Genomic DNA, 576,716 nt, shown 5'->3' with positions numbered 1-576,716 from the left:
GGTGTCTTCCAGAGCAGGGTTCCACATACAGCATTACTGATGTTTTAGATGAAAATTCTTTTTCTTTTTTGGTGGGGCGAGGGGGGGGTGGTCTGTCCTGCACATAGTAGGGTGTTTAGCTGCATCCCTGGCCTCTACCCACTAGATTCCAGTAGCACTCCCACCCCCCAGGAGCTGCGACAACGAAATCTGTCCCCAAACTTGGCCAAACACCCCTCGAAGGCTAAACCAGCCCCAGTTGAGAGCCACTGACCTAGATGGTCCAGAAAAGTCCTCAGATGAGCTGACCACTACTAAGCTTTCACACACAGGCTGGTTCATCCTGAGCTTTGGGCAGCCTGGCTTCTGCAGAGCTCAAGGTCTCTCAGCTTGGCTGTCGCTGAACTTAGCCTCATAAGGAGGCTTCATTCAGAAAGCTTTACTCATTGTGTGTGCTGACACCGTGTCACCGGCTTTAGTACTCCAGGACAACACCAACCCTCAGGCACAAACTGTCCCTGTTGTTTTTCTCTCTTTGACACATTTTTAAAGCCCCTCTGTTGGCTATTCTCTTCCTCCACAAGCTTCCATGGTCTTCGTTCCCACCCAGGGTCACGACCTGTATCAACACAGACTTATGAGAAGCTCAGTCTCCTCTTCAGGACAAAGAGAGCAGAGACTGCCTGGAGACCAAGTCACACAGCGGTCTGTGGGCAGAGATGGGCAAGAGATGTGTTTTCTGAGGGTCTTGGATCTGAAACGTTCTGTCTGCCCTAAAGATGCCATATGGTGCAAATATATCTGTTTTCATTTTCTCCTAAGTCTCCACGAAAACTGCAGAGAAGAGAATTTTTCATCTCGGTATCTAGAAGGACAGGAGGAAAATAGTAGTGGACAGCAAGGGAAAAGCAGATGGGGTTTTCGTACCTAGCTCAGCCTCTCTGAGAAATCCAATTACTAACTGGGCAGTGGGAAAGCCAACAGACACAACTGGAGGTACCGCATCCTCAGAAGGCTCAGCAATCAACGTACTAGTTACTTGCAGAGGTGGACGGTGAGACGGGAGCTTAGAATGAGAAGGATTCAATGATAGTGATTTAGAAACATCCTGAGAAACCCCTTTTGCCCCACCTCCCTTCAGGGCTTCCCCTCCCCTATCCTGGCAGAAGACTGGAAATTCACTCACTGAAGTGAGTAAAACAGAGCATGTCTAACCTAGAAGATCCTTGGATACTTAGGGACAGAAGTATTAATGTAGAAAACCAGGGCAGTAAACGGTCACATGCACATCGAACAATGAAATATTCCAATTCCTTTTCTTTCTCGGCTTCTAACCACTGGCAGCCTAACCTCAGTCCTTCAGACAGGAGTTGGAAAGAGTGCTCTTTGCAAACCTCTGCCCACCATCAGGGGCTCATCCCCAAAATACCTTGTTTGATCACCCTACATTGAGGTTCACAGTCAGTAAGTCCCACCCTGTGCTCAGAGACCCCATCCACTTCATCGTTCCCCACTCTTAAACATAACAGCCAGCTGAAGAATACCAGAAATATGAGGGGAAAGCCTATAACATAAAAAGCAGAAGCCAAAATAGGAAGGAGAAACAGCATTGAAATGAGACAGAGCAGGAAGAAAAGTGGAGGAAATACACTTATATCCTCAGAGTCACTGCGTCCATGATGTAAAACAAAGTCATACTTGATTGATTTAAATCAGCAAGCACTTATTGAGTGCGTGCCGTTTGATAAGTACCCTGAGGACACAGCAATGACAATGTTACAGACTCTGCTCTCAGAGTTGGGAGACACACAGGTGTCCAATTCTTTGGCTACTGTCTTCTAACAAGTTGTCCCAAGTGCTGCGAATGAGAACATCTGCCTGCCAACTCAAGAGATGCAGAAGACATGAGTCTGATCCCTGGGTCAGGAAGATCCCCTGGAGGAGGGCATGGCAACCCACTCCAGTATTCTTGCCTGGAGAATCGCATGGACAGAGAAGCCTGGTGGGCTATAGTTCGTGGGGCCACAAAGAGTCGGACAGGACTGAGAGACAAAGCATGCACACATGAAAGAGATCTGGGGCATCAGGAGACAGTACAAGAGAAAACTAGAGTTTACAATGAGGGAACCTGGGGGCTATGGCCAAGAAAGCCGCCTCTGAGACCCAGAGGATGAATAGGGATTGGCCAGGCCCCAGGAGGGGGGACCCTCCATGCAGACCTAAGAGCAGGGCCCAGGCCCTGAGTTGGGAGAACACAGGTGACCTAAGGATACCAGGGAAAAAAAACGATTGTAGCTGGAGGGCAGGGAGCCAGGAGGAGTGTGTTGGAGGCTGGGCAGGACTTGCAGGGTCATTTCAGCTCAGTTCAGTTCAGTCTCTCATTCGTGTCCGACTCTTTGCGACCCCATGAATCGCAGCACGCCAGGCCTCTCTGTCCATCACAAACTCCCGGAGCTTACTCAAGCTCATGTCCATTGAGTCCGTGATGCCATCCAACCAACTCATCATCTGTTGTCCCCTTCTCCTCCTGCCCCCAATCCCTCCCAACATCAGGGTCTTTTCCAATGAGTCAGCTCTTCACATGAGGTGGCCAAAGGATTTGCGTTTCAGCTTCAGCATCAGTCCGTCCAATGAACACCCAGGACTGATCTCCTTTAGGATGGACTGGTTGGATCTCCTTGCAGTCCAAGGGACTCTCAAGAGTCTTCTCCAACACCACAGTTCAAAAGCATCAATTTTTCGGCGCTCAGCTTTCTTCACAGTCCAACTCTCACATCCATATATGACCACTGGAAAAACCATAGCCTTGACTAGATGGACCTTTGTTGGCAAAGTAATGTCTCTGCTTTTTAATATGCCATCTAGTTTCGTCATAACTTTCCTTCCAAGGAGTAAGCGTCTTTTAATTTCATGGCTGCAGTCACCATCTGCAGTGATTTTGGAGCCCAAAAAAATAAAATCTGACAGTTTCCACTGTTTCCCCATCTATTTCTCATGAAGTGATGGGACCAGATGCCATAATCTTAGTTTTCTGAATGTTGAGCTTTAAGCCAACTTTTTCACTCTCCTCTTTCACTTTCATCAAGAGGCTTTTTAGTTCCTCTTCACTTTCTGCCATAAAGGTGGTGTCATCTGCAGGGTCGTATAGTCTGTGGCAAATAATTCAGACAGTGGCCTTTCTCTGCCCAGAACCTGTCGATGGCTTCTCAGTGGCTTTGGACAACAGCAGCCTGCTGGTGGGGCCTGGTCATCAACCAGAGAAGGTGCTGAGAGGCTCCGCTTTGATTCAGAGCAGACAATGATCACTGGCTGCCTTCTGAGATTTGACATAACAGTGATGGGTAGGATCAGAGTTTGACAAATGCCTCAAAGTCACCCTCGGGGCTCAGGGTATGGACCTCGAGGAGGGCTCTCTCCCCCTGACACTGTTCTGATTGCCCTGGTCTGCCTAGAGACACTGGGAGGGTGACATGCCCACAGCAAGCCCTGAAACCACATACTCTGCGTCACTGGTCTGGTTCATTGCCATCTGCCCACCTCCCGCGGAGGCCTGGCGCAGAGTGAGCGCTCAGTGGGTTGTCTGCTGAGCCAGTGAGGGAGAGCACCAGGCTGATCACCCATGGGGCGAGGGAACAGTGCGTAAACGAGGGTGATGTAGCCCCATCCCTTGCCTGGCATCACGGACCCGACACACACCTCTGCTCATCCTTCCCCGTCAGGGCTGCAAGAGGAGGTGGCTTGTAAGTCGACAGTGTCCTTACAGCAATGAAGTGTGCCTAGGGAAATACAGACCCTCCAGGGAGATTGCAGAGGAGGAGCGCTTATCTCGTTGCCTTTTAATTATTATTAAATACTCGGTCATTGTGCCGGGCCCTGGGGTACAATCTGCCAAGCAATTAGACGCAGCCTTGCCTCAAAGAGAAGGGAGGAAGTGGCACTTCCAGGCTGTGGGGTCCCCGGGGAGGCGGGATGACAGGGTGGACTCCTGCCCCTTTCCCTCTGGGCCTCTATCTCTGCAGGTTGAGATGCTCTCATCTCCTCCGTGGAGCCAAGATCAGCCTCCTGGGCGTGAGTTTAGCCATCTCTCTGTTCCTAGAACCTTGGCTCCCTGTCCACTGATGCCAAGTAGAAACATGGAGACAGAGTCTAGAGGTAATAGGAAAGAGTGGCTTTATTTTTGCCAGGCAAAAGGGAAACACAGCAGGCTAGTGCCTCAAGAACTGTGCCCCCACCTTCTCGGGAATGGGGAGAGGTTTTACATCCTCATGTAGGTCTTGCACTTTTTTTTTCTTTTGAAAATTTCAAAACGGCCGCAGCTGACATCAGGCAACTCAACAACCTGGTCTGGTGTCCCTGAAGTTACTGGCCTGTGACCGTCTTTCTGAAATGCAGAATGTTACGAGAGAACGTAGGAGGAGAAGAATGCCAGGTACAGAGCACGATATGTATGGAGTGAGAGTAACTAGCTTTGCGAAGGACAAGTCCAGCTACAAGTGTTTGCTGGGAGTAACAACTAAAAAGGAACCAAGATGGTTTAACTCTTATAAGCCTGTGAGGCTGGTTTGAGCCAAAGGCTGTTCACTGTTTTTCTTGCAGCATCCCTGGGCAGCAAGGGCAGTGAGAGTCATGCACAGCAAAAGAGGGGTAACTTCACTCTGGGGGTGACCACTTGTCCCCATCTACCTGGGACTGGGGGACCCGAGAAGGCAGGGACACAACGTTAAAGCCCGCAGTGTCCCCAGAAAATCGTAATGACTTTGACACCCTGCTTCTCCCTCTCACTTCCAGGGGACCAGACTCCACTGATCCTATCAAAGGCTCATAAAGCATGTTGTCCTTTTGCAGAGGTTGGAACAGCCCTGCACCCCCAACTCCCTGCAGACTTTCCATCACCCAAGGTGGGCAGCCACGTCACAGTTCCCAGACCTAACCTCCTCTCGGGGCTCCAGCAGGAGATGATGGGGCGTGCGGAGGGTCTCCTCCGAAGGGGTGTAGTGAAGAGACCTTCAGTAGAGATGACAGCGGAGTGAAGGGGACAAGAAGGGAGGGTGAGGCGCCAGAGGTCTGAGAACCCTGGGAAACCCTTGCCTCTCTGGGGCCCAGCATGGTCTGGGGGAAAGACGTGAGGGGTGTTACCAAACCCAGAGAGAGACAGGCCACTACTGTTCCATGTCAAGGCAGGGAGGGGCCAAGGTCAGCTTACATGCTAATATCTCTCTTCTCCCGCTTCTGTCTCCTAGCAGTGTCTCCTCTTGACCAACTCCAGCGGGAAGCCAGAGGGAGCGTGGGAGATGAAGTTCACAGGGTCAGCCTCCCGGGGCACAGAGCAGGAAAGGGGTAGGCAGAGACCAGGTCTGGAGAGTGGCCAGCACACACATCCTTAGGGAAGTTATCCCAGATCCGAGCCCAGGAGCCTGAGTTAAAGTGCCCCAGGGCCAAACCAGGCACTGCCTCCAACAAGGCCAAGTACCAAGAGGCACAGACCGTGGGTCGACTCCTCCCCTGACCTACGGCCTCTGTGTGTCCAGTGATGACACAAGGACAACAACATCCACCGCAGGGGCAGGCGCTGAGGACAGGTGAGGGGACAGGGGAAGCAGGCAGGTGACGCCGGCTGTTCACAGAATGAGCCAAGGAGTGAGCACATAAAGGGTGTTTCTTTGCTCTGATCAGATGGAATTTAATCCTCTCAGCACTCTCATATGTAAAATGTCCAGCATACTGTTGGTTGCTCAGTCGTGGCTGACTTGTTGCGACCCCATGGAGTGCAGCCCACCAGGCTCCTCTGTCCATGAGATTTTCCAGACAAGGATACTGGAGTGGGTGGCTATTTCCTTCTCCAGGGAAAGGAATAGCATAGGGAAAGGTCCAGCATAGCACCTGGTTTAAAATGCTCCTTTATTTGACTTTTGGATCCTATAAATCTTAGACTCAGGTTAAATAACCTCTTTGGCCCATGAAGATCAAAATGATACCTACCAGATAGGCTCACAGCAAGGATGAAACAGGCACTTAGAATGTGCCAAGCACACAGTGAGTTTCCATGATTGTTGACTGTGGTTATCACTTGTCTTTATTGCTAGCATTAGGCTTAAATGAGATGCCACATATAAATCACGCAGTAAGCTCCCGCCACAGTCCACAGGCACTGGCCCCAGTTTATGGAGGAGCCACCAGCCCTGGCCTTCTTGTGTATCAAACAGTCCCCAACTTCTCAACCAAGCACTCATCTAGGTGTTGCTGGAAAGGTATTTTTGTAGATATGATTAAAGGCCACTCTCAGTTGACTTCCAGCAAGAAAGATCATCCTAGATAGTCTGGATGGGCCTTGTGCAGTCCACTGAAAGGCCTTGAAAGCAGAGCTGAGGCCTCCCTGAGAGGAAAAAAAACTCTACCTGTGGACAGCGGCCTGAGCCTGCGCTGGAGGAGTCCGGTCTGCCCTTCCTGGCGCTCTCCAGACTCAGCTGAGCCAGACCCCACTGTCATGTAAGCCAGCTCCTTGCAATAGGCCTCCTAAAACCTCATCTCCTCCTGCTTCTGCTTCTCTGGGGGATCCCAGAAGATTGCAGCACTGAGCCTTTGAGAGGTTGGGGCACTTGCCTGGGGCTTGCTCAGCAAGACGACGAGGACCCGGATAAAGACTCAGGCCCATGTGACCCCAGGCTTTGAGCTTTGCCTTTAACTGCGGAAGGCCATGTGGTTGGGGTGTGCCCTGGCCTCCAGGGCTCAGAGGTGAATGGGTCTTGATTAACCCCCATCCTTCCCTAGGGGTTCACACCTCACTCCGCATTGTGCCCAGACTCTCACCTGTGCTCCATGAAAGTGGCTGATGTTTGTCTCGAGGATGTGAGGAACAGCTGCTTGTTGGCGGGACGGGGTGGAAGGGGGCAGCTCCGCACCGGGTGGGCAGCCCAGGCCCCTGTGCCCACTCAGCCCCTCCCTCCCCCGCAGTTGCTAATATTTCTCACAAGATGCCAGCCCCCCCCCCCTTTTTAAAAACCATCTATTCCTGGTGCTGCACTGGGGCGTCGCCATGGCAACAGGGCAACGCGGGCGGCCTGGTAAGCGGGCTTGCTTCGCTGATGGTTCTGTGGGGACCTCACGGTTCGCAGAGTGGCTCTACAAGCCCACACCATCTGCTCCGCGCAGTGGATGCACACCCTCCCCGCCAACCCCCACCTCACTGAGTTTACCTCATGGCTAACCCAGTGCCCAAGGTCTGAGGACCCCGTCAGAGGGGCCGCAGAAGAAGGGTCACCTGAGAAATGCAGAAAACCAAGGTCCTGATTCCAGTGCTGGAGCTAGGAGTGGGGTGGGCTCTATAGCTCAGGAGTGGGAGGTTTGTATCTCCAGGGAGGAATCGGCCCTATTTCCCCCTGAAGGCAACATGGGGCGGGCAGTGCTTCCTAAGAGGAGAGTGGGGGGAAGTGCCCACATAAGCTGCGTCCTGTCCCTTAAGTCCAGAGCCGTGCTGGGGCCAGCCACCCTGAACCCTGGGAAGTCAGGGGCCAGCTGGGCCTCGGGGGTGGAAACAGGCCTGAATCTCACCAAGCTGTGCTTTTGTGTCCAAGCTAAGGAAGGATAGGTTCTGTCCTCCATGTCCCCCTGCGTCCACGGGGCCGCATCACAGGTCAGCAGAGGTGTCCCGTGGACTGGGTCAGCACGGCTCCCGTCTTGCCGGTGAGCACTGAGGTGACTGCTGGGGAGCCCCAGGTCCTCTCCACTGTCCTCCCCACTCCCCCGTCCATCCTCCACTCCCAGTCTCAGCCTGCTCGCCTTTCTCCCAGCAGATAATGGGTTCTGGTTTTGCAGGAGACATGGCCACATAATCCTGGGGATGATCAATCACAACCCTCATGTCCTAATCACTCATATACTAAGCAATTGCTCTCCTTTCCTGGACAGCCGAAGTTGACTGCTCCAAGATCAGTGCCTCAGCAGAGGTGCGCACCAGCTCTCAGGATGAGATGATCACAGGGTGATGTTTTGCCCACTTAGGTTGAGTTGCCTGAGTGTAGCAGTCATGACTCGTTGGAAAAGACCCTGATGCTGTGAAAGATTGAGGGAAGAGGGAGAAGGGGGAGGCAGGACAAGATGCTTGGAAATCATCACAACTCAATGGGCATGAGTTTGAGCAAGCTGCAGGAGATAGTGAGGGACAGGGAAGCCTGGCGTGCTGCAGTCCACGGGGTTTCAGAGAGTCGGACACAACTGAGAGACTGAACACCAACAAGAAGCAGCCAGGCAGTGTATGTAGCTGGCAGGGTCTGCCAGAAGATAGATCGCATGCTCACACTGGGTGGACCATTTTTAAGTCTTTATTGAATGTGTTACAATATTGCTTCTGTTTTATGTTTTGGTTTTTTTTTGGCTGTGAGGCACGTGGAATCTTAGCTCCCCAACCAGGGATCAAACCCATACCCCCTGCTCTGGAAGGCAAAGTCTTAACCACTGGACCTCCAGGCAAGTCCTGAGAACAGTGTAATGAAGGGACTATTTTCAAAAGCTTAAGAGTACAAGGAAGCCATGGGGAATACATGTAAATCCATGGCTAATTCATTTCAATGTATGACAAAAACCACTGCAATGATGTAAAGTAATTAGCCTCCAACTAATAAAAATAAATGGAAAAAAAAAAAATAAAGACAGTGCAGTACCAGGAGCTACTAATGTCAGGCCCCTGCTGCCCCCTGAGTCAGGGAAAGAGGGGCAGTTCTGGACCTGGGAGCAGAGGCTGTGTGGAGAAGGCCACCCAGGAGCGGACGGGACCCTTGCCGTAGGAAACACCCAGACCCCAGCAAAGGGAATAGGTGCTGCCCCCATCCCCACCCCACCCTGCTACTTCCAACCTCCTGACTTCCTGACGGAGCTCCCCATTGGCTGAATCTAAATGGAAGCCACACAGGTTCGTTTCCATGGACACAGGCCAGACTGGATAAAGGTGGAGAGAGATTTGGAGGAGAGAACAGGAGCATTCCAGCAAGCGTTTGACACAGGACAGTCGAGTCCAGTCCAAGTTCGCACGGGCTTGTTGAAATTGATTAGCTTACATCAGCAGCGAAAGGGCAGGGGAAGATGTGGTCTCGGGTATAACTTGATTCAAGACTTGAATACTCTCAGGCTCTGTGTCTGAACGCCAGCTTCACCTTCTCAGCCCGCTTGCTTCGAGAGGCCCCAGCTGGTAGCAGACACAGCTCTTCCACCAAGTCCTGCTGTGGGGAAGAAAAGAGTGGGCTCATACTGGCTGCTTTAGGATCACGTGTCCACCCCTGGAGTGATCGCCGTGGTGGCCCAGGGGACACGGTGCTGTCAGCAGCCCAGCCTGGGTGGCAGACCACGCCTGTGGCTGGGAGCGGGAACCAGTGCAGAGAGCTCACCAATGCTGAGTGCCCCTGCCCGTCGCTGCAGTCCCAAACTTGAAGCAGCCCACGCTGGGCGACTCGGGGACCCACTGGATCCACTGCGAGACAGGCTCGACCTCGTTGATCACCTGACCTGCATAAGCTCCTACTCTGACAGTGGGACCACAGTGATGTTTTGGAGTCTCTTGGAATTAGTGTCAGCTCAGAGCCAGTGTCTAGGAATCCCCCCCAAAAAAAAGTCTATTTCCCTTTCCCCACTGCACAGTCACCCTGGTAAATGGCCACAGGTCCCTTCAAGGAAGGCTGGGAGGAAGATCAGTAGTATACACTGTTGGCCATGGACTCGGCTACTTCCTCAAGGGCACCCGGCCTCCCCTTCCTTCGAAGCGTTCTGGGTCAGTAATTTGGCTCAAGTCTGGACTATTGCTAGAAGAAAGAGCACAAGAGGGCAGGCACCAGACGAATAAACACACTGGAAGCCACTTTTCATAGTAGACACACAGCCCACGGCAGACACACAGTCAAAGGGAATGTGTGTGGAATGCATACAGCGGAACTTAAAATAACTGCAAGCACAGGGTCTCAGAACAGCACTGGCACACAGCTAGCATTTATTATGAGCATTGCATGTATTATCTCAGTAGGTACCCTGACTCATGGGGTGATGTCAATAATAATAATGCCTCAAAAGAGGCCTGCTTTACACATGGGGAACCTGCGGTGTAGCAAGGTTAAGCAGCATTGCCATGGAAGACTGTGGGCGCCGAGCTGGGAGGCTGACCCAGAGCTCCCCACTCCCCACCCCCCAAATGTGTCCAAACCTGCAGGCGGGCCCAGTGAGAAAGTCTTACATCCTCGGGCTCTTTGGGTTTGGTTGAGGCTGAGCTGATCAGAGCTGCTAACACAGTGGACTCAAGGTTCTCAGACAGTTTAATAGCTGAGTCTATATAGACTAACTCCTCAGGGGGAGGGGACTTGGAAAGGACGCCCAGGCTGTGTCACTGACCCTTGCCTAGAGCTCCCCACAGACATCTCATGTTCTCACTTTGGATGAATGATTTGAGCTCTCAGGAGGGCTTGGTGGGGCTGGGATCACGGCCAGGCTGAGGTTTGTTCCCTGCTGCTACCAGCGCTAGACACATTATGAAAAGCAAGATCTGGATTTTATCCACAGCCAGCGCTGCTGGTCCCTCTTCTGCCGCTGCTGACTGAACGATATTGAGGAGCCTGGAAAGGTAGTGGCTTTCTCAACATCCTCATTTGTAGAGGGTGTCACTACCCCTGGTGTGGGCTCCTCTGCATGTACGGGAGACGCTGGACATGCCAAAAGTGGGAATGGGGTTGGAGTAGCTTGTGCTTAACCCAGATAAGTAAGATGTGGAACTGATTTCACTGCATGCAGCTGTCTCCAGGAAGATGCTGCAGGTGGGCCGCTTACTCAACTCATAGATAATCATGATCGTTACACAACCAGAATTGGGTCCACTTGCCCACGGGCAGTAAAGTCAATCTACTGACACTGGGCTGTGCTGGAGAAAGTACAGCACTTATTGCAGGGTGCCAAGCAAGGAGAATGGACAGCTTGGGCTGAACTCCCCAATGCCTTCCAAGGAAGCGGCTTCAAAGGCAGGGTGTGGGAAGAGTTGCAAGGTGCACGATCAGCTTATGGACAATTCTCAGATGCGTTAGCATCAGGGTGAAGTTTCAAGCATTGTCAACCTTCTGGTTTCAACGCTCTAGGGTCTAGGTGGTGTGGTCAACAGTTTTCACCTGCAGGGTGTCTGCTTCCTAGAAAAACAACCTAGGAATGTGTATCAGGCTGTTATCTTTCAGGGAACTGGGGGTTTGGTAACTCTGCCCCGTGGGGGGTTTATAGTATAAATTGTCACCTGGCAGCAGTTGGATTTGGTTTCTACTTCTTCACATCTCTAACCCTGCAGCCAGGCTTTTGAGACTCGTGGGAGGCCTGAGAGACTAAAACAAAGGCCATTTATTTCCAAGGACAGGGACGCAAGGGTTTGTATATGGTTTCAATGGTGAACTCAGCAGAGGAGCCTGGTTTCTTTATGAACCAAACACATACCAGGCACCACCCACTCGAGAAACCAGTGTCCCGAGGCATGTGGCTCAGTCAGGAAATAGGTCGTGGACAGTCCCTGACATCTCGTTGGACATTAAAGGTATTTTTCTCCCTCCCTTTCTGTGCCCACATGGGCCAAGCGGGTCTCGATGCCCCACCTCTTCACTTCAGGACGTGGATTTAACAGCCACCAAAGCTGTCAGCATGGTGTTCTGGAGGGTCTCACAGCGACAGTCCTGCAGCTGAGCAGGGACGAAGGCCACCGCTCATGATTCGTCGGCCAGAGCTAGTCACGTGATTCCATCCACCCAGTGGCCCAGGAGGTGCCAGCCGTCTGTGCCTGAGGAGCGGGGCACTGGGAAGAACTGATGCACCAGGGTGTGCTGGGTGCGGTCCTGATGCTTATAAAGAGGTGCCCTGGGGAGGGAGGCCTCCTTTACCCCTTACGCTTGGGAGTCACTGGGTGAACAAAGTTCTGAGGTTCTTCATATAGTAACGGCTTGGAGGAGCTGTTATGTAGTGAGTTGCCAGCCTCCAGGAAAGGGGCTTGACCTTAGTCACACACTAGAAGGATTGCTCTAAGTTTCTGCATGTTGTCAGAATTTGGAAAACTCTATATTCAGAAAGGGTGATTTGTTCTGTGTGTGTTATGTCTCATTAAGCCTGAGTTTAAAATGCAAAGGCATTCTTTGGCTTCTATAATAAAAACAGGGGGTTAGGGGAGGAGAAGGGGATGACAGAGGATGAGATGGTTGGATGCCATCACTGACTTGATGGACATGAGTTTGAGCAAGCTCCAGGAGTTGGTGACAGACAGGGAAGCCTGGCGTGCCACAATCCATGGGGTCACAGAGGGTCTGATATGACTGAGTGACTGAACTAGGGGATTGGGGGAAGGGGGAGGGCTGACACAATAATCCAGGGAGACATGGTCACGGGGACCAGGGGGATTGGTAGAGGTGAGGAGGGAGGAGTCAGATTCCAGATAAAGGTTGAAGGTAGAACCGACAGGACTTTGGGTTGAATTTGGGGTAGAAAAGAGAGGAGTCAAGGATAATTCCAAAGTTCTTTGGCCCAAACAACCAGAAGGATGGTGCTGACTTAGATGAGATGCCCTTCAAGAGAAGCAGGAATCTGGGGAGATGGGTGGAGGGGATGAGCAGGGGTTCATGTTGGGCCCATGAAGTTGGAGATGCCTGATGGAAACCCAGGTGGACACATGCAACAGGCAGCTGGATACACAGACTGGAGATTTTTATGTGTGTGTTGAATGCGAGGGGAGGGAGAGAGGGGGGAGGGGAGGGAGGGAGAGAGAGCAGGAGGAAGCCACCCCTGACTGTTGTCCCGTCCAGGACCACCTGGGTCCCCAGCAGCCCAGCCGGGCTGACACAGGATGGATGCCCATCACCGCACCCTGAGACTCGTGGAGCAGGGAGAGACTGTCATCTCTGAAATGTCGACACACACTGTAGAACCCTCTGCCAGGTGCTGCCTGCTATCTTCTTGGAAACCTCCCAGAGGCAGGACAAGGAGACCAGACTCGGCAGGTTTTCTCTGAGGCGGCATCACTGGGAACAACGGCCTGGGCTTCCGACCTCACCTGGGGGTGGGGGCGGGGAGGCTGCATCGGGCCCTTACGTGTACCTGCTGCGTTTCTGCAGCGTCTTCACTGATGCTCGAGTTCAGGTGGGGGTGGGGTGGTGCAGAGCAAGGAACAGAACCACGGGGTGAGGGTCAGGGAAGGCTGGCCTGGGCCGGCTGGGCTGGTCATCTTTCTGAACCCTGCCAAAGGCGGAAGTCCCTGTAGGAGGAGGAAAACAAAAGCTCCTCTGACCCGTGAACTGATTTCTGGTCCTTGCTGCTGCTGTGAGAACGCTGGCTCAGATGAGAACGCTGGGTGGTGATAATATTGTCAGGCTTGGACTTGTGGGAAGATAAAATGAGTCTGTATCTGGAGAAGAGCTAAGGGCAGGGGTCTGCAAACTGAGGCCTCCAGATCTCAAACATCTGGCCCACAGTCTCCCTGTTGCCCACTAACTAAGAATGAATTTGACGTGATTAAATGGTGATGGTGGCGGGGAGGGGGGGGGGGTGGTGGTATGAGTCACTCAGTCGTCCAGCTCTTTGTGACCCCATGAAGCCCGCCAGGCTCCTCTGTCCGTGGAATTTTCCAGGCAAGAATACTGCAGTGGGTTGCCATTTCCTCTTCCAGGAGATCTTCCCAACCTAGGGATCGAAGCCAGGTCTCCTGCATTGCAGGCAGATTCTTTACCATCTGAGCCCCAGGGATGGGAAGGGGCGGGGCAGGGCAGGGTGGGGCTGATACCAAAGATGAAGAATATTTGTGACCCATGAAAATGCATGTGAAATTCACGTCTCAGTCTCCATAAAGGCAGGTGTACTGCACACTGGCCTGTGCATATCTATGTATCATCTCTGGATGACTTCCTGCTATAGCAGCAGAGCTAGGGGATTGTATTAAGTCTAAAATACATACTATCTGGCTCTTTACAGTCAAAGGTGTCCAGCTTCTGGCCTAGAAGACCCTGCCCCCAAACAAGGTGTTCTATCAGGGGACAAACTGGTGATGTGATATCAATCATTAAGAATCAAAATTCTTACCAGGGACAGGCATGTTCCCTGCATGAGCCTCTGTTATGGGGAAGCAGAGCAGAGCAGGCAGCAGGTACCCCAAGAATGAGTGCACTTCCCACCAGACAGGTAGAAAGACAGGTCACACCTGTGGCCACGAAGTGCTTTGGTCCAGAATCTCTCCTCCATCTTGGAGCTGGGACCGTATGGAGAAGATCAGGTTCCTCAAGGTGTGGGCCCCCATCCAGCAGCATCAGGACCGCTGAGACCTTGTTAGAAATGCACAGTCGTGGCCCCATCCTGGACCACGCTGAGGGTGAGCCCGGCAATCTGTGTTTTCAAGGGGCCTTCCGAATGAAGGCAAAATCGGAGAACTACCACCCCTGATGCAAAGAGCTGACTCATTGGAAAAGACTCTGTTGCTGGGAAAGATTGAAGGCAGAAGGAGAAGGGGATGACAGAGGATGAGATGGTTGGATGGCATCACCGACTTGATGGACATGGGTTTAAACAAGCTCCTGGAGTTGGTGATGGACAGGGAAGCCTGCTGTGCTGCAGTCCATGGGGTCGCAATGAGTCAGACATGACTGAGCAACTAAACACCACGACCACCACCCCTCTGGGAATCTCTGGCCCTGCCCTCCCTCCCCTCACCAGACAGAGGTCCACAACACCCAGGCCTCTGCAACATGAGTGAAGTCAGAAGACTCCAACGTTTCAGCAGCTACTGTAGGTTGTCAGGAGCAGAGTTTTCCTTTGATGGAGAGATGATTTGAGCATCTTTATCTGCCTGATTTTCCCTCTTTCTTCCATACACACAGAGGCAGGTAGAAAAAGTGCCAAAGGAGTCGTCTCGTGTTTTGCAGTCAAATTCCTCAGCCCGAAAAACAAAAAGTGGCAAATCAGATCTCAGTCAATTTTATTTGAAGTCCTTGCTGGGGTTTTTAGCAGCAAGGCTTCTCAGCTAGCCTGCCCACCATGAGGAAGACCAGTGACAAGACGGATGCCCAGTTTTGTTTGAGAAAATTTTCCAGATGTGAGATCAAAGCAGGAAAAAGCTGGATGAAAACAGCTCCTAGCTCCCCATTCTCAGTGAAGGAAGACCAAGACACATATGCAAACGTGCCATAGAGATTTTAATGAAAAAATTAGAAAAGTGCATTATTTTACAACACTACAGTAAATGATTCTTTCTTTTTTTCTGTAAAGACATTGTAAAATATATACAGGGTTGCTTAGTGCATTCGTTACAAAAGAAAGATGCAATCCCTTGCATAAATTACATATTTTACATGGGCTGGATGTCTACTCGGACTTGTAAACATTGGTGATACAGTTTTGTTTTTGTTTTTCATTCTTCAGATAAGCTGCAATAGTAAATACCTCTGATATTCATTAGATGGTTGTCTCATTCTGTTAAACTTCAGAACGGCATTCTAAGGCCATTTGTGAAGGCACCCTCTCCACAGGCGGAGAAGGCCAGAGAAGAGAAACAAAAGAAAAACAAACAGGAACAGGAACAGTAGGCTTCTCTGAATTTGGTTCACTGTGGTCCACTGGGGATCACTGGCTTTGCCAAATCTGGTGCGGCTTCCCACCCAAGGTCTGATGCCTTGACCATACTCGGGCCTGTGGTCCAAATCCCAGATGCCCACTAACGTGGGAAGGGAGGTCCCTGCTAGGGGGTGCAGGACAAACCATTCCATCCTCCAGGAGCGTGGCCAGGCTGACCCAGCTTCTGGTCGAAACTTCCTATGTCATCACTCCCAGGGAGCGAGTTCTGGAGGCCTTCCAGACAGCAGCAGCAGCATCACCATCAGAAAACACCAGGTCCTTTTACCAACGCAATCATGAGAATGTCCAGCAATGCCCCCCAAACAGACAAAATCCAGAGACCCAAAGACACCCAGTCGGTGCATATGCGCGCGCACACAAAGGAATCAGTGACGGTCACACCTCTGTGCCCCCACCCCCCAGAATGAATCCCCTGTGCATACGGGCTAATCATTTTAACCAGTGTGAGTTTGGATTTAATTCAAGCTTAACTTCTTCTACGCCTAGGGTCACAAACGATGCTTCCGTAATGTTTAATGTTTTGAGGTACAAGAATACACAGTTGGTTGAAGTTTAAAAAGTATAGAGGGAGTATCAGCAATTTCTTGGCCTGCTGGGAATAGACTAGGAACTCTTCCTCCTTGTTAAGCAGTTCAGTGGCGTAAAACCTCCTCATCCTCTGGCATCTTTGCCCACCTGCAAACCTTCTGACCAACATTTATGGACACACGAGAGAGCCTCAGCCTCTCAGTTGGGGTCAGTCTGTTCTCCTATTTCAATTTCACTCGATAAGGCCAATAGCTTCACCTAACCCAATGCATTTTCTATTTTGTGGAGGTTTCTGATAAAGCACAGGGTGGACTCAGATGGCCCCTGGAGGTCCCTTCCAGCCCCAAACGGCTGTCAAAATGCTATTTGTGGGGCTGAATAAGCAAAATATATAATTAGCCTTTTTCGGGACTGTGTTCTTCTCTGAGGAGCCATCAAATTATAGAGAAATCTTGTTAATTGTGGGTTCTGCTTCATTGGGTTCCCACTAATCGTGTTTTGCCTTTCACTGGATTATTTTTATTTTTCTAAAATTCAGCTCAAGAAAATGCAGCAAGAGCTGAACCACATTCTGCTTCCAAGAGCAGCTCATCCAACTCTGTTTCGAGGCCTTGTGCATCTTGGGAGCGTACAGTCCATTGGAATTTTAGCCTTATGAGGCCAGGGAGCATGACCGCCCAGCTGACCACAATGGCCTCCTGCTTGGTGTTGGCTTATGGCAGATGCCCAACGGCTCTGTGAATAATCGCTGGATAAGGGAACCAATCAGCAGGGAACACTGCTCAGAGGGGGCCCTGCGGCGCCACCAGGCCCCTGGGGCCGCAGCTCAGAGGTCGCTGAGTGGTCTCTCGGGTTAAGGAAGGGTGGGACACTCCCCAAGGTTTGTCCGGGAAAGGTGGGCTTTGGTTTACTGGGAAATGTCCCCCTCAACACCATCACCGAGCATCCGGCCCACTGGGGACTGAGCAGGGCTGCAAAGAGAACCCATCAAAAGAAGAGCCAGAGGAGCTGGTAAAGACACGATTCTTTGGTGCAAGGAAGGTTCTAGACTACCTGGAAAAGGTGATGTCCCCAGGGGGAGAGAGCCCAGCTTAGGATCCCTGTGTTGGGAGGACTTGGTCATCTCCCCTCCAAAGCCGCCCCTCAAGGAAATGTCAGCCAAGAGCCGGGTACACGGCGACCTCTGCCTCCTTTCGTCTCCGCCAGTATCTGTCTGGGGACGCCTGCCCCTCCCCTGCCTCTCCGTCCTGTGTAGAAAAGGAGAGGGAAGGATTGGCCAAGGCCACGTGGCCTGGTTACAAAGAGGCAGGAAGGGAAGCCCTTGTCAGGGGTGCTTAAGAAGGCCCGAGGAGCTGAAAGGGGCAGAGCTGAGGTTGTACGCTTTTTTAGCAGCCAAGGCTTGTGGCTAAACTCCGCAAGACCTCCCTCTTCAAGACCAAGAGTGGCTGTCTGGATGGTAGGGGTCTTCAGGAAACTGGACTAGAGTCTCTGGAGAGGCCGGGGTTAGGACCCAAGAGTGAATGGGATGATGTGGGGAATAAAATCTCCCCAAGTACAAAGTGCCCTCACCTTTAAATGTGTCCTCCTCTCCTCCCTGATTCCTGGTCACAGGAAGTCGCAAAGTCTGATGCTCAGAGGTTCCATCAGGAAACGGCAAATTCTTCATGCCAAGGAAGCCCAAGAATTATATAACATTTTCCTTTTACTGGTTTCATGCTAACCTTTGGTCAAGTTGTCAGAAGTCCTCATCAGAACAAGCCCCAGAATGCTTCAGAAGGTGCTAGACAAGATCTTATCCAGAAATATTCCCATATGCAAACTATAGCTAATGTCTAGAAGATGGAGGGGGTGGGGGGACATCTAAACAATGGAACACCATAGAATTCAAGTTGGATGAGACTTGAGACTCCAGGATCTGTTTTCAGGCTTATTATCAGACGAGGACCCAGTAGGGACATCAGGATGGATGACTCCGCCATCAGGATGGATGACTCCGCCATCAGAGACCAAGACTCAGGCTATGGTTGTTAGAGTGGAAGGGACCCTGAAATAAACATGTGTGGGCACTGGGGAGCCATGGAAGGTTCCTGAGCAGGAGCATGGCCTGGATAACTTAATATGTGACCAGCTTGTGAAGGGCCTGGACAGTTTGCCGCCTTGTCTGTCAGATGTGACTGTGGCAGAATATTCTGACTACTGGATAAGACCTCTGCTCCGCCCACTTTCACACACCTGTGCCTTTGCCTAAAACAGTGCCCACTTGCTCCTTCAAGGCGCCCCTCAGAGATCCCCCAGGGGTTCCTCCTCCTCCATGAAGCCCTACCTGAGTGCCCCCACTGGACCAATCCACCTCCGCTCACAGCTGGACTGGCAAGTCCAAGCTCAGGAGTAACCTTGCAGGAGGCTCAGACTGGCCATTATGAGAAACACAAATGGCATAAGAAGTCTGGCTCGGCACTCGGCTCAGAGCAGGGGCCCGTGAACGCCATCATACATTGCCCTTGAACCCTGCTGCACACAGTGGCTGCTTCTGGAACCTCCAACTTAAGGACGGGAACACTGAGCCTCGGAGAGCGCAAACCACCACCTGCCTGTGAGAAGCAGAAGCTGGCCCCCGGTACGCGTGTAGCTTTGCTCCCCTGCCGCCCTGTGAGGAAAAGGAGCCTGCCCCGGCCTGTCTCAGGGGCCCAGAGTGCGTGCTGGGCAGGCGCGGAGTGGAGGCCGGGGGTCCCATCACCTTATGTGTCGCACTCAGCATCTGTAGAAGTACCGCAGTGAGAAGACGGTGCTGACCTGCCTCCAGGAGACATGCACATCTCAGGGCTCACTCGCTGCCCCGTGAAATGTCACAAGTATGAGCCTGCCGTCTGACCGAACCTGAGTCTCCTGAGTTGCAGGCAGACTCTTCACCGTCTGAGCCACCAGGGAAGCCCCTGTGGACACACCGACCATGTTTTATGGGAAATGCCCCGCTGTGGACTGCTCATGGCCCTATCTTGTGTGGCCCACCCAACACTACCGGCCAAATACCACTGAGTTGCCAATGGTAGGGTGATGGTTTGCAAAGGGGCAATGCTGAGGTTTTGTGTGTTTTTTTAACACAGAGAATGTGTGTTGGTTTCCAAAGATGGAGCAAAGGTCTGAAATGAAGTTAAGACATGCCTCGATGACAGCCACAGATGGCCATTTAGGCAAGATGCTGGAAATCTAATTGTATTTATCCCCTGCTGTGGGCGCTGCCCAGCACTTAACAGTCAGGACCATTGGCAGTCTACTTCTTATCCTGGTATTGTTAATGTTGTTGTTAGTCACTAAGTTGCTGTTTAGTCGCTAAGTCCTGTCCGACTCTTTGCAATCCCACGGACTGCAGCACACCAGGCTCCCCATCCTTCACTATCTCCCAGAGTTTGCTCAAACTCGTGGGCATTGAGTTAGTGATGCCATCCAACAATCTCATCCTCTGTCGCCCCCTTCTCCTCCAGCCTTCAGTCTTTCCCAGCATCAGAGTCATTCCCAACATAGTCCCAGAATATTCATCCATTATGGAAAGAAGGACTGGGGACCCCAAAGGAGGGCATCACTGAGTCCTTCATGAGCAAATTGTCAGGAGAAGCTGTGAAAGGATTCATGAGATGCTCCCATCTCCACGTCCACACTGGAGAGTGGGAACAGCATGGGCGGAGGCTTGGAGGCAGGAACCCACGGGGACGTATTTTCTTGATCAAAATAAAAGGGACTGAGCCACAGCGGGCGGGTTGCTGTGTGCTACTGGAACTGACAAGACCATGCTATAGAACTTGCCAGTGCAAACAGTGTCTCAAACAGAGGTCACCAGTCTTAGCACTTAATGGCCAGGAAGAGTGCCATGCCAACAAATTACATTTTTGAGTACTGATTGAAAAGGCGCTCACCACCACTCATTGAAAAGCTCCTGGGTGCCAAGTACCCCACTGGCTCACAGGTACCCTTCCGGCCACCTACGGGTCTCTACCTGCCAGCCCTTTATAACGGGTAAAAGGATGTTTGTGCTTTGTCTACTTATAGCTGGACCATCCCCACAGGTGTTTAGGGGAATGATTGCTGACTCTCAGCACAGAAAAGAGATCTATGTGAGAAGTTAGAAATAGCAGAGCCTGATTCGGCTTTGGTGACGAGACCCAGCATCCAGGGGCTCCTGGACACCTCTCCTGCGGCTTCAGTTAGCGTCTCCCAGAGAGGAGAACGGCATTTAACGTGCCTTGTTTATCTACAACGCAAGAGGCAACCACAGGTCTCCAGGGAGCCAGACTCCGCAACTGCATTCACCATTACAACATCAATTAGGTGGTTCTCTTGCCTAAAATTCTTTAACCTAAGGAAACAGAGTCAGGTTGTGGGCCAGCCCACAGCACAACTGGTCCAGACTCCAAACCAGCAACATCATGACAAACCAAAACAGAGGAGAAAAGTGTCCTAGTTTGGAGGGGTCTGGCGCAAGCAGACAAACAATGTGAGATGCAACCTTGGATTGTCAGATTCACATAAAAGCCCTGGAGGACAATTTTGGGACAAAGTAGGAAATGTGAATATGGGTTGCCTTTTAGATAATTTTATTGTACAAATGCTAAACTTCTTAGCGGTGATTACAGCACTGTTACCAAAGAGAATGCTCTTGTTCCTGTGAGAGAAAGTTTTTCCTTTGGCCCAACCACCTAGAAGTTAGAGAGGCCACTTCCTCCTCCCAGTATCTCTGGGTATGAAGGGGGTGATGTGGAGGGTGGGAGGGGATTAAGCAAATATGGCGAAGTAGTGAAGGCTGGTGAGTCTGCGTGAAAGGGGTACGGAATTTCATCTTTCTGGTCTTCCAGTTTTTCTGTGAATCTGGCTTTTCATTACCGAAAGTTGGATGCGGTGGGGGAGGTGGGGGGGCAGGGAGGAATCATGGTAATAGGTGTTTCCCACCCACCCCCCCCCCCCCCCCCGAAACAGCAACCTCTATTAAGGTGTGCTCACATAACCACCACATAAAATGGATGTACGCCCAGGGCGTGGAGGAACCCAGCCCACACAGGTTCTTGGTGTTCACGATGACCACTGTTCTCAATGCCTCTGCCTATTCCTTCCCCATCTTCCCAGCTCCTAGAATGCTGCCAAACAAATGATTTGGGATTTTCATTCTTGTGGCTCAAATCTGCCCAGTGACCAGAACATCAGGCCAATGTCTCTCGTCAAACTGATTCTGCGCTAAAGGCTCACAAATTCCACCCAAGCTGGCCCACTGTGTGGATGGGACACCACCAAGGCCCAGGGAGGGGACAGGACTTCCAGGAGCCCAGAGACACAGAAGTGAGAGCCAGGTTGTCCTCCCAACCTTTTCCTGCCTGGGATGCTCCTGGTTCCCACATACTCTTTGGCTCTGTAAAGAATCAGTCTTTAGCATCCCCAGGCAGCAGGCCCCAAGTCCCACCCTTCAGAGTACAGACACGATTCCCTGCCATGTTTGACAGATGATGTGGTCCATCCCATCAAGAGGAGGGACATGGTCTGGCACCGGCCTCAAACCCACACCTCCATAGATGCCCTTAACTAGGGTACCCTAATTAGGACCTATTCTATGAAAAAAAGAAAAAGATCACCTAAAGACATAGGACCAGAAACCTCAGTGATAGATGGTTTTCCTCCTATAATCATTTTCACCTCTCTTTTTTTTTCTCTCTCACATAATGTGTACAATGAATGCCTTTAAACCATTCTTCCCTCTAACTTTGAGCTGCTAGTGATCAGGAATCAGGACCCACAAGGCTTTTGGATCTGGAGGCAGAGAAGAATGACCTGCCTGGGCTTATCTGTGGGTTTCCAAGTCATCATCCAGTCTCCCAATTGAGGCCCCATGTGCAGAGACCCAGCGGTAAGCCAAGATTAAGCAGTCAACTTGCCCTTTTATATGGATGGGTTTTAGTGAGCACCTGCAAAGGCAGGCATCCTGGGCAGCAGTCTACATCCATCTGCTGCTTTTCCTGCAAGGATTAGGGACCCAGGGGGGATTCTCAGGCTGCAAGTGATCTGCTGTGATCATTCCAAAGTGCTGGTACCCTTCTCCCCAATGGGCGATGCACAAGAGTAATACAACAGATGCTTCACAGAGTGTGTTTTAATTTAGAGCTGTATTTCCCGGGCTGCTGCCTGAGTTTCAGGATGGAGTGTGGAAGGAAAGAACTCTGATCTCAGCCCTGGTGCTGACTAGGTACCTCAAAACCCAAACAGATTGGTTCACTCCTATGTAAAGAGACTAGCAGGGCAGTGTGACAGCACCATCCACCCAGGATGGATGTCATAACGATTAAAATGGTATGGTCTCTAGAAACCATGGTGCCCAGAGCTGCTAGGATAATCAATACCATTGCCTAGCTTCCTTTGGTCTTTGACGGAGGGGATGGATTGAGATCTCCTAGTGAGAAAGCATTCAAGCGAGAATCCAAAACATCTAAGTATCTACGTGGTGTGTTGATCTCTAGACCCCATCAGGGACTGGGTGGCAGGCCTATTTCCTGTGATTCTGGTAGAATGTGGCTCTTCCTCAGCTCGCTTTAACACAAGTTGAAGCCCAAATCCAAACAACCTGTTGAGACTTCTTCCCACTCCCTGAGTGGGCGTGGTCAACCGGAAGAAGAGTGTGGGAAACCTGGGCTGAAAGAAGGAAGTCACCAGATATGAGAGGTGGAAAGACTTGGGTCTGAGATGCTAAGAAGTCCAGCAACAGGGACTGTTGGGAGCGCATGAGTAACAGCCTTAATAAAGCAGCCAGGAAAGCGGCAGGAGGAGAAGCAAGTGGGAAGACCGAGGTTCTGGCTGTGGGGCCTCAGATTTGTGCCCAGAGCCTTTCTGGACTCAGATGAAGCGTCCCTCTGGCTTTTGAGGACTCCAGTGCTGATCAGGAGGGCCATGCTCTGGGTGGAGAGGCCCCGGGCCAGGTTTATCAAGAAGAGAATCCTGGAGAACCCCTGACTCAGCATCCCCATCAGAACACCTCATTGTATGCATCTGGAGGACTCCTTGGCCAGAGAGCATGGCAGGGAAGAGCTGGACCATCTGAGAAAAAGACGGCCATCACAAGGGAGGCCAACCAAGGCTCACCTCCACCCCTGAACAGTCTGAGTATAAGCAAGGATGTCTGACTTCAGAGGCGAAGGCTTGGTAAGTGGCCTTCAGGGGGCCACGCAGGTATCAAAGGGTGGGGGGCAGGGGAAGGGATACAGAACTAAGAGAGATTTCAGGTTGGTTCGGACACTTAAGTTGGTGGTCATGCAACATAAAAGACTTCACCCTACCATCCTTAATCCTACAAAGAAGAGTCAGTTCTATGGAAACAGAGATCATGGGATGTTTTCCAAACTTTCTTGCAAAGGGAGGAGCTCCCTATCATTTGGAAGCATTCAAGCAGAAGCAGTTCCCTTTATGACCACTGTACCCTGGTGGGGGCAATAGTCCTGAGTGAAGGGTTGAGCCCATGTTCCTCTGACTTTAAGAACCTGGTGTATTTACGTGCGGAGAAAGAGAAGCAGGTTCCCTCACCCGAGGGCTGAATGAGGGTGTCATGGTATGGTGGAGTCAGTTTCTTGGACCCTCTTGGGGGTCCAGACTGAAACTAAAGTCTCGTTCTAGTCAAGGCTAGTTTTCTGACACTGAGCAAATCACTTACCTTCCCTGTTGCTTTACAGATAAAGATTATCACGCACCCATCCGAGGGCAAGTCTTACAAAGGTTTTCATGAGAAACCCACACTTACTCCAAGCACCTTCCCCCAGAGCATGAAACAATCTGCAAATACGCACGGGTACTCTTGCTCCTGTGATGCCCTAGAGCCAACGAGCTCTTTCAAGAGAGAAACAATTTAAAGAGCAACAGCTTCTATTCTCTAGGCAGATTTTAGAGACCTCAATTTTTTCTTTTAATCTTAAAAATGAGTTAATCAATATGGCCTTGAAGGTTGGTAACTGTGCATTTTAGTCTAGAGAATCAGGTTCCCAGACTCCTTCCACAGACCCTGTGTCCCAGACAAAGGGATTAAAGTGCTTGCCTTTCCAGGGAAATCTCGAGGGCTGTGTTCAGTCCAATGGCCCAAACACTTGAGATGGGCCCACTGGGGCCGTCTCTCAGGAAATCTTGGAGGTCTGATCTTCCTAGGCAGCAGACCCTCCATTCTGGGAGACCACACTGGGGCTCCCACTTCCCCTTCTAAGTGGCCCAGCCAAAGCCCATCTCCATCCCAGAGCCGTGAACTTCCAGTTTTTGAAAAAGGGGAATGAGGATGGCTGATTTTTTAGAGGTGGCAGAGACAGTGACGGGGGAATGAAGGTCCCCTCCATGAATCTGGAGGTCACACTTTCCTTTATTCCTGCGTGGGAAGGGCCTTCAAGGTGCCACGTTCTACAGCCCAACTGGCCCCCAGGAGATAAGGAGGCCTTCACTTTGGGGGTCATCCCCTATTGAGAGTGGGGAGGAATTTCTCCATTACTCAGAAAAAGTCATCCCCTGAGATTGACAGGTTCCCAGCAGGCCAAGACGCAGCTCCTTGCCTCCAAACTTTTCCTGAGACCAACATCAACATTCCCTTGTTTACAAATCAAATGTGGTGGGAGACACGCTTTAAAATACATTATATATATTCTTTAAAATGAGGAATGCCCTGTCATTGTTCATTAGGAAAAGAAACCACAACCACTTACTAACACCCATTCTCACTGAAGCATCCCAGACTATAATTCTCACTCATATAGGTAGACGCTGCACACATCATCCACATTGTCACATAAATAAGAGAGAAATAATAAAATAGATACTCCACAGTTGCAACAATTTTCCAGCTTCCCCTGACACTTCCAGTTACATGGAAAATTGTTGGAACTAGAGATGGCAAAATTAAAAATGTCTCTAATAAATTAATATTATTGGCTTTTGATTATTCCATTGCTAGTTTTTTGTTTTCTTGTGTTGTTAACGCATACCAGTTTAACAAAGTGCATGCTTGTTTAAAAAATTTTTGAACTGGCAAGATACAATGATCCATGACGGCTTGCCCACCCACCCCCTAAAAAGAAGTTAATAGAATTTAGAACCTAGCAGTTAAAAAATGGGATCATGACACGCCTGGGATAAAGGCTGCTTATGGAACATGCTTGATTCGGCAAGATGATAAATCAAGAACCTCCTGGGTTTTGTTTTCCCCTTTTTGTTTGGAAGCAGCCAAAAGCGGGCTATTAACAGAACTGTGTGATGGAAAAGAAAGATGAACACCTGGCACCTTCCATCTCGTCACACGTACACACACAGACGCACACTGGGGTGTGCCCTCACTCGCACACACTCAGACCACACACGTACGGCCACCCGCTGCTTGGGAGGAGAGAGGAGCTGGGTCAGAGACGCCACTGTCACTCAGTGGGGTGTGCAACTTTGGGTCGGTATCCTCTGGGCTGTCTCCTTGTCTGGGTCTCACACCTGTCCTGGGAAAGCCACCCCTCCCCACCCCGAGATACGGGGCAGGCTGGGGAGAAATGTAAGGCATACTTTGCTGGGAAGAAGGACAAAATCCATGCTTCATGCTCAGATGCGAGTTTCAGAGGAAGACGGGCTTTCTTTTCCCTTTGGCCTGCTCTGTCTCGCTGGAAAGGTGGGGAAGAAATGAAACCAAGAAAGGAAGGAAGGAGAGAAAGGAAAAAAAAAATGATGACGATAATCATAATCATAAAGGATAATCATAATAAATAAGACAAGTTGGGCCCATGAGACTGAACGTCAAAGAGGACACAAGACTCGGGCTTGTATTCCCCGCCCCAGACCTAGATGGACTTCCGTCGTCTCATTAGCCTGTGGTTGTCGGTAAAGCTGTGTAACCCGGGGGAGATGGAGCTGATAGGGGACGGAAAGAGGCTGTTTTTTAATGTGCTTGGCGAGATCTCCTCGATCTTGTAAGAGATGGAGTGGAAGTACTGGGGGGCGAGCTTGGCGCTGAAGGAGTTCTGATGTGCCGCCGAGCGGCCACCGTACTCCTGCGGGCGGTAGCAGGTGCAGGAGCACACGGACTGCAGGTCCGCCGCGTCTGCCTTGTACCGGGGCCGGCCCTGCCGCGCCTCCTCGGGGATGTGGATGACCATGCTGCTGCGGTTGCCGGCCAGGGACGCCCGCTCCTCGGCGTCCCGCCGCTCGTCCTCGCTGTTCATGGTCAGGAACCTGAGGACCACCAGGTTGAGGAAGGCCCCGATGACTGTCAGCCCCACCAGGATATACATAAAGCTAAAGGCCACGTAGAGCGGCTTCTTTTGCAGGGCGCCCTTGGTCTGCAGGGCCACGTAGTCCCCGAACCCAATGGTAGTCAACGTGATGAAGCAGTAGTAGTAGGCGTGGAAGAAGCTCCACTCCTCGCACTGGGAGAAGGCGGCCGCGCCGATGCACAGCGTCCCCATGCAGGAAAAGAAGCCCACGGTCACCATGTTCTCCATGGACACCTCCGTGTTGCGCAGGCCGCAGCACCTCTTGATGCGCTTCAGCAGGTAGCGCACAAACGTGTTCATCCGCTCGCCCAGGCTCTGGAACATGACCAGCGTCAGCGGGATGCCCAGCACCGCGTAGAACATGCAGAAGGCCTTGCCCGCGTCCGTGCCGGGAGCAGCATGCCCGTAACCTGCGGGAGGAGATGAGAAAACGGGGAGGCAGTGAGGCAGGGTCTCCTCAAGTCAAGGTGGTGTGGGGTGGGGTGGGGTGGATGTGTGGGCATTGCAGTTGGGGCGTAACCTGAGGTGGGGTGGTGGGAAAAACAGGCAAGAATCAATGAAGAAATGTACCTCCAAGTTTGGAGCACTTAATTTAGGGCAGTTGGAGGAGGAGTTTGGGAGTCATTTTACTGTTCTTAGAGTAACACAAAGGCTTTCCAAACAAAAGCAGCATATTCACTCATTCGATTTTGCAGAGAGCTGCAGACGTAGCCAGCCCAAGGGATAAAAATGAAATACGCTCACTGTGTATCATCCCTAAGAGCAAACAGTCCAAGAATGCTAACTGGGTTTTCTTGTTACTGTTGACCACCGTAGTTGTATTCTCAAATAAACGCTGGGCCTATGGCCCGGTTAGGCGGACAGGTGGGTGGAAAGCCGGGAAGTGTGAATCCTTGCGCCTCCCCCACTGGGAGCAGTGGGGCCACCCAGGGAGGCGGGGACACCTTGGAAGGTAAGAGGGGTGCACAGGGCGGAAGGGGACGGTGGATCCACTTGAGTCGTTTCTGCGTGTGCTGGTAAGGGGGGAGAAAGAACCCCAGTTTCCACAGCCTCAAGGGTGGTGCCAGGAAGCTCAGCATGGTCTGGAGAAGCCCGGGCCTCCTGCCAAGGCTCCCTCGTGCCCAGCTCAGGAAGCCAATCAACTAGTTGGTCTGTGCGACCCCCATCATACACCAGCTCTTTCTAACCTTGTGCTGACCCTGTAAAACAGACAATGCAGACACAATGCATCTGACACCACTGGCAGGAAAAGTTATTTAATAGCTGGGTAACTTGATTTCTTCAGAATTGGGATTTAAACCCAGAGTTTTCAGCAAATGAGGCTTAAAAGCAGAGGTCTTGAACCTAAAGGTCCCTGCTGAGTGGAGCATAAACACCACCGGGGCAAAGATGTTTGCCTCCTTTGTTCCCTGCAGTATCCCCACACCTAGAGAAATACCAAGCACACAAAATACCTCTTTAACAAAGGACAGTAAATCCGTGCCACTGTGTGAATGTGGCCTTGTCAGAGTCGAGGGGACACAATCCTGAAAGACCCCACATGTGTGGGTGCCTCTGAAACTCTTCGCGCAGCTCCACAGAACACCCCTCTGTGGATTCCCTGCATGAGCTATGCAAAGCTGAGCCTGCATTCCCTCAGGTTCAACTGAGCATGGTGGTGCTGGAAAGGTGAAATTCCAGGGTCACTCAGCTGCACAGTGATCATGTCAGAGCCCGGGCAGGGTTGCCACAATATGGCAGGAGGAACCTAAGGCTAGTTCAAGTTCCGGGACTAACACTGTCCGGGGGAAAAAAAACCAGGATCACAGGAGGTATGTGGACTACAAACTTGGAGGATGAACATGGCCTTCCAACATCTCCAATCCTGCCCCACCAAGAAGGGTTTCCCTGGTGCTCCCCTGAGCCACATGCTCATGGTCATTTAACCCAGGTGTATTACCATGGGCTGCAGACCACCTCTCCCAGCCTGGGTGTCCTCACCTGTTACACAGGATAATAACTTTGAGGTAGGTGGTTGTGCAGATCTGCTGAGACCAAAGAGCAGGGCCTGGGACTCAGTAGGGACCTGCTCCCTCCCACTGCCTCCTTCAGGAAGCCTACCCTGACTGCTCTAGCCCACACCTCTCCACCAGGGATTCATCACTTACATTCAGCCTGCCTGCGTCTCCCCTGCCATGAACTTGTGCCACGTCCTGCCTGACCAGGAGTCACACTTTCACTGCAGAGGTGACATCACAAACTCCTACCCTCTCTGGCCCTCAGTCCCATTGAGGCAGCACAGAGATCCGACCCCCTCAGAGACCCCACGGCCTTTATGAAAGAGGAGGAATGGCAGGACAACATTGGAGTTGGACCAGAAAGGTCAGACGAGGACACAGCAAGAAGAAAATCACAGGCATATCAATAGAAATTATCTGAAGAGAGGAATAAGTCAGTCAGAAAAACAAATTTTGTATTAACGCATATTGATGCTTTCACATTGTGGTGCTGGAGAAGAGTCTTGAGAGTCCCTTGGACAGCAAGGAGATCACAATCCTAAAGGAAATAAATCCCGAATATTCATCAGAAGGCCTGATGCTAAAGCTCCAATACTTTGGCCACCTGACACAAAGAGTCAGCTCACTAGAAAATCTCCTGATGCTGGGAAAGATTGAAGGTAAAAGGAGAAGGGGACAGCAGAGGATAAGGTGGTTGGATAGTATCACCAACTCAATGGACATGAGTTTGAGCAAACTCCAGGAGAGAGTAAAGGACAGGGAAGCCTGGTGCGCTGCAGTCCATGAGGTCGTAAAGAGTTGGACACAACTGAGCAACTGAACAACAATGCATACATGTAGAATCTAGAAAATGGTACAGATGAACCTATTTCCAGGACAGGCATAGAAACACAGACACAGAGAATGGACATGCGGACATAGGGCAAGGGGAGGGTGGGGGGGGGGATGGGCTGAATGAGGGGTTAGGACTGAACATACACACCACCATGTGTAAGGAGGTTAGCGGGAACCTGCTGCTTAGCACAGGAAGCCCAGCCCAGTGCTCCACGGTGGCCTGTGGGGGGGGGTGGGGGTGGGGGTGGGTGGGTGGGGCTGTGTATACACGCATAGATAATTCACTTCATTGCACTGTTAGCAGAAACTAACACAGCATTGTAAAGCGATCATATTCCAATTTTTAAAAATTAAATCAAAAATGGGATTATGTCCTCAATTTCTCTTTCTCATCTTTTATTGTTAGCATATAGAAATGTAGCAGGTTTCTGTATGTTAACTATGATTTCTTCTTGGGAAGGAGAGGCCACCGTTCCTCACTCGTGGCAGATGTGCATTTTGTAAGCCCTCCGCTGCGTCTCTTGTACCGTGATCTGTAGATAGCATGAATGCTATTGAGAGCTTCCCTGGTGGCTCAGTAGTAAAGAATCCGCCTGCCAATGTAGGGGATGTGGGTTCCATCCCTGGGTCAGGAGGACCCCCTGAAGGAGGAAAAGGCAACCCACTTAAGCATTCTTGCCTGGGAAATCCCATGGACAGAGGAGCCTGGTGGGCTACAGTCCATGGGGTCACAAAGAGTTGGATGCGACTTAGGAACTAAACAGTACTGTTGAGATACGATGTGTGCGGCCCCCTCAGCCTGGGCACACATGTGGTGCACAGATCCCGTGTCCTGAGTGCTCTCCACGCCTACCAGCATCCTACACCAAGTGTGTGTGCTGTGGGGATGCAGGAGATCTCTGCACGCCAGTTAGTCTAACATATGTAGATGGTATGTGGCTTTCGCCTCTGCGCTTCCCATCCGCATCCCTTTCCTTTAACACGTCCACCTTTCACAAAGTTCCAAGCATATACCACGTGTATTTGCATAATGCGTCCACAGGTGCCATGTCTGTGCCTTCCATAGACACTTAATGAATATTCCATATGTAGGCTTCACATGCGTCCTGTTTGCATGCAGTGCCCACCACACTGCATCATAAGAAGATATGGGGAGTGGATCCAGTGGAGCATACACATGGCATATCAGCCAAGGGCTCTGCTTGTCCCAGGCCACCACACCTTCTACCCTCCTCACACTCCCACGCTATAAATAGCCCATTAATTAACTGTTCAAGTTGAGAGTGCCACCTCCTGCAGTCATGGAGAACTGTCGGTCTACACACTGTGGATGTAGCTGCTGGCACTTGTAGAGAGTCACTCCAGGACGTGAATCCGCTGAAGAGGTCAACTACCAAGGTCCTCATCTCCCTCCCTTCCTCAGACCTCCTGCTGGGGCTGTCCCATGGATGAACTCGGCTGGACACCAGAGGGCCAAGAAGCCCTAGAGGTGTCTCAGACAGACTTAGCCTCCCCAGTGGGGAGCACAGTGAAGATGGGTGCATCTCAATGGGGAGACTGAAGGCATCCAGCACAGCGTCCTTCTTCCTGGAAGGCTCTGTGAGACGGCAGCTGCAGCGGGGACAGTCCTGCACCCTGGACCACTGGGGCCCTGGGAGACTTACTCACCTGGAAAACCCTAAGCTTTGGGGTGTTCTAGGCCCACACGCTTGTGAACCTGTCTTGCTAAGGGGTGTCATCACTGTAACAAACCAGTGAGATATACCATGGGCTGTCAAAATGATGGCCTTCTTTCTTTCTGCAGGGTGGCAGGCTGCAGAACTGACACCCCCAGGGACAAGATACACAGGCATAGTGCTGTCCAGGCCCTGAGAAGGGCCACTGCTTCACTCATCACAGGAAGGGCTGGGGGCCGGGCACCTGGTTTTGACCCAGCAAATACTATGCTGGTTTCCTTCCCGTAAATAGATCTCATCCAGAACCACTAGCTAATTTACCGCCTTATTAAGTTGCCAACCATCTACTGTTTTCCAGCATCCATCTGGGTTTTATATCAGCCGCACAGGTGAGCTATATGGAGATGTCATGGGACTCCCACCCCTGCATTTTGTATAAATATAAACCCACTTGTTTACCAAGATGTGCTTCGTTCTTTCCTGAAGACCTCAGTCTCCATCTGGCATCATTTCCCTCCAGACAGAAGCACCTCCTTTAGAAATCACGCTGCTCTTCAGAGCGGCTGGAAACAAGTTTTGATTCTGAGAGTGGATTTTGTCTTCATTCTCAAAAGATATTTTCCCTGGATAGAGTTGTGGGTTATGGTATTTAAAAGTCTCTTTAAAGATGTTGTTCCACTGTTTCCTGGCCTCTGGTGTTTATGATTAAGAAGTAAGTGCTGTTCAAATAGTTGTTTCACGTATGTGATACACTGTTTCTCTCTGATGCTTTCAAGATTTTCTCTCTGGTTTTTGGCAGCTTGATTCTGATGTTTTCTTTGTATTTATCTTGCTTGAAGTTTACCGAGTTTCTTGAATCTGTAAATTTGTGTCTTTCACCAAATTTGATGAGTTTTGCCTATTATTTCTTCTGTTTCTTTTGACTTATTCTCTTTCTTCTAGGACACCTGGTAAGTGCCCTACAGGTCTCTGAGGCCTTTCACTATTGAGTGAATAGACAAGGCAATCTTGAGAAAGAAAAATGGACTAGGAGGAATCAGGCTCCCTGACTTCAGACTATACTACAAGGCTACAGTAATCAAAACAGTATGGCACCGGCACAAAAACAGACCAATAGCTCAATGCAACAGGATAGAAAACCCAAAAGGAGAACCAGCTACAAATACTCGATGCCATCACAAAACCTATGTGACAACTCAAATCCTAAAAGACTGTCTTTTTTTTTCTAATCTGTGAGTGAATGAAGGCAGCCTGGCCTCCTTAGGCAGAGCTGGATTCAAGCATCTAGTCATATGTTATCCAGACTCACCCTGAGCCTTGACTATGCACACTACCTGTGCTTGGTGCGGGGGGCCCGCAGGGGCTTTTCGTCTTCCCCTGGTATCTTAGGGCCGCCAGCCAGCCCACAGCCAGAGCTCCCCTCGGTGGAGGGCATGGGAGTCACAATGCCACCGAGGACTCCCAGGCTGGTGCGTGCTCTCCTCGGTTACCTTCCACCCCACCTGTGAGGCCCAAGCCCATGAGCTCAGAGCCACACCTCTGTCCAGCTTTGCCCTCTAAGACTCTAGGCTCCCCCATGCCCCCACACTCCCCCTAGAGCCTCTAAGCTCTAGGCTTCCCCAAGCCCTGGGAGCCACTTTCTCCTCCACCAACATAACCTCAGGAATCCCACCTAGGGCCATACTGTTCATCCTTCCATCATCGTAAACTGTTCATTCTTCCATCATCGTAAACTGTTCATCCTTTCATCAAAGAGACTTCTAAAATTGATCCATATGGGTTTCAGGAGGTGTGCATGGGGCCCAGGAGAGACTCTGAAACCCCAGCCCCAGGCAGAAGCCTCTGGGCTCCTGCTCTGTGACCTCGGAAGACTCACTCACGTCACCAGACAGATATGGGAAATGCAGCTGGAAGGGGACAAATAAGACCAGGTCACAGCCACTCCACAAGAGATGGGTCAGCCCTCCCCAGCCTTGCGGGAGCCCAGCAGTGACCAGCATGACTGATACCCAGACCTCCTCAGGCTGGGGCACGCGAAGGCCACAGGCCCCTGGGTACAAAGCTCCCTGCATGCAGGGGACACGGCGGCTCTCACTGTCCCTCTGCACTCACCCCTGCAGCCCCCTCACTGCTGACTCTCCACGGATGCAGAGCCTGAGACTCAGACATGCTTGTGGTCCTAAGGAGCCAGGCCCCTGGGTGTGAGGACAGCTGTGGGGACCAGTGACAGCCTGCAAAGCCACCCCCAGTGTGCACACACTGCAGCTCTGATTCCTGCTCCGTGAGCTCCAGGACGGCAGTTCAGGGTCCAAGCACAGGGAGTCAGCCCGGAGTGCATTTCAGGCAATGCCCCATCCTGGCTCACTTGCCCGCCAGCCCCTGCTGGGTCCTCGCCTTGCGGCTCCCAGGACACTGTCACCGACCAGGAGACAGGTGGGTGAAGCAGGGTCGGGGGGAGGCCCACCTCCAGAGGTGCTCCCAGGTCCTGGCCCAAAGCTGGAATTGACGGGGACACAGACTCTGAATCAAATTCAGGTGCCTCGGGGCCATGACAGGAGGTGGAGCCCTTGCCAGAGTGACCCCAGGACTGAGACCCAGCTTAGCTCACTGGAGCAGTGGGGCTGGTGTGGAGGGCCCAGGGAGGGTGCAAGAGGGGCCTCAGCTCAACGCTGGCCAGCATCCTCTCCACCAGGCCCTGTGTGGGTCGTGGGAGGATCTGGTGAACACAAGACACAAAACTGGGAGGCTGAGCACAGTGTCAGAATCTGAGCATCATCAGCTTTGCCTGGTGGAAAGTTCTACCCCGGAGCCCATGCTGGATGTGGTAGAAGCATGGAGGAGGCTCCCTGCTCAGACTGGGGCATCAGTGCAGGGTCACTGCTGGATGGATAGGAGCCCGCCAGGAGGAGAGGTGTGTGGAGTTCTCCCAGGCCGCTGTCTTCACTGGAATTTGGACGTTACTCAGCGCTTCCTGTCTTGTCCTGCTCTCACCAATCAGGCCCTCCCTCTGGGCCCAGGGTCCTGTGGCAGAGCCGAGGACCAGGCCAAGGGCAGAGACAATGGGCATCCGCTTGGGGCCCGAGGAGCCTGGCTCCCCCTCCAGGAGCACTGAGGGCAGGGCAGGTGGACATGGGCGGTGACGGAGGTTCAGGAGAATGGAAGGCCCTCGAGCTCCGCTTCACAGCCCAGCCCATGCACCTCGCCCCAGGAGAGCACCTAGAGGCTGAGCCCAGGGGTGGGGGTGGAGCGTGCAAGAGCTGCAGGGCTATGCGTCAAGAGGAACGCGGGGATTCAGCCTGGAGAAGAACCTGCACTTTGCCCGGCTGACCTCCCCACTGACCGGGTGGGCAGAGTGGGGCCCACAGAGGCTGCAGTGCCCAGCTCCACACTTGCACGGGCTTCCTGACCTGCAACCCAGAGAGGAGGTAGAACTGTTCAGATAGCAAGCCCCACCTCGAAGAACTATCTGGACTCCTGAGCGTCCGAGAAAGACACCTCTGCTTCCTTGTCTGTGAAATGGGGCCGAGGACGGGGAGGAACGGAGAGGGACAGAGAGGCAGGGGGACCTGACCGCTTACCAGGGCATCAGGTCCCTGCCGCGGACTGAACGTTCCTGCAGTTCCCCAGGGAGAGGACATTCAGGATGGAGCCTCTGGGATGCGGTTTACATGAGGTCATGAATGCGGGCCCCTCTGATGGGACTGGTCCCCCAATAAGGAGACGAAGGAGCCAGCGCTCCTCTGCCTCTGTCACGTGAGGACTTGGCGAGAAGGTGGCCGTCGGCAGACAGGATGAGAGCCCACCCTACTCCCCAGGCACTGAACCCTCTGTCACCTGGATCTCGGACTTCCAGCCTCCAGAACTCCGAGACCCATCTGCTCTGTGAGCCCCGCAGTCTGGCATTCTGTTACTGCAGCACAAGTGGACCAGCGCCCCAGAACTGATGCTGGTTCATGGCCCTTCTCCATGCCTTCACCCAGACCCGCGCTCTGCAGCCTTCGGGCCAGGGCACCCGGACCTGAGCCCCCGCCCAGGATGACACGCGGACGCCGGGCGCGCCTCCCACACGTGGGCACCCGTGTCGGGTCCTCAGCCAGCCATGCCTGGACAGAACAGAGCTGCCCCGTGGCCTGCCCGCACCGCCAGCCTTCTCAGCTGCTTCCTTCTGCATCTCCTCCCATCCCCGAGCCTGGGCCAGGGGCCTTGGAGCTCCCAGGGCAGGACCACCACCTGGACCACACGTCTCCTTCGGAATTCTGCCTGCTGCAGCCACCATGGGGCTGGGCCTCTGGGTGGGGACGGAGATCCTCCTGCCCTTCTCTTTCCGCTGCCCTTCTCTCTTCCACTGCCTTCTCACCAGAATGCAGCTCCCAGGTGGGCAGAAGCCCACTCCTGGCCCGCCCCGGCACATCCCAGAGCCTGGCACGGGGCAGTCACTCAGAATTTAGAAGGCAGCATCCCTGCACACAGGACCTCCATCTTCCAGGCCTACCTTGAGGCCCTGGCCTATCCCGAGCCCGGCACAGCCGGGGACAGCTTTGCCCGAGACACTGCATCATCCAGCCTGATATTCACGGCCCCTTTAATATACTTAGTGGGTCTCTTTGATCTGTCCTGGGAGAGGTTTTGCAGAGAAGAGGCCTGCATCTCAGGGCTGCAGCGGGCTAACAAATAAAACAAATGAATAGGCTCTGTCCCCGCAAGGGAGCCAGGCGGGCAAGGAGGATAATGAAACTGATGGTTTCTATTGGGTTGGGGGCGCCCCAAAGAGCCCACTGAGGTGACAGGCAGCACTCCCAGAAAAACGCCCTGTGGCCCCACCCCTGACTTCCTGCTAGATTCCCCAGGAGCGTGGCAGCCGCCAGGTTTGAGAACTTCCCGGGCCTGGCTCCTGCTCTGGGCTTAGATTCCCTAAAATGCCGTGACCGTCCAGCGGGCTGTCCTCACTGACAAAAGTATAAGGTAACGGGGTTCGCAGACCAGCCTCACTCCTGACACTCCAGGACTGCCCATGGCTCCCCCGAAATCTAAGCCCATCAACAGCTGGCCGTAAACGACCTCTTCGGACTTTTGCAGCCCTTCACCATTTGCAAAGCTTCCCCCACTGTGGAGTGCCCCTCCGTGAAGCCTGCCAGGATCCCTTGGCCAGAAATGACCAACCTGGCTCTGAATCCCCCTCCAGGACACTGTGGGTGGCGGGGGGGAAGACTGGCCCCCGGGGATCAGGACGGGCTGGGTTAGACTCTGCCCTTCAGGGACCATGGGCAGTCCCCTCCCTCCCTGCCCAGGCCACCTCGTTCTCCTTGGTCGAGTTCACCGAGACCCCAAGCTCCCGGGGCGCTCTGCCACTCCAAGCGGGGGCGGCCATCAAGGCCAGGCGCCAGGTGAGAGCGGTCCGCCGGAGGCACAGCCCAGGGAAGGAGGCGGCCACCCAGGCGTGTGGACGTTAAGAAAGTTGCTGCTGGAAGAGAATGAAATATTTATAAAGGACATGCAAGGATTCTGTGCCTGTAGGAATTAAAAGAGGCACAAATTCTATTAAAGAATGACTCAGGGAGGCTTTGGAGAGGGATGGGCTGGAGAAGGGCGCTGCCCTCGGCCCCTTGTGTTTTCTGGCGCCCCCCACCCCGACTTCAGCTGCGACCAGCATCCCACTCATCCATCCTCCCAGCACCGGCCTCACTCCAGCTCCCGTACAGGCTCCCCAGGATTCCTGAGCCCCAGGTGTCTGCAGACACCAAAAAGGAGAATGAATCACAGGCCCTGTAGGGGGCAGGGGTGGGGTGGTGAGAGTGGGTAGGAAGGGTCCTCCTGGTGTTCCTGGATAGAGATCAGGAAGACCCAAGGACCACATCTGGCTCCATCTCCTGTTTCACCAACCACAATGCTGGGAAGCCACTCAGACGCTAAGCCTTGACTTTCTCCTCTGTAGAGGCGAGTGAGTGGCGCCTCCACAGCATGCCACAGCCTACAAAGCTTTTCTGCGTTCATCCTCTCATCTGGAAGGGCCATCTCTGTGACAGCTCTGGGTCAAGACACCCTTCTCACTATGTAACGGAGCCCGAATATCCCCCGGGTCCCACCACAGGGGCCTGGGCCAAGGTGCAGGACCCCCATTCTGCCCAAAAGGGGATGACGTTTCTTGTGGGTTCTGCTTGGGTCCACTGGCCAAGCCCTGGACCAATAAGCCTTTCGCTCTTTCCTGCCAGAAAGGAGCCAGAGTATGATGTTCGGAGCCCCGGAAGTCATTCCACCACCATGAGGATGAGCCCAGCCCCAGAGGCGACTGTCCTGAGAAACGGGGGCTTTCATTCCACCCCCAGGTCTGAGTCCAGTTTCCAGTCAGCCACTCCCACCTCTGTCCCAATAATCTGGCTTCATTGAGTGTCTTGATTGCAATGGATTAACACTCAACATGTTCTACACCTCAGCATGACTAGAAATAATGAAGAGCAGTTTGGGGTGGATAACAAAGCACTCTGCAATTCACAGGCCCCTGCATCTCACACAGTTTCTCTCACAGGCCACCAGGTCTGTCGGAGGGGAGGTGAAACCAGGCCTGTGGGTGGCCGGCGGCCAGCTGGAGACCCGAGTCCCCAGAAAGAGCAGCTGTTCCCCAAGCCCCGGGACCAGGGCTGCAGGCCAGGGCGACCAGTTTTTAAAGAGAAGCTGGAAATACTGGATACTGAAAATATGGAATCTAATTAGCATCTAATGAAACATTTTAAAACGCGGTCCAGGCCAAACAAAATAAGACAAAACCAACCATCTGTGTGTCTACCGCAGGAGTCACGAGGCTCCAGAGCTGGAGGGGAGGGAGGAGAGAAGAGAATGGACTTGAGGAGAGGGCGGGCAGGGACACGAGGGGGGCAGTGAGCGGCCAGCCGGGCCGCGGCCCCCCACCACCGAGCCCTGTCTCACAGCCCCCACCCGCCCCATCCACCTTGCCCCATCACGGCAAGGTTCCTGACACAAGAGCCACCCGCAGGCTCCATTGCACAGATGCACAAATAAAGGCCACGGACGCACCTCTCGCAGATGGGCAGAGGTCAGCACCGCCCCGCACAAAGCACCAAGCTGAACCACGGCCCAGCAAGCGTGGCCATCCCGGGCAGACGGAGGCCCCTTCCTACCCTCCCCCCGGGGTTCGGTCCACAAAACCTCTACTGCAGCTCACAGATGAGGACCCGAGGCTCCCTGTCCCGGCTGGGGGCGCGACAGCCTGAGCCCTGGCCCCTCTCGGAGGCGCCTGGAAGCACCTTGCTCAGTCACCGGTTTGGCACTATGATCTCTGGAGGAAAACCTGGCAGGCTTGGTGTTTTATTTAATGACAGAGCAATTTCCTCATAGGTTTATTATTATTATTATTATTCATTTCCCAAAACATTCCCTTTGGGTTTCACTTCATCGTTTGTTCTTAAGAGGGAAAGGAGACCTAAAAATATATTTTAAAAAATATGCAAGCTCACAAGCCACAGATTTCTAATGACAGCTCGTGGTCATTAAGAGGGAGGACCCCTCCTGCCGGGGAGAGCCTGGTGAGCCCCTTCCTGGGAGGGCTGGGACGGATGGGGTAGGGGGTGCCAGCTGAGAGCAGAGCCCACCCAGCCTCAGGGACCTTCCCGCTCGTACCAACCCGGTGCCTGCTCCGCCTGCTTGTGCTGGACGGACATTTCACCTTTCGCTGGGCCTGTGTTGTAGCTCAGGAATGCCTGGCGGATGGGAGGGGGGTCTCCTGGAAACCCTGGTCCAGACTCCCGCTGGGCTTCCCCACCCCGCCCCAGCCCTGGGCTGCACCCCCTGGGCCCTGCTCCCTCCATGTTATAAGAATCCAGTGGGACCCAATGACGTGTTATTATTCCCATCTTACAGATGAGGACACTGAGCGTGGGCGGCCCCATGTGCTTCTCCTTTAGTCCCACAAAGACTTGGGAGGCTGCCATCAGGAGACCCTCAGATGGGGCCTAGATGCATCCTGGCTGGGGGCAGGGGGCCCTGCACGTGCTGGAAATGATCCACGACACACAGTGGTGACCACCCAGACGTCAGCGGGAAAGTAAAAGGCAAGACTTTACAGCTTGCCTAAGAATGTTCTCTAAGAGCAGAAAAAAGTAACCAAAAAAAAAAATACTCCCTTTAGAGACTATATTTAGCAACTCTACTCCTAGGTGTATAGCCAAAAGCGTTTAGAACAGGTATTCAGATACTCCATGCCTGTTCACAGAGCACCACTCACAGCAGCTGAAAGGTGGAAACAGCCCAGATGTCCATCAACGAACAATGGATTAGCAAAATGTGGTCTCTCCCTACAATGGGACATTATTCAGCCTTAAAAACAGGAACAGAAGCAACCTAAGTGTCCATTGATGGATGAATAGATTAAAAAAAAAATGTGGTGTGGAACCTAATTAAACTTAAAAGCTTTTGCACAGCAAAGGAAATCATAAACTAAACAAAAAGACAACCTACAGAATGGGAGAAAATATTTGTAAATGATGCAATCAACAAAGGAATTAATTTCCAAAATACACAAACAGCTCATACAGCTCAATATCAAAAAAAAAAAAAAAACCAGTCAAAAAATGGGCAGAGCTGAATAAATATTTCTCCAAAGAAGACATACAGATGATCAACAGGCATATGAAAAGATGCTCAACATCACTAATTATTAGAGAAATGCAAATCAAAACTACAATGAGGTATCCACTTTACACCGGCCAGAATGGCCATCATCAAAAAGTCCAAAGATAATACATACTGGAGAGGGTGTGGAGAAAAGGAAACCCTCCTACACTGCTAGTGGGAATGCAAACTGGTGCAAGCAGTACAGACAACAATGTGGAAGTTCCTTAGAAAACTGAAAATAGAGCTACCGTGTGACCCAGCAATCCCACTCCTGGGCACGTATCTGGACAAAACCCTAATTCAGAAAGAAACACGTCCCCCACTGTTCACAGCCGCACTGTTCACAGAACCCGAATCACTCTGCGGTACACCCAAAACAAGCACTTTGTACATCAACGACTTCAGTAAGATATTTTAAAATAAATATTTTAAACAAAATAAATGCACAAACCAGACAAAAGCAGACATGCAGATACAGAGAATGAGGGTAGTGGTCACCAGAAGGGGAAGGGCAGTGGGAGGAGGGGAAATGGTAAAGGGGTCAACTGCGCAGGGACAGATGGAAACCAAACTTCTGGAGGTGAGCATGCCTTGCTTTGCACAGAAGCAGACATTTAACACTGCACAAGAAACATACAATGTCATAAACCAATAAACATAATTAAATGAAAACATATTTGGGATATTACTCAGCCGTAAAAGAGAAAAAAACATTATTTTTGAAGCAGACTCTTCCTAGCTTCCAGGGTCCCGGCTCTGACCTGAACATCGGGAGCAGGACCAGGTCAAGGCATAACCCACTCCCAGCACCCAGCCCCTCAAATATCTCAGGCTTGGACCCATAGAGGCATGAAACCCTGCTGTTGGAGGAGGCTAGAGGCCCTCCATCTGCCAGGTAGGTTTGCTTTTGAAGAGGATCTCAGATGGTGTGGCCAGCAAAGAGTTCAAGGGGCCGAGACGCCAGTTAAAGCCCACAGCCCACTTGCTAAGGAGCCTCCGTGGGCCGCCAGTCAGAGACCAAAAATGCAAGCGCGCCCTCTGCCGGGCACGCAGACGACTGCAGAAGCCGCTGCAGCCACCAGCCCGCGGCTCCCCTGGGACCGCGTCCAGAATCAGGAAGCCGGGGGAAAGCCATTCATCTTTTTCTCAGAGGCCATGTGTCATGTGGTGAGCTTCTCTGAAGTTCCCACCAACCAATAACAACAGTAATAATAACAGATGATGGTGGCGGCCACAACCACAGTCTACTGAGGGCACACACTAGGCCAGGGAAGAGTCACCTTCCTTAACTCATTCACTCTGCAGGAGCGGGAGCACTCTGCAGGAGCGGGAGCACCCTGAAGGAGCGGGAGCACTCTGCAGGAGAGGGAGCACCCTGCAGGAGAGGGAGCACTCTGCAGGAGCGGGAGCACTCTGAAGGAGAGAGCACTCTGCAGGAGCGGGAGCACCCTGCAGGAGAGGGAGCACCCTGCAGGAGCGGGAGCACCCTGAAGGAGCGGGAGCACCCTGCAGGAGTGGGAGCACTCTGCAGGAGCGGGAGCACCCTGAAGGAGAGAGAGCACTCTGCAGGAGCGGGAGCACTCTGCAGGAGCGGGAGCACCCTTTGCACAGTGAGTGGTGTTATCTCCCAGCCATGGATGAGGAGCCCCAGAACCGGGCAGAGCTGGATCCTCCATCTCTCCCATTCCACTCTCCTTCCCTCACCACCCACGATCCATAACCGCCTCTGAAAAAAAAGAAAGAAAGAAAAACTGCAAGGAAATATAGGGAAACAAACCTAAATATAAAAATCAGGTTCACAAGAAAAATTATATAAAATTGGGCTGACTTTTGAAAAGTCTATGGCAGAATAAGAAAATTGTAAGTCAGCTTTCATACCCAAGAATACTGTCTCATTCAATAATAACTGATACTTGGGTTTTTTTTTTTTTAAGTGAAACGAAATATTCAAACTCGTGCTTTGCTTCTATTAGAAGTGGGGACTCTTCGTTCAGGGCTTGGAGTGTAGGAGAGGGAGGGAGCAGGTGGAATTCATGGATGAAAGATCCTTGGGGAAAACAATGCCTTGGTATCAAGGTACTCGGGACTCTGAGTGCTGGGACCCCAGCCCCCCAGCCCCCCAGCCCCACCCAGGTGCCCCAGCAGCCTGTGTCTCCCTCCAGGAAGCTCTCGCCCCCCTTCCAGGACCCAGCTCAAAGGCCACCTCCTCCAGGAAGCTCTCGCCCCCCTTTCAGGGCCCAGCTCAAAGGCCACCTCCTCCAGGAAGCTCTCGCCCCCCTTTCAGGGCCCAGCTCAAAGGCCACCTCCTCCAGGAGGCCCTCTTCTCCCTCACTGCGACTCCCAAAGGAGCTCTGGGCACACAGGGTCCTAAAGGACATGGACTCAGGTGGCCTGCGGTCACGCCTGGTGCCCCCCTCCCTGAAAGGAGCATGATCCATGCCAGTGGGGGGATGGGGCTGGGTGCTCTCACAGCTGAAAATCATCATCTCTGCCTCTTGGATGCCCGAAGAGCCAAGTGAAGGTAAATGCTCGACTTCCCAAACTGCCCGTGTTCACGTGGGCTGGCTGCGCTGGGGTCTTGTTCCAGGGCAGACCCTGAGGCAGGAGGTCTAGGCCCGGACTCTGGGTTCCCCTCCAGCTCTGCGGATTCTCCCTCTCCCACCGAGTAGGGGGCACAGGGGCCTGTGAGAGCTGGTGGGGTCAGTGCTCGGCCTTAGAGGTCACCAGCTGGCCTCACCCAAGCATGTGGCAGTGGTGAGCTCACCTCCATGCATACACGTCGGCAGCTACCCACATCTCGCACACCGAGAGCCGCTCCCTTCCTCAAGAAGCATCAGAGGCAGGTGCTCCAGCCCCGGGCGCTGCTGCCCACCCGGTTGTGGGCCCTCCCCTGCCCCCAGCACAGCTGGCCACAGTGCCCCTCAGGACTCGGGGCCAGCAGGGCTCCATGCCTCGCCCCGAAGGCCCACCGTGCGACTCTCACCCGCCCCCTTCCTCCTCCCCACCCCGCCACGACAGGGAGAGGACTCAGGACCTCGGGGAGGACGGAGCCTCCAGGTGCTGGGAGCCAGGCTCTTGTGTGACCGCGCTCAGCAGAGGCCCTTCTGACCCGCAGTGACCGTGGCCCGAGCAGCAGAGGGACTCGCGTGCAAGAGGCCGGGGGCGTCGGGTCGGGGGGCGCCTGCCTCATGAGAGGCACTCAGAGATGGTATCTGCCAGCACGGAGGCCACACGTGAAGACCAGACACATGCAGACCATCACCGCCGACCTGGCGGCCCAACAGGAGCCCGCGGAGACCCCCGACTTAGGTGCAGACACGACAGAGCCCCCTGGACCTATCCCCACATCTGCCAGGGCGGCCGGGCAGGGACAGTCATGTCCATTTCACAGGCAGGAAGACTTGGGCTCAGGGCCATGATTGGCAGTGTGACCTTGGGGACATTCCCTTAGCAGTGGGGCAAGGCCTGGGACATGGCAGTGATGCCAGAGCACAGACTGCTGTACGATGCTGACGGTCCCCGCGCACGTGTGTGCAAGTACACACACACACATACACACATGGGTGTATATAGATACATTTGCACAGGCAGACACACAGACGCACACACACCGTATACATGCATGCACACACATACACAAAGGCATACACAGAGGCACAAACAGATACATATGCACGCAGACACACCACCTGCACTCATGCACACATATGCAGACACACACTACATGCACTCATGTGTGCACACACAGGCATACACAGATACACCTGCGTATACACATAGGCACATTCAACTGACTCACACATACGCACCTCTGGGGCCCGAGGCACTCTAGAGAGTAATGGAAAAGAAGCAAGATGAAGCCGAGGAACCCGAGAAGCCCACTCACTCCATCCCCAATTATTAATGGTGAACGTGCATCAAATGTGCGCACTTAAAACCACCACCGGGCAAGGCTCGGAACACAGCCTCTGTCCTCAGTCCCCTTGTTGGAAATCCTGAGTAACAAGAGCAACAGCCTCATGGAGTGTGGAGGATTAAAGGGTTTCAGCCAAGTCACTGGCCCAAGGACACGCACTAGCGTGCGGGCAACCTCGGCTGCCACACAGACACCCGTGTTGACCTCCCTCTCAAGAGGCTGCAGCTCACACCTGCGGGAAGACATGCACAGGCGTGCATGCACACACACAGACACATAGACATAGAGACACACAGACACAGACACCGACACACACAGACACACAGAGATACACAGACACAGAGATATAATATACACAGACACACAGACACATGGCCCAGACCACAGCACTCCCAGACCCTCGCTTACATAACAGCAGCCAAAGGTGTCTCCAGGCGGAGTGGAAAAACCCCAGCTCAGAGCCACACCAGCTTGGCCTGCCTGTCTGTCGGCATGATTCCGGGATCACACGCCGGCACCTCGCACCCACGTCTGTCCTGGAAGCCAGGGAAACCCCCACCTCCCCTGAGGCTGGCTGCAAGCGTTAAAGAAGAAGACAGACATGAAACACCAGGCAGCAGCCTCCCTAAGGTTGGGGGCCTCTCCCTGGGCCCTTCTGCTCTTTGATTTTTGCCTTGTGGCCTCCCAGACCCCCTGCAAACACTGCATTAATAAATGAGCTTGTCCAAGGTGCACACAACTCTCCTTTCTGCTACTTCAGCCCCAGGGACTTTGCACATGCTGTTACGTCGGCCATGGACGCAGGCTTGCTCCACGGCTCCACCTGTTTCACCCTGGGCCCCTCGGCCTCAGGCCAGGATGGCTCAAGGGCTCAGCGGAAGGACCCCCAGTGAGGAGGCAAGGGGCCCCATCTCATGGCGCCCTCAGGCTGATGGCCTCAGGTGACCAGTAAGTGTCCGTCCAGAGGGAGCAGGACTTGTCCTAGAGGGCAGGGTGAGGAGGCGACCCTGAGGAGGGGAGAGTGCATGGGCAGCCCCAGCCAGTGACTGCCCGTGGGGGTGCCGCCCGGGGCCCTGACCTCCTTCGCAGAGAGGCAGGCATCCAGATACACAGACCGAACGTCTGCAGAGCCTCTGCCTCATGGATGTCTCCATCACCCTCCTGGCAAGGAGGCATTGGTGTCTGTATGCCAGGGTGTGCTGTGTGCCCTACTGGGAGCCCTCACTCCCCTTGGCCCGAGGGGCAGCAGGTCCACCGCCACCAGCCCTGCAGGACAGTGCCGTCTCCCCCATCCCAAGACCCCCCACCCCCACCCATCTGCTAGAGGGGCCAGCTCGCCTGTGCTGGACTGTCCATCCTCCCAGACCAGCACAGCCTCTGACTTATTCCCCGAGTGCCAGGACCATGCCCGGCATGAAGGCAGGGCAGCTTCTTGCTGAACAGCCGACAAGGGCAGTCCCTCTGCGAGTCCCCTCCAGCTGTCGTCCCCCACGAGGCTGACCCTGTGTGTCAATGGGGTCCCTGGGGAAGGCAGATGATGCAGAACTAAACCAGCAGAGGCTGGCCGGGCCTCCCCTGGTGTGTGCAGGAATGCCCAAGAACTTGGAGGGGTCCCGTCCGGAGCACAGGAGCATCACGGATCCCGTGATGAACGGGAGTCGCCTGCCACAGCGGCCGGGCAGCCGGGTCACAGCTGCACACGGAGCCCGGCCGCGGAGGGTGGGCAGCCCCTCATGGAGCTCCCTAAAGCCTGTCTCATCACAGCCAGAAGCACCCCCAGTGTCTGGTACACAGATTCTCAATAAAACATCGGTGACTTGCATTTCTCTGATAATGAGTGATGTTGAGCATCTTTTCATGTGTTTGTTAGCCATCTGTATGTCTTCCTTGGAGAAATGTTTGTTGAGTTCTTTGGCCCATTTTTTGATTGGGTCATTTATTTTTCTGGAGTTGAGCTGGAGGAGTTGCTTGTATATTTTTGAGATTAATCCTTTGTCTGTTGCTTCATTTGCTATTATTTTCTCCCAATCTGAGGGCTGTCTTTTCACCTTGCTTATAGTTTCCTTTGTTGTGCAAAAGCTTTTAAGTTTCATTAGGTCCCATTTGTTTATTTTTGCTTTTATTTCTGAGATTCTGGGATGTGGGTCATAGAGGATCCTGCTGTGATTTATGTCGGAGAGTGTTTTGCCTATGTTCTCCTCTAGGAGTTTGATAGTTTCTGGTCTTACATTTAGATCTTTAATCCATTTTGAGTTTATTTTTGTGTATGGTGTTAGAAAGTGTTCTAGTTTCATTCTTTTACAGGTGGTTGACCAGTTTTCCCAGCACCACTTGTTAAAGAGGTGAGGTACCATTATACGCCAGTCAGGATGGCTGCTATCCAAAAGTCTACAAGCAATAAATGCTGGAGAGGGTGTGGAGAAAAGGGAACCCTCTTACACTGTTGGTGGGAATGCAAATTAGTACAGCCACTATGGAAAACAGTGTGGAGATTTCTTAAAAAGCTGGAAATAGAACTGCCATATGACCCAGCAATCCCACTTCTGGGCATACACACCAAGGAAACCAGATCTGAAAGAGCCACATGCACCCCAATGTTCATCGCAGCACTGTTTATAATAGCCAGGTCATGGAAGCAACCCAGATGCCCATCAGCAGACGAATGGATGAGGAAGCTGTGGGACATATACACCATGGAATATTACTCAGCCATTAAAAAGAATTCATTTGAATCAGTTCTAATGAGATGGATGAAACTGGAGCCCATTATACAGAGCGAAGTAAGCCAGAAAGATAAAGATCATTAAAGTATACTAACACATATATATGGACTTTAGAAAGATGGTAACGATAACCCTATATGCAAAACAGAAAAAGAGACTCAGATGTATGGAACAGACTTGTGGACTCTGGGAGAAGGCGAGGGTGGGATGTTTCAGGAGAACAGCATTGAAACATGTATATTATCTAGGGTGAAACGGATAACCAGCTCAGGTTGGGTACATGAGACAAGTGCTCGGGCCTGGTGCACTGGGAAGACCCAGAGGGATCGGGTGGAGAGGGAGGTGGGAGGGGGGACTGGGATGGGGAATACATGTAAATCCATGGCTAATTCATATCAATGTATAACAAAAACTACTGTAATGATGTAAAGTAATTAGCCTCCAACTAATAAAAATTTAAAAAAAAAAAAAAAAACATCGGTGACATGAATGAATGAGTAGATAGAAACTGTATGGCTGCCATGTGCCCGGCACTGTTCTAAACACGGGGGGTACGGTCACTACATGCGCACACGCATTCAGTCGTGTCCGACTCTTTGCACCCCGGGGACTGCAGCCCTCCAGGCACCTCTGTCCATGGGATTTCCCAGCACCACCCCCGAGATTTCAAACAAGCACGCCAAGGCTCAGGGGCCAGTAACCAGCACAGGGTCACACAGCCGTGAAGACGGTGAAGGGGGAGTTGAACCCAGAAGGTGGCCCCCTTGAACCCCCATCCCCAAGGCCCCCTAGCCACCAGGGTGGGGTCCGACTGTCCTGTGACAAAGCAGTGCCCATCTCCCGTGGGGAGGTTCGGGGCAGGGCCTTGGGAAGGGGGCCAGGGCAGGAAGGAGAGAAGGCAGCGGGGGGGCAGGTGGGGTGTGGACGAGAGGAAGGCCCAGGGCTCTGACATCAGGCCAAAGGGCTCAGAACTCTCCGACAGCGATGCCTGCCTTTATGAGAGCAGACCGCTGCGGGGCCAAGTGGGAGCATCTCCTTCTTTCCTGCGTTAGTGGGTGGAGTGCCTGTGCCTGGCGTCTCTGCGTCCCCAGTGCCTGGCACGTGTCGTCACTTACATCATCCTTTCATTCACTCAACAAGTATCTACGGAGCACCCACCATGTGCCAGGCACCGAGAGCCCAAGGGAGTCAGGACAGTGAGGACGGGGGTGATGACGGAGGGGAGGAAGGAGAGGAAGAGCCGGATGATGACAGAAAGGATGGAAATGATGACCATGACAACGGACGCGACGATGGTAACGACGGGGAGGAGGCGGCGGGCGACGGGGATGACGAGGAGGAGGAGGCGGGTGACGGGGATGACGGGGAGGAGGAGGTGGGCGACGGGGACGACGGGGAGGAGGAGGCGATGAAGACAATTATGACAACGATGATGAAGAGGATGACGAGGAGGAGGGTGGTGATGAGGATGGTGTAACAACTGTGATGATAATAATGACTGTGACAATGGAGATGGTGGGGGGAGGCAGATGAAGACAATTATGACAATAAAGAGATGGACAATGACAGTTACAACAAGGATGACGGCATGAGGATGACAGTGATGATGGTGATAAGGAAGAAGAGGAGGAGAATGGTGGTGATAAGGACGACGAGGACAATGTGGATTATAAAGACGACAATGATACAGTGATAGTGATGACGAGGATGACGCTGTGTGTCAGGCCCTGTGCTAGGCGCTGGCAAGGCCGAGCGAGTGATGACGCAACGAGGGTGATGGTGGTGATGACGAAGACGACGATGAGGATGATGCGGGAGGGTGCTCTGTGTCGGCCACTGCTGTGAAGGCTGTAAATCAGCAGCACCATCACAGAAGACACAGCAGCCACGAGGGCAGGGTGAAGGATGTGGAAAAGACGGGCTCTCGGGGAAGCCTACCGTATTCTCTGTTCACATGTGAGGGCCTGCGGCACGGAGACGCGATCGCTTCCCCAGGGTCTCACATGCCGAGCCCCCCACCCTGCCCCTGGTTGTAAATAAGGAGCCCAGCCCTGGGCTCAGCACTTGAGAAGGGGAGGGTACCCATCCCCTCACCCACCCCTGCGGAGAACAGCCTGCCCAGACACCCCCACCCCGGCTGCAGGGAGCGTCTACACACAGAAGCCGAGCCACGGAGCCCTTTTAATTAAAGAGCCTGCCAGCTGTCTGTGGATGAGAGATGGCCCTTGGACTGCGAGAGCGGCCCTCTGTCTGTCTGGTGAGCGGCTCGGTGTCCCGGGGCTGCTTACGCAGGACCGGAGACTTGGCCTCGGTCAAGGGAGCCAGGCCAGAGGGGACCGCCCATCCTGCTGCGCACACAGCCGTGCTCCTGCCAGAGCGGCCTGGCCCCGCGGGCTTGCTTCCGTGACTGCCCCGACGAGGTCCGCTCCAGGATGCACCGCACTCCTCAGAGACCCCAGGTGCTGGCCCTGGGAGAGGGGGCGTCCGAGGGATGGGTCTGGGAAGGGCACTAGGTTCGGACCACAGGAAGAGCGCTGGCCTCACTGGGACCCCGTTCCAACTCTGCCACATAGAACGAGATGGGTCCTGCTGCCTGGGGAGGCTGGGAGGGCTCAGTGGGGCAACTTGAACTCTGATCAAAGAGAGCCAGGTATATAGAAATCGCTGCATTATTGCTCAAAACAATACGAGGTCGCCATCCGTCACTGATCTTCCTTGGAACACCGCAGTGGACATGAAATGGCATCACAGACCCATAGCAGACCCTCAGCAAATGCAAGCGGAGACCTGACCCCCTTCCCATCCTTGGATGGGATGAGGATGAGATGGGGAGGACGAGAACAGCACTCAGGTGTCCCCCAGCCCAGAGTTCTGCAAAACACAGCCACAGACCATCCTTTCCCCCAGTCAAAACCTGTCCCCAGAACACCATTCATCCAGGACAGTCTGCTGGAAGGACCAGGTATGTACAGTAGTGGGAAAGCTGTCTGGCCTCTCCCTCAAAGGGTGGAGGTGACCTTCGGGGAGCCCTCACTGGCTGGTCTAAAGGTGGACTAGCAGTGCTCACACAGGTCATGTGCCTGAGTCACTTAGCCTCACTGTGCCTCCATGTCCTCATTTGTCAAAGGGAAAGGAATCCCCACAATGCGGGGGGCGGGGGGGTGCAATGGGCTGCGATGCACACAGCCCAGGGCCGGGCGCACGCCAGTCCCAGCAGTGGTCGTCGTCTCCTCCGGCCAATCCTGGGCCACCTCCACATGTGTCTTCCTTTTGCAAAACCCCACATCCTTCCTTCTGAGGCACCACCCACTCAGGTGTTCCCTAGCCCAGCGTTCTGCGGAGCATGGCCACAGGCCATTCATGGGGCTGGGGCGATGGTCAAAATGCAGATTCCAGGCCCTGCCCCTGACCCATGGAATCAGGACCCTGGGAGCAGACCCTGGAGTCTACACTGTAGAACCACCCAAACTGGGGTCCGAGAGCCGCCACCCTGACCTGAGCCAGACTCTGGCTTTGGTGCCCATTTCTGAGCCTGCCGTGAGGTGGAAAGTTGGCTGGATCTCCAAGAGTTTGGGTGCGGTCTGGATGGACGCTCACAAGGCTCCCAAAGGCAGACACCCACTGATGTAAGCTTCTGGGTACCAGTCCCACAGCGAGAAAAGCATGCCTGCCCAGAGCACTGCCCTTAATACCCTTCCCAAAAAAAGCCAAGGGTGACACATCACTGGGGTGGACGCTCTCCTCAATCTGTCAACACCAGTTTTCATCACACCCAGCATCAGACAGCACCAGCAAGGGGAGAGGGCCGGTATCTCCGAGCGGGATGCTCTGTGCCTGCAATCACTCTCATAACTATGAGAGAGGACCCGGATCCTGGCACCACCTCCTCCGTGTCTCAGCCATGCGACCTTGGGCAAGTCACCTAACCTTGCAGAGATCAAACACTGAGATACAAAACAAGAGATGGAAAAATCCCCGTTGATCTATCCTCCTTCATTTATCTCCTAGACTTCCAGCCACTTCACTTTATTTTCTACTTTTGAGGTTTTTCCATTTTGCAAATTGCTAATTGTAGGAATAATACTTGCCTAGAGAAGAGCACCAGAAGTTTAAAGACAAAATCTACAGAAGCAGGAAAGAATTAGCCACAGTGCCACCACTCAAGAAGAGCCCTGTGAACATCTTGTTATATTTCCTCCAACCTTTTCCTAAATACATCTTCCATGGCTGAGAGCAAATCATACATAAGCAATTATGTAGCCTTCTTTTTTCTACTTATAAGAAAGTGCTGTGCCACTATATTGCCAATAGAAATTCTTCATAAACATTTTTAATTCTTCATAAACTTCAAGTAGATGAGCCATAATTTCTTTACTTAAATAGGCTAACTAGGAAATCCACTGATCTCCAGTTTGTCTCTGTTGCTAATAACCATTTGTGTTTTAGCCAAAAGCACACTGTTTCTGGCCCTTGGTATTTTATTTGTATCACATAGAAAGACCAGAAACCAGTGAGATGCCTGAACTTGGGCTGAGCACTGCAAGAGATTCAACAATGAAGATCCCTCATTGTCCCCCCTACCTCTGAGGGCAGCACCTAGTGAGAACCTTCTTCCCAGGCATGCCCATCTTCTAGGGAGGATCAACCCCATTTTCCTGGATGCAGACACATGCTTAGAGAGGTCAAGCGATTTGCCCCAGGTCACACAGCTAGTATGACGCCAAAGTCCCAGATATTCTCATGCTAATGGTCACAGTCAGGACTAGAGTCATCCTGGCTGAGATGAACGGGGCTGGCCCTGTGGCCCAAGATTTGGACAATTCCCGAGCCTCTCACCTGTCCAGATCTAGAGTCTCTTTTTCCCCCGTCCCCCTTGGCCCTTTCCTTTTAGCAGAGGTGGATCCCACCTACCACCAATGAACCCAACCCTTCATATGCTTTCTGAGGTCACAGAACTTCACTGATGGACGGCCAACTTCCAGAATGGCAGAGTAAGGAGTTCCAAAAATTTACTCCTCCAGAGAATGACAGCACTGGGGAAACTGTCAACGTTTTCAAATTCTGGAAATTAACTAAAGCCTTTCAATAATCCAAGATGTTTATTCAAGAAAAATGACTAAATTGTAGTAAAAAAGGAAAGCCTTATGGCATTTTAACTTTTCCTGGTCCCATCTCCCTGTCCCCAGCTCCACGGTAGCCTTGAAAACCAACAGCAGAGCAGTCGTGACAGCTGTGAAAACAGCATCCCAACATCCAGAGGGGGGAGAGGAGGGTTTGAGCTCCTCAGAAAATCCCGTACCCAGAGAATTACCAGTATGTGACCTGTCTCACAGCTTCCTGAAAGTTCCACTTGCACAACTAGTCTTTCTTTGACCTGACTTAAAACCTGCTCAGTGAGAAAGCATATCCCCAGGGCATTTGCTGAAAATAATCAGAGGCAATTTTTTAACAGCGCAGCTACCTGAAGTGGCATTACTAGTTGGAACTATTAGATTGGTGCAAAAGTAATTGCAGTTTTGCACTGTTGAACTCTGCCATTTGATATTGGAATACATTCTTAAATGTGGTTATGTTATACATCACTTTAATGAACATTTCTTGCTATAAGCTAATGACATTACTTTCTGTTTATTTTATATTTATTTTGGACCAGGGAAATGATGTTAGACAAAAAGTAAATTCAAGTGATTTTCTTACTCAAGTTCAAATGGGTCGTAAAGCAGCAAAGACAACTCACAAAATCAGTAACACTTTTGGCCCAGGACCTGCTGATGAACGTACAGTGCAGTAGTGATTCAAGATGTTTTGAAAAGGAGATGAGAGCCGTGAGAATGAGGAGTGCAGTGGCCAACCATCAGAGGCTGACAACGACCAGCCGAGAGGATTATCGAAGCTGATTCTCTTAAAACCACTCAAGAAATTGCCAAATAACTCAGTGAAAATCATTCTATGGTCATTTAGCATTTGAAGCAAATTGGAAAGGTGAAAAAGGTGATCCGTAGATGTCTCATGGAGCTGACTGAAAATTTAAAAAAATCATCATCTTGAAGTGTTGTCTTGTTTTATTTGACAACAGCAAAAACAAACCATTTCTTGATCGGATTGTGACATGCCACTAAAAGTGGATTTTATACAATAACTGGTGACGATCAACTCAGTGGCTGTCCTGAGAAGCGGCTCCAAAGCCAAACTTGCACCAAAAAAAGGTCAGGGTCGCTGGTGGGCTGCTGCGCTGATCCACTACAGCTTTCCGAATCCCAGCAAAACCATCACACCTGAGAAGTGTGCTCAGCAAATCGGTGAGAGGCACTGAAAACTGCAATGCCTGCAGCCAGCATTGGTCAACAGAATGGGTCCAATTCTGCACGACAACACCCGACCGCGTCTCACACAACCGCTTCAGAAGTTGAACAAATTGGGCTGTTAAGTTTTGCCTCATTTACTATATTCACCTGACCTCTCGCCAACACAATTTTTTGCAGGGAAAATCCTTCCACAACCAACAGGAAGCAGAAAGTGCTTTCCAAGAGTTTGTCAAATCCCAAAGCATGGATTTGTATGCAATAGGAATAAACTTATTTCTCATTGGCAAAAGTGTGTTGACTGTAGTAGTTTCTATTTTTTTATAGTTCATATTTTGATTAATAAAGATATGTTTGAGCCTAGCTATAATGACTTAAAATTCAGTCTGAAACTGCAATTATGCTTGCACCAACCTAATAACAAGAGGCTGACCAAAAACTTAAAAAGGAAAAACTGGGGAATGGAAGACTTTGACCCCTGTGAATCTAGAAGGTCACATGCATATACCGGATTGTGCACATTACATTACAGGGAACACTTTATACAGCCCTAAACTCCCACTTCGAGATGAACAAGAGGCTCTAACCAAGCAGGAATAAAGGCTAAGATGGAGCTGTAAACTGCCTACCAAGGCAGCGTGTACCCCAACCCCTGTACAAATTCCTCGGCAGAGACTTTAATTGGCTCAAGGCATTTAAGGAAATCTCTGTCCAACAACTAGCTGACAAGTAAGCTAAGCCAGCAGAGGTTTCTTGAAGGATACAGAATCTACAGAACTCACCCAGGACAGTTGCTAAGACAGCAAACAGCAGCATCCTCGGCAACAAAATGTAACAACACCAACAGCAACAACATTAAATCCTGGGGGGTAAGGAGCAATGTGGTTTCCAGAGTTTCCTTACTGTACCACTGAAACATCCAGCTTTCAACCGGCTCCCCTGGTGGCTCAGCTGGTGAAGAATCTGCCTGCAACGCGGGAGACCTGGGCTCAATCCCTGGCTTGGGAAGATGCTCTGGAGAAGGGAACAGCTACCCACTCCAGCGTTCTTACCTGGAGAATTCCATGGACTGTATAGTCCATGGGATCACAGAGAGTCGGACACGACTGAGCGAATTCCACTTTTCAACAGAATGTTCTAAGATACACAAAGACACAGACAGTAAGGCCCATACATGGGAGAGAAAAGGTGGAGGAGACAGCCAACAGACACTGCCGTGAGGAAGCCAGAGAGCAGCAGAGACGCTGAATCAAGCGTTACAAATATGTTCAAAGACTGAAAGGAACCATGTCTAAGAAACAAAGGGAAGCGTGAAAGAGTCTCACTGAAGAGTAAAGAGTTAGAAATTGTTCTTTAATAAAAACTCTAGGATTGAAAAGTACAATAACTTTAATGAACAATCCACCAGAGGGCTCAACATCAAATATGAACTGACAGAAGAAAAAAAAAGTGAACCCAAAGACAGGTTAATTGAGATTATCAAGTCTGAGGGACAGAAAAAAATATGGAGAAAAAGATGAATAGAGTCTTCAGAGACCTGTGAGACTATAATAAAAGATCTACCATTTATTCCCTCAGTGTCCTGGAAGAGAAAGAGAAAAAAAGGGGGGGGCAGAAAGGACATACAAAGAAATAATGACCCAAATCTTCCAAAATTTGATGAAAACATTAATCAGCACAACAAAGAAGACTAACAAATATGATAAACTCAAAGAGATCCACACCTAGACAGTAATGGTTAAGCTACTGAGTCATAAACAAGGATAGACTGTTGAAAGAAGAAAGAGAAGAATAAACCAATGTGTGCAGGGATCCCTCATTAAGATTATAGCTGACTTCTCATCTGACACCACAGAGTCCAGAAGCCACTGGGGTGACATGTTCAAAGTGTTGAAAGAAAAAGACCATTAACCAAAAGTTCTATATCCAGCAAAACTACCCTCCAATAACAGAGGAGAAATCTAGCCATTCCCAGATAAACAAAAATTCAAAAAATTCACTGCTGGTAGTCCAACCCTATGAGAAATACTAAAAGAAGCCCTTCAGGCTTAATGAAAGGACATTTGACAGTAATTCAAATCCATCCAAAGAAATAAAGAATGCCAGTTAAGATAACAACACAGGTTATATATGTAAGGATATATATGTAACCCTTTTCTTCTCCTATCTGGTTTAAGATGACTGAAAAAAAGCAATGATAATAAAACAGTGCTGAAGGGCTTATAATATGTAAAGATGCATTTTCACCCCTTTGGCTGCACCACACAGCTTTCAGGATTGCAGTTCCCCAACCAGAGGCTGAACCTACATCCTCGGCAGTGAAAACCTGAGTCCTAACCACTGGATCACCAGGAAATTCCCAAAGGTGTAATTTTTTTTTATAATAATAATAATACAGAGGAAGAGAGAAGAAATGGAGCTATAATGGAGCAGCTTTTACACACCATTGAAATTAAGTCAGGGGACTTCCCTGGTGGTCCAATGGTTAAGAACCTGCCTTCCAATGCAAAGGACATGGGTTCAATCCCTGGTCAGGGGACTAAGATCCTACATACTGCATGGCAAATTAGCCCACATGCCACAACTACTGAGCCTGTGCACACTCTGGAGCACGTGCTGCAACCAGAGAAGCTTGTGTGCTACAAGATCTGATGTAGCCAACTTAATTAATTAATATTTTTAAAAAAGAAACTAAGTGGGCATCAATCCAAACTAGACTTTTTAAGGTTAAGATGTGAATTATAACCCCCAGGGGAACTTATATATATATATATATAGCAAAAGAAACAACAAGGAAATAAAAATTATATACTAGAGAATATTTAAACACAATACTGCAGGAATCAAGGCACAGAAAAGAACACATACAGAAAGCAAAGAGCAAAATGACAGACTTGAAGCCTGCATTATCAGTGACTGCATTAAATATAAATTAACTGCACAATTAACAGACAGAAACTGGCAGAATGGACAAAGAACAAAAACAGGATCCAACTACAGGCTGTCTATGAAAGATACACTTTAGATTCAAGGACACAAACAGGTTTAAAGCAAAAGGATGGAAAATACAGACTATGCAAACTTGCCAAAAGAGCTGGAGTTGCCATACTACTATCAGATAAACTTCAAGACAAACATTTTTAATAGAGGCAAAGAAGGACATTTTATAAGGATAAAAGTTTCAGTCTTATAGGAAGGCATCATAATTACAAACATATACTACCTAATAACAGAGCCCCAAACTGCAAGGAACAGAACTTCACGGATGTAAGGACTGGTTCAATGTTGGCCCCAGCCACTGCCTTCAACCACACGCTGTCTGGCCCATTGTCCCTTCATAAGAATTGGGGAAAATTCCATAACTTTTCCAGTCCCTTTCAGTTATTCAAATCTCAGGAGTCTAAAGTGTCATCTCAAATTCACTTTAAATCTTGTCTCCTCCTTTACCTCCAGTGGAAACGGAGCTGGGATCCTGAGGGGGAAGGGGAGAAATGGAAGGGGCCCACAGTCTGGCCAAGATAACTGCTCCCACCCCCTCCTGGGACAGTCTTGTGTGAATGACAGAGTAGACACAGCAGGGTGGGGGGGACTGAACTCCTTCTGATGTATTCTGGGCACTTGCTGCCAAGTTAACGTCACCCAGATATCAAAGCTGCAGCATTCACATGGAGCTCTGTGGTTTACAGGGGCATTCTGTGTGCGTTGCTAATTAACATAAGTGGGAGGGGCGTGGAGAGGAGGGAACCTGAGCTTTGAGGTCTATCTAGTAGCTAGCTATTCCACCTTGGGCAAATTACTGCACCTCTCTGAGCTCCACTTTTCTCATGAAATATTAGCTACCAACATTCACTGAGCACTTTATGCCAAGTGATGCTGAGTGGATAAGCCCAGCAACCCTCACCATAATTTCCCAGCAGGTCCCAGCATTTGCAGAAGCAGAAATGGAGCACAGGGAAGGTGAAAGACCTTACCAGGGGCCAGGCCACCAGCAGGATTTGACCCCAGGTGGTATGACCACAGACATCTGCTCATTTGCCTTGCCTGGCATATAGTAGGTGACCAACACATGCTAGCTACTCTCCCTTCTCTGTCCAAAAGTGCCAACACACCCTGAGGCCACAGGGCGAATAAACAGTTGCCCTGTGCCAGCAACTGGGAAGGAATGAAAACCAAGCTGTTAATACAAAGCAGGTGGCACTGAGATGGACTGTGGCTCCACCTCACAACTCTGAGGATGTGGACTTTGAGCCTGGCCATGTGGTTCAATGTAGCCACATGGGGTTCATAGCACATGGGGGCTTCCTAGGTGGCTTAGTGGTAAATGAACTGCCTGCCAATCCTGGAGATGTAGGAGATGCCGGTTCGATCCCTAGGTTGGAAAGATCCCCTGGAGGAAGAAAGGGCAACCCACTCCAGTATTCTGGCCTGGAGAATCCCATGGACAGAGGAGGCTGGTAGGCTCTAGTCCATGGGGTCACAAAGAGCCAGACAAACAAACAGCACATGCAATGCCCAAAAGGCTAGAAAAGTGCTTCCCTCCAGGACTGGCCTCTCTGACTATCTCAGAAGCCCAGCCCCCATGTGTGTGGCAAGACGCCAGCACATGGAACAGCTCCCTCAAGTCAACCAGAACCCAGCTTTCCGGCTCCACACAAGCAAGCCCTGGCCAGACCTTGTGAGACCGCCCAGCTGGGCCTCGGACGTTCTCTCTAAAGTCAGTGTCCACAACCACAAGGTGAGGCAAGGATCCCGGCTCTGCCCCATCCATCACAGACGCCATCGGGGGAGGGCCTGCCTGTCCAGGGCTGAGTGCCAGCCCTCGCCTGGTCCCCACACTAGCCTCCAGCAGGTTCTGCAGCCTCTGAGCCCTGCTCATCACACCTCCAAACTACCCCGAGTCCAGCCTCCTTCTGCTTTGCCGGGTGAGGTGTGCCTCCCAGGGCCTCTTGTGCTCGGCAGGCTTCCCAGCCCCAGAAGAGCAGGAAGACCAGCCTTGGCTAACACTGTGGACAGGGCCCCGGGCGCGGTGCTCAGCTCCACGCAGCACACGCAGAGGTTGTGTGGAGCTTAAAGGGAGCAGCGCCTGTGGCCTTCGCGTCCACAAAGCCTCTGCTTGAGCCCATCGGCAGTCCAGCTGGTGACTTGAACCCTAGTCTGTCCATCACCTAATGCATGCCCTTACATGCCTTTCCCCCTTTGCTCTCCCCAGAGTCCCTGCCAAGCTCCTGCAATGCTGCCCACGTTCCACTCCCCAAACCAGCCACATTGTTGACCTCCGGTGGGGTGATGGATGGGATGGTACCACAACCTGGGATCCCTCACACCTCTTTCTCCCAGACAGCAGTCTGGGCTCATCTGTGGGCCCCTTCTGGACTGGGTTGAGGTCCTCCCACAACTCCTGCAGCCCTGTGCTGGCCAGGGTCTGCCAGAGAACAGTTATTTCTTCAGTGCTGATCATCCTGGTCACAGACCTGCACCCAGAGCCACCCAGGGTTCACGATGGCCTCCTAAAACTACGAGTCCATCTGTCCTCAGGGCAGGGATCCTGAACCCTGGTGGATAGAATTCAAAATCTGGATGGGAAGAAAATACACCACCTTCATAGTCAGCCCCCTCTGGCTGCAAGGTGGCAATTCCTATACACTTGGGAACGGCAAACCAGAGGGGTCCGTAGCAGCTGCTGCTATGACTTCAGCAGAAACGGGACATGTTTCCCCGCCACGTCTGCCACTGGGGGCATTCGGAGACCTCATGGACATACATCTTCACTGGGGGCTCGTCGTAGTCACTGGACCCACCATCATTCCTGTTACTCAATGTGTTGGTCAGAATGCATACTTATTGGTGGATCAGCCACCTTTAAAAATGACTTTTATACCTGTGTTTCAGGTTCCTACTTTCTAGAGGGGACTAAGGGAGATGATCGGGGCCTCATCCAGCCCGGGGCCTGACGCCAAGCAGGGGCTCTGTCTCTCCTGGTGGCTTAGGGCACCCTGTGACCTGCACCTTTGGGGGTGGCAGTGGAGGCCTGGACCACCCTGCAGCTGCACCCCAGCTCCACCCTAGGGTCCAGGACACTCAGGGCACTTCCCCCTCCAATTCTTGCCTCCTCAAACCTCCTGGCTCTCCCCAGCATGCTGCAGAAAGGCCGCCCCTCAGTGTGCTGTGATCTGCAGGGACCACGTGGCCTGCAGCAGATGACCCGAGGGGTGCTGGGCCTGCTCCTGGCATCCTCAGTCTTCCTCAACCCTCAGGATGTGAGCCTCGTGAGCTTTCCTCTCCTGGAGGTGGAGTGGCAATGTGATGGTCACCCCAAACAACAGTGTCCGCACCCACTCTGACCCACGTCCACCTCTCCAGCCCACCCCTGCTGCATGCGTGCATGCTAAGTCACTTGAGTCATGTCCAACTCTTTGCCATTCCATAGACTATAGCCCACCAGGCTCCTCTGTCCATGGGATTCTCCAGGCAAGAATACTGGAGTGGGTCGCCATGCCCTCCTCCAGGGGATCTTCCTGACCCAGGGATCGAACCCACATCTCTTATGTCTCCTGCATTGGCAGGTGGGTTCTTTACCACTAGCGCCACCTGGGAAGCCTGGATGCATGCCCAATTTCTAACACACGTTACCCCTTCATCCGTGAGTAGGCCCAGCCCCTTCGCACCAGCAGCCTGGTCTCTTGAAGGATAAGCTGATCCTGGCAGCCCATCCATCACAACTTTCCTGACCCTGCTTCTGCCCAGTGACCCCCTCTGCCCTTGGGCAGAGCCATGATCCCCTTGGTTATATGCTTCCCTGGCCCTGGCTGGCCCGCACCTGACCGGGAGCTCCCTGAAGGCAAGGCCAGAGATGCAGGAGATGAGAAGAGCTCTGGAAGGGCCTGGTGGAGGAGCTGTCCCACTGGTAGGGATCACCCCATGCAGTTTACAGGCCTATGCTCAGGCTCTGTCAGACAGATGTCCACTTCAGAGGCCGGCCATAGCCCAGTGAGGTAGTGAGCTCCCCACGGTTGACAGTATACAAGCTAGGGCTGGATGACCACTCACCCAGGGTGGTCCCAAATAGGTTCCTGCATCAGGGAAGTTACTTTGGAGTGTCCTTACTCCAGCTAGGGTGCTCCTAAAACCCCAAGTGACCTCTATGGTCTAGGGGCAGCCTTTTACCTAAAACTGAAATCAACTAAATTCTATCCCTCACCAAGAGCAAATTTAGTGGCTCCTTCCCAGAGGTCCTTGAACAAAGGAGATCCTACCCCCACTGGAAAAATTGGGAGCAGCACCAAAACAATTCAATTAATTGAAAAAGAAGAACTCTAATTCACTCGTTTGTTGTAATCAAAACCAATCAACAATTTCCGTGAGCTTAAAAGCAGATTTTTTTTTAAAGTCTGAGTTGTGTTTTTTTTTTTTTTTTTAAAGTGAGTCTCCTGCAGAATGCCATGGGTCTGAACTAGCCCCCAGTCTTGTCAAGTGACAGGTGATTAGCACACACAGTTCTCGACAGGTCACCTCCAGAGGGGACCCCGGGAGAGGCTCCTTCCTCTTAGCAGAACCTATCTGCTCAGAGGACTTATGGGAGCGGCGGCGGGGCCGGAACCACTCAGAGGAGACAGAAGCCCCAGGCTGGATCCCACACCCTAGAGACACGGTGAGGATGGGAGACGGCCTGGGGGGAGAGCAGAGAAAATTCCAGAACCCAGGCCCAGAAGGCCGAGGGCTGGTTTCTGACTTTGCTGGTGACGGTGATGCCCAGTCCTGCTCACCAACGGCTTCCCTGCCGTGAAGTGACCGAGCAGGTCCTGCCTCCTTCCCCGCCACGCCCACTCCGCAGAGACGAGCTCTGAGCCCTGCGAGGGCTCCCCGCTCCGGCAGAGGGCTCGCCGGCTGACTCTGGCCTGGCCTGAGCGTTTAATCCACTCTGGACCCCGGGATCCTCTCTGTCCAGCAGGAGAGCGGGTCTGGGGGCAGGTGGCTGATGAACATGACTTGGGCACTGTGGTCAGAGAGGGGACAACTGCCATCCTCCCCCTGCTCAGATACCGCCCAGGACGCTCCAGACCCTCCAAAGAGGCCCAGACCCCTGGGTCTGACAGTCAAGACCTTCCCCCACCTGCCCCAAACTCAGCTGGGCCTCCCAAGAGCCCCCCACACCCTCGGCCGTATCCCTCTGCCTCTCACCCTTGCAGCAGGCTTGCCAAGGTCACAGGCGCCCTTATCCATCAGGTAGACAATCTAACACCTCCTCACCCCATCCCATCACAGTCCCACAAAGCAGGGACTCGCTGCCAGCACCGGGCTCAGCAGACAGTTCAGAATCCATGAAACCAGCCAAGCCGGATCACTTCCACCTCTGCATCTCCAAGCTGTTCCCATTCCACAGAGCCCCCGCTTACAGGAAGTCCTCTTGATATTCCAACAGGGAGCATTTGGGAGGGGGTCGGAGAGACCATCTACTGTATGCAGGCATCATGGGAGCCCAGAGAGTTCCCAGTGGACAAGTCAGGCTGATCAGGCAAGAACCAGGGCCCCCCACTCTGGAAGCCAGGTTCAAGGTCCACCCTGGTCACCTGGGCTGTGGGAGGAGATCAGGAGGGGACCCTGGGAGCCGGAGGGTGTCCCTCACTGGGACTGGGGCCCAGAGACAGTGCCCCGGAGGAGAGGACTTCACACCTGTCCTGCTTCAGGACTCAGCTGCAGCTGGACAAACCCCGGGGGTAAGGGGCAGAGAAGAGGGAGGCACAGGGTCCCAGACAGATGGACTGTCCAAGCCAAAGCCTGGGTAAGACTAAGAGGGTGAGTCTTAGAAAGGCCCTCGAGAGGGCGGGGAGTGGGGCTGGAGACCACGCCCCAGGCCCCGAGATGGGTGCACCTTTTCTGAGCTAGAGGCTCAGCGGGCAGATGACTGGAGGGGAGGGCTCCTATGGGGGAGGGGCTCCAGGGACTGAGAGGGCCCGGCAGGGAGGAGGGACACTGCCAGGCTCCTCTGTCCACAGAAATCTCCAGGCCAGAGTACTGGAGTGGGGAGCCATTCCCTTCTCCAGGGGATCTTCCTGACCCAGGCATTGAACCCGGGTCTCCTGCATTGACAAGTGGACTCTTTACTGTCTGAACTACCAGGTAAGCCCAAGAGAAACACAGGGGCTCTCAGAATTTTAAGGGCGAGCCCAGGGGTCACCAGTAACCAGCCCCGATGACAACGATAACAGTGAAAAGTGGGGAGGGGCAGAGGGTGGGGAGGGGAGGGGAGGGGGAGGGGGGGGAGAAGGGGCGGCCCTCCACAGGCAGTCTGCCTCGTTGGAGCTGTCCCCTGGACAGGCCCGCAGGCCCCCTGCCCTGGCTCCAGTCCAACCACACTGCCAGCAGCCCTCTCCACTCGCTCTGCCTGGAATTATGCCCACACACCCCACCTGCTACCCAGAGCCTCTCCCATCCTCAGGCCCTGGTTCACCTGCCACTCCTCCAGGGGGGCCCCCGTGGCCCCCAGAGCATCCTCTCCATCCACCCGGCACTGCCTCACCCCCAGGGCTGGGGAAGGTCTCTTGCCACACTGCTGTGGACTCCAGACTTCCAGGCCCTGGGGTGCTCTCAGCATCAACCCAGGGCCCCCGAGGGTGGTGGCTGTGGTCCCCACCCCTCCAGGGATATCCGCACATGCCCAGGAACAGACAGCTGTTGCTGAAGCTACGATAATCCCAGCTTTAACAGTCTCATCGTCAGGCAGGGCCAGGCCTGCTCTGCTGATAAGGGGTTTGGGGACCAGCGGGTGTAGGTCCTACCATCATCCTTATCACCCCATCCAACCAACGAGGGGCGGAGGGAGGAATGGACCGGCGTCCCCCACTTGCAGGTGGCAGGGGTGACAGTCAGACCCAGACAGGCTGAGCCCGGCGCGGCCAGGAACGCGTGATGCAGCGGCCAGTGTGCGCGGTCAGCCGGGTCTCAGCGTGGGCTCTCCTGCCGGCTCGCTTCCTCTCTCTCTCTATCCCATTATTTGATTCCCCTCTATTCTAGTTTGCTTTTTAATATTCTGGCTGTGACACGCTAACTTGATTTCACAACCCACTAATGGATCACTGCCCACGGTTCGGACAGTCTTCCCGGGCAGGACTGTGCGGGCCCAGGAGGGTGGGGTGGGCGCAGGGGGCATGGCCGGAGTGCTCAGGTGGGCCCCCAGGCTCAGGGGCACCCACTCGGCCCTGGGCATCACTGCCCCCGACTCGGGGCCGTGGCTTGGGAGGCCTGCTTGGCAGCCCCGGGGAGCGCGGCAGTGGAGGGGGGGTCTTCTGCCCGGCCCACCCAGGTCCACACCAGGCGGGAAGAGACTGCAGAAACAGAAGGCTGGCATCAGACTAAGACATGAAGCTGCTCTCCTCCCCACCCAGGGGCCTTCTTGGCATCTCAGAGTTAAGAGTGTGGAGAGCGAACCACAGGGCTTCCCGGTGGCTCTAGTGGTAAAGAACCCGCCCGCCAATGCAGGCAACACAGGAGATGCGGGTCCGATCCCTGGGTCAGGAAGATCCCCTGGAGGAGGACATGGCAACCCACTCCAGTGTTCTAGCCTGGGAAGTCCCAAGGAGAGAGGAGCAGACTACAGTCCACGGGGTCACAGAGGGTCGGACACGACTGAGTGACTCAGCTGGCATGCACTCACACATTAGGACCATGGGCTGTGGCCCCCCCAAGCAGGGGCTCTCCCGAGGGCTCCAAAGGGTCTCAAGGAAGCATTCCCAGGTGCCCCGGGGCCCTGAGCACCAAGGCTGAGTGGTACATGCGTGCTGTGTGGCTTTAGGAGCCTCACTCACCCTCTCTGGGCTCCAGTGGACCTGCCTAAAGAAGAGGTCAGGATTCTTTCACCCTCAGAGACTGGGGCTGGCCTGTGAGCCCAAGGTCTGTCCCACTCAAGGGTTCGGCTGCAGAGGGAAAAGGCCCCTCCCTCTGCCACCCAGGCCCACCTGCCCTCAGCATGGGACCAGGCTGGGCCTTCGGGGTCCTGGGAGCTCAGGAACCTGGCAACACCAGGCAGGAGAAGAGCCGGGAGGCTTCCTAGGCCTGGGCTTTCCCGTCTGCAAATCAAGGCCTGACCTGCCTCCCACCCAGGGTGCAGAAAGCGCTACAGGAGAAGGTGTTCAGAAAATCCTGGAACTGGGCTTGCCCAGGGCAGGTGCTCCAGAGAAGTCAGCCCCTCTGCCCTCCTGCCCATCCTCTGGCACTGGGGACCCGCCACCACCAGCCTGGCCTATGTCTGTCTTGGGGACAGCTTCAGCCAGACATCCCCCGTGTCACCTGGAGCCAATTAACCATCGACATGGAGCGCCTGCCTTTGAAGCCCCGAGAGGTGTATGGGGGGATCATCATTGTTGCAGGGGCCTTCCACTTCCACTGCTCCCCAACCTCACCCCTGACTACAGAGAGGGGAGTCTCCTGCATCTCAGACCCACATGCTGCCCTGCCCCTGCTGAAGACCCCCAACACTGCTCAGCACCCCACTGCCTTAGCCTCGCACCCCGAGTCCTCCCAGTTCTCACCCAGCTGCCCCTCCTGGCGTGGTCAGAGCCCCCAGGAAAAACCTGCCCCTTCCCCACTGCCCATCCTGCAACACCTGCACCCGGGGGTCCTGCCACTCCCCACCAGGATCCCTCCCCATTTCTCAGTTGGGAACTGCACCCAGTGCTCAAGGCCTGGCGGGTGTCACCTCTCCAGGAAGCCCTGCCCGGGTCCGGCGAGCAGGAAGACCCCCGGGGCCAGAGCCTGCGGGGAAAAGCCGTGAGCAGAACATCTCTGAAGCCGCTAGGAGGCAGCCCGCGGCCCACCGGCCCCACGCCAGCTCCGCAGAGGCAGCACTGGTTCCGTTTGAAAGGACCAACACCACTCAAATAGACATTTGGCCAAAGTCATCAGCTTCTGAGTCTCCTCCAGTATCCCGTGGAGAAGATGGGTGAAGATGTGCGACTGGGACGGTGGCTTCGGAACTTCCGTTAATAACTAGTACAACAGGGACTCTGGGGACCAGGGCAGCGTGGAAAGAGGTCTCCAGTGGCAGGCCACAGGGCTCTATCTTGAACTTGACCTCAGCAATACTGTTAATGACTCCCACGATGACCCAGAAGAGGCCTCTCACACACAGCAATGGGGACAGTCTGCTATAAAAGGATGGGTGCCCTCAAGGACAGTGCTCCGACTTTGAGTCAGGCAGTATCTTAGATGTGGGAATACAGGTATTCCGGGGACATCTGCTGACTGATGGGCTGAATAAAGGAATGGTATTTCAGACAGTGCGTGCTAAGCCACTTCAGTTGTGTCCAGCCGTTTGTGACCTCATGGACTGCAGCTCGCCAGGCTCTCCTGCCCATGGGATTCTCCAGGCAAGAGGACTGGAGTGGGGTGCCATTTCCTCCTCCAGGGGCTCTTCCCAACCCAGGGATCAAACCTGCATCTCCCGTGGCTCCTGGATTGCAGGCGGCTTCTTTGCCGCGGAGCCACCAGGAAAAGCCATTTTGGATGTGGTAGTTCTGGCTACCTTTCCAGCATTTAAAAATCTTGACCCTAACAAGATAAAAATAAAAATCATGATAAATAAATAAACAAGAGCTCCCAGAAACGGGCTCTAAGTTTATGGCACAAACACAGACTCGGTAACTAACAGGTAACCCTCGGCTGAACACGGTGAACTGATGTGGCTGCCCCAAAGAGATCTCTGACATCTCTCACAGGGGACCCTGGAAGACCTAAGACATCCACAGGGCAGGTGTGCTGAGCACATATAGGGGGAACCGGCCCCTCCGCACGCTGGGCCCCTAACCAGCCGCTCCCGCCCCTCTGGGCTGGCAGCGGCATTCTCTCAGGTCTGAGGTTCACAGGCACGAGCAGGGGGCTGGGGCTGTGCTCCCAGAAGCGTGGGCGTTCCAGGGGACACGGACACAGTGGGGCGGGCCCAGGGGCAAAGTCTGAAGGGGGGTCCCGGCCTCCTCAAGCCCGTAGGCCCCTGAGAAGTTGGTGGGAGGTGTGGGGAAAGAGCTCACCTGTGTCCTCACCTTCATTCACCCACTCAGCAAATGTTTACTTAACCATCAGGCACAGCTGTAGACACGTGGATTCTTTTGTGGGCAGAGGAAGGGAGGGAGGCTGGAATAGGAAACAGCAACCCACTCCCGCACTCTCGCCTGGAAAATTCAACAGGCAGAGGAGTCTGGTGGGCTACAGTCCACGGGGTCCCAAGAGTCGGACACGACTGAGCGCAAGCGTGCACACAGACACACGCGTGCACACACACACACACTCGAGGGAGGGAGACAGACAGTGATTACCCAACACAATAAATAAGTAAATTACACAACTGGAGAGAGGGTGGTAAGGGCACATGTCACGGTCTTCTGCCCGCCCCCATGGCTAGGGGACAGCCGTGCAAAGGCCCTGAGGCACAGGCTTGCTGGCCTGCTGAAGGACAGCGGAGGGGCCGGGGCGGCCGGGGGGGCGCCAGAGGCAGGGAGGAGGCAAAGATGGGGGCACGGCTGTGGACCATTGTAACAGCTGTGGTTTTTCCTCTGAGAGACTCAGGGCGGTCTAGAAGACTCTGAACCCCAAAGTGCTCCACCCTGACTTCTGCTCTGAAAGGAACCCGCACGTCTCCGAGTCCCACCTGTGCTCCCCGCTCAAGAGGCTACTGCAGAATATAAGACGGGGCGGCCACTGCATAAAACAGTTTGACAGTTCCTCCAAAGGCTAAACCCAGAACGACTGCATCATCCAGCAATTCCACTCCTAAGTACTCGCCCTGGAGAACTGACAACAGAACTTGGACACATCCACATTCACAGCAACGCGATCCGCAACGGCCAAAAGGTGGAGACAAGCCAAGTGACCACCCGCACGTGAATGTCTGTCCCTACAACGGGTCACCCCTGAGCTGTGGACACACAGACGACAGCGTGGACAGACCTCGAGGGCATTCTGCTGGGAGAAAGGAGCCAGACACCAAAGGCCACCCGTGATGAAATCCCACGAAACAGCCGAAGAGGCAGGTCCACAGGATCAGAAAGCAGCAACAGGCACACCTCAGAGGTATTCTGAGCGAGGTCTCAGACCACCACGACAAATCGAATGTGGCAATGAAAGTGAACTTTTTGGTTTCCCAGTGCACATAAGAGCTATGTTGATATTATACTGCAGTCTATTAAGCATGTGATAGCATTATATCTAAGAAAATGGATGTATCAATTTTAAAATGCTTTGTTGCAAAAAAAGTACCCCAACAATTATTAATATGATAGAAAGGCAGAAGGTCCCTGATCCCTGTAACAAATGTAACAATAAAGAAAAAGGCTGAAATACTGTGAGGATTACTGAAACGTGACACAGACACACAAAGTGAGCCAGTGCTGTCAGAAAAAAAATAGTGTCAACAGACATGCTTGACGCATGGTTGCCACAAACCTTCAATTTGCAAAGAACAGTATCTGCAAAGCGCAGTAAAACAAGTTATGCCTGTTTCAGGGCTAGAGGGACTGGGGAACAGAGAGTTACTGTTTAATGGGTATGGGGTGTCCTGTCAGGAGGATGAAAATGCTTTGGAAGCAGACAGAGGTGACGGTTCCTCAACACTGAATATAGAAAATGCCACTGAGTTGTATGCTTCACAATGATTGATTTTTGTGACAAGCACTATGCCTCAGCTGGAGGGAGGGGGCTCTCGCACACAACCCCAACTCGAGGTGGTAGCAGCTGCGATGTCGACCCCCAGGTGGGGCTCCTGCCTCCTCCACTGCCCCTCACTGAGGGGCCGGTCACTAGCTCAGCACACAAATCCGGGAACTCGCTGCCGCCCACTAGCGACCATAAACACCCGCTGGCATCAGCCACCCAGGACAGCTGTGTCCCAGCCCAGAGCCTGGTTTAACCAATGAGAAGCACCTGCAGACAGGTGGGGACACGGCACCTGCCCACAGGGAGCTACAGGTGGGTGGGGCAGACAGAGGCCCACCAGCCACCCTGCTGCCTGCAACTGCATCCCGGGGACCGAGCTGGGGGCCACTGTTGCCCCCCTTCTTCCCCGATTGCAATCTCCACCTCACGTGTCCCCCCATGGCAGATGCATGCAGGCATGTTCAGTCGCTCAGTCATGTCTGACTCTTTGAGACTCCATGGACCACAGCCCGCCAGGCTCCTCTGCCCACGGAATCTTCCAGGCAAGAATACTGGAGTAGGTGGCCATTTCCTCCTCCAGGGGATCATCCCAACCCAGGGATCAAACCCGCATCTTCTGTGTCTCCTGCACTGGCAGGCGGGTTCCTTACCGCACAGCCACCTGGGAAGCCTCCCTGTGGCAGGCAGTCATCTGCTTATAAGGGGAAAGGAGCCACTGGAAGCCTAAGGAGTTACTGCCATGGACTCTCATAATTCACTCCTGTAAGACGTCCCCCAAATAATCGAAGAAAGCTGAGCTGCTCTCAGCCTTCTGAGAAGCATTCCCTCCTCCCGCACACACACACCCTCAACTGCAGACGGGGCCGGACTGCTCACTGGCGCTGAAGATGGATGCGCTCCGGTTAAATGATCCTTTTTCACTCTAACTCAGCTGGTGGAAAATGACAGGATTTTCAAGCAGACGCGATCTGGAGAATTGGCCAGAGTGGCGTGTCAGAAGCGTGTGTTTAATTATGCAAACGCTGGTGCCGGGGGCGAGGCAGGCCGGGCGACGAGCTCGCCCTTGGACGTGGGGTTGGCAGCCCACGGACAGCGTGGGTGCAGGAAGCAGGCAGACCGAGCAAAAACAGAGGCACAGGGTGGGCCCATGGCACCGCCCCCACGTGAGCCCCACACACGCCGCCCCCAGGCTCCTTGCATGGACCTGCAGCCCACCTGGTCTAGCCCCCTCCCCACCCCCTCCCCCTGCACCGCCCTGCTCCAGCACCTCAGCTGGCTGCCCAGCACCTGTGAGTCAGCCGGGTCTGGATCCAGGGCTGTGCTGCCTTGCCTCCAGGCCCAGCCCTTCCACTTCTCAGCTGTGTGGCCCTGGGCTAATTACTTAACCTCTCTGCCTCAGTCATTCATTAAGAGAACACTGACTGAGCACCTGGCATGTTCTCAGGTCTGGGGACACAGCAGAGAACAGAGCGGCACCGCTAGTGAGCAGTAAACAAAGTCTCCCCACCAGAACTGAGGATCTGCAGAAGCTGAGCGGAAACTCACTGTTCGCTGGGGGGGAAAAGTAGTGTGGGGAAGCGTGTGGTCAGGGAAGAGCCTCTGTTCTACCTCCCGAAGGCAGTGAGAGGGCAAGTCAGGCAGGAACCCGAGAGGAGGGCATTCCGGGCAGAGAGAGCGGCACGTGCAAAGGCCCTGGGGCAGGGACAGTCTGCTCAGGGAAGTTAAGATCCAAGGCCGTGGGAGGAGCTTGACTCCGAACTCACCAGGGCTTCTCACTTCACTCAGAGCAAGCTCCAGAGTCCTGAATCTGAGTTTACTTTTCTGCCTATCAGCCTGGCTGCTTCGTGAAGCACAGACTATCAAGGGCAAAGTTGGGGCATCTCCTGTTAGCACAGGTAAAGCCCCAGCTCATTCATGTCATCTGCACACCAGGCCTATAGGTACCAGAAACTCCCTCACCTAGCCCAGCCGCAGTTCTCACTGTGAACCCTGAAACAGCCCGGCACACAAACCAGTTCATTCAGTTCTTATTATTACTGTTAACAGGGCCCCAGAGAGTCTGAGGGTGGGCGGCAGGGGCAGTGCTGACTCAGGACAGGGTGGAGCCAAGGTGCCCCATGCCCAGCCAGTGCGTGTGGCTGCCCTGCCCCTCCCCATCCCTCCTGCTCCCTGAGGGAAGCGACCCCCAGGGGAGATGGGAAGGAGGATGAACAGAGGACCATGTCCTCTCCCATCTCAGGTCCGGGCCACCTAGCCATGGCAAGGAGCGATGGGCTTTGCACCAGGTACAGATTGAACGTTTGCAACCAGACCAGAATTTGTTGAGATTCTGGTTGCTGTGAATTGCAAAAACGAGAAGTCCTAGGAAATGCAATGGGCATATACCTGGGGAAAACTGTAATTCCAAAAGATACATTCACCCCAAAGTTCATTGCAGCCCTATTTACAACAGCCAGGACATGGAAGCAACCTACATGTCCATCAAGAGAGGAATGGATAAAGATGCAGTATATACATACAATGGAATATGACTTAGCCATAAAAAGGAACAAAACTGCATTTGCAGACATAGACGGCCCTAAAGTCTGTTATACAGAGTGAAATAAGTCATAAGGAGAAAAAGAAATATCGTATATTAACACATACATGTGAAGTCTAGAAAAAATGGTACAGATTAACCTATATGCAAAGCAGAAGCTATATATGCAAAACAGACATAGAGGAAAAAATGCACGGACACCAAGGGGAGTGGCGGGTGTCGGGAAGAATTGGGAGGCTGGGATCGCTGTATACACAGAGCTCTGTGTGAAACCAGTGAGCACAGCTCAGGGGCTCTACCCAGCGCTCCGTAACGACAGAGGGGGGTGTGAGGACAATGCTAGCACCGCAGTGAGGCAGCTAAACTCCAGTTCAGCTCGGTCCAGCCGCTCAGTCGTGTCCGACTCTGCGACCCCATGGACCACAGCCCGCCACACCTCCCTGTCCATCACCAGCTCCCGGAGTGCACTCAAACCCATGTCCTTTCAGTCGGTGATGCCATCCAGCCAACTCATCCTCTGTCATCCCCTTCTCCTCCTGCCCCCAATCCCTCCCAGCATCAGGGTCTTTCCCAATGAGTCAACTCTTCACATGAGGTGGCCAAAGGATTGGCGTTTCAGCTTCAGCATCAGTCTGTCCAGTGAACACCCAGGACTGATCTCCTTTAGGATGGACTGGTTGGATCTCCTTGCAGTCCAAGGGACTCTCAAGAGTCTTCTCCAACATCACAGTTCAAAAGTGTCAATTCTTTGGTGTTCAGCTTTCTTTATGGTCTAACTCTCACATCCATACATGCCTACTATAAAAACCATAGCCTTGACTAGACGGACCGTTGTTGACAAAGTAATGTCTCTGCTTTTTAATATGCTGTCTAGGTTGGTCATAACTTTTCTTCCAAGGAGTAAGCATCTTTTAATTTCATGGCTGCAATAACCATTTGCAGTGATTTTGGAGCCCCAAAAAATAAAGTCTGACACTGTTTCCACTGTTTCCCCATCTATTTCCCATGAAGTGATGGGACCGGATGCCATGATCTTAGTTTTCTGAATGTTGAGCTTTAAGCCAAGTTTTTCACTCTCTTCTTTCACTTTCATCAAGAAGCTCTTTAGTTCTTCTTCACTTTCCGCCATAAGGATGGTGTCATCTGCATATCTGAGGTTATTGATATTTCTCCCAGCAATCTTGATTCCAGCTTGTGCTTCATCCAGCCCAGTGTTTCTCATGATGTACTCTGCATATAAGTTAAATAAGCAGGGTGACAATATACAGCCTTGACATACTCCTTTTCCTATTTGGAACCAGTCTGTTTTCCATGTCCAGTTCTAACTGTTGCTTCCTGACCTGCATACAAATTTCTCAAGAGGCAGGGCAGGTGGTCTGGTATTCCCATCTCTTTCAGAATTTCCTACAGTTTATTGTGATCCACACAGTCAAAGGCTTTGGCATAGTCAATAAGGCAGAAATAGATGCTTTTCTGGAACTCTCTTGCTTTTTCGATGATCCAGCGGATGTTGGTAATTTGATCTCTGGTTCCTCTGCCTTTTCTAAAACCAGCTTGAACATCTGGAAGTTCACGGTTCATGTATTGCTAAAGCCTGGCTTGGAGAATTTTAGCGTTACTTTACTAGCGTGTGAGATGAGTGCAATTGTGCGGTAGTTTGAGCATTCTTCAGCATTGCCTTTCATGAAAATTGACCTTTTGTAGTCCTGGGGCCACTGCTGAGTTTTCCAAATTTGCTGGCATATTGAGTGCAGCACTTTCACAGCATCATCTTTCAGGTGTTGAAATAGCTCAACCGGAATTCCATCACCTCCACTAGCTTTGTTCATAGTGATGCTTCCTAAGGCCCACTTGACTTCACATTCCAGGATGTCTGGCTCTAGGTGAGTGATCACACCATTGTGATTATCTGGGTCGTGAAGATCTTTTTTGTACAGTTCTTCTGTGTATTCTTGCCACCTCTTCTTAATATCTTCTGCTTCTGTTAAGTCCATATGATTTCTGTCCTTTATTGAGCCCATCTTTGCATCAAATGTTCCCTTGGTATCTCTAATTTTTTTGAAGAGATCTCTAGTCATTCCTATTCTGTTGTTTTCCTCTATTTCTTTGCACTGATGGCTGAGGAAGGCTTTCCTATCTCTCCTTGCTCTTCTTTGGAACTCGCCATTCAGATGGGTGTATCTTTCCTTTTCTTCTTTGCTTCTCACTTCTCTTTTTTTCACAGGTATTTGTAAGGCCTCCTCAGACAGCCAGTTTGCTTTTTTGCATTTCTTTTTCTTGGGAATGGTCTTGATCCCTGTCTCCTGTACAATGTCACGAACCTCCGTCCATAGTTCATCAGGCACTCTGTCTATCAGATCTAGTCCCTTAAATCCATTTCTCACTTCCACTGTATAATTGTAAGGGATTTGACTTAGGGTACTCCAACAGAGGTTTTGAAAAATAAAGTAAAATAATGAATGCATTTAAGGACCAGCACCTGAGCAACCTGGGCAGGGCGAGCTGACCACACACATGTGGTGCTCCCTGATTTGGGAGAACTGCCCTCCCTACCTGGCCCCCTAGGCTGTGCCAGAGGTTCACGGTTCAAGGCCTTGTACTGCCACTGGCCTGCAGCTGGCATCAGCACCCCTCCCTGTAGTAAGCTGGGTGGAAGGGGCTTCCTCCGCTATCCGTCAGGTGAGGGGTGGGAAGAGATAGGGACTGCCCACCTGGGCATCATGACGGGCAGGATTCTCGTGCTGGGAGCTTGAGGTTAATTAACTGGTTGTTTGTTCTGCCTTCCAAATGACAGAAATATGCACCCAAAAGAGCTTTCAGGAGAAAAAGAGTGTTGCGTGATGATTATTTAGTAATTTATGGGTCCATAAATACAGCAAGCACCACGCAGCCAAACGCTGTCAACCTCTGGCCGCCGGGACTGCACGTCAGCAGGTGGCACGCAGTGGACTCTCCTGACTCCCAGCCCCTGGCTGCAGTGGCCCAGGGTCCCTCTGGGTTCAAAGCTGCTGAGACCAAGCAGGTGCTCAGGACCCTGGCTCCATCCTCCTGGAGTCAGAACGCGGTACCTTGGGGGCAAGGGATGGTGGCCGTGGGCCATGAGGGCAGACTGCCCGGCTCCCTGCAGGCCACCTCGGGGGCCCTCCTTCCACACATGGCTGGTGGAGGCAGCCAGAGTGCTGGCCCACCTGGGCCCTGCCGCTCAGGGCTCCCTGCAGGAACTGATGGAGAACCATCCCATGAGCCTCTGATCCCAGACCTGTTTGCAAGTGGCTGAGACCATTCTTTTTATTAAAAAGTATATTTTGTTATATGAGGTCACAAATAACTCACCAGGAAGTGTTTGGACACATTTTGTACACACTGGTTTTACCTTGACATAATAAAAAAGAGTGGGTTTCCCAGGCGGCACCCAGTGGGAAAGAGTCTACCTGCCAATGCAGGAGACCCGGGTTTGATCCCTGGGTGGGGAAGATCCCCTGGAGGGGGAAATGGCAACCCACTCCAGTAGTCTCACCTGGAGAATCCCAGGTATAGAGGAGCCTGGCAGGCGACAGTCCATGGGGTCACAAAGAGCCGGACATGACTGAAGCGGCTGAGCATGCACACACAATAAAAAAAGCACCTGAAATGTCTGCTTTCTTGCTGCCATATTTGCTTTGAATTGAAGTGAGGTTCCCCCCGCCCGGAGCCCCTGCCTACCTAGTCCCCCCGGCCTGCCCCCAGCAGGTGACCCTCCTCCCAATTTCAGGGTCCACGGTTCCAGTGGTCCACACCTAGGACCCCTCACCTAAGACCTGCTCTTCCTCCCGCTCTCTCCAGAATTTCTGGGGTGTGGTTGAGGGCCCCCCACCAGAACATGAGGAGCCATTCCCACTGCCTCCCTGACCCTGCAAGGCCCGGCTTCCCCTCATCCACCACATGCAAACACTTGTTCAACAGACACTCAAAACTCAAATCAGATGACACAAGGGAAAATGCTTTCAAAATCCATAAATCGCTCCACAAACACAAGACGGTATTATCGGCTCAGGAAGAACCCGTCTTCCACGCTGTCCGGGGCCTCAGAAGCTCACCCCACCCCACACCAGCCTGGCTCAGTTCTCGGCAACACCCTCCCAAGAAGTTCTGCTCCAGGCGGCCCCAGGCCACACAATCCCCATGTCCCCCAAGCCCAGAGCCTCAGAGCAGAAGGGGCAGGCTCTAATCCCCATGTTCCTTTCAGCCTGGAGGCAGTGGGGGCCCAGAGCGGGCGAGTGAGTGCCCAAAGACCACAGAGCAAGTCAGAGCCCAGACCAGGACGCTGAGCCCCGTGCCCAAGGCCGTGTCCATTCAATTCTCTCAGCAACAGAGCTTTGCAGGTTAATACACCTGAGGAAGAAAAGGAAGATGCTTTAAGAAAGAAAGAAGACTCTAAGTCCAAGCACAAGCTAGAAACAGTGGAGAGTTATGTGAATTTTCTGCTTATACTGCGAGGGAAAGCCCTGGGCAGTGTTTTTACCGTGGACTTGTAAAACATAAGCCCCGAAATCGCTGGGGTGCTCCGAGGTCGCACTGCCCCAGGCCCCTTCATCTAGGGGCGGCTCTGGCGGATCAAAGGAGACAGTTTCTGAACAGGAAGTCAGCCTCAGGGGTGTGTGTCCCTAGGTCCAGACCTTCCAGGTGTGCCATAGTCTATATCAGACGCAGACAGATGCTCTCCAGCCCTCTGGGGCCTCACTATCTGACCACCCCCTCCCTCACTGAGCTGCAGACCCTCCTGCCCCCCGAAACAAGCCCGCTCCCACCTCAGAGCCTCCTCGGCTCCTCTCTCAGCAGAGGCAGCAGGAGTGTGCTGGGCAGACTCCTGGCCTCTCTTCCAATCACACCTGGAACATCTCCCCCTCCAGGAGCCTTTCATTTTGGCCCCTTGCGCTTCCCCCACAAGGTGCCTGGTTCACATCCTCTCAGAACCCAAGGGATACTGTAAGGTCCAGAAAGATAAGCACCAAGTGCCAAGTTAGCTGTTTAATCGTAGCCTCGAGTGGGAAAGGTGGAGAAGGCAATGGCACCCCACTCCAGTACTCTTGCCTGGAAAATCCCATGGACGGAGGAGCCTGGTGGGCTGCAGTCCATGGGGTCACGAAGAGTCGGACATGACTGAGCAAATTCACTTTCACTTTTCACTTTCATGCATTGGAGAAGGAAATGGCAACCCACTCCAGTGTCCTTGCCTAGAGAATCCCAGGGACAGGGGAGCCTGGTGGGCTGCCATCTATGGGGTCGCACAGAGTCAGGACACGACTGAAGCAACTTAGCAGCAGCAGCAGCTAGTAGGAAAGCCAGGTGGCAATCATGTGTCTTGTTTGCCATCCTATCCTGGAGCCCCATACAAGACAATGCACAGATTTATGGGGCCCCTCTGGTATCTGTGGATGAATGGGTAGGTGAATGGATGGGTGGGTGAATGTATGAATAAGTGGGTAGATGGATAAATAGATGGTTCAACTGGATAAATAGGGTGGATGATTGGGTGTATGGATGGATGGAGAGATAACAGGTAAACACAAATGGGTAAGAGGATGGATGGGTGGGTAAATGAATGGGTGAGTGGGTGAATGGTGAAGATGGATGGATGTGCGGATGGGTAGATGGATGCATGGATGGATGGTGAGATGGATTGATGGATGGGTAGAAAATTGTTTCAATGAATAGATGTTTCATATGGACAAATGGATAGATGGAGAGATAACAGGTAAACACAAATAGGTGAGAGGATGGATGGGTGGGTAAATGGACGGGTGAGTGGGTGAATGGTGCAGTGAGATGAATGGATGGATGGATGGTTGTGTGGATGGGTAGATGAATGCATGGATGGATGGTGAGATAGATTGATGGATGGGTGGAAAACTGTTTCAATGAATAGATGTTTGATATGGACAAATGGATGGATGGGTGGGTAGACAGATGGGGAGATGGGTGAATGGGTAGAAGGATGGTTGGTTGCAAATGGACAGAGCAGTGGGTGGATGACTGGACAAAGGAGCAGATGGCAGAGCTGGAAATAAAACCCTGGTGTGGCAGGACTAAGTTCCTTGCCTTCCGAGCCCTCCCCTCCTCCATGCCCTTCTCTCAGATGCTGCTTGGGAGCAAGCTGACAGTGATGAGTGACGGGGCTAGGCTGCAGACCCCGGATGGCCTCCAGTTGTCAGGAGGTCTGACGGCCCATCTCACCGAGAGCCGCGGCCTCATCCCTTCCCCATCCCCAGCTCTGCCTCCACGCGATGTCCAAGGGAGGAGAGGCAGGACTCTGCCACCTCTTGTAATCACGAGGAACAAACAAAACAAAACACTCCTTCCCCGCTCGTTCCCAAAATAGCCACTCTCGCCACCCAGACACGCTAGCTGGCTGGCTCCCCCTCATTCAGACCTGACTAGGCAGATTTTCCAGAGCCCTGAGCTGGGGCTGGGGGAGGGAAGGGGCAGGAGAGGCTGGACTCCCCACCAGGGCCAGAAGGGAAGCAGGGAGCTGGGTGGCGCCAAGCCCTGAGCTGCGGCGTCATGAAGTGGTGACTTCCCCGTGCACCCTGCCAGGAAGGCACTGCACCCCCATTTGTCATCCAAGTAAACTGAGACCCAGAGAAGGGATGTAACTGCTTAATTAAGCTGGCACAAGCAGGTGTGGCTAACTCCAACAGCCTGCTTCTCCCATGCCCTAAGCCTCCTCATCCAGAGGCTCCACATTCAACTAGAGTCAGAAGGGAAAAGGCAGATGTGGCGGGCCAACCCAGGGTAGTCATAGAAGGCTTCCTGGAGGAGAAGACAGAGTTCAAAAGAGGATTCTTACCTACAGCAAGTGAGAGGCAGAACAATGCGGCAGGGCCTTGGGAAAGTTCCCAAAGTCCTGTGAGCCTAGGCTTCCTCATCTGTGTAATGGGAACAAGAACCCTTAGAGGGAGATGGGGCAAGCTTCAGATCAGATAAAGAGCTAGAGCCACAAGGCTCCATGGACACTCACTCAGGTGACTTGGGGCCCCTCTGCTCCGCTCTTCTCGTGGGCACAGGGAGGGAGGGTCAGTGAGCAGGGTCAGGAGGCAGCCGATGCCCCCAGCCGGAGACTGTGTGGGTCACAACAAACTGTGGGAAACTCTGAAAGAGATGGGAATGCCAGCCCACATGACCTGCCTCCTGAGAAATCTGTATGCAGGTCAGGAAGCAACAGTTAGAACTGGACATGGAACAACAGACTGGTTCCAGATAGGAAAAGGAGTGTGTCAAGGCTGTATATTGTCACCCTGCTTATTTAACTTATATGCAGAGTACATCACGAGAAACGCTGGGCTGGCTGGAATCAAGACTGCCGGGAGAAACACCAATAACCTCAGGTATGCAGATGACACCATCCTTATGGCAGAAAGTGAAGAAGAACTAAAGAGCCTTTTGATGAAAGTGAAAGTGGAGAGTGAAAAACTGGCTTAAAACTTAACATTCAGAAAACTAGGATCACGGCATCCAGTCCCATCACTTCATGGCAAATAGGTGGGAAAACAATGGAAACAGTGACAGACTATTTTTCTGGGCTCCAAAATCACTGCAGACGGTGACTGCAGCCATGAAATTAAAAGACACTTACTCCTTGGAAGAAAAGCTATGACCAACCTAGACAGCATATTAAAAAGCAGAGACTTTGCCAACAAAGGCCCGTCTAGTCAAAGCCATGATTTTTCCAGTAGTCATGTATGGATGTGAGAGTTGGACCATAAAGAAAGCTGAGCGCCAAAGAATTGATGCTTTTGAACTGTGGTGTTGGAGAAGATTCTTGAGGGTCTCTTGGACTGCAAGGAGATCCAACCAGTTAATCCTAAAGGAAATCGGTCCTGAATATTCATTGAAAGGACTGATGCTGAAGCTGAAGCTCCAATACTTTGGCCACCTGATGCGAATAACTGACTCATTAGAAAAGACCCTGATGCTGGAAAAGATTGAAGGCAGGAGGAGAAGGGGACGACAGAGGATGAGATGGTTGGCTGGCATCACTGACTCGGTGGACATGAGTTTGAGCAGGCTCTGGGAGTTGGTGATGGACAGGGAAGCCTGATGTGCTGCAGTCCATGGGGTCGCAAAGAGTTGGACACGAATGAGCGACTGAACTGAACTGATGGCCCCAGGTGCAGCTGAACAAACCCCACTGGTGCCCAGGCCTGAACTGAGACGTCTCAGGCTTCAGCCCTCCCTGAGGCCAGCCTGGTCTTCCGGAGCACAGGACGCAAAATAGAACGACCTGATGGTGAGCCGGAGGCGGCCCAGCCCCGGACCCTGCCGCCCAGCCTCCACCCCCGCCCCCTGCATGACCGCTGTCCAGATGCAGCAAGCATGTGCCCACCTCCGGGCCTCCGTCCACACTGTTCCTTCTGCCTGACGCTCTCCTCTTCCTGCGTCATCTCAGGTGGGACCACACTCGCGTCTCCCCCAGCATCTCGGCCCAGCCGGCCAAGGCTGCTCTTCCCAGGGGGTGGGAGGGGGTCCCAATCCTGGAGGGGAGACAGACAAGCAAGCAGCTGGGTGCTCGGAACCTTGTCAGGTGGCCCCTCCCCCAGGAAGCCTCCACCCTCCTGTCCCCACCTTCCTGGAAACAATCGATCACTTCCTCCTTTAAGCCAAGTTTTGGAGGGAGGGGCTGAAGCCCACACAATGCTCCATCCACTGCCACAGACCCTTCCTGAACCATCTTGATCCTCTCTCTGATCTGTCGCTTCTCCTGGGCTCCATGTGCTGCCTGGGTGCAGGCCACCATCCTCTGTCATCTGGACATGGACCACGACCTCCTCACGGCCTCCCATCCTCAGGGACAGACCACCCCGTGGCCAAGATGATCCTCTCAAATACAAAGCAGATCAACTCCCAACGCCAGGGCTCCCCTGTCTCCCACACCAACCTGCCCCTGCACAGACTGTGCTCCCCTCTTTCAGCCCCACCTTCCTGCAGCCCCCTGGCCTCGACACCCATTCTAAACCATCACTTTCCCTCTCCACACTGCTGCGCATGCTGTACCCACCACGGCACAGCCGTCTCCACCCCGCTAGGTCCTCCTGGCTAAGTCCTTTTCCGCCCCTGGGGCTCAGCTGCCTCCAAAAGCCCACGCTCGTGTTCCCAGGGAAGCTAGGCTGCAGTGAGCAGAAGGGCAGGCACTAGTTTGAGCCAGGATTGGTCTGCCTAACCCGCTGTGTGACCTTGGGTAGGTCACTGAGCCTCTCTGAATATAAACCCTCTTAGGAGTCTGAGCAGGAGATGAGGACCCACTTGAAAAATTTAGGACAGAGGGAATTCCATCCAGTCACAGGGGCAACGAGAAAGGTGAAGCAGCCCAGAGTGAGAGACCAGAAGCTGCCACCAGGCTCGGGTGGTGAGAGGAGGCAGGCCAGGATCAGGTCACTAGGCCAGGGAGGAGCCGTGGGACCGTCCACGGGAGCGGGAGCCGCTGCCAGGGATGCTGGGGGAAGGAGGATGCAGGGTGCACCCTCTCATCACCCTGCCCTTCGAACTTCTGCCGCCACTTGCCCCTGGGCTAAAGGCCACCAGACCAGAGCACACGGGCACCTGGGAGTGAGTTCCCTGCTGTCCACCACAGGAGAAGGGGGCCGAGTGGGTCCTTGAGCACAGCCCTTTCGCTGCCTGCCGAGCAGAGCTGATGGCAGGGTCACGGCTAGCAAGGCCAGGTTCCAGAAGCTCTGTAGGTGTTAGCTTCCTGTCTCTCTAAGAAGCCCCGGGCTTGTCAGGGCCCCTGGATTCCCCATCTAGGTTCCCACGGACTTAGGCGCTGTCCACGGTGCTGAGACTCCATGTTCAGAGGGTAACAAGCGGTGGGGAGACATAATGTTTTCTAGGGGGTTGTGGAGGAGACGGTCCTGGGAAGCTCCCTAAGGGGACAAAATCAGAAGCAGTACAAAAATAAAAATTAAAATGTTGAGGCAGGACAAGTTATCAAGGGAGGTATTCCAGCAGGGAAGACCAGCAAGTCACTGGGAGCCCTGTGGGTGTCAACTGAGTTCATAGGTCAGAAAGTTCTTGTGCCCCAAGGCACCCCATGTGGATGGGGGCTTTGGCTCTGATAAAAGACTGGCTCAAGACCCCCCCCACCATGCCAGCCCACAGCTTAGAGTCACAGGGCCCTGGACTTGGGTCCAGGACTGAGTCCTGGACTTAGGTCTTGTCCTAAGATAAGACCCAAGGTTTTCTTACTGGCCCCAACAGTCCCTTCAAATTCCTGAAGCAAAGTTCACGCCTAGGATTGAGGGCACAGGCTGGGTTTCTCTCCTCTGCCCTCTGCCTCAGCCACATCCATTAAAAATCGAGGCACCCGCCCTGTCCTGCCCTCTGGCACTAGGCACTGGGCCGCAGATGCCTCTCCGGCTCAGACCTGACCCCCGTGCCGCTATCCGGCAGCATCGGCCAAGTGATCAGAAGCGGAAGCGGGCAGGCTCCCTCCCTCGGGGCCTGATTCCCAAAGGTCCCCCTTTCTCTTTTTATTATTGTTCCCTATTTCTTCTCAAGTTCTAGGAGAGCTGGAATTTGAAACTGGGTCAGGAGTCAAAACTGAGAGCCTGGGCAAATGACATGTACAGACAACTTCCTAAAAAGAAAGAAAGAAACACAAATAACAACTCAACACATAGGAAAAGATACTCAATCTCACCCTCAAGCTTCACCAAACTACCATTTCCCACTAACAGGTTGCTAGTGGGCAGGCACAACTGTCCAAGCCCATGAAGGGGAATTTCTACTCTTACCAAATCTGCAAATGCATTTGCAATTCCACTTCTGCAGTTATCCTCAAGGCACACCTGCACACGTATGAAATGATGCTCATACAAAGTTATTCATTCGTGAGTTGCTTCTAATCCTTTCCTATCAGGAGTAGAACACGAATCAGTAGAGGATTCAGTGAATTCAGCTACATTCTCATGACGGAATACTATGACGATGTCCAAAAAAAAAAAAAAAGCGAAAAGAAAGGAGAGTTTACATACTGGTATGCCAAGGTCTTCAGGACTTACTGCTATGAGAGAGCAAGAGATGGAACAGTGATTGAGATGCTGCCTTTTATATAAGAAAGGGGGGATAATAATAGATATTTGTGTCTCCATCAGAAACATAAGACTTTAATAAAAAATTATTCCCTTTTTATTAGTAAGGACATGGGAAAACAGATGCAGATGGAATGAAAAGAATAGGCAGTGAGTTATTTCAATGAACACCTTTGTATCTTGACTTATAATCTGAATTATGTAAATGTAGTTCCTACTCCATCAAATAGCTGGTCAGAGCAGTTTTATTTATTTTTATGTGACCCTGGGTGAGTAACACGTTTCTGAAGGTGCTAGTACTTGCAATAAAACTGAGCCTCAGCCTCTCTGGAATTTCCTCATATGGATGAAACGTGAGAGTGTCTGAAAAGCAGTTACAGCACCAAACCACAGAGAGCACACACTCAGCAATAAGAGCTCAAGGAAGAAGGGGCTATTTTGGCCCAAATCCTTCATATAAAGCACAAAAATGTCTGAGTAAAACCTACATATTGATATATTTCTCACCCAGTCAACAAGCATGTGTTGGTTGCCAATGACACGTGCCGTCTGCCATTAAGAAGCTTAGCACGCGAGACAGTCGCTCCCACCCTTCGGCGTCTACAACCTTCTCCATATCTGAGATGGGAAAAGCTGAGGCTCGGAGAAGTCAAACCACCCGCCTAAGGAGGTCTCCGAGTCCACTGGCCCCGGTGACAACACAGAGGGGCGTCAGAGCGAGGAGGGAGCACGGGCCAGTGGGCTCCGAGCGGACCTCAGCGCGCATGGGGGTGTGCACGGGGGGAGCACGCTGCTGGAGGAAGACGCGGCGCCGGGCGGGTGGGAGCGCGAAGGGCACTGACAGCAGGGGGACCCACTTCCTGCGGGGGGAGCGGACAGGCGCGTGGTCCACGGTGACAATTTGACTCGAACCTTCCAGAAGCTTCCAACCCCTCAGAATGAAAGCCAGAACAATGCAGTCAGACTTCATCTTCAGCGGGGTTGCACTCACTGGCTGTGGTGTGGGAACTGGAGGGGACCAGCCGGGCAGGCGCAGGGTGAGGAGGGGGCCAGGCCAGCAGCAGCGACCTGTCCAGACTGTGGCCAGGGTGGCGGGAGGAGGGCCGGAGGCTGGGCCTCGTCTTGAATGAAGCCGAGGTTTCCAGTCCCAGGGACTAGAAGGAAGGAGGAGCCAACACGGGGGCAAGGAGGGGAGCTACTGGAGGAACTGGGTGGAGCAGTTTAAGAGGAAGGTGATTCACATACTCCCATTCTGCAGATAAGGAAACTGAGGCACAGAGAGGTGAGACTTGCCCTCTGCAGAACCAGAGCTCAGCACAAGTCCCCCCACCGGGCTGCTGCCTCGACACCCACGCCTGCCGGGTGCCCCCAAGGCATAGGCACAGCCTCTTTCCTTCATGGGGAAACCGAGGCTCAGGGGGCGATGGCCCAGCTCCCCAGGGCTTCCTTCGAGCTGAGGCCTGGGTCCCACCACCAAAGGAGGCTGAGCACCACCCAACCTGCTTCCCTGTTGCCATGACAATCTCCTTGAAATTCCTTGCTGCCCAATCCATGGTGGAACGGGCAGCCAGCATCTGTAGTGCCCTAGCTGGGGCTACCAGGAGCTCAGGATTGGACAGCGCTGGCCAGGCAGGTGGCGTTGCCCTGCCCCATGCCAGCCCAGGGCCAGCTGTGCTCCGAATCCTCGCCCCCCTCACTGCTCGGGCTCAGGAGGGCTGCAGAGCGGACCCACCTCCTGTGGTCCCAGCGGCCTCCCCTCCTCAGGCTGGGCCTGGGCCTCCGCAGTCCCTGGGCTGCTAAGTGCCACCACGGGCAGGGACGGGCTAGTGGGGAGGCCGTGGTCCCGCCACCCTGCCCAGGGCTCAGTGAGCGAAGGCACGAGGACGACTCAGAGAGCAAAGGTGCAGGGGTGGCGGAGTGAGACAGACACGTGGTCAGAGGTGGCCCTCCCATCCCCCTGCCGCGCGAGGCACCACAGCGCCTGCTGTGTGGGCATGTCCAGGGGATGCGGGCCTGTCTTCTAGGGACACCTCGCAGGTGGTCCCTGCAGAGCCGGGCTCCTTCCCCCTCCAGCCCCTAACAGCCTCCTTCTTGTGAAATGGGATGAGGAGGCGCAAGGCGGAATGGTGGTGAGGAACACTATCCCATGATCGACTCCAGAACAGCTGAGGCAGGATGACCCCAGCCCGCTGTCCCCAGACCAGCATTTCAGCTTCAACGTGCACAGTACCCTGGGGCTCTCGCCAGAAGGCAGCCTGAGGGGACACGCCTCCACATTCGAGCAGCAAAGACCTGCAGAGTCAACCACCCAGACAGAAGATCAGCAGGACACAGAGAGCATGTGATGGAGAACATGACGGAGCAGTGGGCAGAGGATGAGGACCTTGGCTCCCTCACCAGGGATTGAACCCAGGCCCTTGGTAGCGAAAGTGCTGAGTCCTAACCACCAGAATGCCCAGGAGAACTCCCAGACTCCCAGAAGGGCTGGCTGAGACTTCCCTGTCCCCCGGATGCCAGGTGAGGCTGGCGCTGCTGGCCCCAGATGGCCCTGAGCCAGCCGAGGGGGAGGATTTCACTCCACCTACCTCGCCGGAGCTCAGCTCCTTGAAGCACATGTTCTACTCCATCAGCACTGCACCTGGGCTGCACTAAGCATTCACAGCCCAAAACTGAATCCTGCAAGGGAAGAATGGAGACCCATCTGGGATCTGATCCTGGCCACTGGCCGTGCGTTACGTGACAGCCAGGCATCCCCAGTCTAAAGCAGAGGAAACTGGAAGCAAATAACAGTAACTAATAGAGACACAAGTGCAAATCCTGCTTTACCAAGTACTGGCTGGTGACCAGAGGCAAGTTCCTCATAGTCCCAAGCTTTGATGCCCCTACCTGTATAATGGAAATCAGTTCAGATTAGTTAAGTCGCTCAATCGTGTCCAACTCTTTGAGACCCCATGGACTGCAGCATGCCAGGCCTCCCTGTCCATCACCAACTCCTGGAGTTTACTCAAACTCATGTCCATTGAGTAGATGATGATATCCAACCATCTCATCCCTTTCTCCCATCTTCAATCTTTCCCAGCATCAAGGTCTTTTCAAATGAGTCAGCTCTTCACATCCGGTAGCCAAAGTGTTGGAGTTTCAGCTTCAACATCAGCCCTTCCAATGAATATTCAGGACTGGTTTCCTTTATGATTGACTGGTTGGATCTCCTTGCAGTCCAAGGGACTCTCAAGAGTCTTCTCCAACACCGTAGTTCAAAAGCATCAATTGGTGCTCAGCTTTCTTTATAGTCTAACTCTCACATACATACATGACTACTGGAAAAACCATAGCCTTGACTAGATGGACCTTTGTTGGCAAGGAAACATCTTTGCTTTTTAATATGCTGTCTAGGTTGGTCATAACTTTTCTCCCAAGGAGTAACCATCTTTTAATTTCATGGCTACAGTCACCATCTGCAGTGATTTTGGAGCCCCCTGAAAAGAAAGTGCTCCCCACCCCACCTCTATCCACAGCATCCCTATGGCTGCATCGGAGGCTGGCGCACCACCCACTCGCCCAGCACCTGAGAGCTCCATGGGAAAACAAGGCCTGGTGGGGCCTGCGTGTCAGACATGACACGGCCAAGGCCACTCAGCCCCAGAGGCACCCGTGGGGGCAGGGGTCAGGACCAGGCCCACATTCCATACGCAGCTCCATGACATGAGAGAGCCCAGAGCACAGGGCCTGGCAGATGATGGTGTCCAGGCTGCTGATGCAGAGACCAAGGGCTTTTAGACACAAGGCACCTACAATATAGACAGAGAAACGTCCCCTAACGGAACACCAACAACACCTTAAAACATTTCTACGTGACCCATGCACACCGGCCATGGGTCACAGTTTATGAAAGGCCTCCAGCGGGTCAGGCACTTAAAACCTCTGCTCCAGAGGGACTCAGGAAGGCCTCGCCACATCTCTCATCCCCCCATTTCAGGCGAGGAGACCCGGCCAGCATCGGGTCGTGCGGCGGCTCACCAGGACCTGGCCCTCCACCCTACAGGCCCTCCACCCTACAGGCCCTCTGCCTACAGGGTGCAGGCAGAGGCCAGATTTGGGGAGCATGACGGAGGTTCCCAGGAGGGCCACGTGGCGTCCCGTGTGGGACACATGTCCTCTGTCTGAATTCCTGCCAGGACCCCTGAGGCCAGGGTCCCCGTACACCCCCTCGCCTCCACCCACAACTTGGAAATGCTAAGGCCTCCAAGGCGAAGGGGCTGGTCCAACCGTCTGTGCTGAGAGCTCAGAGCTGCCTGACTCCACAGTCGAGGCCGGGACCACGGAGAGAGCCTGCTCCCTTCAGGACCATGGACAGAGCCTGCTCCTGTCAGATGCCGCCCCTAGAGCGTGTCCACTGACTTTGAATAAATAGTATACGTGTAACTGCTGGAGCAGGAAACAAGAGACTCATTCCAGCGTTCTCACCCGGAAAATTCCATGGCTGGATTCACTGTGCTGTACTGCAGAACCTAACACAACACTCTCACAATACTCTAATAAAAATTAATTTTAAAAAATAGCAATAGTCACTATGCCACCGAGGCATACTCTGGGGCAACCCACCCTGGGTCCCAACAGTAGCAACAATAAAATATTTTTTAACAAGAGAAACAAAAAATACATGACCAGAGGTCCCATCTTTAGGGGGTCTTCCCAGTTCTGCTGGGGTCTCCAGGGCATCCAGAGGCGAGGGAGGCGGGGCATTACAAGAGACCCACAGACCATGGAGGTGGACAGAGAATTGATTTCATGGCTGTGATCCTCATATTTTTCTGGTCACGGAAAAGAAATGAAGAGAGAGAAGAGGTGAGAGGGGCGGGGAGAGGAGGGAGGAGGTGGGGGGGGAGGGAGGGAGGACCAGCAGCTCGGGCGACATTGCACCTACCACCGAGTGGACCTAACCTCGGATTCCCCCAGGAGGGGGCCGGGGGGCATGCAAATGGGCTCTGGGCCCAAGGACAGGCCCACGTGGAGGGGCGGGATCACACAGAGGGCTGCCCAGCCGCAGGCGGGGAGCCAGAGGGAACGCGGGGGCCACAGGGCCTGCAGCCTGCAGCACACCACCCTCGACTCCCTCCCTCTGGGAACCGCCCGGCTAACGACGCCCAGCCCACCAATAAGGAGGGCTGTGCAGAGACCCCAGAACCACACACCCCTCAGGCTTCTGACAGCTCTGACCCCCCACGCAGGAACCATTATTTTAGTCATTACACCAACTGCTCATCTGAAGCCCTCTCTACTGTCCTCCCAGAATGGCCTGTAGGAGCCCCAGGGGGCCCTGAAGGTGGCAGGGGTGGGCACTGGTGCCCCCCGCCTTGTTCACACCCACCCCTTGGTCATCACTACGAAATGCTGTCCCTTTGTGAAATCAGTCCCAGACACCACGGGGTGTAGAGGGTGAAGTGATTCACCCCAGGGAGGTTCTGCTGAAATGTGTGACTCTCCTGTACCCTCGCCCTGCCCTGAGGTGGACAGATGCCACCTGGCCCGAGGCAGCATTTCCACCTTTCCTTAGAAAGGCCAGCACCCAATACCGTGAGTGACCCGGCACCATGAGACTTCACCCGCAGGAAGACCCAGCGAGGGGAACTCAGCTACCCCCACTGTAGAGATGAGAGGACTGAGGCTCTCTATTATGCGCATAAATGCCATGTAAGTAGAGAAGGTTTGGCAACCCCAAGGAAGTTAGGGGGCATCCCCCACAGAGCATGAGCTGCTGTCCACGCCTGCCAAAAGGGGCCCCCCAACACGGGCTCCACCTTCACAGCCCGGCAGCTCTGGTGAGGACGGCGCAGATAATGACACCGCAGTTGGACTCACAGGACTGCACCCAAGAGCAACAGCAGACGGGCGGACAGAGGCCTGTGCGCACCATACTCATCGTGGCGCCCCTCACAGCCACGGGACTGGGGAGGGCAGAATCTCTAGCACAGGGGCAGTTCATCACGGCTTATGAAGAGCCCGCTGCACAGACGGGCCCTTACAGCAGGCCTGGAGACATCCACTGCTCTGCTTCTGTTCCTGAAAGGCTCTGGATACGCTAAATGGCAAACGCCAAAGGTCCAGGCGAGTAAGCATGGTGCATGCATGCTAAATCACTTCAGTCGTGTCTGACTCTTTGCCACGCCATGGACTGTAGCCCACCAGGCTCCTCTGTCCACGGGATTCTCCAGGCAAGGATACTGCAGTGGGTTGTCATGCCCTCCTCCAGGGGATCTTCCCAACCCAGGGATCAAACCCACGGCTCTTATGCCTCCTGCATTGGCAGGTGGGTTCTTTAGGACTAGAGCCCCCTGGGAAGCCCAAGTAAGTGTAGTACGATCCTGCTTTCTTACAAAGTAAATAAAAATAAGAATAAGAACAGGAAACGGATGCCAGCTGCATCTGTACTTGAAAAGTGTGGATCAATGCACTAAAAGTGCCAGATTCAGTGGGGAAGAAATCAGATCCTTTTCCTCACCTGTACTTTCTAACTTTATTTACAATGACCATGTATGGCTGACCTGATTATAATGGTTTTATTTATTTATTATTTTGGCTGTGCACCACATTGCATGTGGGATCCTAGTTTCCTGACCTGAGATCGAACCCTCGCCCCCTGCAGTGGAAGCATAGAGCCTTAGCCACTGGAACATCAGGGAAGTCCCCCCAGTGTTTTATTTTTCCCACTTAGAGACACTGTGATGGGACACATCTGGCAGCCTGACCTCCCACCTCGAGTCTTTCCAGCTGCAGGATCAGGTGACAGCAACGGGGACACCCCCGTCGCCCCCATCACCAGGCAGAGGCTCTGTGGCCACATCAGCTTGACCACTGCCCCCACCCAGCCTCGCGGAGTGGGAGCGGAGTGTCCCCTGCCATCCCCTGCTTCCTGCCTGGATCCACGTCTGCCTCAATCATTGCATCAGTGAGAGAATATCCAGCAAGAGCAGCAGCTGGCCTGTGCGGGCACAGGAGGGTCATCTGGCAGCTGCTCCTGGAGCCAGAGGCAGCAAGGAGAACCCACACCCAGGCTCCGGGCAGCCTGACCCCGAAAATGGGCTCTCCATGGGCGGCTCTGCCCTCCCAGGGTCACACTCACGGACCCCCTCTGGCCGCCGTCTTCGCTCCTCCACTCTGCGGCACGGCGTCAGGACCCTGAAGCCTGCCCCCGGGGAGGGGACAGATACCACCAGAAGCTTCCCCAAGCAGGAGGCCTGGCACGCTTCAAGCCCCCTCCCCGAGGCCACTCACTCACATTGACTCTCTTATTCACATTTCTTTATTCACGGCTCCCTTGTGCCAGGCACACCATGGGGATGGCGGGAGCAGCACGGCCCGTCTCTCCCCATGGGGTCTGCAGCCCAGTGAGAGGGGCAGATGTTAAATGTAGAGACTCTCAGCTCGCAGTCCAAGCCCCAGTGAACGCCGTGCAGGGGAGGCGGGTGGCCACTGGGAGCCAAGGGCGTGGTCACACCCCTCATCAGGCCAGGGAACAGCAGGAGAGCTGCAGACAGCAGTCACTCATCAGGGTTCCTGTCAAGGCTCCGTCGTCCCTCACCCCCAGACTCTCATCCGAGTCCTGGGGGTGGCCTCTCCTGGGTTCAACATCTGTCCCCCAGGGCATAGCCCCGCCCACTGATGACCTGGCTGGCCAGAGGTGGTGGGGGGAGACACCCCATCACACCGTCTGCAGGGGGTCCTCACAGGGCCCCACCCCCCACCGTTACCAACTGCTCAGACTGTGCTCTGGGCAGGGCTACAGCCAGAAACAAACCCCGCCCAGCCCTGCTGGCCAGTCAAAACCCACTCACTTGGGAAAAACGTAGGGAAACCAACAGCCAACACGAGGCAGCATTCAAAATCACGCTACGACATGGTCTCAAAATAGATCCCAATACACAGTTCCCATGGCAACGGCCTCACGCCCGAGGGCCGCCTCCCAGGGAGTGCGGACATGGGGCAGGTGGGCCCAGGCTCCCTGGGACTTGGCCCACCTCGCGGGCAGGGGGCCCGGCCCCCTTTGCAGCCCCGTGTCTTCTCCAGAGACACGGTGGGCTAGGACCTCAAGGGCTCCAGGAACACCCTAGAACGTGCAGACCGGGCCGGGCCATGGGAGAAGCTGGCCCAGCCTGCAGGACCGCCACAGCTCCTCCCTCACCCGTCTCCCCAGCGTCACCTTCCCCAAGGCCAGGTGCCAGGCCCACAAGGTGGATGAGGCCAGGCAGCGTCCAGCCCAGGGGGAGACGAGACAAAGCAGAAGTAAGGAGCCATGGGTCCATCCGCACACCACCAACAGAGCCCCTGCCCCACCCTGCGCAGAACGGGGTGCAGACCCAGAGAGTGGCAGAGAGAGCCCTGGGTCCTTGGCTTCAAGACCTCATCTGCCCAGGGGCCAAGCCAACACTCAGCAAGGGCTCAAAGGCCCTGCCTGAGAGCCCGCAGGGGATCAGCAGTGGTTTTGAGCTGGGTAGGGAGAAAGGGCGACTCTTAAAGGGCACAGGGTTTCTTTTGGGAAGACAAATGGCTCCAAAAGTTGCACAATCTGTGAATGTGCTACATGGAATTGTACACCTAAATGAGGAGCTAATACAGTCTAAGAGGGCTTCCCTGGTAGCTCAGTGGTAAAGAATCCACCTGCCAATGCAGGAGACATAAGAGATGTGGGTTCGATCCCTGGGTTGGGAAGATCCCCTGGACTCTTTGGTCCATGGGGTTGCAAAGAGTCAGACACAACTTGGTAACTAAACAACAATATGGGCTAAGGCTTGTATCTCAATAAAGTTGCTATGAAGAAGAAAGAAAACCCCGCAGGGCCTGTGCCAGGAATCAGGAGGGGCCACTGTGGCAGCACCTGGCTGGTGCCAGGGGAGCAGCAGGAACCCTGAGCTCCCACCAACCCCCTGGACAGTCCATGTCTCACTTGACAGCCCTGAGAAGCTGACCTGGTAAACGCCAGCAGCCCATTTTACAGCTGGGGATAGAGCTTCAAGAGCTCACAAGAGCCACACAGCTGGCAAACACAGGCTGGAGAGACAAGCTGTGTACAGAAGCGGGACTCTAGCTGTGCACATTCAAGACGGTGGGTTAAACACCTTTGCAGGTTGTGCAAACGCTGCCCCAGAGACGGCCCCGTCTCCCCCCTTCCTTCTCAGGGTCCCATGGGGAGAAGACAGCCCTTCCCAGCCTTAGGCTGAGCACGCAGCCCACCCACTGCCCCCGCACTTCCTCTGGGGCCAGACCCCACTGCTCCAGCCTGCGGCGGCTCAGCACTCCTGCCAGTTCATCTGCCTGGACCATCCTTCCAGCCCTAGGCCACTGCAGACACCAGGAAGACACAACCCCAAGCTTGTCTCCCACGGCCCATTTGGGGTGTTCGGCACTGAACGTTTGTGTCTCCCCAGAGTCTATATGCAGGTCAGGAAGCAACAGTTAGAACTGGACACGGAACAACAGACTGTTTGCAAATAGGAAAAGGAGTATGTCAAGGCTATATATTGTCACCCTGCTTATTTAACTTATATGCAGAGCACATCATGAGAAACACTGGGCTGGATGAAGCACAAGTTGGAATCAAGATTGCTGGGAGAAACATCGATAACCTCAGATATGCAGATGACACTACCCTTATGGAAGAAAGCAAAGAAGAACTAAAGAGCCTCTTGATGAAAGTGAAAGAAGAGAGTGAAAAAGTTGGCTTAAAGCTCAATATTCAAAAAGCAAAGATCATGGCATCCGGTCCCATCACTTCATGGCAAATAGTTGGGGAAACAGTGGAAACAGTGTCAGACTTTATTTTTTGGGGCTCCAAAATCACTGCAGATGGTGACTGCAGCCATGAAATTAAGACACTTACTCCTTAGAAGAAAAGTTATGACCAACCTAGATAGCATATTAAAAAGCAGAGACATTACTTTGCCAACAAAGGTCCATCGAGTCAAGGCTATGGTTTTTCCAGTAGTCATGTATGGATGTGAGAGTTGGACTATAAAGAAAGCTGAGAGCCGAAGAATTGATGCTTTTGAACTCTGGTGTTGGAGAAGACTCTTGAGAGTCCCTTGGACTGCAAGGAGATCCAACCAGTCAATCGTAAAGGAAATCAGTCCTGAATATTCATTGGAAGGGCTGATGTTGAAGCTGAAACTTCCAATACTTTGGCCACCTGATGTGAAGCTGACCCATTGGAAAAGGCCCTGATGCTGGGAAAGATTGAAGGCAGGAGGAGAAGGGGACGACAGAGAATGAGATGGTTGGATGGCATCACTGACTTGATGGAGATGAGTTTGGGTAAACTCCGGGAGTTGGTGATGACAGGGAGGCCTGGCGTGCTGCGGTACATGGGGTTGCAAAGAGTCAGACGTGACTGAGTGACTTAACTGAACTGAAAGTCCATATGTTGACACCCTGACACCCAGTGCGATGGTACTGGAGATGGGGCGTTTGGGAGGTGACTGGTTACAGATGAGGTCATGAGAGTGGGGTCCCATGATGGGATTCATGACCTCACAGGAAGAGGAAGGGGCCAGAGTGCTCTCTCTACGACACAATGATATGTGAGAAGGCGGCCGTCTGCAAACCAGGAAAAGGGTCCTCATGCGATCATTCTGGAGCCCTGATCTCAGGCTTTGCAGCCTCCAGGGCTGTGAGAAATAAACTTCTGTTGTTTAAGCCACCCGGCTTGCAGGATTTTGTTATGGTCACTGAGCTGACCAAGACAGGGTGCCAGAGTCAGGCGGACAGACAACAGTGTCCCGAGAACCTTCTGTCTGCGAGGCAGGGGACCCAGCACCCCCATTCCACACATGGGGAGTCTGGGGCTCTCTCTCACACAAGGCTCACTGCTGTGGAGCAGGGAGTCTGGAATCGAAGCCAGGACCTCCGGGCCTCGCACTGAGCTCTGCCTGTCACACCTGTGCCTCCTCCACCAGGGAGGCCAGACAGCTTCCCTCCCCTGCTCGGCCTGGGGCCCTGCTCCTTCGCTGACGTGCTGATGGGGAATGATGGTGCTGTGATGGGGCCCATGCTGCCAGGGTCAGAAAGGCTCAGGCACTGGTGGCCCTGAGGCCAAGCGAGGACCAGGGGTTCAGCACAGGCTGTGCACAGTGAGTGACACCCTGAGAACCACACCCAAGGGCCCCATCCCCGGCGCATCGACCCCAGGGCCTTCCCCACACTGGGTCCCCCAGGCACTCCTGGCTCGGCTGACACGGACATAAACAGCACTGGCCGTGGACTGAGACACGCTGGGATTCAAATCCTGGCTGCACACTATTTGGCTGAGCAAGCTACAGGAAAATTACTCATCTCCCAGGGCCGTGCTTGTCCACCAGCCCCAAAGGGAGCAGAGGCGGAAGGACCGATGGAGGTAGTAACGTCCGCAGCGGGGCTGCTCGGGGCACCTGCAGTGCCTCAACTGGGAAGGACACCCAGACCCTTAGGGAGGGGGAAGGGGCGAGGAGGACACAGGGGAGACCTCCCACGACCCCTGTATACCCTTCCATACACCCGGTGCCCTGGGGTTCTCGTCTCCCCCCATGTGCTGGACTCTCCCAGCCCTCACCCCAGCTGCACCCCCCACCTGGAGGGCCCATCTTCCCTCCCCACTCCCAGCCATCCTCCATGGCCCAGGCCAGCCTCAGCTTCTCCCAGAAGCCTCTCAGGACGGACCCCACTGGTTATGGCAAACCTCACAAGCCTCCTCCTGGACACACAGCTGGACTACATCTCCCAGATTTCTTTGCAGGCAGGCAGGATCACATGACTGCTGCTGGTCAATGGGTGTTGGTGGGTGTGAAACAGAGCAGGGCTGTCTCTGCACACAACTCCAGGTTCTCTTTCCCCACTGGCCAGAGGAATGGAGAAGACTCCAAGGACCTAGGAGAAGGCAGAGCCACAACATGGAAGGAGCCCAGGGCCCGGAGTGACCTAGCAGAGCAGAGTCTGTAACCTGCATTAATGTGAGCGCAAACCAGAAAGATGGTTCTGATGAACCCATCTGCAACGCAGCAATGGAGACACAGAGAGAAGAGACTTGTGGACACAGTGGGGGAAGGAGAGGGTGGGATGAATGGAGAGAGCACCATGAAAACATACACTTCACCGCTTGTAGGATAGATGGCCACTGGGAATTTGCTGCATGACTCGGGGAGCTCGAACTGGTGCTCTGTGACAACCGAGAGGGGTGGGAGGTGGGAGGAGGGCCAAGAGGGAGGGGACACGTGTACCCCTATGGCTGATGCGTGCTGATGTATGGCAGAAATGGACACACACCATCGTAAAGCAATTAGCCTCCAATTAAAAATAAATGCATTTAAAATAAATAAAAATAAAGCATTTCATAAAAAATAAACTTGCATTGTGCTAAGCCACTGGGATGTGGAGGTGTTTGTTACGCTGATGGAGACACAGCCCCGACTCCTCTGCAACAAGAAAGATCCTCGAGCCCCTCGTGGCCCCTGGTCCTCTGTACCACCATCAGCCAGGTCCTCGTCTGTCTGCTGCCCTGGCCTGTGAGCTGTCTGAGGACCAAGTGACACCTGTCACACGCTTCTGCTCCCCTAGGTGGGGCTGGTGCAGAGTGTGCACTCGTGAATCTTGCCTGAAGAAGACCCCAGAGTTCCTACCACTAGGACACCTGGAGAATGAGAAGTCTGTCCCCAGAGGGCCTTCCAGCCTTAGCTTGTGTCTGATTCTCAGAGAGTGATGACAGGGCTGATGTGGGATCAGCCCCACATCAGGCACCATCCTAAGCTCTTCCCAAGTACACACTCAATCTACCCTTCCCCGATACAAGGCACAAAAGAGCTGAACTGCTTGTCCACGGCCCATGGCAGGGGAGCTGCAAAAGCAGGATGGAAGCCAAGCCATGGGGCCCCAGAATGCACCTGCTTCCCCCAGAGGCAGGTCAGCATCGTGCCTATCCCCTCTCCATCCCCACCTCCTGCTGAGGATGTCACAGTCTGGCCTGAGGGTCTATCATCCCCCAGGGCTGCCGTCAGGAGCTGCTCACTCCCAGCTCTTGTGCTAAGATGGTTCAGTCATGTCCAACTGTTTGCTCCTCCATGGACTGCAGTCCGCCAGGCTCCTCCCTCCACGGGATTCTCCAGGCAAGAATACTGGAGTGGGTTGCCATTTCCTCCTCCAGGGGATCTTCCCGACCCAGGGATCGAACCCATGTCTCCTGCATTGGCAGGAGGGTTCTTTACCACTAGCACCACCTGGGAAGCTGCTCACCCTCAGCTGGGCTGAGTGTAAACTGCAGGCACTCAGAACAAAGGAATCAAGTGGGACAGACACTGCCCCCCAGCTGAGCGGACGTGAGGCATCAGAGAAGGTTGCTGGCCCCCGAGACTGAGCCTGCCCGCCCCAGGAGCCCACTTGGGATTGGGAAAGAGGAATGCATCCCAGGGGCCCACAGACCAAAGGGGACCTAGAGGACGCTGCCCTCTGCACACAAGGTGCCTCAGATGCCACCACCCCTCGGGAGGTGGGTGCTCATGTCACTAGCGGCTCTCACCAGCTGGGAGATGGCCACGCCCTTGCTCACCACCCTATACTCCCCACGGTCCATCGCTCTCAGCCACCAACTCAAGGTTGACCCTGGGCACAGCGGGTCCTGCAGCAGCCGCGCCTGTGCTGGGCATCAGACGCGTTCACCACCACCTCTGGGTGTGCGAACCAGATGGGGAAACCGAGGCCAAGACACCGAGTCACGCCGGGAAGGAGGGGCTGCGCAGGCTCCCGAGCAGGTCGGCCTCACCCCCCTCCCCGTGGCTCTGTCCACAACGCTGGCCCTGCAGGCCAGTCTGACCCCAAAGGCCAAGAGGCGTTCCTCACCCCGCCTGCCTGGTTTGTTTAAGCCCCAAGAGGCAGCCCGGGGCCAAGCGAGGGCGAAATTCTTCTAGAGGCGGAGCACTAGTCACGGGCGAAAGTGGCTCGTGGCCCTTGACGAGAAGAGAAACAAGCGGACGCGCGCACGGCCAGCATGGTAACGGGCAGCCCAGCCCGACGGCTCAGCTGTCCCACTGCTTGGCTTGGAGCTCCAGACCCACGCACCCCGCCTTCTTCCCCAGGCTCTGCAAGACCCCAAGAACCCCAGGAAGCTTTGGGATCAGGATTCCACCAAGTGTGGATACCCCTCTTTCAGATGGATGGACTCCACAGGGTCGTGGCGAGGACTCTCCTGGGAGGTGGGCCTCTTGGGCCCCACGCCCCTCAGATTCGGGATCTGAACCCACCTGCCCTCTGTGGGCTATGAGTCCCAAAGTCTCTGTCCCCCTGGGACCACCGCCCCGTGTTCACCCAGGCTTCCGGGACACCCCGCTCCACGTCACTTCAAAGCGCATCTGGATCTCAGTCGGCACCAGCTCAGCCCTTCCTCAGGGGCCTCCAGCTCTGCAGGGGTGAGGCTCCAAGGAGCTGGGCCCTCACGCTTCTAGGATGTCCCCTGGGTCCCCAAGGGCCTCTGGGCCCACTCCTGAGAAGGTCCCTGGTCCATTGCACGGCCACTTGTAACATCCACAGACACTCTCCCCTTTGGGAGTCGGGCCTGCTGGCTTGGGGGCACTGTGGCCAGGCTGAGGGCCATCACGGGGCCCTTTGGGGCTTATGGGCTCCGACGTGGACCCAAGGCCTTGCTGTAAGACTCAGCAATGAAGGGCCTCTCCCTGGGCGTTAAGTGGGCAAGAAAGCTGCAACCCTCCTCGCCAGGTGTGGCTCCACGTTATACCCACATAGCGGCAGAAACACAGCGGCTGCTGCAGAGACCCAGCCTACACTGACCCGAAAGACCACCCCCGAGGCCCTTGCAGGTTTGTGTTTTTTTAAGCCCATTTCAGAATAGGAAGCATTCAATTCGGGGCCTGAACCTTGTATGGCCACTCCATACTGTTCCCCCTTTTTCTTTATTGAGAGAACCCCAGTTAGACGTGGAACTGCCACGGGCCCAGCTAGAAACACCAGGTGTGGGCACAGGCCCCCGATCTGCCAGTGATGGCTGGAGTGGGCATTGAGCAGTGCTCTGGGAGGGCCGTGTCCCCAGTACACAGGTGCGGCCCCTGGGCACCAGACTTTGCTCCTCCCCTTCTTCCCGCGAGGAGGCAGGATGAGGGATGACAAATAAAAGCTGCTTGGTAAGACGGGGGCGCAGGGGCCGGAAGGGGCTGGGTCCTCAGCGACTTCCCCAAGGAGCGGTACCTGCCTGGTCTCAGTCGGTTCAGTTCAGTCCAGTCGCTCAGTCGTGTCCGACTCTTTGCGACCCGATGGACTGCAAGCATGCCAGGCCTCCCTGTCCATCACCAACTCCTGGAGCTTACTCAAACTCATGTCCATCAAGTCAGTGATGCCATCCAAACATCTCATCCTCTGCCTGACCTGCAGACACCCAAACTACCTGTTCTAGGGAAAATCCTGAACTGGTTAAGTTATAGCGTTCAGACTTTTACAAGACACTCAAGAAGGGAGCACAGTCCCCTCGGACACAGGTAGAGGTCATTCCACCCAGCACCTCTGGGTGTGCACGTCCCTGGATAAAACTGAGGGACTGTTAGCAGGAACCAGCCAAGGTCACCAAGGGCTTACACGTGCCAGCATTTTCTCTGTCGGTCCTCACACCAGCAGTCCCATTTTACTGATGTGAAAACCACTCAGAGCCATTGCTGAGCTCACACTAGCTCACACAGCCTGTGAGGGCACAGGTCAGGATTTGAACCCAGGCCTTTTTAGAGACACCCAGGTTCCTCTTTCACAGAAGAGAGACTGAAGGCAGATGGGGGAAGCGGCTCCACATGGGCGGCAGAGCGGGACTCCAGGAGGATGCCTGCCTTGCTAACTCGTTAAACACTGAGCTAGGATGTACGGGCAAGAATGAAGCTAGGATAGCGCCCACAGCACGCCACCCCCCCACCTCCACTCCCGCCCTGGAGTCCGCAGTCCACCTGAAGCTGGGGGCTCGTTCCAGCCACGCCTGGAGCCGCGTCACAGCTGTTACTCTCCGAGTGATGACCCCCCCGGGGGCGAGCCTGGGCCGCAGCTCCCGGGTCCTGTGCCCCGAGCCACCTGCTCCCACTCCACGCCTGCGGGGACTTGGGGCCTCACACCCGAGGCCAGCAGGCATTGGCAGCACTTCTTCCGGCTGGCACAGACTCTGCCCAGGGCCAGCCAAGTGTGGGCGCCTGGCCTGGCCTTGGCCAGCAGTGGCAGAGGTGGAGGGACCATTAAGTCCCAGGGCCCGATCCTGCGGGGGTGTCACGGGGGCAGGGCAGGCCCTGGCGTCAGGAAGAGGCCTTCCCCAGGGCAGCCAAGGTGCACCCTTCACCTACCGCCCTAGCCTCCTGCTTCGATGGCCCCAGAAATCAGAGGAGGGCTTCATCCGTGTGTGCAGGGGGCTGTAGTTGGAGGTGGACAGTCCCAGGGCTGTGCGAGGGGCAGAAGGGGGGATCCTTCCCATGAAGGACGCTGCCCTCCTGGACTCTGACATCTCACAGGTTACGGGAGGTGTTAAGGAAGCCAAACACTGTAAACAGTGGAGCCAGGATTTGAGCCCCACTGGTCACATTCTCTAATTCCAGAGCTCAGCCACCTCCCTCCAACTCTTCCAGGCCCCACCCACCCAGCCTGGAGTGCATGCTCCAGCCTTGCCCCAGCCTTCTTTCAACCCCTTTCCTGCCACAGGGCCTTTGCACATGCCGCACTCCTCCTTCATCCCTGGGACGTGCCTTGTCCCTACATCATGTCTCAGTTTGAGTGCTGCTTCTGGCAGATGCTGCCCCTGGCCACCTCATCGGGGTCTGGCCCACACTGCCTGCTCTCATGGCACCCACATGCCCTTTACAGCATTTGCCATGACTGGGAGCTTCAGACTTGCATTTACTCATTTAATAACTATCTTCCCGAACAGACTTGTGGCATTTGGGTCTGTTTCGGTCAGTTCAGCATGTCACCATCACCACATCCAGCATCCATCCATTATGGACCACAAGCCACATTCCAGGCCAAGTGCTGTATCCACCTTCTCTCACTTAATCCTCACAAAACCTCTCAGAAGCAGCTACTTATCTACCCATTTTACATATAAAAACACTGAGGTGTTCAAGAGGCAGGCCAGGACGTGCACCCATGGGGATGAACCCACAGCAGCTCTAACCACGGGGCAGGGCTCCTCTCACTAACAAGCTGCTCCACGCATGCATGTTGAATGAACAACCAACAGAACAGCCTAAAAAGTTATCGGGCAGAAAAAACTGGCTTAAAACTCAACATTCAAAAAACTAAGACCATGGCATCTGGTCCCATCACTTCAAGGCAAATAGATGGACAAAAACTGGAAACAGTGACAGATTTTATTTTCCTGGGATCCAAAATCACTGTGACTGCAGCCACAAAATTAAAAGACACTCCCTGGAAGAAAAGCTATGACAAACCTAGACAACGTATTAAAAAGCAGAGACATCACTTTGCCGACAAAGATCCATATAGTCAAAGCTATGCTTTTTCCAGTAGTCAGGTACAAATGTGAGAGCTGGACCATAAAGAAGGCTGAGTGCCAAAGAATTTATGTTTCTGAATTGTAGCACTGGATAAGACTCTTACAAGTCCCTTAGACAGCAAGGAGATCCAACCAGTCCATCCTAAAGGACATCAGTTCTGAATATTCATTGGAAGGACTGATGCTGAAGCTGAAGCTTCAATACTCTGGCCACCTGATGCAAAGAGCTGACTCACTGGAAAAGCCCCTGATGCTGGGAAAGACTGAGGGCAGGAGGAGAAGGGGGTGACAGAGGATGAGATGGTCGGATGGCATCACCGACTCAATGGACATGAATTCGAGCAAACTCTAGGAGACAGTAAAGGACAGAGAAGCCTGGTGTGCTGCAGTCTAAGGGGTCGCAAAGAATCCAACTGAGCAACGGAACAGCAGAGGACCAGCCTGAGCAAAGGTGGGAGGCAGGAGGCACGGCCCACAGTGCAAAGGAGAGAGGATACTGGCAGAGATGGGAGGAGTCATGAGGGGAGGTCCACTTACCTCACAAGTTTGGACTTGACCCAGCAGACTTCCCAGGGCCCCCGAGGGCTTGGGGGTCTGGGATAAAGACTGCAGGCTTGTCCTGCAGGGTGGGGAACCTCACCCCACATCACAGGGAACAGCGGGTTGACTGCTCCCTTTGCTGGAAGGTACTAAAGTTCCAGAGGCTTCCCTGGTGAGGCCAGTGGTAGGTCAATCCTACATCATGGGATGGGGCACTGGCCACCTGCAGTGGACGCCTGGACCCAGCACCCCACTTAGAGAGGTCGGGGCATGGACCAGCACAGAGAGCGATGCTACAAAGGATTTTTATTTACCTGACCAGTAGCCTGCGTGGCCCACAGTCAGAACTGCACTTGGGGCAGCGGAGCAAGTGGCCTGGAAGAGAGGCGCGGCCCCGGTGGGCGATGGAAGGCCCCCTTCCTTCCTAGGCCTGCCCCTACCAAAGCTCCTACCCAAGGGAACCAAACCAGGCCCTCAGGCACCCTGGCATCTGCAGGAAAAACAGTAGGGCCCTCAGAGCGAGCCCGGTGGCCAAGCGGTGCAGGGAGAAGCCCACTCTCACCGCAAGGGGGGCTGCCCCCACAGCTACACTGCCCACCACTTCTTGCAGACACCAGCTGTTCAGATTCGCGGGCTGTGGCTTTGCAAGGGTTTGCTTGTCTGAAAGACTTGGAGAATATTCTCGAACAATTAAATATAGCCCCCATGGAAGCTGTTCCATTTTCATGCCTATAGTCATTCAACCAACACTCTCCGAAGGTCTGCCAGGTGCCAGACGCTGGTGGACAAACGTCTCGGTCTCTGCTGGGAAGGCCGGGGGCAGGGGAGGAAGTCGGGCTTGGGGGGAGCTGAGCACGACACAGGGAGACGGGGGCTGAGCTGGTGGGGGCCTGGAGCTACAGGATAATAGGGGGCTGACCAGCCAGAGAGGAGGGGTCTCCAATGGTTAGGGGCTCCGGCTACACAGCACAGGGTGCCTGAGGAATGAGGCCAAGAGGCGGGCGAGCGCTCAGACTCCCAGGGCCACTGTGAGCAGCGCCGGGACGCCATAGGCAGCTGGGAGCCATCGACGGCTTCGGAGCAGCAGAGCGACTCGATCTGATCTGATGGCCTGTGGCCAGCTTGACGCACATCAGCACAGACCTTGAGCCATCTCAGAAATGCACGCGCTGGGACAAGGCCGAGTGGGTAACGTGGTCCCAGAGCACGGTTGCATAATGCCCCGTGGCCCCCAGCCAGCCCTTTAAAAACAAATGCTTAGGTCATCCCCAGAGGAAGCCAAGAATGAGAGAGGGCTCCTCCGTGCGCCCAGAAAGGACCGAAGCTGAGCTGGAAAACAAAACCTGAAGGAAAAAACCCAGAACATTTCTGATGGCTGGGTCTCCTGGCTGTGGGAGCAGGAGGGACTTCAGCCAGGGGGAAGGGGGCTTCTGCCTACTTGATAGGCAGAAGCGAGGAACAGGCATCAACAGCACTGAACACCCCACCTTGTAAGGGTCACTGCTGGGCCCAGGAGGAAGGGGTTCAGGAGACGAGGGCACTGGCTCACCAGCACTTGCCCTGCCAGTGGGTGGGAACAGGCGTGTGGGGCACCAGGCGTGAGAAGGAGGTGGCCAGCGGCTCCCTCTGCTCACCACCCTCCTCCCTCTCTGCCCCTCCCCCTGCAGGAGGTGCTCCCCCGCTGACAGCATGCCCCATCTTCTCCTCCCATTCCTTGATGAGGGACCTATCTCTCGGGATACCCTGAGACGCCAAATAAAGCAGCCAGTGGCCTGTGTCTTCAGCAGTAGGTCCAGAGGTTTCCACTGCCAGCCACCAGGGACCTCAGGGCCAACCTCGCCTGCGGGATCACTTCCCACATGGGAGATACAGCCCAGGCAGGGAAGGGAGACTTGCCCAAGGGGCTGGAGCTGAGCACGAGGTACTGGGTCATACCCCACGACATGTGTTAGCTGACCCTGGCCAAGGGCTCGGAGGCCATACGGGCAGAACCTGCAAGGCCCTGAAACAGGCTATTGGGAGGTCCCTTTCACTCCAGGAGTCCAGGCTCCAAGCCCCTATGCCTCTAGGGAGGTGTGAAATGGGGCAGACGGCCACACCCCCTTCTCCATCATCCTCCAAGGACTGGACTAAGGGTGGCCACGTCATCCATCCCTGGCCTATGAGGAAGAAGCAGAAGTTGCTGGGTCGGGCTTCCAGGAAAGTTTGTTCAAAGAGCAATCTCAGCTGGCACAGCCCATCCTGCTTCTTCCTGCCTGGAACACAGATGTGATCAGCATGAGTATAAGTGACGACACGCAGAGAAGATGAAGCAAGAAAATCAAAGGAACCGGGACCCCAGATGGCCCTGGACAGAGTCCTGCAGAGACCAACACCGTCACTCCCTGGACGTTCCATCCAGACATTCTCCGGGAACTCCACGTCCTCTGGTTACCTCCGGGTCAGCCACACCTCCACAGAGCCCTCACTGGTGGCCCTGATGCCAACACTGGACTCAGTGAGCCCTCAGTGAAGGCGTGAGAGCAAATTCTTGGGCAATTTGGTGCCAACCGCTCTACAACAGGAGCTCTAACATTTGACGTCTTGCCTTTTCTGTCCTTCACCCTGGGAAACTCCAAGTAAACTTGATGTTCTATCATAGCCATCCTATACATGAATCACATACACACACAGAGTCCAGAGTCTTGGACCTTTGTACCTTATTCCTGGGCATTTTGTTACAAACCATATGAAAATCTTCCTAGAAGAAAAAGGGTAAAGTTAAGCTAAAAATATGAACACACACACACACACACACACACACACATATATATACATACACACTCGCCTACATTTATATATATAACAAATGCTAATAAAAGAAAGCAGGCACAGAAATAATATGAGGGAAAAAAGAACCCAAGGCAAAAATATCAAACACAGTTTTGAAAAGTTTGTTGTATAAAGGCAAGCTTATCTCCACACCCAGAAGAAATAACAAACATGAAACTTTATGCATCTAACCACATAGCTTCAAAATACATAAAACTAAAATGGACAGAAATACAAAGAAGTGACAAACCATGGTTACAGTGAAAGAGACACTAACACGTCCCCCTCAGAGATTCAGCAGACCTAACAACAATGATAATCAGATGGTGATAAGGCAAGGACACAGGAAATGTCTCTAAAGCCCAGCAGCTGAAGCAAATTAGTGAGGTGACTTTGTGTGATGGTGACAGGGACTGTGGTGAACTGGATGGACAGAGCACATATTTCATTCAAGGAATAAAAATGAACAAAATAATGATAATTGCAAAGAGTATGTATGCTTAATACAACACGTGTGCAGGTTGATTTAGGCCACAATCACTACTAGTGACCCTAGAAAGGTTTTGAACAATGTAATAAGCAAGTTTGATTTAACACTTACACAGAGCTTCATGCACAACAAAGAGATAAGTGTTCTTTTCAAATATACATGGAACTACAAAAAAGCAATCACTGAGTTACAAAGAAAATGCCTAGTAAATCTTAGAATATAGAAATTATGCTTAAGCAATGTGCCTGAGATAGTGAACACTCAAAAATGTCTGGAATGGAATAGCTAACAATTTTTTCAATTTGTGGGCTATTTTATTATTATTATTATTATTACTACTACTACTTCTACCATTATCCTCATTTTATGGATGGGAAAAGCCCAAGGTCACAGTTAGTATATGACCAAGGAAGAAACATACCCAGGAGATCTGGCTCCAAAGCTCATGCTTGTAACCACTATGCTAACTTTATGTGTATATCTCTCTGTGTGCACAGTATTCAAATACATGCTTCAGATAATTCTTGGATTCAAGAAAAAGCTGATTTGCAAATTGTTTACAAATAAGTGATAATGAGAGACCTATACTATGGGACACAGCCAAAGTGGTAAGCAGAGGAACATGTATAGCCTTTGATACATTTATTTAAGAAACACAAAGACTAGTAACTGTCAGGGTGTGAAGGGAAGAAAAGAAAATTAAAACTAAAGAATGTAAAATAAATAGTTAATAAATACAAAAGCAAAAATCAATGATAGATAACCTAACTGTAATATAACAAAACCAAGAGCTCTTTTTTGTTTTTTGAAAGATCAATAAATGTTGGCAACTAATTTAAAATATTTTCAAGCACCATGAGGGCCAAGGAAAACTTGTGAGCAGGCCAGAGCCTGCGTGGAAGCCAAGTGTTTCATACTCTCCTACTCAGCAACCTGCCTCAGCCATCACCTGGAAAGTGGGGCTGAGGGGCCAGACTGTGACGAGACGAGACTTTACATTTTGCTCAATACTTGAAATTTTTCAGTATAAAAATTCTCAAATACAGACTAAGGTAGAGGTTGAAAGTGTACCCACCACCAAACACAAATAATAAAACTTCAATAATTAACCACCTATGGCCAATCTTATTTCACCTAAACCTCCACCCACTTCTCCTGCAATTCAGAAGATTTTGAAGCAAATCTCAGACACTTCATCTGATCGCTAAATATTTCAGTATATATCTCTAAAAGATAAGAACTCATTTATTAACATTATATATTGCTGTTCAGTCACTAAGCTGGGTCCGACTCTTTTGCAACCGCATGAATTTTAGCCCTCCAGGTTCCTCTCTCTGTGGAATTTCCCGGGCAAGAATACTGGAATGGGTTGCCATTTCCTTCTCCAGGGGATTTCCCTGACCTAGGGATCAAACATACATCTCCTGTATTGGCAGGTGAATTCTTTCCCACTGAGCCACTTGGGAAGCCCCAATATCACATATAACCATACTAAAATAATCACACCAACAATGTAACATTAATATGTATGTGCTTAATTGCAGAAGTAACATGCTACCTGTTTAAAAAAAATGGTTATGAGAGTTTAAAAGAAGCGCAGTAGACCTCATACACCTCAATACACGCTGAAGAATCACCCACAAATGATCCTTGTGCAAATGGGGACACTGAGGCTGAGACCAGGGCAAGGGTATGCCTGTCATCCCTCAGCCAGTAAGACATGGAGCACAGATTCGAGCCCAGAACTCTCCGTGACACACCCCAGGCTAGGTCCACTCTACCATAGCAGCATTTTAACCCAACTTATAACCAGATAGAATACTTAACACAGCGGGGCAACAAAACCTCCTTGGCCATAAGGATTCATGCTCACCATCTTAATGTGATGAGGCAGAGAACTAACACCTGTGCAGGAAATTCTGCATCATAAGCCTGGGTAGGTACTTTCATTTCCATCTTCTCTTTCAAGGTTCCTGGCAGCCCTAGACTACGGGCTGAATTTGTCATTGTTGTTCAGTCGCTCAGGCATGTCTGACTCTTTGCAACCCCGTGGACTGTGGCACGCCAGGCTTCCCTGTCCCTTCACCATCTCCCGGAGTTTGCTCAAACTCATGTCCCTTGAGCTGTATCTCCCCAAATTCATATGTTGAAGTCCTAAGCCCCTGTCTCAGAATGGGGCCAAATTCAGAGATGGGGTCTTTGAAGCAGTGATTATGGTGATGCCAGTGGTAAAGAACCTGCCTGACAATGTGGGAGACAGAAGAGACGCGGGTTTGATCCCTGGGTCCAGAAGGTCCCCTGCAGGAGGGCATGGCAAGCCACCCACTCCAGTCTGCTTGCCTGGAGAATCCCACAGACAGAGGAGCCTGGTGGGCTACAGTCCAAAGGCTCACAGATGAGACTGAGGCGATCTAGCACGCATGCACGTGTTAGCACAAGGCCACCAGAGGGGCGGGGCAGTCCACCATGACTGGAGTCTCTCTTTGGCTGTGGTGGAGCCTCTTCGCGGCACACAGGCTTCCTCCAGCTGCAGAGAGCAGGGCTACTCCTTGGTGCGGTGCCCGGGCTTCTCACTGCGGCGGCTTCTCCCGTTGCAGAGCATAGGCTCCAGGTGCATGGACTTCAGTAACGGCGACACGAGGGCCCAGCAGCCGCAGCTCCCAGGCTTCGGAGCACTCTCCTAGTCGTTGTGCGCACAGGCTTCGTCGTTTGCCGCAACTGTGGGATCTTCCTGGATCAGGGATCAGACTGGTGTCCCTTGCACGGCAAGGCAGATTCTTCACCACTGAACCACCGAGGAAGCCCCTGAGGTCTTTATAAGAAGAGGAGATTAGGACACAGACACCCACAGAGGTATGACCATGTGAAGACTGGGAGAAGATGGCCCTCTCTAAGCCCAGGGGAGAGCCTCAGAAGGAACCAATCATCCCAACGCCTTGATCTCGGACTTCTGGTCTCCAGATTTAGATAATAATAATAATAAGTGTCTGTTGCCTAAGCTACTCAGTCTAGGGTACTCTGCTACAGCGCAGCCTGAGCTTCACCAAGAGCAGAGGTGCCCTGGGCACTTCACCAATGGGAAAACAGCACCCTCCTTACAGCGCTGAAATGGGCAGCGCTTGAACCCAGATGAGAGCCCAAAGCTATGTTCCCTCCACCGCACCAGGCAGCTAGGCACGGGAGTGAGGAGGGCTCAGCAAAGGTGAGGACAGACTGGCGGTCAGCCATGGGGGTGAGCAGGCTGCGGCCCTGCCTCGGCTCCACCGTCGGCAGGCACACCTCCGGCCCTTCGGCTCCGGACTTTGTCACCCCACTTGCTTCCGACGACAGGATGTGGCTGAAAATGACGGCATGGTCAGGGTCAGGGCATGAGACATCTCGCTTGCTTTCGCTGCCCTCATGCACCTCTGCTATTACTGAGAGGAAAACACACCACGCTTGGGACGGAGCTGCCCCATCAGCCTGCAGACTAGCAGTGAGGAAAAGCTGCTCAGCGGAGCTCTCTGGAGCAGCCAATCCCAGCTGACCCACAGTCTGTGAGCGATAAAAAACGGCTGCTGTTTTAAACCTCTGTGTTTGTGGGTGATTTGTTACATGCCGCTAGCTAACTGAGACAAAAGGTCAAAAGAAGCAGTGTATAACCAAACAGATACAAGCACAGATTCTAAAGTCAGACTGCCTGGGTATAACTCCTGGCTTAGCTACGATTCTGCTGTGTGACCTTGGGCAAATTGCTTAACCTCTCTGATCTTCCGTAGCATCTGTAAAACGGAATACATGAAAGTAGCCATCTGATAGGGTTGTGGAGAGCATGAGATTAATTGAGATGGTGTCTGAAGAAAAACAAAACTCTCTGAGTGACAGCTCTGCTGTTGTGACAAGGGAATAGAAGTTAAGCTTGTCCTGGGGTGCTCTGGTCAGTATGACGGAGACAAGAGGTGAGAGACCGCGTGTCTTCTTTTGTTTTAACATCGATCCCACATCTGCCTTTCCCTACTAACTTAGTGAGGCAGTAAGGCCCCTATCTCTGGAGGGTCAAGCAATGATCCACCCTCAAAGGGTAAGACCAGATGCAATAATCACTGAGGCAGTTAAAAAGTGGCATCAAGAACAGAATGTTGGGCTTGAGGGCAGAAGATCTGGGTTTGAAGTCCCAAACTCCATGTGTGACCTTGGGAAGCCACTGGATGTCTCTGGTCTCATGCTACAGAATTGTTACATCAATGAAAGGTAGAAGTGGATGGGACTTTGCCTTGTAACTAGATAACACCAAGGACAAGCTATATCCACAGGGTCATCACAGAAATGTTACTCCAGGCATATTGATGGAAAAGCCCTCCACCTCTGAAGTTGTCTTTCACCAGCTTAGGGTGGGCAGGCATGCCACCACCATCCAGGCTATATCCACAACCACATGACTGATGGATCACACACAGCTCTCTTTCCCAGTGGGGCTGCCTCTCAGCTCACAGTTCCAGTGGCCAAGTCAACTGGCTGCAACAGATCATCATCAAGCAAAACCTCCTACCCTGCCAGGCCAAAGCTCACTGGCTCCCCTCTCTCTCTGCTTGGTTCTGGGGTGTCCAGGAGATTGTGGGTTCTGGGCATCAACTGTACCCACAGACCCCTCTGGACCAGTTGAGTCCATAGCTGTGGACACCAGCCCTCAAACCCCACATGACTGGTTCAGGCCACACAAAGATTACTCTGAAAATGTGGTGAAATAGTAAGAACATCAAAAAAAAGTCTTTGGTATTGCTGAGGGCTGCTGCAATTGCAGTGAGACCAAAAGTCCTGCAGCATATGCTGTTGTGTTTACAGGACAACACACAACACTAGCAGGTGCTCGTGCCCTCTGACCTGGGAACCCGACCACGACAGCAAACCCTTAGGTAGTAAAAATCACCCAGCAGAATCACACACACACACACACACACACACACACACACACACACAGATGTTCAACAATTGCAAAAAAAATGAAAGACACAAACACATTTGCTGTTGTTCAACAGCTAAGTCATGTCTGACTCTGTGACCCCATGGACTGCAGCAAGCCAGGTTTCCCTGTCCTTCATCATTTCCTTGAGTTTGCTCAAACTCATGTCCATTGAGTCAGTGATGTCATTCAACCATCTCATCTTCTGTCACCCCCTTCTCCTTTTGCCCTCAATCTTTCCCCATATATGTTAAAACATTATAAGAAGTGATTAAATAGGTGATCATGCATTCCTTTAGTGGATATGGAGCTATGAAAATAGATTTTCTTTAAGACTGCAGAAACACAAGGTAATGTAAACTTAAAAGAGAAAAGGTCTCTGAAATGCTAGGCATATGCCACAGACACCATGGGAGAATACCGACACCTATCTCTACTCCTTCCTCACCTTCAGAACCCATTCAGCTTGAAAAGCAACATGCCATATCTTCGCAGACCCCCTTGAAGCTAGAGTTGGCCATAAGACACACTCCTGGCCAATTAAATATAAATAAAAGTCCTTGGGTGGGCCATCCAGGAAATCTGTTTAGAAAGGATCAGTCTCAGTTAGCACACATCTTTGTCTTTTGTTTTCTTTTTCCCTGCCAGGAAAGGATGCTGGAGGTGATGCTGGAGGCGGAGCAGCCATCTTAGAGTCATGAGGCACCAGCCTAAAAACTAAAGCCAAGATAGATGGCTGGGCAGAAAGACAGAAGGAGCCTGGGTCTCTGAAGGCATCACAGAGCTAGCTGTCAGCCCGACTACCTGCCCCAGACTCCTTCATTGTTGTTTGCTCCAGTCACTATAGCCTAGGTTCTCTGCTACAGGCAGCTGAACACAGTCTCTGAGAGATTCATCCTGATGAAATGACAGAAACAGTAGGCACACATTTGGTCAAAGATGAAAGTGTGAACATGAAAAGTTAAAGCCATTCCACATGCGACCACAGGACCATAGGGGAATGATGGGGAACTTTCCTCCTCTTTATAAAACCATCTTTGCCACAGTTCACTACTTCTCCTTTTCAGCCATATGAGAGCTACTTTGTGAACCGAAACACACTGGCATCCACTGAGCTCACTGGTGTTTGAATCCCTCTGGCCTAAACACCTGCTCCAAATAGATGCTAGACCAAATAGATGCCCCTTGGCACTTGGGGTGGGTTCAAAGAGGTCACTGTCTCCTCGAAAACAGTGCTCACACTGGGAAACCTCTCATGACAACTGGACTCAGTAGGAACATCCCCCACAGCCCGCAGCGTCCTAGGTTAGGCCCTTTCCTGGGGCCCAGATGAGACTTGAGGTCAGAGCCCAGCCAGTCCAGCCCTGCATCACCAGCGGTCACTTCCCACCAGAGTCCAAGAGAGAAAAGACCCCGATGTTGCACACATGAGGATCGCGGGGCATGGGGATGCCTCCAGACTTACTGGGGCCTCGTGGCTAGGCTGGAGCAGAATCCATGCCCACTACGACACAACGCTGCCCAGAGAGCTTCTGCCTGGGGAGAGGGGAGGCTGAGTATCCTCCTACGGCTTTCCCCAACGCCTCTCCCCTCCACACAGGACTGTGCCTGAGAGTCACCTCCCTCCAAAGACCCTAGCCCACCCCGGGAGGTTGTGTGGCTTCCTCTGGGCAGAAAGGAGGAAGCAGGTAGATGGAAGGAACGTACTGCCCAGGCACCCAATGCGCACGCACACACACATCACTCAGCTCCCCTTCTACCACGTTCTGTGGAGGGGGCTTTTCCTCCCCGTCTGCAGAAGTCAGCAGGGCAGGGGACACTGTGCACTTTGGAGGTCACGTGCCAACAGCTAGAGACGTTTTTATTTGTGTTTATTTGTCACTGCTGGGTGGGGGAGGGGAGTTGCCACTGGCAACCAGAGAATGGAGACCAGGGGTGCTGCTCAATGTCCTGCAGCACATAGGACGCCCCACTGCAAAAAGGTGGAAGCCAAAGTGAAGGCGCTCAGTTGTGTCCCATGCTTTGCGACCCCATGGACTGTAGCCCACCAGGTGCCTCCGTCCATGGTACTTTCCAGGCAAGGATACTGGAGTGGGTTGCCATGCCCTCTTCCAGGGGATCTGCCCCACCCAGGGATTGAACCTGGATCTCCTGCACTGCAGGCAGACGCTTTTACCATCTGAGCCACCAGGGAAGTCGCCAAGAGGTATCCAGCCCCAAACGTCCATGGTGGGAGGGGGGAACCGTGCCCCCCCGCGAGGTCACACGGGGACCAGAGCCGGGGCCCCGAGCACAGCCTGTGAGCTTCACAGAATCCACAGCGGCATCCTCATCGTGGGTCAACAGCAGTCACGGTCTCCTGCCCACAGAAGCAGGGACTCTGCCGGTGGGCACCAGGAAGTACCCAAAGGAACCGCCAAGAGCCAGCAGGCAGATCCCTGCCAAGCTGCACTGCGTGAAGGTGTGAGGGGGAAACTGCAAGGGGGTAGGCATGCGCCCACAGTGACTCAGGGGACCCGGGCTCCAGGGAGCAGCCCCCCTCAGCCTGGACACCCCAGGGCTGCAGCGCCCACAGCAGCTGCCAGCACCAGTCTCTGCCCCTCACCCCTGGCAGTCCTCACCTGCCCCTAAGACTCACTGCACCCCAGATGCCTGCCCCCTCGCATGCCTCCAACAAGTGGCCAACAGGGACCAAAGACACCACTGCACACGCTTCACACTCACTAACGTCCAGTCCCAGACAGGCCATCGGGCAGTCAGTCATCAAGCACCCGGCAAGTACATCCCCGGGGCTCAGGACACCGGGATAAGAGCCCTGACCCCAGCCCTCTAGCGTCTTTCGTGTGCAGAGACCCAGCACAGCAGCAGGGCCCACTGTCACCTCCCGACAGTGTCAGGGGACAGGCACAAGGGTGGCCCCAGAGCCCTGTGAGCACACGGGCCGGCTGGGCAGGGGGACCAGTGTGGGCAGGGTCTCAGGTGGGAGCGGCCAGGGGTATCCAGGGAGGGGTGGAGGGGGCTGGCGGCGGAGGGGGGAGACTGGAAGGGCAGGGCAGGTGCCCCAGGGCAGAGGGCTGGGTGCCATGACAACGCACCGCAGAGGGAAAACACCTGTGCCCCTCGGCCCCGGGCAAAGGCCAGTGACACTGGCCTCTAGGAGGCCTCTGGGCCCGCATGTCCAGCAGGGCCGTGACTGCCCAAGGCTATTTCGCAGGTGGGTGTCTCTGCCCGCCAGGCGCCTGGCAGGCTCACACGGGCCTGTCATGAGATCACACATCCAAGCTGTGGAAGCGAGGTGCTCCCCATCAGCGAGGCGGGTCTCCCAACTGCCATCTTCCCTAAAACTGACAGCTGAGGTTCAACAAGCTGGGCCTGTGTCCTGCACGTGTCTGGTGGCCCCGGGGCCCAGCCAAGCAGAAGAGGGCCCCTAAGCACTCACTTCAAAGTCCCCCCCCAGCTCTCGGGACCAGGCATGAACCTCGGCCCCCAGCAGGTGCCCTGAGCGGGACCCCGGGGAGCCTGAGACCAGCAGGTGCCCAGCCCTGCCCCCGGGCACTCAGGTGTCCACTGGGGAGGTCGTGGCAGACCCAGGGTGCCCTGTGGAAGGAACGGTGGGCCTGGCTCTGACCCGAGAGGTTGGGGGTGCAGGGGGGTTCAGTGGCAGCGGAAGATGGTGGCATGGGCTTCAGAAGGGTCACTGTGGCTGCAGGGTGGAGAGTGGCCTCCCAGGAAGTCACATTTTCCCAACAAGCCCTGGGTGAGAAGACTAGGGGCTGCAGAAGCCCCCAGCCTGGCCTCCGCCCCCACCATGGGAGCCTCCTTCTGCTGCAGGCCAGGTTTGCTATCTCCAGGGGTGCCCTCTAATGCAGCGTGGACACGGGGCAGTGCCCACAAGGGCCAGGGCAACGGGAACGCGCAGGGGCGGGGCGGCCACCAGAGGGTGGGCAGGGAGCCGGGCTGGGAGGCTGTGATGACGACGCTCCCAGCATGGTTCCCTTCCTGTCCCGGAACAGTCTTGGGAATTTGGAGATGGTCCCAGGGCCCCTGAGCTGGTGCGGCGCAGGAGGCAGGAGGCACCTGCCAGCCTCCGTCATTACAGCAGAGCCTGGGGCCGCAAGAGGAGGCCTCTCACCGCACATCCTGATGTGTTCTCTGATGCTCGAGACACACAGCCGCCAAGCTCTGCGGCCCCATTTCACGGATGAGGAAGCCCAGGTTAAAGGGGTGTGCCCAGGACCGGGCCTCCAGGGCAGGCAGACATGAGCAGCCCTGCCCGAGGCTAGGGGACCCCATGATCTTCCGGCCCCTTGAGTCCCTCTGCACTCAGGCTCTGGAGGCAGGCGGCACCATGACCTACACCTCTGGACAGAAGGCCAGAGGTTGGGCCTGGCCCTGGGCTCCTCTGCTCTCCACAGGCCAGGCCCAGCAGCCCCCGGCCACACCGAGTGCACCTGCACACCCACCAGCCCACCACCGCCCACAGCTCACCCACCTCCGGGCCCGGCCCCCTCCTTCACCACATTGCCACCACCCAGGGGCCCTCCCAGGGCTGGGGATGCATGCGGCAAGGGTGAGGGCAGGTCAGGGCAAGCTCACCACACAGGGGGCCCTCCTTTAACCAGCTGTTCCCTCGCCAGGCCCCCTCCTCGCTCAGGACCAAGACCCCAGGAAGGAGCATGGCTGGGAAGGTGGCCGAGCCAATAGACGGTCACCAGCTGGGGACGCCCTGTATCTCCCAGGCCATGGGGGCAGCCATCTCATGGTGTCCTGACAAGCCAGGCCAATGCACTCACGGAGCTCCAAAATTTTCTCATCTTCCCCTGCTGCAATTTCGTTCCATCGATCATCTCTATTTCTCTGGGTCCACAGCACATAATTGTTTGATTCTCTGAGATCAGTGTCAGGGCCCGGGTTCAGCCCAGTCCAAGACAGTGACCACAGGAGAGTTCTCTTGGAGCAGACGACAGACGTTAGAGTGGGCTGAAAGCTCAGAACTCATCAGTGCGAGGAGGGGGCTGCCCAGAAAAGCCAGCATGCTGAGCGGGAGCATTAACAGAAGTATAGTCCTAGACCAGAGGGGGTGATTCTCTGCTCTCGCTGCGAGATCAGACCTGACTTGGACAGCACACGTGCATGCCCAAACTGCTCAGGGGAGAGGGGCCCAGCTTATGAAGGCATTATCAAAAGAAACTCGGGCCCTGGGACCATCTCCAAATTCCCAAGACTGTTTCAGGACAGGAAGGGAACCAAACTACTCAGCCCTTCCGCCGGAGAACTGGTAAACCACAGGGTGGGTGCCTTCAGTTTGAAAGGGAGAACTTTCTACAGGCAGAGGTCCCAGAGTGATGACAGGCAGAAGGGAACTCTGAACATAATCCCTTAAGGAAGTGAATAGCAGACACCTCCAGCCCCTGCCCATGGGTGGCAAGGAGGAGGATGTCCACCAGGTAGAGGAGAAGACCCTCAACCAAGCTTTCACATCCTAGACCCCGCTGCCCATGGACACTCTCAAGAGTGCCCACTGCCACTGCGTCTGCCTCACCAGCCCAGGGGCCTTGCTTCCTAATCTCAGCATTCCACTCATTTCCTCCTGTGCTTTCCCTGGTCCTAAAGCACAGCTGGTGTGACTCAGAGCACAGGTCAGGCGCCCGGGGCTGGCTGCCTGTCCATCCTGGCTCCCTGTGCCCATCACACCCTGGACCACGCCACATACCTCCTGCTCCAGACCCACCGCACTCTGGGTGCTGAGTTCTCTCTCCTCTCCTGGCTCTGGACTCCCAAGTTCCAATTTCTAAATGGAGACCTTCTGGTCCTTCCTCAAGTGACCACCATGGAGACTGGCTAGCCCTTTGAGAGAAGGCCAGCCCTCGACATGCAAACCCCTTTTCCATGTGGAGGGAATAACCTCCACATTCATCGAGGTACACATACTTCATCACATGTGAAGTGATGAGCTCCCTGTCACGAAAAGCATTCAAGAAAAGGCTGGCTGATGACAGAGGATTCGGGGGCTTGGCAATGTTCTGTCTCTTGAGCTCAGTCCTGGTTGCATGGCAGGGTTTGTTTACAGGGATCACTGAGCAATACATTTGTGATAAGTGTGCTTTTTCATACAAACGTCTTAAAAATTTTCAAATTAAGAGTGACTGAGATCTGCTGATTGTCTGGTGGGAAGATGAGGCTGGAATAATCTGAAGATCCCCTGCCATCGAGGCATTAACACTCACTGAGCCCGCTGGGGTGCCATGCACCTCGCCCCTCACAGCGGCCCCCACCCCACTCTGCACATGGGAGGAGCTAGGCAACATCCCACTGATAGTTGAAGCGTGAACCATGAGCAGAGCTGAGTGAGTGCTCTGAACAATGAGGAGTGAGTGAACAGGTAAGCGAACAACAGCATGGAGGAAAGGATGGATGCACACGTGGGTGTGTGGGGTGTGACACAAGGTGCAGGGAGGATGCCAGGGACGGGCAGGGACAGGTGTGAACACAGGTGCATGGGGACGGGCAGGGACAGGTGTGAACACAGGTGCATGGGGACGGGCAGGGACGGGTGTGAACACAGGTGCATGGGGACGGGCAGGGACGGGTGTGAACACAGGTGCATGGGGACGGGCAGGGACGGGTGTGAACACAGGTGCATGGGGACGGGCAGGGACAGGTGTGAACACAGGTGCATGGGGACGGGCAGGGACAGGTGTGAACACAGGTGCAGGTATGAACACAGGTTCAGCGAGGACTTGGAGAGGGAGGGCGTGGGGTGGGCAGGCAGGGTGGGCAGGCGGAGATATGGACACAGGTCCACAGGGGAGGAGATGCACATGGAAGCCTGGTTCACCTCCTGCCCCAACTTTCCCAGGCTTAGCTAGTGAAAGTCGAGGCTGATGAAGACAACAGGTGTACACACACGGGGTCTCACGTTGTACCTGCCATCTCAGAGTCCTCAGCATGGTGGTGTCTCTTACACCTCGGGAGAGCCAGCTCTGTCTCAGGCTGCCCCGAGTCAGGGAACCCAGACAGGCCATGTTTGCTGAAGGGTCAGGGCCACACAGCACAAGGCCAGGTCCGGGCAGGCCCGGGAGGCGGAGCTCATCACAGCCTCTCATGCAGCCATACCCAGCCCACTGCTACACAGAAGGTCACAGGGAGACCCCAGCCCTCCCCTCCCGCCCGCCGTGTGTGGGGTGGCCAGGCATCCACCTGAGTTTGGCTGAGCAGGACTGCTGGAGGTAAAGGGAGAAGCAGAAAGACACAGATGGAACATCCCACAGGCCCGTCCCTGGCTCCTGGTGGAATCTGCGCTGGAGCTGGCAGTGAAGAGATCCTGACTAAGGAGTTCTGGGCCCTCTGCCCCAGTGCACACTGCTTCCTCTGGGCCTCAGTCTGCTCATCTGTAAAGTGGGGCAATGCTCCCTCCCGCCTCGGGGGGGACGTGTGTGGAAGCCGTGTACTCAGGGGTCCTGCTCCCATCCGGGATCCTCCTGGAGGTGCCCACTCTGTGTGGGGCTCTGCATGGGCCCCGGGGCGCCAGGGAAGACACACGTCCCCCGCGGGCAGAATAAATGGCGTCAACAGCACTGGAGCTGGAGGAGGGCACTGAAGGCAGTGGCAGTGAGGGGTGGAGGGGAAGCCAAGCGTCCTGGAGGACAAGGGCCAATGGGGACTCTCACAGACCCAGGTTGCCTGCTGGCGGCACGGGAAGGGTTAACGGAGTTCAGCTGCCCCGGCGCTTCCCGCTGGACGGTACCCAACTGTGTGGGTTTCCAGTAACCCTCCTGCCTCAAGGCCAGACCTTATCTTATCATCTTAGATGGTCCCAGAGCCTCAGCGGCAACACAGGCCAAGCAGCGGCAGTGCAGTGAGGGTGTAAACCACGGACAGAACACCGCACCAGGAGCGCGAGGGGATGACGCGGGAAACACTTCCCACTTGGCGAGAACTCTGTTCAAGGTCCTGTGTGTGAGCGAGGAAAGGGACGTCCCACTGCATTCTCAGGGGACCTCGAGCAGGGACGGTGTCCCACTCCCCACCAGAGACCCGCTCCCTGAGCCGATCACCTTGGTTCCTACAGCAGCCACCCCGCCTTTAGCTAGGCGGACCCCCCGTCAGTCTCCCCTCCTCCAAACAGCAGCAAAAACATAAAACCCACGTCCTCCACTCCCTCCTTCCCCTGTGAGGACCAGTTTTTAAATTGTCCTCTTAGATCCTCCAAATGAGATCAGAATTCTAAGCACAGTTTCTTCCTTAATGATCCCGAAGGTGGTAACAGCTTAGAACACAGATGTGAAGAGTCTGAAGAGAAGTGTCGAGATTCCTGCTGCTGTCAGGTGTAGTAGCTGAGTGTGGGACACAACTTTGGCCTCAAGCGCCTCCGTAGGAAGAGCACAAGTTTGTTGGGGCTCCTTCCCCACCTGGGCCTTAGCCCCAGCAGAGCAACTCAGCCCAGGCACTCTACAGCCCTGCCAGGCCGAGTCCCACCGCTCCTCCTGACAGCCCAGGAAGAGGGGTGGGAGGGCATCCAACCCTCCTGCAAACCAGACAGGCATGGCAGGGTGTGCAGAAGGATTTTCATCTTGACGTGATGGAGAGTTCCAAAGGCCTAGGGCTTGCCAAATTTAGAACCAACAACATGATCTACTGGGCAGTAGCTACAAGTGGCACAGACCTCAGAAGCAGCGAGTGGGGACAGACAGCAGCCAGATCGGGATCAACGATGGAAGCAAGTCTGCTCTCTCAAAGCCAGTGTGACCTGTGCTCATCCCTCCTCGGGACAAAGGGGGCTGAGTCCAGGCCTCCCGGGACAGCAGGGGCTGTGGTTGGCGTGAGAGCCCAGCAAAGCCTCTTATGGAGACGGCGGCCACGGATCCAAGGCAAAGTGGTCATTATATGTGTTCTTAAAATCCATTTCACCGAGGGTGCTAATAAGTGCATCCATCCGGGAAGCAGGGTTCATTAGAAGAGCGCGCGGGTGGCGCCTGCCCCACCTCGGAAGCTGGAGACGCACCTGACTCATCAACATCACCATCCGACAGGAGAAGGCTCCTCAGAGGGCCTGGCTTGGGGCTGGGTTTTGTTCTAGGCCTAGGAGCACCTCAATTTACATTTATATTAAAAAATAGAAAACAAACAGAATTAACTAGAAAGGTGCCTGGTTTCCTGCAAATGCGAGCTCTTCAGAGCAAAACAGCTTCTTAGGGGAGAATCTCAGGCTGATGTCAAAATTCCTGGGTTCTCACCTACGAAGTGCAGACAGCACTGTACCAGGTGGCTGCAGGTACGAAGAAGCCCACTGGCCCTTCGGAGTCCCCCGGTGGGTGTTGCCAAGTCACACCCCTCCTACAGGTAGGGGTAAGTGAGGCTGGGAGTCAGGAACCAGCCCACCGCACGCGCACCATGGTCTTCCAGGTGTGACCGGCCTCAGGTTCCAAGCCCGGTCAGTGGGCTTCCTCGGCAGGGAAGCGTTGTTAGGACAATCTTGTCTTCCTAACCTTACACATGCATTCCAACCTTTCTTTCTGGAAAATCAGTTTGAAATTCAACAAAAAAATGAGAAAAAGTCACCCAGTCACCAGCTGCCCCTCTTCCTGTGCTGACCGGAGTCCCACCCACACCTCTGGCTAAGGTGCATTCAGCCACCCTGTCTTGACTCTTTCTCTTTGGAGGCCTGTTAGAAGCACATGTCCAGAACTGCCAATCAGAATCAATCAATGCAATCAACAAGAACCTGATCCGGTAAATGGACCATCTCTGGGTTTGATTTGTAACTCCAACCACCATCTCGCCAATGCTGCAATTCAATTCTCAGAACCAGCCCAAGCGAGGTTTCCTGGACTCTTGTCACTCCTGGAGACAGGCATGCCAGCAGGTTTCGTCTGTTTTGAGTCTACATCACTCAAGGCCCTTCCGGGAATGATGAGTTCTTCCCCTCCCCTGGGGTGGTCAGCTGGTGGGGGGTCGGGGGGAGAGTCCCACAAGCAGGCCCCTGCCCCTCAAGATCGCCATCCTGCACATGTGTGTCTTGGCCACAGCTCACGCTGAAAGTTTAAGGACAGAAACGCTGGCCGGCTGGCCCTTTCGGGAGCTGGAAGCACAGGGTGGGAAAGGAAGGACTTTTCTGTGTTTTGGCCACAGGGCCAAGGGCGTGTGGCAAGAGGGAGCAAAGCTGGTTCTGCTGACAACAGAAGGACGATTTCCTTCTGAAAACATAGAAACCTACACCAATGAATTAAACATTTCAAACAAGATGACTCTCTACAAAGTCTTTTCAACCAAGAAGGAAAGACAAGCCGTCCTGTGCTGGCGCTTCCTGTTGCATATGGCACTGAGAAATACTGTTTTTGCAGCATGCAGAGCTTTCCAGAGAAAGGAAAATATCAAGGGGAAGGAAAATCAGAGAAAGAGGTCCAGAGAAGTCAGGCAGGAGGGATGATGAGAGGATGGGGGGAGAGGAGGCCTTTGCTCAGGGCCCAGGGGCACCAATAAGTGGAGGGGGGCAAAACAGCGATGGCTGTGAGCCAACGCGGTGGACCCGACAGGTCCAAGGAGGTGGCTGTGGAGGGCGGGAGCCGCGCTGAGGCAAGTTGCAAACCAGAGACGCCACCCTACCTCCTGCCTCCATGGGGAGGGGTCCCCACCTCCCCTGGGCTGCAGGGACCTGCTCCTTCCCCCGGCCTCAAAGTGTGATAGACCCAAGTTCTCCAAACCCTAGGCCTCCGGGGGGGGGGGGGGGGGGGGGGGGGGGTAGGCCTGCCCTAGGAACCCCTCAGAGACTGCTTGGTGGGCAGTGCCTTTGGGCTCAGGACCCACAGGATGTACCAACTGGACTCTCTCCCTGAACCCGGCCAGAACTTCCCCAGCTTCTCAGCAATACGCACACTTGCCTCACCCACGGTCACAGCCAGGGGGGTCCTGTCCCCACCCCACCCCAGCCCCCGCCCTCCTAGAGCCTTTCAGCGGACTGTCAATGGCCCCCTAGTCTCCCCCACCACTCCCCCCCCCCACCCCCCACATCTCCAAACAGCAAACTCTCTCCTGCCAGGGGCCTGGCACACCCGGGCTCCAGCCCTGGAAGAAGAGGAGCCAGGAAGGAGGAAAGCTGAGATGTGGGCTCGGAGAAGGCTGGCGAGGGTCAGCGCCTCCCACGCTTCAAGAGCAGTGCCCCGGCCATCTGAGTCGGTCTCCGCGGCGCGGGTGCCAAGCCAGCCCTCTCCAACTCTGGGAGAGGTAGTAAGTGTAAGGCTTGGAGCCCCGCGCAGCCCAGCCCGCGCCGGGGCGGTGGGTGGGTGGGTGTCTGCTACGGGATTATTCTTAGCGCTCCACTCTCTTCGCAAAAGTGGCGCCTCCGCCCTCCAGGCTCGGCACGCTCGCTCCGGGCTCGCACGCCCGGTCCAGACACCGGCGAGGAGGAGAGCCCCGGGTGGGGTCCGCGAGGGGTGAGGCCGGTGAGGAGGCGCAGGAGAGGCGGGGGGCTCCCGGAGAGGAGGGGGCGCTGCGGGAAGGCACCCCCCTCCCTGCGCTGGCGACAGGCGGCGTTTAACCCTCGGCGCCCCGCACCCAGCCCTGCGCTGCGCGCTCAGCCGCCTCCCCGGACTCCTCCCGGGACGCGGGGAGCCGGGCGGCGGCGCGCCCAGCTCTTACCTATGGTGGTGATGACCGTGATGGCAAAGTAGAAGGAGCCGGCGAATTTCCACTGGACGCCGGCGCGGTGTGGCTCCGACTGCAGGATCACCAGCTCCAGCTGCCGGTAGTCCTCGCTGCTGATGTTGTACTTGCCCTTGATCCGGATCTCCTCAGCTTTGAGTTTCTCCTCCTCGCGCATCTCGTGGTCCGACTCGAGGGCGTCGAAGACGGCGGCGCCCACCAGCAGGTAGGTGAAGGTGCAGACGATGAGGGACAGAGTCCGCACGTTCTGCCTCTTCATGGCCGCCAGCAAGGAGCCGGCGCGGGGGGCATGTCCCGCAGGCTCGCAGCCGCGCGCGTCCCACTGCAGCGCCCGGCGGCCGCCGCCGCCGCCTCCTCCGCCGCCGCCGCCGCCTCCAAGTTGTAAGCGGCGGCGGCAGCAGCAGCAGCAGCAGCAGCAGCAGCGGGGAGGCGGGGGGCGGGGAGGCTGGGGGGGCCCCCCTCCGCCGGGGCCGCCACAGCCGCTGCCACCGCGAGGCGGCTGGCGGGGCAGGGGCGGCGCGGGCCCGGGCTCCGGCGAGAAGGCGGACAGGCACAGGAGGCTGCTGGAGCGCCGGGGCCAGGAGTCCGGGAGCCCCGACACCCTGCGCCAGACCCGGCCAAAACAGCCCGCCCCACTGCGCAGGGCCATGCACGGCGGCCCCGCCGGGCACCGCGAGGGCCTCGCTGCCCTCCGCACCCCGCCCCCCGCTCCCGCCGGAAAAGCAGGGGCGGGAGCGGGAGCCGGAGCGCGGCCGCCGGGGCCCGCGCCCCTCCGGGTCCGGCTCCGGGGAGGCGGCGCCCACCTAGGAGCCCGCAGGTTTGCGCGCGCCCCGAGGGACCTCCTTCCCCCTTTAGCCCTCCGCGCCCCCCTTCGAAGGGGGGTGAAAAAGTTTGCGAAGTGGCGGCGTCTCCGGAGTCCCCAGCGAGCGGGGAAGGGGCCGAGCAGGTGCAGCGGGCGGGGCGGCCGGCTGCCCGGAGGTCCGAGCGCCCTGCTTCCACCCGAGCGCGCCGGGACGCGGCGGGGTCCCCGCCAGGCGTCGGCCGCTCCGCGAAGTTTGCTGGGCTCAGCCCCCGAGGCGCGGGAGCGGGGCGCGGCCCCCGGGCGGCAGGGCCCGCGGCGGAGCGGCCTCGGGGGCGGCCGGGGGACGGCGCGGCGGCGGTCGGCCAGTCCGCTCCTCCGGGGGCGGCGGGCGCGGCGGCGGCGGCGGCGGGAGGGGTCCCGCGGGCCTCGCGGAGATGCAGGGTGGGCGCGGGCGCATGAGCCGCGCCGGGGTCGGGGCCCTCCGGCGTCCGGGCGTCCGGGGAGGCGGCCGCAGCGCTGGTCTGCCTGGAGCGCTGCGTGCGTGCGCGCCGGAGGGAGCCCGAGTGTGTGTGCGTGTGTCTGTGCGTATGTGTGCCCGTGTGAGTGAGTGTGTGTATGCGCGCGCGGGCGCGCGTGTGTGTGTATGTGTGTGTGTGTGTGCGCGCGCGCGCGCGTGGCAGCCCGGCTCCGGCGGGAGGGCCACGGGGGGCGGGGGCCGGGCTACGCTGAGGCCCGGCCTCCCTCCCTCCTTTCCCCCTCCCGCAGCCTCCTGGGTGCGCCACCTCCCGCCTGGTCCCCAGCCAGCTGGCGAGGCAGCCGCGGCGGCGGCTCCCGCTGCAGACCGAGCGCGGCACAGGGCGCACGCGGAGGGGGCCGGGGAGCGGCGCCCGGTGCCACCGGGGAGGGGGCGGAGGCGGGCGGAGGGCCGGGTATCGCCCGAGTGGGGGTGGGGGGCGGAGCGCAGGCAGGTTTCGGCGGGGGGGATGGGAGGATAAATGAGGCTGCTCGGGCGGCTCGAGTCCAGCTCCCTGAGAGGCGGAGAGTTTGAGACCCGGGCTCGAGCGCAGAGACGGCATGCAGCCGGAGAAGGCAGACAGGCAGCTTAAGGGAGAGGAGAAATCCGGCGGAGAGTGGGCGCACGAGGGGCGGGTCCGCGGGCGCCCGCGGGGAGGGCGCCGCCGCTCGCGGCTCCCCCAGGGGTCAGACACCTGGCCGCGGGCGAGTGTCAAGGGTCTGCATGCACCTCCTCTTGGCGCGCTGGGATCCCGAGGGTCGCGTCGGACCCGGAGGGCGCCGCCGGCCGGTCGGCCCAGCCCCGGCCGACCTGAGCTGTCCCCCGGGGAGAGCGCTGAGGATGGCAGGAGCCACCGCTCCTGGGATGGGGCCGCTGGGGAGGACGCCGCGTCCCCCCGTCCGCTTCCTGTTGCTTTTCCGAGAAACACTCCTTAGTTCCCCGAGGCTGAGTGCGGGGTGCCCCCCGAACTCAACCCTGACCCTCCCCGCGGCTCTCCGCCCCTCGCGACGGCGCCTCTCCCGGCCAGCCTGGGGAGGAAGCCCGGGCGTCCGCCTGGGCGCAGCTGCTCCCTGAGGCCAGAGAGCGGCCCTCGCTCGCCTTGACTCGCCTTATGTTTCAGCCTCCTTTGCCCTCTTTCTCCCCATCTTCCCTCAGGTCTTCGAGGGAGTTTCTCGCGACCACCAGCCCCTTTAATCGCCTTTTGAGCAGTGAAGCCCGAAGGGGCAAGCGGGAGTGGCGGGGACCCCTGGGCGCCCCTTCCCTTGGACCTCGGCCAATAAAGGGGAGACTGAGGGGAAGGGGCGCCTCCCCCCGGGCGGCGGGCTGAAAAACGGAGCAGAGGCTAGTCATGGACTCTGGGCCAGGGAATTAAACTCAGCCCTCGCTCAACTCGCTCCAGGAGCCCAGACCCCTGCAGATCGCGCCCTCGGGCCGTGCTGGGCTCCCTGTCCCACAGGACTCCGGGTCGAGCGAGTCTGGGGACCCACAGGGGCTCCCCGGCTGGAATGCCGTCCGTCGCATTTTGGGAACTTGCGGGTGGTTGTGCTCCGGGCGTGCTTGCCGGGGAAGGGAACCCGCGCTGCGGGCGACTTCTGGGCCGGTGGGTCCGCGCGGGGGCCGGGAGCCTCACCCCCTAGCGGGCGTTCTCCCCAAAATTCATTTTGGAAACCGAGGCCCCCGCGCTCGGCGAATGAGCCTGACCGCCCGGTGAGTCACCGCGAGCGGGCGACAAGGATTCCCAGCAGCTGGTAATTAATTGCGCCGTGGCGGCTCGGCCCACGGCGGAACCCCAGCCGGGCCTCCCGCCGCGCGGCCGCGGCGCCACCCCTGAGTCACAGCCGTCGGGCCCACGCCGTCCGGAAGCTGCCCGGACGCCACCAGGGGGCAGTGGACTCCGACCCACAGGTCGCCCGCTTTGAGTCAACCCCTGGAAGGAAAAGTCCAAGCTGTCCCCGCTGGCAGGTGCGGGAGCGGGGGATGGGAAGCTGGCCACCCACGGATTCCAAGCCTCGTAGGGAGCCGCTTTTATTCAGTTTACAGACAACCTTCCAGGCAAACGGAGCAGCCTTGTGTGCGGCATTGGAAGGGACCTCAGAACTAGTCCGAACCGCTTGTTTTACAGACCGGAACACTTCCAACGGGAGAGGAGCACGTGCCCAGGGACGCTAGGCAATTCGGGTCCAGAACCAGCACTGAACTTCCTCCTGGCTTCTGTCCTGCGTTCCTTCAAGGACCTGGCTGGCCGCCTTGACCCCAAGTTCACAGTGCCAGGAAGGGCCCCAGACCACTCCCAGACAAGGGTCCTTCTTTCTTCTCCCCTTCCAAATACAGCCTTTGGACTCCAGAGACAGTCCTGGGAGCCAGGCCTCTGGAGGGTTCTTGGTGGGGGAGGGGGGAAAGAGGAGGGCTTCCAGGTCTTTCCCCCCAGCACCCACACTGCTTCCCCGGCCCTGTCCTGCCATGGTCTTGACCAGCAGGGGGAGGTGAGCTCCCTGGAGCAGAGCCTGGGTCTTGACACCTTCCCTGGCCCCAGCCACTCATCCCCAAGGCAGTCGCTCAGCTATAGCACTGCGGGGTGCTCAGTCCAGAAAGCAGGCTGCTGGACGTGGGTCTGCAGAGACCACCTCTCTCTTTGCCCCTGTGGTCTGGGAACACCAACTCCAGCTCAGCCTGGAGGTGGATCCAGAGCTCAGGTGTGGCCAGTCGGCCAGGTTCTCCTAGCCCGCAGTGACTGGCTGGGCGTGGCTCACCTCCTAGCCAGTGAGAACCCAGGGAAAGCATTTCTTGAGGAGCCAGCGTGGAGGGACATGGCAGGCCATCTCCTGGCAGCAAATGCTTCATCCACTCTGGTTTAGGCCACTGTGAGTTGGTGCACAGGAGACCTGTGCAGGCTGGGGCCTGTGCGCTGGCAGCCTGTCTGTGCTCCTGAACTGACCCTGGGCCTCCCTGGCCATTAATGTCTTTAGTAAAGCCAGGTGTATCTGATTAGATAATAGAGAACATCATGGTTTTATAATAACTCTACTGCCTACTTCTTTTCTCAGTTCCCTATACATGGTGGGGTGTCCAGAGCCTCTGGGGTTAGAATCACTACCCTGCCTTACCCAAGGAGGCCAGCAAGTTTATTCTGGCCCCACAGTGAGTCAGGTGGGCCTCACTTCCCGTCCAGTGCCCCTTCCCCATCAGCAGATGCGTCTGTGGGCGCAGGGCCAGCGTCCAGGGCAGCGGCCTCTTCCGGTCCTCACTCCTCCATGCCTTTGCTCAGGATGTTCCCTCCACGTCATTACCGTTCCCTGCCCTCCTCAGGCTCTCGTCTCCTCGTCGTCAAGATCCAGCTCTGGCATCTCCTCCAGAAGCTTCCCCTGTCCCCAGGCTGGATGAGGGAGGCGCCCGCACCCCTGCACTCATTTATGTCCCGTGACCCCTTCAGTGCCAGCCACACCGCCCCCGCCAGTCAGTGAGCTCCTTGAGGGCAGGAGCCATGCCAGCCTCAACTCAGTCACACCAGACCCGCCACACAGCAGGCTCCTCTGTCCGTGGAATTCTCCAGCAAGAATACTGGAGTGGGTAGCCATTCACTTTTTCCAGCAGATCTTCCCCACCCAGGGATAGAGCCCAAGTCTCCCGCATTGCAGGCAGATTCTTTACCATTTGCGCCACCAAGGAAGCCCCAAGGTATACAATAAATGTTTGCTAAAGACTACAGAGCAGAGTTGAATTCATGTGCCAGTAGGTTTGAGGTCACTGCCGCAAGCGAGATCTCTCATAGGAGGACAGGAAGAACTAGATGCAAAAGAGTGAAAGAGAAAAAAAAAAAAAAAAAGCTATGCAGATGGCAAAGATGGTTACCTGCCAGGACCCCGAAGTGCCCAAGGTTTAGGCCTTGACTTTGATGGCCCTGGGGGTCCAGTGCAGTGAAGAAGGAGGAGGAAGAACACAAAAGACAAAGGTGGAAGAGAGGGCAGGAAGGAACAAGTGCTGAAACAGGAAGCAGTGAGCTTGGAGAGGGGAGTGGCGCCAAGGCTGAGCTCACCGATACTGGCATACAGGCTGCCTGCCCTTGACCCAGGCCCAGGGCAGACATTGCTAATCAACCCCAGCCCTATCTTGGGTCAGGGTCTGTTGTTGCAGCCTGAGAATCTTGCACACAGGGCTCATTCTGGGCTCAGTACTCACCTGTCTCCTTCCAGGGCCATCGCCAGTCTGGCCCCATGGCAATGAAGAGTTTACGCCCACTGCAGGAGGACAGAAGGGCCACAAGAAGCTCCTGATTGACAGCGGCACCACGATGGCGGTGCATGGCCCCTGCTGTGACGGTCCCCAGGGGGTCTTTCTTGAGCACCTGCTGGGCGTTTGGCTTGAGCTGGGGCGTCAATTGACCCTGTGAGGCCACTGTCATCCCACTGGCTGGTGACGGAGCCAAGGCTTCATGGTTAGGGCGGTGACCATGACTTCTGATGCTTGGTGGAACGTGGTGGGAGCTGGGAGGTCATGCCTTTCTCTTCCAGCCCAGGCAGCAAGGCTGCGAAGGAAGAGGGAGGGTCAGCCCAGTCCCTGGTACCCAGGAAGGGCTCACAGTGACTTCACCGGCTCTGTGATTAGACACAGAGAGGCCAGGGCCAGCTGCAGGGCCGATGTGGCCAGAGTCAGGGAAGGAGGGCAGGAAAGGGGCCCAGGGCTTTGAGACACAAGAGGCAGAGCCATGACACAAAAGGGAATCTGAGGCTGGGCCTGGCTCAGTCTGCCTAGAGGGTTCCAGGAGGTCGTATCGGGAGCCAGGGAGGTCGTTCAGGGAGTGGACTGTCACAGCCCATGAGCTTTGGGTTGTTGGACTTCCAGCTGCCCCGCCCGAATGTCGATCAGCAGGTGATATGAGGACATGTGCCCCAAACTGGGTGGGGCGCCTCCCTGAGACGTGGGCCCTAGGGGGTCTCGCGTGAGGTTTCTGAGCCCCAAGGTTTTCCGTGTGCAGTGGGGTCTCGAATTGCAGCTGTGTGGGCAAAGCGCGGAGGAGATCGCACTGTTGCAGGAACAATAGGTGTGCAGAATCAGGGCTACGGATGTGCCCCCAGAGTTAAAAGACTTTTAAGAGAGGGAATTTCATCTAGTCAATGAGGAGCCGACCAGCACTCCCTGGGACTCAGGCTGACATGCAAATAAGGGCGGAGGCAAGGCCAGGCCAAGGCCCCTTCCTTCAAACCAAGGACGGCCCCAGTGCCCGCCGCGCACACATGCCTTGCTTTACTGAAGGAAGCGTGATTAATGGATTTTGGGCCTCTTAATGTAGCCTGAACAACTGCCCAGCTCCACACCTGATCCGTAAATAGCTCCATCGCGTTCCCCACGGAGCCCCAGCGCTGCCAGGATCAATCAGACCATCATCAGAAGCTTCACCGGCTGACAGCTCCCGAGGGGACAGATGGAGGCGCCTGAACCCTGCGCCCAACAGGAGGGTCTCATTAACCGAGGCCAGGGCAGCTTGGCCAATACCTCGGGAGGCTGTTCCCAAACCAGGCTCAGGAGATGGGAGGGCGCCTGTCCACGCCCACAGCAGCTCCTGGGCAGGGGGAGGGCCATTCTGTCCCCCACCTCCGCTGCTGGGTACTCAGCGCTTGGCAGAACAGAGGTTCCTGGGCGTTTGCTGATTAGATTAATGAAATGGATTTGAGAACGACGTAGTGATGGCCAGGAAATGGCATCAGTGACCTTTCTCGGTCACCTCCTCATCACCCAGGGCCTGACTAATTAGATGGTTAAACACCCATAGAAAGATGTTCAACATTTGTTGAACCCAGCTCTTCTCCTTCATAATAAAAATGATAATATAAATAAAAATAAGAAATCTAGAAAAGTCTTCTGCTGTTAAGAATAAACAGAAACAACAGTTTATGGAGAAAGCTCTAACCAAGGGACGTTGAGAAAGCGTTGGACAGGAACACCCAGAAATTGTCCAGCATGGGGAAGGGACAGGGCCGGGGTATGGAGGCCCAGCTGGGGACCGTCTCCAGGGAAGCAGCCTGTCTGCAAGGCGCACACGCACTGTGACCAGGCTCTCTCTCTCAAACTCGATTCTCCGAGGTGGACCCAAATGGCCCTCGACTGTGGAATGGCCTTCCGAGTCGGGTGGCTGGGATCCTGATTCCAGGCTTGTCGTCTCCACCTGCTGTGACCACGGGCCAGGGAGTGAGCCCCGCTGTGCACCCCTGGGTTGGTTAGCAAGGGCGGAGGTGCCCCCATCCGTCCAGATGCAGTGCAGGCAGGCGTGTGCGGCACCTGTGGGGGGCAGGGGGCATGCAGTGTGGGTCCACTGCTCTCCTCTCTGCACCGCCCTGCCCACCGGCCAAGGAGCTGTGCCAGGCACCACACACTCGTGGTGGAAACGCTGCTCGCAGCCAGCTACCCTGGTGGGAGCTAACTTTAGCCCAGTCACACGGCGCCATCACTGTCCCCGTGCCGAGAGCTTACAGATCCCCGAGGAAGGTGTTTAAATATTTTTCCTTTTCCCAAGGCTGGTTCTCGCCTCTGCCATTTTCACCTTTGTGTGGCAGAAGGTATTTTTGCAAACGCAGCCGAGGTGGCAGCGATTTCGCAGCAAGAATGCGGCGTCCCCATACGCACCGCTGCTATTTTGGGGACTTGCAGGTGTACCCTGTGTATCATCACAGGGCTCGTCACCCTCTCAGGGGAGGGGAGAGAGGGCAGGGTGCCTCCTCCAGGAAGCCCTCCTGGCTCAGGCCGGGTCTAGGGCACGGTCCGTGTGCCCCTGCGCAAACAGTCCTGTCCTCAGCACTGTTGCTCCATGCCCTGCTTTGGTCCAGGCCGCGAAAGTCCCAGGACAGGGCTTGTCTGACCTGAGTCCCCAGCAGAGTAGGACTCAGGAAACACCCACAGAGTCGACTTACCACCCGGGGGGGCTCTGCAGGGTCTGGCACTTCTGAGGGGCTTTCTCTGCCCCTGAGTGCGTCTGCCCTGACAGCACTTGCCAGCCTGGGGGCCTCCATGCCAGGCGGGGACTGGGAGTTTGTGATGCAAAGTGAACAGGAGATGGCAGGTCTGGAGTTGGAGACCTGTGGGTCACATGAGGATGTGGGCGCCCAGACCAGCCTCAACTCTGGTCCCCAGAAGGCTTCCCAGCGGAGGGGACCTTGCCTGCCAGTCCCCAGGCTGCGGGACGGGCTGACGCCCAGCTCTCTGGTTCTGAGTGTGGAGCAGGCACAGCGAACGCTCTGAGGATGCATGCATTGTAGAACACTGTTCAAGGCTTGAACTTCTTCCCACAGTGCTGAAAGGGATGCTGGTAGTTAGGATTCCTTCCTCATTTGACGAATAAGGAGGCGGCAGCCCAGAGAAGTCCAGGCACTTATGGGAGATCACAGAGTCGTCATTGTCAGCAGGGCTGGGACACCATGCACCTACCAGACCCCCAAGGTCAGGTCCAGCCCCTATCCCCTGGAGGGTCTCCAGGGGGTCTACACAGCTTGACAATCCAGCTCTTGCCTCCAGGGTGTTAGGGAGCCAGTAGCAAGGTCCCTGCTGTCACGGAACAGTCGCCCTGCTGGGAGAGTGAACAATGAACCAGTTAACCATCAGGGTAAAGCCAGGGATGGGTGACTGCAGGACAGTGAGAAACATGGGATGGTGAAATGTGTGCTGGACAGTGGGACATATGTGGGGGCGGCAGTCAGAGAAGGAGTGCCGAAGAATTGATGCTTTTGAACTGCGGTGTTGGATAAGACTCTTGAGAGTCCCTTGGACTTCAAGGAGATCCAACCAGTCCATCCTAAAGGAAATCAACCCTGAATGTTCATTGCAAGGACTAATGCTGAAGCTGAAGCTCCAGTACTTTGGCCATGTGATGCGAACAGCTGACTCACTGGAAAAGACCCTGATGCTGGGAAAGATTGAGGGCAGAAGAAGAGGGTGACATAGGATGAGATGGTTAGATGGCATCACCAACTCAATGGCTCAATGGACATGAATTTGAGCAAACTCCTAGAGAATATGAGGGACAGGAAGGCCTGGCATGCTGCAGTCCATGGGGTCACAAAGAGTCAGACATGACTTGGCAACTGAAGAATAAGAAGTCAGGGATGGCATTGAAACAGACATGAATGACATGTTCAGATCCAGGAAAGGGTGTCTAAGCAGAGGGAACAGCCTGTGCAAAGGCCCTGGGGCCAGGGGAGGGACCTTGGCTTATTCAGGGAAGAGCCAGAAGGTAGATGTGACTGGGATGTAAGCCCAGGGGAAGTTGGCACAGGTGAGCTCAGAGGGCAGGGCTCTAAGCCTCCAGGGTGATTGGAGGCAGGGCCAGATCATGAAGGTTCTCTGAGGTTATGGGAGGAAGATGGATTTCACTGGTGCACTCACGGAAGTCCGTGTGTGCACACTGCATAGGGAGGGAGCTGAGGCGCACCCCCTCATTGGATGGTGTGGGGCACCCCCTTCCTGCAGTATCAGCCCCTCAGTGTGCCTGGGGAGCCCTCCAGCCTGGAGGTGGGGGCCAGGGTGAAAAGCCGTAAGGTGAGCCAGGCACCATACCAGCACAGTCTCTGGGCTTGGGGTAGGGGTAGTGTAAGCCACTTGGCTTTGGATTTGGATGGTCCTGGGTTGACCCTGGGCCTGTCACTTCACCTGTCTCAGTTTCCTCATCTGTGAAATGGGGACGTGGTGTATTTTGCCCTTAGCAGAGTGAGTGGCACAGGTGAGCTTGTTGTGTTTGTCTCTGTCTCCAGCTTTGAACCTCACTCTCTCATAAGCTGGGACTTCCCTACAAGCTCAGATGGTAAAGAATCTACCTGCAATGTAGGAGACCTGGGTTTGATCACTGGGTCAGGAAGATCCCCCAGAGAAGGGAAAGGCAATCCACTCCAGTATTCTTGCCTGGGGAATCCCATGAACAGAGGAGCCTGGCGAGCTACAGTCCATAGGGTCTCAAAGAGGCAGACAACCTAGTGACTAACACTTCCACTGTTTCTTCACTCTCATAGGCTACTGTTTCTTCAGTGCAGGGGCACTCTTGACCCCTGCACAACTGTCCTCCGATTTTGAACCCAGCAGAGCAGAGGCTGAAACAGGAGGATCGAGACATCAGAAAGAAAGAGGGGGGAGTGGAGGACCAGAGAGAAAGCCAGAGTCTGGGGGTGTCAGAGAGAAGAAGGGGAGATGCAGGAATCAAAGGGGGAGGGTGTGGGGGCAGATCAGAAAGAAGCAGGGAGATGCCAGGTGGGGCTGAGACTGTCGGGGTAAGTGTCCCTGACTTCGGTCCAGATGAACTCCTCTTTGGTGTTCCCACCCCAGAGTCTCTGTTTCCCCCGCAGACTTCATCTTAGAATCTGAGACCAGAACAGAGCTACCGGAGTTCACTCTCTCCTGACACGAGTGTCTGTTAAGCATCTACTCTGCCGCGTCCTGGTCCAGGCCCTGGAGGCACAGTGGTGCGGTCAGGAAGCTTACACTTCCACAGACCCAGGCACCGTGTGCGTGCCCGCCGCCGTGGTCCTGCATCCACAGCGCTGTCGGGGCAGGGCAGTGCACCCGCCCCGCGTCTTCTCCTGTGCAGCCATGCTGGGCCATACTGACCCGTGGTCTGGCCTGCACGGCAGGCGGCTCAGCCGTTGTGGAGAGCATTGGGAGAAGGGTCAGGCCAGACTCTGGGGCCAGGCCTCGCTTCATCTCCTGTCTATCTGCGTTTTCTGAGCAGGCACCTTTGGCAGCAGGATTTAACTGAGTATTTGGTTTCCACCTACCATCCTTCCTTCCCTCCCTGTTTCACTTAAGTGGGATCATGGTGTGACGGCTCTCCCAGCTCCCTCCCCATTTCCTCTCAAAGTATGCATGCCTGTTGTGCATGCTCAGTCGTGTTGACTCTGCATCCCCATGGACTGTAGTCCGCCAGGCTCCTCTGTCCATGGATTCTCCAGGCAAGAATACCAGAGTGGGTTGCCATTTCCTCCCCCAGAGGATCTTCTCGATCCAGGGATCAAACCCTCGTCTCCTGTGTCTCCTGCGTTGGCAGGTGGGTTCTTTACCACCGAGCCACTTGGGAAACCTCTCATTTAAGTGTCCTCCCTAGTAAATTTCTTGTGTATTTAGTTGCATTGCAACATCTGCTTCTTGGGGGACCCAGACAAACATGGGGGTATTCTGCTATCAGATCTGAGCCCCCAAATTGCTGATAAAGAAAAATCATACCATCTGGGGGGGTGTGGGGGGAAGGGGCAGAGCCCGACAGGAGGGAGAGAATTATTCCTGGAGAGTGAGAGCATCCCATATCCAAATGGTTTCTGAATCAGTCAGATGGGGTGGGGTATACAGCAAGTTATGGGCTGAATGCTTGTGACCCACCCACCAGATTCATTTGCTGAAATCCTAACCCCCAGTGTGATGGTGCTTGGTTGTGGGGCATTTGGGGGGCGGGTAACAGGTTTAGATGAGGTCATGGGAGTGGGGCCCCAAACGGGATTAGAGTTCTTGTAGAAAGAGGAGGAGCCCAGAAACCACCTCCCGCACGGCCGCCTCGGCCATGTGAGGACAGGATGAGAATGGGCCATCTGCAAGCCAGGAAGAGGGCTCCTGCCAGGTGCCAAGCCTGCCAGCGCCCGATCCCAGACCCCCCAGCCTCCAGAACTGCGGGAGATAACTGCTGTTTAGGCCAGTCGCCTCACCCCCACCACCGTCTGCAGTGTTTTCTTACAGCAGCCTGAGCTGACTAAGACACATCAGTACCAGAACAATTTTTAAATTAAAAACAAATCAGCCATTCAGATCACAAAGGCTGTTTCCTGCTCATGTTCAGTTGACAGTAGCTCTACGCACTGGTCCCCTGAGACCCAGGCTGGCAGACACTCCCCTGCCCTAGGCACCTGTGATCCCCAACAGGGAGAGGGAACCTGGCGGATCTCACCACAGTCCCAAGGGCTTCTGCCCAGAAACCTCCTCCACCACATCTGGTGGACAGAGGACTTCTGTCCACTCTCATGCCCAGCATAGACTTTCGCCTGAGCATCCTGTCCCCAGGTAAGTTCCCGCTCACCTGTGAAGGTGAAGGAAGATTCTGTGATGACACTTTCCAAATTCTCTTCTATCCCCCACCCCTTCTGAAAAAAACAAAACAAAAAACTGAAAAGAAAGAAAAAAAGACTCAAATCTGGAAATAAAGGAGTCAGGACAGAGCCCAGAGAATGAAGAAAAATGAAAAGGGAAAGACATAGTGGTGAGCAGTGGACCTTGATATGTGGGTAAATTAAACAAAGATGAATAAGGATAGACCTGTCTCAGACTGTGCCATCTAAGTGCTAAGTAAGGGTTCCTGAAATTGAAGGTCTGTACTGGAAGGAAAAATTCTAATGATAGTCTATTTATAAAAGTCGTAGCTCAGCAGTAGCTACGAGTTATGGCCAGAGGGGGCAAATGATCAACTTTGCGAGGATATCATTTTGGAGGGAGAGGGGAAAGGAAGAAAATAAAAGATGTCTGGAAGGGTCATTTTTTTAGACTGAGGGGGAATAATTAGCAGAAAAATAGAACATCTTATTGTGTGGGATAGTTGGTATCTTATTTTCAAAGTAGAGAGATGTGGGAAACAGGGAAGGGGGGTCACCATCAACGCAATGGAAGGAGTCAGGGTCTATCTGCTTGGGCGAGCATAACAAAATACCAGTCTTGCCACAGGCTTACACAACACATACTTGTTTCTGGAGGCTGGAAGTCCGGGATCAAGGGGCCTGCAAGACTTGCCCCTCAGCTTGTGACGGCTGCCGTCTTGCTGGGTGCTCACATGACCTCTTTGTGCAGGTGCTGGAAGGAGGAGAGAGAGAGGGAGTTCTGGTGTCTCTTCCTAGAAGGACACTAATCCTCCTGGATTGGGGACCCATCCTTATGACCTCATTTAACCTTAATTACCCCCCGAGAAGCTCCAGCTCCAAAACAGCTACTGAGTGTGAGTGCTTCAGCATACGAATCTGGGGGAGACAAGTGAGAGAAGGGCCTATGTGGGGGCTTCCAGATTAAGAAAGGGGAAGACGGAAGGAGCAGTAACTTGATCAAGCCATCAAAAGTGAGGAAGAAACAATGATACAAAATAGTCAACAATAGTGTCTCACAGGAGTTACATTATATATGTAAGCATTCATATCTTAAACAGAAAGAACTGAGTTCTCCCATGGAAGGATAGACCCTGTCACATTGGGTTCAACAAGCAAAAGGAAGGACGGCCTTAATATTAGAAGGAAGGCCTTATTATTAGAAACATGCTTGAAACAAAATATTTTAAATATTTAAAATGAATTGCTGAGAGGGACCGCCCTGGTGGTCCAGTGGTTTAGAATCTGGCTTGCACTGTGCAGGTTTGATCCCTGGTCATGAACTAGGATCCCACATCCCACCGAGCACCTGAGTGCTCATGTCACATTGCTTCCAATGCGCATGATGCAAGGAAGACTTGCATCAACTTACATGATGCAAGGAAGACTCGACACAGCCAAATAAATAAGTATCAAAAGATAAAATATATTTCTGGGAAAATATCTATAAGGATAAAGCAGATGAAAACAAAGTATAAAGTAGGACTGGCAGATATTAATCTCAACATGGTTTAAAATTATTATATATGATACATTAGAATGTTATACAATGAAGTGCTATGCAGTCATAAGCCTGTATTTAAAAAACAAAAAAAGAACTGAATATCTAAGTGAAACCTATTAGCAAAGGAATGAGAACCTGATACAGATAAAATTATAGTGAGAAAAAACTGCACATTTTTGTGAGAAACGGACAAGAGTATTAGAAATTAAGAAGCAATTGGAAGTTACGACGCAATCAAATATATTGCATGGCCATTGACTCGATCCTAGTTTGAACAAATCAGATCTTTAAAGGTCATTTTGGGGACAATTAGGGAAATTTGACTATGGATGGAGTTTTAAATTATAGATCATCATTATTTTCTCAGGTACAGTAACGGTATCATGGTTAAGAAGGGAAGAGTTCTTCTTTAGTAAAGAGGCAAACTAGTGTCTAGGGATGAAATGAAGCCTATAATTTAATTCTAAATACCTCAGTAAAAAACAAACATAGCAAAATGTACAGTTATTGAATCTTGGTGATGGATGCTTTTATGTGTTATCTCTCTGCTTTTATGTATATTTAAAATTAAAAAACAACAAAGTAATAACAGAATTGAATAATGCAAACAATAACTGTGAATGGATATATAATACAGTTTTATACATTTATATATATATATATATTTTTTTTTTTTAATCAAATAGTGAATCCCTGTTTATGTGTCCAAAGGTCACTGAGGAAAATCAATATATAATAGGCTGACAAGAAAATATTATCAGATTCAAGAACATAAGAGTGAAGTTTTCACAGGCCTCATGCTCCAGCCATATTCAATAGAGTGAAAGTGTTAAGTCGCTCAATAGTGTCTGACTCTTTGTGACCCCATGGACTGTATAGCCTACCAGGCTCCTCTGTCCATGGGACTCTCCAAGCAAGAACACTGGAGTGGGTTACCAGATTCTCCAGGCAAGAATACAGGAGTGGGTTGCCATTCCCTTCTCCAGGAGATCTTCCCAACCCAGGGACTGAACCCAGGTCTCCCACATTGCAGGCAGATTCTTCACCGTCTGAACCACCAGGGAAACTCATGCATTGGAAGGTGAAATCTTAACCACTGGACTACCAGGGAAATCCCTAGTATAGGTTTTAACCTTTTTTTCCTTGTTTCTTTTCCCAGATAGTATGTAATTTCTCTTTTGATTTTTCTCTTCAATCTGAGAGTTATGCAGGAATGTTTTAAATTTGCAAATAAAGTGTGTTTGGCTCCCTTATTAGTGGTGAAGTTTTCATGTTCCAATGGAGGGAGTATGGGTTCAATCGCTGGTGGGGCAGCTAAGATCCCACATGCCTTGCAGCCAAAACAAACAAAAAACAGAAACAATATTGGAACAAATTCAATAAAGACTTTTAAAACAGTCCACATCAAATATATGTATACATACATGCTAAAGTTAACACAGCTTAGAAACACACAGCCTGAAATACTTCCATTAGAGGGGGCAAAGACTAAACATAGCATCATTTTTAGTACTTGTTTCAAGCAACTAGGAAAAGAAACAACAAAAGAAACAAGAAAAGGGGAATTCATAAGGTTAAGAACTGAAACTGATGAATAGAGAAAAATTTTAAATAGTGGGAAGAATATATAAATGTAAAAGCTTGTTCTTTGAAATGGCTAATAAAGTAGAAAAAAAAAAACCCTCGTGAGTCCAATTATGGAGAATGGAGAGAGAGGGTAAAATTAGACAAGATTAGGAATGAGAAGGCAGACATACCAATATAACTACAGATACAGGGGAGATAAAAATAATTATGAGAGAATATTATATGCAACTCTGTGATAACAAATTGAAAACCTCAGGGAAATGGATGATTTCCTAGTAAAAGTAAATTACCAAAATCAGTCCAAGAAAAAATGGAAAATTTTAATAGACCAATTACCATAGAAGAGATTAGAAGGTGATTGGAGATCTGTCAGTGAAAAGACTGCAGAATCAGACAGGCTTACCGCTGAATTTTATCTAATTTCTAAAGAACTAATCATTTTAATACTGTTTAAACTATTTGGGGCCATGGAAAAGGATAGAAGAGAAATTCTCTTATTCATTATGTGCATCTAGAATATCTTTAATACAAAATAAGGTGAAGAGTCAACTCATTAGAAAAGACGCTGATGCTAGGAAATATTGAAGACAGGGGGAGAAGGGGATGACAGAGGATGAGATGGTTGGATGGCATCACCGACTTGATGGATGTGAGTCTGAGCAAGCTCTAGGAGATGGTGAAGGACAGGGAAGCCTGGAGTGCTCCAGTCCATGGGGTCACAAAGAGTTGGACACGACTTAGTGACTGGACGACAACAAAAGAGGAGCTGTAGACCAACGGCAACGACACTTAGATTCATAAGATGAAAATTTCTAAATAAAATACCACCAAATGGAATCCAGTGACTAATTAATAGGACAATATATCACCCTTCAGGTTCGTTGTAGGGAAGGAGTGCGTGATCAAGGACCCTTAGCCTTGGGAGATTTTGTGAGCATATCATCACCCCCTCTCTAAGTATCTCTTGGCATAGCAAAGACACAGTAGGCAATGATCAGGGGGCTGAAATGAAGCAGAGTGGCCAGAACTATGACATCCAAAGGAATGTTAATATCTGTTAGCACATGCAAAGATTTCATATGGAAATTTTGTGGGGTTTATTTCTAAAACAGACTCTAATTGTTTCAGCTTCTTTTAAATATTCCAGAGGACTTTCTTTTTTTTTTTTTTTTCTGTTTGAAATACACTGAGGGAAAGGGAATTTTCTTGGTTTTAATTGTGTACCAGAGCACAAGATCTAATATTGAATTCTCCCAGCAACTCTGTGGGGAGTGGATATGATTGACACTGAGGCTTGGCAAGGGGCAGAGACTTCCCAGAGCACTCAGAGGGTGGGGGGCAGAGTCCAGATATCAATCCTGCTGACACTCACTGCAGAGCCCAAGCTTTCCATGTGGGAGACTTACACGTGGAAGTCCCCTAGTGACCTCCTGGTTCAGGGAGGAGTTCCAGTCCATTTAGCCAAAGCCAGGCGCAATGGAACATAGAGTGGATCAGGTGTCAGGGGACATGGGTTCTGTTTCATCCTCTGCCTGCTGGTGGCTGGGGCCAAGACTGTGAAAGCCTCTGCCCTTGGGCAATTCTCTGAATTCCTTTGCAGCTGGCCTCTGAAGGGCCAATAGTGGGTTGCTGTCCGTGGTGCTGAAGGTGCTCCTGCCCCAGGGCTCCCACTTCACCTATTTGCAGAGGAGCTGGCCTGGGCAGCTGCCAGGAACACACTGTGATTAATCAGCAGGTTTGAAATGGCAAACCAAATTCTAAAGGTGGAAGAAGGAAAGAATTTCTTTATTGGTTTGCTGAATCTGCGCCAAAGGAGCTTTTTTTTTTTTTTTTTTTTAAACCACAAGCCATGTCTTTGACAGTTCTCATCACCTGGGCCTAAATTGAACATCTCAATTTTTAGAGAAGCACAGAACTAAGTTTTCACTACCCAGGTGAGTAAATGGAACATCATTTGATTCCCAGAGTCCAATTTTCCCTCTCAAATCCCATCCTTTTTCTTTGCTCCACAGGGAATCTATGCTAAATTTTGTATAAGTAACTCACTTGCTTATCCTTATTGCTTTTTTTTTTAAAAAAAACAACTTTTTGCTTTGGGGACTTCAGGTAATTGGAATCATATTGCATGTGCTTTTCTGCTGACCACTTTCCTCCATCAATATTGTTTTGGAAATGGATCCACATTGTTGCATATTCATCACTGTACAATATTCTGCTACACAGATATCCTAAAATGTACATTCCATCCTTTCTATGGAATGTGATCTGATGTCTTTTTTTTTCCTGCTATGAACAACTATGCTATAAACATTCTGACACCCAGCTCACATTAACAAGCCATGTGTGTATTCGTTGCGGTCTGTACACGGCAGTGAAATCATTGGGTCAGAGCATATGAGCAGTTCGACCTCACTAGGAGCGGAAGAAGCTTCTGCTGCTCATACTCTCCTCACTATAAGGAACAGGCCACATGTCTGCAGTCAGGTGATTTATTCTTTTCTATGGACTGTGAGCATAAGTGACCTACATTATTTCTAAGCTAAATAATCACATAAGAGTGGGAGACTCTCAAATTTCTCCCAGTTTGTGACTTGTCTTTCCATCTTCTTTACGTATCTTTTGATGAAAAGAAATTCTTAGTTTTAATACAGTGAAATTTATCATTTTTTATGCCTTGTGCTTCTTGTGTCTTATTTAGGACATCTATCCCTACCCTGGGATCATAAGCTATCTTTGATGTCTTGTAAATGTTTTATACTTTGCCTTTTACATTTAGGTCTTAACCTACAGTAGGTTTTTATGTGTGGTGTGTATTGGAGCCAAATATCTTCCCCTATGGCTAGTTGCTTACTTTCTGAGACCTTTTAGGGAAAAGTCCATCCTCTTCCCAGATATGTGACAGCAATATTTCCCACATCACATGTCCCTATATGCATGCCTGTTTCTGGACTTTCCATTGGTCCATTTTTCTATTCCACATTGTGTACTTGTTTAGCATTATGATATATTTTGACTTATTCTTCAAGAGTATGTTGGCTATTATTGGGCCTTTGCATTGTATATATGAATTTTAGAGTCAGTTTGCTAAGCTTCACTAAAAATTGTTAAGATTTTTATTGGTGTTGTGTTGAACCAATAGATCAATTTAGTGAGAATTTACATCTTTATGAGAGAGTCTCCCAACTATTTATTTAGATCTCCTTTAATGTCTTCCCATAAATTTTCTATAACTTTCTCCATAATGGTCTTGCACATTAGAGAAAAGATTTATTCCTGGATTCTATGTTCTTTCCCTTTTGTTTCTGTATCAAGTTTCTGCAAACTTTGTGGCTTAAACAGCACAAGTTGAAGTCAGAGTCCAAAATGAGTCTCTCCGGGCAAAAGTCAAGATGTGCCCAGGGCTTCGTCCTTGTGAGAGAAAGCTCAGGTGGAGACTCTGTTTCCTTGCGTCCTCCAGCTTCTGAAGGCTGAGGATCACGGCCACTTCCTCCATCTTCACAGCCAGCAACATCAGGCTAAATTCTTCTCACACCACCATCTCTCCAGTTTTCTTTTGTTTCCCTCTTTCCCTTTTAAGGAACCTTGTGAATACACTGGACCCACATGGATAATCCAGAATAATCTCCCTAAAGTCAAGTTATCAGCAACTTTATCTGTACTCATAATTACTCTGCCATGAGCCCATCATTCTCACAGGTTCTAGGAATCAGGACACGGACATATTTGAAATGTCGTTATTCTGCCTACCATGAATTCTTTACACTTTTTGTAGTTCTATAAAATGTAATGTTTATAACAATTTTCTAGATGGTTTTGGTTGTGGTACAAAATGCTGTGGGTTTTCTATATTGATTTTGTATCCAACAGCATTGCTAAAGAAAGTGAAATTGAAGTCACTCAGTTGTGTCTAACTCTTCGTGACCCCGTGGACTACACCCACCAGGTTCCTCTGTCCATGGGATTTTCCAGGTAAGAATACTGGAGTGGGTTGCCACTTCCTTCTCCAGGGGATCTTCCCAACCCAGGGATCAAACCCAGGTCTCCTGCACTGCAGGCAGATGCTTTACCCTTTACGCTTTAGCCTGGTGGCAGAGCCGCCAGGGAAGCCCCAACATTGCTAAGCACTTATTAATTCTAACAGACCTGAAGATTCTTCAGGATTGAAGTATAACTGATGATAAAATGTGCAAAGAATGACAGTTTTTTTTCTTTGTTTCCAGCTCGTATGCCTTCTATTTGCTCTTGTACCTAAGTTTCTGTGCTGGCATGGACCAGTTTTACAACGTTGAAGTGGGGATAATGAGCCCCCTTGTTTTGTTCTCCACCTTAAAGAGAGTGCTTACATTTCAACATTAAGAATAATGTTAGCTCTATGTATTTTTTTTTAATAGATATCCTTTTATTAGGTTAAAGAAACTCTTCTAGACCTAGATTACTAAGAGGCTTTGGCGGGGTGGGGTGGTTTTTTTGAAAGTCATAAAAGGATGTTGACTCTTTTCTAAGACTTTCCCCATGTCTGTAAGAATTATATGCTTTTTCTTCTTTAATTTGCTAGTGTGGTGGATTCATTAATATCTTTTCCAATGTAAAACCAACCTTGCATTCTCTGGATGTATACAGCTTGATCATGGTCTTTTACACATGTTACTGAATCTCTTTGCTAACATTTAGATTCAAATTTTCCCATCTACATTGATGTAGGATTTAGCCTAAACTTTTCTTTTCTTATGCTGTGTTTGTTAGATTTTGATATCAAGGTTATACCAGCCTCATAAAATATATCTGAGTGCTTTACCATCTTTTCCCATGTTCATAAATATTTTGTATAGCATTGGAGTTTTTTGTTCCTTGAATTAGAATTCACTGGTAAAAACCATCTGGACCTGGAATTTTATTTGAAAAGAGTTTTTAAGATTTTTAACCATGGATTTGATTTCTTTAATGGTTTTAGGATTACTCATCCTATTTATTACCAGAGATTTTAATTTGTATTATATTTATTAGAAATTTTATATTTCATTTACACTTTCAAGCTTATTGTTATGAATTTCACCATAATTTCCTCTTATAATATTCTATTGTTGTCTGTAAGATCTGCTGTTCCCTCTTTATTTGTAATGTGGCTATTTGCGCCTTTTCTTTTTTCTTTATTAATCTACTCAGCGTTTTCTCAATTTTATTAGCCTGTGCAAGAAAAAAACCTTTGGCTTTTTGCTATTGTGGCTCTCTTTCTTGTTTTATTAACTTATGATCTTATCTTTATTATATTCTTCCATTTTCTTTGATCTCCTCTGCCATCTCTTTTAGCTCCTGGAGATGGTGCTTTGTTCATTAACTTTCACACTTTTCTCTTTTGAATATAAGCGTTTAAGTTTATAAAACCTTCCTCTAAATACTGACTTATCTGCGTCATACAAGTTCTGATATACTTTTGTTGTTGTTCAATTTCAGTATCTCCTACTTTTCTTGGTGATTTCTTCTCTCAACTCTGATTTATCTAGAAGTATTTACTAAATTTCAAATACATGAGAACTTTATAATTATCTTTTTGTGATATATTTCTAACTTAGGTATATTGGGTGCAGATAATGCATCTGTATGGTAACAGTCCTTCAACTGCGTGTTACAGTTCAGTTGTTGTGTCCAACCCTTTGCGACCCCATGGGCTGCAACATGCCAGGCTTCCCTGTCCTTTGTTTTTTAAATGTTGACTTTTAAGCCAGCTCTTTTCACTCTCCTCTTTCAACCTCATCAAGAGACTCTTTAGTTCTTCACTTTCTGCCATTAGAGTGGTATCATCTACATATCTGAGGTTGCTGATACTTCTCCCAGCAATCTTGATTCAGTTTGGTTCAACTACTTAAAGGGCCATAAAGCAAATCTTACATATGTGCTTGATAAAAATATTTTTCTAGGCTGCTGAGTATTCAGTATAAATTCATTAAATCAAATTTAATGATGGAGTTTTATAAATCTTTTATATCTTTAATGATTTTTGTCTTCTCTATCCTTTAGTTACTGTGAGAGATTTGTCCATGTCTCCTTTTAGTTCTACCAGGTTTTCTTTGTGTATTTAAAGTTATATTATTGGTTGCATGCTGGATTATAGGTGTCCTGATGTTATTACTTTTGTCATCATGATGTTATTATTTTTATCACTTTAAGTACTTTATTTTTTACTTTAGATTCACAGTTTATTAGGATTTTTTTCTGATACATTTTTCCCAACATTTTATTTCAAGCTACTATATCCTTATATTTTAGTGTCTCTTGTAAACATCATAAACATGATTTTGTGGGGTTTGTATTAGTCTTTTATCTGGGATATTTAGTTTAATTTATTCTAAGTACTGATATGCTTTATTTCTACAATTTATTTTTAACCACTTCTAGGTGTTACTTAATTGCTCTGTGTCCCATTTTTTTCAACTATAATATGAGGATAATAATATCATTATGACTGCCATTTTATTTGTTCTGTCATTTCCTTTTTTTTTTTTTTTTTGGTCCTTTTTCTTTTCCTTCTTTCCTTCTTTTTGATTAAATAGTTTTCCTTATCTAATTTTTTTTGGAGAAACTTGTTTAGAAGTTGTTCATACAATTTCTCATTTCCATAATGCTGATCCCAGAAATTGAAACTTCTATAAACCCAGCACCAAAGCATAAGTCTATGTTACTCAATATTTTTATACTCCTCCTGAATCTTTATAATTGAAATTAAAGTAGCTTTTAGAAAACATTGATTCCCATCATCCCCTTACCAAAATCTGTTATTTTTCTATACATGTCAATTCTGTTTTAATAATTATTATACAGTAAATGTTTGATTCATATTTATCCACATGTGTGCCACTCAATCTGTTGTTCCTTCTTTCTTGCATCTCTGACTTTCTATCTGGCATCAATTTCTTTCTGCTTGAGATTCATTCTTCAGAATTCCTGTTGGTGAGGTTTCAGTGGTAGAAAACCCTATTTTTGTTGAAATGAAAGTATAATCATTTCACCTGTTGAAAAATACTTGTATCACTCAGCACATTCTCATTCTCTATACCACTGACTTCTGGGCTTTGTTTTTGCTGATAAGAAGTCAGTTGTCAGTCAAATTGCCACTTCTCTGAAGGCAATTTTTCTTTGTCTTTCTAGCTCCTTTTAAATCATCCCTTTGCATCTGGTCTTTGAAACTGTATTATGACATGTCTATTGTGTCTTTAAAATGTTATGCTACTTGGAATTTATTGGGCTTGTTACATATGTGGACTTGTGTCTTCATCAGTTATGAGAAGTTCTCAGTAGTTAGGCTTTCAAATCCTGACTTTTCTCCGTGCTCTGTGCCCACTTCTCTAGAACTTGATTAGATGTTGATGAGGGTGCCTCGCTCTGTCTTCTGTGCTTCCTTAAGTCTCTTTCATATTTTTTGGTCTTTCTGGGCTGCACTTTTTGTAATGTTTTCAGCTCTTTTATTTACTAGCTCTCCCCCAAGCTGGGTTTAATATACTCTCCAACCTATTCGTTAAGTATTTAATTTCAGCTCTCTTTTTCAAGTATAGGAGGTGGTCCATTTGATTATTATTTTATGATGTTCTAGACCCATTACAGTCTTCTTTTTCATTTCTCATAACATATAAAACAGTAGTCTGTGTCTGATAAATCCAATATCCTATTCCTTTTCAGGCCTAAGTTTGCTGCTTTTATTTCTTCTGGTGCTCACACATGATGCATTGTTTTCTTGTATATTTAATGACTTTCTTTCTTTTATAACTCTGAATTATTCATGTTCCTTGTAGAAATCCTCAGAGATTTGGGACAAGAGTAGATTCCTCCAGAAAGGATACATTCTCTTCTGTAATATGTCTGGTGTGTGTATATATCTAGGATCATTTTCAAATTAATGAAAGACTTGAAGTTTGGGGGTGGCTTTCCAGGACTGCGCCTTGGGACTGCAGATCCATGGGAGGGCCAATTTGGGATGGAATCAATGGGTTGAGTCAGGATAGTTTCACTTCCATTCTCTGAGTTTGTAGGGCTCGCAAATTACTGGGGAGTGGTCTTCTATTAGATTACTTGCCTGGTGGGCTTTGGGGTTTGTCTTCCTCCTTCCTGTTTTATGAGGCTGTAAAAACTGATGCTCCTGCTTTGACAAAACCCTCCAAATGAAAGTTGGCATCAGTTCACTGCTAGCCTTTTTGAATTCTGCCTACACACAGGTACCAGGCTGAGTATCTCTTACTTTCCTGCCAGCTTGGGGATGCACTCGCAAATGAGTTTTTACATAATTACCATCATTTTCAGTTGTTTGCAACAGGAGCTTGGTCTGGGCCTCTGCTCCATCCTGTTGACACCCTCTTTTGATCTTTCCCTAGTATTTGTCTTAATCCCTTAAGACACTGTTCAGAGGCCCCAGGTGACCACAGGCATACCTCACCCTCTCTCTGCTTACTGGGACCAGGCTGGCTCTTCAGATCTCTAATAACAGCAGCTTCTTGGATGGCAGACTCAGAGACCTCATCCAACAACTGTGTTGTTTGAAGCCATCCACACTTGCAGCTTTCACTTGACCACAAAGAGTCACGGAGATCACTCCTTTGTCAGGGAATCCCCTTCCCATTTGAGCATCTGCATTAGAAATACCTGCCTCAAGATCTCTCATGTTACCTAATCAATGAACCTGTGCCGAGGCCTAATGGGAAACAGTGATCTCACGTGTTCAGCTCTGCAATTCTGGGCACACGCCGGGGTGTGGATGAGAGGATGAAGGCAAGGGGAGGGGGGCGAGGTGGGAACCAGTATTCATGAGGAGTTGCTCTCACATGTAGAAAAGTTGGAGATCAAACAAAACTCTTAACATGAAAGCTCCCATGAAATAAGTATTTTCATCTCTATTTATTCAGATGGAAAAAAAAAAAAATCGAGTCCAAAGTGACGTGTCTGAGGTTGCAGAGTTGACAAATGGCCGAGTCGAAGTTTAGTACCTCGGGCATCTTCCCGTGGACCCGGACTCTGCTCCGTGAATTTCGGATGACAGAGTCTGACAGCGGGGTGATTATGGGTTGTTGCAGGCCTGTCCTGCCCGAAGGGACCAAATGTCAGGAGGGCAAGGCCCAGCTGGCTCAGCTGGTGAGATGAAAAGGACACGGGCTATTCCTGGCTTAGCCTCCTCTGGCCCTCGGAGGGAGGAGGGGTCCAGACACGGAAGCTGTAGGACTGCAGCGCCTGGGAGCTGACAGTCAGACCTGAAGAACCGGGACGCATCATCCAGACATCAGCACCTGGGTTTGCTGCCTCCGCCACACAGCTGGCATGACCCAGCCACACAAATGCCCCACCCCTGCTCTACCCGGCTCCCTGGCTCCTGCTGACCCCACGACGGAGCTCCAAATATTCATGGCCCATGCAGGGCTGCCCTTGGGCTGGACTCAGTTCATCTCCTCCACCGTGAGAGGCATTCACAACACAGGCCTCACCTGGGTCACCCTTCCAGCACCCTCTTCTCCAAGAAGTCTTGAGATTTCTCTCTCGGTGCATCCGGTAACTTCTCTGGTAACTGCTCTATTTGTTTGGGAAACTAGAAAACACTTGGGGTTCCCATGACCCCTCCTCAGATTTGAGAGTTTGCTAGAATAACTCAGAGAATTCAGGAAAACACATTACTTATGTTGACCAGTTGACTACAAGCGATATTACAAAGGATACAGATGAGGAGGTGCCCAGGGCAAGGTCTGGGAGGGTCCCGGCTGCAGGCACTTCTGTCCCCGTGGAGCTGGCATGGATGGTCTCCAGCTCATGGATGTGTTCACTGAGGAAGCCCTCCACACCCACCACGGAGGGCGTTCTTAGAGGACTCCGTCCTTCGGGCTTGATTAACTCACCCCCGGCCCCTCTCCCCTCCCGCTCAGTGGGGGGGGGACAGGAAGGTCCAAGCTTCTGGTCTCGCTGAGCATTTCTGGTGACCACACTGAAGCCACCCAGGAGCCCACCCAGAGCCGCCTTTTCAGAACAAAAGGCGCTCCTGTCACCCAGGAATGTCCAAGGGGTGAGGGAGCTGTATCGGAGGCTGAGGGCAGAGACCCAGTGTCTGCTACGTCACGCTCCGCTGAAAATGGCATGCCAAGCCCCCACTCCTGGCCCCCAAGGTTCCCTGGAATTGCCAGCGCCCTGGGGTCCCAAGGCCAGCACCTGATCTGTGCACAGCTGAGGACGGCTGGTGTTCAGGGATGACCCCCTGCGGGCTGGGGACACACAAGCCAGCTCGTGCCGCCGGGGACGGGCCGGGCCGGAGGTCGCCTTCTCACTCCCCCAGGCTCCGTGAGGATGTCAGCCCCAGGGACCCTCGGGTTCCTTCTGCACTGGCTTGTCCCCGCCCCTGACCCCTCATTCCCCCGTGGGGGGTCCCGGGGCCCTCAAGCGAAGCCCCTCCCTGGGCCGGCCTGTACAAGCAAGCAAGGCCCGAGAGGGTGGAGGCTGGTGGAGTGGGAGGAACGGACACCATGGGCCTTGCGGCAGCTCTGCGTTTGCACCAGTGCCCCCTCCCTGCCAGCTGAGGGCAGCTCAGCCCCGCTCGGGGCAGGACAGGACGCCCAGCCTCACCCCAGCTCCCGGCAGGCGACAAGCCGCCTGCAAAACCGCTGGGGGCAGCCTGGCCTGTGAGGCACGGGCTTAGGCCCTGAGAGCCTGTGAGGGAAGAAACAGGCAGAGCAGCGAGTGTGGGGAGGCGGCCCTCCCGCCATCTCCCCGGTGACCCCGCCAAAGAGACAGAGCCGGCTCAGGCCGCCTGTGGCCCTGAGCTCCGGGTGCCTGGAGGCTCAGTCCCCGTCTGCGCGGGGCAGTGCCCAGGGGCCCAGAGCGTTTGGGGACCACCCAGCAGGGCCTGGCTCTGGGAGACGCCGACCAGGAGACACGTGCAGCTCGTGGGAGGCGGGCTGGGGCATTCTCTGCTGCCCGGAGCCTGGAGCTCTGTTTGAGAGGTTTTCTAACCAGGGTGCGCCAGGCCCCGAAATCTCGGGGCTCCCAGCGGCCCTGCACCCCAGGCCCACAACGGCCTGCTCCCCGCCCCTCCCGCTCTGCCCCGTGTGGGGGTCAACCATGGCCCTGCTGCCGTGAGGAAATGGGGGAACCCAGGAGCCTTGGACACCTCTGGCTCCTCCCAGCCCCGCTCTGTGCCTTGGGACCCGCGCCCTCTCTCAGGCCCCAAGACCCTGGTCAGGACGGGAGTTTGCTGGACAAGGCCTGCCTGAGGGTGCCTGGGCAGGGGTGGGCTCAGAACCTGCCTGAAGTGAGAGCTGCGGGTGGAGGGCGGCTGCCCAGGGTGGGGGGCACTGGGCGACCCTGGGAGCAGTGAGGGGGAGTAGGCAAAGGCAACCGTCATGGGCGGTGGGTCCAAGGCTGGTTACAGGACACCCACCTCCAATCTTCACCTCGACTTCTGGAGGCCGGTGTCACCCCCAAACGCCTTCCCAACCGTGTGGATCTCAGGTGTGTGCTGAGTCGCTCAGTCGACCCCATGGAGTATACAGTCCATGGAATTCTCCAGACCAGAATACTGGAGTGAGTAGCTGTTCCCTCCTCCAGGGGATGTTCCCAACCCAGGTCTCCTGCACTGCAGGCAGATTCTTTACCAGCTGAGCCGCCAGGGAAGCCCGTGTGTATCTCAGGAGAGGAAGTGAAAGGCTGGGGAGGCCAGAGCCATCCTGGGAGCTGGCGGCCGAGGTGCGGGACTCTAGACGGTGCTCCCAGAGAAATGAGGACCAGACCCAAACAGCACACTCCTGGGAAGCGGTGGGGGCTCACAGGGACAGACGGACACGGCTCCAACCCTGCTGGCCAGTGGCTATGCGTGCTGTGGGGGGTCGCAGGGATCCCTACCTGAGCTGGGGGGGTGGCCGCCTGGCCGTGCTGGACAAGCAGAGGCAAGGATGCAGGTGACCAGCAGAGAAGCAAGGCAGACCCTTTATTGGAGAATCTGTCACCGATACACGGACACACACAGGCCACACCCCCGAACCCGGCCTGGACCCAGCCCAGGGCCCAGGACGGCTGACGCAGGGTGTCCACTCCCCGGGGCCGGGGGAACTCTCGGTGTCACCCACAGGGCCATCTCTCCCAGCTCGGCTGCCTCGGGGTCCCCAGGAGAAGAGCAAGCCCTTGGGGGATGCCAAGGGCCAAGGGGGCCGGGGGAGGCTCCCCAGACCCACCCGGGCAGGGCCCCTCCCTCACGCTCGCCTTCCCTTCCTACCGGCTGGGTGGTGAACCCCAGGTCATGGGAACAGGTGCAGGGACCCCAGCCTGGGCTGGGTGGATGGGTCATACTCTGGGGTCTTGGTCAGCATCTGTTTTAGCCAAAGCTCGCCGGGGGCGGGGCCCTGTGAGTCCCAGAGAGGACGTGACGGGCAGATGGTGGTGAGTGCGGGCTGGGGGCTGGGTGGCCAGGAGGAGGGGGCCTCTGGTCTTCTCTCCCTGCAGGATCAGGGACCCGGGACGGGGCAGGGCGCTCAGGCTTGCGCCTCCAGGGCGCGCACGTGTACGCTGGGCAGGCAGAACCAGGATGGGGGCAGCTCCTTGCTGGGGCCGTCCTCGTGGAACCGGATGTGGAGGAAGAAGTCGCCCGTGTAGAGGAAGAGAAGCGCCCCGAGGCAGGCCACCTGGCCCGACGGCTGCACCTGAGAGAGGGGGCAGAGGTGAGAGCCTGGAGCCACGGGGCCCAAAGCCTGGGGCCGTGGGGGTGGGGGGCCCCAGGCCTGGCTCCGCGGCCCCCAAGGCTTCTCTGCGCTGTCGCCCCGCCAAGCCCCCGGAACTCTCTGCGCCTCAGCTCCTGTCCCGGGAAGGAGCTGACAGCACTGCCCTCCCTGGGCTGTCTGGGGGTCAGCGAGCTGGGGAGTGTTTGGGGCCAAGGCACATTGTTCACCAGTGACCGGAGCAGGAGGACCATGCCTCGTGACTGCATCTGCTCCTCTGGGCACAGTCACCGCCGAGCAAGGGGAAGCTGCCCGCAGCGGGCAGGGCGATGGTGCCCCGAATGCCCCACCCCAGCTCCTCGACAGCCCTGCCTCCCCATCGTGGCCCTGCTCCTGGGACTCGCGTACGGAGACGTGAACTCTCCAGGGTCTCCGGGAGAGTCAGGTAGATGGGGGTCGACGCAGAGACTGCGCCGGCCGCCCTGGAGGAGGGCCCCACGCACCTTATCCAGGTAGAAGGTGCCAGAGCCAACGAAGGACACAGCGTGGCGCAGGTCGTAGTTGTGAACGCCATTCTGGTGGTCCTGGAAGGGCACCACGCTGAGGGCAAAGGGCCCCACGCTGCGCGGGCTCCGGTTGGTCAGCCGCACCTCCAGGCGCACCGGGTCACCGACCCGGCAGGCCGCCGCCTGGCAGTCACAGGGTTGTCCATCCACCAGCACATCTGCAGGGACACAGGCCACCAGAGTGTCAGGGCCCCGGCCGCCGGCCTGCCACCCCGATCACCCGCTCCTCCACCAGCCTCGGCTGCCGCCTGTGTGGTGCCAGCCTGGGGACGGGACACCTGCATGGCCCAGCCCCTGCCCTCCTGACCTACAGGCTGGGGGTCCTGGAGGGCCTCCTAGATGGCCCTGGCTGGAAGGGCTAAACTCTGGCCCTGACCCTCATGGGCTCCTGCAGGTGGCAGGCAGCCAGGAGAGGGACTCAGACCTGGAGGGGACCATGCGTGGCCAGGGACCAGGCAGGGGCCCAGCCAGCTGGGCCTCTATGGAATCACCTGCAGGGAGACCTGCCCAGAGGCCCCCCGTGAGGGCTGGGCTGGCCCTGCGGGCACCAGGGAGATGGGACGGCAGCTGGGGGGAGGCCTGGGGGGTCACAGAGCAGGCTGAGCACTGTCAGGCAGGGGGCAGGGAACAAGGGGCCCCACAGGGTGGGGGTCGGGCAGGCAGATGGGAGAGGCCACGCTGTGACCCCCAAGCAGGCCAGCTGGGGGACCTGCTCTCCGGCCCAGGTGCGAGGCACAGGCTGGGAGGTCAGTGATGAGTGTCCTGAAAAGAGGCAGAGGAGAGAGGAGCTAAGCTGCTTCTCCTGAGTCCTCCTGCCCGCCCTCGCCCTCTCTGGGCCCCGGCGTCCTCTCCTTTAGGAGATAAGAGGAAAGTCTCCTTCACAGAGGTTTTGCGAGAACCAGAAACCCGAAAGCAGGGGGCTGGGCCGCCCGGCCGCCCCGTAGATCTTATCACCGTCACGCCCACATCTACCCTGGGCACCAGAGACTGTGCGGGGTGGGCCAGGTTCTGGACCAGCTTTAATCCCCAGCCCAGGAGGACACTCTGCATTTATATAGCTTCTCCAGGCCCTTCCTCACCCGCGCGGGCTGGTGGGGAAGGCGGATGGGGCGGGTGAGCCAGTGTGGTGCTGACGTGATAAGACAGAGAGCACCTGGGCCAAGGACCCAGTCCTTCCAGCCTCTCCTGGGCCGCTGTGTCCAGGAGGGTTGCAGACCACAGCCCACCTGCCCGCGGGCCACACGCAGGACCTGGAGGGTCCCAGTCCCAGGGAGGGGGGCCCCCCGGGGAGGTGGGGAGCAGTGTCCCAGCCTGGAGGCCTGTCTCCTGACCCTCAGGCTGCAGGGGAGCCACACACCAGAGACCTCAATCTGAGGGCTCCTTGGGAACGGTGGGCGGGACAGACAGAACTCCAGCTCTGAGGTCTAGGCTCCTCCCTGAGAGACCCCCGGAACCCTGTGCCACCAGAGTGGGGGTGTGGGAGACAGAATGACCCCCCAAAGATGTCCACGCCCTACCCCCTGGAGCCCGAGCGGGGTGTTCCCGCACATGGCAAGGTCCTTGAGAAGCTGAGTAGCTTGGAGCATCCAGGCGGCCCGATGTCATCATGTCCGAGGCCCTTGTAAGGGCAGGAGGGCAGGAGAGAGCCCAGGGAGGCTGTATGGCCAGGGAGGCAGAAGACACTCAGAATAAAAGGAAGCTTTGACCACACGGTGGCCACCGACGCTGGTCTCCAGGGCCCGGCCCAGCCCTCAGCCAGGTTCCTCCCCCTCCCTGTGTTCCAATCACACTGCCTATCTACCCCAGTCCTCCTGCAGGCCCAGTCCATCCCGGCCCCAGGGCCTTTGCATCAGCCGGCACACCTGGGCCCCTCCTGGGAGAGGCAGTCTCTAACCACACAGCACAGAGCCTTCCTGCCCGGGACTGTCCCTCACTCTGCATCTCCTGACCCTTGGCATCTTCTCTCAACTTCCCGCGTTTGCCCACCTGTTTGTTAACTGTGTTCTTCTCTTCTTGCCCCAGCACCTGGGCCAGGCAGGAAGTGGAAATGAAGTCACTCAGTCGTGTCCGGCTCTTTGCGACCCCATCGACTGTAGCCTACCAGGCTCCTCTGTCCATGGGATTTTCCAGGCGAGAACACTGGAGTGGGTTGCCATTTCCTTCTCCAGGAGATCTTCCCAACCCAGGGATTGAACCCAGGTCTTCTGCACTGTAGGCAGATGCTTTACCGTCTAAGCTACCAGGGTGGAGTCTTAACCACTGGAACACCTGGGCCAGGCAGGCACTCTTCTATTTCATCTTTGTTGACTAAATGAATGGATGAATCAGAGTAGGCTTTCGGGCTGGGGTCAGTTCAGCTCAGTTCGGTTGCTCAGTCGTGTCTGACTCTCTGCGACCCCATGAACCACAGCACACCAGGTCTCCCTGTTCATCACCAACTCCCAGAGTTTACTCAAACTCATGTCCATTGTGTCAGTGATGCCATCCAGCCATCTCATCCTCTGTCGTCCCCTTCTCCTCCTGCCTTCAATCTTTCCCAGCATCAGAGTCTTTTCAAATGAGTCAGTTCTCCACATCAGGTGGCCAAAGTATTGGAGCTTCCGCTTCAGCATCAGTCCTTCCAATGAATATTCAGGACTGATTTCCTTTAGGATGTACTGGTTGGATCTCCTTGCTGTCCAAGGGACTCTCAAGAGGCTCAAATCCTGGTGGCACCCCACCCCCTTGGGGCCCCCTGGAGCTCGAAGAGACTGGGCCAGGCCCCTAGACTGTCCCACAGAGGGGACCTCAGAACTGAGCTGCCACCGCCCCGCTCTGATCCCCACTCACATGCCAGGCTTTTGTGGAGGAGATTATTCGTGCAGGAGCAGCTCATGTTGTAAGAAACCTCCTGGGAGCGGATTAGCCTCTTCCCCTGGAGCATTAAATCGGCTGCAGTCCATCTCCTCCCGCCGCCCCCCAGCCCGCTTCTCCTTCACTTTCAATACCAGCCGGAGTCACGGACTTCATTCTATCTGGCCCAGGATCCCTCCCGAAGCGGCTGCCGCGTTTATGCTACAGCACGTCGCCAGGCTCTGGCAGGAACACGGCTATAAATAGAAGGCGAGAGGAGGGAAGGGCCTGTGGGGCCCACTCCAGCGAGGGAGGCGCGGGGAGAAAGGCAGCTGGCCAGTGCCGGCCAAGGGCGGCCACCGTGGGGACGGTGGGATGGGGGTTCACGTACGGAGAGCGCGCAGAGGGTGGGGGAGCTGCCCGCACCCCGAGGCTGTACCTGGAGGCAGAGTGAGCACAATGTTGTCCCCCCACAACCCATCCAGAGCCTCTCCCGAGGCCAAGAACCCTCCCCCAGCAGCCTCCCAGGCTCCTGGAGGGCAGAGGGCACAGCTGTGGTTTCCGCAGGTTTTGAGCAGGGATGCTGAGGTATAGAGAGGAGATGGGGCTGCCAGGGCCCTGATGGAGGGTGTGCCACCCGGGCGGGGTGGGGTGGGGCTGGAGTCCTGCTTCTGGGGTGGGGGCTCGGTCTTTCCGCCTTGGTTTCTCCTCTCTCCCAGGAGGACTGGGAAGAGCTCTGCTTGCCCAGGCGGGGCCGGTTTTAGACCCCCGCCCAGCCTCACCAAATGCAGCCTCCACTGCACTCTGCCTGGAGGGAGCTGGCCTTCCTGGGCCCAGGAAACCCAGGGCACAGCACTCACCACAGAGGTTCCTGGCTCAGGAGGAGCCAGCAGCAGGGGCAGGGCCCGAGGGGAGGGGATGTCCCGGCTCAGCCTCTGTACCCAGGCCTCCCTCCCCCGACAGGCCTCTCATCTCACCATCACTGTTCTTGGGGGTGACAGGCGCTCCTGAGGGCGCCCTGGCCACGGTCCTAAGGTTTCATCATCTCACGCAGTCTGCAGACCAAGCCTGCCAGGTGGAGTGGACACGGCCTCACTTGCAGGGGACCCTGGCCCGGTGGGGAGAGGCCCGTGGCCTCCCAGGTGCGCAGCTGAGTGCTCAGCTCCCTCGGGAATCCTGATGGCCAGAGCTTGTGTTATTTTTCACACATCTTTGCTGAGATTTAGTTCACAAACCACAGCTCACGCACTGAAGTGCACAATTCCATGGCTTTCCATCTATTCCCAGGTCTGAGCAACCATCGCTACAGGCAACGCGAGAGCGTTTTCATCACCTCCAAAAGCAACCCCCTACCCCTTCTCCACTCCCACCGGTCCCCCACCCCCGAACAACCAGGATTCAAGCTTCTACCTCTACAGACACCCCAGGTCTACGGACTGTCACACAAGAGTGGGTTTCCATTCCCTTCTCCAGGGGATCTTCCCAACCCAGGGATCAAACGCGGGTCTCCTGTGCTGCAGGCAGATACTCTACCGTCTGAGCCACCAAGGAAGCCCCATAACCACACATACTCGGTCTCTAGAGCAGGCTTCTCTCCCCGAGTGTGATGCTGTTGGGGCTGTCTGTGGGCGTCCATGCCTCGCTCCTTCTCACGATGGACACGCCACAGCTGGCCGACCACGTGTTTGTGGACGTGCACCTGGGTGCCTCTGCCCTTGTCTGTTGTGAGCAATGCCACTGTGGACGCCAGAGGAGAGTGTCTGTGTGGACACAGTTCTCCGGTTCTTGAGGGCATGCACCTTGGAGCGGAATTGCCGGCGGGAGGGGGGGTGGGGGGGGCGTTTAACCAGCCGAGGGATCACCAGGCTGAGGTCCCACCCGCAGCGTTCAGATTCTCCACGTTCCTCCTGGCACTCATACTGCCCGCCTTTTCTGTCCAGCCATCCCAGCGTGGGTGCAGGGGCATCTCCTGCCGAAACCGCGCCTGGCCAGGCTTCTGCGGCCCTCGAGGTCCACAGGGCAGATGTGGGCCTCTGCTGTCTGACCCAGACACAGGTTTGCAAAGGCCTTCTTTCTGGCCTTCTTCACTCCTCTCTCCCTGGCTGGGAACCTTCTGGAATCCCAATCCCTTAACCCCACTTGTTCTCTGGTGCCTAGGGCCGGGCCGAGGGCTGGGATGTAGACGGGGCCCCTCTCCCGGTGAGCACGGCAGAGGACAGCAGGCTGGGCAGACCCGAGGCCCACACAGTGCGTCAGGACCCGGACTCCAGAGAGGCAGCTGGGAGCAGGGGCTCCAGAGCCAAGAGGAGGGCTGGGTGGAGAGCAGAGCCCGAGGACAGCAAGTCAGGGACAGGACAATGGTCAGGCTGGCCCTGCAATGTCCACAGCGTCTCTCCAGTATGGTCCACAGAATGGGTGGGTGTGAAGGTCAGGGGTGGGCAGATGCTCCTGGCACTTGAGAGACACTTGCAGATGGCCACTGTGGACTTTTCAAAAGAAAAGACCTGCCTGGCGGCTCCCTGGAGTTGCGCTTCCTAGGTCTGTTCTGACGTGTGTGCGCGCGCACGTCTGTGTGTCCAGGGCCAAGGGCATGCTGTGAGGCATGGACAATGGGCAGGATGGCACTCTGGGTGGAGCCTACACAGCATGTTCCCCTGGGGGCCGAAGGAGACACGGAAAATATCAGCAGGCCCTAAGGCCACAGGCAAGTCACTTTTCAGTGGCGAAGAGGGGGGCCCATGGATTTCTTGTTCAACTGACTCATCTAACGGTCTACTCATTCCTTCCTTAGGGTTCGGCTCCCACAGTCAGCAGTGGAGGCCTGTTCTTCTCCTGGCGCCCAGACTCCCAACAAGGATGCTGTCCCGGGCTCACCTTTCTTTCTGGGCCTTTGGTTTGACAAAACTGGATGGCTAGGCAGACTTACAGTCTGATTCCGGACACAGCACTTTAGAGACACAAGGACTCCACAGGAGGAATGAGTGAGGGGAAGGCCCAAGAGGAGCTGGAGAGAGTCAGGTTCTCAAAGATCTACCAAGCAGGCTTCAACTAAGATGTTATTTGAATTTCAAATTTCACAAGGCACACACATTTTTCTAGTTGACATAAATCTTGGATGGGCCTAGATTTTAGAGCCAAATTTGATTCAGGCAAGGCTAGGTTTGAGAATTAATCAAGCTTTGTCACCCTTTAAATGAAGCAAAAGAAAAAAGACCTCAAGTGAGAAAAGAACAATAGCTGAGCCTTGGAATGTGGGCTGAGAACCAAGGCAAAGCCCCTGGCCAGTGAGTTTTGCTTCACCCTCCTCAACAGCAGCTGTCCTTGGGAGAAGGCACAGGCAGACCTAGCAAAAAACCCTGTCATTTCCAACAATCCAGGAAAAAGTGGTGAGCTTCCTCTACTGCAAACGTAGCTAGTTGCTCCATATGCAACCAAGGCAGTAGTCTTCTCTGGGTACTAATGAGAGCCAAGTCACTGACCTACTCTCTGTGGCTGTTAGGAAGCTCAGAGACAAGAGTGTACCAACCTAGGGCACCGTGTGGGCCCTGAGCACCCACATTTCAGTACACACACACACACACACACACACACACTCATGCATGCACACCAGCCTCTCCTACCATGCCCCGTCCTCCAAGTCTTGACCAACTGCACCAAATACGGTTTCCCTTAGTCCAGAAGTTTTCGATGTTATTTTGCTACTTTACTGAGAGTTGGAAAAAGAGGTAAGAAGTGCAGAAATGCCCTGCAGGTGTGGGTGATGGTGTTCTGGGAGAGGATCTTAAACAAAAATAGGCAGTGGGCATCTGGGAAGAAGGTGTGAAACCACTCAGGCCCCCTGTGCCTCCCCCTGCCTCTGAGCCTCCCTCCCTGGGGGAAGGGGGTGGGTCCCTCTGCTGTGTGGGGGCTCAGAAAGGGAGATGTGATGGGAGGGATGGACCAGGGGCAGGGCTGCCCCCAGGAGCTCAGCTCGGGCTGGCTCGTCCTTCCTGTGGGCGCTTGTCAAGGTGAGCACCGTGTGAGACCAGGGCCCTGTTCTCAAGGCGCCAAACGTCGTGTGTTTTTAACAGTCACTGAGGTAGCTAATTAGTTCATAAACCAGAATACCTCCTCCCCAGCACCCGGGAGGGAGACTGCTCCAGACCCACACGTGTAATTACCCTCCAGTTGAGAACAGCTCCTGAGGAGCCATTTGGCTCTCTTGGGTAAATAATTTACTTTTACAACTTTTCATTAAAGATTAAAGGGAATTAAATTAAAATTAAGGCGAGCTGGAGTTGGAGGGGAGACGTGTGAGGCTGGGAGCTGGCTCATGGAGATGTTCTCGGGCTTCCTGGGCACGTCTGCAAAGGGGCCAGGTCGGGGGAGCCCCAGGCAGCTGTGTCCCGCGTGGCCCGTGGCTGCCCAGGAACAGTGCAAACCTGCTTCAGTGACGGAGAGAAACGCACTCGGCCCACCCCACCTGCCAGGTCAGGGGTGCCCCTGCCCGTGGTCATCCCCCGGGCCGGCGGGCCAGGCGAGCAGGGTGGCAGAGCTCAGACCACATCCTGGTTCTGGGAAAGCCTCCTCCCCTGATGCAGCCAGAGGGCTGGGGTGCAGGCACAGCTCAAGGCCGGGTGGGTGCGAAGAGCCTGCGTTCAGGGCAGGGTCTCCCCGCAGGGTGCCGCGCTGCTGGCCGGCCCTCTGTCTCCTCCCTGGCAGCGCACCCCAGCCCCTGGCGGGCTCATGGCCCTGCTCACCCGCCCCGTCCGCCTGGGGGCCTGCTGGGCTGGCCCTTCCCTCACAGAACACTTGCCCTTGTTCTGGTGGCGGAAGCCGGCTGACTGTTCACCAAACCAGTCCCTTTTCCCCAGGGCGCAGCGCCTGCAGCGGTGAGGTGTGGAGCCAGGCCTGAGTCGCGGCCAGGGGACAGTAGGGGGACAATGACACACGCCCCGCAAAGCTGGCCCACAAACACATCCCTCCTGCAGTCCCCGCTCGGCCGAGTGACAGAACTAAAGATGCTGAGACGGGTCCAGGGAGGAGCCACAGGATAAGGGCGGCAGTGCGGTGGGAGGGGCCACGGGTGGGCGGGGCCAGCCCCCCCCCCACCATGACAGACCCCAACAGCCACACCAGGAGACATAAAGTACGGCTTCTGTGTTGGGGCTGTTTGTTACAGCTGCGCGGCTTATAGGCCTCCAGGGCTCGTCCATCCAAACTGTCTCCTTTCAGAAGGGGCTCTGGAACCCAGTGCGGAGCCGGTGTGCCCAGGGCGGGGCTGTGAGTCCGACGCGGGGTGGGTCCTGGAACCCGGGGGCCCCTCCCTTCCCCACTGGAACAGAACTGCCTTCTGCACGGGGAACACCACGACTGCACGCTGGAGACAGGACCCCCATTAAGTCCTCTGTCGTCAAGCTTCTCTTTCTGGACAAGCACCTCACGACTGATGATAAACCAGGGGGGAAAAGGGACAAAAGAATGAATGCTGTGCCTGCTGGCTGGTGGCATTATGCAAAGACATCATTCTGAGGGCAGCAGAGAATTTAAAATTACTCCGCTGTCCCCGAGCAGCGTCCCTACCTTTTCAATCTCTCATTTTTCATCATCTCTCAAGACTTTCTCAATAAAGCGGCGATCGCTGCCACCCAGGCAGGCCCCTCCGCGGCTCCTGTGGCTCTGCGTCCAGCCTGGTCCTCCCCACACAAGGTCGCCCCAGCCCCAGACCGCCTCCCCCACAGGGTCAGACCGCACAGGCGGCTGCTGGCGCCAGGAGGATAGGGAGGAATCTAAGACCTTCCTTCCCAGATGAGAGAGCCGAGGGCCAGAGGGAGGGGCATGTGTGTGTGTGTGTGGGGGGGGGGGTCATCCCAGCAGGCATGGGAAGGGGCTGTGCAGCTGGGTTCATGCCGCTGGGCCTTTGCACAGGCTGTTAAAGCTGCCCTGTCTACCTGTCCAGCTCAGCCTCACCTGCACTGCGCTCAGCACCACCTGCACTGCGCTCAGCACTTGGCATTTATCTGGGGTCCAGATAACAATGTGTGCACACCTTCTTCCATCCCCTGGTGCCCAGCAGGGCCCGGGTACCTTGGGTCTCCCTGGGATTTGCAGACATTTTGCTGTCTGGTAGTGGGGCCAGGCCTAGAAGCCAGGTCTCTGGATTCCTGGGTCAGTCCAGAGGGTTGGGGGGTAGGGGGAGACAGCCAAGAAGAAGAGAAAGGGTTTCCATTGAGATGACATAAAAGGGTGTCGGTGAAGAATCTGCCTGCCATGCAGGAGACTGGGGTTTGATTCCTGGGTGGGAAAGATCCTCTGGAGAAGGACATGGCAACCCACTCCAGTATTCTTGCCTGGAGAATCCCTTGGACATAGGAGCCTGGAGGGCCACAGTCCATGGGGGCTCACAAGAGTCAAGACATGATTTAGCAACTAAACTACCACCACCAAAAGGATGTTAATACAGGACTGATGGCCTCCAGAATGTTCTAGACCAAGCTGAAGGCTGCCTGCTGCTCCTCCTCTGCTTGCCCTTCCCCAGCGTCCTGTGACACCCCTCCTGCCATCCATCACCTCCTTACAGGACCCCCAATACTCTCTGCCTTGCCAGCTCCTCTGGTCCTTCCTAAAACTCAGTTCGAGCAGCACTTCCCCCAGGAAGACTTCCTGAATCACACCCAGCCGTGCACAAGGCTATATCATATATAGCCTCATGCCAGGATTTTCCATTGACAAAATGTTTCATTGATTTGAAGCTCATTGAAGGTGAGCTCTTTGAAGGCAGGGCTCAGGGTTCAGTCACTGAACTGACGAATAAATTAGGCCTATGGCTTGCTGTGTGACATCACTTAACTTCTCTGAGTCTCTGCTCGCTCATCTATATATAACATGGGAGGAATGAGCTGGATGGCTTCAAGACAGGCTTCATGGTGCTCAGGCCTGGGCTCAGCCCTCCAAGCTCCCTTCAGACCGTTCTCTCTACTGAGCCAGGGTGGCATGCGGGCTCACTTGGGATCTAGTCACTGTGCCAGGACTGGCGCCCACACCCCCAACCCCGGTCTCAGACTTTTTGCACACAGCCCAGGGACACCTGCTTAGTGTTCAATCAACATGTATCATGTCAAATGGACTCTTTAAGCAGTGACTTTAAGCAGTAGAGGCTTCCCACAGACGCGTAGCATCCCAAAGCGCACGGATCACTCGGGAAGGACACAGGCCACAGGAGAGCCTGCCGAGCAGCCTGTGAACCTGAACCATGGGAGCCGGGCCGCTGGACAGACGGCACGGTGCTGAGCTGGCTGCCCCACGCTGGACTAGGATCAGGCTCGGGCCACTCCTGTCCGTGAGAAGGGGCGCCCACTGGGCCCCAGGGCACTGCCCTGCCGAGACTGGGCCGCCGGCAGGTGGGCTTCGGGGCTCAGGAGGAGGCGGTAAGGGGGCCCCCCGTGGACCCTCTGCCCAGGCCGGGGCGGGCAGCATCACTGAAAGCCCCTTGGTGGAGCATGCAGTGTGGGGTGGGGGTGGGGCTGAGGCCTGCACAATCCCACTGCCCCTCCCCCAGCCCGGGGCACTGGGGTCAGACGGGGCAGGCAGACTCCAGAGCAGACCAGCCTGCAGACGACGGGCCTGGCCAGCTGTCCACGCAGCGAGGACCTTGTGCTGGGCCCGACACCCTCACCAGGGGCAACCCTGCAGACGGAGGCCCCGGCTCAGCTTTTCTAGTGGCGCCCTGAGTATCCCAGAGGCTCCGGGGGGCTGACATACACAAGGGCCCAGCCTTTCTTGGACTAGGGCAGGCCCCCTGAAAATAAGTGTGGGCCGACCGGCTCCTGGGGGCCCGTCTCCCGGGGGCCTGCGCCAGCTCCCGTCTGCTGCCCTCCGTGTCCCCTCTGCTGGAGCCGCGCCCGGCAGAGGACAGGTGTCCGGGGCCACTGCCTCTCCTACTGGCCAGGCCCTCTGTGTGCAGAGGAGGAGCTGGGGCCAGGCAGCACCCCCATCCCGCACGATGCACTGTGGAAGGCGCCGGGGCTGGGCCAGGCTCAGGCTAAGGGGACCCTCGGGCAGCCCTGAGCCCCTTGCCCAGGGGCCCACAGCGGACTCATGGCCCTCTGCTCCCAGACGGGCCTTGCGCCACTCTGGAAGGACTGCTGGCCTCTCTGATGCACTCAGTGTCCCTAGAGGCCCCACAGCCAGGGTTTCCCCCTCCCTGCAGGCCCCTGTGCCCTTGCTCCCTCCTCCGAGAAGCCCTCCTGCACCTGCCCAAATAGAGCACGGAGCCCCTAAAGCTCCTGCCCCCCCAGTTCCTGGCCCTGTCTGTCTCTGAGCTGTGACTGCTTCCTTCTCAGCACCAAGCAGGGCCTGAGCCCCTCCGAGGTCACCAGGCTCCGTGAACACACCGGGCTCCACAGCCCCAGTGGGGAGGCTCCGGGCCCTCAGTCCCCGCTCAGACCTCCCGGGGGCCTCCCTCGGTGCCGGCTGATGGGATGGGAGTGCTCACAAACCTCTTCTGGGTCACGGCACTTCCCATCTTTTTTGGTGGTGACTTCCACAGGTCTGGCCCTGCTACAGAAAGCATCAGGCCTGTCCCCCCGGCCCCCAGCCTCAGGCCCTGCGTTTAAGTCTGCGGAGGACAAACTTCTCACCCCCTGGGCTGGGGACCCTGTGAGAAGGCCCCTCGGCTCAGGGACTGCGTCTGCCCTCCACTCCCACAAACGGGGTCGAGTCTCAGTCCAAAGCTGACACGGGCCTCACTGGTTGTTTGCCCAGTGGTTTCTTATTAACTGAAAATGAAAAATTAAAGACAAAAAGTCTCCAGAGATGCAGGAGGGAGGGAGTGGGGATTAGGGGCTTGTGGATGACCCCGGGGAGCTGGGCCTCCACCACTCCCTGGAACACGGTCACCTCCCTGGACCGCGTGCCAGGGTCCGCAGCTGGGAGGCGGCAGGGCCGGGGCAAAACGAGGCCCCTGTGACCTCACCAGAACCCTCCCCACCAGGCAGTGTCTTTGTGGCCTTCATGACCTGCCGGCAAAGGCTGAGCAAGGCCGGGAGGGGTCCACCTGCTCCTGGGTCCCCAGCAGGTGTTCAGGAAATCCTTGCAACACACAGCAACCCGGCCCTCCAGTCCTGCAGCAGCGGGCGCGCCAGGGCCGCCACCTGCCCAGGGCCCCTGGGTCTTCCCACAGACAGACAGCAGTGTGTGGGGCCGCCTCTTCCCTAGGGAGCTGCGGGACGGCAGCGCTATATCATTAGGGCACCGAGCTCTGGGGGGGCGCACGTGATGTCCGCCCATCCTCGGGGGCTGTGAGACCCCGGTCTCCGGAGGTGGGGTCTCTGGTCTAGGAGCCAGCAGGCCCGTTTGTGAGCCCCGGCTCAGCTTGGGAACCACCGTGCTCGTGGCTCACTGAGTGGGACCGGAGCCCCAAGGCCAGTAAAAAAGAAACACAGGTCATTTGCATTCAACCTCACAGCTCATCACCAGGCCCGGGGCATTTGTGGCCTAAATCAAACCACAACCACCCACAAGGTGTGGAGGCCGCAGGATTCCAGGCCTAGGTTGAAACCACAAGCCAGACAAGTGTCCCCAAACTGAGTCTCCCTGAGGGAGCACGTGAATGCTGCCCGGTCAGGCCTGGGGCCCTGGACGAGGTCAGGGGAGGAGCTGCGCAGATGTGCTAACCCTAACCCTAACCCTAACTACTAACCCTAAGAATAACCCTAACCCTAAGCCTAACCCTAAACCCCAACACTAAACCCTAACCCTAACCCCTAACCCTAACACTAAGCCTAACCCTAACTCTAAGCCTAACTCTAAACCCTAAACCTAACCCCTACCCAGACCCTAAAACCTAACCCCCAACCCTAACCCTAATGCTAACCCCTAATCCTAACCCTAACCCCAACTCCTAACCCCAACTCCTAACCCTAACCCCTAACCCCCAACCCTAACCCCTAACACTAACCCTAACCCTAACCATAAACCCTAATCCTAAACCCTAACCCTAACCCTGCGGCGCTGCTGCCCAGCCTGCCCCCACCACATCCATGAAGCAAACCCTCTGCCTCTTTCACCTCCCCTCCACCCCCAGCAGCCCCCCACTTGCGCACACGCCCTGGTCCCTTTGTCCGCCCACGTGACCCACAGCCCTGCCTTCCCATAGATGGTCGATGGTGTCAGGCCAGGCCCACGGTCAGAGGCCAAGCCCCTCAGCCCTGAACAGGCTGGGAACTCCAGTGGGTCTGCAGACTTGCAGCCCCCCAGCCCCAAAGCCCAGAGACAAGGAGCTCCCCGTCCTTCTGGCTCAGCGAACTGTCTATAGGGCCAGAGGCCAGGAAACATCTTGGGAGGTGAGTTCACTCAGCCCTGACAGCTGGGGAGCCCTGGGGCCCTGGGAATTCATCACAGGGTGGGGGGGGTGCTGCAGCGTTCACTCTGGGTTCTGGAAGTCCCTGGGGCATGTGCCGGCCACCCTGGAGCTCCTCCTAGTGTGACGACACCCTGAGTTGTAAGATGGTAGGGTTCACAGCTCACTGCTGCTGGGCTGGGCACTGGTCAGAGACTCCTGTAACCCTTGTGCCCCCCAGCACCCCGCCCCCGTGCTGCAGAGAAGGTATCAGTGTTGCCATTTTATAGATGAGAAGGCTGAAGCCCAGGGAAGTTACAGAAAGGCTCGGCATCACCTGGGCTGCCCCACACCCGCGCTTGTGCCTGGGACAACTTGATTTAGTCCTGGCGGTCCGTCAGACTCCTCGCCCCTCCGGGTAGTCTGACCTGGGCTCCAGGCCGGGCTCTCCATCCTCACCTGACCCCCAGATGGCGTCACAGCTGCCCCTTCCTCCCAGAACCGCCTCCTCTGGGCTGTGAGCCCATGCCCCCTGCACTCTGAAACCTGGCCCCCACGCCAGGCTCCTTGCAGGCCGTCGGTTCTGCTCCAGCGCACACAGTGGGCCAGCCCCCTGGCCGCCCCAAGTGGCATCGATGGACCCTGCAGAGGCCACTGGATGCTCCTTTTCACTCCCACCTCCACCAGTGCCACTCCACCCCCGCTTTAAGAGAGACTCCGAGGATGGGGTGAGTGTGGGGGGCAGAGGGCAGCTCCCAGGCTGGAGGGGGTCAGGGCAGGGTGGGGGTGAGGGCAGAGAGAGAGGTGTGCAGGCGAGGGTCCCTGGAGGGAGGGCTTGGGGGTGGTTTTCAGAGAAGCACAGAGGAGGTGACGCCTAGCTCGGAGAAGCTTGTGAAGGAGCAGGTGCGGGGACTTTGAATCGCTGAGACTGGGGTGGGGGGGTTGGTTATTCAGCCTCTCTGCCCCACCCTTGCGCCCTCCTGGTTTGACTGATCAGCCTCCTACCGTCACGTGAGAGGCAGCCTGTACCTCTATGGGCCAACACAGCACTGCTTCCAGGAGAAAAAAGGAATGTTTCAAAGCAACGTAGACGCTGACTGCGTGCCGCGTTGTCTGCTTAATTAGCAGGAAAGCCGTTTCGGCCCCAGAGCAGCACCCTGGGCAGGGGACCAAGGCTTCTGACACATGGGGGCTGGTTGCCGAGGCTGGGGAAGAGACCTGCCAGGCCGGGCCCGCCACGCCGCTGGCTGGGCTCAGGGCGGGAGCACAGATGGGGACTGCCTGCCCCGGGGCCAGATATTCAGCAGCTCTAAACTAGGCCGGTCAACCAGGAGGAAGGCGCATCATGCTCCTAACCTGACACACACCTTCATCGTGGCCAGGAGCCCAAGTCCAGGGTTGCAAGCGTGGCCCTTGGAGTTCGGGGCTGGGACAGGACGCGGTGCAAGCACCAGGCCCGGGAGGTCCCCTCCCTCCTCACCCTGGAGGACCAGTCACTTCAGTCCTGTCGGACTCTGCGCGACCCTATGGACTGTAGCCCACCAGGCTCCCCGGTCCCTGGGATTCTCCTGGCGGGAATGCTGGAGTGGGTTGCCGTGGCCTCCTCCCTCCTCACCCTTGCGGGGGATGTCATTCCCTCCCACGTCTCCCACCACCTCCGGGGCTGGTGACCCAGTTCTGGGTTCAGACCCATGGATCCCGGACCTCTGCACCTCGCCCACCCCGGGGGGCGCGCTGGCGAGCCCTCCATCACTCTCTGCCCTCCGGGCCGGGCTGTGCTCCCGGCCCCAAAGGGACGCCCCGGCAGTCGCCCTGAGACCAGAGCTGCCCAGCTCCGCCCTGGCTTCCACAGTGCACGGCTCCTTCAGCTCCAGCGCCCTCAGCCCCGGCCTGGCTGCCCCGCTGTATCTCTGCTGTCCCCCCTCCACCTGCCTCCTGCCCCCCGGCTCTGGTACCAAGCTCAGATGCAGACCCCTGACTGACAGGCCCCGCAGCACACAGAGCCGTGAGGAGTACAGACGGCCTTCCGCAGGGGGCAGGGGGCTCTGGCCACACCCCCACACACGCGATCAGGGGGCGGCCCCAGTTGGGAAAGGCTGGATCATGGCTGACAGTACCTCAGTGGTGCCCGCTGCTGCACACAGGCCAGCCCCTCCCCGAGGCTGGCTGGAGGGAGGGCTGCTGCTTTAAAGACCCCCGAAGAAAGGCTGTAATGAGCATGTCAGGAGCCGGCATGCAAATCAGGACGCTGGAAACAGTTTGTTCTCCAGAACAATTTCATCATCGCCACCACCACCTCCTTCCAAGCAGCACCTGTTTGCTTAGGACGCGGGTGGGCCAGTCAGGCCAGGATCCGTGGGGCCAGAAGCCCTGGGCGGCCCCTCATCACTGCAGCTCACCAGGAAAATGAGAGTGGAAACCCAGGCCCAGGCTCCAGGGGTCACAGGGCTGCACGTTTGGGGTGGAACCCTGAGCCCACCACTAACCACCGCACTACCCGGCTTCCTGAAGTGGAACAGGTCTTAGTACCAGGGCTGGTGGAAACCTCTACATTCCCTCATCAAACAGGAGAGAGAGGAGTATTTACTGAGGGCCTTGGCTTGACACTAGCAGGATGCAGACTCAGCAGCAGGCATGCTTCAAATGACCCTCTGTCTTCTCAGCAGCCCAGTAAGCGACGGCTGAGAGAGAGAAAAACACCCCAGGGTCGGAGAGCTTAAGTGATGTGATTGTGCCCTCGAGCGGCGCTGGGGTTAAAGCGTGGCTCTGTCTGAACGCGTGGCTCGGGGTATTTCACCAAAACCACACTAAGGCCTTGGCCTTCTAGAAGAATGAGACATACGGTGGACTCATCTAGGAAAACGACTCTCTACTGAAATGCCTTTATCCAGTCCTAGAGAAACAGGATCTGGGGAAAGCTGTGGTCCGTCTGCCCCTGCAGAGAGCCCTTTAGGTCTGTCCTTCCATCCGTCTGTTCACCCAGCTCAGGTGTTCTCACTGGGCCCACAGGAAAGCAGCAGGCAAGTGAACACACACACACACACCCGTGCACGCACGTCTCAGCTGGCCGGGCGGGCAGTCCGGAGGTGTGCAGAAGGAGGGCAGGGTGGGAGGCTGATATACGCTGGCTGTCAGGGGCGTTCTCTGTGAGCAGGGGCCGGATTTGGGCGTGGTGAGCCGCAGGGCCCCTTCGACACCCAGGGAGGTGTGTGAGGGGCTGAGGACAGGCGTGGACACAGACACGTGTCCGGTACACACACACCTCGGAAACACCGCACTCCATGAGAGCTGGGTGCAAAGCCACGTGCCATGCGATGCGCTGATACGGACTATCCAGAACAGGCAGATGGCGAGAGAGGGAGCAGATGGGTGGTCGCCAGGGGGCCCCAGGGGAGATGGGGAGTGACAACTACTGGGACTTTTGTGGTGGGGCCAGGAGACTGCTCGGACAAGGCACTGGCAACCCACTCCAGTACTCTTGCCTGGAGACTCCCATGGGCGGAGGAGCCTGGTGGGCTGCAGTCCATGGGGTCGCGAAGAGTCAGACACGACTGAGTGACTTCACTTTCCCTTTTCCCTTTCATGCATTGGAGAAAGAAATGGCAACCCACTCCAATGTTCTTGCCTGGAGAATCCCAGGGACAGGGGAGCCTCGTGGGCTGCCATCTATGGGATCGCAGAGTCAGACACAACTGAAGCGACTTAGCAGCAGCAGCAGGAGACTGCTCCGAAACCAGACATCGGTGCCGGCCCATGGCTCTGTGAAGACACCAGAACCAGAGGGGCAATCCCTGTGACACATAAGCCTCGTCTCTGCTTTAAGAAAGGAGCTGAGGGCGGGGATGGAAGCAGAGCCACACTGGATGAGAATCCGGGCGCAGGTCAGAGCCCAGGGGCCCCGTGACGCCTGGGGTGGGAGGATGAGGAGAGACGGCAGGGGAGTGGACGGCAGGGGAGTGGACGGCGTGACCCCAGGGAGAAACGTGTCCCAGGAGCCGAGCGGACCAGGCATGAGGACGATGTGATCGACGGTGACAGTGTAGTGACAGGACTGGGGTCCCAGGCGGTGAGCAAGGGCAAGGAGGGGGCTCAAGAGAGCCTGGAAGAGGCAGGATCGGGTGGAGAGCACCCAATGAGGCTGCCGGTGTAGAGAAGGATGGGGTCACAGGAGGCCGCTGACACCGTGGGGGTCACAGCGTCTGTGCAGTCGAGCGCCATCCTGGAGGGAGGCGGGGATGGGAGATGCCGGGCAGCAAGGGGATGGTGCTGAGAGCAGGACAGAGCCCGTCGCAGAGGGAGGGCCCGTGCGGAGGCCCCAGGGAGGATGCCCACAGCCCACGCCCCTGGCCGCACTTCACACTAGGCTCCGGCACAGCCCTTGTCTTGGGGCTGCCACCTCCGCTTTCCCAGCACCAGGTTGGATGCCCACTCAGCCGGGTTGCTTACCCCTCCGGCGAGTGCACTTCTGAAGTCTAAATGCCCAGGACACACCAGTCCCACGACCGGCATCTGGGGGAACCCTCATCCCCGGGGGTTCTGTGCGGAGTAAGGGAAAGACGGCCAGAGATCTGAGCCAGCCAGGCCCAGGGGATCTGAGTCCCCTCACTCAGGTGGGCTTTGGGCATCGGATCCCACCAGTGAGTTCCAAGGGCCTCAGGGTGAAGGAGACGCCAATGCCTGGCAGAAAGTGTGTGTGTTCTGGTCCCACAGCTGCACACCTCTGCCCCCCCACCCCCGCCCCATGAGACGATGCCCCTCCAGGGCTTCTGTCTTCTCTCCCAGCTTAGCCCTAGCACCTGGCACACAGCAGGTCTTCAGCAATGGAAGACCAATAGTCATTAAAGGGGCTCTGTGATCAGTCTCAGTCAGCAGATACTTGAGTTCCCCCGGAGGAATACTGAGTACCTCTCTGGGCCACCCAGAGCTGGGGGAGGGTCTCGCCCCACATCCATGCACCCTGCCAGCCTTCCCTGACCCTGGCTGGTTTGTCTGCCCTCCACCCTATTGCTCCTTGCTCACAGACCATGCTCAGAAGGGGTCTGGGTAGACGCTGGAGTTCTGGGGGCAGGAGGAGGGAGGACCAGGCAGAGCTGGGGAGAGTCCACGGTGGGTGGGGGCTCTGAAAGCTCAGCCCACCTCTGCAGGATCCTGGTCACCCCCCCCCCCCAAAGGACAGGCACGCGGTGTGGACTTGTGCGAGTCTGCGCCTTCCTGGACAGGAGGTGCAAAGTTTTTATCCGATCCTTGAGATACCCTGGGGCCCCGAGGGGTTAGCAGCCAGTGTCCTGAAGGATGGTTGCGCCCAGGCAGGAGGAGGAGAGGTGAGGGAAAGAGACTGAGTTAAGAGGAGGAGACAGGAAAGGAAAATGAAGGTGGGTACAAGATTTGTGCATGGCTCAGAATCCCCATCAAGGACTGACAAGAGAAGGCGGATTCTAAAGTCCCTTGGGCAGGCTACAGAGCCGGGGTCCCCGGGGGCGGGGGGAGGGCAGGCCCCACGTGCTGAGTCAGGGGAGACTCTGGAGGCTGAAAGCAAGAGCAGTAGGCGTGGGTGTACGAGACCCGTGTGCTCGGAATGCAAGGCCCGCTCCACTCTGCTAGTGAGTTACACCCAAGAGTCCTTCTCCCACAGGTGGGTTTGCACCCACAGGGCGAGGACGATCCACCCCGATCACACGCCCCTGGCACCCCTCCCATCAGGGACCTCAGTGGGGCCGGGAGTGGGAGACTCACTCAGCCCGGTTCTCCGGCACCCGATCCGGAGCTCGGAAACTGGTGGTGGCCCCTTTAAGGACACAGAACTCTTTGTCCCCAAAAGGGTTACAAGTACAAAAATAATCACGGAGCAAAATTTTCATAGACACATCTAACACACAAAGCGACTCAATAGCGGGATGTTTTGTTTTTTCCCCTTTTTCACAAGGCCCCAAGGGGACTAGCCAAACCCCTTTGGCCCCAAACATCGAGGAACAGCCACAGAAAGGAGGAGGAGCTTCCCAGACTTGTGGGGGTGGGGACCTGTCCCTGGGCTGGCCTCTCAGCTCCGCCCCCACCTGGGAACAGAGGGGGCCAGAATCCCATGGCCCCAGCCCACCAACCTGGGACCAGTCCTCTGCTGTGCCCCAAGGCCCCAGCCCACCTCTGAGTCTCCATCCCCAGGGTGAGCATGACGGCTGAATGCTCATAAGCCCCCAAGGAGACAGACAGCTTTTCTGCAAATGCACACTGCCACCCACATCTGCAGCCTTCCTTCAAAACACAGGCACGGACCCCTGCACCAAGGGCTCTGATATCAGACACCCACTCACATCAGGGCTCTCAAGTTTACCACCACCTGGACTTCGGAGGGGTTGGGCCGCTTTGGGGCACTTCCAATTCCTTCTCTGTGACGTGCTAACCTGGCATTGCGTGGGGACATGCAAGCTAGCCCCTGAAAAGGCATTCAGCCCGAGGTGTCTGCCCTCAGGGTCTCAATTCCAAGCTCCCTGCCAGAGAAGACCACAGAGGGATCTCAGGGCTAGGGTCTGCCTGCACCGGCGTCCAAGCTTGGCTCCTCCCGAGCACCTTCCTCAAGGGGAAAGCCAGGCCCACATCGCGTCCCCTGCGAGCGTCTGTTCTCCAGGGGGGCTCGCTGGCCTGGGCGTCCAAGAGCTCGCTGCTGTAGCGTCGTCACAGGTCCTGACTCGCTACCACGAGCGTGTGCACCCGCACGACTTCGAGCCCGGGCACAAGGCCACCGACAGCCATAGCACCGTACCTGCTGCTGCCCCTCCTGAGGCCACGAGGACCACGGTGATGACCACGCCCTCTCCTGCCTCCAGGGCCTTCATATAACACCTGTCTCACTGCTCACAGCAGCGGTGCCAGGTGGGAAGGGCGACTTCTCAGATCACAGGTGGCAGGCAGTCTTCGAGGGCTCCGGGAGCACATCACCTGGAGACACCTGCCCCGTCTGAGTGCAAAGCCCCGCTTTCCTCGCCCCAGCCACATGTTCTGAAGCAGATGGCCAGTGAGCTCCACGCAGGGAGAAACGCAAGGCGCCAGCAGACGGAGCCCGAGACGGAGAGACGGACCCAGGTGGGGGTTCGGGCAGGAGAAGGTGGGAGGGCAGGGAGAAGCTTCCAGACGCAGAAATGGGAAGGTGGTGGGAGCTGGCCAGGCCCACACTCCGAACAGAGGCAGGGACCCAGCAGACACCCCGGGGCTGCATCCAAGGAGAGGCACAGACAGCTGATGCCTATGTGGCGAGAAGCCAAGCCCGGGCAGAGAAGGCAGAGAGGAGGCCATGCTTTTCCGCGCTGGTCCAGTGGACTGGCACCGGTTTCTAAGGAAGACATGAGCCACTGCTGGCCAAGCGCCAAGGGAGATGGGTGTTTACAGACACGGCTGGGTAGCATCTAGAAGCCACAGTGTGTATGCAGGGCAACCTCGAAATAAGTAGCAAACAGCCCCGAGAAACAGACACAATGAGTGGGTGATTTCACTTCAAGGAGGTTATTGGTGTGGATGCATTTGGATTATAACACGGAGACCAGAAACCACCTACGGTCCAAAAATAGAGGGGACAGGCTACATAGATTAGGAAACATACATTACATAGATTAGCGTATGAAAGAACGGTATGCAGTCACGAAACATCATGTAGACGTACATCTGCTACAGAAAGACAGTGACTGTACATTAAGAAGAAGAAGAATTATACACCTTTATTTTTAGTTACATCTCGTTTTTATAAGAGATATGCACAGGAACTAATCTAGACAATGACAAACTTCTTTGCTCATAGTCACTTCTGGATTATGGGATTGCTGCTATACTTAACTTCTTTGTGAGCACCTGTATTACATGGACACCAGTGTATGTCATGTCTAAAGCTGGGGATAAATTAGATTCAATTACTGAAACACTACCACCTGCAGCTCAGAATGTGACTGCATTTGGAGTGTTGAAAGTGTTAAAAGTCGCTCAGTCGTGTCCGACTCTGTGTGACCCCATGGACTGTAGCCTCCCAGGCTCCTCTGTCCATGGGATTCTCCAGGCGAGAATATTGGAGTGGGTGGCCATTCCCTTCTCCAGGGGATCTTTGCAACCCAGGGATCGAACCCAGTTTTCCTGCACTGCAGGCAGACTGTTTACCATCTGAGCCACTACGGACGCCCACTAGGGAAGTATTTGGAGAGCTGGCCCTTAAAGAGGTAATTAAACTAAAAGGGGCTCCTCAAGGTGGGCCCCAGTCCAGCGTGACCAGCAGAAGCAGGTCATGCTGAAGCCGCAGCAGGTGCTGAAGTCAGGGGCCCCGCTGGTCCTGGGGCTTCCGGCATCCTTACTCTGAGCCTCGGAGCCCACAGGCCCTGCCTGGGGCAGGGTGTAACCGGCTTCAGCAGAGGCCCGGCAGCGATCCTTGTATGCCCACTCTTCTGAAACAGGGGCCTAACTGCACGTTTTCAAATAAAACATGTCCAAGGACAGAAGACTGCCCAGGCCACTGAGGACTGGATCTGTACAGCTGCGAAGAACCCCGCTGACCACCTGCACCCCCTTCCCCTGGGCAGGGGTGACTGGCTCTAAGCAAACCCTGCAGGAGCGGCAGCCGAGGGGGACACACGCTCCTGATCCGGACCCCAGGACAACTGTGATGTGTGTGTGCACATGGCCCCCCCGCCCAACCGCTCCTGCACAGCATCCACACCCGGGTCAGGCGTGTCCTGGGACACAGGTCCCACAGCTCAGAGCGGGGGCCCAGAGAACACGACCCCGGCAGAAATCCAGAAGGCTGCCCAGGTGGGACGGGCAGGGAGACGACACGGTGCACGGCGGCCGCGCCGTCAGTGGGAGCGTGATTCTACTGCATCCCTCCTGGCCTGCAGGGATGGCAGGGGCGCCCGCTGCCTACACGTGGCCAATGGCTGTCAATCTGTCCTGCCAATAATCTCTGAGGCCTATATATAGCCCGTTTACAGAATCTCCTGGGATCCAAATGGAGAGTGACCGTGAATCAAGTCAAATGGCCCACGTGCATGAGCACAGGTGGGCACAGCCAGGGCAAGTCTGCACGCAAGGGGACGGGGAGGCCTGGCTCCCTCCACAGCACCAGGCTCCGTGCCCACCTGGCAGGCGGCATGATAAGGTTGGTCACGCCAGACCAACGCCTGGCATACCCGGGTCCTTACCTCTGTCTTTCCACGTGCTGGTGGCCTTAATAGGTTTTAACAAAAATCCAGAGTAAACACTAGTGCTAACTGGAATCATTAAAATTACAGTATGTGGAGATAAAGCTTCCCCAGGGCAGCCAGAGGCCCTGGCTACAACGGAGGAGCTCGTCCTGAGGCTCAACTGCCCCCTGGTGCTGGGCAAAGCAGCAGATGGAAGCAGCCCAACGTGGGAAATGAGGCGGGGTGGGGGAGTGCCACCACGGAGGGGCCTCGGTGTTGACAGGACAGCAGCCTTCCGCTCGAATGGCCCCTTGCCTGCACGCTGCCCTCTCCACGCCCGGCCATGCCAGCGTCCCCCAGGTGCCGTTCACCACCCACTGGGCTGGACGCCCCCGCTCTCTGCGGGCCTGTGGCCACGCAACCCTGCCACCTGAAACCAACCAGCCAGTTACTGAATTCCTTCTTCCAAGGACCCTTCACCAGCTCCTCCTACGTGTCAGGCGCCCTTCTAGAAAGAGATAAAATAGACAGGCAAACAAGGGCCTGCTTTCCTGAAGCCCGGGTTCTCGTGGGGAAGGCAGAAGCACTCGACTGGCACACCCCAAGTTGCTGAGGGCTGGGTCAAGGAAGAAAATGGGACAGGGGTGGGAGAGACGTGGGCTGTGCTGGAAAGGCGATGGCGGGGTGGGCAGGTGGGGGGCATGAACAGAGCTTCCTGGGCTGGTGGACAGTCTAGTGAGGGCTTGCCTGGGCGGGCAGGACAGAGGAGGGGGAGAGGTGGCTGGGAAGGCCGGGAGAGCTGGAGGGAGCTGGGGAGTGACTGGGGTTTCGGCAGAGGAGAGACAGCCTGAGGCATAGGTACAGAGGGTCCCCCAGACTGCGTGAAAAGAGACGGTGGTGGTGACGCAGAGAAAGGCGAGGTGAAGGCCCTGCAAGGGGCCCCGGGGAAGCAGGATGCTGGCGGCCTGGACTGGGTGGGTGGGGGGCTGGGAGAGCAGCCAGCCTTGGGGCTGTGTGCACATATGTGTGCCTCTCTATCTGCACATGGCTCACCCTGCGTGACCTTCGATGTCACCATCCAGCTGGCCACCACCTCCTCCCGGGGCCATCAGCAACGGGTACTCCCACCTCCCGGGGCCCTGGCCGTGCCCACCCCAGGACAGCACTGCATCCCTTGTGTCCCCGGTCAGAGACAGGTGGGGAAGAGCTTCAGAACACTCACTGCAGGAACCATGTCTTCTGTCAACCCCAGAGTGGCTCATCACCATTAATTATTGAGATGACGGTTCCCGCTCAGGGACCGGTAAGGGGTGGGGGTGGAATTCACCTGACTGACAAGTGAGGGACAGAGCTGGGAAGTGACCTCAGCTGCTCAAGGCCAATCCCCATCCCCTCCATCAACACCACACCCACTCTGGGGCCCAGGGAGCCACAGAGAACGTGCTGTTAACAACAAAGTCTGCTGGGCTCGAGGGAAGTGACCCAATGGCACTGTGCGACATCAGGGTGATGCTGGTCAAGAAGCAGGCTGAAGGCTGTGATTCGGGGGCCAGCAGGGCCTTCGTGCCCAGCACACCCACGGGCAGAGTGGCCCAGAGGCATGCTGGCAGCCGCCGGCCTGGGGCTGAACTCCCGGACTCTCTGCGCTCGGCATCCTACGCAGGGACGGACCCGGCAGGAGGCGGCTCCCTGATCTCTCGGGGGGCTCACTCTGGCTCACTTTTCTAATAAAAGCAAGAGCCTAGAATATTGGTCTCTGGGGGCCGAGAACGGGGCTGCAATTATTCATTCGTTTTGTGCCTTCCTTTACTGTAAACATTTCCCCTTTTCACGAGCTGATAAATTTGCTTTTCCCAGAAACTGAGAAGCGGGCCTTTGGCCCAGGCTGGGCACCGAGACTGGAAATGAGCAGCTGCTGTCATGGGGGCTGGGAGTTCAAGGGCTGGGGTCACACCCTGGAGGGAGGGAGCAGCGGGCATGGGCAGGGGTCACCCCGGGCAGGGAGGCCTGGCCTCGGCCAAGTGTGAGCACAGCGGGGCCCCTCTGCCCCCGTATGGGACCAGGCAAAGCCCCCGGGCAGGACCAAGCTCTCTGTCCTGCCCTCTATGGCTGTCTGTCCTTCTGGCCCTGGCACTGGACCCCCACATGGTGGGGCCCACGTGGAATGTCCTCTCCACTTAGGTCACTGAATTTAAGCCCACCGCTGGGGTCCTGGTGCAATTCCAGGGTTGGGAAGATTCACAGGAGAAGAGACAGGCTGCCCACTCCAGTATTCTTGGGCTTCCGTGGTGGCTCAGCTGGTAAAGAATCTGCCTACAATGTGGGAGACGTGGGTTCAATCCCTGGGTTGAGAAGATCTCCTGGAGAAGGGAACGGCTACCCACTCCAGTATTCTGGCCTGGAGAATTCCATGGACTGTATATTCCACGGGGTCGCAAAGAGTCAGACACAACTGAGTGACTTTCACTTTCTGGGGTCCACCCAAAGGCAGGTCCCTTCTTAACCCCTCCCTGCAACAGTGACTCGGGGACATGCACCCGACATGTGGCCGCCCCAGTTCCTGCCCCTCAAGTCACACTGCTCTACCGCTAACCTCCACCAGGCAGTCTCAGAGGACTTGGGTGTTTGCTGGCCGCCAGCCCGGCCACTGCCTTGTCAAAGATGAGAAGGCCCTGCTGGGCAGACCTGTTCAGGCGGCACTCAGGACCCAGGCGTGTGTCCTTGGCTCTCAGGTGGCGCGTTCTCTACCCTCTGAGGCCGCAAGCATGTGAATGCCAGGCCTGGTGCTGCCAGATGACCAGCCAGCGGCATGAGCAGGGCCTGCTCCCTGGGGCCCACTGACATCAACCCATCTTTGACAACACAGCACTGACCAGTCTGTCCCCTGCGGCCCAAGGAGAGGTGGGCTAATGGGAAAGCGTGGTGGCACAGAGGTAAGGGTGGCAAGATGTCCTGTTTGTAGCATGAAGACACAGAACAATTCCTTCAGGAAACAGGGTCTTAGTTACCAGATCGATCAGCTGATCAGAAAGCTGAGCATGCAGCGGCCAGGCTCTCTGCCTGCAATTCCCCCCCGGACCTGGCCTCTGGGGGGCTTCTGGCAGGAGGGCCTGCCCGCCCCACCGCTGGTCTGCCCATGTGCACGCACTCACGCACACAGGGAAACGCACGTGTGTGTGTCACGGAAAGGCCCGTGTGGTGCAACCTTCAAGCCTGGCGTAGAATATGTTCCCACACCAACAGAAGTAGTTAGAAATTTTACTTGAGAAATCACCATGAAGTTCCTTCAGGGAAACCAAAAATGATTTGGTTTTGGCAATAAAACCAAAAGTCCATCATGCCTTTGAATCCTTATCAAATGATAGTATAATCTTTTTTTTTCCTTAAAACCTCAGATCTGATGTGCCTTAAACTCTCTGCATCTCCCGCAGCGCCACCCCCCGCCCCAGCCTGCACGTGACCCCTGCATGGGGCACCCCTGCCAACCCTGTATTGGAGCCCCGAATACTCTGGTTCCCTCCTTGATCATCTTTCAAAGTTCAGTTCCACAGCTACCTTTTCTGGGAAGGGTCCTCTTTCTACCTCATGGTCAAAACCAGCACATCATCTGTTCTCTGGATTTGGGTCTCAGAGTTCAGCGGTCGCTTTCTGATCACACACCTAGCAGTCAGCCTGCGTGCTCCCTGGGGCTGTGCCGAGACTGCCTAGCTCATGCCAGGTACTTAGTGACTGTCAGCTGGATGAATGGCAGAAGGCTTTATTCATCTTAAGTTCCCCCAAGGGAGCCATTAAAAGTCCTTGGACCTGGTTCCCAAAAAGCCCCACAGGTGTGTCTGGTTTATTCCCATGTTCTCCTCCCAGCCTTTCAGGGGCCAGGCAAGCATTTCCTGAATGAGCAAATGAACAAATGAATGACTTTGTCCTTAACAATAACAGCAAGTAAGTTACTCATGCTGGCCATGAGACCGCTTGCAAACTAATGTGCACTTTGGTGAAACAAAGCCACATGGAAACAGCTAGGGTGAATGAGATGTTCACTTCCAGCCAAGGAGCAATGGGGACAAAGGGACACGCACCCTAGCACAGCACAAGAGAAAGTGGGCAGGAAACATGAGGCCATGGGGTTCAACACACTGGTCATGCTGCAACAAGGTACAGCGGCCACTGAGAGATGGAGTGAGCCCACGGTACCTCAGCTTCCTGCCTTGAGATGTTTCTGGATCATGACACAGGGATGGGGAGCTTAGGGGGAGCCCAAAGGCTCTGTGAGGTGAGGGGCTGGACCTGTGAGTCCAGGGAGGTGAAGGCCACCAGAGCTTACAGGAGAGAACGCTGGAGAAAAGAGAGCAAGGACAAGGAGGGGGACCTCGGAGACTCAGAGGGGTCCCGGAGGAGACAGCAACATCCAGCACATAGGCACGGCTGGGGAAGGACCACTGGCAAGGGTCGCAGGGAGAAGCTGCTGCTCACATAGACCCAGGGACAGAACCTGCTCCCACCAGCCAGACAACAGAACATCAGAATTCAGAAAGTGGTGGCCTAGCTGGAAAGTTCTTGGCTCTGCAGTGGGAAAGAATTTGCCCTAGACTAAAAGATGCTCTGGTCTTGCTTAAAAGATCTTGAAAGCAAAAACCAAAATGACATAACCTTTTCTAAGCAATAGAACTGTGTCCCAGAATCTCGAGCATATTTATATCCTGCACCCAACAAGGCAAAATTGATCATGTCTGCCATCCAATGGAAGATTACTAGGCATTCAAAGAAACAGAAAGATATGACTCACGATGAAGAGGGGAAAAAAGCCAACAATCAAAACAGGTCTAGAACACTGAATTAGCAAATGAGAACATTAAAGCAACTGTAATAATCTCAGGTATTCAAAAAGTTAAGCAATGACAGGGAAGGTACAAAAAAGACTCAATCCAAACTTCTATCAACGAAATGTACAATATTTGAGATAGAAATAAATGGGATGGGGCTAATAGCAGACTACATTGCAGAAGGAAAAATAATTGTACTTAAAGGCACAGCAATGCCAAAGATCCAAAATAAAATATGCAGATTAAAAACTTTACAAGAAGAATATCAGTAAGTTCTTAGAAAATTTCAAGCGGCCAGACCTACCTGCAGTTGGAGTCCCCTGAAGGAGAGGAGAGTGGAGAGACACAGAAAAAAATAACTGAGAAATAACAGCCGTTTTTTTCCCCCAAATTGATTAAAAAAACACTACTATAAACTCCAAGATCCAAGAAGCTAAACAAACCCCAAGCACAAGAAGTAAACTACACCAAGGCACACTACAATCAAACCCAGTGATAATGAAAATAATCCTTAAAGCGAACAGATATCACACACAGAGGAACAAAGGTAAGAATGAAGAGAAGATGGTGTAAGTGCTGGACAGGGTGGGGTGCAGAACGGCTAACCAGGGATTTGAAACCAGGCTGAAAACAACTCTTACAAAAAATTAGGTAAATAAAGACTTTTTCAGAAAAGCAAAAGCAGAAACAATTTAGCAGAAACAAACCTGCATTTTCAGAAAGGTGAAAATAAAGTCTTCAGGTACAAAGAAAATGACACCAGGTGGAGATGCAGGTGGAGAAGGCAATGGCACCCCACTCCAGTACTCTTGCCTGGGAAATCCCATGGATGGAGGAGCCTGGTAGGCTGCAGTCCATGGGGTCGCTAAGAGTCAGTCAGACACGACTGAGCGACTTCACTTTCACTTTTCACTTTTATGCATTGGAGAAGGAAGTGGCAACCCACTCCAGTGTTCTTGCCTGGAGAATCCCAGGGATGGGGGAGCCTGGTGGGCTGCTGTCTATGGGGTCGCACAGAGTCGGACACGACTGACATGACTTAGCAGCAGCAGCAGAAGACACAAGTAAGAAGAAACAAAGGCACAGGAAATGGTGACTATATGGATGAATATATAAGATTTTGTTCTTGTTGAAAACTCTCTAACATAATAAAAATGTTTTTTGTGGTTTACAATTTTCACACAAATAAGATGCATGATAACAGTGATACCACTCAGGCAGAAGAAGGTATAAACATCAAGTTTACAATGTCATTTTAAGTTAAAGATGTATATTATACCTAAAACAGGCACTAACATAATATAGTTTAAAAAAAAAAGTCATAGTTTCAGCCAAAAGGGAGATAAATTGTCTTTGTTCATAGATGACATGATTGTCTATGTAGAAAATACAAAAAGCGAACTAAAAATCCTCTTGGAACTAAGTGATTATAGCTAGGTTGGAGGATACGAGGGATAATAAATATACAAAATCAATCAGCGGGACTTCCCTGATGGTCCAGGGGCTAAGACTCCATGCTCCATGGCAGGGTTGTCCGGGTTCCATTCTTGGTCAGGGAACCAGATCCCATGTCTGACAACTAAGAGGCTGCATGCTGCAGCTAAAGACCCCACATGCCACAGCAAAGAGGGAAGACCCCGCACGCCTCAGAAAAGAGGGAAGACCCTGCACGCCGCAACTAGGAGCCGGTGCAGCCTAACACGTCAACTACATAAATGAGTATTTTTTTCTAAACTTAGCACCCCCCAAAATGAAATACTTAGGTAAAACTCTAACAAAATATGTTTAAGATCTATGTGAGGAAATCAAGAAAACTCTGATGAAAGTAATCAAAGAAATAATTAAAATATAGAAAGAGATATTCCATGCTTGTGAGTAGACTCAATACTGTCAAGATGTCGGTTTTTTTCCCAACCTGATTTATAGAGTCACTGAAATCAAAATCAAAACCCCAGAAGATAACTTTATGGACACTGGCAAACAGCTTCTGAAGTTCATATGGAGTGTCAAAAACAAACCGACCAACCCAAAAACCAGAGCAGCCAACACTGTCCTGAAAGAAAAGAGCAAAGGTGAAGAACTGACCCACCTGACTTCAAGACTTACTAAAAGGTACAGTAATTAAGACAGTGTAGTATTGGTAAAAGAACAGGCAAACCAATCAATGGGAAAGAATAGAGGACCAGAGACAGATCCAGGTGAATACAATCCACCAACCTTTGATAAAGGAACAAAAGTGATACAATGGAAAAATGACAATGTTTTCAACAAATGGTGTTGGAACGACAGGACATCCGCATGCCAAAAAAATTAAAAAATGCATCTGGACCTTACACTCATCACAGAAATTAGATTAAAATGGGTCATGTAAATGTAAAGTGCAAAAGTATACAATTTCTAGAAGATAACCTAAGAGAAAAGTCTACATGACCTTGGTATAGTGATGAATTTTAAAATACATCAAAGGCACTACCCATAAAATAAAGAATTGGTAAGGTGGAAAGCATTAAAATTAAAAACTCCTCTCTACAGAAGACACCATCAAGGGAATAAGAAGACAAGCCCGGGAGGAAATATTTGCAAAACACATGTCTGGTAGAAGATTGTTATCTAAAATATACAAAGAACTCTTAAAACTCAATGATAAGAAAACGACTCAAAAAATGTGCTGAAGCCCTGAACTGACACCTCACCAAAAAAAGATAACTTATGGCAAATAAGCATTTTATAAAGAGATGCTCAACATCATATGTAATTAGGGAACTGCAGTTTAAAATAAGATACAACTGCACACCTGTATTCTAAACACCCAAATTCTAAAGCACTGACAACAGCAAATGATGATAGTAAGGAGCAACTGGAACTCACTCATTGCTGATGGGAGTGCAAAAGGGAACAATCATTTGCAAAGACAGTTTGGTGATTTCTTACAAAACCAAACTCTTAACATATGATCCAATTATCATGCCCTTTGCTATTTACCCAGATCATCTGAAAACTTATGTCCAAAGAAAACCTGCATACGGATGCTTTATTCACAAATGCCAGAACTTGGAAGTAACCAAGATGCCCTTTAGTGAGTGAATGGATAAATACACTGTGGTACATCCAAACAATGGAATATTATTCAAAACTTTAAAAAAAAAAGAGCTGTCATGCCATGAAAAGACATGGGCGAACTTTAAATGAATATTACTAAGTGAAAGAAGCCAATCTGAAAATGTTACCTACTGTATGATTTCAACTATATGACATTTTGGAAAAGGCAGAATTGTGGAGACTGTATAAAGATCAGTGGTTGTCAGGGATCTCGGGGGAGATGAAGAGGTGGAGCGCTAAAGATTTTTAGGGCAGTGAAATTATTCTGCATGATACTCTTAACAGTGCACATATGCCGTTATATTAATACATTTGTCAACACCCATGGAAGGAACCACAGAAAAAATGAATCCTAATGTGAACTGTAGATTCTGGGTAATACTCAGCAAGGCAGGCTCACTGATGGCGAGCCTCCCTGCCCCACTCCAGTGGGGATGCTGACAATGGGGAGGCGGAGGGGTAGCAGATGGACAGGAGCTCTCTGCGCCTTCCACTCAAGGCTGCTGTGAACCTAAAACTATTGTAAAGAATAAAGGCTATTTTTAAAAATGGAATCATAAAAATACTTAACAAGTCCAAAGGAAGAAGGCAGTAAAATAGGAAAATGGAACAAAGAACAGTTGGAACAGACAGACAGAAAAGAGAATATCACAGACTTAAAGATAAAGATAAACTTAATAATCACATCAAATGTTAACATTAAATGGACCCAAATAAAAGGCAGACATCATCAGGAAAAAAGCAAAATAAAACTAAACTAAATAAGATCTAACCATATGTTGCTAAAAAGAAATGCACTTTATAAAGAAACATTAAAACAGTAAGTATGAGAAAAGGTACATCAGGCAATCACTAATGCAAAAGTGACTGGAATGGCTATATTAACATCAGTGCAAGTGATATTATGAAGTTTTGAATGTTATTTCATAATGATAAAGCAATCAGTTCATCAAAATAACCTAAGAATCCTAAATGTCTATACATATAGTACCAGAAGTTCAAAATCTGTAAAGCTAAATCTGATACAGCAACCAATAGAAACAGCAAAATACACAGTTTTAAGGCGTGTATTGCTCACTCTCGATAATTAATAACAACAAGTAAACAGAAAATCAGTCAGGACCTAGAAGACTTGAACAATACTGTCAAACAACTTGACCTACTTAACATTTTTAGAGCATACTACCCAAAGAGAATACACATTACTTTCAAGTGCACATGAAACATTCATCAATATAGACCATATTCTCAACTGTAAGTTTAAGAAGATTGTCATACAAAGTATATTCTCTGACAACAATGGTATTATATTAGCATTTAATAACAGAAAGAGAGCTGGAAAATTCCCAAATATTTAGAAACTAGGCAATACACTTCCAAATAACCCTCTGGTCAGAAAAGAAATTAAATGGGAAATTAGAAATTATTTTGAGCTGAGTGAAAATGAAAACTTACCGAGATCTGTGAGATGCCAATAAAGTAATGCTTACTGGGGAATTTATGGCACTAAACACCTATTAGAGGAAAGGGAAAATCTCAAATTTATGATTTCAGCTTCTACACTAAGAAATTAGAAACAGAAGAACAGATTAAATCCGATGTTTTTAAAAAAGGAAGGAAATAAACAGCAAAGTGGAAATCAATGAAATGGAAAACAGAAAATCAATAGAGAAAATCAATGAAACCAAAAGGCGGTTCTTTGGGAAGCTCAGTAGAATTAGTAAACCTCCAGGCGCCCTGATCAGGAAAAATGAGAGGATGCAAGTGATGGGGATCAGGAATGAGAGGGGCGATGTTAAGAAGGAACAAACAGCCACCATGGGACCCAAGGACTCCACTCCTAGAGAGAGACGCCAAAGAAATGAATGTGTACATCTGTACAAAGACTTCCACAGGAATGGCTGCGCTGCTTTTTAACGGCCCCAAGCTGGAAGCGAGCCACGTGTCTGTGGAGGGAGCAGGTGAGGAGTACAAGGTGGGCGCCTCTGAGGGGGTGCCGCCCAGCAACGGGAAGGGGCAGACTGCTGAGATGCACAACAGGAAGGAATCTCAAAACAGTCATTCCAAATGAAAGAAGCCGGTCACAGGAGTACACAGTGCAAGAACCCACTGATACAAAACTAACCCACACAGACGGAAAGCTGCTGGGTGATGGGTGCAGGGCGGCGTCGGGGGTCAGAAAGGCGGCGTTGCCGAGAAGGCTTTACCAGTGTATGCATGGCCTGGGGTGTGCCAGGGTACACACGCTCAGTCGTGCCCTGCTCTGTGCGACCCCGTGGACTGTAGCCCGCCAGGCTCCTCTGTCCACAGGATTCTCCAGGCAAGAATCCTGGAGTGGGGTGCCATGCCCTCCTCCAGGGGATCTTCCCAACCCAGGGATCAAACCCGCGTCTTCTGTGTCTCCTTCATTGGCAGGCAGGTTCTTTACCACTGGGTCACCTGGGAAGCCGTTCACCAGGGTATACATTCGTCCAAATGTATCAGATCGTACCCTTGGATATGTTTAGTTTACTGTGTGTCAATCAGACCTCCGACAAAGCTGCTAAACCTCCGGAAACTGAGTCAGCCGGGGCGCGAGGGGCTCACTTTATTACCAGGAAGGCCAGGCCTCTTCCATTAACAACACCCAAGCGACGGATGAGGAGTACAGCCTCTGCCTGGGGGAACGTCTAGTCACTGCTTAATTTAAACTGGAGGAGGAAAACTCCGGTGCAGGGTGACTGAGCTGCTTCATGTCTGTGCCAAGGCCCAAGCAGACAGGTGGGGCGGGGTGGGGGGGCTGCCGACACTGGTTGGGCCCCGTCATGCCTGCGGCAGACAGAAGCATCACTGCGCTCATCACAGCCTGGAAGGACAGCTGCTGGGCCTGCTCTGAGGATGAGGACCTCGGTTCCAAGCTGACTTCTGCCCAGGGGGTCTGTCAACCCCCAAAACAGAAAGGGGCCTTGCCGGAAACTTCAATGTAAATGAGCAAGTCAAAGACAGTGATATATGTTTAAGTTTTTTCCTAAATCTTTATCAGCTGCTGTTGTTCAGTTGCCCAGTTATGTCTGACTCTTTGAGACCCCATGGATTGCAGAACTCCAGGCTTCCCTGTCCATCACCATCTCTCAGAGTTTGTTCAAACTCATGTCCATGGAGACAGAGGAGCCTGGTAGGCTGCAGTCCATGGGGTTGCTAAGAGTCGGATACGACTGAGCGACTTCACTTTCACTTTTCACTTTCATGCATTGGAGAAGGAAATGGCAACCCACTCCAGTGTTCTTGCCTGGAGAATTCCAGGGATGGCGGAGCCTGGTGGGCTGCCATCTATGGGGTCACACAGAGTTGGACACGACTGAAGCGACTTAGCAGCAGCAGCATGTCCATGGAGTCAGTGATGCTATCTAACCATCTCATCCTTTGACGCTGTCCTCTCTCCTTTTGCCTTCAGTCTTTCCCAGCGTCAGGGTTTTTTCCCCAATATTAAAACCTTTATCAGGCTAATATTTTAAAAACTAGAGACTGTTTAATGCCCATTTTATTTTTCAAATAAGCCCCATGGTATTTCAAGCCTTGGGCCAAGTGTCCCTGCCCACTGGCACCCGTGCCAGCTTCTGCCCAGGGACCACTGTGTATTAGCCGGGCCCCACGGGAAAGCTGCTGCAAGTTGTGAGTTGGAGTGACCTGTGACTGCAGGGCTGGGACTCAGGTTGCCTGGTAACAGGGGTAGGGGGGGGTGACACGCTGCCTCGCTCCAGGACAACCGTCAGCACCACCTTAGTCGGGAGCAGCAGAGCACTGGGAGGCACAGAGGGCTGCTGGGAAGAGACAGAGGGGACCACGGCCGTAGGCACTCACCCCACCCCCAAGAGCTGCCCCTTTGCCACCAACCCACCCCCAGGTACAACATGGGGTGCTGGGCTTGGAGCCAGGCGGTCCCGTCCCAGCCGGGCCTGGCCCTCCCGGCGGGGTGACCCTGACAAGCTGCCCCCATCCCCGACGGGGCCTCTGCTGGGTCCCGCTGTGATGTCGGCTACCCCTCGCCCCCCATCTCAGACGTAAGCACCCCGCGCAGAGCCGGGCGTGCAGAGGACCCCCCACAGACGCCCTCCCACTGAGCCCCTCCTGCACAGCCCACACCCCGAGGGGCCACCGTGTGTGTGTGTGTGTGTGTGTGTGTGTGTGTGTGTGTGTCGCAGAGGGTGGGGTAGTGGGTTAATTTGAAATTTTAACTTGCTTTCCTTTTCCCACAGGGAAAAGATGTGGGAACAGGTTTCTAAAAATAGCCTGGCCTGTCAGAACTGTTAACCGTCACGCCGGGCGGAGATGCCAGCCGCCGGGGAGGGTGCAGCCAGGAGTCCTGGCCTGGGGCCTCCTGCTCCCAGTACCTGCTGGAGCTGCTGGTCAGCGGGCAGTGATCGGCCCTAGGGGGAGGCTGGGGGCCCCCCGGGACACTTCCCCACAACCATCCCCGTGCAGGGAATGGCCAGGACCACCCACCGTGTCACAGCCTGCCCCCCCCAGGGCTGCCTGCTCCGGGGGTGCAGGCTTCACACTCTCCCACTCCCCCCACACAGACCTACAAGGACCCCGCCCTCACGGGAGCAGACTGAGGCTCGGAGAGGCTAGGGCAGCTGGGACCCCAGCTGGATGAGTGACCAAAACCCAGTACAGCTGTGAGGTCTGGGGTCACAGGTGCTGATGCCTCCATGTACCGGGTCCCTGGAGTTTGTGGAAACAGGTTCTCCCTGGGGTGGCTGTCCATGCACAGGGGTGATGGCTGTGGACACCCCGGCCTGGGCCTGAGCTCCGTCTGCTCCCCACCTTCCTTTCCAGGGAAAGAATAGACCCGGCAGAGAGTGGGTGGGAAGAGACGGCAGGAAACTAGGGCAGCATCACACCACCGGCCCTAGGGCCCACGGCTTCACCCAGCACACAGTCAGCCCACCACCTGTCGGAGCAGACGACCCCGCAAATCACAGCCAGGCTGCCTGCTTTCCTGCTGTGCCAACCCCAGGGCTCTCAAGGACCACGACCAGACCCGGGGCCCCTCTGCCAACAGTCTCTGGGTCAGACCAGGGGGTTTGGAAGAAAAGTCCAAATGAAGGGGGCCTTGTTTTAAAAGAGCCAAAGCACATACACTCAACTCTCTCTGATACGAGAAACTTGCTGTACGCTAAGATGCAAATACCTCCTGGGAGTTAAGAGGACAGTGCAGCGAAGATCATCGGCACAGACATTAATCCAAATGTCATAAGATGATTAAAAAAAAACAATGTGCCAGAAACATGAGGCCTGCAGCTCTCGCTGGGGCAAGTACAGCGTGCGCTTAGCACCAGTTCGCCGCAGCCCCTGTGCCCTCCCCTCCAGGTGGGCGCCTGGCGGGTGGACCCACGGAAGGGACCCAGAGCTAAGGCAGGACGCAGGTGCGCTGGGCCACCCCTGGAGCTGTGCTGACCTGGGCGAGCCTCCCAGGCCGCACCTGCCCTGCCCTCAGGCATCTGCTGTGGCTTGGCCTCCTTCACCCCAGGCTGCTTGAATTTCAGCCCAGCTCAGCCACACTTCAGAACAGGAGGGGCTGTGTGTCTCCCTGCGGACTTCCTAGAGGCCCCAACCTGTATGCCCGTCATCTCGCGTGACCTGGAAGCAGGTCTGAGTGATCAGTATCTTCCTGTCCAGCCTTGGTGGCCGGAGATGGAGGCAGGGGGTGAGTCAAAACAATGCCGAAGCTCACACACCGGAGGGGGCGGGTAGGTGGGCAGTGCTGGGGCTCATCGTCCTGGACACCCACACCTCCCACTGTCTCCCATCCCTGTGGCCTTCCAGTCTGGCCGGACGCAGCACGTGCTCCTGGCTACCAGCTCCCTGGTGTCCTGGGCTGGGATAAAAGGTAAGCACGCCTTTGACCCTGAACCAGAGCGAGGCAGGCGGTGGCGGGAGGCAGAGGTTAGCAAAACCAAGAGAGAGAGAACTGTGTTAATGCGGGAGGGTGGAAAGGGAGCCTCACTGAGTGAGCTCTCATCCATTTTATTAACAGGCCTCGACTGGAACACTGACATCGCTAATCTCATTAAGGAGGGCCTCTCCTGCTTCCTCCTCTCCGCCCCGCCCGGCCGTGGCTCATCTTTCTCAGTAATGGGGTTACTTGGGGCCTGGCCGGGCTGGGGAACATTACGACGTGTGGCCGCTGAACTGGGACAGCAGGTGTTTGTCCATGCATCTGCAGAAAACGCTCGCAGCACCATCTCTGCATCAGGACACACACGGGCAAGGACACCGGGAAATTGAATCTCATTACTAATTAATGGCTTTAATGCCTGTGATCAGGCCTCAAACACACTCTATTTTCCCAAAGATAAGGTTAGCCCTGTTTGAACTGGGAGCCCAAGTGCTCTGCGAATGCTGATGCCAGAGAGCTCGGCTCCGCTAATCAAATTCAGACGTTCCGAATCGACCGCCTAGATTTTCAAAACTGTGATCAGAGAATAAATGACACTGGGAAGCCAGCTTTGTTCTCCAGCGAGAGGTGCCATGTGGTGGGCGGGTAGGGGGACCGAAGATGCGGGAGTGGGGGGCACAGGCCCGGGGGCCCACACTCGCCGCAGGGCACGGGCGCGGGGGGCAGTGCCCATCCTGGGACTTGGCGCTGGGAGCACAAAGCAAGGGCTCTGGTCAAGGGACTACTCTGCCCACCCCCGCCCCGGTACCCGTGACGAGGTCTGGAGACAGTCCTGGTTGTCATGCCTGGGGGAGGGGCGCCGGCATCCAGAGGGCAGAGGCGGGGTGACCAACAGGCCACATGGCCCTGTGCGTCCACAGCACCTGGGGGCAGCCCTCACTGCCGGGCATGAACAGGGGGCTTGGAGGCGGCAACCTCACGCCCTGCGAGAAGGGGTCTCAGACCGCCCTGTCAGTCCTCCACTGGCCAGCCACAGGCCCCCTGCAGCCTGCGTGTACACACACACACACCCAAGCACACACACCTATGCACCCCCCCACACCCAGGCCCCCTGCAGCCTGTGTGTACACATCCACCCACACACACACACAGTCACACAACCCCACACACACAGGCCCCCCTGCAGCCTGAGTGTACACACCCACCCACACACACACACATTCACACAACCCCCCACACACAGGCCCTCCTGCAGCCTGCATGTATACATATACACATGCATGTACACACATGCATCACATACACATGCACACACCCCCACACACACACAGGCCCCCCTGCAGCCTGAGTGTACACACCCATCCACCCACACACACACACGTACACACAACCCCACACACACAGGCCCTCCTGCAGCCTGCGTGTATACACATACACATGCATGCACACACATGCATCACACACACATGCACACACACCCACACACACAGGCCCCCCTGCAGCCTGAGTGTACACACCCACACACACACACGTACACACACCCCCACACACACAGGCCCCCCTGCAGCCTGCATACACACACAGAGGCACATGCAAGCTGCATGTGCACACACACACACACGCATACAGGAACACATGAAGCCTACTGGTAGGAACCTAGACTCGGGGCTTGAGAGGCAGCCAGGGCCTGGCCACAGGGCCCCACTTCCCCTGTGAAAACGCCAGACCCAGTGGCTCCCCTCCGGCCCCTGCAGGAGCCAGCGCTCAGCAGGTCGGCGCCTCCTCGGGCGGTCAAGGCTCGATGGGCCCGGGTGTGGGCGCCCAGCTCCCGCAGCATGGCGCCCTGTGGAGCTGACACCCAGGCTTGGGCCTGAGCCACCTCAGGGGCAAAGGGACACTGCCTGGTTGGACTTTAAATCCTGTTTGTCCAGTGCTGATGGCAGGTGAGAAGAACCATAACTCATAGGAGCGCAGAGTGACAAAGGGCTTCCTCGGGCTGTCGTGCGTCAGGGGACAGGACCTGGCTGCCGGCGGGGCGGTCTCGGAGCCAAGGGCCAGGTTTGCTGGCCGAGTGACTCACTGGGTCTGGCTGTGAAGGGAGCTGCTCACCCAGCCGGGGGCCAAGGCACTCAGGTGCAAAGGAGCCACATTCAAAACCAGCCTGGGCCACTTACTAGGCAGTGTGCCCTGGGAGAGATGCCTAACTTCTCCGAGCCTCTGTTTCCTCCCCTCTTAAATGGGACATGATCCCCACCTCCTCGGGAAGTGGGGTGATGGCCCTGGGGGCCCCGTACAGAGGGGCCATCTCATGGAGGGTGACACGTCTGGCCCAGAGCTGGTTCCACGTCAAAGGAGCTTTCAAAAGGAAACCCTGACTCTGCTCCATCCTGACCACATCCATCGAGGGGTGCTCCCCTCTGCAGAGCACCCCATGCCCAGCGGGACCCTGGCTCCCGGCCAGCCAGCCCCTCTGCTGCCAAGCCTGTCATTCTATAGCTGCCCCCAGTCGAGGGTCTGCTTGTTTAGGGAGGCAGCGGCCAAGGGGAGGGGCTGTGAGCTCCTCACAGAGCCCTGGAGACCAGGAGCTAGCCCTCTGGAGGTGTGCCCAGGAGCTCACAGACTGGTCTGGGACCCCATCCTGCCCCTCTGGCACTGGGCACTGTCCACAGCCCACGCTGCCCTCCTGACCACCCCCAGCATGCACCACATGACTGCCATGGGGTTCTCGTCATCCAGGGAGGCTCCAAACTATCAAATGACTCAGGAGGGCTGCCCCAGGTGGCTGTCATACAGGCGTCTGGGAGAAGAGGGGGCCCAGGCCAAGTGGTGACCCTGGCCACCTGGGGGGCCGGGCAGCATCCCGAACACAGCTCTTCACACCAGGCGCCCCCGGGGGTGAACCCTGCCTGGCGATTGTGCACCCCCAGGAGCAGACAGTGACCCGGCTACCCTCTCCAGCCCTGTTCCTGGCCTGCGGCCCACAGGCCGCGCCTGCTCTGTCGCTTCTGTCGGGTCCACGGCCGCATAGCAGAGGACACACTCGTGCACGTCACCGGGTGGATGCTGCTCCTGCCTGCGGCCCCCCGGCTGAGCCTCGGCGGGTCCGGCAGGGACGGGTGCTAAATAAGGGCCCACACACCGACTGCAGCCTCGAGTCCCAGACAAGCAGCAGTGACTGCCGGGACTTCATCGCACGTTAAAGCTGCTCGTGTGACAGTCACCGCGTCTGTCGCGGAGAGGACCTGAGAGCAGGCCCATGGCCAAGAAAGCCCACTGTGCCTTTCCCAAGCCTGGGGGAGGATAGTAAGGGAGCAAAAAGACAGGAGCCAGGGTTTGTGCAGCCCTACTGTGTGCTGGGCACGTCTCGACCCTAACTCCCTCAGGACTCTCGGAGCCCTGGGAGGAAAGAATGCTCTGGGCTCTTGGGGAGATATCAGATCCTCTAGGGACAGGCACTGGAGAAGGAAATGGCAACCCACTCCAGTGTTCTTGTCTAGAGAATCCTGTGGATGGAGGAGCCTGGTGGGCTGCTGTCCATGGGGTTGCACAGAGTCGGACACGACTGAAGCGGCTTAGCATGCATGCATGCATTGGAGAAGGAAATGGCAACCCACTCCAGTGTTCTTGCCTGGAAAATCCCAGGGACAAGGGAGCTTGGTGGGCTGCCGTCTATGGGGTCGCACAGAGTTGGACACAACTGAAGCGACTTAGCAGCAGCAGCAGCAGCAGGGACAGGCATGAGAGAGCATTCTTTGCTCTGTGTCAGGCTCTTTACACCCGGGGCTCAGGGTCTGGCCCAGGTCCCCAGAGGCCACGATGAAAGAGGGACGGGCCCAGCTGCCCTGCTCCAGCGCAGAGCCCACTCTGCTTTGCGGCGCCTGCGTTGTGCACAGGACCCATCTGCCCAACACCTCTGGAGGAAGAAAGGCCACCGCTGACGAGCTGGAAGAGCCAGGTGCCACCCTGCGTTGCCAGGGCCCTCTCCACAGGCGCTTCAGCAAGACACCTGGACACGGAGATCTCAGAGCACGGCCTGGAAGATGGGGGAGCTGGCCAGACAACCCCCAGGGACCCTTCAGCCTGAGCTTCCATGATTCAGACACAGCTCTTCCCTGGGGCTCACACAGCTTAATTGCCAGGCAGTGCAGCTGATGGGATCTGTAATCAACGCCGGGTAGGAGTGCGGTGGGGGCGGTGGGAAAGGTGAAGTCATCAGCAAGTGGACACTTTGATGAGCACTTACAGCCACCACTTAGCATCTGAAAGCATCCTTTTCAATTATCTGACAAAGAACCCACGGCTAACCTGAAACCCAGAGTACACAGCTGGAGTGTCGGGAAGCCATCGGGATCACGATGCAAGACGGGCCGGGGAGACGCAAGAGGTGGGAGGCAGAGCTTTGGAATTGAAAACCAGCCAAGCACAAACCAATTACCAGCCTGAGACCCCTCCTCTGCCGAATAGCAGTGGGAGGGGACAGGGACCCCAGCTTGTGATGCTCAGGGTCACCAGCTGTGGTGAACAGTCACTAAGCAAAGCCAACGCAGGAGAAGGCGGCGGGGCTCCGGGGGCATCAGTAAGAGCCTCATCCTCAGCACAAGCAGAGATGGAGCGGGGAGGAGGCCTGCTCAGGACGCTCCCTCTCCTTCCTGCTCTGCTCACAGTGATATTCACAAAGTGCTATTCACAAAGTCAGTCTGCGAGCAGAGCCCTGGGCTTCTCCACGGGCTCAGAGCCCAGCTCTGCCCTGGGGGGTGGGGGGTGCATGCAGGTCACTCAGCAGTGCTGGGGCTCAAGGAGAGGAGTCCACCTCAGTCACCTGGGAGGTCTGTTCCAGCCCCAGAACCCTGATTCTGGGGTGCGTGCTCAGGGGCTGGGTGACGCAGTTACTCCCCACACTGTCCCCCACCCCCACCTCCCAGCCGGGTAACACTCATCTACTTCTGTCTCTGTAGATTTGTCTGTTCTGGACATCTCATATGAAAGGAATCAGCCAGCGCGTGGGCTTGTGTGTCTGGCTTCTTTCATTCAGCAAGATGTTCTAGAGGTTCACCCATGTGGCAGCATGGATCAGGACCCCCCAGATCCTTTTCACAGCTGAGTAATACTCCACAGCATGGATGATTCACACTTAATCTGTTCATCAGTTGACAGATGCTTGTGCTGTCTCCACTGCTTGGCTGCTATGAAGATGCTGCCACGAACATTCGTGTACAAGTTTTTGTGTGAACAAGTTTTCAATTCTCTTTGGTATATATGCATCTCAGAGTGGAACTGCTGGTTCATATAGGAAGCTTATGTTTAACTTTCTAAAGCAGCTGCACCACTTTACATTCCTACCAGCAGTGTATGTGGTTCCAGTTCCCCACATCATCCTAGCAGGTGACAAGTGGCCTCTTATTGTGATTGTGACTTGCGTTTGACGAGGTGCAAGTTAAACTTTTCTCATTGCTATTGTTGACAATAACAATGGTATCCTAACTAGGGAAAGGGTGCCAAGTCCAAGGCCATGAAGATTTATCCCTATGTTTTCTTCTAAGTGTTTTATAGTTTTAGCTTTTATTTTTAGGTATTTAATTCATTTGGACTTAATTTTGATATATGGTATAAAGAAGGGGTTTAGCTTCATTGTTTTGTATATGGATATCCAGTTGTCCCAGCAATTTGTTGAAAACATAGCCGACTCTTGAATAACACAGGTTTGACTTGAATGTGTCCACTTACATGTGGATTTTCTTCAATAAATAGGTGTAACTTCATAATAAATTTGAAATTAGAAAGGGTGAGTCGTCCAACTTTATTCCTTTTTTTTTTCCCTTCAATATTATTTTGGCTATTCTGGGTCCCTTGAATTTGAATTCTAGGCTCAGCTTGCCAATTTCTGCCAAAAGACCAGCTGGAATTTTGATAAGGATTGTATTGAATCTGTAGATCAATTTGGCGAGGATTGATCTTAACAAAATTAAGTCTTCTGATCCATGAACAAAAGACTTCTAATTAGTTAGGTTTTTAAACATTTTAATTTCTTTCAAGGATATTTTGTAATTTTCAGCATACATACTTCTTAGGTTTATTCCTTTGTGCTGTCAATGTAGATGGAGCTATGCTCTTAATTTTGTGTTCATTGCTAGTGTATAGAAATACAATTGATATACCAATCTTGCATGGAAACAGAGACTTTTAATTGTATCTAGGATTTAGAAATATGACCATATCATCCTAAAGAAAAGCTTCTGAAGATACAGGGGCTGGGCGGGGGTACAGCAGCTAAGCTGGGAGAAGATGAGAGTGGAAGGATAGCGATATATGCTTCTGATTGCTTCTGTGTCTGCCTTCTTCAAGGAGGAGGTGGTGGGGAGGTGCAGAGGGTGATGCCTGAGGTGTGGCTACATCAGGATCTGTGCTTTGTAGGGACTGGCTCTGGATACAAGGGTATAATTGACTCCGATCCACTGGAGACTGTGAGCCACTGCTCCAAATGGTTATCTTCTAAAACTCTGGATCCAGGCCATCACTTCAATAAGCCAGTATGGGAACACACAATGGGATCCAAGCAATACTGCTTGGAAGAGGTTCCTGGGCTGCTTTAACAAATTACCGCAAACTGAGTGGCTTAAAACCACAGCCATCTATTCTCTTACCACTTGGGAGCCGGAAGTCTGAAATCAGCATCGCTGGGCTGAACCGAGGTGCTGGCAGAGCCGCACTGCCGTCAGAGCCCTGGGAGACTCTGTTCCTTGTTCTTCCAGCCTTTGCTGGCTGCTAGCTTTGGCTGGCTTGTAGCTGCATTGCTCCAACCTCTGCCTCTGGGGTCACACGGCCTTCTCTCCTGTGTGTTGCATCTTCTTCGGCCTCCCTCTTATAACAACACACTGCTGATTTAGGGCCCATGCGTGTTATCTGGGATGGGCTTCTCAGATGGTGCTAGTGATAAAGAACCCGCATGCCAATGCAGGAGACTCAGGAGATGGAGGTTCAATCCCTGGGTCGGGAAGATCCCCTGGAAGAGGACACAGCAACCCACTCCAGTATTCTTGCCTGGAGAATCCCATGGACAAAGGAGCCTGGTGGGCTATAATCCATAGGGTCGCAAAGAGTCAGACACAACTGAAGCAACTTAGCATGCATGTTATCTGGGATAACCGCAAGTCCCTTAACTCACACCTACAAAGACCCCCTGTTGGTTACATACAGTCACAGTCACAAGTTCCCGGAAAGGAAGGCTTGGCTCTCCTTTGGAGAGACTTGGGTTTTTTTGGTTGTTTTTTTTTTTTTTTTGGCTGCACGCCATGGCTTGCAGGATCTTAGTTCCCTGACAAGGAGTTGAACCTGGGCCCCTGCAGTGAGAGCACGAGTCCCAACCACAGGACCACCAGGAAATTCCCTGGAGAGCCACTTCTTAGCCTACCCCTGGCTCTGTGTGCAGACAAGTATAATCCCCATAACCACACGCATCAAGTGCTAAGCTACAACCTGCTGGAACCACCCCCTTCACTGGCTTCTGAAAGGGGCCACGTCCCCACAACTGCACCTTCTGCCCACCCTCGGGGGCTCTCAGAACCTGCCCCGTGTGCCCCGTCATCACCACAGCAACTCCACCCAGTCTCCATCACCCCTCTGAGCCCCTGGGCAAGGGCCCCGGGGAGGGGCAGGGCTCCCATGAGCGCCTCCCTAAGCAGCAGCCAGACCTCCTGTGGGGACAGGCATGGAAGCGGGGGGCCAGGCGGCCTCTGAAGGCCCGAGAGCTCCACGGCTGGAGCTCAGTCAGTCACTCATCAAACGTCTACTGAGACTGGCAGAGCGCTGGGCACAGAACACCCTCAAGGCACAGCCCCAAATAACCAGCACCCTCTGCCGCCTGCACTCCCATGAACCGAGGGGCCTTAAGCATGTCACCTGTCAGCTTCGTCCTCTCGTAACCTCCGCCCCGCTGTCCGTGGACTAGGTGGTTGGTATCGACTGGCAAGAACATGCCCCAGGGCCTTCAGGAGCCCCGGTCCCTACACAGGACTTCTGGGAAAACCCTCTCCTTTGGTCCACACGACCTCCACCCTTGCAGCTGAGAGAACCTCTTCTGAAAGGCATTCCCGGTGACCCTCTCTGGGCTCCCGGGGCCCGGGTACCGTTTCACTGTCTCTCAATTACTTTCTCCCTCCCAGAAGCATCTGAGCCCTCCTGCTCGTGGAGGCCCTAACCTGTTGCACACAGTAGGCCCTCAGCACCTGCCCCCAAGGCCCTTCTTCTTCTCTTAGAGATCTGTTGATGGAAAACTATGGTTCTACAGCAGAAGCCCAAAAGCTCTCCCGGTGGCCTGCCCGCTCCCCAACCCGTCACTCTGCTCCGGCCCTGGGGTCCCCTGCCAGCCCCTGGACACAGTCGGCTACTTCCCCCTAGACCCCCGGCACTGCCCCTTCCTTGGCCTCGAAGGTCCCTCCGTAATCCTCCCTGACTTGGCCCAGCTTCCGTGGGGTCTTTAGCTGAGTGCTGCCCCCTCGGCGAGGCCGGTCCTGCCCTCCGTCTCCAGCCACCACCAGACGTTTGTCTCCGCTATAGAAAATGAGAGTCCCTTGGACTGCAAGGAGGTCCAACCAGTCCATCCTAACGGAAGTCAGCCCTGAATATTCACTGGAAGGACTGATGCTTAAGCTGAAACTCCAATACTTTGGCTACCTGATGCAAAGAACTGACTCATTTGAAAAGACCCTGATGCTGGGGAAGATTGAAGGCAGGAGGAGAAGGGGACAACAGAGGATGAGCTGGTTGGATGGCATCACTGATGTGATGGACATGAGTTTGAATAAGCTCCAGGAGTTGGTGACGGACAGGGAGGCCTGGCGAGCTGCGGTCCATGGTGTCGCAAAGAGTCGGACATGACTGAGCAACTGACAGAGAGAAAGTGGGCTCTGGAGGGCAGGTGGTGCCGCCGTGCCCCCTGCTCTATCCCTGGCACACAGTAGGTATTTAATACATGTCGAACAAATGAATCAAATGAACCGACCCGTGGGGACCCATGTGTGGAATGACTCGCAGTGGGGGCTGGCTCCCAGCGGCCGCGTGAGGGAGGGATTTACTGTTGAGATGAAAAGTTCAGCACGCAGTTATTCTCACGGAAAGAACGGAGCATAAAAGTCATGGAGAATTTGATTTGCCGTCAGATAATTAAGCCTCACATTTAGAAATCATGTCTCTGAGAGGCCAGATAAGCAGACAGAGGAGGGGGTGGGTGTGGGGTGGGGGTGCAGGGCAGGGCTCCCCTCCTCACCTGGCTGTGTGCTCAGCCAGTGGTGGGAAGCTCCACAGTGGGGATTTTTATCTCGGTCACCTTGGCAACAACATGAAGGGAACGCCATCCAAATGTGTGGTCTGGACGGTCAGTGAGCTCGCTCTGTGAAGCCAGGAAGTGCCTGTGTGCCAGTCCCCAGGGCGCCCCGGTCTGCAAACAGAGCACACGAGCCCATGGGGGCAGCAGCGGCTCCAGCCCTCGGCTCACACGCCTCCAGCAGGGTTGGAGCCTGAAGTTCAAGCAGCCAGGGGCTTGGCCAGCCCCTACCGGCTGGACCGCAGAAGAGCTGGGTCTGCAGCCAGTTTCTCTGCTGTCTGGAGCAGTAATGCTCCCAGCGTGTCTCCCGCTGGGACTCATGCGTCACTCATCACTCATCACTCATCACCGCAGGGCCCCACCCTGGCCAGGGAGGGCTCCTCTCATGTTAGGGGCCCAGAGGCACCTCCTAATGGGGCACCCACTTGGGTAGTTGGTGAAAATCAGTTCAAGGCTCTCTCCCTGCCTCTTTTAAGCTCTCCTATTCCCACTGAACTCTCCAGAGACTCCCCACCCAGGCCTTGCCAGGTGGGCGGGGCCTGGCTTTCAGCCCAGATAAAGGTCAGATGTCCTGAGACTGAGATGTGTGTTCCTTTGAGAGTGTCTGCAGGTCCGGGGGACATGGATCTGGTGGGGGTCCTCATGCTGCCTTCTTGCCTGAGTGTTTGAGAACTCCAGGCCATGCAGAGGCTTGGAGAGAGAATGTTCCAGAGATCGAAATGGGCTCCGCAGGGTGTGTGAAGTGCCGAGCAGGGCTCCTGTCTCCCAGGGCTCTCTGTCTGATGCCCTGGAAAGCCTCTGAAGGCGGGCAGCGTGGAATGGCCTGCAGCAGGTGCACAGCCGAACGCCGGGGTGGGGGACGCATCGGCACGGGTGGGTGGCTTTGCCCTGGTGGGCTGGGACATCCCCCCACACAGGTGGGTGTCACGAGTCTCATTTAACACAGGAGGGGGCGAGATGCAGAAAGCTTAAGGAGCTTAGCTAAGGTTGCAGAGCCTGACGGTGGCAGGGGTGGGGTTCTGCCTGGTTTTTGAAAAAGTTATTATCTTTGAACCTCTTTGAGATCTACCTCATACACAACACACCTTGCTGCCTTAAGGTATATAATCCAGAGTTTCTAGCACATTCACAGTGTGCAACCATCACCACCATCTAAGTCCAGAGCAGGTCACCCCCTGAGCAGGAACCCTGCACCCAGGAGCAGTCTCACCCACCCCCTCGCCCCCGACAACCACTGATCTACTTCCGGTCTCTATAGATTTACCTATCCTATAACAAATGGAATCAGATGATGTGTAACTTGTAACGTCTGGCTTCTTTCACTTCGTGTGATATGTTAAACATGCACCAACATTTCAGTATATCTCAGCACTCCATTCCTTTCAATATCTGAGCAATGCTCCATCATACGGTAGACCCTGAGTCACTGAGACACCAGATGGTGGACACCTAGCTTGGTCGTTTCCACTTTCAGCTGCTGTTACACCTCACACACAGGTCTGGTTGGTCCTTCACAGGTTTTTATTTCTCTTTGCCAAGGAGGGGATGTACCTGATTTAGATCCCTGAGTTCTTGTACCCAACCGAGTTCAAAACAAGGATAAATCTCTAGGGACTATAATATTTTATCCCTAAAAACATCTAATTTGATAACCCCCAAGAGGGAGACGAATGCAAAGCTCAGATAATCCATTTATCTTGTCCCACTCAGCATGTACCCCCAGAACAAAAACAGCTGTTAGCCCGACTTGCACAGAAGCTGCTGCTAAAACGTACTTTACAGTACAGCCTCGCCCGAAGGCGGACTCAGCACTTTGCCCTGGGTTGCTGCATTGGCAGCATCTGGACTAAATGGGCGCGGTGATGGGAGCGAGGCTGTCCTGCCAGCATGATGACAAGTTGGCATCGCCAGGGTGGCAGCCAAGCAGCAGCACCAAACGCCCTGAGTGCCCCCGGGCGACGGGCTGCTTCAGAGGAGGCGGGCCGTGAAACCCCCGGTGCATGGGCGGCCGGGCGGAGATCTCTCTGGGGACGAACCCGGAGCCGCCCTACGTCTCTGTCCCTGCCCCCGTGATGCCCTTCCTCTGTCTTGGCCAAGTCTGGGTCCGCCTGCTGGCACTCGGGGTCCTCCACGAACCAGCCCACCTGCCATTCCAAGCCTGAGGGAGTAGCAGCCCCGCCCCCACTAGCATCATCACACCCGAGACCACAAGTGCGCCCAGCACACCCTAGGAGTCCATACGATTACACTCCCCTCCACCACACAGCCACAGATAATCAACCCACACCTACGGCCGGCCCGGAGGCTGACTGCACGCTTCCCGAGTGGACACCGCCGAGCACCCTCCCAGCTCCTCCCGCCCTCCCAAGTCCCCCAGAGCGCTCCCACAGCTGATGTTCCCATGGGTACACCTTGCACCCGAGCACACCTGCCCTGGGTGGAGTCACCAGGCAACTGGAAAGACAGGGGTGGTGGGAGAGCCACACAGACGGGCCGAGGCACCTGTGTGACTGTCCGCTGCCTCCGGAAACCCCCAGAGAGGAGAGTGATGGAATGGACACAGCTGAGCCCACGAGGAGGGCGGCCATCCTGGGAAGAGGTGAAGTGATGGGCAGAGCTCGGCGGACACCAAGGACAAAGGCGCAGTGCCCAGCAGGCGTGGGGTCAGCGGGCCCAGCGTGGGGGGCGGGCGGGAAAAGCCTGTGAACAGGGCACAACGGCAACGCGGCCTGAGGCCCGCGGCAGGGCTGCTGCTCTGCGAGCCGAGGAACACACAATCGGGAGCCTGCCGTCTGCACCCCTAAAGGGAGCTCTGCCCCCAGGGCACCTGCCGTCGCTGGTCTGAGCTGTGAAACGGGACCAGCATGAGCCGCTCTCCCTGCTGGCTGGAGGAGCGAGGGAGGAGGCTTAGCGGGCCTGCATGCTGCTGACTCGCACCGGTGAGATTTCACACCTGTTTGACCTTGGGCAAGTCTACCTCAGCAGCTTCCCAGGTGGCTCAGTGGTAAAGAATCCATGCGCCAATGCAGGAGACCGGGTTCAGTTCCTGAGTCAGGAAGATTCCCCGGAGTAGCAAACAGCAACCCACTCCAGTGTTCTCACCTGGAGAACCCTATGGACAGAGAGCCTGGTGGGCTATAGTCCAAGGGGTCGCACAGTCAGACACGGCTGAGCGACTAAACTACAACTAAAGTTGACTTTGAAGTCTTACTAGGAGCTGAGCTGACACCCGGGCTTGGTTCTCACGTCTCGGTCCAGGCAGACGTGAGACGGAGGTTCAGATCACTCACTTTTCTTGGGTTTTCTGCTAACAAGTAGCAGAGCCAGACTCTGAATCCACATCTGAATTCAAACTCCTTTTCCCCCTAAACCCTGCTAGCTGGCCTAGAAGAAAGAGGCCAGTCGCTGAGAACAGCGGGAGCGCCTGTCCTGAGAGATGCCTGGAAGGATGCCCACGGCAGACAGACCGCGGGCGAGGCCTCAGAGCAGCGGCGGCGCATCTGCGGAGGCTCGGCCGGGGCACCCCTGCCCCCAAGGCCCGCGTGCTCCAGCTGCCCCTGGCGGCTCCCCCACGCTGCCTGGGGCAGCTCCACACTCAGGGTCAGGGAGGCAAAAGTTGTGCTGCCAAGCGGCTTTATCTTCCCTCCAATAAAGTTAGGAGGAAGCTGTGGGGGGGCGGGCGCGGGAGAAACAGTGGCCTCAGCCCAAGTCTCCTGTCCTTGGACAGACAGCCCCTGGGGTCCCAGGGTCCTCGTGTTTCCAGCACAGAAGGTGCGTGTTACCACCCCGTGTCAGGTACGAGGTTGGGGTGCAGGGTGATATGCCACTTGCTCAAGGTCATGCTGCTGACCTGAGACTCACATCCTCTCCAGGCGCAGATCACAAGGACACCCTGTACCCTGCTCGCGTCCCTCGCCCATCCACCCGCTGGACGTCCCAGGGACCTGGTGCCGGCGGCGTGCCACTTGGCACCGTCTCCATCGTTCGAAAAGGATCAGTTCCTATGTCGACTCTCTGCCCTCCTCGGGCACAGCCCCCCAGACTGCCTTCCCCCTTCGCAGCCCCTCACACACATCTCAACCGCAGCACTTACTCCCTAGCGGCGCGCTGCTCCTGGGGGGGCGCCCCCTCCCTGAGACGGGGACCACCTTGTCAGCGCATAGAGGTGACATCTGGAGACAGTGTTTCAGAAACAACTGCAGATAACTTCCACTGATGACCAGAGATGCAAAGAATACAGATAAACTATGAGCCAAACACATCAGTATCACAGAACTGCTCACCATGACCGAGAACTGTTTATCCTCCGATGGCTCACACCAGGAAACCTATCAGCCTAACTCACCACAGCACTTCAAAGGGGAGAAAAATCAGGATTATGTTAATAAATGCCAAAAGTGATTTCACAGAAAAGATTGAGAAGACCTCTCCCCAAATAAACAGTTCTTGAAATAGAAGAAAACTAAATTATAAGCACTATTTTTAAAGAAAATATTTTACATATTCAAATATATATACGTATATGAATTTTTTATATTTGTAATTAGAATGTAACTTTTAACCGGACAAAAATGTCCTTCTAATTCATACAACTAAGAAAAATATAAAAGAAGAATAGCAAAAGAAGCAGGGGGCTTGCTTTGCCAGATGTTAAGACTCAATCTAAAGGGCATGGTTTGAGTGCAGAAGCAGACAAATGTTTTCAACATCACAGATCAAAGAATCCAGAAGTAGATCCATGTTTACACGGGAACTAAATATATTACATAAATGGCATGCTAATTCAGAGGAGAAAGTGTGGTTTTCAAAATAAATTGGCTCTGGCATAACTGACTGAACATCTCTAGGACGACAGGCCAGGATCCACCTCGTTCTACGTGTGCAAATGAATTCCAGATAGATTAACGTTCTAAATGAAGAAAGAAATGAAAACAACACGGATAAAATAGGAAGTGGGGGAGACATTCCTCAGGGGACACTGAACTGCAGGAAAACGAAGGGACTCTTTATGGCGAAGGCACAAAGCCACAGGAAACGAGAGACAGGAAGATGTACCCACAGCTTGTTCAGCAGACAGTCGGCTCTTCTGCCCAGGTTACAACTTCCCACAGGTGGGTGAGAAAAAGACACAGCGTCTCCCAGGAGGATGGGCAGAGGGTGCACCAGGGGATTCCAGGGGAGGGGGCTACAGGGTCAACAAACAGAGGAGATCCCCAAGCTTGCCAGCCACCAGGGAGAGGCAAACCAGAGCAACAGTGGTCTGTTTTCAGGGTGAAACAAGAGGACGCGGCCAGGTGGCTACCAACTTCCCGCAGCCAGGCCCTCTGAGGCAGGGGGCCTCGGGCACATGGAGCGTCCAGTACCCACACCGGAGAGGAGTCTAACAGAGGCAGGACCCCACGGAGGGAGTGGCATTCCCGACTCAACGGACATGAGCCTGAGCAAACTCCGGGAGACGGTGATGGAGAGGGAAGCCTGGCATGCTGCCGTCCTTGGGGTCGCGGAGTCAAACATGACTGAGCAACTGAACACCACCACTTAGGGAGAAGAGACACAGTTCATATGTATAAACATGTGTGCGTGCAGCTACACGAACCTGAGACACGCAGGATGTAAACGCGTACACCCGGGCCCCGGCACTGGGCTCCTCCTCAGAAGACAGGAATGGAGGAGGGAAGGAGGGGAATACACGCGGTGCCATTCAGCACTATTTCAGCAGTCGAAATGAACCGGGATTACTTGTCTAAGTTAAAGAATTTAATAATTGGCTTTTCAGTGCTTTCTAGACTGAAAACCAATCCCAAGGCCCATGCTTGTCATTGGTCCAAGTGTGATCACTGCCTATGGGACCCGTGAGCAGTGTGCTGAGGCTTCTGAACAGAGAGATCGAGGCTTCTCGGCAGCATCATAACCAGTAAATAGGAATTGAGAGGCAGCAGCTGGAGGCCCGCTGAGGGGCTGGCGGGAGAGGGGAGGGTAGCAGGGCCCGGATGGCCCCTGGCTTGGGGACGAGTCGCGTGGGGCCGAGCCATCAGGCTCAGGTCTGAGAGCTCCTCCCGGGCCCCCGTCAGCGCAGCTCTATCAGGGGCCTTGTGCTGCTAGAGCCGCAGGGGATGAGGGGTGGCCCACCCAGGAGACCACCCCCTCCCACTCTCCACCACACCCACACTCGCTGTGGAGGCTCTCCAGCCTGGAGCCTCTGGACAGACTGGTTCATCAACTCAACTGAAAATCCCTGCCTGGAGAGCCGGGCTGGGCCAGCCCGGTGCTGGGCCCTGGGGATGTGCCGGTGACTTCCAGCGACTCATGATCAGGCCGAGTGCTGGCCCCAAGGACACAGAGACATAGGCAGCTCCCGGGGTCAGCGACACACAGGGAGGTGGCCTCGACAGCTTCCTCAGGGCAGTCCCCCCGTGTGAAAAACAGCGGGTTGAGCCCCGGAACTCCTGTGCCCAGGGAGAACACTGGCTACAGGATCCACAGGGCAAACAGACCCAGGTCCATCCTGGTCAGAGCCTGGGGGACAGAAGGGGCCCCAGCGACCCTGCTGGGGCATCTTTACAAAGCGTTCAGTGTTTGAAGAGCTGGGCTTCCCTGGTGGCTTAGTTGATAAAGAATCCGCCTGCAGACCTGCGTTCCATCCCTGGGTTGGGAAGATCTCCTGGAGAAGGGAAAGGCCACCCACTGCAGTATTCTGGCCTGGAGAAGTCCATGGAATGGGGTCGCAAATAGCAGACTGAGTGACTTTCACTTTCAGGGGGTGTGTCCAGGGGCCACATTTCACAGGGGTATGTGATGGCCTCCCCCGTAGCGGAGGTGTGTGGAGCGGGAGCAGCAGGACAGGAAGGGCTCAGCCGTGAGCTCACCGGAAGAGGGCGGAGGAAGCCCTGGCAACAGAAACATGTACCAAGCCCTCTCCCCGCTGGCTTCGACTGCTGGGGCCACTGGTTCTGGGGCCAGGGATCCTCACCGGGGAGCCATGAGCTCAGCTCCCTGCCCACGGCACGGCTCCTCACATGCCAGATGGGCGCTTTGAACACTGGTTGTGCGGTTCTTTTCTCCTTTGCTTCTAAGCAAAACTCAGCTGTAAAGGTCCAAGTGAGGTCAAGCAGGTGGAGGAAGGATTACAAGTGTCCCCACCTGGGTCACCTGGGCTAAGCGGGGTGTGGGGGGCACCGGGATGGGTCAGTCCACGAGAAGGGACTGGGACAATGTTACTGAGGGCCCGGGTCTCCGAAGGACCAGAGGCAAGACTGTGGCCTGCCACAGCGAGGGGGCGGGGCGGGGCGCCGCTGGTGAGGGCGGCACCGAGCCCCCGGAGGCCGCTGTCCCGGCCAGCATCGCTCAGGGTGGCGCTGCTCACACGACGGCGTGGCCGTGGAGGCTGAGCAGTTGGACCCAGGAGGGGCTGCATGGGCCCCTCGGCGACTCTGACCTGAGAATCGCTGCCCCTGATCCCTATGGGATCAATTAGCGTTCCCAATAAAAACGGAGATTTCATCTCCATAGTAAGTTCTGAGGAAAAGGTCACTTCCACCCCCCAGGAGATGGAATTTCCTGGCTTGTTTTCAGCCTGGCATTCTGCAGGACAGGGCTGGCAACACAGGCCCTGTGGAGGGTCCTGGGGGGCCCCTGGCTCCTGACCCGGGCAGCTGCAGCTCCAGACAAGGAGGCGGAATCAGGTCTCCAGGCTAAAGGGCTCCGGTCACTCCCCAGCCCAAGTACCCACCATGCAAGCGCTGTGCCCGGCTTTGGAGAGGAAGGGGGGTGTAACGCAGGCCATCTGCCCGCAGAGAAGGGGGCAGTGGCTGCAGCCAGGGCGTCTGCCCTGCCGGGAGGGCAGGGACCTGGACAGGGCTGTCCCGTGCCCAGGAGGAGGGGGCAGCTGTGAGAGCTGAGGGGGCCGGACAGCAAGCCCTGGGGCAGGAGGGTGGACCTGAGGGTCAGACAGGAGGTGCATTCATTCCCGAAATACCTTCTGAGCTTCCTCTAAGGGCCAGGCACCTGCTCGGACCTGATCTTACCTGGAAGTCTCGTGGGTGTGGGAGTCAGCTGTGTGTCAGGGTGAGAAGATGATGGTGGGAGGTCTGGGGCCTGGGAGCCCAGAGAAAGGTTCCCACACACGTGGCGCGGAGGGGCTGATGATGGGGGTGGCCCAGGCTCGAGAGGGTGAGGCTCTGGGCCAAGGCCACTCCACAGGAAATGGGAAAAGGTGGCAGATGCTAGAGCGATCCCATAAGTACAATTTACAGGAAGTGATCAGAGACGGATGAAGACATGAGTCAGAAGAACCACAGGGAACGCCCAGATGTCAATGGGCTTTTTCATACTCGATCCTAACATGGGCTATAGGAAGAGGCATACGCACATGCATGCACACTCACACGTGTGCACACCACCTATAAACACACACACACAGATCACCTCAATTTGAGTGATTACCTGTAATTCTGCTCTCTATAGGGAACTGGGTAACGCTGGATTTGCGCCCACGCTCAGCCACGCCCCCTCTGGGACCCCTGCAGCCAGTGGGCACACCACGTCCCATGCCTCCCCATGCACAGCAGCCCCCACCTGTCACCCATGCCCTCACAGCAGGGATTCTCACCCACTGGGGCCCTCAGGTGACAGCCACCGGACAGGGAGCTGGCGGGACACAGGAGATGCTTTAAACAGGCTCATTTTTATGCACAGCAGCTTGCGCTGTAGTCGGCTGACTGACAGACATCACTTGCTGGGTCTTGGCACAGGCGGTGTGGCCCCGGGGCCCATGCTCAGCTCGCCGGCAGGAGCCTCTGTGACGGCTCTGCATGCTGGACAGGGTTCTGACAAAGGCCCTGGCCATCCTGGCTACACTGCCCTCTGTCCCTGGCACCCTTCTCTCAGGCTGTCCCGGGCATCCCCACCAGTAACAGGTCATAGAAGGGGTGAGGGTGGGGTCACTGGGCTCGAGACCTTCTGGGGCAAAGCTGTCGCTGCCCCGCCAGACTCCCGGTCTCTCGAGGTGGACTCTGCTGCCTCCGGGATGCATTTCCAATCTAAGTGCCGAACAGCCTCTCTCTTCTTTGGCCTTCCTGTAAAACAGCAGCATATACGTGGTACCATCCAACTGCCATCTGGCTGCAAGCCTGACGGGCATGTGCCACACAGAGAGAGGAGGCGCTCGGGATTCTGGGCCATGCCGACCCGGGGGCCACTGCTGGTCAGCTCTGGGGGCAGGGGGCCAGGCAGGGCCTGGCACTCCGACCTCACCATTTATGCCGAAATTCCTTGGTCCCTAGATTGTCGACCTGAGGTCTATGCTCAGGGTGGCCCTAATGCTCTAGGGGAAGGCTCTTGAGGCCCACCGGAGTGAGCAAAGAGGGGGTCTGTTCCCTGCTTGGAGCGCCCACCAGACTCTGTTCAGTGTTCACAACTCTGCCAAGGGCAGCCTCCTCCAGGAAGCAGGCTGACCCCCAGGTCGGATCAGCTGCCCCTCCTCCCTCCACGCCTGTATAATCTCCTCTTGCGTGTGGGTAGACCTTTGTGAACATGATGCTACCACTGCTGTGATTATGTTATGTCATCTGGTGAAAAGTGAAAGTGAAAGTCGCTCAGTCGTGTCCAACTCTTTGTAACCCCACAGACTATACAGTCCATGGAATTCTCCAAGCCAGAATACTGGAGTGGGTCTCTCCACAGGATCTTCCCAATCCAGGGACTGAACCCCGGTCTCTTACGTTGCAGCTTGATTCTTTACCAACTGAGCCATCAGGGAAGCCCCATCTGGTGAAAGGGAGACGTTCAAAGTGGGCCCGACCTAATCAGGGAACCCTTTAATGCAGACAGTTTTCTCCAGCTGTTGTCAGAAGAGGAAGTCAGAGGTTCAGAGCGTGAAAAGGATTCTCTATGCCACTGCAGGCTTGGGATGGAGGGGACACATATCAACCAATGGGGGGCAGCCTTAGGAGCTGAGTCAGCCCTGCTGACTGTCAGCAAGGAACCAGGGACCTCAGCCATAAGGACCTGAGTTCTGCCAACAGTAAGAAAGACCATGAAAGTGGACTTTTTCCAGGGCCTCCAGGGAAGCATTCCACCCAAGAAACACCCCAGTTTTAGTCTGGTGATACCCTGAGTAGAGAATCTTCTGAAAGCTCCCCTGCCCCGGCTGGCTTCTCCTTAGCTTTCAAGATTCTGCCGCTGGCGGTTACCTTCTTCAGGGAATTCTCCTTCTGCTCCTGGACAGGCAGCTGACCCCTCCCCTTCCCAGCTCAGACCTCCACCCCTCTGGCACAGAATGAGCTCCTCAACTGCAGAGGTCGGCCATGTGCACGCCCAGCAGAGCGAAGAATTCTCCTCCTAGGAAGCAGAGACCCCCGAAGAGGCATCGCTCCTCTCCCGGCACACCGGCACCTACAGGCAGAAGCCTGGGACAAGCCGTGCTGCACACTCAGATCCGGGGCATCGTCCCAGGGACAGTGCAGGGCTCCGTGGGGAGTAACTGGGCCAAGAGGCTGTGCCGAGGACCGTGTGTGCTCACTAAGCGCAGTGTGCTCGGAGCACGCGAGGGGGCTCCTTTATGAAGGCGGAGCCACATGTGGGGGCCCACCAGCCACCTGGCCAGGGCCGGGGCCCGGGGCTCTGTGGCTCTTCACCCCGGGGACCGCCGCAGGTACAACCATCGCCCCTGCCTCCAGCCGAGGGGGCGGGACCCAGAGGGGTCTGCAGGTCTGACTGACCCAGGGCTCGGGCAGAACAGCCCGAATGCGGACGCAGGTCCACAGGCTGCAGAGTGGCATGTTTCCCCACCCGTCCTTGGTGTGACCAGCTCCACACACGCAGATCCCCAGCAGTCTGTGCAACAGAAGCTCAAGATGGGTCACACCTGAGACCCACGGGCTCGGCCATGAGTGTCCCTGTCTGAAGGTGTGATGCTCTGACGAGGTCGGTCACAGGCCGCAGGAGAGGCGCCGCAGTGTGCAGCCAGCTGCACCGGGGCCCAGGCCCCCAGCCGTCCTCAAACTGGGGTGTTTCCACGCCGGGGGCTGCGGGTTCTCACTGCAGGGGCGACTCACTTGCACAGGGTGACTGAGATGCTGAGGGGAAGATTTCAAAGACGAAGGTGCCCCTGTGAGGGGGAGCCTGCCACCCAGCCGGTGGTGTTCAGGCTCTTCCGCTGCTCTGAACACGACCCATAAGCACCCGTCCCCTCTCAGAGCCCTGCACCCACTAGAGCACCAATTTTTAAAATTTATTTCTTTGGCTGCACCAAGTCTTACTTGGGGCACATGGGGGTCTAGTTCCCCGACCAGGGACCGAACTCGGGGCCCTCTGCATCAGAAGCATGGAGTTCTAGCCACTGGACCACCAGGGAAGTCCCGAGCACCAATTTTTTTTTAAACTGAGGTGGGGTGGGAGTGGGGGGCAAGACTTCACCCACCTGACCAGCCTCTCTGGCCTCCTCACAGCCTAGAACCAGAGCTTAGCTGCCTTTCATTTGTCCTATATGTTGGGCTGCAGATATGCTGCATCTGACTAATAAATTTTGAAAAGCACTGAGCAAAATCCCGCAGGCCCTTCCTAGCTCTGCACACCAAGGCTGGGCGATGCGCGTCCTTATCACGCCCTCTCTCCTGCGGGTCGATGCTTTTGGAGCGCTGTCCGTCCGTCCCTCCGTGTGTATCCACCCACTCATCCATGCGCGCATCTATTTTAGATCCATGGAGCACCCCACTTCATAGCCCCGGGGACAGCAGTGGACGCGGCAGCATGAGAGGCCAGTCCCTGCTGCTGTAACCTGATCAGGCCCCAGCTGATGGCAGATAAGAGGCACAGAGGCCAAATCTGCTGTCTTTAATTAAGGAGGAGATTGATAAGAACTGTCAGAGTGGGATGGAGAGGCTCCAAGCCGCTTAGTCTGGAAAGGCGAAGCTGAAGATTAAAAATACGATGAGAGTTTCCCTAGAAAGCCTACAGAAGCGGTGATGGGGAGGACGGGGCTCAGGGGACAGCAGAAGGAGCCTGGTGACGCTCAAGAATTAACCCCATTCCCCAAGCTCCAGCGGGGCGGCGGAGTGGCCTGATTGCCAGCCGCTTGGACAAACTGTACTAATTTTTGGAAAAATGGTACCTCTCACCAAGGGAAGGGAAGCGCTCCTGGACAAAGAATCGCTCGCCCTTCCCGGACTCTGGAGGACACCTTCTGGTGCTGACCCCTGGGCTGGCTGTGCACCTGCCCCTGGGATCCTCCCCAAGTCCAGATGCACTGGAGCCTGCGAGCCCCTCTGGGAGACAGATGTAGAGGACAGGGAGCTTGGGCCAGGCCCGGGACCCAGCCCATCTGATCCCAGAACTGTTCCACTCACTCCCGCAGGTGCAGACTGCAGGACGGACAACTCAGCTGACGACCGAAAACTCCAACTCGTCTGGACGCCGGAAGGTAAACAAGCAGGGCTTCCCGGAGGCCTGGAACATTCTGCCGAATTCCCGAGGAGAGATCAAGGCTCGGAAATCTCAGCACACGTGTGACTTGTTCTGAGAAGGAACGAATGCTCTTTGAGGAAGGGGCTTCTACGCGGAGGTGTTTTATTTTGTAAACTAGAGAATACAATCATCTAAAAACCTGAATGTTTGCTCCTGTTGTTGAGAACAGGAAGCTGTGATTGGGCCGCACCACCCAGGGAGTCAGAAAGTCTGACAGGAACGCCTTCTCCCTCTGTAATTTTTTTTTTTTCCTCTTGGAAAGAAAAACAATGATGAGGACTTGGAGCCCAGAGACCTAGGCTCAAGTCCAGGTTCAGCTGTGAGACTTGGACCAAAGAGCGAAGACACGACAGTTCATGGCGGGACCCCGAGGGTCTCCCAACAGCAGGGTTTGGATGGGGAACCAGTGAGAGAGTGAACAGAAAAAAACACAACTTAAAAGCTTTAAAGCCCAAGACCACACATATGCATAGAACAGAAAGGCTGTTCAAGCTTTGCCAGCCAGACCGTGGTCCTTATTGTCGCCATGATGGATGTGCACGGTGACGGTGGGAAGGGCCGGGTCACACATACTCCACATGCACAGAGCCTGGAGACAGCCCCCCGGTGGGCAGGGGAGGAAGGGGTCCCATCACCGTCTCCAGACGGTGGGCTGCTCCCCACGTGCAGCCACCGCACGGTGTCTGGGGCCTCGCGTCGGCTGCGCCTGCCCTCCCGTTCAGCCCTTACCTTGGTTGGCTGACATCCTATGTACCTTTTCTGCCCTGTGGGCGGGGAGGTCTGTGAGCACAGGGACCACCTCTGCCCCGCTCAGCCCCCAAACACTGGCTCAGCGGACAGGGACGGACAACTAGGCACGTGAGCACGCGGGGCAACCCTGGGGACCGAACCCGAGGGCCCGTACCGGGCGAGACGCCCTCCCGCCGGCTGCTCGGAGACGCCCCGGGAAGAGCTTCCTTTCCCTGCCGCCGCTGGACCTGGGGCCTCGGCGCCTCCCGGGGCCGGCCTCCTGGCTGGCATTATGTGAGCCTATTTCCTCCTGGGGGCTGGGGCACCCCAGAACCAGGCTGCTGGCCGTGACAACAGACACGTCCCCCTACCCTCGGCAGCCACAGCGACCTCTGCCTCAGAGGGGCTGCCCAGCTGGAGGCCGCTGAACAGTCTCGGCCCTCAAATGCACATTTACGGCTACCTCCGACGGACGGCTCCTGTGGATGAGGCTGGACGTCCAGGGGTTGCCTGGGAGCTTGACTGTCGGTTTCCGCCCTCTTTCCAGCCCTGCTAAGGGGAGCTCAGGGCCTTTGCCAGCTGGTGGGCGGGCGGGCAGCTGCAGCCCCAGGTCAGCCAGCCTTGCAGCGACAGGGAGCCGACACCAGGCTGGTGAGAATACACTCAGCCACATTCTCCGGGGGCTGCCTGACTGTAACAGAAGGACTGTGCGGTACCTTCCAAATAACACCTAATGCACCACAAGAGGGGCGGCCCACGTGGGCCTTTGTTCACATTGTTATCTTGGTCTAGAGATGCTCTGCCATCCGTGCCTGTCTGGGTCCCTGCGACACTGGCTCCTTTGTGCATCCAACAAACACAGGGTGAATGCTGTGAGCCTGATACTGCTCTTGGTGTTGGCGACATACTTAGAGGAGGTGAACGTCATGGTCCTGCCCTCGTGGGACACCGGCTGAGCAGTGGGTACAGCGAGAGCAGGGTCTGGGCGGGGCGCATCCCGTTCACCCCGGGGGCTGGCGACAGCTCTCAACAAGTGACGTCCACGCAGAGAGAGGGAACCAGACAGGCGACCACCGCAGGGGCTGACACTGGGGACAGCGGTCAGTGAGCAGACCAAGGCCCTGAGCCTACAGGAGCCTCGTGTGTGTCCACTGGACAGTGACTGTTGGAGGGAGTCTGAGCCCTTCACACGGGCCTCACCCCACACTCCTGCCATTAGCTGCACCCTAGGAGTATTCTCTCCACTCCTCATTCCGCCAGGGCACCCCTGAAATGCCACTTCCCCCAGGAAACTGCCGGCTCTGTTGGGTGTCTCCTGTTCAGTTAACACCATAAGGAGGAAGGAAGGAGTGTTCTCAAGGGAATGACGGTGCCTTCCCGAGATGAGAAGGGCCGGCCCCCGACCAGGCCTGGGGACATGGGGTAAAAACCGGTGGCCTCTCCCTCCCAGGACCCACGGCTTCCGCAGCCTGCCCTGTGCTGTCTCCAGTGGGCTCCGTTTTCTGAGACGCAGGTGCCAAAGGAAGCGGGGCTCTTAACAGTTACTGTGCCGCCCCACGGTGTCTGCTTCCCACCGAACGCAAGGGAGACGAAGCTTGACTGACCTGGCCGCCTGAGCCCCAGACACACGTGCACACGGCACGGCCCCCGGGAGTGGTCCCCAGCCCCGACCCCGCGCTGGAGAACCTCAGGCCAGAGGCCTGGAAATGCCATGGGACCCGGCACCACTATATACCCACGGCTGGGCAAAGAGCACAGATAAATATTTGCTGAGTGAATAATCGAGTGAATGTTAGTCATCCTTTACCAGGTGTTTTAACGGCGTGCGACGTGGTAGTCATGGCACTGAGGCAAACCTGAATGCAGCTTCTTACAATTGCTGGGCCAACCTGGCACAGCTCCCCAGGAATGCCAGGGGGCCCAGGTGCTGCCAGCCAACCCAGGAATCCCCGAGGGCCCTCCTGGCGCAAGAGCCTGCAGGCCCGAGGCAAGCGGGGGAGCCAGCAGGGAGCTGAAAACGACCCTTTTTTGCCGTTGGTCTTGGGCCAGAAGTGCCCTTGGGGCAGGAATTCATAGCAACCACGGTTCCTGGGTGACCTCGGCTGGGTCGTGTGGGGGTCATCTAGGCCCTCCTGACACCCTGCTTCCTGCGGAAGGACCCCTGGCCACCTCCTGCTCTGTCCAGGAGTGGAAGGAACAGGAGCCTGGGAACCAGTCTCCCTCTGGCTGCTGGCCGTGCTCCCGACAAGGCAGGTGGCCCTGGGGGCATCGCATGGCTTCTCTAGGCCTGTAGTTTGAGACAGGCCCCTGGTGAGGCTAGGGAACAGCGGTGCCTTCCTCTACCGCCCACAGTCCAAAACCCTCATCCCCTCAGCCTCTCACCCAGAGGCAAGGCTGACACGCCAGCATCCTCATCCAGTGTGGGATCCTGGGGTCACCCTGGTGAGCAGGGTGTCGTGGGTGTGCGTGCTAAGTTGCTTCAGCCGTGTCCCACTCTTTGTGACCCCATCGACTGCAGCCCACCAGGCTCCTCTGCCCATGGGATTCTCCAGGCAAGAGTACTGGAGTGAGTGGCCATGCCCTCCTCCAGGGGGATATTCCTGACCCGGGGTTGAACGCGAGTCTCTTAAGTCTCCTGCACTGGCAGGCGGGTTCTTTACCATTGGTGCCACCTGGAAAGCAGGAGAGTCAGGGAAACACAAATCAACTTCATCCAGAGCCCAGACACTCACAGATGAATTCAAATGCAACCACCACATCCTGGGGGTCTTCTAAGCCCCAAGCTCCATGCTGTGCGTTTAAAAGGCTGTCTGATACCCACGTGGCCAGGCTGCAGCCTCGCTGGACAGCTGGGGGCAGGTACTTTCCTGGCTGCTGAAATCCCACTCCTGCTTGGCCTTGGGGCTGCGCCTCCTTCTTCCTGTTAAGTGCTCCCGCCAGGGCGGGCGTCCTGCCTGGGGCAAGCTGCTTGATAGTCTGCTCCTGCCCAGCTCTGTCCTGGGAGGAGCCCTCCAGCCAGGCCTCCCTCCGCCAGCCCTGCCCACAGTGAGCAGGGGGCACTGGAGGGCAGAGCGGACCCCCGCCCCCTCCTGCCAGAGCTGGTGCCCCCCCCCCCCAAACACAACCTCACCGCAGCCCCAACAAATAAACACAATCGGCGGGCGCTCCACGGTGCTCAACGGAGCCAACGCTTTCTCTTGCTTTCTTGCCCGGGGCCATGATCACAGCTCCTGAAGCACGGGGAGGCAGGAGGAGACTGTCAGAGGAGGGCTCAGGATGCAGGGAGGGCTGACCCTGGCCAGGGGGCGGGGGGTGCAGGCTGTGTCCCACCACAGCCAGGTCCTCAGTGCACAGCACAGCAGACACCACCTCCTCCCCGCCCTGGGGGCGACAGGCTTCAGAGCGCTCGTCCCTCTGCTGGTCACCGGGCAACACTCTGCAGTCTACACTTAAGTGTCCAGGCCCCGGGACAGGTGTGTCCAATCTAACGCCCTGAAACCCAGCAGGTGAGCGTGAGCACTCCTTGTTTTACAGATGAGGACACCGAGGCCGGGAGGGGAAGACAGAGGTGTCCGGCAGGACAGGCGGGGCTGACTGTGCCAGGATGCTCCTGACCAGTCCCACCACCCCCAGCACTGAGGCTGGCAGCTGGGGGCAGGAGGGACGCTCGGACTAAACTTTGGCCAGGGGGATGTAAAGAGAGGGGGTCTGTGCAGACTCCTGGAAGCCTCCTGACGGAGGCCCGCAGTGCCTCCTCCCTCCCCTTCCTCCTTCCGTTGAAATCCTTGGCTGCAGCCAGGTGGGGGGCGGGGGCAGGGGGGTCCAGGCCCCTGGCACTGGGCACATCGCACCACCCTGGGCCTGCCTGCCACTGGCTTCCGTGGGACAGAGATGTCTCAACTTTATCTCACCCACTATTATTTTGAGGTTTCTGCTGCAGAAGCCACACCTCAGACTACAGGATATGACCTGCAGCCTCTGCCCACTGCAGACTCGGTCCCCGTGTTCGGGGGCTCACGGCCTGGCATGTGGGCAGCTGAGTCAGCCCCTGAGTCTCATCCTAGAGGAAGGAGCACTGGGACGAGGAGCACATCAAGGACAGGGGACGCGGACGGCTTCCTGGAGGCGGCAGCAGCTCAAAGAGCAAGTAGGGAAGGCAGGGAGAGGTGTGGGCAGGGTTGTGGCAGCCAGGTGCATCACCTACCTGGGACCCGGTCAACAGAGAGACCTGGAGGGAGTGGCTGGGCTGGGCCCCAAGGGTCACAAGGAGAGTCCAGGAAAGTCTGTGAAGGCCTCAAGCTGGAGGAGACCAGTGGGGGCCTTTTAATAGTCCTGATAGGAAGGGGTATGGACGTGGGCCCCTAGAGAAGCCAACCACCAACCCAAGACTGGACGGAGCTCCTAGTGTCACCCCGTGACAGCAGCCAGCTCTGTGGGAGGGTGGCGACCCGGATGCTATTCGCTTGTCTCTTCTGCCACATTTCCAACCAACGGCCCAGCTCCAGGTCCCCACGGTCCTCACCAGCCTGCAAACCTCAGGTCCCCAGGACTCTGGTGGGACAAACTGAGCCACACCCGAGATTAGCAGAGCAGGTGCAACGAAAACATCACTGTGGGAACACAGTGAAAATGAAGACATTTACAAAACACTGCAGGGAATTCACTCTTGGGGACATCCCTGGTGGTCCAGAGATTAATAATCAGCCTGCCAATGCAGGGGACATGGGTTCGATCCCTGGTCCGGGGACTAAGATCCCACATGCAGTGGAGCAACGAAACCTGTGTGCCACAACTACTGAGCCCACGTGTTTCGGAGTCTGCACCAAGAGCAGGCACCGCAAAGAGAAGGCACCGCAGTGAGGAGCCTGAGCGTCGCAACTAGAGTAGCCTGTGCTCACCACCACTAGAGAAAGCTCACACGTAGCAGCGAAGACCCAGTGCAGTCAAAAACTAACTCATTTTTAAAAAAGAAACCAACTCTCTCGCACACACACCTAACGGTCTTGGAAAGAAAATGCAACCATTTCACTGACTTCTGGTTAATCTGGGTAAGAAACAGGATTTCAGACACGCTGGAAGCCAGCTGATGCGTTCGGATGTCTGAGAACTCGAGGGGACCAAGCCTGGGGGACCGGCTCGGGGCCGCACCTGCAGGGGCACTCTCTCAGTTCTGCTGCCACTCGGCCCTCCAGGCTACCAAGGCCCACCCTGCCCGCTGGGGAGGCCAGGGGTGGGCACCACCAGTTAGAGTTCCGATCACACGGTGCGGTCTGTGAATCCAATACATCAAATCAGTACCTCTTTTTAATCAGACAGATTGATTATCCAAATTCATTAAGAAGAGACTGAAACTACCTGGTCAAGTCAATCAAAACATTCATTCTTTCAATCATCCATTCATCGATTACCCATCAAGAGGTGACTCTGTGCCAGGATCCGGCCCCACGGGGTCCCCAAACCCCGTCACTGCGGGCACACAGGAGGACGAGTCTCCCAGCAAGGAAGGACGATGCTGCCGACCTCTCAGAGCGGGCCGGGGAGGGCCCCTCAGGAGCAAACGTGCCCGTGTTCCAAAAACAAGGCCTCTGCCAAGAAAGCTGACTGCGGCTCACGGCGAACAGAAAAAAAAGCAGCAATTTCTGCGAAGGGGAAGCACATGCACTGCACACACTCTTCCGTGATCACCTGGAGTGCCGAGGCGAGGCAAGAGCAGGGCCTGTGTCCATCCTGGAGGAGAAACAGGGTCGATCGACCCAGTCCGTCCGGATGACGCACACACAGACACACGTGGACACACACACACTCACAGGGCCCTGCACCCAGCAAGCATGTCAGTCAGCCCCACATCATCCTTCAAGACAAACAGAAAAGACAGCCTTGGACTCACCCAGGGACGAAGCTGAGCATCCGTGTCCCCCTTGGAAGGCCTGGGGACAGGGTCACCTTCAAGACCCTCCAGCACAAAGGACCACCACCGACACAGCACCCACCGCCCCTCCTGACCCACAGCAGGGCCTCCTGTAGCCGAGCAGGGGCCCTGGGATGCTAGGGCCTGGACTTTGGTCTCCAGGGGCAGAGCAAGGTCCCCAATGGAGAATTTCAGACACTCTGCAGGCCCTCGCTGGGAAGTTGGTGGGCAGATCACTCAATGGAAAGTGCTTTCTCAGCAGGCTTCGAGGGAGGGAGCTGAGAACAGTGACAGGCGATAGGAATACGGCAGCTGACAGCCTCACTCAGACAGCTGGGCCCCTGGGGTATCAGGCAAACCCTGCGAGCCCACCTATCAGCAGCTCTGGGGCACCATGCGGGCATCACGGGAGGACGGGCATGGAACTCACTTCGCAAGCCACCCACCCGTCTGCCCAGGAAGCGTCGTCATCTGGCCTCCCTGACCTGAAGCCCGTGTTACATGATGACAGGAGGTGAGTGAAACACGCATGCATGTGTGCGCGCAGAGCCACGTGCACCAGAGGGCCACTGACACACGGATGGATGACCTGGTAAATAGCCTGGAGAAGAGAACCCTCCACTGATGTGAGAACCAGGACACACCGCATAGACTACACACTCAGGAACATGACCCATGCAACAGCCATGTGTGCACATGCGTCTAAAGTCGGATCTCTCTATACAAAGACAGAAATGTACAGACTCAGCCCTCTCCATATAAATATGTACGAGTGTTTCTGTATCTCCAAGGCCCCAAAATAGAGATTTGCAGGCTTGGATGAATTAGTGGGTTTCGGAGAGACTCCAGACCCAGGGGCCTGAGCTCCAGGCCAACCGTGTCCTGAGCTGTTTCCTTTTCTGAAGCAGCCTTGCCTTGGCTCAGCACGTACGTCTCCCTCTCTGACAAGGCAACTTCGGCCCCATGCAGGCTGAAGGTCCAGACTGACCATGTGCGCCAGCTGGAGGCAGGTCTGCTCAGGACAGGGTGCTCCGTGGACATCAAACACTGAACGTGATCACGCCGGATCAGGCCTCTGCTCCGTTCGTAACTCTCCATGCAGGTGACTGCAGGGCACACCTGCCCCTGCCCACTGGTCCCCAGAGCCCATCTCGGGCAGGAGATTCCTGGAGGGCCTGCTTCTCTCCTCTGCACTCGTCCAGATAGCTGAGGAAAAGACAGCCCTCCTGGGGCCCGAGACCCCACACGGAGCCCAGCGCACGTGGGAAGCGGACGCCGCCCAGCTGTGCCTAGGACGCGGCTCCCGTCATGGGCAGAGCTGCACGCTGACCAGGAGCCCGCGGCCCGGCCGGCCCTGCCTGCTTAGCTGTGGGAGAAGCGCGCCAGGGAGCAGGGAGGGGAGGGGAGGGGCACAGCGGGCCATCTCCTCGCACCCAGCTCCGATCGGGTCTGCAACTCCGTCACACTCCTCATAATCGTGAGGGAACTGCCGAGGAACTGTTCTGACTCTACAATATGGCTGCATAATTTGCCATATTAAATAGATAACACAGCCTCAGTTATACGCCGTGGTATGTGGTGTTCAAAACCTGATGAATAAGTGAGCACGATCGTGGTCATACATCTCCAGGAGGGTGAGTGCCTAGTGCCCGAGTCTCCAACAGTTTTCTCTCTGCGTCCTGGTCCTTCCCCAGCGACCCCCAGGCCCAACTCCTAGCTAGGAGCTGCTCCCAGCTAAGAGTGCTCCTGGAGGCACTGACAGTATTAATGGTGATAATTTTCAACTTTTAAACAGCCCATTAGAAACTGTATGGTTGTCCCCCATCAGGCAGCACAAACCTAAGAAAACAGCACGCCTCCTCCCCGCGGCTAAAGCGCACGCGGCTCCGCGCGGTGACACCAGTTACCACGTGCTGGCAGCCGCTCTGGCTGGCAAGTCTGTGGTTTTGATTAATGAGACGAGAAGATGAGTTCATCACCCTTCACTGAACAGGCTGGGCCACAATCCTTCAAAATACGGGTGGACCTGGCAGTGGGGCGGGGCCCCTCAGAGGCGGCGAGACACGGCTGTCCGCAGACCCCTGCCCACTCCCACCTGCCGAGCGTCTGTGCCAGCTGCTCAACAGGCCACACATGTTCTTAGCCCCAAAGCATTCTCTGCACCTTCTTTCCCGGGAATGGTTCTGATCTAGGCATCTCGTGGATGGTTCTTTTTTAAAATTTCTTTTTAATTGAAGGATAATTGCTTTGCAATATTGTGTTGGTTTCTGCCGTGAAGCCACGTGAATCAGCAGTAAGTGTACGTATGTCCCCTCCGTCTTGAAGCTCCCTCCCACCCCTGAGGTTGTCGTGGACACTCCTGAGCTGACACTCCATCCTGTCAGCACCTTGAGGTGCCACCTCCATCCTGGGAAGGCCTGCCCATCACAGCCGGTGTGGTCAGCGAGCCCCAGGCTCAGCATCTGCCAATGGTGCCCCCTGAGTGGGAATGTGGGTGTGCAGGGCCCCTCCCTGGAGACAGGAACGGGGTCTCCCGTGGGCAGACCAGGTCCCGGTGGGGTGGACAGCCAGGGGTGGTCCAGGGATCAGGGCACAGTTGCTCAGAAGCACCTTCCAGATCTCCTCCCCAAAGAGCGAGGAAGGCGTCCCCGTGATTCCCCCCTGGTATCCCCCGGGGCAGAGACTCAGGGACTCAGGCATCTGTCTGCCCCGCCTCTCAGAGAGATGGAACAAGAAGGCCGGACCCTGGTTTATGCCGAGCACAGGCAGGGGTTCATGGGCCGCTTGCTGAATCAACGAGCAAGCAAACAGATGAACGATCCGTGAGCAAGTCAACAGGGCTTCGGCCACTGTCTCTCTGAGGGTGCGAGCCGGCTCCAAAGCCACGAGGCTGTGTCTGCCTCCTTCCGGGTCAGCGATGCTCAGGACCAGGAGAGGGCAGGGCCGGCCCGGGGGAGGGGGGCACAGACCTGGAGGAAAGCCAAAGGTGGAGGGTGGGCAGGCCCCGCGCTGACCGGGAACCTGGGGACAGGCGACCCCCGTGGTTAGGGCGCGCAGGAGCAGAGTGACGGCCCCCCACAGGGGTGACCTTAAACGGGAGGCAGGGGGGACTCGCTCTGGTTTTGTTATTTCTACTTCTAAATAGATATGGGGATGTTTAATATTTTAATATTGCATATGCCACCTAATTATTGTAATTATAGGTAAACATCACATAGACTGATTACGTATAACTTACACAACAAATATACAAAATATGTAAATGTTATTTGGAGTTTTGTTTAATATTTTTGTTTAGGTTTAATTCTTAGAGCAAATGGTCTCACTGCAGTTAAAACAAGTAAACCAGGAAAATGCACACATCTGGCCACGCTGTGTCTTTGAGCATTCTGGGGAAGGAGATGCATCGCTCTCCCAGCTTGTCAGATCCTCCGAGGGTTTTGAGGCTCACTGTGCTCAGAAATCCCTGTCAACTGAGCTCTTCCAACACGTGAAAAATCTCTCCACTCCCCTGACGGCTGTGGAACATCAAGAACCAAAATCATCTCGTTCTCTTTGAGTCAGGCTCAAAGGGCCAGCTCTGCTCCCTGGAGCCTCAGGTCGCAGATGCCACCGTTCACGACGCTTCTAGTTCTGGAAAGGTGCTAAGAGCTCGGTACAGGCCTGGTTGGGGTCCTGCACGGTCTGGGCGGCGATTCTGCCCTCCATGGCCTGGCCTACACCCCGTACCTGGGCAGGGCTGCTCACAGAGGGTCTCCCTTGGTGCTGAGGCAGGTGGGAGGACGTGTGGGTGATCCGGGCACAGTGTCCACTGTCCAGCATGCCCCTGGTAAAGGGGGGCCCAGCCAGGAACCCAGAATCAAACGTGGGCACGCGGCTCTGGGGAGGGAATGTGACCTCTCTAAGCCCTGGCGGGATGAGAGTCGCAGTGAAGGCGGCAGCTCCTTCACAAGGAGGGCTCGGCTCGAGGCCTGCACACGGTCAGGTGGGAACAGGGCGGCTCTGACGATCTCCTCTGTCCATCCTCCCCTGCTCTGACCTCTCAGAACACTTGCTGGCGGGGCTGGGTCTTGATTGAGCCCCACAGAGTGGACACCAAGGACACGCTGGCACCCCCACCCCTGTAAGTCACACCGACCTGGCCCCCTCCTGCCAGCCTGAAGCCAGAGCCAGAAGGGCCCCGGGGCTCTGGGTGGGCTGCCCGCTCCTTCCGCGGGGTGATCAATCCCCTGCAGATGCAGCTGGCTCGGTGCTCCTGAGATGGGGGCATCAATTATTAAACCACTATTTGTTCACATCTCCGAGAGGCAGGAGACAGCCTCCTCCACAAGCACACCGGGAAGACGATTGGGCCTACCCAGTGACCCTGTAGCCAGGAGCTGGGCCGCAGATGGAAGGGCAAATAATCAGGCCCAAAGGTCCTGAACCAGGATGCTGAAGCCGCTCGGTACTGGCTCTCCTCTGGGCCTTCCGGCCTTCTGCTGAGAGCCTCAGGCTGTAACCCCACAGCCCTTTTGAGTCACGGGGTGCCCGGTGCTCGGCTCTGGGGCCCCGATGGCGCCCGCATCCCGGCTCCAGTGCCTCGCCAAGTCACGTCGCTTCCCTGAGCCTCGGATTCAGCAGCTTCACGTGGCAGTGGCGTCCCCAAAGCCACAGGTCGCGCGGAGACCCAGGACGGGAGGGGCAGGGCCCCAGCTCGGCTCGTGGGAATTGCGGTATTGGCCGCCTGTTAAATGTGCAGACTCGGGTCCCACTCCTGAGCCACACGTAAGGATGTGACATGTGACGGGGGCCAGCAATCCCCTCCTATAAGCTCTTCTGGTGAGTCTGAAGTGGCCAGCCTAGGGCCTGGACCCAAGAAGCTCCATCAGGTGTGGGGCATCTGGAAGCTGCCCGGAAAACAGCCGTCTCCTCCTGGAAGGCCAGACTGGCCCTGTGCCTTGGGGCCACCCTCGGATGCACAGTTTCCACAGCCTGGGAGACAGGCGAGTCCCTGAGGTGACCACCCAGCATCCCCGGCCCATTGCCAGGCCCCACCAGCGCAGCCTCCTACAGAGCCAGAGGGCTGGGAGGCCGTGAGCTCGGTGGGAGCCCGGACATGCCTCTGACCTTGACCCCGCTCCCTGAGTCCCTACTTCCTTCCACTTGCAGCGTGGACTCTCTCCCCACCTCCCTGGGTCACAGAGATGAAACAAGATCCTGGGGAGTGACAGCCCAGTGCAGGCCCCTCCCCGTCTCAGTGTGATCGGCCCACCTCACTCCAGGAGCCCTCTCCACCACACTCTCACATCGCAAGGACCCGGGCTTCCAGGGGCAGGGGGTCCGTGGGAAGTGGGGTGCAGACATCCGGTCGGGTATCTCACCCCGCGGGCAGCTATGTGCCTGGGGCCTCATCTCGACGTGCCTCTTCCAACCCCCACCCCCACCTGGGACGTCCCAGGACCAGTGCCAACTCTCCTGGGACCAGTGTCCCAGAAACGACCTCAGAGGGCCGTGGGTGCCGCCTCCCGCTGCCCCGGACCAGGAGGCGATGAGGGAACCCGCGACTCCGGATGGTGCCTGAGCTCTGGCAGGAGATGCTGTGCAGATACCACCGGCCCTCCCCAGGCTCACCTGGAACGCAGGCCAACAGCAAAGGCACCAGACGTGGTGGGGGGTGGGCGGTGGGCAAGCAACTTTTCTCAACCAACCTTTTCTCACCAACTTTTCTCAAGAGCAACAGCACTAACTATCTGAGCACTGGCTCCACTTGTAAATGAGACAGGCTTGCTTTCAGAAGCAATTTCTCCCCAAGTCACAACCTGGCACCTGCCCGAAAGGACTGCTGAGGGACAGGGAGGAGGCTAACCGGAGGGACAGGACCGGGTGGGAGGGAATGTGCGTCCACGCTCACACTCGCACGTCCGTCCATTCAGACGCCCCGCGGAAGGTGTCGGGGGCGGGGGAGTGGTCGTGGTCGTCGGGGCAGGAGAAGGCGTGGGGGTTCGTCAGGGCCGGAGAAGGTGTGGGGGTCATTGGGGCCAGAGAAGGCGTGGGGGTGGTCGCCGGGGCAGGAGAAGGTGTGGGGGGTGGTTGTCGGAGCAGAAGGCATTGAGGGGGGTGGTCGTCGGGGTCTTGGATGTGGGTCAGCACCTTGCCAGCCCCACCCTTCAGCCCTGCTCACCCCACTGTCTCCTTCTAGAAACCTCTCCCCCTGCTCTGCACGTTGCAATCCCATGGCTACTTTCAGCCTCCTCTCTCACGGAACCCAGGCAAGGCGCAGCTCCCTGTTCTCAGCACCCTGTGAGAACTTCGGGGCCCCCTGTCCTGTCCCCCAAGCACTGGCCTGAGCCACAGCCCACAGGGGACACTGACTTGAACCCAAGCCCCGGAGGCCCAGGCAGCGGTGTGGTCTGAGCCCCACGCCCAGCTCAGGGCTCACAGGGGCCTGCAACTGGCCTCTCCACGGCGTGGCGCCCATCCCATGCCCGTCTCAGGAGTAGCCGTCGGTGTTGCTCGCCTCCCTGTGACCCAGAGAGACATCTAGTGAACTTGGGGCTTTCTGGTGCTTACTAAGCAAGGCTGGATTTCTGCATAATAAAGTTCGTGCTTCCAGAAATAGAAAAGGCGTGTGGCTGACCATGCACCACAGCTTTGGAAAGCGGGGCAAATGCACGCTTCCTTCTGATGGCGGCCTGGCAGCTTCTGCGTCTGAGGAAGAGACGATGAGGGCAGTTTCGCTCCCAGCCACCGCCCAAGCCTCCCCGACTGTGAGCACCCCAACAAGGCCGTGCGACCCATCCGCGTCCTCTCCCTGGTTTCAAGGTGGCGGGGAGCAGGGAATAGAATTGGGCAAGGGTCACAGTGCCCACCCTGCCCCCCCGCCAGAAACACAGTCCAGGAAAGAGCCTCTGCTCCAGGCCCCACCTGCTCCCCGGTCCCTCCAGGCCCTGCCCACACTCTCCGGCAGCTTGGGTGGAGGGACAGAGAAGCTTCCGTCCGTCTGTCAGGCGTGGTACCTAACAGCCTCCGCTCCGGGGTGACTGCCTCCCTCCCCCTTCCCTACTTTACCTTCTGGGAACCAAATCTGCCCCTGTCTTGACCACATCCCTCCCCGCCTCCCCCTGCACTAACTCAGCATGTATCTAATGAGCTCTGACTGCAGCCAAGCTCCTTCCGTGCCCTGGACCGCAGCTACACACTTCCTTACGCCTCAGCCCTCCAGCAGCCATGGTGCCCCCAGTCCCGTGACCCGACCTCCCCTCTTGTCTCACAAAGAAAACAGGCCCACAGGTGGGGCCCCCGCGCCTTCCTGCTACAAAACGCACGCATCTGGGCTCTCTAGATGCCTCATCACCCGCTGGACCGGGGGCTTGGCCAAGGTGGGAGAAGGATAACAGTTAGCCCCGCCCCCTGCCCAGGCCACAGGAGCTGGTGCTCGCCCATCTCAGCCGCCCCTCACCGTCTGGGCTCCAGGCACTCGGCCCCATGGACAGCCCCACCCTGACACGCAGCATCCGCAGGCCCGCACTGCCCCCACCTCCTCCAGCCCCTCCCCAGGAAACCCACCCGCTACTGCCTGCCCGCCCTGCTCCCTGACTGCCCGCACCGCCTTGGTGCTGTCCCGCCGCTGAGGGGGACAAGCGATGGTGGGGCAGGGTGGGTGGTGGTAAGCGCTCCCTGAAACCAGGCTCTGAGCCTCTCTGATGCCGTGTCCCGAGCCCCGAGTACAGGGTGGTTCCAACAGTCCTCACGACACATTCAAGGTCCTCAGATAAGCCAGGACCCAGGCTTAGGACACCCAAGGCCCAGCTCCTTCCACCAGGCCAGGCTACACTGCCCTCAGCATCTCCTACCAGCCCAGCCTCCCAGACCCCCGTGCCAGTACCCGAGCTGGGTTCACGGTGAGTGCCCAGGAAGCAGGTTCTGACTGGTTTGGTCCCCGTGCCTGGGGACGGCCTCTCTCCAGGCCTCTGGCAGAGCCATGGGTTCCTGCTGTGGGGCCTGCCCCCACCGGGCCCCTGAACACAGCTGCTTCTTAACAAGAGTGAAATAAGCAGACAACGCAGCCTGCAGATCCTAGAAACCGTGTGGCCCCAGGCAAGCGGGCATCTCGCAGGCTGGCAGGAAGTGGCTCTCTGGCACCTTCCCACAGCTGTACCCCTGGACGTTCCATCAGGGCCACATACGCCGTCAGGAGGAGCGGGTTTCCACGCGTGCCCAGAGGGGCTGCTGCTGCCCATCCAAGCTAGATGGGGGGACGAGCTGGAACCTACAGGCGGGGGGATTCTGCCCAGTGCTCTGAGTCTCTGGCCCAGGTCTCCTCTGTGACAAAGCACAGCGATCATGTCTGCCTTGCCATCCCGCCCTTGGGTGCCTTGTTATGATGGAACTTTGCCCCACCCTCAAGAAACCGGAGTTCTTCCACTAGAAACAGCGCACTTTGGGTGGACAGGGGTGAAACACCTGCAGGAAGCGGTCAGCTCTCTGCAAAGGGGAACAGAGACTCAGGAGCCCTCGACACGATGGCCAAGCTCAGCCGATCTGTGAGTCTGATCAGCTCCTGCTGCTGAGAAGGTAATGTGCACCACGCACCCCAGCTAGACAGATGCCAGGAACACACTGTGTCTGTTAACCTCCCACTCAGCCCCGTAAACCGGGACCGTGGTCCATTTAGACCCAGAGACTGTGGTTCTGCAAGGAGACGCCTCAGACCCGAGGAGGAGGACCCGCGTGCACGGCTTCTGCTGTGGTTCCGGCAGACGGCGCGCTGCCCTGCATTTCTCTATTCCGCCAGGATCTGAACATCTCCCACCACCAAGGGAGGCTGGGGAAAGGCGTCTCGAGCCATGGGGCTGACCCTCTGAGAAAACTGACATCTCCGAGAGCGAAGGTCACTCGACTGGTTTTTTCCAGCTGCTGGACTCGATCAACCGTCCGGTGACGAAGCACCGGCCAAGGCCTCGGGGAGAAGGATGTTGTCAGGAGCCGCCTGGAAAAGGTCAGCAGCGGAGTCTTTGAAGCTGCCTTGTCAGGCTCAAGGTCTGGCTTCAAAGTGGCCCTGAAGCCAGCGCCTTTTAAAGGATGGCTTCCTTTGTCCATCCCTCAAATGGGAAGGAGTTATTTTTCCCCCCAAAACTCTTAGCATTGCAGCTTGAGCTGACCCACATTTGCTTCCAGACCTCCTTTCCTTCCTAAGAAATTAAACAGCTTAATTTCAAACACTCTCCTTCAAGCATCTGCTCTGTGCTTATTTAGCACATTTCAAATAACGTGGGTGAGACACAGAAATGGAGGGTGAAGTCGAGCAGAGCCAGTAGCCCTGTCTGGTGGCGGCTGAGCAAGAGGGAAGACCGCAAGGGACAGACCGCAAGAGGAAGACCGGTTCCAGTTCTGCGAACACAGGACCCTGAGGCAGGGGCCCCGTCTGCACCCATGCTCCCACAAGCTCTCCACCGAGGGTGTCTCCGCGGTCACGGCCGTGCACGTGGTCCGTCACTCCACCTGCTGTCCGCCCAAGGGAAGGACTGTTGGGAGAGGAGGGAGTGAGCACTCGGGTAGAACCATCTATTCATGGTCACTTGGGCCCACGACTGAAGCCAGAGCTTCTGCGTCCAGACACGTGCCCCTCCGAGCCTGGGCTGTGGGGGGGTTGGCTCAGACACCACCACCCATGGGCGAGTTGGACAGGAAGGAGACCCAGTCAGGCCACCCCACCTGTCGGGACCCGTCTGCTCAGCTGTTCAGAGGGGCCAGAGGGCAGCTCCGGGCAAGGCCATGGAGGCCGTCGGCGTGGGGTACCCAGCTGTCCCTGCACCAGGAAAAGGCACTTCCTCCCCACTGCTGGCTGATCACCGGGGTACAAGGAGCCCTGGGATGGTGAGACCAGGGCCCTGACCCACCCCAACTTCCAGATGCTCGATCTTGGGTGAGTGGTCAGAACTGGGAGCTGAATCTCCACCCACCAAACGGAGACACCTGTGCCCCTGAGCGCTCCTCAAAGGCCAGGCCTCAAGGGCAAGGGGAAGGCCAGTGCCTGCTCCCTCCTACCCCTGCCTCCTGGCCACCCCCGCATGAGGAAGGCCCAAGCTCTGCACAGCCCCACCACGTCCCTCAGGCCTCCTGAGACGCAAACGCATGCGCAGTGGCCCTTCCCCCTGCCCGACCTTGTGCTTAGCAGGCCTCACTCCGTCTGGCCTGGGCTGAGACACTGCTGAGCTGGGACAGGCTGCCAGGGGTCTGCCCCCACCTCCTGGAGGCCGGCGACACAGCCCCAGGGCCCCTCCTCTGATGGGGAAACCAGAAACCCCACCCAAGGCCTGGGCCTTTATCTCAGCAGACACTTCCAAAAATACAGATGGAAGGTCATCTGGCTCATCTTCTCCATGAGAAAAAGCCAACAGGAATTGGTTAAACTTAATGCCAAGTGGGAGAACAAATACATGAGACGCTTCCCAAGGCCCTTTTCGGCTCCTGCAGAGCCCGGGGCTCAGCTCAGCACCTGGAATGCTGACCAGCTCGCCGAGGACGCGGCTCCCCGTGAAGAAATGAACGGGCCCTGCGGGCAAGAGGAGGGGTGAGCGGACGGGTGAGGGGCCACCGTACGGCCCAGCTCCCGCTGCAGCCAGGGAGGGTGGGCCTCAGACGGACGGCTCCGCAGGGCTGGGAAAACAAGACCAGAGCCCGGCCCTGCCGCTCCCGGTGCGAGCAGGAGCAGCTCCCCTGCAGTCCCCTGCAGGGGTGGGGGGAGCTTCCTTCAGCAGACATCCCCCCTGCAGGAACCCGGCACAGCCCCCAGGTGCTGGCTGCGCTGTAACTGACCTGGCTCCCCTTCGGTCTCCCCAGCAGCCTCTGGGCCGCTGCGCCTGGACGCCCGGGGCCAGGCCTCCAGGCGGGCCAGATGGCCAGTGAGGCCCTTCCCTCTAGTGGTGGGGAGGGGGCTGAGCTGCTGTGCCCGTGGGCAGGGCCAGGCGCCAGCTCCCCACTCGGGCACCCTGCTGCTGCCTCACCCAAGCCTCCGGCAGGAGGCCCACACTGACCAGGCCTCCACCGGCACATCTAGAAAAGATGCTTTGGCCTTTGAGAAAGGCTGAGATGGCAGACTCGTCCACATGGGGAAGGCGAAGGCACCCCCTCCATCACCACCACCACAAGCACCCCGCACGCACCGTCTCACTGGCAGCCTTGGTCTGAATGCTGCAGCTAAAAATACGCACCCACTGGTGAGACATGGAGGGCCTGCCGGCGCGTGCAGTGAACAGCCTTCTCCCGGGGAGGTCTGCAAATAGAAGCTGGGATCTGGGGCAGCGGCGACACAACCCAGGATAGTCAGAAAGCCCAGTGGTTCCTGGCCAGGACTCAGGCATCGAGGCCCTGGGGTCAGCACCACCTGCCACAGGGGGTTCAAACGCGGGTCCCCGCCTGAGTCACCCATCCGCCCAGGCACCATCCCGTCAGGCCACACCCTGTCCCGGTATGCAGGGGTACGGGGCTGGAGTTTTAGCTACTCAGGGCAGGCCTGAGAGCCCTAAGAGACACCGTGTGGGGCCAAGGGAGGACGGCAGGCTCACATTTATTATCGGTTGGCTGCTGATCCTCACGGCCCTCTCCCAGGCCTTAGCTCAAGACAGTCACTGGGGTCATGAAGCCAGGACTCCAGCCCAGGGCACTGCCTCCCAAGTCCACACGGAAGTGGAGGTGAGGGAGCTGGAACCAAGGCCGAGGAGAGGCAGACGCCCCTGGTCTCCCCCCGCTCCCCACCAACCCCTCCCTGGCTCCGCGAAAAGACAGCTCAAGCCTCCTGACCAGCGCCTGCTCTTCTTGGGGGAACTGGGGTCCCCGCCCCGCCCCGTGCCCAGATCCTGGCAGGTGCCCCCCTGCACTCCCCGGAAGCGGCCTGCACAGCCGTCACCGGCCTGACGCCTGGGCTCCAGGTCTCAGGCAGCAGGGCAGAGAGAGTCAGAGGCCTGGACTTGATGTCCCGGGAGGGAAACCTCGGGCAAGGCCCCCTCCTGGCAGCATGCCCCCGGCTGTCCTCTGTCAGCCGGGACGACCGGGCCATCTCCCCAACAGGGCCTCTTCCAGGCTCTGAGGCCACATGGACCCGTGAGTACCTTGTGGACTGAAAACCAGGCATGCACTCTCCAGCATCTTCTCAAGTGAGGCAGGGACATGAGAGAAGCTGATCCTGTGTCTGTACTCAAAGGGCTTCCACCTCAGATGGCGAGACAGGGCAACTTAAGAAGAATATGAAGGCGCCACCGACCCGAGGGCGCGGAGCTGGGGCGGCCGACGTGTAGAGCACGGGCACCCACATGGGCTGGTGTGTGCTATGACTGTGCTGAGGATGGCCGGTGCAGGGGAGCCGACGGGGCCAGGTCCACAGGGGCCCTGGGCTTCGGAGGAGGAAAGGCAGGCAAGGCTGCTCGGATGGGCCACCAGGGAAGTGGGCACGACCCCCCAGGAGCCCCCACAGCCCCTCTGGATGGGAAGCAGCCTTCAAGGTGCTCTGCATGATACGAGGAAGCCACGTGATTGCAGGAGGAGCCTGCACCCCAAAGGCTGGCCTTCTGGCCCTGTCCCTGGTGGTAGGGGCTGGCAGGACGGACGGCCTGGGGCAGGGAGGACCACTGCTATTACGACACCTCGGGCAGCAGCACAGAAGGCAGTGACTGGAGGGGCAGCAGAAGGGGCACCGGGGGGTGGGGGAGGCTGGGCTGTCGGCAAGAGATGGAGCTGGGATGTGGGGAACCAATAGCTGAGCACCCCCGCCCCCCCGCAGGGGTAAGGGGAGCAGAGACGGGGTGGGGGCAGGCGGCGTGAGGAGCAGGGAGGGGGTCGGGGCAGGGGAATGGGGGACCAGGAGGGCGTGGAGGGCATCTGCACCCCACTGGGATCCGCCCATGCAGTGTCAAGAGGTTGAGACGCTGAGCATGGGGCAGGGCTGGGGCGGAGGTGGGAAGCTGGTCACAGCGGGGGCACTGGTGGATTGGCAGTTCCATGAGAGAATGGAAGCCAATTGCTCAACGCCAAGGAAGCGAGGGAAGGGGACGAGCCTGAAGGATCCCTGCTGCGCTGGACAGGTGAGAGGAATCAGAGTGAGCTGGTGGCCGGCAGCACAGACGGGAGGCACTGAGGGTGCGTGGGCAAGCTTGTCCTCATGTGTCCACGTACGTCCTCGGGCGCCGTGCTCCAAGAAGGCTGGAGAGTAGCAACTCCCCAGGAGGGACACCCATCCTCCCGCCTGCCTCTCGGTTTCTAAACATTGGTCCTCACTAAGGGGAACCGAGACCTCTTGAGAAAAAGGACGCTGTCAGAGCAGTACCTGACGCTGAACCTGGACCCCTGGTGCCAGGAAGCAAGGGCGCGTTCAGAGGATGATGGAGACGTGTCAACAGGCACAGAAGTCAGCCTGACGGAGCGCCCACGGGGCGTCAGAATGAACAAGCATGGTAACATGCTTAATCCACTGCGTAAAGTAGGGGAGGGTGACTCCATGCAGAGTAAAGGACAAAGAAAAGTATGATGAGTAGTTGGTGTTCACAAAGTTTCAAAGCACCTTCCCACAGAATGCTCAGTGATTATAAAGGAGCCTGACAGGAGGGAAGGCTGGCGGGCGGCGCCGTCAGGGGAGCAAGGCGGCCAGCACCTTTGTCTCCATGGGACAAACGGAGCTCACGGGCCATCTGAGAGGTGTGGCTCCTGCCAGGGACACGGGCACTGACTCTGTTCACGAGGACACATCACCCGAGTCCAGGCTGAGGGCATTCCACAAGTGGCCACATGGTAATATATGGAAGCATCAAGGTTAAAAACAAAAGCCAAAGACGGGAATTGTTCCAAACCAGTGGAGGCGAGAGACATGCTGGCTGAAGGCAGCAGCGGCTCTGAACCCCACCCAGAACCTTTAGGAACAAAGGACGCTACTGGGACAACTGGCGAAACCCGAATGAGGGCGAAACCTGAATGAGGTCTCCGCACTGGGTGGTATTGATGGAACTGACACTTCCTGATTTTGACGCCTGTGTTGCGGTGAAACAAGGGAATGTCCTCGTTTGTAGGAAATGCAGTTTGGGATGATGGCACACCAAGCCAGCTACTGACTCTCAGAATTCTAACCACGGTGCTTACAACTTTTCTGCAGGTCTGTCAATAATAACACAACTGCTTCCTCCTTTTTTTTCTTTATCCTTACATTCACTTCTAAAAGCCTGTGGAAATTCTGGTTAAAAGTCAGTAGACCCAGGCTTGAAATCCAGCTGTAGGTCACCAGCTCATCATATGATTCCGAGAGGCACAAAAATGGGGAAAGCATGGACTCTGGAGTCACAGCAGCTGATCTCCTGTCTTCACTCTGCCACTCACTGGCTGAATGACCCTGAGGATGCTTTGCATTTCTATCCCCATCCCCCTAAAGCACAAGAATGACACTACCTGCTTCTGAGATAGACTGTGAAGGTTGCATTATTAATCCCTTCAGCAAATATTTATCCAGCTGATATGTTCAGCTGTCACTGAAACGTCCCAGTAACAGTTTCAGGTTCTGAGAGTATGGCGAAGACCAGCTTCTCTCTCTGTGGAGCTTACACTCCAGCTCTATACAAGAAAAAAAAAAAAACAAACCTGCATTGGTAATGAACTTTCAGAGAATAATAAGAAAATAAGAAAAATAAGGCAGGCATAGCCTTAGAGGGGGATGGGGGAATGGGGAAACAAGAGAGCAGAGCTTAGAGAGGACGAAGAAAATAAAATCACACACAAAACAAATCCAAGAAGACACAGATCACAAAAGTCAAGAAACTGTTTTTAAAAAAGGAAAGCAAAACAGAATCTATGACAGTTAAGGCCAAACACACGTGCCATATCAAAGAATGCAGGTGGTCTAAATTCACTTATTAATGAAAAAGACACTGAAGTTAGATCACAAACAAAACTCAGCTCTATGCTTCATCTAAGAGAACCACATAGGGCGGGGAGTAATTCTCAAATGTTTAAGCCAAAACAAGAGGCAAAGATACATCAGTCAAACAAAAGGAAAGCAAGCATGGGAGTTATAGGATCAGACCAGACTGAATAAAGGGCAAAACATTAGAGGAGACAGACGAAGACACTTTTAAGTGGTAAAAGGCACAACAAAGGGAGAAGAATGAAGACATTTATGCACTAAAGCCCATCAGCCTTCACACTGCACGTATCACAGGACAGACAGTGTCACACTGATGGACAGAAGGCCGTCAGGGTGAAGATGATCCATGTTAGTAGTAATTGCAATTCACCTATCAAAGTCCAGGTGAGATCAAATAAGGAAGGATCTTAAAACCGTAAGCAAATTGGGAAGGTAGAGCCAGGTGACACCTTTCAACTCCATACACTTAAAACAAGGAATAAGCTGCCTTTTTAAATGTCCACGGAGTAGTCAGACACAAAAAATTAACCACCAAGAAATCTCAGTGAATTCTAAGAGGTAAGAATAGTACTAAACTATTAGAAAGTCATAACAAATGGGAAAACAAAAAGGCTATGTTTTAAACAACTCTTGAGATAAAGATGAAACAAGTTAAAATCACAGAATGCCTGAAAATATCTAACATGAGAAATTTTAATACCAGAATATGGTTAAAGCCATACTATAGGAAAGGGAAATGGAAATCATAGGAAAATTCATAGCCCCATAAAACTATACTAATAATAGGAAATTTTAAATGAATGATTTAAATGTCCAACCCAGTAAGTGAGGGAAAAATAATATAAACTGAAATCAGGCAAAAAGAAAAAAAATTAATAAAGATAGAAGAATTATTGAACTAGAAAAGAGAGAGGGGATATAATTAATGAAGAAAGTATATCATGTGCTAGCTTGCTCAGTCAAGAAAAAAAAAGAAGCAAAATTATATAAAAGAGGCAAAAATGGGGGGGGCTCAAAAAGGCAGTTAAAGATCTAGAGAAGTTTTCTTTTTTAAAAAGTGAGCCATACAAGCTCTTACTGAAGTCAGAAAAATATATATGGAAGATGTTCAATGGGTATAGGGTTGATTTTACAAAACGAAAAAAATTCTACAGATCTTTGACATAATAATAAAAATAGAGTTAACACACTGAACTGCACCCTTGGTTAAGATGGCAAACTTGTATTATGTGATTTTTTACCACAATATTTAAATAAACAAAGGAACAAATGCAAGGAAAAGACACTGAAGAGGATTATCCAAGCCAATATTAAAATACACTGTACACTTACAATAAACATACGAGGATATTACTGGTTAGTGGATAGACAGATTAATGCAAGAGAATTCAAAGATTTTCCTAAGCATATGAGAAAATGGCATTGCTTATTTATGAAGACAGATTATTTATTAAGTACCTTGTGGATAAGTAGGCAGTTTTCTGGAAAAAGAAAAGGTGGATCCATGCCTCATTCCTCACACCTTAAGAAATTCCAGATAAATAAAAGATTTCAATGTTAAAACAACTGAGTCCCTGAAAATAATAGAATTTTTTAAAATGTAAGCTAAATGAGGAAAGTCTTTCCAAGTATGATATAAAAATATAAGGTGTTTTTTTTTTAAAGAGATTGCTAAATTTAAATAAGTAATTTCCAGCTTGACTCGCTCCTGGGAGCACTAGAATAAAAAGGATATTTGTTGCAACAACATATATAATAGCAAAAGATGCTAAGGGTCCATCAAAAGATAAGAGTAAATGAATTACACACATCTTACCCGGGGTTACAAAGACTGCTGCAGCTCCATATGGAGCTGTGTATCTGCACAGGAAGGAGACCCAGCCTATGTCATTAAGTGAGAAAGGAGAGTTGCAGAAAGTTCTCCCAAGATCCCCAGGGGGGGAAACACACACATTCTGCATGTTTTTTCTTCTTTTATAAATTTCCCCCCTTTTAAAATCAACTTACACATTTATATTTGGCAAAGGGGCCAAAGAGACAATGATTCAGCCCCTTGGCTTCCCTGAACCCATCACGAGGCCAGCCGGGCTTCAGACCAGACGACCACTCGCCACCACACCAGGGAGGGGTCTTCAGCCCATCAGCCTCTGCTGCTGACAAGCGCTCCGTCGTGTCTGACTCTGTGTGACCCTACGGACTGCAGACCCCCAGGCTCCTCTGCCCATGGGGTTCTCCAGGCAAGAATACTGCAGTGGGTGGTTGTTTCCTTCTCCAGGGGGATCTCCCCAACCCAAGGATCATATCTGGGTTTCTGGCGTCTGGGACTCACCAAAGTCTGGTAAACCCGGCCCCACACACCCGGCCTGGTCAGCGGGCTTGAGTGCTGACCCTCTTCCCGGGCGCAGCTGCTTGGAGACGTGGGCCGTGAGGGAGAACGCACAGCCCAGCACCATCACTAAATTAACTCAACAGGAGACGGAGGTCAGCAGGCAGCTCAGCTGCCAGGGAAGCCTGGGCCACACACAGCCGTGTGAGTCCAAAGACACAAGTGCGGTTGTTCGCCCACGAATCTCATGACATAAACAAACTGATGATCCCCCACCGAGGCCTCCAGGTACCAGCTCGATGAGAGGACGTTCTGCAGGACTTGGGGCGTGTCTCCCCGAGAGCCCTGGGAGGGCAGGAGCAGCCAGAGCTCGGGCACAGGACAGGCTGGTTGCCTGGCGCGCCTGGGTCCAGACTCCTGGGTGGAGGTGGACGATGCACAAGGGGCCACTGAGGCAGATGGAGCAACATTCAGACATGACGAACCCACAGCACCCTGCGGTGGTTCTGTCCCTGAGGAGGCCTGTGAGCCTTATCGGGGCTGTGAGCTTTGCTTCATCCCAAGCCCACCCCTTTGGACAGGTGGCTGCAGGCGTCAGGGTCCAGGGCTGCCTCTGGCCGCTGCTTCCAGGACAGCCGGCAAGCACACCAGGCTGCATGGAGATGGTCTGTTGACCAACCTGGGCTCCTCTACCTGCATCAGACCAGCAGGGATCAAGTCTAACTTACCTGAGTGCAGATAGATGGGTCCACCCATCCAGGAATCTGTGTATTCCCTGTAACTTCATGCAACAAACACCCTACAAGTCTGTTTCCTAATTTGTAACAGTTCAGTTCGGTCTCTCAGTCGTGTCCAACTCTTTGAGACCCCATGGTCTGCAGCACGCCAGGCTTCCCTGTCCATCACCAACTCCCGGAGCTTGCTCAAACTCATGTCCATTGAGTCAGTGATGTCATCCAACCACCTCATCCTCTGTCGTCCCCTTCTTCTGCCTTCAATCTTTCCCAGCCTCAGGGTCTTTTCCAATGAGTCAATTCTTTGCACCAGGTGGCCAAAGTATTGGAGTTTCAGCTTCAGTATCGGTCCTTCCAATAATATTCAGGACTGATTTCCTTCAGGATGGACTGGCTGGATATCCTTGCAGTCCAAGGGACTCTCAAGATTCTTCTCCAACACCACAATTCAAAAGCTTCAATTCTTCATTGCTCAGCTTTCTTTATGGCCCAACTCTCAAACCCATACATGACTATTGGAAAAACCATAGCTTTGACAAGACAGACCTTTGCTGGCAAAGTAATCACTCTGCTTTTTAATATGCTGTCTAGGTTGGTCATAGCTTCTCTTCCAAGGAACAAACGTCTTTTAATTTCATGGCTGCAATCACCATCTGCAGTGATTTTGGAGCCCAAGAAAATAAAGTCAGCCATTGTTTCCACTGTTTCCGCATCTATTTGGCATGAAGTGATGGGACCAGATACCATGATCTTAGTTTTCTGAATGTTGAGCTTTAAGCCAACTTTTTCACTCTCCTCTTTCACTTTCATTAAGAGGCTCTTTAGTTCTTCTTCACTTTCTGCCATAAGGGTGATGTCATCTGCATAGCTGAGGTTATTGATATTTCTCCCAACAATCTTGATTCCAGCTTGTGCTTCCTCCAACCCAGCGTTTTTCATGATGTACCCTGCATATAAGTTAAATAAGCAGGGTGACACTATACAGCCTTGACGTACTCCTTTTCCTATTTGGAACCAGTCTGTCGTTCCATGCCCAGTTCTAACTGTTCTTTCCTGACCTGCATACAGATTTCTCAAGAGGCAGGTCAGGTGGTCTGATATTCCCATCTCTTTCAGAAATTTCCACAGTTTATTGTGATCCACATAGTCAAAGGCCTTGGCATAGTCAATAAAGCAGAAATAGATGTTTTTCTGGAACTCTCTTGCTTTTCCAATGATCCAAAGAGGATGCCAGCGGATGTTGGCAATTCGATCTATGGTTCCTCTGCCTTTTCTAAAACCAGCTTGAACATCTGCAAGTTCACGGTTCATGTATTGCTGAAACCTGGCTTGGAGAATTTTGAGCATTACTTTACTAGCATGTGAGATGAGTGCAACTGTGCGGTAGTTTGAGCATTCTTTGGCATTTCCTTTCTTTGGGATTAGAATTTGGCCTTGGAGCACAGAATGAAGCAGGGCAAAGGCTAATAAGAGTTTTGCCAAGAGAACACACTGGTCATAGCAAACACCCTCTTCCAACAACACAAGAGAAGACTCTACACATGGACATCACCCGATGGCCAACACTGAAATCAGATTGATTATATTCTTTGCAGCCAAAGATGGAGAAGCTCTATACAGTCAGCAAAACAAGACCAGGAGCTGACTGTGGCTCAGATCATGATCTCCTTATTGCCAAATTCAGACTTAAATTGAAGAAAGTGGGGAAAACCAGTAAACCATTCAGGTATGACCTAAATCAAATCCCTTATGATTATACAGTGGAAGTCACAGATAGATTTAAGGGACTAGATCTGATAAACAGAGTGCCTGATGAACAGAGGTTCGTGACATTGTACAGGAGACAGGGATCAAGACCACCCCCAGGAAAAAGAAATGCAAAAAAGCAAAATGGCTGTCTGAGGAGGCCTTACAAATAGCTCTGAAAAGAAGAGAATTTAACTCAGATGACCATTATATCTACTGTTGTGGGCAAGAATCCCTTAGAAGAAATGGAATAGACCTGATAGTCAACAAAAGAGTCTGAAATGCAGTACTTGGGTGCAGTCTCAAAAACTACAGGATGATCTCTGTCTGTTTCCAAGGCAAACCATTCAACATCACAGTAATCCAAGTCTATGCCCCGACCAGTAGTGTGGAAGAAGCTGAAGCCGAACAGTTCTATGAAGACCTTGTAAGACCTTCTAGAACTAGCACCCAATTTGTAACAGGGGGATGGTAATTATGACCTGAAGACTTGCACAGGTCAGACAGACCACATAGAGAGTTTAGGCACAGCGTCTTGCTCCCCAATGAGGGTATGCGGTTCTCTGGGGCACAGCAGTGGGCGGTGCCGCCTGGCGGCTGTCTCCCAGATGGGCATCACCCTCGTGCCCACAAGAGCTTCCTGCACATCACAGCTCGGCACTGGGGCGGGGGCTTGCTCAGCGATTATCTGGAGGATCTGAAAGCATCCCCTCTACAGTGTAGCCAACACCTGACCAGGACCCACCGGTGCAGACCAGGTGCTGGAGCATCTGAGAAGCTGTGAGGAGGACAGTGTTGTCAGCTGGGGAGGGAGACGGGCGGAGTCGTGGGACAATCAAATCAGTGTGAGAAACTGGTGGTTAGTCACCACCGCCCGGTATCCATGGAAACAACTGGAGCCAGCCCTCAACACAGACCGTCAGGAGGCTCCCACCCTCGCGGGAGCGCAGCCTCCCCCAGCCTGCAGTTCTGCTCCCAGAGAATGGAGACAGGAGGCAGCCGACTAGGGGTCCTGCCCCAGGCCCCTCCCCAGCCCTACCCTCTGTCCCGCCTTGCCCTGGGATGCTCTGCAGAAGGAACGCACACAGTCCTGGGGCCACCCCAGAATCCAGCCCAGAACCTGGCTTCCTCTACTCCGGGAGCCCCATACGACATCAGTCCCGGTGGTCTCCACTGCCCCAGGCCCAGTCCGCTCTGAGAGGGAAGGGACTGACTCTCGCCGCATCATAGGCCTCTCCTCAAACCTTGCCCTTGCACCTCCAGTTTACAAATGGGAGACCCAGACCCAGAGAAATTGCTGACTTGCCCAAGGATGGTGCCCCGTGAGGAAGCAGCAGAGACAGGACTGAGACGCGTGGTGGGTTCTGTCAGCAGGCCCCCTGTGACCAGCGATGCTAAGACGGACGCTGTGCTCTCTGGCACCAGGCCACAAAACAGGAACCATTTCAGGATCTCCCTGCAGAGGGCGTGACCCTGAGACACGGAAAAAGCTCTGTGTGCAGCCAATGCAAGTGACTCACGAAGCAACAAACACCTCCAAGAAGCAGAAACACCCAGACACCAGAACAAGCAGCAAGTCAGCCCGCAGCCACTTGATGAAATTACAACGAGGACTTAACGGCAAGTATAAGATGTGTTTATAACATGAGAAATACTTGTTTTCTCAAGTATTAAAAAAAAAAAGGACACAGAGAACAAGAACAGCATGATCATCTTGGCGAACAAAATGCAAACTGGGGGATGGCAGAAAGACTTAGAAAGGCACAAAAGTGAAATGAAACAGAGACTGGTTTTAGGGACGGAAGAGTGGAAAAAGAAAATTTTTCTCTGTCGAACTTTTCTGATTTGCCCTGCTTTTCTATAACAAGAATATATTGCTTTTGTGAAGTGAATGAATGGGAAGGTCAAGATTCCAAGGTAAGGAACCTTGCCTCTAAGACACCAGTAGGACAGCCCGAGTGATGTGGAAAGGAGCCGGTGACCCCGAGACGTCGGCTCCACGGCAGAGGTGACAGGGAGGGGGAAGGTGGCGTGCGCTGGGGCCAGGGATGAAGACCCCACCCCAATGCAGACGGGCGGTGGGCTGGGGAGGCCAGCCCCGGGCAGGAGGTGGGCAGACAAAACGCACAACCACACCTCTTTGCCCCTGCCCTGGAACTACGCTCTACAGGGTAGGAAAGTCACCTCAGAAACTCGGGCTCCCACAACGCCCACGGCACTATCAATGGTCAAAAGTCACACATCCACTCGACAAAACAGCCAAAGAGCCTTAAAAATCACACATCTTTTGACTTCATAACTCCAAAACAAGCAAGCCGAGGAAAATCAGAGAAAAATGCGTGCAGACAGATGTTCCCTGGAAACTGCCAGACATGGCGACAGTTAAACTAATCATGACACGGAACAGGGAGATATCACGTGGTGTTCCTGGGGCATGTGGACCCTCAGAGACAGGACCCGGGCTGCAGTGGATGCTGCTGGGGGCCTGGAAGTGCTGGGCAGGGCTGCCGGCCATTGTGAGTGCCGCCCACAAGCCCTCCTGGAGGAAATGCATTTGAGTCCTGGTTCTATGGTGTAACAACTCATGCATCTTCTCCAGGATAAAATCCTTAATACCAGCACTCGTGTGCATGTGACACACGACAAGGAAAACACCTGTATGGAGACCAACGCAAATCCAGCAAGGTGCCCCCACCCCCATCTCTGGGAGTCCGACCCTGCGGACCCTCTAACCTGGCCAGTGCCTTGGAGCACTCCGTTCTTTTGACTGACTCAATGCCTGAATATACACTTTGTGTCACTGTTTCCCAGGACTGGATCCCCAGGGGGCAGGAGGGCTGGGTGTCCAACCCTCCTCAGCCGTCATATCCATCTGGTGGAAGTCGCTGTCTGAGCCCAGGTCACCAAGAGACAAGGCCCTGTGAGCTAGGGAAGTGAGGGACACCCTGGGAGGTGCAAACTCGGACACGCCCTGCAGAAACACCACCCACCTGCTCTCACTTGGGCTGGACCAGCGAGGCAGGCAGATTCCGAGGACGGAGCCCCGGGTGTCACACCCACTCACAGCTGCCATGTCGGCGCCGCTCACCAGACCCCCAACAACCTTCACCCAAGAGTGGGGAGCCCAGGAGAGTGGGCAGCTCCGGGCAGCTTGAGGGGTTCTCACAAACTGAAGACCAGTGAGGGGACACCAGGGAGACAGCACTGTCTTTCTCCTCCAGCCCCTGGGGTGATTCTCCTGTGTCTCTAGAGTGCAAAAATGGGGAGGCTGAGCTAATCAGTTAACTGGAGGGAAGACCAGATACTGACTCACAACAGTCTCTGGGTTAAAGCAGAGAAAGAAGGCACATCGATGATTGTCTGCATCTGACCCGGCACAGATTACACGACGGGATCATTTCCAGAGAATAATACACACTCTCATTTCAATAACAATTCTACATTTGAGCTTGTTTCTCAACAAAATTTTTCCACTGCTATTTCGGAAGGCACAGACTGGGGTGAAAGTTCCAGGTGCGATAGGCAGTGAGTGTTCACACACCTTGTTCTAAGTGCCACCTCCCAGCACTCTCTCGGCCAAGTACCGGGGTGAGTTAAGGCGTTTACCAAACAAACTCAGAGCTCATCCAGCAGAGAGGAGGAACCACCCCTCGCTCCCTCCCACCACCCCATCACTCGAGGAGCACAAACATCTGCAGAAGCCACACCCACGCAGACACCATAAGTGTCACCACGGAGGACGCGGGTTCCGTAGCCAGAGGACCCGAGCACACGTCCGCATCGTCACCACGCCTGAGCTCAGAGGGCAGCAGCCTGGCCCCAAGGCTGTGCTGACCGGACACCCGTGGACCGAGCTTGGGAGAGACGCAGACGTCCACGCGATGGTGAGCTCTCCTCCCCGCCCGGTTCCCCAAAGACCTCGGCAAACAGCATCCGATGCGAGCCCGCGAGTTCTGAGCAGAGGCGCGCGCACCCAGAGGTGATGGGCAGTACTCACCCCACAGCAGAGGGGCCAGCTGCAGGTGCTCCAAGACCAGCTGGTTCAGGAGGCCCTCCACACTCGCCTCGCCCGTGCGCTTCAGAGATGGGTGAATGTCGTTAAGGAAAACTCCGCAATCGCCAAGGCCAGGGCCCGGAGAAGAAGTTCTAGAAGTTTCTCGACAGACAGGAAACCCTCCACAGCAGGTGAACGCCTCCCTCCTCTCAAGGGATGGTCAAATGTGTGGGAAACAGGTACGTAGACGTGTCAAGGGCCTCTCCTCTCTCCCTCCGCTCTCCACCACCAAATCTGATAAATTGAGCTGTTGTGTTAAGAAGGGAAGTCCACCTGGATAGGTTCAATCCAGCAGCTGTTCTTGCTGGGGGAAATAAAGAAGAGGGAAGGTTGTTTTTCCTAAAGAGCGTGCAAACTGTGGCTCACTGTTCAATACAGCCCAACGTGTTTCTCTACACGTGTCGGCTTCATGCTGCTTTCACGTCTGTCGCATTATACATCTTGATGTAATTACACATATTATTACGAATGGGCTCACTTAGGCAAGTTCATAATCGAGGAAGTCATACTGCCTCTCAGCAAGTATCAGTGGATGAAGAAATTGGGTTTAGAAGTGCAGAAAATAGATGTCTCCAAGGTGCTAATATTAAACAGCCTGTGTGGTCCTCAGAAACGCAGCTGTAAACTGCTTTCCCTTTTCTGACATAAATGAAAGCCCCAGCATTTAAGCCGCAATCAAAAGGGAAGACTATAGCTCCTGACACTCTCTAGTGACCGGGGAAAGTGGGGAGAATCCCATTACTTTCTTCCTTTAGCAAGTTAACTGCACTCAACAAACACAGAGTGTGTCTGAAACAAGTGAGGCGTGGTGAGAAGCACTCAGCACGCTGAAATGACCGGACATGAACCTTAAACTTGGGAGGCTCACATTCCAACAAGGATGACAATGCAGGAACAGACCATTGCCACTTGTCAAGCCTGAGGACAGCCATGTCAGGATGGAGCCAGGCAAGCAGAGCAAACGGGCCAGGGTGGGCAGCGAGGGGCGCCAAGGCCCAGAGGGAATGAAGACCAGAGTTCCGGGGTCCTTCCTGCCAGGGCCCAAGAGGGCCAGCTGACTGCACACAGCAATGGGTCTGAGACTGGAGCTTGGGCCAAGCTGCTGGCATCCAGGGCACTCAGGAGCCCCTACCTACCTACCTCTCCAGTCCTGCCGTCCCCCCGTCAAGTCCTTCTTCCCGTTTCCACTCTTCCAAAATACACGTGCCTTTGTGGAACTCCAGTCTCCACATTCGATGCTCTTTGCCTGGACACGCTTTTCCCTGCCCTCTTCTGCCTCCTCACCATACTCATCCTTTAACTCTCATCTCAGACCTCGCTCCCCCAGGAAGGCTTCCCTGAGCTGTCTCTGCTCCGAAGGCCCTCGGCTTCCCCACCAGACGTGTGTCTCCCGCTGTCTGGCTTTACCACCAGCCTGTCACTCGTGAAAGGGCAGAGCCCTCCTGGTGGCGTCTGGACCAGTGACCCAGTCCCTGTGGCTGCTCCATGAACACTGGTAACTAAATGCACGCCGGCATGAGTCAGCATCCCAGGTACGTGGTGCAGGGGCCACGTGTGGGTGAGCGTTTTCTGTCTTCCCTCCTGACCCTCTGGGGGTTATTTTCACTTACATGAAATTAAGACTTCAGAATATGGCAGATTACTGCCTCTTGTTTAAAAAAAAAAAAAAGAAAATCACGGCAGGCTTTTGAGGCTGACCACACATGGCGCTTGAAGAACAGAAATAGTGCCTGACGAACATGGCCAGGATGCAGAGCTCTGAAATGATTAGTTAGAAGGGCGAGTAAGCGAATGAGTAATTACAAAGTTGCCAAGTGGCACTGGGGCTTTGGAAGCCATTCTAATAGCATATTTCTGTATTAATTTGCTTTCGGACATGAGCCATAAAATTATACAGCTGAGCTAATAAAGCCAATTACCTGCATGGCCGTCCCCCTCCCCTTCGGCCCCATAAGCCACCAAAACAGCCTTGTGTCTGAGCCTGGACACATGAACACTGCCCTGGCTGATCAGTCAGCTACTGAGACCTTAATCAGCCACCTCACAGCCTGGGTGACGATGTTATAGTGAGGACAGTGGACGTGGCACTGGCTGCTCTTTCTTAAATACACAGACTCTGGCATTCGGGGCAAGAGGTCAATAAAGAATAATGATGATGACGATAATTCCCATCACTACTTCTGCTGCAAAGAGAGTATTTCCAAAGTGAGTCCCATGAGGGAGGCCCAGTGGATCTTCTCAGTTTAAATATACTCACTGTTTTCAAATTAAGGCTTGAGAATGTGGTGGGTATAAGACAGGGACTATTATTTCCATCTCAGAGATTAAAAAAAAAAAAAAAACCTCAGGCCCATGGGGATAAGAAGAAGAGAACACAGCTCGGAAGTGGCAGGACTGAACCCACCCCACCCTGGAGCCCATGACGCGGCTCCCACCTTCAGACACTGTGCTATGGACACTGCACTGACTCCTCACACAGACCTGGAAGCGGGGACCTGCGATTCCCCACTTGATAAACGAGGACGCTCAGCGCACAGGGCCTGGGCACGGCCAGGGCCCCGTGTGCTCCCAGCAGGAGCGTGGCCAGCCTCCTTCCGCCAACCAAGAGGGCACTGTCCGTGGTGCTGAAGAGCCTGACTTCCCTTTAAGCCATTCCTAGTCACCTCTGGCCCCCTGGTGAAGACTCTGCCTGCAGTAGAGGATACGCAGGTTCACTCCCTGGGTCGGGAAGATGCCCTGGAGAAGTGCATGGCAACCCACTGCAGCATTCTCGCCTGGAGAAGCCCACGGACGGAAGAGCCTGGCGGGCTGTGGTCCATGGGGTCACAAAAAGAGCTGGACACAACTCAGTGACTGAAACAACAGTCACCCAGGACACCGCAATTAAGATTCCAAGTCAGCCGATGTGCTCTTGTCCCCAAGATCTGCTCCTGCAGCAGGGGGACCGTGGCCCGCTGCTGATGCCAGTCAGGCTCTGCAGGTCTCCTAGGCACACCCACGAGCACAAACCCATCGACAAACCCTGGGCACCTGGGACAGAAGAACTCCCAAGCGCCCAGCTCAGTTCCCCCAGCACATGTTTGTCTGACCCCGGGGCCTCCCACAGGCCACTTCTGGCTCTGCCAAGGAGCCACACGGCCCCTTCACAGTGCCCTCTGCGCCTGCAGCCTCCTGCCTCAGCCACAGCTGAGCTCCCTGGAGCCACCTCAGCTCACACCCACCTCTCAGAGGCGGGGAGCCAAGAGGCCCAGGCTGGCCCTTGCTCAGTTTAAACTTCTGCTGCCACGCTGTGCTCAAACTGGCCAGGCTGACGAGTGGGCAGCCCCAGAGTGGCCAGCATCGAGCACCAGCAGGAGGCCCGCAGGCCACTGCTCAGCGCTGGGCTCCCTGCCTAACTCCCCGGGTAGCACCGGCCACCCCGGGCCATGGGTATTTATGGCCACGACTGTTCCTGCACAAGGCTGCGGTGAGTGCCTGGGGCCAAGGCCAGGATTCCTGTCTCCAAGTCCCTAATTCAGAGCTGCAGGGCTGGGAAGCTGCAAAAGTCAACTGAACAAGAGCTTCTCCAGGAGTGATGCAGCGGCTTTAAGTGATGACGACCCTGGGCCACAGCTTATCGACCACTCACTCCTGCTCCCTCAGGTTAGGGGCCCCGTGCTGAGCGCCCGGGCTGTGGGCGCGTGATCCCAGGCCGGGACGGCCGGCTTGCACCTTGTGCCCCTCCCCCACCAGCGAGAGGCAGAGGACACGGCTCTTTGGGGACAGAGGGGACACTGAGGTGGCAGAAGTGACGCAGCCCAGCTCTCTGACGGTAGCCTCTCTCAGTCCCTTCTTCTAGCCTAAAATCTGCTAGGAGAAAGGCTTACACGCTTCAAACCCAGGAAACGAGGAACAACAAATACACCATCACTTGGGAAGGGCTTGTTCCGCGTCCCTCACACCAGGTTCAGAGCGGGACCCCTGCACCGGTTCCCCAGTAAACCCGCAGAGCGCAGACGGGGTCAGGCAGCCCGCAGCCCAACGGGAACCCCCACACTCGTGGCTTCTCCACTTCAACTCCACACCCTTCAGAGGCCTGGCCGAGAGCCAGGGAGCAGTAGGGAGCGTGCGGGGCAGACCTGTACACCCTGGCCTCACAGGCCCTCCCGCCCCACTTCCGGGAGTGGGGGTGCGATCCGCAGAGCCAGCCAGGGACGTCGTGGACGCCCCACGCCAAACCAGGGGGCGGAGAGGGGGGCAGGTGGTCATCCCAGCCTCCTAAACCGTGTGTGATCACACTGCCCCAGCTGGAAACCCTTCAAGCGCCCTAGGGATAAAATCCCAGCTCCCTGGCAGGCTATGCAACTTCTCCGCGAGTTTTCCCAGGCTGACCTCTGCCCTGCAGACCTGGAGGCTTCGGTGTGCAGCAGCCAAGCTGAACCACTGGGACCAGTGACAACAGACAGGCTGTTTGCTGCCTCGGGGCCCTGACTCCCGCACCCCCCAGCCTGGAACCCTCTTCGGCCTTGGCCTCCTGGTGACCACCACCCATCTCAAGACTGAACTTCACTTCATCTGGGACGTCCTCTACAATCCACCCAGCAATCACCCCAGCCAGACCATTATGAATGAACCCTGTGCTTGCGTCTGGGGTGTGCATGTGCCCCCAAGAGCCTTCCTGCCAGTGGGCGGGCCTGGATCCACGCCAGCGTGTCAATACCTATGATGTGGGTTGCCGTAGCTGCTGGGGATGAAAAGACTGACCAAGGTGAGGTCCTCCCTACTTTAAGAAGCCCCATCTATCATGCAAGGATCATATCAGGATTATCAGTGACCCATCATTGTTAATTACACCTAGTCAATATCTGTGCAGAGTTTACGAATGTCCCCACACATGTCGTCTTGGTTAATCATCTGTGTATCATGGGGGCCATGGATGTGTGTGTCTGTGTGTCACTAAGTCCTGTCTGACTCTGCGACCCCATGGACTGTTGCCCACCAGGCTCCTCTGTCCATGGGAGTTTTCCAGGCAAGAATATTGGGGGCGGGGGTGTGGGGGTGTGGGGGTGCCACTTCCTTCTTTAGGGGATCTTCCCAATCCAAGGACTGAACTTGTGTCTCCTGCATCTCCTGCATCAGCAAGCGGATTCTTCACCTCGGAGCCACCAGGGAAGCCCGGGGAAAATGGATATTTGCGTCCAAATCTTGGAAAAACAGCTCCAGAGGCAAGGGAGGTGCAGAAACTTAATAAAATATCCTCCCTCTTATTTTCTGCCAGCCCATTAGCAGTGAAACATTCGGTCACGGGCTGCAGTCAAAGGACCCCTCAAAACCACAGAGCAGTTTTTGAGATCCTGCCTGTGTGTATGGGACTGAAGTTTACCATGAGCCAGTCCGACGCTCTAGAAAAATGACTGTTCGTTCCATCAGCTCCTCCCGTGGGGAAGATACAGCCAGTGGGTGGAAGCCTGGGTCTCTCCCAAGAGAGGGAAGCACCGGACTCTGAACACCTGGCTGTCACACATGGTCCACGGAGACCAGCCCTCGAGAGCAGCTGACGCAGGCGTCTCCACACGGCTCTGAGATGAGGATCCCGGAGTGGGGAGCCCCGTGGGAGGCAGGCCTGAACCTCGCCCCCCCCCCAAGAAGACATGCTGCCTGTGCCCCACGCACCTGCTCTGGAAAGACACCCACAGGTGCAGGGGCTTAGCCCGCCACACTTCAGCTCCGATGAATTAGCAAATTGTCGTAACTAGGGATTACGCTAATGGAAAGACTGCTCTAGGTGATTAATGAGACTCTTTCCCACAACATTGTTTTCCGATTTGCATCGTGAACTTTGAGAATGCCGATGCTGGGTGTTCTCGTCCCAGCAGGGGTGCTGGTGGCATCTGGGCTCAGCTCCCTGGATGGCCCATGAACTGCCGGGGAAAGTCTGCAAGTGATTCAGGGCCGCGGTCTTGCTGGGTGAAGAGAGGGGAGTCTCAGGGTAGAGGGCTGGTGAAAATGAGGGAGCCCTGCAGTCAGCAGCATGCCCAAGGGATGCTTGTCTCTCCGGCTTCATCTGGAAGACAGGGACAAACGGAGGCCGTCATGGCAGAGACCAGGCACCTTCTGTTCTTCCTCCCAGCACAGAGCTGGCAAGAGTGCAGACTTCGGAGCCAGACAGCCAGGACCAAGTCCCAGCTCCACCACTTACGAGCTGGGTGACCTAGTGCAAGGTAGGTCATCTCACAGGACCGAGGTTCTCTCTTCTGTGGAATGTGGATAAAGACAGCTTCACTGGGTTTTTGTAAAAATTGAGTAAATCGATGTAAAATGCGCAGAACGGTACTGGCATCTAGTAAGGGCTATACACAGTAAGGGTGTTAGCTATTACTTAAGCCCCATAAGTAATTTTATGCTATTAGATGCTCACAATCATTGTCACGCCACAAGCACATAGAATGTGTACAAGCCCAACAGGTGACCAATCACACGAGCACAGGGTGTGTGGATTCACGTGCCTGCTCACACGCACATGGGGAACTCTTCTGTCCACTCTAGGGCAGGAGCCCTTCTCCACCCTCCCGGGCCGGCCAAAGCTCACATCTGTGCGCTCTCTCCCTGCACCAAACCCTGGTCCCTTTCAAAGTAACTTCAAGGCATGCATATCCGGATTGGAGGTGGGGGGTGTCAAGGATCAAACATGCATCCCTGCCACATCCCTCCCACCGTCTGCTGAAGGCTAAGCAGCCAGGGCAACTTTACAGTCTCAAAAGAAGGTCAGGAGCGGTGCTTCTCTTTGACTGGCCCGGCACCCCCACAACAAGGATCAAGCCTCTGAAGCCATGATCGCCCACAGCCATAAACACCGATTCCCTAAGGACAGAGATACGATGCGAGCCCGCACTTGACTGAAGACGATCAAGGAATCAGCTGTGCTGAGGACAGGAGCTGCCTGTTTTAGAATCCATTTAGATGAAACTGTCTCTCCTAACGTGACTAGTAGGAAAACCTAATGCACTGTTTTAAAGGAGTCTTCTCTAAAAATACCTAATTTCTCCTGGGCGATGAGAAGACAGAGCTTCGATAAAAGCGTCTGTGAGAGTTAGCTGGGAGCCAATTAGGGAGGCGGAGGGGCTATCTCAGGCAAACCAGCACAAACAGCTTAACCTTCCTGTGTCTTTATTTTTCATAAATACTTGTTATTTATTTGGCTGCACTAGGTCTTAGTTGCAGCATGCGAGATCTTCAGTTGCATCATGTGGGATCTAGTTCCCTGAGCAGGGATTGAACCTGGGCCCCTTGCTTTGGGAATTCAGAGTCTTAGCCGCTGGACCACCAGGGGAGTCTCATCTGCCTCTGCCTTTAAGGGAAGGAGGGCTCAGCTACTGACAAGTTTTCCTCACTGGTGGGAACAACTGTCTTGGAAGTTGAGAAGCTGGGTGTAGCTGTTTGCCAGGTCACCTGTCCTGGTCATGCCCAACTACACTGAAGACGTCGTGCTCAGAGTCGTAAAGGGTTGTGATTAGTGTTCAGTCGCTAAGTCAGGTCCGACTCTTCGACCATGAACTGCAGCACACCAGGCTCCTCTCTCCTCCACTATCTCCTGGAGCTTGCTCAAACTCATGTCCATCTAGTCGGTGATGCCATCCAACCATCTCATCCTCTGTCGTCCCCTTCTCCTCCTGCTTTCAATCTTTCCCAGCATCAGGGTCTTTTCAAATGAGTCGGCTTTTCACATCAGGTGGCCAAAGTATTGGAGCTTCAACATCAGTCCTTGCAATGAATATTCAGGATTAATTTCCTTTAGGACAGACTAGTAAAAACTGATGACAAATGTCAAAGCCACTGTTGAACTTCTGGAATTTATAGAGGGTGACCAAACATGGCCACCATCAGTGGCATGGCCTGGGGCCAGCCCCAAGGAGACAGCCCCTCTGGGCGCATGACCCTGCTCCATACACCTCTGGTTCCCATTACTTAAGTCTGCGTGCTCTGAGAATCCCAGAGGCATTCCAGCACCCCCATCTGCTACTGATTCTTAGGCACCTAAAGCCCAGTTTGCCACTGGGCTCCTTGAGCCTCTACCTCGCCCTCAAGCAGTCAGATGGCTACAAATAACCTCCAGACAGAAGGCGGGAGACAGTGCTTATCAGCCCATCTGGCGGAGACCCAGCCCAGATGGTCCAGGCCGCGGCCTCGTGGGGATCAGTGGAGCGGGCACCCAGGTCTTGTCAGAAAACCTACCCAGGGTTGGATTCTGCTAGGTCAGTAGGCATCTCACCAACCCTGAAATACTCTCTGAAGGGAGGTTTGCAATAAAAACAAGAAAATGAGAAGGGGTACTATGAAGCTCGCTCCAAGCGCCTCCCGCAGCTGCTTCCCTCGAAGACTGTCTATGCAGCGCTGCCCCCTGGAAAGGGAGCCAGGCTTCAGCTAGATAAGCCACGCTGGCTGCAAACTCCCTTCCTATGTTCACGGCACTCAGCGTCATGCAAGCAAGCTGGTGACCATTCAGCTGCATCAATGAAACGGAAACCATCCATTCACCAAATGGTTTCCATCCCTCCGTGCTAAGGATTACACGTGGCACCAGGGTGGGCAAGGGAGCGCATGCCTGGGCTCCACTGGGCAGAGTCCACTCCAGGCTGAGCTCTTGCTCACTGTAGTGTCCCAGCACTTGGCACAAACCCCAGCATGCACAGGTCATCAGGGGACAGCTGCTGACAGGACCTGACCTCAAGAACAGCACAGCCGGGCCAGGGAGACAGTCTTGGGAGGAAAGACTTTCCCATGCTCTGGAAGCACTATCCCAAACAGGAGTTGAGCCTGAGGGTTGCAGGGGCCCACAGCGGGGCACGGTTCCAGCTGGAGACTGATGGGGAGGTTGCAGAGAGGGCTCCAGAGAAGAGCGGACACGGGAGGCCAGTCATAAAGGGTGACCCACACCTGCGCCCGCCTGATGCTTGCCTCGCCTCCTCTGAATGCCACGTGGAGAGCGAAAGAAGATGCGGTCAGCTTCCAACGTTCCAAACCAGACGCTCCGGGGGACCCAGGCCCCATTCAGGCACCCCTGGCAGACGTGGAGGCAAGGACGCCAGGGGCCGGCTGTGGGGGAGGCCTGGCCCAGCATCCTCCATCTGGAAGGGGCCTCACCTGGGGCCGGGCCCCCGGAGGAGAGTGGGAAGAGGGGGCTCAGCTGTGCTGACACCTTTGGGGGTCAGAAAGCGTGGCTGTGCCTCGAGGGTGGGGCATCACTCCAGGCTGACCTCAGTCAACAGGAAAGAATGTGAGGTCTCGGATCCTGGCCGTCCAGCTCCAGCCACATGTCAGGAGAGTTACTCAACTTCCAGAATTTGTGTATTTGTTTTTTAAAAGGGGTAGGTACTACCCAGCTTGTAGGTTTTAAGAAAAATGCTAGTATCCTGTCCAGCACCAGGTAGGGATTAGGTCTGGCTGCTATGCAGGAGACCCGGGTTCAATCCTTGGATCAAGAAGAACCCCTGGAGAAGGAAATGGCAACCCACTCCAGTATTCTTGCCTGGAGCATTCCATGGACAGAGGAGCCTGGCAGGCTACAGTCCATGGGGTCGCAGAGAAATCAGACGCAACTGAGGGACCACACTTTTACTTTCCCAAGGGATCAGAAGGGCGGGTATAATGGTTAGGACTGATCCCAACAGCGGCCCCAGAGCACGTGTCCCCCCGGGCTGCCATCACCACCCTCACGGGACGAGGTGGAACGGGGAGCAGAGAGGTTAGGCGGAGGCCCGGGGAGGGGGTGGGCCAGGTGGGACGGGAGCACCCGCTGCCCGGCGTCCCTTCCCCAGCCCCGTGGACAGCTCACCGAGCGACTCGGCACACGGGAGCCACGCGCGTGGTGGTTTCACAGCAGTGGTGACAACAGAAATGATACACAGGCTTCAGAAAAGAGAGAGGGATCATAACCCTAAAAGAGCAGTATTCAATATGTCAGCTCACTTGCCCGGGCCCACAGCCAGCATGTGAACCGCTGAGCCAGTGAGCTTCAGGGCTGAAAACACCATGAGGGCCCTGGTGCTCATGGCCCCCCAACCCCTGCTCCACATGAGGCCACCCTCATCCAGCAGAGGGCGGTCTCCCGACGACGCCCCAGGCAGCCTGCAAGGACCCTGGAGCTGTGCTGGCTCTTGGCCAGTTAGCAGGCTCCAGGCTTTGAGCAGGAAAGCCTGCCCTGGACCTGTGGCAGCCAAGGGGGAGGGGAGGGGAGAGGGATGGAGTCTGGGGCTGGAAGATGCAAACTGTCATACAGAGGGTGGATAAACAAGAAGGTCCTCCTGTCCAGCACAGGGAACTGTATGCGGTGTCCTGGGATAAGCCAGAATTGAAAAGATACAAGAAAAAACGTATATATGGATAGACCTGCGTCGCTCTGCTCTACCGTAAAGTGCTTGAAAGACTAATCTACAGAGATTAAATGTGACATCCTAGATCAACTAGACTTCAACAACAAACAAACAAACAAAGAAAATAAGCACTGATGCCTGCCCTGCATGTTTCACAGAGCAGGGGTGTGGTCAGACGAAGCACGGCTGGGGTTTCCTGGGTGGGATGGCCAATGCCTCCTCTCCACCGCCCACCCAGGCTGGGGGCCTGCAGGAGCCCAGGCTCTCAGGCTGCTGGGGGCACGACACAGAGGAGGCGGCCCCAGAGCTTGACCTTTGCCTTTGGGAGTGGGGAGGGGAGTAGGGGAGGGGGAGAAAGGCAGGCAGGCAGGCCAGCACGACTCCTCAGCACCTCCTGGGAGACCCGCTGCCCCAGCCTCGGGCCCATAGTGCATGTCGGGTCTGGAACACCCAGGCAGGTCAGTTTCCACCGCAGGAAAGCTCCGTCTTACCCCATGAGGGCTGCACCGTGAGCATCCACCTCTGCGTCTGCCCGCCCTCAAGCCGGGGGCACCTCCAGGGCTCAGGGCGTGGAAACAAGGCACACAGACGATGAGCCGGGTACAGAGATCGAGCTCCCGGCGTCCCCTCGGCTCTTCTGGATGCAGCAGGTATTCCCTAGACAGGTGTGCACACACCTACTGCGAGAGCCACAGTTTCCTTTAAAACGCATCTATCCAGCCGTACATGCTTACATATGGACCATTTTTATTACCGTGGATGGGTGTCAAATTAGGCTCGACTTTTTTATGAAGTCTAAATATTGAGAAAATATCAAAATGCATAATGAAATAATTAGGCAATTCCATCTTTGGTCTTTCCATCTGCTTGGATTTAGGTTTACAATAGCAAAAGTCTGCTCTTCGTCCCATGCCAGATGTCATTACCAGACAGAAAAGGAGCGGGGAGGGAAGAGATGTCCACAATGTTAATTCTCTTCACTCGAATTCGCCTATGGGGACGGCCTTCCAATCAGTAAAGCTAGGAGACAGGTGTGCCTGGCACCTGGTAGGCATCCAATAAGGATTTGCTTGCATGAATTATCAATCGAAATGCAAAATAGGGAAGTCAGCTTCTTTGAAGAATCAAGGCCGAAAGGAGAGAAACCCCAAAGCATTTCAGTACGTTTTCAATAACAATTTTCAAAGGACGTTGAGCGTTTTGGTGATCACCATAATCCTACTAGGAGGCAAGGGCCACGGGCTCAAGCGGGGCTGATGGTTCATTACCAGCTCCCCACATTTCTCCGCAGGAACACAGAGGTAGCTGCATCAGCAAGATGGGCAAAAGGCGCCCTGGGAGCTGGGGGGGCGGGCGCCCAGGACCAGGTGGGCCCCCCCCGGGGGGGGGGGGGGGGGGGCAGCGCCCAGGAAGCCACGCTTGCAGGTGCTGCTGTGCGTACTGGCTCCCAGCGAGGCCCAGTCTCTGTGGGTCCCATGATGAGACCCCCTTCCCTCTGGGTCCCCCAAGCACACTGAGCCCTCCTCCCCAGGTGTGGGCTGGATCACCCCAGCCCAGTGGGCCCGGCTCTGCAGGAGCTCCTGGGGGAAGCTAAGGCTCTGAGAAGGGGCAGGGACCCCATGAGGACCCCACAGAGGAGGTGCGGAGCCTCCACAACCCAGGGGGATCTCTCCTGGCTCCAGCATCAGGACGCAGACGCCAGGGCTGAGCACTGACTGCCTGCTTCCTCTCCGCACCTCCATCCCCTCAAGGGGTCAGGAGCACTTTCAGGCCCCCCCACCCCATGGGGGCCGGGACCGGCAGGTGAGCACTACGCTGGCCACCCCACCCGAGCGGGTCCTCGGCCAGACTCAGGCTGAGTCGGCCCTGCTCACTCAAACACACCAGCTGGCTGGACCGTGACTCTGTGCTGAGATGTAGGGCACCTCGGGAAGGGCAACTCCATGGTCCCCGCTGTTTTACTTCTCTCTGCATAGGAGACAAATGCCTAACCCCACGACATGCACCTGGCCGGCTCCCTCCATGAGTTCCCTGACGCTCTATTTTTAGCGTCTGGTTCCCAAGCCTTCCGTCTACAGTGCTTTTTCACAAGCTCCTTGAAGACAGGTGTCTGGTCTCCTAAGCCCAAATTCACGTGAGCTGGCATGAAGAAAGTGGCCTCAGTCCTGGAAACCGTGCCTCCTGCAGCCCTCAGATGTTTCCAGAAACCAGGAAGACGGTCTGGAATGATCTGAGACCACATGACAGGCTGCGGCCATGCCATTTCCACAGAATCAGTGTGTGAGCGAGATACCAATAAATAACAGTCTCCTCAGAGGTGCCTCTTCCTGGGAGACGCTCTCGCACCCTGAGCACTGTAGGGCGCTTCCCACCCTTGTCCCCTTGACAAGCTTCTACTTATCCTTAAAAAGCCCACGCTAATGTCACCTCCTCTGGGAAGCCTTCCCTGATTGCCCTGCCGCAGCAGCTTCATCCTCTGATGAAGCACTTGGCCCAGTGTGCGGTTCCTGTTGTTACCGCTTAGCCCCTAAGCCGTGTCCAGCTCTCGCGACCCCATGGACAGCAGCGCACCAGGCTCCTCTGTCCGTGGGATTTGCCCTGAGTCCAATTCTCAGATGATTTCCACCCCTTTCAAGACCACGCAGCCAGGTGAGGCCTCATCTCTGCATCTCTGCCTCTCAGGTGGCTCACCGTACCCCCGACCCAAAGCAGGCACTCGGTGCAGACTGCTGAAGAGACACAGGACCAGGGGAACCTGGGGCTTCTCCAGATTCCCACTCACCTGAGTGTCGACCATGAGCCAAGCATTGCTCCGAAGCTCAGGGCAGGGCCAGCTGTTTTATGAAACTGACCTTTATAACGCGATCCTCCTAAACTGCTCCCATCCCAGGTTTTTCAAAATGGCATCTCTGTGCCTTGCTAAGCTGTTCAACCCAATTTCAGTTTCCCTGACAACCACATCCTGCATTCAACCATCAGTGAGTGGAAGCCCTCCAGCCCAGCCATGACAGGTAGCCATGAGTACTTGTCACTAAAACAGATCTGAATGCTGACAAGAAACAGGCAACCAAGACAAGCGCAGCCCCACCCCAAGCAGGCCCTTCCCTCATCTTCCCTCCTGGGGCCCTGGACCCGGTGAGAGGTGAGAAAATGTCTGCTCTCTGTCCGGATCTCCCTGCCAGGCCATTCCTGAGTCACCTGTGCCCAGCGTTCACTAGCTGACCCCTCTGGGCTCCTCAGGTCTGGGAAAAGGATATGATGGTCCAGTGGATGTCCAGCTTGCTGTTGATCTCCAGGCCTCGGGCTTCCTGCCTCTCCTCCTCCAGTTGCTTGGAATTTGCAAACTGCCCCTTATCCGCCGGGGATTCTGGGAAGCTCTCGAAGTTGAACCTGTCCACTTGAATGGCCATTCTAAGAGAAGGGGAAACACAGCAGAGGATGAATCAAGAGGGCAGTTTCTTCTGCGGGCTCTTGGGGAATCAGCACATGCCAGCGTGAGACAGGAGAATGAATCATTATCGTTAGTAATTCATAACGGATTCGCTCCAAGAAAATGAAATAATTGACTCCCAGGGTAGCATTGGCTTCAGAGCTGGTTCAACACAGTTTAGCACCAAAGACAGAGTCAGAGAGTGCCCAGAAAGAAATCTGGATTCTGAAACAGGATAAAGCGGACAGGAACCAAAGGGAAAATTGCAGAGGGCTGGCAATTACTCAGCCCCGAGGCCCCAAGAGCCCAGTGGGAACTGCAGACTCAACACAGAGCCCTGCCTGTCACCTCAAACTTCATCCTCCGCCACACTGGCTTGTTCACACATGCCGCGCCCAGCCAGCCAAATGCTGCGCCCTGCCAGCCACAGGGCACTCACCAGCTGCATAGCACCCCGCCTGTCCACTTGCAGCCCCCGTGCCCAGGACCCTCCCACCCCACCTTCAGGTTTCTGCCCAAGTCTCACACCCTCAGGCGATTTCCATCCTGCGACTCAGCCGCTGTGCCCACGGCTCCCCACATGGTAATGCTCTTGGCCTGACCCGTGGCATGGCTGGAGTCTTTCTTCCTTTAGATCAGAGCTTCAGAAAGGCCTTCCTAGACCACCTCTCCGCAGCAGCTTTCTCTCTCACCCACCCTCGCCTTCTCCGAGGCGGTATTCAATCTATTTCTGCTACACCATGTACCACAAGCTGCAAATATTTACTTCTGGATTTGTGAGCTGTCTATCAATCCTATCAGAATTCAGCCCCCTGAGGGCAGAGATCCTTTTGTCTTGTTTAGCAGTGTTTCCCAGGCCCAGAGTTGTTCCTGCCTGGCACACTGCAGGAACCAGTTCAAAGAAGAAATGAACAGTGAATTGAGATCCTTCCCTAATACCCTAAAGGAAATCAACTCTGAATATGCATTGGAAGGACTGATGCTGAACCTGAAACTCCAATACTTTGGCCACCTGATGCAAAGAGCCGACTCACTGGAAAAGACCTTGACGCTTGGCAAGACTGAGGGCAGGAGAAGGGGGCTACAGAGGATGAGATGGCTGGATGGCATCATCGACTCAATGGACATGAGTGAGCAAACTCCGGGAGATGGTGAAGGACAGGGTGGCCTGTTGTGCTGCAGTTCATAGAGTGACAGTCAGACAGGGCTCAGCGAATAAACAGCAGCACCCGAGGCCACTGCTGCCCGCCCCCACGCTTGCATCCACATTCAGCTGTGTCTCCCGGTGAGACGGCACCCGGTCTGCAGGAGGCGGTCAGGCTCTAACCGCCCGCTGCCTCCCCTGCCGTGCCCGTGGTCCTGACATGCACACAGCCGGGAGCTGGCTGGGTCTCACTACTGTTTGAAACCCTACCTGTTGGCACAAAGTCAGGCACAGAGTAGGTACTCAACAAAAATGTGCTACATGGAGGGATGCAGAGAGAAGGGGAGAAAGGAGGCTCCTTCATGTCAGGCCCCCAAGATGACTGCCAGTCAACAGATCACAGTAGGCATTTTCTTTTCATCCATAGTCTGTGCTGTGGCCAAAATATTCCCCTGAACCCCAGCAGGCACTAATGGGCCTTTGGAGATTTCTGTCTTTAACAAGCAGGAGCTGGTATTCAGGGCATATAAACAGCAAAGTAAACCTAAGGAAGAGGCCTTGAGAGCTTGGAAAGAACTACTGCGATGTTGGTCAATGTGCAGCATTTGGCTGAGAGCGTGACAGTTAAGTGTCGGCCACCCCAGAGTTAGAGGCACTTCAGTTTAACCACAGAAACAGTGCACTTCAGGGCAAAGACCATGTTCAAAAAATTACCTTTTTACCATTCTTTTCTGATTACAACAGCAGATAGGCTTACTGTAAAAAAGCTAGAAAACAGAGACCGCATACAAAAGAAAAAGTACTCAAATTCTTATACTCTTATGGTTGATATATTGATTCTATAGTCTTTTTTCCTAAGTGTTCGTATTTTAATGTAACAAATCATGATATAAGTGTATGTGTAAGTCATAAAAGTGTTAAATATATGCATACACACATACATATACACATAATTTTAAGACTTGCTTTATTCTTTTAATATGAGATGAACAACAGACTGGTTTGAAATAGGAAAAGGAGCATGTCAAGGCTGTGTATTGCCACCCTGCTTATTTAACTTATATGCAGAGTACATCATGAGAAACGCTGGGCTGGAGGAAGCACAAGCTGGAATCAAGATTGCTGGGAGAAATATCAATAACCTCAGATAGGCAGATGACACCACCCTTATGGCAGAAAGTGAAGAGGAACTGAAGAGCCTCTTGATGAAAGTGAAAGAGTAGAGTGAAAAATTTGGCTTAAAGCTCAACATTCAGAAAACTAAGATCATGGCATCCAGTCCCATCACTTCATGGGAAATAGATGGGGAAGCAGTGGAAGCAGTGTCAGACTTTATTCTTTTGGGCTCCAAAATCACTTCCAATGGTGACTGCAGCCATGAAATTAAAAGACGCTTCATTGTTGGAAGGAAAGTTATGACCAACCTAGACAGCATATTAAAAAGCAGAGACGTTACTTTGCCAACAAAGGTCCGTCTAGTTAAGGCTATGGTTTGTCCAGTGATCATGTATGGATGTGAGAGTTGGACTATAAAGAAAGCTGAGCGCCGAAGAATTAATGCTTTTGAACTATGGTGTTGGAGAAGGCTCTTGAGAGTCCCTTGGACTGCAAGGAGATCCAACCAGTCCATCCTAAAGGAGATCAGTCCTGGGTGTTCATTGGAAGGACTGATGCTGAAGCTGAAACTCCAATACTTTGGCCACCTCATGCGAAGAGCTGAATCATTTGAAAAGACCCTGATGCTGGGAGGGATTGGGGGCAGGAGGAGAAGGGAACGACAGTGGATGAGATGGTTGGATGGCATCACCGACTCGATGGACATGGGTTTGGGTGGACTCCGGGAGTTGGTGATGGACAGGGAGGCCTGGCATGCTGAGGTTCATGGGGTCACAAAGAGTTGGACACGACTGAGCGACTGACCTGAACTGAACAATTTCACATCATTAAAGATTAGTCTGCAGAATATTCTATCATATGGCTGTATCATAATTTTAACAGTTCCCCTATTTTTCATACTCTCAGGTATTTTGCATTCTTTAAAAAAAGATATTGGTGAAAAAAACCCATAACCACCATCTTTGTGCTTAAATTTCCTCTCTGCATTTATGGCTGTCTGTGAGATTCCATTTCTCGAGGTGGGATTACTGATGTGGGGGTATGAAAGCCTTTTAGGCTCGGAGGCAGCGAACAAGTCCCTTCTCAGAAGGTCCTCCCTGAGCACATGCCCCCGACAGAGCGGGGGGCCCCTCTCTGCACACTGGCCAATACTGATAATGATCGATTTTCAAATCTATGCCAGTAAGAGGCAAACTGCTGCTTCACTGATGTTTCAGTCTGCAGGTCTGAACTACTCCTGAGGCTGATCGCTTCTTCAGGAGTTGCCCAGTCATCTCTTTCTTCCCTGTGGGTATAGCTGGAGTGCCTCAAATTCTCACTGAGCGTAACTGTTTCCTACTCCCTCACTTCCAAGGTGGCCTGAAGCAAACTAGTGCTCTCTTCAAACCTAAGTATCACTAAAGGGGCCAAACTCAGTCTCATCATCTGGTAACTCAAAAGGATCCAGTAACTGTCACCTGGCAGGCGGGTGTGGACACGTCCCGACACCAGGCTCTCTTCTGGCCAAATGCAAAGTTGGGAGGGAGGCCCGCTCTCAGAAGACTTGTGATCAGAACAGATCAGAATGCACACTGACCACTGGGATTGTATTTGTGTGACTGCCTGGGCTGGCTGGGCGGGAGGGGTAGGGTGGGGAGGCTCTTTCAAACAATTTCTGAGTCTAAGCATCACATTACATCACCCACCTACACCCTTAAGAAATGCACAGCCAGGTGTGCCCACAAAACAGGAGAGGGGAAAATGAAATGCAACAAACGCTTATCACATGCCCAGCCTGGGCTAGGTGTTTTAAATACACATTCACCTTTTTATGACGGCGGCCTAAGGATGCTTGATGTGCTTCCTTTCAGAGATGCGATGAAGCTCTGTGAGCGAAAGCCACCTGCCCAAAGGCACAGAGCTGGCAGCCCCACTGGAAGCCTGCGCTCAGACAGGGCCGCCCTGATTTTTGCTTTCTCTGGCTCTCCCTGGCTTAGGCCGAGGACCTAAAAGGAAATGATCTTTGCTCCTCTGGTTTTCAGAGCTGGTGGAGGACACAGACCTGGTGACTGCAGAGCCTGCCAGCCACACGACCCACCCCACTCCCCAAATTTACAACATCGCTCCCCCTCCAGCAGCCGCAGGGCACACCATGCAGCAAATGTCTCAAAGGCAGCACCCTCCTTCTGCACGGATGATGGAACTGAGGTGCCAGAAGTTGAGTGACTCGCCTAGGGGGCACCCAGCCTAGAATCCTGGAGCCAGGACGGCAACTCTGGGACCCGAGGACTACTCTACATCTCTGTCGACCAGCCCTGAGCCTCACCACCCTCCTCCTTCATGCCCTCCAGGAAGGGCCTGGAAGCCAGGCCCGGGCACACACAGTATCCCATACGTGGAGGCGGGGAGGCTGAGGGGCCGGGCAGTTAAGGAAGTGACCCGAGCTGCTCACGCAAGAGCTTCAGACCCGACTGCGGTTCTGACACTGACCCAGCATCTCAGCGCATTTGCAGCGCGTTCTCCAGACAGTCCCCACTGCTACTCGATTCTGTTCATCTCTGCCGAGTTGGAGAGAAATAAAACTAATACTACTACGGAATGCCAATTTTCATGTTTAATTTTATGGGCAAATGTGACAATAATAGTTAAGAGTTGGCACTAAAAAAAGGTGCTGTGATTTCTGAACAGTCTATAAAAAAAGCGGTGGTATTTTTTTTTAAAAATACCATATCATATGATTCAGCCTTTGAACAGCTGATAACCTCGCCAGGGAAGTCATAATGATGACATTTAAATACAAATCAAGGAGTCGGATTTAGAAGGACTATCCATGTATAATTAAATTGAACTTTCATTGGGAGATAATTGATAGTTATAAGACGGTATTCTAAATTTATGTAGTGCATCCTTCGGGAGTCTGTTTGACTATGCAGAACACCAGTCTGGTCTCTGGTTTATAATGAAGTACTAGCCAAGTGGAAGGGAGGAGGCCGGCCTTCCGGAGTCATTCATCCTCAATGAGAAGAACTTGGGGCAGACAGGAACACGGCATCAATACTGACTCCTGGCTCACACCCAAGACGATCATTTTCTCGTTAAGCCTTGTAGATCAGTTACAGTTTCAAAGAAAGCTTCCTTGTTATCATCTTTAATTGAAGAGAAGAGAAACCATATTACAAGAACCAAAGCCCCATCGGGGATCGCACCAAACACGAGACGGCAGCACGCACGGGCACCCGGCACCTGCCTCACCGCCCCATCTCCCTCCTTCCTCAGGGCTGCCTGTGGGCTCACACCCACCACCCGCCCAAGGCCGCAGGGAGCGCAGACAGGGCAGAGGACTCCTAACCCAGCCTGGGGGGCCCGCGGCAGGCGAGGATGGAGGTGGGGGTCCGCAGGGGCGCCCCTGCCCCCAAGCTCCAGGCACACACCTGGCAGATGCAGCTAAGTGCCAGGCACTGGACGGGGTCAGGGCAGCTCGGACACGGCGGGCGCCCGGGCTCCCCCTCTCGCTGCCCCCACACAGGCTGGGATCCACTTGGAGGGGGAAGGCTGAGCCGACGCCGGCGTCTGACAGGTCCCAGCCCCCTTCGCCCTGTCTCGAGGTATTCCGTTGGTCCGGGTCTCCAGTTCCTCACCTGTGGGCTGGAGGTGGTTGAGAGCCCGCCCACCTCTTGATGGGCTTTCTGTGAGTTCAGCCAAGGCAAGGGTGGGGGCCGGAGGGGCTGCCAGGCAACCCCGGCCTCTTGCTGCAGAGACAGCTTCTCCGAAGAGTGACCGCTTGGTGTGATCACGGCGCGAGGCCAGCAGGTTCTGCAGGAGGACAGGACCAGAGGTCCACGCAGCGCCCCCGTCACACTCCCCCTGCGCACGTTCTCCCTGGCCGTCCACGCGGGGACCCCAGGGCCCGGCCCCCCGCTTCCAGAGGCGTGAGCTGAGGGAGAACAGACCTCTTACCCGCAAGGACCTGCTCTCCCAGGGCCCTCACCCGAAAGGCTGCCCTGGCCAGTTCTCACGACTTCCTCCACGGCACCCCCAAGACAGAGTCTCTCTGCCTCCCACCCGCCTTCCAGGCTGGCTGGGGCACCTCCCTCTGTCACTCTGCCCCGATATCCCCAGTGCCCCGTCCACCTCCTCCCCGGACTCCACTGACCCCTCTCCAGCCCATGGCTGCTTCCACCACAGCTGGACATGCAGCCTCCGGGTCCCTCCGTGAACCCAGCACCTCCTGCATAAAACTGATGTGTTTATCCTGTATTAGAGGACCACAAACGAAGCGACATGTCTCATGTCCAGAGACGCCAGCTCTCAAGCGTCAGCAGCGTCTCCTTCCATCTCAGCCAACGTTTTGGTGGAAGCACAACCCCCCTTCCCTGCATTTCTGCAGATGAACGACTACTCGGGGGCTTGTAAGCAGTGTCCTCCACACAGAAGACAGTGCTTAATAAAATGAGATTTACTCTTAATGCCATCGAGCTGCCGGCTGCCCCCCACAACCTGCGGGAAGCAGAGTGAGGGCTGGATCCCTGCTTCCTGGGGTCACCTTTAATTGATTTCTCTCTGCTCGGCCTCCTGCAGGAGCAGCCTCCATCTAAGCAGGGCTGGCTGGCCTGCCGGACCCCTGCCACGCGGCGGGAAGGGGTGGGATGAACTCCCTGGTGGGCGGGGAGTTCAAGCCTGACTCTGCTCTTGACGGGACGTGGGGCCCGGGGTGGGTCCCTGACTGAAGCGTCTCCTCCAGGACAGAGGAGGATGGAGGAGCAGGACTCTGCTGCCAGCCAGACCTGGATTCTAAACCCGCCTTGGTCACCTGCGAGCTTGGCGGCCAGAGGCAGGTTAGGCAGGTGTCTCCAGGCCTCCGCTTCTTCACGTGTGGAATGAGCACGTGAGGCTGGGGTCAGTCAGGACTGTGGGGACCCTGGACCACCTGGCATATCATTAATGCTCAAAATTATAGCAATTACTTTCGGGGGGTGGGGTTAAAAAAATGTTGCTAGAATGGATTGAGGTCAAAACAGGAAAGCATTTATAAAAACATTTTATAAAGAATAAGATGTCAGATAAATGCTAGATGCTGGTATTTTATTTATTCTTTTTACTCTCCTGCAATCACAAAGAACATTCCCCCGAGACCAATGTGCAAGCAGGCCGCTGCATCCTCAGCCCGCGTCCTCCAAGGCCCCCCACTCCCGGAGGCCCCCCAGTGCTGGCCTGGCCTCACTCACTTCCTTTCTCCCGCTCCTCGCACAGTCCTGCTCACAGAGCCCACCCCGCCCCCGGATCCATGCGAGCTCACCCCAGTCAGGGCCCCCTCTCTACTGAGCACCAGGAACCATGCCAGCAGTCCCCTGGACCGCTGGGTCTCTAAGGGCGAGCCTGGGGATTCCTCCAGCGCTCCTCGCTGCCGGCTCTGGGGAAGTCTATACTGAGATCAAAAGACCAATCAGATGCCTTCCCAGAAATCTGAAAGGCCTGGTCTCTGCCCAGCTCTGCCTTCTGCACCAGGGCTCCTGTGACGGGTCACCCACCGGGAGCCCCCACCCTGGGCAGCCGTGCGGAGGCCTGGGGCTTCCTGGGAGCGGACACGCATTAACCCTGGTGAGGACCTGGCTGCAGGGCACCTTCAGGGTCTGTGCCCGCCCGCTGCCAACTGGAACAGGAAACGAGCTGCTTACAAGTCCCTGCTTCTCCCCGCGGCCTGTGCCCAGCTCCGGGTGGGCTGGGAAAACCCCGCGGAGCTGGATTAGGGCGGCAGCCTCTGTGGGCTCAGCCGGCCACGGCCGCCATGTGGCATTAAGGGAAAAGCAGGCATGCTGACACCCTCCCGGGCTCCTCTGAGTCCTTGGGAGTGACGCGCTGGCCGGGGAGGGACTGCCGAGGCGGCAACGCCCTCATCGGGTGCCCACTTCTCTCCCATCACCCGTGCAGAGGACGTGCCCGCACCCAAGGGCAAGGGTACCGGCGGGGTCCCAGCCGGCAGCCCCGTCATCCCGACCACGTTGGGGTCCTGCACGGCTGCCGCGGGTCAGCATCTGCGCCCAAGGGACACGCGCTGACAGGACACTCGCTGTTGTCCCCTTGTCGCCTTACCCCGCAGCCTCCCCAGGGTGCAAGGACAGGACATGCTGAGGGCCACCTTGGGGTTCATTCAGCGGGGCGCTGCCCGGGTCAGACTGAGGGCGGATGTGCAACCAGCTACGCCGGGACGACGGTGCTCAGAGAGCGGCCAGCACATCGCAGGCCCCATGCCCTGCTCGGCGTGCAGGGAGCTGGGCAAACATGAAGCAGGGCCCCGCCCCAGGAGCTGCGGGATCCCGGGGGAGAATGGACCAGGGGAGATGGGCTGGGAGGGCTGCGGTGAGTGTGCCAAGGGCTAGGACCTGAGGACCTCGGTGCAGCGCGGTCTAGAGAGGGGGCGCTCAGTGCTGCCCACGTCCCTGAGGCTGCTCAGGCTGGGAGTCGGGGGGAGGTAAGGAGGGAGCCTCCCGGGTCCTCGGACTGTCACATGTGGCACAGGGCGTGACGTGGTAGAGTGTGAACCCTGCCAGCTCCGTGCCCTGGATACCTGGCCAGCTGCTCCAGGGCAGGCACTGGGCCGGCTGCTCCAGGGGCCTGGGAGGGACGCGGCCGGAGGGGTAAGCAGAGCCATCCCACGGAGGCTCACAGGGGACATACCCTGCGCTCCGCTGGCAAGTGGACCCATGCAGAAAGGGAGGTCAGAGTGTGTTTTAAGAAGAGAGGGACATTTTTTTAAAATAGCACAGAGAGGAGGCACCAGAGGAGGCAGAGAAGACGAAGCCCCAGAGGGAGAACTTTACTGAGAGCCTGCCCTTGGCACACATGCCACCCTTCCAGCGGCCTCACTGCCTTCACAGGGCAGATGGGGACCCGAGGCAGAGTGGCGGGCCTGGCGGCCAGGGGCCCCTATGTGTGCAGAGCATCTGCAGGGGAAGCGCCGCACCTCCCACCCAGGCGACACCTGCCAGGGATGCCTCCTGGAAGCGAAAGCCCAGGGCCTGGGTCCAAGGGCCCGAAAGGGGAAGGCAGGCTTCCCCGGGGCCTCACGCAGGTCGGACAAGGTGTGCGGGCTACGGCAGAGGCGGGGGGTGGTCGAAACCCACTTGGCCAACAGCAGTGTAGAGCTCGCAGGCCCAGCCCCAGCTCCAGGGAGGTGAAGAGCAAGAGGGAAACAAACCCATCTCTGGCAGATTTTTCCCCTGGCATGCTGCTGAAGAAAGAATTCAGGAGAAACCCGTGGAAGTGTTTTGACATCTGGATTTAAGGCAGACCACGGCAGTTTCCCTCATCAAGCTAATCAGAAGCACAAGAACCAACAGAGTTAAAGAACCCTAAAATAGCTTCTGTCGGACGGTTACAGATGGATCGGACAGTTATAGCCACAAGAACGCAGTGCAAGGATCCTGGTACGCTGCCAGTCTCAAAGGTAAATGAAAATATACTGTGTTTGCTGAAGGCCAACAGTCTTCAATTAGCCTCCGGGGAAATTAAAGTTCCCTTTGATAAAAATGCCCCTGTTGAGTGGAGCTGAACCCACAAGACCATATGGAATCACTGTGGACCAGGAATCCTTCTACGTCGGGATGCAGATACCCTGCCTTCTACAGGACGTGTGCCTGCCCTTCCCTAACCTGGGGAACACGGAAGCGAGGGGCTCAGGGTGGGGCGGGGCATCCGGGTTGCATGCGCACCTGGGGCGGGTCCCCTCACCACTGAGACCTTCCTGAGGGCCAGGCTCTCTGCGGGGTTCTCAACAATCACCTCTAATTCTCACAACCACCCTGCTGATGAATGTTATCACTGTCAGCGTCTGAATCCTACAGAAGAGGAACCTGGGGCTCCCTCGGCGGTGCATATGCTCTTAGAGGACGGAGGGGCAGGCACTCTGGGAGGCAGGGGGACGCGGCCCCATGCCCTTGGAGCCCAGCCTCCTCCCCTCACATCCCGTCCAGGAAGGCTCACGGGCAACAGGCAGACACCAACCAGTCCCCAGGGTGGGGCCCCGATGGCCGTGAGTCTCCCCTGCTGGGCTCTGCTCTCTGGCCGGCAGATAGGGCAGCCCCCGGGGAGTGTCCTGAGTGCTGTAACCCTCTGGATTGTCACCTGTATGGCGGGCACGTGACTAAGCTACAAGAGGTGATCAATCTGGACAGTGCACTCCTCATGAGAAAGTCTTTCAGAAATCCTGGTTCTTGCGTCACTATTATTACATGAGTCCTTCCCCCGGGCACCCCAAACCAGAAGCGGGCCACCTCCCAGCTGCTCCCCTCCAGCATGTCTCACTCCCCGTCTCCCCACACGCTGGGCCCGTGACCCCTTCCTCTGTCCTCCAGGCCTGGGCAGCAGGCTGTGTGGACCGACTCTGCCCCCTCGCTGGCTCTAGTTTTGGCGACCTGATGACATCACTCTACCCCGGCCCCCCCCCAGCCCCCCGCACCCTATGCTCAGGACCTGGATCTCTACCCCAGCCCCCTCTCGGCTCCCCATACCCCACGCGCAGGACCCGGATCTCTACCCCGGCCCCCTTTAGCCCCCCGCACCCCGTGCTCAGGACCTGGATCTCTACCCCAGCCCCCGCTCAGCTCCCCACACCCCACGCGCAGGACCCGGATCTCTACCCCGGCCCCCCCTCAGCCCCCCGCACCCTATGCTCAGGACCCGGATCTCTACCCCGACCCGCCCTCAGCCCCCCGCACCCCATGCTCAGGACCCGGATCTCTACCCCGGCCCCCCTTGGCCCCCTGCACCCCACGCGCAGGACCCGGATCTCGGTGTATGTCCGTGGCCGTGGTTCTGAAGGGCTGCTGCGTATCCGGAGAACAGAACTGGAAGTGGGGGGTGAGCGCTGACGAGGCCAAGAAAAGTGGACGCAACACATCCTGGTGTCCTGCCTAGTGGTTTCCTAGAGCTTCCAGAGACTTCTTTAGACAAAGGGGCCCAGGAGGTTTACCAGAAGGAAGGCAGCAGCCAAGGGAGGGGAGGGAGGGGGCGGTGCTGGAGACAGGGAAGAGACCTGACCGGAGGCTAGTGCGGGGGCCCCAGTCCAAACCACACTTGCCATCAGAAAAGCGGAATGTCCAAGGCACAGAGTTCACAGGGGATTTACACGCTGGAAACTGCCCAGTTATCATGTGTGCAAGTAGCGCCAACTAACAGTGCACATACACAACGTATGTACAAACACTGAGATGATGTCAGGGGAGACTCCTTGACAAAGCAAAAATTGGGGCACATCTCCAGAAGGTCAGCATTCTTTCAGTGGCCGCGGTGCTGGGAGCAATCCTTACCACGCACTGGCCCTCTCCCCGGGCTGGGCGCTACACTCAGGCCGCCTGCTGAGCAGAGCTGAGCCCTCATTCCCACTTGACCCCACGCAGCCCCCGAGCGCAGCGCTGTCGTTCCTGTCTGTGCTGGTGGGGAAACTGAGGCTCCCCAGCCGCCCCCGGGCTCATGAGGGATGCCGCGGGCAGGGGGCGAGGGTGGCAGCCCATGAGCTGCAGCCCAGTGGAGGTCGGGTGATGCTGGAGCAGGAAGGAAGCGGGGCCTGGGCCTTCACTCCAGAGGCACCCACATGAGCCCTCATTAGGTCAACAGCCAGCTCTTCTGATTAACCTCTTCATGTGACTGTGCCAGAGCCGACACCAAGACAGCGGCCCCTGCCCAACACCACGGAAAGGCCTCGGCGTGGATTTCTCTGTGGCCCGTCTGGGCGCTGCGGACCACACCGGTCTCTGTGACCTGCTCTCGCAGGGACTCCACGCACCTCCTGCCGCCGGCACCATGAAGATCTCACTGTCCCCACGCTGTGCCCACACTACACAGTGCACTCTGCACCCCTGCCCGCCCCCCGGGCAAGCTCACCCTTGGCCCGCCTCCCCTGGAGTCCCTGTGCCCCCCACAGCCACCCTAGAAAAGAGGACCCCCCCCCACCAGACAGTGCTCGGGGGGCACACACAGCCTGCCTGTCCTCACCCCCCTGGAAGAAAATGCAGGCAGAGCCAGGAGTCACCCCAAAAGCCTTTCGTGGGGCTGAAGCACTGCCTCCCCAAGGGCGCCAGGAGCTGACTGATTTCAAGGCAGCGAAACACCTCCATGTTCTTAACAAAGTGCCTCAATCATTACTAAGTCAGCTGCCACTAGTTAAAAGGTGCTTTTACATCTAAAGACACATGTCATCACTCCTGATCTAAACTAGACTCAAGGAGGAAAGCAAACAGGAAAGGAAGGAGTTCAGATTTCCGTGTGTGTGTCCAGCTTGGGAAAGGCACCAGGGGATGGCCAGCCTCTCGCCCCCGAGTCAGTGCAGGCGGCCGACAGGGCTCAAGGGCCTCGGAGACACAGAGAACCGGGCTCGCGTCCCCGCTCTGCCCACGTCGGGGCCATCCCACCAGGAAGTCATCTGGCCTTTCGCAGCCTTTGCTTGCTGTAAAAATGAGGACACAGAGGCCAACATCAGGGTGCAGTCATTGAGGTTTAAAAGGTCTCAGGCCTTGTGCTGAGCAGCCAGGACGCTCTCCAGGCAGGCGGGGGCTTCCTGGAGACACAGCCTGCAAGCGACGGCACCCCCTGCCCCGCCCCAGTGCTGATCGGGCCACAGGGAGCAGAGGGAACCGGGAGGGCACAGAGCACGCGAACTCCTCAGGAAGGCGTGCAGAGCCCCACGGTCCGGGCCCACGCACCGCCGGGCCTCAGCTGACTCACCGACGTACCCCCTGCCCCCTGCCGCCAGTCTGACTACTGGGCCACGGCCCACCGCCCAGGGCTCAGCTCTGTGCAGCCCACTCTGACCTGTTCCCCCTCCTCCCCACGGGAAGTGCACCTTCCCTACCCTGCTATTTAACAGATGGTTAAGTACACTCACAACCCTGCTTAGTTCACATGCCTGTTTTACACACACACACATGCCTGTTACACACATGCGCAAGCCTGTTACACACACCTGTTACACACACACCTGCTACATACACACACGCCTGTTACATGCACAGACCTGTTACACACACCTGTTACACACACATGCCTGCTACATACACACCTGTTACACATATGCACAGACCTCTTACACACACCTGTTACACATACATGCCTGCTACATACACACACGCCTGTTACATATATGCCTGCTACATACACGCCTGTTACACACATGCACAGACCTGTTACACACACATGCCTGCTACATACACACACACCTGTCACACACACATGTCTGCTACATACACGCCTGTTACACATATGCACAGACCTCTTACACACACCTGTTACACATGCCGCTACATACACACACGCCTGTTACACACATGCACAAGCCTGTTACACAACCTGTTACACATGCCTGCTACATACACGCCTGTTACACACATGCACAGACCTGTTACACACACCTGTTACACACACATGCCTGCTACATACACACACACCTGTCACACACACATGCCTGCTACATACACGCCTGTTACACACATGCACAGACCTGTTACATACACACCTGTTACACACCTGTCACACATACACATGCCTGCTACATACACACATGCCTGTTACACACATGCACAGGCCTGTTACACACACACCTGTTACACACACATGCCTGCTACATACACACACCTGTTACACACACATGCCTGCTACACACACACACACACCTGTTACACACATGCACAGACCTGTTACACACACGCCTGTTACACACACATGCCTGCCACATACATGCCTGTTACACACATGCACAGACCTGTTACACACACCTGTTACACACACATGCCTGCTACATACACACACACCTGTCACACACACATGTCTGCTACATACACACACACATGTTACACACACATGCCTGCTACATACACACACGCCTGTTACATACATGCCTGCTACATACACGCCTGTTACACACATGCACAGACCTGTTACACACATGCCTGCTACATACACACACACCTGTCACACACACATGCCTGCTACATACACGCCTGTTACACACATGCACAGACCTGTTACACACACCTGTTACACACACATGCCTGCTACATACACACACACCTGTTACACACACATGCCCGCTACATACACACATGCCTGTTACACACATGCACAGGCCTGTTACACACACACCTGCTACATATGCACATGCCTGTTACACATACTTCTGTTACATATACACATGCCTGTAACACACATGCCTGTTACACACACCTGTTACACACACACGCATGCCTGTTACACACACACCTGCTACATATGCACACGTCTGTTACACACACACCTGTTACCTGCGCGCACACGCCTGTTACACACATACCCCACCATGAATTCACAGAGGGAGGAAGTTGTCTCACCCATCTCTCGCAGACCTAGAACTTAGGTGCTCCACAAGTGTTTGCTGAGTGTTACTGAAAACTGCCTCTGAGAACCTGAACGATGTGATGAGGATGGGGAGCCCCGGGGGGTGAGACCGAGGGGCTGGAGTCACACCCAGCCCTGTGGACCCTCGCATGCCAGCCAGCCCGGCCCACTGACTACAAGGAGAAGTCTGGATGGGCACGGGGGCGGCCCCCGAGCACCCCGTGGGGGGAGCATGGCGGGGGGGCCGTGGGGCAGGGCAGGACCGCGCGTGGTGGGCCTCCACGTCCCGCATCCTGTCCAAAGCGGCCTCGGGCCCCGGCACAGACCACCAGCCGGCAGCATCGCGGGCTGCACCTCTGATGCGATCGTCAGCTCTCGGTGCAGGAAACGGGGTCCCCGGAGGAGGCAGAGTGTATGTGGGGGTGGCCAGGGAATGCCACCCCCAGCTCAACAGAGCAGGGGCTTCAAGAGCAGAACTGGGACCTGAGCCCCCAGTGCCTACACCTGAGTCTCAGATTCTGCTCGGCCCCGAGCCGAGGCCATACAGGACACCACGGGCCGCCAGGGGGGAGGCCAGGCTGCCTGGCCGGGGTTCTGAGCACAGACACAAGCATCTCAGCCTGACCCTGAGGGGGCCCAGGGGGATTGCTGGCCGCGCTGCTCAGCCCCGTGTCCCCTGAGGTCACGCTGGGAGCTGGAACCTGGCCACGGGGGAGGTGTTTGCAGCAGAGAAGTTGGCGAGCGCTACCGCCCTGGTGCACTGCTAACGGCTTAGCAGGTCACACTGGACAGACCCAGGCCAGTGGAGCACAGGCGTGGGGGGCCAAGCTGGAGGAACAGGGAGCTCAGCGCCCAGCCCAGGGAGGCGAGGCGGGGTTCACACACAGGGAGCCTCGCTGGACAGGCTGCCTGCCAGAACAAACCGTCAGCTCTCTCCAGAGGCCCATGAAGAAGAGAGTCAGAGTCTGCAGTGTCCAAAACAACGTCACACCTGCTGTGCAAGAGAGCGGGAAAAGGTGACCCAGTCTCAGAACAAGTGGTGACAAGCCCTGGCCCATTCGCACACCGAAACCACCCTCCAGGAGTAACCGAGCTTAAAACCTAGAGCCCCCAGGACACAGCAGGACATCGGAGGGACGTGAGCTGAGATGGGGGGGCCTCTAAGTAACTTGATGACACGGCCACTCTCAGACCCGGGGCTGGTCTCACGATTGAGGGAAAACCGAACAAAGAAAGGCCGCTCGGCCCTCCCCACGCCTCCAGCAGCCCCTGGCTTCTCTCTTTGCAGAGTATCAGGCTGCCTGCTTCTCTTCCAGATTTGTGGGTCCCCACGGACCCGCATAATTCTGCTCCTCTTCTGCAACTGGGCTTCGGCAGGTGGCCTGGAACTCTGGGAACACAAAGCCAGAGCCTGGCACCCGGGTGTGGGAGGCGGAGGGGCATCTCGCTGTAACCACGGCCCCGGCCAGGCTGCATGGTTCAGCAGGGCATGTCTGCAAGCAGCTGAGCCAGGGAGCGGGCTCTGGGACCCCCTCACTGCCTTCCCAGCCTCGTCCCCAGCCCACGCGCTCCAACCTCCTCAAGGGTCCAAACCTCGGCACGCTCACCTGTGAAACGGGGTAACCACCACCTCCTAGTGGGTGAGGCTTCCCCAGCCCTGGGACAGTCCTCGATTCAGTCGTGGATGTGAATGCTGCCGTGAGCGGGCCCTGGGTATCCACGCACGCCTCTCCAGGATGCACGGGTGACAGAAACAAACACTTAGGGTGGGGTGACAGGTAAGGGGTACATCTTCGCTTCCCTTATTTCTGGGATCACCTGGACAATGTAGATGTGGGGGGGAGGGTCGTGCTCACGGGGGGCTGGCTGCACAGAGTCAGCTGCCCTCCGGAGTTTGCCCTCTGCTTCAACCCCCGGGGACGGGCCAGGGCAGCAGCTGCCCCAGAGCCAGCGTTAACGAGTGCAGGACTCGGCTAGTCGCACTTCCCCCCAGCAGCCTCGGCCACGGCAGACCGGGTGGATGCTGGCAGGGGTCACAGTGGGGAACAGGCAGCTAGTGGCTAGACCGAAGCTTTGGAAACAGCTCCCGCTTTGCATTCAAGCGGCAAATGCAGCACAGGCCTTTAAGGCAATGGATGAGAGCTATTTATAACCTCCCTCTTCCAGTCAAGACGTCAAAAGGACAAAAAGGTAACGGTGCCGAGATGAACATTCAAAGGTGATTTCAGCCCCTCCAGACCCATCAGGTCCAGGGAGAGGCCCTCCCACATTAGGCCCCACGGAGGAGGGAACTTGGGCTTCCTTTCCGACCGACCTGGGCGACTGGCTGTCCCTAGGAGACCCCAACCTACTCAGGGAGGCCCGCACAAGGAGGAGGAGCGGGGGGTGCCGCACGGGGTTATGCTAGAAGAAACCATCGTGGACACGGCAGCAACCCCCGCCGCCTCACCGACACGCCCCTTTCACAGATGCAGAAGCCAAGGCTCGGGTGGGATCAGCCCGTGCTCCCTCCACGGCTCCGCTGCCCCACACAGCAAGCGAGCCTGCGGCCCTGCCCCTCACGTGCACCAGCCGGGGGTGAGGGCAAGAGCTGGGAGGCAACTCCAACCCCACGTCTACGATTTCAAGCGCAGGGTGGCGGGAGGCCACCGCAACTTCAAGGGCTCGGCCTTCCAACCCGAAGGCAAGGATTTCAGACGTAACTGCCACGTACCGGCCGCCAGTCACACCGGGACAGCTTTGCCTCCAACACATCCCACTCCACAGGGCAGGAGACGGAGGGGCACGGGGCAGGGCAGGGGAATGGCTGGGCTAACAGACACAACTGCAGCTCCCAAACACTGTTCCCACATGGAGCCCCGGAAGGAAGGATGGCTGCTCCTCCAAGGGTCTGGCTCGCACCCGCGGCTCACACAGCGGCCCCCCCAGACCCCGCCTTCAGCCTGGCACAGCCAGAAGGGAACAAGCGCACCCTCCTCTCTGCACAGACTAAACACCCCTGAACCCCAGCTTCCACGAGGCTGCACAGAGCCCGGCCTGAGCCTCGGGGCCCGGGTCTGGGTGGTGCCCTCGGCCCGAACCTGCTCATCCCGGTGGGATCGGGATGGTCCCGTTGGCGGCAAAACCAGAATTGCCTCTGACAGCCCCGGGCCAGGCTGCCGCTCGTCCACCCACACTGATAAGACTGAGGTTCCGACCATCGCCTCTCGTCACGGAGTCATTAAGAATGACAAGTCCCAGGAAGTGGAGGAGGAGGGGAAATGCGAACGCGAGGATGAAGAATTAAACCTGCCTCCCCCTGGAAACATGACTGTGATTTACAGCTCCACAGCAGACGACGAGGGCCCAACAGAGAAACCCTGCTGAAAACGAAGGAGGAAAAAACCACCCGGAGTTGTTTTGCCTCCCATCCAAATTAGAAAATGCTACTCTCCGGATGATTTATGCTGCAATTTTTTCCCTTTATTCACAGAGAATCTGTCAAGCGTCACAGGAGCACCTAAGAGCGGCGATATGATTCAGAAGGAAAGAAAAGGCTGGGGACGGCTGAGCACACAGCCTGGGTCTGAGGCGACCCCAGAGCCAGGGCCCTGGACATGTGAGGGCGCGGGAGCTGGGGAGCTGCTCCAAGGGCAGCCCTGGGCCTTCACAGGGGGCCTTGCACACCAGCAGGCCCGGCCACGAGGCCTGTGCACAGTGAAACCCCCATGCCAGGACAGGGGCTTCCAGGACCACTGCGTGGCTGGCTGGTCCTCTTTCCCGGACACGAGTACAGGCGAGGCTGGCCACCCTGACCCCTGCAGTAGTAAAGGCCTGCGGCAGCACCCTGGGGACTCGGCCAACCTCTCCGCCACCGTAGGGTGTGAGCACGACTGGCAAGCCCGGCTCTGATTCCCTGACACTTGGGGCAGTTTTTTACAAGCATAACCATTGAGAGATGACCAGCTGATCTCCCTGGGACGCCCGTGCAGTCTCCCATAGCGGTCGAATGCTGAGCTTCAGGCCCGGTGCCAAGGCTGCCGCTCCCCGAAGCCTTTCCTGATCCCCAGCCATGGGCTGTCTCTCTCCTCTCAAGGCTCCCAGCCCCTGGTCGGCCACCCAGAAGGTGCCTCCGCAGGAGCACGCCCCTCAGACGGGCATCTGGCCCCTCGGGGTGCTGGATGGCGGGTTGTCTGGAGGCAGGTTGTCTCTTCCGTCAGGCACATGCTCCCTGGGCAGTGCGTCCTTGCAGAGGGGTGTGGACGCGTCCTCAGGGGGCAACAACAGGCCCCCTCCAGCCCCTCCCTTTCCTGAAGGTGTGTCCGTGTGCGGAGCGGCGGCTCCGGTTTAGAACCGCATCTGTGGCCGTGTGCACTGGCCCTCTTTGCAGGCGTGGGCTCCTCAGAACCCATGTGTCTCTGGCACACGTCCCTTTCCTTCTGAAGGACTGAACTAAAAACTGTGAGGTGCTGGGTGCGATCGGGTGTCAGACACTTATCAGGAGCTGGCCCAGCCCCTGAAAAGCCTGTGTCTAGGAGACAACACAAGACACGGCAGCAGAGAGGCTGACAGCTACCTGGACACAGGTGTCGGCGGGGACGCTGGGCTCCGGGAGAGAGCCCCGTGGGGGCACCTGCGTGCAGACTCCCGCAGTGGCCAGGTTTCACATGTGGAGACGACCGGAAAACACAGAGGAGAGGCGCTGAGGTTAAAGCAGATGGGAACCTTTAGCTGCAGGACTCCATGCGTGCTGCAAAGACACACTCACGCTGGCTCAAGAAGTATGAGGTTGGGGGCTTCCCTGGCTGTGCAGTGGTGAGGACCCTGTGCATACACTGCAGGGGGCACGGGTTAAAGCCCTGGTCAGGGAACGAAAATACCACATGTCCAGTGTTGTGGCCAAAAAAAGTATGAGGTTTACAGTCAGGAAAAGGGTTGTCATGAGGAGGCTTCTGGAGCCTGGGAGGCATGGGGGCCTGCGACAGCCCCTCTCCCCCTGCCTCGGGCACCCCAGCCTGGCTGCCTTCTTCACACCTGCTCTGTTCTCCCTGCACTGGGTCCCTGTCCACCTGCGGCTCCTTCTTTGACCCCCACTCTGGCCTGAGGAGAGCTGTGGCCGCCACGGGCCCACTCTGGCCCCGCCAGGGCGTCCATCCAACCCAGCGGAGCTGGAAAATTGGGGAAAATGACAGGTTTGGTTGAGAAAACAGGTCCCTTTGACTGGAACACAGGGCCTTTGGAGGGGACAGCTGGAGGCAATGGGCTGGGACAGCTGGCGGGGGCCCTGGGCACCCTCTGTCTGCAGAGACTTCAGCCCGTGAGGAGCGGAGAGGTGTGCAGGGACAGTTCGGCCTTGAGAGCGAGCGAGGGGGCCGCCTGGCCGGGACTGAGCTGCTCTGCAGAGAGGCTGCCGGCCCGGCTTCCTCGTCCCCCTGAGCGGGATCCCCGAGCCCACGTGTGCAGACCCCGGATGGGCGCAGCCCTCAGGCATACTCCGCCTGTTTGCTCCTGAGGAACCGTGGCAGGGTCCGCGCGGTCGCTGTCGGGGGGTCACTGTGAGGCCATGACCCCGGCTGCCAGCCTCCAGGGGTCCCTTGCCTGCCTCCCGCCATCTCCTCACTCGGTTCGACAGGGACAGGCTGATCTAGAGGCTGAAGCATTAGGTGGACACTGTTGACCTGGGGCAGGGGTCTGGCGGAAGCACCCGTCAGACAGCCTTCGTCCCCTCCTGCCCCCGAGTCCGCCCCCTGGATGGCCCCGTCCCTGGGGACCTCACAGGTGGAGGGGCCCAGCCTTCCCTGTCCACTCACGTCCTGAGCTGTGCTGTCTCTATGGCAACTCTGGCTCCTGCGGACAGAGGTGTTGGCTGCTGTCGGGACTAACTGCCTGGGCTGTTTTTAGCTCCTGGGGGGACCCTGTTGACTGAGCGAAGTTACAGGACAGCGTGTGTCTGGAGCACAGCGGCACCCTGGGCTGGGGCGAGTCTGTCTCCGAGGGGGCGGGCTCGTGTCGCCACCTCCCCTCGCCCTCAGAGGGGCCCTCCAGAAGTGTCCCTGCATCCCCCTGACCCCCCCTTCTCTGGCCCTCTTAGCTCTGAAGCCCCCCACACCTTTATTGGGCTGCTTAGAAGACGAGATGACTCTGGAGTGATGTGGTACACCTTGCCCGCCCGGCCCGTGCCAGCCTGAAGGCGAGGCGATCTCCTCCTGGGGTGGGGGGCCCACGCCCCGGCCCCCCGAGGCCGCACCTCTGAGCCAGACCAGCCTGCAGGTTCCAGTGTGGGGACACCGGGGCCCTGGGGGTCCCACACGATCTGTCCTGGCCCCGCGACAGACAGCAGGCCTCACCTGCCCTCTCCAGCGCCTTCCCTGGTGCCAGGCAGCGGGAGAAGCGAGGGGGGAGTCAGGAGGCCTCAGACCCACCCTCGACTCCAGGTGCTCAATGAGGGGATGGGGGAACATGTGGGGGACCAGCCTGGGGGATCACCCACAGGGAAGAAGTGGGCCCTCTGAGCCTTCCGCTTCCACATCCGAAGTGTGGTTAACAACACAGTGTTGTCAGGGCCGCCAACACTGCTCTTCTATCCGATGCTCTTAGCACGGGGCCTGGTTCACGGGAAATGCTCAGTTAGTAGCAAAGGTGGTGCTCTTAACTGTCGCCATCACGCTGCATGTCCACTGTCTCAGCGGCCCTCCGTGCCTGTCCAGTGTCCTGGCCTGCCCTGTCCTCGGTGCAGGCACCCCCGAACGTTCACGACTCTCTATTTCCTCTTGCTCCATTTTCCTGGCACATTGCTCCCCCCGCCCCTGCTGTGCTTCCTTGGCACGCTCTCAGTTCTCTGCTTCTAGAGAGAGGCCTCACGTAAGCCCGCTGCTGGGCGCCTGTGAGAGCTCATCGTGTTGGGTCTGGTTGTGCTTCCTCGACTTGGGCCTTCCATGCTTTTGTCACTTACGTTTGGCGTGGTACGTCACTTCAACCCCCCGAGGTGCTGCTGCTTCTGCAGCAGGAAGAAAAGAATGACCTCGTGGGATTTGGGTGAAGAAGACAGGGTGGGACGCTGGGTGCAAAGCCCCTGGCGCAGATCTGATCTGGAGAGTAACACAGAGCAGGGCTTTAGCCCCAGGGATGTGAAATGAAGAACAGGAGCCATCCAAGCCTGAAGTCAGTACCAGCTGAAGTTGTGAACGAGAGAGGAAGCATCGTGTGTCCTCAGACTCTGAGCTTGAAGGCACGGCTCAGTTCCTGCTTCCCACTCCTCAGAGAGAAGGAAATTAGGAGAGAAGGTCCGTCCTTTGTTAAAGCGCAGTTTGGGGCGAGCCTGATGAAGGAATTCTTGCAGTGGGGCCACTGACTGGTGCGATCAGCTCCCTCCCTGATGGCTTAATAGGTGCAACAACAGGGACGCAGGTTGTCTCTTGCTATTCGGCCTGAAGAGCTCCCAGGACGCGTTTCTGTCCAATTGCATTGCAGTTGAAAGGACTGATGAGTTGGTATTAATGCTCTGGGCTTTCGATGATCTACCTCTGCCCTGCTTCTGCGCTGTCAGAGCCCTTTGGTGCAGACTTGGCGTGTGACCATGGAGCCAGCCACCGCATGGTGAAAACAGCCTCCCTGGGCTTGCAGCCAGCTGTTAACTGTTGGCCCCAGACCTTGGCCTGCTGACTATCTTGGGAAGCTACCTGTCTTTAAGCAGTACAATTGGTTTCAGTCCTACTTTCCAGCTGTGAAACTAGCAATCCCACTCTGGACACGTCCCTCACCACACTGGACCCTTCAGCTGGGGTGGGGGGCTAATCATCAACTGACAAGACTCAGCTTGTTCTTCTTCCCTTTGCCCTTTTCTCCCTCCCACCTTTGCAGAGGCAGCAGACGAAGATCTCCTGGAGGAGGAGATGGCAACCCACTCCAGTATTCTTGCCTGGAGAATCCCAGGGACAGAGGAGCCTGGTGGGTTACAGTCCATGGGGTCACAAGGAGTCAGACATGAGTCAGCACGCACGCGTGCGCGCGCACACACACACACACACACACACACACACACATTACTTAAGCAGAACTAACAAGTAAAAGCTGTATCTATGTAAAGTGTACAGTGGGAAGTTTTGATACATGGATACACTGCGGAATGATTGCTACAATCAAGTTACTCCATGTCCATCTCTTCCCACGGGTTTTTTTCTCTTTTGGAATCTAAATAATGGTTTAATAAATATTTTTTAATATATTTCTAATTTTTTTTATTGGAGGATATTTGCCTTACAATATTGTGTTGGTCTGTGCTTTTTTTTTTTTTTTTTTGGTGTAACGAGACTATTTCAGACCTGCTCTCTCAGCAGACCTCAAGTGTGTGATGAGTACTCATCATTGTGGTCACTGTGCTGAAATCTGAGCCCCAGAACCTACTCATTTCGTTGGTGAAACGTTGTATCCTTTGAGGAAGGTTTTTAAGGGGAATCATCAGCACTTTATTCTTTTTCAAGAAGCACAAGACAAAACGTAGTTTAAAGTGAGAGAGGTTTGGGGTGTTTTATCCTGGTTGCTTTGCAGTTCTCATAGCCTCGGCCCCCACCCCAGGCTGAGAAACACCTGTCGTGGCTTTGCCTGGTGCCTTTCATGGCGTCAGATCCACGTCATCACCTGGTACACGTTACCTGGTGGTACTGACAGACGTGAGTATGTGGTGTTTTATGAAAATGGTGGTATCCCCTTTAACTCAGTCCGAAGCGTTAGAATATTTGGGGCAACCTGAGTGTGCACACAGTTCATCTCCTCTGGGGCCCGTGGTACCAACATTTCAGTAATGACGCCAACACCCTGCAACACACTGGCCAGTGAGGTGCCAAGGGGGGCTTGGAAAGCCTGCAATCTAATCACAAACTCATTTCTGTCCATTTGCCCATACGGTGTGTGAAAACCCTTCTCTGCCAGGCCTTGCAAGATACTATAGGCTCTCCCACAGCAAAGGCTAGCCCACATACCCACCTCTCCGCTTATGCTGGAACCACTCCTGTTGACACGGAAACTGCCTGGCCGTTGGGACCCTGAAATGCACTGAGAAATGCTCACGGTTCCACATTATTACAAACAGTTCTGCCAAAGACAGGGTTAAGAGGCAAAGTTACAGACATGTCACTCCTGGCTCAAGAAGGAAAAGGAGATACTCACTAGTAACTATCAACTGCCTACAAAATCCCAGACACTGAGGGAGGTTTTCCACATCTCTGGTCCCACTTAATCCCCAAATAATCTCTCAAACAGATGCAACTATCGGCCCCATTTTACAGGTGCTGAAACCTGAAAGATACAGGAATTGCACCGTGAGGAGTCAAAGAAATTAGAATAAAGGTCTTATTGTGTTGTAGCTGTTGTTTAGTCGTCCAGTCGTGTCTGACTCTTTCGCAACTCCATGGACTGTAGCCTGCCAGGCTCCTCTGTCCACGGAATTCCCCAGGCAAAAATACTGGAGTGGGGTCCCATTTCCTTCTCTGGGGGATCTTCCCGACCCAGGGACTGAACTCACGTCTCCTGCATTGGCAGGCCAGGTCTTTACCACTGAGCCACCTGGGATCAGGTCTATCTGATACAAATTTTGGTTGGGTCTATTCTGCTATACCAGTAGAATCTTTGGATTCCTGTTTCCTTGAGATCTTCCTTAAAATGGGTGGGGGGAGGGGGTCCTGAGATGGATAAATTGGGGAAATACTATTGAATACATAGCCAAATCCCCCTCTAAGATATTTACAATGTACAGTAGTGTCCTAAGTATTCTGAGACTTCCATTTAAAAAATAATTGAATTTTTCCCACTGTTTCTATTTTCAAACATATAGCAAAGTTAAAAAATTTTACAATGAGGACTAGTAAACCCACCACCTAGATTCTATCATTAATAGTTTGCTATACTTGTTTTATTGCATATCTTTAACACATTTATCTCTTTACCCATCTATTAATTCATGTTCTGTTCATGCATTTTAAAGTAAATTGCAAACATCAGTATACTTTCCCCTAAAAACCTTGGCACATTAACTAGAGTTTAATACACACAGCTTCTCTGTGATTTCACTCATTGCAAATATACCATGACCTGCTTCTGTGGCCCAACATACAGTTCACCTTGGTGAACGCAGTTGTACGCTTGGAAAGGATGTGTGTGCGGAAGCTGCTGCGGCAGTGTCCTCTAAATCCAGTGAGGTGGTGGAGAGCACTGTGCAACTCACTTCTTCACTAAATTTCTTTGTTTTTTGGTCTAATAGTTTCATCACTTCTGAAAGATCTTAAAATGCCTGGTTATGACTGTGGAATTGTCTGTAACCCCTTTGTTTTGTGTGTGCTTCGAAGCTCTGTTATCATACACCCGCACACTTACGATGACGATGCCCTGCTCATGGATTGACTGCTTTGTCATCACGGGCTTGTTTCTTTATCTCCGGTAATACTCTGTCTTAAAGTGTATTTAGTGATAGTGATACAACCACTCCACTATGGTAATGTAACCGCACTGTTTGTAGGGGGAGGCTTTTCAGTTCATTTACTTGAACCCACCTAAGTAAACTGCATCCCTTCTAGACAAAATACACTTGAATTTTGCTTTTCTGTCCTTGTAACAGTCACTATTTGGAGAAGGCAATGGCACCCCGCTCCAGTACTCTTGCCTGGAAAATCCCATGGATGGAGGAGCCTGGTAGGCTACAGTCCACGGGGTTGCTAAGAGTCAGAGATGACTGAGCGACTTCACTTTCACTTTTCACTTTCATGCACTGGAGAAGGAAATGGCAACCCACTCCAGTGTTCTTGCCTGGAGAATCCCAGGGACGGGGGAGCCTGGTGGGCTGCCGTCTATGGGGTTGCACAGAGTCAGACACGACTGAAGTGACTTAGCAGCAGCAGCAACAGGTCTCTGTTATCTTTCCCTTATGCGTTCTGTCTCTCTCTCTATATATATATATATGCACACACATATGTAAGTTAAATTGATCTGTTGACATTTTACCTACACTTCTTTACATTTTTTACTATAACCTAAGGGATTAAAATATAATTTTTTATCATCTACTTAAAAGATCGTATCATTTCATATAAAATGAACTCACATGGGTTCCTTTGCCCCACCTCTATCCTTTCTGCTATCCTTGTCATACATATTAAACTCACATACATTGTTAACCACATATTTAAAAAAATTTTTTTAAAGAAGTCCTATGTATTTAAAAGAAAGAAGAGAAAAAGTATGTGACATTTGCCTAAGTGTTTAGGATTTCTGGTGGTGCTCACTTTTACCTGAATAACCAGTTCTACCTGGCCCTGTCTCCCTTTAACCTGAAGAACTTGCTGAAGCATTTCTTACAGAAGAAGTGGCAGTTTCTTAGTTTTCCTTCATCGATAATGTTTTTATTTTGCCTTCATCCTGAAGGATGTTTTCACTGGCTATAAGGACATCAGCCGACAGCTCCTCCCTGTCTGTACTTCAGAAGTATTGCTCAGCACAGGGTTCTGGCCTCCACAGTTTATGATGAGAAACAAGTAGTGATTTACATGGGTATTTCTCTGTAGTCTTTGGTTGTGGCTTGCTGAGTGTACCACAAACCCATGCCCTGAGCCCAGGTGGGGCAGAGACTCCCGGGCCCCGAGCCCAGGTGGGGGGGCAGAGACACCCGGCCCCGAGCCCAGGTGGGGCAGAGACTCCCAGCCCCGAGCCCAGGTGGGGCAGAGACTCCCGGGCCCCGAGCCCACGTGGGGCAGAGACTCCCGGGCCCTGACTCCAAGTGGCCAGAGTCAAGCCTGGCACTGCAGAGCCGCATTCTGCCCACGCCTGCCATCTGCCTGGCTGCTCTGCCCCGTGACCATCGCTGAAGTGGTCCTAGTCGGCCATAGCTGGGACTACCAGCCTGATGACCTTCACCTGCCAGGGTTTCTATCCCTGGGGTCCCATCACGGGGGGATCCCAGGCGTGCCCTGCCTCAGCTGGCAGCCCTAAGCAGGGCTGAGGAACACGGGGATGTCCCGCCCCTCCCTAGGGACACACTGCTAGCACACGCCACCCCACCCCATCCCAGGCACTGTGCTGGCCCCTACCCTGCTTCACCGCCCCTGGGGGGGGGCCCAGATGGATGTTCTCATTAGCTGTTCCCCTGCCAAGTGGGCTGGGCCTGCCAGAAAGCCAGTGATGGGAGGCCCGTGTCTGTCATCTTCTGGTGAGGACAGGGATGGGAAGTGCCACCCCAGGGCCCCTTCACTTGCCATGATCACCCTGTGGTGTGTGCGTGGGGGCAGCCACAGCCTTGGCCCCATCCCCAAATCCTTTGGCCTGACTCCTCTGCTGGGAGGCAGCCTCCGGGGATGTGGCTCAGGAGTGAGTGCCTGGAGCACCCCATGGCCTGGAGGGACAGGCTCCCTGGAGCACCCCACGGCCTGGAGGGACAGGCTCCCTGGAGCTGTGAGCCTGGAGGGACAGGCTCCCTGGAGCTGTGAGCCTGGAGGGACAGGCTCCCTGGAGCACCCCACGGCCTGGAGGGACAGGCTCCCTGGAGCACCCCACAGCCTGGAGGGACAGGCTCCCTGGAGCTGTGAGGCTGGGGCGGGAAGGGGGCCTTGCCAAGGTGCCCACAACCCCTCTGGGCAGCGTGGCCTCCTGGGCAACAGGGGAGCTGCGTCCCCTGCCCTGGACATGGGGGGGCCTGGATGGAGTGTGGTCCTGCCACATCCCCACCGGCCACGTGCCATGGCACAGCTGGGCACAGCTCCCCAGCTCGCCTAAACACAGGCCCACAGTTCCTCTGAGTCCAGGCTCTCCTTGGGCATCGTCTGATTCATTCGCATTTTTATTTTTTCCCCCATTTCATCATGATGCTTCATTTCCTTCCATCTGGCACTATGAGATTTGCACGGTATGAAACTGTAAAAGGAAGATGATGAAGATGATAATGGTGGTTGGAGGGGATAATGGCAGAAGTTCCCCAATTAAAATAAATCTTAGCTTCAGTTTTCTTTCCCATTTCACTGTCCAATAATTTGTGTCGATGCAGAGAGAGGTGGCAGAGGAGATGAGTTAAGAAAAGCCCGGCTGGAAGAGCTGTTCAGATGAGAGGCTTCCAGTCAGGAGCGGGCCCCGGTGCCAGGGTGGATCCACCAAGGAGGTCGCCTGCCAGCCAAGGGGCGTGCCTGGGAGTCCGAGTGGAGGGCTGGCCAGCCTCGCCCAGCTCACAGATACCTCTGGCCTGCCTCCTCTTAAAAAATCTCAAGTCACTGTTTTAAACACAGGAACGTTTTGGATATTCAGTCAAGTTTCCGATTCTCTCAACAAGTCAGGTGATCACGCAGCACGAGCCACGTCCTGCAGGCCCCCATGGGCCAGCGGCAGATGGCCGGCCCCCTCCTGCCTCCTCCCAGCTCCTCACAGAGGTGGTGTCCATGCAGTGGCCACCACCCACAGCCCACCCCTCGCTGTGACCCTGCCTCCTGGGGCATCGTTGTCACCGCTCTGAACGTAAGAGGTTTCTTCACGGTCCTAGGCTTTAGGATGTACCACATGAACAGCTGTTAGATGTGATCAGACTGATGCGGAATCAGAACGCGTGAGCACTGGCTGGCCTGGGCCGCCCCACAGGGTTGGGGTGACGTGGGACGGACGGACGGACGGCCGCGGGCGTGCACGCCAGCCCCAGAGCAGGGGCCTCTGTCCCCACCCCACCTGCAGGCCCCGGGGGGACAGGGCAGGCCTGCCCAGCACAGGGCCTGGGAGGCTGGGTGAGGGTCCTGGCTGGCGCGCTTTGTCCCCGCAGCCCTGCCAGGCATCCTGCTTGGCCCCCTGCTCGTCTGGCTGCTCCTGCCTGGCCCCCAGCACATCCCTCCCCCCTGCCCACCAAGCTCCACTCAGCTGTGGACCATCCATGCCAGTGCCCAGCCCCGGCATCACGTCTGCCAGGCCTCCTTCCAGGCTGAGCTCATTCTCCAGCTTCCAGGACATGTCCCTCAGACAGAGCAGTTAGCACAGGGTGGCATGGTCGCCTGCCCACCTGCCCATCTCTCTCTCCCAGTCCTCTGAGTGTAGAGACCATGTTTTATTGACCTTTGTCCTGGGACCCTGAGAAAAGGGGATTCTCCTCCTCACCTGTATCCAGAGGCTGTAGGTTGCCAAGGGCAGGGGGCAGGGAAGGGAGGAAGCTTGAGATAAGCAGATGCAAGCTATTATACACAGGATGGATAAACAAGGCCCGACTGCACAGCATGGGGAACTATAGTCAGTGCTCTGTGATAAACCTGATGGAAGAGAATACAGAAGAATGCACACTGTGTGAAGTCAGAGAGGGAAGGAGAAGTACCACACGACATCCCTCATACGTGCAACCTAAAAAGAAAGGGTCCGAGGGAACTTACAAAACAGAAAGAGACTGACAGACTCCAGAGAACGAACTTGCAGTTCCGGGGGTGAGGGGAGAAGGGTGAGGGGAAGGACAGTGAGGGAGTCTGGGATGAACATGTACACAGCATGACATTTAAAATGGACAGCCGCTAAGGTCCTACTGGAGAGCAGAGGGGACTCTGCTCAATACTGTCTGGCAGCCTGGATAGGAGGGGAGTCGGGGAGAATGGATGCACAGTCATGCATGGCTGAGTCTCTCTGTTGTTCACTTGAAACTATCACATTGTTGTTAACTGGCTATACTCCAATATGAAATCCAAAGTTTTTAAAAAGAGGCTGGAGGGAGGGAGGAGAGGTCAGTCTGGGAGACATATTTTGCTCAACTGTTTTATCTCTCCTTTGGCTCCAAAAAAGTACTGTGAGGTAACACTACATACCTCAAGTGATCAAGGGCTTTCCACTGGATCAAGGGGTGTGGGGGGGGGCAGCTTTGCTCTGCCTGTAGGTAGTATGAGGTGGGGGACTGGCTCCTGCTTTATCATTTTCTTTCTGGAATTTCTTTGTTGCGCGTAATTGCCAATTCCACATTGTTAAGGACTTTTTCCTTCTCATATTTTAATGGTTATGGCATTTTCAACACGAAGCCAGGCTCCCTGAAAGATTTTTCTAGCTGAATCGATCTTCTGCAAGGTTGAATTCTGTTTTCAAATCCCCAAAGACCCACAGGAGTTCAGGAAGCCCACCTCTCTTCCTGTCTTTTCAACGTATTTTCCCCTTGTCTGCTTTCTGAGCCGCGCAGGCACTGCGGGGCTACCGCAGCGCTGGCTCTGTCTACCTGTGGTCAGAGGCTCCAGGGCCCCACTCCACGGTCAGCCAAGGGCAGTGGCAGCGGAAATAACACATGACATTTACGTTCGCATTTCCACTTCACACTCTGCCTTCCGAGCATTTGCATCCACGGCCCTTCCCACCTGGCAGGTTCTCCTCTTCCAGCCAGCCCAACAAGGAACCAATCAAGGAAGACAATGTGAGAGACAGCCGGGGGACCCTTCCACCCCGTCACCCACCTCTACTAGCCAGAGAACTCTCAAGGAGCAGAAACGGGGTCTTCACCTTCTCTACACGTGTCTGAGGAACAGACAGCAGGAAGGAAGGAAGGTGGAGAGTCTGTGAGCACACAAAGGTGTTTAGACTTCCCTGCATAGGAGGAGAGGCTTGCTTCAAGTATTTCAAGTGGGAAACCAATGACATATCTACATGATGATCCTGAAATGGGAGGGCAGACTGCGTGGAGGAGTGCCCTGTGAAGTCAACAGAAGGAAGGAGCCTAAAGATGAGCACACTGTCTGGGAAGACAGCTGGAGACAGAGGATAACCCGAAGGCCAGTGTGGCAGCGAAAGGTGAGGCAGGGTGCCAGCCACCAGCTGGAGGGCTGCCTAGAGACCACTGAAGAAAGCTACCTACATGCCCCAAGGGGGCTGCTGGGAGCCGCCCATCGGCTAACCCATCCTCATCGCCTCAGGAGATGACACATGGAAAGCTAGTCAACACTCTTACTGGGATGCTGAAGGCGGTTTCAGTGGCTGAGCAAAAGTAACTGAAAAGGACTCTATAGCTGCCAAGAGGGAATAAGTGGAGTGAAAAAGCGAGATCAACAGCTGCACCCAGTGATCATCTCAGCACTGCAGCCTCCCCTCAAGGGAGCACTGACCCCAAAGATGCTTCTCCAAACACACCTGATTTTCTTTTGTGGTCGGGAACAGGCCGTCTGAATCTCTAAAAAAGACTCCCACAGTACGGGGGCCCTGGTGGGACAGCAAACTCTGGGAGGTGCCCAGGCCGGCAACGGGAGATGAGGTGAGGGTGCCCATTGTCAAGTCCAAATCCACCCCAGACAGATGAAGCCTCCAAGTCCCCAGAGATGACACTGCACTCCTGGTGGACAAACAGCACATCCAAATGGATACACAGAACCAGAAAAACAGACAGGCGAACATCACGGCTTCGGAAAACTGAAACGCACCTGGTCGTGAAATGTAGAGAGGTTTTTTCTTTTTAAAAAAAAACCTGTACGTGTTTAAAATAATACTACTACATGCACTAAAAACAAAAACGCAGAAGAGAAGATTCCCGGTGACTTCCTGTGAACACTGTAGCAGCATTTCCCTCCAGTCACGTGACCTTACGTGCCGGTCTCTCTTATGTCAGTTGATTTGAATGCACCGTGTGTCACGTTACAGATCCCAGCTTACGCCCCACCACCTCCACCTGTGAAGCAGTGGACACTGTCCGCATGGCAGGACTGGGCCTGGAGGGGCTGGTGCTCGGTCCTAATCCTGGGTCGTGGACTCCAGATCCTCCCAGCCTCTGGAAGCATCGGTAGGTGTCCACCACGTGGTGAGCAGGCAGACACAGAGCCAGCCGGTCAGGTACAGGGACCGGCGCCGGCGGGTCCACAGCCCCAGATGGCTGTGAGCTGTGGCTGGTCCCAGAGCCTTGGCAAGAACCCAGCCCGGGTCTCAGCGACAGCTCAGGGACGTCCCAGCCCCGCAGAGCCAGGCCCCGGGGCCTCCCACTCCAGGCAGGGCGCTACCTTCACGCTCATCGAGGGAGCCTGTCTCCCCAGCCCGAGTCTGCTGGCATCAGAACCCTCGCTGTGCAACGAAGCTCGGCGTTACAAACTCTACAGAAACACAGTGTCTGACGGCTGCGTAACAGTCAGTTACACAAAGGCACTGTAATTCACGGATCATGCCCTACTGTCGGACATTTCGGTTTCTAAAAATAACACAGACATAAGCACCCTTGTGCTCACCCTCGCTCTGCAGTTGAGATTTATTTTCATCCGGACAGTGAGTGCCAAGGAGGCACTCTCTCACTGGCTAGGAAGCTTTCAGGGCTCTTTGTTACAGGATCTCAACCGGCCCTGCATTAAGGCTGCAGCACATGTGCCTGTATGTTCATGGACACCCTGGCACTTCAGGGCAGAAGATCCAGACACGGAAGGGAGGGGACACCCAGAGGAGCGGGACCCGCTCCTTGAGCCCTGTGGGCCACGGGGAGTTCTGCCCTCCCAGGGCCAAGGGAGACATGGGACAGAAGCTGCCTCTGACCAGTGCCCCCAGAGCCAACTTGGTAAGGCACTCCCTCCAGCAATGTGAGGGCCGACAGGAGCACCTGGATGCTCTAGGTGCAGGGCAAGGGCAAGCCTCCGAGGCACAGGCGCCGGGGTGCGAACCCCATGCCCAGACCAACAGCTGAGCTCAGACTGCAGCCTCCAGGACTACGAGAAAGAAATTTCTGTCGTTTCCGAGGCCGCCGGCCTGCTGTACTTCATTATGGAGGCCCAAAGACAAGGAGGTCACCTCCCCATCTCAAGGTCTTTAATGTGACCACATCCGCAGAGTTCCTTCCGCCACATAAGCGAACACGTGTCCAGGTCCCAGGGACTGGAACACAGACATCTCTGCCTCCCACCCTTGTTAACCACCTGGTCCTGCACTGGGCCCTGGGGGAGAGGAACAACAAGGAAGGCGTGGCCCCCAGAGTCACCACCTGCTGGGAAGAGACACCCGTGGAGAGTGGCCTCTAACAGCCACCCGGTGCGGAAACCGCGGGACATGGAGGAGGAAGCGTCTTGGGGGTCGGGCAGTCTCCAGCAGAGAGGACGTCTGGACGGGCCTGGGAGGGCAGACACGCCCCCCAGGAGGACAGGAGGGAGAAATCCATCCCCCAGGGAGAGGGCAGAGCACCAGCCACACCGACTCTGCAGGCTCGCTCTCTGTCAGACACCCCAGCTCCACGCCCGACAGGAGCCCGGGGCCCTGGGACCTAGAGGCAGGAGCCCGGGCTCGCTCTCCCTGCGGGTGGCGGTGAGACCGCGGCGCCTCCTCGGAGGCCTCCCGGTCCCCGCCTGCGTGGAGGGGCCAGGGCTCTGAAGATCTGAGTGCCCCCTCCAACTTCCAGCTTCCAAAGTTTGTTAAGAGGTATTTTTCACCACAGTCATTACAAATACTCAGAAGAACTGCATCTCCAAAAGAATACTAAGAGTATTTAAGAAAACACTAAGAGATCAAATAAGGGGAAAAAAAACAAACAAACATGGCAAGACTGTGTAATTTCAGGCATTCAGCAAATTCTTGGGAAAAACAATGTTTGACAGAGGCTTGATTTTTAATTTCCCTAAAATACTTAAACACTTCTGCCAAGGAACTCTGACCCTAGTGCTATTAATAGGCACACTTGAGAAGATGATTCAGAGAAGGAGGCAGAGGAAAGCCATCCATGACACTATCCAAACAGGGACGGACTTCCTCCCCAGGACAGAGCACAGAGGAAGCTTCGGGTTACGCTGATCCAATGAAAGCCAGGAGGTGGTTGAGGGGGGCACTCACAGCCTCTGCTCCACACCCCCCAACCCCAGGCTGCATCTACGCTGAACTGCCCAGGCAGACAGGAACTGTCAGTCTGTCTGTCTTTGTTCCCTGCAGGGCTCCCCCTCCTGCACCCCCGTGACTCCAGCATAGAGCATATGGCTTATTCGTCTGCAGACCCTCGGCACCAGGCACAGGGCCTGTAGAAGGGTGGTTAAGAACACTCCCGCATGGTCTGAAACACGCCTTCTACAGCTGCCAATGCTAGCCTGTTCTGCTCCCTGAGTTTGCAGATTCTCCCCCATGTGATACCCTGGAAAACTGCTTTTCTTGGGCAAAAACCTGGAGAGACATCAGGTCCTCCCTGCCCCGTCTCCTCTGAACAGACCAGGACAGGCACATGCCTCTCGGGTCCAGAGCTGCGGAACGTGGGCTGACAAGGTGGGCCTCGGGTCCCATTTAGCAGAGACAGTGCCTCCACGGATTTTTGATTGTCAGAACTACTTATCAAGAACAAAGGTTCCCAGAGCAAAGCAGCTTGGCCTCTTGGTCTCCAGAAGCCAACCCCCCTGCCCCCAAGGTGTCCATTAGCATTCAGCAACCAGAACCTCTTCTCCCTCTTCTAGAAGCATCTCCAAAACACACAGTGCAAACACAAACAATGCAATTACTTATAGAAAAGAGAGAAGAGCCCAGGGGAGCGAGGCAGCCACGTGCTAAGCAGGGAGCCTGCTGCGTGCTGAATGCAGAGCAGGTTCATGGGGAATGATTAATTGGAAATGAAAGAATTTCCTCTAACCTAACCACCATCACACAGCCACTAAGGAAGCAAGGCCGCCCAGCATCCTGGGGCCCGAGCAGCCTCCAACACGAGGCTTCCCAGCACAACAGCCCGAGTTCTTCTGGAGGGACGTTTTTAAAGAGAAAAAGGTCCCTGGAACATATCAATTCTGGGAGGAAAAAAAAAACCCAACGAACTTTAAACAGGATGTTAATAGGAGGCTGACTCTGGCCAATACCCAGGACCACTCCCTCCAGGCCAGGCTCTGCGTTAAGAGGCGAGGGCTCCAGGGCAGAGGGACGAAGCCCCTGGCTTGACCTTCTCATCCTAGAGGGGAGCTGGACACAGGGCGAGGTCGCGCCAGGGGGCCCCGGGGCAGCACCAGACACCAGGTGCCCTGAATCCAGCCCTCATTGGACTCCTGCACACGTGGGGCGGCACATGCGAGGACTCTGGCCCCACCTGCCCGAGCCTCTCCGACGAGGGACAGGGCAGCCACGGTCCCAGTCCCCTCTTTATCAGATGACTCGGGCTGCCCTCACTGTAGGCTGCTGCGGCTCAATAAGCAAGTTTGTGAGGCTGCCAGTGTGATGCCCAGCGCCCACCAGGTGTCACACACCCACCCCTTTCCGGCCCCCGTGTTCCCTAAGCCTGAGCACAGAGGCTGGGCTCTCAGCCAGCGGCCTGAGTCTGACCACAGCTGCCCAGCGAACCCCAACTGAGACAACCAGGGGTTCATTTCCACGCCGAGCACACATGTGCATCACACCATGTGGCGTGGGCATGTCTGTGTGCCCTTTCCCGCGTGGCACCAGTGTGGCACTTAGGACATGACGGGGATTCTGGTAACACCTTCTGAAATGATTTGGAGCACAAAAGAATGAAGGGTCAACTGTCACCTTATATGAACAATATGGGACAAAAGCAACCATTCTCTAAAGACAGCAAAAATGAAAGATGAAGACACAGAAGCATGGCCATTCCCTTTAGACACAAAGGACATACTTGGAGTGCAGCCCCATCCACATCTCAGCGCCCTTCCTGCAGGACTGCCCACCGACCCCTCTTTGACCCCAGGCTGTCCTGTGACTCGTTTGACCAACACAGTGTGCAGAAGTGACACGGGCCACATCCAAGCAGAGACTTCCCCAGCTGCCGTGAGGCCTGTCCCTTTCCCTATTCCTCTCCCCAAACCAGCATAAGGGTCACGAAAGAAAGCAAAAAGGAGCAGAGCTAAACCGTGGTGCTCACAGAACGTGAACAAGAAACAAACCTTTGTGTTTACTAAACAACTAAGATTCGAGGTCTTTTGTTACTGCAGAGAAACAGCCTAAACTGAATGATACAGAAAGTGATTCAATTCGGTTCCTAGGCCCTAGGCAGGGAGCCAGCAGGGCAACAGTGAGAACGTGACCCCCGCCCAGAGGTGGCTCCCATGGCAGAGACAGACGTGCCAGGGTCACAGCAGGAGATGCAGAGGATGCGTGGAGAAGCGGCAGGAGGAGCAGGGAAGCCTGAAGCTCCCGGGATGAGGAGCGGATGCGCAGGCTGGGTCCAGCAGGGCCCTCCCAAACACAGCACGGAGCCCGGAGACCCCCCCCCCCCCCCAGGCACTGTACTGTTTCACTCCAGCGCTTTCTTTCTCTTTTTTTCCCTTCTGCTATGGAACAATTGGGCACTGGGTGATGAAAGAGGCAGGAAGGGGTACTTTGTTTTTGGCTTTTAAAAATGCATGATGATTCTGGCAAAAATAAACAAACTCTTAACCATATATGCTCATCAGTCATGCTTCTTGGTATCAAGGAGCTGAAAACTTATGTCCACACTGAACCCTGCTCATGGACACTCAGTGCTAAAAAGAGATCAGCTATCAAGTCATGAAAAGACATGGAGGAAGAACCTTCAGCGCGTTGTCACTAACAACAGAAGAGAGCCTGAAAAGGCTACATCCTGTATACTCCCCACTCTGTGACCTTCTGGGAAAGGCAAAACTAAGGAGGCAGGAAGAAGACCAGTGGTTACCAGGGGTCAGCGGGGAGGGAGGGATCAACAGGGGAGCCCAGGGGACTTTGCAGTGATGGATACAGGTCCTTCTACCTTGATCCACACCCACAGAATACACAAGTGCAAGCATGAGACAAACAAAACACATCGCCGGTCTGGGGGGTGGGGGCATAGAACGGCGTGCGCACTCGCTCTCCTCTATAACCTGAACTGAGAGACTCGCAGCTCTGCCCTGTGACCCGACTGCCCCGCACCTCTCGGGTGCCCGTTTGCTGCTCTGGCCCTCCTCTGGTGCCCCCGCTGCACTGGTCTAGCATTCAGCCTTGCCCTTGACCTACGTGATTGTCCAGTCACTGGCTGGCCTTTCCCTCCCAACACCCTCTGGGTCCTCTGAGCCACTGTCCTGTAACACCTGCATCTCCAGTGCCTGGAAAGGACGGAAGCTCTCGACTCACAGGCAGAACCACCCATGGAGCCAGCAGTGGGGGTCAGGGGTGGGGGCTGCTCACTGCAGCAGGCCTCCTATGACCTGGTGCGAACCCCAGCTCGGACACCTGCCCACACCCAGGCTCTCACCAGCCATCACCCCTTCCAGACACTTCCTGAAAGGTCAACCTGACACTCTCTGGCGTTGAACTCTCTTGTGACCATCCCTTCCCCTCCAAGGACAGACGTGGCTTTATCGTGGCTTGCATAGGAAGATTTCAAGCCGGCAGTAAAGCTGTCATTTGTCCTGCAGGTTAAAACTGGAAAACCCAAATGACAAAGGCATCTTCAAATGTGTCCATCGTTAAAAATGTACTAAGACTCATTTCCTTCCACCCTGGCATCCAAGGTCCACTAAGTTCCGGCCCAGACGAGTCCACTCCCACCTCCTCCCGCAGTCAGGCACAGGAAACACCCACCTCTCCCATCCTAAGCTCCAGTGAGCTGTTATTCAGGGAAAAACAACCCTTGCCCTGGAAAAGCACAAACAGTGACCAGCTTCCGTTGCTTTTGGAGGGGGCAGCATAACATAGAGCAAACACACACAGATGCTGCTCCCCTGATCCAGACCCTCTCCACTCCCGTCAGCTCCCGTGGACATCCAGGATGCCGCCTCACCCCTGGGGGCCGCAGCCTGGTCCTGCCAGACCCCGAGCCACTCAGCTCCAGGGCCGCGCCAGCTCCCAGAGGCAGCGGCAAGGCTTCCCCATCCCACCGGGTCTCTGAGAGCCCCAAACAGCACCAGCATTCCCCTGATGTCTCTGCCTGAGCAGCTGCAGAGCCTTAATTATCCGACGAGTGGGGTAACTTAGAGCACAGAGACGCAGACGCAGAAAATGGCTGCACTTCTTCATCTGGTCATTTTTCAAACCCCAAACACAGCATGCTTATTATGCGTTTCATCCTCAGCTTATGAAAGAGTCAGTGAGTTTTCTTAATGTTGACTGATCCGCTGGGGATGAAAAGGCATGCGTGTGGGGTGCAAGGTTAGATAAGAGGAAAAGATCTAATAACAATGATTCCATCACAGAAAGCAGATAAGCCAGACACCAATGCCTTCTGATGGAGATTCTTTGCAAAAGAAAAAAAAAATCACGGAATATGACGAAGCCTCTAGAGCTTACTACCGATTTAATGAGGAATAAAGAAAATGAAGTCAGTCACAATAGCAAGGTCACTACCACCAGAGGCACCCAACTGGCCAAGTCCCCACTGGGGGCCCTGATGTGGTCCATGGACAGTTGTGAGAGAGATGTACAGGGAACCTACAGATTCAAAGCGGACAGGATGCTAATCGACCTCGTGAGTTCTGGTTGCAAACAGTGTTTAAAAAACAAACATCACCAAGGTCACTGGAAATGTATACACTCATATGAAGGAGCTGTTCGCTTTAAAACACGGTACGGCACTGCAGTTAGGTTTTTAACAAGGCTCCCATGTGGACGATTAAAATGTTTACAGATGAAATAAGAGGTCGCCTTGAATCTTCAAAATTACACAAGGACATGGGGAAGCTGGTGAGGGAGAGATGGAAAAGACTGGCCATGAATCACTAGGGGTAGAAGCTGGGTGAGAAGTCCTCTTATGGGCACCTTCTGCACGTGTTTGAAGTGTCCACAGGAAAGTTTCCCAGTAAAAGGAAGAATAAGGACACGCCCCTTCCCTGCAGCTCCATCACTGAAGTGGCCGAGGGGACCCTGCTGGGCTTCTTCCGCCCCTTTGGCAGGAAAGCCGCTCTAGGACCCACGTGTGTGCTGTCCGGACACGTGACGGGCTCATCTATTCCCAGAGACCCAGTGGGGCCCCCAGGGAGGCGACACCCGGACCAGACAATGCCGGGCCACAGAGTGGGTGGGGGTTCCCTGCGAGGGAGGGCAGGACAAGGCAACATCTGCCACGGAAAATAGATTTATGAGTAAATAAGGGTCTTCGTGAAATTTAATTTTAACGGTTTGATAATTAAGCAAAAACACAACAATTATCATATCTTAATTTTTCCAGTAAATTTGCTGCTGGGGACACTGTATTTTCTTAAGGAAGTTTACGATGTTTCACTCAGAAAGCGTTCTACGGTTTCTGGCCATCTTTTGAAACTGGAGGCGGAGGGACGCCCGGGCCTGGGGACACAGCCTCAAGAGCAGTAGGTGACTCCCGAGGAGAGGTGTAGGGGCCACAGGGCAGCCCTGGGCTCCAACTTCCACCAACAGCATGGCCTCAGCCTCGCTCGCAGGAGGCAAAGACGGGCACAGTGCCCATACCCTGAGGATGAGGACTAAAGGCGAGAGTGCCTGTGAAAATGGGATCCTCTTTCCAACACCCCTCAGGTAAAAGTGAACATTACTACAGGCACCTACCTAGCTTCAAGTCCCAAGGACATTCTCAATGTCATGACCGATGGCATGCAGCCCCAGGAAATGTCATCGGGGGAGACCAAGCATCACAAATCGTGTCAGGCGGAAGTGAGGTGAGCAAACGGCCCTTAATTACAGAATTAATGTGTCAGCCAGGCCACAGAGACGGAGATGAGTCACTCACGTCCAAAGGGCCTGTGACAGGAAGAGATGGGAAGGTGAAAGGTACTTGCTCCGTCCGTTTGCTGAGATACTTTTAAATTATAAGATGAAAAGAGATCTCTCTAAGAAATATGGGGATTAAGAGTGTTATTTCCAGTTTGGAAGCTCGAATATTCAGCCTATGAGGCAGTCCCTCATGCCTCTCACCGGACACTCAGCAAACGCTTGAATCCCTGAACACCCTGGAAGTTGGAGCCCAGCCGGCCCCTCCGCTGCCCCTCCGCCCAGCCTGGATGGGTGACAGTGGATTAGTGCTGCTCGCGGCTTGCCTAAGGCTGCACAGAGAGGAGGAGGAAACAGGGACAAAACCCGCTCCCCCACTGCTGCAGCCATCCTAACGCTCAGCTACGGGGTCTGGCAGACCCGAGTCCCCACCAAGGGCCTCCGATCTGACTCAGTCTGCCTGTCTGTAACCCATGGATAGACGTTCTTGTGCGGGGGTGCTAGGAGGACAGACTGCCGAAACCGTTCCTAACACCTGGGGCTCAGATACTGAGACTCTGCACTCCAGAGGATGTGTCACTCTTATCCTGGGCACACTTTCCTACCCGGAAGGAGTCGGGGAGAGACGCAGGCACCCCACAGCCCAAATGGAACTGGTCCCTCCCCTGTCCAATGCCTGGTGCCCCAGGATGCCAGGGCTCCACCAAGGGCAGAATCACAGCTACACAGCTTTCAGTGACAGCTTTTCGCTGAAGGGGAGGCTGTGCCACACTAGACGATCACACCAGAGTCTGAGGACTGCTCCACTGCAGGGGGGCCCACCCCAGGGTGGCCAAGCCTGTCCAAGGGTGGCCCACATCAGTGTCGGGGAGGCTGAGGTGCGGTGGCTGGCTCTGCACAGCGCGGGAAGAGCCTGGCGGGGGTTGAGCTCAGGGCTCCAGGGGATGGGGGGAGTACGGGGCCCCGCGGAGACACACCCTGGCGGGACGAGGACCACAGCCCAGTCTCGGGACGTCCCATGGCTGCCGGGCAAGGTCCACCCACCACAGCTCCATCAGACCAAAGGCCCAGGACCCCTCCACGGAGACAGAGCACATGTCAGAACCAGGAAGGCTGGAGAGGTCTAGAGGTGGGCACAGGGACTCCTGCGTCCCGCAAACACAGCACGCCCGTGGGCTGGTGGGGCCAGGGGAGCAGCACCAAGCTGACTGCCCAGACAGATGGAGCATCGTGACCTTGGCTGTACTCCCCCGCCCCCCCCCACCAACCCGTGCCACGTGATCATCACTCCCTGGCCAGGGAGGGTCCAGACTTGCTCATCCTGACGCAGGCTCCATGGGGCATGTTCTGGAAGCATCAATATTTATTGAATGAATATTTTATGAATGAATAAAGAATGTGTGAGTTAGGAGCATTGAGAAATGAGGACTTAAGCACAAAGCTTAACAAGGAAGAAGCCGGAAGCACAAAAACGAACTGTGCTGGTTTGTGAATGGGCTCGTTAACATTGCTGAGACTTCCGGCACCGCCAGGAGTGAGTCAACCTTAGAACAGGCTCGGCGATCTGTATATTTTTTAAAAGCAGGTTTTATTATTGGTGCCATGAGACGACCTGAATGGTGCCCTCTGGGATCTCAGGTTGCATCTAAACACCTAGACAAGGCAGATGGTCTCCTGCCCAACTTGGAGACCAGCACATGGCCCAGGCGGCTGCTGGTGGCCTTGACCCCAAGGATGGGGCAGCGCCCCAGGCAAGAGCTGTGCTTACGCCCCAGACCCAGAGCATTCAACGCCACTGCCACGGCCTCCACAGGGCAGCACCTGGTCCCCGCAAGCAGCCACACCCCGAGAACCCTCAAGAACAAGGAGTTGTCAGGCGGGGTGGGTCCTTCCTCTCGCGGGTTAGGCCGTACAGCCCTCCCGACTACCAGCCCCAGACGGCGAGCATGACCAGGCACTCCTGGGTCACCACTGATGGGGGCGTTAGACGGCCGCACCCCGGGAGCGACCTCGTGTGGATCAGCACGAGATGGGTGAGCGGGCGCACGCGGGAGCCAGGCACAAGGCGCCGTCGGAGGCCGAAACCTGACCACATCCAGCTCCAAAGCATCGCACTGACTGAGAGTGACTGAAGGACACAGAGACACACGGCGCGGAGCCACGTACGCCGTCGAGCAAACACCCTGGAAACAGTGCTTACTGCGGCCGCAAACAAACGCGATGACGCACTGGTGCAGTGTGGAGTGATGACGCCACGTCCTGAGACACAGAGATGCCCAGAGGAGGAAGAGGAAGGGAGGTGGCGGAGGGAGTCAGGCTTGCTGCTCGCCATTTGCTCATTTCTTCCCAGTGTCTTCTTATGAGCTGAAAGAATTCCTCAGAGAACATTTTCCACCCATTGTATGAAATATCCCGAAACTAACACTTTACTCTGTTTGATCAGCTCACTCCATCCGCCTTCCCAGCCTCCTGCCAGGAATCTAACTTTTTAGGCATTCCCGAGACTAGCGCAGCTATCACAAGACACCACCCCCAAGTCCTCCAAGAGGCAGAGTTTCATGTGTGCTGACAGTTTTCCTTTTGATACAAAATCGATTTAACAGTGGGATGCACAAATCTTAAGGGCACATTGGCTAAATCTTAACAATGGCAAAACACCTGTGTAACCCACACCCAAATATTGAGTCACACAACATGACCATCACCTGGAACATGCTCTGTGCCCCTTCCTGGTCAAAGCCCACCCGTCCTCTCCAGAAGCAATGCTCTGCTTTTAGCATCGTCGCAGCAGAGTCTTGCTGGTCCTGGGGTCTCAGATGCCTGGAACCATGCTGGGTCAGGCACCTGCACTCAGCGGGAGCTTCCTGACCCCACCCACGGTGCTGTTTTAGGAGTTTGCTAGTTTTGCCTGCTGAGTAATATTGCACTAGGGAAATGCCACCATTGGGTAGTTCCGCTCCCGTGATGGACACCCAAGCTCTTTCTAGCTTTTGACTTGGGATGTTCTTTACAGGTCTTTTGTAAACATTTTTTTTTTCAACTTTACTTGAACAACTAGCATTGGGATAGCTGGGTGGAGTATGTGTACGTTTACTTTTGTAAGAAACTGGCCTCCATGGGCTGAGCTTGAGTGACGGTGCCCCTCTCTCAAAGGCCTGAGCCTGGCTTGGCTGCTGCAGCATTAACTCCTCCAAGGATCTTCCCACTGATGCTGATTTACGCCCCTCAGATAGATACCCAGTGCCCCAACACAGCTTTCCTACGGATTTGAAAGTGAAAGGTCTCGCCCAGAGGTTTGGGTGTCCTTCGGCATGGTGCTTGACGGACATCGGCCGGCTCTCCCTTGACCTGAAGACCACTCCCATCACTTTCACTGAGCCTGAATAAGGGCCGCAGTGTCTCTGAGAGGGGGGCCTGACTGCCCAGCCCCCAAGGTCTCAGGGGCCGGCCTGGCCCGGCCCCCCGTGGGTGGCGACAGCAGGGCCAGGGGCCCGCGGGGACACACTTACCGCTGGCACTCGCCTGCGTGCAGGACGAGCTCCTCGTCGCTCCGGGCGCGGACACTCAGCTCGTGCTCCGTGGAGTTGAAGACGTCCAGGAGCAGGTGGCTCTGCCGGGTGCTGCGGTGAAAGACAGAGCCTGTCAGCATCTTCTGACAAAGAGGAGAGTGACCCTGCCTCCCCTCCCCGAAGATCTGACGGTCCTGGGCACGTCAGAGATGCGGTTTATCAAAACGTCATGCCCCCCAGACACAAAGGCTTATGGAGAAGACTCATCCTGAACCGACTGTGAATTCTACACAGTGGGTTTGCACAGGAGGCCTCCTTGATCCTGGGGCACATACTTATAACCCACCTGCGCCCTTTACATGGGTGACCTTGGGAAGGGACCTTGAGTTCTCCAAGCCTCACACATGACCACCAGGACGCCTGACTCAGCAGGAAAGCACTCGGCATATGGTGTTGTTCAATAAATGACCACAGCATTATGGTCTGGGATTTCTGTGGGTGCCAGGCTGGGTGCTGAGCAGGGGTACACAGAGAGCCGTGTCCACGCTGCATGCACATTCACCGAGATTCCTCATGGAGACCGCCCCTCAGTCCCTCCAGAACTGTGGGCAGCACCATGAGGTCACTCACCACCCACCTGAAACCTCATCTTCCTGCTTTCACTACTGCAGATGGTAAAGCTACAGAAACCAGGTGCCCACCACCCCAGGCCCCGAGGGGGGTGGCCACTGGACGAAGGTCCACCAAGTAATCAGCTTCCAGAGACCTCCCACCCCAAATAAGATGACGAGCCCTCGAAGGGACTATGTCTCCCTTCCGTCTCCCGACTCCCTTCCTCCCCACTAAGTAGCAGTAGGACCCAGAAAGCTCAGGGCTTTCGGGGGCGATGGGGACAATCACCATGGTGTGGGGGGTTGGGGGGGCCTGGGGGGTCTGGGAAACGATAGTACATGCTCACTAGCTACATGCGTAAAAGAGAAGTCCAGCCACGCATGCTGAGGTTTGTGTTGGCTTCCATTTGTTAGGTCCCCATTACAGTCGAATGCTTGCCTAAAACTAACATGGCATCTCAAATGCCAAGTGTCACAGCTGGCGCATGACAACTGATCGAGAAGCATCCGCTCATGGAAACCGGGATACCCGGGCCCAAGACAGGAGCAGACAGGGTAGCCAGCCATTCTCCCTCTAGGAGGAAAAGGGTAGCTAGATTTTCATAGAAAGAAAAAAAGAGAAGACTCAGAAAAGCATCTGTGCTCTGGGTCATTTTCAGCTGAGCGTTTCTTCAAAATGTGACCTTCCAAAGGGCGTCGGAACTCTCAGAGGTGCTTCTCCAAGTGTGGTGATGTAAGGTTTTGCTGCTGGTTAAGCGAGGGGGAGAGGGGACGCACACCCACACGTGCCTGGCTGCCCGCAGGTGGTTAATTCATACAAGAGCCCAGGGAGGTCGTCCTCCCGAGACTCACTGAGGGCAGAGGAGAGGGCAGCTCAGGAGACTGCGAAAGATGCTGGCGGATGGCTGAGACCGTCCACACCTGGAGCTGGAAATCCTGCAGAGCTCACAGGGGACGAAGACGCGTGTTCCAGTCCAGACCGCGACCTCCGTCCTTCCCAGAGAAGGGAACTGAGGTGGAGAGGGCGCCATGACTTGCCCAGGGGTTCACACACACACACACACGCGTGCGCGCACGCACATACATGCATACACACAGAGACTGGCATCACCTAAAGGCCACCTGGCACGTGTGAAATACCACATTTTCAAAACACGCACCTACTGCATGCACCTACTCTCACGGGAGGAAGGGCGGCAGCGGCTGGATCGTCTGGCCGTGCACCGGGAGATGTCACCCAACGTGTCTGCGGTTGGTTGTAGGTTCTGTGGGTGGGGGTGTCCTCCCAGAGGTGCAGCACTTGGGAAAACATTTACGAGCTCTGACAGCTGCCTACGAGAGGGCTCTTCACTCAGCCCACAGGAAGATGAGCTTTCGAGAATGAAGACCTATTCCACCCTTGTCATAACTTCATGAAATCTTTAATCACAGCAAAATCTTTCATCAGGAAGGGGAATTCATAAAGCATTTATCAGAGGTGGAAAACTGAAGTGATTTTTTTAAAGTAGAAAAGACAAGACTCAAATCGGTGTTGTTTTCACTTGTGGAATATAGGTGTTAGATATAACTGCACAGAAAAGATGGATGTTGGAATATACTTTTTTGGCTTCTATTTTTTTCTGACTCACTGTCTGATTGCGGAGGCAGCTTTAACCAGGGTTTCTGTTCCTCCTAACTGCTGGCAGCATGAGATGTTGGTGGATCTTCACTTTCTATCTTTTATTCATAAATTAATTCCCTTTCCCAAACTGCTGCAGTACCATGTGCCACCATCATTTCACTTACCCTGTGTATCTTTCTATATCACTTTGGATAATTCTCTTAAGCTTTAACCTGGGGCTTGAGCATATAATTCACATATAATTCTTGTGTGCTTTTTGGTTTTATTTTTGTTTGTTTGCTGTTTGTTTTTCTGGATCCAGCTTTTTGGAGTGCAGGGAAGCCCAGGAAAGCTACCTGGAAGAACTGAGATCACAGCAAAGCTTTAGATACACCTGCTTGGTCAGGGCTGGCAGCAAAGTCCCAGCCGCTGAGAGGAGCCTGGCGTGCAGTCGGGGGGCCAGATGAGGCTGCCAGGCGGAGAGGAACAGCACGGTCCACACAAAGAACGACGCGTGTGAGGCCACGCACCGTTTACTCGGTCCACAGTCAGGACAGTTTTATTTTTTAATTCATATAAATATCTACTGAGTCCCTGTCGTGTGCCAGGTACTGTTCCAAGCACTTGGGATATGGAAATACACAAGAGAAACAGGGTCTCTGCTTCCACGGACCCCAAATTCTTGTGAGGGGAGTGAGCCAGGAAAGATAAGGTGAATTAAAAGTAAAAAAAAAATATAAATCATATTTCGTAAAATAAAGAAAAATGGATTCAAAAAGGTTGCTGAATACAGAGTTAAGACATACATCCACACACAAAATAACAACATTCCTATATATCAACTAAAAACAATGCTAGAATAATAATTTTTTAAAATATATCTACAATAGCAATGCACCTAGGAATAAATCTAACAAAATGTATACAAGACATTTATGGAAAAAATTCTAAACTTTTATGGAATGATATTAAAGGTGATGAATAAATACAGAGATGTTTTATGTTCCAGGATAGGAAAACTTGGTATTTTTAAATGACTCATTTCTTTTCCACTCCAATAGTCTTGCCTGGAAAATCCCATGGATGGCATAGATTGGCAGGCTACAGTTCACAGGGTCACAAAGAATCAGACACGACTGAAGCAACTTAGCACGCATGCAATTCTTTCCTGGTTTATATAAATTTAATGTAACTCAATAAAAAAAATCTCAACAGAGTTCTGGTTTTGGTCAAACTTGATACACTAATTCTAAAATTCATATATAAGATCAAAGGACAAGAACATGTGAAACAATAACGAGAAAGGTCTTTGGAAGGGATTTGACCAACCAGATATCAAGAATTGCTATAAAGCTGTAATAATGAAGGCCCACAGTAGTGGCGGAGTGATAAACACATCAGAGAAGGAAAAAACAACCCAGAAGCAGACCCATGAATGTAAAGTAATAGTAACTAAATCTGTAATAGTCATACACCGGAAGCATATATATATATATATATATATATATATATATACACATATACATATACATATTTAAGCAAAGATGAATTAAGAACTCCAGACCTCACTGCAGGCTAAGTCTCACATTAACAAGGCTGAGCGAACAGCGCATGGCAGGAGGTTATTACAGTATCATTTCTATCAAGTTTAAAATACTTTAAATTACTCTGCATTGCTGATAATAGTCAACTGAAGGGTAGTAGTCACTCTCAGTGAGGGGGAAAGAGAATAGGGTCACAGAGGAGCACGCACAGCTTTAAGAGCTTCATTTTTCTTTCTTTAAGTTAGAAAAACAGGAGCAAATGCAGCAAAGTGTAAAGCTCTGACAAACCTGTGTGGTTGGTGATTATCAGTAGCTAAGTCATGTCTGACTGCGACCCCATGGACTGCAGCACGCCAGGCTTCCCTGTCCTTCACCATCTCCCGGAGTTTGCTCAAACTCAGGCCCACTGAGTCAGTGATGTCATCCAATCTTCTCATCCTCTGTCACCCTCGTCCCCTCTTGCCCTCCATCTTTCCCAGCATCGGGGTCTTTTCCATTGAGTCAGCTCTTTGCATCAGGTGGCCAAAGTATTGGAGCTTCAGCATCAGTCCTTCCAATGAGTATTCAGGACTGATTTCCTTAGCACTGACTGGTTGGATCTTCTTGCAGTCCAAGGGACTCTCAAGAGTCTTCTTCTCCAGCACCAAAGTTTGAAAACATCAATTCTTCGGTGCTTAGCTTTCTTTATGGTCCAACTCTCATATCCACACATGACTACTGGAAAAACCATAGCTTTGACCAGACAGACCTTTGTTGGCAAAGTGATGTCTCTGCTTTAGCCTTTCTGTACATGTTACTTACACTTAACATGTTTTTTAATAGATCTTTTTAAAGTCACTTAGGATGTTGCCTTAGCCTGGGCCCCCACCCCTCAGGAAGCTGAGACTGAGAAGAGGGCTGGGGTGGGAGTGGGCATCTGGGGAGGGGACGCTGAAGGGAGCAGGTTGAGCTGTAGGCTGCGCCTCAAGTTTGCCCTCAGGCGGAGGACAGGGGATTACTTGTCAAGCAGCCCCCACCACCCAGCTCAAGCTTCCCTGCAAAGAGTCAACGCCCCACACTCACTGCAGGCCCTGTGCAGGGTGAGCACCTGTGCTTCAGCCTCAGAGAAGACCCTCAGAACATTCCAGAAATCGAGAGCTACCCAGCGAAGTGGAGCTGAGGTGCCATCAAGTCACCCTTCGTAAATCTGGCTGCCACAGAGATGGCTAGTGTGAGACATGGGCTAGGACTTGAGGCAGAGAACAAGACGTGCATGATAATTTTTTTTTTCTTAATTAAGTGCATCTCCTGAAATCATGGGCTTCCCAGGTGGCTCAGTGCTAGAGAACCTGCATGCCAATGCAGGAAATGTGTGTTCAATCCCTGGGTCAGGAAGGTCCCCTGGAGAAGGAAATGACAATTCACTCCAGTACTGTGCCGTGTGTGTGCTTAGTCGCTTAGTCATGTCCGACTCTTGCAACCCCATAGACTGTAGTCTGCCAGGCTTCTCTGTCCATGGAAGCCTCCAGGCAAGAATACTGGAGTGGGTTGCCATTTCCTTCTCCAGTGGATCTTCCCGACCCAGGAATTGAACCTGGGTCTCCTGCATTGCCAGCAGACTCTTTACCGACTGAGCTACAAAGAGTACTCTTGCCTGGGAAATCCCATGGACAGAGGAGATTGGCAGGCTAGAGCCCGCGGGGTCACAAAAGAGTCAGACACGACACAGCAACTGAACAACAACCTGAAATCATAGAGATAACAACTGACTTCAGATGTAATGGCAAAGGAGGGCCTCTCTGATGAAATGGCATTTCATTTCAGACCCACACGATAAGAAGGCAATCGTATGAAGGCCTTGGAGGAGTGCTTTCCAGAGAAGGCAATTAAGGCCAAATCTTAGAGCAGGGTGGAATCAAGGGACAGAATGAGCCAAGAGCAGAGAGGAGCAAAATTAATGACAGAGTAAAGGTCGTGCAAAAAGTTCAGATTTTATTCTAAGGATGATGGGAAGCTATCTTTAGAGTCTTGAGCAGATGACTGACATGAATTGGTTTATGCTTTTTAAAAACATGAGGAGTTTTTATTCTGGAAAAGATGGAGTAAGCACAAATAACCCATCCCCTGTCACCCCTACTGAAGCCAACTATAAATCCTACATACAATGCAGGCAGCAGCTATCTGATGGTCTGAAAAGTAAATTATAGAAGGTGGACTTGGGAAGGTGATCTGAAATCCAAGTTCCTCTGAACATCATGAAAGGGTGGGAGAGGGGGTCCTCTGGGCTTGTTCTTTTTTCTCCTCTCTTTCTCCAGTCCCCAGACCCCAGGCAGTACCTCTATGAAACAGCACCATGATGGCAGTCACTCAAGACCAGGACACCAAGGGACCCAGGTGACCAGTCCCACAACCACAGGGCCAGTCCCCATCGTTTGATTTCCCCTCGCCGTCCTCTGGCCAATGAGTCCCACACACAGGCACGCAGCAGGGCACTCAAACCTTGGCTCTGCTGTGGAGAGACAGGGAAGGGAGGCCCCTGGACAGTGCTGGGGAGAATGTGGAAAGGACAGAGGTGAGGACAGTGGTTTGCTAAAGTGGTACCTGACCTGGGCTCACTGTGGAGCGAGCATGAGGAGACGGATCCTGAGCGGCAAGCCATGGGCTCCAGTAACTGAGCTCCAAGAAGGCACCCAAGGGACCAGACCAGGGAGAACTGCAGACCCGGAAACCAGAGCAGCCTGGCCCACAGAAGCCACGCAGAGCTGTGGTACAGACCACCCAGCGAGACAGAAACACCCATGCTCCCTTCAGGATGCAAGCAAGGCCCCGCATCTCACGGCACTGCGTGTGCAGTGTCCGTAACCTAGGTCTATAAGCACAGAGCATAGGAAGGACCCAGGAAAAAGCTGATTTGCAATGGAAAATAAAAATCAATAGACCACAACTTCAAGATGATAGTCTTATCCCAGAAAGACTTTAAACATGTTCTGCAAAGTAAGGGCAAACACACTTGAAACAAATGAGAAGATAAAATCTCAGCAAAGAAATAGAAGATGTAAAGAAAAAGCAAAGAGAAACTTCAGGAAAAAACTGAAAATTTCACCAGGTGGTGAATTATCTAAGTAACTGAGGGGATGAGTTGCTATAACATCAGAAAGCATACAGAATAAACACCACCACTGACCAACTAAGAACCTGACACTGAGCGAACATTCCGCCATCAAAATGGCAGGATATCCACCGTTCTCAGGCTATACACAACATTTACCAAAGTAAACCGTTTTTAGGCCATGGGGGGAAATAACCTCTAGCAACTTTAAAGGATAAAAATCACACAAATATTTTTTTGAATCACAAAGGAATTAAGCATATTTGAAAACAGATTAATAATATATCCAACGGAAACAGTGGAGAGGAAGAAAAGGGGGGGGGATAAAAACAGTCCTATGAGACAGGAAAAGGAGTCATAGGAGTTTGAGAAGAAACAAAACAAAACGCACACAGTTTTTGAAGAAATATGGCTGAAAATTCCCCAAATTTGGCAAACATACACACACATACACATAAATGTACAGATTCAGGAAGCTCAACAAACCCCGAGCCATATAAATTTTTTAAAATCTATGCCCAGAAACATCCTAATCAAGCTAAACTTTAAAAAGCAAAAGGAAAGAAGTCATTTAAGTAAGTCATTTAATTTCTCTGAACCTCGGTTTCCTCAGTGAAGACAAGAATGCCTATGTCATGGAATTATTAAGAGGCTCCAACAGAAAAAAAACAAAAAAAAGAAAAATGAAGGAACGTTGTAAAAGTGCAAGCAGAATAGTGCATAAACAGGGGGGTGGTGATTGTTATTAGCTTGGCTGCAGTCAGTGGGGCAGCAAGCGGAAACGCGCACAACCCTGCCAGCAAAGCAATCCCAGCTAATGATTCAACACTGACTCAGCGAAAGTGAATATGAGAAACTCCCATGCCAAGGTCTGAGTCTGTCTAAAACCATGGCACCACGCCCAGAAAGTTAAGTGGGGCTTTCTCCCCAAGTCTGGATGAATTCTTCTAGGCCTCTAGGTTCCAAACATCACCATTCCATTGATCCTAGGGGTGCAGTATGTGAGTGAAGACACAGCCAAGCTGGTAGTGATACCCATGAAGACCTTTGGCCAAACCCATGTGGACAGAGGAACCTGGCAGGAGCTGGACTCGACTGAGTGAATGACACTTTCACTTTCTCCATCCTGAAACTGGCTACTAATTTTTCAGGAAAGAAGACTGATTGATAACAGGCAGTTAGTTAGTTTAGTCACTCAGTTGTGTCTGACTCTTTGTGACCCCATGGACTGCAGCACGCCAGGCCTCCCTGTCCATCAGCAACTCTCAAAGTTTACTCAAACTCGTGTCCATTGAGTCGGTGATGCCATCTCATCCTCTGTCATCCCCTTTTCCTTCCACCTTCAATATTTCCCAGCATCAGGGTCTTTTCAAATGAGTCAGCTCTTCACATCAGGTGGCCAAAGTATTGAAGTTTCAGCTTCAACATCAGTCCTTCCAACGAATACCCAGGACTGATCTCCTTTAGGATGGACTGGTTGGATCTCCTTGCAGTCCAAGGGACTCTCAAGAGTATTCTCTAACATCACAGTTCAAAAGCATCAATTCTTCAGCGCTCAGCTTTCTTTATAGTCCAACTCTCACATCCATACATGACTACTGGAAAAACCACAGCTTTGACTAGATGGACCTTTGTTGGCAAAGTAATGTCTCTGCTTTTTAATATGCTGTCTAGGTTAGTCACAGCTTTTCTTCCAAGGAGCAAGCGTCTTTTAATTTCATGGCTGCAGTCACCATCTGCAGTGATTTTGGATCCCCAAAAAATAAGTCTGTCACTGTTTCCATTGTTTCCACATCTATTTGCCATGAAATGATGCCATGATTTTAGTTTTCTGAATGTTGAACTTTAAGCCAACTTTTTCACTCTCCTCTTTCACTTTCATCAAGAGGCTCTTTAGTTCTTCTTTGCTAGAGACCACATATGCCTGTGCTCAGTCGTGTCCAATGCTTTGTGACCCCATGGACTGTAGCCCACCGGGCTCTTCTGTCCACATGGGTGGACGGGATGGAGAGCTTTCTTGTAAGTCTTAAGAAAGCCAGGAAGCTTATTCAATCTAATGTGAAAGTCACTCAGTCATGTCCGACTCTGTGACCCCATGGAGTGTAGAGTCCATGGAATTCTCCAGGCCAGAATACTGGAGTGGGTAGCCTTTCCCTCCTCCAGGGGATCTTCTCAAACCAGGGATCAAAACCAGGTCTCCTGCATTGCAGGCGGATTCTTTACCAGCTGAGCCACAAGGGAAACCTTCAATCTAAAGTGACCCCCAAAACAGAACAAATCATCAGCATGTTCTTCTGGTGATATAATCACATCTTCACTCCTGCCACACAGATTACGGAGCTTCCAAATCTTGCTGAAGACGCTGACAGTAGATTTACCGTCCATTAGAACCAAGTTTCCCAAAGAGTGACATGAAAGGGGACTCATGGGAGGGCCCAGAGGAAGGGACAGACGCATGCCTGTGTTCTCGAACACTGCAGCATCGCCTGGAGAAAGAGCTGGAAAGGGAGAAACTGAAAGCAGAGACTCTGAAGGCTGTTGCAACGATCCCGGAAAGGGAAGAGGAGGCCGGCCTCAGGGACAAAGGTGACACGCCTGAGTCAGTCCAGGGCTACTGAAGTGGAAAGGACAGATCTGGCGACCGGTGGAAACACGGGAACATTTCCCTGTGGCCAGCTGACACGAACCCGGCCTCTGGGGAGGATCTCAGGGCTGCACGTTACTGAAGGCAGGAAGAGCCTCTGTTTCTGAGCTTTTAGTTAGTAAGTTTTAAAATGTTCCCTGTAAAAGGAAAAAATTTTGAAATGGAGAGAATCAAAAAGACACAGGATAACAAGCATCGGCAAGGATGTACAGAAAACGGCAACCTTCATACCCTGCTGGTGGGAACGTAAACTGGTACAGTCGAGATGGAAAACAGTCAGGCAACTCCCTAAATGGTTAAACAGTTACCATATGATCTGATAATTCCACTCCTAGGGATACCCAAGAGAAATGAAAACACAAGCCCACACAAAAACTGGTACATGAATGTTCGTAAAACCATTATTCCCAACAGCCAAAAGGTGGAACCGACCCATCAACTAATGAATGGATAAACAAAATGCCACATATCTGAACAATGAAATATATTCCCACATAAAAACAAATGACATACTGATGCCTGCTTGTGGGTGAACCTGGACAACATGATGCCAAGTGAAGAGAGCCAGTCACGTTTTGTATGATCCCACTTATGTGAAATTTCTAAAACAGGCAAATCTATTGAGACAGAAAGTAGACTGAGGTGGTGTGGAGGGAAACAGGAGGAACTGGTGACGGGTATGGGGCTTCTGCTGGGAGAATGAAAAGCTCTAAAATCAGATGGTGGTGATGGTTGAACAACTCTGCGACTATACCCAGAACACCGAATTACACAGTTTAAGTGGGTGAATTGTGTGGTATCCAAAGGATGCTTCCATAAAGCTCGGGGGTGCAGGCGGCAAGGGCACAGGGTGATGGAGACGGGCCCTGCAGGCTCGTGGCTCAGCCTCACGGCTGCTGCACCTCACTAGGGCCCAGCACTGGCACCGCTGTGGTCTCGACACACTCGCTATCTGTTCCATTACACTGTCTGCTGTGCATTCATGATGGACCGCAGGCACGAGAGAAGAACCACAAAGCCCACACATTAAGGGGGGCAGGAAAATGACTGAACGCTGGGACACCTGGGCCTCAAACCCAAGGTAAAAAGGTGACACAGACAGCTAGGGCACAGTCAGCCTTTCATTCTCTGGGAATGAAGACCAGGCCAACTTATAAAGGGCAGAAACATGCTTACAAGTGACAACTTGAAATCATGGTTCATGGGATCGGCATTTGACATTATGATGATTAAAACTTTGAAAATGCCAAATGCAAAAATTCCAAGTGGAAGGTCACAAACAGCTCTGGCCAGTTATCGATGACAGACAAACTACCTTTTAACATACACTCAATCCTAAGTCAGGTCTGACGTGGGCCTTTTTAATCGGTGTTTATAAATTAAACTCCTTAATATAATTAGTGTGTTCCTGCTGCTGCTCAGTTGCTAAGCTGTGGCTGACTCTCTGTGACCCCCACGGCCTGCAGCACGCCCAGGCTTCCCCGTCCTTCACCATCTCCATGAGTTTGCTCAAACTCGCGTCAATTGGTGTATGCTACTTGCTAAACAGAATCTTTAAATCTGTCTTTAAGCAACGAATATTGATAGCATTTTAAAATGAACATTGAGACATAACATTCAATAATATAATGGTTCAAAACAAAATTAAAATAATCGATAGTAATAATTTAAGAATGTATATGATTAAGACATAAAATAGGACCCTTTGAGGCACAGCTGCGAGGGGAGACAGACAACGGGAGGTGATGCATGGCCTGGGCAGCCCCTCAGGACAACACCGGGGACCAGAGGAGTCTGACTGCCACGTCAACCGAGACGACACGCCCAGCGGCTCCGCCACGGCCGGTGTCGGGGATGGGGTGGGGGTCCCAGCTCCTGCCTGTACGGGTCTACACTATTCAACGCCTGGAAAGAGGATGAGAAGTGTGCTCGTCACTTCAGTGAACACACACCAACAGGAGCAGGAGGGGACGGAGCAAATGCAGTAAGTCATTAATCTCCTTCCAACTGGAGGCTCCACGAGTGGACCAGAAGGAGAGGGTAACCCCGGGGTGGGGCGCCGGGCAAACAGCGGCCTTGGGTTTTGAGGCACAAGAGTCTTCCTGATGTTCAGTCACTTTTGTGCCCCTCTTAACATGTGGTCTTCATGGCTCTCTGCTTGTCCCCGTTACATGCACAAACCAGACAGTAAAGCACAGAGGATATGATGTGCTCGTCAAGACCACATGAAGGAACTGATGCCTAAAGAAACAGGAAATGACTTGCTCAGGACCACAGAGCAGATGAGAGGGAGAATCAAAATCTGAAATAGGAGGCTGGTACACTGGGTTCTGAATCCTGCGCTTGTTAAAACCCTAAATTCTCGTTAAATTAAAAACCCATTCAAATCAACACAGGAACCTGGAAAAGATTGACTGTGATAAAATCTAGCACTGCAAGTGCCTTTATTACATGTCTGTGAGCATGGGCCCCCCACAGCGTGGAACAATCCCACCCCACGGGAGGAAATGGGATTTTTCTAAATGGCCGGGGAGAAGCACCATGGTGTGTCAGGCAGGTTGTGTGATTTCTGTTAATAATGTAATAACTCCCACACCTTACACCCTGGCTCAGGGGAGTGCATTTCCCACAGAGCTCAGAGCAGCGATGTGTAAGATTGGATCATTTATCCTAACGGTCTAGGAAGAAATTGCTCCTGAGGAGGGGAAGGCAGGGTGGCCCCATCCATTTCAGTCTGTCCCCAACAACATTAGCAGGCGGCGTGGTGTAAAAAGTGAATCTCAAAGGTAATTGATCTCCTAAATAAAAGTCAGCTGAAAGCTAGGTACACCCCTGAAGGAGGATGGTTAAAAAAAAAAACCAAAGAGAATTCCACCTGCCATCTACGCTGTGCTTTGGCTCCGGGAAAACACTGGCCCCTCCATTGTTCAATTTGAGGGGGGCAGAGCTGGTGACCACAGCAGTGGGGACAGAGGGCTGAGGCCGGGAGAGATTCAGAGATGCTTCCACAGACAGAGCAGGTAAGGGGAGCCCAGGCCTCTGGAATCCCACTTCAGAGCACTGTGGGAGGAAGCAAGGGTTTTGCTAGACAGAAGACCAACATTCAAATGCATCTCTTTTGCTCATTAATGTACAACCCGGGGTGAGTTAACATCTGCATACAGCAACGCTGACTTAAAAGGGTTCTCTGAAGTTTAAATAGGACACTGCACAGTGGATCAAGGGCATGACTAGGAATAGGGTGGGTCCTGAATAAATGGGATTTCTCTGCCCTGACTTCTTTTCTAGAACTCTATCAGTAAAAAACTACCAATGAGAAAAAAAGGCATAAATCATCAGCACTAAAGAGAGGAACTGGTGGCTCAGCTGGTAAAGAATCTGCCTGCGATGCAGGAGATCTGAGTTCGATCCCTGGGTCAACCCACTCCAGTACTCTTGCCTGGAGAACTCCATGGACGGAGGAGCCTGGCAAGCTACCGTCTACGGGACCACAAGAGTGGGACACAACTGAGCGACTAAACCACCACGGCCAATGAGACGAGCAGATACACAAACCAGCCCAGCCCAGGCACAAGTGAGGTATTCTGGTTTCAGGACAGGGTACATGAGTCTTTTTATGCCAGCAATAAGGCTGCCTTTGGATGAATGTATGGCTTCTTTTTGCATCAAAGTCAGCTTGAATGCCCATAATGGCTCCAGCTAACATGGATTCGGTCATCTAGCTGTGAATCTGTGCTGCGGACCCCTTGCAGTCAGGGTATCTGGAAGCCAGTCTGTCACCGGCAAGCTGTGAGACTCTGGGAAAACCACAGGCCTTCTCTGGGCCTCATTTGTGACGCAAATGTGTTAAGCCTGGCCATCTCTGGGGACGCCTGACTCTAAAATGGCCCGATGCTAAAAGAAAATTCTCACCTGGGACCAAGATGAAAACCAGTGTCCACAGAAAACCATGTCATGTCAACCTGAACAGAGTATAGATAAAATGCATAATTCTGCTGTATTTCAGGCCAACAATTTATACAGGTCTCTAAGGAAACTGGGGCATAAATATCAGAGTGGGGACTTTGAACTTTGTCCAGTAGGCACTGGGAAAGTCTTCAAGCCAGACAGTGATGTGGAAACATTTGTATTTACAGGACGATATAAGAGCAGGCTGGAGGCAGGGGAGTATTTCTAGAGTCCCAAGGAAAGATGGCAGACCTCAACTCACAGGATCAGGGTTCAGCGAGACTAAGCAGGAAAGGAGAGGGATTAGAGGAAATCAAACGTCAACCCAAGAGCAGGGAAAAGAAACACATAGGCCAAAAGGAAGAGAGTGAGGCCGGTGACCAGGAGCCAAACCGCACGTCAGCCTACCACCAGCTCTTCCAGGGTACTGCACCAAACCACGCGGCAGCAGTATTTCTCATCTTAAATTGTCATTAAGAACTGCAGGGGCCATGACATGGAAGCCAGATAGCAATAGGGGGAAACGAATCCAACTTGGTGACAATCTGCACTGCTTCTCAGACCTATTTATGAGAGCGGTGGCAGCAGGAGATGAGGGGACTAGAAAGAGACGCATGCCAGGGTGATGGCGGAGCGGTCTGAACGCACGGGAAGGGCCTGAGAAACTCCAACAGCATCTGGCAGGCATCCCGGCCAAAGCTCCCCGCCGGCAAGTGCTTTGATGCTTTATACAAATTCAAAACAGAGGCGAGCGCTGGCAAGAGAGACCATTACTCTGTGGATTGAAAAAGTGATAGATGATGAAATGCGATGCTGAAAAGCCCAAGCTCAGCCATTAATTCTCACTGAGGCCATTCCCCAGGGGCTGGGAGAAAAGCAGTCTTTCCTATGAACTCAAACTGCCCTTACTTTTGGCGGGGCGGGGGGGGGGGTGCTGCTGTATCACTCTAAAGAGAGTTTTCTATCGACATTAACAACCCCCGTTATACCCTGTGGACGGCAGAGCCCATGGGTGGAGGGGGCTACTGCACATGACATTCTCTGCCCCCATGGTCAAGGATGGACAGGTAAGGACGGCCTTAACTCCATCAAGCATAAGTACCGCTGGGCCACTCCATGCTACCCGGGAGGCAAGGTGTCCCTGGACAGGGGGACGGAAGCACCTGCGAGGGTCAGGACCTGCCTTTCGAAGGCTGCTCACCACTGGGCAGGAATCCAACCCCACAGGGTCTCCAAGTGTCTGGAGCCCCACCCAGCACTATTTCCAGGTCATCACAGGTCAAAGTTTGGGGTGAGAAACTGTCATTCTCCCACCTAAGGGAGGACAACCTTTAGTATCTCTGGCCTCTTCTGGGTCTGAAGGAGACAAACGGATTTCTTCCTCCCTGAAGGAAGGCTAGGCCGGGAGAAGCAAGCAGGAAGAAAAGCCTCCCCCAGGGAGGGCACTCTGGGCAGAAGTGACCCCACCCTCCCGACAGCCGGGGGCTCCAGGAAGAGCAGGCCGAGATGCTGGACGGCCTGGCCCTACAGAGCCCTCCTGGGAGGACCGAGGACAGAAACAGGCAGGCTGGGGTCCTCCAGAAGGGTCCAAGGCACAGGGCCACGTGCCGAGTCCCTGCTAACAGGAGACCTGCGCAGGACCGGAGCGAGGACAGGGCCCAGGACGACGAGCAGGAACCGTGTCCTGCCCCACGATGACCACAAGCAAGCACGCTGCAGGGATGACATGATCACCACAGCGTGGGCCAAGTGGGAAGGCCGTCCACTCCGTCTCCCTGAAGAGGCATTTCCCTACACTGCCCGTTGATCTGATGAAGACCGGGGGAGGCTGACCACCCTGGCACATTGGGCGGCGGGACCAAGATGAACACCACGGTCAGAACTGCAGGTGCAGTGCCGTCAGCCTCGAGAGCAAGGCTGGCAAAGAGCTGAGGTGCACGTACCTGGTGGCCGGCAGGGTACTGACCCGCGTGAAGAACACAGACGGCTCCACCTCCACATGCAGCCCCAGGGCCAGGTTCCTGTAATACCCTTCAATGTGGCCTGGGCCTCCGGAGTATTTGAAGTTCAGGACAGCTTCCAGGGTCTAAAAAGATGGAAGAAAAAAAAAAGGTCAGTTACTAATCCCTGAGCCGACCGCCATCTAGCCATGGGGCCGGCCTCACTCAGATGAGGGGACGGCGACCCCACGGGGAAGTGATGAGCACCGGCAGCCCCACCCAGGGCCGTCACTGGCACCTGACCCTGGTGCCATCTTTCCTCCAAGGATGCCCCGCATCCAACAACACGCACACACGAATGGAGAGAAACTCGAGGATGACTCTGTGATGCGATCGAGCATTTCAGAGAGACAAGTGCATTTCAATCAGCATCACTTAAACATACGGATCAGGCTGGAGTGGTGGGTGGGCGCTTCCATGAGGGAGCTGGAGCATGGCTTCTAGGCTAACAGTGAGTAATGCTGACAAGCCCCAGACTCGTGCAGACAAGGGCATGAGGCAGCCATGGAGCCAGAAGGCCAAGCAGGAACAAGTTCCTTCCAGGAGGGACGGGGTGGGGACACCTCACCAGGGGCAGAGCTGGCTACCACACAAGCCAGCAGGAAGGAGTCAGTTCAGACGTCCATGAACTTCTAAGGGCTGAGAAGGGGCTCTACTAACAGTGGAGACCCTCCAGACGCAAGGACAGTTCCCACCCATGCCAGGCTCTTCTCCAAGGACCTCCCCTGGCGGCTTGCACACTCCCCTGGGGGCTGGCAGGGGCAAAGGTGCAGGGGAGCCTCCCTGGGTGGTACAGGCATGGAGGATGTGGTCAGCAGCCACCAGGAGACAAACACGAAACAAAAACCCCAGCTCCAACGCCCTGCCCCCATCCCGCCCCCATCCACACCCTTCTCTCCTCCAAAGCAAAATCTTTAGCTTCTGGAGGTGGGGTGACCAATGCCAAGGGCACACAGGCAGAGGTAAACATCCATCCTAGTGAGGCAAGGACAGGAGGGTCAGGATCCTAGAGCGACGCCACCTGAGACAGAGCAGGAAGCCCGTTAGGGCGCCCACCTCTAGACCAGGCAGAGCCCAGGCCCAGGATGCGGGCTGCGGCTCCAACTGGGGATGGAGACAGCGGAAGGACAACAGAGTGCCCCCTCTGCTCCTGCGCTGACCTAGCAGGCCCCCAGTAGGAAGCCCCCGGGGTAGGAGGGAAGGTGTGGAGAGACCCCCGTCCAGGCGTTGGCAGGCAAGGAGGGCTCAGGGCTGAGGAGAAAGGACCTTTATAGGGAAAACGCTTGGAACCTCAGCAGCCCCTACCACCTTCCTCCCCCTCCCCCAGCATGATCTGGAGCCTATGCCGCACCAACAGTAACCATGGCAACAGGAAATCTCAACCCCAGCTCAGTTCCTCACTAAAATGACTCAGCCTTCCCCAGTAAGGTCCTAAAACAGGCAACAGCACACTGCGGCCCATGGGCCAGACCTGGCCTGCAGCCTGGCTCTGTATGCCCTGGAGCTGAGAACAGTCTTTTACATTTTTAAAGGGTTGTACAACAAAACAAACGACAAAACCAAAGAAGACTATGCAACAGAGACCACAGGCGGCCAGCACAGCTGAAATATTTATCAGCTGCTCCTACACATAAAAAGTTGACTAATAAAACTCTTAAGAAGCAAACATAGGAATCAATCATCAGGACCTTGGATTAGGAATAATTCCGGAGAGAGCACACCAAGAGACAAATGGCTGGAGTCATGGAAACCCAAGGAGGGCAGAGCTTTGGGGAGGAGGGCGGAATGCCCACTGCTGCAGCCACGCCATGTAAAGCGGGCCTGAGAACGTGCCCACCACATCAGGAGACTGGCTGGGCTCCGGTGACCCTAGTGGGGGGCGCTTCCCACAAGAGGAAGCGGGAGGGTGAGCTGGGAGCACTGTTGGGCGGTAGAGTGCCGGACGGGGCCTCAAAGTCACATGTTCAGGGTGGGGATTCGAGCACACACCCACTCACGAGAGCCTCGGGAAGCCACGCGTCCCACCCACAGAGCAGGCCCGCCCGCCTGCCCTCCTCCCCGCGCTTCACCAGTCACGACTCAGTAAGCCATCCACGCGAGACACGGCGCTTAGCCCTCAGTTACTGCTTTCATTGGCCCAGTCCTCCTCTCCAAAGGAGAGGCAGGCACAGCTACTAAAGTATTTAAAATGAAAGAAAAGCACCGTATGTGCGTGCTGTCGGGTACCATCCCAGGTGGAGGACAGCTCTCCTCTGGGAAGGACACGGAAAAAAATCCCAGAGACAAGCAGCCTGGTTCAGCAGGTGGGAGGCCAGTTAAGCTTGGCTTGATGCTCTGGCTAAGTGAGATCTTGAGCGTGTTGTCCCATCACTCAGCCTGTTTCTTAACTGTTAAATGGGGCTAATGATTAACACCTATCTCACTGGACTTTAGTGAAGACTCACTGAGAAAGTGAAGTATAAGCTCAGGCAGGCACTCATTAAAGAGACACCTTTCTCCCTCTGCACCCTGACCACTCAATACCTGAAGGCAACATGGCTTAAAATAGGAAGAAAGGGGAAATGGATTTTAATGCCATTTATTTAACATTTTTTGTATCGTGGTAAAATACACATAAAACTTACAATTTTCTCCATTGTTAAGTGTACAGTTATTTGGCATTAGGCATTTCCCCATTGCTATATAAACATCACCACCATCCATCTCCAGAACTCTTTCATCTTCCCAAACTGAAACTCTGTATACAAACTACACAAAAATTCCTCTTCCCCTCCCCCCAGGCTCTGGCAACCACCACTCTCCTTTCTGTCTCCATGAATCTGACCGCCCTAGAGACCTCCTGTAAGTGGGATCGCAGCACTTTTGTCCTGTTGTGACGGGCCTATTTTTTCAGCATAGTGTTTCCACGGTTCATCAGTGTTGTTTCAGAAAATAATTCCTTTTTAAAGTTGAATAATATTCCACTGAATGAATGTACCACATTTTTTTTATCCATTCACTTGCCAACAAATGCTTGGGTTGCCTTCACTTATTGGCTATTGTGATTAATGGGGTTATGAACATGAGTATGCAAATACCTGTTTGAATCTCTGCTTTCAATTCCTTTGGGTATATCCCCCAGAAGTGGAATTGCTGGATCATAAGATAATCCTGTATCTAGTCTCTGTAAAGAATCACCATACCACTTCCCACTGTGACAGAACTATTTTACATCCTAACAGCTGTGCACAGGATTCCAATTTCTCCACATCCTCAACAATGCTTGTTTTTTCCTGGTTGACTGGTTGTTTTTAGTGATCACCATCCGAATGGGGGTGAAGTGGTATCTCATTTTGGTTTTGATCTGCATTTCCCTAATAACTAATGGTGTTGAGCATCTTTTTATATGCTTAATGGCCATTTCCATATCATTGGAAAAATGCCTACTCAAGTCCTTCAGTCCCATTTTAAAAGCTCATTGTTCCAACTCGTCTCCCACCACTCTTCAAGGAGGACGTGATTACACCTGAACTTTGGTACCGCTGGTTCTCTTAACCTGTATAAATGTTGCTCCTCTTTCATGGCCCCCAGCAGCCATGCCTTCTCCAGTGAGATGGCTGTACTGCCTTACTTTAAAATGACTCAATGAAATACAGATTTTAAAAAAAATACTCAAGGATCATATTATGGTCTCACCAAAATCCCAAATTCTTTTTCTACAGCATATAGCACTGTACTGTAATCTCAAAAGGACGGCCAAGTTTACATCTTAAACTTTTGAAAACCCTTGTTGTCAGCACAAGGTGAGACCCCCTCATACACACATCCCAATAATTCTTTCTGTAATGACTTTTTTAATCCAACAGACTTCCATTTGTTTGGTCTATTCTTTCCTTCATCTTTTCAATCATTTCCTGGGTACTTTCTGAGTGCCAGGATCTGTGCTTAGAACAATGAATACAGTAGGGTCCCTGATCTCAGAAAGCTCACTGTCAAGTCAATGAATGTCTGAATAAATTAACTGATAAATAAACAAATAAAGCCAATCCATCACCCAATATAGTCATGGCAGTCTCTGCAAATGCAGGTATGAGGGTCAAGGAAATAAACAGATTCTCAATAATGGCCTTGAAAAGCCAAAATCTGTGAAGTAATTAAAAAAAAAAAAAAAAAAAAACACCTCATGCTTGCTTTTTTTGTTTTTTAAAGTAAACTTACAAGTTGTCTCCAGGGACTGATATAGTAGAAACCACCTGGGAAATAAGCAAAAACTATACACAGAGAGGTAACCATCAAGTACCACATAACAAAGAAGAAACTGTATTTTTATTTTCTTGGAATTGGCTATTCCCTTACACTGTAGAGAAGTCAAGTAAAAGATATAATTATGGGGGGAAACACATAATTTATTAAAACAAACACAGAACAGATTTTGTGAAATTACTGCATACTATTACCTTCCTTCCTTGATTAAAAAAAGCCTTCTCAGCTCCATAAAACTAGAATATTTTAATAAAGCCATAATGTGGGCTGATAAGGGAGAAGACATGGGATGCCCACGCTTTATTTCTATCAAAATGTAAGGAGAAGCAATGCACTACTGCGCCGTAAGACTCTTCCTTCTTCAAACATGTGACAGTCTTAATTTGTGGGAAGATTTACTATACAGATCAGAAACGGGCAAAGAATTAAAGAACAATTATTTCTTTTCTAGCTATATAGTAATTTGTTATTTGAGCTGAAATGAAAGGTCTTTCAAGAGCTGCCTTTGACTGAGCACCTACTAGGTGCCAGACGCTGTGCTACCCGAGCTTCACGGGGGCTCTAACATTGAGAGCCCTCCAAGGAAAGCCCGGTCGGCACAAATGCGCAGCTCAGTGACCGGCCGAGGCCACGGGCCCGGGTTCAAATGCAGAGCTGCAGGGCGGCACAGCCCGCGGTCTTCCAGAGCAGTGTCCACCCATCCGTCCACCCACACGTTCACTCACTCACCCTGGATGCATGTCCACTAGAGTGAGGGGCTGTGGTAGGAGACATGACGCCATCCCTGTGGGCTCAGGTCTAGTCAAAGACGCAAGCCCCCAGGCCCCTAAGACAACTGTGATATGCTATGTCACAGAGAAGTGCCCTAGGATGTATGAGGATACAGGAGAAAAGAGGACTGTGTGTGTCTGGGGTAGAGCTGTATAAGAAGAGACCACAGCCCAGCAAGGGAGAGAGGATTGGGCGACCATTAAATAGAAATTGGACAAATGACAAAAGAAAAAATCAATTAAACTACAACTCATTTCATGAAAGTACCAATTAAAGCGACAATCCTCTAAGTTAGGCTGATCAAGGAAAAAAGAAATGAGAAACTGGTTACTAATATCAGGAATGAAAATGACTATCAGTACAGAGCACACACACACGAAAGGGATAATAAAGAAAGAGGGCTGAACAACTTCGCGTCAACAGATTCAGCAACTTAGGTGATGGGTACATGTTACCAAATGGAACCAACAAGAAACAGGAAACTCAAAGAACCTCCTGCTAATTGAAGACAGAAGATTTATAAATTAACACGGGATTTATAAGTGAGCATGAGATTTATACATTAACACACCCTCCTAAAAGAAACCCCAAACTCAGATGGCTTCCCAGCTGAATTCTGTCAAAACCTAATTTTAGATACAGTACCAGTTTATACAAACACATTCAGGAAAAAAGGGAGAAAAAGTTTCCATTCTTTTTATGAGGCCAGTATTATCCAAATGCTAAAAGCAAAAAGCTACAGGCCTATATTCCTCATGAATTTAGATGTAAAAATCCTCAATTATTACTGAGTCAAATACAGTAAAATTTAAAATGAGTAATACATCATAACCAGTAAGCTTAACAACTGAAGGTTTGGTTTAACGTTAGAAATCAATCAATGTCATTCACCATATTAACAGACCATTAACAGACAAAATAGAAGAGCCATATGATTATCTCAATAGCTGCAAAGAATGCAATTGAAAAAATTCAAAACCTACTCATGATTTCTTTAAAAATCTCAGCAAAATAGGCATAAAAAGGGACGGCTTCAATCCACAAAGTGCACCAATGAAAAACTTGCAGTTAAAACCAATTTAATCATAAACAATGTTTTGCCTCTAAAATCTAGACTAAGGCAAGGACACAGCTGTCATTACTTCAATCAACAATATAATAGAGATCCTGGGGAAGTCAATAAAGCAAGAAATTAAAATCATGTATGTCAGAAAGGAAGAAGTAAAACTGTCTTTTCATAGATGACACAGTCATGTATCCACAAAAAAAATCTTAAATTATCTACTAGAACTCTCAGAAATTGCTAGTGGTAAGGTAAAATTTACAATCACTTTGGAAAACAACAAAGCAATTCCTCATAACTTAAGCCTAGAATTAATAAATTATTCAGTAATGAAACTCCTACCAAGAAAAATAAAAACATATATCCATACCAAGAACATATGTGTAAATGTCCCTGAGAACTTTATTCATTGTACAAGATTAATGTAATCTCAATGTCCAACAGGAGGTAGGTGACTAGATGAACAAACTTTATGAAATACTACTACGCAACAAAGTGGAGTCAACTACTGACAGACACAACACGCGAAAATCTCCAAAACATCATTCTGAGTGAGAGAGTATATACTGCAGGCTTGCATGTATAGGAGATGCTAGAAAAGGTTACTCTTTAGGACAAAAAGCAGATCGGCGTCTCCAGGGTTGGGAGGCAGGACAGGACTGGCTACAAAGGGGTCAGGGAAATGTGCGGCAGTAAGAATATTCTATATCTGGATGGCTATGCTTCCCTGGTGGCTCAGATGGGAGAGAGTCTGCCTGCAGTGTGGGAGACCCTGGTTCGACCCCTGGGTCTAGAAGATCCCCTGGATAAGGAAATGGCAACCCACGCCAATATTCTTGCCTCGAGAATCCCATGGATGGAGGAGCCTGGAGGGCTACAGTCCACTGGGTGGCAAAGAGTCAGACATGACTGAGCTTTTATAAAACTTTTTACATATAGTTCTTAAATATATTGAAAACTTTTAAATATATAACTTTTATGCAGTTGGTGTGGCTGCATTTTACAGAATGCAAATTACACTCAGTAAAGGTGATTTTAGAAACTGATCCTGATACTCAATAGGCACAAAATCACTTGCAGACACTGAAACAGGACTCCGAGGCCACTGTGTGGGGCATGCGGATAGAGCGCCACCTGTGTCCGCGGATGAGCGTGGAGCCTCAGGAATTCGAGGTTCTGGCCGGAGCCAGGGTGATGAAGCAAGGTTTCGATTCACTCTGAGAACCTCACACGACCTTGGAGAAGTCATGTTCCTTCTTCAGTCCTCGGTACACATATCTGTAAAATCTGAGTCTTCCCACCAGTTCTCATGTGAATCATTACTGTTCATTTCGTAATGCTAATCTAATGTTCCACAACTTCTAATCTAACTACGGCCACTGCCAGAGAAAAACAATCAGCCTGAGCAGCACCCTAACTAATTTATATGTCTAAGAAATAGATCTCTGATTTTTAAAGACCTCAGATGGACCTGTTGCCACAGGTTCACCTCTTCCCTATTTCTGTGATACGACACAAGATTAACAGCTGTGATGTTATTCACTTAATAAGCCAAGGACCACAGGGCCCAGCTGAGGTACCCAAGAGGCCAGTCCTACCGTTAACTTAAGGTCAATGAAACATACAAATGAAAGCATTACCATTACTTTCCAGTTAATTAGCACTTCTGGCCAAAGTCTTTCTTCAGGGTTAATTATGCCTTAAAAACGCCAAGTGACTACAAATTAAATGGTACATCCATAACAATGCAGGATGGATCTTAGCAGTACCAGCCATCAGAACAGCTTCTATTCAAGAGGCCCTGAAGTCCCTTAGAGACCAAGAAGGGTTAGGAAGCGAGGTCTAGATGGAGAGGGATGTGTCTGGGGACTGTTAGAAGGCCACGTCAAAAATCTGATTTCTGGTACCAAAAAAGGAGCCAATTCATCTTTTGTTGATGTGAAATACATGTTCATATCATTTGACCATTTTTTTTAACTGACCTGTCAGTTTTTTTCCTCCAGATACCTAGGAGATTATTAAGGAAATTACTCCTTATCTGTGATACAAGCTGCAAATATTTTTTCACAGTTGGACAGTGTCTTTGGATTTATTTAGGATGCTCTTTTAAAGAAGGAAAGGGCAACCCACTCTGGTATTCTTGCCTGGAGAATCCCATGGACAGAAGAGCTTGGAGGACTACAGTCCATAGAACTGCAGAGTCAGACACGACTGAAGCAACTTAGCACAGGATGTTGTTTGCTTGGAAGAAATGTTTAATTTTTTGCAGTTAATGCATTAATATTTTACCTTACATCTCTTGCACATTTTTCATGGTTCCTGAATCATCATTAGACACCCTCTCCACACTCCATGGTCATAAAATATAATTCTCCCCCATTTTCCTCTATGACTTTAAGGTTTATCTTTTAAATTTTTCACTTCAATATTACCTCAAAGTGACAGAAAATTTGAAAGTACAAAAAATCACCCCATTACCCAATTCAAAAACTGTTCACATTTTCTCCCATTAGTTCTTAATATTATTTTTAAATCAGAGGATAATTTACAATATTGTGATGGTTTTGCCATATATTTTAATCCTCTCTCTTCCAGATAGAGAAACAGATAGATAGATAATGACGATATGGTGTCTGCAAGGCTTCTCCATTGTACCATTCCTGTTTTTCCTCAGTAATTAACAAGTAATTAGTGTGGAGATGCTTTGAGAGTTGATAAACACCTTACTCCTCATTAAATTTTCACGCACTAGTTTTGCATTCATTGACAATTTTCTAACATCACCACTCATTACTACTAAGATGCTCTTGCTTCAAGGCTTTTTCAGTGAACAAACCTGAGGAATATGTATATTCACATGTGCACATCTGTGTCTGTATACACATACACATAAGTATTGGCATCTCGCTATAGACAGATATGGATATAAGTATATATATGGACCAAGATACAGAAATAAAGACAAACAGGACAGGAAGTTCAGGGTGATAGCTCAAGTTTCAAATTGATACCACAAAATTCATCCCCATGTCCCCTTCCCACATCTGTAACAACCTTCTCCAATGTGAGAGACCGAGCTTTCATCATTCTCAATATATTTACTCAACTGCTCACACACGAAATACACAGTGTTTTCCTAATTGCTAATATATGCCACTGTAAAAAGCAAATCTACCTATTAGAGTCTGATTATCTGTTAATGTTTCCTTTTTGGTGTGAGGTAAATGTTCAGTCCAATTCAGTTTAGTTCAGTCGCTCAGTCGTGTCCGACTCTTTGCGACCCCGTGAATCACAGCATGCCATGTTACCTCAAGTGAAAGAATACAGCTAAGTATACAATTCAACAGCTCCCCGTGTAACTGTCAGCCTAATAAAGATCCGGAACACTTCCACCAAACGAGCGTGTTCCCCTGGGGCCCCTGCTAATCAGGCACACACTCATGTAGACAACCACTTTTCTGGAAAGTTTCACCACAGATCAGATTTGCGTCTTCTTGAATTTCACATGTGTGGACTCATTCAGCATGCGCTCATGACACCTGGGTTCCTGAGTGCAACATGTTTGTGAGATTCATCCATGCTGTTATGTGTAGAGGACATACAGTGACAGCTATACATATAAATTCTCTCATACCACAATCTATTTATTCCATCTCCAATCCATAGACATTTGAGCTGTTTCCAATTTGAGCATATTTAAAAATCAAGCTGCTATAAACAAACTCTTGTGCAAGTCTTTTTTTGTGAATGTGTGAATATTTGCTTTTCTCTCGGATAAATACCTAAGGGTGAAATTGCTGGGTCATTATGGCAAACATCTGTTTTATTTACTAGGAATCTGCAGTTTTCCAAATTAGGTGCTAGACTGCAACTAACCAGGGAAGAGAGTTCCGGTTGCTCTACATCATCACCAGCATCGTGTGTGTTGTTAGGTTTTTTAAATCACAGTCATCCCAGTAACAGGTGCATACCTCACGGCGGCACGGGTCTGTGTTTCCAACAGGCACTGTGTCAGTGTCGTCAAGAGCGTGCATGGTGGACAGACAAAGGGCGGGAGTGGACAGACGCTGGCGCTGGCTCAGGCGCACGCCCTCTGGGTGAGTGGACTACAGGGGGCGTGAAGCAGGCTGCACAGTGGGGCAGCCTGTGCTCGCTCAAGAACCCCCCAGCACCACGCGTGGCAGTGGTCAGGGCAGGATGAAGACGATGCCCACAAAGGAGAGAGAGAGGCGGGCGGAGCGGTCCTGGGAGGAAACGAGAGGCGATGTGCCAGCATCCACTCCATCTGTGAGACCCGCAGGACCACACTGTGTTCCCCGTCGCAGCTGGGGACAGAAGGGCCTCCTCCTCGGTGGCAGGCAGCCTCCACCCTCGCCCTCGACCACAGGACACAAGCCAGTGCCAGTGGGGCCTGCCCCCCACAGCCGCGGGCCCACAGGCGCAGGACTCCCCGAGCCCACCTTCAGACCCGGCACCTGGCTCTCCTGGATGAGGGTACACAGGCTGCGGGAACAGGACAAAGCCCACCCTGAGCCTGCCGGCCCAGCACATAGCGTGCGGCGAGACCCTGTCCGACGCCAAGTCTGCCTCCCACCTCTTCGGCCCCGACGCCCTGCCTCACGCGGTGGCACCTTCCAGCCCCGGGTGTGAACCACAGTCACCACAGGCGGGCCCACCTTTGCCGCCTGCGGCCTCTCCAACAGGCCTGGAGCCCCCTGGTCTGTCAACCAGGGCCGGACACACGGATCTCACTGCCTCACACGGTCAACACGCAACTAGCGGCTTTCCTCCAGAGGGGAAAGAACCAGGGGTAGCCGAAGCCCCGCGAGGCTGCGCGGGATGCGAGGCAGTGACCGCCTGCCAAGCCGGCACCTCACGAGGCCCTGACTTCTCGGGAGCTGGGCTGCTCCTGATTTCTCTCTGCCGGTGCCTCCAGTTATCCAACAAGTCTTCTAGACTGTGGCCTCTGCCTCTTTCTCACTCCAGCAGACTCCTCTCTTAAAAGAGAAAACGAACCTTCCGCCTGCTTGGCCGGCAGTGGTACCTCCAGGCCCTTGGAGCGGGTGACCCTGGCCAACTCCACCTCTCTGGGGACCTCCGCCCTTCACCTTCACAGGGGGAACCAATTCACAGCTGCTTTACTGAGTGCTTTTCCAGCTCGTTGGGTACCACAGGCCACGAGCGCCTCCTGTCCCGCCCAGACCTCGGCGCTCCACCCCCAGGATGAAGGCTCAGCAGCTGAGACTCAGGGCGCTTCTGTGAGCCCCACCCCCGTTGGCCTTCTGTCCCCAACAGTGAAGACTGACTCTGGCACTCAGAATTTCTTCTTCTGGTCTGTAATCTGCTCTCATCTTTCTGAGATCCTCCCAAACATCCTGGCCAACAGGAAGACAGGGTAAGGACCTAAGACTGCATTTTAATGGCCGTCTATTATTATACATTGAATTCCATTTTCTCTCTTCTTGGTGTAGTTTAAACCTCAAAACCCTTCAGAGAAGAGCTGATTAGCCCCATTTTGCAGGTGAGGGAAGGAGGCTGGAGGAGGAGCAAGCGGCACGCTCCACGCCCGCCCTCTGCAGAGAACTGGTTCTCCATTCTTCAGCCTCCACGCAAAGGACCTTCCCCAAGAACTCCCCTCCCGCCCGGTTCCAGGCCCTGCTTCACACAGAAAACACGGGCTATCCTGCCCCCCACTGGCCGCCCGGAGGCCTGAGAGGCCAACACGCGGCCTCCAGTTGAATTTGATAGCCTGTCTCCTGACACAGGAGCTCTGCCCTCGCGCTCATCGGAGTCACCTGGAGAGCTCACTTAACCAGAGGGCTGGCCCACACCGGTGTTTCTGCTTTGCGGGTCCAGGTGGGACTTCAGAATCTGCCTTTCTGAGACGACCCCAGGACGCTGATGCTTCTGTGGTCCAGGGACCACACTCCAGGAGCCACCCCTGCAGATGGGGGGTGGGCAGAGGCCAGCCTCCCTAACTGGTGAGTCGAGGGAGGATGGGCTGTCTGCACCCCACCCTGCCCCGTCTCCCCACCCGCCCTGCCGACTCTCCTGAGTCTCAGAGCCATCCCTCAGGTGAGAATGGCGGTCTTCAGCTCTGCCATGGACTGCGTGGACATGCCAAGTCCACGGGGAGGCACTGGGGGAGCCCACACAGCCATAGCGAGGCCAGCCCTCCCACCCAGCTGCTCCAGGTAGGTGAGCAAATCAGGCCACTCCGGCACGCACCTCAGCTGCTCCAAACTTAGACGGTGCAGGTAGGGTGCTGGCCAGGCTCCTCTCAGACCCCGTCACACACATGAAGACAGCCCAACGGCCCCCTCCTGCCACAGCTCCTCGGCGGGCCAGGAGAGCTGCCACGTCAGCTGTCCATGGACACTCACTGAGCCCCAACCCGGGCTGGCCACTGCCCTGCCGAGAGCTCGAGGAGGGGGCCAGGCTGCTCCAGAGAGGCTGGAGACAAGCAGAAACCAGGCTGCCCCGTCCCATTGTGAACGTGAGCCCAGCTGCATGAAGGCAGGCGAGACGGGAAGCGGCCAGTCAAGGCAAGCAGGGCCCCCCAGCAGGCCAGCCGTGGAGCTCTGGCCCATGTGCTGGGCCCCAAGCGGCGGAACCAAGACAGCAGGAACAAGTCACAACAGACCTGGGCGGGGCTGCACGCGCAGCCACTGACTCTCAAGACCTCGCCTCTCAAGACCGCTGGTCTCAGAGCCTCCCATGCCCATGAAGAAACTGCGCCTGAATGGGGGATCCGTCCGGCCAGTCCCAAAGCCTGTCCAAGGCAGGACTGAATCCTGCCCCACTCCAATGTCCCTGTTGTAGACAGCCACGGCACCACTGTGGGAAGTCATTATCGCCCACTTAAATGTCAGGTCGCTCCCCTGGGAGTCCCTCCAGGCAAGCAGTGCCCCTGGGGCTGGCTGGCAGCCTGGCACTCTGTCAGATGGAGTGGTTCAATCATCACTCACTGAACAAATAAATGAATGAATGGGAGGACTACCTTCGGCATTGATATTAAGAGCTTTCAGAGGATTATGGCTTCCTGGCCTCTGGGAGAATAAATCTCTATTATAAATGGAAAACTTAGAGTCCCGCAGATGGGTTTTTTTGTTCCCCAAATGCACAGCTGCATAAAGAAAATTACCCTTATGTGCTAAATATGCATTTCTAATTACACTCACCTAAGACGATTCACTCTCAAGGTTAAGAATAGCTAAATAATATAAATTAAAAAGAAGTAACATTCTGGGTCAGCTGAAACCATTAAGCCAGGATTAGCGAACAGTCAATAAGTCATCACAAAGCATCATGTTAAAAACAAAACAGATGCAGGATGAGAGCAGAGAACTTCACCCCCAGAATGAGAGTCAAGCCACCACCAAGGCACTGATGTCCTGCCTCACTAGAGTCCCTGCCTCTGGTCACCCGCCGCCAGCACAGCGAGGAGAGAAAGGCAGGGCCAGGGGCCAGAGGAGCCAGTGGCAGACAGCGCCCTGCACCTGCCGGCTAAGCTGGGGGAGACAGCCCGCTCCAGGGCCCGGCTCCTGTGGCGGGGAGGGCCCTGCAGGCGGGGTGGCTGTGAGCAAAGGATGGGAAAGGGCCAGGGGGTTAACAAGCCTCTGCTCCCTCCGCTGCCACGGGGTGGGACTCCTCCCACCTGACGAAGAGGAAGACGCACGCGTGCAGCCTCTGGGGAGATGAGACCAACATGCAAGGACCCCACCCGCTCAACGGCCACGCGTCCCAGGAGCCCAGATCCACTGGGGCCCTTGACCCCTTCTGTCCTCCAGAAGCCACGCCGAGTCAACGTCATTCTATTTAACCAAGAAAAGCAAAAACCCATCATCACCAAGACGATGATTTGAATGTAGTTAATACTGTTGGCGTGCGTGTTAGTTACTTAGTCATATCTGACTCTGGAAGATCTCCTGGAGAAGGGCATAGCAACCCACTCCAGTATTCTTGCCTGGAGAATCCCATGGACACAGGAGCCTGGTGGGCTACAGTCCATGGGGGTCGCAAAGAGTCGGACACGACTGAGCGAGTAACACCTTCACGATACTCTAGCCGGGCTGGCTTACTAGAGATGCAGTGGCCCTTCTCAAAACAACGGTGGGATTTTAATGAAAAGTAACAGGAACTAGCGGACTGTTTTTACATCCAATGCGGGGCTGGATCCAGACTAGGTCCTGGGGCGAGCCCACCTTCTACCTGAGGACACCCGGAGAAGAAGCCCTCAGGCTAGAGGACAGGCGTGGGCGGACTGAGAGAGCCCCCCACGACTCGACTCCTCACGGCGGGGTGGAAGGGGACCCCTGCACGCCTCACAGCCACTGCACCCTTCTCTCCTTGCCCTGCTGGGTGCCTGGCCTTCGTCCCGAACGTGACGTGAGTCACGCCCAATCCACTGGGCCACGCCAGCACCTCCAGCAGGAGGCGACTCCGGCGGTAAGGGTGGCGCACACCCCTCCTCGTCCCTCAGCTCTGAGCAGGGACGCGGGACCTCGGCACCCTGGGGAGGCAAGGCCGCAATGGCCGCGAGAGGAACCGACTCGGGTAGCAGTCCCCCGAGCTGCTGGGGACGGCATGGGTGATAAACGTGGAAACCGAGGCCCAGCATGCAGAAGAAAAAGCCCAGAGGTCACACGACCCGTTAAGGGAGGGCAGGGCCACAGCTGAAACCTAAGGCAGGCCCAGATCTGGTCCTGTGGAGGGAGGCAGAACTTCCAAGGAGGACGGGCCTGTCAGCAGACTCACAGCATCAGTCGTCCCCTCCTGAGCTCCTGGAAAGTCAACGTGCTCCATGTCTGCCCGCCCCTCTGCCTGTAGAAGCGGAGCTTCCAGGGGTCACCTGTTCTGCACGTGGTCGCCAGCCCTTCTCTCAGAGGCCCTGGGACGCCCGGGTGGGAAGAGACCGCCAACACGAAGCCAACCCCCCTCAGCCAGGCCTGGCCCCCAGCATGACTAGGACGGTACCCACTCCGACACCAGGACTGGGCGAGCAGGGCTGGAGGGGTTTGTGTTCCAGCTCAGAGGTTCCTACTGCTAATTCAAAATCACCGTAGCAAAACAGAATGTGCAAAGTTATCCTAGCACACAGTGTTTCTCCAGCAAAGAAAAAAAAATCCTTAAGAGGACAGAAATGTTTAAAGAAACCTCTTCAACAGGGAGAAAAACAAAATGGTCAAGTCTGAGATGACTTGTGCAATAAAATAAATAATGGTATTGATGTATTATAATTCAGAGAACAAAAACATCCACGAGCCTCTGCTGAGAGTGGTAAGCTGATGAAGGAGAAGGGACTCCTGTTTCCTGCAGAAGAATTTCTGCTAATGAGTGTAGGAGGAATGATGGAATTAGAGAAACCATCACTTACCAAACACTGTGGTTATAATCACTGAGGGTAGGACCGCTGATGGAGACTGAAACTAGTGAGTGGACGGAAGAGGAGACGCAGCGCACTTAGAGTCTCAAAGTCCCTCTCGCTGTGCCCCGGGGCAGGCACACATTGCTCTGGCCTATTCTCGTCTAAGATGCATAATGTCCATTTGATCACCGAGAAATATCAGACGGTCCCAAGCTGAGGGGCAGTCTACAGAGACAGCTGGCTGGCATTGTCCTCACGTATCAAGACCAGGGGAGACACACACAGACTGAGGACCACCTGAGCGTCTCCGCGACGTGATGCCCACCCACCTGCTGGAACTTTCCGCACATGCTTCACTTAATTAGCATGAAGCCTGACAAGATGTGTATCACATTTGCACTTTACATATAGGAAGAGAGATTTGAGAGCGTCGAGGCACACAGTCCTTCCAGCTGGAGTTGGAAGTGACCTCTGCCCCAGCAAAGCCAAGTCTGTCCCCATTTCCCCAGATTTCCTCCAAAGACACAGACAATCGCAACTGCCTGCAGACCAATCCAATCAAGTGCCCCTCATTTAGATGGAGAGAATTCTCTTACCAAAAACAATTTTCTAAATGCTGAAGGGAAAGTACATCATTTCAAGCAGGAGACTGGGTCAGGAGGAGCAAAGAGAAGCAAGCGGCAAAGTGGTCAAGTACTCAGATGACTTAATGCACCCAGACCCTGCGCGCCGCCCATGAATGCCGGGCGTCGGCTTCTCAACCTTTCTGGCCTCCAGCATTCCCTGGGGAATGTCACACTAGGATGGCAGTGTCACCTCTGAGCCCACCTGCGGGAGCAGCAGCCCTAGCCCAGCACCTGGGGAGGGCTCACTGAACCACAGGCAGGGCGGGGCAGGGGGCAGGCGAGTCTCCCCCACAGGTCGGGGGGGGGGGGTGTGGAGAGCAGGGGAGTCTCCCCCACAGGCGGGGTGGGGGCAGCAGGAGAGTCTCCCCCACAGGCAGGGCAGGGGACAGGCGAGTCTCCCCCACAGGCGGGGCGGGGTGGGGGGGAGCAGGTGATTCTCCCCACATCGCCCCGTTCAGGGCGGCGTCTCACCTCCTAGACGTGAGTCCGTGGACAGCAGCCCACATGTACCCGCTTTTGTTTCACTAAGGACATTGCCTACGGGCGGCTCTTGGCCGACGTGGCGACTCCTGGGGCACGCTACTCCAGTCCCTGGGGTGCTGGTCCCCACTCGGCTGCAGAAGACCCCTGGGTCAGCCCTGAAATGAGCTGAGATCAGAACCAGTCAGTGTCAATGGAAAATTAATTTCCTTTCCCCCAGTCGCTTCTCCGAATCTTTAGCACATAAGGTGCCAGGCAGAGGCTGCGTGTACTCTGGCATCACTTTACAGCCAGTTCCAAATGCCCTCCCTGCAAACATTCACAGAGCTCAGTGTCAGCTCAAGAGCATGTGAATGAGAATACAAGCCCCCTCCCGATGCCTCTTCCCCTGGATCAGAACACTGCCCTCGCCTCTCTGAGTCCCACGGCCCAGGCTTGCTCGGTGAAGGCTTGCTCGCGCCTCCGCTTAACCATCCATCCATTCTCACTCAGCCTCTCCTGCTCACTGACACCTCTGGCCCTGGACCAGCGGGGTACTAGGCATCGGGGACGGAAATGCAGGCCTGGAGCCACAGGTTCTCAGGAAATAGTAGGAGAAGATGCCGCAGAGGCAGAGACAAGCAGGGAGAAGGGCTGGGGAAACACTCAGGACGGCACCAGGTCTCTGCAAAGGCCTGGGGAGGAAGCAGACGGTGTGGGTGAAAGGCTTTGCAGCCAAACCGAAGAGCACTGGGAAAGGAAACCAACACAGATGCCCCATTGAGGGAGCCGCATGTGACTCCATGTGGGCTTCCGGCCTGAGCAGAAGGAGGGACAGACAGACAAGAGGGAGGAACTGAGATGACAGGCAGGCAGAGGCCAGATCACAAAGGGCCCAAGAGGCGGTGGTTCTCAGACTCTGCTGCGGACTGAAAACTCCTGGGGAGTTTTGTGGTAGTGGTGGGGGTGCCATTTTTTAAATCTACAGTTGTTGTGGTTGAGTCACTAAGTCCCGTCTGACTTTCTGAGACCCCATGGACTAGCACCGCCAGGCTTCCCTGTCCTTCACTATCTCCTGGAGTTTGCTCAGACTCGGGTCCATTGAGTTGGGGATGCCATCCAGGCATCCCGTCCTCTGTTGCCCCGTTCTCCTGCCCTCATTCTTTCCCAATCTACAGTAGCAAAGCAAAAATTTCTGTAAGACAAATTATATACCCATTTAAGTGTCAAGTTCAAAGAGTTTTGACAAATGAACACCCAGATAACTGACACAGCAAAAAATATAAACTTGTCCATCACCCCACCTGCTACAGTTCCTTTCTGCCCCATCAGTCTACCCGTCTCCCAGCCCTCAGGAAAACAGATTCGCTTTCTGTCATCCTAGATGAGTCTGGTTATTCTAGAATTCACACAAATAGAATCACACAGTATGCACTTTCTCTGTCTGGCAGCATAACTTAACGTTTTGAAATCCATTCCTATTTTGAAGCACATCGTGGTTTGTTCCTTGTTATTGCCAGGAGCACTTCACGACCCTACAACCCTGGATTTACCTTTTGTTGGACACAGGGGTTATTTCCAGTTTGGGGCTATTCTGAACAAACTTGCAATGAACATTCATGTATAAGTCTTGCAGAGATACAGGTTTTCATGTTTCTTGGGTAAGAACCAAGTAAGAAAATTGCTTCCTTGGTTGGGAACTATAGGCTTAACTTGCAAAGAAATGGCCATCTGCCCTCCAAAGTGGCCGGGCTGCCTTATGCTGCCACCAGCCGCCCGCGGGTCCCATGCCCTCCACTCCGCCCTGGCCATCCAGGACAGTGGGCCTGCGGTACCACCTCACTGTGGTTTGCCTTTAGTTACTCTGAGAATTTATGATCTTCTTCATCTTTTCACATTCATGTATCATCTTTTGGCTGACCAAATTTTTGCCTTTCATTGGGCAAACATATTAAGTTATATACTTCTTTATATATTCCAGAAACAACTCCAGTTGTATTTTAACAAACGTCCCCATTTGTTCTCTCTTTCCTCATTCTGTTTCTACGTTTCATTAAATCCTTGAGCACGGCTCTAGTACCTGTGGCCACATCCGGGTGTGCCAACACCCTCACACCATGACCGTGTCCACGTCTGTTTCAATGAATGGACTCTCTTCCCAGGTTCCCATGTTCCTCCTCCTTTTCAAGGGTTGGCGGGCTCTGAGTCGTCCGACGTCTGGATTTCCCGTCCTCCTTTCAAGCGTGTTGGAGCTGGTTTCCGCTAGTGGTTAAGGGCCCCGGAGCCCGGCCTGCTCCTTTCTAGGCTTCTTTCTCAGCTCTTTCAGCGCGAGTCTAGAGCTGCCTCTCCTCTCCCCTGAAGACAGGCTGGCCTGAGTCCCGAGGTGCGACCGTCTAAACGAGGGTGGCTCCACCTGCAAAGGCCACCAGCGCTCCTTGTGCCCGCCTCCCAGGCACACCTGTGCCCTTGGCATCACCCCCTGGGGGCTCCGGCCCGCACACACCCTGGCAGAAAGGCACAGCAGTCACAGGGCTCACTGCCCTAGCTTCTCTTCTCTCAGGGATCACACAGCACTGGGCTGTTTGTTTTCTTTCCATGGGCTGACAACTATCATTTCAATCATTTTCCCCCAATTTTCCAGTGGTTTGCCGGAGGAGGGCAAGTCTGCCATCAATCGCTCTATCATGGCAGAAGCTGACATTTCACCTGGACGACCTTCAGAAAAAAATCAATGCACAGGCCACATTCCTGATCAACTGAATCAATTTACGGGAAGATCCCCGCATCAGCAAGTTTACAGGTCACCAGGTGATGCAAATGTTCAGCCAGTCTGAGAAACGGGGCTTTCGGAGGGAGAGGTCGCATGGAACAGGCCAGAGTTTGTCACTCACATTAAAACTGCCTGGGGAGACGGGACAGGTCCAACCTCAAATTCTGACTTGGCCGGCCCGGCATGGCACTCAGGCATTTCTTTTAAATTCCCCCAGATGATTGGGATCTGATGGGAAGCCAGAACTGAGAACCAGACCTGTAGGCACTGGGGAGCTACTGCAGGGTTTCAAAAGCCACGAGGTGGCCATTGGGTCTGGGCAGACAGGTGTCTGAGCCAGGTTCTCAAGCATCAGGTGGCGTGAGGGGGGTGGAAGAAGCGGGAGCGTCAGTCACGTGCTCTCAGCCCAAAGCAAGAGAAGCAGGAGACCAGGAGCCTGTATGGGAGGGCTGGGAAGAGGGCGCTGGCCAGGAGCCGTGTCGTGGAGCAAGCGACGAGCCCCCTAGGGACATGGACCTCACCTGTCCGCTGCCCCGTCCCCAACACACCCTGTGGGTGCCTGGTACACAGTGGTGCTCAATGAACGCTCACAATGGTGCCCGGCATGCAGTGGTGCTCACTGCGCTTCCTGACGTGGCCTCATGTGTGCCCAGGGGCTCGGCCGTAACAGGGCGCTCCCACATCGCCACACGGGGCATTTGCGACTCGCGCCCTTTTGCACGTGTAGCCCTCTGCTCCTCGGGCGCTCACCTCGCGCGTCCGTCTGGGAAACCCTTACAGACACTTCACGCGTCAGTGACGGGGTACCGACCCAGGAAACCACCCCACACAGCCCGAGGAGGCCGGGGAGAAACGCCTGCTGAATGGACGGGAGCACAGGACAAGCAGAGGGGGAAGAAAGGACACGCAGGTTTCGATACTGAACAAAGACGATGCCTAGAGAGTATTCGGATGCCTCAGCACACGCTTTCTTCAGGAAACAGTTCTCTCGGTGGGATGCTGAGCTAACAGGAACTAAAACCGCTGCTGCTTTTGAAGGATTCTCTTACATCTTGGTAAAAGGAGGCAGCCTGGAGTTGGGGTGTCGCTGGGTTCCTCAGGCCTCACCCTCAGGGTCACCCTCACTTGCCCTGCCCTCAGGGCGCACCCCCACACCCTGAGCTCACTCCCGCTTCTGCGCATCTGTTAAAAGCGCATCACTCTTCTCTCAAAACCCTCCTCTCCCTCGAAGAGAAATGGCGGTGAAACGGCAGCCCTTCAGTGAAGCCGAGCCTGGGCTGATGAGCTCCCAGTTCTCCGTGCGGTCGCCGCAGTCTACACCACCTCCATGCATTGCAGCAGACGTTCCTCTAGGACGGTTCTGTGACTCCGCACATCCCCAACAGCAGGCCTCTCCACGACACCATCAAACAGCCCACTGTCCCAACCCGACTGATGTATCTGGCAGGAGTGACAAACCCCTAGGCCAATTACACACAACACCCTGCCACCGTTTCCTGAAAAACAGCATGTCACTGCGTTTGCACAATGATGGGGTGGGTGAAACGGCTGGCATTGCTTTCACTTTCTGTTTCACTCAGTGACATTTATTGATACACACCTAGGATTCTGTATGAGTTGCAGATTTCAATTTAACTGGTTAAAAAAAAAAAAGAAGAGTGGAAAAACACGAAGGGACAAGAAGACATTTTTGAGCTGATGCAAAGTGGGGACTCAGAGAAACAAGACGTGGGCTGACAGGCTCCTGCGGGCAGAGGGCTCTGTACGTGGGCCTGCCGGGCTCCTGGAGGCCAAGAGCCACGTCCGACCTGGCATCTTCCCCCATCCTCAGCACAGGGTCTCAGCAAGGGAGAGACACGAGGGATCTCAGAGACGTTGACGCGCACATTCTAGAGGCTGAGCGGATGGCGGGAAGCCGTGAGGGGAGAGAAGCTGCAGATGTTTGTCCTGCAGTCTTGCAAACAACCGGTCTGTGTGTTCTGGCAACAGGATACACCGAAAGTGTTTCCGTGGGACTGGTTTGGAACCTGTGTGATTCCTCATGGTCGGTGCAGAGAGCATGTGCTGACCCGCAGGGAGCTGAATGCAGAGAAGGGACAGTATCATGGCCTGGATGGGCCTGCTGGTACACAGATGACGCCCCCCTCTCTGTAAGGCTGAAAAGGCCCCTACCCACGGGACCCCCAAAGGTCTGCCCTGGAAGGTGAAGTGACAGCACAACTTCCCCACACGGGGACGGAATGAAACTCTTAGTTTACATGACCGTCGTCTCTCCTTCTCACAAGCACACCTTTGTGCCAAGGCAACGGTTCATGATTTAAGCCGTCAGATACTGTCCCTCTGTGATAAAAAGAAGGAGGTGATATATGAATGGTTAAGACATCTTGAATTAATAGCCTTTGCCACTTGATTACTTGTCCTGGTTTTTTGTTACTTGTGGCTCCTTATCAAATCGAGAAAGCACGTGTAAAATGAGAGCATTCGTGGAGGGACAGTGGGTACAGGTGGCAAGGCAGAGACAGTCCCCTGTGCATGACTGGGCTGGCGGGGGCCCGTCAGAGTCCTGCCTCTGGGGGTGGGGGCGGGTGTGTCTTTCCTGGGCGGGCTTCCAGGTCTGTAAAACTATGCCAGCAGAGAAGGTGACAGCTGAGGACGCCTTGTACCTGCTCATCTCCTACACGCTCCACCTAAGCATCGCCTTTCCCGAGACGCTCTCTGACCCCCGCCACCACTGCACTCAGAACACAGCGCGTGGCTGTGCTCGTGGTGTGTCTGCTATCGGTCAAAGACGTTCATGATTTGTGCCTTTCCCCTGGGAATCCAGGACTTCTCTTGTTCCTTGTTCCTCTTGGTTTAGATTCACAGTCAACCAAGGCTTGACCGCTGCTGATGAAGTGCGGCTCCTGACAAACAGGTGAGGAGATGGGAGTAGCAAGTAAGGCGGCAGTCTGCCAGGATCGTTTCTGAAGCCACGAGAGCGCTGGCGAGGACACACCAGAGAGGCAGGCGTGGCCTTGAAGGCTGTGGGCTCCTCGATGGAGGGACTGCGACGTGTTCAGTGTGGTTCCTCGCGGTCAGCACGGAGGGCACGTGCTTACCTGCAGGGGCTGAGCTGAATGGATACGGTGGGGCGAGACCCATGAGTTTCCAAAATCTGGCAGCCTCCATGAGAAAATGACCACCAGAATTTTTAAAATTTATTTTTAAGTGGAGGATAATTGCTTTACAATGCTGTGCTGGTTTCTGCCACACAACAACGCGAACCCCCTTGCTCTCAGCCCCCCAGCCCTCTCGGCCCGACCACCAGAATGTTTTCATTGTGAAATGGTCAATGGACAGGGAATGAATCAGTAATTATGTGCACAGTGTAATTCTCAACTAAACTACCCAGGATTTACTGAAGACCTACTATGTGTAGAGCCCATATAAAACCAACATCTAATGAACAGCCATTTTGTTTTGCTTTTAATATGAGAAAAGAGACAGAGATCAAAACTCCCTGGTCCCAACACAGGGAATACAGACCCTAAGGGAGTGGTGATGGGGGCTCACGACCTCTGACGACTTCAAGCACAGGCTCCCCTGGCAATGGGATGCTCTGCCATCTCCGTGGAGCACTTGTAAGAAGACATCAGAGAAAGACAGGCCCCTGCACGGGAAACCCAAGCTGCCTGGTGACAGGCACCCTCTGCATGGCTCCAGGTGGGAGTTTGGGGAATACGTTTCTAAAAGGACAGGTGAAGGGAACCCTGCAGAGTGTAAACGTATTTCCTCTCTATGAAGCATTTTAGTCACAGATCCTTTCAACAGAATGTAGGCGTCATTCAGAGAAAAGCAGTAGCTTAGGAAAGACGAACCTTCTTAGTTTTGTTATTAGTAAATCTGGCTCTTGGCAATAGACCACCCATCTGATATCTCCCGCGTTCCATGGGAGAACTGCCATCTGCAATCTACTGAGCTGAGGACAGGGCGTGGCCACGGGGTAAGTGTGAGAAGAGGGAAGAGCTAGAGGCGATATGGAGGCATCCTTTCCAACTGCTTAAATCTGCAGATGAAAATCCAGAGAAGAGCGTCTTTGCTAAGGTCACGGGGTAAGTAAATGGACAGTCCAAGTGCATTAAAGGAGGTGAGTATAAAATGAAAAAGTTCTCTGTCCTTTCAATACACAGATGCAACAGACACAGACCAATGGGAGCCCATGCAGAGAAAGGACAGAATCAGTGAGCAGCTGAGCCCATGTGATAACAGCAAGAGCTGACACAAAGGAGGGAGGGAATTCCAGGCAAGCTCGGACGCCATCGTCAAAGCTCTAAAGGACTGTAGGAAGAGGAGGGAGGCAGGGATCACATGGACCAAGTAGCAGAACCAGGGAGATACGTGTCTAAGAAGGCACACTCGTGCACACGCAGGACAGGGCTTTCTCATCAGGCTAATATAATGTGGGTGTACGCACTCTTCATTTACTGTTTTGGTTGCCTGTACTTGGCACTTGCCGAAGCTCTGTGTGTGTGTGTATACCACCTTGTATGGGAATTGTCAGCCTCCTTCGATGTCTGAGCTCCCTGCAAGCAAGGATTATGACAGACTCATCCTTACGCCTCCAGTGCTGCACTTGGCACTCCGTCACAGAACAGAGCTGCCTGGAAATAGGCAAGGCTTCACAGAGAAATGACATCTGAGTCATTTAAGAAAGAAATGGTGGCATCTCAGGGGATGGAGAGAGGACGGATGTCTTTCTAAGCAAGAGAGACAGCATGAGTGAAGGCATATAGTCCATGTGCTGTGTTCTGCAGGCAGCCCTGGTCACAGATGCCACACACACCCAGAAGGCACAGGCATATAATCAAACTCCCTCAGGGACCACAAGAGATGCTGTGGTCACTGCACACCACGGCCAAGCCTGCTAAGCAGGAGCACGAGTGACGAACGTTAATATTTGAGGGAGACTTTCACTGGAAAGTTGTACATAATTGTGAATTAAATAATTTTCATTCTCAAGGACATTTCCATCAACAATTCAAAAGAACATTCAAAAGAACAATTCAAACTCAGCTGACCTCCTAATGGAAATGGGCTGGCGGATAGAACGAGACTGGATAATCACCTGTTTTATGAAATTCTTAAATCAAAACAGCTTAATTAGTCCATTTGTATTTTGCAGGCAGCCATCAAAGCCTAATCAGTTTGCCACAAACAACACTGCTCTGGACACTTGTTCAATCCTGATTCATAACAAATAAGATGCTTCACTGGGCGCAGCGATATCACATTGCCTAATAAATTAAATCAGCAAGTATTAACTACCTGAATTATGCATGAACCTTTCCACTGTCAATGCAAATATAATTATTTCATCTGTGTTACTATATTAAGTAACTCATCCTTGAATTTCCCTTGCATTCACAATATGTTGAGGATTTTAAAAATACTAGAAGGAAAACAAGATTTTAAAATAATGGCAAAAAAAAAAAGTCACTTTCTAAACTTCTCAAGCCAACTGGCCACTCCCAAGTCCAGACCCGAGGAACACAGAATGTGCCTTCCAGCTCCAAGCTTTGAACACAGGTTTGCCTATAAACAAAGAGCACCCCAACTCCCCTCCTGGAGTCACTGTGCTCATCTGACTTTTACAGAATGTGAGCATAACCAGCAGAATGACTTCACCGTAAAGAAGAAATAAAACTTCAGCCCAGTCTTGCTGTTCTACCAGCACCACCCAGGCTAGCACTGGTGCAGAGGGGCCAGAACTCAAACTCAGACCTCATCATCAAGGTTCACGGACCACACCATCTGGGCACATTAATAACCGAAGGCCTCCGTCTATTCCTCTCAATCTCCTCTGTTCCTACCTATCCACCTTGAAGGGCTGGGGTCAGGGCATCTGGTAGACATGGGTGGAGCACTAGACTCAGCAAAGAGGTCTGAGATGGGCTCACGAATCCCTCCTGCGGGCAGCCCCCTCTGGGCCGTGTCCACACGCACACAATTCATAAATGGACATGATCTCAGTGAACCTAGATAACTCAACATACATACCTTCTAATGCCCACATCATACACCATTACTTGAATGGACCGTAAGTCACCAAAAACGTTCCCTGTCGGTGGACATTCAAGTTGTTCTCATATTTGGTGATACAGGTAAAGCCTGGAGCAACATCTTCCTTTTCCCCTGTTTTTGAATTATATGAAGATAGAGGCTAGAGACAGAATGGTCATCACAGCACTAATTATATATGCAGTGACACAAGGCCTTCTTAAGAAACTGTACCAACTTACACTGGCAACAGAAACATGTTCATATACCAGTCTCCACTTACTACTGCCAGCACTGGACCTTACATTTTAAAAACCATACATACATACACACGTGCATACATAGAAAATACACATACGTACCTAATGCATACATCATACACATGCATGCATACACAATAAGCACACACATGTACATGTGCCTCACATGTGTCCTTATCTACATGCCTCATCTATATACACACACATGAAAGATACATGCATCATACACAGGTACATCCATAATACACACACATGAATGATACATGCATCTTACACACACAGACACATCCATAATACACACATATGTATGTACGTAATGATGACTCAAAGGTACGTGAATTTTTCTGTGAATAATCAAAATAACTGGTAACTGCAATGAGAATGAAAAATGACGGGCCTCGTTGGCAAATACATTGGAGAAACATGAACAGCACTTCTGCCCCAGAGCAGCTCCCAGCACACGGCTCCCGGCTTCCAGCCGCCTTGCCTGTATTATCCCACTCAATCCTCACAACCATCCTAAAAGGTAAGGCTTTTTGTTCTCCAATCAACAGATGAAGAAACTGAGACATGGATGGTGCAGCTTTTCTAAGCCGGTATTGCTACTAAGTGATGGAGCCAGATTCAAATTCAAGATGTTTTTAGAAAACAAAAAAGCGATTCAATGGAAAAAGCAGAATCCTTTTTCAATGAGGCTCCATATAGTAAAAGACATTGGTTTTCCCTAAATTTATCTATAGATGCCTGCAATCCCAGTCACAATTCCAGCGGGATCCTTGGGAGGGATCAATGAGTCGACTCTAAAAATAACATGGAAAAGCAAAGCGATGAGAATAGAAAAACGTGTTGGGAAAGAAGTTGGAAGACTCATGCTACCTGATTTCCAGATTTACTACAAAGCTGCTACGATCAAGACACATGGTGAAAGAGACGCTGAAATCAACAGAAGAGAGTCCAGAAATAGATTACACATACTGGCCAATTGCTTTTCAACAAAAGTGTACAGGCATATCAACGGGAAAAGAAAAGCCTCTTCAACAGACATTGCTGGAGCAACTGGACATCTATATATCAATCGTCTACCATATACCTTGCACCTAAGAAAAAAAATAAAACCAAAATTAATAATGGAGCTAATGTAAAACCTAGAACCATGAAAATTTCAGAAGGGAACAGGAGAGAAAATATTTATTACCTTCGATTGGGCAAAGGTTGCAGTCCACAGGGTTGCAAAGAGTCGGACATGACTTAGCGACTGAACTTAACTTGTTGAAGACAACCCCAAAATCATGATCCATAAAAGAAAAAAATTTGGTAAATTTTACTCCATCAATATATTAGATTTCTCATCTTTAAAAGACACAAGAAAATTACAACACCAAATAACAGAAGGAAGGTGGTATTTGTAAAGCACAAATCTGGTAAAGATTTTGTGTCCAACGTATATTTTAAAAAAAACTCTAAAAACTCAAAAATATGAAAATAAGTAACCTACCTCTTGCCTGAGAAGACACACTGGCAGTAAATAAGAAATGAAAAGGTGTTTAACATTTATCAGTAACTGGGAAATGAGAGATTAAAAGCACATACCTATTAGAATCACTAAAACAAATGTAGGGCTTAGAAGACAGGGCCAGCAAGGGTGCAGTGACCAGAGACAGACAAGTAATGGGCATGTGACTATCAGCACTTCAAAGAGACCCAAGGGTCCAAAAAAGAAAAAACCAGGCACCAAACCAGAAAGTTCAAGATGCTTCTTGACCAGTGCCTCCTGCGGTCCTCATGTTGGGCTACGGCGTAGGTGCTGAGATGGCCCACTGCACCCTGGGTCAGATCCCAGACCCTGTGTGCACCAGCCAGGAAGCCCCTTCCTCCAGGAAGGCCCCTGCCGGCTCTACCGGTGAGACGTGGGGCTTCTCGGAGAAGGTCACCATCAGGAGCGAACTGCCCCTGGTCCTCCAGCAGATAGACCTGCCCACCTCCCCGAGGACACACCCCTCCACCGCCCCCACATCACTCCCTCCATCAAACCCCGGACAGGTGCCCTCCTCCGAGAAGACTGTCTGACCTCGTCTCCCTCATGTGCTCACATGGGAAGAGTAAAGGTGCAGAGTTAAATCCACACATCCAAACGTGTAAAAACACAAATCAGGGAAAACTCCTTCATGTGGTCACCCCTGCCTTCTTTTTTTTTTTTTTTTTTTGGTTTGGGAAAGATGGTCACACGCACGTGGTTCAGTCCCTGTAATAATGAAAACAAACACAAAGCCGTCCGTCACAAACACCTTGAACGGTAAAGGTCCCAGACGGACCATCAGACAGGCCAGACTTGCTGCCCCCACCCCACCAGTCCAGAGGCACCCCGGCGCCTCTCTCCGTCCTCGACCCCCACGCCAAGCCCAGCCGAGGAGGAGCCCCACCAGTGCTTCTCACGGCCCTTACTAAACTGACCAAGGTCCAGCCAGAGCTCCGCCTCTCCCAGCGGGTCACGGGCACCGCTGGGTCTCAGGGCCCCGCCTCCTCTAACACACAGCACACATCCTCACCACAGCTGAGATGCCTAACCAGACAAGGATGCCGGTCGGTGGAAGGAAAAGCCTGATGATCTGGTGACCCATTTCCGCATCTGAAATGTGAATTTTTATCCAGCCCACACGAGAGCCTCCTGTGTCTGTTATCAGACCCAACAGCCATGTGAAGATTACATGTTTTTATGGCTGGGGCCCAGCAGCAACCTTTTTCTCAGAATTTGGAGGAAGAAAGAACTCAACACGTCGCATGAGACAGCAGTGTGTCTTCTGGAGATGGAATATGCACTGAATGAACCGATGCCTCTCCATCCTCCCCCATGCGGGGAGCCTCAGTGGAGTCTCAGCTCCCGGCCTGGGTGGGGACAAGACACCCCGAGAGCGCTGGCAGAGAGAGAGTGCTCTGATTTGCCAAATAATGAAGACAGGTGAGACCAAGAGGAGACTGCCACCGTGGCTTGATATTTTAATGCATTTTAACAACCTAATTAACATTAAGGTGATGACAGAGACACAAAGAGAGAGGCTAAGAAGCTAAGAATTATAAACTACTCTACTTGAACACACAGCTTTGAGTAGGCCAGTCCTTGACAAACTGTTATTAACTTCATATCTTTCCACCCTGACGTTCAAATTAACTTTTCTGCTACAAATAAAGGTTTTGCAAAAGATTTCTAAAAAAAAAAGAAAAGAATGCATTTGTTAAACAAAAGAAATCAAAATGGCCTGATTCGGTTTGAGATCACATGAGTGCAGGTCAAAATGTGTTTCAGGCAAGTTCACATTTGTGTGAGGTCAGAACAATTACAATGTCCACTGCTGTGGAGTGTGGGGGGAGTCGGGGGAGGTGGGGGGCAGATCGCCTCCCGGCACAGCTGGTGCTGATGAACTGGGACAGCCCTGAAGGAGAGCAGTTTGACGTCCAGTAACACGGGACTTCCGATGGTCACACCACTGGACAAAGCAATTCTACTTCTGGAAATCTCTCCTGAGAACAGAATCTGGAATTCAGACAAAATCTTTCCAAGGAGATAAACGTTTATCACAACAGTGTCTATTAACAATGAATGGCAACTTACTAAAGGTAGTAAGTTTGATAAACTTATGGCTACCAAAGAAGCAAGCATGGGAGGGATAAATTAGGAGTTTGGGATTAACAAATACACATTACTACATATAAAAGATAAACAACAAGGTCCAACCGTGTGCCTCACAATAACCTGTAATGGAAAAGAGTCTGAAATAGGATACACACACACACACACAAACTGATTCACGTTGCTGTTTACCAAAAACTAACAAAATATTGTAAACCAATTACATTTCAATTTTAAAAATTAATTAAAAGGGTAGCACTTAAAAGTCCACCACTTGGAAAAATAATTAGAATATTCTGGTAACACTGTGCAACAGAATATCATACAGCCATTGAAAGTACATTGACAGTGATGCTGACTGAAAGGTACTATTACGGAGTGAAGAAGCCAGGGCACAGAAACATCTACACCTTGGTAAACGGGAAGCACAAGGCGCCTGGCATCAGACGGGCAGGGCTCACATCTGACCTCTCCCGGTTATGAGCTGCGCAGGCTTGGTCCAACCTCACAACTCGTCTGATCTTCAGATCCCACGTGTGTTAAAGGGGGAAAGGAAGCCTTCCCTGGGAGTTACTCTAATGAAAAACTCAGAATAGCATCTTGTCCTATGGCAGGCACTGGTTCAATGGTGGCTGTGACTGTTACAACACTGTGTGGAAAAGAGAATAAAAACAGAGATGGAATCAAATGTTGAAGAGGAGAGGAGACACTGGATCACTCAGAGCTTGCTGAGTGAAGTCAAAGTGTTAGTCACTCAGTCGTGTCTGACTCGCTGCGACCCGAGGACCATAGCCCACCAGGTTCCTCAGTCCATGGAATTCTCCAGGCAAGAACACTGGAGCGGGTAGCCTATCCCTCCTCCAGGGGATCTCCCGACCCAGGGATCAAACCGGGGTCTCCTCCATTGCAGGTGGATTCTTTACCATTGAGATACTTGGGGGAATGTAAAATGGTGCAGACACTCTGGAAAATATTGCCAGTTTTTTTGCTGGTAAACTAAAGAGGCCACTGCCGGAAACAGTGACAGACTTTCTTTTCTTGGGCTCCAAAATCACTGCAGATGGTGACTGCAGCCATGAAATTAAAAGATGCTTGCTCCTTGGAAGAAAAGCTATGAAAAACCTAGACAGCATATTAAAAAGCAGAGACGTTACTTTGCCAACAAAGGTCCGTCTAGTCAAGGCTATGTTTTTCCAGTAGTCATGTATGGATGTGAGAGTTGGACCATAAAGAAAGCTGAGCACTGAAGAACTGATGCATTTGAACTCTGGTGTTGGAGAAGACTCTTGAGAGTCCCTTATACTGCAAGGAGATCCAACCAGTCCATCCTAAAGGTACTCAGTCCTGAATATTCATTGGAAGGACTGATGTTGAAGCTGAAACACCAATACTTTGGCCACCTGATGCAAAGAACTGACTCATTTGAAAAGACTCTGATGCTGGGAAAGATTGAAGGCAGGAGAAGAAGGGGACAACAGAGGATGAGATGGTTGGATGGCATCACCAACTCAATGGACATGAGTTTGAGCCAGCTCTGGGAGTTGGTGATGGACAGGGAAGCCTGGTGTGCTGCAGTCCACGGGGTCGCAAAGAGTCAGACACGACTGAGTGACTGAACTGAACTTCCAGTTATCTTTCTTTGCATATTTCTTTCTTGGAGAGATTGTAATGCATACTTATTTTTTTGAATCTTGCTACTTTTTATTCCACATAACGTAAACATTTCCCTGAGTTATTAGAAATGCTATAATAACAGTTTTAGTGGTTGAATAATATTCCATTTTATGGATGTACCAGCATTTATGCAATGGTTCCTCTTTGTTCATCATTTAGTTCCAAGTTTTTCCTTATTATAAGTAAGTAATTCTGCAAAGAAGATCTTTCTGCATTAAATAAATCTATTCCACAATTAAGATAATTTCCTAAAGCTAGGGGATCAGGAATTGAATGCTAGATCCCAGAGAGATTCCTGACATTCCTGAGATTCTTGAGTCTATATCATTGCTAATTTGGGGGATTTCCTCATTGTTTTTGATAATCTAGCCTCAGAGAGGCTGAGTGCAAATCCTTGCTCTGAAGTTAACCGGTGTGAACTTGGGCACCTATGTTGACCTTTTAAAGTCTTGGTTTCCTAGCTGTAAATTAGGGATGATTGCAATCTACTCATGGGCTATCGAGAAGATGAACAATAATATATGCAAAGCTCAGTACTTGGCATGGAGTAGGTTCCATAGATACCATATGTGTGCACGTGCTAAGTCGCTTCAGTCCTGTCCAACTCTTTATGACCCTAAGAGTCCGCCAGGCTCCTCTGTCCATGGCATTCTCCAGGCAAGAATACTGGAGTGGGTTGCCATGCCCTCCTCCAGGGGATCTTCCTGACCAGAGATAGAACCTGTGTCTCTTAGGTAGGAGGATTCTTTACCACTAGTGCCACCTGGAAGCCCCTCCATAGATACCAGCAATAATTTGTTAACTTTGACTATCAACAAGGATGGAAATTTCCACATATGCTTAATTATCTGTTTATATTTCTGTGCATGTGTACATGTGTGTATATGCATTAAAATATATTATTTTATTAAAGAATTTGGGGGGCCAGGCTGAAAAAAAAAGAAGAGGCCACTACCATATTCTCCAGCAACTGCCCACTCCAGAGTAACGAGGACCTACACTCACACCTGTACATGAAATTGTTTTTTATAAACTTTATTCACAATAGCCCCAAACTGGAAACACCTCCATGTCCTTCGGCATGTGAATGGTTAAACTAAGACGGCAGCATCCGCTCAGTGGAGTAACAGTCAACCACAGACAGGAAGGAACCCCACGACCTGGACGACCGCAGAGAACGGCGTGAGTGTAAACAGCAATCCAAAAGGCAGGTGTGGTGTACTTATACAACACTCTTGAAATGAAAAAATACAGAACTGCAGAACAGACTAATGGATTCTAGGGGTGAAGGAGAAGCTGGGGGTGCGGCTCTGAAAGGATACCAAGGGGGGTTCCTGGGGCAACAGTCTGCGGTCTCCAGACAGCATCACGACGGGACCGTCCAGGCCGTGATGCTGCTCTAGCTCAGCAAGATGTCACTGCTGGGGGAGACTGAGTAAAGGATACAGGAGTCTCTTTGTATTATTTCTCACAAGTCCACGTGGGTCTACAAATGTCTCAACATAAAAAGTTTAATTTAAAAAAAAAGTGATTGATCCAGGCAGTAGAACCATGGTTGAGCTTTCCGCCAAAATTTTTAGCATCTTCTAGAATAAACACGCCATGCTGCTATAAGGAAAACAAACCTCTGTAAATGTAAAACTGTCCATTAAAAGTCCTAAATGGATAAGGTAACAGCAGTATTACTCATCCCCCATGAAATGCGGACAGAGAGAGACAGAGACCGAGCCTGTTTCTCTTCAAAGGCCATGACTTCCAGAAGCTGGGGTTTGCTGGCGCAGCCTCGGAATGACAGGGGACCCCCCCCCACCCCACACGCTCACCTCTAGGGGGCAACACCAGTTGTGCTATTCATACCTCAGGTTCCCTCTGCATGATGTTTACAGAAAGATGCTGCTATTTAGACTTTTTTAAAGCACGAAACCCACTTGGCTACACAACCAAATATAAACTGCAACCTCTATCCTCAGTGTCCTGAGAAAGCCTTTGAATGTAAACCATCCTTGCTCTTCCAAGAAGGTCTTTCTGCTGAGAGTCACCGGGTCCCTTGAACCGAAGCGCTGGGCAGTGCAGCAGGCTCACAGCCGAGCTCCCCGCGGACGCGCACGCACGCGGGAGAGCACGGGGCTGGGATTTCACCGGGCGACACCTCTGCTCTGATCTGAAGCACATATCTCTCTTCTGTTCTCCGTCGGCTTAGAGAGGAAGGGGGCACGTCCCCCACCATGAGGCCTCGTGGAGGAGGAGAGGAGAGCCCGCCCTGGGCAACAGGGCCCTGACGGAACTCTCCACCTGGGAGCCCCACCTGGCTGTCAATGAACTGCCTTTTGTCCCTCTGATTCATCGTTAAAAATAAACATTTCTTTTTCAAAGTGCTACCGGAGCTCTCTCCTAAAGCTACTGCATCACAGCTCCCTCCCCACGAGGCTGCAGCGTCCAGAAGGCTGGAGGGAGGAGGTACAGAGGAAGCCATCACAAGGACGACCCCCAGGCTCCTGCTGCCACCCACGAGGCCCCTGCCGGAAGCACAGGACGACCTGGCAGGCTGTCAGAGCTCCCCTCCTCTTTCAGGTTAAGAGGATGCAGTGAAACTCAGCTGTGCCCTAAGCCCAGATGGACCCAAACTGAGACACACGAGGCCGCGGCACAGAAGTATGCCCAAGCAGATGCGATTCACCCTGCTTGGGTCGAGGTGGCTTTCTTTAAAGATTAAAACAGCTAATCCCAAGTGGGACTGCCCAGCTTCTGAAGCCAGCGAGGACACAGTCACCATCCCCACCCCCACAGCATCCCTCCCGGCCCTGTCTCAGCACCACCCCCAGGGGTCTGGTCCACTCAGAACAAGGCCCAGCGGACAGTCCCCCACAGGGATGCCCAGCCAGGCCTCACACGGGCCCAGCTCGGCTCTCAAGGTGGTCCCCAGGCCATCTGCTCGTGGGGGTCAGGCCCCGAGGCCTGGGGGCAGGTCGAGTGGATACAAAACCTCCCTGTGCAACCCGTTAGCCTGCTGGCCTCTGGGAGCCGGGCTGCTGTGGGCCTGCCCAGAGACGCCAGCGCACCCGGCCAGGAAGGAGTCTCAGAACCCGAGAAGCCGAGCCAACCTGCAAGGCAGGACAGAGGGAGAAAGCGTGACGCAAGAACACACAAGGGTAAGTCACGGAGGCTGAAATGCCAGGCGGGCGCCAACACGCTTCCTAGGGAAGGCCAGGCCTGGCATCCGGGCCCCGCCCTGCACTCTGGGCACCCCTCTCCTACCGCTCACCCCCGCCGCCCTGCGAGGCCTGTCCACCCGCCGGCGCCCATCACACGGGACAGCCCCGTGGCTTCACGACCCCGAGGCTGGACGACCACGGAAGACGCGCCAGCAGGATGGACACACGAGGCCGAGTGGGCTGGAGGAGCCCCCGGCGCCGAGCTCCAGACAGAGGCAGGCAGTCTACCCGAGTCCTCGCCAAGTTTGCCCACAGGGGCCCCTCTCAGCATTGCTTGTGTCTGGGCAGCGACTCTGCGTTTTGGGAGCCAAAATATTACTACAGGGGCATCTCCTGTGGAAACCAGCAGGCTCTCTGCGGAAGGTGACGGGAAGCTTCATTATAAAGTCACGGGCAGAGCTAATATTGGGGGAGACCATTAACTGCCCTGATCCAGATGAGAGCGTAGATGAAAGACGCGGGGCAGTCAGCAGTCAGGCAGGGCACGGGGGCCTCTGAAGTCGGCTTCAAAGAGTTCTGATCTGCCGTCCCGCCCGCTGTGGCTCAGTCACAAAAATAATGGAGGATTAAGCACTGTTCTCAGCCCGGGAACAGAGGAACTCAGCCCAGCAGTCTCTTCTCAGCGGTCAGCAGCCCCCCACAGCCTTGGGACAGAGTCTGACCGCCCAGCATGGCTTTCAAGGCCTTCTGGGGTCTGGCCTACCCTGTCCCATAGGCCTGCCTCCTTCCAGCCCCACAAGGGGCCCTGCAACCCGCCCCAAAACCCAAGCAGGCACCGAGGTGGGCCCCCTGCCAGGTTCTGGCCCTAGCAAGCACCCTCCTTACCACAATAATCTGGGGCGCACCACCCGGGGAGCACGGAGCCTGCGTCAGGGCCCTGCTGACAGCCGTCCCTCCTCCATCTGCTCTGCGGGGCTTGGTCAGCCGAAGCACCCCCCTCTCCTTGCATATGGGAGATGCGCACCCTCCGGGAGGCTGAGATCCCCGGCAGTATCGTGAGCCTTCCCTGCCCCATCCAACCCCCCATGACTCCCAGCAGCATCACGAGCACGCCCTGCCCCCATCCCACCCTCCACAACCTAAAGTGACCACCAGCGGCCTTTCAGCAAAGCCGGGACAGGGTAGGGGCAGGCACATGGACAAAGAGCAAATACCCCCAAGTGTGATCATGTCTGGCTGCTGGAAACACTGCTGACCTCGCAATGTACTTCTATTCTTGTCACATTCTGGGACTTGTATATAAACATACAAGGTAAGAGGGATTTAGAGTAAAACAAAGAAATTCTTGGCTCTGCCACTTAGTAGCCGTGATAACTTGGGCAAGTTACTTAAACTCCTAAGCCTCATTCCCCTAATCAGTTAAATGGGATTACGACATTTACCTCAAGATCATCAGGGAACAACCAGGTGGTGTGTAGACAACGCTTATTACACATCTGTTGGGTGCTTTCATCATGGAGACAATAAGCTCTTCCAAATGTCCCCCTGCTCACCTGTCTATCCTCAGCGACACGAAGCCACGCCCAGACCGTGCAGAGCCCCCCGCCAAGTCTGGGTGAGGAGCGCGCCCCCCTGTCCGTGTGGCAGCAGACCCATGTCTTTCCGCTCCCTGAGAAGGGATTCTGGGCTCAGAGCCCAGAGTCGGGCTCAGCCTCACCCATCCTCCTCACCAGCTCGGGACTTCACCTGCAGAAGCAGCCCAGCAGCCAGTGACCAGGCTTCCGAAGGAAGAGCTAAAGCTGCAAGGACCTGGGAGGCCAGCCCCGCCTGCCCACCGCACAGGGCCGGATGCCGCGCCCTCAGGGGACAAAGCTGCCTGCTCCATGCTGCCGGCGGAGACCCCAGTGCGTCCCGCCCTAGGGCAGCCTCGCTATGCATGCCCTCCGTCCTGGAGTCCACGTCTACACAGACCACGAAGCGGCCCGGCACGGGCTCCCCGCTGACCTGGGCCTCAGCACGGCCCCTCCTGGCAGCTCACCTCTTACCCCTGCTCCCTCCGAAGCAGTGGCTGCAGACGGGGCAGAGGCCCAGGACTGCCCGGAGCGTTCCTACACTAGGAAGTCACGGCCAAGTGGGGACCCAGTGTCTCGTCCTCTTTCCTGCTTCACTCTTTCAGACACGCACGCTTGGTTGGGATTGGGGTTTTTCTCCTGCCTACTTCACAGATGGGAGGCTGGAAGGAGAGGAACTGGAGACGGGAAGCAGAGCTGCCCTTTAGGGGGCGGCTGCGACATGGAGGTGTGGGCATGGACTCAGGGCACCAGGCAGGAGTGCCCCTGACGCCACCGAGAGAGCCCTGGCCCTCTATGCCCCCGTCGGCCTGCAGAGCCAGCCTGGGCTGGACGACAGGGCCTCCTTTCACGGAGCGAGTGTGCTGGACGCATCCCAGGAGCCAAGACTGTTATGTGGCTTGCCGGGATGGAGCGCCACCCCGGCAAGGGGGGCAGACAGCCAGGGAGAGACGAGGCAAAGCTACAGGTCAGGCTCCTGGTGGCAGGGCCTGGCTGAGCCCCGGGGTGGTGGGGGGAGGCAGGGGGCTGGCCCGGCAGAGGGGGGGTGAGCTGCAAGAAGCACCCTTGGGAGCCCTTCTGAGGAAGCTTTTCCAACAGCACCGCCCCGTGCCTCCGTCTCCCACTCCACAGACCAGGCCTAGTACCGGGACCCACCCCAGGGGACTGCAGGGGACCCAGGAGACGACCCAGAGGGGCCGGGGCCCTCCCCGGGGGCCGCTGGGCTGTCAGGGCTGAGGGCAGGAGCCAGGATGCCCCCACAGCCCCCTGGAAGAAACCGTCAGCAGGGCTGCTGCTGAAAAAGCCTGATGTGAACCGTCACCCCAGAACCTGCTGGGGAGCAGTGAGGCTGGCCGGCACACCGCCATGAATGACACCCGGAGCCTAGTGCACTGCGGGGAGACGTGGCGCGGCGACTCTTCTTCCATAGATGAAGGTCCTGGAGCTCCTGGAGGCAACTCAGCCTGCCGAGTAAGCGACAGAACCAGGACTCAACCGGGGCAGCCAAGTGCAGGGTCGGCGAGGTTCCGGCTGCCCCAGCCTCCCATCCAAGGGAGGAGGCGGTGCACCCCGGCGCCTGACCCCTCGGCCACACAGACCCGTGTTTCTCCGCAGGCGGACAGCACTCTCTGAACAAAGCATTCATCCGCTTGCCTCGCCTCATTCCGGCTCCAGACCACCCCTCTGCTCCATGTGTTTATCTCTCAGCATTTACTGAGCATGTCTGCTGAGCACCGAGCACCGTTATTGAGCAGGAGACACAGGAGTAAAATCTTCCAGGGAAGGCGGCTCTGCAAATGAGAGGCAGACGGTCTAACACAAGTGCAAGGCCAGAGCTAGAAGTCATGCGGGCACAGGGCTCGAGCACCAGGGAAAAGACCCGAATGTCCCCGCGGAGCCGGGCCTCAAAGCCCGAGGAGTTTCCGAGAGACACAAAGGACACGCAGGTCCCCAGAAGGGGGTGCTCTGAGCAGTGTGGGGGGCATCCAGAACTAAGGGGACTTAGACCCAGGCCCCTTGAGACACGCACCACCTCGGGGACAGTCACACACAGACGGACACTCCGAAAGGTCACAGCAGGAACACGCAAGCAGCAGCCGGCAGGACGGGAGGAGACAAGAAGCGGCTACGGAGAGAGGGACGAGGGTCACTCAGAGGCTGTGGGTCAGGGCTGTGCTGAAACGGTGCCAGTGCGTCATCGACACCCTGAACACGTGGTGAGCTGATGGTCAGTCCTTCTCTAACAGTACCGGATCCGCCGCCCTGTCCCATTCCTGGGCCTGATTTCCACCCATCGGCCCAATCCTTCCTGTTCTTGGCACAAGCCCTCCCTTCTTTGGGACGATTTGGCTTCCTCGCTTACAGAGAGGACATACCAACACGTGAGAGAGACAAGCTCGGCAGACAGAGCCACGCGTGAACACGCTCCCAACGCTCTGTCCGCGTCTGCCCCCGCACCGGCCTCCTGCCCACCTCCCGGGACCTGCGCCCCCTCGTCCGCCTGCTAAGCGCGCCAAGCTCCTGCCACATGCCAGCTCGACGGCTCCTCCCGGTCTCTCCCCTCTCTCCACGGCCCTCCCCGTGCCACCTCCGCCCTCCAGCCCGTCTCAGCCACCAAGCCGGCCAGGAATAGCCAGACGGGACGCAATCTGAGACTGAGACCACCGTGAGGCCTGGCTCCCCAGGGACGGAGAGCCAGCAGGAGGCGTTCCCTGAGGACTGAGCCGCCCGTGACAGCAGACACGGGACACGCAATGGCGTGTCCCTCACCTCCCCTTGGAAGCAGGAGCGGAGGGAAGGAGCAAAGGAAAGAAGCAAAAGTCAGTCACCAAGCAGAACGCAGATTTTGTGAGGATGAAATTTTTTTTTAACGTCTGCTGCTAGGATCAAAAAGAAACACACATGACAAAGTGCTGGGCAACAAAGCATATAGGCTCGGCTCAGCCTTCAGAACAAAGGCAAGGTTACTGCTGCCTCCAGAGAGCCTCTCAGCTTCCTCCCTCGGCCCCCAGACAAAGGCCGCAGGGCCAGCGGGGGCCCTGAGGACGTGCCCATCCATGGGAAGCCTGGCCCACTTGCCCTGCACCTGGCACCCGTGAGCAAGGTAACCGGTGGACCTCTTCTCAGTCTGGCGCACAGGTGGGAGCTGGGCACGAGATCGGTCCGCAAGCCAGATGTCCCCGCCTTCACCAAGGCCAACCCGACTCCTCGTGGGCCATCCGCCCCAGGCCAGGCTGGGCTCCAGGACCAAGCCCCAGCCCCGTCCCTGCCTGGCTGCTGCCTCAGGGACTCTGGGGGTTGCAAGGAGTGCCTAGAGGACAGCCTGCCCTCCTCCCCAGCCCACGACGGCACCTGGGACCCGCAGGCCCTGAGCAACGCAGAACTGACGCGACGAGCAGGGGAGGGACATGGACCTGGACCCGAGACGCACCTGACCACCTGCGCTCACATCCTCTCAGGACAACAGGAACTCCCCAAAGGTCACGAACGCATGGATGAGGACAATATGGAGACTTACTTCCAAATGTCAACGAAACAGAAAAAGGAGGAAGGAAACCAACAACGGTATCTGTGATGCCCTGGTAAGAACAAAGGCCACGCACTCTGTTGCGGAAGTGATCCATTTGATGGACGGATGCACGGAGTGAACAAATGGACTGAGCTCCTCCATGCAGTTGTGACATCTAGCGGCTGGGAAGGAGCATGTTTTCCCGTGCTCGCAGGACGCACCATCGAGGGGACACTCCTGCAGGGGGCGGGGGGCGCGGAGCCATTTCACGAAACAGTCACAGCTTCCCCTGGAAATGACCCTTCGTGGGCGGCGCTCCCCCTCCTCGAGTTGCCCGTTTTTACAGACAGAGAAGTAATAAAACTAATGTGGCCACAGGGAGCTCTGGCTGGTTCCACCCGAAGCCGTGAGGGGACTGGAGGATTCTGGATGGCGTGTAGCTGTCACTCTCCGCTTCATGCCGGGCCTGAGTGAGACATCCTCACATGGCACCCGTGGTTCTCTCGGCAGGCCTGGGCTGTCCCCGTCCTTACAAAGGAACCACGAGCCCGGGCCACTGGGGAGCAGCTGGGACCCCATGCTCCTACTCACAGGCACAGGCATCCTGCCTCGGGGGTCCCCCCACCCCCCAGCAGCCCCGAGCCGTGGCCCATCCCCCGTCTGACTCTGTGAGCCCATGGATGGTAGTCTGCCGGGCTCCTCTGTCCATGGGTTTCCCAGGCAAGGATACTGGAGCAGGCTGCCATTTCCTCCTTCAGATCTTCCTGACCCAGGGACTGAACCAGCGTCTCCTGCGTCTCCTGCACTGGCAGGCAGGTTCTTGACCACTGTACCACCTGGGGAGCTCTCCGACTCTAAAGCCTTCTCTTTACCACTCCGCTCTGCTAAAGCTTAGACACACCCTCAGTGCTCAAGGTCCTCTTTTGTTGATTATCTAATAAAAGTCTTTACCCTTCCATATCATTTTTCACTCACTGATTTATTATGCACTAGCCATTTATTCATGCAATATTTACTGAGCAGCCAGTAATCATTATACATGGGGCTGCTGCAGGCAGGAAGGAAGCCCAGTGTCACCCGAGGAGCAGAGAGGAGGACAGGAGAGGCAGCACCATAGCCCAGTGCCGAACATGACCCTGGAGACACAGTGCGTGGTCCCTGCCTGGAGGAGCTTGGTCTCGGGAATGAGGAGGCCAGGAGCAGCGTGCCAAGTGGTGCATTCCATGTCGGGTGGAGGTTGACGCCCACCCCCGGCCGCACAGGACAAGGGGAAAGGCACTTCCAGGACAGCAGGAAAACACCACAAGTGGGAAGCATGGAAGGCAGGCCTCTGAGGACGGACAGGGCTGGGAGTCCTGGTTCAGGGTGTGCCTACAGAGAAGACCACTGCACAGAGGCTGGACGTGGGCAGGGTGGAAAGCTCGGCAATGGGGGTTCTCCAGGCGGCTGGGGTCCAAAGCTAAGCCAGCCCAACATGCGTGTTCACTGCTTCCTTGGAAAGCCTGCAGCCGGGAAGGTCTATCTCTTCTCCATCCTCAACCTGGAAGCAACTTCCCAGCGTGTGTGCCATCTCCAGATAAGTCATCCCACCTAGAGGGGGTGGAGGTGGCTCCACAGAGGCGCAGTGCCCAAGTCCTGTGGGCGGTGAGCAGAGGAGGAAGGCTGCCCGGCTCGGCACAGACCCCTCGAGTCCCCAGGAGCTCCGATGGGCAGGGGCACACGCTTGTATCCTCTGCTAAGTCGTCACGAAGACGCAGGCCCCCTGGAGCAGGCCTTGGGGATAAGTTCAACTCAGGGCCAGGGTGGCTTTGCAAGGCCATGTGGTGGGTAGGACCGAGCCAAACCTCCGTTTCCAACTCAATCCGTAATGTGGGTGCTGTTTTCATCCTGAACAGTTTCTACCCTTGAATGCACTTAAACCCAGACCCCACCCGAGAGACCCTCAGGAGGCCACAGTCCATGCTTTCCACCACATCCACAATTTCTGGTCCATCTGCAAACTGGCTGATTTGGGCATATGGACCACAAGCATGCCCTGAAGTCTCCAGGCAGTGATCACCACTTTCGACATCCCTTCCCAGACCCACCCCAAGCTCAGCAGCCCCTGGTGCCCTTAGACAGCATCCTCATCGTCCTCAGCCAGTGCTGCTGCTAAGTCGTCCACGGGCCCTCAGAACGTGTCCTCCTCTGGAGCAAGGGCTGAACTTCATTCCTGCTCATGTCCTGTTGCCGGGCCCAGCACAGCAGCGGAAGGATGCCCTCAGGACCGCATGCGGAGTAACCTGAATGCTACCCCAGTTCCGGTACTAAGCAAGCCAGTCAACTCTGGGTGTCCAAAATGTGACTGGCATTGGGTTCCTAAGGATGAAAAGGATTTAAAAAACCCTTTTCAAAAAGAAGATATTCTGAACACCAGCTGACAATGCAGAAGACATTTGGGATTTTAGGGCCACACACCCTGAAGTAGAAATCTGTTATCATAATGTCATTAATTTGACTACTTCCATTGACAAAAATCTGAGTTAAGCTTGATCAAGAAGATGACATTAATGTAGTCGTTCATGGCACTTCACAGTAAGATCTTCAATCCCGCACAGTCTGTAATCACAACGGGACCATCCATCACCGATATAATCCTTTCATAATTGCTTTTAAGCTCTGGGTCATTACATTTAAGACTGAAAGACCAAGGAGGAAAAAAGCAGTGAAGCATCATGATTAGGAGAGAAATAGGAGGCCCAGGACAGGAAGGCATACAGCAGGGGAGTGGAGAACCATACCCTCACCAGTTCCCCAGAGACTTGGTGGGCACGGAAGAAGTTTCTGAAACAGGAAGGAGGGAGAAGTAGGGAAGGGGCAAGAAGCGGGGGAGGACTGCTGAGGACCCACAAATAAGACTGCTTTCCAGGCGAGGCAACCTTACACACAGGACTTAAAGAACAAGATGTAACCACCGTCACACAACACACTCGGTAACATTCAGCCACAAGTCTTTTGACCGCCTCCGGGGAGCTAGACACCTGCTAGGAGTGGAGGAAAAGAGACGAACGACAAGGCTGTCCCTGATGGCAGGAAAGCTCACACTCTAACCCGGGGGCACTGATCTGAAAGGAAATTACAACACGGCGGTGTGCGGACTGTAGCAACATAAAGTGTGCGCACTGCGCAGCGCAGGCACTAGTTACTCGTCTTAGAAATGCAACCCACGGCGAGGAGGAGAGCGCCAGCCGGGAAACCACGTGGACGAGAGCCTAAAGCCAGCCCACCTCTCGGGCCGTGGGCGTGCTGCTCCGCTCCTGCTCCCACATTCCCCTGCACAGAACACCCCGCGGGTGGGCAGGTGCCGGACACACCTACACGGCACCCCTCTGGGCACAGAGCGGGTGTGCAAGAAACTTGCATGCATGTGTGCTAAGTCTCTCCAGTCGTGTCTGACTCTGCGACCCCAAAGACTGCATCCTGCCAGGCCCCTCTGTCCAGGGGATTCTCCAGCAAGAAAACTGGTGCGGCCTGCCATGCCCTCCTCCAGGGGATCTTTCTCACCCAGGGATTGAACTCACATCTCTCATGTCTGCTGCACTGACAGATGGGTTCTTTAGCACCACCTGGGAAGCCCTCAGGAAACCTGAGGTTACGAATGCTATGAGGGGGAAGGAAAGAACCTGAGCTGGAACCTGAAGGAGCCCCGGGGTGCACGAGGTGGGTAAGGTGGTCCCAAGCAGAGCAGCATGGGGCGCTGGGCCAAGAGGGGTGACAAAACACAGCGAGTTGGAGGTGGATGGGGTGAAGAGGCAGGGGCAGAATGCATGCCCGCTGTGTGAGGCAGAGGTGTGCTTCTATTCCAGAGGCCGAGGAATACCAAAGGGCTTAGAGTGGGGGAAGTCCTACCCCGTCTGCCTTTTAGAAAGACCACGCCAGCCACAGAGCGAAGCGTAGAGAGGTGCATTCTGCACCTCTCAGGAGACACTGTGGCCAACTAGAGGCAGGAAATTCATGCCTAAAACCGATCGTCACTCCCCTGGGGACAGGCTGGTCTACACATGACATGTTCTCTTCTTGTGAAGATTTCAGAACAATCCAGTTAAGCAGTCAACTAAAGGCTCATTTTTCTTCCTTTGAGAGGAGGTAAGACGCGTACAGAGCACGAGGGAGGGGATGAGTCACTGCCGTGGCGCTGTCATTATTTTATTGACGCTGATGGCTGTAATTTACAAATTTTGGGAGCCATTACACCGAGCCGCAGCTCTCTCTCAGGCTCTAAAATTGATTCATGACGCTATTGTTCTTTAAAGACAGTAAACGCCTGCTGCGACTGTGAGGGTAAGCTACCCCGGGCTGTGCTCAGATGTGGGGTGCACCCTTCTGCCAACACCCGACAAGTGTGATGGCCCTCAGGGCAGGGCTGGCCAGTGCGGACTCGGTCTCCTAGGTCAGGAACCATGCGGGCTGGTGGGCAGGGAAGGGAAGACCACCATGGCTTCCAAGTATCCTTAAAGGCTCCTGGGGAATCCCGGAGATCGGACAGGCCAAGGCGGGGTGCCGCGTGGGCGGGGCTCGGGCTGTTGCATGTCACTCAGATGCTGCCAGAGTCCACGTGCAGAGAAGCCGTCACGCGCCCCCCTTCTGCATGGAGAGGAGTCAGCACCGCGGGAGAAGGGGATCTCTGGAGTCCGTAGGCTCCTACCCTACACACATCCTTTCTTCTCACTCAGACTCAGCTCCCTCGTCTGTAAAGGGGGATGACAAAGTGTTCTCGCACGCTGACAGTGTCAAGACAGAATGAGATGACGCACACGAAGCGCTGGGCACACGGCCGGAACAGGATGGCAGCATCACTGAGCACCAAGCGGTGAGAAACCCAAACGTACAGAAGTGCAACAGCCTCCAACATGCTGCTTCACGGGCCTGAGAGGGCAGCAAAGTCGGGCTTGATCCTGTCTCTCTTCAGAGGGACTTGGAAACTAGACTCTGATTCCGCACCTAAGACTTGTGCTAAGAGACAACATCAAATGTGCATTGTCTGCACGGGGAGAAAGAGAACCCTCCCAAACTTAAGACCTGCAAAGACCCACAGTGCACTGGTAACTCACCTCCTGTGATCTAACCACATTACTTTCTGAAGGTCACCAGTAATTTGAAATCCCGTCTGCATGATAATTTCCAAGCTTACAAAACTCACAAAAACCTACCTTCTCACAAAAATTCCATGAGATGTTTACCATTAACCTCGCTTCACCAATCAGGCACCAAGACTCACTGGGGGTGAAGCCCTGGGCAATGCACTGAGGTGCCCACCTCTCCCCAGAAGCTGAACCGCGAGGGCTCGAGGGTCACAGAGGGGCCAGGAGCGGGCACGGGACACGAAGTTCAAGCTGGAATGGAAACCGAGCTTCAGGAGAGGGAGAGCCACCTCTCCCCTGGCCGTCTGGAGAGAGGCAGAGAAGTGCACACGCTGCGCCCTCCGAACCCAGCCAGCACCTGACGCCACCATGAGTCCTTCACACAACTGCTACGGCCCCAGAGGAGCCCTGGGGTCCCAGCTGGGCGGGCCAAGGAGCCCATCATCTCCACTCCCTTCACTGATAACTGACTGCGGTCTCTGCCCAGCCCCAACCACCGCTCTCTTGGGAACCTGTGCTCCCATCACCAACGGGCAACACCACCAGGAGCCGTGGTCGTCACTATCGGACTTCCCCCCACGGGCCCCAGGCGGCAGGACCGGGGAAGGAGAGCAAAGAGACGCTGGGCCCAGAGGACACTTCCTCTGGGAGTGCGGGGTCGGGGCCGAGGCAACGGTCAGTCGGAGCTGCTGTGCCACCTGGGGCCGTGGCAGCTGGCTGCTGTGGGGACCATGGTTTAGAGACGCAGAGGAGACGGTGAAAGGAGAAAAACAAGGAGGGCGAGAGAGAGAGAGCAATGGCGGGAGCCGGGCCCGCAGGGCCTTTCCGCCCGGCCCCAGTGGCAGCCTGGCTCACGGTGCGCCTGCCCTGGGTTCCAGGGGCCACCCAGCCTCTCCCCCAGCACACGCCCTCTTGCACTTAGGATGGCTTGAGCAATTTTCCCAGCAACAATCAAGAGTCTTAACTGAGACAGGCCCCTTCTGGGTGTAGTCAAGCCAAAGCCGCCTGAAGTTTAAGGGGCTCCGGGAGACCCCAGGGCCACAGCTGTGTTGGAAGAGACAGGCAAGGAGCCAAGGCACACAGCAGGAGGCAAGGGTGTGGCGGGGGCGGTTTGGGGGGGGGGGGGAGCCAGTCCCCACCACCCGCCCCCCACCCCCTGCCGGCACCTCAGCCTGCAGCCAGCGAGCACATGGCAGGAGAGCTGTCGTTTGGAAATGAGTTCAGGAAACCGAGGCTAATTTTATCCACAGCCTGAAAAAACTGATCAGGAGGATGAATTGGCCAAACAAGATGCAACACATGATGAAGCAAAACCAGAGTCCTTTCAGGATCACCCCGAGAATGACTCCTCCCAGGCCCCCCGCCACCTGGGTCCCCACCACCCAGCCCAGGCCAGACTGCGTGCTCTCGGCCACCCCAGCCCAGACCATCCCGTCCGTCCCCTGCCTCGCGGCTGCCTGGCACATCCCTCCTTCTTCACGTGCAGTGCCCCCCACATTTCTCCAGACTCCAGCTCCAGCAATGCCATCTAAGTGAATGCAACCCCCTAAAAACTGTGAGATCATTTGGTCACCACACAGATACATCTCAGCTGATATGAATATTCCCAGCTTAGAGGCTAAGAAACTGCAGTGAAAAGACATCAGTAACCTCTCCAGGGGCGCTCAGCTGAGAGATGAAGCCGTGAGTTTAGCCAGGTCTTTTGATTCCAAAGGGACTTCCAGGTGGCTCAGTGGTAAAGAATCTGCCTGCCAATGCAGGAGGCCTAAGAGATGTGAGTTCACCCCAGGATGCCTTAGAGAAGGAAACGGCTGTCCACTCCAGTATTCTTGCCTGGAGAATTCCACAGACAGAGAAGCCTGGCGGGCTGCAGTCCATGGGGTCACAGAGAGTTGGACATGACCGAGCAGGCGTGCACACACACACACTGACTCCAAACCTTCCACCTCCTGCCACGAGGCCTCCCACACGTCACGTCCTTGCAGATTAGTTTAAGCCAGAAGGGAACTCCCCCTCCTCTTGGCTGGGCACCCGCAGAATTACGTGCCTGCCCTGCCAGCTCCGCCTGTACCTCTGCCCACACCCACCTCAGCACCTTCAAGACTCAATTCCTTGACTCGCGTCTTAGTCCGACTTCTAGTTTCAGTAACGAGTACCCAACAAACACTGGGGAAGTGGGTGAAGATCACCATGGATATTTCTCGAGGAAACCCCCAGGTCTACAGCATGTGGATGTTTGGCCCTGGTCTGGGTGGGACCACAGGTTCCATGAGAGGAGTTGGTGGGGCCCCACCCCGGACTGGGTAACTTCCATCCACACCCACGAAACAGAAATTAAGGCAAACTTGGGCTCCAGTGCTCTCTGCAACTCAAACCACAGTGCGATTCCCTTCCTTCATTTACCAGGAGGACGAGCCCAGCCGGACCTGAGCCCTGTGACGAACAGCGTGGTGACACTGCCAGCTCCTGTCTTCAGAGACTGGAAAGAGATCGTTAGCACTGCCCTGATTCGCAAGCTTCTGAGTTAATTAATACAATAGAGAGAGCCTCTCCCAGAAAGGCATGTTAAAAAGACCTCGCTTCTAAGATTTTCAGTTCCACCCAGCTTCACTGCGCTATTAATACTTTGCTTTCATCACTCGCTCATTCATCCTTTTCAATTAATTCAATCAAAATTGATGACGCACAACTAACAAACACCTGCGACATTCTGAACACGCCAAGGTGCAGACTGTTAAAAGTCCGGGGGTGAGACCGACGCGTGGGAACCTGCAAGGGTCTGCACGGCACCGCGCGGTCGAGAAGAGCGGGCCGTCCTCAGGGCGGCACCGCGCAGTCGAGAAGAGTGGACCGTCCTCAGGGCAGCACTGCGCGGTCGAGAAGAGCGGGCCATCCTCAGGGCGGCACCGCGCGGTTAAGAAGAGCGGGAGGGCGGCACCGCACAGTCGAGAAGAGCGGGCCGTCCTCAGGGCGTCGGGGAGCCACCAGTGAGGAGAAAGCTTTGCATCACGCCTTTGCGGGCACAGAGCTTCCCTGGTGTCTCAGCTGGTAAAGAATCCACCTGCCATGCGGAGACCCTGGTTCGATCCCTGGGTTGGGAAGATCCCTGGGGAAGGGAAAGGCTTCCCACTCCAGTGTTCTGGCCTGGAGAATTCCATGGACTGTGTATAGTCCATGGGGTCACAAAGAGTCGGACACAACTGAGTGACTTGCCCCTCGCTTCACTTTTTGTGGGTACCGCGGGCTCCAGAGTTGTGGGACCTTGGGACACACAGGGACGGTGTCAGGACACAGGCACAGAGGAAAGGACGGGAGGGCGCCAGCACGCGGCGACCCAAGCGCCGGCGCTGGCTCCAGAAGCCTGGGGAAGCTGCAATCAGACCCTCCCGGAAGGAGGGGACCCTGGCAGGGAGAGCCGGGCCGGCCAGGCCTGAGCAAGCGGGGGGCGGGGGCCCACAGTGGGACGTGTCTCCGTGGCCCTGGAAGAGGTGCTGGGCCTGCAGCGCAGCAACTGCAGCCCAGGATGGAGTCCAGGGAGACGACCCGGTTTTCTCGCCAACATTCTATTTGTAGCACGCTGAAGCTATCACCAAAGGCTGAGCCTCGTGCGGATCTTCCCGTAGTCTCGACTGTAAGTTCTCTGATGGGAAACCAACGGCTTCGCTCCTGCCAGCACTCACCGGGGCCTCCTCCGTACCCTCTGCGCTCCTCCCAGTAGGGCTGCGGCCACAAACAAGGCGAGGCCCGCCATCAGCATGACAGTCCCTGGTGAGACTCTCCCGGTGGCCCCGCCGCCCACCTCACGGAGCTCAGACCCCCGGGGCATGGCCCGGCATGGCAGAGGGCGTGGGCTGTGGGTGGCCGTGCCACGGAGACTGTGGCTCCTGCCCTGCTGCCGGCTCTCCCCCGCCCCCCTTTTCCCTCCTTTCCCCACCCTCATGTCTTTGGGGAGGCAAGCAGCCTCCTGGGCTCAGCCTGCACGCTGCACCTTGGCTGAAGCGCCACCCACCCACCCGGAACGCCACTGACTCTCCTGCAGGGGCAGAGGGAAGCAGCCGCAGCCCGCAACGGCTCTTTCCACGTCTGCCCGGGAGCAGCACCTGCCCTGTGTTTGGCAGACGACCACAAACTCAGTGGCTCCAAACATACCTGCTGAAACTCGTGGAGGTCGCGAGTCCTGGGCTCAAGCTGCTGGCAGGGCAGGTTCCTCCAGGAGCTTCGGGGGTACTCTGGCTCCTGGCCATTCCCAGTTTCCAGAGCCACCTGCGCTCCTTGGCTCGGGGCCCCTTCTCGGCATCACCCCAACCTCCTGTTTCCATGGCCCGGCCTCCCTTTGATAAGGACCCTTTGACAGTCGTCCTGGGTTCAGCCAGATGGTCCCAGACAACCCGCCATCGCAGGCTCCCTAACCTCACCACACTGCACACCCCTCTGCCGTGTGAGGGAGCACGTCACAGAACCTGGGGCAAGGGCTGAGCGTCTCGGTGGGACACCATTCCCTCTGCCTCGTGCCCCGCACACTCACAGGGGCCAAAGCCTGCCGTCCACAGGGTGGACAACCTCCTGGAGAAAAGGGTCCCTGTTGTCTGACTCTAGGGAATATAGTTTCGTGTTTTGCAGAGCTGGAAGGGAGGATGTTCAGAATCCTCAGGTTTGAATCTTGCCATTCTTAGGGCAAAAGTATGCTGAAGGCAGCTCCTGATAAAACTGTGAGGCCTTGCTGCTGCCCAGCAGGGTGGCCTTAAATACCCCTGACCCTGCTATTCTCATCTTAGCTGACAACAAGCCTTTTGCTGCTTCCAGACAGGGCCAGAGGAGCAGCGGCGCGGGGGTGGGGCGGGAGGCCGGTAAGGACGCGAACACGGGGTGGGACCACGGAGAGCGCAGGGCAGGATGCCGCGCCCCCTGAGGCTGAACAGGCAGCTGCCCAAAGGGTCCGGAGAGGGGACACAAGGCTGCGTCGCTGGGGAGGAAGCTCCCCCTAGAGGCCGTGGAGGACGCATAGATGGGGGCCGGCTCAGGAGACCCAGCAAGAAACACCAGGAACCCCACTTCCAGGACTGGAGCAGAGACGTGAGGGTCCACACAGGTTTGAGGAAGGTCATCGCTCATGCATACGGAGCTGCAGAGAAGGCAAAGCTAACCTGGGGTTACACAGAGAATGACAGCAGTCTGCAGAGGAGAGCTAGGAGTGGTGGGAAGGGGCTCAGTTCAGTTCAGTTCAGTTGCTCAGTCTTGTCCGACTCTGCAACCCCATGGACTGCAGCATGCCAGGCTTCCCTGTCCATCACCAACTCCCGAAGCTTGCTCATGTCCATTCAGTCGGTGATGCCATCCAACCATCTCATCCTCTGTCATCCCCTTCTCCTCCTGCCCTCAATCTTTCCCAGAGTCAGGGTCTTTTCAAATGAGTCAGTTCTTTGCATCAGGTGGCCAAAGTATTGGAGTTTCAGCTTCAGCATCAGTCCTTCCAATGAACATTCAGGACTGATCTCCTTTAGGATGGACTGGTTTTATCTCCTTGCAGTCCAAGGGACTCTCAAGAGTCTTCTCCAACACCACAGTTCAAAAGCATCAATTCTTCAGCACTCAGCTTTCTTTATAGTCCAACTCTCACATCCATACATGACTACTGGGAAAACCATAGCTTTGGGGCTGGGGTGGCAGAAATGTGTACACCTGTCATAAGCCATCCTCTGGACAACTAAACCAGCATTTTATTGCATGTAACTTACACTGCAGTGAAGGAGACTTAAAAGAGCCAGTCAGGAGGACTCAAGACCATCGACTGGGGAAGAGGAGAGAGGCCAGGAGACAGCAGGTGCAACAAGGCTCACAGCAAAGGGGCCACAGTGGGCCCACAGGGAGCGTTTCCAGCATGAGACGGCCCAGCCGCCAGACAGGCGACCACTTATGGGCCCACCTCAGCACGGGACACATGAGGCACCAGCTCCAGACAAGCAAATGAAGTGATCCAGCCCCAGACTGAAGGAAGAGGGGGTCTCTCAGAGAACATCAGTGCCCCACGCTAATCAGACAGTCATCAAAACAGGACGTTCTGAGACATATAAAAGCTCCAAAATAAGGTCCAATTCAGTCTGTGGTGGAACACAGGAAGGATGATGATCCTAAAATTAAATGACATCATTTTTTGACATCATAGCTTTCTCATCGGAACTCCAGCAGTGGTATTTTAAATGAAAAAGCAACATTTAATCAGGACAATGTATTTAGCCAGAGCGGGAGCAGAGAGAAGTGGCCCAGCCTGGCGAACTTTGCCAAAGCTCGCCTCCCAGGCCAACACCCACCGGGACACGGGGGAGCCCTGCAGCGTCGGGGGCCGGCTCCGCTCCCGGGGCCCATGGACTGGGTGGGAGCCCTGGTCCGTGTAGGCAGGCAGAGGGCAGAGTCTGGAGCAGAGCCCACCTGGCTTCAAGAGACACGTCGGGGCCTCCCCCCCAACAAGTACCTCTGGAACCACCAATCCCCTATTTGAAAACCACTGAAGAGAGACCCCCTTTAATGGGCTGTGAGAATGAAAGATGGTACTTGACAAAAAAGAAAAAAAATGACCATTTAGCATGCTGCTTTTCTCAAAGCAGATGTCAGAGGTGTTTCTTCAGAACAAACGAGAGCCTACACAGAAGCTCCTTGAGGGCATGGTGAGTCAGCGAGGCTGGCTGCCCGGCGTGATGGACAGAGGCTCAACACGCATGCATTCGTGGATTTAAAACCAACAAGCACACAAATGAAATGCGCGGTGAGCATGCACACACACAACCAAATATAATACAAAGCAAAGAAGCAGAATTAAAATGATTCTCACTGAGTCAGCTACTGGAAGGAAAAAACTCAGTTCCATAACGACCTGCTCTACCCGACAGGGCTCATCACCGCACGGCTCTCTCCAGTCAGACAGCGAGCCCCTGGAGGGCAGAGGCCACAGTCTATGCTGGATCACACGCCGGGCAGGCAGACTAGGACCTGGTATATAGCAGGCACTCAAAAAATATCTAAAGAGGTAAATAAACCAAAGAATCTTTTAGCCTCCATTTAAAGAGCTTTTTTAACAATGTGGGGTACTTTTTTTGTAAGCCATAGGTTTCACTGATGATAAAAAATATATTCCAGAAATCATTTTCTTTGATCAGTAAACATTTAAGGGAGATACACGCTTGATGGCAAAAGCGATCCTATCAGAGAAAGACCCATCATATCTACAAGTATCACTCCTACACTTAAACCAGCAAAAGTCTAAAACTATGATAGTAAAAGTCTAAGGTTTTTTATGTTTTTTTTTTTTTTTCTTTTTTGCCTTTTCTTCCTGTTCATGGGGTTCTCCCGGCAAAAACACTGGAGTGGTTTGCCATTCCCTCCTCCAGTGGATGTTTTGTCACCGTCGTCCACCACGACCTGTCCATCTTGGGTGGCTCTGCATGGCATGGCTCATAACTCCATTGAGTTAGGCAAGCCCCTTCGCCACAACAAGGCTGTGATCCATCACATCAATTCAATGGACATGCATCTGGGCAAACTCCGGGAGATAGTGAAGGACAGGGAAGCCTGGCGTGCTGCAGTCCATGGGGTTGCAAAGGGTCAGACACGACATAGCGACTGAACAACAAGTTTACAGATACTTATGTCTGTTGCTCCACCAGGGTCTTGTCGAAAACAAAGGCCCCGAATATGAAATAAGACAGTTTGTCTGGATTAGTCAGAAGTCACAGATGCTAAAGCCCAAACTCACCTTTAAAAAGTGTTGGCAACGCTGCATCTTTTGCAGGGTGAGTAATAAACCAACAAAGACAGCATCTACCCGACTCACTAAAATGATTCACAGTGGAGATCTAAATTGGCTTTTCAGCCAAAAAGAAAGATGGGACAGACCACGACGTGCAGAAAACATAAGCGTTCGCCGTTTGTTTAATTTGTTTTCGTCAACAGCAAAGGTAGGAAGCACTCCCCTCGCTCTTCTGTGGGCCTCAGTCACTGCTCATTTCTGATCACAGTAGCTCAGTTCAGTCAAGATTAGGCTTGATACTGAGACAGCCTAGAAATGGCTTCATTTACTTTGAAACAGGGAAAAGAAACAAAAACCACATAAGTTTTCAGGGAAACCACTCCCAGCTCCAGTGTTAGTCAGCACGCAATCCAAAAGGAGACCACAGGGTCTTCAGGGGGCTTCTGCCTTCTGTCACCCACGCCCGCCCAGGCTGGGCAGCTGGGGTGCAGGAAACAGAGAACAAGCGACTGAGGCTGCTCAGCTTCGCGCCAGATGAATGCGGGCCGGCAGCCTCAGAGCCGAGGGAGCTGAGGAAGCATCTCGGGGACGGGCAGCCTCCACCCTCACCCTGCAGCAGCTCTCTCCGCAAGCCCCAGCCTCTGCGTCCAGAAGGAAGGCAAGCTGGAAAGTCGGCGGGGGCAAATTCATCTTCTCTGAAGGCCGTGAAAGAAGGGAGCCAGCACTAACTGACACTGTGGGCACGCTGCGGATCCTCAGAGCCCCCCGAGGCAGGCCCGCTGGCACTGCACCTGTCACAGCACCCAGACCACGTCCCAGAGAGGGCGCTGAGGCTCGTGGAGACGGGGGCCTGCCGAAGGGGCCAACGTGAGCTAGCCAAGACACAGGCGCGCGCGGCCTTGGAAACAGGTCTGAAGTCCGCCGCCCCTTCCGCCTGTCCACGCTGCCCCGTGAACTCTGCACCCGGGGGGCCAGCTGGTTCTGAAAGTGGGCAATCGCACAGCTGTCGTGCTAAGTCGCTTCGGCCGTGTGCGACTCTCTGCTGCCCCATGGACCGTAGCCCATCAGGCTCCTCCATCCATAGGATTCTCCAGGCAAGCACACTGGAGTAGGTTGCCATTTCCTTCTCCAGGGGATCTTCCCGACCCAGGGAATGAACCCACAGTGACCCATTAAGAAGACCCCTCCATGGAGATCTCCGTCGTTCCGCCAACGAGGTGAATTTTCACGGGATTTTCAGTTAACGGAAGGCAAAGTCCTCCATCCTTAGTCTCAAGTCACCACTAATCTCATTCCAGTCCTCTACATACACCAGTTTCACGAGCAGCAGCAACAGGTGGCGTCCCATCTCCCTCTGAGAAATTCAGTCCTGGCATTATTGGGTGAGGTGGGCATGGCAGGCACCCGTGAGGAGGGGAGGCTGGGTGTGGAGCAGCTGAGCCCAAAGGAGCGAGCTGGGCACCAAGGGAGGGGCGCCCAGGACAGGGAGCCCAAGCCCAAGGGAGCTGAGATGGGGCAGGCCTGGGGGTGCGAGGGGCTCCGGGCGGAGGGCTGGTCTGCCCTGGCCGGTGGAGCCCCATAAGCGTTCATCGTTAAAATGTTACAAAATAAGACAGAAAATTAAAATAGCCTATCATTCCATCATATTAAAAAGCAGAGACATTACTTTGCCAACAAAGGTCCGTCTGGTCAATGCTATGGTTTTTCCAGTGGTCATGTAGGGATGTGAGCGTTGGACTATAAAGAAAGCTGACCGCAGAAGAATTGATGCTTTTGAACTGTGGTATTGCAGAAAACTCTTGGGAGTCCCTTGGACTGCAAGGAGATCCCACCAGTCCATCCTAAAGGAGATCAGCCCTGGGTGTTCATTGGAAGGACTGATGCTGAAGCTGAAACTCCAATACTCTGGCCACCTCATGCGAAGAGTTGACTCATTGGAAAAGACGCTGATGCTGGGAGGGATTGGGGGCAGGAGGAGAAGGGGACAACAGAGGATGAGATGGCTGGATGGCATCACCGACTCAACAGGCATGAGTTTGAGTAAACTCCCGAAGTTGGTGATGGACAGGGAGGCCTGGCATGCTGCGATTCATGGGGTCGCAAAGAGTCGGACACGGCTGAGCAACTGAACTGAACTGAACTGATCATTCCATCACTAACGTAATAGCCATGAATTCCACATGCAGCCTTTTAGTCTTTTTTTTTCCTATGCATAGATTTTTAATAAACTGAAATTATGCTGTAAAAATATTTATAATGTACTTCTGCAGCTTTTTTTAGTGGCTGCCCATTCTTCCATTATAAAGCTGTTCAATAATTCAATTAATCAATCCTCTGTTACCACACTCAGATTGCTTCCAATTTTTCCTTTGTTATAAATAGCCCTCTTTGCAGGCAAAGCCTTTTGCGTATTAGATTTTTTCCTCCTTAGGGTGTATTAGAAGTGGAATCACTGGGTAGTAAGATATGGACTTTGTGGAGGGTTTGACTCACACAGGACTGCCAAACTGCCCACTGAAACATTATTCTGAGCTATATATACTACACAAGCTATATTGAGACTTCTCCGCTAAAAACTGCTCTGGGTTTTCACAGAATCACCATCTGCCCAGCACTGCGCTGCTTAGCAGGCCTCCTTATAGACACACAGAGCTCATCCAGCCTCTGAACAACACCCTGAGGACAGAAAGAAAATCGTGCGAGCCTCTGACTACATACTGAAGAAGTCAAGCTCCGTGGGTCCAGTGCTTCGCCCCAGGCATCAGAGCTCACAAGGGCTGGAGCTGCATGGGATTTCAGTCCCTGCAGTGGAGACCGCAGGCCCTTCCTCCTAGCCAGCTTTGTCTCCTGGCCAACAGACAATGTCTTCTCCCAGCCACCAGACCCGAGACCTGCTCCTTCACAGACGTCTTCAGGAAACAAAGTCTTGAGGCTGAGTCGCCCGGACTCAGCTGCCTACCTGGTCCTGTCTAGCCACCCATTCCAGGCATCACAGGTAACCACTGGTCTGCACATGTGCTCAGTAGCATCTCCTGACCTGGAATTTGGCAGTGGCGTCAGATTCCACAGCAAAAGCATAAGCAAAATAAAACAAAATAAAAACTCTTGTGTGTCGAAGGACTTAAATCAAGAAAGCAGAAAGATCATCTACAGAATGGGAGGCAATATCTGAAAATCATAGGTGATAAGAGTTTCATGCTCAAAATAATATGAAGAACTCAAAAACAAAAAGACAACCCAACTAAAAAAAATGGCCAAAGGACTTAAATAACTATTTCTTCAAAGAAGATGTAAGTCCATGAAAAGATAATCAACATTGTTGGTCATCAGGGAAATCATAACCACAGTGAGATACAACTTCACACCTACTAGGATGGCTATACTAGAAACAACAAATAACAAAAGTTGACGGGGATGTGGAGAAATTGAAACACTTGTATGTTGCTGGTGGGAATTAAAATGGTACAACTACTATATAAAACAACCTGGTGCTTCTTCAAAAAAAACGTATCTATATAGGCACACACGCAACAGAATCTAAACAGCTACTGCACTGGGAGTCCAGCAGTGGGAACGCTGAGCCTGGGGGTGAGGGTGGGGGCTCTGGAAGGCAGGGGAGGAGTTTTTCACAGGGCAAGCAAGGGTTTTAAAAGGAGAACAGTGACAGAAGCAGCTGTTTTAGAAAGACCCACCATGATAATAAAACAAAAGGGACGCACTACTAAATTTCAACCAGGAAAACAATAAATTACTGCGGGGGAGGGGGGAGATGGGGTGAAGAAAAGGAGATGGGTCACGTTCTCTGCCTTCCTGTGAGGTTTCTGTGACGTGGAGAGGAAGGCAGCGACGCTCATCGCGCCCTAAAACAAGGGAAGTTGGTACTCAGTGGGCCTGTGGGGCAGGGTTGGATGGGAGAATAGAGGAAGGGACCTGGTCCGGGTAAATCAGGTTCCCCCAGAAAAAGCCTTGAGGCTTCCCTGACCGCTCAATGGGTGAAGAACCTGCCTACAGTGTAGGAGAACATGAGACGCAGGTTCGATCCCTGGGTGGGGAAGATTCCCTGGATGAGGAAATGGCACCCTACTCCAGTATTCTTGCCTGGGAAATCCCAAGGACAGAGAAGACTGGTGGGCTACAGTCCATGGAGTCTCAAAGAGCTGGACATGACTGAACAGGAGCACAAAACCAAGGGACCGGTGGGAGCCCACAGGCGAGGACAGGGTAGAGTGCAGCTGCCTGGCCGGGGGGGGGGGGGGGGTGGGCGCGGGAGGTGCTCGGAGCCTCTCACGGCTCCATCACAGCCCCCACTGCACACCTTGTGCTCGGGACCTGTGGGCAAGGACTGGCGAGACACTGGGAAGGACCAGAATGAGCAAGAGTCCTAATCCTGGGCTCCAGGAACTTAGAGCCGAGGGCCTGGAAGGAACTCCGGGGAGGCAGGCAGGAGGAGGAACAGTGGTCAAGGCTTCAGGCAGAAGTAATATCTGAGCTGAGTCTAGAAGGGCGATCGGACCCCAAGGCGCAGATGAAAGGGAGGACGACGAGAAGCAGGAAGCACAGCGACAGCCAGGGAGGGGGCCGCGGGGAGCACAGGGCCACACTCAGATTCGGGGTGGGCAGTGCAGGGCACCAGTCCGCACTCGGATCCTGGCTGTGGCTCTGCGGGTGTGTGCAGGGCACACCCTCGGATCCAGATGCATCGGCCCCACCCACCCGACCAGTGGAGTCTTCCGCCCGCTGGGCACAGGCCTCTCAGAGGAGTCGTGCCCCGTGACATCTGGAGAGAACCCGCTTTGCTGCGTCTCATTCAGCCTGGCAAGCAGGTACTGGCTCTACTCTGAACAGCAAAAACCGAGGCTGTATTTTGTCCAAGATGGTAAGTTAGCTGACTTCCAAATCCAAGTGTGTCTGATTCTGAAATTTGGGCTGTAAGCATATCACGCGGGGTCTCCCTGAGTATTGGCATGCACGTGGCAACGTCACTGCCATACCAGAGGCAATGATTCAAACAGCGGCTGACGCTTGGGCAGCAAAGACCGATGCAGGAGGCACCGTTTCTCCGCTTGGACACACAATCTCTCTCTGCTATTTTAGGAAAGCTTGGGAGAGGCCAGGGGGATGCAGCATGCCCTAAAGGCCCTTTCCAGAACCTGCCTCTGCCGGCTCTGTGATCTACCTGACGTTGTCTCGGGGCTCCTCCGCGCCCCTCTGTGCGCTTGCTGGAATTAACGGTGACCTTCAGTTCAGGCCGCGCTGATTCCAGAGGGCGAGGGGCTGGCTTCTCCCCCTCGGCCGACGCTGCCCCCGGAACAGGAGCTCAGAACAATAAGCGCACCCTGCCTCGTCTGCTCAGGGTCTAAACCAGCAGAAATACAGGCTGACAGGAATGCAGCCAGTGTGCTATGCCTTAATGAGAAAGAGACAAAACACACCAAAAAAAAAAAAAAAAAAAACAATTCAAAGGAAAAAGGAGGGAGGGGGCACTGGCTTCAGGCTCAGCAGCAGTCAAGCCCGACCCACGTGGGTGGCGATGGCTGTAGCCCAGGTCACAGGCCAGGTGCAGAGCACGGTCGGTGCACAGGCCCGGCTGGACCACACAGGCAGCCGGCGGGCTCACTCCTCGACGGCATCACAGCCTGGGAGCAGCCACGCAGGACACCTGGGGACAGGAGGCACGCACAGGCGTCCACGCCGCATGCGTTCTAGAGAGGGCGGCCGGAGAAAGGGCTCCAGGAGCAAAGGCCAGCACAGCTCGAGCATCCCAGACCCATGACTCCAACAGGCCCGGAGGTCCCGGGGAGGACAACAAGTCAAGGATCGGCGGGTGCCGGTGGCCCCGTTCCTTCTGCCGGGCTGGTCCGACCCGCCCTTCCTGGCACCCTCCCACCCAGGCGTAAGGCCCATTCCAACTCCGTGACACTTTTCTTAACACCCTCCCTAGATGGTAGGGCTTGCCCTGCCTTATTTCACCTTGACTATACTGTGCTGCTAACAAGTTTCTCCTAAAAACAGCTACAGGGCTTAGGATCCAGGATTTTCACTCTGAGGTTAATGTCCAGCAAAAACATGTAAATATGTGAAGAAAAAAGACCCAAGAACATCCATCCCCCACTATTCTTACATAATAGTCCTGAACAGGGAATAACCCAAAGGCCCATCAAAGAGTAGAATGAATAAGTCACATTCCAGAGAAAGTGCAGGTTGTACGGAAGTACATTTATGTAAAGTTCACAGGCAGGCCTCCAGGGTGACCGCGGGGCGGGGGTGGTGACTGGGCGGAGCCCCACGAGGAGGGCCTTCCGATCATTTTCCAGGAGGGCACCTGGGCTCGGAGCCACTGTGACGGGTGGCCTCTGGCACTCCGGAACCAATATTTAAACCAAGGGGTTTTTTTCACAATAAAGACTGCTTGATATTTTCACTGGACTCTGGACACCATTGAGCACCCGTGAATCTGTGGACCGCACTGCCTAGAGCGTGAGCTGCTGAGAGCAGACGGCACCCGCGTGGGACTGCTCTTCCCGGCCTGAGAGCATGGGGCACACGGCTCTGGGTGGGTCCTTGTATGCAGAGTTCAAAGGCATCAAAAGGGTGGACTACTCTTAGAAGCTGGATGGCAGATGTAGGACTGCTCATTGTATTATTCTTGATATCTTTTTGGTATATCTCAAATAGTTGCTAATGTTTTAAAAAACCCACTCCACCAAAGGAAAAAAAAAGTCAATGATTTCTTAACTTCATTTTCATCTGTTCATTCATTCAGCACTCTCAGCACCTATGATATACCAGTTCCTCAGGTCAGTTCCTGCCCTGCAGAAGCTCAGAGCCTGGTGGCGGGGGACTGGGAGAGAGGCTGGGGAGAGTCTGGGAAGGATGAGAGCGGGACCACCAAGGGTCAGGACAGTGCCTGGTGGAGGCAGCACCGCCAGGGGGCGCTCGCTGAGGGCAGGGACAGGTAACCAACTCTATGCTGGGCAGGCAGACAGATGAGCACAGAGGACTTCCTGGAAGCAGACCCATCCTCTCACGTGGACCACTCGTGGAACCTAGAGCTGTTCTTTCTCCATTTTATCCAAGGAAATGAAAGCCAAACAGCATGGCCTGGAATTCTGACATCCCAGCTCCCAGCAGTGGTCTTCCCACGAGATCCACAAACATCTCATCCCAGGCTTCCAAAGGCCACCACACCTAACCAGTTCCCTCCAGAGTGACACATCTTGCAATTAAGTCACGAGTTCTAATTAGCAGGATCACCTCTATTTTTCTGCTGGTATGTGTATGTTCATGTCTGCTTAACACCTTGCTCCCCCCACAATGCCTCGCATTTAACCAGAGCACAGAAATGTGAAAGACAATCCGCTCTGACTAAATGACACTCTTATATACCAATTAAGAAAAAATTCAATGCATCTCAGAATTCCCCCAGCAATACTGCAGAGTCCACTATCTTTCTGCCTCCAGAATCCTGCCACAATATTCACGTAGCTGCCTACATAAAGCAAGAGACAGACCAAGTCAATTTTTCCCCTCAATCACCAGTAATTCCTCAGCTTGGCACTCTCTGCCTCCCTCGGTCCAGCCCGTGGGATCCTTCCAGCCTCAGCGCCCACTAGACTGCCTCCAAGGACCAGTTCATGCTACAGTCACCACCCCTGGGGCCGAGCACTGCCACACATTCCCCTCAGCCAAGACTTTACCCCACCTATCCTGATCACCATTAATCCTTGAGGATTGGCCCACGTGGCAACTTTTATGTTTCTATAGAGCACTTCTGCTCTTTCTGTAATGCTGATTCTGTTCTTCACTCCAGAGTAATTAATTGCTTGCTTCCTCTTCCAACTCAAAGCTACTTGTGGGTAGGAGAACCAACTCCATTTCTAACACAGCACAATGAGGGTTGGTTAAAATTGGGAGGGGAAGGGGCGGGAATAAGTCTACTTATCTGATTATGTCTCTGCTTCCTTTGAACCCAGTGACAGATGAATCCTTCCAGGCAAATCAGGACTGAAATTACATCCCAAGCAACACCAGTTTTAGGGCTTGTCATTGTGATGTTCCAGTTAATGAATGAGTATTAATAAAGAGCTGCTTGCATTGTTTAAATGAGTAAGTTGCAAAGCCGGAGAAATCACAGGTAGCGAAGCAGGGAGGATGGGTCTTAAGGCACTGAGTCTTCTTTCTCCTCACGTGCGAGTCCACATTCACATTTAGAAGACGATTTTAACACCCTGGGGCTCGGCAATGGCTACAAAACCAACTTTATTGCACTGCTTTTTAAAAGGGCAAGGGAGGAGCCACTACTAATATTGATCACTCATGCTCTCATTCATTTATCGAGTTTATTCACCGCTTAAGCACAAAATGCACTCAGTTTTTGCTTCCATTTCAGAGTACAGGGATGCATTCAAATGCTGCTGAGCGCCCTGGGGGAACAAAGCATGCCGACTGGGAGACTCTTCCAAGGCAAAAGGGTTAATGGTAACTATGGCAACCATCTCCAAGAATAGCATCATCTGCAGCAGCATTCACGCTGGGCCAGTCGACAGGATGGTTATAAATATACCTATTAGCAGCCTGAGCTGAATCTTTAAACAGCACTGTTGGGAGAAGGGATGCCTAAAAATAGCTCCACACGATTGCATTTGAAGACATGTCCTCAAAAACACTGCATCTCGTGCACAGACTCACACACGAACAGAACAAGCTTTCATTTGCTCCCTCCCGTGTGCCGAGAAGTGAACGCTGGAGGAGCACAATAGACTACGCGACACTTGATGCCCTTCGGCTGTCACTGCAATGTTCCACAAAGCCAGCCCCCAGAGCACAAAGGGGGTCCAGCTTCGCAACTGACTGGAGCCACTGCCCCAGCGCCTCTGAGCGGGCGGCTCCCCAGCGGGCCCCACAGGTCGTCAGGAGGGCCACCCCTACAGTGACCCCGCGTGGAGGGGGGCGGGCCAGGGTGGACAGCGGCTCCTGAGAAGGGGTGCCCGTCCCTGCCATTGCTCCACGCCAGGTTCAGAGGCCACGTCTGCAGAGTCTTCCCTGATTTCTGTTACTTTTACCTGGAAGGACATCTCACCCACGCTCTTCCTAAAATATGGGTTATTTTCCACGTAGGTGCAGGGAGCTCAGAACTGGAGAGCTGCAGGCTGGCATTTCAGCTCAGCCACATTGTTAGTTGACTTGCATAAATAAATTAGTCTCTCCCAAACTTCATTTCTTTATTTATGAAAAGGCATCCTGAGCTGCCTACCAGAGGTCTATGGAAAAAATCAGAGAAGGAGAGAAAGACGCCCAGCACCCTAGAGCACACGGCGTGAGAGTTTCCCTCCGGTGTGTCCCCTCTCGCCCCTGCTCACACAGAAGACAGGGACCACGTCCCCGCAGCTCTGCATCCCCACAGCCTGGAGACCAGAGTGGGGGCAGCTGCCAGGGGAACCAACGAGGGAGTCACTGCAGCCCGTCCTGCCCCGGGACACGGGCACAGAGCGGCACCACCACGCGGCCGCCTGCCTCCATGCCAACCGTCACGATTCCACCACCATCCCAGCAGTCAGAAAAGAGATGAAACCACATTCCAGCTGCAGTCCTAAAGGACACGGGCAATAGAATGCACGTGGGAAGGAAGAGATGTCACAAAGAGGCGCACAGACACGCACCAGAGCCCTGGAAGAGCAGCGGGCGCCCCACACGGAGCTCTGGACCCAAGGGCCCTGCCCTGCATCTGCCCGCAGACGGGGACCCACGTGAGGGCTCTCAGCCCAGCAGGTCTCACTTACCTGGTGCGTAAGCCTCCATCTCCTCTCCTAGGAGACGCAGGGTCTGCCTCACAGAGGTGTGGGGAAGCTGTCTGAGATACCGCAGCACAGAAGGTGCAGGGTCTGCTTCCCCCAACCCTCGGGCCGAACCCCTAGAACCCTTCTCTCTGGCCAAGCTCAGCCAAGGAAGGAAAGACAGCAGACCCAGGTGCAGTGGGAGGGGAGGTTGGGGTCTGGCCCCCCCGGCCCAGTGGGGCTGGGTGCCCACAGCCCTGCCCAGCCGTGCTTCCAGCAGCTCCCAGAAGGCTCTGGTAACACCATTCCTCCCCCGGGAAGTGCCAGCTCCCCCACCCCACCCCACCACACACACAGACCATTCTCTAACTTCTTACTGATTCCCACATCCATGAACATCCCCCGTCCAGGCTGGGTACCAGTTCTCTGTTGGTGATGCATGCTGGTCACACCTCCCTCTCCGTGTGCTTAACTCTCTGGTACCAATTTTTTTTATCGTATTCCAGTTCTCTTTCTGCTCCACATGTCTGATCAAATGTTCCACTATAATTTCTAAAAAGGTCCTGACTTTCTCCCACTGATTTACAATGACCCCCATCATTCCATAACCCATCAACTCTAAAATTCTCATCAGGACATTTTTATAAAACTATGTTAGGTCTGCCATCTGGCTGACAATTATAAAACATCATATGTTGTACGATGAATTTGTATTTCAGAGACAACACAGAGGTACATCTTAGAATTAGTGAAACTGGGACTGTCAAATTTCCCTATACCTATGGGGGGTCTGATTTGGACCTTTCTGTTTCCTTTTACAAAATGTGTCTGTTTCTGTACATCTTGTTTCATAAGCCTTAATACTACACAGGGCAAGATTCCTTGACTTGCTCACATTTTTCAGCTGTCTTGGATATTCCTGGCTCATTCTCCTTTCATTAGCAATTCTAACATTAGCTTGTCAGGTTGATCTGAAAACTTCTTTTGGAATTCTGTTAGGGGTGATATGTGACTCACAGATAAACCTGGGATTGAGCTGACATCTTCACAACACTGAGTCTTCCCAACCACAAACATGGAAAATAGTTCAGGATTTCATCAGGTCTGCTTCTAAGGTTTGTAATCCTCTTCATAGAGATCACACTTACGTTGTTAGATTTCTTTTTTCTAAGTACATTGGAGTATCTATGGATCTTGTGAACGGGAATCATTTAAATTGCATTTTCTAATTATTTTCATTAATATAGAGATATGCTATTAATTTTTTAAATCCTGAATCAAGAAAGCTTATTGAATACCCATTAATTGTAACAGATGTCTGCAGGTTCTCTTGCATTTTCCCTGTAAATGATCTGATCATCTACAAATAAAGACAGTTTTGTTTTTTCCACTCTAACACAAATTAGAATCTCATGTTTTACATTTCCTTGTGGCATCAGCTAGAACTGAGATAATTTCCAGGGGAAGCACTGACAGGGCAGACAACCTTGTCTCAGTCCTGACTTTGACTTTAAAGGTAATGTGTCAAGGGACTTTGCTGGTGATGCAGTGGTTGCGAACCTGCCTTGCAACGCAGGGAGCAGAGGTTCAATCCCTGGTTGGGGGATTAAGATCCCACATGCCTGGGAGCAAATAAGTTCACATGGCACAACTACTGAGCCTGTGCGCCACCGCTGGAGAGTCAGCGAACCACCACAAAGAACGATCCCAGTGCTGGAGCCCTGACCCGAGGCCGCCAGATGAACGCATGAACAGATACAGGTCATGTGTCAAAAGCTCTGCAGGTCCTATGGATTTCTCATAGATACCTTTCATTAAGCTAACAATGTTCCCTTGAAGTCTTATTTTACTAAGAGCTGTTAGAAATATACGTTGGATTTTATTGAATTTTCTGTATCTATTTACATAGTTTTTCCCTCAATTAACCTGCTAGTATGGCCCATAACATTGAGAGATTTTCTGACATGGAACCATCCTTGTATTTTTAAGACAAAGTCTACCTGGTCCTGACTTTTTCTTCCTTTTATACCCAGCAGGATTTGCTTTGGTAATGTTTGATTTGTTTTTTTTGTTTCATTTTTTCCTGCATTGTGCTAAAATCCTTGCCACCATTGAAACTTGTGGCCCAAAACACAACCAACAGCTTAGTATTTTTTTTAATGTTTATCTTTTATTTTAACTCACAGTTGTAATTTTGCTTTTCTCCTTTCAATTGTTTTTTTCTTTTCTGTTCTTGCCGAAGCTCTTTTCCTGACAAGGATGAATCAAAGCAGGGCCTGACCAAGCCTGGAATTCCACACCAACTCCTTGTCTGCAAGTCCATCTTGACTGGCTCTCCTTTGCTCATCCTTTACCTAAATTCAGTACTTATTCCCTTAAATGGGACAAGTCTATAAAAGGCCCTGATAGAGTATCCAATTAACAAACTGCTAAATGCTCAATACACTAGTTGAATTTTCAAAACCAACCTTCTTCGAAAACAAAGCATTTGGAAATGTTATATATTTAAGGAATTTATGAGGACATACTTAGCAAATTCTTCACCAGCTACTCAGTTCCTCTGTGTCCTGGACTTGCTAAATCCTTTCTCTGCATCACACCTGCTGACGGTGCAGGGCACCTGTAGGACCACGACACACCTGCTGCCCACCAAGGCAGGCACCTGTCTGCCCACTCCTACCAGGGCAGGCTCCAGGGGTTTGGTGCAAGACTGAACTCTGCACTCAAGCTCCAAGACTCGGGTTCAACAGGCACTGTGAATGCAGGAGGGGAGGTGCGAAATGTTCATGAGGATATACACAGTCCCCACTTTCCCCCTCAGCTGGTATTCAAGCCAACGAAAGGATCCCATTAAAAAAGAAGCTCCTAAAAAAAAAAAAAAAAAAAGAAGAAGCTCCTAGAAACCAACTCTATTAAGACTTTTAAGACTTACACTGTGATATTTTATCATTAATTCACGCTTTTAAACGTTACCTCCACCTTGATAATATGGATCTTGCCAGCCTCTCCCATGTTACTCTGCCTCTTATACTTTATGACAGACAGTCACGAAGGAGCTTCCTTATAGTTCATCACACAGCAGGCTCTGAAACTACCTGCCCTGCAGTAATAATCTCCATCACCTTGGGCAAGTTGCCTAACAGCTACATGCCTCAGTTTTCCTAGAGGATTAAAACTGGGGGTAAGAGCACTCATTCTGCAGCATAATTTTGGTAACCAAATGCAATAAAGTATGTGAAAGTACCTGTCACGTAACACGGGTGCTCCATAAGCACTTGTTTCCTTCCGTGTCTACTCAAACACACACTTCTTTTCTTTCTGATTGACTGCCTTCCTGTCTCCCCTTTTGGGGTCCACGCTGTGTCAACAGTAGACCACTACTACCTCCTTACTACTTCCTACCCACTCGAGTAGGAGCCTAAGCAGAAAACTCAATGCCACATAAGTACTCCACCTTCAAGAGCCTCCTACATCAGCCTCCCTCCCCTGCTCCAGCCACAATGTGGTCCCTCTTGCTCACTGCACACGCAGTGGGTTCTTCCCTTTAGTGGGGCAGCACGCATCGCATATGGTCTTGGCACACAGGCGCATGCTCACGGCTCACGAATGTCTCAGTGTCTCAGATGATGCCTTATTCCAAGCCTGAGACAGCAAAGCATGATCAATAACTAGACACAGCCCGGAGTTGCTTGGGCTGACGCTTCGAGATAAGTTGGCTGTGTCACAGAAATAGCGCATTTCAATTCCTTTGTCATAAAAAAGTCATAATATTTATTTATAGCTGGATAACTTCATGGCAGGAAGATAGGAAATCAAAGAATAAAGCCCAACTTACCAACATTATTGCAGTTATTTTTATCTTAAGTGTGAGCATCCCTCTCAGACTCTGGCTTAAATGAGCATAATTACAATGATCAATGAGACAGACGGACAGACACAGCTCAATCACCAACAGGGCTTCCTGCTTTTAAAAAGAGTTTTATACGTACCACTTCACTTGATTCTCAAGCCACAGTGAGCTCATTCTCAGAAGAGGATAGCAAAGCTGGAACGCGCACAGTGACGCCATCACCCAGGAGAAGCATAGGCAGTCAGCGCCCAGGCCACTAGGCCCAGACACACGCCCTGTGCCCAGCCCCGGGCTCCGGGAGGAAGCGCACACTCAGACCGCCCCAGGGGCTCTGGGACCCCTGCTCAGGCAGCACTGACAGGCCATCTAATCAGAGTCGCCCTGGGTCACAGTGCTGTCCTTCCACCAGGCACAGCCGCCAGCCACACTACCACGTGACCATCGCACCTGGATCCTGGGCTCTGCTCGATCACCCCGTGTTCTCTCCTGTAGCAAGCTTTCTGTGGCCAGAGAAAAGAAGCCCCAGTGTGCGTCAGGAACTCACTACCCAGGAAGAAACTTGAGGATGGGCCATTCAGCATCTCCTTCATACAGCCCAGTGTTGTTTCAACGTGCCACGATGCCACCAACCACCACAAGACGGCTCAGGCAACAAGTGCACCGGGCCCCTGCCACCCCACCGTCCTGGCGGGGTTCCTCCAAAGGGCTTTCCTTGCAGGCCTGTGCCTTCCAATAATCTTGCAGCAATTTAGAGAAAACTCCAGGCAACTATTTAGAAACTCGCATCCAACCGTACTTATGCTCACCTTGCAACAGGAGGCCTGGAAAGGTTCTGGGAACCAGTATGTTCACAATCCTAAGCTCGAGACAAACGACAAAATCAACAGCTGTGAACAGGGCTGTTCTCACTGTGGACTTGGTTTTTCTATGCTTTAGAAGCATAAAGCTTTCATGCTTTATGAGGACTGCAAATTGTTGATCTACAGATAATATTTACAGCCACGTTCTCTTGATTATGTTTTCTGAAGGAGCTGACCCGTGTGGGAGTGGTTTTGTTGTTAAATTCATGATCTCCAAAACAGAAAAGGGCACAGGTAAGTCTCTCACATTTTCAATCTGTTCTTGGCTGAGCTAAACCAGTTGTCTGATGAAGCTGAATAAGGTGATATATATGAAAACACTCCCCAAGAGGCAGGAATTACAATTATTATTATTCCACTCCTGAGAGCAAAGGAGCCCTCAACCCCTAAGTTCACCCCCACTGCTCTGGGCTCCCTGCAAACGAAGACGAGCTGAGGCCCCTGGCAAGGTCAGTGAATCCCAGACGGCCAGCTGATCCCAAACAAACCAGGAAGGTCAACGACAACTGCAGACTCCTGAGGCTCTTAAATAGGATTAAGAATATCACTCTCTCAGATTAGTGCCTGGCTTCACATTGCTTATTTGTGAAGTGGGGACAAAATAAAACATCTACACACCGGGTTGCCATGTTGATTAAAATGTATCTAAACCATCTTCTTCCAAGGTGCCTGGCAAACATTTATTAATTCCCTGCTCATCTCAGCCAAGTTTTTGCTCAACTTGACCCAGTGTATGAAGCACAAGTATGAAGCCCAAGAGGCCTAAGAAACGTATGAGAGGATGGTATATAACACGCACGTGCGTACATATGCCACATACGTATAATGCTGTACACACATAAGTATGCATGTATACAAGCAGGCGTGTATGTACAACACGGGCTTCCCAGGTGGCGCTAGTGGTAAAGGACCCACCTGCAAACGCAGGAGATGTGAGAGACACGGGTTCAATCCCTGGATCGGGAAGATCCCCTGGAGTAGGAAATGGAAACCCACTCCAGTATGCTTGCCTGGAGAATCCCATGGACAGAGGAGCCTGGCGGACTACAGTCCATGGGGTCACGAAGAGCCGGACACGACTGAGCGACTTCACATGCACGCACACATGTGTAACAGTATCTAAATCACAGAGGGCTCCACCTGGATGAGAGGAGGAAGGAGAGCCCGCCAAGCTGTGACATGCAGCACGCACGGGGGGACGTGCGTGATGAGGAAGATGTACCCAGGCAGGGGCTGGGGTGGGGCGGGCAGGTACCAGGCACCACTGCCAAGCTCTCCATGCCATTACCTCAAGCATCACAATGACCTCATGTGAATTATCAGTATTACTGTTGCTGCCCTCATTTTCAGATAAGAAAAAATGAAGCCCAAGAGTTCACTGAGGTGGACATGAGCCAGGTCAAAAGAGCTGACCCCCCAAATTACCAGTAGCTGCAGGTGGTAACTGGAACCAGAAGAGTCGAGACCATCAAGACAGAGACCGAAATGTATACACTGACCGGGTGGCAATCAAACCCCAGTCACCCTCGCATTTAAGAGCCTAGGAGAAGGGGCTGAGCATGCTGAGACGGTCGAGGGGCGGTGGGTTTTCACGGCTGCCCTTCACCCCTCTGAGGGCCATGCGGATCCTCCCTGCTGGGGCTGCTCTGCACGGTGAAGAGGCCCTCACCATCTCTCCCAACAGAGAGGCTGTCTTCTCACAACCTGCATGTCCTCCTCCACACAGGTGTCAGGGTGATCCCGCCAAACACAGACTTCATCTCACCGTGGCCCCTTCCTCCGACCCAGGCACGTTTCACCCTCACATCTCCACCCACATCTCCCCACTCTCACTGTGTTCTCTGATTTCTGGGGGATTTCCTTACACTCTGCTTCTTCTTTCCTCCATCACTTTGTTCTCTCTTCCTTCCGTTTTGAATCCAGCTTCTATGGCCACCTATTCCCCCTCCAATTCATTTAAAACCCTCTTATTTCATCTTAGAAACCTTCTCTAAGCAGAGTCTAGATGAGTTCCCGTGTTCCACACTGCCAATAACTTCGTGTACACATGCGTCCTTACAATAACCAAGTACCGCTGTGTTTTCAGGCCTGTCTTCCCTGACAGTCAGCCCTTTAAAACACCACCTCAGCCTGCCTGACCTCTGTCCCACCAGCACCTGACGCAGAGCTCAGCACAGGGCGTGTAGCATGTGGCCCTGGTGGATGAATGAATGAATGACAGGAATGACTCATCAATCCATCCTCCCCTTTCCTGGCAGAGTGGTTTTTCTAAAGTGCAAATCTGATCATAATATGGAGAGCTAAATCCCTTTCAATAGCTGCTGACAGCCATCAGGATGACGTCCAAACTTCCTTCGTCACATAAAAGGTTCTCCTCAACCTGCCCAGCACCACACCTCTCCGTTTCTGTCTTCCGCTACACACCCCGCTCTCTGAGCCCCGATAACCATCACAACCCCGTCACACCAGAGCCAGCACACCCTCCACGCTGGGCTGCCCTCAATGTCCTTCTCCACTGCTCACCTGGAGACCAGCCAGCCCCTTTCTCAGGAGTCAGCTCAAACACTGCCTCTGAGTCCCAGATCTGTTTACACAGCTGTCTGCTTGGCTTGGCTATTTCAAAAGCACCTACACGCCCCAAAACTGAGCATGAGCCCATGACCAGGCCCACCCTGCCCCTGCCAAGGAAGAGAACTCCTTTCCTGTCCCACACTTTCCCACTCGGCTGCGACCCCACTGTCGATCCAGACGCCTGCAGCAGAAACCCCATCTCCTTTCTCCACGTCCTCCACCACCGAGTACCAGCCTTCTCCAGCTCCAAATAGCTCCGAGATCCACCCAGCGCTCTCGGACTCTATGCCATCACCTGATCCAAGCCATCACCGCATTTCTCTTGGACTAGTGTGACACTGACCTGTTTGACCTGTTTCCACGCCAGCCCCCGCTTCAACACCGCTCCCCGAGGGGGACTGGGGTGAAGATCTAACATCTCACGCCTCTCTTGCTCTCCCCACCTGCCATTCTCCACAGGCTCCCCGCTCCCCTGAAGACCAACGCCAAACCTTGCCACGATGCATGGCCTGCGTGCCCAGGCTCCTCTGACCACCGCGCCTGCCCGGTTTCCTCTGCCGTCAGCGGTCACATCCCCCACCCCCCGCCAGCTCCCACTCCTCCTCCGGATCTCTGCAGCTCCCCAGGAAGTCTCCTCCAACACCCCTGCAGTCTAGGTCAGTCTATGACCTCAAAGAATCGCATTCCTTTTCTTCATAGCTTTTGTCCCAGTTGTTTGAATCAGAGGGCTTTGTGTACAGATTATAAATCCCATGAGAGAAGGACCATGTCACTACGTGCTGTGGCCCAGCACTTTGCGGGCTCAGAGAAGGCACTCAGGAGTATTTGTTTTGCAAGTTACACGCGCATGGAGCGTTCGCTCATCACAACTCCCGGGTAGAAGTGGCCTTGCCCCTCCAGTGGGCTCCAGAGCTCCTGGTGGGAGGCTGGCGCAGCACGGAGCTGGGCTGCGAGACCTCTGTGCTGGCAGGATGTGGCATTGACATGTCCCTTCCTGCTGGACCCGTGCGCTCCCTGCTGGAGGAAGCTCTTTCATTACGACCCCTGACACCTGACTGACGCTCAACAAATATCTCACGATGAAAGGGCTCACTCCTTGGATGAGTAGACCTGGGTGCTACCATTCAAAAGGGCAAAAAGTTCTCAGTGGTAAACACAAGGGCAAGGAAATCTGATGGGTTTCCAAACTGGGGCTGTTGAGTCGAGGGTAAAAAGCTCCAGAAAAGAGAAGACCCCCTTTCCTGTCGGCAGTCTCTAAGTTGGAGGCTCTGGCAGGCAGGACCTGTGGGTGACTGACGTCAGGAAGAACCTCAGCTCCCGTCACTGGACACGACCTGAGAGCCCATAGCCACCGCTCACATGCTGCAGGAAAAAAATCCCTGTGCTTGGTAGAGACTGGACTAAAAGTCTTTTTTTTTTAATTCAATTTATTTAATTTAAAATAAATTAAGTATCTTTTGAACAGCTATTACATGAACATTCAGAACAAGAAAAACAGATCCAGAGAGGACCCACCAAGCAGCCCTGGGGAGCCTGCAGGCAACTGTCCTGCTCACGGCTCACGTTAGATCCCAGGGAATAATGATACGCTATAAGGACAGTCCAGTCCCATTTGTTTCAATAAGTGACCCTTCAGTCAAAAAGATAAACATCCGTGATCTACTGACATGTGACCCCCGAGTGTCAATCACTGCCCAAAAAAGCAGGCAAGTTAAACCAGCTGAGTGTATAATTTGGTTCTTGCAACAGTTGCCAGATTGATCGGCAATGCCTAACAGGAAAAGGGGCTGTGTTCTAATAATGACAACAAGAAAAAGACATCGCGCTATTTTGGGAGACACTTGCAAACCCTGAAAATAACTTATCTGAGAGCCACCACGTTGCAAGTTCAAGGGCATACCTTGGAAGACACACCAGGCCACGCCTTTGCTCGTGGCCTAGACGAGGAAAATCATGGAGATGAAAAGCACTGGGGCTCGGAATGAGGGAGTCCGGGACCCCTCTCCCACCGGCATGTTCCACGTACTGTGTCCCTGAACTAGGAAGCAAGGACTCACTTAATGTGAGCCTGCAGCTCAACAACCAGCCCTCAGGAAGGCCGGTGACTTCCCCGGATGGATTGATTAAGTATCCAACGAATACTGAAGGACCACCTACTCTTAGGGGCACTGGAGTGACTCAGTGAGTCCCTGCCCTCCCAGTGGGCAGGGGCCAGGAGGCAGGGAGCCGGGGGGGAGCCAGTTCCCCACCCCCACTGTTTAACACAGGATCAGCAGTTGCCTTCCCTGCAAAGCTCTGCCTCCTGCCAGCGTCCACAGCACGTCCACAGAGTGAGCCCATTAGGACTGCCCGTCAGAGGGAGCAGAAATCCACGGGTAACGCCAGAAGCTCTGAATCTCATCCGAGCTGCTCAGCTTCAGAAGGAAATCAGGTCCCTCACTCGGCGACGCCAAAGAAAACCAAGTATTACATGTTTAAAAAAAGAAAACCCCAGTCAAACTATTGGTACTATTTCTGAAAGCATCCTCTTGGGGTCTGGGAGCCCACGGACAGCGGAGAAGCTCCGCCTTCGCTGAGAAAGGGCGGCCCCATGTGGCGAGACCGAGGAACTGCAGTGCTGTGCGTCTCCCAGTCTCCCGGCCTCTTTTCTAGAAGCTGCTGCCCCATTCACTAGCCAAGATGGAGCGCAGCTGCCAGGAGACCAGACCACCCTGAGGGCTGGGACAAGAGCACGTCCTGTCGCTGCAAACACAAGTTAGAAGCAGCCCTCACGCACTGAGTGCTCAGGATGTGCTGTTTTTAACGTGTCTGGGGCGTAAATCACGGGCTGTGAGTTGATACCACGTACGAAGCTATCATCCCATCTTACAGGTGAGGATGTTGAGGCCTGGAGGAGGTGGTGACTTGCTGGGAAGTCTCAGAGCTAACAACTGAGGACCTGGAGCCCGGGCAGGCTCCACCAGGAGCAGGCAGGCCTGGCCCCTGCCCCACTCTCCCCTCTCATGACACAGAAGAAAGAAAGAATCCTCTGCAGGCGTCACGGGGCCCTGGCTGTGCTCCTCGCAAGCACCGTCTCTCCTCTTCACACACTCAGGGTAAATCTCATCCTCGTTTCACAGACTCAGAAGCTGCGGCTCCGGGAGGTGAGGTGGCTCTGCCCAACGGCACAGCTGGCGGGGAGCAGAGGGAGGACCCACCCTCGTCCTGCGGCTCCAGGCCCAACTGGTCCTTCAGTGACATCACGCGGCCTCAAGAGAGGCGCAACAAGGGGCTCAAGCTCCAAACCCAAGGGAAGCATGGCCAGTGGGCAGAGGGAGGGAGCAGGCAGATGCGAGCATGAGCCCAGCTGAACAGGCCACCAGGGGCCCAGAGCAACCTGCCACGCAGCGATGCCAACCCAGGAAGCCTGGCTCCCAACATGCAAGAGCCTCGCAAAGGCCGACCGGGGCTCCGGCGGCTCGGAGTCCAAGGCGTCTCTCCCTACAGACGCCGCCCTCCCCGCCGCTGCATCCCCACCGTGCACAGTGCTGCCCGCCAGCCCTCCGTCACCACGCCGGCCCCCCACAACGGACACCCCACCTGCTCCGAGCGCACGGCCTGCAGCCAAGTAGAGCCTTGCTCACTGCTCCCCACTATACCTACAGGCCCCATGAGAAACTGGCAGCAATTGAAATAATCTGTTGCTGCAGGAAAGACCCAAATGAAGGAGGCAGGACGCCCAGTCTGCCACCTGCCTCCAGCCTCACCTGCCCCACGCAGTGTGCTGGCGCTCCGTGGCCGCCCTCAGGGCCAGCTGCACGAAATGCCTCAGCACTTCCCCCAGCCGGTCTGCAGTTCCCAGTCCTCTGGGCTGTTCACACGCCGTGTGCACAGCCTGGAAGGCTTCTCCGTGCACTCCAACCCAGTCTGTGTCTGGTTTTTATCACTGGGCTTCGTCTCAGTCCGAGTTCCATAGACGCTTCCCAGGTGGCACTAGTGGTAAAGAATCTGCCTGCCAATGCAGGAGACGCAGGAGACAGTGCGTTCGATTCCTGGGTCAGGAAGATCTCCTGGAGAAGAAAATGGCAACTCACCGCAGTGTTCTTGCCTGGAGAATCCCATGGACAGGCTAGCCTGGCGCTGCAAGAATCGGACAAGACGGAGTGACTGAGCCCACAAAACAGAAGGAACGGAAAGGTAAGGCCAAGAGCCTGTCAGCCAGGGTCTGAGAAGAGACTTGTGAGAAGAGAACTTAGAAATCAAATGTAAAAGAAGATCCCGGACGCATTAAGAATGAGAACATTTTCTGAGAAACTATCTCGCCTAATAAAATTGTCTCAATTAATGAAAGAGCTGCTAACTTGAAGCATGAGTGACGACATGCAGAACTGAGAAAGAGGAAATCACTGTGTCCCTCATTCTGAGCGTGAGACAAGTGGGGGACGTGGACGCTGCCCAGTGGCTCGGGGGCAGGAGATGCGCGAGACCCGCTTCTCAGCCCTGACTCGCCTCTCACAAGTGTCACAGCCGAACTTTGTGAAGCAGCTCCACGAGCTGCCGCCTTCACCCCCAGGGCTCTGCAGTCCGTCAGAGGCCGCTCCCGCCCACGGCCACTACCTAAGCCTCCCGCTCACCTCCTGAGGTCGTCCACAGCTGCTGGGTGGCCAGGCTCAGGGGACACTGTCCTCACTCCCCCCGACCTCCCCACGGTCAATCCAAGTTTCCCCGATTTGAGGCCCCTTGGCCCCTGTGACCCTCCCTTCCTCCTGCTTCCTCTTCTCCCTCTTCCGTGAATCCCTCCCTGTCGCCTCGTCCCTCGGACACCGCTGGGGCAGAACCCAGCACGGCCCAGCCCCCCCGCAGGTCACACTCCGAGCAGGCCACTCTGCAGCGTCCATTCCTCTGCCTGTGCCCCCGGCCAGGCCTCTCACTCTGGCTCAGACCCGTCCTGAGCCACGGACTCGTCTGCACCAGCCGCTTCCGTGCTCCAGGCCTTGGGGTGTCCCAGGTGCAGCTCCCGCGCTGGACGCGCTTCCCAAGCCCCTCTCCACTTAGCCGTTAGCTGCCATCGCCCGCACTCAACAGGTGAACCTTCCAGAGGGCCGCTCGTCCGAAATCCCCCAACTGTAACAGTTGCTACTCGAGCTGGTTGGAGTCCAAAACCCGCGCTCTCTCCACCGACCGCTCGAGACACAGGAGGCAGCCCAAGCAAGCACACACCAGTCCAGGTCTCAGCCGCCTCCGTGGGGCAGGGGCGGAGCTGGACAGACCCCCGGGGCAAGGGCTGGGTCCTGGGGCAGCACCTCCTCTCCTGGGCCTCAGCCCACTGTCCTGGCTTTAGGAGGACAACAGGCGTGAGGGTGAGAGGTGCCGCGCAGAGAAATGACTCCGTCCCAAAGACAGACAGCGGCTGTCCACGAGCCCTCTGCGCAGGGGCGACTACAACTCCAAGGGCCCCCGGTCTGAGGCGGACGGGGCTGCCCACCCCTCTGCGGGGGCATGTCCCCCGCGGCGCCTGCCTCCCGCCGAGGCAGCCCACCCCACTCTGTGGGAGCCTGCCCCCTGTGGGTGCATGTCCATCATGGCGAAGGGGTGCAAAGACCAGCGCTTTGGAGATCTTTTCAGCAGAGCGACAAACGCAGCAACAGAGAACATAGTGGTGGAAATATACAGGAACAAGGCAACGAAGGGAAGGAACCCAAGCCTGTTTCACCAGAGCTAATCCTGCGGCTTAGGGCCTTCCCACGGCCCCCTGGGGACCTCAAGCAGGGAGGGAAAAGCCATCATCGGGTCATCTGGGCACTTCCAGGTATTCACTCAAGATCCCCACCTCACTCACAGCATCCTTCTCACGGTTCATGTCCCACTCTGTGCGACCCCACGGACTGCAGCCCGCCAGGCTCCCTGTCCATGGGATTCTGCAGGCAAGAATGCTAGAGTGGGTTGCCATGCCCTGCCTCCAGGGGATCTTCCTGACCCAGGGATCGAACCTGTGTCTTCTGCATCCCCTGCATTGGTGGGCGGGTTCTTTACCACTGCACCACCTGGGAAGCCCCGTAATATTCCTGCACATAAATATCACAGTAACAAATAAAGCTGCACCACTAACAGCAGACATAAACAGACAGGTGGCAGTATGGGAGAGAGGAAGTACTCTAAAAGAAAAAACACTAAATAAATGCTGTAACATTATTCATTTACTCATCCATCCATTGACAACAGTGAAGCTTTACTCTATGCACATATATACTCATATATATGTACGTATGAAATTAAGTAGACAGCTACTCAAGATTAATCCCTCTGGAGGAACAGATCTAAAAACCCTTTACTTACAGTCACTGAAGGTGACGGTGATTATCTATGCTGACAACTGGAGGCCCTGTAAAATCGTGTAAGAGTTATTAATAGGACCATAAAGAGGCAGATCGCAAAGTAACCACAGAGTCAAACAGCACGTGAGCGAGCGGAGGTCCCCGCCACGAAGGCTCTCCCACCCCCTACAACGCCCCTCACACGCACTCCTGACCCTGGCCATCCCTGGGGGGACAGAGGGCTCCGGGAGCCGCAGGAACCAGCTGGGACATCACCTGCGCCATGTCCTGATGCAGGAGAAGTAGCTACACCCGGTGACACATTAGAAGTGAGGATTGGGTGTGGAAAACGGCCCTGCCGACCCAAGGACCGCCGGGCCAAGGATCAAAGATACAGAACATCAGGTCTTGTCTCTGAGAGGAGCCTGGTTGAGTGGGAAGGGCTGAAAATTAACAGAACTGACAACTGCTACAGGTGCTGTGTGGAAAAGGCTTGAACTCAGAGAAAAGCTGAGCTACCCTCAAGGACAAATAATGGGGATTCGGGGCAATGGGTGCTGTGGGAGGAACAAAGGAAGAAGTGTCTCCTTGCTCAGGAAAGGAGAAGCAGGCTGAGGAAGTGCCACTGGGCTGGACCTGGAAGTGTGAGTCCATCTGAAAAGAGCGAAACCCAGCGGAGCACGCCGCGATGAGCAGGATTCCACGGAGAAGAGAGGAGAAGACGGCCACAGCACATAACGCTGAGAGGCCAGAATCACATCAGATTTACAAAGACCTCTGCTGCTCATCTGAACTGTCTCTGGCAGACAATGGAAGGAGATTTAAGAAAAGAGTCACCTAATTAGATTTTAGTTTTATAAGAGATACAATAATAATAACAGCAGTTGACATTTTCTGGGCACTTAGCTGAACGCCATGCTAACTCTTCTCCATGAATTTAGGAAGTCTCCAGCCCACAGCAAGCAGGCAACAAAGTCAGCTCCTGCTGTTGTCACAACCAACACCCTTTAAAGACAGACAAGAAAATACTATCATTCCCAATTCTACAGACAACTAAACTGAGGTTCGGGGAGATTAACACTATAGATCAAGGTCAACAGCTATGAAGTGGTTGGGTACTACAGTCTGACTGCAGACACTGCCTCCAAACCACAATGCCTGCTGGCAGTGGGGCAGTGAATGGGCCAGAGGGGGGAACCTGAAGCCAGAGGCGCAATGAAGAGGCTCACAATCCTTACAGCCAAAGACCCGAACATGCGAGATAACAGCTGTGGAGACAGACTGAGAAGTCACCTCCCGCCCTGGACAAGCAAAGACAACATGCCGTTCTATGGGGTCTGCAGTCTTATTGCATTCATACTGACCTGCATACACCATCAACTAACTAATAAGACTGACAAACACTTTACAATCACAAGAAGGAGGGAAGCAGGGGGCAAACAGATGTATCGGGAGAACCACAAACTAGAACGCTTGGATTAAAGCCACCTCCTGTTTAGACCTCTCCTGTCTTATCACTGACCAAAGCACCATCATTGGAGCATAAACCTTCGGTCTTCCACTCACCTGCAGTGGGACACCTGCCGATCTAGCAGCACTGGCTAGCCCTGTTCCGGAGTGTATCTACAGATCAGGGCTTAACCTCAGCTACCCACACGCTGAGAATATACACCAGGAAGAAATGTCTGACTGAGACAGAAGAGTCTAGGGGTTGGGGAGACAGAACACGCTTCAAATCCTGGCTCTGTCGCTTCCTTATGAAATGGTAAGGGATTCGGCATCTCTGAGCTTCTGAAAGGATGAGCACCGTGCCATGCAGTTACGGGGAGCATTAGTAAAACAGAGCTCTGAAGCACCTGGCACAGCAGATGATGTGGTGAAGGCCCAGCAAATGCAGCCCACTACTAGAATTACTATTCAGAAGATGTTGGGGGGTGGCGGGCGGAGCATGCAATAGTGGGCGAGGAGAGAGGGGGGAAAAGGTTTAGCACAAGGATTTTTTTTTAAACCGAGATGTAATTCAGATGACATACAATTCACCCTTCAGAAGTGTTGTACAATCCAGCAGCCCTTAGTGCATTCACAGACTCTGCCAGCATCAGCACTACCTAACTTTAGGGTACCATCATCACTCCCAGAAGAGATCCTCTACCCAGTAAGTGACCAGTCCAAGTTCCCCCTCCCTTCCCCAAAACCCTGGCAGCCACACATCTGCTGTCTCTAAGGATTTGCCGAGTCTGGATATTTCCTATAAATGAAATCAGACAGCATGTGACATTTGGGCATTGACTTCTTTCACTGAGCAAATATTTTCAAGACTCATGATGTCACAGTATGCATCAGAACTTCTCTTATGGCTGAGTAACATTCCACCTCACGGATGCCCAACAGTCCGGTCCTCTGTTCATCAGCTAAAGGACACCTGGGTTGTCTCCACTACTTGACTATCATGAACGACGCTGCTGTGAACATCCAAGGACAAGTCTGTGTGTGGATGCATGCTTCCAGTTCTCTTGGGCATATTCCTGAGGGTGGGACTGCTGGGTCACACGATGATTTAAGTTTAGTTTTTTGGGTAATTGACAAACTGTTTTCTAATGCTGCTAGGAGTTGTTTTTGACTGTAACCTAAAGTCTGTGATATTTTAAAAGCTCTTTAGAATGCAATATTGAATAGAAAAAGGAAAATGCGGCAGTAGTGATTTTGGTGTTGCCTGGTTTCAATCACCAAATCGCAGGATCCACCCAACACAGTTCCCAGTGGATAACCACCCTTCCTCGAGTCCATGGAAAAAGCACACACAACTAGCAGAAAAATCAGTCAACAAAGGGATGCCAAAGGAAACTTATCGAACAGCTTCCAAAGTAACTGGTTTTTGAATTATGGATTTCTATTATGCTGAGAGTAAGGTGTTTTTTTTTCTTCTGAGGGAAAGCAAGCAAGCAAATTGGCACCAGAATTGTCACAATAGGTTTTTAGACTTATATAGCATAATTAATTTATTCCTTATGCAATTAAGCAAGCAGTAATGCTCAACTTAAATGTCTGGTTGGCCTCTGATGATAATTAGATTCCAGCATATCTCCTGCTTTAAATCCATCACCCAAACAGACTCTACACATGGACATCACCAGATGGTCAATACCAAAATCAGACTGATTATATTTTTTGCAGCCAAAGATGGAGAAACTCTATACAGTCAGCAAAAACAAGACGAAGAGCTAACTGTGGCTCAGATCGTGAACTCCTTATTGCCAAATTCAGACTCAAATTGAAGAAAGCAGGGAGAACCACTAGACCATTCAGGTATGACCTAAATCAAATCCCTTATGATTATACAGTGCAAGTGACAAATAGATTGAAGGGATTAGATCTGATAGACAGAGTGCCTGAAGAACTATGGACAGAGGTTCATGACATTGTACAGGAGACAGGGATCAAGACCATCTCCAAGAGAAAAAAAAAATGCAGAAAAGCAAAATGGCTGTCTGACAATGCCTTACAGATAGCTAAGAATAGAAGAGAAGCGAAACGCAAAGAAGAAAACGAAAGATATATCTATTTGAATGCAGAATTCCAAAGAACAGCAAGGAGAGATAAGAAAGCCAGCGATCAATGCAAAGAAATAGAGGAAAACAACAGAATGGGAAAGACCAGAGATCTCTTCAAGAAAATAAGAGATACCAAGGGAACATCTCATGCAAAGATGAGCACAATAAAGGACAGAAATGGTATGGACCTAACAGAAGCAGAAGATATTAAGAAGTGGTGGCAAGAATACACAGAAGAACTGTACAAAAAAGATCTTAATGACCCAGATACCACGATGGTGTGATCACTCACCAAGAGCCAGACATCCTGGAATGCAAAGTCAAATGGGCCTTAGGAAGCATCACTATGAACAAAGTGAGTGGAAGTGATGGAATTCCAGTTGAGCTATTTCAAATCCTAAAAGATGATGCTGTGAAAGTGCTGCACTCAATATGCCAGCAAATTTGGAAAACTCAGCAGTGGCCACAGGATTGGAAAAGGTTAGTTTTCATTCCAATCCCAAAGAAAGGCAATGCCAAAGAACATTCAAACTACCACACAATTGCACTCATCTCACACACTAGCAAAGTAATGTATAAAATTCTCCAACAAGGCTTCAACAGAACTTGAACTGAGAACTTTCAGATGTTCAAGCTGGATTTAGAAAAGGCAGAGGAACCAGAGATCAAATTGTCCACATCTGCTGGACCATAGAAAAAGCAAGAGAGTTCCAGAAAACCATCTACTTCTGCTTTACTGACTGTGTCAAAGCCTTTGACTGTGTGGATCACAACCAACTGTGGATAATTCTTAAAGAAATGGGAACACCAGACTACCTCCTGAGTAATCTGTATGCAGGTCAAGAAGCAACAGTAAGAACTGGACATGCATGCAACAATGGACTGCCTCCAAATCAGAAAGGAGTATGTCAAGGCTGTATATTGTAAACCTGCTTATTTAATTTATACGCAGAGTATATCATGTGAAATGCCAGGCTGGATGAAGCACAAGCTGGAATCAAGACTGCCGGGAGAAATATCAATAACCTCAGATATGCAGATGATACCAACCTTATGACAGAAAGAGGAACTGAAGAGCCTCTTGATGAAAGTGAAAGAGGAGAGTGAAAAAGTTGGTGAAACTCAACATTCAAAAAACTAAGATCATGGCATCTGGTCCCATCACTTCATGGAAAATAGATGGGGAAACAATGGAAACAGTGACAGACTTTATTTTCTGGGCTCCAAAATCACTGCAGATGACAACTGCAGTCATGAAATTAAAAGATGCTTGCTCCTTGGAAGAAAAGCTATGATCAACCTAGACAGTGTATTAAAAAGCAGAGTCACTACTTTGCCAACAAAGGTCCATCTAGTCAAAGCTATGGTTTTTCCAGTAGTCATGTATGGATGTGAGAGTTGGACTATAACAGCTGAGCACTGAAGAATTTATGCTTTTGAACTGTGGTGTTGGAGGAGACTCTTAAGAGTCCCCTGGACTGCAAGGAGATAAAACCAGTCAATTCTAAAGGAAATCAGTCCTAAATATTCATTGGAAGGACTGATGCTGAAGCTGAAACTCCAATTCTTTGGCCACCCGATGCAAAGACTTGACTGATTTGAAAAGACCCTGATGCTGGGAAAGATTGAAGGCAGGAGGAGAAGGGGACGACAGGGGATGAGATCGTTGGATGGCATCACTGACTCAATGGACGTGAGTTTGAGCAAGCTCCAGGAGTTGGTGATGGACAGGGAGGCCTGGCGTGCTGCAGTCCATGGGGTCACAAAGAGTCAGACACGACTGAGCGACTGAACTGACTGAGCTTTGGACTTTTTGTGAGGCACACTTATCACCTCTCAGAGTGCGACCATGCACCTATAACTTCTATGAGACCACGAGGCTGTAATTTCTGGAATGTACTGAGGATTCTTCGTGTGCACAGCAAACTTATGCTGAAGATCAGAAATAATAAGAGAAAGGCATTCAGCACTATCTCTGGCACATAGGAGGTAATCAATAAACTGAAACTGAAACTAAACACACACTTAAACTAAGCAGTGAGTGTCGATGCCAAGCATTGTTGGGCTGTGCTCTGGAGGCAAACGCATGAAAGCCATTCCCGCTCTTAAGAAGCTGAAAGCCTGATGGGGAGGCAGGGAAGGAGGCAATTACGACTCAGTGGGAGCTGAGTAAGTCCATCAACAAAAACGCAGGGCAGCACCGAACACATCAGCAGGGTGAATGGCGAGAGAACCAAGTCAAAGAGGGCTTCTCTGAGCGCAGGAAAGCTGTTTTAATCCATTTTACTGAGAATCATTAACAGGCAATAAAACGCTGCCACATTAAGCAGACAGAACAACAGCTTTAATAAATGAAACTGCTGGTGTGACCACCAGCACAATTCACACGTAGAATATTTTCAGGTCCCCTCCTAGTTCTCGCCTCCTGTCAGCGCCAGTGTCTGTCCGCCCATGGTCTCCAGCAACGGAGACCTGCCTCCTTGTCATGACAGTTTAGTCTTACACATTCCTGGATTCCTTAATCATACAGCATGCATTCTTGTGTTTGGAATGTTTCTGAGATTTATCTGTCATGCTGGGACTATCAGCAGTTTAAACCATTTTACAGCCACTGTATGGATATATCACAGTTTGATCCTCATTTATCTGGTCACAGACATTTGTGTATTTTTCTTTCCAATTTGGGGTTACTATGAATGAAGCTGCTCTAAACCCAGCCAAGTCTCTATGTGAATCTATGTTTTCACTTTTCGAGGGAAAATATCTAGAACTCCCGCGTCACAAAGATAACTGTGTAGGCAATGGCTAGAGAGTCCTCCAAAGCAGGTGCACTATTTAACATTCTCACTGATAAGGGTGGAGAGTCCTGGCTCCCCCACCAGGCTCCTCACCAACGCTGGGAATGATCACTGGTCTTCACCTCGGTCTCTAACAGGCGACAGTGTGCCCCAGCACATGGCCAGTCTATGTCTCCCTACCGAGCACACAGTCCCGAGGTCTCCGTGTGCGGACCTGCCACTCAAGCATCTTCTCTGACGCATTAGTTGCTCAGTTTCTTTCCCATTTTAAAATCAGGTTCTCCTTATTGTTGAGTTGAAGAGTTCTGCTTGTTTGTTTGTTTTTTAATATATTCTGGACAAGTACTTTAACAGCTGTTATGTTTTACAAATACTTAACTCTAAGGATAAAGCGTCTATTTTCATTTCCATAAAAGTGACTTTAGAAGAGTAGGAATTTTCAATTTTCATGAAGTCTAACTTATCATTTTGTCCTTCACATTTCAAGCTTTGTGCCCTGAGAAATTTTTGCACACCCCAAGATCAAAGATTTTCCCTGATGTTTTCTTTGATAAACCTTACCACTTTAGCATTTATATTCCAGATCTATGATCCATTTTGATTCAACTTTTATGTGTGTGTGGACTAAGTCTCAAAGTTGCTTTTTGGCATGTGAAAGTGAAAGTCGCTCTGTCATGTCCGACTCTTTGCAACCCCATGTACTGTATGGTCCATGGAATTCTCCAGGCCAGAATAATGGAGTGGGTAGCCTTTCCCTTCTCCAGGGGATCTTCTCAATCCAAGGATCAAACCCAAGTCTCCCGCATTGCAGGTGGATTCTTTACCAGTTAAGCCACCAGGGAAGCCCAAATATATTGGAATGGGCAGACTATCCCTTCTCCAGAGAATCTTCCTGACCCAGGAATCAAACCAGGGTCTCCTGCACTGCAGGCAGATTCTTTACCAGCTGAGCTACTATATGGGTTAATTAACTGTTTCAAGCATCATTTGTTGAAAAAGTTCATCATTTCCCCCTTTCAATTACCTTGGCACATTTGTCCAAAATCAACTGAATTTATGTATATATAGGTCTACTGCTAGACTCCATATTTTGTTTTCATTAATCTATGTGTTTAATCTTATGCCAACACCATACTGTCTTGATTACTGTGGCTTTGTTGTCTGGGGTGTGTCAGGTCCAATGCACTTCCACATAAATTTTAGAATCAGGTTATTAATTTCTTTATAAAATAAGCCTGCTGGAACTTAATCTAAGGATTAATTTGGAAAGAACTGATCTAATATTAAGAATCATCTTAACATTAGGTATTACTACCCAGGAATAAGCAGACACATTACTTTGCCAACAAAGGTCTGTCTAGTCAAGGCTATGGTTTTTCAGTAGTCATGTATGGATGTGAGAGTTGGACTATAAAGAAAGCTGAGCGCTGAAGAGTTGATGCTTTTGAACTGTGGTGTTGGAGAAAACTCTTGAGAGTCCCTTACACTGCAAGGAGATCCAACCAGTCCATCCTAAAGGAAATCAGTCCTGAATATTCATTGGAAGGACTGATGCTAAAGCTGAAACTCCAATACTTTGGCCACCTGATGTGAAGATTTGACTCATCTGAAAAGACCCTAATGTTGGGAAAGATTGAAGGTGGGAGGAGAAGGGGACAACAGAGGATGAGATCGTTGAATGGCATCACCGACTCAATGGACATGAGTTTGGGTAAACTTCAGGAGTTGGTGATGGACAGGGAGGCCTGGCATGCTGCAGTCCATGGGGTACAAAGAGTCAGACATGATTGAGTGACTAAACCGAACTGAACCCAGGAATATGTACAACTCAATATCTTTATTTATTTGAGTATTTTTCTGAAAGAAATTCTTGTAAATTTCAATGTATGGTTCTTATACATCTATTCTTACATCATTTGTAAATATATGATTTTTCGGTTGTTTTTGTAAATGGTATGGCATTTTTTATTTCATTTTCTAAATGTCTAGTAATATATAGAAATAAAATTGATTTTTTTATATTGACCTTGTATCCTATTATGCAGCTAAATTAACTGTTCTAGTACACTATCTGTAAATTCTTTAGGGCTTTCTATGTACATAAAAGTGTTTCAGGGAAATAAAGAGTTTTACATCCAGATTTCCAATCTATGGACTTACCATAATCTATCTTCAAATAATATTATTATGCATTTGTATACACAATTTAAGAACTTAACACCACATATTTCCATTTCTCCCTTCTACTCTATTTCTGCCATAATTTTTTATATCTTTTGAAACAATAAAACAGGTGTTTTTGCTTACAATATGATTAATTTTCTCTTAAGAAAGTTTTTAAATTTCTAAGAATAAGCATTTTAATTTACCTGTATTCCTACTCTTTCCAATACAAGTCAAGATGGGCATCACTGATATCTTCCACCTGAAGCACCCCCTTTATGCTCTCTTGCAGACCAAGTCTTGAATAAAGATGAACTCTCTCGACATTTGTCCCTAGAGCTTTATTTCGTCTTCTTTCTTTGAGGATATTTTTGCTGGATATAAAATCCTAAATTAACAGTTATTTTCTTTTGCCAAGTAAAAGATGGCATTCCATGGTCTCCGGTTGCATTCTTTTCTGACAACCATTACTTGATGTCTACATTAAGTACATTACATAATGTCTATAATCATTCCTTTTGTTTCCATAGGGTGTATACTTTTTCTCTGGATGCTTTAAAGGTTTCCCTCAATACAACCTGTTCACAGCAATTTGATTATGATGTGCTGTTCTCTGTCTTTATTCTGAGTGGGGTTTGTTAAATAAGCTTCTTGGATCTGAGGATTTATCATTCTCATTAAACTTGAGAAGTAAAAACTTGATGTACTCATTCAATTAAGAGTTCACTGTTTCTTAGGCTATCATTCATAATCTCTCAATACTTTTCTCTCCAGAATTTTTCCCTGTTCACTATTTCTGGAACTCCTATTAGACATATATTGAAGTGAAGTGAAGTCGCTCAGTGGTGTCCAACTCTTTGCAACCCCATGGACTGTAGCCTACCAGGATCCTCAGTCCCTCCTAACTCCTGTTTGGATCATCAAAAAAGCAAGAGTTCCAGAAAAACATCTATTTCCATTTTATTGACTATGCCAAAGCCCTTGACTGTGTGGATCATAATAAACTGTGGAAATTTCTGAAAGAGATGGGAATACCAGACCACCTGCCCTGCCTCTTGAGAAATCTGTATGCAGGTCAGGAAGCAACAGTTAGAACTGGACATGGAACAACAGACTGGTTCCAAATAGGAAAAGGAGTCCATCAAGGCTGTATATTGTCACCCTGCTTATTTAACTTATATGCAGAGTACATCATGAGAAACGCTGGGCTGGAGGAAGCACAAGCTGGAATCAAGATTGCTGGGAGAAATATCGATAACCTCAGATATGCAGATGACACCACCCTTATGGCAGAAAGTAAAAAAGAACTAAAGAGCCTCTTGAAAGTGAAAGAGGAGAGGGGAAAAAGTTGGCCTAAAGCTCACCATTCAGAAAACTAAGATCATGGCATCCGGTCCCATCACTTCATGGCAAATAGATGGGGAAACAGTGGCTGACTTTATTTTTCTGGGCTCCAAAATCACTGCAGATGGTGATTGCAGCCATGAAATTAAAAGACACTTACTCCTTGGAAGGAAAGTTATGACCAACCTAGATAGCATATTAAAAAGCAAAGACATTACTTTGCCAACCAAGGTCCATCTAGTCAAGGCTATGGTTTTTCCAATGGTCATGTATGGGTGTGAGAGTTGGACTATAAAGAAAGCTGAGTGCAGAAGAATTGATACTTTTGAACGGGGGTGTTGGAGAAGGCTCTTGAGAGTCCCTTGCACTGCAAGGAGATCCAACCAGTCCATCCTAAAGGAGATCAGTCCTGGGTGTTCACTGGAAGGACTGATGTTGAAGCTGAAACTGCAATACTTTGGCCACCTGCGAAGAGCTGACTCACTTGAAAAGACCCTGATGTTGGGAAAGGTTGAAGGTGGGAGGAGAAGGGGACAACAGAGGATGAGATGGTTAGATGGCATCACCGACTCGATGGACATGGGTTTGGGTAAACTCCGGGAGTTGGTCATGGACAGGGAGGCCTGTCATGGGATCGCAAAGAGTCGGACACGACTGAGTGACTGAACTGAACTCCTCTTTCACATTTTCCATCTGTCTTATGGAGACACATTCTGGGAGATTCCTTAAGCTCTATCTTCAAATTCACTTATCCTCTCCTCATTCTTCAATTGCATCTAGTCCTCTCTTTAACCCATCTGCTCTATGCTTTCAATTCTTTTTTACTTCAATAGTTATGTTTCTTTAATTTTAAAATTTTCATAATATACATTTGGTTCTTTTGCAAATCTGCCTGTTTTAGTTTCATACATGTGACTTCATTTCTTCTGCTACCATCCAGCTCATTTCCAACAGGCCTATTGAAAAGTCGCTTTCAGTCTATCCTATTATTTCTGGGTCCTGAGGCACAGATTCTCCCCATTTGTTTTACCTGTTCACAACAGTCTGTCTCTTCTTATAGTCTGTGGTCTCTGACTGTGCTCATCCTCTGCAGAAATGATCTCATGTGGAAAGTTCATGTGTCTCTGGCTGGGCGAGAACCTCTACAGAGCAGTTTTAGACCTGATTTGGTTGCTCCCTGCAGACTTCAGTGAAGCACTGACTTCCTGTGACTAACTCTCTGCATGCCCATGGTGCTGGGCCACAGCTTGCTTCCTGGCCACTCCCTCAATCTGGGTGCAGACTTTCCCAGTCCAATTTCAGGGAAGGCTTTCTGACTCAGCACCAAAGGCCTGCAGCCTGGAACGCCTTCTCCACGTCACCATCAGAAGCCCAGTGCTGGTGGGTGAAGTCACACACAAGGAGGCGATCTGGCTTTAGCGTGAATTTCCTTTCTGTTCTGGAAGCTGGAAATTGTACTCTCTAGGTTTCTAGTGTATGCATCTATCAAAAAATATTATAGTCTCCGGATGGAAGCAGGTGAGTGATTCAGAAGACTGTCTGTCAATGTATTTTCTACACATCTCAGCTAAATCAAAAGAATATGGCTTAGAAAGGCTGGCTTCCAAAAATAACTGCCCACTACTTTAGATTCAATTTCACAAATATTTCTGAAAATGGCTACTTGCCCAAGCTGTTATTCAACAGACAGAAAACAGTGTCACTACTGATGCACTAATGTCTGCTAATTCTTAAAGCACATGGCTCTGCCTTCATGCTCATTTCTAAAAGACTTAGTGCACACTGATCCACTGAACAGTGTCATTTCAGCAAATGTATCCTCAACCCCCTGTTTAGTCAGAGCACTTCCATCTCATTCTCAATAAATACCACCAGGAGCTGGCAGGACAAACCCTGTACCTCTTGACTACTGAATCCTGAGAGCTGACTGCAAGAAATTTCAGATTCGAAAAACACATCCTGTTGGCAACTTGGACCACCTTGACCTGGCCCTGCTCTTAACCCTGCGATAAGGCCGGACCCTTCCTGCTCATGCCAGGCCTGCAGAAACGGCCGAGGACGTCATCTAGTGAGCAGTGGTGGCAACAGCACCACCACAGCAAAGACTGCAGGGTGGCGGGGAACAGAACCAAAGCGCAAGTTTGGTAAGCCATCAAACGGCATCTAAGAGAAACCCTCTGCAGGAACCCCCAGGATACAATAGGTGGCTCTCTATTTCATAGGGCTACATGCTCTTCAAAAAGTAATATATGGGAGGGAAGGACTGGAAGAAAATTCTTCCCAGTTTGACACAGGGTGTGTGACTGGCAACAACAGTGCTCATTTTCGAGCTATTTTTATATTTTAAAATAACTCCAGATCACCAGCCCAGGCTGGATGCATGAGACAAGTGCTCGGGCCGGGTGCACCAGGAAGACCCAGAAGAATCGGGTGGAGAGTAGGGAGGGGGGATCGGGATCGGGGATACATGTAAATCCATGGCTGATTCATGTCAATGTATGACAAAAACCACTACAATATTATAAAGTAATTAGCCTCCAACTAATAAAAATAAATGAATACAATAACTCAAATGACCTAATTCTTAAAAACTATTTTATTACAAAGTAAAATATGTACAAATGATCCTAAAATCTGCATGGAACCCCAAATAGCCAAAGCAATCTTAAGAACAAATCTGGAAGGACCATATTTCCTCGTTTCAAACTATATTAAAAAGCTATAGTAACCAAAATAGAAGGGTGTTTACAAAAAAAAAAAAAAAGACACATAGGTCAGTCCAAGCTTCTACAGTCAATTAATTTACAATGGAGGAGTGAAAAACATACAATGGGGAAAGTACCATGACTTCTTTAACCCCAGAAAAGTGTGTTTATCTTCTGAGTCTCTTATTCACTTTCCTGACACCCCTTAAATGCTGGTGTCCCCAGCAAAAGGACCCACCTTTGCTCCTCTTTACGTCTCTCACTCATCCCAAGGAATCAGCACAATTCAGCCTCTATCCACAGGCTGGTCACCCCTAACTGGCTTCACCAGCCTGAAGCTCCCCTGGAGCTGCAGTTGAAATTTACTCCTTTAATAAACACGTCCACCTGGATGTCCAGCAGGCAGCCCTCTAGTCACCCACACACCGTCTGAAACCTGTCCCTCCCAGCTGTCACTATGGGGGGGCAGGGGGACACACCGTCTCCATCGGCCACGTGGCCCACGTGATGCCCCACCTCCTTCCAGAGCCCACCACACACACGGGAGCTGGTAACTGTCACTATGGGGGGGCAGGGGGACACACCGTCTCCATCGGCCACGTGGCCCACGTGATGCCCCACCTCCTTCCAGAGCCCACCACACACGGGGACTGGTGTCCAATCCCCTCCCCTCCTCCCCGAAGAATCATCTACCCCTGGGCTTTTTCGTAGCCCCCTAAACGGCCTGACACATGCCAGGCATGTGAGAGAAAGCAGGAAGAATGGACCATTTTCCTCCTGCCAGCCTCCTGCACGGGGCGGGGGGGGGGGGGGGGGGTAGACGGCCCTAAAGTAAGAGCCGGCGCATAACTCCTCGCTCACGAGGCTCTGCCGGCGCACTATTCCGTGAGATTAGCTGCTGCTGTCAAAGTATGACCGTTGTGACAAACTAGCAACCCGAGCGTCAAACCAGCAGAGTCGAGCTGTGAATCATGGTGCAGTTCTGTCGGGCAGTGACTTAAAAATAAGCTTGCAAGAAAGTCTTTCATGCAATGAGAAAAGTGCATGATAGACTTTCAGTGCAATGTGCAGAAGACAGAACTGTCCCTAAGGTCTGACCTCACCTACCTGAGAGGAAACAGAGAAACTGGGGGAAGGCCAGCACAGTGACCACAGCCCTCGGTTCTGGGTAGAGAGGCGGTGGGGACCACCCTGCCCGTCTCCTCTGCACAGTTCTTAACTTTCCAGATTTCTCCTACAAGGAGCTCCGTTACTTTTGTGATAGGCAGCACATATGAAGGAACAAACGCCAAGCTCTGCACTGGGTCCACAGCCCCAGGCACAATGCAGAGAGCAGAGGCCTTCGGGGGAGAGAGCCAGGGTCTGAATCTACTCTCTAGCACTGCCTCCCTCCAGGAAGAAATCACCCCCAGCCTGAGCCTCCCACCCTCTGAGGTAGGCTTCCACCTTCCACCCCTCCCAAAACACAGCAGGCATCTGATGAGATACCCCCAGTCCCCTTTGACATGTTACCCCTTAGAGCTGGGGTTAATCAAGAGACTAAGCCAGCTGTGCTTGTTCCCGCCCTGGGCTTTCGCACAGGTCCCTGGATGGGCTGTGACTACAAACCCAGACCCAGGCAACACAGGCCAAGCAGGCTGGGGACGTCGCCAAGCCCAGGAAAGAGGGTCCAGAGTACTGAAGCCAGTTTATGTGGAACACAGCCTCAGCTCCTGCAAAACTGATTCAGCCAGGTTCACTGGAGGGACCAGAAGCAACACGCAGGGAGTTCAACGGAACCTTTGCCACACAGGGGGCTATTATTAACCATCTTCCCTAACACAAGTAACTAGTGGCCACTACTTACTCGGTATTTTCCCCAGCCTTCCCAGAAGCGGCTTTTTAAATCGAGCAGGGAGACACCAAGTATTCTGCTGGGGAAAGATGGGTCTCAGCCCGTGCCACACAGACTCCATTCTTGAGCTACTTAGAGAAAAGTTTCTTAACACTATCTTAACTCCCTGGCTCAACGATCTCAAACCTGAAAATGCATTCCAAAGTGACTTTCTAATGGAGATTTTGGTCATTCCCCCAGAACAATACGTTTCAATGACGCACCCAACAGAAGGTGTAGGCTCTTGGAGATCTCAGCTTACAGTGGACTCCAGATCATTTCTAGCTCCTCCTTCAACAGAATCTGGAGCTTAATTCCCACCCTCCTTTCCCACCCCACCTCTTCATCACGGGCTGCACCTGGGGACTTGCTCCCAGAGACCTGAATATGGAGACTCTATTCTAGCAAACACTACACTGGCCTGGCAATGAGTCAACATCACTGACACATGTGATGCGAAGGGCAAGTCAGGTCTGTCTCATTATAAGAAAAAGATCAAAGGAGCCCAAATGAAGGAACAGCCTACAAAACACGTGACCAGCACTCCTTAAACGCGTCAAGGTCATGAAAAACAAGGGGAGACGGGGGAGTGGTCACCAAGTCGGGGAGGCCTGAGGACTGGTCTCACCAGGCTCCAGCCCCAGTTCCCAGGTGAACACTGCTGACCCCCCCGTCTGGCCTGACGGGGAACAGAACTGCTCCAAAACTGCACGGAGGCCGCCCACTGGCTGGTTTCTCCTGAGCACTCCCTTGATACTGGACACCTCTTCCAGAAAACACATCGGAGTCAGTTTCCATTCAGCTGTTCAATGCCCACTGCGGACACTGTCAGGAGAGCACCTCTGACTCCCCAGGACAGTCCTCATCTCCAACACTGTAACTCATCGTTTATGCATTCGGTCGGATGACAGGTCTTGATATTTAATGTGAAAACACAGTCATACTTTAAATGAGTCATTTTGATGCTGGCGACATTTTTTCCTTGTTTCATCTGACTCCCACTCAGGAGCGCATCCAAGCGGAAGAGGAGAGAAAAGGGCAGCGGCCAGGGATGGGGTGAGGCTCCAGGGGAACGAAGGCCTCGGGCGGTGAGGGCACGCGCCCCCTGAAGACACAGCATGCGGGGCCACAGCGGTGCCCCGGGGCCGGGGGAGGGACAGAGGCCACACACCTAACCCGGTACCACACCTACCACACCGTCAGAGCTGGGGGCAGGGGAGCACTGCGGGAAGGACACAGGCGAGACCGACTCAGCCAAGCCACTGTCGGCTCCGTAGCTGTCAGGAAGCGAGGGCCCTGCGCCTCAGTTTCCCCATTTCAAATGGAGATACAGTGCTGACAGGCTACAGCTTCTCGGCAAGATGTCAAGAGCGCATCTGCGCCGCGCCGCCTTTGCTGAATCAGTCTTCCACTGGCGCCTAACAAATCCCCACGACCTGGCAGCTAGAGGTTCCCCAGGGAGACGACAGGAACGAGCTTCAAAGACAGGACCTTTTCTCCACTGCTCTGCCAGGGGTTTGGAAATGTCAGGGAGCTGGTTTGTCCCTGCTGTCAGAGCACACCAAACCCTGGGGTGCGCTATCGCTTCCACAAGCAAGTCCAAATTTCTCCTGCAGTTAAGCTAACTTGCAGTGAGATGCAAACTGGTGTCCTGGGCCGTGCTGCTGAGAGAGAGCCCGCTGGCGAGGAGCAGCCTTTAGGGCCCCAGGCACCAAGAGTCACCCAGCAGAGCGAGCATGGGTGCTCTCCTCTGGGAGAGGTTTTAAATAAAATGGGATTCAAAGGGAGGCGGCTGCCGATGAGCTCCAGAGCAGTAAGCGCAAGCTGAGCACGTCCTGTATCTAAGTGCTGCTCTGTTTAACTCACAGCCGTCCTACCAGACTGGTGCTGGCTGTCCCCCTTTTACAGAGGAGACAAAAAAGGTTCAGAGAGGTTAAGTCACTTGCCCTGGGTGGCACAGCTTGTAAGTTATGGAGCTAAAGGCCATGCTCCTAACCACTGCTTCTCTGCAGCCCAATGAAATGTGTATTTATAACAAATAAATTAACTAACTACATTCGGTGAGACCTTAAAGTTCTCTCATATCACGTCATTCTCAAAACTACACCAGGTGGGGAAAAAAGAGAGGGGAAATGATATGATAACTCCCCCACTGAAGTTTAAAGAAACAGAGGAAAGCAGTACGTCTAAGATCACAGCGTCAGGAGCAAGACCTGGGCCCACACCGGCTTTAAGACTCCAAAAATCCTACTCTTTCCACCCCATCAAATTTAATTTAATTAACATCCGAAATGCTATGCCTCTTGACCTCAGGGTTTTGATCCGGAACCTCCAAAAGAGCTGACACCACCCTCGACCAATATGGCTCTCCTCTCCTCCCCGTATCTGGACCTGTGTGTCCCTCCATGCTGCCGGCTCTTAGAGGGCCAGAAACACACCCCGTCATCTCTGTCTTCCCCTGCGGCACCCGGTGCAGCACCAGAAGGTAGACGTCGATCTCGGCACCAGGCAAGCTTGCCAAAGAGAAGGAATCACATTCCAGCAAGTTAAGGGAACGATGAGGAGCATGGTGGGAGCAGGCAACTGGTCCAAATGAGACAGCGAATTCAGGCTGGGAGCAGCATTGACTCAGCAGTCCAATCAATGAAGCACAGACCGGCCGGTAGTGGGGGCGGGGGGGGGGGGGGGAGCCCCCTGGGCACAGACTCAGGGATGCGAGCGCCAGCTTCCACCAGGCCAGGCAGCACAACCTCACAGAGTCACAACTCCCTTGGGCCTCATTTTCCCCAAGAAGAAAGTCCGATTCCCCTGCTCTGAGGTGGGGGGAACTCCTTGTAACAAAGAGCAATCCGTCTTTCAACGATTAACAAGTCATGTCAAAAGGGCACAAGAACTCTGTCACTGGCCACACCCGTGACAAGTGGAGCAGCCAGAAAAACAATTTTAAGGGATCAAAATACACTAAATCAATAAAAACCCAAGACCATAATGGGTCTCAAAAAAGAAGAGTGAAAACAACCCTAATTTCTCACCATTTGAAGTTTTCAAACAATTTCTTACTGCAGAATTAGAAATCAAAGGGGAAAAAAAGCATTTTGTTTCTGTTTTTCTAGCAGGAGTTGTATTTCTGGATAATTGAGTAGGCCCAGCAGTTGAGCTCAAAGTGCTACTTTGCAGGAGAAGGCCACTTGATAAAAGGAGAAGATATAATAGACACAGAAAATCATTTCATAAAACTTTAATGATGTTACTGAATCAGGCAAGGATTATCAACCAATTTAAAAAAACATGAGACGCATGATCAACACCTCTGTGATACTACTAAAGTACTGATACAGGGAGTCCTCTCTAGTCGCAAGGGGAAAAGCAAGGTGGGCTCAGGCCACCGCCACTCTACCCAGCAGTGAGTTTTGGCCTCACTGATGTTCAGGCTTCACCTCACACTCAACACTGATTCTTACCACAGCGCAGCACTGACATTCCCACAGGAACCTCCGAAACACAGGCGCCTTCCCACCACGCGCCCCCACTGCCTTATGTCAGACCGCCACCACCTCTCCTATTAGCTAACGCAGGGCACAGGCCCTCCACACACAGCTTCTGTCAGATTTATTAAGGATTTCATATGGGTCAAGACTAAAGAGGATGCTACAGCAAGACCAGGTGGGGTTTATTCCAAGAATGCAGGGCTGGTTTAACATTCTAAAATCTGTCAGTATAAATCACTTCATTAACAAACTAAAAAGGAAAAACCATACGTTCATCATGTAGGACACACAAAAAGCATTTGAGAAAATCTAACATCCATTCTCGATTTTTTAAAAACTCTCAAAATGGGAATAGAAGGGTCAGAAAGGTGAAATAATTGTCCTCTACATCACGGAACTCAAGGCCCATTCTATAGCAGCTGATAAATATCTTAATATCTACTCGTGTACTTTCTTCGTTGCTTCCTTTTCTCACAATTTTCTGCAGGGACTGTTATTTATAAAGCAATGATCTTCTTTGTCATATATACATACACATACATACACACACAAACACTTTATACCTGTTCTGAAATGGACATCAGCTAATTCTCCACACCCTGACTTCCCGACAGAGCAAAGAAGAAAAGCCCACACGTGCAGGTTTTGCTTTGCAAAGCCAACAATTTCAGGTTGGGGTAGGTCACAGTGATACGGCCGCTCCTCCCTCGTGGTCTCAAAGTGGCTGCCATTGCCCCCACTAGACAGGCTGGATCTTCCAAGGGGCATTCAGGACTCTGCACCATGCGGTCTCCTCTAACCTCCTCCTAGCTCATCTTTTATCACCATATTGGAGCAGGATTGCTCCAAATATGTAAAAGAAGTTTATGCCTCCTTGCTTTTGTCTAGGCTGGTCTGTCAGCTTCAAACGCCTTTTCCCAACTCTAGAACAAGGCTCCTCCTTTTGCCTGCCTCCTCCACAAGCCTTCTGTGACTCTCCTAGTCTAACCATCAGCTGTTGCGCACCCAGCATGCGCTAGATATTCTGCAGAGCGCAGAAAAAGAAAGATGAGTGTTTTCTGCCTTCGTGGGTCATGTGGGATGACGGACAAGCCGACTGCCAACAATGCCATCCAGCGGTGATGAGCTGACAGGGGGAAGTGCCAGCCAGAGGGCAGAGGGAGCTGGGGAGGTCTCCGCCCTGCGTTCTGTGACCTGCTTCATCCTCAGAAGCCTGCAGAGAGAGGAAAGATTATCTCCATTTCACAGACGACAGGAAATAACCCACCCACAATGCTGACAACGGTGTTTATTCCATGGCTGTTTGATGCCAAAATACTTTTCTCCTCATTAATAGTGTAGATGTTTCCAGGTGGGGAGAAGGGGAAGAATTCTTTTGTTTAATGTGGCTGCTCTTTAAACAGTTTTGGGTTTTTAGGGACTAATGAGATCACCTAAATGTGTATGACAGTACATTTTGTGAAATGACTTTCAGACTGTCTGTGGTCTGAAGTTTCCATTTCCTTACCGAAAGCAAACACATTGGCTTTCTGTCAGTCTTTCTGAAAAGCCTATCTAACTCAACTTTCCTGTTTGGCAAGAATACAATGGAAGTACACCTTTTCTTCCACTGTCTCCCTGGGAATTCAGGGGTGAACGCCAGGCTCTCTCATGACGGCCAGGAGCTCACAGGCTGGGGGGCTTCTGAGAACCCCACAAGGCACCACCACGGTCTGTCCCATCCCCTAGAAGGGCCTGGGCTGCGTCCGGGTTTATGGATTCCTAGACCGGTGTTCCTCGACTCTCCCCAGATAAGCATGTGGATGCCCAGCGTTAATTTTAAGTGTATGTTTATGTTCAGATTTCAGCACAGACGTTTGTGAAGATGCCACCTCGGGAGAGCAGGTGCTACAAGTCAGTCCGCGGGGCGCCTGGAAGTGAGCACTGAGCTAGCTTCCCTGGGAGCTCAGACAGTAGAGCGTCTGCCTGCACCATGCAGCAGAGACCTGGGCTGGGTCCCCGGGTGGGGAAGATCCCCCAGAGAAGGAAGTGGCAGCCCACTCCAGTACTCTTGCCTGGAAAATCCCATGGATGGAGGAGTCTGGTAGGCTACAGTCCATGGGGTCGCAAAGAGCTGGACACGACTCAGCTACTTCACATCAGCCGGCTCCCCGTGTGCCAGGCTGTGAGCTAATCCCAGGTCACACCAGAGAGGTCTGGAACTACCTACAGTCCAGTCCTGCAGGTGGTAAAAAAAAAAAAAAATGCTAAATTCAAAACATCTCATGCCTTACGGCAGTGGTCCTCAAAGCATGCTCCCCGTGGCCAGCAGCAGCAACAGCTGAGAACCTGTTAGAAACTCCTTCCCAGTGCCGACCAGGACCTGGTGGGTCAGAACTCAAAGGGGGCTCAGCACTGAGTTCCAACAAGCCGCCTGGTGATTCGGATGCAGCCGGGGTGTGGGAACCAGCACTGAAGGCCCTGCTGGGGTCAAACGTAGCTCGTGATTAATAGACAAGGAGTGAGAGAGTGCAGCAGTGGAGAAAAAAAAAAAACTTGGCGCATATGATAGTTCAGGACTTTGACGGCCGCTGGAGATGGTTCTAAATCCTGCCCTGCCTCGGTGCAGGAAACCACAGGACACAATCTGTATGCGAGCATCTCCTACAGACTGCTGGGGGTCTCTTCCCTCCTCGACCTCCCTGCATGACCAGCAAGGCTCACGAGCTGGCCGGCCGTCTCCGCTGACAGCAGGTTCACTCTAGGACGCAGTCTTACTCTGTCACAGCCCCAGCTTCCCAAACCCGGCACTGAACCGTTTCTCGCCAGGGGCCTGTCAGACAGAGGCGGGGTTTGAAGTTGACGGGGGTCCAGAGGAACAGGGGTCTTCCCAGTGGACGAAGGCCTTCGCCATCTCATGGACCTGAAGGCATGCTCTTCTGGCCCCTCTCCGTGACATCTGTTTAAAATTCCACAAGCCGAGGACTCTCCACTTCTCTTACTGCTCTTTCTTACTAAGTTTTGAAATTGTTGAGCAGATTAAAGGATTCTTTTTGCCGCTTTTATGGTTAAACTTTGTAGAGTTTAAACTGCCTCCCTTAACTGTTCCTGGGAAAGATTAGAAATAATTTGGAACTGGATTGGATTTGCCATTCTGTAAGCTCTTCTTATCTACCAGGCTAATAGCAGACACTTTCCTCCCTACAACAGCCCAGGATGAAGGCTTATTATCTGCGTTTTACAGATTGAAAAGTGAGGGTCAGATAGGCGAAAGCTCATATTCACTGCTCTACAAATATGCCTTGAATCAATAGAGGATGTTTCGTATCCCATAATAAGTTTGGAAACTTACAAAGTACATAGAGAGAGGAGGCACGACATTGTGGGAGCCGTACAAGCTTTGGGATTTAGCCATAACTGGGTTTGAATTTTAGCTTCCACTTTGAAACTGCTTGACCTTGGGCGTGTTGTTTAATCTTTCTGGGCTGCTCAGTAATTCCCACCGAAATACTGTGAAGTTGCATAAGTAACTGGAGACACTGTTTGAAAAGTCCAAGTTCTCTGCTGCCACGTGCCAAGCTCTCTGGCCAACACAGTCTGCAGCCTGGGCCCGCACCTGCTTGCCATCCTTGGACGTGTACTAATAAACAATCCATGCTCAAACAGTCTAACACACTTTCTTTTCTGAACTAACAAGAGCCTTCCTCTGCTGCCTGCAGGCACCAAAAGGTTCATGAGACCATTTCCACTCGTAACACAGCCTGATTAAGAAATGATGCTGTTGCATGACATGGGTTTTTTGTGTTTTTCTCTTGAATACATTTCTCTTAAGTTTTCTTAGCAGATTCTCTGGTCAGTCCTTTTATAAATACAATTATTAAAACATAAAAGTATAAGAGAACTTCATGAACATCCTACTGTTCTTTACTATAAAGGCTAAAGTAAAATAAAATATTTAACAGGACATGACATCACCTGAATGTCATCAGGCTTCTAAAGAATTTCAAACTTGACCCTGAGAGAGAAGACACTTACTCTGCAGCCCTACTTTGCCTCACTAACAGAGAGAGCCTCTTTGGAGAAAAGAGAACTCCTATGGAGAGGGGATGTGTGACCTCGCTTTCTAAAATATCCGGAGCCAGCAAGGTCTCCCGAAGGACGCATGGCCACAAGGAGCTCACAGTTACAGGGAACCCAGGGGCTTCCCAGGTGGCTCAGTGGTAAAGAATCTGCCTGCCAAGCAGGAGATGCTGGTTCAATTCCCGGGTCGGGAAGATCCACTGGAGAAGGAAATGGCTACCCACTCCAACATTCTGGCCTGGGAAACCCCATGGATGGAGGAGCCTGGCAGGGTTGCAAAGAGTCGTACAGCGCTCGGCAGTGACTGAGCACCAGCACCCTTGACAGGCTTGGCAGAGAGGGTGACATCGGAACTCGGCCCTGGAAGAGGACCGGAGAGCGCCAGGGGTCCAAGGAACTGAGAGAGACCCTCTGATCAAAGAGCCAGCACCAACAGACTGGGCGGGCCCGCCTGGCAGCGGCCGGCGTGGCTGACCGCAGGGGACGCACACCCAGCTTTCACCCAGTACAAGCTGGGCTGCAGGGGTTTTGTGGGTCTTTATTCTTTCCTTTTCAACTTCAGGTTTAACTTCCACAATTTTCTGCTTTCTTCTGGTTGAGGCTGAGGTTTACTGACTGAAGGCCAGGCTTCTGTTCCACCGCAAGCATTAGGTATTGTCAATTTCCCCAGAAACACTGCTTCAGCACCCTCTCACAGATGATACGCTGTGCTTTCACTTTCACTCATTCCTAAATACTTTCTAATTTTTTATCTATACTTTGACCCACAGGTTATTTGTGTGTCATTTTGTTTCCAAATGTCTGAGGGCTTTTCGAAGACTTTTTGTTACTGGTTTCTAATTTAATTTTATTACTGTCAGGATATGCTTTATAAAATGAGACTCCTTCTAGATTTATTGAGATGTGTTCTGTGGCCCTCTGTATGTCAGTCAGGGCTCTCTGGAGAAACAGAACCACAAACCAACAGGGCACTAGTGTGGGCAGCTCCTGTGTGTACATCTGGACAAAGAGGTTTATTTTAAGGAACTGGCCAATGTGATTGAGGTAGCTGGCAAGTTTGAGATTTGCAGGGCAGGCTGACAGGCTGGAAACTCACTCGGGAGCTATGTCAAGCCTTGAGGCAGTATTCCTTCTCTGGGAGTCAGAGCAGCCTGGTATGCTGCAGTCCATGGGGTCGCAAAGAGTCGGACACAACTTGGCGGCTGAACAACAACAATTTCAACTGGTTGGATGAGGCCTACTCATACTATTAAGAATAATCTCTTATTTAAAATCAACTGGTTGTAAATATTAGTCACATCTCCAAAACTGCTTTACAGCCACATCTAGACTCACGTTTGACCAACCAGGCGCCACGGCCGAGCACAGCTAACACACAAAATCTAACTATCACAACCCCAGTATGGTGGGCTTTGGTAACTGTTCCATGTACACCTGAAAGGAACATGTATTCTGTACTCAACTGGTGAGTGCTCTATAAATGTCAACTGGGTCAAACTGATTGACAGTATAGTTCAAATCTTCTCTATCTTTACTCATTTCTGTCTACTTGCTCTATCAATAATTGAAGGATATTGAACACTCTAGATTAATTTCTTCTTGCAATTCTATCAGTTTTTGCTTCATGTATCTTGAAGCTCTATTATCAGGTATATAAATATTTATAGCTTAAACTTGAAAAATTGAGCCCTTCATCATTATGAAAAGACCTTAATACTCTTTGCTCTGAAGTTTGTTTTTCTCTGTTCCCCATAATGCCACAAAATTGGTGTAAGAATGGTATATCTTTTTCCATCCATTTAGATTCAACCTATTTTTGTCTTTATATTTAAAATTCATTACTTGGAGACAACTGGAGATGGGTCCTGGTTTTTTATCCAATCTGACACTCTCTACCCACAATCAGAGTATTTAGACCACTTACTTTCCATCTGCTTACTGATGTGGTTAAGTTTATTACTGATGTAGTTTAAGTGCTGTTTGTTTTCTGTCCCATTTTCCTTTGCTTCCTTTGCCCTCTCTTTATTCCTTCTTTTGAACTAATTATATATTATTTCTGATTCAACTTCTATCTTCCTCGTTGGTTTATTAACTATAATTTTTTGCTTGTTTATTGCAATGGTTGTAGGGAACTTCCTTAATATGATAAAGGGTGTGTATGAAAAAGCTACAGCTAACATCACACTTAATGATGAAAGACTGAATGGTCCATCTCTACAATCACGCACATGGTTAGTACAATAAAGCAGGAAAAGGAATAAGTTATCTTGCCTGGAAAGGAAGAAGTAAAGCTCTCTGTTCACAGACAACCTGAACAGCTACTGAGAACAGTCTTGTTGGATTTAAGACTCACTTCTTAATTTCCAAGGTTCCTCTGAGTTTTGTGCTCACGGGCCTGTATTAGTGGACACAGTCATCACCTGTCCTTTTGACAAGACAGGCGCAGGAGGAGGAGGCCAAACCGGCACACCTAGACGGCAGGACGCAGACGGGCAGGGTCCGGGCGGGCGACGCGGCCTGGCTCCACCTGCTCTGTAACCAAGGGACGCCTTTACCAGGCCCCTCGACTCGCCCGTCCAGGCAGTCCCCAGTTCTGTCCCTCCCCCACAACCTATGCACAGCTGTTAATAAAACAGCTGCCCAAGATCTTCACTAACAGCCTTGTGAGAAAGGCTTTTCTCCCCAGCTGCAGGTGAGGGGACTGGGGCTCAGCGGTTTTCAGGGGGCGGCCTGCAGGCAGGGGCGGGGCTGCCAGCGTCCTCCGCTCAATCCCTCGCTGCCCGGAAAGTGGCCAGCATGACTGGCTCCCCCGGGACGTGCCCCTGGACCCCGCTGCTGCCCTGCAGACGGAGCAGCCAAGGGTCAGACAGGCCATGCCGAGGAGCCTGCTTACAACAACCTGACGTCTCGCGTGCAGCCACCTCCACGCCATCTGCTTCCAACCCGAGGGGTCCTCTGGGCTGGTGGATGGGCGTGGAGTGGCCGAGCGGGGAGCGACTCTCCGTGGGAGTCTAAGGAAACACATGTTCCCCCTCCCCACTTCCGGAGGGGCTCCCCAGAAGCCGCTGTCACTGAATTACTTGTTTCCATGACTACACCGTTCCTCAGCGAGGATTTTACAGGTTTAGCATGTTCCCAATTAAAGCTGTCCTTGCTCTGGGGAGAAGGATGATGCAACAGACTCAGCGGTGCCAGGACCCACACGATGGCCCCAGAAGCACAGAACAGCCACGGACACCCTTGCCCCACCGAGCCTCACGGGGGCACTTCTGGACCTCCGCGGACAGGTGCGGACTCACCGCACCCCTCACCGAGCACAGACCTCAGACAAGCCAGGCGGCTCTTTCCCATCACAAAGGCTTCCGCAAGACAGCACGCCCGCCCGACTGCACGCCAACAGCTCGAAGAGCAGCCACGTGTGTGATGTGGATAAAGGACAGTCACGCCCCCGCCACCACCAACGGCAGACGGAAGTGAGTGGGGCACACAGCCAACCGCAAAGGCAAATGGAACGACGCTGAGGGGCCTGACCCGGGAGGAGGGACATGGCGGCGGTCATCACAAGATGGCAGGGGAGAGACACCCGGGACCCTGGGAGGAAGCCGCCTCCCCAGATTCCCCTCCACGGCTCCCTGCCGACAAGCCCTCCAATGCCCCTGGTCCCTGCCTCCTGCGCCTGTGGACCTCCGCTGAGATCTTCTTCCCATACCCCAGGGCGCTTGGCCGGCACAAGAGCCCAAGCACAGCCCTCAAGCTTCTGAGCAAGGGTCTAAGTGACAAAGGACCTCAGTCCTACCAGCCTCCTTCCTCCTCCCTGCAGAGCCCTGAGTGGAGAGACTCCCCCAACCCAGCTCCTGAGCCCTTCACCCACCGATGCACCCACTGTCGACCCAGACAGGCATGGTCCCCACCCCCCACAGCTTCACGGCAGGCGGCCTCGAGGCCCTTCCAGCGTCGTCTCGTTTCATCAGGACCAGCCCCTGTGGCTCACACTCTGTTGACCTGCTGAATCACGGGCGGTGCGGCCAGCCTCCTCTGACAGGTTGAGCCAGGCACTGCCCCTGTTAGATGTGGAGAGTGTGAGCAGCGCCCCGAGAGGCTGGGCCTGCATGCGGCCTGCCCAACGTCACTGTGGCTGACACTGCGCCTGCACCCCGGTCACAGCTGTGGAGACGCTGGTGCCCGCACTGCAAACACTCTGCCTGGGCAGGGGCGTCCACCGCGACCCCGGAAGCTGATGGCGCGACGGCGATGCGCTTGGCCCTGATTCTCTCTGCACTCAGAGGAGACAGCTCGTCTCTGCCCCCGGCCCCTTCACGCTAACACCCGCTCCTTACTGTGTTCCCTCTGCCTCCCTTGTTGCCCACAAACCAACGAGCGGAAAGAGCTGCCTGAGGATTAAGAAGCGTTTCTGCGATAAACACCTGAACTGAGAACAGTGACTCAACAGATACAGTTTTCAAGTGAACAAGAAAAAGGCGGGCGATGTCCTACTTCCATCAGGACAGTCCTCCATTCAACCCGCAAATTCCCGCAGCTTCAGGACGCCCGCATCAGCAGCAGCAGCACATAAAGCACTCGAGCTCCGGTGTGACAGGCTCCCGAACCTCACGGGGAAGGAGAGACACCGAGACACTGGCTTCCCACAGACACACATCTGTCGGCAGACACCCTCTCCTTTCTGAAAAGCACACAAACTTTGCCACGGAGAGGCCCTGCAAAAGCCGGGAGTGCCGAGTGCCTTGGCGGGCTGCTGGGGCCGACTCACCTTCACGTGGCCCGGCTCCCCGGGCCGGCCGCCCTCAGCCGCGTTCACGGGCTTGCTCTCCACCCGGGGCCTCACCACCTGGCGGAAGGGGCTGCATAGCGGAAAGCCGCTCACGCTGATGCCATCTGAAAAGAGGAAGAGAGAATCGTGAGTCAGAGCTTGATCTGATTTCTTTTTTTTAATGTAGATTTTATTCAAAGATCACTAGCATCTGGAGCAGTGCTCCGGTGTGTTCTTGCTGCTCCGTCTCGTGTTAAGGCCAGCCGCCTGGTGAATCTCCCGTGCACGCGGTCACACCCGCTACAGACCAAAGCGGAGGACAGGCCACCCCTGAGAAGGGCTGGGTGCCTTTCCACCGCCCGGCGCGAGGCCTGGCCCTGGCCCCTCGTCACTGCCCGCCCCAGCCTGGCTGCCTGTGCTTGGACCCCCCGCCGTCACCTGGCCTGCATGAGCCGCTCCCGAAGCCTGCATTCCCGAGGCTGGCTTCACCCTGCCCCCTAACTCAGTCTGCAAGTCGCCTCCTCTCCCAGCCCCAGGAGCCACGACTGGGTCACAGGACTGTGTGGACCCCTGGAGAGCGCCCACCACCGCTGGCTCTCTCTCCTAGTACCTGACATCACCTGTCAGCCTCACCTGGGACTCACCCTGAAGTCCGTGGTCTCACACCTGCGTCCCACCCGCCCAGAAGTCTTGTTAGCTCTCAAGGTGCTTCCCAAAACGGCCTTCAAGGCTACCACCGGGTCTGGGTCCCACCACCTCCCTCCGGGACAGCAGAGGAGGCCTCCTGGACTGCCCCTCACGTGCCCGTCCATATCCCCCACAGCAGTCCGTCCCCGGAAATGTCGGTCAGGTCACGCCCCTCCCGCTGGACAGCACGATGGCCACACGAGGCTGAAGAAAAATGCCACCCAGTCTCATTTCCAGACCATAAACACTGCTAACAGGAGTGCAGATAAGTATCTTCTGTGCCCCCCAAAACACTGACTCAGTTATCAACTAGAGGCACTTCTAAATCAGACCACCAGTTGTGAAGAAACGTTTGCTGGGAGCATCGCCATGAAAAGTTAGTTTTTAAATGATTTGCATTAAGCAGAGAAGCAGCAGACCCAAAACACAATCTCAGGTAGTGGCTGCAGAACAGTTTATGAATCCCTTGAATCCCAGCAGAAAGTCGACAGAGCGGCAGAGCAACGCCAAAACTCAGAGACACGCAAGCCAGGCGCCAACGCGTCACCCAACCGGCGAGCAGGGGAGCACGGACCCCACGAGCAGCTCAGACTCGACAGGGACCAACAGCACTTCAGGAGCGCCTCCTGATCACAGCAGGACCAGTGGGACCAACCCGGCCACCGAGAACCCCTAGAGGGCATGGACACAGCCGCTCTCAAACCTCTCCAAGGTACTGGAGGGCTAACAAGACCGGGAAGAGCTTGCGACCACCATCCGGGCATCAGCCTTCCCCAGAGGCACCTTCGGCTCCTGGAGAATGGATAGAGGGACTGAGAGTCCAAGGAGAGCTGCTCACACTCCCTGGACGTGGTGGGGAAACAGGGACCTTCGGCGGCTCCCGAGGGGGGTGGGCGGTAAGCCCCAGAAGCTCTGGGTGGGGACCCCAGAGGGCGACATGCTGAGCGAAGCGCAAAACGGAAACAAGTGGCTCCAGGGACCAGAGCCCAGCTTCCATCAGGTCTGTGTGTGCAACTGGACTTGGGCGGCTCTTCTGCCAAAACACGCTCCCTGTCGGCCCTACCCCACCCTGGTCTCCTCGCTTTGTGTGCCTGTGACCACCATCTCTGTGGATCCTGACACCCCACTTTGTCATCACGCGTCCCCAGCCACCCTGGCAGACAATGCTACTTCCTCAGCACCCCAGCACCGCCCGCGCCCCAGGCAGCCCTGCGTCCAGGAAGACCAGCTGCAAGGCAGGGCCTGGAGGACTCAGACAGGCCAGAGAACGTGGAACGTCTGTCACGAGGCTGGGACCTGGTGAACGTGCAACAAAAATTGCTATTATGATTATGACAACAATCGATACGCATGCCCGAGATCCCTTACATGACCTAAACCCCTGAGGACCAGGCTCTTCTCAATTTCACTACCGTGCCCCCACAGCAGCTGCAAAGGCCCCAGCAAGTCACAAACCCACAGCACAACTTAAGTAAATGAAAAAAATCACAGGCCAAATTTGGCAGTTTACACACCATGGTCAACGAAAATTCCATCATCCCAAAGTCACATTCAAAGATCAACTTGATTCTCCATTAACTGAAATTTCATCATGTGTCCCTGTGCAAAGACCCATTTGCAAAAGTCAATCCAAAGCCGTGAGGTTTGAATGAGCTTTTTCTCTCCTTCTCCTCCTTCCCCCAGCACCATGGGGATAATCTATAAAGCCCTCCACCACACCACAGTGCCTGCTGTGAACGGTACCAGTATCACGAACACAGACATCTGCAAAACACAAACCCCACACTCTTGGGCCTCCGACCCTAGACACCAGGTCCAGCAGGGCCTGTCAGGGAGCCCCCGAGGCCGTCCCTGCTGAGTTAAGGCAGGCACCCAACGGACTTAAATGCCTTCCCCTCACTCCCCACACACGGCCTGGGGTACAGCACACCTCACCCTTCCCTGGGCAAGCCTCCATCACTAGCAAGTGACGCACTTGCTGCTGGCTCCCAGAGGCCTGGGGTTCTTGTGGGCCTCATTCCACACCCGTAACCACACTGCACACTCCCTTTCCGCAGGGTCCAGGGGCTCTATGCTGCAGCAGGCAATGTCCTGAGCAGAAGGCCTATTTGTTCTTCCCTCTCCACCCCAGGTGGTTCCCGGAGAGGCTCTGATGCAGCCTTGGTGAGAGGTGGAGACCTTTCAGCAGCAGCAGCAGATCCAAAGGATGGACATGAGATGTCGGCAGGGTCTCAAAGAGTCTTTCTAAGACTTGATCTAGAAAGGGTGGGGCAGGCAGGGTGGTCCCTCCCGAAGCCACAGGCTCTCAAGACACAGGCTGGGGCCTTCCTGCACCCACCGTTCTCACCACACAGAGACTGAGCAACCCACAGCACCCTGCGACCTCAGGATGCTTGACTCAAAAATGGGATCCAATGCAAGGGAACTGGTGAGAAGTGGCACCGGAGGGCTCTGGGATGTTGGCCCTGAGCCGAAAAGGTTAAAAATTAGACCTGAAATTTGCCTCCTTTTCTGACAAAGACCTCAAAACCTCACGGAAACCTTAGAAACCGGTAATCTTCAAGCTCAGAAGAAATATACACTAAGAAAGCTACTCTCTGCCTTCACAGACTAAAATATTCTGCCCCCCTGATCCAATCAAGAATGGAAAAGACAAGCGATGTATAAATGATAAACGGGGACAGAGGTCGGCAGCGAGGATGGCAGGCAGCAGAGAAGCCCTTGGCCTGTGTGGGGCCGGGCCAGAGAGGAAGCAACAGAGGGCGGTGAGAGGCTGGATGGGGCCAGGGCTGAGCGAGGAGGGGCCGCTCCCAGGCGGGCAGGTGGGCACAGGGGGGAAGCTCTGCTCAGCCGTTATCGGCCAGTCCTCCTGCCAACCCAGGCTACCGCAAATAGAACAGGGAACAGACGGGAATGACAACTAATGGGGAGACAAGACCAAAAACAGTCACCAACAGACGAAGGCAGCCTCGTGGGGAGACCGCCGCGGAGCTGGGCAGACTTATGAGGACAGAGGGTATTTAAGAATGGGACGAGCCTGGCAGAGCATCGTGAATCAAACTGAGCGTTTAGAGAGAACTTCAGAGTTTCTGTTTATAGTGTTCAATTTTTCTATTAAGAGCATCTCTGTGGGCAATTCAGAAATACAGTCTAACATGCTAAAATAGTAACATGTCTCTCGAAGTCGGCTGTATCCAAGCACGGGTGACAACTGCGAGGGATGACAGCTGGAAGTGGGATGCATGTGGTGGGAGAAGCCGCACACACACGGCAGAAACGCCGCCCCAAGCGGGGCTGGTGGCCGCGTGTCTCCTGTGTCTCAGCGCGGCAGCAGGTCCTTAGGACACGGCACTGACTGCTCCGCATGCTCCACGAGGTGGGGTGGGCATGATCTTATCGGCTCTGCAGATGAGGGACCGGCGAGCCCGAGAAGGTACATAATTTAGCAGTTCATCAGCGGCGCGGCGAGAACCAGAAGTCAGGACTGTTGGATCCGTGAAGACCCAGAACAGCCGGGACAAGCAGCACACCTCCGCCCTCCTGGGAGCATCCAGAAAGCCTCCCAGGCAGGCTGCTCCGTGGCCAAAGCCTACACAGCACCTCCTGGGAGGCCTCTCACAGTGGCTTGGCATCCGTCTCCGGTTGGGCGTGGGGAGGGCCACTCAGGGGATGGTCTGCTTTTGTGCACTTTTGAGAGACCCTAATGCCATAGGCTGAATGCACATTTTTCTCACTGGTGCCAGGTGTGCGAAATAAACTAAAGCAGGATAAAATACATCTACAAAGGCCAAAGGAGATGACCATCTCCTGGTGGGAGCTTGTCAGGGCACGCTGTTGCAGGTGGGATGTATTTTGAAGATGCTTTTTCAGTTATTCATAAAGCCCATGGGTGCCAAAAAGCCCATCTGGTGATCATAAAACATCCTCAGGAAAACCAAAGCGGGAGAAACATTTGGCTCAGGAATCAGGCAACACTCGGCCTCAATCTCCACAGGGAAAGTGGTGTGTTCATTCATTCAGAGACTTTGGGATATGCTTAGGAAGAAAAATAATTCATGTAGAAACACTGGCCTTTATACACTGTCAACAAGGCAGCAGCCCTCGGCCCACGCCCACCCCTCTGATGGCGCTGGCCTTCCGTCCCTCTAGAGCAGGGGGTGGCGCCCCTCCCGTGGGGCCCCGTCGGTCCTCACTGCTCTCGGCCCATGGACGGCCTCTCCATCCTCCACATACTCTCATTCCAGGCACCCTCACCCAGTGCCAGAGCATCTCATCTTAACGTAGTTACAGAGGCATGACTAACGTATCGTAACCTGCAGATGTTTCAAGGGTACAATCAGGGGAGTTCTGACATTCGTAAAACAAGCAGAGCAACTGAGACAGTGAACGTGTAATAGATCCCACGTGTGCATAGATGTCTGAACACTGCGACTGAGACAGTGAACATGTAACAGAGGGCACGTGTGCACAGACATCTGAATGCTGGGCTGGAGTCAAGTCTGCCTGTTCTCAGCGTAACCACCCCACCTCCCAGCATCTGCTGCCAATGAGGCGGCATCACACACAGTCCTTTGAAGCTGCAGCCCTGAAATCTAGGAGTAAGACCTGCTTCCAGTGACCCAGGTAAGAGAAGAAACACAGGTACAGATCCACAGTGCAGTGGATACGAGGCGCACCCTCACTGCGACGTCCGACTGTCACCTCCAAGGTAAAGCGCGAATCCACACCTCTTCATGGCAGACCAGGTGTCTGACATGTTCCAAGAGTCTGTTTCCTAAGAGATCACATTTGGAAGCCTGCTGAAGACAATGCTTGCCTTTGCTGAAAAGCAACACCATTTGAGTCACAGGCCACATAGGAAACCAACTACAGTGGATTTTTAAACCACTGAACAGTCCTGTTATCTTTAGGACATTACTGAATTTCTCCCCTTCTAAAGATGGTTAAGGGAAAAAAGAATCAGGTCACACCAGAGCAGATGACGCTTCTTCAAAGATAAGGACCCCAGTCACCCCTGGTCATGGAGCCCTGAAATGGGAGCCCGAAAGTGCCACCTTCTTTTCTTTGGAAATCTCCAAAGAAGTGAAGGATGAAGAGAGTAGAGGGCATACTGCATAGCACAGGGAACTATAATCAATATTCTATGATAAACCATGATGGAGAAGAACATGACTATATATACATGTATAACTGAATCACTTTGCTCTATAGCAGAAATTAACACTGTAAATCAACTAGACTTCAATTTTTTTTAAAAAAAGTTTTTTAAAAAGACATGAGGATGTGTTCAAATTCCAGGTATGTTCTCTTTCTCTTGTTGTTCAGTCACTAAATTGTGTCTGACTCTTTGGGACCCCAAGGACTGCAGCACGATCAGCTTCCCTGTCCTTCACCATCTCCCAGAGTTTGCTCAAACTCATGTCCATTGAGTCGGTGATGCCATTCAACCATCTCATCCTCTGTCATCCCCTTCTCCTCCTGCTTTCAACCTTTCCCAGCTTCAGGGTCTTTTTTAATGAGTCAGCTCTTCACATCAGGTGGCCAAAGTATTGGAGCTTCCGCATCAGTCCTTCCGATGAACATGACTGATTTCCTTTAGGATTGACTGGATGGATCTCCTTGCACTCCAAGGGGCTCTCAAGAGTCTTCTCCAACACCACAGTAAAATCATCAATCCTTCGGCACTCCGCTTTCTCTGTCCGGAAGCAATCTCCTCAAGGAGCACTGGACACGGAGGCAGAGTCCAGGCCCTGCCCCATCCCCGGGAAAGAGCAACACTGATAACTGGTCTACAGAAGTGTCCTCAGCAGTGCTCACAAGTGCTGCACCCACGCTTTCACTCTGGTCTTACACACCTTTCACACCTTGTTTACAGGTATTATTCCATTCCTACTTACAAACACAAATAAATGAACACCAATTCTCTAAAGAAGGCCTCAGAAATAGCCCAATTAGCATGTTATTTTAGGATAAAATTCAGAAAAACCAAACGAGAATACTGCCAATTTGGAAATAGGATGCCTTTTCCACAGGATAACAAAGGGAGAACAGTGGTCCCAGGCCAAATAATGACACATGCTTGTTCTTTTAAAAACAAGAAATTCAAATTACAGCCTGAATGTCTGAACCCTCTTCACAGCAGTCCTCAAGCACCGCACAACCCTGGAAGGTTGGGAAAGTCATTATTTCTTCATTAAAGAGTCAGCCACACCACAGAAATCACAAAGCTGATGGCTTCAAGTCAGAACATTAGTTTTAGGAATTGTCAAAAGGAAAGGTTCACCCTAGCATCATCCCCTGAAACCTTTTCTCCGAAATAAATCAGTTGTTAATACAAATTCTCTTGTGGAATAGCTGTAAGAATTCTCTCAGCGCGCACGCACACACACACACACACACATTTCAAAAATTAAGTTCCCAAAACTTGCTTTCTGCCACAGTTTTTACACATGCATGAAAAACTATTTTCCCAGCCCTCCTTCTTTCATGCCCTTAGGTCCTGCTCATCCTGTGAGCTTCACCTGCATCATCACCTCCATTGACAAGTCTTGCCCCACTTCCTGTCATAGCAGCAGTTACCTGCCCAGCACTTAGCAAAGCTGCAATTTTTCATTTACGAGTGAAACTACCTGTCTCTCTCACCAGACCTGTGCAGGCTTAACAGAGTGATTAAAATCAAACAACACTGGAGACCTTTAGAGGCAACACCCCCATCACAGCTGACCAAAGCCACACACGACCCCTGGTCACCCTCCTGGCGTTTCCCGGCACAGACTTCTGACAGACAGCACTGCCTGAGAGGCGGGCAGGGGCTGCATCGCACCTTACACCTCCGGACCGTCCCGAGAGCAGCACGGCACAGACACGCCTCGCTCTACTGCGCCTCACAGATACGGCGCTTCTTACACACTCGAGGTCTGTGGAAGCCCTGCTGGGGACATTTTTCCAACAGCATCTGCTCACTTCATGTCTGTCTCGTATCTTGGGACTCCTCACGGTAGTTTCAACTTTTTCATTATTATGATGTTATGGTGGTCTGTGATCAGTGATATTTGATGTTACTATTATAGCTGTTTTGGCATTTTTAACTAAGTCATGTGCATTCTTTTCTCAGACATAATGCTACTGCACACTGAACAGAATACAGTATACACATAACTTTTTTCCATTTATTTTTATTAGTTGGAGGCTAATTACTTTACAATATTGTAGTCGTTTTTGCCATACATTGACATGAATCAGCCATGGATTTACATGTGTTCCCCATCCTGATCCCCACTCCCACCTCCCTCCCCATCCCATCCCTCTGGGTCTTCCCAGGGCACCAGCCCCGAGCACATGCCTCATGCATCCAACCTGGACTGGCGATCTGTTTCACACTTGATAATATACAGGTTTCGATGCTATTCTCTCAGATCATCCCACCCTCACCTTCTCCCATAGAGTCCAAAAGTCTGTTCTATACATCTGTGTCTCTTTTTCTGTCTTACATATAGGGTTATCATTACCATCTTTCTAAATTCCATATATATGCGTTAGTATACTGTATTGGTGTTTTTCTTTCTGGCTTACTTCACTCTGTATAATGGGCTCCAGTTTCATCCATCTCATTAGAACTGATTCAAATGTATTCTTTTTAATGGCTGAGTAATATTCCATGGTGTATATGTACCATAGCTTCCTTATCCATTCATCTGCTGATGGACATCTAGGTTACTTCCATGTCCTGGCTATTATAAACAGTGCTGCAATGAACATTGGGGTATATGTGTCTCTTTCAGATCTGGTTTCCTCGGTGTGTATGCCCAGGAGTGGGATTGCTGGGTCATATGGCAGTTCTATTTCCAGTTTTTTAAGGAATCTCCACACTGTTCTCCATAGTGGCTGTACTAGTTTGCATTCCCACCAACAGTGTAAGAGGGTTCCCTTTTCTCCACACCCTCTCCAGCATTTATTGCTTGTAGACTTTTGGATAGCAGCCATTCTGACTGGCGTGTACTGGTACCTCATTGAGGTTTTGATTTGCATTTCTCTGATAATGAGTGATGTTGAACATCTTTTCATGTGTTTGTTAGCCAGCTGTATGTCTTCTTTGGAGAAATGTCTGTTTAGATCTTTGGCTCATTTTTTGACTGGGTCATTTATTTTTCTGCAATTGAGCTGCAGGAGTTGCTTATATATTTTTGAGATGAATCCTTTCTTCATTTGCTATTATTTTCTCCCATTCTGAAGGCTGTCTTTTCACCTTGCTTATAGTTTCCTTTGTTGTGCAAAAGCTTTTAAGTTTAATTAGGTCCCATTTGTTTATTTTTGCTTTTATTTCCAATATTCTGGGAGGTGGGTAATAGAGGATCTTGCTGTGATTTATGTTGGAGAGTGTTTTGCCTATGTTCTCCTCTAGGAGTTTTATAGTTTCTGGTCTTAGGTTTAGATCTTTAATCCATTTTGAGTTTATTTTTGTGTATGGTGTTAGAAAGTGTTCTAGTTTCACTCTTTGACAAGTGGTTGACCAGTTTTCCCAGCACCACTTGTTAAAGAGGTTGTCATTTTTCCATTGTACATTCTTGCCTCCTTTGTCAAAGATAAGGTGTTCATAGGTACATGGATTTATCTCTGGGCTTTCTATTTTGTTCCACTGATCTATATTTCTGTCTTTGTGCCAATACCATATTGTCTTGATGACTTACACATAACACTTATAAGAACTGAGAAACAAACAATCCTATGACCCACTGTAACTGCAGTGTTCACTTTATTGTGGTTGTCTGGAACTGAACCCATAATATCTCCAAGGTGTGCCTGTGCATGGAATAGACACGCCAGAAATATCTGTGGAGGGGAAAATACACGCCCTAATTGCTTACTTGACTAAACTACACACTACATTATAAAAACCAAGAAAGAAATTAAGTCTTGTTACTTAATTAGAACAGTTCAGTCGTTCAGCATGTCTGACTCTTTGCAACCCCATGGACTGCAGCACACCAGGCTTCCCTGTCCATCACCATCTCCCGGAGCTTGCTCAAACTCATGTCCACTGAGTTGGTGATGCCATCCAATCATCTCATCCTGTCATCCCCTGTGACCCATGTATTACTAGTATTCTGATTAGAACAGAATACTAGTAATCTGTTACACTTCTATAACTTCAAACATTCCATAATATCCACTCCCATTCAAGTACTTATGACTCCCATATACACACACACACACACACACACACACACACAAGATTCCCTCAAAAACTGAACAGGATAATTAAAACGGATATACAGATGAATTCCACCAAGCACTTAAAAAATTAAAACCAATGCTCCTCAGACATTTCCAAAACTTGAGAAGGGGAACACAACACTCCCAAATTCATTTTCAGACTTGGAGAATGAGGTTTATTCTGGAAGTTTTTCTGGAAGAAAGACAGTCTATGTCAATGGTCCCCAAACTTGGATGTTTATATGAACCATTTGGGACACTTCACGACATCCTGAGGCCCAGGTCACAGTCCACACCTATGAAATCATGAAGTCTAGAGCAGGAGCCAGGCAGAGCTTTTAAAGATCCCCAGCTGATTCCAACATGCAGCAGGGTTCGACCCCCTCTCTGGTCTACACTCAAAGGCAGTAGGCCTAAGAAGACATGGCCAGTCAGAAATGTAAGTAATTCAGTGTTTCTGGCCAACAACCCGAATGATGGAGAAGAGACAGGTGGGCAAGGAGGCCACACAGGCAGCCAGGGCAGGACCACACCCACCGTCCTGGCGGCGAGGGCCCTTGGAAGGTGCAGGGCAGGAGGGGGATGTGGACAGGTTCCCCTCAGAGAAAGGACTGCAGGGAAACCACGGACGACAGCGAAGAGGGGGCAGAGTGAGCTGCTGGGAGACCACTCAGAAGGCTCCCAACAGGGTCCAGATGAGCAATGACCAGAGTCTGAAGCAGAGCACTGATGATGGGAATGGAGAGATGAGCTGGAGAGGCTGAGAAAACAAAACTGACAGGCTTGGTGCAATCGAGAGCTCACAGCACTCTGGCCTGCAGGGATCCATGGAAGTCACCTCTTTCACCTTTTGGGGGGGAAAAACCCTCTTCAATCACCTCTCCTGAACACCCAATCGGTCTCCTGAGAATCATCACCACCACCTTGGTGGTCACATGAGCAAACGGCCCAGAAGACTTCAGCCTCGGTGCCCGCAGTAAGATCACCTGTTGCTGATGAATGACAAACACCTGGATTTCATCCTGTCCTGGTGGTTCAGAGAGTTATTTTCCAACCTGAGTTCAGACCTGAGTCAGCTGTCCCTCTTGTGGGCGGACAGGGACCAGAGGACCAGGGGACCAGTGTGCCCCACAGGTTATGAGACAGCGGGGGGCAAGAGCCCGGCTCTCTGTCTCAATCAGAGGTGCCCCCGGAGCTCCAGGAAGCAGAAGCAGCCTGACCTTTCCCTCGGCTGAGCCATCGAGCTGTGAGATGATGGCTTGCGAGTTGGAAGGCTGGTGGGTGACGCCAGCTAAACATAACGAGGGGCTGGCTGTCCGCTGCACCATTAACCTTTTCCTTGAGAACAAAAGCAGAGAACCTGCTGAACGCACAACAAAAACAGCATGTAGTCTGACAAATGACCAACACAACCTGAGAATCATTGGAGACCTGATTTAACGGGTGTGGGCTTCTGATTACAGCTTGGAGATGTCGAGAGCTCGGAAAAAAAAAAATCACTTCCATCCTGAAGACAAGAAAACACTTCACAAACTGGAAATTGACTTGTCCTGAACTGATGAGAGAAATAAAGTGCTAGAAAAAACTAACCTGAAATGTGTGGGCAGACACCTCCAGGGGAAAGCAGGACCCCAGTACAGGTGCCTCTGTGGGCCACGAAAGCCAGTACACAGGTTCAGCCAGACACTGCAAATGACTGTGAAGGCCTGGCGTGGGCGAGGAGAGCGGGAAGCCCCCAGCACTGCCATGCACACTGTGTACCACCTTCCACCAGGGACAGGACCTGAGGACGCCCGCTGGGGCTGGTGGGGAGGGGGCCAGAGCCACGGCCCCACAGCAGCCCCTCCCCTCTCCCCCGGGATCAAGGCCCTCAGCTGCGGGGGAAGAGCAGAGCGCAGAGCAGGGGTGCAAACCCCCGCGGCTGGGGGAGGGGAGCGGCAACCAAGCAAGCCTCCCCCTGGCCTCACCTGCCCCATCTCCCCCAGAGCCCTCGGAGCCCACAGTCAGACCTCAGCCCGGGAGTGCAGAGAAGTCTGGCGTTGCGGTGGGGTGAGGTCGACAGTCACTGAGCCATCTGAGCGGAGGCGAGAGAGCACACTGGAGAGGAGGAAGAGGACGCTGGATAGAGCTGTGAGCGATTCCGCTCTGCGACCGTCAACACGGAAGGGAGAAGGCAGCACATGGAACGGATGGAGAGTGAGGAGGAGGAGCAAGAGGGAGGAGACCTCCGGGCCAGGGGCAAGCTTTGGGATTAAAGACAAAGAAAGCCCTGGCCCCGTCTCAGTCTGGGGGCGCTGTAGTGAGCGAGACCAGAAATGCAGACGACTATGGCAAGCTGGGAGCCAGTGTGGCCCCAGGGGACCAGAGGCTGGGGGCACGGAGCCGAGGGTCCGAGCCCACCGTCCAGCTCCCTCCCGGGGATCTAGGGAAAGCGGCCAGCACCTCCACCACATGCTCTCACGTGGGGAAGGGGGGACGGGGCACGTGAGGGGCGGGTGAGGGGGAAGAGGGAAGAGACGCAGTACAGCTTCCAGCCTCCATATGCTGTGGCCTCAGAGAAAATCCAAGTTAAGAATATCTTCTAAAAAATTTTTTAAAAATCCCAACTTTATGAAAACCTCAGGCACCTAGGAATTAAGAAAACAAGAAATCTCCTGATATTAAGATTGCAACTGGTATTTGATTTCTGGGTAATTCAAGTAATTCTGGTCTTTAAAAAGTAAGACTGAGTTTTCCCAGAATGAGTGTTTGCTTTTGCGGAGAGCGGCAGACCAGGGCAGACGGGCTCGATGCCACCAAGCTTCAGGCACAGTCTTCGGGCAGAGGGACACCTCGGGGAGAGGGACACACAAATAAAACCAGTCCCCAGCAACGGTCAGAAGCTGAAACCTTCAAACTGTGAGGATGCAAACGTAATGAAATGCTGAAGATAAACATGCCTTTTTTTTTTATTAACCCAAATCTCCAACTCTGGACAAAGAACTGAAATGATTCAAACTTAAACCATAGGCAGATTTTGTCTTAGCTTAACAAAGGAGACATTTCAGGCAAGAAGCACTTCCGTGGGGAGCAGAACAAATTCCAACAGCTCACCAAACGCTGAGCCAGCTCCTCAACCCCAAGCTGCAAACACCCAGGCGCCCAGCGATGGTGGGACGCCCGCGGTACAGACAAACCCCTTCCCTGCTGCCCGCCCGCCTCGCGCTCTCCTGCCTCACATCTACGTGCTGCACCCGAGCCCTCATCCCCGTCACCTGCCGCACCAGGCCGCCCACGCACCTTCTTCCCGGTCTCCATCACACCAGCCTCTTCTCAGAGGACTTTCAGGGACTCTCCAATAAGAGTCTGAGCTACTTCCCTGAGTTTCAGGCCTTCCACAGCCACCCGAACCTACCATCCCAACCTAACGCCCCTCCTGCTCCTGAGCCCCAGCCCCGCCGCCTCCAGCCCCACCCGGCTCACCCTGCAGTCAGGCCACACTCCCCGCCCTGAACGCAGGGTCAGGCCCGCGCCGTCTCACTCCACAACATGACTTTCAGCTCCTCAGCGAAGCCGTTTCTGGGATCTCTTCTGAGGTGAGCCCTACGCGGGGCGCTGGGAGAGGAGAGCCGTGAAGGGACCGTGTGGGAGAAGCCGTGACAGCATCCAGAGGTGCCGTGGGGACGCGCGGGCCGCGAGGCGGACACGAGCGTGGGGCTCGGCGGGCAGCCGGAGGAGGGACGGACGCCGGCTCAGAACGACCTGCCGACAGCTGTGTCCCCACCGTCTGCGGGACTGCCTCCCCTTCTCTCTTCTCACATACTCGCTGACAGAACCAGGTTGCTCGCAGAGCTGACCGTGGTCTGAACCGGAGGAGCCTCACGGGTTTTCTGGAGTGTGCGTCAGTCTCGGGTGTGGTGTGGGCGCAACACGGACTCACGGGCGGCGTGTGTCCTCCCACCAGGAGGAGCGTAACGCCTGCCTGTCTCTTATTTTGCCATGAGGATGCTCATGGTCTCGACCCGTAATCTGTTAGGAACTGCAAAGTGGCGGGCTTCTAATTCTACCCGCCCTTCTCAAGCGCTGACTGGAATGCTTCTGTGAAGAGAGACTGCCATCAGCAACTCTCAGGTCGTCAGACAGTGCGTTTGAACGGAGAGGTGGAATGTGTGCTCATTACCTGCCACTTTCAGCATGACATCGCTCTCCCCATCACTCTCTGAGGCGGGGAGCCCTCTCCGGAAGCACTCAGAAGCCCTGACTGAAGCGCAAGCATCAGCCCGCTGGGGCTCGGACTGCCAGCTGCAGCCTCTTCAGTTTGGGTCCTCTTTAGCACCTTCGCTCTGACAGCTTCCCTGCTGCAGGCTCCAGGGGACGTTCCCAGACCACCTCAATACAGACACTTCCTGCCCCAGACCTGGAAGTGGCCACTTCTCCAGGAAGCCCTGCTTCTCTCAACACCGGGATGCGGGCGTCAGGAGGCCCACTGTGGCCAAGCTGCTGGGTGTCTAGGCCTTGAAGTAGACATGGCAGATAGATGGATCTTTACATATCCCATAATTTCTTCCTGCTATCTTTTATTTAAATTCTAGACTACAGGTTTTTACTTCATCTCTGTCATTTTACATCAGTTACCTCTTCCACGTGAGAATCCTCGTTCAGCAGCAGAGTCAGGTGCTAGAATTAGATTATCACAGAACGGATCGTTAACTTGATTCTATATTAACACACAGTTTCAGAATATCAGGATCAACCCTATGTCCACCACAGAAATCAATGAAGACAGTTTAAACTTGCTCTTGAAGAGAGTGGTATCACCCTCCTGGCAGAATAAGAGTTTTCTGCTGTCTTCTCCCCAGAGGACACTAATTGAGACGCCCAGGAGCCCAGCAGAGAAGCCGCAGTGCACACCGAGATTGGATGCATTAACTCTGCCCAGCTCACCCTCCCTGAAAGCAGCAGCTCAGTGCCCAGAGAGACCGAGGCAGCCAGGCCTCCTCCGTGGAGGGGCGTTGTCGAGGCGGGGGGGCAGGGGGTGCCATGCTTTCTCGGCTGCGCAGAACAAGTGCCAAGATGAGGGCTGCTCTCTCACCCCAGCCAAAATCCTGAGGCCCAGAAACGTCTTCGAGTCTCTTTTTAATCCAGGACACGATTAAGGATTGCACATAGAGAGCATCAGAGTGTTAGATCTCTCCCACCTCCTCTAATGGAGAACAGTCCTCCCACTTGCTTTTTTTTTTTTTTAAACAGAATGGAATCATCTACTTTACAGAAGTGTCGAGAAGACTAAATAGAAATAATGCAAATAAAGTGGCTGGTCCAGATCTGATACACCATATCTGACTGCTCAACAAATATTAATTCTCTTCCACGTGTCTACAGCCCACGCTGGGTCCAATGTCCTGCTCTGCATGGCAGCTACATTTATTGATGCGAGTTTTGGTTGTTTTTAAAATATTCCTTTATTTGGCTGCTCCAGGTCTTAGTTGCAGCATGCAGCATCTCTCGTTTTGCAGCATGTGGGATCTAGTTCTCTGACCAGGGATCAAACCTGGGTCTCCTGCATTGGGAGCTTGGAGACTCAGCCACTGGACAGCAGGGAAGTCCCTCTGCAAGTTGATGAAATGGCAGCTAGTTTCAGAAACCATAGCTAATGTGACAGCCTGCCTGAAATGCCAATCCAGAACCCCAGCTAGAGGTTCTGAAACTGCCAGACCAAGCACGCCCCATGGGGCATCTCCCAGGCTCCTCTGCCCAAGGGACTCTCTAGGCAAGAGCACTGGAGTGGGTTGCCATTTCCTCCTCCAGGGGATCTTCCTGACCCAGGGACTGAACCCACATCTCCTGCATCAGTAGGCAGATTCTTTATCACTGTGCCACCTGGGGAGACCATGGAGAAGGCATCTCACTTCAAATACTGTATTTGCCAGACCACTAGATACATTAACGCAAATTTGTGTAAAAGTAGATTACTTTAACACACAATAAAAACTATATTCTAATCCTGTTCTACTATTAATATAAATGCCATAAACCATGATGCTGAATCACAGAAATAAACACACATCAGTACAAAAATAAATAAAGAGGGCATCTCATTAATGACAACCAGGCTCCACTGCTCACCTATGCCGTATCTAACCGACTGGAAACTAGGACAGCCTTACACTTATAGACCAGCTGGTAATCCTAACTCTAGTTCTCTTCCATTTGGTTTATTTTAAAAGCGAGAAGAAGGTAATTCCAGACTATAAATCCCAAGTTGCAACTTTACTTTCAGCTTAGGAGGGCAGAGGCAGTCCTCCAGAACTCTGTAGCTAAAGGCAGAAACATAAGAAGATGTGTCCATGCTGAACACATAAACAGCCACCAAAACAGAAGTAGCTTTGGTTTTCACCCGAAGGGTCTGTGCTCTCTCAGTCCCAGAGCACCCCATCCCACACGAGCGGCAGCACCAGGCACCGTCCGCTCCCTCTGCTCTCACGGCCAAGGGCCTCAGCTGGACATCTGGTTGCTGGACATGCTCCTGGGGATGACAACTCATCAAGCCTTCCCAGGACAGGTGTCGGGCACCACTGACTCTGCCAAACTCCCTTCTTGGGGAAAAGAAGTCTCTGTCTACTTATAGAAAGATACAGTCCAGGGGCATAAAGTCATTTACAGAGAGAAAATATCCATTGCACGTGACATTTTTAAGTCCTCGTGTATTGTTAAATCTACATGGTATTTTCTGATTTTTGTATGTCCAACAGTAAACTTATTTTTCAGACTTCATTCACATTTTAAAATTTTAATAGGTGTACTGCAGAGAACACGGGAAAGAACACTTCATGAAGTGTGTCATGGACTTGCTGTGCTGTTGGTCAGTCGCTCAGTCGTGTCTGACTCTGGGAACCCCACGGACTGCAGCATGCCAGGCTCCCCCATCCCTCACTATCTCCCAGAGCTTGCTCAAACGCATGTCCACTGAATCAGTGATGCCATGCAACCATCTCAGCTCTGCTGCCCCCTTCGCCTCCTGCCCTCAATCTCTCCCAGCATGGGGGTCTTTTTCCAGCGAGTTGGCTCTTTCCATCAGGTGGCCGTTGTTTCTGCTGTCCAGGGGGCAGGCCATCACTCATTCATCTCTGCTTTCCAAGAGCCCAGTGGCGTGCTTGCCTCTAACGAGAGGTGTCTTGTAATACATGTCCTGTAATACTGTAAATCCGTAAGTGGGGAGAGGGGGTATAATATAACTAACATCTGTCGACCCGTTACACGCTCTAGGTGAAGGGCACGTCCTCAGAGCAACATTGCAAATGGGTATTGCTGTCATAAGTTAGGAGACCAAGGCAGAGAGAAGTCAAAGTCACATAGTTACTAAGTTCTAGCAATGGGATCCACTGACTGTCTCCAACAACACCCTTGGGCTGGCAGTGGCCCCAAAATCCACATGTTGAAGCCCCAACCTCTGGTGTGACTAAAATTGAAGCTGGGCCTGAGGAGGTGATGAAAGTTGAATGAGACATGAGTGGGGCCTTAGTCTGAGAAAACTGGCGTCCCTGTAAGCAAGGGAAGAGACACCGGGCTCGCTCGCTCTCTGCCGAGGAAGGACATGCTGAGGAGGCATCGTCTGCAAGCCAGGAAGGAGGCGCTCACAGAACATAGCCACGCAGGCACCTGGACCCCAGACCCCCGGACCCCCAGACCTGCGAGGAAACAAGTGCGTGAGGCAGCCACGCTGGCTGTGGCACGCTCTGACAGCCTGAGCAAATACACCCCGTGATGACTCCATGCTTCATAAACTGACACAATTAATCTACCAAGTCTCACCCCTAATCAGCTAGTCCTCATGTTATGACAAAAATAAGCTCCATTTTCTCCACACTCCATCTCTTTATAGAAATCACCAGACTTTGAAGGAGAACTTTATAATCACAGCTAATTAGATGTCTAAGGGATCACAGCAGTTATACTTGGGGAAAAAAAACACAGTGATTCCTACATTCCACTAATTCACGATGACCTCCTGGCAAATGAGCCCCAAATGGCAGAAAGTGCAAATTAAGAAACCATTTAACTAAGAAGTACTTTTATTACTTGCCACGTCCACGGTAACTCACTCACTAAGTGCGTGCCCGGGAGAAGGCTCACGCTGCTCGAGTTAATGCACGACAAGCAGGAGACAGACACAGAACAGCAGGGCTGGGGGGACGGTGATCGCGGCCATGCGTCCGGGGACCGCCACGTGCCAATCAGGATAGGGGAGAGCTTACCATCGCTGAGGTCTTGGAGGAGATTCTCCTGGCAGGAGAAGTCCAGCTTCACTTTGATGCTGATGGTGAAGGTGGCCACCTTTCCAGGTTGCAAAGGGAACTGGGCAAGGGTATCTTCCAGTTTCCAGCTCAAGAAGTCACCATACAGCTTTTCTACAATGACAGCAACAAAGGTGATGAGCCTCATGTCACAAAGGCACCATGAGACCCAGCAATCCCCTGAGAAAATCCAAGTGCATCTTCAACAACAAGGAAAGATGCAAACCCTGTAAAATGTGACAGATCAAAGTGCCGGAAAATTCTCGAATCATGGCTGCTGCAAGGCCATGGCCTGCGTCTGCGAGCACCGCCCCGGACAAGAGCAGTACACTGTTCTCAGGAGCACCCTCCTCTTGCAGAATAACGTACAGAACACACAGAGTCTATACGTTTGCCAGCAGCTGTTTTACTTTTGAGCATGTAGCCTATTCTGGAAAACACTGATTAAGTTTTACAAACTGACCTGACCCCCCGTCCTGAAACTCTAGCCGCCTGCTAGAATGCATTCCTCTCTGGGATTTTGGCCAGCACCTGACTCCACAATGCGGGTGCTCCCCAAAGCACTAGTAGGAGCGAGGTCCTCTCCATGACTCAGTCACGCACAGTCTACAGGACGTGTCAACCAGGCTAAGGCAGTCATGTCTTTACTTTTCTATCTCGTAGATTAATTCGAGATGGAAGGGTGTAAGAGACCCCAGGCGAGCTGGAGCCAGCGCGGACAACCCTCCGGGCCCTGGGTGCTGCAAGCCAGACCCCAGGCCCCAGGACTACAGCCTCTCCACCGGCCACAGCAAAGCGGGCCAACCTCTCTCTGAAATGCCAATACCGGCCAAGATGCTGAGGCCCTGACACACCCTCAGCCCCCCACTGCCTGCAAGCTGAGGGTGCCCTCACGAAGGGTGCCGACTGAGCTGCCAGTTTCTGCATTAAATCCCACATCCTAAGAGTGACATGTTCAGATAACACGCCGGTCTACTCACAAGGAACGGCTTATTCACCTTCTGCAGCCAAACCAACAAGGTGTTTACAGCTCAGTAACGACACAGAGGGGGTCACGGCGCACACACCAGACCCCTAGCTGCAGCAGGACACAAAGCCGAGCTGCTTCCCTGTCGGGTATGATGCAATTTTACGCCTCAAAGGTGGGCCTTTCTGGTTCTTCCCTTCGTTGCTGGACTACAAAACGGAATTGTCCAGGAGGGCTTTTCAAAACCCTACACAACAATAAGCTGTCAGCAGAAAGGAGATAAACATAAATCAACAGTGGAGCACGTGTCACTAATGTTCTCCCCTGTGGAATTTAAACAGTTTCAGAAATAAGTCATTATTTTAATGCTAGAGCTCAGCTCCGTGCAGTCAAGTGAACTGGGTTGACACTGACAGTAACAGAAGAACCGTTACTGTGCTGACCTCCCACATCTGAGGACCTTTCATAGGTGCTTCTAATTGCAGAGGCTCGGCCCCTACACTCATAAGACGAGGGAGCAGCAGGGATGCCCCTCGGTCAAAATGCCCATGAACTGCTCAGCACACCAACGTAGAGTCACTGCTTTTCATCAAAAAAATTAAACTCGAAGAGTAAAGAAAAGTATGTGTATTTATATACACAGGTACGTGTATATCTATGTTTGTACACACGCTCACACAAATCTCAGGATATCTGCAGAAAAGCAAACATAACACATTCTTAACTTGGGTTTAATTATAATGAAATTTATGATTGCTTAAGTCAAGGCAGAAGCTTGCCTCTTTAATCACCCACAAATAAAGACCTGCTCACAAACAGACTGCAGTTACAATCAGACATGACGTGGGCAGTAATCCCTGTCATGCTGGGATGGAGGGTCAATGATCGGCCCCGTGTCAGGAGTGTGTGATTGGGGGACACACAAGCCCCACGAGCATCCAGATGACAGTTGGGACCCCTGGGAGGCCAGCATCCTACCCCAAAAAAGACCTCTTACGAGAGTCGTGATTATTTAATGAGAGAGAAAAAAAAACCTACCTAAGATTTAATACCACTCAGCTGGCACGCAATCAGTGCTAAACAGTGACAGTTACTACTGCTGTTGAGACCTAGCATGGAACTGGGAGAGGGAGCGTCTGACTCCCTGCGGAGGCGTTTCCCAGGGAGCGCGCTCAGGTTCCGGTTTAGGACACTTTCCTGTCCTCACTTTGACGTGACGTCACTCACTGGCACTGACGGCCTGTTGGTGCCAGAGAATGTAGGGACAGGAGTTATTCCCTCTGTGTATCTTGGAAGCAGATGGTTTATTTTCATTCGTTTAATTCCACGTGTAAATGTATGGCAGCTTATGACAAGAATTAAAAAAGAACAACAGCTGACATTTCTCAATTGCAAACGTGTTGGTTCGAATGGCCATCCGGCAATATACAAGATGGAACCAGCTGTGTGATCCAGACTCCAGGACAGAACCAGCTGTGTGATCCAGACTCTGCCATCTGGCAATACACAGGACAGAACCAGCTGTGTGATTCAGACTCCCTCCCCATCCACAGTGTGAGGGTCGTAGTTCTTGCCCCCCTGCCCTCCAAGAGACTGAACTGAGAGCTGGGCCAGAGGTGATGCTGACAGTGTCAGGTGGACCCAGCACTGGAGGAGCCTTCCCAGTTCTGCCCGGGTCTCCCGGGCATCCCCGTCCTCCGGCATCTCTGTCAGTGAGCACCGGCCGGGGGTTGCCCAGGTAAGCACCTGCCCTGGGGCTGGGCAGGGAAAGGAAGGGGCCAGGAGAGGCCTTTCTAGGGTGATGACAATGGTCCATGATGTACCTTGACAAGAGCTTGGGGAGATGTGTATTTGTCAGAATTTAGCAAATGGTGATGTAAGATTTGTGTGTTTCACCCCAAATACTTTTTTGCAAAGGAAAGTCGGGACCCCTGGGAGGCCAGCATCCAACCCCAAAAAAGACCTCTTATCTGTGTCATGATTATTTAATGAGAAAAAAACTACCTAAAGTATTAATGCCACTCAGCTGAGTTCAAACACTGAACCCTAATGACATGCACGCTAAAGGATCAGTAGGTAAAATCACAGTAATCTGCAACTTATTTTGAACAATACAGATCAGTGGATGGACAGGAAGCTGGACAGACGTGATAAATCAAATACAGTCAAGCATTACAGAACCCAGACGGTGGGTTTGCAGTGTTCACTGTAAGAATCTCGTCACTTCCCCGTATGCAGGGTGCAGAGGGAGGGGATGGCTGACACAGAGAGGAAACTCCGGAAGGGCTGGGAAGCATAGGAACACTGAGGCAGTGCCACGCCTAAAGCGGGGCCCTGGGAAGGCAGCATTGAGATGACTGAGCTGCTGACGGCCCTTCCGGGAGGCGGTGTGAGAGGACTGCGCAGGCAGGAGCGCACGGAAGGGTGGAGCTGGGCTCCGAAGGGGGCCCGTGGCTCCCGAGGGGCCTCACGGCGATTCCCGCGCTTCCACCCTGGTGACCCCCCCACCCGACAAGTGAGACTGGCTCGGTCCCGTCAAGACCCGCCCTGGAAAGGAGAAACCCCTCTCGGACACAGCCGGCCAGCTGAGCACGTGTCCCCCCTACACCCACTGTGGGGAGAATGCTTTTTTCTTCTAAACGGGGCTTCCCCAGTGGTTCAGCGGGTAAAGAATCCACCTGCCAAAGCAGAATACGCGGGTTGGAGCCCTGGGTGGGGAAGACCCCCTGGAGGAGGAAATGGCAACCCACTCCGGCATTCCTGCCTGGAGAATCCCATGGACAGAGGAGCCTGGCGGGCTACGGTCCGTGGGGTCGCACAGAGCCGGACACGACTGCGCGACCGTGTCCCCGTCCATGGACAGCCCCTAGGCCTCAGCACCGCCCATGAACCCGGCCTGGAACTAAAGGGGAAACACACTGGCTGTCTGTGAGACACCCACACCCAGCTGGAGGGAGACCAGCGCACCAGCGGCAATACCATGGAGCGAAAGGGCTCCTCAGAAGTCTCCCGGAGACTCTGAGACAAGGGGACCCCAGTCACCCCGTGGAGGGAGGCGAAGGCGGGAACAGAAGTGAGCCGGTCGGCTTCCAGGCACAGGAGGGTTTATCCTCAAGTTCACAGACAGCACCAACATTCAAGAACCTGAAACTAGCTCCCGACAACGAACGTGACAAGAGTTTAAGGAAAGAAGTGACAAAAGCTGAAGCCTGGGGCAGAGGGAGGCGATGTGGGGCCTGGGCAGCCAAGGCCATCGGGGCTTCCCAGAGGAGGAACGAGAGAAGCTGAGCTTCAAAGAGAAGCAGGTTGCAATGAGTGATGGACACATGGTGACTGTTCAGATTTATTTGAGAAAAGGAAGATATCTTCCAGTGGCTAAGCTGTGAAGCCAAGGAAAATTACAGGAGATGTGAACATTTTTACCACTATATACTCTGCAATTTTCTGTCATTGAATATTAGCTCACTTGTTCAAATATCCACCAACTCCTGTAACCAATTAATTAAATTCAGAATACCAGATGAAGGTATTTCATGTCAGGGAGGCATTTTCTACCTAATCCATAAGTACTTGCTCCTGAAAAGAGGGGGGAAAGGGAAGAAAGGATGAGATTAAGGTAGGATCATCAAAATTCCCCCAAAGACTCTGAGACACAAAAGCGAGAGAGGGACTAGGACAGCCGCACTGCGGCAGAAAGGGAACGGCAGCCACGGGCAGGAGCCAGTGCTCACGCTGTATGTTTCCAGCTCAGAATCCACACTCAGGATCAGAGACAGCCTGCGAGCCAGGAGAGAGGAGGCAGACAGACACAGAGACAGAGAAGGCAGAACACCCACTGGAAAGGAGGACGGAGGGCCGGTACGAGGGCAGACTCTCGGAGGACGGCCACAGCAGAGGCGCTCAGCATTGCTGTCGGGGAAACACAGATTAAGCCCCCCCCACCACCACCACCGCAGATAAAACGATGGCAAGGCTCTGAAGCAGAGGGGGCATGGGGCAGCCGCCACACCCCCATGATGACGGTGTGACTGGACTTTGGAACAGCAGTTCTGAGGCCCCCTGCCCGGCATCGGACCCTGGAGACGCTCTCAGAGAGGACTGCCTCGCCGCCAGAGCCGGGGCACCGCTCCCGACGAGCCAGGTGTGCCCAGGCTCCCAGGGGACAGCGGCTCACCTGGCTGCTACGTCAAGAGCAGCTGAACACGGAGTCCCGCCAGCTCGCTCACCCTGTGCTGTCCTTGTCTTTGGTCTCCGCGGACGGCACAATTTCTCTAACTTCATTAGATAGCTGATCTTGTTTCCACTTACTACTCTCGACGCCCAGCCCTCCTTCTACATAGCATACCCCCCTTCAACCAGCACTGCTACTCAGCTCACTGACCAGGTCCTCTGCGGCCTCAGTTCCTAGAACAGCTTCCCATGGTCAGGACCACCTTCCCTGCTTACCCAGGAGGAAGCTGAGGCATGTGAAGGATAAACAGTGAGCAAACGGTGAATCCAAAATGTAACACAGGTCTTGTGAGCCCGAGCTACGTGTGCCTGAGAACTAGGAACAGCATTACTGGAAGAGGGGCTGCACGGGCTCTGAGCGGTGAACCCACAGCAGGCTCTGGGCTGGGCAGACGGGTCCCAGATGGTAATCTTCCAAGCCTGCAAGTGATCTTCTTTGCTCACTCACTCCGGGACATGCCTGCCGAGGACCCGATCCGTGTGAAGAGCACGGGGGATACAGAGGTGTGTTCTGTGCTCTGTTACCTTCCTCTGCGAGTTCTTCACACACAGTTAGGATAACAACCTCACAGGGGCGTCCAATTAAAAGTGGGAGAGGTGTTTAGACTTTCGGGACACCGGTCATCTAAAGGGTCTCTTCTGACTTACAGACTTAGAAAACTAACTTGAGGCTGCTGGTGGGAAGGAGGGATAGTTAGGGACTTTGGGAAGGTCATGAACACACTACTATATTTAAAGTGGATAGCCAACAAAGACCTACTGTATGTAGCACAGGAAACTCTGCTCAATGTTCAGTGCCAGCCTGGATGGGAGGGGAGTTTGGGGGAGAATGGATACAGATATGTGTGTGGCTGAGTCCCTCGGCTATTCACCTGAAACTACAACACTGTTAATCTGCTACACCCCAATGCAACATGGTTTTGATATTTAAATAAATAAATAAAGTGTCTCTTCTGAAAATAAAAAAGATAAACATTTCTACAGTCAAACCTATGACAAGCCCCTACCTTTGGTGGTGAGGATTTTCGAGGTGACTTCCAGTTTCTCCAGTGGCTCCATCCCAATGTTCTCCAGTCTCACAACAAGCTGCTGGGTTTCCCCGTTGTAAAGCTGGACGGACACGTTAGTAGATATTTCATCACCAGAGGAAGGCTGTAATGAATGTGCGGACCTAAAATAAGAGTAATAATTATAATCAATTTTAGAAAAACAGGAAAAAAATTGATAGCATTTTACAGTCGTGCACGTCACCACACTTAAGCACTCCAGACACACGACTAGGGGGCCGTGGCTTTAACGTCGAATTGGCGCCCAGCGATCAGAACTCCAGGGCGAGGTGCTACACGCTGAGCGCTGTCCACACACAGATGCGTCCTGGGTCACGGGATGGCTCTCACTGGCCTTACTGGCTCGTGTGTGTGCAAACCACAAGAGTAATTGTTGGATTGTGGTGAGGGCAAAAGTGAAACAATGAATTAATTCAAATGATCCCTGAGTGTGCTGCTTGCTCAAAAAATGTTTAAATCTCAGAAATGCCCTGGGAAAATCCATAGACTGAAGGAGAAAACTCAAATGAACCATTTGAAATGATAACATGAGAGCTGGAGGAAAAGAAAAGTGTAAAGTACAGACAGCAGCCTCCACACACCAGCAAAGTCCAGAGAGATGCTGGCAAACGCCTGATGTGAGCCGGGGCAGCTGGTGGGCCCTGGACCACGAGGGGCACAGCCCAGCATCTGGAGGCCCTGAGGATGCAGCCCTGGTCCGAAACTCTGGCCTGAGTCCTCCTGACCATCCCTCACCCCACAGCGCTCATCACCCTGGTGTCTCCTTCCCAAGGACAAGTGGCAAAGCCACTTCTGGGCCAGAGGGTCACTGTGACCACAGGGAGGAGGCCCTGGAGACAGATGGGGACAAACGCCAGGCATCAACGAGGGAGGTGCGTGTGGCAGGTGGAGTCAAAGAGCACATCCAAAGCCCGTTTTCCAAAAATAACAGCGTTAAGAATCAACGTGAACTCCTTGGCATTTTATATCTTTAGAGCTGTTCGTGAGTCAAGAAACAAATTTTCTCTGCCAAGTAAGGAAAAGTGACTCCAGTCCTCACTCTAAGTGACTTCTCTCCACATTTCACCACAGAGTCCTCCTCAAGTGAGAACTACAGTCCATCTGGATTTGCAGGGAAGGTATTCAGAAAAACTAACACGCAGTTGACACAAGCAGAGTGGGTGCGAGCCCCTGGCACGGCAGGGGAAGAGGAGGGAGGCAGCAGAAGGCAGGGCAGCAGGCAGAGCGGACGGTCCTGGAGACCACGCCCCGGAGGCCAGGCCCCAACTGGGGGGTGCGGGGGAGGTGGGCAAGGCTGGCACTGAGGAGGGGCCCACTGAATCGGCAACTGAGCCTTCAAAACATCTCAGAAAGTACCGAGATACATTGAGAAAGACAGCCCAAGGGACAAACAATACAGCATCATCTGTATGAGCAAAAACTGAGATGGTCCGAAATCCCAACAGCAGGGAAATGAATGGGGATGTGATTCTGAGATGGCTTCATGATGTACTTTTTTAAGCAATTAAAACAGAAAGCGTTTAGCTTATGTTGTATATTTATGCAAAGAGAAATCTATGATACTAAATGAAACGCAGTATGATCTAAACATACATATATTGTTCCGTGAGCAAACAGTGGAAACGGCAGAGAGCATTAAGTCAATCCCTCTGAGATTTCTCTTCCTTCTTTATCCTTCCCTATAATTCTAGAGGGAAAAAAAAAAAAAAAGACCGTTTTTGTTTTAGAAGATAAGACTTCTTAAATTCTCTTAAGCCTCAACTGTTTCTCATAAAAATGACGTTTCCAAAGGCTAATTTCACATTTTGTTCTGATCTTAGTAAGAAACGCCTCAACTCCACTCCAGTTTGCCACAAGCAGAGCGCTGGCCGTGAGATCAGAGGGTAACTCCGGCTCCCGGGCCCCTGGCCACGGCTCACAGCACTCCTGGGACTCCTGAGGGCCCTGGGGTCAGTGAGCAGGCCCGGCGCCGCGGCGCTACCTGGGCAGAGACGTGCTGATCTGCAGGCGGGGCAGTGCAGGGATGACCTCCACTGTGGAGCCGCTGGTCTTGATTCCCGGGAGGTTGTCCAGCAGACAGTCGCTGAAGACGCCAAACACCGTGGTGTGGTAGCCTGGGGACAAAAGGCCAAGTTTCAGCTCCTGGACGGGCTTCACAGATTAGGCCCAAGGGGGTCCCGCAGGTGACAGGAGCGCAGGGTGCCTTCCGACCTGAGTTGAGATTCAGGGCCCGTGTCAGCTGCCTGGCCCGGCGGGCCCACAGCTCCCAAGCTCAAGTCCACAGCCTCGTGTCCCTGAGCAGAGGTGAGAGTCGGGCCCGCAAGCCCGCTCCAAGGCGGGCTGCATCCAACCGATGGTGAACAAAACATAAACGTCACCAAAGTTCACACTCAGTATCTCATCCCTTTACTAATGTGCTTCTCAAGTTTATCCATCCCTAAAATGAAAAGGAGAGCTTGTACTCCTTTCCAGGACATAATGGGACTTAATAAGTATTTGAAAGAAAGTGATTCAAATTCTCGTGTTGAGAGATGAGAGTTCAAGAGTCAATTATTATTATCATAACTGTTACGTGATATGGCAAATCTGCTCAATGTATACAAATACTGTAATTTAAGATTAGCAAAATTTTCATTTAAGAAACACTCCTTGGGTTAGATAAGCACTTGAAATTGTTTAAGCAAAGCTTGTAAATGGCTTTTGAAATCTGAGGTGATTATTATAAACAACATTCACAGTGTAACAAAATCAACAACACTTGATGGTAAGTACCTAGGGTAGCAACGTCTCTGCATCCATGTTAAACTTCTACATACTCAACAAGAAGCAAAAGGTACAGTGGAGACAACGGGGCCCTGATACAGCCCCTTAGCTTGAAAGAGCTCCAATTCACGGCATCCACATTTCCTCCTTTTTAAAGTACGGCCCTTATATGTATTAAGAAAAAATATTTTAAAAAATAATAATAATAAAGTATGGTCCTTCAAAGCCTCCTCTTAAACAGACTCCTTTCCCAGTCAATCTTGACTGTCAGCCACCAAATGGCTACTGAAGACCTACTATGTGCCAGGTGTGAGGATCCAGCCAAGAAAGCCAGATGTGGCTGGCAAGGAGCAGGCCCGCAGGCCACGGCAGGTGTGACATGAAGGAGGGGCTGTCGCGGCAGAGGGAGGGCAAGGCTGGGCGGGCGCCGCAGGGGCACCTGAGCTGGGCCTAGGGGCCCCCCCGCGGAGGGACAGCGCGAGCAGGGCACCTGCCCAGGACAGGAGCCCTCCACGCCGGCCAGGATGTGCAGGGCCCAGCGACACAGCCAGAGTGAGACACGGAGCAGCGGCGGGGAGGGAGTGAAGGCAGGACCGCTTCCAGCCCAGAGGTCTGCACTGCGGAGAGGTCACGAGGCCACAGCATGGGAAGAATGAGGGCAGAGAGACCAGTCCTGATGCTCCAGTGACAAACCCTAGGGAGGGCTGAGCTCTGCGGGACCAGAGCGGCTGCGGAGGGGCAGAGGGTGTTGACGACACGGGCAGTATCCTAAGGGGAGTGAGGGGGAGACAGCAGCAGTCCAGGACGACGCCTGGGGCCCGGCCAGGGATGGGACCATGGGGCAGGGGCAACGTGGGGACGCACTGATTGTTATGTGTCCTGGAGACAGCCAAGGAGAGTGAGTGGCAGGACGGGCAGATCCAGCAGAGGGGTGTGGACGGGAGAGTGGACGAGACGGACTGCCCGAGGCAGCAGCGCAGATGGAAGGAGAGGAGAGAAGGGCGGCGGGGCCGTAACCCCAGGAGGAGAACCTCGGAGCGCACCTGTGGTCCAGGAAAGACAGACAGGCGCGCGGCAGCCGACCCCACGCCCTGCGCCCTCTGCACAGTTCGTCCGTGGAGGCCCAGGAACCACAGCCAGAAAGGAGCTGTCCTTACCGTTCACAGTGATTGTCCCCGTCGTCTGCGGGACCCCAACAAGCGTCACCGGGTAAAGACCAGATTCGGCCGGGAGGGAGAGCGCCGCGGGGAGAGACTCGAACTCCACTCCGCTCGTGAGCAGTCCCTGCAGCGGGCGGCAGAGGACGCGGTGAGCGCGACCCCCACCCTGACCCAAGCCCCCCTCAGGCAGCAGGAACACCCGGGGCTCAGGAGACAAGGTCTCCTCAGTGACGTGGACAAAGGCCCACGGGGAAGGCGGCCTAGAAGCGCGGCTACAAAGCAGTCTCAAACGGGCAGCACCGCGGGCGGCTGCGCGACAGCTCCATCTTTAATATGAGCCCCGCTTGACACAGTATGAATGTGTGTGCTGCTTTGCTGTTTTACCAAGGTGGAACATAAACAGAAAGAAAAAATATTCTGCTTACAAACAAAATGAAAAGAAAGATGACACATGGAAATGAATCAGTTAATCTTCTTCCAGCGCATCTGTGAACCACGAGTTCTTCTCACTAAGAGTGAGACAGGCTACCACCCTACGCCTGGTGGATGAGACAGGCTGCGTGGCCTCTGGGAGCCGCCCGTGACTGCAGGGCCTTCCAACACTCGGGCCCCCTCCTCAGCACTGTGACGGAGGCCCTGGCCAGCACAACAGCCAAGAGAAGAAACAGCATGGAGACAGTTATCTATACACACAAGAGCTGCAGAAAGGCCTGTGGCGCCTACAAGGAAACTTGAACTAACAACAGCATTTAGCCTGGTAACAAAGTCAGCATTTACAAAGCAAAAGTATCTCCACAGCCTAGCAACAAGCATATGAGAAGACAAAACAGTAAAAATACCACGAACAGGGATCTTCCCTCCGGTGGCTAAGACTCCCAGTGAAGAGGGCCCAGGTTCGATCCCTGGTCAAGGAACTAGATCCCACATACCACAACTAAGACATAGCACAGCCAAATAAAGAAATAATTTTTTTTTAAAGTACCATTAACAAGAGATCAAAAACACCCCCTAAGTTGCAGTAAGCCCACCGAGTGGCGTGAGTCCTGCCCTGAAACCTGCAGAAGATGGCGGAGGGGCATTAAAGAAGGAGGGAGTGCCGCGGTCCATCCCAGGAGTGGGCAGGCGAGGGGACAATGGCATTGCCCTGAGCCAGGTTCTCACAGGGGAGGCAAGGACATGGATGTGGACGGAGGCAAGGAGAGCCCTCTGGAGGTGGAGCAGACCGGAAGGGATGACTGCAAGGTCGGGATATGTGAAGTCTGCATCTGTGTGTGTGCGTGCGCTTGGGCACACGTACATGTGTGTACACACACATGCGGAAGCATGTGGTGTGTACATGTATGAGCACATGCCATGTGTGCATGCATGCATACTGCTCCTCACGCTGTCTGCACAAAGTTCCCAGAAGCAAGGCTCCCTCAGTGACAAAGAGCACACCTGAGCCCAGAGTTTGTGTACATGTATGCACACACATGTGCGGATGCATGTGGTAGGTACGTGTATGAGCATGTGCCCATGTGTGCATGCATGCATACTGTTCCTAACGCTGTTTGCAGAAAGCACCCAGAAGCAAGGCTCCCTTAGTGACAAAGAGCACACCTGCGCCCAGAGTTTGGGCAAGAGCATGAAATGATCTAGCTACGTGTGAAACAGATGACGTGGCCAAGAATGGAAGCGGAGAAACCAATTAGGTGGCTATTATCTCCAGGCAAAATACACTCGCATTTGATTTATTTTTAAAATAGCTAAAGCAAACATGGCCAACCATGAGCACTTGCTAAATGTGACAGTGGATACACGAGGTCTGACTATTCCCTGCGCCGTTTCCCACGCTTGAAACATTTTGTAATGAAATTCTTTAATTCTGAACATGATTTGTGGGCTGTCTCCTAGTGGTAGATTTTATTCTTTGTTCTTCCTCATTTTTTGACAAAAAGCATATACTACTTTTTAAAATTTATTTATTTATCTGGCTGTGTCAGGTCTTAGTTGTGGCACACAGACTCCAGTTGCGGAGAAGGGGCTTAGTTGGCATCTTAGTTTCCTGACCAGGGACTGAACCTATGTCCCCTGCAGTGCAAGACAGAGTCTTAACCACTGGGCCACCAGGGAAGTCCCAAATGCATGTATTCCTTTTTAACCAGTTAAAAGTGAAAGCTAAAAAAAATGTGTAAGAAAGAGTAGGCATACGATACTTTAACCACTTTAGGGAAAATTCTCTGAACAACTCTCAATGTTATTCCTGGGCTTAGGCCAGGAGACGAAGCCACTACAAGGCCTAACCAAGAGCTAAGCCCCGAGGCTGGCATGTTCTTGTGCAAAAGGAGGAGGGGGGAATGCTCATCCTAATAGGTGGTTCTCTTATAGCGGGGACCTCAGGGCTGTCCACTCAATACTCAGTTCAATTTCCAAGAGCTCCAAGGGACGTGGGAAAACCATGCCTCATACTGGAGGCTCGAACATCATCTTAAATAACTACCAGTCTGCCTGCGGGCTCCCACTAACCCTGTCCTCAGCGGGGCCTCCCCGACCCTCCATGTGGGTCCCACAGGCCCTCCTGCACCCTGACCACAGGGCAGAGACCTGGCCTGACACGCAGCCTAGGCACTCGGCAAGCTCGGAACATGAGTCATAAAACCCCAGAGGAAAGCGTCACCCAGCTAACAGCACCCTTCACACGTCACTGGGAAGTCACAAAGCGGTCCCACACAATGACAAGCACAGAGAAGACTCGCGGGACTGGAATCCACTCTGTGCATGCAGGGCTCTCCTCTGAGAGCCACACAAACCTCCTTCCCCCAACTGCAGAACTAGGGGAGGAGTTTCAGCAGACACCACCACAGAGCGAACATTTAACGCTGTACACAAACACAAACTGAACATCTGATTCCAAACGCGAGGGAAATTTCGCATGAGCACTGCAGTGATTTATTCTCTTATAAATAAAGAGGCCTCGGTCATCTTATCATCTTTAGCAGTGAAGTAACAGTGAGCTTGAGTGGGGGGCACACTATAGACTTTGTAACCTCGCTAATCTTATTTGAATTTCAACATGATTATTTCAAATATTACAGTCAACTCAGTTCTGGGTATGTTCAAATCCAAGATGTCTTTTGTTCATTGATTCACAAACTTACTGAGGACCAAGCACTAAAAACAGGAGAATGCAAGACGTAGTCTTCATTCACAAAAAAATTATAATCTTTGGCAAAACAAATCTTAAAAACAGACGTATACCATAGGAAAAAACTGAAACTGAAGCCGCTCAGTCATGTCTGACTCTGCGACCCCATGGACTGTAGCCTGCCAGGCTCCTCTGTCCATGGGATTCTCCAGGCAAGAATACTGGAGTGAGTTGCCATTTCCAGGGATCAAACCCAGGTCTCCCACATTGCAGGCAGACGCTTTAACCTCTGAGCCACCAGGGAAGCCCTGGAAGTCATGTCATAGGAAGTATGACTCAAATACTAAGAAACATATATCAATAGTAAACTGATGTTTAGCCCAAAGGGTCAGATGACTGATGATACATACCATGTTTTCAACTCGGAGTTCAAATGGCATTGGGTTATACACCATCAGTTGAACTTCACACACATCTCCTTGAACCCACTGGAAATCTAGAAATATACACACACAAAGGAATCCATGTGTTAGCTGGTATTTCTGCATGTTTCACGTGGCTTCAGATCACTCCTCTGGCTATTTTCCAATGAAGCAATGCCATTATGGCCATTGCGAGAGACACAGTTTAAAGCCATGCTACGCCCGCTTTCTCCAAAGCCAAGTGTGTCGTCACTGCCACTTGCATGGCCTGTGACTGGTGCTTCTCTCGCTAGGGGCCGAACGCAGCTTCACGAACCTGGAGTGAGTAGACAGCACTGGTCGCGGGGGGGAAGCCACCACTCGTTGCAGAGACCTTCTCCGGCCCAGAGGCTGGCACTCAGGCAGGCGGCACTGTGGCCAACTCTAGGTGGCACAGAGCGTGGTTCCCCTTTCCCTCCTGAAGTCCGTGAGAGAAGACGGTGGCGCCTCCTCCTGACCACTCCCAGGCCAGCTGCAGTTCAACACGTACAGAGGGCAGAATTCTGAGATGACCCCCAAGACCCCCGAACTCTGGTGTATATGCTGTGTAATCCTCTTCCCCGAGTGTGAACACAAGGATCGGTTATGTTCTGTAACAAAGGGGGAGGAGGCTTTCATATGTGATGAGGGCCCCCAAGTCCTCAAAGCAGTGGGCTTTGAGTTAAGCCAAGGGAGATTATCCCAGGAGGGCCTAGTCTTCTCAGATGAGCCCTGGAAGGAAGCCTGCTCACCCTGAGTGAGAAGACTCAACGCGTGAGTGGGTGTGTGGAGGAGGCCAGGGTCTGAGGGCAGCCGTGATGAGCTGAAAGTGGTCCAGGTAACACCTGGCAGGCAGACGGGGACCTCAGCCCCACAACCCCAAGGAACCAAGAACCCAAGGGAGCTGAGAGCCTCCCGATGAGAACACAGCCCCAGCTGAGACTTGGATCTCAGCCTGCAAGACCCTGAGCAGAGGCCCACGCTAACACAGGCTGCACTCGTGACAGAAACAGTGAGAGAAACACATGTGTGTTCTCTAAGCACCAAGTCGGCGGTCCTCTGTTCACAGTACCCACCCCCACACCACTGCCCCCTCCTCCCTTTGAGACACTCCACTGGGCAATTCAGAAGCGACGTGAGAAGCATGCGAGGTGCGGGACAGGAGGCACTGTCCAGCCCTTGGAAGGCTGTCTCTGCCTCTGCATAATGCCCCGGTGAGGGAGGTATTACAATCCTTTTGTTACAAGGCAGGGACCAAGGTCCAAGCAGGTTAATAAATGCGCTGGGAACCACATACCCAGGAAGTGGTGTGGCAGGGATTCAGGCCAGGCCTCTGAACTCAGAGAAGTGTCTAGAATGGACAGTGGTGGATAAAAGGCTTCTCCTATAGCAGACACTAAGATTTACTGACGAGAATTCTTCAGCTATATAGGCTTTAACAAAGACACCATTTTCCCCAAACACTGCACCAGGCCCTTGCAAACAGACTAAGACAGGCTGCACCAAACCTGTGGCATCCTGAAACTGCACGCAGTGAAGCAGCCCGCCAGGCGAGCTGGCTTTTAAAATGCTTGCGCAAGCAGGTGTCCATATGCGGTCTCAACAACACGGTGCAGTGGTCAGCAGGACACAGATCATCCTCACTCACCAACAAGGACACAGACAGGCTGAACCGTCCATCATTCACGGCCCTGACAAACGAGGCCGCTGAGTCCACCTCCCGTCTGCCTGGCCCCAAAGCCTTGGCTGCTCTCACACTGCTGTCCCCCGCTGGCTCCAGAAACCCAGCTCTCCTCACCCGCCTTGGGCTGAGAACTCCTGCTGCAGGGACATGGGGCTCCCACCCCCCACCTTCAGCAGCACCCCAAGCACATCACTGCCTCAGCGGTCAGCATCCAGCCCTTCCTCACGGCCGAGGAAAAAGTCATTTGTTTTAACAGGTCGCTGCTTGATAGTGAAGGAGCGGTTTGTCTTCTCTGTCATGGTCAAATCAAATAACCATCATTTTAAAATTCCTTTTCCTGGTTCTGCAAGGAATCGTTTATACTCGCACAGTCGTAGTCGCTAAAGGTAAACCTATGATAAACCTTTATTACAGGAACAGTTGCTAAAGTCTGACAAGAGATCATCTCCCTCCCGGGTCTGAGCGTGCCAGAGGGCATGGTGGGGCCCTTCCTCCACAGTCTGTCCCAGAAACCTCGGAAAGGACAGGCAGTGGAGGCTATTAAACACCCCTCTATCTCGGCGCCACCCCCCCCCCCCCAGCACTACACGGCCCCTGGGAAGGTCTTAGCTGTGGACTAACAGCATCTTTCGGTGGCTTCTGTCAACAAGCTCATCTCCTTCTGCCACGCTGGCTGGACCCATCTGGCAGGGGCACTCCTTATTTCTCACTGCATCCCCAGCACCTTGGACAGTGCACACAACGCGCTCAGAGCCCTAAGTGAACAGCGCTGGGGTGCTGGAGCGTCAGCATCTCGCTCGACCCCTGAGGAGCCCGTACAGTGGGCTTCTAGGGCCCCCTCCCCGCAGACAGCACAACTGCAGCCCTGGGAGGCCAGGCGACTGACCGAGACCGTGGGACAGCTCCCGCCTGTCCATCCTCCCAGGCGGCTGCCGACCTCGGCACGAATCCCGGCCACGCCAAGTCCTGGCACAAAACCCTTCACCTCTCTGTGCTCACACTCAGGATGTGTGCAGCCATCACCTCGCATGGAGTTTAGATGGAGAGACTGGTAATAAATTACTCCACGTTAGGGCAGAAAATGGTCCCAGGAGCTGCCCCCAGGGTCTCTTCCCCTCTAATACTGTGTGCTCGCTGTGATAACTCCCCCCGATTACACACAGATTCATTTACAGAGATGGGGATTCTGGGTTAAAGACATGGGATTCTTCAAACCTGTAGGCAGGTACTCGCTGCTGAGTCTATTGCCAGAAAGATATTAGAACCCATGGAATATAAGTTATGCTTTCCTACCCATGGGTCTCCAACAAATAACATGCATTTTGGCTGAAGTTTCTGTTACATCCTGGAAAAAATCATGCACCATCCATGGAATTTATCCCCAGCTCAGAGGAACTGGAGCTTCTCACTGTCACGAGGGAAAAAGTCCCTGGGAATTCCCTGGCAGTCCAGTGGTTAGGACTCCACAGTTCCACTGCCAGGGGTGTGGGTTAAATCCCTGGTCGGGGAACTGAGATCCCATAAGCCACATAGTGCAGCCAAAAAAAAATATATATATATATATATAAAGGAAAATATCTCTGGGCTTTGAGTTATAAACCATGGACAAAGCCTGAGCTCTGCCACTTAGCTTCCTTCCTGACCTAGGGCAGCAATTTACATTCGGTCAGTCTTAATTTTCTCATCAGGAAATTGGAAACACAACACCTGCAGCATCACTGGATGAAGTGAAAACCCTCTGCAGCGAGTACAGAGCACTCTTTTCACAAAAGGAAGCCTCAGCAGTTTCTAAAGATTAGAGAGGAAGGAAGACGAAAGGCCAGCTTCGAAGGTGGGGACCTGGCAGCCATATGGCACCTGACTCAGGGGGATCCACGTTCTGTTTAGTGCCTTCTCTGTCTCCAAAGTCTTCCTAATGCTTGAATAAGGGGGCCCCACCTTTTCCTTCTGCATGAGGCCCCACAGATCATGCTGCTGGTCCTGATAAGGAGTCTCACATCTCCAGTCCCCCAGATTACCTCTAGAAGCTTCAGTACACAAAATGGGTGAAAGTTTCCTAAAACATCCTTTAGGGAGAAAACTTACCATCAACCCTAATGAGACCCAACATCAATAACCTCAGATATACAGATGGCACCACCCTTATGGCAGAAAGCAAAGAGGAACTGAAGAGCCTCTTGATGAAAGTGAAAGAGGAGAGTGAAGAGTCTGTCTTAAAGCTCAACATTCAGAAAACTAAGATCATGGCATCCGATCCCATCACTTCATGGCAAACAGATGGGGAAACAGTGGAAACAGTGAGAGACTTTATTTTCTTGGGCTCCAAAATCACTGCAGATAGTGACTGCAGCCATGAAATTAAAAGACGCATGCTCCTTGGAAGAAAAGCTATGAGCAACCTAGACAGCATATTAAAAAAGCAGAGACATTACTTTGTCAACAAAGGTCCACCTAGTCAAAGCTATGGTTTTTCTAGAAGTTGTGTATCGATGTGAGAGATGGACCATAAAGAAAGCCGAGCACTGAAGAACTGATGCTTTTGAACTGTGGTGTTGGAGAAGACTCTTGAGAGTCCCTTGGACTGCAAGGAGATTCAGCCAGTCCGTCCTAAAGGAAATCAGTTCTGAATATTCATTGGAAGGATTGATACTAAAGCTGAAACGCCAATACTTTGGCCACCTGATGTGTGGCCAACTGACTCATCTGAAAAGACCCTGATACTGGGAAAGACTGAAGGCAGAAGAAGAAGGGGACGACAGAGGCTAGATGGTTGGATAGCATCACTGACTTGATGGACATGAATTTGAGTAGGGTCTGGGAGTTGGTGATGGACAGGGAAGCCTGGCGTACTGCAGTCCATGGGGTCACAAAGAGTCGGACACAACTGAGCGACTGAACTGAACTGAACGAGACCCAAAAAGAGCAGCCAGAGACTCCTACAAGGTCCAGGAGACAAACCTTGTTAACTCTGTAATGACGGGCCCAGGTCCACCTGGGGGAAGGGGTCCAGAAAAGTGGCCTGCCCACCATAGAGAGACCCCTGAGACTTCGATGCGAACAGGACCCAAGCCCCCCACTTCCAAGAGATCAAAGAAGGCATCCCCTGGCAGATGGGCGCTGCTCACTGGCGTGTGCTGGAGACGCCCAGGACTGGCTCCGCCACTGCTCAACCACAAGGTCCACCCACTCCCTGCTCCCAGCCTCTCTGGCATCTTCTCCAGAGCAGAGGAGCAGGCGGGAGGCCAGGGCTGTCTCTCAGAATCACAAACTAAAACTAGAACACCAAAGACTTGTATTCACATCTCAAGTGCCTGCTGGGTGGGGCCCTGCTCCCCTAAGAGCCAGGAGACTGCTGCAGTCGGTCATTCACCCAGAGTACAGCCCTGAGACTGGAACAAGAGATCACATTCAAAAAACAGCACATGGTCGTGGACTGGGGCCAGGCAGCAGGGGTGGAAAAGCGGGAGGAGGTAAGCGGAGAGGCAGACAGCGCGCAGCGGGCAGGGTCAGCTCTGGGCATGGGTGGTGGGTGAGTGCCCCCGGACAGCTAAATCCTGGGGAGAAGGGCCTCGAGAAGCCAGGACACCTTCTCTTATGCCGGGGGTGTAAAACTGAAAGGAGGAAAAAGGCAGACAGAGGAGAAGCCAGCACTGAGCTGCAGAAGCTTTGCGGGTCTTCCACTGAAACTTCTGGGACAGAGTCAGCAATGCCAACCAGTGACCGCCTCTCAGCCCGCAGCTTTGTCACTGCGACGCGCAGCGCAGTCTCCAAGTGCACAGAGCCTGAGGCGGGGAGCGGGCGAGGAATGATGCCTGCGGCACAGCCACGCCTGGGGGAGGGCAGAGGGACCGGCTGACACAGGGGAGCTGTGGGGTCCACGGGGAGGAAGGATGCTCGGGGGCTGTGCGCTGGGACGTGGCGGGGGGCTGAGCGCACAGAGGAGCCCATGACGGATCCTCAGCGATGAGTGGTCCGCCCCGCCACCCCCAAGACGCAATGTCACGGCGCCCTGCTGAGTCACCAGACCTCTCAGAAGAGGCGACGAGCGTCAGCGAGACACAAAATGAGCACTGCAGCCTTCAAACGGGACAGTGATGGGACGCCCTTACACCCAGACAGTCCTGAACAAAGACGACCTTTAATCTCCTTGGATGATTCAGAAGTCACTCCAGGCTTGGAAAGTCACCCTGGTCTCCAAGTACCTCTCCTCTGTAACTGACCTAAGTCTCGGATAACAGAGGTCTTCTGGTTTCTAGAACTTTCACAAAACCCCCTTTTATGAAATAGATACTAAAAAGGCAGATCTATAGGCAGTGGTCAGACTAAGTCAGCAAACGGAATACACCTGCGTAAGGGTATATCCCATAGGCTCACATGAACCACGTCAAGTCTCACAATCTCAAGCCCAGACAAGCCTCCAGGGGTCGGGCGGCCGAACACGGCCTGGAAGCCCGGCGGCCCGGCCTACCTATCTTCTTGCTGCGCTCCTCCCCGCGGCTGTGGGCGATGATCGGGGAGTAGATGAAGGGGCTCTTGGCCGACACGCTTTGGCCCAGCAAGCTCTTCATCTTCTGTGGCCGGAGGCTGGCGGGAAGGTTCAGCAGTTTCACACGCCTGTTGTTTCAAAGGGAACAAAAATACTTCAACTGCCTTGTTAGCTTGGCTTCAGCCTAAATAGGACCAAATATCTGGTGTTATACAGACAATAAATCAAACAGCAGATAAACTGAGGGAAGGAAAAGCATTCAGCTTTGCATGACAAGGCAGAGAAGACAGCACAACTTGCCCCCCACCTCCCAGACGGTCCCGGGGAGAGGACGTCCGTGGGCAGACAGAGCTCCCCCGGGACAGCGGCACCAGCCGGCCGCGGGCCTGCCTTCCCTGCGCTCAGGCTCCTGGGCCATAACACGAACCACTGTGAGGATCCGGGGAGGCACGGTGGGTACCATGCCCACCGCTCTGCAGAAGCTGGTCCCCTCCTTCCTGATGGGCAGGCCCGCAGCAAACAGAGGTGCTGACCCAGACCATCTGAAGGACCACGGGTGAAGGGCAGCAGCCCCATCGGCTCTGCACAGTCTGCGCCTCACTAAACCGCTTCTCCAGCTGTGGATGTCAGCTAGTGACACCAGCCAGCCTGGACTGAAGGCCCAGTCTATGGAGCCGGGCCTCAGGCCTGTGCCCACTGCCGCCCACGCACCGTCCCCACTAAACCTCATCCGCCTCCCAAGCTGCGGTGCTATCACCATCACCTCCAAGTCGTCAACGAGCAGACTGACACAGGTGAGAGGAAGCATGCTGACCAAGCCCCACAGCCAGAAACGGGGCAGCAGGACACAGCACGGTCCCTGTGGCCACTCTTGGGAGGGGCAGCTGGGTAAGCAGGGCTCAGGATCCAGAGTGAGACCGAGACCGACAGGAAGGTGGGGGCAGAGGGTGGGGGCAGAGGGTGGGGTGGAAGGCTGGGGGGCACTGAGCCCCTCCCCACCCACAGCCCCTCTGCAGGGGGTAAGGCTGGAGGGTCGGGGGGGGAAGCCAGCTGGGTCCCTCGGAGACAAAGCTCTCGCAGCGGTGCCCCGCCTCCTCCTCAAGGCAGGCCTGGGGGCTGGACGCGGAGCAGACGGACAAGCCCAGATCGCCGAGTGACCTCGGGGAGGTCAGCCACCCTGGAAAGCTACCTGCCCGATCTGCATCCTCACATCTCCACGTGAGGGAAGCGTCGGGAAGCGTCGTCAGCCTGGGCCGTGCTGAGGGCTGATCTGTCTGAGATTCTAGGGGCCATGTTTCTGCCACAGACAGGCTAATCTGTGCTGACTCTATATATATGTGTGTGTGTGTGTGTGTATGTGTCTATAAACTAGAGACGGCCTCAGAGAATCCACGACATCATGCCTTTCTCAGCTCTCCTGGCCTCCACGGGGACCCCGTCCTCACGAGCACCCCCACTGCACCCAGCCATCACTGGCGGCTCCTGAGCCTGGCCCTGGGGAGGTCCGGGTCACACATGTGATCCTCACCTGTTCCCACCATGACCCGAGGCAGAGGCGGTGCTCACCCGCCACAGCTCTTCAAGAAAGGACTCTGTCCTGCACTTTCTCTGCCTTTGCAAGCCCCTCAGCATGCTTTTCTTGTACAGAATCAGAATCACTCAGTTTTCTGCTTGTTCGGCTGTGAGCTTTCCAAGGACAGGGCACCCAGGGCCTCATTTGTCTCAAGTCCAGCGCTGGTGCAACACACCAATGCGGACCTCTTGGTGAATGCTGAATGAATAAACTCCCAAAAGCTGGATTTCCAACTCAGCTTCCAAATCTTTCAAAGCCGTACCCTCAAGGCTAAGCAGTTTATCACCAACAGCGGCAAATCCCAGCCCTTTGTGCACAAAGGCCCCGGCCTCACTGTGCTAGGGGGAGGCGGCAAGTCCTCACGCTGGCCGAGATGCCTCCAGCCGGGGGGAGACGCACCTGCAACAGCTGCAGACCCGAGCGCAGTGCAGGACCCACCAGCAGGGCACCAGCAAGGAACGCTTCACCCCTGGACCTCAAGCCTCTCACTCGGAAAGATGACCAGTGCCTGCCGACGCTGTCCAGGAGGTCCCGTGGACGTGCCCCCTCCCCGGCCCCGTGTTTCCTGGAGGAGGGGCAGCCGAGGGTAGGGTCCCGACCTCGTCCTCCCCTCACCCCTCCTAAGGGGGGCGGCAGGTCTGGCAGGAGAACCAGCACGTGCGGCACTCAGGCCCTTCTCCTGGGGCCTGCCTGCTGAGCAAGAGCACGGATTCTGTCTGGCTCTCCGCGACAGAATGCGGCCGGCCCCAGGGCTCTGCCAGAGGCTGGGGAAAACTGGACAGCCCCGGGACACTGGGCACCGGCTCCACCATCCACCTGAGACAGATGTTTCTTTCTGCTGATCCTAAACTCGAGCAGAGAAAGGGCAGTGGTCTGAAGCAGAGACCTTCAAACCTTCACTCTGAAAACTGAGCTGACATGCATGGCAACTCACTCCAGTAGTCCTGCCTGGGACATCCCACAGACAGAGGAGCCTGCGGGCTACAGTCCACGGGGTTTCAAAGAGCTGGGCACGACTGAACAACCTAACAACAGAACAAAGCACCTATGTCAGCACCTGACACATGGCAGGTGCACAAAAGCCCTTCCCTTCCCTCCCTAAAACAGCACTCGCTCACAGGCACAGAAAGCCAAGTCCCTGCGCAAAGATCGCAACACCGCGGGCAGAGGCAGAGAAACCAAGTGCTGGGCCCGGTGATGCTGTGAGCGCCCTGCTGAACTCTGGACCAGCAGCAGCGACTCAAGCCTCTGTGCTCGCTCATCAGTAAAATGACACCATTTCCTCGCAACACAAACAGCTTTCTGCTCTGTGCCACTGTCACCACCTAAAAACGAGGTGTCACCTGTCATCCTAGGAATCGTCTACTCAAGCACAGACACCTCAGACCACATAAACGGCTTTTAAAAACTGCAGAGGGATTCTGAGGGCATGGTCAGACAGAAAAGAAACCCAACAAGCCAGCCATGGCATTCGTTCGTAACTCAAAGTCCAGCATCAAATGTCTGCCCATAAAATGTACCCAGAAAAAGTCACGCAAGGTACCTGACCTAAAGGAAGCATAACTCATTCAGCATAAATTGCTGTGAAACTAATAACGTTGTATTTGGTCTATGGAGCTGCCAACAGTAAAGCAGAATTCCAGGGATGACGTTTCCAGAACAATAATTATTTTTAGGGATTCCTTTTGGAAACGTTTGGCAATTTAAAAGCTGATATCTCAGGATACTGTGGCTAATAAGGATTATGCAAAGCAGAGGTGGGACACTCATTAGGAAAGTGACAGAAAATAGGTTGGTAAGAAAGCATGGGACAAATCCGCCTACCTTTTCTCTCGGTTCTCAATTCCTCAACCTTATTTACAGGGGAGGCATACCTGAGAACCTCCTGGCTCCCTCTGCACAGATGGGCAACAGTCCAAGCTGCCCAAGTGGGGTGGAGGGGCCCACGGGGCTGGGGCAGAGCTCCCCGTGGGGAGGGAGGGCAACGTGGTAGCCACGGTAACCAGCAGGGGAACTGACCAAATGAGCAACCAGACCGAGGTGAATGGGAGACAGGTTTCCCCCGTCTGAGAAGGACTTACGGATACTAGAAGGACCCCTAAGGCGCTGGGTGGAATTGGAGGTATAGGTATCAGCATGGACTCAGTTTCCAGTACATAGAAACAGATGCAGAAACAACCACGGGCATGAACATGCAGTGAATAATGTATGTCTATAAATAGATGTTGCCTAGCTCTGTCCACCGCGAGCAGCAGCAACCCGACAGTGAGGCATGCACACAGCACCCAGATCTTAACTTCAACTCCATCAAAAGAAAGCAGGGCTCTTGCAGGAAATGGCCAGTGCGGGACTGGGAGCAGGGACTCGGATCTGAGTCCATGACCCAGCAGAAGTGCCAGAGAGCACGAGCCTCTATGGGCGTGGAGGCTCCCAGGAAAAGGAAGCTTTATCTTCCTTCCACAGGCATCACCTTCTTTCCTCCCAGACACTGCAGGACGGGGAGTTGCAGCTGCCAGCCTGATGCTACCCAGAGCCTGAGACTAAAGCCTGGCTGCTGAGGGCAGAGCTGAGAGGGGAGAGAGGCAGGTGCTGGTGAGACTGTCTGACACCTGGCTCCAGCCCTGCCCGAATCCCTCTCCTGGATTCTGTATATGTGCCATAAACCCCCTTGTGCCTAAGACAATCTGGGTCAGATGTTCTGAGGATTGCTTACAAAGAATTCTGATGGCTGGATCTGTTCATTCGCTCAGCACACACAGGCACCTGAGGGTTGCAAAATCAAAGGTCTCTCCAGGGAGCTCTCAGACAGAACAAAGATGTATAATCACATTCCGTAAATGAAATGAAAGAAAGACATGGAAGATGTTCCTGGCTGGCTAACCCAGCACCACTCTGTCCCCTTCTCCCTTCCCCACACATTACAGAGCTTGGGAGAGTTAAGCCTTATTTCCTCGACCTCTCTTACAACCAGCAGTGGCCAGGAGATGCACTCCTGGTCAAGGAGACTGGGGCAGAAGTCCACTGTGAATCTGTCAAGATCGTTTTTGCTATGCTAGTAAACAAAAGATAGGTGCCCTGGCCCTGGCCCTTCTTCCTTTATCCCTATCCTGGATGTAGATGTGTCATCTGGAGCTGCAGCAGCCATTTGGTCATCATGAGGTAAAGACAGCATTACAGAGAAGCCACCTGTTTCCAACTTCTTAATAAATAAAAAAAAGATAACCTCTTATTTGCTATCCACTGCTAGGTTTTCTGCTCTTTGCCACTGAAATAATTGGTAACTATCCAGAAGGTGTAATTATTTCTATCTGAGGGGCTCAGGGAAAAGGTTTTACAGAAGAGATAATCCTTAAACTAAATCTTGGAAGATGACTGAATGCCGCCTTGCTTGAGCAGAAGGCGGAGCTGAGCAAAGGAATGAAACCTGCCACACACCTAAGGCACCTAAGGCACCTAAGGCACCTAAGGGTTGCAAAAACAAAGGTCTCTCCAGGGAGCAGGCCACACAATCAGCCTGCTCAGTGTTTCCATGAGGGTGTGTGGGGCTGGGGGTCTGCGGGAATAAGGACGGGCTCGCAGCCAGTCTGGAGACAGAGCAGCCACGGACAGTCCCGTGAGCCCCGCAAAGCAAGGGAGTGGAGGCACCCCCGGGCCTGTGTGCAGGGCCGCACAGCCCCCCAGACACGGGTAAGCGCCACGAGGCCCAGTTCGTCTCCATCATGCAGAGAGGCCACAGCTTGGCTGCAGAACCAGGCAGACACAGCCTGGAGTGGCTCTGCCAGTGGAAAGGCACATGGCGATGGCCGTTCCGTGATGGCCCTGGTCTGACTCTCTCATCTATGAGACACGCTTCACAGGCGGCAGCTGAGACTTCATCAGACGACGGACCAAATACACAGGCAACCGCAAACGGGAACCCTTCCGCCGACCTACATCCCTGAGCAGAACAAAGCCGGCGCAGGCGTGAGTCCGCCCCCCGCGCTCCGGCCAGCGTGCCCCACCTGACGATGGGCAGCTTGGTGAAGGGCACCGGCGGCAGCGCGAGCCCGTCTGGGAGGGTGAGGAGCTCCATGGTCCCGGGACACTTGGAGGTGTAGTTCTCCAGGCTCTGTGTCACATCCTTTTTTTCTGATGAAAAAAACAAAAATAAAGGTTGATTAAACCAAAGAAAAAGGAGAGGAGGGTGATCTTTTTTTGCTCTTTTTTGAGCAAAAATAAAATTCTTAACCCAATACTTGACAGTCCAATGAGTCCAATCTTCTGACAGAAATAAAGGGGCAGCAACCACAAGAGACGAAAGGAAGACAGAAGCTCTGTTTAGTTTCTTTAAATCACCGGTGGCTGCTCCACATAAGGGTCTGTGGATAAAAAGGAAATTAAGCTACCATCTCCTAGGAGATTTCATTTTCCAAGAAATAAAACCTTATCAAATTTCAAGAAAGTCGATGGGCAGGCAGGACTAGAAAATTGGTACGTTTTATTACTTAACAAATATTTTTCCAGCAATTACTAGGTACCAAGCAAAATGCCAGGGCCTGTCCCGAAGGAGTGCTCAGTCCATCTGTATAACAGATATTTAAGCAAATAATTACAAATCAATATTTTTATTTAAAAGTAAAGCTTTGTGAGATGAGGCTGCTTTTCTCCACCTCACCCCCATGCCTCTCACCAGGAAGAGGAGGAGAGGATGCAGGTAATAGCGAAAGTTTGCTCATCACCCACAAGCGGCTCTAGACACAAGCTCACAGACTCTGTGACTCCCCGGAGCTCAAGAGTGCTTCCTGCTGGAAAACCCATGGTAATTCGGGAAGGCAGGCATCACTGTGCCCGTTTTGCAAATGAGAAAACTGAGCCCAAATGAAGTGAAAGGACATGTCAAAAATCCCAAGTTTGGGGCTTCCCTGGTGGCTCAGTGGTAGAGTCTGCCTGCCAATTCAGGGGACACGGGTTTGATTTCTGTATTGGGAAGATCCCACATGCCTCAGAGCAGCTGAGCCTGGGCACCGCCACTCCTGAGCCCCCGAGCCCCAGAGCCCTGCTCTGCAACAAGAGAAGCCGCTGCAAAGAGAAGCCTGCACACCGCCCCCACCACCACAGCTAGAGGAAAGCTTGCGCAGCAACAAAGACTCAGAGGAACCAAAAGTAAAGAAATACATAAATAAAATTATATTTGAAAAAAAACCCCGTGTTTGCCCCTCAGCCTGTGGCATCCTCACTCCCACACTGTTTAGAAGAGAGAAGGCAGCAGGAATCGGAGGTCCACGCCCGGCCTGCTTCCTGTCCCGGCTGGCAGGGAGGGTGGAGGACTCGGGGGGAACAGGGGAGCAAAGCGCCAGGGTGAGGCTTCGGGCCAGGCAGTGAGGCCGGGTTCCAGGACACGGTCTGCATCCTCCCCATCTGTGGGGTGACCACCTGAGTGGGAGCCCTGTCCTTCCATCTACAGAATGGCTAAGAGGGAAATGAGGTGACAGATTAAAAACAGGCTGGTGGACGCAAGGACATCTGGGGAGGAACGGTAAGACTGTCACCACCGTCATGGGGCCTGTAGGCCCCGGAGGCTGGCATAGCACACAGGGGCTCCCGGACCGGAGACTGTACAGAACAATGGCCAGACGGGGGCGGCCCAGTTCTCAGGCATGTGTATTAGTGGGTTAAGGGGCTTTCTGTGTCTAAGCATCATTCCTCAGGGAGCAGGAAGGCAGGAAAGCAACCAGAATCAGCCTGGATATAATACAGTAATACCAATCTGCAGCACAAACAAAATTCTTTAATCAAATCATCTTCAACTTATAGGCGGTAAATCTCCCAAGACAGCGTATTGAAAAGCAGAGACATCACTTTACCGACAAAAGTCCAAATAGTCAATGCTATGGTTTTTGCAGTAGTCATGTACGTATGTGAGAACTGGACCATAAAGAAGGCTGAGCACCAAACAACTGATTCTTTTGAACTGTGGTGTTGCAGAAGACTCTTGAGAGTCCCTTGGACTGCAAGGAGGCCCAACCAGTCAATCCTAAAGGAAATCAGTCCTGAATATTCACCAGAGGGACTGATGCGGAAGTTCCAGCACTTTGGCCACTTGATGCGAAAAGCCAACTCACTGGAAAAGACCTTGATGCTGGGAAAGACTGAGGGCAGGAGGAGAAGGGGACAACAGGATGAGACAGTTGGATGGCATCACCGACTCAATGGACATGAGTCTGAGCAAACTCTGGGAGGGACTGAAGGACAGGGCTGGCATGCTGCAGTGCACGGGGTCGCAAAGAGTCGGACATGACTTGGCAACTGAACAACAAAATCTCCCAAAGGGCTCCCACTGAGAGCACTTTAGTGAGCTAACTTGCCTCACGTTGGGCAGAGCACTGATAGGCTGGGCACCTGATTAGGAGGAGCTTGCTCTCCCAGTAAGCCCTGCTGAAATGAAGACAGGTATGAACCTGTGAGTGATGCTCAATGCCTCCTACAAAGTTACCCAAGGAGGAATGGTACTCAGCTGTCCTGCTGGCTGGCTGCAGTAAACAGGACGGACACAGTGGGGACGTGGACAGCTGTGGGCCTCATTGCAGGGTCTCCGGCTGAGAACTTCCCCAGTCTGGGCCTTAGCCTCTCCTTTTGGGCACTTCTCCCGGCCAGGATTTCCCACGTGGGATATCAGGCTGGCGGTGAAAGCCAGGTAAAGGGTGAACACATGTTCACCTATTTCCCTCGGTCTCAGCAGACCCCTGCTCTCCAGCCGTGCCCATGACTCCAGCCACATGCACTTGCCTTCTCCTCCATCAGGGGAAACCCTGTTGCTTTCGAGAGACGACAGACGGGCAGCACCTGCCTCTGGAGCAGAGCAGGGGCTCCGGGGACACAACCAGCTCATGAGCTGCTTTCCAGCTAACTCTCCCAGGAGTGATCTGCACCGGTAAGGCAACACGACTGCAGCAGGGAGAACAGGGCTGCCTTCCAGGAAAACGGACTGTCACATAACTTCATGTGTGCCTGCAATGTGGGGCCTTCTCCAGGACACAGGGTCCCTCAGAGACACGAGACATCTGCTGGAGAAACTTCACGACTGACAACAGAGGATGAACACACGTTTGCTGGGCAGAAAAGGAGGCTTCGTGTCCAGGGGAAGAAATGTAGAAACCCTCAGAGATGGAAAATGACAGAGCACGCTCAGATCTGCTGCAGGCAGCCTGCACGTCCACGGCATAGTCCACGGGGCCAGCGCTGCTCTTAGCACAAAGCGCTGGGAAACACCTGTATCACTAGGACGATTCCATGCACTGAGCACATGCTTTGGGCCAGATCCGATACTAGGCCCCTCAGAGGTGAGGCCCTGGGGAATACAGCAGAACTGCAAAGCCTCCCCATCCAAAACAGGCATGCGACACCCTCCCACAAAGTTCCTGCTCTAGAGAGACGGTCTGGGCATTATCATCTCCTTTTGAAAGGTAATTAGAATGAACTCAGGGACAATCTAGGAAATTTGATTGTGGATTGGTGTTAAATGCTATAAAAAATAATTATTAATATTGGGGTATAACATTAACATTGTGATTCTATTAGAAAATGTCCGTTTTTTTTTACCAATGTATACTAAAGTGTGAAGGTGTGAAATGGAATGATGCCTCTGGGGTTTGTCTTTAAAATAATTCAACAAATAGGAAAAGTCAGAGATGAAGAAAGTGAAAGTTGCTCAGTCATGTCTGACTCTTTGCGACCCCATAGACCATGGAATTCTCCAGGCCAGAATACTGGAGTTGGTAGTGGTTCCTTCTCCAGGGGATCTTCCCAACCCAGGGATCAAACACAGGTCTCCTGCATTGTGAGCAGATTCTTTACCAGCTGAGCCACCAGGGAAGCCCAGAGATGAAGTAAATATATAAAAATCTTGATACTTTCGAATCTGGGTGACTGTTACATGGGAATTCATTTTATTGTTCTTTACACTACTATGTTGAAATTATTTCATGGCAAAAATATTTAATGAGCTTGATGCAGTGAAATGATTTGCTCCAGGTCATACAGAGAGGAAGAGATCTGAGATTCAATCCCAGTTGGCTGAGCCTTCCTGTCCCCACCGATCAGGCCTGATGATGGAGGCCCAGCATTACCGAAACGGACACAGAAAGTCAAGGCCACGGAGGCTGCTCACCTCCGTTCCCCATGCCAAGCTGGGGGGAAGCCTGGGACCAACCCAAACGTCCTAACCACACGACAGGGCCACTGGGACGTGACGAGTCCTTAATGAATGTCACTAAAAATCAACCATCTTAGCCTACCCTGGCTGCCGTGACAAAGCACCCTCGATCCTAACTTGAAGAGTAAACATTTACTTCTCACAGTTCTGGACACTGGGAGGCCCAAGATCAAGATGCTCACAGATTCAGTTCCTGGTTTGCAGATGTCCACTTCTCATCGCGGCCTCACCTGGCCTTTCCTCAGGTTCGTGGGCACAGAGGGAGGAAGGGTACCCCCCCCGACCTAATCTAAACCAGTCACCTCCCAAAGACCGCCCCCGCTGAACACCACCACCATGGGAGTTGGGAGTTCGACGTGTGAATCTGGAGCAGACACAAATACACAGTGACATCAGCAGGTCTTGCTCAATTCCAACCAGAACATCCAACAATTATTTTGGGCAAACTGTAGCACCTAATACGCTTGAGAGCTTTTTCCATCCGAGAAACTGAAGAAATCAGGCAAACAGAACATTTTTAATAAAAGCCTAGTTATCACCTAACCAGACTGCTCTTTACAGGAGTAGAAAATACTATCATCAAGACTTCTGGCCACAGGCCACTTGCCATTTCAGGACTCGACACTGACATGAAAACCAGCACATCATGACGTCACAGTTTGACTGTTCTGGTCTCTCCTAAGTAATCATCTGAGACAACTATGTGTGCATTAGGTCAGTTATGATACTATAAACAGGTAGAGAAGAGAAAGAAGGATTGGCCACAAAGTTTGTTCTGGTTTTTCCATAATACGGAAAATCGACAAGATGTTATAGAAAAACTTTTTGGCCAAGCCAATGTAGCTTTTCCTCCAAATCTGAATTAAGGAAACTGATGAAGGAAGGTGGGGGAGAGGGAAGAATACAGAGGAAAAGCACAGATGTGGCCTGAAACAGTCAGAAATGACACTTTCAGGATCGATTCCAGAGCCTCCACGGGGCGCCAGCTCTGTCGTCTTTGCTGTGCTGACTCAGAAGCAGCCACCGACAGAGGTGGCCTGACAGCTTTCTAAGCAGCAACGATCACCAAGCGCTTCACCCATCCCCGTGGCCAGGGGATCACCTGCCCCCCTCGCCCCCCCCCCACACTCGGACACCCACAGCAAGTCGGACCTAACAGGCTAACAGCTCAGCTTCTCTCCACTCGATCAGAAAACATCCTTAACGATGACTCTGTGCGTTACTTGCCTCCTCTTTGGGTCATAAAGAGTAACGTGATGGAGTGATGCCGAAGACCACTGCAGGACCCTCATGCACTGCTGGAGGGATGTAAAATGGAGCAGCCACTGCAGAAAACAGTGTGGGGGCCCCTCAAATAGCTAAGCATTGAGTTACCGTGGGGATCCAGCAGTTCCACTTCTGGGATCCACCCAAAAGAAGGGACTCAGACGGACACCTGTACACCGTGTTCACAGCAGCACTGTTCACAAGTGCCAAGAGGCAGAAACAACCCAAGTGTCTAGCAAAGGATGAATAAACAAAATGTGCCACATACATAAAATGGAATATGACTCAGCCTTATAAAGGAGGAACATTCCGATCTGTGCTCCAACAAAGAAGCACCTTAAGGACAATACGATAAGGAAATAAGCCAGTCACAAAAAGAAAAATACACTATGATTCTACTTACAGAAGGTAGCTAGAACGGTCAAATCCACAGACAGACAGCAGAGCAGAGGCTACCAGGAGCTGGTAGCAGGGATCGGAGATATTTTTTAGTGGGTCCAGGGCTACTGTTTGATAAAAAGAAAAGTTCCAGAAGTAGAGAGTGGTGATGACTGCACAACATGATGAATGCCCTTGATGCCAATGAATCGTACACTCAAGGACTTCCCCGGTGGTCTACCGGCTAAGATTCCATGCTCCTGACGCAGGGGGCACAGGCTCATTCCCTGGCCGGGAACTAGATCCCACAGGCCACAACTGAGGATCCTGCACGCCACAATGAAGACCCGGTGCAGCCAAATCAATAAATAAACAAAAATAAATATTAAACAAAGACAGAATGGCAAACCTTATGTTTATCTTACCACAATTTTTAAAAATCAATGAAAAAATAGTAACATTGTGTGCCGGGCACAGTTAAAGCTCCTGGAGATAGAGTTGTTTAGACATGATCAAGGGCGCCACAATCTAATTAATCTACTCATTATCTATGACTTAGAGTAGAAGGGATTTGATGTCGGAGAGGACACAGGAGCTGCAGAAGATGTGGGATTCAAGCCTGGGACCAAGAGGAAGGGCTGCAGAGTTCAGTGGAGGTCAGGGTCAGGGGTCATCTGATCCTCAGTGTGTGACATTACAGAGAACACACAGGTATCATGAAACGTGATATCCAGCCAGTGAAGCATCTTACAAGCAAGAAAAATGAACCTGGCTTTCCCTCACTCACAGACACGTCCAGGAAGCACAATGGTCCAGCTACAAAGGCTGCGAGAGTCGCGTGCCGCCACTGCAAGGATGAATGGGCCGCCAAACCAGCAGGTACAGAGTAAGCCCTGTCATGTGCCGAGAAACAAGCCTCTCCGTGGCGTGGACTGACCGGCTCAGGTCAACCCGCGCTGAGCCGCATTAACTGCTTCCCATCGGCGCAACTTTCTGCTTTCTGTTCACTTAAGTTACGTGGTGACGGGTTGGAGGCCCTGAGGAGCAATCATTCAAGTACACCAGAGACTAAATATTTTCCCTTGCTGTTCTCAAGTTTATAAACATGTTCTACCAAAACGAAAGGCAATGATGCAAAGCCATCAACTTGTTACATAACCAGCTATTTAAAACACTACCTAGAAAATGTGTAAATATCTCTCGAGATCTCAGTATAACTCCCAGAAGGGAAGATGATCTGAAGAATCGAGACTTAATAAATGATTAGCAAGAAGCTGCACATCCAATTATGAGGTAATGGTTAGATAAGTTATGGTGCAGAAACATAATGCAAATGTGTGCAATCATTAAAAACAGCACTATAAAGAGTCTGCAGCATGAAAAACGTCTTATGATATACAGAAAGTCAGGATTCAAAATAATATTTTTGAAATAAATGTAATTTCAAAGATCAATCCAAATAAAAAAAAAATAGAAAACAATACAAACGAAATAGGTAAAATATTAATGTGTGTGTATTTGCCCATGTAGGGTTATATACAATTTTTCCTTTCTGTTTATATCTTTCAAGACTTCTAAAAGAAGCTTTTACTATTTGTATAGTAAAAGTTATTTTGGGACTTCCCTGGCAGTCCAGTGGTTAAGACTGTGCTCCCAATGCAGGGAGCATGGGTTCGACTCCTGATAGGGGAACTAAAATCTCTCCTGACGCACAGCGCGGCCAAAAAATTCCAAAACTACTTAAAATTGAGTTTTCAGAAAGCTTTGTGAAGGAAAATCAGCACCCATTCATCGACGTTCCCCAGCAGTGAAGAACACAGCACCCTAAAATGTCAGTGGAGGCAGCCGTGCTGAGGGTCCCCGCCCTGCCAGAGGCAGTTTCTGTAAGGACATCGACAGCCCTTCCCAGCCCCGCTGCCGCCTTCAGAAATGCTGAGAAACCCCAGCAGTGCAGCGAGCGACGCTGAGTGAGGGCTCCCTACCCACCAGGCACTGTGCCAAGCAGCATGCAGGTGTCATCTCATTAAGTCATCCCAGCACCTTAGGGAAGAGACGTCACTGCTCTCCCGGCTTCACAGATGAGCAAACTGAAGCTGAGAAAGGTCTTAATCTGGGCCAGAGTGCCTTCTACTTCCCCCGCAGGCTCTCACTTGTCATCAGCTGCCATCAGATGCTCAGCCATCTCCCTTTCTTCTAAAACTACTTCATATTTCATTCAACGTTCCTTTAACAAAGACCAACTCTCTGCCCTATGAAAGGAAAAGCCCTCCCTTAAAAGGGTTCAGCTGGATCCCCTCACCTTCAAGGACCACGAGATCACCTAACTCCTCAGCCTCCTCCAACACCTAGTGGGGTCTCAGTGAACACATACAAAGAAATAATTTGGGAAAGGTAATGTTAATTCAGTTCCACATTTATCGACTATCTTCTTGGTAAAAAACACTGTCCAAAATGATGAAAGGTGAGTAAGCAAGACATGGTCTGATCCCCAAGAAGCCAGTAATCTAGTGAGGGAACCAAGTGATGAAATTAATCTCAGGACATAATGAAATGGTATTTAATTGAAAATAAGGTAAAGTAATGAAGAGGGGACGAGGAAGGAATTATTACTCTCTTAATAACATTGGAAACAGGAGAAGTACAAGGACCAAGCAAGCTAGCATAAAAGAGCATGAAAAAAAAATTGATTTTAAAGGTTCAAAATATATGAAACACAGATAACGTAGATGAAGAAAGTATGAAATTAGGCTGAAAAGATGGCTTGAGTCAAATCCTGAGCATCCTTGAGATGGAGCTGGGCCTTTACTAGACAGAGGATGGCCAGTCACTGCAGCTTCTTAAGGAAGAGAAAGACGTGATTTAGTTTGCGTTTCAGGGAGATAATTCTGGTCTCACTGAAAGAGTGGATCAAAGGAGCAGAGCAAGGAACAGGACACAATGTTAGCAGCTGGCTGCACCAATCCAAGAAACAGGTGTTAAAAGTCTAGCTTTTATATAGAGCTTGGATAAACATTAGGTCCTAATATAAAGGACAGAAAACTATAATCAATATCCTATGATAACTCATGATGGAAAAGAATATTTTTTTAAAATGTTGTCTATATATAACTGAGTCACTTTGCTATACAGCAGAAATTAGCACAACATTGTCAATCAATGATATTTCAATTTTTAAAAAACTGATTTAAAGTACAGGCCAAACAATAAGAGATGTAAAAGAAAGAAACAAATGAGCATTAGAAATTTAAAAACCAGAAGTCTGAACCAGGGAAGTGATGGGGGAAGGGGGAAGAAGAGTCCCATGGGAGAAAACTTCAAGTATTTAAAACATAAGGAACGCATCCAGGCAACACACAGGACAGAGAAGAGGCACAACACGAGAAGGACTCCAACAAGCTTCAAGCCTCTGAGAGGAAGAAAACGGCAATGCCCTCAGGGGAGAGAACTGATGCAACGGCGGCTCCCACGCCACTCGAAGGACCCACCAGCCTTCACCTGGAAACCGAAGCCCAGAGGTCAGGAGCAGAGGCGTGACTGTGTGAAACCAGGAACGAGATGTTAATTTGAAAACAAGTATACCGACAGCTTAACTTTCAAAGCCTCACCACAAATCTTCACAGCACCTTTCAAATGTACGCCTTCATTGATCCACCTTGTCATTTCTAGCTTTTAAAAACCTTGTTTCTTGTAGCTCAAATAATCACTTTTGGGGAACATTAACTTCACAGTGTTTTTAAGCCAAAAGTTTCTTTTCCAGATGCTCCAGTTTCTTCCCCAAGGAAGTGTGTGAAACAAATGCATTTCTGTATCACAGCACTGAAACTAAAAAAAGAAAAAAACCTTTTTGATTTTATGACACATGATCACAAGTACAACATAACTAAAGACTTCGTTTTGCAGACACTCCTAACGTGTCCGATGCGCCACAGTGCAGGAGGCCCCCAGTCCCGGGTGCCGTGGGCCACCCACGGTCCGCTCTGCAGTGGAGCTGATAGCAGAGCCAGGAACGGGAAAACGAGGGAAACGAGGGAATGGGAACACTCCACTAGAAGTGTCTGCAAAACGCCTAACTTCTCTGCTTTCCGGCCCTCCCTCAGCCCCAGGACACAGCGAAGTGGGCCTGAGGGTCCGTCCCGTCAGGATGAAGCCCCCAGGACAGGCTTTTCCCAGGCCAAGGCCCAACCCACACTGACACTGGCAATGGCCAACTTCTCATGCATCTTCTTAGGGCTGAGCTGCAAAGCAACGAGCTGGCGATAAAATGAAGAAGAAACTAAGTTGAGTCTGACATTTCCTACCTCATCCCATCCTTGTCTTTCAAGCAAATGACAACTGCTTCTGAGCTCAGAGATGGCCTTGGTGCAGAGACAAACCAGAAGTGTGGTCTCTGGCACCCACCCCATGCAGGTTCTGGTGGGCTGCCTCCAACAAGGTCATCAGTCACCCGGCACACTCGGGCAACGGCAACAGCTGAGGCCAGCGGACACAGCCGGGGTCCAAACCCCAGTTTCTGCAAACACCGCACAGCAAGCAGCCCTCAGGCATACTAGCCCACTTCCTCCCATCCGGGTACAAACCACATCCGACCCTGTGAGCTTCTAAGATCAGGGCAGATGGGGCACCTTCAGGGAGGTGTGGCCGTAGACGAGCTCACCTCCTCTGTGTCCATCTCCTCACTGTAAGATAAGCCCAAGCCCAGCAGCTACCCCTTTGGGGCAACTGTAAGGATTAGAGCAGCTCCCCCCGTAAGAGCACAGAACACAGAAGGGGCACGCGCCTGCCACACACTCTCAGGACCAAGAGACCTGTGTTAGGGCAACTTTCGAAGGTGCTGAAATTGAGCAAAGATAGAAGAGGCAGACACTAAAAAAACGCACACTGGCTCAGAGAGTGAGAAAATGCAGCGACTGAGCTTTGGGGGAGCGGGACGGCAACACACGAGCACAGGCTCACGAGGAGGTGAGGACGCCTCCACCTGGAAAGTAGGACTGAGAGCTCAGACTGCAGACCAGGCCTCCGGGCACGAGGGAACCCTCGGAGAGGGGGCGCGGATCGGGGCCTCCTCTGCCCCGCCGCCTGCTGCAGGCATGCGCCCACGTCCTCAGCGGTCCCAGAAGGAGCGGTCAGCTGCCAAACGCAGGGCGCTGCTGGTGACACTGTAACTTGTCTCACTGGTTGCTGAGTCACCAAGTCATGCCTGACTCTTCACAGCCCCATGGACTGCAGCATGCCAGGCTTCCCTGTCCATCACCATCTCCTGGAGTTTGCTCAGACTCATGTCCATCGAGTCGGTGATGCCATCCAACCATCTCATCCTCTGTCATCCCCTTGTCCTCCTGCCCTCAATCTTTCCCAGCATCAGGGTCTTTTCCAATCAGTCAGCTTTTCGCATCAGGTTGCCAAATTCTAGAACATGTGAACAACGGGAGCCTGAGCTAAGCAATAAGGAAGGAGTTGATATGACTGCCTTCCAGTAGCGCAGGCACTCTGCTGGGTATGGAGTGTCTCAATCCATCCCTGAATAGTTCCCGCCTCAGAGATGAAGAAGTCGGCCTGAGAGCAGGTGCAGAGCTGCTTCTGCTCCTGCCACTCCCTCTGCGGCCACACCCGCCCATCCAAGCTCCTCCCCACGAGCGAGAAAGCCCAGCCAGAGCCAAGCATCCCTCCCCGGAACGGCTTGTGGGATCTTAGCCCCCGGGCCAGGGATCGAACCTGGACCACAGCAGCAAAAGCATCGAGTCCTACCCAGTGGACCACCAGGGAATTCCCTCTGGACAGTCGTCTTACTTCCTCTGAATCCACCTACAGCAGGACAAAGACCACCCTCCTCCCCTCGCCCACAGACCTATCCTTTCTCCCCCTGGGGAGAGGGGTTATTCAGACTGACAGCAGAGCCTTGAGATTGAGCATCAAGAGGCCCCTGGAGGTCTGTACCTTCCCGCGTGCCACTAATGTTATCCCCCTACATGCATGAAGCGTGACCGACACGTAAGAGAGCTGTGGACACTGGGACACTAGAGAGGACACAGACTCGCTGGTGGGCAGGGCCACAGCCGGCCAGGCTCAGTCATCAGCTGGGAGCACACGTGGGCACCATCCAACACCCCAGCCTCGGCACAGCATCACACCCCCTATGTAACATGGCCAAAGATAAAGGTTCCCCCATCCGTCTCCATCTAACTATGAAAATCCTGCAGAGAAATTCTCTCTTTATACCTTTAACAGGTTACTCCGCTGCTAAAACTGATAAGATCTACCCAAAGCTCTTTAAGCTGGAAAGAACCGTACAGCCTTATGGGGAGAAATACCAACTTCTCAAGCAGGTGAAATAGGGACAGGGCTGATGTTTATCAAGCTTCTACTACTGCAGGCAGGATGCCAAGTTGCTGCTACACATTATTTCCGATAATCCTCCAGCTAATCAGACATTATCTTCTTAATCTTACAATTGAAAGTAATGTAATATAATTACTTACATTACTTAGTAATGTAAGTAAACTGTCAAAGGTTACACTTAATCAGTAGAAGACACGGGAAGCAAACCCAGGTCTGCATCAACCCAAGGACCCTGACCCAGACATCCCTCTGCACTGTGCCCCTTGCTGACACAAGGCTGAGCTATCCCCGTTCTACACCCAGAGTGGTCCAGGCCAGGGACACCAGCATCTCATCCAAGACCGTTCAACTACCCCCATGAACGATACACACACAATCATCAAGACAGAAAATGGGACGGGTCCCCAGTTTAAGACCTGCATATGTTGAAACACTTCAGAAGTCAGAAACAAATCAACACAAGTGATAACAGTTATGGCATACTGAGCATATATTATGTTTCAGGCTTTTGTAAACATGTCTCCACTGCCTAAACCAGCAGAGCAAGGCAGACGTGAGCCTCACCTTCCTAATGAGGACACGGCGCAGAGAAATCCCCTTTACCAGCAGGTACTGAGCCCCTGTGAGCCAGACTCTGTGCTAGGCTGGGGCCCGGGGGCAGTAAAAAGTCTCCATTCCAGCTGTAGAGCCTTTACGCGTGGATTGCTATGGATAAACATCAGCTTTGGGAAGATCACTTTATGATCAGCGAGGCAGAGAGAAGAGAGAGAGCGACTTGAGAGGCAAAAAGATGCCGTAGAATGTATCGCCACATCCCAGACCAGGACGGCAGCCTGTCCCAGAGAGTGCACGCTGGCGCTTCGTGCAGCAGACGGCAGGGAGGTGACAGAGAAGCAGGCCTGCACTCCACTGCTGGAGAGCACGCACCGTCCAGTCCGCCACACCCCACAGGACTAAAAAGCTTCGGAAGGTACAGAAGCCCCTTCTCAACACCACCCCAGGACGTTCTATTTTGGTTCGCCAGCAAATTTGGAAAACTCAGCAGTGGCCACAGAACCAGAAAAGGTCAGTTCTCATTCCAAACCCAAAGAAAGGCAATGCCAAAGAATGCTCAAACTACCGCACAATTGCACTCATCTCACACGCTAGAAAAGTAATGCTTAAAATTCTCCAAGCCAGGCTTCAGCAATATGTGAATCGTGAACTTCCAGATGTTCAAGCTGGTTTTAGAAAAGGCAGAGGAACCAGAGATCAAATTGCCAACATCCGCTGGATCATCGAAAAAGCAAGAGAGTTCCAGAAAAACATCTATTTCTGCTTTATTGACTATGCCAAAGTCTTTGACTGTGTGGATCACAATAAACTGTGGAAAATTCTGAAAGAGACAGGATTACCAGACAACCTGACCTGCCTCCTGAGAAATCTGTATGCAGGTCAGGAAGCAACAGTTAGAACTGGACACGGAACAACACACTGGTTCCAAATAGGAAAAGGAGTGTGTCAAGGCTGTATATTGTCACCCTGCTTATTTAATTTATATGCAGAGTATATCATGAGAAAGGCTGGGCTGGAGGAAGCACACGCTGGAATCAAGACTGCTGGGAGAAATATCAATAATCTCAGATATGCAGATAACACCACCCTTATGGCAGACAGTGAAGAGGAACTAAAGAGCCTCTTGATGAAAGTGAAAGAGGAGTGTGAAAAAGTTGGCTTAAAGTCCAACATTCAGAAAACTAAGATCATGGCATCCAGTCCCATCACTTCATGGCAAATAGATGGGGAAACAGTGGAAATGGTGGCTGACTTCATTTTTCTGGGCTCCAAAATCACTGAAGATGGTGATTGCAGCCATGAAATTAAATGACGCTTACTCCTTGGAAGGAAAGTTGTGACCAACCTAGACAGCATATTAAAAAGCAGAGACATTACTTTGCCAACTAAGGTCCGTCTAGTCAAGGCTAATATGGTTTTTCCAGTGGTCATGTATGGATGTGAGAGTTGGACTATAAAGAAAGCTGAGCACAGAACAATTGATGCTTTTGAACTGTGGTGTTGGAGAAGGCTCTTGAGAGTCCCTTGGACTGCAAGGAGATCCAACCAGTCCATCCTAAAGGAGATCAGTCTTTTGGGTGTTCATTGGAAGGACTGATGTTGAAGCTGAAACTCCAATACTTTGGCCACCTGATGTGAAGAGCTGACTCACTGGAAAAGACTCTGATGCTGGGAAAGATTGAAGGCAGAAGGAGAAGGGGACGACAGAGAATGAGATGGCTGGATGGCGTCACTGACTCGGTGGACATGGGTTTAGGTGGACTCTGGGAGTTGGTGATGGACAGGGATGTCTGGTGTGCTGCAGTTCGTGAGGTCGCAATGAGTCGGACACAACTGAGGGACTGAACTGAACTTTAACTTAGCAAATTAGTATTTTTCCCATAACTAGTAAAAATGCACTAATATATTTGGGCTTTTGACATACTGATAGTTTTTCTTCACCTCATCATTTTACACATGTGGTTTTTTCCTACTGAGAATGCATTTTATTAGCAGGTACTTATTATGCTGCCCTCCACAGCATTTATCTCTTCAACACACAACTAAAACGAAGTCAGAAGCCTCTCTTCATTTCTTCTGGGTTTTTGTTCAACTCCTTCTGCCTATTTCTGAACAAACAAAGGGACTGTATAAACTGCAATAGAAACAAATTACAGCCCTTTATTGAAGAGCTCCCACCAGGCCTGGGTGACATAACAATTCATGCACTCAGCCTCCATCTCCTCCACCCAGGTGAAAAATGTAGCATATTAACCCAAAACTCCTGAAGAAACCATATATACCACCTGGGGGAATCGCAAGAGAATGAACTGTCAGGAATGGAAAGCAGGAAGCTGAGGGATACCTGTCGCCGGAACAATACAAAAATTACAGCCTTTGTCTTTGGGTGGGGATTTGGCTATTTGGTTCAAATAAGGCTTAGCCCTTGTGGGAAATATATTTTGAAAAAAAATAACACTTGGAGAAGGACACGGCAGTCCACTCCAGTATTCTTGCCTGGGAAATCCCATGGACAGAGGACCCTGGCGAGTGAGCTACACTGTCCATGGGGTCACGAAGAGTCGGACACGTCTGAGCAACTAAAGCAACTTGTGGGAGATACGTCTTGAAAGAAGACAAAGCTCAACCAACAGTTAACGCAGAATTTAAGGGGCCGGTTGCAGGGCCCCACTCTGGGCCCGGGAGCCTGCCTTTTACAAGAAGGCCGGTGTGCTCTGCAGGCTGAGAAACGGGCTGTGACAAGCAGATGCTGTTGGTGGGAGCCTCTCACTGCAGCCACTTCCGGCCTGTGTCTCCGTCCGAGACGCAGCCTCCCTCCTTCCTGCACAGAGATCATCGCTCATCTGCAGAGAGCTCCTTGGAGCCCGGGGCCTGAGGGCTCCCCAGCAGGAAGCACGGGCAGAGAAGAGAAGGCCGGGCTGACTGGCCCCTCCGTGGGAAGGACAGAGCCGCCAGGATGCAGACGGAGGCAGGGGACAGCCGCGGGACAGGGCGAGCCAGAGCGGGAGAAGTGGCCGAGGGCGTCACTGACCATGACCAGAGGGGCGCGCCCCGGGTGCGGAGCTGGGGTTTGAAGGGGGACTGCCTGGAAGCAGCGCCTGGGAAGGACTTCCCCCGCATCTCTAGGCCCCCAGGTACTTGGGGCTCAGGAGAAAAACATGGCAGCCTTGTGGGGGCTGCCGAGGAAGCAGATCCTGCAGGAAACAGCTGGCACCCCCCAACCCCACAGTGTGTCTCTGTGGGGGCACCCCTGGTATTCTGCGCAGCATGGTGCTGTACTGTGCTATACTGATCCGACTGATGCAAAGAGCGGACTCATTAGAAAAGACCCTGAGGCTGGGAAAGATGGAGGGCAAGAGAAGAGGGCGCGACAGAGGGTGAGATGGTTGGATGGCTTCACCATCCGACTCAGCGGACATGGGTTTGAGCAGGCTCTGGGAGATGGTGAAGGACAGGGAGGCCGCACGTGCTGCAGTCCACGGGGTCACAGAGAGTCGGACGCGATGGAGCAACTGAACAACAGCTGCATTTAGCCACCATGTTCCTTCCCACAAAACGCAAACGACACCTCGCAGTGGAAAAGAGGAAACCCCCTTCTTCCCAGGCAGCTCAGCCCCTCGCCCATAACTCGGCCTTGCTGGCCCTGAGAGACCCGACTCTCCTGGAGAGCATTTACCAGAAAGGGAACTGGACGGTCAGAAATAGAAACCGCCCACCCTGAGGGAAAGTCAGGACACGACCAGGAAGTGACAGACGGTGGGGATGGGGAGGTCCCAGCACAGACCCACCTGGAGCCCAAGGCGGGAAGGCTGACCACGTAAAAGACAGGTAAGAGAGCGATGTCCTGAGACAGGAGAAAACCGGGAGCTAAAACCCTGACGTGTTGGAGAAAGCAAAGGACGACCAATGAGGGTCACACGTGGTGAGCTCTACACTCACTGCTAAACTGGCACACGTTGGGCTGAGCTGATCCTCTGTAATGTCAGATGTTCTCAAAGTTCCAGCAACAGTTTCAAACTTCCTATTATGCTCTGGAGATTCATCATAAAGTGCTCGCAACAGATAGTCCTGCTGCTTTCAGCTTTAGTTCAGAAACAGGTGAAGCACTTTCGGAAGGTGTCTTAACTCTTTCAAACCTGCTGTCCACCACCCTGATGTGTTACAGCTCAGGACAAGGTGTCATGGTTGGCATCCTCTGCACTGCGGCTAAGAGTTGGCTTCCAGGTGTGGCTTTGCCCTGAGTGCCTGGGAGACCTTAGGCAAAGGGCTTAATTAGCATCTCAAAGCGTCACAGACCTCCGCACAGTGGCCTGGACATCACCTGCCTCCCAAGGAATGAGAATCAAATGAGGCAAGCGACAGGGAAGCAACCAGCAGACTGTAAAAGAGCCTCACATAAAAGAGATACAATTAGTAAATGCGCACACAGAACAAACATCCAAACTCGCAAGTTCTCCAGAAAATAGAAATTAAAACAGTAAGGCAACACTCTCTACATACTCAATTAGCAACACTGCCACTGACGGTATAATGAGAGCAGACCTCTTAGAAGGCCACTCTGACACGTCTCAACAGCAGTGCAAAGGCTCAAAACAGTGGACCCAATAATCCCTCTCCTGACAAAATCTCTCTCCTGCTCAAAGAGCTGAAGAGGCTCACCACAGCATTCCCGATGACAGCAAAAATCAACCCAAAAAAGAAATAATGCAAATGAAAGTATTTATTTTTAACACATTCAACAGGATATGAGTACCGAAGTACACCACTCACTAGCCACAGGGGCTAAAACTAGCCACTAACAGGGCTTCTTTTCAAGGTGATGAGATGTTTTAATATTGACCATCATGATGGGTGCATGTCTGTGAATACACAGAAAAGCTGAAATGCATGTTTTAAATGGATGAATTGTGTGGCCTTCAAACTAAGTCTCAATACAGTTATTTTTTTTAAAAAAAAGGAAAAGCATTATTACTTTTCCTTTTTAAAAAATTACGCATTTAAAAAAAGTGCATCAGGCCCCGCCCCGCCCCGCCCCCGCCGGCCGGGGTGCTCTCTCTGAGTCGCGCGGAGACCCTCTGCACCCGTGCGAACATGGCGCTGCAAGCGGTGCAGAGCGTGCGGGCTGCAGTCGGCACCCAGCGCACCATCTCGGCACCCAGCGCGCCCTGCTCGCCGGGGCCCTGGGGACTGCGGGCGGGTGCCATCCGGGCACTGCGCACCGGCCCTGCTCTGCTGTCGGTGCGGAAATTCACAGAAAAACACGAATGGGTAACAAGAGAAACGGTGTTGGAACAGTGGGAATCGGTAATTTTGCACAGGAAGCTTTGGGAGATGTTTACTGTAGTCTGCCTGAAGTTGGGACAAAGTTGAATAAACAAGAGGAGTTTGGTGCTTTGGAAAGTGTGAAAGCTGCTAGTGAACTCTATTCCCCTCTATCAGGAGAAGTAACGGAAATTAATAAAGCTCTAGCAGAAAATCCAGGACTTGTCAACAAGTCTTGTTATGAGGATGGTTGGCTGATCAAGATGACATTCAGTAACCCTTCAGAACTAGATGAACTAATGAGTGAAGAAGCATATGAAAAACACATAAAATCTATTGAGGAATGAAAATGGAACCCCTAAATGAACCACTTTGAAACAACTTAATCTAGCATAGTTGTCTTAAACTGGTGGTGAATAGATATTTAAAAAGCAACTTTTAGCAAAAGAAACTACTTGTAACAATGTTTCCTGAAGAAAATACCCCTTAACTTTCTAACCCTTCAGATAAACACTGTGTATCTTTTCCACAACATCCTGTGATTTTTAGGCTAGGCTCCAGTTATAATATTCAGAATTTCTGAAATTATCTCTGATAAAACTAATTACAAAAATTATGTAATTCAAGGATAACATGGTTATCTTATACCTTATATGACATTGTAACTTGCTTACAGCTATCCTTGGATTTGGGTCAAAATGATCTTCCCACTAGAAATAACTGGCAGTGGAGAAAAGTTTGTTAGTTGTATAGTGTCCAGTGAAGAATATTACTGTCTTAACTTTGCAATATACTGTGTTTGCTGGTGCTATTTTTATACAGTGAAGCAACAGCCTTGCAGGAGAATAAATAATTTAATAATAAAATATTCAACTTCTTAATCAAAAAAAAAAAGTGCATCATTAACGCATTCAGCCATATACGGATGCCAATACAAGCCACTAGAGATCAGAGAAGCAGCAGGTTAGACATGTACCCCCTTCAGAGAGCTTATAGCCTGCATGGTGTGTCAGCTGCTCAGTCTTGTCCTACTCTTTGCGACCCCATGGACCCATGCAACCCCATGGAGCCCATCAGGCTCCTCTGTCCATGGGACTCTCCAGGCAGGAATACTGGAGTGGGTTGCCATGTCCTTCTCCAGGTATCTTCCCGACGCAGGGATCGAGCCCAGGTCTCCCACACTACCGGCAGATTCTCTACTGCCTGAGCCGTCTGTAAATCCCACAGCCTGGGTGGGAGCTTGTCAAGTCAGTAAGTGACTGACATACAGTGGGCGCAAGTGCTCGAGGGCTGGGCTCACACTCCTCCAGCCGGGACACTCTGAAGAAACCCAAGCTAGTCTTAAGGGATCAAGAAGTGGTGTCCACACTGACCTGTGGAGGATGAGCACATGTCAGCCAAAGGGAAGAAGGAAAACAGGAAGGGGGGAAGGACGAGGGAGACGAGGAGGACGAGAAACCCAGGTGGACACACCACGCTTCCTTCATCTGCTAGTCAATGGGCATCAACCGACGGTTCCCACTCTTTGGCTCTGAGGGATGATGCCGCTGTGCCCACCCAGTCACGAGTCTTTGTGTAGACGTGTTTTCAAACCTCAGGAGCATGTGACTAGGAGCAGAACTGCAGGGGCACGAGGCACGACTGCTCGTCACCCACTTCCCTCCCCAGAATCCCAGGCAATAGAATCACCCAAACCGCTGTGTCCTCATTCCCCAAACGAGCCCAGCCCTCCTAATTCCACCAGAACTGGAGAAAGTCCTCCGACCTGAAGCTACTCCTTCTGCTCAGTCTGGTCTGGCAAACACCAACTTGCTCCTCAAGGTCAGGGTCATCTTTTTCATGGAATACTACCCAAACCACCCTTCCACCTCTGAAGAGAGCTGCCAGTCCTCTGAGATACTCCTACATCCTTACTTACAGGGACTCCTCTGGGCCGTAACCACAGCATCCTCCCACATCCCATGCTCCTCATGTCAACCCCTGATCCCAGCACCACCCAGAGTACACACCTCTGGATGGCCGGCAAAAAAGATACTTAAAGGAATTTTACTAGTTAAACTTGGGCGCATTTTCGGAGCGTGTTTTTTGTTTAAAAAGAGGAACATAAGCCAAGATTTCAGGCAAACAATGAGCAAGGAATTCCCCTTCATCTTAAAAGTTTATTACAAATCCACTGAACACACTAACATACAGAATCAGAGAGCAAGATCAAGAAAAGTGGCTGAACAGCAAAAATTAGGGATTTTCCCACCCATTGAGCATTGCTCTATTTCATAGATTCAGGTAAGATTAAAATTTCAAAGCTGACATGGATGGATTTTAGCATATTTAAGGTTAAATGTAAATTCAGAGTTTTTGTCCTTTGGACTGTGAAGAAATTCATAGAAGGTTTATTATGTTATAAATGGAGTTTTCTTTACTACTCAAAGTGGTCCTCCTTAAGGAAAAAATAAAAAGCCCTGTAAATCTGAACATACAAACCTTTCGAAACAGATAAAACAGTAAGACTTTTATTTTTTAACATTTATCATAATCTTTCTTTTTCATTATAGTTTATTATAAGATATTGAATATAGTACCCTGTGCTATATATATGATAGGACTTTGTTGTTTATCTAGTTTATTGAATTTATCTCCTTTCCATTTTGGTAACCATAGGTTGTTTTCTGTGTCTGTGAGTCTGTTTGTTTTATAAACAAGTTCATTAACATTCACTACATCTTTAACTCAGATGTTTAAAATCACATTATCTGAAAATATATTAATTAGAAATACTGCTTGTATCCACCCTCACTTTACCTGAAACAATATTCAAACCCTACATCAATGTCTCTGGTACTATTAGGGACACTGTGGAATAACACTTGTCATAAAAAGAAGGCCCACTGGCCCCAGGACCCCTCCTGTGAGTTCATGAGCACTCAAACAGGCTGGAGGGGCCCGTGGGGGGCGGAGCAGGGAGAACCCCCAACTGTGCCGTCTCCTACTGTAAACACCCAGACAGGTCCACACGCGAGGAGGAGGCCAGGCCTCCCTCCCCCATTTCATTTCAACACGGTGATACTCAGAAATGCTAATTATCAACTCAGTGGATGGTACCATGCGCTCTCTAGAAGGTCACCAATCAATTAAAATACCTACCATTAAAACAGAAACAAACTACCCCACAGTTTCTAACATCCGAGCTGTACAAATGAGAAAATGAAGCTTTGGGAAGAGTTTAATTGCTGATCTGAGGTCACGGTAATTAGAGGTCGGGAGCGTGGGAGGAACCCGTGGTCCTCTGACTTCAGGCCTCGTCTATGAAGACTCCGATTAACCAAACACCACTACCCACGGGCCTCAGGAGGTGGCGGTCTATTCACCGGGGTCAAATGTCCCGAGCTTCTCACCCCCGTACCAGGGCCTTCAGATCACTGATTAACATAACCTCGAATGGTCAGCAACCTCCTCCTCTCCTGGGGATCTGCGGCAAAGGCCGCGCACGAGGGGAGACCGACCACAGGAGGACGGTCCCCCGCGACAGGACAGAACGTGAGAAGGCGGCCCAGGGGCAGTGCAGATGCAGGGGAGTTTGCTGACGGGAGGGGGCGGGGGGGCGGTGAGAAGAGAGGCCCGCTGCGGGCGGGAGATGTGCATCTGGTGTACCTGGGGGGAAACGTCCAGGCGGAGGACACGGCGGGGTGGGAGCAGCCCAGGGAAGGCTCGGGGGCCACATCCCGCGGCTCACAGTCCCCCTGTGTGGGAGACTGTCCACCCCCGTGGGCACTGTGGGGGCAGGGTACCGAGCGAACCGGGACAAGCAAGAGAGGGGCCGGCCCCGGGGCCGCTCAGAATCCTCAGGCTGAGAGCAGGGTCCACTCAGCCTGCGGGCTGCGCCAGGCACCGTGTCTTCAGAGCTGCCGGCCCGGGAGGCTCCAGAAGCCGCAGGGGCCCAGCAGCAGGGGAGCAGCACCCTTAACAAGCAAAAACCCACCCCCGCAAGCAACGGAGAGGCCCACCCAGCCGGGGTCAGCCTCCAGGAGCCCAGGGCCCTGCCTCGGCCTCTCCGCCTCCTCCCACTTCAGAGAGGCCACGTGCAGGCTCTCCGCACCGCCGAGCCCGCCGCAGCACAGGGACGCGCGCCACCCACGGGCAACGCTCAACCAGCAGAGACCACGGACGCCCCGGGGGGCGGCTGTCCATGGGACCTCTCGGGGCACCTGAAGTCCTAAACGGAAAACGAGAGCTACCCCACGCGGAGAAGCGTACAAACAGCACCGAGCGCGCTGAGCGCTCTCAGGACCTGGAAGACACAGCTCCAGGAGCCGAGGGAAGGACACCCACACCCCGCGTGTCCACGGAGCACCCCCACTCTCTGTAAGGAGGCGAGGACGCCGGGATGCTCGTGGAGATGAGCAGTGACTGAGCCGCCGGAGGCCTCGCTGGGGCCCCTGGGACAGAGGGCAGTGTGGTCACAGTGATGTGCCGTCCAGAACGGACGACTCCCTGGGGACTGACTCCAGGCAGGACCGACTCCCTGGGCACGGCGACAGGGTGGGACCCGGGCTGGAGACATGACTGCACGCGAAACCCCAAACACATGTGACACCCTGAGAGCGCGGGAGATGAGACGCTGCTGGAGGAAAGGACTAAGGAAGCTGCCCTGACCTGCGGGCAAAGATGCGCACAATCCCCGCAAGTCCAGGAAGACGCTCCCACGAGGGGAGAAGCGACCAGGGGGCACAGAGGGGCACGGGCTCCGGGCTGGCGTCCCCTCTGGGTGCCGGGGACCACGTGGCCACTCCGTGAAAACTGACTGAGCAGAGTGTGAGTGCTGCGCCCCGACGTCTACGTTTTGGAAGGCGTGGGCAAAGGCGATGGGAGGCCACGCCGGAAGGCATGCGCAGCAAGGAGGGCAGCAGCGTGGGGCAGCGAGAGGCACTCAGGGAGCAGCGGGCCTGGAGGACGGGGCGCGCCGGGGACACTGCCCGCCCCATCCTGAGCTGGTGCCCACGGGGGCCGGCACCCAGACGGCACTGTCCCCCTCTCCTGGGAAACCACCGGAGTCTGAGCCCACTCACCTTGGTCTGACAAGAAGTCCAGCATGGTCTGCAGCAGGAAGGACAGGTGCCTGACAGAGAGGGCGGGGTTCCCCATTCTCCGGGACGCGTACACCAGCTCGTGCAGCAGACGCATCTGGACGGCAGCCCAGCCTCGGTGAGTGCCTGCGGGGGAAGCCACAGGACATCAGAGTGGGCCTTGGGGTGCGGGGCCACGGGGTGGCACCACAGCCCCTCGGGAGCCACCGCTACTGTGTGAGACAGCGATTCCCGGACACTGCCTCAACTGCCAAGCTAGGAGGGCACAGAAGCACTTCCCCGACTTATCCTGGAGAAGAACGTTCACATGATATGTTTGCTCACACATTTAAAAAAGAAAAAAGTTTTTATTTTCTCTCTTCTGCAAAGACACACAATCTCTAAAACAACCCATTCTGAAATACTTACAGTTAGGTTAGGACAAAAGACTATGTTTTCAGTGGTATGTATTTGAGTTATAGCATACTTTTTTTCCCAAGAAAATACTAGTATTTGATGAGCCTTCATTATCAACAACCAAACACACAAAATTTAAAAAGCAGATTTCTCTAAAGTGTAAAAACAGACAAGTAGAAAGCTAAATGAGAAAAAAATGGTTACCAACAAACTGCGGCTGCTCCCTCCAAAATAACTTAGTGTATCTGAAATTAGAGGTGGAAGAAACTGGTTGCACAGCCATCAGAAAGCATCTCTTTAGGATCCCAGGATTTAACGTACAGCTGAGTCCCCTTGCTGTTCAACTAAAACTATCACAACACTGTTAATCAGCTTCGCATGCAAGCATGCTCACTCAGTCATGTCTGACTCTGTGCCCCCATGGACTGTAGCCCGCCAGGCTCCTCTGTCCATAGGTTTCTCCAGGGAAGAATACTGCAGTGGGTTGCCGTTTCCTCCTGCAGGGGATCTTCCCAACCCTGGGATCAAACCCGTGTCTCCTGCACTAGCAGGCAGATTCTTTACCACTGAGCCACGTGGGAAGCCTGTTAATTAATCAGCTGTGTTCCAATGTAAAACAAAGTTTTAAAAAACATAAAAGGATCAGGATTTCAGAGATAATTATCTGTGTCCCTTTTGGCAACAGTTAGGGCTTTGACATATTTTCCACCTTAAACTTCTTCATGAAGAAGACATGGTGACAGGAATCACAATCAGTTACCACCCAGCGCTGTGTGTCCAGGGAGCCTGGGGGAGCTGGCAGAAAGGCTGGAGGTGAGATTTAAGACTCTAAGCAAAGGATACCCCCTCTCTCCTAGCCCCACTGACCATCTCTCCCACCGCCCTCCCTGCAGGGCTGACCGGCCCCCTCTGTGGATTTCCACCAAACCCTGCACTATCTTGTCCCACGGGCATTCTCCGGCAGGTACCCTGAGCTCCTGGAAGCTCATGCCTTGGTTTCTTCCATCAGTCCGTAACTTCCTTGGGAGCCAGGATGGTGTCGTATTCACCCAGCTGCCCCAGTGAGAGGCCTGACACAGAGCTGGCACTTAACAGGGTCATGGGTCAAGCTGAAAGCCTGATGAAAGCCTGTTGTTCATACATGCCTACTTATGTATATAGGCTAAAAGGACATGATTTCTAGGATTTGCTGTAAAAATATTTCAACAAAGAAATATTTAAGAACAAATACTTAAAAGAAAAAGAAAGGTATGAATAAAGCAGATATGGCCAAATCTAATTATTTAAAAATATGGGTGATGGGCTCATGGTACTATTCTAATTTGTGTATAGTTTAATTATTTCATAATAATTTTTAAGTTGCTGAATAACAATAATTGTTGAGATTCTTAGAGCAGACCAGACCAACCCACACACAAAAACCTTGATATCCTACCACTCCATCTTACAGAAACCCTTTCAAACAACAAGCGGGAAGGAGAGAAGGACAAGGACAAGGCCCCACAGCGTTTCCATGTCACGGGAAAGCCACAGGCTGATGTGAAGGAGGTTCTGAGAAGGATAAAGAAGCTGAAATCCACGTCACAACTAACCCAGCCCAGATTGATGAATGACCCAACTCAACCCACCTTTAGCACATCCTGTCAATAACAGGGCACATATCACTTTGCAAATTTTCTTTTACTAAATAAGGATCCAGTTCCCACCACAGGCAATTATGATAAGAGCATAAATTTTCTTAACACCAAATAGCATACAAGTCATAATTTCTATGTGATTCAAATTGCTCCTATAAAAATCTGAATCTTTTTATCCTTAAGTCAGCCTTGCAGCATATGAGCCAGTGATAAAATTTTCAACATTCTTGTATTCAAAAATTTCACCTATGTGAGAGTTTATTACATCAACTGTGGCCTTTTAAAGCAAACTCGTATGTCACTCTCTTTCCTAAGAGTTCCTGGGGAAAATTTAATCCCTCGTTCAGGAAAAGGCTAAGCAGAAGGTATGATCAAAAAAATCTTCGTATATAGAACACAAATAAGATTAAAGTGATAATAAGCAGGCTGTTAAGCTGACAAATACACACAGTGCCCTTCTGTGTTCCTATCTCAACTTTCCATAACCAGCCAAGGAAAATGTTCATTTCAAGAAACACAGAAAAAAATTTCAGGTGCTGAGAATAAAGACAATCTCCCTTTTATTCACAAGTATAGGGTGCTAGATTTCCACTTAATTCTCTGAGAAATGTTTAAAGTGGTCCAGAGCAACAGTGAAGATGGGGTTTAAAGTAACTTATTTCTTACTAAAAAAAAAAAAATACAGCCAGCTGACTTTTATCATTTTTACTTTATTTGATCTCTTACCTGACCTCCCCAACCTCTTTCACAAAATGATGGTGAATGTCCCCTCCCCAAATATTAATAGAAGGCTGGGTAAAAAGCACCAAATACAGGGAGCTGTGCTTGTTTGCTTCATTTTTCAAAAGAAATATGTTTTGTTCAAGTGATTTAAAAACTGAGATCAAGAATGGCTGCTATCCAAAAGTCTACAAGCAATAAATGCTGGAGAGGGTGTGGAGAAAAGGGAACCCTCTTACACTGTTGGTGGGAATGCAAACTAGTACAGCCACTATGGAGAACAGTGGGGAGATTCCTTAAAAACCTGGAATTAGAACTGCCATATGACCCAGCAATCCCACTCTGGGCATACACACCGAGGAAATCAGATCTGAAAGAGACACGTGCACCCCAATGTTCATCGCAGCACTGTTTATAATAGCCAGGACATGGAAGCAACCTAGATGCCCATCAGCAGACGAGTGGATAAGGAAGTTGTGGTACATATACACCATGGAATATTACTCAGCCATTAAAAAGAATACATTTGAATCAGTTCTAATGAGATGGATGAAACTGGAGCCCATTATACAGAGTTAAGTAAGCCAGAAAGAAAAACACCAATACAGTATACTAACACATATATATGGAATTTAGAAAGATGGTAATGATAACCCTATATGCAAGACAGAAAAAGAGACACAGATGTACAGAACAGACTTTTGGACTCTGTGGGAGAAGGCGAGGGTGGGATGTTTCGAGAGAACAGCATCAAAACATGTATATTATCAAGGGTGAAACAGATCACCAGTCCAGGTTGGATGCATGAGACAAGTGCTCGGGGCTGGTGCCCTGGGAAGACCCAGTGGGATGGAATGGGGAGGGAGGTGGGAGGGGGGTTCAGGATGGGGAACACATGTAAATCCATGGCTGATTCATGTCAATGTATGGCAAAAACCACTACAATATTGTAAAGTAACTAGCCTCCAACTAATAAAAATAATTGGGAAAAATAAATAAATAAAATCAGAATTAGAAGATTCAAAAAAATAAATAAATAAAAATTTTTTTAAAAAGAAAAAAATAAAAACTGAGATCAAGAAAGAAACTCTGCTCAACAGACGGCAACAAGCACATGTCACCGAAGCTGCTCACCAGTTTCGGGCCTTGGTGCACGCATTTGCGGGGATGCCTGCAAGGGGACACTGGGAGGGGCGGGGTCCCCGTCCTCACAGGCACACAGCCTAGGGAGGGGGGTGGGTGCTAAACCATTGCCCAGTGTCTTAATGTACCTACAATTCATGGGAAATGCTATACAAGAGGAACAGGAGTCAGTGACAAGGAAAACAGAGGGATTGTGTGCAGGTGTGGGACGACCGGGACATTCAGGGCGCCCAGCGCAGCAGGTGAGGGCAGGGATGGGCGTCCAGAGGAGAGGAGGGCGGGGGGGCCCGGCAGTGGCCCTTGGGTCGTGTCCACAGCGGTTACTGCACGAAGCCCAGGGCGCGCTCACTCCACAGTCAGCCTGCAGGGATATCCAGGGGACACGGGGTCGCTGGAAAGCCCCACACTCTGTACTGAAGTCTCCCAAAAGCACAACGGGGTTCCCAGGGCCACCGGGACCTACAGCCCCTCTCAGCATCCCCTTCCTGACTCCACCAATAATGAGCTCCCAGCACAAAGACCGCCAAGCACAGCCCACCCGGTTTCCCATCTGAAAGGAGAGGGCAGGAGTCAGACTGGTCTCGGAACCACGAGAGGATCCTCAGTTACATGGGCCCGTCTCACCGCACACCCACCCCTGGCCCCAGCCCCGGAGGTGTCAGGCTCAGAGCCCAGGGCAGCGGGGTCCCGCAGAGGGCCAGCCGAGGCACCCTTCAACAGGGACAGGCCCCACAGGGAGGTTCTGGTTTCTGGGTGTGGGTCCCTTCAGGCCTCGGGCTCCAGGATGACATTCGGTTAAACACCACAGTCTCGGGGCTCCAGGAGGCCAAGGACAGTCCATGACCACAGTGGAGGGGGTCGAAGCGCCCCGGGAGGCCAGTTAGGGGCCCACAGAGGGGCCAGGTGACCACCGCTGCCCTGAGGTTTTCACTGCCGAAGAGACATGCCAGGGCTGAAATACAGGCTCGTATCAACTTATCCAGAACTCACGGTCCATCCAAAAGTGCCAATCATGAAACACGTGCTCAGCAAAACTTAGCTTCCATCCCATCTCTTGGGGGAACACAGAGGGAAAAGTAATCAAAGGAAGAGCAGGTGACAGGACAGCTGAAAAAAGTCTGCTGTGATTTCTGTTTGGGTGAGATGGTGAAAGATCTGGAAGAAAGTGCCACTGGATGAATTCAGACATGGCTGAGTGTCCTCAACATGTGGCACAGTGTCCAGCACAAAGCAAGAACCAAGAAACGCCTGCTGACAGCTGACCTGCTAGAGAGGTCCCCAGTTCTACCCAACCCCTTGCACTTAATACATCACAACAGGCCTGGGCCAAAGTCAGGGACCGAGTTCAGGTTCAAAATTACCCGACCAACAGTATGAGCCCGACCACTGACACCATGCAACACAGACAAATGGCAGGTCTCCTGTTTAACTTTCCTCTCCGCGTTAATTGGGGTGAAGTAACTCTCGGCTCCAGTACCTTTGCTGAAGTCCTGTGGGTCCAGCGACAGGCTGTAGCCAGGAAGTGTCTCCAGGAGCAGCTTGTAGCAGGCCCTCCAGCCAGGCTCCGAGATGCTCGGCGCCACGCACTGCATGGCGGCCACGCGCTTGAAGAAGGCGGACTTGCGGTGGAAGCCGATCAACTCGTAGAGCTCGGAGAGGATGCTGTAGCGCTGGATCTTCTCCTCCTCGGAGAGCTGAGGCACCGGAGGGGAGGAAAAAGCACGTGAGAGAAGCTTCCAAGTGAAAAAGGGAAACAGAGGGCCTTCTGTAAAGCAGGGACCCGATGAAACATCCGAAGGCGAGGGGAGGCCGTGGCAGCATGCTGACACGGTGGGAGGCAGAGGGGCGCGGACGTGGCCCCACGTGGGAGCATCGAGGCCTTCTCTGCACCCCACGTCTCCTCACTCACCCCGTCCTCTTGCTAACAAGGCCGCATTCTCTTGGACAAAGGCATCTGCCACTTGGAACGTAAGACACAGAGAAGCGAGAGAGAAAAAGCGAAAGACACTGGAATCTGGGCAGGAATTTTAAAACACATAACTTCTCAAAACACAAAATACACAGAACCAGTGAAAAAGAAAATGAAATGTCAATAATAACCACACTGACCTTGGCCTGCATCCATAGCCTAACCTAACCACCACCTAACCCAACCACCCTATCATGGACAGCTTCTGTTTCTTAAGCACGACTCCAAGCCAGCAATGAAACTACTAGGTAAACAGCTTAGATTTTTTCAAAGCAGTAAGTGTCTGTGATAGCCTGTGTACACATTCATTTACTTTGGGCCGCATTCTAAAAAAGATCTAAATCAATTTTTTAAAACACAATTTAGCAACAACAACAACAAAAAGACAAAAGTGAGAGTGAGGAGAGAATGGGGACTTAATATCTAGATGAAACGAGGGCCAGATGAAGCAGGGGTGATTAACAGAGGCGACGGCACACTCAGCTCGAAGGACCCCGGCAGCTGAAGCAAGAAGAAAGATGACGAGCTGCCGGAGCCACAAGGCCTGTGGGGTAAACAGCGGCTGTGCGTCCCGTGTGGGAAAATCCGAACCATCCTTCTCCCGTCAAGCATCCCCCTCAGACCCTACGTGGCTCAGGCCTGGTTGCGTTGAACTTAACAAGCACAGCCCCAGGCACTGCTCTCCTCTTTCCTTTCCCACCAGCCGTCTCCCCGTCTCATCACTGCTGCGGCCTGCAAACGGAGGCCTGAGGTTCCAGTGTAAGGATGGAGGCGGCCTGTGCCCCGGTCTGCAGGCAGCTCACCCAGCAGGGCCATTTCTCTGCTGCGTGGACTTCCCTCCAAGACACACTCCCTCCTCCTCAGGTCCCCACAAAACTCCTCTCCCCCAAATACAAGGACCTCAAGCCATATTCCTGACTCCTGTTCAACCAGGAATTCCGGTTCCCTGTCTTTTTGCCCTCTCCAATAAAGAACTTGACTTTCCTCCCTCCCCATCCCAACCCCTCCCTTCTCTGTGAGGACCGCACACACTGTCCTAAGGCCAGGCACCCTGCTGGTAGGATGGAGCTGTTTCGTCTAACCTGGGCTGCATCCTCACACTGGTCCCCTTCTGTCTCAGAAAGCCTTTCCTGAGCCTCCCACCTCTCCGATTCTGAGCTTAAATCGACAAAGTTCCAAGGTTACCATTATTATGTGCATATCTACTGGGTTTTTGCTAGGTTTCCTTAGCAACAGCCTCATTAAGAAACTGCATCAAGAACTTTAAAGAGGCTATTCTTACGTGTGAGTGGAGTAGCCCGCAGAAAATGCAAATGGCTTTGAAGAGAAAATTAACCGAGGGCCCAGAGGCCCCAGGTTCTAATCAGCAGTGTCACGAGCTGAGACGTCCTCAAGCGGCTCAGTCGTTCCTGAACATCACACTTGCAGGAGGTGCCGGGGTGAGCATCACCGGCCCAGGAGCAAGCTCCCACGGCTGGGAGGTACTGGGCTTTTCCCTAGCTTTCCAAACAATTCCTTACCGCCTCTTTCTCTTGTGGTCACTTAGGTTTCCTACTAATGAAGAAAATTAACTTCAGTCATCTGGGTTGTTTGGAAGAAGCTACAAGATGCAGTTCACAGAGCTTGGACTTTGCAGCCACAGCAAACTAGGTGTGCAGACGACCAGTGGGGGCACTGACAACGTCTGCACGCAAACACCTGGCCTTTATTTTCTCCTCTCTAAAACCGGGTTCAGGGGCCTCCCCGGGAGCTCAGTGGGAAAGAATCCACCTGCCAACGCAGGAGACACGACGTCGATCCCTGGTCCAGGAAGATCCCAGAAGCCACAGAGCAACTGAGCCCATGAGCCCCAGCTACGGAGCCCGCACTCCGGAGGCCGGGGCCCCAGCCACCGAGCCCGCGCTCCAGAGGCCGGAGCCATAGCTACTGAAGCCCGCTCCACACAGCTCAAGAGTAGCCCCCACTACTAGAGAAACTAGAGAAAACTCATGCACAGCAAAGACCCAGCACAGTCAATAAGCACAAGAAACTATTTTTAAACTAAAATAAAATAAAGCTGGGTTCAATAACACTACTAAGCACAGCTACCATGAGGATTATAGCCAAAATCTGTTTCTCCCTTGGCAAGTGAGCGCAGCAAGCTGGCACTTAATCAGCCGTAAGTACTATCAGCAAGTTTTGGTTTACCTGGTAACAGTGGCTTAGTCCTTCTGTCTTTGCCTGGTAACAGAACTTGTCTTACTGAGATTAACATCAGAGCAGCCCCAGCTAGAAAGTTCCCCAGCCCTGCAAGGCAACGTATGTTCTTTTTCTCTGCAGAACTGATGACAGTTTGTGCTCATTTGTTTTCACGTTTATCTATCAGTACCTACGTCCCCCACTGGACACTGTGCTCGCGCAGCACAGGAACCCTGTGGAATATAAATAAAACCTATGGGATGTTCTTAGGCTGCAAGCCTGGTGCCTGGCCTCCAGGACAGAATGGAGAGAAGGGAGAACCCAAACAAGGCCCCTGCACCCAAAATTATGGTCTGACAAGTTACCAAGTCTTCTTTACTCTGAGGCTCCTCTTCCATCGATGAGAATAAACACACTTAGCACAAACGGCTACAAGGACTGAAGGAAATAACCAAATTCACAGCCTAGTCAAGAGTCTGCTAGTGGTTCCTCTACAAACAGGAGCTGCCCTTCCTGCTCTGACACATCACCGGTGGGGCAGACAGTGAACGCTTCCTAAGTGCCGAGTGGCGTGGGAAGCACTCTACATGTGTTATAATCCCATTGACAATTCACACCATATCCAAAGAGATGTGAATATTATCATACCCATTTTATAGATTCACAAACAGGCTAAAGGAGGCTACCTCCCAGTCCAGGGTCACAGAGAGAGGAATCGGCAATTGGAACCTGACTCTGGCTGCAAGGTTCGAGCTCCTCTCTCCCTTCGCCCTGACCACCTGCAGTTGAGACCTACAGGGCCGCTACACAAATCTGTAGCCAGAGCTCTCAGCTCGCAGCTCTTTGTCAATGCTAATGCCCATGAACCACTCCCGTAAACAACTGAAGACAAGACAGGTAGATCCACGTTCCTGCTCACAAAGAAGAGGAATCCTGCCTGGAACCCTCCTGGAACATGCAGAAACCCTTCCCAACAGCAGTAGATCCAAATGGATTTTTTTCAGTTTTCACATCTGCATGCTTCTCAAGGCAGAAGGCACCTGCAATAATGCCCTCTTGGTTCCTTTCAGCATGTCCACATCAGCCAAGAGGAGTCACAGGACTGACCTATCAGTAGAAGACACCTGATCGAGACCCAAAAGCTCACCCTGTTTCAGGAAAACCACAGGCCGTTCCTCTTTGTCACTGTCATTGTAAAGTCTCACCAGAACTTATGACTTTGCTGTCTGCTCATCAGGCAACCAGACACAGAGATGAGCCAACTCCAGCAAAGCGGTGAGCCAGGGAGAACTCCACAGGTCCACGCCCGCCGCGGTGAAGCCAGCCACTGGCCCTCCGCACGGCTCTGCTGACCCCTAGTGTTCTACAAAGCCCAGCCAATAGAGAAGGGCTGTTTCCAGCAGGTGCAAATTTCTACACGCTAAACAAAAGCACGTTACCTTATAAAACACGCTGCGTTGCACCCACCTGTGGGAAGAGCCTCGCCGAAAGCCCAAATGTTCAACGTGAAACTGCAAAAGCAACTCTGGTCCATAAGAGCGAGCGAGTCTTAAGACACCAAGTCTGCCAAGTCCTCCCCACAGCCGGCCCCCCACCAGACTGCCTGTGGCTCTGCAACCTGCTCTCAGTGTCCATTCAAAACCACCCGTCCCCCTCCTCACCGGCCACCGCCTCCGGCCAGAGCAAGTAAAGGCAGCTGCCGAGCAGCCCTGCACAGTCGCCTGCGCAGGGCCGGACACGGTGTCTGAGCGGCACTGCTCCTTCAGGCCACCGTGAGTCTGTCGTCCCATCATTTTACAGGTGAAAACACAGAGATATGGAGGGATTCTGCCGTGAGCGCAAAGTGGGGTCTGTGTACAAGCCCATGACCCTGTCCACCAGCGCAACGCCCCAGCTGGGTCCGCACACCCTCAGGGTTCCCTCGTGCCTGCCTGATGAACCCACGTGTCTTTACTTTCGCTCACGACCTACGATGGATCTGCCTTTTAAGCATCTTTTCCACCCACTGTCCTTCAGAAAGATGGCCGCTCAGGCCACCGAGTGACTCCGGCTCCCCGAGCTGGAGCCCGGTCATGCCTTTGCACCTGGAGCCCTGCTCGGGGGCTCTTCGGCTGCTGTGGGTGGGTCATTTCCTCTCTTCACTGGGAGACCTCCCGCCCTCGGGGGAGCCCTTGTCTTGCCCTCAGCACAGGTCCCAGGACTGCACCCTGAGCTGGCCCACTGGGGCTGCGTGTGTCGGGGCTGCTCCCTGGACGGCAGCCTCACAGCCAGGAGTCACGCCTGCTCGTCCCTACAAACGCACTGCCTGGCCCAGGGCTCACAGCCCGCAGGTCACCCAGAAACCGCGGTGAGTGGTCACCCAACCCAGACATGCGTTCATCTGCCGGTGCTGCCGACCGCTGGCTTCCACCCTTCCCCATCAAGCGGTGGGTTTTCGCTTTTCCTGCCTGTCTTTACCAGAAACCTCAGCCTTTTCTGATAAGGCACAGAGAGGCTGAGTGAGTCATGCGAGGCGACGAAGGCAGGCTCAAGGCCCAGTCATATGCATTCCCAGTCCTTGTGCTTAACTCTCACGCTAAAGTAGTCCACGTCTTATAGACTGTGGTTATAAACATGTGCGGTCTCAAAATATGTATGAGCAGGATACAGATCAACTCTAAGACGTTCATGAACTCCACGGCTTTATTTCTATTTTAAAAATTAAGAAGCTCCGCAGTCAACATGGCAAAACGTTAATGTACTAGTAAGCCTCTGTTACAGAGGCCTGCCATTCACTCTTACGTGTTCGGAATGCAAAATGACGGTGAAGTCTCTCTCCCTCCCCTCCCCGACTCCCCTCTCTCGGCTGAGTCCCCCAGACCCACATATTTAAGGCTTTTCATTACACATCTGACTCCATCAGCTTGGCCCCCAGACTCCCTCTGAAGAGTCTCTTCTCTGAACACAGCATGGCCATCACTTACCTGATTCATCACACCGGAAACCTGGGCATTACTCCATCTGGCCCTCACGTAGGTCACTAATTCCTTCCTTTTCACCTAAACACATGTCTTCAATCTGTTGACTTTTTCCCACTGACCACCCCACCACCACTCCGGTGAAGCCACCTACACCACCTACCTGGACCCCTCAAGAGCTCCCACCTGGTCTTCCCCACCACGCTCACCATGCTCCAGACAAAGGGGGGCCCCATCATTCCTGTGCTTTTAAGGCCTTTCTGTTTAAACCCACTGTTGTTTGAATAAACTCCCAAGTTCTTCACCTGGTGAGTGTCCACCTTTGCCACGAAACTGTCGGCACAATGAGAGCAGACTCTGCCTTCCCCACCTCTAGGCCCACTTGGAGCATGATGCCGGGCTGAGCGAGATCTGCTCGAGGACAGTCGCCTGTGTCCTAACCCTAGCCCTGGGCCCCTAAGCAAACTGCTTCACTTTTCCGTCTTGGCAGCCCTGGCCATAAAAAACCAAAGTGGACTAGAAAGACCATAGATGTTTAGCTGGATTACTGATTTGGAGGTTTTGCATTAGCAACCTGCAACTAAACATCCTGGTGATTGTCCTGTTAAAGACAGGTCCAGATCCAGGGGATATGTGCGGGATGCCTTCATACATACAAGCTGTATGACGTACTTTCACACACTTCATGCTTTATAACAGGCACAACCCAGACAGGATCACAGATGGCATCGCTTCAACTGACCAAAAAAGAGGCATTAAAGCTTGGCCAAGGCCGCAAAGTGTTAACAGCAAAGTTCTCTCTCCAATCAAAAAAAAGTTTTGAAAAAACAAAATTCTGAATTTTCAAAGTAAAAGACCATAATATAAAGAAGTAAAACAGCTCCCTTAATCAGGGTTCCAAGTTCTGACTCCAGGGTTTTGACCACACTGAATCCCTGCACAGCAAAACCAGACAGACTCAAGGAGAAAAAGCTCCAGGAGAATTGCGTCAATCCCTCCACACGGAGGACATACACCCACCTGCCGAAGGTTGATGTAAACTGCATTCTGGAGAAATTCCGAAGCCTCCATGCTCCGCTTCTGAATGGCGAGGACGCGGACGGCCTTGACACACGCTTCTAGCTCAATCACCCCAGCGTTCTTATACTGTAGGGTCAAAAGAGCAGAGAGAGGTTTCCGTCGCATCGTGCAGGCTGCACCCGGGACTCGGTGACGCTGAGCGCACCTCCCCAGCATGAGGACCTGCAGCATAGCCCAGCCGAGTCTGCGCTTGAGAAAGTCTGTCCCAGCTGCTGGGGGCAACAGAGGCTGGAGGGACTGAGTGAGCCTATAAATGCACATACACATAGATATGTCAGCATTCCTTTGAGTAATACAACCAACAGGAGCTGGCTATTTTACAGAATTTCAAAACACTGCCCATGGAGACTCTGCTGCTCATTTCCGCTTGGCTCCTGTGCTCTTAGGCTCTCACGCCCGCGGCTTTGAGGCAGGAGCTGTCAGTTCCTGCCCTCTGTGGCCAAAGTCCTAGCTCCCTGTGTCACTGTGTCCATCCACTCAGCACGCTTGATGTGTGTCTGGTTTTCTCCCTGAGTTACTTGTTCCTGCTCCTTGGGTCTTGAGAGGAAGGACAAGTGAAGACACGTGAACAGAGAAGGCACCATGGACTTCGGCTGGCTGCTCAGTAATGGTCCTCCTCCAACCTCACCTCCAGCTCTTCAGGTTCTGCCTAAGGTGACATCAGGCAAGGAGAGCTGCCCTCGGCCTCTGGAAAACTGTGTGGGGCCAGGCCCCCCTCCTGCACCCTCCTCTTTCCCAAGGCCCCAACATGAACCCTCCTTGCTCCCTGTCCTTTTACCCTTTTTCTCTTTTTCCTGACAGTCCCGAACTGGAACAGTTTTCAACTGAGTTTTCTCAAGACTTCTTGCAGCTGGGGAAGAGGCTTCCAAAGGTGAATAAACCCATGTATCCTGGTGCCTGGAGAGAACTCCTGGTATGGCCAGGAGACCCCTGTCCACACCCAGTAAGGCATCAAATGTGCCACGGAGTTGGCCACGCCCTCAACAAGCATCGGCTGAGACCCCAAGGCCTGCCTGGTATAACTGCTCATAAAAATGCAGTCTGAAAAAAAAAAAATGCAGTCTGCCCACTTACGGATTATTAAGAAGCAGAAATACACAGTTGCTCATGTTCCTTACTAAAATTATTTGTAAGGTAGAAAAAGAAATGACTGTGCCAGAAGGAGCAGGCCTCCAGTCCATCCTCATTTCTAAAACATAACATGCACAGAACCTGTGAGAGGTTACATGTAATTTACCAAAGATGGCACAAGAAGGAACTGTGCTTACCTAACTATTAATACGGATGTGAAAATTATATCAGCTTTAGATACCACTTAACGACACGACAGAATCTAACAGGGACTTGATGCCATTGAAATAAAATTATTTCCTTTCCTACAAAACTCTTTAAGAAAACTACTGAAGTGAAATAAGGTCATCTCAGTTTTTTTTTCACATATTTTGATTATAGTTACATATTTTAAACACTGGTTTCTCAGGAGGCACAGAGCTAAAGAATCCGCCTGCCAATGCTTGTGATGCAAGAGATGTAGGTTCAATCCCTTAGTCGAGAAGATCCCCTGGAGAAGTAAATGGCAACCCACTCCAGTATTCTTGCCTGGAGAATTCCATGGACAGGGGAGCCTGGGGGGCTACGGTCCATGGCAGCTCAAAGGGTCAGACATGATTGAGCACAACAACAACATTTTAAATATTACAATGAGATTTAAACTGCAATCATAACAAACAGGACGTTTCCTAGAAGTCTGCTCCATACCTGGGCTTACAAGCATCATCCTGGGACGTAAGCTCTCTGCTGAGGGGCCATGCCCCTGTTTTTCACTGTTGATTCCCTAGTAACCACCTACCAAGGCACCAACATTCAGCACAGAACTGTGTGATCGATACTTCTAGAAATACAGGAGGGAATTATCTCATTCACCTCTAATACAAAACCCTAAAATCAATACTGAGCTTATTTACAGATAAAGGAAATAGGGCCCCCCAAAAGTACAGCATCTTGCCCAAGGTCACAAAGCTAGCAACCGGTGAACACAGGATGTGAAATCAGGTCTGCCTGACTCCAAAACCAAGGTGGAAATGCCCCTGCATCAGAGAAGGCCCAGCACCACAGACTATCACCCTCCCTTTGTTCGGCTTAAGCTGTATACAGCCTCAACAACACCCTAAACATAGAGAACCTGAGGGCAAACTACAACAGTAAGGACTTAACAGCCAATAATGTCTTAGGTCTTGTTTACAAAGTGTCAGCAGATTGCCAGGAAAGCTCTGTAAGAAGTATTCTAAGAAAATACCAAAGAGAAACCCCATAAGAAAAAGATTCACTATATTAAAAACAGTTTGACCACAACCTAAATGAAAAACCGCATAAACAAAATGCAAGCAACATCAAGAAAAAGATCTGCAATGTATGTCCACGACAGACAAGAAGCTAACACCCACAATTTACAAAGAGCTATCACAAAGCAGTAAGAAATGCTCCCTAATTTAAATGTGTGCAAATGACAAGATGGATAATTCATCTTAAAAAATGCCATTGGTTAATGAGTGAAAAATGTTCAATACCACACTGGTCATGAAATGCAAACCAAAATAATGAAAAATTACTTTCGCTCATCATATTGGCAAATATTTTAAAAGGAGAGTGTCCATTTGTGGGAGAACAAACTGTCAGCATCTTTTCAGGAGGACAACAGAGCAATGCATACGTAAACTCTAAAAAATATATGCACACTTTTTGACTGAAGTCAACTTCCAGGGATTCTCTCCTTTAAGAAAAATCAGTCCAAAAGATGTATCCATCAGGTAAATTTATCACAGCACTGTCTACAATGGTGGAAAGGAAATTTTAAATGAAACAATATTCAGTAGTAGAGAATTGGTTAAGTGAGTAATTCTCCATCTTTTCATCCCCTGTTGGAGAACAAATCTGGAGAATAACTTGAAAGTAACCAATGATATATGTAAATGTCACATCCTGTGACTAAACTTCCAGAAATCTTAACTAAATGAACACAAGAACATACAAGAACACAAGGATCTATTGGACAAGAGTAAGAATGTTCAGTCAAGCATTTTTTCTAAGAGTGAAAAAGTGAGAAAACTGAAAACCCAAGTGTGCATCCACAAGATGGTAACTGGGTAAGTCATGGTGAGCTGGGAACTCTGAGGGGGAGGCACTCTGAGGGGGAGGTCCCGCTGCAGGTGTCTTATTCATGACCTTCTTCCACAAAAGGAACTGGTGGAGAAATGACTGCACCCACATACTGGAAGGATTCTCTGTTTGAAAGGATCAAGCAGACCTGAAATGGGAGGCTATCTATGATATATAGCTGAGTGCACGAAGCAAGCTGCAGAAAAAATGATAGAGTACGGTCTCATTTTTGTAAATGGAACATACATACATACATATACTATGCATAGGTATAGGCTTTGATTTCTCATGTATGTGTACATGCACATGCATATTTCACAGGCATAAAGGTCATGAAAGGGACATGTGCTGTGCTCACTGTCGTGTCTGACTCTGCAACCCCATGGAGCCCGACAGGCTCCTCTGTCCATGCGACTCTCTAGGCAAGTGGAGAGGGCTGCCATTTCCTCCTCCAGGGGACCTTCCCGGCAGGGATAAGACCTGAGTCTCCTACCCCTCCTGCATTGGCAGCGGGCTCTTTACCACCAGCACCGCCTGGGAGGCCCGAAGTGTTAATAGTTGCTACTCTTCAGGCTTCCCTGGTGGGTCAGAGGTTAAAGCGTCTGCCCGCAATGCGGGAGACCCGGGTTCTATCCCTGGGTCAGGAAGATCCCCTGGAGAAGGAAATGGCAGCCCACTCTGGTACTCTTGCCTGGAGAATTCCACGGACGGAGGAGCCTGGTAGGTTACAGTCCGTGGGGTCGCAAAGAGTCGGACATGAATGAGCGACTTCACTCACTCACTCTTAGGCAATGAGGGGAGGGGAAATAGGGGACGTTCATTTTTCACTCACTATCACTCTTCTGTACAACCCCAGGCCCTTTTCCAGTATTTCAGTGAAATATATTTGAAATTTAAACTTTTCTTCAGTCCAAGGAAAAAAAATGGTGTATCCACAAGATAGATTGCCATACAGCTGATTAAAAACCATGTCACAGAAAATTCGATAATGTAGAAACACACATAACATGCCAAATGAAAAATGTACGTCTCCACGCAGTAAATAAGTACAGAATCTCACCATTTTTATGATGCAGATAATATACACTGCCAAAAAAGGACAGAAAATAGATATTGAGATGTTATCTCGAGTACTGGGGCTATGATAGCCTCTTTCCCCCATTTTTTCAGACACTAAATTAAATATACAGCATTTTCAAGCATATGGTGTTATGCACCGGGAATGACACACGAATACCTACAGAAACAACTAACCAGAGGGCCCTGCGGCAGCACCGCCCAGCGTACAGCAGGGACCCCTGCTGAAAGCAGCACGGTTACATAAGGACCCGCGGGGCGCGTCACCTTGCTGTAGTAGGAGATGGCCTCCTTATACTTCTCAATGATGTCCTCGGGGCTCAGGCAGTTCTTCGCCCGTCCAATCTCCGTGCTGGTGTCGGCGTTGATGCCGTTGGTAGTGAGCGCACCTGCACACCGAGAGGAAGACAAGAAGTAACCTTTCGATTTTTCCGTCGTGTTGCTTTGTTAGTTTAAAAGAGGGGCACAGAAAAGATAAAGCTTGAGTATTCCCGACTGAAATTTAAATAACGATACCGCTTTTAAAAGTCTTCACCACTTACACCTTCCCTTTCATAGCCTAGATGGTCAAAGCACTGTATTCAATGTTAATTAACTCAGAATAAAGCCTTCCTCCCTGTTGAAGCTTTTTATTAAAGAATATGAAATGCATTATATAAAAGTAACACGTCTACAATAACTAGCTCAGTTGTCTTGACGGCAATGCAGTCAGCATGCACTATCTCCCAGCACTAAAGCTCTTAATGCTAGCGAGAGGCCACACTGCGCTCTCAAACAGAGATAAACTAGGTGAAAATGTCCCCTGAACTGAGCACTGAAAAAAAACATAACTTGCAAATACCAACATCCTTTCCAAGGCTGTCATTTTCTATTTCCGGCCAAGCCCTGTCAATAAGCAGAACCACCTAATTCCCTAGCCATCATACACACAGGGGGAAGAGTTCTGGAGACATTTCCATTTATAGAATGTAACCAACACAGAGAACTCTGACAAAAAAAAAAAAAAGATGAAATACTCTTTGATTTCAGAGAACATTCAAAAATTATTCTCCTAAGCCTCAGAGCAGGAAAAGCTGGCTTCTCCTAAGCCCCTTGTTTATTTCACGGACAGTGAGCATCTCCCACAAATCCTGTTTCCCTCGTGTTTCTGCTGGGGGGCTCGGGCAGGCACATGCTTGCTCTCGATCTCGGAACTCACGGGGCAAAGGCGTGTGCCTCACACGGCCCGCACCCCTTGCGCGAGCTCGACTGCTTGCCTTGCTGTCTAAACCGGGCCCCATTTCTCACCAACTCATCTGGTATTCTGGTATTCTGTAAGCTGCCTCGAATGCTTTTTGGAACAAGACAGAAGAGTAAGCGGGTAGGAGGACAGGTGAAAGATGGGCAGATGAAGAGAGAGACACCAGGAAAAGAATAACAAAGAACATTCCCTACACAGAGGTCCCTTCAATCAGGGGACAAAGAAGCACGAGAGAGACGGGAGGAGGCAGGTGGCCTCGGGTTTCATGTTTCTACAGATTTTGTGAAAATCCCAACAAGAGATGAGAAGGCAGAACTATAAATAATAAGAGGGCATGCACGCTTGAAAAAATACCTAAAATCTATACTTTCTAAAGAATAGATTCAAATCACCAAGGCCCAACAACACAACCCTGGGTCCTTGCAGAGTTGAGAAGTCCATCTCCAAAGCACACAGCACCCTCGGAGCCACCCTAGGTGGTCATGATTCCATCACAGCGAAACCTGTCGTTCTGCACTTACGAGGAATCAGGTCCTGTGTGGGGGTGTCCACGCGTGTGCTCTTTTACAACCCACAGCGAGGCTACAAGGGGCGACTCCTAGTGAGCCCTGTGTCTGCAGGACAGGAAACGGTCCTGGAGAGGCCGAGCACTCCTACCAGTTCTCCAGATCTCCGAGCCGTTTCTCCATAGCAGGATGTGGACTCAGGCCTGCATTTCTAGCTGTGGTGCTCAGCCTGCTCTACGTGCTGTCCACGTTCACGGCACACTGCATTCTGGCGTGGAGTAATATTTCACAGCTGATAGGTCGTCTTCATTCATCTCACCAGCTCTAACAACTTGTCTTTATATTGTCAAATTTGACCCTTTTCCCTTGAAGAAAGGAAGGGGATGAGTGGGGGTCAGCACGAGGTGGGCCTTCATTCCCCCTATGGAACCTCAGCTCATCAAGAAGCTCCCAACAAGGGAGAAGGAGCAAGCGTTCCCCCTGTCCTTTAAAAGAAAGGGGGGGACCAAGATAATGAGGGTTCCCTTAATGATTTCGGGGCTACCCTGGTAGCTCAGCCGGTAAAGAATCTGCCTGCAATGCAGGAGACCCCAGCTTGATCCCTGGGTTGGGAAGATGCCCTGGAGAGGAGATAGGCTACCCGCTCCAGTACTCTTGGGCTTCCGTGGTAGCTCAGCTGGTAAAGAATCTGCCTGCAAGGCAGGAGACCCCAGTTTGATCCCTGGGTTGGGAAGATCCCCTGGAGAAGAGATAGGCTACACACTCCAGTATTCTTGCCTGGAGAATCCCATGGACTACATAGTCCATGAAGTTGCAAAGAGTCAGAGACAACTGAGAGACTTTTACTTCAATTTTAATGATTTACTGAACTCCAACAGTGAGGCTGGGGGAAAAGCCATAGGCAGCAACCTGGAAAAATATAATCTGTAAGAACGTAAAAAGAACACAGCTCACAGGAGAGCTTAGTGGGGCTGATGATTTAATTTCACTCAATAAAAGAATAACATCCTCTAAAAATACTGGTATGCAATGGATTTGATCTTTCTTGACACCTATACAGTTTTGACAGCCCACATGTAACATTACTGTGGACCAGTGAAACAAGCGGTCTACAGAGAGGAAAAGTCAGTGCTGCCGGCAGGCTGAAACCCAGGCTAGAGCAAAGGAAAGGAAAGTACGCAGTTAGGAAGGGCGAGAAAGTTGGGGGGGAAATCACCACAAGGGCTCTCAAGTATCAACCCAACGACCGTTCAGTCATTCAGTCGAGAGGGAGTCACTGCGTTCCTAGGACAGGCAAGAGCGTACAGGAGGCACAAGGTGGAAACTTGAGAGACAAAGAGAAGCAGGAACGAGAGGGAATAAAACAGAGACACGTGAGGCAGCAGAGAGAGAGAAGGCAAAACCACAGGAACAACAAGGGGGGCTTGGATCAGGCAGGTACCAGTGCGGTGGCGACCCCAGCAACGACCAGCAGGCTGGCACCACACAAGGTCACATGCATCTGCTCCCTAATGAGGACACAAACCCTGCCACGCAGGCACCACCAGCCCTGACCTTCGGGGAAACAGCAGGAAGACAGGGCAGCTGGGAAGTCTGATGCTAACCCGGACAAGTGCGGGATAAACTCCTCCAGCACCAATGACTGGGGCAAAGATGGACTTGTCAGTAAACAGCACTGGGACAGCTGGAGGGCCATCTGGGGAAAGATAAAACCAGACCCACACTTCACACCAAACACAAGAACGAACTCCAAATGGTCTAGGGATCTAAATGCACAACAGAAGAGCATAAAAGAAGCTCAACACACTTGGGTAAGTTCCTCTAAAACCTGAATATAAGGAAAGGCTCTCTAAGGATGATTCCAGGGGATTGTCCCAACCCAGGCATCTTCCCAACCCAGGGATGGAACCCAGGTCTCTCACATGGCAGGCGGATTATTTACTGTCTAAGCTACCAGGAAAGCCCAAGAATACTGGAGTGGAGAAATACTGGAGAAAGCTTCAAGAATACTGAAGCCTATCCCTTCTCCAGGGGATCTTCCCGACCCAGGAACCGAACCACAGTCTCCTGCATTGCAAGCGGATTCTTTACCATCTGAGCTACCAGTGAAGCCCAAATACAATTCAAATCCAAAGGCAATTTTAAAAATTAATAAATTCAATTACCTAAAAACACAGGGAAAATACTATAAACGAAGGCAAAACATAAGTGACCAAAGAGAAAAGTATTTTCAACATACATCACCAAGGGCTAATATCCCTAATACATAAACAGGCCGTAAAGATTGAGAGGAAAAAAAAAAAATCTAAGGTTAAATTGGCTGTTCTGAAATACTATAAGGTGGATGAGAATGGCAAAATCAGTCGCCTTCGCCGGGAGTGTCCCTCAGATGAATGTGGTGCTGGAGTTTTTATGGCCAGTCACTTCGACAGACATTACTATGGCAAATGTTGTCTGACCTATTGTTTCAACAAACCAGAAGACAAGTAATTGTATATTGGCTAATAAAGATATGAGCTAACATTTAAAAAAAAAAAAAAATCTAAAAATCCAAAAGAACAAAATGAGCAAAAGATATGAGCAGATAATTCATTTTAAAAAACCTATAAATAGCCCTTAAACATTAAGAATAAATTCAAATTCACTAATAGTAAGAGATACCATTTCTCAACTGTCTAGTTGGCAAAAATGTAAACGCTTAACAACAGGCTCTGCAGGTGAACTTGTGCTGAAAAGGCATTCTCATAAACTGCCCTGAGAACACCAAACAGTGTGACCCTGATGGAGAAGAATTTGGCAAAACTGAATAGAAGTCCTCATATATTTACCTTTTGATCCAGTGATTCCCTATATAGGAATTTATGCCAAAGACACAACTCCAACAACACAAAATGCACATGCACAAGCTTCTTCACTACGGCGGCCTTTGTGATTTACAGAGCATAGAAACAACCAGCAGGTCCACCTGTAGAAGGCTGGTTAAATAAAACACAGTAAAACAGACAAGACACGTAGAGAAAACGGACGGGGCTTCCCGGGGGCTCCCAAGGCAAGGAATCTGCCTGCAGTGCAGGAGGCCCAGGTTCAACCCCTGTGTCAGGAAGATCCCCTGGAGAGGGAAGCAGGATGATGTCTGCAAGCTGATACCGACTGATTTCCAGTCCATAAAAAGATGGTAAAAACAGACACAGTAAAATAAAATTTAAACTAAAACCAAAAAAAGCCAAGTGTAAAAGGTATATGTAATATGCTACCTTTTTTCACAGGACAACCTATGAATCTACTTACAGGGCAACAATAAAGACACAGACATAGAGAACAGACCCATGGACCCAGGTTGGGCGGGGGAGGAAGGAGAGGGTGGGACGTACCAAGAGAGTGACATGGAAGCATATACGCCACCATGTGTGAAAGAGATAACCAGTGGGGATCTTCTATGTGACTCCAGGAGCCCACATGGGGGCTCTCTAATAGCGAGAGGGGTAGGAAGCGGTAGGAGGTGGGACGGAGCTTCAGGACGGAGGGGACACGTGCGTGCCCACAGCTGTCTCATGTTAATGAATGGCAGAGGCCACCAATATTGTGAAGCAATCATCCTTCAATTAAAAATAAATAAATTTTAAAATAAATGAAAAGTCTTTACTATAAAGAGAAACAAATACCTAGTGAAAAGTAACTACTTAAAAAAAAGAGTAGGGAATCGCCTGGCAATCCAGTGGCGAGGATTTAGTTACTTGGTGGTACTTTCATGGCAGTGGCCTGAGTTCAATCCCTGGTTGGGGAACCAAGATCCTACAAGCCATGCAGTGTGGCTAAAAATAAAATTAAATTAAAAAAATAAAAACAAGAGTATATTTAAGTTTTCATAAACTGAAAACACATCAAGTTTCTAGGGAAATCTGTACAAAATATTAAAATACATTCATCTTCAAAAATTCTAATTGAACAATTAACCCAAGAAACAAAGCCAACTTCAAAAGCACGGAGAGTAGAGGCCTAGAAATCACAGTTTCTAAAACTACGACTTTAACTCAATATAATGAGAGGAAAATCTTCACCCAGGAAATGGTGGAATTCTGTGCATAAGACAGGATAAACTCAGTGCAAACGGCACCAGACACAGTGATAGTTCTCTTAAATACAATTTTAAAGTTAGAACATAGCTGAAAAGCTACAAAAAATATTCTGAAAAACAGATCAAAACATGTATATATATGTAGGAAGCCTGCCCCCATGTCATATATAAATGCAAACTTATTTTTGTTCACTCATGAGCACTAATTACTTTATCTAAGGCAGAATATTTTATTTTTTTTCAAGACAGAATATTTTAATTAAAACAAATAATCAATAGTATACATCTCTTGTAAAATCTAGTTAATAAGTTTACTCTGTTATGTAACCATAATGTGTCTAAGATAGACCTAAAATTAGTGAAAATATCTTTCTATGGTTTGTGAAACTCTTCTCAAAATTCCAGGCTTTTAAAATAGATCTGAGCAGTATCTCTATACTACCTTTTTCCTTGTGAAACAAACAGCAGATACTGTTGTCAAAATTCTGTCATTACAATGATTCACGAGCACCACATTCTAACTAATCTGCTGGACAACAAGGCACTATCTAGACACATCGTGACCAAACAAAATGAAATATAAGGAAGACAATGACCCTATTCTGGAAAATTTATAATCTATGTCAACACTGAGGTTTTATTTCACTGGTTAGCAAAATAAAATCAAATACTTTCTTTGAATGTTCTATAGCTATGACTCTACTTCTAAAGTAATGACCAGAAAAGACTTAAGTATGACTTTTTTAGGTCAATTAGCAACAATTATCACGGGAGGGTAGTAAAAAAATTAACTGATAGCAATGCTTCCACCTACACTAGAACTAAAATAAAACTACACCAAGCTCTGCAAGGTAAATGAAGAGATGAGATCCCTAATGAGAAAAAAAATTAATAAGAACTCAAAGAAGTAAAAACTTTAATTAACTAGTCCTATAGAAAGGAATAGAGGATGGTGGCTAAGAGAACACATGCTGGAGACAAATGTGTGGGTCTGAATTCCCACATCCCCACTCACTAGCTATAACCCTGACAAGTCAATGAGCTTCTCTGCATCTCAGTTTCCTCATCTATAGACGGGATGACAACAGCACCTCTCTCCTAGATCCATTGTAAGAATTAAACTGCTTTAAATATAAAGTTCACATAAAATAGCTCAGACCTTAGCTATGACAGTGAGAGCACAAGCAACAAAGGAAATTTAGACAGAGTGGACTTCGTCAAAGTTTAAACCTGTACGCTTCAAAGGACACCGCCAGGAAAATGGGAGAGCGACACACAGAACAGGAGAATATGTCTGCAAACCGTCTGATGAGGCGCTTGCATCTACAACATAAAAGGAACTCCTACAACTCAACAGTAAAAAGACAAATGACTCAATCAAAAATAAAGGATCTGGGGACTTCCCTGGTGGTCCAGTGGCTAAGACTCCCTGTTCTCAATGCAGGGGGCCCCGATCGTTCCCTGGCCAGGGAGCCAGATCCCACAGGCTGCAACAAGGAGCCTATAGGCCACAACTAAGACCCTGAGCAGCCAAATAAATCAACAAACAAATAGGAAAAAAATAAAGGATGTGAAAAGACATTTTTCAAGCAAAATGTACAAATGGCCAATAAGCACAATGAAAAGATGTTTGGGATCTTTAACTATAAACAAAATCAAATCAAAACTACAAGGAGGGGAGGAGCCAAGATGGCGGAGGAATAGGACGGGGAGACCACTTTCTCTCCTACAAATTCATCGAAAGAACATTTGAACGCTGAGCAAATTTCACAAAACAACTTCTGATCGCTAGCAGAGGACATCAGGCGCCCAGAAAAGCAGCCCATTGTCTTCGAAGGGAGGTAGGACAAAATATAAAAGATAAAAAGGGAGTCAAAAGAGTTACAGACGGAGACCCGTCCCGGGAAGGGAGTCTTAACAGAGGAAGTTTCCAATCACCAGGAAACCCTCGCACTGGCGTGACTGGGGGAAGTTTTCGGCAATCTAACTGGGAGGAAAAATTAAACAAGGCCCACAGATTACATGCCTAAAAGCAACTCCCAGCAGAAAAGTACCCCAGATGCCCGTACCTGCCAGCAACAAGCGGGGGCGGAACGGAGAGGAGCGGGCGGCATTGCTTAGGGTAAGGACCGGCCCGAAGACCCTGAGAGCAATCGGAGGGAGCTTTTTTAAACTGTGGGACAGCAAGGGTCAAAATTAACCGGCCCGAACACACTGCCGGCGGTTCGCAAAACAAAGGGACTGAGAAACTCCAGAGAAGAGCCGGCCCACCCCTGCTGGAGGTAGGAGGCAGGGGGGAGGGGAAAAGGGCAAACTCAGCCCCTGAGAAGCCACCCCCTCCCACACTGCAAACAGGCCTCCGGGTTCTAGCTAAAGACTTCCTGAGACCCGACTGGCGGCGAGCGCTGGGGCCGTGGAGGGAAAAGGCGCACCACATCCGGGGAGAGTGCGCCCAAGCCTCTGGCTGCCTGGGCCGCTCAACGCGGAGGGAAAAGGCGCGCTGCACCCGGGGAGAGTGCGCCCAAGCCCCTGGCTGCCTGGGCCGCTCGACGCGGAGGGAAAAGGCGCGCCGCACCCGGGGAGAGTGCGCCAAGTCTCTGGCTGCCTGAACCGCTCAGGCCGGGGAAGGCACAAAACGCAGGCGCAACCGAATCCGCGCTTTTGTGGAGTACCCAAAAACTGGAACCGCACTCAACGCAGGGCCCGCTCCATATAGAGCAGCCAGGAGCCTGAGCAGTGTAGACGGGGAAAGCACTGACACCCGTGAGCGGGGCAAACCCAGTGTGGCCGGAACACGGTGAGTGCTATCCACACAGAGCGGTATCTGTCTGCAGCGCCCCGCCCTCCCCGTAGCAGGACTGAACTGAACTAGCGAACCTAAATAAGAGATCACCTCCGCCCCCCTGTGTCACAGCGGAAATTAGACACCAAAGAGACGGCAAACACCAAGGAAACCAGATCTGAAAGAGACACGTGCACCCCAATGTTCATCGCAGCACTGTTTGTAATAGCCAGGACATGGAAGCAACCCAGATGCCCATCAGCAGATGAATGGATGAGGAAGCTATGGTACATATACACCATGGAATATTACTCAGCCATTAAAAAGAATTCATTTGAATCAGTTCTAATGAGATGGATGAAACTGGAGCCCATTATACAGAGCGAAGTAAGCCAGAAAGATAAAGACCATTACAGTATACTAACACATATATATGGAATTTAGAAAGATGGTAACGATAACCCTATATGCAAAACAGAAAAAGAGACTCAGATGTATAGAACAGACTTGTGGACTCTGGGAGAAGGCGAGGGTGGGATCTTTCAAGAGAACAGCATTGAAACATGTATATTATCTAGGGTGAAACAGATCACCAGCCCAGGTTGGGTGCATGAGACAAGTGCTCGGGCCTGGTGCACTGGGAAGACCCAGAGGGATCGGGTGGAGAGGGAGGTGGGAGAGGGGACCGGGAAGGGGAATACATGTAAATCCATGGCTAATTCATTTCAATGTAAGACAAAAACTACTGTAACGATGTAAAGTAATTAGCCTCCAACTAATAAAAATAAATGGAAAAAAAAAAAGTCATTATGCAAGTAAAAAAAAAAAAAGGCAACAACAACAAAAAAAAGAGAGGGCAAAGAGAAGCCAAATAAACAAAGGGAACCGCTTCAGAAAGGACCGGTGCAACAGATTAAAATCCCTGAAGGTAACACCGACTACACCGGAAGGGGCCTATAGATATCGAGAAGTGTAAGCTGGAAAGAGGAGCTATCTGAAATTGAACTGAGCCTACACTGACCGCAAAAACTCCAGAGAAATTCCTAGATATATATGTATTTTTTTTTTTATTTAAAAAAAAAATTTTTTTTTTCCTTTTATTTTATTTTTTATTTTTTCTCTTTTATTTTCTTTTAAAATTCCCTATTACTCCCCCATTACTCCTCAACTTTCATTTTCATATATTTTTATGATTTTTTTAATTAGGGGAAAATTTTTTTTTTCTTTTTTTTTCTTTTTCTTGTTTTTCTCTCCTATTTCCTTATAAAGTCCTCTAATACTCCTGTATTATTCCTTAATTTTCATTTTCATTTCACTATAACCTTGCCAAAAAAAAAAAAGAGAGAGAGAGAAACCCTATTTTTAAACCAAACTTCATATACATTTCTAAATTTTTTGTGTGTTTTAGTTTTTAAATATTGTATTTCAAAGAGTCTAACCTCTATACTAGATTTTTAATCTTTGTTTTTCAGTATGTGATATAAATTTTGGACATTTAAGAATCCAATATTCAGTTCCCATTTCTATTCAGGAGTGTGGTGATTACTCTCCCACTTTTGACTCTCTGTTTTCTACCTCAGAACACCTCTATTTCCTCCCTTCCCCTTCTCTTCCCAATCCAATTCTGTGAATCTTTGTGGGTGTCTGGGCTACGGAGAACACTTTGGGAACAGATAACTGTGTAGATCTGTCTCTCTCCTCTTGAGTCCCCTTTTTCTCCTCCTGCTCACCTCTATCTCCTTCCTCCCTCTCCTATTCTTCATGTAACTCTGTGAACCTCTCTGGTTGTCTCTCATGGTGGAGAATCTTTTCACCATTAACCTAGAAGCTTTATCATCAGTGCTGTATAGTTGGAGAAGTCTTGAGACTATTGGAAGAATAAAACTGAAATCCAGAGGCAGGAGACTTAAGCCCAAAACCTGAGAAAACCAGAAAACTCCTGACTACACGGAACATTAAGGAATAAGAGACCATCCAAAAGCCTCCATACCTACACCAAAACCAACCACCACCCAAGAGCCAATAAGCTCCAGTACAAGACATACCACGCAAATTCTTTAGCAACGCAGGAACACAGACCTGAGTGTCAACATACAGGCTGTCCAAAGTCACACCTAACACAAAGACCCATCGCAAAACTCATTACTGGACACTCCATTGCACTCCAGAGAGAAGAAATCCAATTCCACGCACCAGAACGCTGACACAAGCTTCCCTAACCAGGAAACCTTGACAAACCAATCGTCCAACCCCACCCACTGGGTGAAACCTCCACAATAAAAAGGAACCACAGACCACAAGAATACAGAAAGCCCACTCCAGACACAGCAATCTAAACAAGATGAAAAGGCAGAGAAATACCCAACAGGTAAAGGAACATGAAAAAAGCCCACCAAGTCAAACAAAAGAGGAGGAAATAGGGAATCTACCTGACAAAGAATTTAGAATAATGATAATAAAAATGATCCAAAATCTTGAAAACAAAATGGAGTTACAAATAAATAGCCTGGAGACAAAGATTGAGAAGATGCAAGAAATGTTTAACAAGGACCTGGAAGAAATTTTAAAAAGTCAATTAAAAATTAATAATGAAATAAATGAGATCAAAAACACTCTGGAGGGAACCATGAGTAGAATAACAGAGACAGAAGATAGGATAAGTGAGTTAGAAGATAAAATGGTGGAAATAAATGAAGCAGAGAGGAAAAAAGAAAAAAGAATCAAAAGAAATGAGGACAACCTCAGGGACCTCTGGGACAATGTGAAATGCCCCAACATTCGAATCATAGGAGTCCCAGAAGAAGAAGACAAAAAGAAAGACCATGAGAAGTTACTCGAGGAGATAATAGCTGAAAACTTCCCTAAAATGGGGAAGGAAATAGCCACCCAAGTCCAAGAAACCCAGAGAGTCCCAAACAGGATAAACCCAAGGCGAAACACCCCAAGACACATATTAATCAAATTAACAAAGATCAAACACAAAGAACAAATATTAAAAGCAGCAAGGGAGAAACAACAAATAACACACAAAGGGATTCCCATAAGGATAACAGCTGATCTATCAATAGAAACCCTTCAGGCCAGAAGGGAATGGCAGGACATACTTAGAGTAATGAAAGAGAATAACCTACAACCTAGATTACTCTACCCAGCAAGGATCTCATTCAGATATGAAGGAGAACTCAAAAGCTTTACAGACAAGCAAAAGCTAAGAGAATTCAGCACCACCAAACCAGCTCTTCAACAAATACTAAAGGATCTTCTCTAGACAGGAAACACAGAAAGGTGGTATAAACGTGAACCCCACACAACAAAATAAGTGGCAACGGGACCATACCTATCAATAATTACCTTAACTGTAAATGGGTTGAATGCCTCAACCAAAAGACAAAGGCTGGCTGAATGGATACAAAAGCAAGACCCCTATATATGCTGTCTACAAGAGACCCACCTCAAAGCAAGGGACACATACAGACTAAAAGTGAAGGGCTGGAAAAAAATATTCCACGCAAACGGAGACCAAAAGAAAGCAGGAGTCACAATACTCATATCAGATAAAATAGTCTTTCAAATAAAGGCTGTGAAAAGAGACAAAGATGGACACTACATAATGATCAAAGGATCAATCCAAGAAGAAGATACAACAATTATAAATATATATGCAGCCAACATAGGAGCACCACAATATGTAAGGCAAACGCTAACGAGTATGAAAGAGGAAATTAATAGTAACACAATAATAGTAGGAGACTTTAATACCCCACTCACAACTATGGATAGATCAACTAAACAGAAAATGAACAAGGAAACACAAACTTTAAAGGACACAATGGACCAGCTAGACCTAATTGACATCTATAGGATGTTTCACCCCAAAACAATCAACTTCACCTTTTTCTCAAGTGCACACGGAACCTTCTCCAGAATAGATCACATCCTGGGCCATAAATCTAGTCTTGGTAAATTCAAAAAAACTGAAATCATTCCAGTCATCTTTTCTGACCACAGTGCAGTAAGATTAGATCTCAATTACAGGGAAAAAATTATTAAAAATTCAAACATATGGAGGCTAAACAACATGCTTCTGAATAACCAACAAATCATAGAAGAAATCAAAATATGCATAGAAATGAATGAAAATGAAAACACAACAACCCAAAACCAATGGGACACTGTAAAAGCAGTAATAAGGGGAAGGTTCATAGCATTACAGGATTACCTCAAGAAACAAGAAAAAAGTCAAATAAATAACCTAACTCTACACCTAAAGCAACTAGAGAAGGAAGAAATGAAGAACCCCAGGGTTAGTAGAAGGAAAGAAATCTTAAAAATTAGGGCAGAAATAAATGCAAAAGAAACTAAAGAGACCATAGCAAAAATCAACAAAGCTAAAAGCTGGTTTTTTGAAAAAATAAACAAAATTGACAAACCATTAGCAAGACTCACTAAGAAACAAAGGGAGAAGAACCAAATTAACAAAATTAGAAACGAAAATGGAGAGATCACAACAGACAACACTGAAATACAAAGGATCATAAGAGACTACTACCAGCAGCTCTATGCCAATAAAATGGACAACTTGGAAGAAATGGACAAGTTCTTAGAGAAGTATAACTTTCCAAAACTGAACCAGGAAGAAATAGAAGATCTTAACAAACCCATCACAAGCAAGGAAATCGAAACGGTAATCAGAAATCTTCCAGCAAACAAAAGCCCAGGACCAGAAGGCTTCACAGCTGAATTCTACCAAAAATTTAGAGAAGAGCTAACACCTATCTTACTCAAACTCTTCCAGAAAATTGCAGAAGAAGGTAAACTTCCAAACTCATTCTATGAGGCCACCATCACCCTAATTCCAAAACCAGACAAAGATGCCACAAAAAAAGAAAACTACAGGCCAATATCACTGATGAACATAGATGCAAAAATCCTTAACAAAATTCTAGCAAACAGAATCCAACAACATATTAAAAAAATCATACACCATGACCAAGTGGGCTTTATCCCAGGAATGCAAGGATTCTTTAATATCTGCAAATTAATCAATGTAATACACCACATTAACAAATTGAAAGATAAAAACCATATGATTATCTCAATAGATGCAGAAAAAGCCTTTGACAAAATTCAACATCCATTTATGATTAAAACTCTCCAGAAAGCAGGAATAGAAGGAATATACCTCAACATAATAAAAGCTATATATGACAAACCCACAGCAAGCATCACCCTCAATGGTGAAAAATTGAAAGCATTTCCCCTGAAATCAGGAACAAGACAAGGGTGCCCACTCTCACCACTACTATTCAACATAGTTTTGCAAATGTTGGCCACAGCAATCAGGGCAGAAAAAGAAGTAAAAGGAATCCAGATAGGAAAAGAAGAAGTGAAACTCTCTCTGTTTGCAGATGACATGATCCTCTACATAGAAAACCCTAAAGACTCTACCAGAAAATTACTAGAGTTAATCAACGAATACAGTAAAGTTGCAGGATATAAAATTAACACAGAGAAATCTCTTGCATTCCTATACACTAACAATGAGAAAACAGAAAGAGAAATTAAGGAAACAATACCATTCACCATTGCAACAAAAAGAATAAAATACTTAGGAGTATATCTACCTAAAGAAACAAAAGACCTATACATAGAAAACTATAAAACACTGATGAAAGAAATCAAAGAGGACACAAACAGATGGAGAAATATACCGTGTTCATGGATTGGAAGAATCAATATTGTCAAAATGGCTATACTACCCAAAGCAATCTATAGATTCAATGCAATCCCTATCAAACTACCAACGGTATTTTTCACAGAACTAGAACAAATAATTTCACAATTTGTATGGAAATACAAAAAACCTCGAATAGCCAAAGTAACCTTGAGAAAGAAGAATGGAACTGGAGGAATCAACCTGCCTGACTTCAGGCTCTACTACAAAGCCACAGTCATCAAGACAGTATGGTACTGACACAAAGACAGAAATATAGATCAATGGAACAGAATAGAAAGCCCAGAGATAAATCCAAGAACCTATGGTCACCTTATCTTCGACAAAGGAGGCAAGGATATACAATGGAAAAAAGACAACCTCTTTAACAAGTGGTGCTGGGAAAACTGGTCAACCACCTGTAAAAGAATGAAACTAGAACACTTTCTAACACCATACACAAAAATAAACTCAAAATGGATTAAAGATCTAAATGTAAGACCAGAAACTATAAAACTCCTAGAGGAGAACATAGGCAAAACACTCTCCGACATAAATCACAGCAGGATCCTCTATGACCCACATCCCAGAATTTTAGAAACAAAAGCAAAAATAAACAAATGGGACCTAATGAAACTTAAAAGCTTTTGCACAACAAAGGAAACTATAAGCAATGTGAAAAGACAGCCCTCAGATTGGGAGAAAATAATAGCAAATGAAGCAAAAGACAAAGGATTAATCTCAAAAATATACAAGCAACTCCTCCAGCTCAACTCCAGAAAAATAAATGACCCAATCAAAAAATGGGCCAAAGAACTAAACAGACATTTCTCCAAGGAAGACATACAGTTGGCTAACAAACACGTGACAAGATGCTCAACATCACTCATTATCAGAGAAATGCAAATCAAAACCACAATGAGGTACCATTACATGCAAGTCAGGATGGCTGCTATCCAAAAGTCTACAAGCAATAAGTGCTGGAGAGGGTGTGGAGAAAAGGGAACCCTCTTACACTGTTGGTGGGAATGCAAACTAGTACAGCCACTATGGAAAACAGTGTGGAGATTTCTTAAAAAACTGGAGATAGAACTGCCATATGACCCAGCAATCCCACTTCTGGGCATACACACCGAGGAAACCAGATCTGAAAGAGACACGTGCACCCCAATATTCATCGCAGCACTGTTTATAATAGCCAGGACATGGAAGCAACCTAGATGCCCATCAGCAGACGAATGGATGAGGAAGCTGTGGTATATATATACCATGGAATATTACTCAGCCGTTAAAAAGAATTCATTTGAATCAGTTCTAATGAGATGGATGAAACTGGAGCCCATTATACAGAGTGAAGTAAGCCAGAAAGATAAAGAACATTACAGCATACTAACACATATATATGGAATTTAGAAAGATGGTAATGATAACCCTATATACAAAACAGAAAAAGAGACACAGATGTACAGAACAGACTTTTGGACTCTGTGGGAGAAGGCGAGGGTGGGATGTTTCCAAAGAACAGCATGTATATTATCTATAGTGAAACAGATCACCAGCCCAGGTTGGATGCACGAGACAAGTGCTCGGGCCTGGTGCACTGGGAAGACCCAGAGGGATCAGGCGGAGAGGGAGGTGGGAGGGGGGATCAGGATGGGGAACACATGTAAATCCATGGCTGATTCATGTCAATGTATGACAAAACCCACTGAAATGTTGTGAAGTAATTAGCCTCCAACTAACAAAAATAAATGAAAAAAAAAATCAAATCAAAACTACAAGGAGATGAAGAAAATTAAAATTCAAAAAGATGCATGCCCTGCAATGTTCACTAGAGCACTATTTACAACAGCCAGGACATGGAAGCAACCTAAGCGCCCATCAATGGAGAAATGGATAAAGACTGTGGTACACATATACAATAGAATATCACTCAGTCATAGAAAAGAACAAACGAACACCACTTGCAGCAACACTGATGGACCTTGAGATTGTCATACTGAGTGAAGTGAGACACAAGAGAGACAAATGAATGACACTGCTTATACAAGGAACCTGAAAAAGGGTGCAAATAAACATACAAAACAGAAGCAGAGTCACAGATGCAGAAAACAAACATGATCACCAGAGGACAAAGGGGGGAGGGAAAACTTGGGAGACTGGTATTGACACAGACATTCTACTACATATAAAATAGATAACTAATACAGACCTACTGTAAAGCACAGGGAACTGCACTCCATAATGGCCTATTATGGGAAAAGAATCTAAAAAAAGAGTGAATTTTATGTAGTATATGTATGACTGATTCACTCCGCTATACACCTGAAACTAACACAGCACAGTAAATCAACCATACTCCATACATATCTCTAATACGGCAAACTTATGATATTTTACCATTCCTAAATGTATTTAGTAATACATTTATTTACACAGATATTTACAAAGACAAATAAAAATCACATTTACACTTTAAACAAACAAACAAACAAAAAACACCTACCAGGAGAACCCACTTAACATTCATAAGAATAGCTATAATCAAAAAGATAACACCATCCAGACCTGGGACTCCAAGAGCCCGGGGGTGGTTGCACGGAGCTGGCCAGGAGAGAGGGCCGGCTCGGGTCTGGCCCGCTCCACTCACAGCCTCCTTGTCGCCAAGAAGGGTGGCAAGAAGGCAGCTCGGTCCACCACCAACAAGGTGGTGACCAGAAAATACACCACCAGCCTTCACAGGAGCTCCCATGGAGCGGCTCTCGAGAAGCGTGCCCCTCAGGTACTCAAAGAAATGCTGAAATTTGTCACGAAGGAGATGGGAGCTCCAGATGTGTGCGCTGACACCAGGATCACAAAGCTGCTGGGCCAAAGGAATAAGGAGTCTCCCATACTGTGTGCGGTTGTCAGAAAACATAACGAAGACTCACCACACAAGCTCTGTATGTTGGTTACCTACGTATCTGTCACCATCATCAAAAATCTACAGATGGTAACTGTGGATGAAAACTAACCAGTAACTGTCAAATAAAGTTACAGAACTACAAAAAAAAAAGGAAAGATAATAACAAGCATTGACGAGGATACAGAAACTGAAACTCTCTTACAGTGCTGGTAAGATTGTTAACTAGCACAACCACTGTGGAAAACAATCTGGCAGTTCCTCAAATAGTTAAACAGTTAGCTACCCCAGGACCCCGTACTTCTCCTTCCTAGGCACATAAGAGAACTGGAAACATGTCCACGTAAAAACTTACATGTGAATGTTCATAGCACCATTACTCTTTAACAGCCAAAAAGTAGAAACAACCCAAATGTCCATCAGCTGATGAACGGGTAAGTAAAAAGTCTGTCCATAAGGTGAAATATCATTCAGCAAAAACAAAATATGAAGTACTGACCCATGCTACAACATGGACATTGAGGACATTATGTTAAGCTAAAGAAGTTAGTCACAAAAGAATACAAGTTGTAGGATTCCATTTATTCGAAATGTCTAGACCAGCCAAATCCAGAGAGACAGAAGAATTGCTGCCTGGGGCGGGGGAGGTCAGGGAAAACGGGGGTGACTGGGGTGATGAAAACGTCCAAGACTGATGGTAACAGCACTCTGGGCATCCACTGGAACCTCTGTATATTTTAGTGGGTGAACTGCATTAAAACTGTTAAGAGTAAAAAAGCCCCTTGGACCAGTTCTTTGACATTCTAAGTGCAAACTGCTCACTTTTATTACAGGAAGAAGAAACTCCCGTCAACATGAAAATGGGAAAAGCAAATTTGAGTAAACTGAATTGGACAAAAAATCACATCACTGGAAACGGGGGCTGAATGTTCACAAAACACTCAGAAATGACAAGAAATAACAGTGTGACACCACGAAGCATTCTGCTGCAAATGCCGATAAGGGCTCGGAAGCTGAGCTGTGAGAAATGGCTGGAGGAGAAGCCAGGTTCGCTCTTGCTGCGCCCCACCAAACATGCACCGGAGCCAGCAGCCAGGGGCTGTCCAACCCCTCCTTCCAGCCTGAGATGCTGTGCAGAAAGAGGGCAGCAAAAACCTGAGACAGTCTGCTTCACGTAACTCATTCCCTGAAAGTTCAAAGATTAAAAGGCAGTGATCTAGCTCCAGGCTGGGTTTTCTATGGAGCCAAACGAGAGGACACCAGTCGTCGAGAGGCAGAGGTGGAGCGCACGGCTCCCCACCAGCAGGCTTCCCACCAACACGGGTTCCGAGGGCAGAGGAGACGAGCCTAACGTCTGAGACAGGAGACGCTGGCGAGTGAAGAGAGGACGCGGCCAGCCCTGGACAAAGGCCCTGCGAGCACAGGCTAGAAGGCGCCTGGTGAACTGGTGTGGCCCGGGGCATGAAAGGACTCGGGGGTGGGTACAGAATCTCAACCTCCCCTCGCTCTCCCTGGGGAGGAGAGGCCCAGGCTGCGTCCTTCTCGCCTAGAACCATGACGGAGGGCGCCCTGGGACACCAGACCCCGGCTCTCGGGCCAGCTTCAAGCTCTCCCACGGGATCCTGACATGCGCCTGAACAACAGCACCCACAGAAACACCCCCACCACTCTCTCACTTACTCAAGACTCACTTTCATCTCAATACCACCTTATCTTGGAAAGTTGCAGAAGTAAAACATATTACATTCTTCCTTTAATCTCAACGTGTGACTGATTTTTCTGACATCTCTAAGCTCCTTCTACTTAGTAAAGCACCCAGTTCCCCTGCAAGTGAATCCAGGACTTCCCGTCAGGCGAAATCAGCCAGTGTGGCCTTGATAACGTCTACTGGTCGAACACCAAAACATCTAACACTGATTTCATTGTTCATCGGTTTCAGCCAGGAGGTGCAGGAGTGTCCAGCTACAAAGCCCAACCTCAGCTGCTTTCTCATCAGCAACTCGGGTCTCCTGAAAACACCACAAAGCATCTGCTTCCCTTCCTACACATAGGAAGAGAAACACTTCCACAAACTCCATCAGGAACATCAGCCTAGAGGAAGAATGCAACACAAACGTTAAAACAAAAATCTACAAACCTGAAGCAGTTTCATCTCAGAAGCAAGATATACAATGAGATGAAAGAAGGTGTGTTGGTCACAAAGCACATGTAAGCATGACCACCTGATTTCTATCCTTCAAAGGATGGGAGGGTTTTCTTTTTCTTTTTTTTAATGACTCTGTCATTGTTTCCAATTAAGCCAGAAAATAATAGATCTCATTTTGAAATACTTACACACTGCAATAAAAGAGATTTTTGCTATATTAATTAAAGAAGACATTAAGATGGGAAAGGAAAACCCACCTCTGCAAAAAAAAAAAAATGCACAATGTCTTTCCCTGTTAGCACACACACGAAATGCAGCAGAGAGTTCAAATTCACATTGAGAGGAGCGTAAGCCACAGAATCAGAGCAGAATCATGACTTCAAAATTAACTGGACAGGCATGCTCAGTGCATTCAGAGAATTTTAAAGGCACACTGCAAATCATTCACTTAACCATGCTGGAGGAAGGACCTCCCCTCTTGGACAGACAACATAAATCAATAGGGTGCCCCATCAAACAAGGAACAAACAGCAATCACGTTTGTAACTGTTCTGATTTAAAGTTACTTAAATCAGCACGTTCCAAAGATCACAATCCAGAAACTTTAACCATTCATTCACACCACCATGAAACAAGCACTTAAAAAAAATAACCAAGAGAAACTAAGCACATAGATCATGTACCTGGGTCAATGAGAACTTCTTGGGCCCCTGGAAGAAAGAACAGATTATGATCTTTTATCTGAAAAACAAAACCACTTTTAAAGATAACTACTAAATCACATTTCATAATTCACATAGCCTTGAAAAATCTGAGACACTTCTGTCTGATCAGAAAAACAATTCTGAGTAACTGTATGTTACAATTCAATGCCTTTATGCTTTAGAAGGAAAAAAAGGAAAGCTAATGGTTCTCATACCCTGCACAAACCACAATGTGCCTCCCTGTCTGCTTCCCGCCCCACTGTCTAAGCTCATACTCCCCGACTCCTCTGAAACAAGCATGACAATTTCTTATTCCCACAAATGTGCCAAATGACAGAAGTGAAAGTGAACTACCAATTTATTTGTGTAAATAAATGCCCACACCTTGGTCTGAAGGAGAAAGGTATCAGATGGCTACATGGAACTTATTTTTCCTTTCCTGAAATCACACTCACACACACACACACACACACACGCACTCACACACACACACTGAATTACTGGACACTTCACAAGTTGAGGATTTTCAATTTCTAGAAGGTAGCTCTGTAGTCAGTCTACAACACAAAACTGTTAACTTCATTAATTATCAAGAAGGCTTTGAAAGCCTCGATCATCTGCTGAATCATCCAAATATCAATGAGACCCAGTTAGCCTTCTCCGTAGAGTGCAATTTCTCATGATGGCAAATCACACCGTAAGAGGCATTTGGATCCAAGAATTCTGCTGATCATCAGCTCTGATAGTTTTTAAACACATTAACAAGATTCACAAAGCTGCGTCCCAATAACACAGTTGTATTGAAATAGCACATGTATTCAACTGTCCACACAGAGAACAGCTCCCAGGATGCTACTTAAGAGCAACTTTGTGTACTGCAATCTTTATTTTTAAATGTAGACTAAAAATCACTGCAATCCAGAAGCCACCATTATAAGAAACAGGTGCTTTCCATCATTAACACTATACACCGAACACAACGCCTGATAGCCATCACGTGTGACTGTCAGGGCAGCCCTACAAGGCAGGTGGGGATGAGAAAGGCTGTGGGGCGGACGGACGGGGAGCCAGGGGAGCAACTTCATCACGGCCCCCGACAACGCCACCAAGTCCGCACCAAGAGGGTACTGGCTGCGGGGAACCTCGGGGAGCTCGGGATTTCCAGATGTGCTAAAAACGCCCTGCTCAGTGAAAACTCTGGTCAAATATAGTATCCTGTGCCACATCCTTTAAATAGGAGACCTTTTTCCTTTTGATGCCTCAGAATCATTATCACAATCGTCAATTACTCAACCCATAAGGGCGTCCAGGGATGAAGGGGGTCCCATGCTAACTGCACTGAGACTGCAGAGCTTTTCAGGCTGTTTTATGAAGTTTGTAAAAATCTTTCTATCTCATGACTCACCCAGGCGGTCAACTACCACTTCTTACTGGTGTGAATGTACCACCTGAAATGACCCTTTTCTGCCTTTTAAACTAATTCATCTAATCCGATCTTCTCAAACAACAAAGAACAAGCTCAGCCACAAAAAATGGACTGCTTTCTACCAGCTGGACTTTAACTGAACTCCCTGGAATCTCTTTCCTTTCATTAAACCCACTTCTAGGTACATGACAGTCTTCTGATTGGTGGGCTCTGCTAACTCTGGGCTACTCAGAAGCTTCTCATCTCATGTCCGTGTGTGAGGGGGTGTGGAGATAATAATTGGCACTGTCTGAAGAAATCACAATGAGAAACAGGACATCGTCCAGCCAGAGCTCCATGGGTACCTTAGTGTGCTCAGAAATTATATTATCAGCATCATCCGCCTCCGATGGACAGGTTTCAGATTAACCAAACTCGAACAGACCTGCTGCTTAGACCACGAAAAATGAGGGTCACGGTGCATGGACCCTGGCTGAGACACAGCTGTGAATGCCTGTGTAACTCTCCCTTTCCCGCCATTTCCAGGCTGACCAATGGACAGGTGTATGTACAGATCCACAGACAGGCTGAACTCAAAGTCTGGAGCCAGACTGCCAGGGTTTGAATCCCAGCTCTGCTGCTTGCCAGCTCTGTGACCTTGGTCAAATCACTTACCCTGTCTCTCTGTGCCTCAATCCCCGCATCTGTAAAACTGGGATCATAATCAAACCCACCTCATTTGATGGTTGTGAGGATTACGGGATTAAAGCAGTGCCTGTAAGATGCTTAGAAAGTATGCAGCACACTTCAGGTGCTCACAAACGGAGCCTATGAAGCGTGTGTGTGTGCTCAGTTGTGACCAACTGTTTTGTGACCCCAGGGGCTTCGTCCTCCACGCTCCTGACCTCTGACCCACAGCCAGCCCTCCTCACACAAATGGGCTAAGGAGTGGGCTCGGGGAGTTTGGGAGACAAGGGGGACACGGGAAACCTTTCTAGCCCAGGTGCTGGCCCCGCTCGGGAAGCGCCCAGGATGCTCAGCTCCATGACGTGACAGCCCCGAGCACAGAGGGGACAGGTCCCCTCACGAGGGCCCGCTGTGACCCGGAGCAGCCTCTCCAGCTCCAGGACACAATATTAAGACACCCGTTTCCCCGAAGCCCTGAAGTGCAGGGAGAATGAGGCCTTATCGGTAAAAAGAGAACATTTCCTCCAGCCTCTACACTTTTGCCCCATCTCTCAGTTGGCTGGTGGAGAAAATAGGAGTGTAATTACTGGGCCCACCTGAGCCCCAACATGAATTAATTAGCCAAAAATGGTGCGGCTTAATGTTCAGGGTGACTGTATAGCGGCCTCATTCCGATGCTGCTGCAAAATTATGAGTATAGGAACTACTGACCCTCTTCAAATATTTTACCCATTTCTTAATTGGATCTTTCATCATAAAACCAGCTTTCCCTGTTTTAATTCCTTCGTAATTGCTAAAGACTGTAAAATGATGGCTTCACACCAAACAAGAGCTAAGGATTTGTGCTCTTTTGAGATAACCACCATGCTAAACACTTCACATAACTTCTAGTTCTCACCATTCTACAAAGCAGGCAGTAGCATCTCTATTTTACACACAAGGGGGAAACTCAGAAAGAAATGACTCAAGTTGGCATGGCTAAAGGGATAGCATGTGAATTCAACCCAAGTCAAAAAAACCACCCTCCCTCCTACACCAACCAAATCACGTCCCACTGATTAATGCACAGCAGAGGGTTCAATACTCAGAGAGTTCAACACATTTTTCTGCTTTAAGGTGCTCCAGGGACCACTTCTGTTTTATAAAGTCATGGCTCACTGGTTTCTAATATTGGAAGAAAAGTCCAATTTCGCCATTGTTTGCACAGCAAGCCTGAAATTTTCACACTGAGATGACAGAATAAAAATAAGGTATAAATAACTAGAATAATTCTTCCAGGTAACCAGACATAGTGGACAATGTGCTATCCTGAAGCACTAAACAAAGTCAAATTAAAGAACTGTCAGTTAAATCTTCCACAAACAGGAAAAGGAAGACCTTTTAAAGGTGCAACAGCGCCACCTATGGCCTGAAGGCTTTCTGTATAATAAAGGATTAATAAAAGGGTTTCAAAAATAGGAGACTCAGAGCCTATAACCCAAAGCTTATATACTACTAGCACACACTGAATTCTGCTTCAGGGGAGGGAATAGAATTCAGTATTTAATCTGAAGTTGTTAACACTCCTGAACATAAACAAAAGACACAGGCTCGTGCAAACTGATCTTAGAAGAAGGAATCCGCCTCTTCGCCTTACAGGCGGGGAGGCTGAGACCCAGGCTGTCCTCCCAGCAGGCAGCTGTGCAGCTCTGCGCATCCTCAGGCTCTGCATCCATGAAAGGCGGGTCTGCAGGCCTCCACGAGCAGGTCATCCAAGTGTCTGGCAAAACATCTCCCCAAGAGTAGCGGGAATGTAGTGAAAGTCACTCAGTCACGTCTGACTCTGCGGCCCCATGGACTATAACCCACCAGAACCCTCTGTCCATGGAGTTCTCCAGACAAGAAGACTGGAGTGGGTCACCATTCCTGTCTCCAGGAGATCTTCCTGACCGAGGATCGAACCTGGATCTTCTGCATTGTTTACCATTCGAGACACTCCCAAGGAGTGGTTAACTGTAAACCATACAATCTTGTTGAAATAAATTAAACATTTATTTATATATTAAAACACTATGAGCTCTACTTTTATTCTCTCTATAAAAGAAAAGTGACAGATGTCAAATCAACATTTTGATTACTTAAAACCGATTTAAGGGTACAGGAAAAAAATCGGAATTTTAACTACCAAAGAAATAAGCTTATTCTCTCAAAGTAATCAATAGTGATTTTTCTAAGGGCCAGTGGCTGTGGTCAAATTCCTAGCAATTAAGAGGTTCTAGTGGATGATTACACAGCAATATGGATTATGAGTTGTAAAAAATGTATGTTCTATACAAATAATCTTCAAGTTCTTCAGCTTTCGACCATTTAGCTAGTCCCTAGCTAAAGGAAGGCACTCATTTCATCAAAACTTCCTACTGCACTAAAAAAAGAAGTAACTGAATCCTTGTCACTTTAAGTCACATTCATATAAAGTATATACACAGTGAATATGCATCAGTATTTCAGTTGATGCTTCTAAATTATCTGTCATTGTGACAGCAAGTTTTTACTGAACATCTCTTGAGTGCTTAATACAAGGTATCTGACTCAGGCAAGGTAAATAACATTCTTCAAATTTCACAAATGAGGAAATATACTTAAGCCATTAAAAAAAAATCTTGCATATTCATCATAAGGAGAGAAAACAATAAAAATTTAACTTTCCCTCAACACTCAGTGATTTAATCCTTTCTTCCATACTACAGACTACATAAAACCAATTCAGTCTTTGTAACTTTTCCTTTCAACAAGCCTCACGAGAGAAAAACAAGTGGTAGGTTTGCATTTTCAAAGCCCACTTACTGTTTGCACTGTAATCACTTTCAATGTTTTGTTTTTCGTGCTTATAGAGTTAAAAAATCCTAACTTTTTAGGTCATTAGCTGAGAATAAAACATTTGCGAAAATATACAATGTTAATCTATGCTGCTCTGTCTGGTGTTCTCACCAGGATCTCTGCTTTGAAGGCCTCATCAGGCTGAGATCACTAAAGCCAGTCATTTATGAACACGCTGCAGTTTGGGAAGCCAGTCAACGGGAGGCTGATTAGAGGAGCAACTGAGGACGCACACTGGTGGTCACCCCGGCCTGGCTCCAGCCCCAAGTCTGCCCCTGAGAGGGGGGGTGATTCAGACCAAGTGACCCATCTGCTTAAACCTCAGTCCCTCGCCTGCAAAAAGGAGTTACTGCTAACTACCTTCAAATACCTGCTATGGGGTAAAACCTAAGGAAGCAGTAGCACAGCCTGGCTGGGGGGAGGTGCCAAATGCTTCCTGGCTGTTTTGGTGATTATGGGTGATGATGCTTGCTGTTAGTAATTTAAGCTAGTCCAAAGAGGAGGAATATTTGTAAGCCAATAAGCATTTCCTTTTGGACTGATTGTACGATGTCCTATTGATTTTTTAATAAAGCAAGTTTTGTACATTAATTATAGGCTTAAAGGTTCATGAACGAGTCTCCAGAAAAACAATGAGTGGCCTCTAACCTCTGAATACAAGAAAGTGAAGTTTTGTCAAAAAAAAAAAAAAAAAAAAATCAATGGAAGGAGAATTAAAGTGAAAAGAGGGACTACAGAATGCATTTTGAAACTAAACTCAATTTTAAGGGGGGAAAAAATCCCTTTTCTCAAGTGAAATCTTGAAAAGTACATAAAGCAGATCTGAGATATCTAGAGTCTTTTAACTTTATTCATGGATTCATATCACCAAGTCTTAAAACTACTCAACAATCAACAATAACACTATTGACAATAACAGCCACCACCATTTATCCAGGACTGGTTGGGACTGTGCAGGTCCTTTCCACGTGTGTCTCACTCAGCCTTCACAAGGACCTGCTGAGGGAAATACAACTGTTATCTCCCCCATCTCACAGGTAGGGAAACTGAGGCACAGAGATTAAACTGGCTCCAGGTCACATTGGCATTAAAGGACATCTGTATTTTCGCTGCTTTGCTGGTGAAGGAGGAACCTGAGACAGAAATTCAAGGAAGAACGTTAAACAATCAGACTGTCTCATCTTAATCTCAAAGAGCAGATCCGTAAACTCCTGGTATGAGATGGGGCGACCACTACAAACTGACTAATCTTGAAATCTGCACCCAAGATGAAGTAACACGGACATATACGCTCATGATATCAAACGCGCGCACAGCTCTGGACCCTTTACTGCCTGAAAGGTGGTGAGACCATCTCCGATCTAAACAAGGGCAGCGTGGCTTTTCTGCTCCCATCCAAGCCTTGCTGGGTGACCTTCTCCTCGGGCTGCCTCCAACAATAAAAGTTCTCAAGTGCTGCACACCACGCAAGGCTAAATAAAGACTTTTCTCTACTGCAGACAGAGCACTTTTCAGGTTTAAGACATTTTTTTTTTTTGCCTTTATTCAGCAGGAGAAACTGAAACATTACCCTAAAAGGTCTCCAGAATCTCACTAGTCATGTGAGTGGCACAGTCATACCACATTTTCTCTCCAAATCTCAGGGAAAGGATAAAACAAAAGGCATCCCAGAGACAGTGCTCTTCCTGGAGAAACCCAGGGATGGAGGAGCCTGGTGGGCTGCCATCTACGGGGTCGCACAGAGTTGGACACGACTGAAGCAACTTAGCAGCAGCAGCAGCGAGAGAGAGCAGACTCTCTGCAGAGGAGAGAAGTCGGCTGTCCCCTGGGTTGGGGATTTAAGCACTGGGCTACTGGTTGAAATGCCGAAATCTTGTCGCAGTTATAACAACACGGGAAAAACACAGGTGGTGAGCACCAACCAGAGGCACCCCCAGTCAGAACCAGAACACGGGGCAGTGGGGAGCAGAGGCCTTCTAGACCTCAGATTTCATCACTTCACCTGCTTTACCCTGCTCTCCAGTGACTGAGCCCCCACTAGACCCGTTAAGAATGGTCTGCTGAAGGATGATAAAACATCTTCCAGAGCCATCAGAGGCTTATCTAAGCAGTCTGACACAGAATTCAGACCAAGTAGCTACAAAGACTGACTCATAAAGGTGGTCTCCGCAGTCTTTGCTGGTGTCAGGGAAAATGGTGAAACTGAGGGGAAAAAGAAATGTAAGGCATTTCCCTTCCAATACTTACCAACTGTCATGGGCTTTCTCTTTGAGGGTTAAAAAAAAATCTATAAAAATCTCATGGATCAAAAAACACCTATTAGCTTTATGTATAGCCTTGACCTCTGCATTGTTACTATCTTTGTGACCTGTGAGGTAGCACAACTATATCCTGAATGTTTATGGCAAATTTATTCGTTAAGGGTCAAAAGGGTCAAGTTCACAGAACAAGCGTCTGTGGGTCTGCTCCTCCAAAGATGATTTTTTACTCTCTCTAGATGCTAACAAAACATCAGCAAATCAAACTTCACTGATTCAGAGAACTCCATCAACCAAAAAAAAAAAAAAAAAAAACAGCCCCTGGACCCTCAGCTACCTGTTAAAACTGACATCAAGGACTCCCTTCACCAAATACCCAGAAACAATGACAAGGACCCAGACACAGAACTTCAAAGTCGGTCTACCATGAAATTTCATGCGGCTGCTCCAGAAATCAACCCATCATTGCAATCCATTAATATCATTTGATAAGACTTAGTAAGATCAATACGTATTTTAACAGGATCAGAAGACAAGGCCTCACTGCAGGGTTTCTGATTCAGCAGATTCTACTCTTTATTCAAACAGCAGGCAGCCTTCGCTCAGAGGGGACTGCAGAAATTGCTCCTGCTTGAGGACGCGGGGCCCAGCCCAGGGCAGGGGCGGAGCTCACCTGGTCGATGTCTGTTGGCCGCTTCTGCAGGAAGCACACTCCCCGGGAACCTGCGAGCTCCAGTTTTACCGCCAGTTCCACCAGGGTAGTGATAGATGACAGAGGCCGAACACAACCCTTCCAGAGCAGCTGGGCATTAAATAAAGGGTTCAGTTAATAAAGTTCGCAGCCCATCGTTAGCCAAAAATTATGCTAAGAATGATGTGAGCAGTCTGATGATGTGGAAAATGCCAGCTTTCCCCCAAAACACAGGTCAAACCTACAGATGGCTGGTTTTGTTACAAACAGGACCAAAGCCCCTATCGTGTCTGGTGGGCCTGGGTCAAAGCTGGCAGCACAGAAAGCTCTCATGATGCTCAAGGTCTCAGTGAGGGGCTGAGCAGAAGCCAAACAGGCCGTTCATTCCTTTCACCAGCAGTCAGTCCAGTTCACATTGTGCGGCAAGCTCTGTGCCGGAGGACGACACTGCAGGTGGGCGCAGCGGAAAGTGCCCCGCGTCAAAAGTATCCTTGAAACCATACCAGTGGACCATACCGCAGGACCAGAAGAACACCTCTCCGCATCACTGACCCTGACAGCATCCACCCATTTGAAGCAAACCCCTGGCAGGCCGTCTCCTCCTCAGAGGGGGCCCCGCGGGGCTGCTGTGACGTGCCCACCTTCCATTGCTGGAAGTCACACCCCAACAACCTCAGGCTGGGCCACCCGCCCCACAAGTCCTGTGCAGTGTTCGTCTTTATCCAGCAGCTCAGAGGTTCTCAAACGTTTTGGTCTCAGAACTCCTGGATGCTTTTTTTGTGCAGGTTACAACTGCAGATACTTACCATGTTTGAAAATAAAACTGGAAGAAGATTTAAATATTTATGTGTTCAAACATTTTAGAAAATAATAAGCCCGTTACATGCTAAATTTCAATGAATAATAACTATGCTTCAGAACAAAAATGATATGCTGGAAGTGTGACACTTTTGCATTTTTTACAAATTCCTTAATGTCTGATTGGAGACAAGTGTGCTGGATTCTCACACCTGCTTCTGTGGTCGATCTGTTGTGACATCACAGGTCCCGGGGGTCCCTGGGAGACCCCCCCCCCCGCACGTTTCTGAGGGACCCAGAATGAAAAGGCCACCCGCGCCAGGGTCTCCCACTCACACCACCTTCACGGAACCTGACCGGCCTTCCTCACTAGGTGGGACAGGGGCCCAGTGGCATTCTCTGGGGGCAAGTGCCTAGGCGGCAACCCTACTCCACCAGCCCGGAACAATTCGGTACAGACCTCTCCTTCAGGAGACAGGAAGACTCGCCGTCTTCCTCCTGCTTAGTCCTTTACCAGTTTCTCATTTTTTTCCATCTGTTCCTTCTCTTCCCTATCTCCTTTAAGAAGCCAAATTACAAAATTCAAGTCCATTTTGAAATTTACATTTAGTGTGTTCTATGTCTGTTGCTCAGTCATGTCCAACTCTGTTCCATTCTACGGACTGTATGTAGCCCACCAGGCTCCTCCGCCCATGGGATTCTCCAGCAAGAATGTTGGAGTGGTTTGCCATTTCCCTCTCCAAGTGTGTTCTACGGGACGCCGCTAATCTTGTATTAAAGAACTTCACTGCTTCCTTCTGACTTGTATTTACTGTAAGTGGCTGATGGGCCCTCTGACTGAGCTGCTGGCCTCTTCCAGGAAAGAGCCCTATTTCAGGGCTCACTGGCACTGCACTCATTTAACAAGCATTTTCGGAACACCTACAACACATTCGCTGATAGGCACGCACAGACCACGCCTCCCACTCCCGCCTGCAGGAGACAGTCCCTGAAGGACAAAAACAGGCTAACAGGCAGCCCCAGCATGGAAAGTAAACTCCGTGCAGACGGGATTCTGTACAAGACCCACTGCACCCACTGCGTGGAGGGGTCAGAAGAGACTGTCCTTTGAAGCAGCTTTTTTTTAAGTTTTTTTAGTTGAGATGTAATTCACCCAGTCAAAAGTATACGATTCAGCAGTTTTGTGCGTTCACTGCTGTGCAACCCTTGACACTGTATAATCCCAGAACCTTCCCACCTCCGGCAGAGAAAGCCCTCTCCCATCAGCAGACCCTCCCCATCTCCATCTCCCCCTCCCCCCGCATCCCCATCTCCCAGCCCAGACAACCAGTCATCTGCTCTCAGCCTCAGGTCTGCCTGTGCAGACGTTTCAGATCATCAGAGTCATACGCTAGGCGGCCTTTTGTGTATGGCTCCTTTTACTTGACATGATGTTATCAGGGTTTGTCCTTGTGGTGGTGGTATCACTATCTCACTGCTGTTTATGTCTGAACAGTGTTCCACTATATGCATGCACCGCATTTTGTTCATCCATTCATCAGCTGACCTATGGATGAGGTTTTGAAGAATGAATCTAAGAGGTGACTAACGTGGGGAGTGGCATTCTAAGCAGAGGGCAAGATGTGCTTTAAAAAATTGTTGTTTAGTCGCTCAGTCGTGTCTGACTCTTTGCAACCTAATGGACTGTAGCCCACCAGACTCCTCTGTCCGTGGATTCTCCAGGCAAGAAGACTGGAGTGGGTTGCCACTTCCTTCTCCAGGGGATCTTCCCGACCCAGGGATCAAACCCATGTCTCCTGCATCTCCTAAACTGGCAGGAGGACTCTTTATCACTGAGCCACCAAGGAAGCTTTAAAAAATAAATAAATAGAAAGCAAAAAAAAAAAACAAAGCAACAAGAAAGTTCGGTGCATCTTAGGGAGAGCCTCCATCCTGGATTCAGCAGGATGGAAATGCAGGTGCGAGTGGGAAAGGGTGAGGCCGTCACCCCGAAGATTCCCCACTACAGCCAGCTCAGCGGACAGCTTTCCCGCCCTCACCCTGTGTTTTTAGAGCCATTTTTCCAAGGCTTTCTCTTTTTCCACATATCAGTTGCTACCACGGCGTATGTGGTCGTCTTCACCCAGGTCCTCTCACCTCCAAGCCACAGGAAGTCATTCACCGAGCGGAGCAGCTCCACCGCCACGTGGTAGTGGACCAGGGAGTCCTGCAGCATCCCGGCCTGCAGGCACAAGTCCCCCACGTGCTTCCGCATGCGCCCCTGGCACCGCTTCTTGTAATGTCTGAAAGATAAGGTGCATGGAAGTGTGTCATTGCCAATGCCCGGATGTGGCCCCAAAAGCATGCTGGCTAAGCACTATTCAACTCTCTCACTACAAAAAATGCTAAGAAGGCAATGTTAGGCTCTACAGTTGAAAGCCAGCCACCATCATTGCCAGTATATGAGCCAAGTTATTTTCTAAATGTAATACAGTACATGTATTTCATGTGGATAATATTAGAGGAGGCTTTTTCGTTTCAAATTTTCCAATCATAACATTAGCACAAGAAAGTTTGTTTCGGCCTTTTAAAAAAATCAATTATCTTCCACTTTCTTAACTTCAAACCTATTATTATTTTATAACGAGAGCTGTGCTGCACATTACAAGCCAACTATTTGGCTTTTGCAAACAAGACCTTTATCTTCACGAGTTCAGAGCAAGCTTTAATGATGCTTTGAATGGTGGGGCCCAGAACACTCGCTAACAGCTCTTTAAATATTGGCAAGGATGTGCTACTAAATAATGCAACAGCTTCTAACTCCGTATCAACTCAGAAACCAGAGAAACCATACCAATATCTCACTTCATCATTTTAAATATTCCTGTTCTTTTGAATATTAAATTTCTTTAAAGATAAGATTTCTTTTCAAGCAAAACAGCAGCTATATTAAATTTCCTCTCACCAAGAAAGCAATCTGATCAAGAACTAAAAACTCCTATGTTAATCCAAAAGATGTGAGGCTTCTGGCTAAATGAATGTACAGATCCCAGGACAGACTTAAATCCCGTCCTCTCTAACTCTGGAATGGAGCTTTTCTGTTCCCAATGTTGGTTGAACTAAGATCATCACATAAGGCAGAGAAGGAGAGAAGAGGAATGTGAGCCTGATCCCCACCTTTCTGCCAGGACAGCCTCCGCCTAGGAGGGCGCTGCACCTAAACCACCCGCCAGCCCCCAGCAGACCCACACCGCCCCCCACCGGTCACCTCAACGGCCCTCTCCTGTGTTCCAACGCCCCTCCCGCTCTGGAGCACCCTCACCTCCATCCTGCTGCACACACACACACACACACACACACACACACACACGGGCCTTCCCAAAGCATACTGGTTAGGTCACCCCCCACTTCAAAGCCTTCCAAGGCTCCCCAGTACAGCTCCAGCCCCCCTCCCCTGCCCTCCCCAGCCTCCCCAGTCACCCCAGGGGCCTGGCTCTTCTGCCAAGCTACTCCCACTGGCCATAGGACTCATTCTGACTCAGTTTCTCAAGGAAGCCTCCCTGCCTCCAGCCTCTGCACCTGCGGGGCCTCTCCCTCCCAAAGGTGGGCGGCGCATGGCCCATTCCCTGCAGTGTCTCCTGCTCCAACCAGAAAAGGATGCAGCCTCCGAAGGCACACTCGCCTTCTCCACTCACATGACTGTGGACTCCTAACAAGTGGCGGTTTACAGATCCACCACGATACTGACTCAACAGATTCTGAATCACACTTTTTCTTAGGAGACTTTACTCCTTTCCTGTTAAGACTAAAATTTGCTTTAAAGCATCCTGTCTTACCTCTCTAAACAAAGTAAATTATTACATCTCCATACAAACTTACAAAGGTGCACGTCTGCTGTAGCAAAATATAGCCCAGGACAGTTTCAGAAAGAGCTGGCTTTGAAAATACAGGATTTTTACAAAAAGAAGTCATCTAAATATGTTTACGGTTTTTCATATAAAGGTTACATGATGCAACACAACAATATAAAATATTTTGAATTATATAAAAATAGAATGAATCCTAATACTCGGGAGAAGTCTCCAAAATGCCTTACAAATAAAATTCTAGCATAGATGGACACAAATTATATCAGTCTTGGATGCTGTGTGCCCCAAGACTGGGTCATCTCGAGACTACGAGCAATCCTGTTCATCATCCTTTGAAAAGACAGTAGGAAACAGATAAAGGAATTAAGACAATTCTATTTCTAGTTAGCTACAGTGTGGACAACCAAAATATTTTAAGCCAATTTTGGCAGAATTTACAACATAAGCTTTCTCATTAAAATTCTCCTTCCAGTGCTCACTTCGGCAGCACATATACTAAAATTGGAACGATACAGAGAAGATTAGCATGGCCCCTGCACAAGGATGACATGCAAACTCATGAAGCGTTCCATATTTTTATGAATGGGAATGCTCATCGTGAAAAAATAAAATAAAAAAATTTAAACAATAAAATAAAATTCTCCTTCCAAAAAGACATGGATCCTTTCTTTCTTCATGGATCATTTGAAAATGATGTCAGGTTTGTTTTCTTTTTAAGTCTCCATGGAAGTTCAGAGTTCTTACAAATACATTATTAGCACTGTTACACTGTGTGACCACTGCTCATGGATATGGAAAAACAAAACATACAAGCAAACAGTGTGACAAAGAAAAACACAACGTGAAGCCACAGCAGCAAATAAATGTAAAGTTAATGAAAAATGCAAACGTTCAAAACAGGTCGTAATTTGTTGCAAATTTTAAAACTAATGGTGAATTTTAAAGGCAGGAGCAACAGAACGTAGCCAAAAATGTGAATATGCTCTAAACACTTCAAAGAGCGACTCATGTTATTTCCTTATTCTTAACGAGTTATAAACACTAGGGCTAAAGGAACTGGAATAGAGGATTGATAGAAAAATTAATAAAAACCCAATAAGCCCTAAGTCATAAAGGCCTCAAATCAATCATGGCTGAAGCACAGCCACAGAGCTGCCGGCCTCCTCAGATAAAGGGAGATGCATCCTTTCGGGAAGCACCTAACACAGCCAAGAACACTGCCACGGAGATGCTCACGCCACACTTAACACTAAGGACGACTCAACTAAAGTACACACTGCGTGATTCCCATTACTTCTGATCAGAAGGAGGAAGAAAATGTGTCTTATTGTGTGCTCTGGGTACTATTTACATGGCTCATGGTACACTCTAACCCAAAGTCCAATTTACTTGCAAAGAAACTACATACTCAAAGGGAAACCAGAGCTGCTCAACCACACTTTGCAACTAAAACCCAAAGGAACTCTAGTGAAGGTAATCTCTTATTGCTTTTGGTATTATATAGTTTTATAAGCATTTGCATAATTAAGTGACCGCTACAGCCCATGATTCTGCACTAGAATATTAGGGGCTGAAAAAGCCTAGATTACGTGCACTGTGTAAATGCAATCACATCAACACACTGACAGGCGCCCCTTTGGTGGAGCTGAAGTTGCAAAGTAGACAACTCTACACAAAGCATGCTAAGTCACTTTAGTTGTGTCCGCCTCTGGGCGACCTTGTGGACTGCAGCCTGCCAGGCTCCTCTGTCCACAGGACAGCTCTAACTAGAACATGAGAAACTCAGAGTTCTGTACTCGATTTCAGGTGCTGCACGGGTCATTAACTGACACTGCATCTCGCCTTACAAAAGTTAAACATAAATAGTTAACGTCGGTTTTCTCCATCTGAACTCTTTTATACTAACACTGGATATTAAACCCTCGCTCCATAAAGAGAGCCCCAGCCTACCCTGCAGAAGAGTTAGGTTCTGCTGAGGAAAGCTGATCAAAGGAGGCCTGAACAGTTTCCACTGCACACTCAGAATGGTCGAAGGATGACTGCACATGTGCGTCCTTTGCAAGCATGTCATCACTGGAGGAGCGGGACCAACACCTGCCTCTGGGACGCAAAGTACACTGGTGCTGCCCAACCGTCAGACACGGCTGAGCTTCGTGAGACAGACCTGCAGCCCGCAAGTCTGAGGCTTTCTCTGAGAGGCTCCAAACTGGTCCACTTGACCCTCCAGACACAACAGGGAGGTAACAGGATTAGGAGAGAGAACACATCCGGCAGGCTGAAAAGGCCTGAATCCCACTCTAGCATTCACTAGCCCTGTGATGCCGAGCTGACGGCTTCCCCCCTCTAAGAATGCTCCACGCTCTGCAAAAGGTGGCTGCCACCCCCACCTCAGATGGCATCCATGTGGCGTGAATGGAATATGGGGGCAGGGGAGTGCCTGACATAGAACCTTGCTAGCTTCCCTCCCCCGCCCTTCTCCCCTTTTAAACTGGCATACTCCCCCTAACAAGTATCAAGCTTCTGGGACAGACAGTCTTATTCATCTTTGTATCCACCACAGTAGGATCAAAAAAGAACTGCTTCCTCCATAGTAACTATCAGTGTTCTTAAGAGATCTGGGTTTAAGTCTACTTTGAGGGGAAAGACTATTCCAGAACTACCCAACCATCCTTCTGCATGGCAGCCCCCCCCCCCCCCCCTGCAGTGTGCATCCACTGTCCTCAGATACCGGGTGTGAGCTGCTCATGTCCACTGGACCCGCCGGGGGCTCTGCACCTCCCCAGGCCTTCCTCCCCACCTCAAGGTGCATGTGACCCACCTTCTCCGCCCTCCATGCCACTCCAGCTCCAGCTTCCTCCACCCGCTGCCAGAGCATCTTCCTAAGATGCACATCTGACCATGTCTTTCCCTTCCGACTTCTTAAGAGGCTGCCCCACCTCCAGGCCCTAAGGGTAAACGGCAGCTGCTACTAAAACCCCAAACACTGCACAAAGTGAAAGTGAAAGTTGCTCAGTCGTGTCTGACTCTTTGCGATCCTGTGGACCATAGAGTCCATGGAATTCTCCAGGCCAGAATACTGGAGTGGGTAGCCGTTCTCTTCTCCAGGGCATCTTCCCAACCCAGGGATTGAACCCAGGTCTTCCACATTGCAGGCAGATTCTTTACCAGCTGAGCCACAGGTGAAGCCCACTACACAAAACCTCCATGACCCAGGCCTTCCTCCAACCTTGTCTCAGCCCTGGACCTGCAGCCTACACTCTCTGGATGCACTCCCCCCATTCACGGTTGTAAGCACACGCTGAAGCTGACAACCCCCAATGAGTGCCTCGAGTCCAGCTCTGTCACCTGAGCCCCAGGCTCTTTGAAACCATCACTTGAATATTGACTGGCTTCTGAAAAACACATTTACCGTTTACTCTGGAACCCAACCACCAGCAGGTACTCCCAGTTTCAGTAACAATCTCAAACTTCCATTTTAGTTAACAGCCCAGGACATGCCCAGCTATTTGAGTCAAAACCCTGACGTCACATTTGACTTCCCCTGTTCCTCACCCGACCCCGGCGCCATCATAAGTCCTGCCATTTCTATCTGAAAGTATATCTCAGCTCTGTTCCAAGGGACCCAGCACAGACCCAGCCAGCTCACAGCAAGTGTGTGCTGAGTCACAGTCCTCCGACGGGTGGTCCCTGAAGGGTGCTCCCTGAAGAGGGACGTGTTCCCTGGCACTGGCCACCTAGGAAGGCACTTGAGTCTCCTATAGGAGGCCCAGGAAAAGGACTCGTGGTTCTCCCACGGTCTGAACTTTGAAGGGTCCGTGGTCTGGGAACCAGGTCCGTGCCCCTGGTTAGCGGGCACACCCGCCAGTGAGCAGGTGAGAGTGCAGGAGCCGAGGCAAGGCTTCGGTCACTGCCATCCCCAGGACCTGGGAGCCACAGGTAAGGTCCTGCATCCAGGGCGCCGCCCAACCATCACAGGATCCCACCCTATGTTTCCCAACCACACGGCCTCGACCTGTCCTTGCCACCCTTCCTTCTGTTTTGCAGCCCCCCTACCCCAGGACAGGTTGGACCCTTTCAGGAATCTGGCCTGTCTCAAGTGAGACAAAGTCAACAAAAAATGACAGTGTCCACATTTGGACCAGACCCTTGAAGGAGGAACAAGGACTCCTGGCCAGCACAGCGGTGGCAGCCAAACCCTTCCCCAGGAAGTGAGATGACCAGGGCAAGAACACAAGTTCCTCGATCAGCCCAGGCGTCTCCCTTCACGGCTGACCGTGTGTGTTGGAGGTTGACCACCAGTTAATGACATGCCCATAGGTGGTGGCTGTTAGCCTCAACAAATACACAACCAGCTATTTCTTACCAACATGGGTTAAAAGTAAAGGCTGGTGCAGGTAGGGCCTGTCCATCTGCTAAGCTAAACCACAGACCTGGCTAAAGCAGAGAGGAAGCCATGGTCACTTGTACAGGTCCTTGTGCCCACCAGATCCAAACCAGCTAGCGATTTAAGAGAAGGACATATTTCCCTGATCCCCAGGAAAACTGCTTTATAAAGGCAAATGTCCTTTAGCAGACTAGCCTCTGCCCCTTTATGATGGAAAGTCACTGGGACGAAGTAAATGGGACGGGCAACATGAGAGCAAAAAAAAACCTGGTGACTGCTCCCTCCAACAGCATCCCTTCACGGCCAGCTTTGTCCAAGGCGGGCGTGTGTTCACTGGCAACTGCTGGCCAGTAAGCACCGTCATGCATACGCAGCGACAGCCAAGAATCGCGTGCCTGGTACGTTTACTTGAAAGCCAGGGTCAAGCAAAGTGCAGCAAACTTTGTCTTCCCAAGTTAAAATATCCCAGGAAAAACCCCTCGCAGCCACTTAAATAAACTAGCATCTCACTTCCTCAAACCAAAAAAAAAAAAAAAAAATTAACAAGGGCTCATTTGTCACCAAATGTGAGACCAAACAGGTTCCCCAAAGCAAGAATTTGGACAGCTATCTAAGGCCAGTGGGTTACGTGCTAAAAAAGCAAAAAGAATTAGAAAATAAAACAATGACCAGGATGAGACATGGATCAAGGAAGCAGTTAAGTTTCTGTTTTCTAAAGCGATCAGGCGGTGAGGAGGCAGCAAAGGGGGAACCCAGCTATTTTCAGGGCAACCCGTGCACAGCCTACCTTTTCAGACCCAATAACACACTCACAGGGCGGTATGAGAGAAAAAGAACAAAGGAAAAGAAAAGAAAGAGGAACAAGCGAAAATTAGAAACACACCGGAACAAAAACAACTTTGACAGCATGTTCAAGAATTGACGTGGGCTCTGACGAGGCCAGGGGCACGTGTGGACGGTCAGTAAACGCCCCCCGCACCCTCCTACCCGTGGCTCCCGGGAAGGCTGGGCCTGCGGCTGGCGGCACCGGCCGCAGAGCCTGTCCATGCACCCAGAGCGGTCCGCACTTCAGACCAAAACCACCTACATTTGGACATTTCCTTCTGAGGCACAAAATGCGATCCCCTTTCAGGCTGGACTCTTTCTACCACTCCTACTAGGAGCTGCGGGAGAGACTGTGGCTGTAGGCTCTGTTTCTGGACTGAATCACTGCTTTGAAAATGAGACAAGGGACACACAGGGACTGGAGGTAAACGCTTCCGCTGAGGTCGCTGGCGTCATTATCTCACCAGAGTCCACATGATGGCTGAGTGTTTATGGGGCCAGTGAGAGCCGAATGGACCCACCGAGAGGAAGGTTTCGTTCGCTGCTGTCTTTCCGGCACACGGAGGCTCTGGGTAAACACCTGGGGACAGGACTGGCCACCATGAGCCAAGCACCATGTCCTGAATCGAGTTCCTCCCGCCAGACTGTGAGCAGAGGTTTCAAGAGGCAAAATAGGCATTCTCAACATTTCGGTCTGCAGACCTTTGGGTTCGCAACCTCAAGAAGGTGATGATCAAAAATGTCCCTTGGGGCCTCATGTCGCAAGGAGAAGGCAGCAGTCAAAAGGTCGGGGTCCCCAGCTTCAGTCACTCATGCACGAGTCTGTCCTGCTGATGCCACTGGCGCTAAGATTTGGGGAACGCAGGGGCACACGTGGCCCCACCTTTTCAGGGACCACTACCTCGGCACAGACCTGCCCGACACCTGGGACTCAGCAGGAGTTGAGGGGCTGGTGGGAGTGGGTCTGGTGTGTCTGGGTGGGTCTGGTGTGTCTGAGTGGGTCTGGGTGGGTCTGGGTGGGTCTGGTGTGTCTGAGTGGGTCTGAGTGGATCCGAGTGGGTCTGGTGTGTCTGGGTGGGTCTGGTGGGTCTGGTGTGTCTGAGTGGGTCTGGTGTGTCTGGGTGGGTCTGGTGGGTCTGGTGTGTCTGAGTGGGTCTGGTGTGTCTGGGTGGGTCTGGTGTGTCTGAGTGGGTCTGGGTGGGTCTGGGTGGGTCTGGTGTGTCTGAGTGGGTCTGGTGTGTCTGGGTGGGTCTGGTGTGTCTGAGTGGGTCTGGGTGGATCCGAGTGGGTCTGGTGTGTCTGACTGGGTCTGAGTGGGTCTGGTGTGTCTGAGTGGGTCTGGTGGGTCTGGGTGGGTCTGGTGGGTCTGAGTGGGACTGAGTGCGTCTGGTGGGTCTGAGTGGGTCTGGGTGGGTCTGGGTGGGTCTGAGTGGGTCTGAGTGGGTCTGGTGGGTCTGGGTGGGTCTGGTGGGTCTGAGTGGGTCTGAGTGGGTCTGGGTGGGTCTGGTGGGCCTGAGTGGGTCTGGGTGGGTCTGGTGGGTCTGGTGCGGGCAGCTCTGCCCCTCAGTGGTGCCCAGACTCCTAAACCTTGCCACCTGGGCTGCAAGGAGCAGGAGGGCAGGGCAGCCGTGGTGATCACAGGGTCATGCGAGCAGCAAGTACAGGCTGTGGGTGTGACACGCCCTGCCCTTCCTGAGGCCACACAAAGTGTCCAGGTCGGAAGGGAGACCTCTCCAGACCCTGCCAGGCACCAGCTCCAGGGGTGGTCAGGGCCTCTGTGCCTCTCCCCGCAGAGCAGGCCTGGACTTCTTCCCTCGGGTCTCTGACATCTTTTCCTCTAACTTATCAACAACCAGAAAGTCGGGTTCGACCTCAATGAACTCAGGAAACCCTGAGCACCTACTCTGCAGCGGACAGGGCGGCACCCACACCACGTCCTCCGCCCTCGCCTGCGGGACCAGCACGTGAGCTCTGCAGAGGACCGGAGAGGCTCAGCGCCCCAGGCGGCAGTGCTCCCGCCAGCGAGGGGACGTCCCTGCTCTCTTCTGCGGGAGGGTCGCAGGGAAACAGGGCAGAGGGCCAGCAGGGCCCCGCAGAGCTCGTCTGCGGTTCTGATGCCTGCATCACGGGGCTAACGTGAGGACTGAGAGGTCCCTGTGGCACAGAGACCATGAACATGCTGTTCTCTGCACCAGGAGCTCTTTTAGGAGTCTTTGCAGTGGTTCTGATATCCTAAGTGGGGGCCCTGGTGCCAGGGCATCTGGCAGGAGGAAGGGCCTGGCCAGGCAGGCAGGAGGCACAGGCCCACTCAAGCCCAGCAGGCTGGAGTTCTGCTGCCTCTGGGGCTCAGCACCCCATCTACAGATGAAAGGGGTGAGGCTGAACGGCAGTCTTCACAACGTACCCTGGGGCAGCGCTGTCCAATAGGAGTAAGACGCAAACCACATGACTTAAGCTGTCCAGTTGCCACATTTAAAAAGGTAAAAAACAAATACTTGCAACTGATTTTAATAATGTCCTTTGTTCGATCTCATATATGTAAAATGTTATCATTCTGACGTCCAATAAATCAAAAAAAAAAAAAAAACCACACTAAGATAGCCCACATTCTTCTTCCCACTGAGTCTCAGTGCCTGTCCTGCCTCTGACCCGCGGCGCACCTTGTTTCAGCTTCTTCTGCCTCCCCAGTGACAGTGGCTACCCTCTGGACAGCCGCTCCAGGGCTCCCACCTGGGGGTCTGGGCTGAAAAGGGGCAGGAAACTGTCACACGAACCCTAAAAGGATCTCCCCCAACCAAAGTCTGTTCCACTCAATTTCAGAAAGTCTGCACCCTTCCCCCGCCACCACTGCAGGAAACCCTCCTGCTTGCTCATCCCTTTTTGAAGCCTAGGCTCCAGGCCGACTTACCTACTGTCTGTGTCCAGCCCCACGAAGTCCTTCTTCTCGAAGGGGACGCAGAGGAGAGGGATCTTGTCCCCGGACTTGTCCGTGGCCCTGTCCAGGCGCTTGGACTCGAGCACGATGAAGAGCGACTCCACGAAGTCCTCGATGCGCTTCTCCACCGTCGCGCAGTCCTCGTAGCTGGGGTAGAAGGCCACGTCGGTGCGCGGCTGCTCCGCGATCTCCCCTTGCAGCCCGAACACGAAGAGGCGGGAGTCGTACAGCGTGGAGCCGTAGATCTCCTTCTGCATGTGGAACTTCTCGAAGGTCTGCGGCCACTCCTTAGCTGAGAAGCAGTCAGTGATGGTGATGAGGCCCACGACCTTGCGGTGGGTCTGGAAGTCGCCCCACTCGCTGTTCTCGGGCGGGTAGTGGTGCCGGTAGCGGATGTAAAGCGCGCGCTGCGAGTCACGCACGCTGATCTGGCTCACCGACGAGATCCTCTTGTAGATCCTGAAGAAGTTCTCCTCCGAGACGATCCCCACGGGCTGGACCACCACGAGGAGAGTCTGGTGGTCCTCAGCGCACTGCATGTAGTCAGGGACACTCATGGTGAAGACCCTGCCCAGAGAGAAGAAGGGGTTTTGCAGGTTGCAGCCCACTCCGGGACGCTGTCATGCCGGTGTCCCCCAGCTGGAAGGCTGGGTGAGCCCCGAGCCAAGCGGTGGGGTACCGTTTGTCCTCAGGGGGTTCTGCGTGCGCCTACCATAGCTCCTGTCACAGCACCCTGCTCCTGGAGCAAGCTTGGAGCCCCTGCAGTTTAAAAGGAGCCTCTCAGGTTTTCTATTCCCAGTACCTCACCAGACACTGATGTGGAGTCAGTGCTCAAGGAAGGCTGAATAAATGAAGGAAGGAAGGAAGGAAGGAAGTGCTTCCTCAGCCTCTCAGCAGAAATAATGAAGGTTCCACAGTGGAATCAGAAGACCAGGACTCTACTGCAGGCCACCTGAGCTCCTGAGCTGAAAACTAATGGGGGTAATATAAAAAACTTGACTTCTAAGAAGATAGCTGGATTAAGGAAGGCTGCAAAGTGCCAAGCACAGTGTGAGATAGAAGGAGGAACTACACGCCATTACCATCCCTCATTTTATGAACCGAGTTTCCTTGGGAGAGTTTTTATAACCTCGCTGTGCCAATTTTGTCAGATATAAAAAGAAAATAGCATCAACTATACTCCAGTAATTTTTTTTTTTTAAAGAGGAAGAAAACAATATTACCTGATTCTCAGTCCTGTTGAGGAATTCAGTTAGATAACCCACACAAAAGCATCTGGCCCATAGGAGTTAATAAATGTTTGTTAAATGAATGGACAAACAAGCAGATGAATGCTGCCACATCCACAGAGCATCATAATAGCACTGCCTGGAAATCTGAAGCCCTGTTCCACCCTGACTCCACACTAGCCATGTCAGTGACCCAGACAGGCCTGTGTGCTTCTCTAAGCTCAAGTTTAATCGTGAATAAAAATGTAGATAATAAGACAAACCTCAAAGGATTAGTGAGTCAATATTCTGGTTTCAATATTGTACTGTAACTTTGCAAGATGGTTGTTGTTCAGTCGCTAGGTCATGTCTGACTCCCTGCAACTGCATGGACTGCAGCACGCCAAGCTTCCCTGTCCTTCACTGTCTCCCAGAGTTTGCTCAAATTCATGTCCATTGAGTCAATGATGCCATTCAACCATCTCATCCTCTGCAAGACGGTACCATTAAGGGAAATTGGGCAAAGGGTCCACAAGCTCTCTCAACATTCACACTGTTATGCAACCATCTCCAGAATGTTTTCACCTTTGCCAACTGAAGCTCTGTACCCATTAAACACTAATTCCCATCCCTTCACCCCGAGTCCCAGTCCCACCATCTATTTTCTGCCTCTATGAGTCTAGAGGCACGTCAACTCAGTGGAACCATGCTGTGACTGGCTCATTTCACTTAGCACAATGTCTTCAAGGTTCATCCATGTTGTAGCATGTATCAGAATTTCCTTATTTAATGCTGAATAATATTCCCTGCAATATTACATGTATTTATGTATAAAGGTATATAACACATTTTATTTATTCATTCATTGAAGGTCATTTGGGTTGTTTCTAGCTTTGGCTACTATGAATAATAGTATTATAAATACAGACAAAATGTTTTAAGTATAAAAACCACCACGTTTGCAAAGATGTAGATATAGATGTAGATGCAAAGGTAACTCCTATTTGACAGGTGGGCGTGTAGACTGGTACATCCTGGGCCCAGCAACTGCCCTGACAGAGGAGCTCTGGCATATGGTGGGCAGGTTTACAGAAGCAAGAACTGGAGAAAACAAAGCTGCCCACTGTCAGCAGGATGGGTAAGTAAACTGTGGTCTTTTAACACAACGGAATACTTCGAACAGTGAAAATGAATGACCTAGAGGAACAAAGATGAGTCTCAAAAACATGATGGGCGAACAAAGCAGGTTATGGATTAACACAAGCAGCACCATTCCACTTACGTAAAGTTTAACAGGCAACACTAAATAATATGTTGTTTACACATACGGTAAAATTATGAAGAAAAAGATAAATCTGGACAGTGGTCACTTGGGTGGCAAAGAGGATGCAGTCTGAAAGCAAAGCCACGGGGCCACAGAAGTAGCAGCTGTGTTCTGTCTCTTAAGCTGGATGGCAGACCCAGGGGTGCTCATCTTGCCCTTCTCTAAGCTGTACATAAACATCAAACGTTTCGCAGAAGCGTTAAAAAAGGAAGAAGATCCTGTTGGGAGGGAGGTTCAAGAGGGAGGGGACATCTATACCTGTGGCTGATTCATACTGGTGTATGGCAGAAACCAACAGGATCTTGTAAAGCAGTTATCCTTCAACTCAAAGCAAATAAAATTTTCTTAAAAGGAAGAAGATCCAACTTCAAAAAGCTTACAAGGTGGGTCTCAGCAGGTTGGCTGGTTTCGGGGCCTGGCCCCAGCCCTTCTCCTCTATCAGGAGATGATGCTGCTGATCCCAAAACACCCTGCTTCTATGAGCAAAGAAGTTGCTGCACAAAAAAGGCACGTGAGTTACAGGTGCAGATCTGCCTGAAGACAGGTGGCCTGTGGATCTCAGACAGTTTAAGGATAGGAGGTGTTCCATTTCTCTGGTCTGAAGTAAAATGAGAAAAATACAAATAATATTTAAGTGTTCCACAAAACTAAAGTAAACTTAGTATGTGTCTTATAAATGTTAACTATTATTGTTATTTATTCTTAGATTTGGAGAAGAAAATGGCAACCCACTCCAGGATTCTTGCCTGGAGAATCCTATGTGACCCCAGGGTCACAAAGAGTCGGACCCGACTGAGCAACTAAGCACATTCTTAGGTTATGAATTTCTCATTTTTTTGCTGTTAAAACATTCTTTTTGGGGGAAGTGGGGGGACTTCCCTAGTGATCCAATAGTTAAGACTCCTCGCTTCCAAGGCAGGGGGTGCGGGTCTGATCCCTGGTTACGGAACTAAGATCCCATTTGCCTCGGGCTGCAGCCAAAAAAAAAAGTTCTAATTATTTTTTTCTTTTTTTTTTTCAAAATGGCCAAGCCACACGACTTTATAGGATCTTAGTTCCCCAGCCTGAAACTGAACCTGGGCCATGGTAGTGAAAGCACTGAGCCTTAACCACTGGACAACCAAGAACTCCCAAACCTTCTTGCTTTTATAAAACAATAGTGAGAGTAGATGGCAGCAGTTTTCCATCATACTATCTGGGCAAAAATAAAAATTGAGAAACGTTTTCCCTGAAGGAGCTCACTATCACCATAGTTCTGGTTCACCTTTGCCCCGGATTAAAAATATGCAACTTGGAGAAGGAAATGGCAACCCACTCCAGTATTCTTGCCTGGAAAAATCCATGGACAGAGGAGTCTGGCGGGCTGAAGTCCATGGGATTACATGACTGAGCATGTGTGCACGAGGGTGGAGGGAGATGAGTTGGTAGCAATAAACTGGTAGAACTAAAAAAAAAAATATATATGCAACTAACACTGGAATAAATGTCTCATATAAGGTAGGAATAGGAAATTGCACTAAGCACTTTACAATCTATCATATCATATTCAGACTTCACAACAATCTAAGAAACAGCATTCCTATCTTCAAACTTACAGATAAAGAACCAGGCTCAGTCATTTGCTCAAGGTCTTCTAATCTGTAAGTGGCAAACTGGCTCCAGAGTCGATGCTTTCCCACTAGTTTCTTCAAGGGAGAAAGAATCTAATGAAATGAGCCCTGGCATTGAGCCATCTCTGGTGTCTGAGACTCCAGCTCAGTCCAGTCGCTCAGTCGTGTCCGACTCTGCAACCCCTTGGACTGCAGCATGCCAGGCTTCCCTGTCCATCACCAATTAGTCTGAGACTAATCTAATATGAATATTAAAATGTTAAGGATATATTTCTTCAGGGACTTTCCTGATGGTCCAGTAGCTATGACTCTGCACTCCCATTGCAGGGAGCCTGGGTCTAATCCCTAGTTGGGGAATTAGATCCCACATGCCGCAACCAAGAGCTCCACACTGTAACTCAAGATCATGCTGCAAGGAAGATCAAGGATTCCACACGAGGCAACTAAGACCCAGTGCAGCCAAATAAATAAATAAATATTTATTTTAAAAAAGAATATATTTCTTCAACTTGGTATTTCCTCGAAAAGTTAAACATAGAGTTACCATATAAACCGCAGTTCTACTCCTAGTTATACACCAAAGATTGAAAACACACGTCCACACAAAAAGTAGTACACAAACATTCATGGCAGTATTATTCGTAATAGCCAAAAAGTGGAAACAACAGAGACATCTATCACCTGATAAATGGATAAACAAAATGCAGTCTATCCATATAATAGAATACTACTCAGCCATAAACAGTACTGACACTGCTACAACATGGGTGAACCCTGAAAACACTATGCTCAGTGAAAGAAGCCAGGCACAAAAGACCACATATTGCATGATTCTATTTACATGAAATGCCCCAAACATGCAACTCCTTGGAGACAGAGAGTAAATTTGTGGCTGTTTCGGGTGCAGGGGGGAGACTGACAAGGGGTATGGAATTTCTATCTGAAGTGATGAAAATGGTCTGGATTAATAATGGTTGCACAACTGGGAATACACTGAAAACCACTTAAGTGTACAATTTAAATGGGCACACTACCGTATGTGAACATTCTCTCAATAAAGCTGTTACTTGATAAAATATTTCTTAACTATTTTTCCCTCTATTCCACTTGACAGCCCCACAATTTAAGAAAAAACCTTGCCAAGGGATCTTTAAGGATTGCGAGATGCCTGGTTCTCCAGCATCAGGTCTCTAGTGCTGTTATTTCATACTAGGGAACACCAGCTGGGCCGGACTAGGAAGAGACGGTAACTACCTTCTAAAAGTCGCCAGTTGTCTTTAAACTGGGTGGGGAGGAGCAAAGAAGGAGGAGGAGGTCACAGCCTCTTGCCTTCGGCTCATTTTTAACTAACCCGAGCCTACCTTCGGCACTATGGATCCCTCTGTAAGAACAAGTGGAATCCACAGGCATCCCACCCTGACACCAGCACACTCCGCGTGGAAAGACGTTCGCGCGGGGCAGATGAACTAGGGGCGGAGACCCAGGCGGGCACCGGCTCTGCAATTTCGAGACTCGGCCGAGAGAAGCTGGACTTAACAATTTCGGGAGCTCAACCGCAGGAGACTGTGCCTGTCGCCGCCGCGCGGGATCTGAGCTACTTAGAACCCAGAAGAGATGGAGGAAGAGAGGAAACCAAGAGCTGGTCCCAGCCGCGTCCGCAGACCCCCGGGCGGGGGCGGGGGCGGGGGCGGGGGCAGAGGCCGGGAAGGGGCCAGGGACCGCCGGCGCCCGCGGAGGGGAGGCCGGGCCGGGCCCGAGAGGCGGCAGATGCGGGCCGGAGCGGGACGGACGCGGGCGCGGATTGGGGGGCCGGGCCGCCCGGCCGGTGCAGGTGGCCGCGGCAGGTGCGGGCGGAGTCGAGCCCCTCCGCGGGACACACGCTGCCCGGCGCCCCCGCGCGCGCCGTGACCCACGGACAGCCCTGCCAAGGCTGGCTCGGCCCCCTGCCCAGGGGGCACCCCCTTCTTGCACTTACGCAGCCGGGGCCCCCGGGCCCGGAGCAGGCGCCAACGGCGGGAGGGGCGGCGGGGCCGGGCAGCCTCTGCGGCCGCTCCCCGGGCTCGGAGCTGGAGCTTCCGACTGGCGGCCGGGCCGGCGCCGCCCCTGCGCATGCGCGGGGCCGGTTCCGGGCCCGGAGACCCGCGCCAGGTTTTAGGGGCGACACGGGGACCAAGAGGGAGGGGCGGGGAGCGAGGTGGTCGCTGGGGGGCAGGGAGGGGAGGGAGACAGAAGAAGGGCGGGAGGGGAACAGCTGCGACGGAGAGAACTTTGACTCCTGGCGCAGCGCACCCAGTGGAGGCGCAAAGTCCTGCCTCTGCGCCCCTTTCCCGGTTCTCTGGGCGCGCAGCTCAAATTTCAGCTCGAGGGTGGAGCCCTTTGCAGCCCCCGCTCCTGCAAAGCCCCTACCGGGTCACGATCCCAGCGCCCGCGCCGAGCCGGGCTTCCAGTAGCTCCCGGGATCAAGCACCAGCAGGCGTGGTAGCGAGGCTCAGAGCTACCTTGAGACGAGAATAAGTTCCCCTTTTACTGGCTGGGAGACGATCTCTGGGTGCCTCCCGAGCCTGACTTAACTGCTAGGTCACACACCGGGGCTGGGCGGGGATGAGGAGGTCAGAGCCGGATCCCGGAGCAGACCGCCCGAGGGCCGGTTCCTGGTCCCCACCCGTCCTAGGAAAACGGCTCCCGACTCTAGGGGCCCTGTCAAGGGCTCGAAATAAAGTGTGAAACAGCTGTCATAGTTCCAGCACACAGCTGACTAGGTAGGGCAGAAGCCACTTAAGAACTTAAACCCTTCTAGGTTAAAAAATAAACAAAACTTTAAAAGGAGTTTACATACATAGCTTGGAATGTGGATAGCATATTTGAAAAATACACAAGAAATTATCAACAGTTGTAGGGTTGAGAGAAAAGAGGATAAGGGAGACCTTCTTTCCCTGTGTATTTCTGAGTTTGAATTTTTTACCGTATGCATGTATTTCTTTTTCAGTTAACGAAAAAAAAAAAAACTGTAATGGAGGACAGGAATAGTTCAGCCTGTACAGCAGCCGTGGAAAAACAGAGCCATCACTTACTTTACCCAAGCAAGCATTTATTGACTCTGCTGTGTGCCCAGTGCTGTTTTATGACTTATTATTTATATATATATATATATATATTTTTTTTTAATAATAATATGCTATCCCTCATCCCTGCCCTGGGCCAGTGGAAAACCAATTGCATTTTATTGAATTGTTTTCCAAGGAGTGGAAATGAATTATAAACAGAATACATCTTCAGGGCAAAACCCATGGAGTGTATTTCCAGCACACCAGCCAGGAAGGATTTTCAACAGAGCGCCCAGAGGCTGAGAGTACGTTTCCAGGACCCTGCATAAAGCTACCCAGAGTGACTTCTTCTTAGCCCTGAGAGCACAAGTTGACAGTTATAGAACACAGAAAACAGACCTTAAAAGAGGCCACTCTTTATTGGAGGTCTATGTGCCAGGAATAGAAATCCATGTTTAGCACACAATGTCTTCATAAGATCCATGCAACGTAGCTATTCTTAGCATTGAGGTCCAGAAAGAACACTACTTGGCACACAAGTGGCTGATGCTGTTTAGAATTGGAATCGGAGGCTGTCTGACTGTTGTCTGTGCCCTTCCCATAGTACTCTGTTCTCATTCTATCTATAAATGGATAAGAGAAGCAGTTTGGAAAGCAAGATTGAATGCTGGCAAGAGGAAACATTGCTATTTTTGTACAGTGTTTCTGTTTTCAGTGTACTCACATTAATTTTATTGTCCTATCAAATCTATGAGGGAGGGAGGAAACTCTTCTGCATTTTTATGAGAAAACCAAAGTTCAGAGACAGTAAAGGCTTGCCACAGCACCCCAGCCATCAAATGGAGGTGCCTAGACTTGTTTCAGGTATATCCTGCTTCTGCAGTTATAATCCTTACATAGTTTTAACATTTCCTGAGCATCTCCCCTGAACGTTGAGAGTTCAAAGAATACACCAAATCTGCTCTCAAGGAGTTTTAGACTCTTAAAAGTTGGATTGGAAGGATCATCTGAAATCATCAAGTCCAACCTCACCAGCCATACCAGAGCCCCTCTACAGAATTCCTCAGTTCAGTTCAGTTGCTCAGTCATGTCCAACTATTTGCAACCCCATACACTGCAGCACGCCAGGCCTCCCTGTCCATCACCAACTCCCAGAGATTATTCAAACTCATGTCTATCAAATTGGTGATGCCATCCAACCATCTCATCCTCTGTCGTCCCCTTCTCCTCCTACCTTCAATTTTTCCCAGCATCAGGGTCTTTTCCAATGAGTCTGTTCTTCGCATCAGGTGGCCAAAGTATTGAACCTTCAGCTTCAGCATCAGTCCTTCCAATGAATATTCAGGATTGATTTCCTTTAGGATTGACTGGTTGGATCCCCTTGCAGTCCAAGGGACTCTCGAGAGTCTTCTTCAACACCACAGTTCAAAAGCATCAATTCTTCGGTGCTCAGCTTTCTTGATGGTCCAACTCTCACATCCATACATGACTACTGGAAAAACCACAGCTTTGACTAGATGGATCTTTGTCAACAGTAATCTCTGCTTTTTAATATGCTGTCTAGGTTGGTCATAACTTTTCTTCCAAGGAGCAAGCGTCTTTTAATTTCATGGCTGCAGTCACCATCTGCAGTGATTTGGGAACCCAAGAAAATAAAGTCAGCCACTGTTTCCACTGTTTCCCTAACTATTTGCCATGAAGTGATGGGACCAGATGCCATGATCTTAGTTTTTTGAATGTTGAGTTTTAAGTCAACTTTTTCACTCTCCTCTTTCACCTTTATCAAGAGGCTTTTAGTTCCTCTTCGCTTTCTGCCATAAGGGTGGTGTTATCTGCGTATCTGAGGTTATTGATATTCCTCCCAGCAATCTTGATTCCAGCTTGTGCTTCATCCAGCCCGGCATTTCCCATCATGTACTCTACATATAAGTTAAATAAGCAGGGTGACAATATACAGCCTTGACGTACTCCTTTCCCAATTTGGAACCAGTCCATTGTTCCATGTTTGGTTCTAACTGTTGCTTCTTGACCTGCATACAGATTTCTCAGGAGGCAGGTCAGGTGGCCTGGTATTGAGCCACACAGTCAAAGGCTTTGGAACAGAAATCCTAATGGGGGTGGAAAGTTTCATGCAATGATACAGAGCCCTGTTAGAAAGTTCTCAAATGAAGCAAGTCTGCCTCCCTGAAATATCACAAGATCTCAAAGATGAAGCCCAATACCCAGTGAGGCCTGGTGGTGTTGAGAATTACCTCTGCTGCTGCTGCTGCTAAGTCGCTTCAGTCATGTCCAACTCTATGTGACCCCATAGACGGCAGCCCACCAGCCCCCCCCCCCCCCCACTTCCCTGGGATTCTCCAGGCAAGAACACTGGAGTGGGTTGCCATTTCCTTCTCCAATGTATTAAAGTGAAAAGTGAAAGTGAAGTCGCTGAGTTGTGTCCAACTCTTAGCAACCCCATGGACTGCAGCCTACAAGGCTCCTCTGTCCATGGGATTTTCCAGGCAAGAGTACTGTAGTGGGGTACCATTGCCTTCTCCAAGAATTACCTCTGAAACCAGTCAAAAGCGAAGATCAGAGCACAAACTCCATTACTTACTAACTATATAACTTCAGTGTCTTCATCTACAAAATGGAAGTGGTCACTTTGTAAGGTCACTCTCAGGACTAATAAAACCAAGTATAGAAAATTACTTTGAGACAGGGTGGGATAGATCTAAGTTTCATCTCAGTTGTCTCATGTGCTACTTGTATGGCCTTAGGATAGGGTGACCATATATCCTGATTTGCCTAGGACAGTCCCAGTTTATGCTATTGTCCTGACTAAAAGCATTCTGGTCAGGTGATATGATCATCCCACTTTGGCAAAGCCCATCACCTCTCAGGTTTTCTGATCCACCAACAGTATGGTAATACTGTTTCCATGTTGTAGAGCCCTCTTCTACCATGCAGCCCACTCAAATACTTGCCCATAGGGCCATGTCTCACCTGGGTTTTCTAAGGCCCAGGACATGAAAGAGGACGTTTGTTTATTTAGCACCATGAACAATCAGCCACTTGAGTGGGACTTCCACATCTACTCCATCAAAATAACACAGTCAGGGTAGCTACCATTTACCCAGCAGGGAAAGTACAATGTGCTTGGTACAAATTTCTCACGTAACCTGACAGTAGCCCTATAAGGTTGGTTGTTCTAATGTGGAGACTAAGCAGTAACACTCCTTTTTCCTCTGAGTGTGGAACGATTGAGAAATAAGACAAAAGAATCAGACAATGGATATTTACAAGTCAATTTTATTACTAATATGTCAGTTGAAGAGGGTGCTGTAGATCTGGAGCCAAAAATTTGGTTTAGATTTACTAAATCCTTTACCTTAGAATTAGCCAGCCTTGGGAACTCTCCTACACTGTTGGTGGGAATGTATGATGGTGCAGCCACTGTGGAAAACAGTATGGAGGGTCCTTAGAAAACTAAAACTAGAATTAACATATGATTGATCCAGCAATCCCACTCCTGGGCATATTTCCAGACAAAACCAAAATTCAAAGATCCACGCACCCCCATGCTCATAGCAGCACTATTCGCCATAGCCAAGACATGGCAACAGCCTAAACATCCATCTTTATCCAGGAATGGATAAAGAAGATGTGGTACATGTATACAGCGGAATATTACTCAGGCATAAAAAGAATGAAATAATGCCCTTTGCAACAACCGGGACGCAACCAGAGATTATCATACTAAGTGAAGCACATCAGCAGCGGGTTTGGGGAGAAATGGAATGGAAGGTTAGAGTTAGCAGATTTAAACTTTTATATACAGAATGTATAAACATCAAGGCCCTACAGTATAGCACAGCTAATTATATTCAATACCCTATTATAAAACATAATGGAAAAGAATATTTTATAAAAAGAATCTGTAAATATATAACTTAATCACTTGGCTCTAGAGCAGTAATTTACATAGCATTGTGAATCAACTATACTTCAATTAAAAAAAAAGAAAGAATTAGCCACTTGAGTATCACCCAGTGCTGGACAGAGGCCTCTTCAGTGGCCCAGAGTCACACAGGCTAATCAGGGACAAAGCTGGGATTCAAACCCAAACTAAGCAGCAAAGGTCATTTTAAACCTCACAAACCTCCCACCCACCCCCACCCCCGGAAAATAACTATTTTGTTTTCATGGCAACCCACTCTACTACTCTCGGCCTGAAGGATTCCACGCACAGAACAGCCAGGCAAGCACAGACCATGGAGTTGCAAAGAGCCGGACGCGACTATGCGATTTTTTTCAGAGGTGAATGTAAAGTAATGGACGTGGCTCAGTAACTGAGCGGTTAACCAGAGCTCCACCTCACACCTTCCAGTGCTCAGAGACTGCCTTCAGGGATGGGGACCCTTCAGGGAAAGTCCCTGGAGTAGAGCGAGGCCGGGTGGCGCCTCCCCATGCAAGAAGCCCATCACACCAGGCTTGAGTGAAGAGAGGCGATTAAGGTGGCACAGGAAGAAAGGAGGGGATGCCGCAGACCGTCAACCAAACCCTGGAATCCTGGAGACCGACTCTTCTCTGAACCCCTAGCGCCTAGCACAAGTTCAGACTCGGCGTCCTCTCAGGGAAGGCCGAGTGAACCAATCCATTCAGTGAGTGAGTGAATGAAACTCCCAAGCCGGCCGCAGGGATCCAGGCGGCTACACCGCGGCTATGAAACGGCCAATCAACGCCTTCGCTCGCCCGCCCCCGCCCCCTGATGCCCCGCCCCCGCCCCTCCGGCTGCCCGGAAACCCCGGAGCGCCGGATCCCACCCCCGGCCGCCTCGGTGCGAGTTCGTCGGCTCTAGGCCTGGCGGCGACTAGACGTCCATTTTCCCGCGGCGCTCAGGGAGCGGATTTGAAAGCGATTGGCGGGGACGGAAACTAAGCTCCGCCTGCCTCCCTGCCAGCTCCTCCCGCAGAACCGAAAAATCATTTCGGCTAACGCCACTCCCCACCACGACGCCCCAGTCAGAGGAACGAAGGCTGTCCCAATCGGGGGCCTCCCCACAGGCCCCAGGGGGACTGGAGGCTAGCGGCCGGAAGTGACGCACACGGGCGAGCGGAAAGACGGAGGCCCATCTCTGGTTGCCCTGGAAACCGAGCCCGAATTTGCGTCAACGGCCCCCAGGGGGTGGGGCGTGAGGAGGGCTGGCTGTGTGAAGGTGGGGGTTTCGCTGTGAGGAGACCCGACTGAGCGGGAACGGCTCTCGCGTGCACTTGTTCTTCAGTCCCGAGCCGTGTGCTGGGCTCTGCAGACCCTGGCGTCGGGGGGAGAGTCGGACCTCCAATACCTGCAGTGTTGGTCCCCCTCCTGCGAAGTCCTACCGCCACCTATTCATCTCAGTTTTCTGGCTCCAGCTTCCTGACCTCAAAGCAGACCACTGCTATCTTATTTTTCCCTGAGCTGTGCCTTTCCACGATCGCTTGTCTTTTCTGTATTGTTTCTTTCAGTTCAGAATGCCGTCCACCTAGCACATCCCTGCACCATGAAATGACACTCCTTTCAGTCTCCCCAGGCAGCCTTGGTCTCTGATAGATGTGTGGGTGATAAATGCTTTTTCTTCCTTTTAACTTTGCCATATTTTTCCTCCTTTAAAAAGTATACATACATTGATTTCAAAAATAAATCATTTTTAAAGACACCAGGTCTTTGTCATCAAAGAACTTGTTACCTTTTTGGGTTACCTTTTTCATTTTTACTTTCCTTTTATCTGGAAGTTTGTCAAGTCTTTGTCTTTCATGACTTTAGTATGTTGGAAGAATATTGTCCAGTTATTTTGTAGAACTATTATTTGTAGACTCATTCTGAGTCTGACGTTTTCTCACGATTAGATTCAAGCTATGTGTTTTTTGCAAAACAGACCACAGAAGTGGCATGAGCCCTTAGTGTGTCACCTCAGGAGGCACACGAGGTAGGATTGTCTTGTTTGTGATACTAACTCTGAACATTTGGCTCACGTGCGGTGGATTAAGTTTCTCCACTATAATGTTACTATCTTTCTTATTGTAATAAATAAGTAACTTGTGGATCTTTTGAAGATACTTTAAGATCACATAAATAACCTGTTCTTCATCAGACTTTCACCTGTGAATTTAAGTCCACAAGCATCTCAAGAATGATTACCTAACAGCCTAGTAATGATTGCAATTTACTATTTACTGCATTTTAAACGATGCACACGCACTGTGACATTTTCTGGGAAGTAATGTGTTCATCTAGCAGATAACAGTTGGTCGCTAAATATTACTTACAATGTTAGGTTTCCTCCCTTTAAAGTTTAATAAAGAGGTTTCCTGTTTCAGAGAGTATAATCAGAAGCACTGGCTTAATTTGCCATTCTGATTATTCTATTTCCTACCAGCATCTATCTCAGTGCCTGCTATATATTAGCAACAAAATTTTAGGATTAATGAAAGAAAAACATCTGCAAATGCACATACATACACACACACACACACACATACCCCAAGAAGCTGTATCAAAGACTGAAAGATTATAAATGTGAGCAGCCAGTACTTAAGAAGAGTTCCCATTGGAGCATGGTGGCTACTTACAGAGACAAAAAACATGTAAATATAAGTTTTAGTATATCCAACTTTAAAAAATTGGATTTTACATTTCAAAATTAAGTTTAAACAGGAAAAAATTATTCAAAAAGGAAAAGAAATATCTCGAGAAGGGTAAAATATGAGTAGCTGCAATCCCATGTTTGACCACCAGATGCCAGAACAAGCTAGGTAGCTACTTTAGGAAAACATTCGTGTCTGGTCGGAACTGTTGAATTGTTGAGGATGGCCTCAACAATTGCCTCCACCACCTGAGTTTTTGTCAGTTCGCCAGGGTGAGCCTGGGTCAGTCACTCCTGGGCAAATTCAGCATAGACTGAAGTTAGGAAGGAATTTACAACAAAGAATTGGCTAAATTGGCAGTGACAATTCTTGAGACTTAAACTTACTGTATAATATGCTTTATATGCTACATATAAAGTAATAAATAATTCAATTGGAAATATATGTTGTATATTACATATCAAGTTACTACAATTCGAGTTATGTTATTCTTTATATCATTTGTGTGTCAAATATTACAGTATTAAAGCTAATTTTTAAAAGGTAAGACCGAGACAGTATCTGCCAACTCAATACAGGATTTACTTGAATTATTCAAATAACATAGATCAGATAATTCAAATAACTAAGTAGAAGGGTTTTTTTTTAGGAAGGGTTTTTTAAAATCTCAATTATCCATACTTTTGTCATTTCTTTCCTTCTTTTTCTAAAACAGAGAAGATTCAGATCACCCCCAAAAAAGCAAAATAGAATAGTGGTTACCAGGGGCTGGCAGGTATGAGAAAAGGAGAGATTTGGCCAAAGGGTACAAAACTTTCAGTTAGAAGATGAATAAGTGGGGAAAAATATCAATAACCTCAGATATGCAGCTAGCACCACCCTTATGGCAGAAAGTGAGGAACTAAAGAGCTTCTTGATGAAAGTGAAAGAGGAGAGTGAAAAAGTTGGTTTAAAGCTCAACATTCAGAAAACTAAGATCATGGCATCTGGTCCCATCACTTCATGGCAAATAGTTGGGGAAACAGTGGAGACAGTGGCAGACAGTGAGATTCTTTATTTTGGGGGGCTCCAAAATCACTGCAGATGGTGACTGCAGCTGTGAAATTAAAAGACGCTCGCTCCTTGGAAGAAAAGCTATGACCAACCTAGATGGCATATTAAAAAGCAGAGACATTACTTTGCCAATAAAGGTCCGTCTAGTCAAGCCTATGGTTTTTCCAGTAGTCATGTTTGGATATGAGAGTTGGACTATAAAGAAAGCTGAGCGCTTTCCTTATCAAAAGTATTGATGCTTTTGAACTGTGATGGTGGAGAAGATTCCTGAGAGTCCCTTGGACTGCAAGGAGATCCAACCAGTCCATCCTAAAGGAGATCAGTCCTGGGTGTTTGTTGGAAGGACTGATGTTGAAGCTGACACTCCAATACTTTGGCCACCTGATGCAAAGAACTGACTCATTGGAAAAGACCCTGATGTTGGGAAAGATTGAAGGCAGGAGGAGAAGGGGACGACAGAGGATGAGATGGTTGGATGGCATCACCGACTCAATGGACATGAGTTTGGGTAAACTCCGGGAATTGGTGATGGACAGGGAGGCCTGGCATGCTGCAGTCCATGGGGTGGCAAAGAGTCGGACACGACTGAGTGACTGAACTGAAGTGGGGATCTAGGGCACAGCATTATGACTATAGTGAACAATACTCAAAATTTCCAAGAGACCAGATCTTAAATGCACTAACCACCAAAAAGAAATGATGAAGGTGTTAGCTAACACCAAGCTGGTTATCATATTTTTATATAGAAATGTATAAAATCAACTTGTGCACCTTAAATTTATACAGTGTTATATCTCAATATTATATCTATTTTTTTTTTTTAAGGATTTGGACCAAACTGAGTTCATGGTAACCGGACATATCTATATCATGGCCCCACCTGATAGGATGTAACCAAGAGGACAAAGCACCGGTTCTGTGATATTCCTGCCAAAGATGCGCAACTGGGATTTAATTGTTAAGAAATAAGAAAGACACCAAAATTCAGGACATGTTACAATGTAACTGGTCTGCAGTCTTCAAAAGCAGGTGTCCAGTTCATGCAAATCATGGAAAGACTGAGGAACTGTTCCAGATTAAAGAAGACTGACAAGACGGGACAACTAAAGGTCACTTGTGACCCTGGACTTGATCATTTTGCTTTAAAAAACAAAAAACTGGAGCAGCTGGTGAAACCTGAGTGGAGCCTGAGGACCCGGTGGTAGTAATGTGCTAATTTCCCAGTTTGGATCCCTGTGTGGCGGATTACAGCAGAAGACCCTTGTCTGTGGGAGATCCTCCCTAGCTAGGGGTGTCGGGCAGCCACTGACTGTAAAACAGCTCAGGAAGATGAAGTATTTGTACTGCACTTGAAAATTAAGTTTGCAGTTGTTTAAAAATCATCACACAGAGAGTTCCCAAAAAAGTCCAAGCAGTTAAAAATGCACCACGATTTCCTGGCCTGACTCAAAGGTACTGAATGAGAACATTGGAGGTGTGGCCTTGTGATGAGTGCTTGTGAAAACACTGCCAGGTTTGGAAGGCAGCTACTCCTGTGGCTTGGGAAGGGGAAGAACAACCAGTATGTTCACGCAGACCTGCTTCCTCTCATCCTTCCATCCCGTCACTGAGGCAGGTCAAAAAAAACTATTCCACCCAAGCTGCTTGGTCAAAATCAGCCTCCGTGGATCTCTGAGCTGCCTGTGTCCCACTCCTGACATTAAACTGGAGACTCTCTTCCATTTAAAAAAGTACCACCTCTGACAAGAAAGCTAAGAACTTCTTAAAAAGTGTTCATTTCAGTGCACTTCTCAAATCAGCTGTGGGCACTTGGCCTCCCTGTGGTATGTCAGGAAGGCAGGGCTTCTGGAAGCCTCAGCCTGGTCCAGGGCCACACTCAGGCATTTCATGGTTCCCTTTGCTTTGACTATTAAGACATGGTCCCAGGCTATAGGAGCCGTGGTCTGTGGTGGGGGGCTCTGCCTCCCTCACAGTCCACAGGAAACCTGATGGAGCTCAACCTTGCCCAGCACAAGGACTCCTGCCTGTTCTCTTTTCTGCCTGGACCCACCTCTGCTCCAGCTTCCCCTAGACTTCATGCACCCACACAACCCCCAAAAGACACTTCAGGATGCCCCAAGAAGGTCACCTTCAATAGGATGTACAAGAGCTTCAAAAATTGCTTCCTTCGGCTTCAAAAATTGCAGGCAACTCGGAACATACTAAAAGCCAATGCTTTGTACTCTTCAAATGAGTGAGCTGTGTGCCGTGTGACTTACAGGTCAATGAAGTTGTTTTAAAAATTGCTCCCTGCCCAGTCCAGCCTCCCCTACTGCTGTCACCTGACTCTTGCTGTGGTTGAGCCTGGCTGAACTGCTGCCGTTTTCTGAGTGCCATTCTTCCCATGCCTCCGACTTTGCAGACACTCTTCCCTTTCTCTCCCCTACCATGCCCATCTGGCAAATTTCTGCTCACTCTTCGAATCTGCATTTCAGTCCTTCATCCTCTACAAAGCTACCCAACTTCCCAGGCAGAGTGAGTTCCTGTGTCCTTGGAGCTTCCTCAACTCCTACCTCTCTCTGTCCTAAGACTTTCTACCCTATTCACCTGTCTGACCCACTCACAGTCAGAACCCTGCACTGGCAAGGATAACACAAGGATCCCAGGGACCGCAAGGGATCAAGTAGCTACTATGAAGGAGGCAGACTTCAGTGTAAACTCACCTCCTTTATTCTGTTGTCCTAATGACAGTTATCTTTTATTAAGCCCTCAACATATGACAAACACTATTCTGAGAACTGTATGCACTGTCTCATTGCTTTAGGGAACTCAGTTTCTCCATCAAAAATCCCAGTGTCCACATGCAGTCTTTCCTAAAATTGATCCACTTGAGGGACTTCTCTGATGGTCCAGTGGTTAAGATTTTACCTTCCAATGCAAGGGGTGTGGGTTTGGTCACTGGTCAGAGATCTTAGATCCCACATGCCTCGAAGCCAAAAAACCAAAACATAAAACAGAAGCAATATTTTAACAGATTCAATAAAGACTTTTTAAATGGTCCACATGAAAAAAAAACTTAAAAACAAAAAACTGATCCACCTTAGAGTCCATCTGCAGTGGAGCACAGAATCTCCTTACCCACCTAAGGAAGCGTCTGTTAAGAGCCAAGGGAGAAACTGCAGGTAATATCAAAAGAGACATTAATTTCACCCATGCACTTCATGTCAAAGCCCCATCCATGCCTTAACTATGAATCTACCTTAAAATTATATAAAAGTGTAATGTTCAAAAAGTGAATAACATACATAGGGAGAAGAAGAGCATCCATACTGACCCTCCTACTGTGAACAACTACATAACTGGGAGGAAGAAGAAAGTGGATTTCAGACGCTGGACCACAGCCGGCTCAGGACTGTGTCCTGACAGAAGACAAGCAAGTGACGTCAGCCCTGCAGCCCCTGGGCTTTGTCCCGGGCGCCCAGGTCTGGTCCGTGGCACAGGGAGTGGTCACTCAAAGACCGGTAGGTTCACTGGATGGAAGAGACAGGGGCTGGAAAGGAGACAGCTGGGTGGGCAGGACTAACCCACAAAGCTGTGCGTGAGCTCCTGGGCTCCCCACCCACGTGTGCACGTGGGAAGGATGGGAAAAGATCTTCCTCCCATTCCAAGTTCTCCACTGGGGCCCTCCACACAACAGAAGATTTAACCGGAGCATCACGTGGTATCAATGCTTTGGAATAAGGTTTGGCATTCTCCACTCCGCATCTCCTTGCAGTGTATAACCCAGCAAGGCCCCTCTTAGGAAGAGGAACAGAAATATATGTCTGTGCATATTTATAGCAGTTCATTTGGAATTCTTACAAAGAGGAGATAAGCCAAAGTTCCTCAGTAGGAAATCTGGAATACTACAGAGCACGGAATAGGAACCACTCCCCTAGATGTAGAAGAGTAAATGACTTCATTTATATGAGACCCTAGAAAAGGCAGATCTAATCAAATGTTGCCTGGGGCCCAGATTGAAGCTGACTGGGAAGAGGTAAGAGACTTTGGGTTGATGGTGGTTGGGTTGATACTTTATGGCATGCTTATATGGGTATATACATTTATCAAACCCAGCTGAATTCTATGCTTAAAATGGATACATTTTAGGTATGTAATAATGTATTCAATAAAATTGATAACAAATATATAAAATGAACCCACATCAAACTTAACTCCTTAATAAAGGAAACAGCAGGCTAATAAAACCATTTCCAAAAGAAAGGATATGAAAGAGAGAAGTGAATGTATTATTCTCTGAAAAAATAATACAGGAATAAGACTGTAAAATGAATACAAAATAAAGCTGTGAGGCTTAGATTGTAATCTTCTCATTTGCATCTCTATAAGACAGCATTCATTTGCTTTGCTATAGCTCAATAATCTTGCATCATTATCAGTTTTCTAAAATATAACACCCACCTTTACAACTTTATAAAAACCCCAAATTACACCACCAGACTAGCCCTGCAAAATACTCAGCAGGACACAGTCATCTCCCTGCCTGATTTCTAAGTTCTGGATGATTTTTCCTTACAATTAGAATTCTTGCGATATGTAAAAAAGTATGCTGGGGAAAACCAGCCTTCTATGAAGCTTCTCCATTTTTACCATTCTCGGAAATGAGAAAGGATTCATGAGTATTTTCAATTTCCTGCAGCTCAGTCTGTAACTCGGTTGCATATTTTATATGATTTCAAAGAGTGAAAAAGAGATCGAACGTTTCCTTTTGAAAAAAAGATTTCATTTTGCTTTTGACAGGTCAATGTTACCTTTAGGTATATGTACTTTCACTTTAAGAAAATTTTCATGACTGTTATTCAGACTCATAAGACAATTATTTTCATTAACATTTCCCTAAATATCATTGGATATTGTATATTTATACTAATTTTTTTTAACTTGGCAGAAGTGAACTGGAATTAATAATAATTCCATTTTCTCAGCCTCTTCTGAGTATGTTGGGTTGAACGAAGTGCCTCTAAGCTAAACAGGAACAAGTATATCTAAGAGTCATGTGCTAATTCTTGGTATTACTGCCCTGGAATTAGACCTCTCCTACATCTTATATCCAAATAAATTTTGGGTTTCACTGATAGCTCAGTTGGAAAAGAATCCACCTGCAATGCAGGAGACCCTGTTTTGTTTCTTGGGTCAGCAGATCTGCTGGAGAAGGGATAGGCTATCACTCCAGTTTTCTTGGGCTTCCCTTGTGTCTCAGCTGCTAAAGAATCTGCCTTTAATGTGGGAGACCTGGGTTCAATTCCTGGGTCAGGAAGATCCAGGCTACCCACTCCAGTATTCTGCCCTGGAGAATTTGATGGACTAGTCCATGGGGTCACAAAGAGTTGGACAGGACTGAGTGACTTTCACTTTCCAGAAATTAAGAACATGAATGATTCTAACTACTGGTAACAAATCATTTTGCAAATTAATAGTTTCAGTTATTTTCTTTCAGCAAAATCAAAGCTGAGTTGTTAGCTGAAAATCACTCAAAATGATTTTTCATCTTATATCACCACCTGATTTTTGTTACAAAAGTGTGGAGAATTGAGAGACACTGCTATAACAATTTTCTTTATCCCCATCTACATTTATGTGAACAAGTTCACACTTACATACAAAAGATAAAACTAGAGACATGATTGGTGCATAACCTCTCCCATTCAAGCAACAATAAGTATTTTTTAGGTTCATAAAATAACTTTAAAATATTTATTTCAATAAGAGATTTCCAATAAAATTTACCTTTATATTAATTTAATAGTTATCAACTTTAACATTTATAAGGTTTTATTCAATTGTGTACCAATACTAACTTTAGTGATAAATCAATGAACAAGAAAAATATAGAAAATATAGAAAAATACAGAAAAAATAAATAACCTAACTCTACACCTAAAGCAACTAGAGGAAGAAGAAATGAAGAACCCCAGGGTTAGTAGAAGGAAAGAAATCTTAAAAATTAGGGCAGAAATAAATGCAAAAGAAACTAAAGAGATCATAGCAAAAATTAACAAAGCTAAAAGCTGGTTTTTTGAAAAAATAAACAAAATTGACAAACCATTAGCAAGACTCATTAAGAAACAAAGGGAGAAGAACCAAATTAACAAAATTAGAAATGAAAATGGAGAGATCACAACAGACAACACTGAAATACAAAGGATCATAAGAGACTACTACCAGCAGCTCTATGCCAATAAAATGGACAACTTGGAAGAAATGGACAAGTTCTTAGAGAAGTATAACTTTCCAAAACTGAACCAGGAAGAAATAGAAGATCTTAACAAACCCATCAGAAGCAAGGAAATCGAAACTGTAATCAGAAATCTTCCAGCAAACAAAAGCCCAGGACCAGATGGCTTCACAGCTGAATTCTACCAAAAATTTAGAGAAGAGCTAACACCTATCTTACTCAAACTCTTCCAGAAAATTGCAGAAGAAGGTAAACTTCCAAACTCATTCTATGAGGCCACCATCACCCTAATTCCAAAACCAGACAAAGATGCCACAAAAAAAGAAAACTACAGGCCAATATCACTGATGAACATAGATGCAAAAATCCTTAACAAAATTCTAGCAAACAGAATCCAACAACATATTAAAAAAATCATTCATCATGACCAAGTGGGCTTTATCCCAGGAATGCAAGGATTCTTTAATATCCGCAAGTCAATCAATGTAATACACCACATTAACAAATTGAAAGATAAAAACCATATGATTATTTCAATAGATGCAGAAAAAGCCTTTGACAAAATTCAACATCCATTTATGATTAAAACTCTCCAGAAAGCAGGAATAGAAGGAACATACCTCAACATAATAAAAGCTATATATGACAAACCCACAGCAAGCATCACCCTCAATGGTGAAAAATTGAAAGCATTTCCCCTGAAATCAGGAATAAGACAAGGGTGCCCACTCTCACCACTACTATTCAACATAGTTTTGGAAGTGTTGGCCACAGCAATCAGGGCAGAAAAAGAAGTAAAAGGAATCCAGATAGGAAAAGAAGAAGTGAAACTCTCTCTGTTTGCAGATGACATGATCCTCTACATAGAAAACCCTAAAGACTCTACCAGAAAATTACTAGAGCTAATCAATGAATACAGTAAAGTTGCAGGATATAAAATTAACACACAGAAATCTCTTGCATTCCTATACACTAACAATGAGAAAACAGAAAGAGAAATTAAGGAAACAATACCATTCACCATTGCAACAAAAAGAATAAAATACTTAGGAGTATATCTACCTAAAGAAACAAAAGACCTATACATAGAAAACTATAAAACACTGATGAAAGAAATCAAAGAGGACACAAACAGATGGAGAAATATACCGTGTTCATGGATTGGAAGAATTAATATTGTCAAAATGGCTATACTACCCAAAGCAATCTATAGATTCAATGCAATCCCTATCAAACTACCAATGGTATTTTTCACAGAACTAGAACAAATAATTTCACAATTTGTATGGAAATACAAAAAACCTCGAATAGCCAAAGTAATCCTGAGAAAGAAGAATGGAACTGGAGGAATCAATCTGCCTGACTTCAGACTCTACTACAAAGCCACAGTCATCAAGACAGTATGGTACTGGCACAAAGACAGAAATATAGATCAATGGAACAGAATAGAAAGCCCAGAGATAAATCCACGAACCTATGGTCACCTTATCTTCGACAAAGGAGGCAAGGATATACAATGGAAAAAAGAAAATATAGTAACTTTAATGAGAAATCAATTAAAAAGAAAATATTGTAATTCTTACAGCCTATAGGCTTAGGCATATATATAGGTGCCATATATATTTGGCACCTGGACAGGGACAATAATTTCTATTTTTAATTTTTTAAGTTATATCAATGTTTGTTATTTTATATATATAAAATAGTGCACAGTGCATTAAAATGCAGAGACATCACTTTGCCAACAAAGGTCTGTAAAGTCAAAGCTATGGTTTTTCCATGTACAGATGTGAGAGTTGGACCATAAAGAAGGCTGAGCATTGAAGATTTGATGCTTTTGAACTGTAGTGCTGGAGAAGACTCTTGAGAGTCCCTTGGACAGCAAGGAGATCAAACCAGGCAATCCCAAAGGAAATCAAACTGGAATATTCATTGGAAGGACTGAGGCTGAAGCTCCAATACTTAGGCCACCTGATGCAAAGAAAAAACTCTTCGGAGAAGACCCTGATACCAGGAAAGATTGAGGGCAGGAGGAGAAGGGGACAATAGAGAATGAGATGCTTGAATGGCATCACCAACTCAATGCACATGAGTTTGAGCAAACTCCAGGATAGTGAAGGGCAGGGAAGGCTGATTGGCTGCAGTCCATGGGGTTGCAAAGAGTCAGACACAACCTAGTGACTGAACAACGAACAAAAATAGCAGTGCAGAAAAAAAACAAGGTAAACAATTCTTTTGATCAGAGACAGAAGAAACAAGACTGAGGTTGGGTGAAGGGTGGAACTTAAAACCCAGGAGGGGAACAGGTGTTAACAGTTCACCATGTCAGGTATGACAGGACACAGAACCAGGGCATGGAGTCCAGACTCAGAGTGGGATCTTCCCACTTGTGAATGGGGACTAAGAAAAGGTATCCCAGCAAATTAATAGACCATGTGTCATGAACCACCCTCCAACAACCTTCAAAATGTGCGTGATCATCCCTGTGGGAGGCAGCACAGTGGTATCATAGGTGTCAACACCATAATTCACAGAATTCCTGAGCAGGTGGCTTTATACAGCCGAAGGGGCTCTGCAGATGTCCTTCAATTAAGAATCTTGTGATGGAGACTAGACAGCATGGGCCCGATGGAATCACGAGGGTCATTATAAAAGGAGCCGGGAGGGTCAGAGTCACAGAAGCTGTGATGATGAAAACAGGTCAGAAAGAGGATCCAATATTGTTGGCCTTGAAGATGGAGGAAAGGGCTGTGAGCCAAGGAATGCAGGCACTTGTAAAATCGGGAGAAAGCAAGGAATGATTCTCCCTTAGAACCTCCCGGAGGAGCGTAGCCCTGTCAACACTCCAATTTCCAGACTTCTGTCCTCCAGAACTTTAAGAGAAAAAACATGTCGTTTAAGCGACCAAGTTTGTGGTAATTTGTTAAACTTAAGAAACTAACATAAGTCCCATTTTACAGATGGGCCACCTGAGACTCACTGTCAGGTCCCCAGGTAGTGAGCAGAGGGCCAGCCAACTGCAAAGTCCACATCCTCTCCCTGACCTTACCTGGTGCATCTCTGGATCCCAGCACCAGTGCCGGCCTCTGACAGGGGACCAGTGGAGCCACCCTGGACAGAACCCAGAAGCTGCTCAGAGACATGTGGTCACTGGGAAGGCTCAGTCTCCCAGAGGAGGCTGTCTACCGTCGAGGCAGGCCCCTGCCAGGCTGCAAGGGTGGTCGCCTCTGCTGGAAGTCAGGCCAGGCCACAGTTGTGGTCTCCGAGGGGTTTGTGCAGGAGGGCTGGAGCGCTGGGGATCAAACACCACACACATTTCTCTTTGCTGGAGATTCTAACTCAGGCCAAACTCCCAGCCCTGCCATCACCAGGCTGACGCAAAAAAAAAAAAAAAAAAAAGCAACAGCTTTTTGCAGGACTTTGCTACATTATCAGATGTTGGACGCCAGCCCCTGAGAGTTCTCCTAAGTATGGCTGCTCCTCCCAGCTGAGGTGGGTGATGTCAGTCCTGGGAACAGTGTGTACTGGAAGTGAATTTCCTTTTAGAGGGAGCTGTCTGAGCCAGAGCAGTCAGGAAAAAGTGGGTCAGCACTTGGCTTTTTTTTTAAGTGCACTCATATCTAGAGCTTCGTTTTGGGCACAGAGCCAAGGGAGCCTGGCCTCTGCAGGGCTCCACGGGCCTGCTGGCCTGCCTTCCAGCTGGAGACATGGAAAGTGAGCATGCACGCTGATGCAGGACAGCAGGGCTGGGAGCCCCACGCTGTGAACCAACTCAAGGCCGAGATGGGGACCAACCCTCATCCCCAGTGGAAAAGGAGGTGGAGGAGAGCGCCATTTTCTATTGCTGCCGTAACAAATAACCACATGTTTACAGGCTTAAAACAGAACGGATGTATTAGCTTGCAGTTGACAGTAGTTGGAAGTTCAGTAGGTTCCGAGGCGGAATCCACTTTCCTGGCTCATTTGGATTCTTGGCAGAATCCAGTTCCTCACAATGGTAGGACTGAGGCCTCGTTTCCTTGTTGGCTGTCAGCCAGGCCTGAGACTGCGTCCTCCATCAGCAAAGCTAGCAGTCCTGGCTCAGTCTCCCTCTTGCCTCTTTTCTGTCCTCCTAATTCTCTGACACTCTCTGCCTTCCTCTTCCTCTTTTAAGGGCTCAGCATGATTACAGTGGGCCCATCTGGATAATCCTGGATAATCTCCCCAACCTATGGCCTGTAACTTATCATGTCTGCTAAATCCCTTTTGTTGTGTAAAACAGCATATTTGCAGATTCTGGGGGAATTGGGGCATCTCTGGGGACCAGTGTCCAGTCCAGCACAAGGAATAAGCAGACACCAGCCCTGAGGGGAGGAAGAGATTCGGTGACGAGATGACAGCCACCATCAGGGAGCTGGTTTGGGACTGCCCCTGTTGACTCCTGACCCTTGCAGCACCCTCTGTGTACCCATCACCTTCACCTCCAGGAGGCTGCACCCTGAGACCCAAAGCAGTGTGTCCAGGGCCCGCCCCAGAGCTGGTTAGAGGCAGAGCCCATCTCTGGGTTTCAAAGACCAGAGATGTCATATCAGCCTATAGTTAGCAAACCGTAAAATCAACACAAGTCACCCCAGAATCCTCGGCAAGGCCAGAGCATAGGACTGGCCAACAACCCACTCCCGTCAGGCAGCCTGGTGACCAGCCCCCACTCAGGCTCTGAAGGTTCCAGGTCCTGAGCCAGGACCCTTCATTTGGGGACAGTAGGGGTTCTGGGGCCCCGACCAGCCTCCAGTGCTGGGCGCTGCCACCTACCTGCTGGGTGACTTCGACTCTCTTGGGATCCAGTTTCCTGGTCTGCACGGTGGAGTCGAGGACACCACGGCCTCATAGCACTGTTGGGAGAGCAGAAGAGGGACAGCAGAGCTTGGCGCATAGGGATGAATGCACATGGCGTAGCAGGTACTGTCATTTTTATTTTGCAGAGCTCAGAGTCAGCAAGAACTGTGTCTGAACCCAGTCTGCCCACTAGCAGCTGTGTACCGTGGGCTCAAGGCTCCACTGAGTCTGAGCTGCCCTGCTGCTTCTGTGAACTCAGTGGGGCAGCCTGGAGGTAAAGTCCCTTAGGGCCTGAGGAGTCGATGCTCCAGCTCAAACTTCTCCCATCTGCTGACAAGGCAGATTTCATCTCATCACGTGCACGTTGACTAAGACTCTGAATGAGCAATTCCTGGGGGCAAGTTAAGTGCCAGGGCTTGTGCTAGTCTCTGCAAGGAGGCCTAATAAATCAGGCCCAGGCCATGCTCCCAGGAAGGGGAAGAGGGACACTTAGTCAGCGCTGTTCCTGGGGCTTAACAGAGCCTCACAGAGAGGCCAGAAAGGCCAGCCAAGAAGGCAGTGTTGGCTTCTAGGTGAGTGAAGGTGTGGCTGGAAGAGGAACAACAGAGGAGACACAGCAGGAGCAAAACAAGGAGAGCATGTTGCCGCCTCCCAGTCCCTGGCAGCGAGACTTGCCTGTGAGGTGAGAGAGACTCCTGATGGTGTACGGTGTGCTCAGGACTCTGTGGAGGGGTCCTCTCTGTCATAAGGAACAGAAAAGCCTACAACCGGCTTTGACAGTCGGGACCTCCACTACATCACATCACAAAAGTCGGGTGTAGATCAGTGTTTCAGGGTCCTCCCATTTTTGTGCTTGGCTTCTGTCTGCCTGACCAGGGTCCCTCATGGTTGCAAAATGGCTGCAGCAACACCAGGCATCACATCCTTATATAGCAAACCCAGAGACAGGAACAAGGAATTGTTGCCTCAGACCCCCTTGTTTTTTAAGAAAAAAAACAGAGATATGATTCACATAAATAAAATGTAGTGGGACTTTCCTGGTGATCAAGTGGTTGGGACACCATACTTCCATTAAAAGGGGCTCAGCCCCTAGTCAGAAACTAAGATCCCACATGCCATGGAGGACAGCAAAGAAATAAATAAAATGCACCATTTTAAAGTGTGCAGGTCAGTAGTTTTTAGTATATAACCATTTCTAAATGTGCAGCTCAGAGGCACTAGGTATATTCAGTGTTGTACAGCCATTAGCACCATCCAGCTCCCAAACTCTTTTCATCTTGCAACGCTGAAACTCCATACTTCATTAAACACTAACGTCCCACTCCTCCTCCCCATGGCAAACACCATTCTTTTTTTTTTTTTTTGGAGGATAATTGCTTTACACTGTTGTGTTGGTTTTTGCCATACAACAACCTGAATCAATCATTTACTGTTGTTCAGTTGCTAACTCTTGTCTGACTCTTTGCGACACCGTGGACTGTAGTACTCCAGGCTTCCCTGTCCTTCACTATCTCCAGGAGTTTGCTCAAACTCATGTCCATTGAATCAGTCATAATTACATAAATACCCCACCTTCCTGAGTCTCCCCCCAGTCCCAACCCTTCAGGTCACCACAGCTGGCAAACACCATCCTACTTGTCTCTCTGATCTTGATGACAGGCACGCTTCTTTTTGTGTGTGCTTCTCTTCATTACGCTTTGCAAAGGTCTATGGCAACCCTGCATACAGCAAGTCTACTGGCACCATTTTTCCAACAGCATTTTCTCACCTTGTATCTCTGTGTCCCATTTTGGAAATTCTCAAAATATTTTGAGCTTTTTCATTAATTATATTCATTGTGATGATCTGTAATCAGTGATCTTTGGCGTTACTACCATAATTGCTTTGGGGCACCACAAACTGCTCCCATATAAGACGGCAAACAGTGAGAGACTGAAATGACAACAAAAAATTTAGAATATGACATAAACTTAATTGATAAATCAGTGGCAGAGTTTGAGAGGACTGGCTCCAATTTTTTTTTTTTTTTCACTTTTGAATTTTATTTTATTTATTTTTTTTTTGAATGCTAATTTTCTTTCTTTTTTTTTTGGTTTCTTTTTTTTTTTTTTAATTTTTATTAGTTGGAGGCTAATTACTTTACATCATTACAGTAGTTTTTGTTATACATTGATATGAATTAGCCATGGATTTACATGTACTCCCCATCCCAGTCCCCCCTCCCACCTCCCTCTCCACCCGATCCCTCTGGGTCTTCCCAGTGCACCAGGCCCGAGTGGCTCCAATTTTGAAAGAACCTCTACTATGGGTAAAAGTCTTCAAGCAGTGTTGCCTGCTATAGAGAACTTGGTCATGAAAGGAAGAGTCAATCAGTGCAGCAAACCTCTTTGCTGTCTTATTGGAAAAAATGGTCACAGGCACCCCAACCTTCAGCCACCAGTACCACGATCAGTCAGCTGCACCAGCAAAAAAGATTATGACTTGCTGAAGACTCGAATGATATTTAGCACTTTTTAGTAGTAAAGCATTTCTAAACTGAGATATGTACCCTTTTTGACATAATACTGCCATATACTTAATAGGTTTTTACAGTATAAACATAATTTTTTTTAAATTTTTTCATTTTTTTTTACATAATGTTTTTATGCACTGGGAAATCAAAAAATTCGTGTGACTCACTTTATCACAATATTTGCTTGACTACAGTGAGTGGAACTGAATTGAACCCTCTGAGCTCTGCTTCTTGAGTCCTCCTTCTGCCTTTAAAGACCCTTGTGATTACATTGGGTACATGTTTAATATAAGATAATCTCCCTATGTTAATATCAGTTGATGAGCAAGCCTGATTTAATCTGCAGTGAGAGTTCCCCCTTTGCCACACAAGCTCACGTATTTACAGGTTCCCCGGATCAGACAGCAGTATCTCTGGAGGTCATACTTCAGTCGATCACATCGTGTACGGAAGAACTAGTAGACATGCAGCAGGCACATCCACTTCTATCCAGAGGCACCTCCTGATACCCAGACAGCCCTGCATCCTCCTGGAGCAGCCGGGCAGCAGCTCTCCAAATCCCGGGTCTGGGTGAATTTATGCTTTTTCCACTCCTGAAATAAATCTACTTCAGTCAATATCTTCAATAGAGATTCAAGAGAGAGCACTAAAAAAAAAGTGTTATTTCCACAGAAAATTCATAGCTAAGTCTGGACCCTGTGTTCCTCTGTCTCGATGTTGAAGGGTTTCTCACTAAAAGGCAGGTAGTTCACTTCATAAGATGGGAGGAGGTGGTTTCTGAAGGCAGCCTGAGGTGGATCAATTTAGCAACTCAAAGAAGAATGCTCTCGGGCACTGTGACCCTGGGATTTTTCACATGATTGTTGATTGAAAGAAATAGTTTCAGCTTTAAAAGCTGTTTTTTCCCTGATCTCTACTTGTGTGTGTGTGTGTGTGCTCAGTTGTGTCCAACTCTTTGCAACCATATGGACTCTAGCCTGCCAGGTTCCTCTATCCATGAAATTCTCCAGGCAAGAATACTGGAATGGGTAGCCATTCCCTTCTCCAGGGGATCTTCCCCACCCAGGGACTAAACCTGGGTCTCCTGTATTGCAGGCAGAGTCTTTACCATCTCAGCCACCAGGGAAGTCCAAAAGGAGCAAGAGAAATGCTTTAATATCAAGGAAATATGCAGGATGCTGAATTGGGCAAAGGGCAAGAAGGCAACACATAAAATACATGTGCATGTGGTAAACACTTTGGAGAGAATTTACACAAGTGAAAATCATGAGGCTGGGATAGTGAAAGGATATAGAAAAACTTTTTTAATTTCTAAACTTTCCTCAATGGAGGTGTGGGCCTTATGGCTGCAGTTCAGAAAAGAGAAGGGGGTGTTCCAGGAGCCAACTTACACAGACTGTAGCTTGTGAATGAGTCCAAAAAAGGCGCAGAAAGAACAAGAAGACTCACCTAGCAGAAATAACAGTCTTCAGAGTCAGGGGCCCTGGATTTGAATCCTAACCCCGCCTGTTCTGTGTCATGTAACTCCAGGCAAGGTGTGGGGCTGCTTTGCACCTTCATGTCACCAGGGCTGGTGAGAGAGAGGATCATCTTTATGGAGGGGGTCACATTAAGTGAGCACAGGTGGGTACTTGGGCACCTGGGGTAGGGGTGGTTACACAGCTGTCTCTCCACTAGGGGCATGTGAATCTCATTTTAGAGGCGAAGACACAGAGAGGCAACAGAGCTGAGGAACATGCCCAGGGATGTGGTGGGGCACAGCCAGCCGCATTGTCGGCGGGCGGCAGTCAAGGGCTGTCACCATTTCACAGGAGGGCCCTGGAGTAGGGCGTGGCAACCTCACCTCTAGAGCATGACTGCTTTGTTTGCCTTATGATACTGTTTTGTTTAGTCGCTCAGTCATGTCCGACTCTTTTTCGATCCCATGGACTGTAGCCCACCAGGTTCCTCTGTCCATGGGATTTCCCAGGCAAGAACATTGGAGTGGGTCACCACTTCCTTCTCTAGGGGATCTTCCTGACCCAGCCTCCTCTTTTTATGTTTTTTCCTCCCCCTGGGCCTGCCCTATGCAAATTGGGCTAGCCAGGAGAGCTGTTTGTTTTACCTGAGTTCTTCACTCGGGTCCTTGGACCTTCCTTTGTTCTATTTTCACAGGCTTTTCCCTCCTTGTCTTTTAGCCACCGCCATTCTGGACTCCTTTTTCCTATTCTACCTAACAATTCAATAATATCGAACTCACGCAGAAATCTGGGGGTAATCATGGAAAATTATTTCCCCAAAGCTTTTTCTGCCCCAAGTTTCCAGCCAACCTGGTTATGATCACAGTGTGTGTATGATATCATAGCCTTGCTCTTGTTTAACAAAAGCATTTCCCATGCTATTGCCAGTTATGTGTATACATCATTTCCAAAAACTTTATGTGAAGTTTTTATTTCTGACATTAATAATTCCATCTTCTCTCCCATACTCCCCTAAAAACAAATTCAGCCAGATAAATGGGAAGAGGTAGTGGAGGGCATGACATTACTTGAACCTGTCAAGGCTACGCCACAGTGCGTTTAACCCAGTAGCTATCACTGGACAGCTGAACTGTCCCACTTTCACTGTTATAAACCATACTGTTATGAACATCTTTGTGCACAGTGATCTTTCCAAATTTCAGGTGATTTCCTTAGAGACATTCCCAGGGGCAGAGTTCTTGGATCAAAGGCCTTTGGAGGCCTCAGATACAAACACAAGAGAGCCATTCAGTAAGTCAGAGCAGTTGAATCCCCGAGGTGTGTCTGAGAGCCTTTCTACAGAAGCCTTGCTCATTAAGGAACCACTGCTTCATCTCATCATCCTTATTAATGAAACCCTCTGAAAATCACCCTGAGAGCCTCTGATCAGCAGGACCTCCCACAGGGTGACCACACTGAGCCGACAGGATTCCAGGCTGACGGGAGTTCCGTGGCGTCTCATGGCGTTCACACTCCCTGTGCTGGGGCTCAGGCCTCCTTCAGATCCCAAGGGAAGACGGGCAAACCTGATGACACAGGTGCCTGAGATGCTGACGTGGCCCTCCCAACTCGTAAGGGGCAACAGGGCCATCTCTGCCCCGACTGGCTTTTCCAGAATGTGCCCGCGGTGTTAGCTGGAGCTCCCTGCATGTTTGCTTGTTGCTTGAAACTAAGGCAAAGGAGTCCCAAGAGAGAGATTCTTACCAAAAAAAAAAAAAATACAAACATATATAGTTATGTGTACATATGTGTGTGTGTGTATATATATATATATACACACATATATATGTATATATATTATATACATATATATACACACATATATATGTATATATATTATATACATATATATAATATAAATATATTTATATATAAATATATGCTGCTACTGCTAAGTCACATCAGTCGTGTCCGACTCTGTGTGACCCCATAGAAGGCAACCCACCAGGCTCCCATCCCTGGGATTCTCCAGGCAAGAATACCGGAGTGGGTTGCCATTTCCTTCTCCAGTGCATGAAAGTGAAAAGTGAAAGTGAAGTCGCTTAGTCGTGTCTGACTCTTTGCAGCCCCATGGACTGTAGCCTACCAGGCTCCTCCATCCATGGGATTTCCCAGACAAGAGTACTGGAGTGGGGTGCCATTTTATGTATACATATATATGTATATATACATATATATATACATATATATACATTGTATACATATGTATATATATTGTTACAATATATATTATACAATATACATATGTATATATATTGTTCAAAAGACTTCTTTAAAAAGGAAAAAAAGCAAAGATCACCCTAAAGGCTAAGCATCTTGTCTCATAAGGAATGTAAACTTGATCAGTGCGCCCTCTAGAACCCCAACCCAGCGCTGAAAGCCATCTGCCTACCCTGAAGCCCTCTCTGTGGGGTACTGGCTCACTCCCAGCCTTTACAATGACATAAAGCAAGCTCTCTTCCTTTTCCTTCTGAGATGAGAAGATCAAGGTGGTTGGCTCATGCTATGGTAACGATATCATTTTCCAGCCTAGTTAGGATACTTTTGAGAGTGAGGAGGGGGGAGTTGTTAATTACCACTCTGACTCAAAAGATGCAAACCAGGACCTTCTATACAAACCAGGACATATGCAAACACTCAGCAGCTTAATCACAGGGCAAAATGCATGAATGGATGGATGGTTAAGATATTTATCTACCGCCTGCTCTGTGCCAGGCACTGGGGCTGACTCTCTAGACCCTCATACCCAGCTTCAGTGGGGATTGTTCTTTTATGGTTGGGGGGCTGGAGTGGGCAGAGAGCCAGAGCAACCTGCCCCAGGCCTCACAGACCAGCAAATCCCTCCCTGATAGTTGCTCAGTCATGTCCAACTCTTCGGGACCCCATGGACTGTAGCCTGGCAGGCTCCTCTATCCAAGGAATTCTCCAGGCAAGAATACTGGAGTGGGTTACCATTTCCTTCTCCAAAAAATACTCCTTCCTGGGGAATAATAAAACTGAGTACCCAAATGAGCAGCAGGACAAAAAGCACTCCCAGAGAATTCCCTGGAAGTCCAGTGATTAAGACTCTGGGCTTTCACTGCCAGGGGCCTGGGTTCAATCCCTGCTGGGGGAACTAAGATTACATAAGCTGTGTGGCCAAAAATAAATTAATTAATTAAAAATTTTTTTCAAAAGTCCTCCCAGACCCCACTGGTGGGGTCAGGAAGGGCTAGGGCCCCTGAAGACGCTGCACTGAAAGGCATTCAGGTCCTGGAGCAGGTTTCTAGGTCTGAGGTAGAGAGCATTGCAAATGCCTGCCACTGGGCTGAGTTCAGTTCCCAGGAGCTGGGGTAGAAGGTTCGCAGTACAGGCTGATCTGTGAGTGACTGAAAGCTCCATGCAACCCTCACTGAAGGAGAAATCCCCCAACCTCACATGAGCTCTCAGCAGGACAGATTCCCAGCTGTCTCCTTCTGGCCCACCTGGGGCCCACCCACAAAACAAGCCACGCTGAGTTTCCAGCCTGCCCGCAACTCAGACCCAGGAAAAGTGCTGGGTTCTGATGAGAGACACAAAAAGGAGAGAGACAATAGGGGTGTTAGTGACACAGAGACAGCAGGCCCAGCTGGAGAGGAATCAGGCCATGTGGGCAACACATGAGTGCCCTGGGGGACATGAGTCCCCCAATTATTTCTAAGTCTAATTGCTGATGGGTGGAATGAAGAGTTTTGTGGTTTGTGAATCAAGAGGTAAATTCTGTATGCCCGAGGGAGGGCATGGACCCATGGGGATGTTCCACATCAAAGTGAGACCCTGAACCCCCTTCCATCTCCTCCCCACCTCCCATCGTCAGGAATTCAGGTCCTGGCCACTCCCTCTTTGCAGCCCCAACCACAAGCTGACAGCCCGACCTGTCCTCTCCAGTGTGGGCGTTAGCCCAGGCAGCCTCAGGAGCATGGCTCCTAGAGGAGCTTTTGCCCGGAGTGTACTTGGCACCCCGTCTTCACACAGGCTGTTCCTTCTGCCCAGCTTGCCTTTCCCTCCCTAGGCAGCTGGGGAACTCCCTTCCCTTCTGCCTCAAGGCCCGGCTCCAGGCAGAAGGTCTGGAGGGGCAGTGGCCGAGATCTGTGTCAGGCAGCGTGGTGGGTCTTCCTTTCATTTTCCTCTAAACTCAAGAAGTGTTGCTTTTGAGAAAGAAAAAGATTACCTGTGATGATGACTAGAAGGATGCCAAGTGGGACTTCCCTGGTGGCCCAGTGGTTTCGGTTTGGCACTTCTACTGCAGGGGGCACAGTTTCAATCCCGGGTCAGGCACAATCCAGTACGGCGTGACACACGGCCAAAAAAAAAAAAGAAAGAAAGATGCCAAGTTCCAGGTCAGAGTCATCCCTACTGTGAAACTCACTTTGCCTCCCCCGAGTGTAGTGTCTCAGCCTCTTGCTTTTTGGGGCTCCCTCTGTGGGGTGCTTTCTGAGCCCCTGTGCACTTTTCTCAGGACACTCATCACAATTCATGACTGTGTGCACATTTGCCGTTGCTTGAATTACATCTTCTGCCCACACTGACTCCATAAGAGCAGGGACAGCGTCTTTACTTTTTGAAAAAACCAACTTCATCAAGATATAATTTCATATGATAAAAGGCATCCATTTTAAGTGTGCAGTTTAATGAGTTTTGGCAAACGTATACACCCTTGTAACCAACCATCACAATCAAATTACAGGAAGTTTCCACTGTGCCTCCTGCGGTCAGCCCCGTCCACACCCTGGCAGGCTGCTGAGGGTCTGTTTCCTGTCTGTGTAAATTCACTTTGCCCGGTCTGGAATCTCAGATAGGTGGAGGCACGCAGCATGTCCCCTTCTGCGTCTGGCTTCTTTTCTTTCACATAACGCTTTCAAGATCCGTCCAGGCTGCTGCGTGTCTTGGCGGTTCTTCGTTGGTCTCTAAGGCCCTCGTATGGACATGCCACCATTTGTCACACTCCATCTGTTCGTGGCCATCTGGGCTGTTTCCATCTTTAGTCATTATGAGTGAAGCTGATACGGACATACAGGGACAATCATCTGTGTGGACATAAGCATTCCGTTCTTTGGATAAATATTGGGACTGGAACTGCTGGGTCACGTGTAATAATTTTTTAAGAACTGCCAACCTGTTCTCCAGAGTCTATACTGTGTAACTCGTCAGCAGCAGCGGGGGGAAGTGGCAGTGACTGCATGCTCTCTCCAACACTGGAGACCACAACCCTGCCTCTTCACGCAGAGCGGCATCCTCAGCCCCTGGCCCAGTGCTGCTCACCAAGGGCACCCCATCCATCTTATCGAATGTATGTATGAAGGCACTTTGCTTTTGTCATTTTGTTATCAATTCTAAACCAATGTTTATTCCACTTCCACTTGTCTGGATGTTTTAAAACCTTTTGTTAGTCTTAATAATTACACATATTGTACAGGATCAGGGTACAGAAATTAGAACAGTAATGAAAAACACAATTTTAAAATTACCCCTTCTCTCCATCTAGAGATTCACATTCCAGGCTCCATACTGGGCCCTGGGAAAACAGAGATGAATTAAGCACACTGACAGGGGGCTTCCCTGGAGGTTCAGTGGTGAAGAACCCATCTACCAATGCAGGAGACACAGGTTAGATTCCTGGTCTGGGAAAATCCCACATGCCGTGGAGCTACTAAGCCCATGACCTGGGAGCTGAACTACTGGGCCCACAGGCCCTAGAGCCTGAGCTCAGCAACAAGAGAAGCAATAGCAATGAGAAACCCGTGCACTGCAATAGAGAGTAACCCCTGCTTGCCGCAATTACAGAAAAGGCCACACTGCAACGAAGACCCAGCACGGCCAAAAATAAATTGAAAAATAAATTTTAAAAAAATTATTTATATTAAAAAAAACACACGCTGGCAGTCTGCAAGGGCTCCGCCGGCTCTAGCTCCTTGGACAGGGACATGCATGGGGGTGCTGAGGCTTCCCAAGACTAAGGAGGATGCTCCCCAGTTGGCCCCTGCGGCCCTGGCTCCTCCTGAAGCTGCAGGGCACCAAATCAGGGTGCACCTGAGCAATCTCAGGTTTGCTGAGATGTCCATGCTTGGGCACAATCTCCCCAGGAGCTTACAGCCACCTTTGCTAGCTCCTCCTCCTCCAGGCCCCAAGCATGGAATAACCAGGTGGGCTGACTCCCTGGACCTCTCTTCTCTAGCTACTCTCTTTCTTTCACGGCCCAACCAGTCTCCAGGCTCCATAGGTCACTCATTCAGTCCTGAGACTCATTCCTCCCCCAAGCCCTGCAGTCTCTCCTGGGCTCCAAGCTTGGGTGTCCATGGCGTGGCTGCCATTCTTTCCTGCTGGCTATTTCCCAGACATCTGTGCCCTCAAGGGAACTCTGGACATTCCTGCCTCCAAACCTGTCCCTTCTCCATTCTTTCCATCCCAGAAACGGGCACCACCATTTGCTCTAATCCACAACCAAGGAATCATTCTTGATTCCTTTTCTCCTCCCCACCCACATCTGATGCTAAAGCCGAAGCTCCAATACTTTCACCACTCGTTGCCAAGAGCTGACTCATTGGAAAAGACCCTAATGCCAGCAAAGATTGAAGACAAAAGGAGAAGTGGGCAGCAGAGTATGAGATAGTTAGACAACATCACTGACTCGATGGAAATGAATTTGAGCAACTCCAGCAGACAGTGAAGGACAGGGAAGTCTGGCGTGCTGTGGTCCACAGGGTCACAAAGAGTCAGACCTGCTCAGTGACTGAACAACAGCAGCCAGCAGACAGTGAAGGACAGGGAAGTCTGGCGTGCTGTGGTCCACAGGGTCACAAAGAGTCAGACATGCTCAGTGACTGAACAACAGCCAGCAACTTCACTTCTGGGGGTGTGTATATACATATATTTTATATATATGTACCCAAGAATTAAAAGCAGAGACTGGAACCAATATTTGAACATCCATGCTCATAGCAGCATTATTTACAACAGTTAAAAGGTGAAATCCACCCAAACACCCTTGGACAGATGGATAAACCAAATAAACCAAATTCTATCCATGCAATGGAATATTAGTCCTATAAAGGAGGGAAGTTCTGACATGGATGAGCCTTGAGGTCATTATGCTCAGTGAAATAAGCCAGTCTCAACAGGACAAATGCTGTATTATTACACTTATATAAAGGTCCTTGTGTAAGCTTGATCACAGAGACAAAAAGTAGGATGGTGGGGGCCAGGGGCTGAAGGGAGATGGGGTGGCGAGTGGGTATTTGACGGGGACAGAGTTTTAGTTCAGGAAGATGAAAAGGTCCTGAAAATGGATGGTGATTATGGCTGCACAACAGGGTGGATGCACTTAATGCTACTGAACTGTACACTTAAAAAAGGTTCAAAAGGTAAATTTTATATTTTGCCATAATAAAAATTTTATCCCCAAAAAACTATATGTCAGCTCTTGTCACTTTCCTGCTGGAAACTCTCTGATGACTTCCCACAACTCTATGCTGGACCACCAGCCTCTCCTCTGGGCCCAGACTGCTCCCCCCACCACCATACACCAGCCCGCTCCCCTCCGCTCCCCACAGGAATCTCTGGAGCGGCTCTGCAAGCTGCCTGCCTGCCTGCTGGCAACCGTCACCATGGTGGGCTCTGGTTTGCCCATATTAGCCCTGTATTCAGGCCATTATCTGTAATGACAGCCTGGCATAATTATATTTTTACAATTTGTATAATTATATTCTATTGAGCTAAGTGATCATTATTATCTTTATTCAATATTTATTAAGCACTTCCAGCCATGCAAAGCAAAATAAGATGTAGCTTCAGCTCTAAAAAAACCTTCCTGCCTAATTCCATTCCAAATTCATTTCAACTTCAGTTTTCCTCCTTCTTGGAGAAGGCACAGGGAACTTCTATACTGTTGTGTTTTTTGTTTTTTTTTTTGCCTGGGGCTTTACATACATATAAAGTTTATATTATACAAGCTTCTTTTTATTTCGTACAAGCATCTCAGTGATGCTCGGGGAGCAGGGAGCTGTGATCACCCTCAGCTTACAGGGGAGGAACATGACAGTCAGACTGGGGGAGCTAGTAATTTAGATCCTTGTGATGGGAAAGCCTTTACCACCTCTCTCATGCAATGTGATAGCTTGGCTTATTAGGAAGAGCTTCTTTCTTTTCCACCTTATTTACATCTTACAGGCCAAACACAGTGCCAGTCCGGTGGGAGAAACACATGCACAAACAGATGGCTCTAAAACAATGTCCTAAGTCGGGATCACAAAGTCAAATGCTTGCAGGGGTCAAGCAGACAGTGGAGATGACAAAGCAGACAGGTGAGTGATAGAGAGTGGTGGGAACTGTGGCAAACCCAAGAGCATGCATGTGACTCATCTAATGACAGCCACCAGCTCTGCCATGAAGCAACATGGGGTCATGTCCCAACCTTCCCACTCTTCGAGATAGATTTACAAGTGAAATCTCCAGAATTTTAAATGTTGCCAACTTTGGCAGATACTGGTTGTTCTCTAATCTACAATGATTCTTTGCCTCAAACTTCACCTCCCATGTCCCTCAATTTTTGTCAGTGGGTATAAGATATCCTTTGATCACAGGAAGATAGCCCTAGGGGTTAAATCTTAATTGGTATAAAGCAATCCTAGCAGTCTCCTTCTCTTCAGACAGTAATTGGTCTCAGGGTGAATCAATTCTGACAAATAGATGTAAGAGGAAGACCCCTAAGGAGATCTACTCTTCCTTAGGAAAAAGACAAAGGCTTCAGACCTAATGAGGAAAGAGCCTTTTGGTTGTAGCCCTTTCCCCTTATTCCTGCCTAATGCAGTGAAGCCTGGAACAGCAGCAGCCCTTTTGGAACTATGAGGTAATAAGCATGAAGACTAAAACCAACATTCTAAGAATGACAGAGCAGAAAGATGGAAGGTCCGTAATGATATCCTTCCCGCATCAGCTCCAGATGGGGCCATGGCCACTGTATGTAAGCTCAGTGGACTGGGCAGCGCCAGAGGGCTGCAGACAGAACAACTGATGTGCACAAGTGAGGCATCCTGCCACTTCTTTACCAGAGGCCTCCCATGCAGGAGCCCTTCAGTGGGCATGCGTACAGGCTACGCTTAACTTCACACGTCTCCTCATTCTGGCAAGTTCACCCACAACCCCCTTACCCAGACCCTTTTGTCTGTAAGTCTCCAATCTTGTTCTTTCCAAGCTCCCAGACCACCAGTCAATCTGTTAGCTGCTGCCCCTGAACTGGAGTCGATCCTGACCTGTGGCTTTCTCTCTGCCCAGGCAGGTGGCCCTCTAGGGGAGCCCCTTCATCTCTACCCTCCAGACACACTGGGTGAAGCTGCTTGGTGTAGCATTCCCAGCATGCCTGGTGCCAGCCCGTTTACAAAGCAGTCTATTACCTGGGTCCTAGGTTGGCACTCTTCTGCCCACAGAGAATCTCCTGAGGCCATCGCTGTGGGGACTGGGGGGCTTGGGGGGCGGAGGAGGTGTCCTGGAGTCTCAGCCACCTGTTCATGTGACTTCCTTGTGCTCCAGAGACCTGCTCAAGGCTGGCATCATCGTCCACATCAACCTCCCCTGGACAGTGGAGTGAGGCATGCAGCTCAGCTCACATACTCTCGTGGGGTCCGGTATTTGGTCTCTACCAGTGTCCAGCAGATCTGGAGCTGTTGTTCAAATGAGAACAGTTATTTTCAGCAGCTGTATCTTTGCTACGTGCCCCTTAGAGTCTGTTCTAGGATTCTCTTCCTGGGATCTGCCCCAGACACCCTGCCCTAGATCTGTGGGGTTATCTGGTGAAGGGGTCAAAGAAGCACACTCAGGTGAGGTTAAAGTAGTCTCTCTTTTTTTTTAAGTAGTCTTTTAAGGTCAGAGAGCCTCCAACTTGGCTAAGCAAAGTGATCAAGCCCCTCCCAGCTGTTGGAGTGAACACACACTGAATCCAGTTCAGTTCAGTCACCCAGTCACGTCCGACTCTTTGTGAACCCATGGTCTGCAGCACGCCAGGATTCCCTGTTCATCAGCAACTCCCAGAGCTTACTCAAATGCATGTCCATTGAGTTGGTGGTGCTATCCAACCATCTCACCCTCTGTCATCCCCTTCTCCTCCTGTATAGTGGGAATTTCTTTTTTTTTTTTTGGAATTTCTAATAATGTACTTTCACAGCCTTGAGAAATTTCATAGAAATAGCACCTGGAATAACAGCATATATCAAGAAACCATGTTGATGATTATTTTTCATGTTTTTCTTAGACTAATAGACTTGTTACAAACCCCAAGGCCACATCTAGAAGGGAGTATGACTGGGATCATGAAAGCATGGACCTTGGAACACGGGGTCAGCGTTAGGTATGATCATTGCCTACACGCTTGCTGATTGTTCCCAAGACTATCCCAGAAGGGAATGGCCTGGGGTAAAAACAAGATCTGGACTGTGTCAATGTAGTGTCTTGGGAAAGACAGATCAAAGAAAGTTTCGTAGTCTGCAATCAGGAATAAAAGCTGGACTCGGAGTGGACTCTGCACCTCAGTCCAATAAGAGGCTGCAGGTCCCCTGACCCATTGCACCAGATTTCGTGTTCTGTTTTCATTCTCATCACTTGCTCCCGGGCCTTTAGGGCAACACTCCTGCCTTCAATCTTTCCCAGTATCAGAGTCTTTTCCAATGAGTCAGTTCTTCACATCAGGTGGCCTATTGGAGCTTCAGCATCAGTCCTTCCAATAAATATTCAGGACTGATTTCCTTTAGGACTGACTGGTTTGATCTCTTTAGAGTCCAAGGGACTCTCAAGAGTCTTCTCCAACACCAGTTCAAAAGCATCAATTTTTTGGTGCTCAGCTTTCTTGATGGTCCATCTCTCACAGTTTGAGTAAACTCCAGGAGTTGGTGATGGATAGGGAAGCCTGGCGTGCTGCAGTCCATGGGGTCACAAACAGTTGGACAACAAGGAGCAACTGAATTAAACTAAGTGAACTCTCACATCCATACATGACTTTGGAAAGACCCTAGCTTTGACTAGACAGATCTTTGTCAGCAAAGTAATGTCTCTGCTTTTTAATATGCTATCTACATTGATCATAGCTTTTCTTCCAAGGAGCAGGTGTCTTTTAATTTCATGGTTGCAGTCACCATCTACAGTGATTTTGGAGCCAAGAAAATAAAGTCTGTCACTGTTTCCATTGTTTCCCCATCTATTTGCCATGAAATGATGGGACCGGATGCCATCATCTTTTGTTTCTTTGAATGTTGAGTTTTAAGCCATTCTCCTCTTTCACTTTCATCAAGAGACTCTTCAGTTCCTCTTTGCTTTCTGCCATAAGGGTGGTGTCATCTGCATATCTGAGGTTACTGATATTTTGAATCCATCTTGAGCTTCATCCAGCCCAGCATCTCACATGATGTACTCTGCATATAAGTTAAATAAGCAGGGTGACAATATACAGCCTTAATATACTCCTTTCCCGATTTGGAGCCAGTCCATTGTTCTATTTCCAGTTCTTACTGTTGCTTCTTGACCTGCATACAGATTTTCAGAAGGCAGGTCAGGTGGTCTTGTATTCCCATCTCTTGAAGAATTTTCCAGTTTGTTGTGATCCACACAGTCAAAGGCTTTGGCATAGTCAATAAAGCAGAAGATGTTTTTCTGGAACTCTTTTGCTTTTTATATGATCCAATGGATGTTAGCAATTTGATCTCTGATTCCTTTTCTAAATCCAGCTTGAACATCTGGAAGTTCTCAGTTCACGTACTGTTGGAGCCTTGCTTGGAGAAGTTTGAGCATTACTTTGATACCGTGTGAGATGAGTGCAACTGTGCAGTTTGAACATTCTTTGGCATTGCCTTTCTTTGGGACTGGAATGAAAACGGACCTTTTCCAGTACCGTGGCCCCTGTTGAGTTTTCCAAATTTGCTGGCATATAAGTGCACTTTCACAGCATCATCTTTTCTTTTTTTTCCCACAGCATCATCTTTTAGGATTTGAAATAGCTCAGATGGAATTCCATCACCTCCACTAGCTTTGTTTATAATGATGCTTCTAAGGCCCACTTGACTTCACACTCCAGGATCAGTGATCACACCATTGTGGTTATCTGGATCATGAAGATGTTTTTTGTACAGTTCTTCTGTGTATTCTTGACACCTCTTCTTATTATCTTCTGCTTCTGTTAGGTCCATACCATTTGTCCTTTATTGTGCCCATCTTTGCATGAAATGTTCCCTTGGTATCTCTAATTTTCTTGAAGAGATCTCTAGTCTCTCCCATTCTGTTGTTTTCCTCTATTTCTTATGTTTTCCTCTATTTCTTTGCATTGATCACTGAGGAAGGCTTTCTTATCCTTCTTGCTATTCTTTGGAACTCTGCATTCAGATGGGTATATCTTTCCCTTTCTCCTTTGCCTTTAGTTTCTCTTCTATTCTCAGCTATTTGTAAGGCTTCCTCAGACAACCATTTTGCCTTTTTGCATTTCTTTTTCTTAAGGATGGTCTTGATCACTGCCTCCTGTACAATATCACAAACCTCTGTCCATAGTTTTTCAGGCACTCTATCAGATCTAATCCTTTGTATCTGTTTATCACTTCCACTGTATAATCATAAGGGATTTGATTTAGATCATACCTGAATGATCTAGTGGTTTTCCCTACTTTCTTCAAGTCTGAATTTGGCAATAAGGAACTCATTCATGATCTGAGCCACAGTCAGCTGCCAGTCTTGTTTTTGCTGACTGTATAGAGCTTCTCCATCTTCAGCTGCAAAGAATATAATCAATCTGATTTCGGTATTGACCATCTGGTGATGTTCATGTGTAGAGTCATCTCTTGTGTTGTTGAAAGAGGGTGTTTGCTATGACCAGTGCATTCTCTTGGTAAAACTCTGTTAGCCTTTGCCCTGCTTCATTTTGTACTCCAAGGCAAAACTTGCCTGTTACTCTAGGTATATCTTGACTTCCTACTTTTACATTCCACTCCCCTATGATGAAAAGGACATCTTTTTTGGTGTTAGTTCTAGAAGGTCTTATAGGTCATCATAGAATATTCAACTTCTTTGGCCTTAGTGATTGGGGCATAGACTTGAATTACTGTGATATTGAATGCTTTGCCTTGGAGGCAAACAGAGATCATTGTGTCATTTTTGAGACTGTACCCAAGTACTGCATTTCAGACTCGTATTGACTATAAGGGTTACTCCATTTGTTCCAAAGAATTCTTGCCCACAGTAGTAGATTATAATGGTCATCTGAATTAAATTCCCCATTCTGGTCCATTTTAGTTCACTTATTCCTGAAATGCTGATGTTCACTCCTGCCATTTCCATCTCGTGAACCACTTTCAATTTACCTTGATTCATGGACCTAACCTAATTTACTCTCTGGTAAATCAGTTACATTGATACATTCAGCCAAACCTACATTAATCTCTGTCCACCTGGACTGATGTCATAAGAATCCATTCCCCACACACTGCTCAAGTTTCTGATGATAAAAGCAGTAAGTATG

The 576,716-nt window shown here is 51.9% G+C and overlaps 2 protein-coding genes, 1 non-coding gene and 2 pseudogenes across 7 annotated transcripts; 3 read left to right on the top strand and 2 right to left on the bottom strand.

Annotated features, from left to right (window-relative positions):
• Window positions 1–15,128: 15,128 nt before the first annotated feature.
• KCNK9 (potassium two pore domain channel subfamily K member 9) lies at window positions 15,129–120,134 on the bottom strand. The gene is made up of 2 exons (XM_070476952.1): window positions 118,602–120,134; window positions 15,129–26,776 (listed from the first exon to the last, which is right to left on the bottom strand). Exons 1-2 carry the CDS (start codon window positions 119,272–119,274, stop codon window positions 25,935–25,937), a joined length of 1,515 nt encoding a protein of 504 aa, XP_070333053.1. The 5' UTR covers window positions 119,275–120,134; the 3' UTR covers window positions 15,129–25,934.
• A 25,892-nt stretch (window positions 120,135–146,026) lies between these two features.
• Window positions 146,027–539,573, bottom strand: TRAPPC9 (trafficking protein particle complex subunit 9). 5 transcript variants are annotated; one of them, XM_070476946.1, is made up of 23 exons: window positions 539,443–539,572; window positions 533,299–533,892; window positions 523,470–523,615; window positions 520,518–520,646; window positions 512,618–512,644; window positions 492,838–492,959; window positions 488,278–488,403; window positions 481,631–481,847; window positions 476,240–476,383; window positions 453,190–453,316; window positions 447,598–447,743; window positions 441,416–441,501; window positions 437,879–438,005; window positions 435,940–436,072; window positions 433,899–434,062; window positions 427,656–427,808; window positions 409,522–409,646; window positions 307,384–307,526; window positions 292,006–292,116; window positions 249,222–249,374; window positions 235,558–235,649; window positions 147,288–147,508; window positions 146,027–146,769 (listed from the first exon to the last, which is right to left on the bottom strand). In XM_070476946.1, the coding sequence occupies exons 2-23, from the start codon at window positions 533,880–533,882 to the stop codon at window positions 146,602–146,604; spliced, it is 3,444 nt and encodes a 1,147-aa protein (XP_070333047.1). In that variant the 5' UTR covers window positions 533,883–533,892; window positions 539,443–539,572; the 3' UTR covers window positions 146,027–146,601. The 5 variants fall into 5 exon arrangements, with proteins under 5 accessions (XP_070333047.1, XP_070333048.1, XP_070333049.1 ...); XM_070476947.1 differs by lacking the exon at window positions 539,443–539,572 and adding an exon at window positions 538,829–538,976; XM_070476948.1 differs by lacking the exon at window positions 512,618–512,644.
• On the top strand, window positions 471,006–471,534 carry LOC110140738 (glycine cleavage system H protein, mitochondrial pseudogene; annotated as a pseudogene).
• On the top strand, window positions 497,720–509,899 carry LOC110151619 (large ribosomal subunit protein eL31-like; annotated as a pseudogene).
• Window positions 525,653–525,759, top strand: LOC139038540 (U6 spliceosomal RNA). The gene has a single exon (XR_011491581.1). It is a non-coding gene; the product is annotated as a U6 spliceosomal RNA (small nuclear RNA).
• Window positions 539,574–576,716: the final 37,143 nt, after the last annotated feature.

Source organism: Odocoileus virginianus, chromosome 15 (genome assembly GCF_023699985.2).
Source record: "Odocoileus virginianus isolate 20LAN1187 ecotype Illinois chromosome 15, Ovbor_1.2, whole genome shotgun sequence".
NCBI lineage: Eukaryota > Metazoa > Chordata > Mammalia > Artiodactyla > Cervidae > Odocoileus > Odocoileus virginianus.
The sequence above is the reverse complement of the archived record's forward strand: the minus strand, read 5'-3'. Positions and strand labels throughout refer to the sequence as shown.

What these genes read in the sequence shown, in the direction of transcription:
- TRAPPC9 (XM_070476946.1), bottom strand. Translation starts at nt 533,882, where the DNA reads ATGAGTGTCCCTGACTACATGCAGTGCGCTGAGGACCACCAGACTCTC. An exon ending in ACCAAGCTGCCCATCGTCAG is followed by an intron (nt 447,744 to 453,189) that starts GTGGGGCACGCT and finishes TTGAAACAACAG; the next exon opens with GCGTGTGAAACTGCTGAACC. An exon ending in CCTCCAAGACCTCAGCGATG is followed by an intron (nt 409,647 to 427,655) that starts GTAAGCTCTCCC and finishes TCCTCTTTTCAG; the next exon opens with ATGGCATCAGCGTGAGCGGC.
- KCNK9 (XM_070476952.1), bottom strand. Translation starts at nt 119,274, where the DNA reads ATGGCCCTGCGCAGTGGGGCGGGCTGTTTTGGCCGGGTCTGGCGCAGG. An exon ending in CACGGTCATCACCACCATAG is followed by an intron (nt 26,777 to 118,601) that starts GTAAGAGCTGGG and finishes CTCCTCCCGCAG; the next exon opens with GTTACGGGCATGCTGCTCCC.